The sequence below is a fragment of the Pseudorca crassidens genome, chromosome 2, assembly GCF_039906515.1.
Source record: "Pseudorca crassidens isolate mPseCra1 chromosome 2, mPseCra1.hap1, whole genome shotgun sequence".
In the NCBI taxonomy this organism is placed as follows: domain Eukaryota; kingdom Metazoa; phylum Chordata; class Mammalia; order Artiodactyla; family Delphinidae; genus Pseudorca; species Pseudorca crassidens.
Window position 1 is genome coordinate 149,563,252 of NC_090297.1, and position 573,641 is coordinate 150,136,892.

At 45.2% G+C, this 573,641-nt stretch overlaps 8 protein-coding genes and 1 long non-coding RNA gene across 37 annotated transcripts; 3 read left to right on the top strand and 6 right to left on the bottom strand.

Annotated features, from left to right (window-relative positions):
* Positions 1–18,463: 18,463 nt before the first annotated feature.
* On the bottom strand, positions 18,464–34,870 carry DYRK3 (dual specificity tyrosine phosphorylation regulated kinase 3). 5 transcript variants are annotated; one of them, XM_067729171.1, is made up of 6 exons: positions 34,617–34,870; positions 32,632–32,743; positions 25,885–27,014; positions 24,424–24,493; positions 22,596–22,627; positions 18,464–18,775 (listed from the first exon to the last, which is right to left on the bottom strand). In XM_067729171.1, exons 1-6 carry the CDS (start codon positions 34,691–34,693, stop codon positions 18,754–18,756), a joined length of 1,443 nt encoding a protein of 480 aa, XP_067585272.1. In that variant the 5' UTR covers positions 34,694–34,870; the 3' UTR covers positions 18,464–18,753. The 5 variants fall into 5 exon arrangements, with proteins under 5 accessions (XP_067585272.1, XP_067585273.1, XP_067585271.1 ...); XM_067729172.1 differs by having other exon boundaries at positions 18,464–19,351; XM_067729170.1 differs by having other exon boundaries at positions 18,464–22,627.
* Positions 34,871–56,338: 21,468 nt separating this feature from the next.
* Positions 56,339–75,086, top strand: EIF2D (eukaryotic translation initiation factor 2D). Of its 7 annotated transcripts, XM_067729180.1 has the most exons (15): positions 56,339–56,546; positions 57,461–57,651; positions 59,143–59,226; positions 59,710–59,800; positions 62,364–62,471; positions 64,317–64,570; positions 65,072–65,189; positions 67,017–67,062; positions 67,454–67,557; positions 67,679–67,828; positions 68,202–68,291; positions 69,087–69,182; positions 70,248–70,368; positions 73,191–73,365; positions 74,881–75,086. In XM_067729180.1, the coding sequence occupies exons 1-15, from the start codon at positions 56,491–56,493 to the stop codon at positions 74,949–74,951; spliced, it is 1,755 nt and encodes a 584-aa protein (XP_067585281.1). In that variant the 5' UTR covers positions 56,339–56,490; the 3' UTR covers positions 74,952–75,086. The 7 variants fall into 7 exon arrangements, with proteins under 7 accessions (XP_067585281.1, XP_067585275.1, XP_067585277.1 ...); XM_067729174.1 differs by lacking the exon at positions 69,087–69,182 and having other exon boundaries at positions 56,350–56,546; XM_067729176.1 differs by lacking the exon at positions 67,679–67,828 and having other exon boundaries at positions 56,350–56,546.
* A 2,394-nt stretch (positions 75,087–77,480) lies between these two features.
* Positions 77,481–148,622, bottom strand: RASSF5 (Ras association domain family member 5). Of its 2 annotated transcripts, XM_067729181.1 has the most exons (6): positions 148,040–148,622; positions 121,040–121,161; positions 83,362–83,472; positions 82,041–82,338; positions 81,437–81,552; positions 77,481–79,882 (listed from the first exon to the last, which is right to left on the bottom strand). In XM_067729181.1, the coding sequence occupies exons 1-6, from the start codon at positions 148,506–148,508 to the stop codon at positions 79,730–79,732; spliced, it is 1,269 nt and encodes a 422-aa protein (XP_067585282.1). In that variant the 5' UTR covers positions 148,509–148,622; the 3' UTR covers positions 77,481–79,729. The 2 variants fall into 2 exon arrangements, with proteins under 2 accessions (XP_067585282.1, XP_067585283.1); XM_067729182.1 differs by lacking the exons at positions 121,040–121,161; positions 148,040–148,622 and adding an exon at positions 106,205–106,733.
* A 9,922-nt stretch (positions 148,623–158,544) lies between these two features.
* Positions 158,545–180,960, bottom strand: IKBKE (inhibitor of nuclear factor kappa B kinase subunit epsilon). Of its 6 annotated transcripts, XM_067729186.1 has the most exons (22): positions 180,712–180,957; positions 180,025–180,114; positions 178,246–178,360; positions 177,436–177,576; positions 176,939–177,068; positions 175,741–175,922; positions 175,109–175,269; positions 174,197–174,307; positions 173,720–173,899; positions 172,925–173,121; positions 172,099–172,163; positions 171,917–172,008; positions 171,670–171,756; positions 169,274–169,349; positions 169,046–169,158; positions 167,110–167,186; positions 164,468–164,507; positions 163,620–163,721; positions 162,208–162,304; positions 161,350–161,462; positions 161,046–161,117; positions 158,545–159,351 (listed from the first exon to the last, which is right to left on the bottom strand). In XM_067729186.1, the coding sequence occupies exons 3-22, from the start codon at positions 178,330–178,332 to the stop codon at positions 159,318–159,320; spliced, it is 2,157 nt and encodes a 718-aa protein (XP_067585287.1). In that variant the 5' UTR covers positions 178,333–178,360; positions 180,025–180,114; positions 180,712–180,957; the 3' UTR covers positions 158,545–159,317. The 6 variants fall into 6 exon arrangements, 4 of the variants coding, with proteins under 4 accessions (XP_067585287.1, XP_067585285.1, XP_067585284.1 ...); XM_067729184.1 differs by lacking the exon at positions 180,025–180,114 and having other exon boundaries at positions 169,274–169,343; positions 180,712–180,958; XM_067729183.1 differs by lacking the exon at positions 180,025–180,114 and having other exon boundaries at positions 180,712–180,958.
* Positions 180,961–186,078: 5,118 nt separating this feature from the next.
* On the bottom strand, positions 186,079–424,233 carry SRGAP2 (SLIT-ROBO Rho GTPase activating protein 2). 10 transcript variants are annotated; one of them, XM_067729191.1, is made up of 25 exons: positions 424,077–424,233; positions 421,724–422,332; positions 330,272–330,464; positions 302,693–302,855; positions 263,215–263,277; positions 254,876–255,091; positions 254,196–254,324; positions 246,444–246,668; positions 242,672–242,773; positions 241,238–241,435; positions 233,504–233,588; positions 230,725–230,752; positions 228,821–228,845; positions 223,415–223,475; positions 216,446–216,523; positions 215,384–215,518; positions 213,478–213,583; positions 203,332–203,556; positions 199,640–199,719; positions 197,394–197,574; positions 195,764–195,910; positions 192,480–192,518; positions 191,943–192,267; positions 191,201–191,295; positions 189,695–189,831 (listed from the first exon to the last, which is right to left on the bottom strand). In XM_067729191.1, exons 2-24 carry the CDS (start codon positions 421,788–421,790, stop codon positions 191,206–191,208), a joined length of 2,961 nt encoding a protein of 986 aa, XP_067585292.1. In that variant the 5' UTR covers positions 421,791–422,332; positions 424,077–424,233; the 3' UTR covers positions 189,695–189,831; positions 191,201–191,205. The 10 variants fall into 10 exon arrangements, with proteins under 10 accessions (XP_067585289.1, XP_067585288.1, XP_067585291.1 ...); XM_067729188.1 differs by lacking the exon at positions 191,201–191,295 and having other exon boundaries at positions 186,079–189,831; positions 246,444–246,665; XM_067729187.1 differs by lacking the exon at positions 191,201–191,295 and having other exon boundaries at positions 186,079–189,831.
* FAM72A (family with sequence similarity 72 member A) lies at positions 423,001–445,213 on the top strand. 4 transcript variants are annotated; one of them, XM_067729199.1, is made up of 5 exons: positions 423,001–423,872; positions 425,118–425,131; positions 428,133–428,210; positions 430,743–430,867; positions 434,438–435,601. In XM_067729199.1, exons 1-5 carry the CDS (start codon positions 423,735–423,737, stop codon positions 434,530–434,532), a joined length of 450 nt encoding a protein of 149 aa, XP_067585300.1. In that variant the 5' UTR covers positions 423,001–423,734; the 3' UTR covers positions 434,533–435,601. The 4 variants fall into 4 exon arrangements, with proteins under 4 accessions (XP_067585300.1, XP_067585299.1, XP_067585301.1 ...); XM_067729198.1 differs by lacking the exons at positions 423,001–423,872; positions 434,438–435,601 and adding an exon at positions 445,095–445,213 and having other exon boundaries at positions 423,972–425,843; XM_067729197.1 differs by lacking the exon at positions 423,001–423,872 and having other exon boundaries at positions 423,976–425,843.
* Positions 445,214–492,640: 47,427 nt separating this feature from the next.
* Positions 492,641–497,666, top strand: AVPR1B (arginine vasopressin receptor 1B). The gene is made up of 2 exons (XM_067714917.1): positions 492,641–493,583; positions 497,356–497,666. Exons 1-2 carry the CDS (start codon positions 492,641–492,643, stop codon positions 497,664–497,666), a joined length of 1,254 nt encoding a protein of 417 aa, XP_067571018.1.
* A 10,770-nt stretch (positions 497,667–508,436) lies between these two features.
* On the bottom strand, positions 508,437–512,539 carry RHEX (regulator of hemoglobinization and erythroid cell expansion). Its single transcript, XM_067711133.1, has 5 exons — positions 512,484–512,539; positions 511,873–511,973; positions 510,679–510,822; positions 509,312–509,373; positions 508,437–508,821 (listed from the first exon to the last, which is right to left on the bottom strand). The coding sequence occupies exons 1-5, from the start codon at positions 512,537–512,539 to the stop codon at positions 508,621–508,623; spliced, it is 564 nt and encodes a 187-aa protein (XP_067567234.1). The 3' UTR covers positions 508,437–508,620.
* Positions 512,540–534,849: 22,310 nt separating this feature from the next.
* Positions 534,850–544,637, bottom strand: LOC137212036 (uncharacterized). Its single transcript, XR_010937322.1, has 3 exons — positions 544,413–544,637; positions 536,306–536,354; positions 534,850–535,121 (listed from the first exon to the last, which is right to left on the bottom strand). It is a non-coding gene; the product is annotated as an uncharacterized lncRNA (long non-coding RNA).
* Between the last annotated feature and the right edge of the window lie 29,004 nt (positions 544,638–573,641).

A 573,641-nucleotide genomic window follows, 5' to 3' on the forward strand; every position in this document is an offset into this window, starting at 1 on the left:
CGCTTATTTTTGCTGGGCAGATGGAATGGAAGATGGTGGCTGGCACTCAGGGAAAGACAAAAGTCATAATAATCACACCAATGGATCAAGCACTTCCTATGTTCCTGACATGGGTCTAAATGCTCACCATGTGTTACTCAATCCCCAGAACAACCCTACAAGGCAGGTGTTACTAATATCCTTTCAGGGACCCAGATGAGGAAATTGAGGCCCAGTGTGTTTAAGTGACTTAAAGTAAGGACTGGAGTGGGGATTTGAAGGCAGGAAGCTGGGACCCAACCCTGTCTTCTTAGGCACCATGCTTTCCTGAGCAGGGAGCAGAGGCCACCAAAGATAGACAGCCTGGGGCATAAGGCTCTATCCTAGAGTTTCTTCTCCCATCAGTTACCCTGCTGTGACCTCACCCCCATGCCAACCCTGGATGGGCTCCACTGGACCCTGTTCTAGGCTTGGAAAAAATGGCAATGCAACTAAGATGGTTATTTTTTCCCAAACCAAAATTCCAATCATCTGTTCCTCTGGATCAAGATCTTGGTCCAAAAGCCACTAAAGGTGTTGGGAGGAGAACAAGAGCTGAGCATCCTACTCTCTCTTCCTCTCCCTGCTCCTTGTCCTGAAGCCTTTTCTCTTCTGTTCCCTCTGCATTTTTCAGAACATTGTCCAAATGCGGGGGTATTTCCAAAACACCAGCTTGCTCCATTTACTTCCCACACAGCTGTCTGCTCTTTTCTCCCTGGGAAGTTGAGCTAACAAGGCAGTCTGAAAATCAGGTCATTTCTACTGTTTTTCAGCGTTTCCAGGGGCCCTGGTGCTGCAAATGGAAATGTCAACGTGGGGTAATTACATGGCCCCATGCCGTTTTCCGACTACCGTTTATCCATAATCGATTCCTGAGAAAGACAAAGGATGTGGATAATCAGCCGGGCAGATGGAGAGTGTCGGGCGGCCAGGACAGAAGAGAAAACATAGCTCCCCTGAAGGGAGAGAGAAGAAAGGCCTCTGGCTCAGGGAATGTCTGCGGTGGGGACAAAACAGGCTCAGACCTGGCCCCAGCAGATAAGGTGTGTGTAGAGGAGCCAATTAATCACTGGACGTGTCCTTTAACATCTGACAGCCTTTGGAAGCTCTCTCTAGGAAATGGGGAAGGAAGTAGTAAGGAAGGACCCTGAGGGTATCACAAGAAAGAGGAAGCATGGGCATTAGAATAAGGTAGAAAGATCACAGGTCCTGGAAACTAGTTATTTAAAGACACTCCTTGTAACACACACACACACACACACACACACACACACACACACACACAGGAGGTTGATAGAGCCTGTGGTGGGACCCCAGTTTTCTTCGGCCGGCTTCTTTGCCTTTAGGTCTGGCTGAGAAGATGGGGCTAGACATTTATCATTGGGCATTTTAGTCAGTTTCACTTCCTGTTTCTCATGCTGAAAGCATAATCATCATCATAATGATAATAATAGTTCCTCAGGCTTGCCTCTGCCTCCTATTTATCTAAGGCCTCCCAGAAGCGTGTGTATAAGTGGGAGGGGGGAGAGTACAGCTTATCTACTCTATCAGTCAACAGCTGAGGGTGGAGGCAGGCATGGAGATGAGGGTAAGGGATAGGAATTAGCAGTGGAAATTATTAAACTCATTTTTTTTTCAAGAAGAGGAATCTAAGTGTGTTGGTATTTCCCCAACTGGCTATTCTCACCACAGAGATGTTTGTAAATCCCTTTTCCCAGGGCCCTCCAAAAATAAATCCTTTCCTTTTCACCCTTCAATCCATCCTAATCTAGGAAATCCCTGTAATCTGAGGCCCAGAGACTTTAAGCTGACTTCCTAGAGTCACACAGCAGGAGAGATAGGACCAGACCAGGCTTCTTGTGCATCCATTATAAGCTGTAACTAGGAAGGGAATTTCCAGCTCTATGGGGAACTTGCAAAGCTGTTAGGAAAAACCACAACTATTTCTGCTAAGGAAAAAATATGCAGTCCTCCACAGACTTGAAACCCAGGATAGTTAAGAGAGAGCTCCGTCTTCCTGGGAATGGGTTGGGACCATCTAAGATTAGGAGAGGGCAGGGGGAAGAGCTTCCAGACTTTGATCAGGACAACTGTTCACAGAATAGAGGTGTCGGGCCAGTATTTTAATTTTTTACCGCCAGTAAAAGGAGCTGTACTTTAAGGACAAAGGTTGAGCACTTTACAGGCTCTGGGGACTCAGATGGGAGTGGAGGGAAGTGGGGGAGGGGGCCATTATCATGATGACAATAGTGACATAGTCCTTCCTTTAGATCCTGCCCTCCCCTTGGGGATTTGAGGACAAGTGGAGGGAGGGAGGAAGCAGGTGGTTCAAGGGTCTTTTCTATATGAACAAAAAACACAGGTAAAGAAAAAAATTAAACCACCAGAGAGAACCCCTAATTAATTGAGTTAAGATTTTTTTAAAAAAAAGCTTCCTCTCAGACACAAAGACACACACAGACACACATCTCACACGGACAGACAAAGCCTGAAGCACTATTTAGCTACACTAAGGATGAGAGGATGTGAGATCACATGTTTATTTATTGTGATATTTATTATTGTTGGATTTTTTTCCCCCAAAAGACAGTCATAAGCCTAGGGCTGGATGGTGAATGCCAGGCTCACAACGTAAAGATGAGAAGTTAACTGTGACCCTGTGAATAATCAACCTGGGGCTGTCAAGGGAGGAATCCATGCAGGGAGGGAATTATACTAACACTAGACATGCACATAGCAATCACTACGTGCAGACGCTGTTCCGAGCCCTCTACATACATCTGCTCATTTAACATTCACAGCAAGCCTGCGAGATAGGCTGCGACTCTTATGATCCGCACCCTTCTCATCCACGCTCATCTCAACCCTGGCTGCCCTCGCATTTCAGAGCCTGTAGACGGACTGGGTTATCGAACCCTCACCTCTGCCTCTCTTCCCAGCAGCAGCTGCCACAGGCCCAGGACCAGCCACATAGTCTGCAGGACCCAGTGCAAAATGAAAATGCAGGGCTCCTTGTTCAGAAATTAGGAAGAATTCCAAGGGAGAAACAGAAGAGCATTAAGCCAAACATGGGGCCCCCTAGGCACAGGTCCCTGTGGGACCACATGGGTCACACACCCATAAAGCTGGCCCTGCAGCAATACCCCTGAATCCCTGCACAGAACAGTTGTGGAATCTTCTGTTATCCGACCCTGGTGTGTGCCGTACTCCTGAAAACGGAAAGGGAGAGAGAAAAACACATTGTATCCCACATACACTGGGCATGTGTGTACGGCTTTGCTGAAGAAGGTATTCCAAGTTTGGTTTTCAGACTTGATCTAGCTGATTTTTAAGGTCTCTCCCAATGCTGTATTAGGAGATCCGTCCTTTTATTCTTCCCTTTCCTCACATGCCACATTCAACTGGTTGGCAGTTCTTGCTGCTTCTGTCTCAGCAAGGCCTCCTGTATCCTCCTCTCCTTTCCATCTCCCCTGCCACTGCCCTAGTTTTCTTTCACCTAGAATATTCCAGTAACTGGCTAACTAGATTCCTTGCTTTCAGTCCCCATTGTTTCCAATCCATCTTTCTCTCTGCTTGTTATGCTTAGGCTTTTGTTTTGTTTTGTTTTTAATAGATATTTATTGGAGTATAATTGCTTCACAGTACTGTGTTAGTTGATGTTGCACAACAAAGTGAATCAGTCATACGCATACACATGTCCCCATATCCCCTCTCTCTTGAGCCTCCCTCCCACCCTCCCTATCCCACCCCTCTAGGTCATCGCAAAGCGCTGAGCTGATCTCCCTGTGCTATGCTGCTGCTTCCCACCACCCAACTATTTTACATTTGGCAGTGTATATATGTTGATGCTACTCTCACTTCGCCCCAGCTTCGCCCTCTCACCCCATGTCCTCAAGTCCATTTTCAATGTCTATCTCTTTATTCCTGCCCTGCAACTAGGTTCATCAGTACCATTTTTTTTTCTTCTTTTTTAGATTCCATATATATGTGTTAGCATATGGTATTTGCTTCTCTTTTTCTGACTTACTTCACTCTGTATGACAGACTCTAAGTCCATCCACCCCTCTACAAATAACTTTCTCTTTTTATGGCTGAGTAATATTCCATTGTATATATGTGCCACATCTTCTTTATCCATTCATCTGTCGATGGGCACTTAGGTTGCTTCCATGTCCTGGCTATTGTAAATAGTGCTGCATTGAACATTGTGGTACATGTCTCTTTTTGAATTATGGTTTTCTCAGGGTATATGCCCAGTAGTGGGATTGTGGGGTCATATGGTAGTTCTATTTTTAGTTTTTTAAGGAACCTCTATACTGTTCTCCATAGTGGCTGTATCAATTTACATTCCCACCAACAGTGCAGGAGGGTTCCCTTTTCACCACACCCTCTCCAGCATTTATTGTTTGTAGATTTTTTGATAATGGCCATTCTGACCAGTGTGAGGTGATACCTCATAGTAGTTTTGATTTGCATTTCTCTAATAATTAGTGATGTTGAGCATCTTTTCATGTGCCTCTTGGCCACCTGTACGTCTTCCTTGGTGAAATGTCTATTTAGGTCCTCTGCCCATTTTTTAACTGCATTGTTTGTTTTTTTGATGTTGAGCTCCATGAGCTCTTTGTGTATTTTGGAGATTAATGCTTTGTCTGATGTTTCATTTGCAAATATTTTCTCCCATTCTGAGGGTTGTCTTTTTGTCTTATTTATGGTTTCCTTTGCTGTACAAAAGATTTTAATTTTAATTAAGTCCCATTTGTTTTTGTTTTACTCTAGGAGGTGGGTGGAAAAAGATCTCTCTATGGTTTATGTCCAAGAGTGTTTTTCCTACGTTTTCCTCTAAGAGTTTTATAGTGTCTGGTCTTACATTTAAGTCTTTAATCCATTTGGAGTTTATTTTTGTGTACGGTGTTAGGGAGTGTTCTAATTTCATTCTTTTACATGTAGCTGTCCAGTTTTTCCAGCACCACTTATTGAAGAGGCTGTCTTTTCTCCATTGTATGTTCTTGCCTCCTTTGTCATAAATTAGGTGCCCATATGTACGTGGGTTTATCTCTGGGCATTCTATCTCGTACCATTGATCTATATTTCTGTTTTTGTGCCAGTACCATACTGTCTTGCCTACTGTAGCTTTGTGGTATAGTTTGAAGTTGGGGAGCCTGATTCCTCCAACTCCGTTTTTCTTTCTCAAGATTGCTTTGGCTATTCAGGGTCTTTTGTGTTTCCATATGAATTGTAAAATTTTTTGTTCTAATTCTGTGAAGAATGCCATTGGTAGTTTGATAGGGATTGCATTGAATCTGTATATTGCTTTGGGTAGTAGAGTCATTTTCACAATATTGATTCTTCCAATCCGAGAACATGGTATATTTCTCCATCTGTTTAGGTCATCTTTAATTTCTTTCATCAGTGTTTTATAGTTTTCTGAGTACAAGTCTTTCACCTCCTTAGGCAGGTTCATTCCTAGGTATTTTATTCTTTTTGTTGCAATGGTAAATGGGAGTGTTTCCTTAATTTCTCTTTCTGATTTTTCGTTGTTGGTGTATAGGAATGCCAGAGTTTTTTGTGCATTAATTTTGTATCCTGCAACCTTACCAAATTCATTGATTAGTTCTAGTAGTTTTCTGGTGGCATCTTTAGGATTTTCTACGTATAATGTCGTGTCATCGGCAAACAGTGACAGTTTTACTTTTCTTTTCCAATTTGTATTTCTTTTTCTTCTCTGATTGCTGTGGCTCGGACTTCTAAAACTATGTTGAATAAATGTGGCGAGAGTGGACATCCTTGTCTTGTTCCTGATCTTAGTGGAAATGCTTTCAGTTTTTCACCACTGAATATGATGCTTGCTGTGGGTTTGTCATATGTGGCCTTTATTATGTTGAGGTAGGTTCTCTCTATGCCCATTTTCTGGAGAGTTTTTACCATGAATCGGTGTTGAATTTTGTCAAAAGCTTTTTCTGCATCTATTGAGATGATCATGTGGTTTTTATTTCTTAATTTGCTAATGTGGTGTATCACATTGATTGATTTGCATATATTGAAGAATCCTTGCATCCCTGGGATAAATCCCACTTGATCATGGTGTATGATCCTTTTAATGTGCTTTTGGATTCTGTTTGTTAGTATTCTGTGCAGGATTTTCCCATCTATGTTCATCAGTGATATTGGTCTACAATCTTTTTGTGTGTGTTATCTTTTTCTGGTTTTGGTATCAGGGTGATGGTGGCTTCGTAGAATGAATTTGGGGGTGTTTCTCCCTCTGCAATTTTTTGGAAGAGTTTGAGAAGGATTGGAGTTAGCTCTTCTCTAAATGTTTGATAGAATTCTCCTGTGAAGCCATCTGATCCTGGACTTTTGTTTGTTGGAAGATTTTAAATTATGGTTTCAATACCATTACTTGTGATAGGTCTGTTTATATTTTCTAATTCTTCCTGGTTCAGTCTTGGAAAGTTGTACCTTTCCAAGAATTTGTCCATTTCTTCATGGTTGTCCAGTTTATTGGCATATAGTTGTTTGTAGTAGTCTCTTCTGATCCTTTGTATTTCTGCAGTGTCAGTTGCGATTTCTCCTTTTTCATTTCTAATTTTATTGATTTGCGTCCTCTCCCTTTTTTTCTTGATGAGTCTGGCTAAGGGTTTATCAATTTTGTTTATCTTCTCAAAGAACCAGCTTTTAGTTTTATTAATCTTTGCTATGAAAACATGACGACCCAAAACCTATGGGATGCAGCAAAAGCAGTTGTAAGAGGGAAGTTTATAGCAATACAATCTCACCTCAAGAAACAAGAAAAATCTCAAATAAACAATCTAACCCTACACTTAAAACAACTAGAGAAAGAAGAACAAAGAAAACCCAATGTCAGTAGAAGAAAAGAAATCATAAAGATCAGAGCAGAAAGAAATGAAACAGAAACGCTTAAGCTTTTATTAGTTACTTTTGAGAACTTTCTCTCCCCTAGGTTGTACATTTCTCCAGGGTGGGTACTCTACTCCCAGTCACCTATACATTCCTCAGCAGCCCTGAGAAAAGCAGCCTGTACCTCCTGGCTACTTCTGCAATGCCTCCTTTGCACATCTCTCCTCTTCCTTCAGGCCCATGTTCTGGACTGGAACCCAGCCTACTGAACTCTCAATCAAGAGAGCACTGCTCTTCTGTCTAAACTCCAGCGGAAAGCATGGCGTCCAAAGTTCTGTCTCCTATTACAGGATCAAAGTGTGGCCAATTGGAAGGGTTAGGAAAATCTGCCTCCCAGTGGATCAAGAACGACCGATAAGGACTAGAAGGCATGGAGAGGGCTAACTGACATTTCTTGCTTAGAACTGTAGCTGTAGGGGCTTGTTTAGCCTGGCTTCAAGCAGAAAGGCAAAGAGATCTGACTTCCATAATCTTCACCACCCATCACAAAGTAATCGGCAACTCAGGATTGTTTTAAAGAGTGATGGTCTTGACTGCTACTTTAGGGAGGAAGTCCCAATCAGAGATGCTTTACTTTGACATCTTTAAAAGTTTTACTGGTACCCTGATCCCATTTTAAGACCAACCTAAATTACCTTGGGCCCAGAATATAACAACCTCCCCATATCAGTAAGGATGAACTCAGCTGGAAAGGTAACCAGCAGTGGTTTAACCCATAAAGCAGGTAGGAGTTTCTTAATAAGACCTAACAGAGGTGATCTCAGGTTTCTCAGCAGCTCAACAAATTCGTCAAGTACCATCAAGGATCCATGGCCTACCATCCTCCTGTATTGCCATCCTCAGCGGACTGGATGTCACCCTCCAGCTAGCTCATCCCTTCACTCTTCCAAGGAGGCTGCAGCAACTCCAAGTTTCTCATCCTCAGAGGACATGGTTCAACTGAGCAAGGAAAGAGGCAGGAGTGAAAAAGAGAATACAAATAAATTTTAAATGCTTTTTTTTTTCCTCCGGTGACTGTCTTATTTATCATGGGAAAACATATTTCCAGAGAACCTCCACAGATTCCTCCTTATATCTCATTGGCCAGAAGTGGGTCACATGCTCATCCTCAACCAATCACTGGACAGAGGAAGTGGAATTTCTCCAACTCCTCCCTTGCCTGGAGGGAGGAGCGCTCCCCAAGGGAAGAAAAAGGGGTATGGGTTTTGAGTAGGTAGCTGACAGTATTTGCCCCACTCCCACTCAACTGACTCTTTCTCCTGATCCTGTAACACATTTAAGTATCCTTGGCCCTCAGGCCTGCCTCTCCCTGACACCTGCCCCTTTTCTCCTCTTCCCTTCCCCAGCAAACTCACTGCAGAAGCCATATAACTGCATTGCCTCCAATGAATGATTGATAGGATCTTGTTACTATTAAAACCTGGGGCCCATAATAAGCCCTATGTCCTCTGTCCCAGAGGAGTGGAATCAAGGTTTTGGATTTGGAAATAGTAAAAGATATGAAAGTTTAGTTTAAAGGATGAGAGGAGTGGCCTGTGTGGGTAATTGTGTATGGGGAGTGGGTGGAAGGAGAGAAAAAACACGTAACATGAACAAATAAATCACAACCACCATATCCAATAAAATAGAAATCGGGAGGCTCAATGTCAGATAAGGGGAAAGCAACATTCCCCTTTCATGGTTTCTCATTATTAAAATTCCAACTTTAAAAGGCTGAGGTCAGAGCTCAGACAATGGGGAAGATGGGGAAGATGCTCTTTCTTCTTTGTCAGAGGACCTGACAAAAAAGGAGCCAATAAGAAATGGAATCAAAAAGGAGAAAGTCGTTTCTGGAAATGCATCTGTGAGATCCTCTCGTAGGTGGAAGGGAAAGAGAATTAGCGTAATTGAACTTCTACCTACTCTAAGGTAAAATACGTCATATACATTGCCTCATTCAGGCCTCACACCATAAGGTAAGAATTGTTCCCATTTGTGACCTAACAAAGAAAAACCTAGCTGCATATTTTGTAAGGGACAGAGCCAGCACTTGAACCCAGATCTTTCTGACCCTAAAGCACATGCTTTGTCATCTCCCTATGACCATGAACAGCCATGAAGTCTCCTTTCCAGGGATAGTGATCTATCTGTACAGGCTCATTCATTCATTAAACAAATCTTTATTTGAGCCCATTATATGTCAGACACAGAGCTAGGCTGTAGGTTAGCTGTGGTTCTGCTTTGGGGAGGGGTGTTCAAAAGACCTCTAGGGGTCTCTTCTGGCTACAGAATTCTGCAACTGTAGGAAACCAAGGCAGCCATAGCTTCTTTCTCTGCTGTTGTCCGTATCTGACGAATTGCCACTGGGGAAGGGGCCAGAACATGGTGGACACTACTTTTCTGCCCAGGCTAGGAAGAACAGTAGAAGGGAGAGTCACCAAGAAGTTCAGTGGTCAAACTGGACTCTAGCAGTCTCTTCCAGGGTCCAGTGTTAAAAAGAGGCCCGGTATAGAGTTTCTTTTGGGGATCATGAAAAAGTTGTGGCTATGGATAGTGGCGGTAGTTGCACAACATTATAAATGTCCTTTAATGCCACAGAATTGTACACTTTAAAAATGGTTAGGGCTTCCCTGGTGGCGCAGTGGTTGAGAGTCCGCCTGCCGATGCAGGGGACGCGGGTTCGTGCCCCGGTCCGGAAAGATCCCACATGCTGCGGAGTGGCTGGGCCCGTGAGCCATGGCCGCTGAGCCTGCGCATCCGGAGCCTGTGCTCCGCAACGGGAGAGGCCACAGCAGTGAGAGGCCCGCATACCGCAAAAAAAAAAAAAAAAAAAAAGGTTAACATTGTAAATTTCATGATATATACATCTTATCACAATAAAAAAATTTAAAGTGCACTTAGCAAAATAAGGTCTTGAAAATAATCTTGAAACACACTGTGCAACATTGCTCCTAAATATACACCTATCCAAAGAATTAACCATTCAGAGCATTCATGCACTCAATTCATTTTAGTTTTGAGCTATCAGTACAAAAAGGAAGGAAGGGAGGGAGGGAGGGAGGAAGGAAGGGGAGAAACAGTAGCAAAACCTCAATTAATTTACACATGGAAAGAGTCACAACCATAGTTGAAGCATAGAATTTATTCTTCTGGCTTGTTTCCCACCAGTAGCATCCAGTGTCTGATAGATAGAGTCACAGTGCACATTTTTAAAATGTCCAGTAAGGTTCCTAAAAATAATTGTAAATCATACAGACTAAGTGACAACAGTAACAACAAAATAGACCCAGGACTTTGTCTTTCCAGCCTGAGCACCACAATCACCAGGTCACTCTGACCTTCCCTGGCAGGCAGCCCTGGGCAGCTGGAAAAAGTGACTTCCTAACCAGGATGCAAGGAGCCTGGCAGCCACGAGGGTCTGAGCCATGTGGGGTGTCTTGGTCCAGGCTGGAGTGACAGCCAGCTTCCAACAGGGAAGACCAACCTAGCAATGGGACTAACTGGGTCCCAGGATCAGGAAGTGCCCCCCTTCCCCATACATACAATGACTCCCCACTTTCTACCTGCAACACTAGGAGAGGCAGTGGCCCCTCTGGAGGGTGGGCAGGCAGTGTCTCCATCACCTCCACGTTACAAATATGGAAAGTGCTAGGCTTGACTAAAGTTACAAACAGGTAGTTCTTTTCCTCCGTGGAGCAAAAAGGAAAAGTGACTCTATGTTCTCATTGGAACCAGGCTGCTATTCACAGCATAGCTCCAGTGTTTTTTCCACTAAATATGTCAATCTGTAAAATTGAAAGAAGATCCTGGCTAGGGGCCATAACTGCAATCAGGAAATAGAGAGGGAGCTAGAGGGACTCTCCAGTTATCCTTTTTTTTTTTTTGAGCTTAGAAGAACCTGCTGCGTACCAAGGTAGAGGGTGAAGTGGCTTTATCCCTTCACTCACCACCAGAGGGGGCAGTGTAACTTTATCCCCGTATTCACCACCAGAGGGGGCAGTTGCTCCACATCTGTGGTCTCTGCAGTGCTGAGAAGGTACATGCTAAGGGTGAGACCCCCTAAGGCTCTAAGGGTCATTTTAGCTCTCCCTTGCCCCAGAGCTGCCTGCATTTACTTATCAAACCTCACTCTTAGATAAGGAAGGCACTGCAGGGATCATCTGGTCCCAGACAGCTGGCTGTTTCCCCCGCTCTTAAAGAGCTCCAGAAATAAACTCCAGCACCGCGCCTGACTGTCACAAGGCTCTCAGTGTGGGCTGCCTACAGCCACCGAGACAGGAGCCAGGTGAGGGCAGATGAACCCCCTCGGGGCAGGCCAACTGTGCATTAGCCCCTGTGGAGGGAGGCGCCTTCCTTCTCCTGCCCAGGAGACCCAGGTAGCTGATTCCATCCTCTGGCTGCCTCGCAGACCAGGCCTGAGAGCAACAGACCCCTGCCTGTGAGCCCGAGGGCTGGAGCCCCTTCATCTGCCTCTTGGGCTCCTTGCTTTAAGAGGCACCCTTTGTGGAGGTGAGTTTGGGCTCATGAGACAACCCCATTTAACATCGACTCCCACCCCTCCTTGCCCCCAATGCATCTGTCTCTGCTTCATTCCATCTGGTGTCCTCAGAGGAATGGCTAATTAAATTGAAAAGAGCTGGCCTATTTTTGGTGTTTTTCAGCTAAGACCTGGAGGAATAGCCACAAAGTTTGGAAGGAACCGCAGGGAGGCTGAAAAGCTCTGGGGTTGGCTGGTTATTCTAGGATTGTCAGGTCCTAAGTCCCATAGGCTGGCTGTTCCAGTTAAGGTTCCATCCCATTCCCTGGGTCATCAAATTAGGGGATGGGATAAAATCTGAAAGAAGGGGAAATATCTTCTTGGTTATTCTCATCCCACGTTGTCCCAGAAGAAACAAGCTGATTTATTTGGCTTATTTGTTGCAAAGTCAGAGCAGCAACAGCAGACCAAATATAGATTGGTCTCTGGAGAAAAACGGCAGGAGTCGGGGAGGGTGCCGGGGGTAGGATGTGGGGTGAGAGCAGGGGTACCTGACCCCTAGTTCACATTCCACTACCTGCATTTGAACAAATACTGTTTCCTTCCAGAAAATTACTTTCTTTCCAAAAAGAAAACTCATCATATTACTTCTCTACATTAAAACATCCTTTGGTTCCTTATTTGTCTGCCTAACTGACAAAATCCTTAACTGTACTCCTAATGACCCTTTAAACCAGCCCAAACCTTTATCACCAGATTCAATTCCTGCCATCCTATACACTAGCCATCCTGAGTTTTTCACCATCCCTTTTCACCTCTTGCTGTCTCAACACACTTCAAGTCCTCCGCCAGGAATTCCCTTCTCAGCCTAGCAAATTCTACCCATTAATGGACTTGCAGTGCAAATATTACCTCTCTGAAGTCTTTTTTTAACACCTCCAGGAATTAGTCACTTTCTCTGCTGTGCTTCCCTAGAACTTGGATCATACCTCCATGACACCTCCTGTCAAACACATTCTAATAATTTTTTTACATGTCTCTGTTCTGTGTAAAATGTGACCTCCTGAGGGCAAGCAGTGTTTTATTCACCCGTACTCCCAGCAGGGAGTTCAGTGAATTTTTTTTTTTAACAATATGTTTTTTTCCCTTTAGTTTTCCTGATCATCTAATATTATTTTATTTTATTTTTATTTATTTATTTTTGGCTGCATTGGGTCTTCATTGCTGGGCGCGGGCTTTCTCTAGTTGTGGCGAGCGGGGGCTACTCTTTGTTGCAGTGTGTGGGCTTCTCATCACAGTGGCTTCTCTTGCTGCGGAGCACAGGCTCTAGGTGCACGGGCTTCAGTATTTGCAGCACAGCGGGCTCAGTGGTTATGGCGCACGGGCTTAGTTGCTCTGCAGCATGTGGGATCTTCCTGGACCAGGGATCGAACCCATGTCCCCTGCATTGGCAGGTGGATTCTTAACCACTGAGCCACCAGGGAAGTCCAAGTGAATTTTTACTGATGAATTAGGACATCACTCTTGGAGGTGGAGAAACCTGTCCTCAGAAACTCCAGGGGGAAAATAAACAGTTCGGCAAATGGATCCTTCCCAGGGGAGATGAGAAGTAACGTGTGGACTAAGACAGCCCCGGTGTCTTTGGCCATGGCTAGGATGTAAAATCTCAGGGATAGAAGATCTGAAACTTGACCTTGGGACGCATCCAGTTGCAAAGTGGCATTCTGCTACCAGAAGGAAAGAACTCCCAGCCCTTGTCTCACCTCTCCTCCGAGCCCCAGCTCACATTCCTACTTCCTCCAAGAAGGCTTCCCTGGACACTCCTGCTCCTGCCTCCCCAGGAGTCCCAGGTTCTTGAAGTTTTACCCCAGGTAGGTGGCACAGTGCTGGTGCATGTTCCATGCTCCAAAAACGTTCATTGATGCTGATGAAATTGCTTGCTTAGGATCATGGAGACTGTTGTACCTACTCTGCCCCTCTGGATCCACTCCCCAGCCTTCTCCACTGTGCTCTGTGCCCCAGGGAGTTGGCCTTTTGGGACTGCACCAGTCAGACTCTCCCATCCTTTGGCTTTGGTTAGGTTTGGTCAATGGAGGCACAGGAGTGAGAGGAGATGGCAGCATATTTGTCCCCTTGGTTCCTCCTTGCTGGCCAGAGGTTGGCAGGGCCACCTTCCTCTACAAAGGGCCTCCTGTAGAGGGGCCTCTCCTGCAGCCTCACCCACAGGCGTGTTCTCTAAGGTTCTCTTGGCCATGAGGCTATGCCTGTGTGCTTGTCCACATTTTGTAAGTGGCCTCTTCATCAGACTCTCCCCGATTCCTCCGTGTTTGAGTGGGGACTGGACCCAGTATCCATAGGAAACTTTTTCATCCTCATGTGTAGCTTGGTGCCTTTCTGGCTTCTTCAGATCCTGCTCTACACTGGTGCCTGAAGTTGGCTCAGAAGCAAATGTATTAATTACAAGAACTTAGATGTTTCTGCCTATGTCCCAATCCCCCACTGATTTCATAAATTTTCCAGCCAGAGAATGCGGGCATCTGGCCCCAACCTTAGGAGGAAACTCTACGGAGTTTGGAGTTCCAGGATAGTTCTTGAAATCACAAATGATCCTGTTGCCTCCCTATATGGTCAGTGTTTTTCTGGACCAGTTAGATTTGCTAACTGGGAGTGTTTTTTTTTGGGGGGGGGGGTGAGGTCCCGATTTCCCCCTTGAACAATCAACCACCTAGTCAGTAAGAATCTCCAGAGCTGTTGAGTGAGCCCCGCCTGCCCACCCCCGGGCCATCACCCTATTCAGGCTCCTCGAGGTCAACCTGTTCCCTTGGCCTCCCCATTCCGCAGCACCGTGCGGTCCTGCAGAGAACAAGTTTTGCCTCCTTGTTATCCCCAGGCTGCTATCTAGCCACCCCACTGCAATGGGGTTACACGCTTCCAGCCATTCTACACAAGGTGTTTTCTCACCAGGAGGATCTGAGCAAATGAGTGTCTTGGCTCAAGGCTCCCCAACATCTCAGGGAACTCATATCTGAACAAGAAGGTCCTGAGCTTTGCTGAATCATTTCACCTAGTTCAGGGACTTCAGTAAAAGATCAGTTCCAGAGTAAAAACTCTCCTCTCGGGAGCCTCTCTGTGTGCTGCCCTAGTTTGCCTGGAGAGCCCTGAGGACCAGGTCTGAAACATGCAGCCTGGAGGGAAACTGAGGCCTGGAGGGAAGCAGCCACCGGCCTGTGTCACAGGAGCCGGTGGGCGGGAGAAGGGAGCAGGGTCAGGTGCACTGCTGAAGCGAGAGGGATGCTGACATTCTGAGCTGGGGGAGGTGCGGGGGTTGGAGGTGGGGCAGGAATGCATGCAGGGGGACAAAGCTATGGGAGAGAAAAGTTATACAGTGGGTGGGGTGGTGTGCACACACATACCAGGGGGCAAGGGGTGTGCTGGCAACAATGGCTTTGGCCATATTAAGACCTGATCAGGGAACTTTTGCCAAGCGTTTCTCCCTTCGACTTCTCCATCCACACAGCCCTCACCAGACTTATCACCCTGTCCCAGTGCCCGGACCTGCGGACTGGTTTTGCCTGGAGTCAAGGCCCACTGGCCGGCTCTCTCCCTGGCCCGAATTGCCCCTTCCCCCTGCTCGTCCCTGCCCACCCAGGCCCCATGAAGAAGAGCTGGCACCCTTGCCCGCGTAGCTCCCCATGCCAGAGGAGACACTTGAGCCGGGAGATTACCGGAGCTCTTTTTAAGTAGCTTCGGCTCATGTGACCGGCTCTCATCCAGGCAGACACATGCAGGCCAGCCCTGCAGGCAGGGCACACAGCGCTATTTATCTCCTGCTGGGTTCCCTTCAGGCAGAGCTGGAAGGGTGGGGCTTTTTCATTGTATTTGAGCCTCAGCTGGCGCCACTGAACTGCCCCAGCCTCAGCCTTTGCCCCTTTCCCAACCCTGTGGGTAAAAATAACCCCCCCATTCTGGCACCTTTGGGGAGTTGGTTGGGGACTGGGGAAGGAGGGTTGCTGGGAGCGCGGTGTAAACACTGCATGGAGGCCAGGTGTTGAACGGGGCATGGCTTTTTGATAGCAGCAGTGGAGAGTCTGGCTCCAAACCTTGGCTCTGCTACTGACCAAAGGGACTTGGGTATTTGCTCTCTCCAGTTTGGGCCTCAGTCTCGCACATTCTCAGTTTCGAAGAGCCTGGGCACCATTCACCCACGGTCACTGAGGCAGGAGGCATCGTAGATAGTGGGTGGTCAGTGGGGGAAATGGTCATGGCTAGTGATGGACAGGGCAGTCACCACAAAAACCCTTTGCTGACGTCCACCCCTACCCTTCTTCTTTTGGGGGGGTTGGACAGGAGGAGACTCCATAGGGCATCTAGTCTGCGTCTATCGTCATACGTATCCCATCGTATGTCAGTTCTTCACGAGAGTTTAACTTTCCACTGAATTTGAGAGCAAGGACAAACGTTTTAATCACGTGTGAATCGCCCAGCACACTGCCTGGCACATTCATTTACTGAAAGAATGAAGAGAAGGTGGTAGGGGGGACCTGGTGCCCACTGGGGGAGCCCCTGCAGAACACACAGCTGGGGGCAGGGAGGGGACGCTCCCAGAGCCCGGGGCTCCAGCTTCTGACTTTACAAACTGTGACTCTGTGGTTGAAGAGCTCTCAGCCTCGGCAGCACCTCCTCCAGCCTCAGCCCCACCCAGGCTTTCCCCACTCAAGTTGCACCCCTCTCCTCTGGATGTGGTAGAATGGAAGGCTGGGACTAAATCAAGAACGGAGGGATTACTCTTTGCCATGCAGCTGCCAGGTTGAGGTAGTAGGGGTGTCGGGTGTGACACAGCAGTTGGGAAACAGTTGTCCCTGCAGGAAGATCCACCACGGAAACCCTGGACCCTTATTTTAGCAGGATCAAGGGGAAGCACCTGTGGTCTCCTAGCGAGGTCTGGAGCCTTCTCCCTGTCACTCATGCTGCTTTGCCTGGAAATCACTCTGACATTTGAAAGCATAGAGTGACTCTGGGTTTCAAAGAGAGGAAAGGGACTCCTGGATGACGAGGGTTTACTGAGAGGGCACTGGGGCCAGGACAGTGTGGGACGGCTGCTCGAAAACTGTAGGAAAGGATCTCAGGGATGAAGTTCCTGACTCCATCCCATGTATTCACCTCAGTCTTGGGCTCAGACAGGGTTTGATGATGGGACAGAAGTAAAGAATGTTGATTAAGCAACCAGAGAAAACAGCAACGCAAGCCAGCTTATTGTCGAGGGAAATAAAGGAGAGAGAGGCAAGAGAGGTGGGGAAGCCTGGTGCCAGCCGTTTCCTCCTCCCCCCGGGGTTGCTTTGGATGGCAACTTAGAAATAGAATTGATGTTTGAGGAGGGAACAGCAAGCGTCACACCCCTGACCTGAAATCATGTCGGAGGAACCCCGAGGGTGACCCCATCTCATCTTCAAGGTCAGAAACAGAGGGAAGTGAGAGCCACGTAGCAAGGGGATAGCGTGTCTCTACACCATCTTTCCTCCTCAGCCTTCAGCTCCGAACACAAGACTCCAACTCTCGGCAGACTAAGAACATTCTCTTCTGAAACTCTCTCCCCTTCCCACCCCATTCACTTGCAGATTTATTCAAATTTTAAAACCAGAACGGACTGTGGATAACTTGGCATTTTCTCTAACTCCACTGCCTGGCTTTTTAAAATTCTGAACAAACAGTCGACAGTGCTGCTGGCGCGCTCCATCCCTGGCAAATGCCACTCGAGTGCACTTTTTCACACACACAGCAGTTGCTCAGTAAGTCACTGTCAAGAGAATAAATGCACCAATGAAGGCCTGTATGGACGGGCTTCGGAAGGGCAGAGGTGAGTTTAGTTTGGGCCAGGGATCCCCCCCAGGGATGATTAAGAATTTTCCGCGGTGGTTTGGATTGGGTGTCCCGAGTCTGCTTGCCATCAGAAGCTGTCAGCAGCCACTTGCAGAGGCAGGGCTGAGCAGCCTCTGTAAACAAGCAGGGCGCATTGCACCCAAACGCATGCTACAGAAAGGTCAAGATCAGCCCTCAGCATTGGCACCGTCCAGCCACAGTCAGTTCATGTGCCTCTGGACGGATGCCTTCCCGGACATTGCAAGGCAAAGGACAACACACCTTGAGCTCTCATTGCCATTTCACTGCCTTTTCTAAGCTCTGATAAGCTTTTGCCTTAAACGCAACAAAAAACCATAGGAGTGTCCTGGCTTGGGGTGTACTAGATCATGGGGAAATCTGAACAGCTATGTTCTTTTAACTTCCCCCTGGCCTGTAGTTTCTCCAGCCGAAGTTAGTTTTTCTAACATGCAGCAGCTTCATGTGAGTTATGGGAAGGTCCTTTTCTAGCTTTAGGCCCTGCTCTCCTAAAGCAGGAAGCCCATTAAAGAAGCCAAGGGACAACTCAAGGGTGGCAGAAGGCAGTTCTTCCGCGTCCACTTAGCTCCTGTTGCCGGGGCAGGAAGGGCTCAGGGCCAATCAGAAGCAGGCAGCAGCTAAGGTGCCTGAGGGCCCCAAAAACATTCTTTCCCTTTCCATTTGCTCAGTTCCCTTAAGCTTTACTTACCCGCAGACAAAAACCCCGGAAACTTCCCAAATAAGCTGCATTCCTTAAACTGCTTGCCAGACCTCATCCTTAAGCTAAGCTTAGGCCCCAGGAGAGTAAACGTGATAACTCTCTCCTGATGGGAGAGCCGATTGTGAGGGCTCCGGGAAGCAGGCCATCCCTGAGTACTGCGCCTGTTTCCCAATCTCCCTTCTTTACAACAATGCCAGAGCTTATGGACAGGCGCTCTGGGGAACTAAAAGGATATTATAGGATGAATCTCTACAAGGCTGTTTCTCATTCCACTCCTTTTCTCATCCCAATATTTTCTTTTTCGAGCATTTCTTTCTCTGTCATTGCCATCAAGTTAAGAGAGGCTGTACCTGCAGCACAGCCCTAAAAATTCAGTGATTGATAACTTGCCTACCACACTGGGAACATTTCAGAGTATAGCACTTAGGGCCTGCTGGGAAAGTTGTCAGCCTTGGTTTTGAAAGTTATGAGATGCTGAAAAATTCTCAAAGCAATTTTTATTTTTTAAAAAACGAACAACCTAAAATTAAAAAAAAAACAGAAAAACACTGACTCATCCATGCCAAACTGCGCTTTCCAGAGGAAGTGTGTCAGCAGATTCAAGTGAACAATGATAGAATCCCATGATCCCAAATGATTCAAACCTGATGCTTTAGAGGCTGACATCCTGAGCTGAAATAGCCACAGGTCACCATCTGGCCTGATTTAGGGGAGTCCTTTCTTTTTAGTTTATTTCTGTAGTAGCAATAAGAGGTGAGAATCTTTCGAGTCAACTGTCAGGCAGGCTTCTCCTGTCACAGAAAAAATTATGAGAGCTTGGGCTTCACTTAGTGGTTGCTGAGCTATATTAAGAATCATATCCTTTCTTTAAAGTCTAGACGATATATTTGTAGCTCTGGCTTATCTCAGGGGCTATGGCTCTCAGGGACCAGAGAGCTTTTAGTCCTTACATGGTTGGGTTCACTGAAAAACTTTTCTCGCTGAAATTAGCAGGCATAATTTGACAGACACTTGGAGAGGATTACCCCTAATCACATTCTGGTTGAAGGCCAGGTTTGGAAGTAAATTCTTTTAAAATCTTGGGCTTTAGGAAGCACAGCTTGAAGGTGAAAGTGGGACATGTTATGTTGAAAAGAGGATATTAAAAATGTTATTAAAAACTGAGAGGCTGATTCCTGGCAGAGGACAACTCTTCCTTGATTTGCTGATCCCTGGCCTTGTCTCTCTCTCCTTGTTTGGAAGACCCAGGTTGTTCACGTTGTGGATGCCTGCAGTTGCTCTGTGCATATTAAGTTATAGGGCTGTACAGACTGGTCACCTCTGGCGAGACTGAAGAGACAGAGGAGAGCGTGTTCCGGCAGTTCTACCTGGTTCAAAGGATAAGCTCTTATCCTTAATTCTCAAAGGAGAAAAAGCATACAGACGCAGTCTAGAACAATCATTGTCACTCTTCCAACTTCTGTGTTCATGACATTGAATAATAGATGAAAGAGAAATAATCAAAAGTAAATGAGAAAGAGTTTTCCATGATTCACTAAAGTAGTAGGAGTATTCTTTTAGGAAATCCCAGAACAATTTATCGGCTGCTACCTAAAATTTCGCATTTAACTTTAATTATGCCTAGTTAGGAATTCAGCAAAACAGAAAGTTTCAACATGACCAGCTGCTACAGATCCAGACTGTTTCACAGTTGAAATTTTTGTTTAATCTTTTGTTCAGTTTTTTGATCACGCAAGAAACCCCGTTCTTAACAGATTCAGTGTCATGAAAACTAAAATACAATGACATTAGCCAGCTAACCTGTCTGTCCCAATCCGCACCTTAAAACACCTAGGAATAAAGTATACTACTATGGTCATAAATTAATTTCATCTGGGAAAGGAGATGCGGGTTAGACTCTTTCCCTCTTCACAGAGCCCCTGGGAGACAGAAGCAGAATCTTTATACCATAGTTAGGTTATGGTTGCATTTTCCTTTTCATTATTATCAGTGTCAAATACCGGACCAGAAGAAGGTGGCCTCACATAACCCTTCTCCAATTACCCTCTCTCAAAAAGAAGAGATGGGAGATTGACTACATAGGTCGACTTGAAAGAAGACAAGAGGTGAGCACACTCCTGGTACCCGGACGGAAACAAACCTGCATCATCTGCACATGCTCGGTAGCATCACAACCGATTAACGCAGAGCTTCATGATGAATGGGAATGCCCATTTGAAGCTCGCACTCTAACACAAGAGAAATCGTGATAGCACATGATGAACAGATCAATCACTGTGAGGGTAGAAAGTGGGATGGAGTCTAATAAAATGAGCAGGTATTAGCTGGACTAGCCAATTTTCCATGTTGAAAGAAAAACATGATTTTAGGAATGAAATAAAACAAACATTCCTACCCAGCTCTGTACTGTGTCAATAACAGTTTGGAAAATCAGTTGATTTTGTAAATTTAAAAATCAATAAAAGGGGTGAGAAGAGTCCCTGCCTGGATGGCAGTTGGGAATGGAAAGAGCTTGGGAAGGTGGCAAGGAAAGCCAAATGGATCTGACTTAAATGCTTCTTTTTTTCAAACAATTTTTTAAAAACGTTTAAAAGTTCCACCTAGAATTGTATTTAAATTTTCCTATAAATTAAAATAAAGTGAAAAACAGTGACCCCGCTCCACTCTTTGCGGCCTGGCTTTTGTTTCTCACTTTACCGTTAGAAAAGTCGGGTCAGAGTTGTGTGGGTGTTGGGCGTTTAAGCTCCATTCTCCTTAATCAGGAGAAACACCTCAATGTTGTGATGCTCCAGAGGAAGCAGCTTGCCCAAGTCAGAGATGAAATATATTCGGAGTCAGGCATCAAACCCAGGTCTCCTCACTATTTTATTCGTTCCTGGGGCAAGGGGAGAATGACGGTTGTTAGTGTGTATTTCAGAATCCAGTTCTCAAACTTTGATGTGCGTGTGAACCCCCTGGGAATCTTGTTAACGTGCAGATTCTGATTGATAAGGTCTAGGATGGGGCCGGCACTCTGCATTTCCAGGAGATGCTGATGATGCTGGTCTGGCCCACAGCCCACTCTGAGTAGCAAGAGAAGTCCACTGCCTGCTAGTGAAGACACTGAAGTGGACTGGCTAAAAGTCAGTCACAGCAAGTTTGGGTCAGGAAGAGCTGGGACCGTATCACCCACCCATCTCTGCATTCCCTGCTAAGCCCCTGTTGTGTGCTACACCTCACTGCTGACTCTTACTGAATTGGAGTGAACTTTGGGAAACATCCAAAGGACTGCTGACAAGCCATGTAGTAGCTGGCAAGGCTTTGGGAAGGCGGTGCTCACAGACCAGTCAAGGAATACATTAGAACACGGTTTCTCCCATTTCTCAACTTAGAAACTGTTATCTTTAAAAAACCTGAACATCATCTCCAGAAGTAAGATATGGAGAAGACACACGAAGAGAATCAGCAGACAGTTTCTGGCATTCTCTTGGAGCTGAGTGGTTAAAGATAAAACTAACTCATGCAGTAAGATTCAATGACCTTTGTATTCTAGTGACAATGATAATAACAGATGATATAAAGAAACCTGCCACCTCATTCCTAGAGCTCAATCAGAAACTTGGGACTTCACCCTCATTTCCTCTTCCAGATTTTGTCACCTTCAGAGATGTAAGGAAAACAAACACTTTTGGTTTCTACTGTCATCCTTCTCATTGGCTCCAAAAAATCTTGACCAAATAAAGTGATAATTTAATCAAGATGGGTGGGGCGTCAAAAAGACACTGACATTATAAAATTAAAATAGCAGCAGCTATTCTTAGCTGACAAACAAGTAAGGCATAAATAATTCTATCTCCCCAAGATGCTCCTCAAATCTACCATCGAAAAAAACTAACCGAGCCTCAGTTTTCTTATCTGGTTAATGGGGATAATAATAACTCCCGTCCTGCAGAGGTAGCAAATGAGATAACGCTGCAGGTTCATTGCCTGGTATTTTGTGGGGTACCCATTTTCACAACTGAACAATCTTTTCCCCCAAAAGTGGACAATGCAGGTGAGAATCCAGATGTATAATTGGTCCATGTTGAGGGATTATGAGGCTAGTTCAGTGAGAAGGGCAAGGAGGAAGGGGAATTGAGGATGCCAACGAGACACAATCATGGGATCCAGATTCAGAGGAACCAAGTGAGATGAGGAGGGAGTGATGATGGTGGTGGTGAAGGGTGGGGAAGGTGCTGGCTGCTGCTCCCAAGTGAGGGTGTTGCAAAGATGAATCAGCCTGGTCCCTGCCTTCTACCTACAAAAGCCATTCTACCCACACACTTCAGGGAACAACGCAACCCAGCCAAACTGCCCTCATCCCTTTGTCACGATAGTGGAAATGTTTCTGTCTGGAAGACTGGGCAGATCCTCCTGAATGCCCATATACCTTAGACCTTCTATTGAAGCCAAGATTTTCTGAATAGCTGACCCCTGGAGAAAGTTGCATTGATTTTGAGATTGGGAGCCTCATATCCAGTTTCCAAATAGCAATACAGAGTGTTCCTCATTCATGATGGTGCATACTACTTCATTTACTGTGATTCAACAAATGTAGTTCCAAGCCCCCCAAACCCACACCCAGGAACAAACCTTGGAGTACCTTTCTGCTCTCCAACTCCACACTGTAAAAAAAAAAACAAAACAAAAAATCAATAAAAGAAGGTGGGACTTTCCTGGTGGCACAGTGGTTAAGACCCCACGCTCCCAATGCAGGGGGCCCAGGTTCGAGCCCTGATCAGGGAACTAGATCCCACATGCATGCTGCAACTAAGAATTCGCATGCCACAACTAAGGAGCCCGCGTGCCACAACTAAGGAACGGGTGAGCCACAACTAAGAAGCCTGCAAGCCAAAACTAAGGAGCCTGCCTGCCACAACTAAGGAGCCCACACGCTGCTACTAAGGATCCGGCGAGCCGCAACTAAGGAGCCCGTGAGCTGCAACTAGGGAGCCCGCCTGCCACAACTAAGACCCTGTGCAACCAAATAAATAAATAAATATTAAAAAAAAAAAAGTCAACCAACTTGACCTGTTTAATTGAAATGATAAAATGGCTGAAGAACAATCTAGCAACCGTAAGACACAGCCTGAATCTCTGTACTAACTCTGATCCAATTTGGTCATTCAGTGCTATGGCTGGGCAGGGATCCAAGCAAAAATCTGACAGTGGCTAGAAAAAGGGTGACAGCTTCTAAAAACTACAATTGTCCCTAAACTTGAAACACTCATAAACCTCCTCAAATCCATCTGGTACAAACGCCATGTTTTAGAGCAGCCCACTCTCCCCGAACTTGAACCGGCCTGCAGAAGACAGCCATGCCAACTTGAATGACTCTGCTCTGCGTCACCCTCTAGGTTGCCAAATTTAGGCATAAACACACCCATTCACCCTCCCAGAGCTTTCTAGAATGGGTACAATGTCATGGGTTGTCTATATCCTGTCGCTTGGCCCAGGTTCTGTAACCTCATGGTCCATTCACTACACAAAAACAGACCACATGCCAACCTCGGCCACAGGCTCCCTTCTCTCCCAAGTCACACACAATGCTGGCTGACCAAGGAGACATCTCACTGACAACACAAACATCGAAATCCTGCACGTGGCAGATGCGTCTGGGGTTGCAGTCCTTTCAACACAGTTTGCTTAAGAGAGCAGGTCTCCCACACAGATAACGACTGGAAAGGCCACCTCACCATGTGCTCTGCCTAGATAAGGCAGGAGGCTTACACCACTTCTCTGTAAGTTCGAGCACTCAGCAGGAGTTAGGGGGCTGAAAGGAGCTGCATATGCCATTGCCTTCCCTAAACTAGGGGTAGGGGAAATAATTAAGGTTTTAAATAGTCCACTTGCTCAGTCCACAGAAGTACCAGGACATCCCCATTTTAAGAGGCTGAGGTCACAGTCTGAACCCTTCTCTGCCCTGTGGTCCTTGTGCCTGACAGGCTGGGGCCATGCTCTGGACATTTGTTCTCACAGCCTGTGCTGTGAGGAATACTTTTGGTTAAGGCACAGGTTCCTTAAGTAACATGCCCATGGCATTTTCCTTCTTTTTGTGACTGTGCTGCCCAACAAAAACAGCCTCGTTCCGACCTTATGGAATCTGTAGAGACCAAATTCTATCATAAAAATGGAACTGGATAGTCCTGAGAACAGTGTTGGAGAAAGCAACGGTCTACTCTGAAGGACACACTGTCGGGACAGAGTTCAGGTGGACTCTTGTTTTGGAGGAGGGTGGAAGTAGAGACACGGCAGGGGGAAGAAAGCAAAACTGCAGCAGTGAGTTAGTTACTGTCCCTTTCACCGTCCTTCTGAATAAGGCATCTGGCTAGCAAGTAGTTTTATCACCAGCCCTCACTGTTTAAATCTTAGCAGAGAAAAAGAGAGGACGTTGAAGTGAAGAAAAAATGAAATGGATTACCACCAGTTTCTGGATTTTCTTCTTATATCTGAAGCTCACTCCCAGTCTAGGGAATAGTCTTCGGTTTAAACTGAAAGTGAGAAAATTGTGGCACATTAAGGTGGCAGATAGCTGGAAAGAGGAGCGAAAGCAATGAAGCTGTAGTTCGGGTTATGTGATAGCAATCACTTTTATAAGGAAAGAGTCCATGGAAATGCAGAACTGCAGTTTGCAGGCTGATTCTACCTTTAACGTTCTGGGTCATTTGGGGCCAAGAACTTCTTTATCTTCCTTAGAGATGGGAGGAGGGATGCATATGACTTGTTTTAAAGCCAGTACTTTGTGAAGTGGCAAGATGTCTGTAAAACGCTTTGAGTGCCCAGGAAACAAACCAGTGGCAAAATAATAATAAATAAAAATAGTAACGACAACATACAATAAAAACACCAGGCATCACAGGATTGAATGGCAGAGAAATGAGCCACTTGGAAGCAGTGACGAGACTTTTCTAGGGGACCCACAGCTTCCCGGAGCTTCCCCCACCCCATACTCTGCTGTGAGCCCTTTCACCTAGCATGAGCCCACAGGACAGGCTGCTGGCGCCAGAGATCTAGCTTTGAGTCTCATCTATAACTACGGCCATGTCCCAAATTAACCCTCTGCAACAGATGCCAAGGGAGACTAGAAGTGAATGTTCAGGATATACTTTCTGGTACATCGTCTACCTTGAGAGAAAGGGATTTAAACCAACAGAATAATACACAGGTTGATGAACACCTGACGATAATAACAAAAGATGCACTGACCTATAAAGTGCCTTTTACTATGTATCCCAGGATGGACAATACAAGCTGGTTAGGTAATTAGCCCTTCAAGAGTTCTTTTACAGTCATATAAAAATGCTTTGCCTTGTTAAAAAAAGATATCTAGTCTACCAAAACCATATCCATGAATGGGCTTGGGTTTTTTTTCCATTTTCAGGTTTGCAAGATAATTAAAAATACCTACATATCATCTCTGAGCACACCAGCTGTCCATTAGCTAATCAGTTTTGGCAATACACTGCACAGAGGTATACCACTACTGGTTTCTGACATTAAGTTAGCTTTAAGCTTATTGGCTATTCCTACAACTGGAGGCAGCTTGGAACCCAGGCCCTGGAAAGCATTTGCAGGATTTACTAGCCTTTTGCCTGACACCTTTTCAATGGTGAGAGGTCTGGGCACAGACTTGCTAATCCAAGGGTGTCTTAGTGCTTGAGCTGGGGTCAGGCGGGCAGAGGGGTCCCAGTGAAGACACCTTTTCAAAAACTCTATGAATAAGTAATCATCACACCCCTTCAGTGCTGTCCCCCAGTCTTTGCTGCCTGGGGGACCCCGCTTCTTACCCCTCCGTGAACAACCTCCCACAAGCACAACCCTCCCATCTGCCTGAGTGGTCACGGAACAGTAGCGAGGTAGGCCCTTGGAGTTAATGAAGTACTTGGCACGTTTGCATTGCTCCAGGAGTTTTGGTGGTGGCATCCCTAGAAGCTCCATCATACAGGCCAGCTGGTCTCCTTCATCCTCTCCAGGGAAGAGAGGCTGTCCTGTTAAAAGTTCTGCAAGGATGCAGCCAAAACTCCATATGTCAATGGGCGTGCTGTAGCGGCTTCCTAAGATGATCTCTGGAGCTCTGTAGAACCGAGACTGGATATATGTGTAGAGCTTCTGGTACTCAAAACAGCTGGACCCAAAGTCAATGACCTTAGTCGCACTGCGTCCATGGTGTTTCAGGAGAATGTTTTCTGGCTTCAGGTCACAGTGAATGATCTTGTTTTTGTGGAGGGCATCCAAGGATTGCAAGATGGATTGAGCAAACTTGCGAACCAACTGGATGCTAAAACCCTGGAACTTGTTTTTTTTAATGAGCTCATACAGGTCTATGCTCAGCAACTCAAAGGCCATGCAAACATGGTTCCGGAACGTGAAACTTTCCAGCATATGAATGACGTTCATGCTACCGGTTTTATCCTGCTTTTTAAGGTGCTCCAAAATCCGGATCTCCTCGGCTGCTTGGCGATGGAAGCGCTTTTCATTGCGTACCATCTTCAGGGCCACGTACTGTCGAAGTTTGTGATCATAGACCCGGGCTACCTGCCCAAAACTGCCCTTGCCAATAATTTTCAGCACCTCGTATCGATAAGCTAGATGGTCTCGAGGCACGTGAATATAGGCCCCATCTGCATCATCATAACCCCCATTATTGGGGCCACCGATAACTCCATGCCTTTTTTTGGCATTTGGACCCACAAAGTAAATTTCTGGATAATTGATGATTTCCAGCTTCTCATAAGCAGTGAGGTGGTGTTTATATTGCTTCAGCGCTTGTTCTGGAGTCAGAGGCAACACTTTGGGGGCTTTGGATGAACTGCTGGATTTTGCTGTATTCAAACTATCTGAACTTTTACCCTGAGAAACTGTAGGAGAGCATTTTTCAGAGTCGTTGACGCCATCTGACTGAAAAGTATCAGATCTTCTGTTGCCAAATTCTTGAAATAGTTGTTCTACCTTCATCTCACCTCCATTCAGAAAGCGCTGAGTAGGATCTCTTGTTAAATGCTCAGTGGTGATCTACGGCAAAGAGAAGTGAATCCATGTTAGAGTCACTAAAAACGGTGGAAGAATGAAAGAATCGTCCCCCTGACTGAACAAAACAACAAAACATGCCAGTTGTGTAGTTAAAAGACCCAAAAGTGAGATAAGAAAAGCAGGAGTCTCTAGAAACTCGTGTTATGTTAATCCTTAGGTTCCCCGACTGCTATGGCCACCCCAACCCCGCTACATAGGCCTCCCCTTTGTTCAAAACAACACGGTCATCTTACCATACCCGAAACATGCTAGATTCCTTCTAACTGGTATGTCTTCCTACCGAGAATCTTTTCACCCCATCCACTCAAATCCTACGCTCTTTCAAAGCCCAGTGCTAGTCCTCCCTCTTCCACTTAGAACTACTCCAAGCCCATACTAACTACGGCTCCACTCACATCTTAACTGCAGCTTTTCGAGTCTACCGCGTAATCTGGCACTTGTTATATATATACTGTCCTATATTGTTTACAAACTGTTTCAAGTATCTTCCCAAATCTTAAGGGCATGTACCAGGAGCAAATTAATACATATTAAAGTGTTCTGTAAATGATAAAGGGACAGAGGCAGGAAGTGATCCCCAGGTCTTCGGAACCTTGGTCCAGAACATTAACATAACCTGGTACCAGGTTCTCCTAGTGCCTGTACTATTCTCCAGTAGGGCTGAACGTTGACCTTGGCCTGGAATCAACCAAGGCCTCATCATCTACTCCTGGGTCCCCAAATAAATGATCACATCTTTCTAACTCAGGTCATTGAATCACAAAATTTCTAATCCAGAGAGAACTCTTGAGATCACCAAGGCCAATTCTTTATGTATCTGATGAATAGCAGTGAGAATCTAAGGCCCCAGGGTGCTTCTTGTAAAACTCTCCTAAAGACAGAGTCTCCTTTCTCTCTCCCTCCCTTGCTCATAGACACATACACTAGTCTCCCTCAACAAAAGCCTACGTGACAAAGGCATACAACTCTTTTTACTTGATTTGGCATCACCTTTTCCTGCAAGGAACAATAACCCACAGAAGAAAACTCTACTTATTAAATACCTCTGAAATGAAATACGATTCTTTGAAACTCGATGGAGGGAAAGACAACGAAAAAGCCAAACACTAAAAAAAATACTAAGAAAAATATAAGAATGTGCTAGAAGGAAAGAAGAAAAAAAGTGCTAAATCTGTTGTTTAAAAGAAAAAGTCGGGCTGGGCCTCCCTGGTGGCGCAGTGGTTGAGAGTCCGCCTGCCGATGCAGGGGACACGGGTTCGTGCCCCGGTCTGGGAAGATCCCACATGCCGCGGAGTGGCTGGGCCCGTGAGCCATGGCCGCTGAGCCTGTGCGTCCGGAGCCTGTGCTCCACAACGGGAGAGGCCACAACAGTGAGAGGCCACAACAGTGAGAGGCCCGCGTACCGCAAAAAAAAAAAAAAAGTCTGGGATACTTCAAAGAACAACTATTTTTCTTAACAGACCCTGAATAACTGTACCCCTGATCTGTATGATTGAGAGCCTCTATGATCAGGGGTAGATAATTCCAGAGAAGCTCTGAGCTATATTTATGATCTCTTAAAATATAACTCAAATTATAAGGTAATGATCCAAAGTGGCCAACCATTTAAAAAGTAGAATTTTAATATAACCTAAGCAAACAACACCTGACCCATCACCTATATAAATAGAAATATAAAAGATGAAAATATAAAAAACAAAAAAGGGATGAAAAAAAATTAAGTGTTGGCATACTTTAGACAGCCCCTAATTTAGTTATAAAAGCATGACATTAGTTTCTGCCTGCTTCTTTTAGGTCATTTAATCAATTTAAACATTTATATAGTACTACCGTTACAAAAATGAGGCACTGCACCATCTTACGTATAAGCAAAGCAGCCAGTACAACGGTAGCCATACTTTGGCATTGAGTTTCTAAATAAAGAGGCAAGATACGGACCAGGAGAGATCTCTGATACCAAAATAGAGAACTATCATTAGTCAAGAAAATAAAATAGGCTTGCAGACAGAACCTAAACACCTTGCTAAAATGTAAATATAATGCAACTTTTTTTTTTTTTTATCAGCAATGAAGTCAAATAACCATTCCTGTTTTTAGGGATGAAAAAAAAAGGTCTCATCCATCCATCTAACATTCACATGAGCACTAATTGTTCACAATTATAAAAGTGCCAAAAAACAGGTTACCTCAAGGCACTACAATCTATTAGGAGATAGGTTTGGCTGAACTAGGGAATTATAATTATTTGGTTTTAGGTAGATTTACATAACAAAACCAAATATTTGCATGCATCTAAACCAGTTTTCCTTAAATTTTTACTACCTAACCTAAATGCATCTAAATATTTACTGCTAAAGTCCTGGGGACACATTCTGAAGAAATGTGAAGTCAGAAGGCCTAGGTTGGGGTCCTGGCTACACTGCTCCAAAACTGTAGGTCCCAGGGTAGGCTTAACCTTTAGCCCAGTTTCTTAGCCTCAATTTCTTTATCTTTAAAATGTGGATAATAATACCTCCTTGCAGGATGTTGTGTGAATCAAATTATAATTAATAATATATGTGAAAGACCCTCAGAAACTATAAAACATGTTAAAAACACTGGTAACAATTCGGCAAAATTCTCAATATATTGTTTAAACTCCAATACACCCTCCCTTTCCCCTTTTAGCTTAGCTTTTCTCTCTGTGGTACCTTCCTCTGCAGCTCCAGACTCCCTCCACCAGACATCTGGCATTAACTATGCCTTCTGCTCCATGAAGGCCTGCACAAGCAGCCTTCCCTTAGGATGCATGGAAACACCTCACCCACTTTCTCCCCCACATAAAACCTCCTTTCAACTTGCCATGCAATTTAATGGGTTATCTCTCCAGAGATATTTGCCCCTTAACAAGATCAATGCCTTAACCCAAGGGAATGACTCTCTAGGACCCGCAGTCATCAATGACAAGCTGGTAGGAAAGGTATTTGTGGTCCAGGGCCCACCCCTGGGTATTTCACCTACTCTGCCTACATGTAAGGCTGTGCTGGCTCTGGAGGTATTCATTTCTGTTTGTGATAAAGAGAGGGTCTCAGGTACAGAATGTTAATAAGAACAGAAATTTAATTTCCACAGAACTATTACAATAAGATTAAGGATGCCATTTGGATTTCCTGACTCATGGTTTTTCCTTAAAGTGAGCCTAGATCTCTCTGCAAATTAAGTCTTATTTTGCCCTCCGGAACTACACAGGAGTGTCCAAATTTCCATGTTAAAGCCCTTCAGATGCCTAATAGGGGCTGTCCTGCCTTCACCACTTTTTCTCTAGGCTCATCATCCCCATCACATCCTCCACCTCACACAGCCTGGGTCAGGCTGCCTTACTATATCCTATTCACGTTCTCAACATGTTATGGGCTGCACGTTATGTCTCTCTGCAAGTGTGGCTCCCAGAACAGAACGAGACACTTCAGGTCTAGTCCTCTGTGGACTGTCCAGGTTTGAACCTCCAATGAACCTGAAGAATTCCAGAAAGGAATTTTTCCACACAGGGAGGGATTCTCGCCTTAGCTTTCTTTCCTTTCCTGTAATAACTCAAATACTGGTCTGAATCAATTATGTATCAAGTCTGCTGTGCTATAAATAAAATCTTCCTTCCATTGTTCTAGGAGAATCTACAATTTTCACACATGTTAAAGTAGTTACAAAACACTATATATTTCTAGTCTAGGGTTATAATCACAATAACTGACCAATGTCTGCAATCGACTTCAAATATTTAACTATGTAATTATATCCAGAGAGACAAATAATGCCAGATTAATCATGTTTTATTTAAGAATGCTTCATATACATTTTTAATTTGGAGCACTCTTTTTTTTTTTTAACATCCTTGTATTGGAGTATAATTGCTTTACAATGGTGTGTTAGTTTCTGCTTTATAACAAAGTGAATCAGCTATACATATACATATAGCCCCATATCTCCTCCCTCTTGCGTCTCCCATCCTCCCTATCCCACCCCTCTAGGTGGTCACAAAGCACCGAGCTGATCAATTTGGAGCACTCTCGACACTTCAAATAGAATCTTCAACTGTGTTAATCAAGTCTTAAAGATCTTGCTGAGAAATTCAGAAAAGGAATATCCTTCTCATCCAGATATAGGACACCACCCTCTCCCTCGCTCTCCACCCTAAATCTCTGCCACACAAAGCTAACCCAATAAAAGCCTATGAGCAGATGATTTATAGTTTACAACAAGAGTGTAAGGGCATCTTGGATAAACAATGAAGCCAAAGGACTCTGTGAAATGAGCAATAGCCTCTCATAATGGAGTCATGGCATAATGAACTATAAGTGTTACTAAGAGGTCAAAAGCACTTTTTTCAGCAAAATTTGCAAAGACACCATTGGTTTAGAATCTAAAATCTTGTGTTTTGCAAGCTGTGTTACTCTGAATACCATACAGTAAAAAAATTCATTTTGATCCTGAAACATACAATTTAATTGCCCTACTATATGGTGATTAGCACTGGCCAACTCTGAAGTAAAGTTAAAATGGACTTTAAGTCACATGATGACCGACTGTAAAAGTTTCCCAGACAGATGTGCTAATTGTCAGCAAGTAACCACGAAATCTGATAGTCAACACAAGGAGTATATAGGTGGTTCTGGAGCTCTTAGAGGTTTTTACATATTAAAAAAAATAAGCTTGTGGAGAATGGAAACTTACTGCACTTCAGAAAGGAGATTAAAAATAGGGTGACCAGCCTTCCAAATATATGTAGCCCGTATTTTGTAATATTATTAGCCTTGAAAGTAGTGAAGGGGTTGATTTTTAATGGCAAAAGCTGACAAACCGTTGGGAAGGACTATGAAAAATGCAAGCAGTTTTTTACATAGAAATAATTTTAGGTCTTAAACAGAAATATGAAGGAGAATTATTGATAAATTAGTCTACTCAATTATTCAGTTTGTTCATTGATGATACATGCAGCAAATTTTAAAGTCACAGGAGAGATTCTCCCTATCATGGAACTTGTCCAAACCCTGCTCTCCCTACCACTCCATGAGTGCCGAGGGAATGGGAATTAATTTATTCTCTTAAACATAAAACGGTGTCAAAAGCTAAATGTCTGCAAGCTCCAAAATGATTAAATGCATCGAAACCAAAATGTATTGTTCAAGTTCTATTTATGATCTATAAAATGGTTCTCTTAAGCATACTAATAAGCTAGGACTGCATTTCTACCGTGCAGGGAAAATCTGCAGATCTGTAAGTTCAGAGGTATTTTCTGTTTCTTGTTCTTGTTAAAATGAGCCATCATAATATACTGCACATATCATTCTATTAAAAAAATAACCACTATCTAGATAAAAGTAGCATGTCATTTTTTCCCCTATTTACCCCAGTGATTGAAAGGAATAGGTGGGTTCCAAATCAAAATCATTCTGAAAAGCTGAACTTGGACCACAGAAATTGTTATTGGAAGTCAAGAGAAACCAAAAGTGAATAAATAAGAGCCTGGGTTACCAGTGAGATGTAACTGTCCCTTGTCCATTTAAAGTAGCACTTCCTCCTTTCCAGGCCCATTAGAGCTCAAAGAATTACTTCATTTACTTACATTTAGTCTTCTGGGTAGAGGTGGTTCAGAAGGATTGCAGAGTGCATTTGAACAGGGTGGGCATTTGGTTTCATCTATCATCACAAAGGTATCATAGACACCATCACCCAATCTAGTTGAAAGGATTACAGATAAAATCTGTCAGTAACCGAAGTATATAAATTTGTATTTCCAAAACACCCTGTGTCTTAACTGCTTCATATCTGCTACAAAGAATAATTAAGACAAACAAATGTCCACACTGCATTTTGGCACTGAATACACACCACAGGGGTATTTGGCAGAGGAAGAGAGGAAACCCAACTTTTCCTCCTTTTTTTATTTTTAAAGAAAGGACAGCATTTCTAGGTTTATATTTTGAAATCGTTAACATAAGTCTTACTTTCTGAATGTTGTTAACAATAGGGGCTATCAAAAGAATCTCATTTAACTTACTACTTGAAAACGAAGGCTAGTTGAAATCTGAAGCCTAAAATCTAACCAGAACAAACAAACAAGACAGAGAACTGTATTTTCAAGTCGGAGACTTGGATTCTAATCTCAGCTCTACCACTGGCTACTCTACCTTCCTCTCTGAGCCGTTGGCCACATGTTGTAAAGGGAAGAGTAGTTCCAGTCTACGCACTTCTGGGTCTCACAAGCAAGAAATAAAAGGCCTTCTTAGGGCTGTTTTCTCTTTATTTATTTATTTACTTTCCTACTTAACATCTATCTAACTTGTAGAAAAATACAGTGAATTCTACGGCAAATACTATAGGGATTCTCTAAATTACAAAATGTACTGGATTCCACATCTTTACCCACTTAATTTTCTGGTGGATGGTGGAAGCTAAATGCCAAATGATCATTTCTCTGCTCTTTAACACTGTGCCTCCACCGCTGTAAGGGAACACAAAAGACGGAGAGGATTTATTTAATCCACAAGATGGCTCTGAATAATGTATTTCATCCGCCACCAAGAACACGGATTTCCCAGTAACACACATCAGCATTTCATTGTATCATTTTTACATGATAGACGATGAATACAATGATAATGAGCCAGCTGCAAGGGAAGAATTTTTTTTAATCTTTAAAACTATGCTGAAATATTTTAGTGGCTTATAAAAACTGTTTTGTCCAATTAGTTCTAGAGTTTTCTTAATCGATGTGTTATAGGAATACAAAGAGAAAAAAAAACGAAAAACAAAAACCAAACAGAAAACCCACTACAAATATTTTTGGAATGTTCTCTTTTTAAAAAACATGCTTACATTCTGATAAAATTATGCCTTTACCGGGAACTGCTTCATTGACAAGAACCAAAAATTCTGGCTGTGACTGATTCTTTGCCAACAGCACGAATAAAACAAACAAAATGGGACAGACGTCCACATTTACAGAGAAAAAGACAGACTGAAGACCTACAAGATTTCCTATAAATAGCCAAAGAAAATTACCCAAAGGTAGTCTCCATGCAAATGAAGTGGGCAGGTGGTCCGTACTCTCCATTAAGGTGTAAAATACAATGCAAGGTGGAGAATCTCTCAAAACACGATCCACAGAAAGCCCTACTCAGCAGAGCCCCTCACCTACACCCCTCACGGCAAAGCCCTTGGTTATCTGCTCTGAGCAACAGGGCTTATTTGAAAAGGTATTGCTCCCTGTCTCCCCCAGTTTGCTAAAAAGCCCCACAAAAAATCCCAGCTTCTGAGTTCCTTACCATATACCCCCGATCTAGGACTTCAGAAATAATCCCCATGGTGGGAATTCTTCTTTCCCTAACTCCGCTCTGGCCCACTCCCGCGCTGGGCTGGGGGCAGGGGAGCTGACGGAGAGGAAGAGGGTGGGCCAGTCCCGGGGAGGGAGTCAGACCCCTTCCCTCGTCCTTCCTGCTTGGGGGCTCGCTCAACCTCCAGCCCAGTCCATCCACGCCCCCCGACCTCGCCTGCCAGTTTCAGCGGCTCACTCGGGCGTCCCAGACCGTTATCCCCCGGCGCCGTTACCTCCGCTGCTGGGGCGGGAGGCCGGCTCCTGACGGCCCCGCATCCTTCCGCCCGGGCCCGCGAGCTGTGCCTCCCATCCGTCAGCTCGGGACCCCCGGAGGGAGGGGCGGCGGTTGGACGGTCAGGCGAGCAGCGTCCACCTGCGCTGGGGCGGCTGCCTCCCGGGCCGCGACGTTTCCTCGGTTAACACTCTCTTGCACACCCTGCAGCTCCGCGCGCGTTCGCTGGGGACTGGCTGGGGTCGAGAACAGCCAGAGGAGCAGCAGGGGCGGGAAGGGGAGTGGTGTGGTCGCCTAGCAACCGCGGCACGCCCCCGGGAAACGCCTCTGCGCAACTACGCGGACACGCACAGGGGCGGGGCCGAGGCCTCTCCCCACTGAGCGGCGCGTGTCTCGGAAGCTATAGCTGGCTCCGGAAGGTAGGAGGCGGGAGGCTCGGAACCCGCCGCCTGAGGTTCTCTTGTCGCTGGCTGAGGCCTGAGGGCCGCGGCTGGGGACGGAGAAAGGCCCTGACGGAGGGTTTGTGAAATAGAAGCCCCCGATTTCTGCCTCAGAAGTGGCAGCCGGCACCTCACAGTCAGCTATCTCTTAGCAAGTTGCAGCCTAGAATTCTAAAACCTCCCTTGAATATGAATAAAATAAGAACGAAAGACATGGGTAATTTCTCAGACTTCACTGAGGGGCGTCCCTCCGGAGGGTAATGAGTTAACAAAGGAAACCAATAGTAATAATCCCATTTTGTGACACCACCGGCGCCACGAATATTTTCATTTAACCTCGGTAACCATACTAGATGACATCCCTCTTTTATATAGACTCCCCTGACTCCCCTGCAATGGGATGCCACGGATGGTAGGGCTCAGAGCCATTTTAAGGATGAGGAAACTGAGGCCAGAGGAGATCATGTGGTTGGCGAAGCCTGAACTAAATGTCTCCAAATTCCCAGCCTTCGTCCTGCAGCACCAGACCCCCTGGAAAGAAGGCTCTTCCTGTCTTCTTCCTTGGAATGGGTGGGGTTTTTCCCTTTACTTTTCTGAAAAGTTAAGATGCCTCGGCAACACCAAGGTTAAGCGGATTTGGATAGTTGGAACAAAAGTGAAAGGGAAGGAGGTTAAAGCAGAAGAACACAAGTGTTGTTTTTTTGAGCGTAACAGCCAGTCGGATTATCTAAACCTACAAAACACGAGGCAGGCTGTCTGACCCTTGAGGAGAGAACTAAACGTTATGGAAATGCCGAACACGGGCGCCACCTGGTGGGGCTTGGGGACTCATTGCATGGTCCATAAACCTGCAAATTTCCATCCAAGGCTCATTTCCGCGTGACTAAAAGTCATAGTCCCTGTTCTCATGGCTTTAGTAAAAAGGCCCTTAAAATCCAAAGGCACTTCACTTTATAAATTAATAATGTGTCAGTTTGGGGAACTTTACTCTTTGCAATCAATGTTTTCTTTAGCCTATGATAAAAATATAAATTCAAAGATTTTCTTCCATGATGATTTAAATTTTTTTTCTAATCTCATGAATAAGCTTTCTTTTCCTAACCTCGCCCAGCCCTTCCCCCACCCTTCCCCAACCAGAATAATCCTGCTTTCATGTGGGTTTGTACTTAGACTCCTATGGAATATTTTGTTTGAAGGAAGAGTTCCATGGCAGCGAAAGGTTTGGACTAGATTGTTGCTGAGGTCCTTTCCAGCTCTAAGGTTGCAAAATTGTATTAAATAATCATTGTTCTTAGTACTTATGTGGACCCCTCAGACCACTTTACTGCGCTAAACGTTTCAATAGGACTTGCCCCCCGCCCAAGTTTTCTTACCTCTTTCTGAATCACTGCTCTCTCCAAGTCTGTTTTAAGACATAGCTTTGTAAGCCACCTTGAAGCATTCTGCTCCCCTTCCTGCCCCTGAGGTGGGAAGCACAGAGGCCTCCTTTGTCTTTAGGCTATTGATCCCAAGGCCACGGGAGGGAGGATTACACGAGGGTGCTGGCACTTCAGGAGTCTCCGACCTTAGTGACCCAAGTAATTTCTTCAAAGAGCCCCTGTTTCATAACAGTGTGGCTGGATTAAAGCCCAATGAGGGATCTAGCAGGAGCCTCCACACCCCAGCTGAACTGCTGCCCTGTGCTCTCCAGCTCCTGAGCAGCTTCTACATCATTTACGCCCTTTCTTCCCTTCCCGTTACCAAAAAACAGGGTTTGCCTCTTGGTGGGTGTTGAGCCAAAAGACGCAACGAAGTCAAAGAGTGAGAGAAGGAAGGATTTATTACTTGCAGCAAGTAAGGAGAACCCTGGGGATCTTTCCCAAAGCAGTGTCTCCCAGAACTGTAAAACTGGAGAAGTTTTTCGTTTGTTTTTGCGGTACGCGGGCCTCTTACTGTTGCGGCCTCTCCCGCTGCGGAGCACAGGCTCCGAATGCGCAGGCTCAGCGGCCATGGCCCACGGGCCCAGCCGCTCCGCGGCATGTAGGATCTTCCCGGACCGGGACACGAACCCGCATCCCCTGCATCGGCAGGTGGACTCTCAACCACTGCACCACCAGGGAAGCCCAAACCTGGAGAAGTTTTAAGCATATTCACGAAAGGGCTTGGGTGGTTGACAGTTCAAGCATCAGTTGATTGAAGTCATGAAGTTCATAAAACGTCAACATCATTATCCCTTAGGTTCCAGTTGAGCACTGGTAGCTGAGCACTCCAGGCTAATCTTTGCCATTGAAAGAGAACTGGGACTCTTTAGAACTTCTCTTGCCTAATAACAGGCAATGTTTCTGCATTCTTTTCTTCCCTTAAGATCATTAATTACTGAGATCTGTTCAAGGGCAAGCATTGTGGCCAGGCTTAGATAACAAAATGGCTCTGTCAAGAAAGCCATGCCTGGTTCTTTTTCTCCAAGGATCCCCTACCCTATCTGCTTATGCTCCGTAGCCCCACTCAAGAGTAGTTCAAAATTTCCATTGTCTCTCTCAGTGCAGCTAAAGCCAGATTTACCTATCGTGGATTAGCCAAATATCATATAAGATACCTGCTTGCTTGTTGAAGCCAGTTCTAATACAACTGCAAAATAAGGAACCCCTAAAAAATGAACAACTAAAATGGAACTATTCCAAGGTCTTCAAAAATCATCAGAACATTCAGAATGTGATTATAACAGTTTCAAATGTATAGATGAAGAAAATATTCCTATGGCCACATGCAACTGGAATTTTGTGATGAAACACCTGTTGGTTGGTTAAGTTTAAATTCTTTTCAATAACTGTAAATTATTCTTTGCAGCATGATGTGCCATGATGCATAGTATACCATATTAATCACAAAATTGGAATGCATTTTTAAAAATCATTTAGAGAGAACCTATGAAACTCACCATTTTCCCCAAGCTATGTCGACCTCAAATTCACCTGAGCTCCAGAAACATGTATAACTATTTTCAGAAACAGAGATTTAACTCACTGAAACACTAAAACCATGTCATTTTTCTGAAGTTTCAGAAAGCTGTCACTCTTCTGAACCTCATGGACTTCTGTTACCAAACTCAGGTTCAGCTGTTCACCACTCGAAAGCCCATACTTGAGAGGCAAGAGTTGGTTGGAAAGGAAAGGTTGCTTTATTCAGGAGGCTGGCAACCTGGGGAGAAGGCAGACTTGTGTCCAAAAACCAACTCCAGAGATTCTGCTGGACCATGAAAGTTTTTAAAAGGAGAATCATTTGGGGAGGGGGTCAGAGTCTTCATTATCTTCTACCTTGTACAGACTAATGATTGGTTGGTGGTGAGGTAACAGGATGGTGTTCCCAGAATCTAGTGTTTAGCCTGAAGTTACCATCCTCCACCTGGGAAGGGGCCTTAGTTCCTGCAGAAGAGCTCAAACATATATTGTTATGTATATTCCTTGAACAGGAACCAGGAACCTGCCCCATGCTTGCACTACTGTTTCTTGATTGCCCCTTCTTTCTTTCTGCAATCCCTCCCTTCCCTGATAAACAACTGTTTGAATCTGCCCTTTGGAACTCAGGAAAGGTCAAGGAGGCTGAATGAAGACTATTTCCTACAGATAAGAAACAGGGGACATGGAAAGGATTTATACCTTGGAGGGCCCTACAGGGTCCTGCAAGGTTTCACTTCCTGTACTTCTTCCCTCTCTCTCTCTTCCCCAAGCTTTGAAAGTTGTCCCATTAATGCTTCTGAATCTTGAAAACAACAACAACAACAACAAATAAAATCCCTATGCTTCTTCCAATACTGTAGACACTTGGTTCTGTATCTCCTAAATCCTGAAGTTTGTCCTTATTAATCCCTAACCCCAGAAATATTTATCTTTTCCCAAAATATCTGTCACCTCTTCTCACTTACTCTTCCCAAGTCAACATGACCAGTTCCACCAATAGACCTGAGGGGCCATATGAAACTATGTTGCTGAAGTTTTAAAACCTAACCAGGACTCTTTCTAATATAATTACCATTTTTTAAAAATATATTTATTTATTTATTTTGGCTGCACTGCGTCTTAGCTGCGGCACGCAGGATCTTCGTTGAGGCATGTGGGATCTTTAGTTACGGCATGCAGACTTTTAGTTGCAGCATGCATGCAGGATCTAGTTCCCTGGCCAGGGATAGAAGCCGGCCCCCTGCATTGGGAGCGCAGAGTCTTACCCACTGGACCACTAGGGAAATTCCTAATTACCATTTATTAAGTCTATTATGTTCCAGGTACCATCAGAAGTGCTTTACATATATTTTCTCATTTAAAACTTATAACAGTCCTGTGAGATAGGTATTATCCGTATTTCACAATTCAGAAAACATTCTCAAAGATTAACAACTTGTCCAAGTTCACCCAGCCGGTGTGTGGTGACAACTAAAAATTGTCACTTGCCATCTGGTACCACAAAAATGAAGTCTCAAGCCACTGCAGTTGCTGACCTTCAACACACCCTGAAAGGAGTTTAGGGTAGAGATCAGGCATGAGGCATTCTGTGCTCTGGGAAAAATTGGCAGAACAGGCCTTCAGATAGTTGGATATGTTCAGAAGATTTTATGAGCCCAGTTTCTTGTACCTTCTCATATCTAGAGAATCACTAAAATCATAAATGGAGACATCTGCTCCTCATGACTAGCAACAACCTTCTGCCAAAATGTGTGCTTGACTGCATGTATCCCTCTTCACCAAAATCACATATATACTGACTTCCGCCCTTACCTCTTCAGAGCAGTTTATCAGAGTTATCTGAGAGGCTGTCTTCTGGGCTATAGTCCTCATTCGCCCCAAATAAAACTTAACTCACAACTCTCATGTTGTGCATATTTTTCTAGTCGACAGTTTTGGCGACCACAAAGGGACGCAGAGCAGACTTCTCTCCTTTACCTGAACTCTAGGAGAAACTGGAACATTGATACCAGCAGACACCTCTTGTGCCCCTCCACCTCCTTGGAGAGTCCAGACAAATTTGGGTGAGTCTCTCCTGGTTCTTGGATCTCCTGTATTGGCTGATGATCCTGAGTTTTATTTGGCAGTGTATAACAGGTACCTGGCCCCCCCGTTGAAAGATTCTGGGGTGGGTGGGGGTGGGCTGGCTGAAAAACAATGGGGTTTGCTCAGTTTAAAGACACTGAGCAGTCTGGGCTGAGTAGTTTGGTAAGAAGCTGATCTGACTCTTTTCCTCAATTCGGCTGCCTTAATAGAATTTGTCAGGATAAAAGTGAAGATATTACATGAGAGCTTTGCTCCAAAGAAGAGGGACAAGACTCCTCCTGGTCAGTTAGAGCTTTCTCAGGCAACTGAGATATGTGCGGGAGTGGTGGAGGCAGAGTCCTCATACGGTGCAGTGGTCCCACAGGGAAATCCACACATTAATTAAAAGACTTGCTCATCCAGGAATCATGTATAAGAATTGGCCATTCAGTGACCCGAGCACTCACAGTGGTCTTAGATCACCGAAGGGTGAAACTGAGCCACATAAGAGGGCTGAAACGACTCTAGGGTGATGCCTAGAGGAGTTAAGCTCACAAGCAGCACACTGGCCCATCACACAATTTCATTAGTAAGTTTTACCCCTGACAAATTCAACTTTAAAATGGGAAATAGAGCCTCTCAAACAGAGAAATGAGGAGCATCAGAAAGCCAGCCTCTGACTAACACCCCCGCCAGGTTTATGTATGTACAAAACTTATATTTACAAGTACTTACTTATTTGGAATTAAAGGAAAACTTTGCCCTGAAAATAGCCAATATGGGCTCTTTTATTGCGTATGCAGTTGTTAGAGAAAGCTGGCTTAATAAAACATCTTTTCAGAATTCTGACCCTTGAGGGAACAGGTCCTTCTAGCAGAACATGCTTTTCTCTCCCTGTGCCTTGAGACCAGGGCTCTCAGGAACAGTTATCTAGACCATCTCTAATTCCAGAGACTGAGGAGAAAAAAAGGGAGGAAAGAGGCCTTTTGAAATTTGACTTATTCTAACTGTTATAAAGTAGTGAGTTTTATATTGTAACACCTGATTCATGACTAAGTTTTTTTTTTTTTTTTTTTTTTTTGCGGTACGTGGGCCTCTCACTGTTGTGGCCTCTCCCGTTGCGGAGCAACAGGCTCCGGATGTGCAGGCTCAGCAGCCATGGCTCACGGGCCCAGCCGCTCCGCGGCACGTGGGATCTTCCCGGACCGGGGCACGAACCCGTGTCCCCTGCATCGGCAGGCGGACTCTCAACCACTGCGCCACCAGGGAAGCCCCATGACTAAGTTTTAAAATAAAACTATGAGATCTCTGATTGTGTCTGTCTATATGTCTATGTGTGCACATATGTCTTTACCTTTGGATGGTATTATCAAAATTAATTTGTAAATGAGATCTACTTAATTGGCTTAAAGTAAATTAAGCATTTATAAAAATTCTCAGAAATATAAAAGGAAACTATCTAGAATGAATTTCAAGTTCATGTGAACTGGAAAATATTCAGCATTAAATTAATACCTGGTATTAAGGTTTGTTTGTAGATTTAATTAATACAGACATGTCTTAGAGTCATCAACATCAAGTATACTTTTATTGTACCTAGGTTTAATAAAAGTCAAATAAGATCTTATTATATCTGTTGCAAATTTGTCCACAAGAAAAATAACTTGGTATAATGAAATTTTTTATTAGTAGATTAAATGTAAATGAGAAAAGAGGTTTTGGGTGAACTCTTTAGGAAAATTGTTTTAGGAATATCTATTTAAAAATATTCTCTCCAGATACTTGGCAACTTTAAATTTTAGAGTTGTACTAAATTAAGTTAAATGATGGAAGTTTATTGAATAACTAGGTCATTCCCAAATAAAATAAGATAATGAAACATTAGTTACTGAACACTGGCTTCCTTTTACAGGGAAACTAAAGGCATTAAGTACTATTAATAAACATGTCTGGTGCCACACTGAGATATTTTCTATAAAAAAACATGTTTTTTACAAATTATTACTGACATTTATGTTTGCCAATCTACAGAATGAAAATGTAAACAACAGTTCATAATTGCATACTTCTTAGTCTTCACTAGAAACTAAGGTTTTAAGAGTTGTGAATTCTAATTTAAACATGTAATTAAAGCTACTAGAAATAATAAAGGAAACATTTCAGCATATAGTAGCAAAGTAGGATGTGTGTTTTCAGTAAAAGAAGATATGAGGAATGGAATTGCATTTCATTAAGGGGAAAAAAAGTAATTTTATCCTAGAGCTGGTTGTTTATGGATGGGAAAAAAATAAGGGACAAACTAGTATGGATACAGAAAGTTACAGAAGGTTTATGGAAAAGGAATCCTGAGAAAAAAGTTCTGTGCGTGGTCAGGATTGGCTAAGTTTAGAATAAATTTAATTGAGTAAATGAATTTTAGAAATAAGCTGGTGCAAAACCTGAATTTGTTTTTTCTCTCTGTTCAGCTGACAAAGTTTTCTTAGAATATTGATCCACTTTTGATAGCAGATTGTAAAGTTTCTTTTACCTTTAACTGGTAATATGTTATAACTGTCTGTAATTGCCTTTGAAATCTTTTTGTCACTTTGGTTAAGTGGATAAACATTGTTTCACAGTGACCTATGATCCTATTTGACCAAGAGTTTTAAAACCTTTTTGATATTTTTTGACAAAGTTCCCAAATCAAATTCTAATGAAGTTCCTTTGACCTCTAGCTAACTTTGACCTCTAGCTAGCTTCAAAGGGCTCCCTGAAATATCCCAAAGAGAGGTGTTAAACTAATTAGGTTCATTTGGTATGTTAAATTACATGGGAACTATTGTCAAATGAGTAATAAATCGTCTTAGGTTGTATTGTATGGGTAAATATTATTAATATACATAGTCTAGAAATTACCTAAAATTCCTAAAAATCTGGTATGTCCTGGTAAAATTTATCAGTCATAATTCTGGTTATTATCCTAAAATGTCACAGCAGTAACCAAGTTTCTTTGTCAATAGCATTGTAATCAGGTCTTTAACTGTGCCTTCTTAAGTCTTTTGTCATTCATAGACAGTTATTGTCTTACACTTATGCCTTTGCAAAAATGCTTCCTCTTCAAGAAGATTCATAGCAAGGACTTTTTGACAAGTACAGGTTTCTGATAACTTTCAGATCATACTGCTGAACTGGGTAAGAAATTTAAAAATTCTAGTGGAAAACCGGATGGCTTCATGAAACTATTAACAGAAACGATTAGTTACATAGGACTGAGTGAACTGATGAATGTGGTTATAATTTTTATGGTTTCTGTCTAAAACATTACTGGCTTTTAATCTGTTTTCCAGATATAAGCAGACCCTTCCCTCAACCTAGTTATGACTTACAGCAATTTGGTAAGTTATACCTCTGTAAACAGAATTGAAACATTTATCTTTTCTGTCTACCTGATTCCTCCAGAAATTGGAAACTCATAGATTCCCAGTAGCCTTATCAGGTAAATAAGGAAGGCAACCTCCTGGCTGGTGATATTGTGGTGATCTTGAAAAGGGAGGAATTCACCCAAATCTATAAGGCAAAATCTGTGACAAGCCTTTGGCATTGCTTTCCTTGCCCTTGAGGCCTTTTTATTTTTTTTAATATTCATTAACTTTATTTTATTTATTTATTTTCTTTATTTGTTTGGCTGTGCTGGGTCTTCGTTGCAGCACAAGGGCTTCTCTCTAGTTGCAGCACGCAGGCTTCTCTTTAGTTGTGGTACGTGGGCTTTCTCTCTCTAGTTGTGGTGCGCAGCCTCAGTAGTTGTGGTGCACGGGCTTAGTTGCCCTGTGGCATGTGGGATCTTAGTTCCCCAACCAGGGATCAAACCTGTGTCCCCTGCATTGGAAGGTGGATTTCTTACCACTGGACCACCAGGGAAGTCCCTGAGAGGGCTTTCTTTAAAAAAATTCAGTCTGAGACTCCTTATGAAAAGTTCCCAACAGCCAATATAAAAGACCCTATATGATCAATTACACTTACCTAAGTAATCAGGCCAAGTTTATTAAAATTAGACTTAATATGCAAACAAATTAATCTTAATTTGGCTATATTTGGTAAAAATGGGGGTAACTTTAGAGAGAAAATGTTTATGTTTTAGTGGATATTAAATTCTAGTTTTGTTAATTGAGGTCTGTATTTACTGCCTAAGCTTCACTTCCGATTCAGCTCCTTGCTATTATGTTATATTATTATAAAGTTTAATTGAATTACTAAAAGGACACTCTAATTTGTTTCTGAAGTTCATCTCAGTAATCTATCTTTGGATGAAGATCAGATGCCTCATGACCTGTAGCCAGGGATTATGCATACTGGAAAAGACATCATTTAAAGGACTATCTCCAACCTAGATGGAAAGACCCTTATCAGGTACTCTTAACTAGCTCATGCACAGCAAAACTGAAGGGAATTGACTCTTGCATTAATGTTTCCACTTAGAAAGGGCCCCTACACTGGACTGGCCTATAGAGAGGATTGCTGACCTTAACATCACCTTAAAACAAGACTCAAACAGAGGAGAAACTTCCAGCCTAGGATGAGAAGAAGATGACATCTGAAATAGACATCTGACCCAAGATGCTGGACCAGACCTGTATACCAATTACTTTGATAATTGCTCACAACTTTGCTTATGAACTGAATGTATTTCACAATCTTATACTGAGTTTAAAGTTAATCCAATTGTTGGCTTTATGGCTAATTACCTATATCCAGTTCTTCTGGATTACTTTGGTGGATTTCTCCACTCCAAGTTTCTAATTGGATAGCCCTTAGGAAATTTATTCTAGAAGAAAGAAATTATAGTTCTCTTTAGGCCACTATTGATATTACTAGGTGGGATCCCTCACCTGGCCAATTAATAATACCTGCTCCGACTCTGACCATAAATATGAATTTTCTTTTAGGGTCACTCAAGCTCAATCAGAACACCAAGCTGAATCTCAGTCAAAAACCATAACCTCCTGTTTATGACAAGGAAACCTCCCACAGTTCTGGTATGTATCTATGTGGCTAACACCAGGCTATGCTCCAGTTTAAAGGCTCCTTTAGTATATTAAATCATACTAAGGATAACCAGCTAACAACAGTAGGAAATTGGGTCGGGTGCCTTATAAACAATACCAATATATAATTTCCTTTAAAGATAAGAATTGGTATAGAACAGGCTAAGTCAGATGACCTGGGGATATACTGGGCCGCACCTAATAGAAGTTCTAGGCTTAAATTCTTATTTATAACCTTACTAATACTACTAGCTATATCATTTGTATTTTGCCTGTTTTACAAAATCTTTTTTTTTAAATAAATTTATTTATTTATTTATTTTTGGCTGTGTTGGGTCTTCGTCGCTGCTCGCAGGCTTTCTCTAGTTGCGGCGAGCGGGGGCTACTCTGTTGCGGTGCACAGGCTTCTCATTGCGGTGGCTTCTCTTGTTGAGGTGCACAGGCTTCAGTAGTTGTGGCACGCGGGCTCAGTAGTTGTGGCTCGCGGGCTCTAGAGCACAGGCTCAGTAGTTGTGGTGCACAGGCTTAGTTGCTCCGTGGCATGTGGGATCTTCCCAGACCAGGACTCGAACCCATGTCCCCTGCATTGGCAGGCGGATTCTTAACCACTGTGCCACCAGGGAAGCCCTAAAATTGCTGTTTTTTGCATTATCAAATGTGTGACTGAGCCTCTGATAAAAGGTGAACTTGAAGCAGTTGACCAGATATATAGCTCTATATCAGATCAATGATCGTAATAGTGTAACTCTAGATATGGGAAAAGGCAACAAGAGGGAATCATTTCCTGTACCATAACAGACCAGTAAGACTGTCTTGTGGTCCAGAAACTTCGGCTACTGTTAATAGGGCCTAGTCCAGTAACAGCACATTGAGTTGCCTATTGACGAAATCCTCACCTGATGCAGGAATGTCCTAGCATTCTGGGACAAAATGGTCACGAAGTGCCTCCCAAACCATGGTCGAATTTATGACCATGATCGGGCACTGCCAGAATTGTCACTTGCCATCTGACACCACAAGAATGAAGTCACTAGCTACTGCAGTGGCTGACCTTCAACACACCCTGAAAGGAGTTCAGGGGAGAGATAAGGGATGAGGCACTCTGTGCTCTGGGAAAAACTGGCAGAACTGGGCTTCAGATAGATATTTTTAGGAGAAGATTTTACGAGCCCAATTTCTTGTATCTTCTCGTATCTAGAAAAGCACTAAAATCATTAATGGAGACATTTGTTCCTCGTGACCAGCAGCAGCCCTCTACCAAAATGTGTGCTTGACTGCACGTATCCTCCTTCACCAAAGTCACATATATTCTGACCTCCCCCCTTACTTCTTCAGAGCAATTCCTCAGAGTTATCTCAGAGGCTGTCTCTTGGGATATAGTCTTCATTTTGCCCCAAATAAAGCTTAATCACAACTCTCACGTTGTGTACTTTTTTTCAGTGGACAGTGGTGAACCGGAATTGAAACCTTGGTCTGCTTGAATCTAAAGCCCAGTCCTGGGGCTTCCCTGGTGGTCCAGTGGTTAAGACTCCATGCTCCCAATGCAGGGGGCCTGGGTTCAATCCCTGGTCAGGGAACTAGATCCCACATGCTGCAACTAAAAGATCCTGCACACCACAATGAAGATCCTGCATGCGGCAACGAAGATCCTGTGTGCCACAACTAAGACGCAGTGCAGCCAAATAAACAAATAAATATATATAAAAAAAAAAATAGAGCCCAGTCCTTTGACTGCCTGTACGCTGCCTGAGCATGCAGAGCCTGTCAGGGTAACCCAGACTAGATCACTGGATCCTTTGAGTTATGTGACAGTTTCCCTTGATCTGAGATTCCCAAATGTGGTAGACGGAATAATCATCCTCCAAAGATGTTCGTGTCCTAATCCCCAGAACCTGTCAGTATGTCACCTTATATGGCAAAAAGGGACTTTGCATTGTGATTAAGGATCTTAAATTCGAGAGATGATCTTAAATTATCAGGATGGGCCCAGTGTAACCATAAACATCTTTATAAAATGGAAGAGGGAGGCAGGAGGGTCAGAGAAGAAGATGTGACAATGGAAGCAGAAGTCGGGGAGGTGGGGAGTTCTGACGCTTGGTTTTGGTCTTAAAGCTTGAGGAGGGGGCTGCAAAACAAGGAATGAAGGTGGCTTCTAGAAGCTGAGAAAAGTAAGGAAACAGATTCTCCCCTAGCGCCTCCAGAAAGGACACAGCTCTGCCAACAAATTGATTTTAGGACTCCTGACCTCCAGAATTGTAAGATATTAAATCTGTGTTGTTTTAATCCGTTAAGTCTGTGCTACTTGTTACATTAAAGCTTAAGAAGCTTGGGTACTATGGTAGATTAGACACGGCCGCATATTCTTTGCAGCTACTCTTATTAGGTGGTGGAGATTCGTTTCCCAGTTCCTGACTTTGGCTAGCCATGTGACTTGCTGTGACCAATAGAATGTGATGGAATTGGTCTTGTGTGATCATGGGTTTAGGCCTCAGAGACCTTACAGTTTCTTTCTTTCTCTCTCTCTCTCTCTCTCGTCTCTTGGCTGCTGCCACCCTATGGACAAGTTTCAGCTAGATTGGTGGAGAATCCTCAGCCAACATCAACTGCCAGCACTTGAGACAGGAGATGAGTTGCCACATGACAGCAGCCACGTGAGGACCCCAAGCAAAGCTAACAGAAGAACCAGGTCAGCAGCCCCTCGAGAACTGCGAGCAAAGAGGTATTGTTATTTTAAGCCATTAAGTTTTGGGGTGCTGCAATAGATAAATGATATGGGTGCTTTTGAAAAACATCAATTTCTGCCTATCCTCCATTTCACCAGATATAGTGATCCTGAATTTCTTGGTAAGGAGCTCCACTGATATTTTTGTTGTGTCTGTTGGTCATCAACAAGGTTTGGAACTCACTAGTGTAGACCTTGGAGACCAAGTTCTACTGGGTCCCCTGTACTTTGGAAGCCTACTAAGTCTGCTCTACTCATGGCACCTGGGCCAAGGAAACCAATTCTCTATCACCTAGTGTACAGGTCAGGACTTTTTCTATTGCAAGTATCAAAAAACCCAACTAAAACTGCTTAAAGAAGATGTATTATAAACTTTTTTTAAACAATTTTTAAAAGCAGTAGGGCTTAATTCAGGTATGGTGTATGTTCTGTTCTCTCCCCATTGCTTGTCTCACACTGGCTTCATTCTCAGGCTTCTTCTGTGCAAACAAGATGTGTACCAGCAGTTCCAGGATCAACTCCGTGGAAAAGCTCTCTCAGTGGTTTCCACAGTCTCATTATATATTGTGGGCTTTGATTGGGTCCATCCTTGAAACAAATCTCTGGCCAGGAAAATGCAGTACTCTGATTGGTCAGGCTAGAGCCACCTGGAGCAAAAAGCAGTGTCATCTGAAGTACATTAGACAAGGAGTTAGAGAGACAGCAATTCTCCAGAGAAAAATTGCTATAGTAGGTTCCAGAAAAGGGATGAATGGATGTTGGGCAGCAAAACTAGCTGACATTTACTAGCTGGACATTGGAGATTAGCTTTACTGGTGTCACTTAAATCCTGATAATCCACATTGAGTCACCTGGCTACTGGAAATCTTCACCTTCCCGATCTCAAATGCCTGGACACTAGGCTTTGAAATGCATCTCACCTGTCACCTGAATGAGGAAAGCAGGTTGCCCTCTCCATCAAAAATGCCCCCAATGCTCTGTAAAACAACTCATGAAGTACTTCTCAGGCGAGATAATGTAATCCCAACTCTAAGGGCCCTACCAATATGTCTCAATGTTCATAACCCTGTAATTTCATGTACCTCTTTGTATTACAATAAAAGCTGGATTAAGGGATGTTGTAGTCAAACATTTCCCCAGGGAGTTAGTCCATTAGGAGGGTTAAAATTAACCAGAAATGTACAAAGATGGAGAATATTGTTTTTATCTGGACTTCTCTTGTGGTGACAACCATATGTGCCTGGAAGAAATTCTTGGATAAGTGCCTTGTGGGGACAAGTGTAGGACTCCCAAGAGACCTTCAGAAAAACATGATGTCGAAACTGCCTTCTGTGGAGGGCGGGTCCAGTTGTCTGCAGGGATTTTAGGTCTGAAAGCTGTTCTTCTCTGCCCTTTTCCCTGACCAGCTCAGTCCCTCTCTCCTCTAAACAAATAAGCACATATCTGGGTTTGAGGGAAATCCGGGTATTTCCACCGGCCCTGATTATAATGATGTGTGCATGGATCTGTCTCACTCCCTGAGACGGGAACTTTGCTTTATTGATAATCTTCATATTCCCCACATCAAGTACAGTGCCTGGCATATAGCAGGCTCTCAGCAAAGATGTCAATGTCACCAGAATTTTAGAAACCACTCACTGACAAATGGAAATCTGTCTTAATATCCACTACTCCCTTCAAAATTGTACTTGCTGGTCACCCTGATGCTGGGGAGTCTTCACTTTTGTTTGTTTGCTTTGCTTTTTAAGACGAAAGCCTGGTCTTGCTCATGAAGAAACACAGTCCTTGTGGACTGAGCCCCCTCAAAGAGCCACAGAGAGCAGGAAGCATGCTGTCAATGGGCTCTGGAAAGTGGTAATCCTTTTCTTCAGGCTTCTTTGCTTCAGCCTTCCGGAGCTGCTGGTGGGTTTCTCCATTGTCCAAAGCCCCAGGGGTTGCTCCCTCCCCTGAGTCTTTTACATCTGCTGCCCTTCTCGATGCAGAAAGCACTAGTGAATTAGGAAATCACAGCTTTCAATAAGGAAAAAGATACCTTTAGAAAATGCCACCTATATTCTGATTTGTGGTCCTTCACCCTACTGAGCATGAAGTTCAAGAAGGCTCACTGGGGGAATTCCCTGGTGGTCCAGGGTTAGGGCTCAGCGCTTTCACTGCTAGCGCCGGGTTTGATCCCTGGTCCTGCAAGCCGCACTGTATGGCCCCCCAAAAAAAAGAAAAACCTTACTGAAATGAGAGCAATATGTCCTTCTATCAAGTGCTCCCAGAAATACCATGGTCCTGAGAACTGAAGAGTAATGGAAAGGAAATTTGACTTTTTGAAACGGATCTCTAAAAGAGCAATGAGAATGCTTTCATTTTCCCTGGGATTTGACGATTAGAAAGCAAGGCATCCTCTTCCCTCATACAGTCTTTTTTTAAACAAATAGCTTTGTTTGTAGACGGCCTAAGCATTCCAGGAAATACCATAAACATCAATGTGATCTCAAACCCATAGTTTCTGCTTCCTGTCCTCCAGTGTGTGCACCAAAATCAGAGTTTATCAAGTGTCTTTTATAGGCAAGGCCCTTTGCTAGGTACACAGAGGATCTAGGTTTTCATCCACACACCAAAATCCCCATGCCCTAGCCCCTCTTTCCCCTGCCCCTTTTTTGTTTTTCAGACACTAAGAATCAGTTCTTAGCTCATATTCATTGAAGTTATACCTACCATAGGAATTGAACACTTTTCATTCACTTTTCCTAAATACTCCTTTTTTCTCTGGCTTTACCTGCCTTTCCTGGGCTGGACCTCACAGGTCATCAGCATATTCCCACCATATGACCCAATACATAGGTAGGGTATGAGTATGTCTTATGCAATATTGGGGACACACTGATACAAAAAATTATTCATTTTTCATTTGAAATTCAAATTTAACTGGGCACCTTCTATTTTTGTTTGCTAAATCTGGTAACCCTACAGGTAGGGAATAAAATCTTTATCTGAACTACTTTGGATTAGACTTGAAATCTGGTCTTGGAAAAATCACCCTAAGTAACTCCCCTCTCCCACCTTTTCCCCTGAAACACAAACACTCAAGTGTGTATAATCTTGTTTCCCACTCTCTTTTTTAATTTTTTTTTTTTTTTATTGCACTGTACACGAACCTGTCACTGTTGTGGCCTCTCCCGTTGCGGAGCACAGGCTCCAGATGTGTAGGTTCAGCGGCCATGGCTCACAGGCCAAGCCGCTTCACAGCATGTGGGATCTTCCTGGACCGGGGTATGAACCCATGTCCCCTGCATCGGCAGGCAGACTCTCAACCACTGTGCCACCAGGGAAGCCCTGGATTTTTTTATTTACTAATTTTTTAAGGTAAATTTTACACCCAGTAAAATGCACATATCTTAAATGTATATTTCGATGAGTTTTGACAAATGTGCACCCCTGTGAAACACACACCCCAGTCAAGATATGGACTATTTCTATAACCCCAGAAAGTTCCCTCGCGCCCCTTTCCAGTTAATTACCTCACCCCAGAGACAACCACTGTAGATTAGTGTTGCCTGTTCTTGAGCTTCATATAAATGGAATTATACAGTATGTTCTCTTTAGTGTCTGGCTTCTTTCTCTCAACAAGTTGCTTTTGAGATTCACCCGTATGGGTGCATATCTCAGTTGTTGATTCTTTTTTATCAAGGAGTAGGAGTCCACTGAGTTGGATGTAGCACAGCGTGTTCATCCAGTCACCTGTCAGTGAACATCTGGGCTGTTTCCAGTTTGGAGCTCTTTAGGAAGAAAGTTCCTATGAACATTGTGTACGGATCCTTTTGTGAGCATATGTTTTTACTTCTCTTGTATTAGTTTCACAGGGCTTGTATTCGTTTCTCTTGTATTTGTTTGCGGTTAACAAATTACCACAAATTGGGTGGCTGAAAACAACAGAAATTTATTCTCTCACAGTTCAGGAGGCCAGAAGTCTAAAATCAAAGTGTCAGCAGGGTTGGTACCTTCTGGAGGCTCTGAGGGAGGCTATGTTCCATGTCCATCTCCTAGCTTCTGGTGGCTGCTGGCAACCCTTGGCATTCCTTGGCTGGTGGCTGCATTCCTCCAGGCTCTGCCTCCATTGTCACACGGTGTTCTTCCCTGTCATTAATCCTGTGTAGCCTGAGGGGCAGTGGACTGGGTAGATAAGCAGGGCAATGGGGCCTTGTGACTAGATGTAATGGATACTTTGGGGTCAAATCCTGTCCCCGCCCTTAATTTACAGGCTCTCTGAAGGCTGGACCTGAATTCTAGGCTGGGCTGACATCACTGACCCGAGCAAAGATGTTCATCTGCTTCTTTCCAAAGCAAAGGAAGCAGACATCAACGCTGGCAGACATGAAGCCGTTGTTCCTGCCCTTCTTCCCCAGAGTTTCCCCTCTCTGTATATCCACCTCTAAACATCCAGCCTTCCCATACTCCAGAAGTGTTGCCCAATCCCAGATTCTAGAAATTCTCTTGCCTTCAAGTCCTCTAGAAATGAAATGATAAACAAAACCCAGACTGTCTGGGCTTGGCTTTGCTGTGGACAGCACAAAACCAGAGGAACTGTGACATTCAGCAATATACCCGCAGCACTTGTCCCCTGGGCCTCTTTCATCTACAGCCTCTGCTGTGTGATCGGGGCAGTTCTAGCTCTAGGTTTGATCACAGGATCCAGAAGTACATCAGGCATCAGTTAAAAAGGAACATTTCTCTAAGGGTCTGGTACTATGTGAAATCCTGACTTTGAAGTTAAGGAAGCATCTTGACTCAGCCCCAGGGCTTTGCATCTACACTTTGCCTGTCCCCTGCCTAGTCTTCCCTCTTACAGCCACAATAAGAAGCCCACAGCTGGCTGCAGGGCTTCCATTCCTCCTCAGTCACCCCATGCACTTGGCTTTTCCTTCCTCCTCACCACAGACATCCAGCTCCGAGCTCAAAGGTCCCTGGGAATGTAGGTCATCTGTGGGGTTTTCCCATTAGGTTCTGAGAGTTTCCAACGACAGGTTTCTGCAACAGAAACCTTAGATCAGTCCCTTCCAGATCTATCCCAGGCAAGGAAATAACTGTAACTTTCTGAGATGTAAAAGATTTTACTTCTGAGCAGCTATACAACTCTTTTTTTGACCAATTGCCAGTGTCTGAGGGTTCCTACAGGCCTCACCTGGGATCTCGCAGGTTCATTAGCTTTTGGGTGTGTGAGTTTGGGGGAGGCAATGAAGAGGAAAGGGGATTTTCAAAAGCCCAGCTGAATATTTAGTTTGAGCAGTCCCAAGAAAGGAGAAAGGACAGGTGGGCATCAAACTCACAAAGAAAGTCTTCACCCTGCTGAAGCAGGGGGCAGCTCAGGGCTCCCAGAGCATGTGGGGCAGGCTGGCTGGGAAGTGGATGCAGCTGTTCTCAGACTGGGTGCTCTGGTCTTGGCTGGCACCCACCTATCCCTGAATACCAGGCAACACATCAGTGCTGAGCTGGGCATAGTGGAACTCTGCCTTCTTCAGATTTGCCTCGTGGTTTTATTTTGCAAGTGCAAGCATCCGATGTGCGTATCTTTGCCTCCTGTGTCCCCCTTTTATATTGTGAGTTCAACATCTTAGGCTTTTAGGTTTTCAATTTCTACATCGTAAGCAAAAGAGCCAGTGGAGGATGATTTCCTGGGAGAACAGCTGGACTGTACACAGTTGTGGCTTCAATCACAGTGACATGGACCAACTGGCTATCTCAGGATGCACTGGGAGTGAGAAATGCTTGGGTTCCTGTATTAGTTATGCAGCGCATCATAACAAACCATCCCCAAGCTTAATAACTTAAAACAATAATTATTTACCATCTCATGACTTCTGTGGACCAGGACTTCAGACGGGGCATAGTGGAATGGCTAGTCTCTGATCCCTGGTGGCTGGGGCCCCAGCTGGAAGGCTTGAAAGCATGTGGGATGGGACGACTTGCCCAGGGCTGGAGGCTGTGCTTCCAAGGTGGCTCAATCACATGGCAAGTTGGTGCTAGGAGATGGGTTCCTCTCCACACGGACCTTTTTACAGGGCTTCCTGAGTGTCCTTTCAAGATGGTGGGGGGTTTCCCCCAGAGCAAGAAATCTAGGAGACTAAGGTAGAAATGGCAATGACTTAGCCATAAGGAGTCACACAATATCACTTTGGCCATATGCTAATGGTCACAGAAGTCAGGCCTGGTCTCACGTGGGAGGAGACCACATAAGCACATGAAGACCACTGAGAGCCCTCTTGGAGTCTGGCTACCATAATCTACCCTCTGCCCTTCAATGATTCATGTGCCTCTTAAATGCAAAACATATTAACTCCTTCCCCAGGTCCCCTCAAATTTCACTCCTTTATCTGTTCAAAATTAAGGATCTCATCATCTAAATCAGGTCCAGGTGTGGATAATGAGCCTCAGGTGTATTTCCTTGACTATAGCTGCTTGAGTACAGTTCTTGATCTGAATATCTGTGAACAAAAGACACAAGCTTTCTGCCCCAAACAAATTCGACATACAGTGTTGGGACAGGGATATTATAACCACCTATAACCATTGTAGACACTCCCCAAAGGGGAGGAAAATGGGAGCCACGCAGGAGTCACTGATTATAGCTAATAGGAAATCCATCAAGGCATGTGTTGCCAGTTCCTTGATTATGGCTGAAGTCTTGTGAATGACGATTCTTGGCTCTACCCTCTGGACTCTAACTTCTACCTTTCCTTTTTAAAAAATAAATAAATAAAAGAGAGCCTATGTTTGCAGCTTACCCAAGAGTGGGCAGCAGGTTGGTAGCCCTGTGGGGCTGTACTGGAGCCACAAAGGGAAAGTTAAAGAATCTGGGCTTGCTGGACTCAGGGTTCAGCCAGCTTGCCTAGCAACAGGGCCACGGGCAGGGAGCAGACAGGTCCCTGATGCAGGCAGAGAAGTTGGGATGGCGCCCTCCTGGGGAAAGGGAGATCTTGCTCTGCCAATAGGGAGGCAGGATGCTGTGTACAGAATCCCCTTGGGTCTTGGCTCCTACTTGTCGACCATGAATTAATTTTTAGGCTGCTAATCTGTGCCTTCTTAGCCAGGACATCTGGTGTGTACAATAGTTTTCACAGCTTGAAATTTCTAGTATTCCCTTGAATAACCTTCCTCGGCTCCTTGGACAGAGACTGCTTCGGTGGCTGTATTGCAATAGGCCTGGTCAACAGCACAGAGTCTGGCATCACACCCCCTGAGTGTGGCTGGGTGGGGGCCCAAGCGGACAAGGATCTGTGGCACTCTCCTCCTCTGGGCTTCTCTGACTTTGGCTTTATGGCTGGGGTGGTTCAGAATAAAGGCATGGTGGGTCAGAAGTGCAGGAGGGGATGGAGTTGTGGCTGGCCTCAGATTAAGGGCAGAGATGGTGGTGGACAGAGACTGTGGAAGGCCTAATCTCTGTTATAGCCCAGATGGACTTCTCCTCTGTGTGACTGTATCACCAAATTAAAGCAATTAGGATTTTTTTTTTCTTGGTGGATGGACACTCTGCTCTGAAATTTTCATAAGCAAAATTAAGTTTAGTAGGGGCCAGGACCCCAGGTATTAAAATCCTTGTATCCAGGGTACACAGCAGTCCCTTTCAGGGAAACCCTATCCCTCACCCCTGCCTGAGACTGTTTTTTGTTTGTTTGTTTTGGACTAATATCTACTATTTATTGGAAAATTTCAAAGCACCCTGCAACATATCACGTACGTTATCTCAGTGGTTTCTCACAGAAGCCCAGGGAAGTATGTATTATTACCTCCACATCTTACTGAGAATGTAAGAGTTTCAGAAAGGATAAGCCATTGGCCCAAGATCAAACTGCTAGGGAGAAGCCAAACCATAATTTGATCTTACTATGCCTCAAAATTATTTTTTTTATAAGCACTCTGAGTTTTAAAAATCGCTTTGGAAACAAAATCCCCCCAAATAATGCCAGAATGCAAAAGGTACATAAAAATGTCCAAAACTGTGGGGTTTTTTAACCAAAAATATTTTAAATAACAGATTTGAAGATCATTTGTATAGTTTTTTCCTCTTAACAGGAGGTCAAACCTGGGACTAAAGTGGATTCCTTGTTATTGTTATTATCACCTCATGTAAATTAAAAAAACAGGAAGGAGAAAAGCTCGGAAAGAATTCTAGCTGAGGCCCCAAGTGTGCAATAAAATGTAAAGATCTTAATAAACAAAAGCCCTGAAGAAAAGCATTCAAGAGGCCTGCAAGTTTAATAAAACACGAGTTCAATTAATTTTGTGCAGCTGAACTAAACTGAACGGAATGAGAGCTGGCAGAGCTCCTACTCAACACGCTATAACGCTGATGGAGTAAAAATGAACGGAATCGCTGTTGGCCCCAGAGATACTACAGACGCGCCCGCTCAAGCCACTCGCGTAGGCGCAGAGCCGAGCAGAAGGGGTGAGGCGCCAGGGTGCACCGCTCCGCGCAGGGATCCGCCCCGCCTTCTCCGGCCCCGCCCCCACGCTTCAGTTCCCAGCCTTGCCGCTAGGGGCGGCCGCGAAGCTGCGCGGCCCCGGTTTCCAGCCGGGCCCCTTTCCCAGCCGGGCCCAAGCATGGCTGCCCCCAGGACTGCGGGTCGGGAAGCCGCCGTGCTCGCGCTTTCCTGACAGCCCCTGGCTGCTGTGGTCTCCTTCTCTTCCCCAGGCCACTCCAGCAGACATGTTTGCCAAGGCCTTTCGGGTCAAGTCCAACACGGCCATCAAGGGGTCGGACAGGTGAGGGAGAGAAGAGCCTGCTCTGCCCACCAGGGCACCCAGACATCTCTCAAGCTCGGCTGGCTCACAGCCTTTTCTGGGCTGGGTCAGCCGACTTGGGGTGGAGGCCGAGGGGTACAGCCGGAGAAGGGACCCCGGGGGGCGGGCAAGGGTGAGTTAGACGTGTTTTGAGAGTGAAGATGGAGAGGAGGCCTGATTTATCTCCCAGGCTGTCTTTTGGATATTTTAGTGAGTTTACGAGAAAGCGTAATTCAATCAGCGCGTACTGACTGCAGTCTGTTTAAGGTGTCGTGGAGGATGCAGAAATGAAGGAAAACGGGGTCCCTGCCCTACCAAGAGCTTTGAGTCCCTTGGGAGAGATTAGATGGGGCACGGAGAACTACAAGTATACGAGAAGAAGTGTCTAGTGATTAGCACTGGCAGGAGAGACAGACGGAGGGTGAGGTGAGAGAGGATAAGGCACATGTGGTAAGAGCTGTTTTGCAAATGAAGGTATCACCTTGAGAATTTTGGAGCCAGTGTTCTATAGTTGTCATTCTTGGTGCCCTAGCAGAGCTGTTTAATCATAGGTTGACAGATTTGTCAAGCATATATGAGAAAGGAGTGGGTCCGAGAGCTATGTGTGGAGTCAGGAAGGTAGGGCTTAGCTTCCAGTGGCAGGCTAACTTGGGTTGCCTACCGGATCTCAGTTTTTTCCTTTCTTTGTAAAATGGAAAGACATGCCCCGGGAACATGTGAAAATAGAAGAGACATTGGATGAGAAAGAGAATGGGATGTTTTGGAAGAGTGAGAATAGGGCATCATCAACCAGTCTTTTTCTTGGCCCTCGTGATTTTATAGTAAGTCTTGAGTCCTCAATATTTATTAAAATCCATCCAGGCAGCATACATACCAGGTATGTGTGCTCTCTGCAGGAGAAAGCTTCGGGCCGATGTGACAGCTGTTTTCCCCACTCTTGGAACGGATCAGGTCTCTGAGTTAGTACCTGGAAAGGAAGAACTCAACATTGTGAAGTTGTATGCTCACAGAGGGGATGCAGTGACTGTGTACGTGAGTGGTGGTAACCCCATCCTATTTGAACTGGAGAAAAATCTATATCCGACAGGTATGACAATGGGATGGAGATGGCCATTACTATGGTCTTTGCCTAATATCTGTTTCTTCCATTAATCCGTCTTCCTTAAAACAAATCAATACAAAATCTCCCTAAGAATCTTTTTGGATTTAGTGTCCCTAGAATTGGGTCTTTCAAGATCAGAAACTGCTATAAAAGTGAGGGGAAAAAGGGTTAACACAAAAACGAAGGTGGTTGCCAAGGGAAATTCTGAGGTGAAGAAACACTTGTTTCTAGTGGGTTAACTAGGGATTGGAGCAGAGGTCGTGAAAAGGGTGGAGTTTCAGGGCATGTAGAAAATGCTTCTTAGAACTTTCACTAGGGGAATTTTCTTAAGATACTGAAGAGATGCTGTGATGGGAAAGAAGCTGGGTTCGTTAAACTCCATACCCAGCTGTCTTAGTGGTGGGCTTTGGTTGAGATCTCTCACAGGGATTCTTTCTTAGGCTATCGTCTGGCTCTCAGGATCCTTTGCTTGCTTTCTTTGTCACAGATCTCAGAGAGGCAGTGTCCTTTTCTCTTTTCCTTGGCTGCTGACACCTACTTTGTCATTTGGGGGCTTTTCTTCCTCCCAGCTTGGCTGCAGCAGTGCAGTGCAGTCTCCTACCCCAGGCCACCCCTACCCCCACCCTGCTTTGCTGCTGTACACATACAAGCCCTTTTTGATCTAAGGCTTTTACTGCTAATCCCTGTGGAAACAGAGAGAATAAAAATAATAAACATGGGAAAGTTTCAGAATTTCTTACAGGCTTGTGCCCTGGTTTCGGATTACTTGCTTCTGAGGTCATAAAAGGAATCCTCGTGGGGGCTCTGTCCCTACTTTTATCCACTATGGCCATTAGGGGCTGCTGCAATCCAGGTGGAACGATAGGTGCCTCCACGTCTCAAGTGACACCCAGTTTCTTAAGTCTCCGCCTTCTTCAAGACTGCAGCCTCCTTGAGAAGGGAGTCAGCCTGCTGTAAACTATATGGAATGTGTTTCCCACAGGAAAAGGGGCACTCAGTTCCCAGAGAGGGGGAAAGGGATACTGGACAGGCAAAAGCAGATGTTCACTTCATCACTAGTTTTAGCCTTACACATAAATATCCAACTTTGGCAATTAAACAGACAAAGCTGTAGCTCACTTCATGTGTCTTCCGACCAGTAAAAGTGATAACTTCTCAAGATCATAGATTGAGAGAAACTACTGCAAAGAGCTCAATATAAATATGTAAAGAATGCAGGTCTCTAAGGCTAAAGGGAGCAAGGATTCTAAAGTAAATAGCATATAACATATAAACCGCTTCACAAACTTGGGGTAACCTAATTTAAAAAAAAAAAGAATGCAACTTCTTTGGGCATCCCCTTACAACCTTCTCTCTAGCTTTGAGTTGAGTTTCTTTTCTACATCTTGATTAATGTGCCCTTAGTGTTTGGCTTTGCCATTCCCCAGGGGGTTGACTTTTGGGCAGTAAGTGTTTTCTGGCTCTCTTCTTGGACAGTGTACACCCTGTGGTCTTATCCCGATCTTCTACCAACATTTACAACATGGCCCCTGGTGCTTGAAAAACTGGTAGGGGGAGCAGGTAAGAGTATTTTCCTATATTCTGGATACTGGCTGAAACCTACTTAGTAAAGGCCAACTACTTTAATAAATGTATCCATTTTGTGCATTCATATGATTGAAAAATAGAATTTTTCCCCCATGTCTGTTGCATCTCTTACGTGGCTGCTTCTATGAGCTCTCTGGGCCTCTCTGACCCTGCTGTAAGGCTTAAATAAGATAAGTGACATGAAAGTGCTTTGTGAACTGCCATATGCTATACTTTAGATTAATAAACTGAATTTAGGAAACCAGAATAAGATAGATCATGGAACTGGACCCTCAGCTTGGCGCTTCAGTTTGACCACTAGTCTCCCAGCAGGAAAAGGTCTGATCCTCAGTTTGCCGCTTTTAATTTTCATTATGAATAATGTAGTTGATGCTTAATAAATGTATGTTTGTTGAGCAAATGAATAAATGATGAAGTAAACTGTGGAGTTAGTTGCAATGCTTTTGTTTCCTGCAGATTTGATGCTGCCAGGACTAGTGGTGCCCCCTGCTGGTCTGCCTCAGGTACAGAAGGGTGACCTCTGTGCCATTGCCTTGGTGGGGAACAGGTACTGTGCCAGTCAGCTGTGCCTATGGGGAAAAAACTTAGGGAAAACTTGGGAGGGGTGGGAATGACAACTTCACAGCCTATGGATAAAGGATTAAAAGAAAAAACAGATTCTTCCTGAACAATCAGAGAGTGGGGAATGGCAGTGAGCCTGTGGGGTGTCCATACATCTGGGCCAAGTGTATTTGCTCCTGCTGCTTCTTTTTTAAAATTTATTTGTTTTTTTTTTCCTTTAAAAATTTTTTTCTTAGATTTACAGAAGAGTTGCAAGTATAGTACAGAGTCCTGAAATATTCCTTACCCAGCTTCCTGTAATGATAACATCCTGTATAAACACAGTACAGTTATCAACACTAAGGAATTAACATTGGTACAGTCCTTTTGACGCTATTACAGACTTGATGCATATTTCCCCAGTTTTCCCACGATGTCTTTTTTTCTTCTTTCGTGTTCAAGCATCCAGTCTAGGTACCACATTGCATTTAGTTGTCATGCCTTCTTAGTCTCCTGTCTGTGACATTTTCTTGGCCTTTCCTGCCTTTCATGGCTTCAACATTATTTTTGTCTAACATCCACATCATAATCCTCATCTTTTAATTATTTTTAATAGATTTATTGAGATATAGTTTTCATACTATAAAATTCACCTGTTTCAAATGTACAATTCAGTGATTTTTTTTAGTATATTTACAGGGTTGTTCAGCCATCACCACAGTGTCTGTTTTTTAAAATAATTAGGAAGTAATCGTATGAACAGTTCTGAAAAATCAAAACCCTCTCACCCCATAATCCTTTTCTCCTAGAAGTAACCATTATCATTCTGATGCATGTCCTTGTCAGCCTTCTTCAATGCATATATACGCGTGCATATAAAATGTATGGTCTGGGGTGTGTATGTTTAAAAATACAAATAAACAAACTTTATCCCTATTACTTTTTCACTTCAGGTAGTGGGGACATTTTCCGTGTCAGCAAGCACAGATAAGCTGAATCTTTTTACCCGCTGTGGGGTGATGGGAAAAGTCCTCTTCTAGTGGACATTGTGGTTGCCTCTACTTTGTCTCTATCACAAACAAGATCTTCCTGACGCCTCTAGGGACACTAGTGCCAATATTTTTCTAAAGTAGATACTAAGAAGCAGAACTTTTTGGCTGAAGATCGTGCATACTTTCTGTTGCCCTATAAAAATGCTGTGTCAGTTTTCCCTCCTACCTACAGGGTATATGGAGCCTGTTTCCTTACATGCTCACCGACACTGGATGTGATGGGTCATTTTCATTTGTATCATCCTGAATGAAAAATGACATCTTATTATTTTACTCATTGCTTCTTTGAGAGAGAAGCATGGTAGGCAGGGGAGGGGTCAGTGTTTAAAGATCTTATTTTTGCTGCTCATATTCTCCTATTTTCCTTGAACCTTTCGGAACCAAGCACCTAGAAATGTTTCCTTCCTTGTTTACCTGTAGCAAAACTTGAAGTTGAAAAGAATGGTGAAATTATTGATTTTTCCCCCCAGTATTCTATCCAAGATAGGAGAAAACTACGTAAATGTGTATTTGGCCTCTCAGTTTGGCATTTAGAATGTATGTGGGAATGAAGCCTAGGTGGTTTATGGAAGGGGATGAGGGTACAAGGGAGTTTACTAAAACTACAAGCCAGGTTCGAGACTGAAGTTCTTGAGCCATTGACCATTCCAAGGGTGGAAGACAAAGACCCATCTTTTAGGAACTGGGAAAGAAGCCAAATTCAAAGATTCTGTGGCAGGAACTGACCCATGGGCACAGTAAGTGGAGCCACCGGATTAGCAAACATTTTTTTGAAGTTCAGATGTTGGGAAATCTGCCCTTGAATCATCTACCTGAGGTCCAGGCAACGTTGCCAGGCTTGTATATTCCCCTCCTGTTAGCCAGCTGGACACCAGTCCTTACAGGCAATGTGTGAGCATTGCTGAGTAACAGTGGGCTGACAGAGATTTCCATTTGGGCTTGGGTAGTTTTTTTGTAGTTATTGTAAATGTGGTTGTTTTTTATATTTTGGACACATCCAGTTCTTAGATAGATAGTTATACAGAGCAAGCCCTGTTACAAAGAACCAACTCAGAAGGAACCTTTAGTTGGTACCACTGTATCTCTCTTCTCTCTTCCCTGTGGCATCCCTCAGCCTAATTTATGGCATATGAATGGCCTCCCTTCTGAATTTCCATATAGGATGGCTATGCCTTTTTTAAATGGGGAGATAATTTATATTTTTGAAATTAAAGAAAGGAAACTTTAAATATCCTTCTGAGTCCTGCCTGGGTTTGATTCATAATAATATAACAATGATAACATCAGTAGAGGAGTTAATTACACAGAAGGGAGTATTTGGCCAAGGAATTTTTGAAAGTCATATGTGTAGGTAATTTGAATAAGATTGAGACTGCACTGAGTTTTAGCTCTGTGATACAAGTGGATGCTTCAGATTTGCAACCGTGGTGCTTTGAACACATGTGTAGAAAGCTGGTCCTGACATGTGCCCTCCTGGAAGACTTTCCCTGACCCTTGTCTCTGGCCTCCTCCTCTCAGAGCCCCCGTTGCCATCGGAGTTGCTGCCATGTCCACAGCCGAGATGCTGACCTCAGGTCTGAAGGGAAGGGGCTTCTCTGTGCTCCACACCTACCAGGACCACTTGTGGTGGGTTCCATGCTTTTTCTGTTTTATAGGGAGCTGGGTGGGCGGAGAGAGCACAGGGCCTGGATTCAGAAGCGAGAGTTTTGATCCCTGCTCTGTCCTTAGTCAAGTTGCTGACCCCAGACATTAATTTCCTTGCAAAATGTGGAGAAAAAAATATATATATATTTTTGCCTGTTTAGAAAAGAAATTACAGAGAACTTTATTTTCTAGGTGAATTGTAGAATCCTAGGGCTGGAAGAAGGCCTTAGGGACTGTCTTCTCTGCCTCTCAGTACAGTGATATTCTTTATTTTTATGGCACTGGTCGATCTGGCCTTTTCTGCCGTGTACATTAAGGCATTTTCTGACCCCATGACGAGTGCTCGGGAATTCTCACATCTGAATCCAAATCAAAGTAGAGTAGATCCTCAGGCACCAGGGTGATAACCTGATTACTTTCATGTTGTTCAAGTTCCACATTTCGGATCTCGTCCTCATTATGGAACTTGCACTTTCTCACTGTGACAGTTGCTCTCTGGAGCTGTATGTGAGTTTATTTTCTGGTTATTTTCTTGTCATTTAAACAAAATAGTAAGTAGTGCTTTTCTCGAAAGCAGTACACCTGGTCTTTTGGCCAAGTGTTGTGGCCTGTTGGTATAGATTTACCCTTACGTTTTTAGTCAGTCTTGGAGTTACTTATTTTACAAGTATTGGCCAAGCCCTGCTTTGCTGGAGGTACAGCCTCATCAGTCTGGGTTTCAGCAGGCATTTGAGGGTTGCTTACTCACGTACTCACAGCACCTTGTTTTCTGACTGTTAGTCTGGGCAATTAAGGTCCTGTTGTCTAAATTGTCTTATCAGTGGCTGCCTCAGTCTCCCCTCCTCCCACCCTTTCAAAATACTTATGGTATTTACCTGATCAGAATAGCCTAAACATACGCTGTGGCCTCACTAGTAGCCATACTAATAAGCCCTTCTGCAGCTGTTAGTAAAACTTTGTTTGACTTGCATAATCTTAGTTAACATAAAGCTTTTTGCTTTTACCGCTCTGCTACGTGGCATCCCTTTTTTTCCTGTCTTCATAAGGCTTAATGGCATAAAACCATTGTAATCCCTACTCTGCAGGTTAGATTGCATTCTTTTTTTTCAATTGAGGTATAGTTGATGTACAATGTTGTGTTAGTTTCAGGTGTACAGCCAAGTGATTCTAGTGATCATTAGTATATCTAGTGATTCTAGATATAGATATATACATATATGTTCCTTTTCAGATTCTTTTCCATTAAAGGTTATTACAAGGTATTGAATATAGTTCCTGTGCTATACAGCTGGTCCTTGTCATTTATCTATTTTAGGCTGCATTCTGATTTAACACAGAAGCAACTGTTTTTGCAGTCTTGAGCAGTCCAGGTGTTTGTAATTTGTTCCATACGCTGAACCTTGGGTTTGTATTTCACCAAACTGGTACTACAGATGCGTTTGCAATCTTAATTTGGTTATTTAATTCAAAATAGTTTTATTTTTAATTTATATGAAGGGAATACTTTGGAAGGGGAGCTCCACTTTAACTATGTTGTCTTTAATCTTTCTCTGTCCCTGAATTTCTGTTAATAATATTATTATTCCTTTGGGTTAAGGAGGAGGCAAGAATTACTCTCCCCATTTCAGAGATGAGGAAACTGAGGCATGGGACTTCTCTGGGCCCAGAATTGGAAACAGATTTTGAGAGGCACACCCAGGTTCTCTGGCCTCTCCTGGACACCCCTGCCTGTGGGTCTTACTCTCTCTGGACCCCCGCTGACCCCCTGACCGGGGCTGGAGAGTGTTGCGGCTGCTGCTCAGTGTTTCTGACATGAGGTTTTTGCAGGCGATCTGGAGACAAGTCCTCTCCACCATCCATTGCTCCACTGGCCCTGGATCCCCCAGATCTCAGTGAAGAGAAGGGGTCTGTCCAGGCAGACACCACCTTGCAGGGAGACATGAGGCGCCTGACCCTGGAGGGAGAGGAGGAGGAGGGGGAGGTTCAGCAGAGGTGTGGGGAGAAGTCCCTGTTGGAAGCCACAGAAGACCCCAGTGTTGGGAGCCTGAACCCAGACCCCACGGACAGCAAGACCCTTCAAGGTACAGCTCTGGCAGAAGTAGGGCAGTCTCCTCTCAGTGTAGGAGACTTAAGTGCTCTGCTCTGCTTCTGACTAGAGCGGCACTACAGCTCCGGGAGGGGAGGGGAAAGTCCTTATTTTTGCTGAGGGTGGTGCCGCAGCCCTTTGCCATCTTACCTGGGAGTCTTCCGCATATGTCGCGTTTCCCTGGATACCCGTCGACTCTGCTATTTGGACTGTTCCCAGCTACACGGCCCTCTTAGTTTTCTTCTGCCTCTGACTTCTCTATCAGAGAAGCATCTGCGCCTGGCTGGGTGGGACTTTGTGGCCTGACCCCTTCTGTGGGGTGAGACCTCTGTAAAGGCTCAGTGTTCTAGAGAGTCTGCGAGCTTTGGTGCCTGGGAATGGGCTCCTTCAGAGCTGAGGGGTAAGGTACGGATGTCACTGTGCGGGGAGCTTACCTGTGCTGTGCGGGCCTTCTGCGGCCCTCAGGAAGGATGTGGTTCTTGTCTTTTCCTTGCAGAGCAAATGGACGAACTGTTGCAGAGATGCTTCTTGTGTGCTTTGAAGTACCGCGTCAAGAAGGCTGACCTCCCTTTACTCACCAGCACTCTCCTGGGCAGCCACATGTTCTCCTGCTGGTATGGAAGGCACGGTGTGGGCTGGGGCTGGGCGGTGGGTCTGTCTCTTGCTCTTTGGTGGTAGGATGGGACACGGCTGATGGGGGAATTGTTTTAGGGACATGATGCGGAAAGAGTGAAGTGGAGGGTTGATCTAGCAAATACTGAGTTTTAAAGACTTAAGTTTTAGCCAGTAAAAGGATGTTGAGGAAATGAAGGTTAAAATTCGCAAGGCGCTTTGAGCACTGCCTCTGCTGTGGTGATTCTGGGCTCTTTTACTGATCGGGCAGCATGTCCGGCCCCGGAAGGGCCCTGGGGCAGCCTGTTTGTCTGGAGGCTTCAATCCCCTCACACCTTTCTGAAGAGTAGGTGGGCCAGATTAGGTTGTGTCAGCAGGAAGAATCGGTGTGAACCCCCCACCCGACCCGCACACACAGCCACCAGCAGAGGGAGTGTTACATGTGGGTTGAACCTGGACTTTGAAGACAGAGCCATCTGGGCTCAAAAACCAGCTCCCCAGGGTGTTGGAGCAAAGGTGTATTTGAGCCCATTACCAGGCTTCTCTGAGCCCTGATTTCTAACACTTGTAAGATTGCTGTCAAGATCAAATAACCTGACATTTAATAAGCACCCAGTAAATATTATCATGTCAGGAGATTTGCTTATTGATTTTCACCTCAAGTCTGAATTTCTTTCTGAGAATTTTGCTCTGTTTTTTAAAAAAGTGGTTTTAAGGGGCTTCCCTGGTGGCTCAGTGGTTGAGAGTCCGCCTGCCGATGCAGGGGACACGGGTTCGTACCCCGGTCCAGGAAGATCCCACATGCCGCGGAGCGGCTGGGCCCGTGAGCCATGGCCGCTGAGCCTGCGCGTCCGGAGCCTGTGCTCCGCGACGGGAGAGGCCACAGCAGTGAGAGGCCCGCGTACTGCAAAAAAAAAAGAAAAAAAAAAGTGGTTTTAATGTAATTCTCTTCCTCTACATGTGAGTTTCTTTAAGGCATTCTATACACGTATGGGGTCTGGAGTGCGTGGCAGGATACTTGGTAATTTGTCCTGACCTTGCTGGGTTGCAAGTAACTGGGAAAGGGGTAGAGGTTCTTAACCTGGGGTGGGTTCTAGAAGGGATCCCTATGAATCCCACTGCTTTTGCTTGTCACATTTTGAGAGAAGATGTACGTTCTGGGGAGATAGAATGATTACAGCTTTCATTAGGGATCTTTCCCCCAAAGCTAACAGTCTATAAAGAGTCAGATAGTAATTATTTTAGGCTTTGCAGGCCCTACAGTCTCTATTGCAACTGTGCAAGTCTGCCATTGTGGCAGTAAAGCAACCATAGACAGTAGATGAACGGGCATTGCCAGATTTGGCCTGCAGGATGTGGTTTGCCTTGCTGCCACAGTGAGCTTGGTGTTGCAGACGCTCACCTGGAGGTGAAACTTCTGAGGCCACAGAAGCCTGTCTAGTTTGAAAGGAATCTAAAGCTGTATCTGGTACAGTAGCCACAAGCCATGTGTGGCTATTTAAGTTTAAATTAAATAAAATTTAAAATTCAGTTCCTTAGTCACATTCGTCACGTTTCCCGTGCTTAATAGCCACATCTGTCTAGTAGCCACCACGTTGATAGCAGAGAACATTCCATCCTTACAGAAAGGCCTATTGGACAGCAAGGACCTGGAGGAGCTAAAGTCTGCATCTCTCTCTGATGCTGCCGATGGGCAGAGAGCTCTGGAACAGCGGCCTCTTTCTGAACGTGCAGGAGGAAGGCTGAGGAAACTGTCCTCCTCTCAGTGTCAGGCAGGCCGTACCACTACTGCTTTGTTAGCTTAACTTGCCTTTTCCATCTGCCATCAGCCCCGAAGGACGACAACTGGACATAAAGAAGTCAAGCTACAAAAAGGTAAGCGGGTCCCTTCTCTGCATACCCACACAGGGAGCTGTGTAGGGGCACACGTGGCGTGAGCTGGTGGACATGGGGAAGCCCTGTCTGCAGGGCTGAGGCTAGAATTAAGCTTTTTGATTCCAGGTATAGGGGGCGGAAGAAAACTCTCCCTGGGCTGAGGCAGTTGGGTGGGCACCCACTCCCCTCTCTCCTTCCCACCCCTTTATATCTGATCCACGTTCTGAAAGGCTTCACCGGCAGGGGCCCTTCCCTTCCTAACTGGATGAGGACAGGGACTGTCCCACGTCCCTCCCCGGGACCTGCCCAGCTCGGTGTCTGGCATGTCTCAGGTGCTCAGCGTGTGTGCAGAGTTGATGAGGTCCCCTACCACTGGCCCTCTCTCCCTTAGCTCTCTAAGTTCCTGCAGCACATGCAGCAGGAGCAGATTATACAGGTGCAGGAGCTGAGCAAAGGGGTGGAGAGCATTGTGGCTGTGGACTGGAAGCACCCGAGGTGAGTGCAGGGGGCCTGGTCACCGCAGCTCAGCTGGCCCCAGGGCACCTGGGCCACGGACCGGGAATCGCCGAGACACTAGTATAAAATGTGTTTTTTCTTTCCTTCTGCTGGGTTTTAGGATCACATCTTTCGTCATACCCGAGCCCTCCCCGACCTCCCAGACAATCCAGGAGGGTAGCAGGGAACAGCCCTATCACCCTCCAGATATAAAATCCCTCTACTGTGTCCCAGCCAGCATGACCCTGCTCTTCCAGGAGTCTGGCCACAAGTGAGTTTTTGGAGAGCAGCCCTTCTCTGCCTGCTTGGTGTTCTGGCCTATAATCCTTTCAGCCTAAGTAGTGTTCTTCTGTGACTGGCAAAACCTGCTCTGCCCCCTCCTCCCTTTCTCCCAGATCCAGCTTCAAGCCTCCTTCCCCTGGGAAGGGTCTCTGGACTAAGTGAATGAGAGAGTAGGTCTCTCCCTTTTCTACCTGTAATTATTCTTCACACGGCCCTGCTGGCCCCTGGCAGGAAAAGGGAAGAACCCAGAGGTCGAGAAGCTGAGGACATCGCCCTGCTGAGCAGGAAGTGAATCTTGGTATTTACAGTTTGTCTCCCAGCATAGCGTGAATAACGCCCCCCCCCCGTCACTTCTCACCTAGGAAGGGGAGCATCCTCGAGGGCAGTGAGGTCCGAACAATCGTCATCAACTACGCCAAGAAAAATGACCTGGTTGATGCAGACAACAAAAAGTGAGTGGATGGGGAGGGGAGCTCGCCCCATGTCTTTCAGTGTTCATCTTCAGAACATGTGGGGGGTGGCTGGGAGGGAGGGGTGCAGGAGATCACAGACTGCTAGCAATAATCAAGGCCAGTGGTTTCTAAACCATGGGCTGTGGACACTTAGAGCTGTGGTCTAAGGTAGTCAGATCCAGATATGCTGTCAGCATTGACTGTAGCCTGAGTAAGCATCATCTCATATGTATCTACTGTTGATTTTCCAATGCACTTGTTCTTGTGAGGAACAAAATGCAAAAATTTAAAAAATTTTACCAAAGCCATCTTAGCTCTTTGGTATTCTCTGTTTTCTTAGTAATATATAGATATAGATATATATCTCTATATATATCTATAATATATAGATATAGATATATATCTATATATATGGATATAGAAGGTAAACTACTAAATGAAGAGTGTTTCATTAATTTTTTTGTTTTTAATTTCAAAAGATACCCTCATGATCAAAAAGTTGGGAACTACTGGTTTAATCATGGTTAGTTAGTAGCAGAAGTGAGCCGGGATCCCGGTCTTCAGAATTTTTTCCCATCCCACTTTCCCCTCCACTGCCTGTTTCTCCTTTGTTCTAGGAAAGCAGACGTGTACCTCCCATCCAGAGGGTACGTTGCTTCATGGACTGTGAACCCCTAATTGGTTCTAATAATCCTGAATGACTTTAAACAACACATAACACATGAATCCTGAGTGGACCCTGGGATCAGAAGGGGCGGGCCTAGGAGTTCTTTATTGCCTTTTCTTTCCCTTTAGTCTTGTGAAATTGGATCCCATCCTATGTGACTGCATCTTAGAGAAAGGTGAACAGCACACAGTCATGAAGCTTCCATGGGACAGTCTCCTGAACAGGTAGTGGGGATTGGCAGCCCCTCCCCAGTGTTTCCATCCCCTCCCCTTAATGTCTATCACATTGGACTTCAGAATTGTCCCTCTCATCAGCTCTGACTTTCTTTCCATAATTCACACCATGTCAGTCTACATAAACACAGGCTTGGGTAATTCTGATGCGGAGGGTCTTTGGAGCGATATGAGCCAACACAGTATAGAAGAACTTGAGAAGGAGAGAGAAGAGGAACATTAATTAGAAATAAGAGCTTCAAAAAAAGAAGGTGTGGGTGGTGGGTGGGGATTGTCTTAAAGTCTTTTCAAAGGAAGGATTCTTATACTCTTTCTTTTCCGTAGACCCAAAACTGAAAATAACTTGTATAAGGAGTTAGCAAATTGTAGCCTGTGGGCCAAATCTGGCCTGCTACCTGTTTTTGTAAATAGGGTTTTATTGGCACGCAGCCACACCCATTTGTTTACATATTATCTGTGCTGCTTTCCTGCTAAATGGCAGAGTTGAGTAATTTCAACAGAGACCATATGGCCCTTGAAAGCCTAAAATATTTACCACCTGGCCCTTTCTAGAAAAAGTTTGTCAATCTCAATATATATGCTAGCAAAAGAAAATCTGGTTAGACAAAAGGTAGAAATTCCTTGTGGTAAAGGTGTCTATAAATGATGCATGATTGCAGCATGTCAGAAATGTGAAGCAGCACTTTATTCTGCTGGGTAAGGGAGACTCTTGAGATAGTAAACTCCACAAGCCCGCCTGGGCAGGTTTTCAGAAGGCCAGGCAAGTGGACAGTTTCTAGGGGCTCGAGTCTCGGATGTTCCCTTCCCTGAGTCAGTGGGTCTTGACTGTGGCCACACTTTGGGGAGCTTTAAAAAATGAATCTTCCTGATGAGAGTCTCTGACTTAATTGGTCTGGGGTTTAGCTCCCTAGCTGACTTGAATGACTCTACTGTGCAGGCAGAGGTAAACCGCCACCTGTAAGGTCAGCTTCCATCTAGCTGTCTGCTGGGAATGGGATATGAGGAAATGGTTTCTGCTGGCTTTATCAGGCACCAACTCATTAACTCCTGTTTCAGATGTTTGGAAAAATTGCAGCCTGCCTATCAAGTGACCTTTCCGGGACAAGAGCCCATTGTGAAGAAAGGCAAAATCTGCCCAATTGACATCACCCTAGCACAGAGAGCTTCTAACAAAAAGGTAATTTTTAAAAGACACAACATTTGAAGATGGTGATTTAATGTCCCTGCTAAGTTCTAGTCTCTCTAATGTGATCGGAGGTTTTTAGATTGGCCTTAAACGCCTCAAAGATTGTTTAGGAAACACCCATGTTTGTGTGACTGGGCTAGGCCCTATGTAAAACAGGTAAAGCTGACCCCCTCCCTCACTGCTCTCTAGGATTTTGTGCTAGGAAACTTGCTAGAGCCTGGTTCTAAAAGTAAACAAGATCTTATATTTATTTTTTTCTTAGAACTATGGTAGGGGCTTTCAGCTCTTACTCATTCTGTTACCTCTTGGGCCTTGCTCAGTGAAAATAACTACTAAAGAATCGCTGAAGGAGGGACTTCCCTGGTGGTGCAGTGGTTAAGAATATGCCTGCCAATGCAGGGGACATGGGTTCGATCCCTGGCCTGGGAAGATCCCACATGCTGTGGAGCAACTAAGCCCATGCGCCACAACTACTGAGCCGGCGCTCTAGAGCCCGCGTGCCTCAACTACCGAGCCCACATGCCGCAACTACTGAAGCCCACGTGCCGCAACTACTGAAGCCTGCGTGCCTACAGCCTGTGCTCCGCAACAAGAGAAGGCACCGCAATGAGGAGCCCGTGCACCACAACGAAGAGTAGACCCTGCTCGCCGCAACTAGAGAAAGCCCACACGCACCAAAGAAGACGCAACGCAGCCAAAAGAAAAAAAGAAAGGAAAGAAAAAAAGAATCGCTGAAGGAACTGAGTGTGTTTAGCTTGGCAACACAAAGTCGTAGGGAACAAATTACATCTGTCCTCAAATATGTGAAAAGCTGTACTTGGAAAAGGAGTGCACTTATTTTGTATGCCTTGAGAAGACAGAAATAAGATTATTGGGTAGAAATCCCAAGAAGCCAGACTTGGGTTCAAAATAAAGAACTTTCTAGTAGTGTGTGGTTATGAACGTGGGCTTTGAGATTAGAGACCTGGGTTCCAGTGTGGCCTTGCTGCTTGACTTTGAGCAAGTTACTTAATGTTATTTTGCCTGAGTTTCCTTATTTGAAGAATGGGGATAATACCTACCTCATAAGGCACTGTGAGGATCAAATGAAGGAATATATGTAGGCGAAGCACTTAGAATAGTACTTGGCATATAAACGTTCAATAAATGAGAACCAAACAACGATAACCTTAATAATTAGCAATAGCCGCCATTTCTTGAATGTGTAATTATGTGTGATGATGGTTTTGTCTTTATGTTAAAAAGAGCCCTTGTCTTTTGGCGATACATACGGAAATATTTGCAGACGAGATCTGATGTCTAGGGGGATTTGCTTTAAAGTAACACAGGAATGGGGGTGGGTGGGGATATAGATGAATCAAGGTTGGTCATGAGTTGATAATTGTTAAAATTCATGATGGGTACATGGGAGCTCATCGTACTATTCTACTTTTATTTATGTTTTAAATTCTCCATAAAAAAAACTTTTAAAAAGTATATGAATTTTTTCATTATTAAATTTGTTATGGTGATCAATGGTCAGTGATCTTTGATGTTACTATTGTGAAAAAGGTTACAACTCGTTGAAGGCTCAGGTGATGGGTAGCACTTTTTAGCAATAAGGTATTTTTTAATTAAGGTATATACTTTGTTTTTTAAGACATAATATTATTGCAAACTTAACAGTATAGTGAGAACATAACTTTTAAAAATATTTCATTGAAGTATAGTTGATTTACAATGTTGTGTTAATTTCTGCTGTACAGCAAAGTGATTCAGTTATACATATATATATTCTTTTTTGTATTATTTTCCATATGGTTTATCACAGGATATTGAATATAGTTCCCTGTGCTATACACTAGGACTTTGTTATTTTTCCATCCTGTATTTACGAGTTTGCATCTGCTAGTCCCAAACTCCTAATCCTTCCCTTACCCACCCGCCTCCCCCTTGGCAACCACAAGACTGTTCTCTATGTCTGTGAGTCTGTTTCTGTTTCATAGATAAGTTCATTTGTGTTGTATTTTAGATTCCATATATAAGTGATATCATATGGTATTTGTCTTTCTCTTTCTGACTGACTTTGCTTAATGTGATAATCTCTAGGTCCGTCCATGTTGCTGCAAATGGCACTATTTAATTCTTTTTTATGGCTGAGTAATATTCCATTGTATATATGTACCACATCTTCTTTATCCATTCATCTGTAAATAGAATGATAGATAGGTTGTTTCCATGTCTTGGCTATTGTAAATAGTGATGCTATGAGCATAGGGGTACATGTATCTTCTCGAGTTATAGTTTCGCCTGGGTATATGCCCAGGAGTGGGATTGCTAGACCATATGGTAGTTCTATTTTTAGTTTTTTGAGGAACCTCCGTACTGTTCTCCATAGCAGCTGTACCAATTTACATTCCCACCCAGAATGTAAGAGGGTTCCCTTTTCTCCACATCCTCTCCAGCATTTATTATTTGTAGACTTTAATGATGGCCATTCTGAACAGTACCTCATTGTGGTTTTGATTTTCATGAGAACGTAACTTTTATATGCACTGGGAAACCAAAAATTCATGTGACTCATTTTACTGTGATACTCGCTTTATCATGGTGGGTCTGGAACTGAACCCACAATACCTCTGAGGTGTGCCTGTATTGGATGGGGTAGAAAGAAAAAATCAGTTTAGAAGCACAAAAATTAATTATTTGGATGAAGGTACCATGGTTGTAGGGATGGTGAACATAGTGGGTGAGGAGGCTTCTGAGGCCCTGGAAGGTTTCTGGAGGGGAGGGCATGTGGTCTGTACCCACCATCAGTCTTCTGTCCCCCACAGGTGACTGTGGTCCGGAACTTGGAGGCCTATGGTCTGGACCCATGCTCAGTGGCTACCATCCTCCAGCAGCGATGCCAGGCTAGCACTACTGTCACTCCTGCCCCTGGGACCAAGGACATCCTGCAGGTTCAGATCCAGGGAAATCAGATCCACCACCTCGGCCGGCTGTTGCTCGGTGAGCATCCCCTCTTAAGAAGCAGACACATTGGTCTAACTTGGCAAAGATCTTCCTACCAACTAAACTCACCCTAGTGAGTCTACCATATATGTAGCTTTTAGCAGCCAGAGAGAGGTAGAACTAATGTTTGAACTAGATCCTTTAGCCCCCAAATTCATTGTTTTCTCCACCATGCTAGTAGTTTTCTTCCTGGTTTTCCTTTTTTTGTAAGACATTTGTTGAGCACCCAAACTTTGCTAGGCACTTTGCTGGGCTTTTTGCAGGCTTGGTCTCTCTGAATCATAACGATGCTGCAGAACTGTTTCTGTTTTGCAGATGAGGAAACTAAGTTTCAGTACATTGCGCTGAGACATTCAGCTGTTCAGTGCTGCAGCTGGGCTCTGAACTTTGATTTGCTTGACTCCCAAGCCTAGGTTCTTTCTACCAACCCTGAGTCACCCAGCCTCCAGTCTGTCCTCAATGCCAGCTGCCGGAGTCAGCTTCCTAAAACAATGTGATCACATCACTCCTCTCTGAAAAACTTTTTATATCTCCTTAATGCCTTCAGAATAAACTCTTAAGCTCAATAAACAAGACCCTCCCAGCCCAACCCCATCTTCCATCCGGGTTCTCTGGCAGGTCCCTGGTCCCCACGCCAGGCTTCAGCCGTGCTGGTCTCCTTTGCTGTTCCGCATGTGCACCTGCATATTCACACCTGGGTGCTTTCCTCTGTGTTGTTGCCTCACCTTGCGTGGCCTCTCACAGCCTGACCTTAAAGGCTCATTGGCCCAGCTCAGGGGTCACAGGAAGCCTGTCTTAGAACATGTCCCTTTTTTTTTTTTTTTCTGTTTCCTTAAATTGACATTTAAAAAACTGCTAACATAGTACTTTCCAATTGTGTTTATATTTCTGGTTAGTGTCTACAACTTGGCTAATTTATTCTGTTGTCTGAACTCCCTGTTAGACTGAACTTCTTGAATCAGAGACCTTACCTTTTTCATCCTTTTTTCATGCCCAGGGTCTGGCCCATAGTAAATGCTCAATAAGCAAATTTATTTTATGGTCTAAGGCAGTACCCAGCAGTTAACTTTTACAGTTGAGCCCCTTTAAGTGAAAAACCCCATACGAAATACAGAGGAAAAAAGATAAACACATGACTGAACTCAGACACACACATTCTCTCTTGTGAGAAAATTATAAATGCCTGAAGTACACCTAGAAGGTAGCTATCAACGTGAAAATTGCTGAAATACACACTTCATCCTCGAGATGTAAGGATAAATGGTCCATTCCCGTTGGAGTTGAGTTTGAGCTGGGTGTAGAAGAGCAGGTCATATGATGGAAATGGTTTGAACTGAGAGTTGACAGCAGGAATGAGCACACAGTGGGGCAAGAGGGCCAGGAGGTAGCTGTGCAGATTGGGGACCCTGGAGGTCAGGGCCAAGGAGGGTCATTGTAGACAAAGGGGAAGGAGTCGCGGGGAGGAGAGCATACACATGCCTCACTGAGGAGTTTCTGCCTTTTGGATTGTAGAAGAGTATCGGCTTCCTCGAAAACACATCCAGGGCCTGGAAAAGGCCCCCAAACCTGGCAAGAAGAAGTGACAGACTCTTGTTTCATGTGGTTGATCCAGAAGAAATCCAAGCTGTGGGCTGGTAATTTATATGAGTATTTTCTGCTTTTGCAAATTAAAAAAATATATAATTCTTTACCAAAATAAATTTTTATTCTAATCTAAATTTGATTTCCCTCCTGTTTCCTCCACTTAGCTAAAATGTTGTACGAAGTTTTCAGATCAGAAGCCATTTTAAATGGACACTCAAGGCCGTTGTGGCGTGCCTTTTCCATTCATGTGGTTTCAGTCATTTTAGTTCGTCCTCTGCTTTCAAGGCTGAATAGCCCATGCAGAGTTCAGGCAGGTGGGCCCTTCCCATTTTTAAAGTCCCTCTACCAAATATTCAACAGCCTTTTGCTATTCTTACTACCTAATTAACCTCCTAGCCCAAAATCACTCCTTCACATCTTTAAAGGGCTATTTATATAGATATTTATATTTGTCATCAATCAATGCAAAAGAAGGAAGGGTTGGCCTTAAGTTCTAGCAAAGTTTAGGCTATACAGAAATAAGAAACAGTGAAAGCATTTTAGGACATGGAATTCTATACAACAATGATTTTTCCCCAACATTGGCAACTGCCACTAACAGCCGTAAGTTGTGATGTGGCTGCAAGATGATGGCTTTGCTGCAGTGAAGTCTTAGCCAACAAATGCTTTCTTTAGCCTCAAACTTCTTCACCTGGGGCTCATGGAAGAGGTCTTCAGTTGCTCTTCAGAGGGTCCACGAACTTTTCCGAAAGAGTGTGCAAGATTTTGTATGATCATTTTCCTAAAAGAGGTTACCATGCTTTTGTCAAATTCCCAGCAGGATCATGTGATGCCAAAAAGGTTCAGAACCCCTGCTGTGGTCCCTGCTCAGTTTGTGGCAGTCATTTCTGTACCAGGGCTCTCCTTGTACGATAGGAAGAAGGGCTGAGCTGAATAACTGCAGAGTTCTTTGGTTTTACCATCAAAAAAACACACTTCAGTTTACTTCCTTTTTTCCCTTGGTCATACCACTTTTGTTTTTTTTAAACCAAGATAAAGGCTTGAAACTATCTACAGTATTCACAAATTCCCCATCTGGGGCTTGAAAAAGAAGAAGGGGATGAGTATGAAAATGTGTGTGTGAGGTTCCTTGCCTTTTGTTATTAGGCCCCGAATAATTGTCCTTTTCACTGCTGACTCACTGTAAGTAAACTCCTTTTTTACCGATCCACTCTGTTGACGTAAGCAATATGAAACTGAGAAAGAGATTTCTAGAAATTGACCCCAAACAAGATTCTGTTCCAGCAGAACCCTTGGACAGTTTGATCTAAGGGAGCACAGTATGTACAGCAGTCATGAAATATGGTCCTCATATGAATACACATAACATGTGGTACTTTATAAAGTTCTTTCACAGACGTGATTCGTTTTGCACAACCCTGGAGGGATTGGAGCCTCAGAGAGAGGTTGTGTCTTGCCTTGTTAATCCCTGCTAAAGACACAAGCCAGTAGATGGTGAGGCTGGATCTAAAATGAACATCCAACTCTTCACTGTGGTTTGACCCAGAATTCTGCTGTGCAACAGTGTTGTCAAGACTTGTGCTTCGAACGGTTTTTCCAGTAATGGTGACACATTTGCAATGACTCATCTTCCCTTTCCTCCTTGTGAATAACATAGGTACATGTGAGGAGGCAGGGGAGAGTTAGGCTGTACAAAGGATTCCTTTTTCTGTGTGCTGAACTGAATAATCTATACCAAGGTCAAATGTACAACAACTTTAAACTTAATCCCATATTGTAACCAAATGAGTTTCAGTGAAAAGCAGAAACTGCTTCATTTCTGGGTTTTGGCAAAATTATTGAAAGATATACTTCTTGGAGGTCTAGGTGAGCACACATTACAGATGTGCCCCATTCCTGGACACTTTTAAGAATGTCTATTGGACAGGGGGTGCTCTCCTAGGGGGAGGCTGGGAGTGGACTGGATGAGCTCCGGGGGCCCCCATTCATTGCACTGTGTGTGATCAATACCGGAAGGCAGGCGAGAATTTCTTTCTAATAACTTTTACGTGGTTATTACCACGGTTACCAAGATGTTCCTTTGACGGACGTCAGAGCTAAGGTCAAGGGACTGTTTTTGTCATCTAGCCCCCTTCCTCCAGGTGAGATAATCTCAAACTTTCAAAGACACATTCCTATCTAATTTTAAAATAATTCTGAAAATAGAAGAATCATTGCTTAACTCAGTAGCCTGTTCTGGTGTTCAATCATCCTTAGCTCCAGAAAGCCCCCCTCTCTGTAGTAAGTCCCCTTTCCTCTCCTGCTCTGTGCGGATGCAGAATAGCCAGGCACCTAGGCAGCACCCCCAGCCCAAGCCTTTGGATGGTTTTCTCAAGCTGATTTGAACAGTAGCCTTCATTCCTCTGTTCGCTGGCAAAAGGAAATCTGACTTGGACACAAAGTGTGCGTGTTCCTCTATTCCCACCCCCTCTCCCAGCTCCCGATTTCCATGAGATGGGGAAGTTCAAGGAACACATCGCTGGTCTGAATGATTTTTGCAACCAGCTTTTATTACTTTCTTTAAAACCCACATAAGAAAGACATTTAAAAAGAAAACACTTTACGCACTGGGCAACACAACAGTAGAAGGCACTCCAGCAGTCATGCCCACCCTGGGAGGGAAGGGACACTCCCTACACACTACTGTTTCGGAGGTAGGGCCTCAGCCTGGGTCCTGGTCTAACTGTGCTTTAGAGAAAGTCTGAATTTTCCCATAGTTTCCTTATTTCATAAACACCACTATCTCTTTATATATAGCTATATGCCTTTATGTATATATGTACATGACTTCTTTTCCTTCTCAAAAATAAAATAGCCACCCCATCAGAGGGAGGTTCTCAGCAGCATTCACAGCGGTTGCACAGGATCCATGCCTTCTATTCATGTTAAAGACATGCAGCTTGAAGAAAAGAGGACTCTGCACCCACCCCTGTCGATACACAGCAGGGAGAGAGATTTTTTTTAAGCGGGGGACGTGATAAGGCTGAGCAGGAGACAGCAGATAACTAGGGTTTTTATGATGTAAAAAATCTCTTTTGAGCTGCTTAACTCGTCCTGTTTTTGCAGCTCTGAAGACTAAGTAGTTTGCATGATGAGGGGTCTGCATTCCTTCTGTGATCAGGGGCATGTGGACTCAGCAAGGGTCAGGGAGGGAGGGAACTGCTGAGGCTACACAAAGAAGTGTGGGCTCAAACCAACCCAACAGGGACTTGGGAAGGCAGAGGACGACAGAGAAATGGTCTCTCAGCGGCTGACGAAGAAATGGTCTCTCAGAGGCTGCACTGGAAAACTGGCCCCGCTTTGAAAGTCCAGAGTCCTTCTCCTCTGTGCAGGAGTGTCTCTGTAGTCCTGGCTACCGGCTTGAATTGTTTGGCTAGTTTTAAGTTTGGACCTAAGCAAGGAGCCAGTACACATGTAGAGTTGGGAATCTGATCCGCCCTGTCCAGGCAGTTTGACCTCACTTCTTGGAAGTCAGAGCCCAGGACCTTAGACGGGAAGGAGGTCTGCGACCCTCGTCCCATACCTGGAGGGAAGATTCTCCTGGCCTTGTCTCCCACACTGCCGCGGTCCACTTCCTGGCAGGAGCAAGCCAGCAGCAGAGCCTCAAGCAAATGCCCCTGCTCCGGTCCCTCTCTGAAAACAAAAAGGCACTGAGGTCAGCAGGAGGCCAGCCCCACGGCTGGCCATTCTTCGAACATAAAGGTCTCCAAGTTGGCTGAGTTGGAGGTTCCCCACTCTGTACTCAAGGCAGCTCCTCTGGCGGTATCTGGAGATCCCAGAGTCCCAGTGGGAGGAGCGAGGCAGTGCTGGAGGCCAAAGGGAAACCAAGGCAGCCAGGCCTCCTCTGCTCTCTAGCCCGGGGAAGGCTGAAGACAGCTTGGACACCTTTAGCTGCAACATGTTTTGGCTTTGACTGCCTGATTTCCGTACTCAGCAGGAGACTTTAAAAATGGTAAATGGCTGGTTTCCCTTTGGTGGAAACACAGGAGGATGATGGCAATATTAAATTCAAAACTGTAACTCAGAAACAAAGAGTTGTTGACAAAGATATGGCTGAAGACCACACATACACAGATATGTATGCCTTTGGGTTTACATGGGCTCAGACTTTTGGGCCATCAGGGCCAGGGCCGCTGCAGCTTCTCTGGAAATTCCTCAGGCAATCTCAGCTTCGGTGCTCCTGACCCGAGCCAGTGGCTTTATGACCTTCCCTTAAGCATGAACAACGGGCACCTGGGGAAAGTGGGGGACAGTCCTTTTATGAGTACTGTCGTGCTCTCAGGGGCTCAGCTCAGACCTGCTAAAGGAATATGCTACAATTCTTGGACTCATAAATAAGGGAACCGTGGATGGCAAATAAGAAAGAAATTGAAAAAGAATAAAAGGCAGAGAAAGAACATATATCTCTAAAATCTTTTTTCTTTCCTTTGCCGGCTGGTGTGGAGAGAGGCAACTATTTGGTTTGTGAAAGGCTTGCCGATGGTGAGAGGACGTGGCGGAACGTTCACACGAGTGAGCGCTGCTCCTGGGCAGCGTGCAGAGGGCACAGCGTGACGGTGGGCAGGCCCCAACTCCACGCACACACGTGTCCATCAGAGATTTTGTGCCACGTCTGGAACTGCTGGGCGGGCACAGATGCACCCAACAGAGGTGTCCTGAGAAAAAGTGTCTGTGGCAAAATAACAATTAATAATAAAAATAAATCCGTGGGCATCGGGAGAAGAGGAAGCAGGACCAGCTAGGCAGGTTTGCCCTGGGATTCTCTTAAGGCCTCCTCCAGTTTCTGCCTAAACTTGTCATACTTCTTCTGCACTTGTTGGATTTTGTCCTGCTCCTCCTTTTCCAGGATTGTTAGGAAGTTCTGGAGCTCGGGGATGGAGAAGGCATCCCACTGTGGGGCGAGAGGGAGATTGGGGGAGAAACAACAGGAGACAGGTTAGTGGGCGCCTGATCTGAGGGCCCCTGCTGTCCCCACTCTTCACACAGTTTGCACATGGTTTGCTACTGAGTAGGCAGATGCGACAAATAAAGCTTGGGGTTTCCATGCCGCACCAGCAACAGAATTTCAAATCCTGGCATCTCGTGGCCAAGAGTTACTCGTCCACAAGCCACATTGTTATTCAGAGAATCAACAATCTTAAATTTCTCTGTAGCCGCTGAGACCTTAACAGTGATGCAGGAGCTGCCTGGGACCCAGCTGTCTGCTTTGGGGTGATCAGCAACAGGCTCCCAACATGCGGACCCTCAAGTGGCACCTGGAGGAGAGCTAGACTTGGACTCAGGAGACTGGGTGTCAACCTGGCTCCACTGTGTGGCCTTGAGCACATAAGTCCACCTTCTCAGCCTGTTTTCTCATCTGCCGTGGAATGAGGGTATGTGCCTCCCTTGGCTGGCAGAGCAGATGATGAGATGAGTCTGTTGCACAGCTCTGCAGAGCCTGGTGGGCCTGGGGGACCTGGCCTCTCAGGAAAGAAGGCAAGTCTGACTTCTCTCAGGCTGACCCAGGAACTGAGGCCCCCATGGGGCCAGGGGTTTCGACTCCTAAGCTCTTTGAGCACAAAGGAACATTAAGGTTTATCTGGTTTAATCCCCACATTGGATAAATGAAAAAACTGAAGTCCACAGAGGGAACCACAATCACAGACACAAGCACCACAATCACAAAGCTTATAGCAGCAAAACTAGAACTAGAAGCCAGGCCTCTAAACCCCCAGGCCCGTGAGCTTGCCACGGGCCAGCAGTGTTCAAACAGCTTCAGCGGAATACTTTTTCCAAACGAAATCTTCCACTATATAAAGCAGATGGAAAGCAGAGCTGCCTGGTGGAGGCCGGGAAAGGACAGGGCCCCGCTCGCCTGGACCCCCCCAGATTTCCACAGTGGCTCCCAAGACTGCTTCCCCGAACCCCAGGCTTCCAGTGAATGCAGTGTGACAAACTCTGTGAGAGGCACCCTGTTCTCGGTCACTCTTCTGTGACCCCACCTGCCACGCAGCCCAGGCCGCGGGGGCCACCAGCTTGGTTTCACCTCACTTCACACCACAGACTGGACTCCGGTGAGCTTCCCTTGGGGGATCGAGGTCCGCTTTGAAGAACCAGGGAGAGACAAATGACTCAAAAATACCCATGCCCAGTGGAGCCCAGGCCATCCTGGAGCAAAAGAACCTGGGTGGAACACAGGGAGTTTCTCAGCGCCCATCCACCCTGAGTTTTCAGAAATAAAGCACATGAAGTCCTGTCTTTCCACAGGCCTTGCCAGACACAGGCCCTGACTTGCTACCCCAGGGCGCTTACAATCCTGGCTTAAATGCTGAACCTCAGCCAGCACTCACCCCAGTCCAGCTGCCTCGAGACATTTTCCTGCTGTGCTGGGTGGTGAGGCTGACCCATGCCCCCCAGCGTGCCCGCAGGCTGGCTTTGTGCACCAAACAAAGGGTCCCAGACCTACCTCCACCTCTCCAGTTTCGTTCTCCTTTAGCACGAAGCTGAGCACATCCGTGTCAGGCCCAGCGAGTAAGCGCAGGTAGAGGGGGCAGTCCGCAACGGAGAGTTTCTGGAAGAGCACTGCAAACCAAGAGAGGGGGCTGGGCGCTCATCTTGGAAAAGAAGGGCAGGGGCTCAGGAGGGGTGGGACCGATTGGAAACGCAGAGGCTGGTGTTTCTAAATGGAAGTGGACATCCTTTCAACCTAACGAAATGAACCTGACAAGAATAAATAGGGTAACAGCCTTTATCTTCGGTGTCTGCTAGAGTGTGAAGCATGTTTCCATTCACATCATCCCCTAAAAGATTAGTAGGAGTGGTGGGCGGTTCCGTCCCATTCCACAGATTAGGAAGTGAGAGCCCAGGGTGTGGTTTTCCTGAAGTCACGCGTGGAGGGAGGGGCACAGTGAGCGGGCAGAATGTGCGTGTGGCCCTTCCACAGACCTAATGCCACATGGATGGCTGGGCGGAGGTGCCACGAGAGGCCCAATCCTCCCACTCCAGTGTGTTGGGGAGCACAGACGGACCTGGGAAAGGTAGTTTCTGGGTGGGAGCTAGCTCTCTCATACCTTGCCCGTCCTTGTGTATCCGCTTAAAAAGTGCAAACTTCTGGGGACTGTCCACGACCATGAACTTCTTGAGCAGCCCCTGGATGACCTCACTGACCGTGGTGGTGCTGCAGATGTGCAGCTGCTTGATGGCGTCCAGCGGCAGGTAGAAGGATGTCCGCTTGTCCGTGGTTGCTGCCAGGTCCACTTCCTTGATGGCGTCGTAGATGGACGGCGGCCGGATCCCAGCAGGCACCATCACCGGCCGCCGAAGTCTCAAATGCACTTTGATGAAACCCGTGTAGGTGCCGTCTTCGCTCTGCGGGGTGGGGGGCGGGGGGGAAGTCATGTGGGGTCCGGGAGGGTCTGTGTTGCTTGATCCTATCTGCCACTCCGGGCCGTGGCCCCAGATCCGGTGGGCTGCAGAGGCCTTTCCTAACAGCAGTGCCATCCCAGTCAAACACCCTCCCGACGGGCTCAGGCTGCCTGCCCCAAATCCCCTGTCACGAGGCAGATGCCGACTGCATTTGGTGGGTCCCCAGGCCAAGAGGCAGGGTCTGGAGTGGCCTCTCTAGTTTGCCCCGCCAAACCGAGGAGGAGCAGGAAGCCTCTGTAATAAGGTCCTCGGAGAACAAGCGCACTGGATTTTCTCCTGCATCTCTTTCCAAAACCCGGCAGTCTGCAAGACTTAAACCCAGGCCTATCCGCGACTGGGTTTTCTAGCGCCCCACCCGGCTGAAGCCCCAAAGAGCCAGTTGCTGCCAGCCACCAGCAGGGGGCAGGTTTCTTCTACTGTCTCCTCCCCTCCCCACTGAAGATGGCCTTTCCAAACCTGGCACAAAGTCGGTGCCCTCCCCTCTCTGAGCTCTGCACAGTCTAAGGAAGCTTCCCCAGACACAGGCTGTAATGACCAAGAAGGGGAGGAGGAGTTGCTGCGAGCTCCCCTTGCCCAGGGCCTCCTGGGCCCTTAGTCACTTGTATATCATTTAATTCCCACAAGCGCTTTGACAAATGGGAACTGATATCTCTATTTTACAGTGAAGCTCAGAGAGGTTAAGGTTTCCCAAAGCCACAAGTTAAAAACAGGAAGAGCCAGAGACTAGATGTGGATCTTATTCTGAAGCCCATTTTATTTCCCTAAAACACACAGAGACCCCTGATAACCCAGGCTCTCAGCTTCACACAAGCCTGGAGGCCTCCAGGAGCCCAAAGAAAGGGGAGGGCCCTGGTGGGGGTATCCCCCAGGATGCAGAGGGAGAGCAGGGGAGCCACATCGGCAGGGGCTATGGAGCTGGAGGGGGAGAGAGGAAGGGGGCGGACAGTGTGGGGCAAGCCCCCTCACCAGCTTCATGCCCAGGCAGTTCTTTTCCCGGGTGTTGTAGCTGTCGATCTTCTGCTTGATCTCCTGCAGCGTGGGCGGGCACCACGGCTCCTCTGGGGGTTTACACTCATTCTGAAACAGACACAGATGTGAGGGTGGATGTACAGTGGCTCTCAGGATGAGGAAGGAAATGACCTCGTCCTCCCAAAGTCCTCTCCAACCGAGAATAAGTGAGCGCCAGCCTCACGCAGTGAATGGGATGGACTCAGCCTGAGAAAAATCAAAGGTCAAACCCCTGCGCAGCCAGCTACCCCGGGGAAGTGACTTCCATCTCTCTCGGCCCCAGTCTCCACACCTGTGAAATGGGGGCAATACCCACCGTTCAGGCTTGTTGCAAGACCAAGGTGAAAAAGCCCGGCACACAGGCACTGGGTGTGAATCTGGTGAATCAGCAGAGCTGTTTTGCTTATGGAGGGTGTCCATTTAGATGCTATGGGAGATGCAAAGAAATGCAAGCCATGGCCATCTCCTCAAGGAAGTAACAGTAGAGCTGGAGAGACAGGAACATACACGTGATCCCAGTATATGCTGATGGGAATGACAGCAATTCTCCCAGATCGAGAGGACCAAGGGCACATGGACATTAGTCCAGGCCCCATGTCACTGGCCACAGCACTTTGCACATAGTAAGAACACACACACACACACACACACACACACGCGCGCGCGCACATACATATTTATCAAATGAATGCATGAACTAGTGGGGGCAGGGGGCGGTAGCCTTCCCTGATAATCGAGGGGATAAATCTCCGCTGGGGCACGGGGACAGCCAGCGTTTACTCAGCACCTCCTCTGTGCCGAGTGCTTGGCTTGCATTATCTCAGTTAATCCTCAGAATCCAAACTGCAAGATAAGAGTTTATTACCCACATTTCACGGGTGACACGACGGAGACTCGGAGGAGTTTAGGAACGTGCCTAAAGCCCTGCAGTCAGCCTCTGCAGAACTAAAAGGGATGCCAGTCCGTTCTGCTGTGTTCTTCCCATGACATCACAATTTATTCTTCTGACTGCCCCCCGACCCCCCGCACCCCCTCTAGGAAGAAGGAAGCCAAGGAGATGCAGGTCGATGTTGTTCACACTGTGGACAGAATTCAGGGGAGAGTTCTGGGGTCTAAGCAAACCTGTCCGTCTGTCAGTTCCCTGGGCTTCTCTCAAGTCCCTTGCCACCCACCTTCCCTGCTTTGTCTTCACGTTGTCCTGTGTGGCCGGGAGTGCAGGAGCCACAGTTTGGGGGAATAAATAGGTCAGTCAAAACCTGCCAAGAATTTGCCTGGTCTTAGAAATCTAGCGGACCCAGGGTGGGTCAGGATTCTCCTCTGGCAAATGAAGAAACAGGCCCAGAGTGGTGGGGCAACCGCGTTCTCCAGGCTGACATCACCCAGCACTGCCCTGTGGGTGTCTGGTTTGGTTGGGGAATTTCACAGCCATGCTGCCGTCACAGCACCACCCAGCTGAACATGTCAGGCTCCCATGGCAGAGCTGTCCAGCCTCCTCCCTCCAGCCCGCCCACGGGAGACAAGTCACACTCAGCAGGATGCCTTCACTCCCCCCTCCCACTTTCCAGTCCCACAGAGCCGATAAGATGTCAAGCTCTGTGGCTGCCGAGGGGAGCAGGCGTGGCCTCCCACACCCACCCCTCAGCATGGAAACGAGCTGACATCCTTTTTCCATCACGGCATCTTCCGCTGGCCTGTCTGCTCCCCTATGTACTCTTCCTTGAGGATCTCGATCAGAACAGCACTGTACACTCACATACCTTACACACTACGTACGTTATTCCTGTTTTACAGATTACAGACAGAGGCTCAGAAGGGTTAAGAAACACGCTTGTGGTCCCACCGCTAGTAAGCATCTGCGTTGGTCCTGGAAACAAGTCCATCAAAGTCTGGAACCCATGCTCTTCTCAATTCCATGTGGTCACCCTAGGACAGCCGCTTCAGCCACTCCCATAGCGATCACTGAAATTCCATGCAACGGGGCTGGGATGAGCAGTCGCTACACCAAGACCTATAAGTTACGTGACCTGTGAAACGTTCAGTGGGTCCCCAGAAGCCTCAGGACCTGGGGCCACCGTGTCACCTGTAAAGATGTCAAGGAGGGACTTCTAGCCTCTGGCAGGAGGAGGCAGGCGCCAGGATGCAGGGCCCACCCTTTTCCTATGTGGTCACTCAGGTCTCTGGAACAGGACCCTGATTTCATGGAGGACCACCCAAGGGCAAGTACTCTCCAGGGCATCTGCCATCTTCTTGAGCTGAGAAGCAAGTGGTGTGAGCCACACAGAGAGTCTTCTTTCGCTGTCGACTTATTCACCCAGGGACCATCACAGTGGAGCTTCTCACTCCTCGTTCCTCCCCACTTAGTTCCTGGAGGCCCTGTCCCCAGCACCCACCCCACTGGGCACATCTCTGTGGGCCCAGACGTGCCTGCTGCCCTCTGGGAGCTTCCAGTCAGAAAGACCAGTATCCCGTTACCAATACATACACTCCATTCTGTCCGTCTCTGAAACATGCAGGCTGTTGCTCCTTAGGGGTTAGCAGCTTGCTCGTACTTATCTACAAAAAAGAGTTAGAAGCTCTGGAAGCTCCTGGAAGATCTCTCATAGTTTCCAAATGAGCTAGAGCCATTTCCCGGTAAGAAAAGGCAGCTGCATCATGGCTTTCAAAGGCCAGTATTCCAGCCTGTTTTTGAATACAGTAAGAGTCAGAGCTGCCTTAACCTAAGGTTTTTTCTTCCTGTTCTCTTTTCCTGCAGCAGATAACCCATCTATTCCCCCCTTCCCACCACAAACCTGGGGAAGTGACACAAGTGGCCGCGGGCACCCTTTGCAGGACTCACGCAGAAAACAACCATCCTGATCTCCATCCCGTCTGGGAGTGCCAGGAGCCCTGTCTGGCCAGCACACTGAATCTCCCGCCCTGGGATGACAGCACCCCTGGCTGCTGCCCGCACCAGATCTGGCAGACAAGATCTGACCATGGACTGAATGAATCACCTCCCAAAGCAGGCCAGCCAGCCAGCCAGCCAGCCATGGCTACGGGAGTGCACTCTTTCCCATCCTAGAGATGGTAGAAAACCTCGACCAGTGCTTCTTAAACCCGGCTGCACGTGGACTCCTCTGGGGGATCTTGAGAAACACAACACCTGGGCTCCATCCTGGAGATCCGATTTAATTGGTTTGGGGTGCAGCCTGGGCAGAGGGATTTAAAAAAATCTCCCAGGGGATTCTAATGTGCGGCGACGTTGGAGAAGAACTGGTATAGACCCCTCCCAAGCAATCTCAGACCTCAAGCGTCCCCATCCAGCTGCAGACTTAACACTTTTGCACTCACAGATATGCACTGCCCCCAAAGGTTTACCGAGAAGGCAGTATCCAGGGTGTGAACAGATCAATAATATTGCGATCTTCAGAGGATAAGTCAAAGACCCCGCTTTCTATTCACCTGCCAGATTCTCAAGTTCTCAGAGTGAAAGATTTGTCTCCATCTACGGGTACAAAGCTAGAAACCAGACAGAGTTTTGTCTCCTGGGGTGGCCCAAGATGGGGACAGAATGGGGAGCTCACTCTGTTGTGATTTTAAAGATAACAGGCATTGCCCTGTGAGGTGTCTCTCCTAGGAGGCTTATACATCTCAGTGCATCTGGCATGGGATGCATCTGCTCTGATTAAGCTCCTGGCATTGGTGGCAGACAGTTGAGCTGTTCCCAATGCAGCCAGCACATCCAGGGCACTGGTGAGAAGCAAATTTGTGTTCATAGGTCCTAACCCCCAGGGTCAGGAGTGGGCTGAGGAGAATGTGCTGGAACCATCAGATACATTCGGGCCCATTTTTTTCTGGACCTAAATCACGCAAACCTCACTTTTGCCAGAAATTTCACTTTCCCTTTGAGACTTCCCTGGTGGTCTAGTGGTTAAGACTCTGTGCTCCCAATGCAGGGGGGCCCAGGTTCGATCCCTGGTCGGGGAACTAGATCCCACATGCCGCAACTAAAAGATCCCACGTGACGAAACGAAGATCTCACACACAGAAATGAAGATCCCACGTGCCACAACTAAGACTCAATGCAGCCAAATAAATAAATACATATTAAAAAAAAAGAAATTTCACTTTTCCTCTTTTTAAACTTGTCAGCCTCTTCCTCCTGCACACAGCTTTCACCATCTTACTGCTGTCTGTCTATCTGAAATCTTTCACCTGTCAAGGCCTCTCTGACCACCTCAGCCCTGCACGATGATGACGATGATCCTTGACTGTTATTAACAGGCTAACTATGTGCCAGGCACTGTTCTACTCACTTAGCATGTATCAGCTCATTTCATCCTCACCACAAGTTTATGAGGAAGGTACTATTATTATGCCCATTTCACAGATGAGGAAATGGAGCCCCAGCAAGGTTAGAGCTAACCTACATCCAAAACTAACACTATACTATCCTGCACTTAAATATCCATCTAATATTATCCTCCAAGTAGACCATCCACCTTGGTTTTTCTTCCTAACTAGACTGAAGCTCCTTAGTGACTTACATCATACTTCTGTCTCTTCTCCACACCCAGTGGCCCTGAGCATGAAGCAGATAATATATACGCTTGCTCAAGAAACTTCAGTGCTTCCCCATTGCCTACAGGGGGAGAAAAATGATCTTGCTTTCTGCTAGGAATTATAGTGCAGTATGTCTTGGATTGCCATTTGGACTGAGTTCTGTGAGAGAAGCACCTGTCTGCTCCACCACGGGGTCCCAGAGCTCAGTTCCAGCTTGGCACATGGTAGAGGCTCAGGCAATACCTGTGGGGTGAACATAAGCGTGTGTTCAGGTTGTGACTCCCATCACTAACAAAGTGATCTTGAGAGAGTTGGATCATGTCTTTAAGCCTCAGTTTCCTCATCTATAAAAATCCTTTATTGCCTCATAGGATTGATGCAAAGGTAAAACCAAATGAAATAATGGGTATTTTGGAAATGATTGAACCCATCCAAAAGGCATGTACTGTAACTATCACTCCAGGCATACAAAGTCCTATCTCTGTTAGCCAATTTCATTTCTCACTTTCCTGGAGCACTTCCTCTGGATTGGCTCACATGTCATAGGGTTTGTTCATTCTTTTCTCTACACTAGTGCTTGGCAAATTTTTTCTGTAAAGGGCCAGGGAGCAAATATTTTAGGCTTCGTAGGCTATCCAGTCTCTGTTGCTACTCACCTCTGCCACTGTAGCAGAGAGCGACCATAGGATGAGTGTGGTTGTGTTTCAGTAAAACTTTATTTGTGGACTCTGGCCCACGAACAGTAGTTTGCCCACGTCTGCTCTACACTGTCATTTGTGCAGTTTTTCTGCCTAGAATACATAGCCCCCATCTCCTCTAGTTCCATCTTCTCTGTGTAGTTTCCTGAGAAAATTTCTCTGGCCCACAGCAATCTCCTCATTTTCTGCTCTCCTAATCTTTTAGGTTCCTGACATTTTAATTCCCAAATGGAGAAAGGTATACAGTATACAGGTTTGTACTGGTCCCCGCCTTTCTCCTAATATCATACTTGTATCAAGAATCAGGTGTTTCCTGTGTATTTCCTCCCACCACCAGTGTATGGGCCTTTGGTAACTTCACTCTCACTTAATGGACACTTTTCGCAAGTAGACAAAAGCTTTATCACTTCATTGGAGTTCTGCTTTCTCTCCTCCCTTCTCTAATTGGGAGGCAGCAAGCTGCCTGAGGAAGGATGCAGGTGGGCAGCTAAGCTCACTCACCAGCTCAGGGACTCATTTCCAAACACCAGCCCCATGGCCTCAAACCCTCAGATTCCTGTCATAGCAGAGCTGCAAATTCCTACGTGCCATGGACCTCCGCAGCTGCCTGCTAATGTTACCTCCACCACTGCCAGGACCTATGGAGTGGCTTCACAGCCTGTATGGCTACCTTTAGCATCTGATTATATGCTGCCTTTACTGTTTCATTATTGTTTCACCTGTGTCAATCCCATCTCCCCAGTTAGATGCTCCCTGGAGGGAGTCAGACAGGATATCTGATGATTATTCTTCTTTGGCACCCTCTGCAGGGCTCAGCGGAGAACTGGGCTGACCTCCAAGGACGTGTCAGAAAAATACCTGTTGCTTGCGTGGCAGGGAGAGAATGGACCAGCCTAGGTGATACTCAGCCCAGAGCCCAGCGTGGACAGTAGTCAGGTCCAGGAGCAGCTCATACCAACCTGCACCCCAAGAAGCAGATGCTGAGAAGGTGTGGGCTGCGTGGGGCTGTGGGCTTTGGCTGGAAGCCTGTCCCATGGCTCAGCTCTTTGCAATTTCTTGGTGAGAATGAACGCAAGCCCATCCAATGACCTGTGACTTCTGGTGAGTCACTTTCACTCCTGGGGCCTCAGTTTCCTCATCTGTGAAATCACTAAGCGAGACCAGCAGAATTCTAAGGCCCCTCTGCAGCTCTAAGATTTTACACAGAAGATAGGATAGGGTGGTTTCTTTCATCACTGCTTCCTCTTCTGTTTCAGAGAACTGGGTGTGGGGATGGGGGCCTCTGGGAGGAGAGCTGGGAGCTCAGCAGGTCTGCACTGCAGCAGTGACAACTGGTCTACAGAACGTGCCTAACGCTTCTCTTCGACTTGACTTTGCTCCTTACTCACCACTGGCTTTCTCTACTCGTCCGCCAGACCCCACGTTGGCCAAGCTCAAGTAAGGTCCACACCTTCTCAACTCACACAGTTCAAGAAAACAAAACAAAAACTATCCCGGAAGCTGGTCACCACGAGCCTTTGCCACATTTCCTCTTTCTTAGCTCTTAGCAAATCTGTCAGCAGCGATTCTTTTGCCCCTTGGGTGGGAAGCATCTCCAGGCCTCTGTCTGGGATGAGAGCCTCAGGCATCGGCTGCAGGAGAATGACCACCTGCAGACGCCTTCTGCCCAGCAGCTGGCCTGACCCAAACACCTGCTGTCTCTGTTTGGCGCATCCTAAGTAGGACCCTCTGAAGGAAAGGGGCAGGCACCTGTCTGTCCAGGCTGGGCACACCCTGCTCGATGCTCAGATCACATTCAGGGTTCATTGGCCCCTTTGTGATGGCCTCAACCAGATGGGAAAGAGGAAGCCCCATGGGGCTTCACTACAGGGCCCCATCCGAGTCCCGATGGCCGTGTTCTGGAATGGCTTCCCCAGCCCCACCCAGGGCAGTGAAGGTGTTGATTCCCACAAGTCCCTCTATGGAGCTGTCCAATGTCCCGAAATAAAAGAATCAAATTCCTTAACTGTGTTCCCTGATAGGTTATTCCCAGCAGAGGAAGGAAGGAAGGATGGAGCCATCCATACAAGCAGAACCATGTGGAATTTGAGCTGCTCTGGGGGGATGTAGAGGAGGAGCCTTGAAAACTAGAGACTGAAGTCCCTAAAGACAAAACTATGGAGTGTGGTCAATGTAGACAGTCAACAGCAACTGACTGAATTGCCCATGGGTTGGGGACTGTGAAAGGCACCTTGGGACTTGAAACCCATGGGGTGTGGTCCCTGTCCTTGGAGCTCACAGGTTATCTGAGGAGGGAAGACAGAGACACACATACATGGACACTGGGACAAGCACAGCACAACAGGGACCAGCCTCGGCGGCTTCCCAGGCAGCCCAGCCCAGCTCCGTGTGTGCGGGCGTCATGTCTGTGGACTCTCTGGGCTGCCAGCATGTCCTGGAACCTGGGCATGGCGTCCCTCACCCTTTCACTTGGCCACCTCTGTCTACTGGCAGGAGCACGTCACCTGGGGTGGCAGGAGCCCCACACAGGAAGCTGGGAAAGCCCTGTGGCCCTGGAGCTTCGCACTTAAGTTCAGGCCCTGTAGGGCCTCATTATCATGATAAAAATCTCAACAGCCAGGCGTGCGCAGGGTTTAGCAGTCACAATCTCATTTAATCCTCGAAATAACTCAATGATGGAGGTATGTTATTACCCACTAGGCCACGCTGCCTGCACATCCAGCCATAGGTTGGCCCTACCCTTGGTCGTCTGTGAACGTGGTCAAGTCAGTCTCACTGAGACTCGGGATGCTTTGCCTGCGAAACGCAGATAAGAAGGCCTTCTTTATACATTTACTGCAGAGACGGAATGAGACTGCACATCTGGAAGTGCTTAGCACAATGTAAGTATACAGCAAGCAGTCAATAAACGCCATGGTAACTACCAGCAGCCTCAGTAGTCGTTCATCTGGCAAAGGGAAGTCTGACTGGTGGGTAGTGATGCCATGCGGGAGTCCTCTCGCCTTAACCTTGGCCCCTGACAGGCCTTTCAGCCTGGGCCACATTATGACTCTTGTTCATGCACTTTCATCCTCAGGGCTGTGGGCCCCTTTCTCCATAAAAAAGTCTTGGAAATTATATTTTATGATTGGTATAAAGACAAATATATAAATGTCATAGATTAAAGTACTTTCTTCAACCTAAAAGTTCATTTCTTTCTCCTGATTTTAAAAGAAATTAAAACATGTTTGTGGGCCCCTGAAGTGCTGTGGGCCCCTGGCACTACATGCCCACTGTGTGTCCCATGGATAAGTAGGCGGTGCCTTCAGCTCTGAGTCCCAGGTAGGGTGACTAGCTGTCCCAGTTTGCTCGGGACTGAGTTTTCTCAGGATGCAGGACTTTCAGTGCCCAAATCAGAAAGTCCTGGGCAGACCAGCACATGTGGTTACTCTAGTAGCCCCAGGTATCCCCTCTCAGTCCTAGACGGACACCCGCCCTCACTTTTTCTGTCTACTGCAGGCCCCAGGGCACAGCTTGTCCTTCTTTCCTCTGTAAAACTGCATCCTTGTACTCTACCCTGGAGGTTTTCTTGACAGTCCCTCCCCCGACCCCACCCCCCACCTGGCTGTGGCCTGGACACAGGTGCTCTGGCTGCCTCTCAAGATCAGCACACATCCCTGCAGCTTGAGCATAGAATAGAAGCTTCCCAAAGGCAGAGAAAGACTTGTTCACTGACGCAGTTCCCGGGACAGGGCCTGGCACACAGGAGGGGCCCTTAAACGTTTGCTTAATGAACTGAGTAAAACACAAAGAAGCAATAAGACGCACACATGCACACACACACAAAACCCAAAATCGAATCTATGGAAATGAAAGGTTCCAGAATTGTATAAGGGTCCTATAGGGCTCCTGCTCCGTGGCACCCATCTACTTCTGAGACAGTAACTGGAAATCAGAGGAGACTCCTGCACTCTGACTGTTTCGGAGGGTAGATGTTGCAAATCCCTTCCATTTCTGTTCTCCCCTCCCCTGGACCGTTACGAAGCCCCCCTTTTTTAGTTCAGAGGTCTAAAGTGTGAATCCAAGCAGAATAGGGTGCCACCTGTTCTACTGCAGTGGCAACAGGAATTTTACCTTGGGGCATTTTCTTGTGCCCTCAACAGTTTCTAGGGCATGAGAAGGTCTTTTTTTTTTTTTTTTTTTTTGCGGTATGCGGGCCTTTCACTGTTGTGGCCTCTCCCACTGCAGAGCAGAGGCTCCAGACGCGCAGGCCCAGCAGCCATGGCTCACGGGCCCAGCCGCTCCGCGGCATGTGGGATCTTCCCGGACCAGGGCACGAACCCGTATCCCCTGCATCGGCAGGCGGACTCTCAACCACTGCGCCACCAGGGAAGCCCGAGAAGGTCTTTTTTCAGGTTAGTTTTCCTCACTGGATTTCCTGCTAGGTCCCTGTCTCCTTTCAGTCTCCCTGACATCTTAGTTTGATCATTCAGTCTGAGACGTCCTCCTCCTCATCTGAGAGAATTTGCCCCCTGGAACTGATATATCTTTGGGGGATACTTTCCTTAATCCACCACTTCTATCTAGAATTAGCGGGCTCTTCGACAGCATAAGCTTACACCCCAATATTATTCCAGCACTGGTTTCATCCTCTATATAGTAGTGTGAGTTGTGTCTCAGCCTGTCTCCCTGACTAGACCATGAGCATCCCAACACCAGGAGTTGCACCTTTCCCATCTCTGTATTCCCAGAGAACCCAGGACCAGAGCACTGCGGAGTGAATTAGGGATGATGGTGGGCAGGGGGAGTGAGTGGGTTCCAATAACTCATCCTAGACTCCAGTCTCTTCAAATGCGAGACTTGGCTCTTTTAGAATCAATTTAAAGAGGATTCCATTGCAAATCATACGTCTAACAAGGGATCACGATCCAGAATATATCAACATCAAGAGCCCCTATAACTCAACAATAAAAAAACAAACAGCCCCATTGAAAATGGACAAAGGACTTGAATAGACATGTCTCCAAAGAAGATGTACAAATGGTCAATAAGCACATGAAAAACTGTTTGAAATCAGTAGTCACTAGGGAAATGCAAATCAAAACCATGGTGAGATGCCATCTCACACCTATTAGGGTGGCTATTTTCAAAAACACAGAAAATAACAACCTGTGTGCATTGCTGGTGGGAATGGAAAATGATGAAGCTGCTATAAAAAAATGGTATGGCGAATCCTCAGAAGATTAAACATGAAATTACAATATGATCCAGCAATTCCACTTCTGGATATATACCCAAAAGAAGGGAAAGTAGGACTTGAACAGAGATTTGTTCACTCATGTTCATAGCAACATTGTTCACAATAGCCAAGACATGGAAGCAACCTACTGATGGATGACTGGATAAACAAAATGTGGTACAAACACACAATGGAATACTACTCATTCATAAAAAGGAAGGAAATTCGGACACATGCTACAGCATGGAGGAACCTTGGAGACATTACGCTAAATGAAATAAGTCAGTCACAGAAAGACAAATACTTTATGATTCCACTCATATGTGGTTCCTAGAGTAATCAAATTCAAAGAGACAGAAAGTAGAATCGTGGTTGCCAGGGGCTGTGGGGAGGAGGGAATGGGGAGTTAATTGTCTAATGGGTGCTGAGTTCAGAAGATGCAAAAGTTCTGGAGAGGATGGTGGTGATGGTGGTACAAAAATGTGAAGGTGCTTAATGCCACAGAACTATACACGTAGAAATGGTTAAAATGGTACATTTTACATTATATGTTTTTTCTTACAATAAAAAAAGAAGATTCCAAGGGCAGGGGAACCTGGGGGCCATGTAACCAGTTCATGGATTCACCTGGTTCCCGTAAAGTTGGGAGTGTCCCTTACTTTCTATATTCCGGGAAAGTGAGGAGTCGATCCTACTTCTAAGCAAGGGGGCCCTCATCCCAGGACCTCCAGGACCAGGCTCTTTTCCTAGGCCTGGCCACTCTCCTGCCAGGTGCACTACGAAATGGCTGAAGCCTAGGGATGACCTGGACAGCCCAGCCTGGCTCAGAGGAACAGCTGCAGCTAGGAGAGGGTCTCCTAGCTTCTTATACGACCCTCCAGAGAGGAGCTCGGGTGCAATTCAGAAGCCTGGGCTCAGAGATCTGGAACGGGCCTTGAGACGAACAGTCCAATCACCCACATTCTGCAGAAACCTGAATCGTTAGGCGATTCAAGCAGTGGGCACTTCCCACCCTGCTTCAGATGGTCTCCTCGCACCCCGTCACAGCCGGCCACGAGCAAGGAGCTACCCCGGCTTTCCAACCTCACACATCCTGGAGAAATGGATGCGACAGCAAAAGGAAGATGTGGGGCAACACTGTCTCATCTTTTCTGTGCAGGCCACGGAATCGTGGAATTCTGCTGAAGTCGCCGAGCTGGGAGCTCGCAATTGGCTTGCCTTCAGAGTTTTCCATCCCCACCTCCGAATCCCTTCCTCACTCTCACCCTAGTGGACATCTCTGCACAAGAATGCTTTGACCACAGGGTCCCGCAGCTTCTAGGATCCCACGTGCTCTGAGAGCCATCAAGCCAAGCCCTGCAGAGTCACGGGGCCATGAGAGATGGGCGGCTCTAGGAGTCCAGCTATTGTGTTCTAATCACAGGTCGTGGGTGCCGGGACAGCAGGCGCACCTTCTCCCACCACGTGCTGGCTCCGGCTGGGGCCGAGCCTCCGTAAATGATTCAGAGAATTCCGAGGTGGTGAGCAGGCGCGTGGGAGCCAGTGCCAGCTCCCCGTATCCCTGCACTGCCACGCTCGTTCAGAGGGGAGGGGCGGCTGGGACACCCGTGGCACTGCCCTGCTGCGGGGAGTGGCTCCTTCTCGGCTCCCCTCTAACTGGAAGCCCCGCCTGTGCCTTCATCTTTGCTGGCTGGGCTGGTGCTGGGTGCTGGAGCCTCGCCACTGGCCCACACACGCCCTCTTGTCCCTGCGCTGCCTGCCTGCCCTGCTAACCCAGCCCACGCTGGTGCTCCGGGATTACTCTGTGATACTGAAACGTGTCTTAGCTGGTCATTGAGTAGCTCAGAGTCTTTCCACGTGTGTGTCTTCTCATTGTATCCTAAAGGCTCAGGGGCAGGGACCTCTGGTTTCCTGTCTCCTAAATGGCCTGGTAAAGTGCGCTGTCCTCAGTGACTCCAAGACGAATGCTGCTGACATGCAGCTGCATCTGTGAGCATCTCCTGGCCTCACTGCTGGGGCTTCGGTTACTTGGGTAATTCTGGAAAGAGCTACAGGAGAGGCGGCATAGCTTAGGGGCTGGGAGCTCTGGCATTAGACTACTTGGGTCCAAGTTCTGGATCTGCCCCTTACTACTGTGTGACCCTTGAACCCCTTCAGTGCCTCAGTTTCCTCACTGTTAAATGGAAACCATATACACAGTTGACCCTTTAAACAACGCTGGAGCTAATCTGCATATAACGTACAGTGGGCCTTCGGTATCCTGCATCCGCGAATTCAAATAACCACAGACCATGTACTACAGTAATATTTACTGTTGAAACCATCCAAATATAAGTGGCCCATGCAGTTCAGACCCGCGTTGTTCACGCGGCAACTGTAGACGATGTGAGGATTAAATGAGTCCATACACTTAGAACAGCGCCTGGCACACATCAAGGCCCAGGAACTGACTATTACTATTTGACATTCTAACCATTTCCCAGCAGAACCCTAGCTCCTGCCCTTTCTCTGTTCTGTGAACAGAACCTTACACCTCCACGCACCGCAGTCAAGAACCCCACCTCACGTCACAATTCAACACCCATCTGCATTCCTCGAAACAGCCTTTATAATCCCAAGCCCAGGAGTTCTCCACCCATTCTCACAGCCAGATGCTGGGCCCTCTTTAGCAATTAGTCTCCACTGGAGGGGCAAGTCTCCCCATTTTACAGAAGGAGAAAGTGAGACCGAGAGCAGTGAGCATGCTTCCTGAGGTCACCCAGAGTGAAGGTTGAGGGCTTGGGTTGCCAGGCCCAGTGTTGGGCCCACTTGAGGGCCTGGGGCCCCCGCCCACTCCACCTGGGCTGTCTGAGAATGCTCAGACTACTGGGGTCACCAAACTGGGATCTTCACTTGCTTAGAGTTAAACTGGGAAAGTTAAACAAATGAGAAGTGTATTGATTCCTCCCCCCTCAACCTGCCATTCCCATGGCTGAAAGGCAGACAGGAGAAATCCATCAAAGCGGGCTCTCCCGCCTCCCCACATGGACCCCTCTGCCTCAGCCCCCCAGGGAGGCCCCACTTGAGGAAGGACCACACCAACACTTGCCAGCAGGTGCCAGGGCCTGGTTGCTTAGTAACCCAGCCCTGCCTGCCCTCATCCTCCAAGGCAAATAGCTGAGCAATCTCAGATGGGGTGGATGGAAAGCTGTCCTTGCATTTTCTGCTCACTCAGTGAGATTTTTCTTTTCAGAGTCACTGGAAAAATCCATTGATTCCTCACCCAGAATCTCAGCAAGCTTCCCTTTCTCACAGTCCTGAGATCCGTTTTCACATACTTTGCCTAAAGTGCTGTGTGTGTCCTCCGGGAGCCCCCGCTGCCTCTTGGGGAAAGAAACTTTTTGAGGAAGAACCTCCAAGCTCCCTCCTCCTTTATCAAACACGCATTGAATGCCTACCATGTGCTGGGGACACGATGATGAACAAGATCTGGTTCCTCTTCCAGGAAAGTACAGCCCATCAAAATGAGGGATAGGGGAGAAGGATACACCAGTGTTTTGGGAGCAGAAAGAAGGGAGCATCAAGTTGCAACCGGAAATGCTCTCTAAACACCCTGGACCCATCAGCTCCCGCATCCTCCTCGCTAACTCACACTTTCCCAGCCATGTGTGACTCCGGAGTTTAGGCCTGCCTACTGCCTCTCCACGTGTTCTGGCCAACGGAGGGCCCTGCCTCTCATACTCTCCGCGGCAATGCTGGTGCCCTGTGGTCCCAGCTCCCCTTGACGCCTGCATCACGGCACGGGGGACAGCCCAACACCACTCCTCACTCTGCGGAGAGCCAGGAGATGAGAAGGATACAGAGGGGCTCACGGACTGGAGGCTGATGAGGTGCTGGTGGCAGAGTATGGCGACCAGGTTTCCCAAGACCAGAACAGGGAAAAACGGCCTGGATTTTAGCATCAGGAAATTGGCTGAATGAGAAAAACAGCTTCCTGCGGCAGGTCACCAGATTAGAGCTGGGAGAGCTGAGCTTAGCTGGAGCCTTTCGGAACTTGACTCTCACCCGAGATGCCATGTGTGTGGTGGGAAGAGCATGTGTTTTGGGGTCGGGTGACCGTGGGGTGGGGGCCTCGCCCTTGGCTAAGCCCCTCTCACATACTACCTCATTGAACATGCCAACCTTTCGGCTTGACAGCAATAGAAATTCTGCCAGTGTGGTCTGTTAGGCGGAAACGCTCTGCTGCCGCCCTCCCTGATTTTTTTTGCCTCGAACTGTAGCCTCATACACAGCAGGGATCCAACCAGCTGGAGTCACATTGTCTAGCACCGTGGACAAGGGAGGACTGATGAATGGGTTGGAGGAGGATGGTGGTAATGAGCACAGCTTCCCTCCCTGCCTGTGTCAGTTATATGCAGGCCTGCTCGGAAACAGGGGAATGGCTGTAAAGACCCTTGACAGTCTCCTCCAGCTCCAGGAGTCTCTGCTTTTCAGAGGTTAAGTCAATCTCCTCCAACCCTCTCAGTGGCTGCTGCAGCTCTGTCACTGCCAGCCTGTCCCCAGCCCCCTCCTAAGCTATGCCCCAGGCTCTCTGATTCTGGGAGCTGCTGCCAGGTCCTGATGAGAGTCACGTGGCTGCAGGGCAGATGCAGCGTGTCTTCCCCCTGGATGACCCTTTGCTCAGGGGCCCCCATCCAGACACTTCATGGGTGGGGAAGGGGGGCAACTAGGGTCTGTTACACAACGTGGCTGGGGCCATAGGTCTTTAAGTGTGGAGACTGCATTTTATCCATCTCTGTATCTCCCAGCACCCCAGTGCTCGGTGCTATAAGAAACTTAAAAACACAACATTTTGATTGAGCCCAGGCATTGTGGGGCCCTGGATGCTACATAACGAGCAGGAACGAAGTGTGGGCTTTGCTCTGGAAGCAAACGGGGGGCTCCGAAGGCTTCAGGACACCAGACCGATATGCCATCGAATGCAGGATATACAGAAGGAGAAGAAACAGGATGGAAACTGGTTAGGTGACCTCCTGGAGCATCTAGGGGTGAGGTGACAAGCCCCCAACATAGGGCAGGGTGGGGGACAGAAAGGAGAGACCGACATCTGTGACACTGTGGAGGCAGAAGCCACAGTGACAGACTGGATGGAAGGGATGAGCGGGGAGACCCCTGAGGTTTCAAAGCTAGGGAGGGGACTAGTAGGGTGGGGTAGAGACAGGGAGAGAAATCAGTCATGGGCAGAGCTACGAGTTGGTTCTGGACATACTAAATTTTAGGCATCTGAGGAGCATGGGAGACCTCCAATAGGCTATAGGAAATCTATACTAGGGACTTCCCTCGTGGTCCAGTGGTAAAGAATCCACCTTCCAATGCAGGGGATGCGGGTTCGATCCTTCGTCGGGGAACTAAGATCCCACAGGCCAAGTGGCAACTAAGCCCGCACGCCACAACTACTGAGCTCGCGCGTCTCAACGAGAGGGCCTGAGGGTTGCAAACTACAGAGCCCACGTGCTTTGGAACCCGCACGCCACAACTAGAGAGAGAAAAAAACCCAAAAAACCCACACGCCACAACTAGAGAGAAGCTCGAGTGCCGCAACGAAGATCCTGTGTGCCGCAGCAAAAGACCCCACGTGCCTCAACGACCTGAAGCAGACAAAAAAAAAAAAAAAAGTATTCTAGAGCCAAGAAGAGAGGTGAGATGGGGGATGTAGGCTGGGGAGTGATAAGTAAAGCTGGGGTGGGGTGGGAGAAAAGAAGAGACAGGGACCAGGACAGCACCAAGGACAGAAGCCACAGGCTGAGGGAGGGAAACCTGAAGTTTTCTGCCACTACAGCTTCCTTCTTCCTCCCGGCCCTGAACTTAAATGCTCCTGATTTTTGGCAAATTTATCTGGGCCTCTTATCCGCAGAGAATATGCCAGGCCAGGACCGGGATGCTACTTTATGGGTAGATTGAGCCATCCAGAAGAGGAGACCGAGGCCCTAATGAAGACAGGTCTGGGTCCTCCACACAGGAGGATCCCCAAGCTGGAAAGCACACAGGTGTGTGTTACCTGGCAAGTCGAGAGCAGCAGAGGGATGGGAACACACGCTGCTGGGCACCCAGGCTGGGCCCGACGATGCCTCCCTTTCAAGCTCATGGGGTGGAAGCTGGATCCAGAGTCCAACCTGATGGTGTAAACTAAGAGCTAGGATTCAAGGTTGACACCAGTGTAAAATCTTCCTTTCTCCCTAAACTGCGTGGGTGAATGGCTGTTGCATGCGCCCTGAGCTATAACTGGAATTGCTTTAGAGGGAAAAGCCAGCTGAGTCAGGATAAACAGTCTAAACTTGTGAAGAGAGAGGGGTGGGTGGGAGGGGAGGAATCTGGAACACAAAGGTGAGGATGTCTTGGGTAAGTCCCAGGTGGTCCTGGAGAGGGGGCTCATGTAGCCATTCAGGCCCCCTTCCTGACCCCACCCTAGGGAAGTCCTTACAATTTAGAGAACTTGGTAGTCAGGATCTATCCCTGCCAGTCCCATGAGAAACTGGTAAGAAGGCTCTGCTCCCATGCGAAGTGGTGAGGGACTCTCAGATAAAGAAGAAGGACAGGCTCGTATCGCACTCGCTAAAAGGACCAGATGAAGCGCCTGGGTCTGGAGGGTTGAAGTGTTTTGGCCACAGCCCCTCAGTTAAGAGCTGGAGCTGAGATGAGAAGCCAGGACTTTGCTTACAGTTCTGCTTCCGTTACATCACGCATCGGTCATGATCACCAAGGGCCGTCCCCTCAACATCCCTGCTAGCACGTTGTGGTGAGAGTAATGGGGACCGCTCTGAGCAGGGACCCAGGGGCTCTGAGTCCTTGGTCTGTCTCTACTTAGCTGTGTGACCAGGGACAAAACCCTTTACCTCCTGGGCTTCCAGCCTAGGAGGCTCTCTGGAATCTGTGATAAATGCTCGTCTTGAATTCCAATTGAAGTCATCAATTACCAAACATTTCCTAAACTGGTGGTTCCCAGACTTCAGTATATATGAGAATCACCAGGGGGAAGTATTAAAAAAGCAGATTTGAGGGTCCTACCTCCAAAGATTCAGGAGCCAAGAAGTCTAGAGTGGACCCTTGACACTCCATTTTCAAAGAGTGATCCAAAGAGAGATTCTGATGTCAGTAGCCAGGGCAAACCTTGTAAGCACCACTGAAGGCTTCGGATGCTACAGAGGAACCGGGGCAGTGCTGAGTAAGGAAAAGCATCTGTCCTCAAAAAGTTCCCAGTGTAGTTGGGGGAGACAGGACACCCACACCCCCATCCCAGGAAGAGCACATCCTTGGTGACAGATGGAGAGGTACAAAGGCAAAGAGACAGAGGTTACGGCCCTTCACCAAAAAAGCAGAGCAGAGCTTCCAGCGGTGGTTGAGCAGAGAGGCAGGAGGAGGATGTGCGGCAGAGACAGCTAAGTGTTTACCACATCCAGCTTCCTCGTCTGCCTGGGCTCACAGCTGTACATCATTTCCCAACCTCCCTGTGGTTAGGTGTGGCCACGTGACTGAGTTCTGGCCAATAGCACGTGGGTGTAAAACACATACACCATTTCCGGGCCTGGCCCACAAAACCTCCCATGTGTTACCCTGAGCCCCACCTGCCAATGTAACTTTACTTAAAGAGGGAAATAAACTTCTATTATATCCAATGACTGAAAATAACGGGGCTGTTTGTTACAACAGTTGGTCCACCCTGATTATACAGGATGCAAGAGAGACCATGCAGCAACTGAACTCAACCAGCATTTAGTCAGCGCCTGCTTCTGTAACCAGTACTTGGTGCTGCCTTGCGCCCGAAGGGGATGCGAGTTCTGATCTTACAGGGTTTACCATCTTCACGGAGAAAAGGAACACTGGGAAGGGCCAGAGAAGCAAAGAGAAGTAAATTCCACAGGAGGGGAATACAGGTTCCAGCCCCAAAGGGAGGCTATCGCGTGGCTGCGCTAGCGTGAAGCATCTTTCGAGGTGAGTCTCGAGCTGGGCAGGCTTCTGAGAAAGCACATAGAAAAGCAGTTATATGGTCCAACGGTTCTGAAGATTTAATTTTTATTGCTCAAATTTGGAACCTACTTATTTTTAGTATTCTTTTCTCTCATGCCAAGAAGGTCAGGGGCAGGTGCTGAGCCTGAGACCTGGGTGTTCCTGCTGCTGGCAGAGAGATGGGGATTTCCCTGACGGGTCCCAGGGCTGTCAGGCTTGGATGACGTCCCTGGAGCCACAGAGGCCCAAGAAGAGATGGGGCAAGTGCAGGGACGGAACCAGGAGTGGCTTCGGACAGTGACCTCTGAGACCACCCCCCCCCCCCCACGTCTTCCTCTTTGTGTCTTCCTTGAATTTTTCAAGAATCAATGGTGTCAGTGTAGACCAGGGAGGGCCTGGGTATGGGGGGGTGGGGTGGGGGGTGGCATAGGAAAGTATTCCAGCTGTGCTTAAGTATAATATTTAACCACAGATGGAGCCAAACTTGCACCTCCATATCCACAAAGAAAACACGCATGATGAAGATACAGCAAGCAGTGTTCTAGGATAGACACGAAGAAGAACTTGTAAAGTTGTAAGATTCAGGGACTGATGAGAGGGACCCCTGCTAGTGTCAAGTGTAGAGTGAATGTTTCTTGGGCCGCTGTGCCTGAGGAACGGAGGGACGGTGAGGGCCTTATGCAGTGGAGGGATGTAAGGACTCAGCAGCTCTTTCCTAGCCCGAGGTTGTTTGGGTCTTTCCATTTTGTAGAAGGCTCTGAGAGGACAAGGACTGCAGTTCACCCCTGTCACACACGGAGTGAAGAAGACCGAGAAGAGCTCTTAACAAGGTTTCTAAGAGGGGGCTAGTCCTGGCGCCGCCCAGCACGGTATTTGGCCTGGTGAAGTCCTCGCGCCTCTCTGGCCTCAGCCTCTCCATCTGTAAAGTGAGGTGCCAGATCCGGGTCCTTCCAGCTCTGACGTGCTGCAAGCAGCGGGCTTTCTGTGTCCCCAGAGCGTTCACCCCGATGCTCTGGATGGCTCCTGGGGTCCCGCAGCCCGTGGAACATGCAGAGAGAGCTCAGAGTGCCCGTGTCCCTGCTCAGGGGGACTAAACTGCCACCCTCTGCAGGCATTTGGGGAACCGATGGGAGTGGAAGTTGGCCTCACTTCCAGAGTCAGATCCCAGACAGGAACAAAGGAGCAGCTGGCAGGGATGCCCAGAGGTCCCAGTCACCAGACCCACACATCACCAAAACCTGCCCTTTGTGGGACTAAAACAGAAAAACCTCTGGGCTGGGAGATGAGAGATGTAGGTTCTAACCCTGGGTCCGTCATGAACTTTCTGTGTGACCTCGAATGACCCCCCCACCCCGACCCAACTCCAGTGTCTTGGACTGAGTGACCGTGTGTGCACTTTCCTGAGAGCAGCTTGGGCTGCATCTCTGAGCACACAGGTTGGGCTTCCCCCAAGCCACCAAGAGCCCCATTTGGACACGTGACCCCGGGTGAGCAATCTAATCGTGCCCAGCAGCCAAGGGGGAAGTCCCCGGAGGGCCCCACCTCAGCCCCCTGAAGCGAAGACTGAAAACTGGGTCTCTCTGCCCCTCTCAGAGAAGGCCCTAGGCCCCAGGAAGCAGCTGTTTTCTGAAAGGAGAGAACAAGCCGGGGCCCAGGGCCTAGGCTCACTTCCTCTGCTGCTGCCTCTCTTCAGGGCCTCCTCTCTGTGAATGAGGACCCTTCCCCACCCTCCCACATCCTGCCCAAGGGGCTGGTGAGAGGCCTCCTGGGCTCCTCGGAGGCCGGGCCAGGGAAGGCTCCTAGAACAGCAGGAGGCTCCCCGCAGCTCTGCGCCAGCCAGGGGCGCGCAGGCAGCAGATACAGGTTGTTCTGACAAGGCTAATTATAGAAGCCGGCTTGGCCTTTCCTGAATGCGGCCCTCAGTCTCTCGGCGACCGGGAAGCACATAAACGCCTTTCCTTGGAGACAGGAAGGAGAAATTCTCCTAGGAGCTCATATGCGATCTCTCTTTGGGTAAGAAAAAAGCAATGTTAGGGGTCAGAATGGGGTCAGGAGATGGCAGATCTCTCTGAAACCCTTTCCAGAAGTGGCTGCAAGGGAGAAGAGAGAGCTAAAATGTTATTAAAGGCGGGAAAACACCCAGACGGACCAGAGACTGAAATATGTGGATGAAGCTCGCCAGCTCCTGAGTCAGCCACACGCACCCCGTCACAGCCGGGGGCCGCCCCAGTGAGTGCTCCCCGATGAGAGGCAGCCCTGCACCCCCGGAGAAGGCTGTGCGCATGGCAAGTCTGGTGCTGAGAAAAACAGTCCCCGACAGCAGTTCTGAACCTCCGTCAAGACTCTTCTCACACTGCAGCCAGGCAGAGGCCGGGGATAAGAGGGGCCATGGCCACCTCTCTGTCCTTTGAAGCATTTATCCTTATCACCCTGTGTGGGGTTCAACAAAACCCGTTTCTTAGAAGGGATTCTCGCCCTCTGAGGGCTTATAGACTTGGGCAAAATGAGGTAGGGGGCTATGCAGAGGCCTCAAGACATGCAATGAATTCAAGAACCAGACAAAGTAGAGTTGATGTGTGTGCCAAACCGAAGGTGTATCTTCAGGAGTGATGCTTGCAGGGGGATCTGGGGGGACAGTGAAGAGAGGAGGCTCTCTGGACCAAGGAACAAGTCACCTCTCCCACTGCCACCCCACCCCAGCATATCTTATTGACAAATATCTCTGTTTCTCCCAAGAAATATCTGAAACAGATACCTTTTTCATTTGCCAACCGAAAGAAACCTCAGCTTTGCAGTGCCCCTTCCTCTACCCAATCATGCAAAAAACCCAGCTTCTGGGACCGAGGGCTTACAGCCTGGCGGGCAGTGAGGGCAGCAGCTAAACTTTGTTCTAAAAACAGGAACCATTTCCTTCCCAGGCAGCAGCAAAACTCTCTAGAGCAATGGTTCTCAACCTCAGTTGCATCTCAGAAGTACCTGGGGAGCTTTTCAAAATCTCCATGCCCAGGCTTCACTCCAGACCAAGGAAATCAGACTCCCCTGCTGTGGGACCCAAGTATCCACATTTTCTAAGGCTCTGCAGGTAATTCCAGTGTGCAGCTAAGGTGCAGAACCACTGGTCTAAATAAAGACCCCAGAGAGCTGGAGTGCCCTTATGTGTATGTGTATGCGTGGGGGTGGGGTGGGAGGGGGTCTTCACAATGAGGCAGGAACTCCAAGAGAGAGCTGGACACCTCACTCTGCAGCCATGCTTTCTGCATGAGGCCTCCTTACCCCAGCCCCCAGTCCTTGAGAACAAGTGCAGCTTCTCGAAGGGGTGCCCCAGAACACAGGTGCTGGTTCCAGAGCCTGTTTTAGTTGATCCTTCAAACACTAAAATCAAAACCTCTCTTCTGATTCTTGGGTGTCCTCTCGCAATTGAAAAGTCCAGGGCATTTATTTGAAGGTCAGACCCCAGCCAATGCGGGCCCTACGGGCAACATGAATTATTAACCACGGAGGCCCCAGAGTCAGGCCTGGGGAAGTTTTTGGTTAGTTCTACTCAGTGTGGGACTGCTAAATTAATGATGAGCCTGCACACACCTGTGAAAGTTAACCGCTCACTTCAGTCTACAAACAGGCCCTTTTAGGCAAGGACCTGGCCTGGAGCCCTCTCAGCTAAATAACAAAACAAATAAATAAACGGAGCTCTACCACCACTCCCACCAAGTATGTGGCAGATAAGCAGCCGCACTGGGAGGGCGAGGCCAGGGGACTCAGGCAAGCTGGGTGTCTAGCACATACAGCCCCATTAGGGAACACATGCAAACTCCTTTAGGCTATCCCCAACTAACCCAGGAAGTCAAAATGGTAGTAGCACAGTGACCTAGGAGGGAAGTTTTAGTTTGCTTCTAAAAACACCCTAGACTTCTGCAAAGTTGCGGGACTGTGTTTTAAGATGGTTTCTGGCCATTTGCAATACGGAAGTCTCAACCTGTTAATGATTATCTTAATGAGGGACTGGGTGCCACCCATTTGCCATCGAGAGATTCAAAGCTCGCATTTGGGGGAAGGTCACCCTCCCAGGCACAGGTGAGCATGTCCCCGAACCACCAGCCAAGCGCTGTCCCCAAATCCTAGAGAGCCATTTTGAAAAGGTCCAGGGACAAGAAATGCCGAAAGGAGCATTTGCCGGTGGCCCCCAAAGGGCTCCAGATCCAACCCGTGGTCTCCTCGGCCAACAAGTTCAAGAGGGTGCGCAGGGCAACTGCCCACCCACGCCCGTAAGACATGACTGCCTGTTTGCCAGGTGCAAGATTTCCCTTCTAGACCACAGAGGTTATTTCCCCACAATGAAAGTCTCTCGTATTATTAAGTTTACCTTCCAAGGATGTTTGCTCTGCACATTCCTGAAAAAGGTGGTCTTGGCAGTGAAGAAGCAATCCTCCAGTTCCTCCTCCAGGCTGCAGTACCCACTGCTCATGCTGCTGTCCACTGTCATCTAGCCCGGAGCTCCGGCCGGAGGCAGCGGGCGCATCTGATGGGGCCAGGCTCTCGGGATGCGGCGGAGGGAGGTGGGGATCCCTCCCCAGGCGGCCGCGGCGTGAGCTTCTAGCCCCGCCGGGGAGCGAGTCCGTTATCGGGCCGGGCAGACCTGGAGCCGGCTGCCTCGGTTTTTTACACTGGGGCCCGAGTGGCTCGGGCGGCGGGGTAACCTGTTCCCCAGCGGCTGCCAGCACGGGGGTCGGACCTGGACCCCGCTGCGCTCACCTCGCTCTCCAACTCACTAGTCATCTGCGGTTTCAGCCTCTCCTCGCCGGCTCCCCCCTCCGCCCCGTGCGCCGAGCGCCAACTCGACACCTCCCCCGCCTCCCGCGCCTTTCCTGCCCCTCTCTCTCACTGCACGCAGAGGAGTTCGGAAGCCACTTCCTCTCGCAAGGTTCCTCAAAGCCGCTGGCTGTCGCGGCGCCCCTCCCCCTCCTCCCGCCCCAGGCCTGCGCCTCCCCACCCTGCCCCTGGACCACTTTGGCAAGTGGACCTAGGGCATCACGAGTCAGATTAGGGATGCAGGGCAGGAACAGACTAGGATGGACCCGAGGGAGAAAATTCCCTCTCTCCTTTCTTCATCCTTCTGGAAGCAGCTCATTCTCATCGCCCAGGATGGCTCAGGTTCAGAAGTAGCACGTGCTCTAAGGTCGACAGTGTCCCTCCTCCCTTCCCCCCATCCATGCCGCACCTCACCCTCTCATTCCCCATTCACTGGGTGAAGGAGCCAGGTCAATCAGAGTGGTTAGAGAAGCGACTGCATTAGAAGAAAATCAATATTGGGCCTGTCTGGAGAAGCAGCAATATTTTAACTCGGAAATGCCAGAAGAAACGGCAGGGGCCCCCCAAAGCATATGCAAATCATATGCAAAATTATGGCAAACTGCAGAGCAAGCAGGCCCTTCCACCCACACGGGGAACTTGGCCTTCAGGAAGCCTCAGGTTGATAAAGGAGCCTGCGGACACCACCCAGGTGATTGGTGCATGTTTCTGGTGGTCTGGCCAAGAGGGGTCTTCGCTAGATCTTGTGATTCCCATCAAGGACAGCTCAATTACATTTCTCCATCAGACTGGATGAAGGAACACCTCCCTTGACGGGCTGAATCCTTCAGATCCTTTATCCACAGTAGTTACAGCCTATGCCTGGTGATTTACATGCAGTCTGTCACTTAACTTTCCCAACAGCCTTGAGATAGACACGCGTAGGACGCGTGTTCCTACGCGTGTTCTGGGACTCAGAACCAGGTGTGTGCAATTCTAGGGCCTGTGCTTCTAGCTACTGTGATGTACAGTCTCTCAGCAGGGATGGCACTGATTTGGTGTGTGTGCTGACATCTTTCAACAGAGTGGGGCTTGGAGTCTCAGGAAAAAAAAACAAGCCTTCAGAGCCTGGCAATGCCAGGGGCACCATGCTTGTAGAGTCTGATGGCCTGGGGACCCCAGAGGGACCCTGGGAGCACCCCAGAGAGTGGCTGACAGGGGTTATCAGGACTTTCTCCAAGTCTGTGTCTCCTGTAGTTCTGAAACAATCCAGTCCTGGGGCACAAGCTGGGTGGAGGGCTAGACTCACCCCCAGACTGCAAGCTGCCAACTCCATTTTCAGCCCTGGCTACTTTTGTGAGGAACCCTCTTCCTCCCCCATCTTAGTCAAATCTGTCAGCTCTCAGGATGGTTTCAAACTGCAGCCCAATTTGGCTCCATCCTCCCACACAGTCTTTTTTTCCAGAAGCCAGTGAGTGCCTGGCAGGCACGAACACGAGCTAGCTGAGAGCCAGCGCCCCAGCCCGCTGACCAGCCTCAGTTCCGGAGAATGGTCAATACTGGTAGCTAGGAGATACCTTGGCAGGGAGATAAGTGGAGGTAAACGGCTGGGGGTGGGGGCTGAGGTGAGCTACGGGGTGTTTCCAGGGAAGAACTCACATTACTGGGGTTGGAAGTAGGTTTTGGCTTTGTCTAGAGCAATCTTTTCTTCAAATGAATATTTTAAAGGCTGGTTTTCTTTCGGGGGGGTACCCCAGAAACTGTGGTCCAGGCAAAGGTTTTGGCCTCAGCAGCACCCCAAGGCCAATGCCAGAATGATGAATGCTGCGGGGGGGGGGGGACCTGCGTGACCCTTGGGCCATCAGTAACAGCCTACCTGCTTTGTTCAGCCAGGGAAGGAACGCACGTTTCTTTATAAAAGGACCTCCTTGCTCACTGGGAATCCAATATTTAAAAAAAAAGCAGGCCCCAGATTCTCTGGCCACGCTGTGTCCTTGGAGCCACACAGGGACCTCTGCAGAGCAGCTCCAGTGCCACACATTTTAAATGTACAATCTTAAAATACAGCTAATAGCAAGCGTTTTGAGCCGCAAGCCAAAGCACCCCAGGAGTCAGCGTGAGTCTCTCCTTGTGAGCAGCACACTAGATGCCAGACCTACTTAAGGAAAGGTCTAAGTGACACTGCATTCTTTTAGGGTGCCGCTCCCTGCCAGTCCAAATATTATGAAAGTTGACATCTGAATAGAGCTTTTCAAAGCCCTTTTACCTCATCACTTAGGTTGCTCTACAACCTTGAGAGCAGATTCTACCCCCATTTTACAGATGAGGAAACTGAGGGAAGCAGCCTGTTCCATCACAGCTCATTACATACTCTCAAAGCCTAGTGAGTGTCTCTGTCTCTACCCCCACTCCACCCGTCAGTGAGTCTAGGCTTGGAAGGAAGCCACGTGTAAGACACCAGCAAAAGGGAGACTGTGCTGGTGAGGACCCTGGGATGCTTCTGAACCCGGCAAAGATCACATACGATACAATAAGTTGGCCAGCCTCCAGGAGGAAAAATCCAGATAGAAGCTCCACAGTCCCAAAAGGAGGAAGACTGGATTCTTTTCAGTGTCCAGTGACTCTGTCTGTACCTCTTCCCCATGAATAATCAGCAGTAGTGGTAACCTGACCAGGGAAGGACGGAAGGTGGCAGAAGAGCCTGGGCAACAGCCTTTCAAGGCTCTGGAAGTGAACGCACAAGGACAGGAACTGGCTGTTCTTGTCCCTGGTCCCAGGAAGAGGAGTCTTGACCTGAAGATGCAGCATCCGGAGCCGCAAAGCCATGGCATCATGGTTGCGGGGTGGGTTTCAGAAAGCCCCACTGAAATGGTAGATGGGCGACTTCCCTGTCTCAGAGCGTCAGATGATGAAAGACATTATTTTAAGCTGTCTTCCTCTCTCAAATGCCATCCTGACACGTAGCCAGATCCCCTTGTTAAATCCACCCTGTGGGTCTGTGTTCCAGAAAAGCTGTGGTACAAAAATGGAAGCCGGGAGCTGGTATTCTAGGCCCAGCTCCAACTCCAGCTTGCTGTGGGATCGTGAGCAACTTTGGACCTCAGGTCTCCTCATCTGAGCAACCGAGGAGTCCAGATATCAGATTGGGGGCTTCATGACCGACCCACATATTCAGAGGCTGAAAATGGGGTGAGGGGCCCACCCTTCCCCGAAAGCTGTTTTGAAATCATCATTAGCCGCCTTGTGCAGGCGCTGTCCCAGTAACTTTATGTGCTTCATCTCATTTAATCCCTACAGCATACCAACGAGGAAGCTACAGTTATTATCTCTGTTTTACAGAATGGAAGAGGAGGTTCTGGCAGGTTAAGTAACTTGCACATAGTCAGACATGCTAGCTCATGGTGGAGCTGAATCAGCCCGGCTGGTCTGACTCCAGACCCCAAGCTGTTGAAGGCTCTGCAGAGTATGAAGCATCTATCCTGGGTGCTCTCAGACTAGCCATATTGCCTGAAATCGCAGTCCGACACAAACAAGTCAGGAGCTACTTTCTCAGTCTTCCTACGACCCTGTCTTCCCTTTGGCTCACTGGGGGTTTCCAGAGTTCAGCCATTGACTGTTTTCTCCACCCCCCTCCATGTGCCCGTGCTCTCCCTGGAAGCTTAGTCTCACCTAGGCCAATGGTATCAACTGTACTTTATACACACGTCTCATAATTCTCTCTCTTCCAGGTAGCTCCAGATGAATACCTGTAGCAGCTCGCTGGGTACCCAACTCTCCCCGCTAGAGCCTCACTCTCAACAGGTCCAAATTGAGCTGACATTCCCTGCCTCGCCCTCCACCTGCTCCCCCTCCTTTAGAATTTCCTATCTTTTTTTTTTTTTTGCAATACGCGGGCCTCTCACTGTTGTGGCCTCTCCCGTTGCGGAGCACAGGCTCCGGACGCGCAGGCTCAGCGGCCACGGCTCACGGGCCCAGCCGCTCCGCGGCACGTGGGATCTTCCCGGACTGGGGCACGAACCCGTGTCCCCTGCATCAGCAGGCGGACTCTCAACCACTCAACCACTGCGCCACCAGGGAAGCCCTAGAATTTCCTATCTTGATGAGTGCCATCAACATAGATTATTGCAAAGCCTTCCCGTAGTTGCCCTTGTTCCCATCTCTGCCTCCTCCAAACTCCTCACTGCCTTGTTGCCAAAGTTACCCTTCTAGACCAAGATCTGATCAGTGTTGTTCTATCATAAAACCTTTCCATTCAGATGTCAACTAATAATTATTGAATAAGTACTGAGTTTCACGACCTAGTATCAAGCTTATTCATTTATTCAACAAATAATTACTAAGCACCTTCTACATGGCAGGCACTAGACTGGATGTTCTGAAGAAGACATAGTTCCTGCCTTCTCATAACGGCCAGTGCAGTGGAACGATGTGAAATTAGACATTATATTGGAGTTACCGAGCTCTCACACACTTCATTCTCTCTCTTAATCCTTACAACCCTGCAAGAACGTATTTTACAGATGAGTAAGCTGAGGCTCAGAGTGGCTCATTTTGCCCAAAGTCAAAGAGCTAGTAAATGGTGGAATCAGATTTCAAACCCAGGGCCTTCTGTGTCTGACAATTTTTCATCACAGTCTCCTCCAGTGACGCCCCAGTGCCTACAACGATATCCTGAACTCCAGAGTGGGTCCTTCAAGGTCTTTCACAGCATGTGCCCAGCCCACAGGTCATACCCATCTCCAGCCACAATCACGCATCCCTTACAGCCGCGCACATTTGATTCACGTTCCCAGCAGCCGCCCTGCCCTCTTGTGGTCTCGCTGTTTCCTCTGCCTGTCAAAATCCTCCTGTGTCCTCCCACTTCCTGACACACGTTCACCAACCACGACCACACCTCCCCCACCTTGCCTCTCAGAAGCAGCCTTTTTCAGATGTCCTCTCTGGGGTGAATCTTAAGAATGCCACCCTCCATCCTGAGAGCAGCATTTGACAGCATTAAACCGCTGTGCACAGCACAGAGCTCAATTTCCCTCCAGGTGACTTCTTGTTGTAAGAGGTACATGGCTGCACACGACTTAGGCTGACTCACAGGAGAGTCACTTTCTCGGGGCTTCTAGCCCACTCCACACTTCTCTCGCTTGGCTGCAAGGCTGACAGCTTCGATAAAGCCCTGACACTTACAAACACCAAAGGCAGTTAAATCATCCCCTACCAAGAAGCAGAAGCCCTGAAGAGCTCATGCTGGGCCTGAGTCAGGCACCCGGAGTCTGCCATCTAATTGCCCTCCTTTAGGGAAACTAGAGAATCATAAAAGATGTTTCTGATCAACAACCCCATCCCTCGCGTGGCCCTCTTCAGTCCTCCAGTAGCCAGGGCAATGTGGTCACAGGCGTGAGACATGTGAATAACTCTTGCACTACTACACATAGAAAGAGAGCCTTGTTGCCTCCTTAGAGCCTCAGGACAACCTGGCCAGCCAGAGGTCATCTCAGACACCTACTGATGCTAGGATAGAAGGAGTGGGTGGGGCTGTGAGGAGCATGGAGAAATGTCTCCAGTGCTTAAGGATTTCTCGAGAAATAAGTACTAGAGCTCTGTCCCTCCTTGGAGCCAGGATATCAAGTGCCTTCTGGTGGGAAGCCGTTCCCCTCTGTCTGATCAGAACTGCGCTCCCCTGGGTTGGCCTGGGCTGCTGAGAGAGGCCTTAGGGCAGCTCCCGTTAGAGGCAGCTGTTCAGTGGAGTCGAATCACTGATAGCTATGGCCAGCACTCCTGGCTTCTAGAGCGTGGAGGGAAATCTGTGGATGGGGGAGCAACTGTCCCAGATATAGCCAGAGTGGAGCAGAGCAGCTGGGGACCAGCTCCTTCCTTTGGCCCCTGAGGATGGGCTGGCAAAAAATGAGATAAAATGGAATCATAAAATGTATCTGATTAATCCAAAAGAAGGAAGAAAAGAAAAAGGAAGCAAAGAACAGATTCGACAAATAGAAAACAAACAGCGTGATGAGAGACTTAAAATCTCATTATATCAATAATCACATTAAATGCAAATGAGCTAAATAACCCAATTAAAGGGCAGAGATGATCCAATTGGATTAAGAAAAACAAGATTCAACTATGTGCTGTCTGTAAGAAATGCCCTTTAAATATAAAGACACAAATAGCCTAAAAGTAAAGAAATGGATAAAGAAATATCACGCTAATGGTAATCAAAAGAAAGCTGGAGTGGCTATACTAACATCAGACAAAGTAGATTTCAGAACAAAGAACATTACCGGGGATAAAGAAGGTTATTTCATAATGATAAAGTGTCAATTAATCAAGAGAATGTAATTATGTTAAATGTTTATGCACTGAATAATGGAGCTTCAAAATACAAGATAGAACTTTAAGGAGAGATTGGCAAATCCCCAATTATATTTGGGATTTCAACACCCCTCTCTCAATAATTGAAAAAACAAGCAGACAGAACACATGGTATGCCTCAACAAATGTTAGCTACTGTTGTTATCAGTCACAATTCAGTTTGATAAACCTTTATCAAGCATTTCAGAGGAGACCCGGGACCAGAATTCCCAGAGAGGTGTGCACGTATCAATCAAGAGTGTTACTTAGGCGTCATTATCAGAATCCGTGTGCAGAGGAGAAAAGGTTGTGAATTTATAGGCACAAAGAAATGATAAATCAGACTAGAAGTGTATCATGGTGAAAGGAAGAAATGGCAAACCAGGATAGAAGGCTTTGAGTGCTAAATAGAAGACCTCTTGTAATGCTTTATTGGTTTTTGTGACTTTAAAGCATTTAGCTTAACAGTAATGATATTATTATATTGTTTTAAGATGAAAAATCTTTGCTACAATTCATAATATTAGGAGTGAAGGTAAGTAAGCTTCTTCACGCAGGCCACATGATAAGCTCAATTCTTTCTGCAGACAGCATGACAGAGAAGGGACGCGAAAGGATTGAGTGACCCTCTCAAAGGCAAAAGAAAAAAAAAAAAAAAAAAAGCATTCCTTAGGAAGCCCCAGCCTCTCTGCAGAGATAGACCTGGTTCCCCAGGTTCTCCCCTCCCGGCTCCCTGGCTCCCCCGTGTGGTAGTTCTGGGTTTAGCCCGTGACGTTGGGAGGAGGGCCGGGGCAGGACCGGTCACAGTCGCTTCCTCCTTTGGAGGGTTCTGGAAAAGCAGAGCTCCCAGTAGGGTGACACTGGTGTGGCTGCGGAGGGAGCACAGGGCTGGAAGCCAGGAAACTCGGCTCTGCACTCCAGCTGAGTCACTGCTCAGTGGCTGCAGGGGCTGAGGGAGGGGATTCCAGCGGGGGCCCTGCTAAGGAATGACAGCGGTGGGCTAGGGGTGGAGGTGGGGTGCGTAGGCAGAAAGGCAGCAGCGACCTGACCTGTGGGGCTGAAACACCAGCAGGCCGGGCTGATCCACCCTGGAAGCCGTCTGTCCCTGTGGTGAATGGGGACAGGGTCTTGAGTCTTTTCATCAACAGAGTAGAGCAATAACTCAGGCCGCAGAAGAGGGGATAATCGTTAAGTCTTGTAGCAACAAGTACCCGCCAAACCACAAAGCTGTAGTGTCCTGGCTTTATATCCAGGAGAGTAATCCATCTTTCTGGGATTGTGGAGAGTAGGCAGAGCCAGACCATGAAGGGTTTTGTGTGCTAATCCAGATTTAGACTGATTTTGAGGGTAATAGGAAGCTGCTGAGGGTTTCCATCACAGGGTGACACGATTAAAAATAATCCAGTAAGGCTGTTGGAAGCACCAGAGTCGGCCCTGGAATGTCACCCGGTGATACTGACATGCTTTCACATACATCTTCTCACCGGAGCCACACAACCAGCATTTCTCAGAGGAGAAACCTGAGGCTCAGAGAAACTAAGAGGCTTGTTCCCAGTCACATGCCAAGATCGTCATCTACACAAACTGAATTAGAGCCTAGCTCTCCTGTCACTCAGGCCAGGGTTCTTTCTTTTCTTTAAGAAAATATGTATTGCCTTTTAGAAATGTTACACTAGAAACACATGACAGCATCTGGTTATTCAAACAGCCCCGAAGCAAACAGCAAAAGTCGAGAGTTCTCTCATTCTACCCATCACCTCCCACCCCCTCCCAAAGTGAAATCCCTTCGAACAGTTGTCTGGGCGCCCTCCAGCCCTCACTCTGCATTTAGGCACACACGCATACACACATACACACATATGTACACAGTACAAATGGGCTTGTCCTGCATGTACCACTGGGTGACTTGTCTCTGTTGGCACTATTCCTTGTCAGTTCATACAGATCCATCCCTCCTTTGTAAAGCACCTTGGCCTTAGTGCTGGTGGCTGGAACTTCCGTCCCGGCACCCCCGCGGCTCTCACCACTGCTCACGGTGCCCCTTAGGAAGGGGCTGGACCCAGTGCCCTGGTAGTCAGGGCACCAGATGACCAGAGTGCAGCCTCTGTAGGCAGCATTTCCCACTGAGGGCACCTGAAAAGATTTTAGAACGATGCCTGGCTCCATAACTATGCGTGGAAGGAATCTGAGACAGTCCTTAGGCATACTGTGTTTTTAATTTTAGAGATTAAATATTAATTTAATGTGTGTCAGGAAAAAAATCTTAAGTACATCAATGGTGATTGAAGGATTTAAAATTTTTCCTTTAACACAGTTTAAGTTTACTCAAATAAATCTATGTAAAGAGAAATATTAAGTAAACAGTAGCATAGGTGGCATATTGATATGGCCAGAATCTCAAGTGTGGAAAGTGCCCAAGTGAGGTTTGGGAACTGCTGGGGGAGGGGCTGGACTTGGCAGGTGGGGACCTGGGAGCCTGGTTTCTAAATGCTGCTCCTGGGTTCTGGAGGGCCAGGAGGAGGGGATGGAATCGGGGCCTGATGGATATAAGATTCATTCCCCGGCTGCAAGTGAGCTGAGTGGAAGGAAGAGTGCTTACGTTTTGGTCTTGTCATCTGTGCATTCCATGTACCAAGAAAAGTGGCACCAAAGGCCTGGGGAACAGAGCTGCCAGGACCCCCCTGGTCTGCAGCGGGTTATGATGAACATCAACAGCTGTGGGCAAGGGCTTCCTCTCTTGGGATCTGCTTCCCCAAAGGCAAGGAAAGGACTGAACCAAACCAGCAGAGGTCTCACTTCATCCCCAGGGCCCTGGGGAGCTACTGGGAGTTTTTTTCATCACAGGGGTGACAGGATAAGAGCACCTTTAGGACCACCTGAAGTATAATGTCTTTGGAGCATGCCCCCAAATAAAAGAACTGCAGCTCTTTTGTGATCTTTAGCCAATGGTAACCATGTCCTCTAGGAAACAGGCTTAAACTGAAGGGATCTGGGGGAGACTTGAAGGGGATTTGCCTGGTCAGCATGGGTGCCCAAGAGAAAAACCAGACATCACAGACCTCTGAGATCTCCAAGCAGAGACTGACAAAAACATAGGCAACTTCCATCCACTCTTCCTCTGTTTCTCCACCTGAGAGAGACACGCACGAACCACACACCTTGTGAGTGCAGCTGGGGCTCTGAGCCCATCCCTGCCCCCTCACACCCCCTCCCCTTCCTCCCTCCCCACCTCTGTCTGGCATGGCAGAGAGAAGACAGACAGAACCTTGGGATTACTGCTTTTCAAAGGTTGAGGCCAAACACTTATCTACAGGATGATCTCAACTGTGTTCTGAAAAATGTATGAACATACAGGAAGAAAATATAAAAATGTTAACTAACAGCGGTTCCTTCTGGATGGAGGAAGATCAATGATTTTCTTTTTCTTCAAGAACAAAGCGGAGAGACCTCCTAACAGCCATGCGCCTCCAAACTAGTGGAGCTCTGACCAGGGCCCGGGCCACAACAAATGCCCACCCCCACTCCGAAAACGGCACTCGCACATTTGGTTAGCTCAGACCGGGTGACGAGGTCAAGGTGAACGAAAGCTCTATCCGGGTACACAACAGAAAATCGAGCCAAGGCAGAAATCGGCACAAACAAGCTTTTTAGAAAAAGGCGAGTTAGCCTGGAGCAGGGCCCAGGTTTTATTGACAGAAGGCTAGGTCCTGTCCCAGCTGTGCCTGAAGCATGCAGCCAGGCCTGTCCAAGACAAACACTGCAGCCCAACCCAGCCGGCCCGGGAGCAAACCCTATTCCAGGCTGGCTGCCGGTGGGCGTGCTGCTCTGCGGCACCCACGAGGGACTCCTGGCTTCTTCTATATTTCAGTGGTGGTTCTGCTCTAGACACAGCCCTGAGTTAGCTTGCCAGAAAATTCCAAGGTTGACTCATCTCTCCAGCAGAGGGAAGGGAGTCACTCTGCTTCCAAATACTCAGATCTGGAAACACCTGTTCACTGTTGAAATTCTGGGAATGAGACAAGGCATGCAGCAAACCCCAGGCCCTGCTCTGGGGCCTTCCCTCCCACCCCCGTGAGAGCTGGCCGAGCCACTCTAGGGCAGGGTTGCTCAACCTCCGCACTGCTCACATTTAGGGCCGGATGAATCTTTGCTGCGGGGCTGTGGCTCTTCTGTGCAATGGAGGCCGTTTAGCAGCATCCCCGGCCTCTGCCCACTAGGTGCCAGTAGCCTCCTCCAAGCTGTGACAGCCAAAAATGTCCCCAGTAACTGCCAGAGGTCCCACCTGGTGGAGGGGGGCAAGATCACCCCCTCCCATTTGAGACCTGCTGCTCTAGAGGAAGAAACAGAGACCCAAAGGAGAAATGCAGGATGGAGTGGGGTGAGCGGGCTCTGGGATGGGGGATGGGTAGGCTCGAGGGGAACAGAAAGAAGAGAGACTTGGAAGTTCCCAATGGGAAAGAAAAGTGGGAAAATAAAGAGTCGTTTAAATAAGATTTTTGGTAAATGTTGTTATGTGGTGTGCTATGTAACTTCCCTCCTCCATCTTCTAAAGAAAACCTTCAGCAAAAATCTGCATCCTTCACCAGGGCTTTGGGGGTCAGATTTGTCTCCCTTCCTTTTCTCACCTGGGACAGGGCAAGGCCCTCCCAAGAGGTCTGGTTACATTCAGACTACGTTATAAACAGTTCCAGTTCCAAAGTGTGTGGAGGACGTACATAATTTTTTTCTCATACTAAATAAACGAGTTACTTTATTCTGTTTACGGGTGGAGCATTCCTCCACGATGAACGAAGTTGATCCAAATTTATTACTTGTCCTTTTTTTTTTTAAATCTTTGGGCTGCACCGCTCGGCAGGTGGGGTCTCACTTCCCTGACCAGGGATCGAACCCGCACCCCCTGCGTTGGCAGCGTGGAGTCTTAACCACTGGACCGCTAGGGAAGTCCTATCTTGTGGGCAAACCCCAATCGGCAGTACCCCAAATGACACAGCATCCTTAACCAGGGATAGGTCTATCTCAAGTGCATTTGCAAGACCCGCAATACTAGTATGCTCATCTATGGAAACAAATACAGAGTTTCAAAACAATCACCTTGCACTCGATTCATTACAAAACCTGCAAGAGGAGGAACTACTGTATAACTGTCATCAGATATTAGCACATCCAGATAAATAAATCCTGTGTTATATAAACTAGGTACTACATTGTAATCTGGTGATCCAGAGAGTTGAGGGCCTGCATCAATGATCTTATCAATAGCACATTTCTCAGGCAAACTGCATATCTTTATGCCATCTTCTGTGATATATGCAGCCTACACCACTCAGCATGCCTCTGGCAATTTCCATTGGCTTTACTGGTAAAAGATCATGGGCCGTTTTCCTTGTGAAAAAAATTTTTGATGATCTACACGGGTTCATCAGATCAATGTACTGGTTTCTTCCCATGCCAAGAAGCCTTAGGCAGGCAGCAGCAGTAAAACTGGGCAATGAATCCTAACTTTTCTCACTGTTCATAATGTCATCCGTGATCCCAGGATAATATGGTGCTATCCTCAGGCCTTTACCATATCTGATAAATGGCAAGGGTACAGCATGAGATGTTCTCGACTGCACAGCTCCCCATAGTACTTGGGTTCATCTTCTTGACATGTTTAAGTATTTCTATATTGTAACTGACTGTGAACAGTGTACAGGACAACCTGCTTCTCATATTCTCTCTGTGAATTTCCAAGACTCTGCCTCACGTTGACGGGCAGCTTACTCCAGGGGTAGTTGTGCCGGATGTGGAACTCCACGGCTATGTGCGTGATGCTGGGAGCCGGGGCAGGAAGCAGCGGCCGGGCCCGAGGCTGGAACGATGCCTCCCGCCTGCCCGCTCTCACGCTGCGGATGGCCCAGGCCGCCCCACGGCCGGGGTGTCTGAGGGCTCAGCGAGGCCTGGGCCACGGGGCGCGGGAGCAGTGGAGAGGGGCGGCTCCAAGTTTCTTTCGGATGTACAGAATTTAAAAAATATATTTTTTAGAATGAATTCAATATCATTCTTATAAAAATACACATCATATTTGCTTTCTAGTACTACTTTCCCAGTGGGAGAAAAAGGCCTGGGGAACAGCAGGGAGGCCGGCAGCACCCATGGGTGGACCAGGTGACTGAACATTGTTGAGCATGTACATCATGGTCAGAAAAAGCGTGTGGATGGCTAGTCTGGGGACTTGGGACTGGACCCCGATTCCCCAGGCCCACTTGTATTCTCTTGAGGAAATAACCAGTCATTCAGCATCTGTGTTGTCTCTCACAGCACCCAGGGCTTTTCTCTCAGAAACATGGGGTTTAATTAAAGTCTTGCTCCCCTACTTTACTGCATCACTAAGTCCCTGGCATTCCCGGGCCTGGCACATGCTCTACATTCAAAACGTATTTGTTAAATAAATAAATGGATGATGTCCTTACAGTAAGGATGGACACTCCTTACTTCCTTAACCAACAACATCTGACCAATACATTAAGGCTTACAGCAAATGTCACCTCCTCTGGGAAGTATTCCCTGATTTCTCCCAACAGAAACAATTGCACCGTATACTCAAAATGCTTCATTCGTACTTTTATTGAAACATGAATCACACTATATACTATTTGGTTGTATTCTGCCTTCCCCGCCAGAATGTAAGCTCTCTGAGGACCAGAACTATGATGTAGCATTTATTATCCCCACTCTTACCAGTGCTTGGCACATAGTAGATAATTAATGTTTCATCAATGCAAGAATTAAAAACAACGCTCTCCTGTCTCCCTCCCAAATCCTCGACATCAAAGGTCAGACACGCCCTAGTTCAAGTGGCTTGGCAAAGCCCAGAACCAAGAGCTGCTCTGGGCATTAACTTCCTGGCCCTTTGACACAGGGAAAGAACATTTGCACAGCCCCTCTGACGTTGATCTGGTCTGGCTGGCTGACTGGCAGGCAGGATGATGTGCTGAGAAGCCTCAGTCCCAGCATCCCCACTGCCCCAGGGCTACGAGGCCTCAGAGGATCCTCAGGAGCTTTCTCTGGGACCCCCACCGCTACCCCTACCCACACCCACACCTATGGCTGGAGCCCTAGGCCAAAGCAGGCTCTGTGCTTGGGGTGGACTACAGGGCACTTCTCAATAGTGTCACCGATTCTGTTCCATCTCCCCAGCCACCTGGAAGAGGGGGTGTGATATTGTGGTTTTTTAATAAGAAATATATATTTGGTCTCTGTCTCCTTTCCTGGCACAGAGCTCCTAAAACCCTTGGAACTTCCTAAGTGAGGAGAGCAACAGAGGTGTTTCTTGTTATGTTAATGAGGTGATTTTGGAGGCCACCTAAGGATGCAGGCTTGTTGCCAGGAGAGGACTGGAACTTTTAGTCCCACCCCCTGACCTCTGGGGAGGGGAGAGGGGCTGGAGGATGAATCAGTCACCGCTGGCCAATGATTTAATCAATCATGTCTGTGTCATGAAGCCTCTATAAAAACCCAAAAAGTTGGGGCTTGGAGAGCTTCTGGGTTGGCGAACACGTGGAGGTGCAGGGAGCGTGGCGCCTGGAGAGGGCATGGAAGCTGTGTCCCTCCCACACACCTTGCCCTCTGCATCTCTTCCATCTGGCTGTTCCTAAGTTAGATCCTTTTATAATAAACTGATCATCTAGTAGGTAAAATGTTTGAGTTCTGTGAGCTGCTCTAGCAAATTAATTGAACCCAAGGAGGGAGCTGTAGAAGGTGACAACACAGCCTTGCCATTGGTGTCTGAAGTGGTGGTGGGGAGGCGCACAGATAGTGCCAGAATTGAGGTGAACTGAAGGACACCCAGCGGGTGTCAGATGATCGCTTTGGTGGTGTGGGACCCTCGCCCGCCACATCAGAATTGGGGGCAGAATCAGAGTGTGTGCTGTGGACCCCATCCAGCCAGAAGGGGACCTCAACATCCAGTGTATGTGGAACACTCACGCCACCTCCCGCCCACCAGAGCTCCTGGGAGGGACAGGGGAGCCCGGGACACCTCAGAGGCTGTTCCCAGCCCGGTCCTTGAGCCCTTGCTGCCTACCTGGCTGAAGGTCGAAGTGAGGGTGCTTTCTGGAGAGGGTCTGTCCCGGGAGGGGCCTTCCTGCTGACTGCAGTCCAGCTGGATCAGGCTGCGGCACTCCGGGTGGCAGGTGAATTTACAGTCTGGAGGGAGAGAACCATAGGGGGATTAGGGGCCAGATAGGAGGCCCAGAGAAATACCCTGGAAGATGGCGTGTATCTCCTGGAGGGAAGAGCACGCAGGAGGGAAGCGGAGGGGGGAGAACACCGTGAGAATGTCACCCGCTCTCTGCGCCACCATGAATGGTGAAGGTGAACAGGTGCTTTACAGTTTGCAAACTATTTGCGCCTCTGTTATTGTGCGTGACCCTGCAACCATTATTACTGCCACTTTACAGACAGGAAACTGGGGCCTTAGGGACATTGGTGATTTTCTAAGGGCAGATCATCTGGCTTCTGGCTGGCTCTCTTTCTACTAATTTACGTTAATCACCAGGGGTCACGGATCGTTGGGGAAGGACTTAACTTTTCTGGGCCTTGTTTTGCAGTCTGTAAAATATAGGTACTAAGTGCCCTGCCTAGTGCACAAGGACGTTTATAGTTAAAGGGAGAACAGGTCTTAATAAATTAAAGGTGCTTCCAGGGACAAAGGCATTATTATCAACAGGAAGGGCTGTCACCTGTCTCTGACCCTGCCCCATCTAGAAATGTGGGGTGGCTTCTCTAACCCAGCTGACGTAGCTTACAGACAACATCCAAAACTAGGTGCTTCGGGGAAAAGCACACGTTTATTTCCTAGACAATGTTCACCTCCACGGAAGTAAGACTTAACGACCAGAGTTGCAAAGAGTCTGGGGGACTACCTCGCAGATGGGGAAGCTGAGGCTCAGAGAGGTAAAGCTAGGTGCCCAACGACACACAGCTCAGTGGCAGAACCAAGGCTGCGAGCAGTCTCCAGCTTCCTCAGGGCTCTCTCTGGAGCCTCCTTGGCAGAAGGGAGGTGAAGTTGAAGGGGGCAGGAGGCAGAGAGGCTGGGGCAGGCCAGGGGAGGGGCGTGTGTATGGAGGATGGGAGTGAAGAAAAGGTGGGCAGCAAAAGAAATCAACTTAAGCCCATCAGCAGGCAACATGCTCAGATTTGAGGTTGGTTCTCACAGAAGCTGCTGGGCCCGCCAGGGTCACCTGTCCCGGAGGTGCCACAGCTCAGCCGGAAGGCCCAGCTGAGGGAGGCTGCCGGAGTCTCCATGAGAAGCTGCTCGATTGTGATGCCAGGTGCATGGGGATGCGGCAGGGGACACGACAGCCTGGACTTGTTTGTATAACCTGGGGACGAGGGGACAACTTTTGGCTGATAAGGGCTGAGCCTCCTGACACTCTTTTCCTTCCTTTTAACAAGTTCCAAAACCTCGGCACATTGGGACTATCTTCTTAAAGCTGTGAAGCGCACTCCGTCCTGGGGCGGCGGTAGGGGTGAGTCTCCTCTTCTCCCCACGCTCTCGGGGAGTTTTGGAAAGAGACCCCCACTCTCCCCAGCTGCCCCCTTCCCTTACATCCCCAAAGATGAGCACCTGGACCACACTCCTTGTACAGGTTTTGCCATTAATGCCTGCAGGGGAGCACCCAGCAAATGTGGGGACATGAAGAGATTCCAGAAGCCCGCAACCTTCTGACTCAGTGGTCTGAAGTCCTGACCACCTTTCTGGGATGGCATTTAGAAGCCCTACTGCTCACCTCCCTCGTGCCTGCAGGTGAGGCCCACGCGACATCCTCTCCTTCACACTCCACCCTCTTCTGGGCATTCCCAGCTCTCCTCCGGAGGAGCTATGCTCTCACCTGGAGAGGGGATGGGTACAGCTCACTCTGGGCCATGCACCATAACCCCGCCCACGCCCACATGCATTCCTGGGCTCCCCCAGTAGGAGATCTCTGCCCGGCACGAGGACGGCCTCACCCCTGGTGGGGGTGAAGGGCACAGGTGGCGTGCAGACCGCATCTCCCCTGCCCGCAGTGCCCAGAAATGCCAGGGCTTTGATAAGGGAGCACCGAGGCCAGAGCCCACACAAAGAGGCATTGTCTGGGCTCTGCTCCTGGGACACACCTATCCAGCTCCTGGCCAAGCTCTGAGTGATGAAGAATTCTCCGGGGCTGCCAAGGAGTGGAAACTCGCCAGCTCTACCTCAAGTGAGAGCTGCCACTGGCTCCCAAAGGGGAGAGCGTCTTGAGAAAGGAAGAAGTCTTCCAGTCTCCTATTTCAACTCTGTGTGCTGCAGACACGGGCACTCTGTGTCCACCTGTGCATCTGAATCTCTCCATTTCTGTCTGTCTCTCTGTGCTCTGCCTCTCGCTGACACACATGCGTGCGTGTGCACACACACACACACAGCACCAAAACCACAGGAACATTTTTTTTTTTTTTACAGCCTCACGCTGAGCTGGACGGAGCGGGGGAACAGAAGACTCCAAGAGGAGTGGTTTGGGATTTTATAAAAAGCACATTTGAGCACCAATGAGCCTGTCCCCTCAGACCGTGTAATCACAGACTGTAGCAAAACCACTGAAGCACGTCTTGATATTTCCTGGCCCCTGGAAATGCTAAGCCCAGGGCTTTTAGGCCAGCAGAGATGAGGTCACAGGCCCCATCCCTTCTCCACACACAGAAGCAAGGCCCCCCCAGCCACAACCAGTAGCCTGCAGGCCTCATGTGCTCTGAGTGGGGACATTCATGAGGTTGCCAAGGCAGGGTTGTCTCCACTGGAGCCCAGTGCTTAAACCCCCACAGGCCATCTTTGCCTCAAGATAGGAGGAATGATGGAGACACAAGCACAGAGGGGCCCTTCTCAAAGAGGGAACTGTATGCCAGGGTGCAGAGAGGGCTCCTGTGCGCTACCCTCAGACCCAGGCTGTATTGGTTTCCTCGCTGCTATAACAAAGCACCACCAACTAGGCGGCTTAAAACTGAAATTATTGGGACTTCCCTGGTGGCACAGTGGTTGAGAGTCCGCCTGCCGATGCAGGGGACGCGGTTTCGTGCCCCGGTCCGGGAGGATCCCACATGCCGCGGAGCAGCTGGGCCTGTGAGCCATGGCCGCTGACCCTGCGCGTCCGGAGCCTGTGCTCCGCAACGGGAGAGACCACAACAGTGAGAGGCCCGCGTACCGCAAAAAAAAAAAAAAAAAAACAACACCTGGAATCATTGTCTCTCAGTTCTGGAGGCCAGAAGTCTGAAATCAAGCTGTCAGCAGGCTCACGCTCCTTCTGGAGCCTGTAGGAGGATTGTTTCTTGCCTCTTCCCAGCTTCTGTGGTTTGCTGGCAGTCTTCGGTTGTCCTCCGCTTGCAGCTGCATCACTCCCATCTCTGCTTCAGTCTCTACATGGCCTTCTCCCTGTATGCCTGTGTCTTCACATGGTCATCCTCACATGACACCAGTCATATTGAATTAGGGGACCATCCTACTCTTAGTGCAACCTTTTCTTAACTAATTACATCTGCAACTACCTTGTTTCCAAGCAAGGTCACATTCTGATGTACTGGGGGTTAGAACGTTGACATATTATTTTTTTGCCAGGTGGGGGGATACAATTCAACCCATAACACAGACCCTGGGCCATATTGGGAACCCAGAGCCCTTAGTCTCGAACGGATGTGGGTTTCTCATGGACACCATCTCCAGAGGTCAGCAGCAGACTGGCAGAGGAAGGAGGCCAGGAAGTGCTGAGCTGAGGCCAGGACCACCTCCCTACTTCTACTAGCCCTGCTCCTGGCCTTCTTGGTCCCTGAAGGTCACCACCAAAGGCACCATCTCGAACAAGGGGGTCAGGACCAGAGGCCATGGCAACCTATGTCCAAAGATATAGTCTTTCTTCTACTTCAGCCCAGAGGAGGTGAATTCAGCAGATGGAACTGTGCTAGGAGATTGCTTTCCAAAATGCAAAAGCTACAAACCTCCCCTTAGTCCCCAGGGCTGCCCTAGTTAGTTCCTGCCTGACCCCAGTTGCCAAATGCACACACACACACACACACACACACACACACAGGCACACAAAGAGGCTAATTTTTCTGAACCAGAGGCATTCTGTTGATAAGGAACCCTTAAGGCCCTTTCACCCCGGGGTTGTATGCAAGATCCCAAGATAGTGTGGCCTCTCCACTTCACTCTCCCCCTCCTCCAGCTGAAGCCAGGATGTGGGGTGAGGATGGGGCAGGTTCCCAGGATTCAGAGCCTGGGTTACAATGAGCTCATAGGCCTCCCTTGCGGTCATTCCCAGGTCAGTGAAGAGCAGCTTCTCACCCTGCATGGCCAAAGCCACTACTGAGGCCCAAGGGGAAGCATGAGAGCCTCTGAATCCAGGAGCCCTGTGTCCATGCTCTGGGTACCCCAGGCCTTCTTGGACAAGGTCAACCTCAGAACAAACTTACCACTTCCCCCGTTCCCCCTCGGGATCTGGCCTGTGCTACAGGAAAATGGAAAGAGGATGGACTTGGGAGGAAGGCCTGGCCTCCACTCACTGCTCAACCAGCTTTGTGACCTTGGGTAAGTTATTGAACTCCTCGGATCATTAATTTACTCGACTATATAGTGGGAATAATAGCCTGTTCATAGGGCTGCCATGAGGATTAAATGGGGTCCATGATGTAAAGCACTGCACAGGAGGCCTGGGACACAGAGGCCCCCAGTTAATGTTCCATCCCACCTCTCCCAACACTACTCTGACGTGTGGATTCCTTCCCGCCCCACCGAGCTCCTGGTGGGTCACCTGTAGTCTCACCAGCTCCCCCTAGCCAGCCATTTCTAAACCAAGCACACAAATAGATTTTAGTTTTAAAATAATTTTGTTCTTAGGCACTACAGAAAAATCTGAAAAAACACATAATGGAAAAGAATATGAAAAAGAATGTGTGTATATATATATATATATATATGTATAACTGAATCACTTTGCTGTACAGCAGAAATTAACACAATACTGTAAATCAACTATACTTCAATAAAATAAATTCTTTAAAAATTAAAAAACAGAGACTTCCCTGGTGGTCCAGTGGTTAAGACTCCACGTTCCCAATGCAGGGGACCCAGGTTCGATCCCTGGTAAGGGAACTAGATCCCACATGCCACAACTAAAGATCCCACATGCCACAACTAAAGATCCCACATGCCACAATGAAGATCCTGCATGCCACAACTAAAGATCCCGCATGCCACAATGAAGATCCTGCATGCCACAACTAAAGATCCCGCATGCCACAATGAAGATCCTGCATGCCACAACTAAAGATCCCGCATGCCACAATGAAGATCCTGCATGCCACAACTAAAGATCCCGCATGCCACAATGAAGATCCTGCATGCCACAACTAAAGACCCACATGCCACAATGAAGATCCTGCATGCCACAACTGAAGATCCCACATGCCACAATGAAGATCCTGCCGCAACTAAGACTCGGAGCAGCCAAATTAATTGATTAATTAATTAAAATAAATTAAAAAACAAACAAACAAAAACCACTATCACCACCACCACACACACAAAAAAGTGCATTGGAAAATTACAATGTTACAAAAGTTTTTAAAAAGCAGGAGTTAAGGTCATTCCGAGCAAGTCAGTGGGGACAGTCCTCAGTCTTGGGGTCCCTGCCTTGGCTCCCTTCTCAGATATTTCTTCAAGAGTCCCCCATTCTTGTGCTGGGGGTCCCTCCACTCAAGAACAACCATGTCCACTCAGAGACCACCTAGAATGCTCTCTGTGCCTGTCTGTCCCAGGCCGGCCCGGCCCTGCTTCACCACCTGCAGCCCCACTGCACCCTGCAACCTCGACACGCCCTGCTCCCCCAGCCAGAAGCACCTCTCTCCACATGGCTCCAAGATTTCCCCTCGGACCTCAGGCCCTCTAGTGTCCTCTTCGACCACACGCCCCTCTAAGCCTCCAGGGCTGCAGCTCCTGAAGTCCACCCTTTCCCAGCCCTTTGCTCTGGGCCCTGCTCAGTGTTCAAGAGGACCAGCCACTATTAAGCATTTGGAAGGGGGTTAGTATGAATTGGTTGAGTGAATAGAGGCAGGAATGAATGGTCTTCTGCCTTTTGCTGAAGTGGAGAGACCAGAGTGTGAGTGCTGACCTACCCCTAGGCTAGTGTCCTAACTCCTGCGTGCCTCAGCTTCCTCTCTAAATGGAGCCGATGGCAGTACCTGCCTCACAGCGTTGCTAAGAGCATTAGACGAGGTAATTACGTAAATCATAACACAACACCTGATGCAAACTAAGAGATCAATAAATACTAGCTATTCATATTAACTGGCTAAAATCCTAGTCAATCTCACCAGTAGCCACAGCATCTGGCATCCTCATCCCGGAAGCCCGTCTGTGCACATCCCATCACTGCCCATTGACCTTCCTCCAGACCTCCACTGAGTCCTGATAAAAAAGGCTCTGATGAACCTGAGACCCCCATTGAGCCCCTCTCCCCAGCCTGAGCAAGGGAGGCCCCTGGTGTCGGCTCCCTGCAGCGGTGAGGTGCCAGGTGTGCATGGAGCCCGGTGAGGGGCAACTCTCCCCCACCTCGGAGAGGCACCTTTGCCCACCTGGGATGTCTCTCCTCCCTGCCTTCCTACCCACCCCCTCCAATATTTGAACTTCTAAAATCTTGCTCTAGTTTCAGAAAAGAAAATTGTTAACCAAAATTGATAACTTCCAGTATTAAAGAGGATGTGGGTAAATGAGAAGGTTCTTGCCTTATTGGTGATACCAATTTCCTGCAGGAATTTATCCTCAGTGTGTATTTATATCTAAATACGTCTCCACTAAAAGGTTCATCACACAGTTATTTATGGCAACAAAATACTAGAAATACTGCACATCCATCTACAGGGGGCCAGCTACAATTATGGTATATTTAGCCATTATATAAGATGATGTAGATTGGTCAACTTGGAAAGATGTCCACAAGCATATTACTGAAAGAGAAAAAGGCTGTGTTTCGTGATCCTAATTATATAAAAACATACACATACTTACATATATATTATGCATAGAGAGAAATTTGGAAGGTAGGTGATATGCTTGCTCTGAGTAATGGGATTTCAAGTGTTTTTCCTCTCTTTATAGTCTAAATTTTTATAATAAATATATATTGTTTTTTTAAAATTTATTTTTGGTTGCACTGGATCTTCATTGCTGCACGCGGACTTTCTCTAGTTGCGGCGAGCGGGGCTACTCTTCACTGCAGTGCGCGGGCTTCTCATTGCAGTGGCTTCTCTTGTTGCGGAGCACGGGCTCTAGGCACGCGTGCTTCAGTAGTCGTGGCTCATGGGCTCTAGAGCGCAGGCTCAGTAGTTGTGGCGCACGGGCTTAGTTGCTCCGCGGCATGTGGGATCTTCCCGGACCAGGGCTCGAATCCGTGTCCCCTGCATTGGCAGGTGGATTCTTACCACTGTGCCACCAGGGGAGTCCTAATAAATATTTATTCTTTATAATTTTATAATGAATATATATTCTTTACTAATATATATTTTATAATGAATATATATTCTTTTATAATGAATATATATTCTTTACTAAAGGTACAAAGAAAAATCATGAACCCACATTGTGGTGACAGCGGCTCCATTATTCACTACCTACAATGTGTTAGACAGCTTATATACATGACTTCACGCTATCAGTACTATGCCTGTATGACATGTTTCTACCCCTATTTTTTAAAAAGCAGACTTTATTTTTTAGAGCAAAACTGAGCAGAAGTATAGAGAGAGTTCCTGTATACCCTCTGCCCCCCCCACCACGTGCACAGCCTCCCCCTGTACCAACATTTCCCATCAGAGTGGCACATTCTTCTGATGAGCCTACACTGACCTGTCGCTATCGCCTGAAGTCCATCATTTACATTAGGGTTCACTCCTGGTGTTGTACATTCTATGGGTTTGGAAAAATAAATAATGACATGTATCCACCATTCAGTATCACACAGCATAGTTTCACTGCCCTAAGTATCTCTGTGCTCTGTCTATTCATCCCTCTCACCCCACTAAACCCTTGGTAACCAGTGATTTTTTTACTCTCTCCATAGTTTTGTCTTTTCCAGAATGTCACATAGTTGGAATCATACACTACGTAGCCTTTTCAGATTGGCTTCTTTCACTTAGGAATATGCATTTAAGGTAACTCCATATCTCTTCATGACTTGAGAGCTCACTTCTTTTCAGTTCTGAATATTACTCCAGTGTCTGGATGGACCACAGTTTATTCATGCATTCACCTATGAAGGACATCTTGGTTGCTTCCAAGAGTTGGCGATTATGGATAAAGCTGCCGTAAACATCTGCGTGCAGGTTTTCACGTGGATGTAAGTTTCCAGTTCCATTCTTCTACTCCTATTTTAGAGATGAGGAAACTAAGGCTTGGAAAGGTTAAGAGACTTGTTGAGAGCCACACGGCGGGTGAGTGGCAGAATTGCAAAGGGAAATGCATCACACCTGGCTGCTTCTCGATAGCCCTGTTTTCTGGGAAACCATCCCCTCCGTTTGGTCCTGGTCCTCCCTACCATGCACCATTTGAGGCCAGGGATGGGCTTTATTAGGGATGGGGGTTAGGGGGGCCCAAGGCCAGAAGAGAGCATGGGTCAGAGGGATTTGGGCAAGGAGTGCTTTCTCCTCTGCCCTAGCAGGTAACAGCAAGAACGTCCCTCCCCAAGGCCTCTGCCTCATTCTGAGAAGTGCCAGTTCACAGCTTGAGTCCCAGCTCCGCCAAGCCACTCAGCCTGGGAGAACCCACCCGGACTGTCTGCCTGCTCTGGACTGGTCCTCCATCCACGGCCCCTTCGTCTCTGGGAGACTATGAACTATTCAGGCAGCAGTCGGAGGTTCTTGCACTGAGCTCCTCAGAGCACCAGAAAGGCCAGCTCTTCAGTCAAGGTCAAGCGCCACAAGTAGTGGGCGCTCGGCTTTCCCCACGCAGAGGCCCAGCCTCTGCAACTCTGCACCCCGTGACACCCAAACAGAGCCAACTGCCCCATCGCGTGGAGAGATGAGGATGGTGGGAGAGCCCAGAATGCACAGAGGCTCCGAGCACCAAAACGCACCCACTTGGCGTCTGTAAGTCAGGCATCCTCAGACAGGCCGCGCAGCCCCTGAAGCACACTGTTTAATGCGCATGATAGAGGTCTTTTAGAAAGGGTGCAAGTGGCAAAACACTAAATCAGGAGCTTCGGAGGACACAGAATCTGGCCTCCAGAGCCACACAGATCAGGGTTTGAATGCAAGCCCTGTTTCTAATTGGGTATGAGATGCCTGGACAATTTACTTAACCTTAGTAAAATATGGAATCTATTTTCAGCCTCGATTTCCTCATCTGCAAGATGGAAGTAATGATATCTTCCTTGCCAGCAGATGCGTTGCCAAAATTAGAGAGCGTGTATGTGAAGCACCCAACAGTGCCTGCACAGAGTAGATGTTCACCAGATGGTAGCTGTCACTTTCAACCCTGGGACCCCTGAGTCTGGGTAGCTGGATTCCTGTTGACTTAGCATGTGATGCTAGTCCTCAAATCTCTCAGTTTGGGGTCCTCTTCCAATGTATTAACTAAGAAGAATCATGAACTTTCTTGCTCACCTAAGTTCCTCCTACCTGCCCCTACCTGCCTCCAGCCCTGCCTTTGATGGCCCAGGGGAGTGAGGCAGAGACACAAGAGGATGAGTCATGCTGGAGAGAGGGAAGGTAGAGAGACGGATTTGTCAAGCTTGGAGGGCTGTGGCCATTGCCAAAATCAACACAATCTATACATTTTTCATACTCCTGGTTAAACGTCTAGTGAGGCAGCAAGAGAATGGAAACTCCCCACTCCTGGGGTCAGACATCCAGCTCAGGACATCTGCATCTTTATGTTTCCAGGAAGGAGCCTGAACCCCAGCTCTAGGGAGACCATATAATGTAGTTCATTGTTTCAGAGGACAGGCCAACCCTGAGGGTACCCAGCACCTCGAACCCCAGCCTGGAGGGCCTGGAGACACACAACTGCCCCTGCGCACACTTCACACACACACACATACACACACACCCTACAGACTGTGACAGAATGCAGGCCAGGAAGCCAACAGGAAGGGTCAATGTTATGGTAGAGGAGTGGCCTGGAAGCCAGGCCCATGTCCCGGGTCAGAGAAGCCAGCCTTCCTGTGGACGGCTGGACTCACCGGGGTGCCGTCTTTGTGCAAAGAGCCGCAAGGGAATGCTGCTGAACGCGCTCAAGTCACAAAATGAGGCACACGGGCTGGCCTGCAGAGGCACGATCCTGCCTCACGGGGGTGGGTGGGTGGGTGTGGGTGGGTGTGCCTCTCGGGCTGTCGGGCCCATTACTCATCTGTCTCCAACACAACCACACAACCCTAGGCTGAAAGCACCAACAAAGGGAAGCCACTGCGGTCAGGCCGGCCCAAGAGTATTGGGCGGGGGAGAAAATAGCGATAGGCGAGTCTGCAGGCCCTCAGTGCAAGGGGCCGGGGGAGGGAGGGAGGGCAGGACAGTTCCTGGCAAGTTCAGATGGATGATGCAGGGAGCAAAGGAAGTGTCAGGCGTGCCTGCCTTGCGACCAGCGAGGCAGGGGACAGGGCCTGACCCCAGGGCACCTTCCCATGTGGTCTGTTTCATGCCACTTCACTCTTTGGGGGCGCTACACCCTGAACCATGCCCCCCACCCTGCCTTGTGTGGATGTGTATATATGTTTAAAACTATAAACAAAATTAATAGGGTTGGGCTTCCCTGGTGGCGCAGTGGTTGAGAGTCCGCCTGCCGATGCAGGGGACACAGGTTCGTGCCCCGGTCCGGGAAGATCCCACATGCCGCGGAGCGGCTGGGCCCGTGAGCCATGGCCGCTGAGCCTGCGCATACGGAGCCTGTGCTCCGCAACAGGAGAAGACACAACAGTGAGAGGCCCGCGTGCCACAAAAAAAAAAAAAAATTAATAGGGTTGAATCTACTTTTAACAATTCATGCTTCCACTTTAGATAGTATTAACTAACTCCCTGCCAGGACTATGCTAGAACTCTCCCTCCTGTCAACGCTGCCCACACGCCGATTTTCACTCTATTACATTATTTACATTTCCAATGTTTATGATATTTACATTCTGTTGTAACTATAAATTGCATGGTTGTCTAAAATTAACTCTACTTTTAAATTAATTCCATTTTTTTACAACAGCAAACCTATTTTTAATTTTAATTATTCTTTTAGTTGACTGAAATTTTTGGGATTATATTTTATATGCCTTATGTCTGCCAATGATGCTTCAAGCACCTTAAAGAGACGTGCCCCATTTTATTGTCATTTTAATACTGTGGTGCTGGGGCCTTATGCATGAAAATGATCAGGAGATGTGGATGGAGAAAATAGAGATAGGCGAGTCTGCAGGCCCTCAGTGCAATATTACAGAGCATCTCTGAAAAGCTCCCCTTGGCCGATAGTGGTAGCAGGCAACAGATTTTGGAAAAATGTACAAGTAAATGACATGAGGTGGGGTCCAGGGTGGGAAAGCCCAATGAACCTCATTCCTCACATGCAAGTGTCTGTAGGAGACCTGTCATCTGGACCCTCTGACACCACATCCAAAAAGGTCCAAGTTGTATTTAGGGTGTGGCCATGAAGATAGAAGTGCAAAGACATGGCACAATATTTGAACAGGGACAATTAAAGTATGTGCACCCACCAGGACACACATACTCAGAGACAGAGAGTTAAACCTTTTTATGCCAATTATGTCTCCTATCTTTCCACATCTGCCTAATTACTAGTCAGTTTTTCATGTGTGCAAGCATGCATCCACTCAACATGTATTTATTGGGGGCCTACCAGAGGTCAAGTACTGTTCCAAAGGACAGCCAGTTATATCCAAAGACTTGTGTAAATGGAACAAGTGGATGAAAGGAATATATATATATATATATATATATACACACACACACACACACATATACATATATGTATATATATATTCAAAGTTATATATTTTAATACAGATATTAAAATCCTGTTTTGATTGTCACCACAGGAAAAGATAAATCCTATTGCCAGAGTACCTTAAGAAAAAATATTTTAAAACACTGTAGACAGCCATAAAAATGAACGAAATAATGCCATTTACAGCAACATGGATGGACCTAGAGATTGTCATACTGAGTGAAGTTAGTCAGACAGAGAAAGACAGATATCATATGATATCGCTTATAGGTGAAATCTAAAAAATATCATACAAATGAACTTATTTACAAAACAGAAATAGAGTCACAGATGCAGAAAACAAACTTATGGTTACCAGGGGGGAAAGCGGAGAGGGGGGGTGGCAGGGAAGAGGGATAAATTGGGAGAGTGGGACTGACATATACACACTACTATATATAAAATAGATAACTAATAAGGACCTACTGTATAGCACAGGGAACTCTTCTCAATACTCTGTAATGACCTATATGGGAAAAGAATCTAAAAAAGAGTGGATGTATGTATATCTATAACTGATTCACTTTACTGTACAGCAGAAACTAACACAACATTGTAAATCAACTATACTCCAATTAAAAATTAAAAAAATAAAATAAAACACTGTAGACAGTTGGGTTTAAGGGAATTTTACAAACAGCAACAAGCCCATGAAAACTAAGGCCAGTGCGGAGCTGCCAGATGCCCTCTTGGCTCAGGTCACCTCAGAAGGGGCATCCGCTTCCTCTAAGCATGTGTCACTCCGCTCTGGGTGTAGGAGAGACAAAGCAGGTGGGGTCCCCCTCTCCAGGGCTCAGAGCCCCCTGCACCCATCCCTGGGGCCCCTGAGGAGACACACGGAGGAATCTGGGCAGCTGGCAGAGAAAGGACGTGGGCCTAGTAGTGAGGGGCAGAGGTGGAATGAGGAACGTGAAGGCTTTTTTTGGTTTTTAGCTTTTGTTTTTAAAGCAAACACCATCTTAGAGAGGGGGCAAAGGGTTGCCTAGCCTCTTGCTAAGCTTGAGTATATTTTTGGTAGTGTTCCACAGACCCCAAAGATAAGGACAGCCAAATAGTTTTGCAAGAAGTCCTGCCTAGGCATCTGCAGACCACAGGGCAGGAGATGAAGCTTCGACAGGTGTGCAGATGTGAATGCACACACAGGTGCGTGCGCGCAGGTACGCCCGATCCGAGTGCCAGGAGGTCACAAGAGGCCAGGAGCAGAGAGGTTCAGTCCTTTATGGGACAGCCAGGCTGCTGCATCCAACTGGTTTTTCCACACCTGCTCTGATGTCATTTGATTTCAGAGTGCCAATCATCAATTGACCATCAACCAACCAGGTGAAAGGAGACTTTTGCAGGAGGAGAAAAGTAAATAGATTACGTCTGAGGCCTTCCCTGCAGAAGACATACAAAGGCTTCTTTACAGCTGTATCCCTGTAGCCAGGACCACCAGAGACTTCTGGAGAGAGCCAGGTCTGTGTCCCAATGACCCCCGAGCAGCCTTTTAAAATGACATACGACTTGCTCCTTGGCAGCAGGCTCGCTTAGCTCCTAATGACGCCCGGTGGACTAATCCAACCCCTGCCTGTTAATTAAGTGACATAGTAAACTCAATGATAGGAATTTTTCCAGAGAATGTGTTTAAGAGTTTTGTGCTCCTTCTCTATTTCTGCCTGGGCAAACCTTCAAACCCTATCTCTTTCATTGAGACGTGGGAGGTCCACCTTGGCCCAGGTAAGACGGAAGAGCAGACAGCGTGCTGGGGGCTTACACGGATGACCCAGTTTGAGCCATCGTTAAAAGTCTTTCTGGGGGGCTTCCCTGGTGGTGCAGTGGTTGAGAGTCCGCCTGCCGATGCAGGGGACACGGGTTCGTGCCCCGGTCCGGGAAGATCCCACATGCCGCGGAGCGGCTGGGCCCATGAGCCATGGCCGCTGAGCCTGCGCGTCTGGAGCCTGTGCTCTGCAACGGGAGAGGCCACAACAGTGAAAGGCCCGTGTACCGCAAAAAAAAAAAAAAAAAAAAAAAAAAAAAAGTCTTTCTGGGAGCAGTTGCCGACGAGGGGCCTGCTCTGTGACCAGCATCATGTCGAATGGTTTCCGTCAATGTCACGTTCAACACACATGACACCTGCTTGGGAGGGGGATTCTTTGCTCCATTTTACAATGGGAAGAACTAAGGCTCAGAGAGGTTAATCTGTACAAGGAAGGCCCTACCACCTGGCATCCACAGTCCAGGCTCAAGTTGCTCTGGCTCATTTGCAGCAACATGGATGGGCCTAGAGATTACCATACTAAGTGAAGTAAGTCAGAAAGATAAATACCATATGATATCACTTATATGTGGAATCTAAAATACGACACAAATGAATATATCTATGAAACAAAAATAGACTCACAAATATAGAGAACAGACTTGTGGTTGCCAAGGGGGAGGGAAGGTGAGGGAGGGAAGGATTGGGGGTTTGGGGTTAGCAGATGCAAACTAGTACATATGGAATAGATAAACAACAAGGTCCTACTGTATAGCACAGGGAACTATATTCAATATCCTGTGATAAACCATAATGGAGAAGAATATGAAAAAGAATATATATATATATATATACACACACACACACACACACACATAACTGAGTCGCTTTGCTGTACAGCAGAAATTAAACACAACATTGTAAATCAACTATACTTCAATAAAATGTTTTAAAAAATTTGACCAGGCTCCAAGCCCATTCTCTTAAATGCTACATTACAGGTCACTCACAGAGCTCCTGCAGAGTCCACAGTCCACAGTCTACCACTCCCATCATCTTTGAGCATCCTGTCTCACCCCTCCTCTTCCAATCAGTTCAACCCAAATGCTAACACAAGTTAAACGAGCAGTGGCTGCAGTGCAGTATTTACCCAGACCTTAATGCTGCCACTCCAGGCCTGATTGATTTCATTAAATCTGTAACTCCTTGAGCTGAAGAGCAAAGGAGCAAGGAAATGCTCTGTTGAATAATTCTTAAGGAGGGAGGATGGACACGAAGACACGAGTGCACATTAAATCGAGGAACTCAGTCTCCAGCTGTCCTCTGCGTGAGGGTCACAGTATGTATCAGGCTATTGATGAGGATAAATTATTCAGGCTGGCTAAACAGTATTTGTCTCCAAATGGGGATTAGATCTAGTGGAAGTGAGATTCCCACCTTTCAAGACGTAAAACTGTAATCAAGAAAATTACATTTTCCACAGTTAAGATCACATTGCCTTTCAAATGCTGCTTTCACAAACTTAACCCAGAGATGACTTTTTAGTTTAGTTCCATACCTAAGACTCAGTGCTGGGACCCACCCAAATGCCCACCTGTCCCCGAATGTGTGTGAGAACAGTATGGAGACAAATGGGGCCGGGAACCCAAGGAAAGCTGATGTGCTCCAAAGATACAGCCATCGAAGAGAAGCAGCTAGAGGCCAGTAAGATGAGTAGAACCCGGCAGTGAGGGGTTCCAGTTCTGACTGTGCAGCTCTAAGCCTTAGCCAGGGGCCTGACTTCTTTGGGCCGCCATCTCGTTTGTGAAACAGAATCACCCCTTTCCCACCCCTAACATACAGAGATCTGGAGGGAATAAATGATATTTAAAACAAATAAAAAACCCAAACAAACACAAATCCCTTGTATCTTTAGCAGAAGAGCACTGCAGAAATATAAGATGCTGTAGCTAGTCTGATCCATCAGGAAGAATGCTAGGCTGGAAGGCAGGTGCCCGAGACCCTGGTCCTGTAGCTGCCACCAACTTTTGTTGGCCTCAGCCTCCTTCGTTTGAAAAAAGGAGTAAGTGACCTCAGATTCTATGAAAATTGAATTGCTACAGTCTCTCCTCCCCATCTTTCACTCAGCCCACACTGTCCCGTTATCCTTCCCCAGCAAGGGCTGTTCTCACCCTAATTAGTGCTCCGGGAAGGAAGCTGCAGCCCAGTCACTGCCTGAGGCTGGAGCTCCTGTCCAGCTGTGTTCCGCCTGCAGCCTCTGTAGCCCCACACAGTCTGCTTGTGTGTCCCCCATAGGCACCTCCACTAACCGTGCAGGTGAGATGCCTTTGCCTAGGAAACGTCACTGCTCCGGGGTCCTCGGAAGGCTGGCTCAGCAGCTTTGCAAGGTGTGATGCCCCTGGGAGCTACAGGATGGGCAGAATGGAAAAGAGTGGCCCCCCAAGATGCCCATCTCTATTCTGCCTGCTCAGGGACCAGATTAGGAGGACTGATTGGCCCTAATTCTCAGTCAGGGAAAGGCTGTTAAAGCCCACAGCCAACACAGCTTCTGAAGTTCCACCTAAACCTGGCAGGGTGGCAGCACCTGAGCTTTGGGCCTGGGGAGTCAGGAGCGCCAAGGAGTGGTGCCGAGCTCAGCATTAAATACCAGGCTGCCAGGGGGCTCCCGCACTGCCTTGTCCATGGGAGAGGCCACTAGGTATCCAACCCCCCTCTGAGCACCCCCATCTGGAATGACTTAGACCTACCTCGAGGAAGCCGGGCCTTGGGGTGGAACCTCTGGAGGGCCTGGAGCTTTACTGATCCCAAATGACTCTTAGGGAGCCTGCGGAAGAGGTGCTGGAGCCGTGAGGTGACCGTTCCGAAGCAGGTGGAGACCGCCTCCTCAGCCCGGCCCTCAGTCATCCCGCTGGGCTACGGGATATCAATAGCTTCTCTCCAGGTCTGGCATCAGGGACAGAGTGACGAAGGGGGGAATCACCGGCCCCGGGAGGACTCCGGGCCTCGTGTGAGCCAGGCTTTGCTCAAATCAGCCCAGCCTCCCTGTTCCTCCGAAGTAAGTCACAGGCACTGGGGACCCCGGGCCGGCACCAGCCAGCCTGCCCGATGCCTTCTCTTCCCAGCTGAGGTCCTATCCCCTCCACCTCCCCCCAGCGGAAAACTTTCTATTCCTGGGGCTTTTAGCTTGATAAGATAAACATGCCCCCACCAAACAGGCTGCAGAAAGAGGCTGCCCTGGGCCTCACTTCTCAGGAGCGCCTGTGAGTCTGAAAATCAATGTCTCCAAAGTTTCAACAGACGACAGAAGTGATCCGTTACCTCACGCTGGTGCCTGGCCCAGGAACTCGTTAATGGATTTCTTTGGGGATGTCGGATTAATAACGCTTTACCAGCTGTACAGGCTCCCAAGGGAGAAGCGCACTAATTCACATCCTCCTACGCTAAGCCCAGGACGGGGGAAGGGCTTTCAGCTGCCCAGGCCCATAGGAAGCGGTGCTGCCTTAAGAGGGTCAGACCACTTATCTGAGAGCAGATACCTGCGCAGAGAAGAGGCGACAGGAGTAGGAATAAGAAAGAGAAGAGAAGAAAAGAATAGAGTCTCTCATGAAGAGGGCAGAAAGTCTGTTCTCTTGCCCTAACATGGGGCTCACAGGGTGTCCCCTAAACAGTGACTCCCAGAAGCAACCAAGTCCTGGTGGGGAAGTTCCCAGAGGCCCTGTCACCCAGGCCAAGACGGGCGATTGGCACTGGACAGGCAGCAGAGCCTTCCAGGAAAACCACTGAAGAGGGTAGCCTGCTCCCACGCTGCCCAGAGACTCCAAAAGTCACCCGCCAACCGCCAGCGGGGGCCAGCTTCAGATGAAGCAGGGGCGCCGTCCCTTAGAGGAAAGGTACCACAGAGGGCCCATGAAGCTGCATTTACACCTCTGGGGGCTGGTCACCTAGCGCTGGGGCCAGAAGGTGAACACTCATGAGTTCAGACGTGAGCCCTGTTGGCCCTCGTGCGGCTGCCAACCTGCTTCCACCATTTTGTGCTGTGGTTCTTCCCCAGGCCACAGAGAATGTTGAATGGCATCACATCCCAGAGGCCAGGCCCTCAGGCCACTGAGAGAAGAAAATGGTAGAACCGACCCAAGCTGCACCTGACCTTCCCAATAGGCTCCCCTATCACCTGCCCCCTCACAGGATCTCTGGCTGGGAGGCCCCAGCTAGATCACCCCTCCCTGCTGAGGCCCTCAGTCCTTGGTACAGTAATAAAGCACACTGTTTACAAGTCATCTATTTAATAGAGAGATGCCCCCAAAGGCCCCCTTCCTCGGGCTGGGACACTGGGTCTTTCTCCCTAATGCTTCCTTGGGGGGGACTGGGCTGCCAGTGGTCTGTTTTGTGATCGTCTAGCTTACCCAGGAGCTCTGCCTAGACAAGGCTCGTGAGTCCAGGTCCCGAGATGACACCGGGGCTGCCACGTGAAGCTGGGAGCCCAGATTCCTGGCCCCACTGGGACATGAGATCTTCACGAGGGCCCAGGTACTCCCACCTGCTTGAGCACAGGCAAGGGTGGCATTCCCACTCCCATGCTCAGAGAGGAGGACACGCACATGCTGGGAAACTTTAAATCATGAGTCATGTGTCATGGGGGAAAATCCCTTCTGAATGCCCCACTTGGGCTGGAGGATATACTGATCTCACTTCTCCTTTTCCTCATCACAGAGATGATTTTGTGGACAGGTTAAGCCATTGGGGAAGCCAGCAGGAAAGAACTGGTTGAGAATCCAGATGGGGCTTTGGGAGGTTCTAGAATCTTCACTCCTGACCTTTAGAAAACCTGGATAGATTTTCTGCTGTACGGATATTTCAGGAGAAACACAGTGACCTCCTGCTGCCCCAACATCTAAGCACTGACCCTCTGACCTCCAGCCAGGGCGAACCTAACTTGAAGAAACAGGCTTCACCATCTTAAGTGCTGGGGTTACAACATATTCTCACCTTGAAACCCTATTCATATAAAGGTCCTTCCAGATTGCTTTTTAAAACACTCATCACTAGAATAGACATTTACAGAGAGTACGCTCAACCCCTTTTTCTAAAAACTCTCAAGTTACAGCTGGACTCTTTTGTTCCATTTGAATAGTAAGGCATCTCTGAGGTTTATTTCTGGATTTTTAATACTTTCCTCGGTTGCAGAAAGGACATAATTGTTTCAACAGAAACCACAAAACCTTCAGCTTCTATTCAACTTGAATGGAAAAAACAGCTTCCTCCAAGTCAGCAAGAAAAGTAAGTGACGATACCCAAATGTGAGCCTGACCTGGAGGCACACAGAGTTGGGGTGGGAGTGGGGGGCTTTCCCCAGATTTGCTGCCCCTCACTCAGCCACAACACTGCCTGGGACAGGGCGGAGGGCCATCATGCAAAGCTCAGTTTATTTTCCAGGCCCGATCCAACTCTTCTGCCCCGTCGCTGTCCCCTTTGAGACACAACCTAATTTTTCTTTGGTTCATGGTTAGTCCTGTGTCATGAACCCTGGGTCCTGACAAGGAGGATCTTTTCAGTTCCAGGAAAAGGTCTTCAACCTGCATTTCCACGCCCCTACACACACCTAATACCAATGGGTGGGGTGGGGAGGGGACAGACACACTCGATTCTTTTATGATTTAAGGAAAACTTCACCTCTTGTTTCAAGACCTCATGATTTACACATGCTGAAAACCTATTTAAAAACCAAACATGGAAAACAGGCTGAAGTGCTGCCAGCTCTCAGTTGTCCAGGACCTGGCTGATCCTCTAGCTTGCACATGGCTTACCGCCCCTTGGTTCACCCTCCTCTTTTTCTGTACCTCTTTTTATGGACATTTCAGCGTTCGTTGGCAGCAGGGAAGCAGATGAATGAGGAAGCTCCACTAACTTGCATATTCAATGACATTAGCTCATGGGGCAAAATGCTATGTGGGGTTCTGGTGCTGATTTTGCTAATGATCCAGGTCATCGCAGAGAAGTCACTGACTCCCTGAATGCTAGGGAGTGACTTCTCCCCTCATTTGTGAGATGGCCATGATTCATCCAGCCCTGCCTGCCTCACAAGGGCACTGCAAGGCTCAGCGGAGCCAGTAGGCAAGAAAACACTTTAGATACAGCCAAGTCATCTCTGAGATAAAAGTAATCTCTGTTCCCACAACTTCTTGGCCATTCTCAGTATTTCTTGTTCCACGTGAATATCTCCATCCTTGCAGGCTCACAGAACACCAATTTGTATCTTCAGCAAACACAATTCTTTCCCAGGTCCAGCATCCGGTAGAAACAAACCATAAAAGGATAAAAAACAAAATGGGCGAGGAACATCGCTCTTCTTTCAAGGCTGACTTTTGTGAACCTGTGGTCTGATTTAGGAAAGGTTCCTGTAAGCCACATTTTCATGTTCTAGCAGCCCTAGCCAACAGCCGCTGCAGACATCTGGGTGAGATCTGCTCTGCCCTAGAAATGTTTGTTCAAGAAACAGGGATGGGGCTTCCCTGGTGGCGCAGTGGTTGAGAGTCCACCTGCCGATGCAGGGGACATGGGTTCGTGCCCTGGTCCGGGAAGATCCCACATGCCGCGGAGCGGCTGGGCCCGTGAGCCATGGCCGCTGAGCCTGCGCGTCGGGAGCCTGTGCTCCGCAACGGGAGAGGCCACAACAGTGATAGGCTCGCGTACCGCAAAAAAAAAAAAAAAGAAACAGGGATGGGGAGCAGAAGGTGGCGTGCAGGCCCTCCACTGAAGGGTAAACATGACCCAGTCTCACTGGGGTCACAGGTGAGGGACATACCAGTCACCTGCCTGCCCACCCAGTGACACACAGGAACTGACTGAACTTTCCAACACCACCCTTCTTCCCAGCCCTCAGCACAATGTCCGCTCGTGCTTTCCCCCTGATGCCCTCAATGAGGCTAGGGCAATAGGGGTGGGTAGGGATATCCTGAAGAAAATCTGGGATGCACTACAGCAACCAGGGGTCACAGACCCCTCAGCTAGCACAGAGTACTCTCCACCAGCAGGCTGGGCACAGGGCAACTGTGCCAGGACAGACCCCTGCTGCTTTTTCTCCTTCCTCTCCAAAAAGGCAAAAGAGAACCAAATGTCACAGCTTTTCTTATGGGTGCATCTCTCAAGAATGTTCTCCATGCCAGGAACCACGGGCGGGCTAGAACAGGCCCTGCATGAACTTGTTGGCCACTTTGGCCAACACCACCACTACACCATGGAGAATTCTCGGGGTCCATCAGGCTCTGCCCATGTCTCCTCGGCATGGTGTTGGGGTGCCTCAAAGAACACCCAAATATCACCCCCCTAGGTCTGAGTCAAGACAGTCTTGAGCTTGGAGTGGCGCTCCTCCTGACTGCTCCCTGGCACCGATCTTATTCCACTTCAACCCGGGAACCGAGCCTGCTGCCCTGCCTGACGTCATCACCTCGGCCTCCTTGCTCATTTCCCAAAGCCTAAAAGCTGGCTCTGCTCTCCTCCTAGCCCCGAGATCCAGCCCTGAAGATGTAGAGAAACTTGCCAAGACTCTTGGAAAAAAACCGAAAGTGACTAAATGCAGAGCTATCTCCCCCTTCAGGGCTGGCCTTCCCAGGGTCAGCGGCCTCCACCACTTCCCGACCCAGCCAGGGGAGAGCCGAACAGAGCCTGCGGGAGGAGTGGGTGGCAGGGTGGGACGAGGCCCTCTGGAGGGTCAGAAAGCATCCTGCCACGGGCACCGGCAGATCTGCAAGCCCATGGTGGGTGAGAGGACTACACGAGCTGGTGCTGCTGGAAGCCAGGATGGGGGGAGGGGGAACGTTCTGTCTGCGTGCTTTGCACGCCTACAAATACTCACCTGCCAAAGAATTCTCACCTTGTCATCAGAGGAATGCGAACAGGAAGGGCCTCTGGTCAGGCCAGAGATGTGCTTCCAGCTTCCTCATCAGCCTTAATAGCACCCCAGCAGGCAGGGCAAAAGCGGCACGCAGCTCCTTCCACGGGGAGACTGAGGGGTGAGGGGTGGGTGTCGGGAGCCAGCGAGGGCCCCGTGGGAGAGCACCTGGGAAGCAAGACCCAGGACGCTCCCACGGCCGGCCCAGCGGGGGGCTGCCCCTGTCCCAGAGATGCTGGGCACGGACCAAAGGAGGGAAATGGCTTGACAGCCCGAGATAGTCAGAGGCCATCTTCAAGGCCAGTCGGGTTTGCCCAACATGAGGGTCTAACCTGCCCCTGCCCCTGTCCAGATGGACGGGCGACTCCTTCTCTCCACGTGAGACCTCGGCAGAAGCCTCCCTGCATTCTGACCTCATGAATCTGTTCTGAGGACGAGCGTGGCAGCCGTATGCAAACCCTTTGTGCTCCTCAGAGAAAAGGCACTGTGGACCTGTGAAGAATTCTTGCCGTGCTCATTCTCTAGGCTGGGTCTGCCCTGAACCTCAGCCGCTCTCCTGAGCCTTTGGCCCCTGTCACCACGCAGAAGCCGGCTTCCTGAGGCAGGAGGGTCACCTCACCAGCTAGGAAGGGCTCTTCGGCTGGGCTGGGGGCTCTCTTTTCCCTGTCACTCAGGGCCTACCTGCCAGGCTTGGCACCGGCTGAATTCACTGGTAAACTTGGGGAAAAGAGAGAGGTACCGGCTCAAACCCGCAGTGCTGAGGGGAGATGTCAATTTACTTCCACCTAATGACTGCAGGATCAGCAGGAGAACACACACGTTCATTACCAAGTCTAATTAGGCGGGCAGACAAGTGGCATTAATCATTTTTGACTGTACCTGGGATTCGAGCCCCTCTTACTCGAATAAGTAATTTTCTGAATAATCAGAAAATTTCATGCTCTGATGAATAGGGGGGGAAAAATTAAACCCACATTTAATCCTTTCACTTTCATCTTTTGAAAATACAGGAAGCAGGGAGGAGAGGAAACAATAACAGCTTGGGGAGCTCAAATGGCCTCGGCCAAAGCATTCCAGGTCCTTTCTCTGTCCTCCCTTGTCCCCCTGCAACCCACTCCACTAGGACGTTCCCTAAGAAGAAAACCCCAATCAGAGCCAGGGGCAGGGGAGGGATTGGGGATTCCACTATCTCTAACAAGAAAACAACCATTTCAGGGCTTAATTTTCCTAACCTCCAAAGCCAAACATGGTCCTGAATTAATGAAAATACTTCAGGTCATATACTTCAGTGCTACCTAGTATCCTAGACGAATAAAACACTTTCCAAGTGCCCAAGGTTCCTGGGTCTGCCGCAGGGACACTCAATGTCCATGTCCCCGTAACCTCTCCTACAAAGAACCCATGACAGGGGGTGGGTTTGTAGGAGCCTGTGGCTGTCACATGAGTGGGTCCAGTCTGTGCAGAGAGGTGGGTTGAGCTCAACCATTGATGCAGCGACGAGACAGAGCTAGAACGTCTGGACAAGGGGCTCTGTGAGATACCAGCCTCGCTCACCAAGGAGGCCCCTGTCCCCATCCCTGCAGGCTCCATGGCAAACACCTCATACTCACACCATAATTCAAGTCTATCACAGGAGGGGAAGGTCGGGATGATGAGCCCCACGGTCCCCCTTCCACCCTATAATCCCAATCACGTAACACTTCACAGCTGTGAACGGCACCCTCTCGAAAGAGGACCGGCTCCACTGGCAACGTGCAAGGCATGTCTAAGCATCCCTCCCTGAATGTTGAGTTGGACTTAGCTTTCCCCATTTTCCAGAGCATTCCTTGATCCAGGATGGCTAACATACCCACCAAAATGTGATGAAAGGTAAAAGGTCAACTCCATGTGCCTTCTACAGAAGAAAGGGTCCACAACCTGTAAGGGACATTCCCTGAGAACAAAGCCATAGGGCAGCCTGTGAGAGTTTTAAGGGTTGTTTGCTGTTGACCATCCCTCCTGGAAGGCTGGAAATGGGCTCTCACTGCTGCAACTGCCCCCACCCCAAGACACACACACACACCACACACACACGAATTCATACAATCTACCTCTCTCTCCCCCTCCCAGTCCCCACTGGATTTCCTTCTCTATCTAACAAACATGACTTCTTTAATCCTGGAAATGAATATTAACTTTGAACTTTTCCTGTTGGCAAATCCAGCATTAACCAGAGCTCAGTTACAGACCTTGAAGTAGGGGTAAGCTTAAGTTAGAGGGATTTTCACTAAAAAGGCAGGCAGACAGTGGGAAGACAGTTTTCGAAAAGCTTCCCTTATTAAAAGCCCATTTTGCCAACACGGCTCCCACCCAGTGTCAGCCTCCTGCTCAGACAGATGTCACGTATATACCCACGGCTCTTCTGCTTGTTTCCAAGAGCAGGGAGATTTAATGGTAACAACAGGCAACCACCCTCACCAACCGCTACTTACTGAGACTGCGCTGTGCTGGGGGCAAGTGGTACAAGGACAAGGGGCCTGGGTCTTCGTGACCTCTAAGCCATGGGCACCCTGTGAGGACGCTTGTCAGCCACAGCAGGCAGGAGTGGCATTGCTAGAGGACGATTAGCGTCCACACTGCCTGAGATGCTCAAGGCACCTTCTTTCCCACTCAGCTCAGCAACCACGTAGCGGTGGAAAACTGTACTCACTGCGTGGAAAGGTGAACCTCAGAAGTGTCAGGAGCCCAAACTCTTACAGCTGCTTGATGAGAGGGGATACTAACACTCATATTGCATTAAACATTTATATTGCCTTCTGCCAGGCACTGTTCTAAGACCTTTCCATACATTAATTCATTTAATTCTCACATGAACACGATCGTGAAGGTAATGTTATCATCCCCATTATTATTTTTTTGTGGGGGGGGGGGAGCGAGGCTAGGCTTGTGGGATCTTAGTTCCCCAAACAGGGATCGAACCCATTTCCCCTGCAGTGGAAGCACAGAGTCCTAACCACTGGCCCGCCAGGGAATTCCCAATCATCCTCATTTTTTAAAACAAGGAAGCAGAACACAGAAGTGCCCAGGGTCACACAGAGACCAAGAGGCAGAGTCAGGATTCAAACCTAGGTCTCTGGTTCCAGGCCGTTCGCTTAGGCACTGCAGAGTATTGCCTTTCAAAAGTCATGGTTTTGACCCTCGCTCTTTGAAACAAAGATGAAACAAACCAACCCCACCATGGAATTAGAACTTCAACTGAAAGAAAGATGATTGGTGAGCTTGGCGGGCTGTGTCTCTACCTGCCAGCCATCAGAACATTTCCCAACTGTTCCCATCCAGCCACAGGTCCACAGTTAAATATTAATAACAACAAACAGAGGCTCCTCTCTATAGCCCCTTGATTCCAACTCTGCTCCCTCTCTGGTGTTCAGACATCCCTGGTTGGTATTAACCCACCTGGCCGGGGACCACCAAGTCACACACAAAGTCAGAGGACATGCCCGTGCACCTGGTGCTTCCTGCCCCCAGAAACTATCTAATGTGAAGTGGGCATAAATTCATTTAATTACGGAGAATCAGGCATATTCACATACAAACACACACATGGACACCATTATCAACAACACCCCCCAAATCATAAAACTATAGGCCAAATAGTCCCCCAATATCTTTTTCGCTCTTGCTTGTAAAGTTTTTTTTTTTTTTTTCCCTCGTGGCCCGTCATGCGGGATCTTAGTTCCCCAACCAGGAATCAAACCCGTTCCCCCTGCAGTGGAAGCTCGGAGTCCTGACCACTGGACGGCCAGGGAATTCCCCCAATGTCTTCATACAAACTAGAATTCCAATGAAGCGGCTCTCCCAGGATTCTGGCACATTAAAACCCATTACAATGAGGATACTGCCCCTCCCTGTGTTGACAGGGTTGGTGGATGCAGTAAAGCACCCCAGGACCCTTGAGAGGGCAAAAGCTGCCGACACATCTGTGGGAAAGTTGCATTTGATTCTCCTGAAGGTCAGGGACATTTGCCAAGTGACAGCAGCCCTTCCACCCGCGTCACACACCTCTATATCTTTTGCCCTTTCCTTTTTAATTAGCACCTGAACTGAGTTCTGGTGGTGGAGGGAGCAGTAACCACTTTCCCCTCCCATCGTCCTCTTCCACTCGACCCTGGCTTAGAGTCTGAGCTCGCCTTCCCTGAAGCCAGCTGCAGTGGGAGGCACACTGCACAGCCTTGGCCACAGAGAGAGGCAAGGTCGGGTTTTCCTGACGCGGATGTAGTTGCTGCTGTACAATGCTGGAGCTGGGTGGAAGCTGTGGGGCTGCTGTCATGCGGGAAGAGGCTTTGCTGAAAGATGCAAGCCACAAGCCATTTCCAGGGATGCTTTCTAGAGGTTGTACCATTGTCTGTGCTTTGTGCTTCAGATATTTAAACTCTCTGTATAAACACATGGGTATGGATATCCTCTGCCAAACATGGTAACAGCAAATGTGAGGTGGGGTGGGTTGGGGGGGTAGGAAGAGGACATCTCTTAAAGAAATACACACACTTAACTGTCGGAAGAGAAAAATAATAAACCCTCAAGAATACTGCAAATTTGCTCAGAAAATCTATACACTGGATGCCCAGTGTTTTAGTAAGGCTTTGAGAAGAGTATGGCTCAGGAGGAGGCTGGAGGGGCCTGAGAACTCTGGGGAGGAAGGGACAGGGCAGGTAGTTGGGTCATTTTCCAGCAGTGACCTAGGAGGAGGAGGCAGGGCACAGCCAAACATCAGAGCAGAGTCCAAAGGTCTGAGGGGCCAGAGGTGGAAGGCAGGAGAGGGCACAGATCCAGGGTCACCTCAGGCTCTTTCAACCTCATAGCCTGTTTCCATCCACAGCCTAACCAGATCTCCTCCCTAACCCAACAGGTCGCCCTGGAGGAGGGGTGTACCACAGGCAGGCGTGTACCATGGGCCTGTACCATAGGCAGACACACAAGTCATTACCCTAATAAGCACGGGGCAAATGGTCATCTCAATACCAGCCTTACAACCCACTCACAAGAACTTACAACAAAAGCAAGAAGGTGCACGGGAGACTAGGCAATGACCTTGTAGCTTCAGGTATCGACCCCAACCTACGTGTGTGTGTGTGTGTGTGTGTGTGTGTGTGTACATATGTGTCTGGGGAGGAGCGAGGCGTGCACCTGTCTGGGGAAGAGGTATTTGTTAAAGACCTCATAAGCATACCTGCGCAGTAGGCAGTCACTAGAAGATACCGGGCAGGGGACTAAGGCGCAGAGCGTCTCCAAGACTTACCTACCTCAGTTAAAGTCGAGGTCTCCCCTGGAGCCAGACAGGGCAGTGCCCCCTCTCTGCCTGCCTCAGCCCCCTCGCAGTTGCTCGCCCATGGACTGCGGTCTTCCCCTGCGCCCCTCCCTACCCTGCCCTCACACTCACTAGCGCAGCGCAGCGCCTGACGCAGCACCTCTCGTCCGCACAGGTCACACCAGCCCCAGCCACTCCGCAGCTCCAGTTCGGCGAAGCAGTGCCCCTCGCCTCGCTCCGCCGGGACGCGGGGATCCTGCGGCTGCTCGAAGATGCTCCGCACGTCTCGGGGCCGGGGCGCTCCAGGCCGCCGCCGCAGTCTCTGCTGCAGACCAGGCCGGAGCGGGCGAGCGGGTCGGGAAGCCCGAGGCTGTGGCTCCAAGTCCCCCCGGGCAGCCCTTCTGGCACAGCGTCCCTCGTGCGCCCCGGGCGCAGTGGAGAGGGGCGCCGGGGCGCAGCGGCGCGAGGGCCGGCCCGGGGACGGCGGCGGCGGCGGCGGCGGCGGCTTGGGGCCGCTCAGGCTCTGTAGATAGCGCGGCGGTTCTGGGTCCAAGAGTAGCCGGTACGGGCGCTGCCCGATGGCCGGGGACGCCATGGCCATGCCGGGCTAGCGGCGGCGGCGGCGCCAGCAGCTCTCGGCGTCGGCGCTGCTCCCGAGTCCGCCTCGAGAGAAGGGAGGCCCCAGACCAGCGCGCCTTTAAAGGGACCGCAGCCTGCAGGGCGGGGCGGGGGCGGGGAGACTTCGGAGAGGCAGGAAGGAAGACCCGAAGGAACAACCGACCCGACCAAGTGGCCGGGGTGGCGGCGGGGGGCGCCTGAGCGAGTGTGGATTTAGGGGCGTCTTCAGGAAGCTGGGGCAGCTGAAGGATTATGTATGGGAAAGGCTCTATACAGGACAACTCAGCAGAGGCATTCTGTTGGGGGTCGCCTGCCTTCAGCCCTGCCTCCTTCCCTCTCTCATCATTTCCCCCAACACCAGATCCCCCGCAACCCGCACCCCAACACGCCCAGGGGAGGGAGCGGGCCGAAGGGAAGGCTTTAGGAGCTAGCTGAGGATGGGGTCTAGAAAGATTTCCACCGGCTCAGTGTCCGTCCGCCACCCTCCCGGTTTTCACGCCGACCGGAGGGATTTGTTGCCCTGCTGTTCCCCTCTCCGCCGTTCACCGTCCCCTTGCGCGCAGAGCCAGGTGTGGGTAGGGGATGCCCGGCTCCGGCTCGCGGGCCCGCAGCAGCTCAGAGTCCCGTTGGCGCGGAGGAACGCGCGGCGGGGAACGCTTGCCACGCTGATGGCGAGAAGCCGCCTCCGCGACGCGCAAGGCTGTCCCCGCGCCACTTTCACTCTGGATTTCCCCTCTCTCAGCAGCCCTGTCGGGTAGGATAGTCCTTTCCCGGAAGACTGGAGTTATAGTTGTCCTGGGTCCTAGATTGTGAGAACGCTCCAGCGCGCCTGGGTTGGGAGAGCTTTTCTTCCTAAGTCAAACCCGCCTCTCCCCATAGCTGTTCTAGTCATTACTGTGGAAATACATCCACCATCACCACCCCCGACCGCAAAAGCCTTATTTTGTATCCGGTATGGACAGCTCACCTGTGGGGCCCAAAGAGCGATCCCCATCTATCAGTTCCAGATCCAGGGTAACCTGGATATGGAAGCTTCATAACCTCCCCACTCCTCTCGAGTTTAATGCTCTACTGTTACCGCCTTGAAAGCCTTAATAATTTTTGAACAAAAGGCCAGCATTTTCTTTTAGCATTGGGTCCCACGCATTGCGTAACCCGTCCTGACCGTCTCTCATAGATGGGGAAACGGGACTGCTGGATCTTTGAACCTGTGTGTCCCGTCAGACCCACTGTATGACCCTGGACCCGCTCTAGCTTCTACAGTTTCCTTAGCTGTAAATTGGTCTGGGAGTGGGGAGACAGGTAGATGCTTTTCCCATCCTCTCCGGTTCCACCACTCTGACTCAGTGATCACTGACTGTCCTCTCAAAACTTGGAGTTCAGTTTGGTTGATTTAGCAAGAAGTCACCAGCAAATCCACTTTGGAAATACGCAGCCTAAATTCTAGACCTGAGTTGCTCCCTCCACTTCCCAGACCAGAGATGGGTCTCCCCCTAGTGTCTCCTAGGGGAATCTTCGCTTTTGCTTTTCGATTTCCCCTTGGAGGTAATTTTTAGGTAATTCCTAAAATGTCAAGAGTCCAGTGGTCAGGGAATTCCAAACTTGCTTTGGCCCATGGCTTCTCCCTCATGGTGGTGACAATCATGGAATCCTCTGGTCCCCTGGGTCTCACCAGAGGCTGGAGCTTCTCACCTCATGAGGTGGCTTCTGGGTACTTGAGAAGAATGACCCCCAGGAGCCAATAGCACAGTGCTAAGAAGCAGAAGGAGTTGAGATGGGGGAGTGTGAGCCAGAGCCACGCCCTCTGCTCTCCCCCTCCGCTTCTCCTCTCCCCGGTCTCCCTTGCTTTCTCTACATCGGTGGTTTTCGAAAGCTGCCATGCATCACAATTACCTGGAGGGCTTGTTAAATCACAGATTACTGGGCTCCACCCCCTGAGTTTCTGAGTCAGTTTGTCTGGAGCTGAGGTTTGAGATTTTGCATTTTTTTCTTTTCCATTATGGTTATTACAAGATGTTGAGTATAGTTCCCTGTGCTATACAATGGGACCTTGTTGTTTATCCATTCTCTATATAATAGTTTGAGATTTTCCATTTTTAACAAGTTCCCAGGCAGTGTTGATGCTGCTGGTCCAAGGACCCCACTACTTTAGATTTGGTGATAAGAGAATGGGCTTCTCTGCTCTTTGCTCCACAGAGCAGCTGAAGTTCAGTGGGACACAACCGAGAAAAAACCCAATGGGGTGTTATTCTACAATGCTTTCTGCTGAACGTTGAAAGAGGAAAGCACAGTTCGCCTTTGTGGTCTCTTTTTCCCATCTCTCCCACTTCTTCTGCGAGCACTTTTGTTGCAGAAACCTGTATCGCGTATAAATATTTGCTTGTATCCACCCTCTGTTATCCATCCATCTTCACAGGCTTGAGACTTGTTCAGAGATCACTCCCTCCAACTTTGGGAGAGCAGTGGGCTGGGTGAGGTCCAGGGCGTGGACCAAGCTTGTGCTCTGGTGACAGCTTGGTGTGGCAAGAAGAAGGGACCTGGCAAAGAGTGCATCACGGGAAGGCCAGTTTTGAAATGCCATTTGTGAAATTGCCAACAATCTCCATCTCTGTCCTGTATCCCCCTCCCCCAAGCATGAGTTTGGGCAGCTCAGCCCAGATTCCCAGGAGAGGGAGGCTCATGGGATGAGTGTCTCCTCTGGCCCTGGGAAACTGAGGACCATCTGGAATAATCAGGCATTAACCCCTTTTCCCAGTTGCCTGAGCTGTACAGAAAAATGCTCTGGTTTTGTTTTCCTGCTCCAGCCCTGATTTGGAGGAGTAATACGAGCTGCTGTCAGCACTGCAGAGGGGAGGAGATCGAGCAGGGCCAGAGCCCTACATTTGGCTTCTGGGATGGGAATGGAGATAACATAACTCCATGTAACCAATCCAAAAAGTTTATCAAGTTTATCTTAAGGTTCATCTCCCTGAGCCAAGCAATTGAGGTCGGAGAGGCAGCTGCCTTTTCTGAACCCCAGCAGGAGGCTCTCTGCTTGGAACTTGCCTCTTCTGATGTCATCTTTCCCAGCCCAGTCTACTTCTTCCCCAAAAAAGCATCCTCTCCCACAACACACACACACACACACACACACACACACACACACACCCCATTCCTCCTTCATCAGGGAAGAAGTACTAAATAAACTCCCGTCTTATTGTAGGGTTAGGACCTGGGGTAATAATGTCTGATGGCTGAACTTCAAAATTGTTTGGATTGGTCTTTGGTCATGCAGGCCACGGGGGTGAGACCACAGCGTCTGCTAAGATACCTCCACTGGGAGTTTTTCCCCCTTGTTAGCAGATCCTCTTGGCTCAGAACCATTGATTTGTTTTCTGTTTGTGACTCACTCCCAGAAGAGTGGGTGTGTTGTTTTTATTTTTGACCAAAGGGAAGGATGGTGACAGTGAGTTTGAGTGTGTGGTCAGTGTGTGAGGTCACTTCAGAGGTGGTTCCAGAGGCTGTCGGGTCCCTCATTGGGTGAGTTGTTTCAAGGCTGTCCCTTCACCCCCAGGGAGCTTCCCAGTAGGAAGGAAAAGGGGAGGACAGAATGTGGCCTGATCTAAAGGGGAAGTTTCTGGGTTTGTTTGGCTTTGAGGCACTTGAAGTTGCTTGAAATCCCCAAGGAATTTAGGGACCTCCCAGTGATTCTGACAGCACGACTATCTGCATGGGATCAATGGACCTGTCAGGACAGGTTAGGTTACGCTGCAGTAATAAACAACCTCAAGTCCCAGTGCCTGTAAACCAGAGACTTCTTTCTCACTCACGTTACATGTCCTTTGCCTGTTGGTAGGGAGATTCTGTTCATCAGACTCACGCAGGGACCCAGGCTGATCGAGCAGCTACCACGTTGAATGTTGCCCATCACCAAGCCAGAGGAAAACCGAGAGAGCCCAGAGGCTCCTACACCAACCAGCATGGAAAAGCTCCAGTCACTTTTGCTCGCAACTCATTGGCCAGAACTAGTTCTATAACCCACCCTCCACAAGGGGAGCAGGAAGTGCATTCTTTCCATGTGCTCAGAATGGGGAAAGAGCTGGAAATATTTGACGAACAGCACCATTCTCTGCAGTCTTTAAGGGCACAGAGCAATCATTCATTTAACAGGTAATTACCTAATATCCGCTATATCGCAGGTGCTGTTCTAGGCACTAGAGATGCAACAGTGAAGTAGCCATGCTCCTGAAGCTTACGTTTAGTGGGAGAGCCAGGTAATAAACATCCCAACCTAAGTGCAATAGAGCCTCAGGTCATGCACACTGTGATGACAAAGTACAGTGAGGGATAGAAAGCAACAGGGGCTACTGTATTGGATTGGGGGGGTGTCAGGAAGGACCTCTCTGAGGAGCAGACATTTAAACACAGACCTGAGTGGAGTCAGCCCTTTGTCTATCTGAGCAAGGGTGGCCCAGGATGAAGGAACAGCAGGCACAGCACACCCCAGACTCTCCCAAACTTTGTGAATATGAGTTCGTTCCAAATATGTATTCCCAGACCCTCCCTCCAGAGACTGATTCTGTAAGCCTGGATATTGGCCTGTATTTTCTGTGAGTTTGATGAATGTGACTCACAGACCACGCTTTGGAAACGGGACCAAGGCAGTGGGTAGTGGGATTGTGTGAGCCCCTTCGTAGACATTAGAAGAAAAACGCTCTTACTCTTGTTAGCTACAGGATGACAGCTCTTTGAGCAGCTTCCTTTCCCGCCTGGGCAGCTTTGGCATATAGAGCTCAGCCCCCCCAGAAAGTCAGTAATACCTTCCATTGCTAGACTGTGAGCCGGGGCTGTGACAAAACATTGTCAGGGAATTAAAATGTTTGCCACCTGCCATGTGTTATACATATTTACTCTAGGAGCACACACTGAGTACCTACTGTGTGGCAGGTACTCTCGGCTTGAATGACCTCATCTTCACGGCAACTCTGTGAAGTGGTCAGCATTCCCGTTTTACAGATGAGAAAACTGACGCTCAGAGAAGGCATGTGACTGGCCCCCAAAGGTGTCACAGTCTGGACTGCAATCTGTGATTTTGCCTTTGCACTGCCCAGCGGGTGTGGTAAAAACAGCAGTGTTTAAAATCTCTGATGTCACTTTGTAGGTGCTGTTTGAAGAACCAGCAACATCTTTCCCCGTTTTCCTCTCTCTATTGAAATCTTGTCCAACTTTCAAAGTCTGGTCCAAATACCAGGCCCTCCACAGAGCCTTCCCACAGTCACTCAGACCTAATTCACGGCTCTTTCTCCCAAGATCCCACAGCAAGTTGCTTGTGCCTTTAGCATCCACATCGTCCTAACAGGATTCACATTTTGTACAAATGTAGTTTGTACATTTTTCTTCCCTCACTTAGGTCTCGTCAGTATTTCTGATCCCACTGTGCAGGGCAAATAAGAGGTGCTCATCAAATGTTTAGTGCAATGAAACCTGGAGGCTCCCAACCTGTACCTAATACAGAATTTATCTCTTAATATCCCTTCAAGCTATGGCTTCTGTACCCACGGAGGGGGAGATGAAGGAATTGTCTGGTTCAGGAAGAATAGAAGGCACTCAAAGCCCTGAGGGGGCTGGGTAGAAGTGGGGTGGTGTTGGGAGCTCCATTTAAGACTCATGCACATCCTCCAAAGTTGCTGGTCACTGCAGGGGGATTTCCTGTCTTCACGTGGTAGTAACTGGCTAAGGGTGAGGGCTGGTAGGGTACCATCTCTCCTTTCAGAGGGTTGGGTTGTGTGTCACCCAACACCAGTGCTCTTGTGGGGATCATCTAGGTCCTTGACAGTGCCTGGGGACAAGAGGGCAAACCAGGGTGGGAATGTGATCAGGGACATGAGGGCTGCTGGAACGGTGTCACCATGAGGGGGGTGGGGTGGGGCTTGTTGTCCAGCAGTTTAGTGGTGTCCTCCATCTGCATTTCAATTATGGAATTTTCCCATCCCCAGCTACTCTGCCAGGCATATGATAAGACTGGTTTGTGTGTGTATGTTTCTTCTTTCTGTGTTGGAAAAACTCAGATATTCCAGGCAGATTTGTCAGCAGCTTTTGCCCTCAGCCAGAGGGGAGGCTCCAAGCCACAGCCACGGACGTTCCAGCACTAAGCCAGTGCTGTGGCAGGCGGCCATGGACCAGAGCAGTGACAGACCAGTGCGAGCAGAGTGGCCTGGACGACCTCCCACTAGAAGCATGTGTGAGTGCATGCACACAATACGCCTGTCTCTCTTCTGGGCCTCTGTCTTGTTCCTCTTATCTCTGCTCCCCCTCCCCTCCCATTGTCTTTCCCTCTCCATCCCTCTATCTCTCCCTTCCTCTCCATCCTTCCCTCCTACCCTCTCTCCTTTCCTCACTCGCAGCTCTTCTCACTCCCTTCTTCTTTCTCTTTTTCTCTCTCGTGAAGCGTGCAGGGAAAGGATCGACTGCTTCAAGTGGCTCCTGGAATTCTGAGCTTCCAAGGAGAATAAACTGAAGCTATTTCAGGTCACACTAGCCCATTCCTTAGCACCTCCCATCGGGGTTGCCTGATTATGGAGTTTTTTGTGAGATGAAGGAAAAAGAAGCCAGGAATTCCACCCTTTACAAAATCACTGAAGCAGTTTGGAAGTGAATCCCTGATGACCAGCTGTGGCGATCCTCTGGGGCTGCCCCTGCTGCAGTGAGGAGGCCCCAGAAAGCAAATGGTGGGCCCAGGAGGAGGGAGGGCACGTCGCTATCCCTTAGACTGGCTTCCCTGTCCTCAGTTGTCAGGTTGGGGGGTGGCGCCTGGTCCAGTGTACCACCCACTGCCCACAGGTCTATACTGGGTATTCACATGTCCTCTGCTGGACACGGAAAACTCTGCCTCAGTATCCTTGAACTTTAGCTTGTGGAAGAATCACTGGGGAAACTCATCAATGATGGCGGTTCCTGGGCCACACCCGTACCAATTGAAATCAAGAGGTGGGTGGGGTCACAGAATCTGGGTTTTGAACCAGAATGCTTGTCTGTAAAGAGGAAACTGCGTAGGGACTTCCCTGGTGGCGCAGTGGTTAAGAATCCACCTGCCAATGCAGGGGACACGGGTTCGATCCCTGGGCCGGGAAGATCCCACATGCCACAGAGCAACTAAGCCCATGCACCACAACTGCTGAGCCTGTGTGCCACAACTACTGAAGCCTGCGTGCTCTAGGGCCCACGTGCCACAACTACTGAACCCGTGTGCTGCAACTACTGAAGCCCACGCACCTAGAGCCCGTGCTCCTCAACAAGAGAAGCCACCACAATGAGAAGCCTGTGCACAGCAATGAAGAGTAGCCCCCGCTCACCACAACTAGAGAAAGCCCGTGTGCAGCAACGAAGACCCAACGCAGCCCAAAAATAAATAAATAAATAATTTAATTTCAAAAAAAGGAGGGGGAAGGAACTGCGTAGATTCTGAGAGAGATGCAAAAACTATCGCCCTGAGGCTCCAGGGCACGGAAAGAGGCACCAGCCCCTCCAGAGCCCCCCGGGGAGCCCGACGTGCCCCTGCTTCCTTCCAGTTGGGCCCCTTTAAACGGAGCCGGCCCGTTTTTTAGAGCATGCGCACCGTGAATCTGAATGCTGCGTGGACTCTTCCCAGATGTTTGTGACTGATCTGAGCCACCGACTGAGCCTTTCTGAGACAAGGGCTCCTGTTTCTCCACCCACCCTGCATGGTGGCCTCAGCCCTGGGCGGTGGGGCTGGGAGGGTGTGCAGAGAACCCACGTGGTGTTTCAGGCCCCTTGTGGAAGTACAGAATCTATCCCTACCCATAACTTTGAAAGATATCATCTCCATTTTACAAATGAGGACCTGAGGCATGGGGTTTCAATCCACCCTCCACACGGGCACCCAAGAGTTCTATCTTTAAAATACCAGTTGGACTTCACCTAAAACCCGTTTCTGTGATTCCCTGAGGTAACGCCCAGGGTCCTGCGTGTGGCCCACAAGGAGCTCTTGGGTCTGGCCCCTCCCTTTTCCCAACGACCGCTTCCCACTTCAACCTGTTCTCCAGTGACACACACGCTTGTGGTTCTTTCCATGCCTGGGCTGGTGGTGTTCCCACTGCCAGGGGTGCCTTCCGTACCTTCTCTGCTAGGTAACCCTGCTTATCTGCCAAGACCCCACTCTGGAGTAGCCTGCTCCCCAAGTCCTCCCCTGACCCCCTCCCGGCGCCCTGAGCACCCTCCCCTGTGAGGGTGGTGACGCAGTCCCACACCTGAGCTGTGCACTCCTGTCTCTGAACGCTCCGATGATACTGAAGGGCCTTTCCCCATCGAGGTAAGCTCCTCCGCGGCAGGCATGGCACCCTAGTCACCCACGTAGTTCTAGCCCCTCGCCCGGGCCCTGGCACACTGCAGGTGCCCGGTTCACATCTGAGCAGCTGAACGGGCTCTTCATTTTAAGTGTCATGTTAGGAATCACTACAGAGAACAGAGGTCGTCAGACACGTGAGGACCTTACAAGGTTCTGGAGGAACTGGACAAGGTCATGGGCCTTGGTCCAGTTCCTTGCTCCCTACTGAGATGGTATCAGAAGCTCTGCAGAACTATTGGGGGGGGGTGGGGTCACCCATGTCAGTGGCTCTGCAGCATAGGAACAAATTGAAGCTTTCAAGTATGTCCCCTGCTGGGCTTTGCTCGTGAGATCATAGAGCCAATCTGCACTTGGACTTCAGGGATCCCCTGGCTCCTTTGCTGAGCTCCACCAAGCATGTGGGGTCCAGAAGCAGCCTAGCTGCCAGGGGAAGTCCACTGTGGGACTTCCCTGCAGGGCCATCGAAGAGCCGTGAGTGTCAGCCTGAACTTAACGCAGGCGGAGCCGCCCAGAGGTGGCCCAGTGTCCAGGGCCATTGGAGCCACAGCTGGCTCCTGAGAACCCAGAACCGGAACCCACTGGGCTTAAGTGGCACACATGAAGCCACTTAGGCCTGATGCAAGCAAACCCAGCGACCCTCCCCCGGGTCTCTAGAGGGTGCTGATCTCTCCACAGAGAAGCAGCCCTGAGGATGTCAGACTCCAGGACCCAGCCTTCCTCACCTCCGCCCTGCTGGGCCATTGGAACAGCCTCTGAGGATGTGGAGGCTCCAAAAACATTGTCAGGGAGGATTTCTAGGGTTAGCTGGGGGTACAGCATAGTGTCTTCATGTTTCAAAGCACAGAGTAGGGCTTCTCACTCTTTTCCCTCCTGTGGTGGGGCTACTTCACTGCATCACCCTTTCCCCATCCCTAGGCTAGGTGGGTAGTCCAGCCCTGGTTAAGGGAAAGCTGGATATATTGCAGGGGAAAGACTAAATCTGCACAGATCTGCATGCCTCACCCCGGCATTATTCTAGCTTCTAGGAAAAATGAGGACTGCTCAGAACAGCCCATAGTACTACTCTCACCTGATATTTAAGGACACAGCCTGTGTTTTGAACAGTGGAGTGGGGGGTGGGGGGAAAGGAACAGGCATTTAGATGGTGGATTTGAGGTTAAAAAAAAAAAGAGCCGGGGCTTCCCTGGTGGCGCAGTGGTTGAGAGTCCGCCTGCCGATGCATGCAGGGAACACTGTCTGGGAAGATCCCACATACCGCGGAGCAGCTGGGCCCATGAGCCATGGCCGCTGAGCCTGCGCGTCCGGAGCCTGTGCTCCGCAACGGGAGAGGCCACAGCAGTGAGAGGCCCGCGTACCGCAAAAAAAAAAAAAAAAAAAAAGACCCTTCTCTGTAAGTTCCAGGCCCTCACAGAGCTCCCCAGATGACAGGGAGCAGAAAAAGAGGAGTGGGAAGGCAAGCCCTCCCAGCAGGAGGGCATGGTCCCTGGGCTCCTCTCTGAAATCAGGGCCCATCTAGGGGGAGGCAGGAAGGCAGGAATCAGGAAGCGAGCAGTCCTGCCCCCATTTCCCAATCCTCCCCCTCACAGATCCCCACCCTGTGCAGTGCCTGATTGGTTGCCAAGCACACCCAGCTGAGCCTTCCCACCTCCCAGATGCAGCCCGTGAGAGCCACTCAAACAGAAAGGAATGTCAAGTTTATTTCACTTCTTGAAGATGCGGGCTTTGATTTCCTCAGGGCTCTGGACTTACGGGCCTGTGCTAATTGGCACGGCTACTGTTGACACTGCTGGCTACAAACCCCAGAACCCGGTGGTGCCTCAGAGGGACAGGGGAAAGGGTCCCCGAGACACTGGCATCCGGCCTCGACCACGTGCTTTCTCAGCCTTAGGCTCAGCCAGACCAGAGGAGAAGGGAACTTGGGCTCTGTCATGCCTGGGGCCACGTGTGGTAACCCTCAGATATCGTGGGAGCAGGGAGAGGGCTGTGTGTTCAGTGTAGAACACCTTAAGAGGAAGGAAGACTGAGATGAGGTCATTTGACCCCAGGAGGCCTCCTCTTCTGTTCCCTGAGGAGTAAAGCCCCGTAAACCAGAGGGGGTGGGAGGGAGCGGCTTTCGGAGCCTCTTCTCCCCACAGCCCGGCCAGGTTCAGCTATACAGGCCAGGGCAACAGAGGAGCTGTACCTGATTCCACGTAAGATTCAAAGGTCAGCCTGGGCAGTGGGGCCAGGATCCAGAGATGGCCTGGTGCCCCACGTCCTGCTGTGCTGCTTCCCGAAGAGAGGCAGTGGAAGGTAATGCTGGCAAAATCTCCTGGCCGTCAGGCAGGAGAGAGGTAGGCTGATGAGATGTGACCAGGTATCGTCCTGTGTTGGGTCCCCCAGTGCAGGCAGGAGAGCAGTGTCTGAACGATTCTAATGCTTCAGGATTCCTCGTGCACCCCCCAGAGTTCAGATGTCAGGAGCCGATGGGACCCTACTTAACCTGTAAAGAGAGGCTCAGGTTAACTTCCGCCCAGGTAGAGAAGCCTGCCGACCGTACTCCAGGGCCCAACACAATCAACTTCCAGAACACCAAGCCATTCGAATCCTCAGCTCTCATCTTGTAGCATCTGTGTCCACCGACAGGAACTCTCTGGTTCCCATCCCTGACTACACGTTAGAATCATCTGGAAAGCTTATAAAAATCCCCAAATCCAAGCCGCACCTAGAGTCTCTGGGGACAAGACCTAGGCATCTGTACTTTTAAAAGCTCCCTTGGTGACTCCAATGCAGCCAAGGGTTAAGAGGAGGGAAAAGGAATTCAGATTGTTTCTTTAGGCTCTTTGGTTACAGCTCTGAACAAGGAAGCAAAAATTCACTAAAATAAAATTTTGAGCTATCTGTAAATAGACTACATATCACAGCGAGAGAAATTTATGTCAGCACTAAAATTATAACTTCCTGCCCCTGAGGGCTAATTTGGAAAGTTTTTCTAAGAAGCTGTCAAATTTCCTCTTTGCAGACATTTAAGAGGATGGGTTCTCCCCTTGCTGGAATGGAACGTGGGATGTCCTCAACCCAAGGACCCTCTGAAACTCCAGGAACAACCATGAGCTCTGCTCCTGGCTTCCCTACCTCCTGGCCCCAATTCTGGCACCCCAGACTGGCGGGACCTCTGGGGAACACCTACCATTTGGTGAGTCCCCCTTCTGGGCACCCTCCCCACCCCAGCACATTGCATATCTTATCCTGTTTAATCCCTGCATTAACACAATGAGGTAGGAATCACTATGCCTATTTTTCAGCTCAGAGCCAAACAAACCTCCCAGGGTCACACAGTTTGTAAGAAGCAGAGTCAGGGTCAAACCCCGTTGGAATCTCTGCAGACTCTTTCCACCGTGCCACTGGTTCCCAAACGGGGAAGTGACAGACATAAGGATGATGGGGAGGACGTGGGAGGTGCATGCACGCACGCGTGAGCGTATATATGTGTAAACAGGGCTGACTTTCAGGGCGAGGACCATCCTTGATTCTGAGATTGTATTCTTCCTTCTCTTTGGTGTTAAAATGCACCTTATAAAGGGGGACTTCTAGATGGCATGGATTTTTCCCTTTCAATTCTGCTTACTGGGTAATATGAGAAGTTGGTCACTCTGTTATTTTCCAGTTTTCTTTTGTGAATTTTACTGGTGTACAAAAGCCAAAAGGCTGAGCCCTGCTGCATCCGCCAGCATCTTCCCCAGTACCTGCCCACTCCCCCCTGCCCCTCAAGGAAGGGACTCGATCAGGTGATGATGCAGAGTCTCTAACACTGGGCCTGCAGCCCCGCGCAGTTCTCCCCAGCTCTGTGCTGCGTTTCCTGGTTCATCACCATTCTGAGGATGGTCGTAAAGGTGACAGGAGCCGGTTTGCATGGGGCGTGAGGCAGAGTCCATGTTCACAGAGAGCTGGACACAGCCGCAAATCCACGTGCCTCCCAGCCCCCATCTCTGACTGCACCGAGGCGCATATCCTCCAGACTACGGTGAAAGCCTACACCTGGTGAGGACACCGACTCACCTGTGCACAAGGCTCTGCTGTGACTGGAATATGGGCCCCCGTCATCAAGCCTGCTCGGGGATGCACGGGGCCTGTGCCCCAGGGGCGAGGGCAGTCTGAGGGCCCAGCCTCCCCACTGCCCGCACAGCGGGGTCTCACCCTTCGATGACGCGGTTGTTGTCCTGGAGGTCAGACGCCAGCACCTTCATCTCCTTGCAGAGCTCTTGCATGCTGTCCAAGGCAGAGGCAAGAGAGGCGGCGGTGGCTAAGGCCCAAGTCGCTCTGCCCAGACACCTTCCAGGGAGGCCCCCCTTCCTCCACAGCCCCACCGAGCCTCATTCCTGCCTCCCGGGCCTGGCAAGAGGCGAAGCCCCTAACACACACACACACACACACACACACACACACACACACACACACACACACACACACACAAGCACACACCCCTCTCTCTGGCACTTACTGGAGAACCAGGTCCTTTAGTGCAGGGCTAGGATAAGGAGCTGTAGTGGGTGGTGAGGCCTGAGCCCCCTTTGTTCTGTCCTGCAGGAGCTGGTGAGATAGCCAGTCAAGGATCTGAAAGAACCACACGTTAGTCAGAAAGGATAAGCCAGCTCATGTGTGGAGGGCAGCGGAGGTGTGGGGAGGGGTAAGAAATCCGTGATACAATGGCCCCCAGCCCGCATCCCTGGAGTGTCAGGAATTTCCCACAAGCCCCTCCTTCTCATCCTGGGAGCACAGCTGGCACAAGCACCATCACTGTGTGCGCTTGTGTTTAGGGGTGCAGACTGCCAAGCTCCTGTTTGTGTCTGACCTGCACCTGTCATGACACAGTTGGAGCCAGGAGCTGCAGAGAAGGGGTGGGGGCAGCCCAGCACCATCTCGGAAAGAATGTGCCCTGTGCTAGGGGCTGGGGAAGAGCATGTGGGCCTTGCTCCTTGAAGAACAGCCCTTCTCTGTCCCTGATGGCAAAGCAAGTGGCTTCTCAGAGCGGCCTGAGTTGGTCTCTTCTAGGAGAGCGGATCAGAAGACAAGCAGCGTTCATATCGCCCCCCTCAGTGAGCCTCCCAGGCTGCACAGGGCAGAGAGGGAGATGTCTCAGCATTTTGGAGCCTCTGCCCTTGCAGCGAGTGGCCTTCAGTCTGAGAACACTAGGAACTGCCGTCCACACTGGTGGATCAGAGACCTCCCATCCACACCAGAGTGTTTGGACTTGGTCAAGGGCAGCTCTGCCCCGAGGCAGGGGAATGGCCCGGATGCCCTCCAGGTGCCCGACTGGTCCAGTTCTCCTCAGTAGCCCCGGGGCCCCGAAGCTCCCCACCTTGCTGAGGCTCTCCTGGGCTCCCTGGGCTTCTGTGTTACAGGCGGCCACGGAGCAGCCCACCAGGCGCAGGTGGTTCCTGGTCTCATGCACCACCCTCAAGAGAGCAGAGAAATGTCAGAGCCTGGCCTACTCACTCTCACCGGGGCCCCCCCAGCAGTTCGGTCACCACACAGACACGGAGGAGAGGTTTTCCAGGCGGCAGAGGCTGGAGCTGGTGGGTGCCAGGCACTGGCCCCCCTCGCTGCCTCTGCCCTTCCAGCTGTGCCCTCAGCCCTCACCTGTCCCAGGTAAGGATGCTGATGAGCACTCTGACCGGGGCTAGTGAGGGTCCTCGCGGAACCACAGTGGGAGCTGCGAATACACCTGTGTCAGGCCGGGCCACACAAGCCAGCGAGGGTGAGCAAGGGCCCGGCTCAGGCTCTGGAGAGGCAGGGACCGCCTGCACTGGCACACTTAAAATGGGAACTGCCCACGTTCCCATTTCCAGAGCAGATCAAAGTGAAGACTCTGTTATGAACTCTCTTCTCTCTCTAAGTGGAGGGAGAGAGGAAGAACACTGCCCCACGGCACAAAACATACACCAAGTCCTGGAGGGGTTCGACCAGTGGTCGATCCTCAACTCTGGTTACACATTAGAATCACACAAGGAGCATTTAAATACTGCCATCCAAGCCCTACTCCAGACCAATTAAGTCAGAATTTGGGGTGGCTTGGCTGGGGGAGATGGAAACGGTATTTTAATGTAAGGGTAGGTGAGTGTCTGGGTCTCAGCCCCATAATAAGCCCACAGGTCACGTGGGCCACAGAACCAGCAGCACCTGGGAAACTGTCCTCTTGTCTCAGGAGGGGAAGGGGGAAGGCGCTTGTCTGAGAGGCAGAAGCCAAAACTCCTATAAGGGACAGTGTGCAAGGGGGGTTCTACATAAGGGCCTCTGCCTGCCCCTGCTTCCCAGGCCACTTGTCCTCATCCCAGAGGGATCTTGTGTTTTCCCCAGAGAGGGGGCTTCTGAACACAACCACCTGGGACATGGAAAGAATCTAGATTTTAGAGGCAGTCATACCCATGTGCCAGTCCTGGGTCTGCTATTTACTAGCGGTGTCGTATTAAGGAAGCAACCTGTTCTCTGAGCCTCAGTTTCCTCATCTGTGAAATGGGGTGATAGTATCCACTGCATAGGGTAGACATTGCGGGATTAAATGAGTTAATGTATAGAAATCACCCAGCATCCTACCTGGTCCACCCGGGGCCAAAAAACCACCCCCCCTTTTTTTTTTTTTTCGCTTTTGTTCTTTACTACCACCTCCCTCTCAGTCGGGGCTCTGCAAAGCCCAGGGCTGTCTGAAGCCAGGAAGGGCCAGGCCAGGAGGGCCCTGGGGACCATGAGTTCAAGAGTGAGGGCCAATGTTACCTCATTCTCTTGCCATGCGTGACCAGGGATGCCTGGTACTTCTGCACACGCTCCTCCTGGAACACCTGCAGGAGCCTTTTGGCTAAATGACTAAAATTCACCCTGAAAAGACAGAAACAGAGGCACAGAGATGAGAAGCCAGAGCCACCTGAGCACAAACCTAGCATCCCTGGGTCTTCATCACCCAAATGTCCAGCCCCTGGCTCCACAGCAGGGCCGCCTCTCCCAAGGCGCCCATCCCACTTAATGTGCATCATGGCGAGCAGAGTGGCTGGCACAAAGCAACTCCAACAGAGGGATGTGGGAGAAGGACAGTGGACCTCAGGGAACACACACGCTCTTGAGCTCAGCCCCCAGAGGAAAGGAGAGATGGTCGTGTGTGTGTGTGTGTGTGTGTGTGTGTGTGTGTGTGTGTGTGTGGAGTCAGGGGTGGGGGCAGAACTGGGGGAGTGAGTCCCCCAAAAAGCATAAAATCATGGAGGACTTCCTGGAAGAATAGAGTGTCCAGGAGACAGAGAAGCAGAGGGAAGCCCAAAGGAGAGTCCAGGCAGAGGCCAGAAGTAGAAAGTAGTAGGTGGTAAGTCAGCGAGGACACCTAAGGAAGGAAATCCTTCAAACAATCGTGTTCATAGCAGAAGTCAGTCCAGTTCCATCACGACTGCTGCTGAGAAACCACCCTCCCCTGGCCCCAGACAACCTTCCCCAGAGGCAGTCAGCCCCTTTCCTCCTGCCCAGCTGTGGCCTGGGCTCAGGGCCCTTTACCACCTCTTGTCTGGCACAAAGACTCGCTCTGCCCTGGTGATGCCCACCCTCCTGCTCACCCGCCTGCCAGGGGGACAGGCACTCACTTATCCAGCTTGTGAATCTGCTCCTCGTTGTAGCCAAGCCCTGAAGGAAACAGACAGGGCCAAGGTCACCTATTCAAGCAGTCAACAGAACTGAATGGCGCAAGGGTTGGCAACAACTGCAAAGCGAAGGCAGCAGCCTGGGCCCTGCTCCACGGAGCTCACAGCCCAGCGGAACCAGGAAGGACAAACGGAGGGAAACAAGCACCCAAGACACTGCATTATGACCAGGTAGGGGTCCACCTGGGCCAGGCAAGCCCGCAGTGGAGGGAGTGGAGGTAGGGAGTGGAGGGATGGGTGCTCGGGGAACACTTCAGGTGGACAGTGGTGGATGAGATGGGGCTTGAAGGATGTGTGGTCAGCCCTGACCCCTCATCCAATCCCCTTCCCAGCGTGGCTGATGCCTACAGCCTATTGACCCCATCCCTGAATACTCAGGCTGCAGGCAGAGCCACCTGGGCTCTGCAGCAATGCGCTGGATAAGCCAGGCCACCACCCTCGACCTCCGCTTTTCAGCCCAGCCACTTCTGCCAGAAGGAGAACTTTTGCCAGTAGGGCTGAAGTTTTCACTACCTTGGCAGCTTCCTGATGCTCTCTGCGCTAGGGAGATGCTGCCCCCTCCTGGGCTTCAGGGGAATGGCCTCTGAAGGCCAAGATGAAGCGATGAGGAGATTCACCTTGCTGCCTGCCCCCACCACTCCCCTAATAGCAGAATCACCTCCCTGGCCTCTTGGTCCTGGGCCCTGCGCTCAGCCAGCTGACTTATGAAGTCCAAGCGACTGATCTGGGATGAGGCCCAGCTCTGCCTCCTCTTAGCGGGAGGCTATAGGCAAGTGATTTTTGCCTCATTCATCACATGTAACACACAGGATGGGTGTGAGGGTAAAGTGAGAAAGTGCCCTGAAAACGATGGAGCATTTTCCAGAATGGCATCTTTCCACACCCCAAGTGTTGGCGGTTAAGTGTTATTCTTCCCGGTTCATTTTTAACTTTAATAAAGGACTCTTGCAAACCAGTACAAATCAAACTCTTTTTGAGGCTGTAAAGTGGGGTGGTTTAAAGCACCTGGACCTAGGTTGCTTGGGTTACTTAACCTTCCTGTGTCTCAGTTTCCTCATCTATAAAACGGGGAGGGTAACAGTGTCTAGAGCATTAAATAAATTAAGAACATGCAAAGCCCATCGGACTGTGCCCAGCACATGGGAGGCGCTCAGAAGTGTCATGGTCACAGGATGACGGAATCCCAGTGACGGAGGCAGAAGAGCCTCTGAAGGTCTCCTAAAATCACAGCAAAGGTGGCCAACTGGGTGTTAGGCCAGCTTCTTGAGCCCAAGGTCCCCCTGGTTTCAGGGAACATGGGAGTCTCAGTTCTCCTGTCTCCTGTGATGCTCCCCCTCCAAGGTCAGATCCAGAGGCGGGACTGAGTTTCCCATCTTCTAGAATCTGCACGTCCAATGCGGTGGTCGTGTGGCGGCTGAGAACTTGCAATGTGGCCAGTACGGCTAATGTGACTGCTCACCTGAATTTTTAATTTTAATTGAATGAATTCGACTAAATTTAAAAACTGAAGCAGTGTACAATGTTTCTTCCCCATCAAACACAGCTTTATTATTTTGGTAAGAGTACATTTCATTTTGTTAAAAAATGAGCTTCCAAGTAGAGATGGCCAATGAGTGTAAAACACACGTGGGATTGTGAAGGCTTAGCACCAAAGAGAATGTAAAGTATCTCTTTAATAATTGTTTCTATTGATTACACGCTGAAATGACAACTTGAATATATTGCATTGTATCAAATATGTTATTCAAATAAATTTCACCTGTTTCTTTCTACTTTTTAAATTTTGGCTACTAGCAAACTTAAAATTACAAATGTGCCTGGCATTGTATTCCTATGGGACAGGGCTTTTTAGATAATCCTAGGGACAGAAGAGAATTTGCAGTCAGGCGCAAGCCCTCAAGTATGGATTTCCTGCACATTAGGAAATGCTGGGGGGCATGGGTGGGCGAGAGTGTCGGTGGTCGGTTCCTGGAGTGTTAGCTCCCCAACACCGAGAGTCACCTGGAGCCTCCCCAGGCTCCCCCCACAACCCCCGCTGCCATCAGCCCCAGCCCTGGGTTCGACCCTCCCCTAGCCCATGATGGGCGAGAAGCTTCCCATCCCTGGGCCTGTAAATGAGCTGCCCCTGCCCAGAAGGTCTTAGTGAGGCTCCGTAGATAATGCAGGCCAAGTGCCTGGACTCATGACTCCATGGTATTTCTCCCGATCCTCCCTTTTCTGGAAAGCCTGACTAACACTTCAGTGAGCCGAAGTCACAACGGATAGGGAAACACTCCTTAAACTGTAAAGTGCCCTGCAAAGGTGAGGGGTCTCTTTCAAGGCCACCACGTCTATTGCATCCAGGCCTCAGCTGAGCCCCGATGTGGCAACAGGCAAAGGTGGAAAGGCTTCACGTCCCTCACTGGGGTGCAGGCAGCGACCTTGCCCTAGACCAGTGGCACCCGGGCACCACGGAGCGCCACCCGCGTAGTGGGCCTCCAGCAGCGCCACTGGATGGAGTGTTAGGGACAACCAGCTAACCCAAGGGAAGGAAGGGGGGAGGGAGGGGAGAGCATGAGGAGTGTTTTGCTCTCCCTGTGGCTCACCTGGCCTCATCCTGGATTTCTTGAACTGTTTGTAAATGAGATACATCTTGTCCAAACAGCACTGAATCTGCTGGATGCTGTGGGCACGAGACAGGGACCAGGTGATGGAAGAATCAAACAGCACAGGTAAAGGGTGAGGGAGGGGAAGGGATGGCGGTGGGAGGAGGGAAGCTGTCTCCCTGCAATAGGAGCCTCACTGCCATAGTTTTGGGGGCCAATCTGGGAGTGACTCTTCTGTTTCTAAACTTGTTTGAGGTACCCTCGGGTTAGCCATCCAGTCACCTCTCATTCCTGTGTTTATTCTTTCTCGCTTTCACACACACACACACACACACACACACACACACACACACAGGAAGAAGCCAAGCAGGACAGGCGACAGGAAAGTGGCCTTTGCTACACAACAGGGCTTGAGAACAGGCTCCGGGAAGGAGCCTTGGACCCTGAAACAGGAGAGCCTGGCGGTGGCAGCTGCGTGTGGGAGCAGAATAGGAACTTCTCTTCTGTCACCTGGCAAGGGCAGAAGTCATGCTTTCTGAGAATACCCAATGCCTGGTGCATAGAAGGGACTTCAATCATGAATCAACAACCCTTGTTTAAAACAAGAATGAATCAAGGTCTTTGGTCCTGCCTGCAGGCAGGGGAATTCGGGACATGACCTCTCCACCCTCTTGGCCTGGGGTTTAAGGTCATTATTGTTTCTTCCTTCCCCTTTTCAGGATACAAACACTTTGTCTGAGATGTTGGGGGTGTTTGTGGGTGGGGGGTTATCCCTCATCCTCGGGCCTATTTAGCTCCACTTCTTCCCTGCAGCTCCTCCCAGGACCCTGTCTCAGCTATTTCTGAAGCTGGACTTGGGGCACAGCCCAAGCGTGTTCCCAGGACCCTGCGGACCCCAGACTCCTGCCCTCCTGGAACCTGGGGTGGACAAGACCCCAGGTCCAGTCTTTATCCAAAGGGCTTGAGCCAGATGTATTCCAAATTCAGAACTATCTTCTGATTTGAGAAAGGTGGTCCATTATACATACACTATACTGTGGAATTCCCTCGGAGGGCATGGTCTGGGGCAGTACTCCCTCATCACATACCCTCAAGTCTTCAGAGAGCTGAAAGAATATTCATCCTAAGTGAGATAAATAAAGACTAGGAAGGGCTTCGTGTCAGTTGAGGTCAGGTTTTACAGCCAAAACAGCGAAGAAACACCCTGTGGTTTTCAGAGCTTTCTGAATTCAGAACTGAGGACCGGGCATGCGGATCTGCCAGGGCGCTGACTGCGGGGGGTGTGGGGCTGTTCCAGGAGCCGGACCACGTCCAGGTCAGAGCAGAGCGGGAGGCAGGGGCTCCACACACCGGGCTGTGAGGGCAGGGGTGCTGGGGATTTTTCTGTCTGTTTAAAGGGAGACTGGGGATTCAGATCTCGAAAATCCCTGGCGCAGGCCAAGCACGTAGGCTTTGGAGGTAGGCAGACCTGACCTGGAGCCTTACGTCTGGCATTTGTCATTTATTGCCTTGTGTCTCGGGGCAAACTAAGCTCCCTGAGTGAGCTTCCTCACCTATAAAAGGAGCATAAGAGTAGTAGTATCGTTATTGTTTTGAGGATTAAATGATAGAAGTAGGAGGACCTATTCGAGGGTCTGACGCAGAGCAAGGGTTCAGAAGAGGTAGGGAACTCAATTATTCTTTTATTTAGAACCATTGCACCTGCTAATATTTGTAATTCACTCTCTAACTCCCAGGTGGAGGCGGGACCCCAGATCTTTTTCTCCTTCTGGCCAGTCTCATGGGAGGCTCTTGTACATTCCTGGATCCCCTACCCCTAGCCCCAGGCCCCAGCATCCTTGCCAAGATAAGGGAGAAGGCAGGCTGACTCCTAAAGAGGCTACTGGGCCTTCTGTGCACCCCCGAAACCCCCCACCAAGAAGAAAATCTCACAGACCTTCTGTCCGCATGTACCTGATCCCGGTTCTTCATCAGCTCAGAGCTCAGGTTGCTCAGGGTCATCTTGGTCTCTGTGATGTTATGGGAACATCTGGAGAGGACCTCAGCCAACTGCGGGACACAAAGGTAGACCCCCGTGGGGGCCTCAGCTGGAGGCTCCGATGGGAAGCCTCCCCACACCCCACTCTACGCCTGACAGCCCCTCACCAACCCCAGCCTCACTCACGGTCCGCAGCTTGGACCTCAGCTCTGCGGCCCTCTTCAGTTCCTGGATCTCAGGCACCCCAGCCACGTTGCTGAACCTCGAGGGAAGGGTTAAAATCGACGTGAGGAACATGACAACCAGACACCAAGTGTGTCTTGGATTGGATCCTGGTTGGGATGAAAACAGCTAGAAAAGAACACTTGGGGGAATACCAAATTTGAGTATGGATGGGTACTACAGAGGAGATGGAATGTTTTGACACAGAGGGGGCAGAGATCATAAGCTGAGAAAAGCAGGTTATAAAACAGCAAGTAGGGCTCCCCTGGTGGCGCAGTGGTTGAGAGTCCGCCTGCCGATGCAGGGGACACGGGTTCGTGCCCCGGTCCGGGAAGTTCCCACATGCCGCGGAGCGGCTGGGCCCGTGAGCCATGGCCGCTGAGCCTGCGCTCCGCAATGGGAGAGGCCACAACAGTGAGAGGACGGCGTACCACCAAAAAAAAAAAAAAAAAAAAAAAATAATTCAGGTTCCGCTGTGGGAGGAGCTAGTGGCTTCGGACCTTAGAAGAACCGACAGGTCTGAGCGTGTTCAGAAAAGAATGAGATTGCGACGCATGGGAGCTGGGAGGCCTCCGAGGTCATCCAGTCCCCTCATTTTGAAAATGAGAAAATAGAGGTCCAGGTAGGAAAGGCGACAATGGTCTGAGGCTAACAGTGAGTTAATGAAGAGCTTGGGCTGGGCCTTCTGACCCTCGGCCCAGCGCTCTTCCTCGTGGGAGAATGAAACAGGCCTCAAAGCAGGCACTAGCCTGACCCTGAGCTCTCCACACCCACCACGCCTCGGAGGAGGCCTTGGAGCCAGAACTGGAGACACAGCAGCCAGCAGACCCCAGGACTCCAGCCCTGGGGCTAGCCTGTCGCTCTCCACACTCGTCAGCCCAGGGAGGGTGGGCAAACAACCAGATGCTCTCTATATATATTTCTTTCTCACTCAAGAACCTAGAATAGATCCTTGTTGGTCATGTTAGCAAGGTCCAACCTCTCCTCTGGACCCTAGGACCTGCCTGCACTCTCCCCTTCCCTCTGTCCCTCTCCAGTTCCACTCTGGGACATTCTCCACTATGACTGTGGCTTCAGCAAACCTCAGCAGCACCTCCCCACCCCTCCAGTCACGTCTCTGCATAGGGCCTTCCCACCCCAGGTATTTGCTCACATTCTGGCCTTGACAGCCTCCCTTCTTCCGGGTCTTCCTGGCTGCGTCTGCCCATCTCTCGTCTCCCTTTACCCAACCGTCCTGCCATGCGCACATGCTGGGGAAGGGCTGTCCTCCAGGGCCGTCTGCAGGCCTGGGGCCACATCCAGCCCTGGAAGCCCACTCTGTGCCTGGGCAGATGTCTTCTCAGAGGGACTCCACCACAGCGCTGCTGGCGGATCCTGCCCTCTGCAGCCCCTCTTCTCTGTCCCCACTTGAAGGTGGCTCAGCCATGCCGGGGGCTCATCTGGAGACTCTCCTCCCTGCCTGGCCACCACCCTGTCTACCCCACGGTCAGTGTCGCTGCTGCCGAGCGCCAGGTGGAGGGCAAGTCTGCAGTGAGTCACCCTGCTCCTGGGAAACTCCCAGGACCTTCCTGAGGACAAGGGCTGTGGGACGTGACAGGTAGGACACCGGGCCTGTTTGGCACAGTCTCTGCTCTTCTGCCACCACCTGTCACCGGGAGAGGCTCCAGCCACCATCAGCTTCCCTGGGCCACAGGGCTCCCACCTCTCACCTGTACCGTAGCCCCTGCTGCCTTCTCAGCAGCGCGCTGGCCGGTGGAGTCTTCCTGCTTATCTCCAGACCCTCCAGCTTGATGTCCTCCTCCCCAGTCTCTCCCTTTCTGTAACCCACCACGCCTAATTAGCCCAAGTCAGAGGAGTGGAGGGTGTGGATTTCCAAGGACTGGGGAAGGGGATCCCGGGAGGCGGGGACAGTTTCAGGCCCAGAGGAAGCAGGAGGAGGTGTGTGGAGGATGAGACCGCCTAGGTCTCCATCCTGTCAAGTCCAGGGGACCGTGTGTGAGTGTGAGTGCTTCTCCCAGAGCCCTCTCCAGGGCCTGGTGCAGGTGAGCAGTTTAAATCTTCAGAGGGGGGACTGGTAGGACAGAGGCCCCTTCCTGGGGCAGGGAGGCTGCCTTGGTACCTGGCGGGGCAGTGCCCTCACAGGTCCGGCCCCCTGAGGTGAGGGACTGGCTGGTGGGGGCAGGGATGGGGCGGGAGTGCCCTCTCCGTTCTAGCATGGCAGGGAAGTCGGGAGCTCTGGGTGGGAGGGGACAAGGGGCATTGTTGGAAAGATTGGGGTGAGGAACAGACAGAGAGAAGGGCTGATGGGTCTGAGCGGGGCTCATGCCGGCCGCGGCCCCCACCCTGGACGGAACACCCACCTCTCAGTGCCGAGGCTGCTGCTGAGGAAGAGGAGGGCCATCCTCGTGACCTCCAGCGTCCGCCTGCACGTGGCCTGGAGTACCTCCCTGCCAAGGGGAGCTTGAGTCAGAGCTGCTTTCTCCCAGGGGACTGAGGGCACTGTGCCCATAGGCACAGCCCCAGGGCGGTGTTGGAAGGGGTCTGGGTTGCCTGTCCTACCCTGCCCACTCTCCTTGCCCTCCCCACCCAGCCCTTGGGGGTACTCACACGAACCAGTGCAGCCCCCGAAGCATCAGCTCCTGTCCTGTCAGCAAGGCCTGTGCCAGCCGCAGGGCCTGGTAGCCGGCACCCAACACACCCTGAAACACAGAGGTGGGCAGGGTCAGGTCCCGTACCCCGAACCCCTGCATGAACTACCCCCTCCCTGCCACCTGGGGGCAACCCCTCACCTTGGCCGTGTTGTAATCTGACTGCAGGTCCACTTTGGGGACAAACTTGGGGATGTCCAGAGCAGCTGCAGATAAAGACCTGGTCTGAGGGGGCTGCCTGTCCGGCCCCGGATGAGGTCTGAGCTCATCATTCCTTATTTCCAGCTCACACTCAGCCCTCGCCACCTATCTGCCACCTCAAGCTTCCCAACTCACCTAGAGCCCCGACCTTCTAAGCCTTAAAGGCACTCAATGTGCTTCTTTACAATTGCAGTCCCTCACTGCCCCCTTGTGTCCACTCTGGAGAACTACAGCCTCATGCCCAAGGCCCCATCTCAACAGCAGAAAATAGGCTAAAAGCACCCCTCACACTCCGGGGTTTCAAGGTCAATTCCCCTCCCAGCCTTGGAGACCCTGAAGAGGAGGCATCATTCAAATGAGAAGGAGTGATATTTTTGCTAGAACGTGGAGGACAAAGCTCGGACCCCTGACCACCTTCTCTTCTCTCCAGCAGCTTAGGCTCCTGCTTCCTCCAAACCAAACTATTGGAGGCTTCCCCACCAACCACAGACTGTGGAGACCACATTGAATCCACATCTCCCTGTTTCCATTGTAGTTTCTTTCCCAGATCTTTGGACGCTGCGAAGCGGTTGGGCAGGCCACCAGCCCGAGTCACATGGCATTTCAGAGGCGTATGCAGAATTAGAACCCAGATCTGCCTTCTACACCCTGGGGACCCAAAGAAACACCCACAAGAAAATGAATCAGTATCCTGGATTATAAACCCCTGCCCCTTGGAAGAGAATGTGAGGAGGAGAAAAGATAAAGCCTGGGTGGCCCTACTCACGGTCCCTGAAGGCCAGCCCCTTGGGGGTCTCGCTGACCATGCTGAACAGGGTCAGGGGGCTGCTTGCTGTCGTGTGGGCGATGTGCTGTGCTGAGACGCTGGGCTCGAGGACACAGAGGTGACCCTCAAAGAGGTACTCCTGGTGCTGGGGGGCCACGTTGGTCTGCTTGTACACGGCCTCCAGAAAGATGGCTATCCTAGACACACCAGAGGCAGAGAGAGGGGAGGGGAAGGGGAGGGCATGTCAGCAGGCAGGATACAGGATCAGGGTGACCCGAAGCCCAGCTAAGACTTTGGGTTCTGCTTTTCAGAGGGAGGGACTGTGTGATTTTTTCTCTAGGGCGGGGAGATGAAGGACAGAGCTCATGTCTTATAGTGGATGGAGACAAAGTGGGGATAGAACTCAAGAAGCCTTCACATCTCTTCCTGCCACACTTCCATTAAAACTCACTAGTCCCATAGCATGCTCCAGAAATACAGGATTCCATGAGTAATACACTGGGGAAATGCACAGCCACACACACACACACACACACACACACACACACACACACACAGTCACACACACACCCCTCAGGAGATCTATAATGCATCAGCTTTATAAAGTTTGCCGAATCTCTCAAGTCCAGCAGCAAGGAGGCCTGTTTAACGTTAACTTGGTGGAACTAGTATTTTTCCAAAGTAAGATTGGACCCAGAAGCTTCCAAATCTAAAGTGCCCACAGAGCACTGCCCAGGACACGCCCCTGTGCTTGGGGAGACAAGGCTCGCGCCGCCCTCGCTCGCGCCCACTCACGTGTTGTGCGCGTGGATGTAGACATGGTGCACGACGGCCTGCGGCAAGGAGAAGACGTGGACGACAACTCGCTGCAGGATGTCACTGGTCTCCGCAAAGAACTGGTCGAAGCCCCAGCACTTGGCCTGCTCCACCTCCAGGATGTTGGCCAGGATGGGCACCAGCTGGCTCTGCAGCCCCCTGCCCCCCGGGACATGCAGACTGTCAGGGGCCGGGGCCCGGAGTTGGCCTCCTCAAGTAGGTAATAGGGGCCTTCCATGAGAATGTCCTGAAGGGCCAGGGCCAAGGGGTGGGATGCAGAGGAAGAGCTGGAAGGGTCTTCCAGCATCCAGATGGAGAAACTGGGGCTAGAAAGGGAAAGTGGTGTACCCAAGCTGCCAGCACACAGGGTGCTCCGCCGGGCCAGGCCTCAGCTGAGAGAAGGACATCGGCCCAGACTTGGGTCTGTGTCTGCCCCTCCCGCAGGGTCCCACTCACATGGACAGCTGACAGGTGATGGGGAGTGTGTAGCTCCACTCCAGGGGCCCGTTCTCCAGCCTCTGAGTGCCTGCGATGGCCCCGGCTGGCTTCTCCGTGGTGATCCGGTACCTGGGGGGAGACAGGACCAAGGCAGCAGGAGCCTCCAGCCCATCACACTTCAAGGGGTGATGGACTCAGCCCGGAGGGCTCAGGGCACTGGGGCAAGTCACCCAGCTGCCCCGAGGCACCCTGAGAATGCAACTGAGAGTCTGGCTAGCAGTCCTGATGCTCCCAGTCAAGTTCTCCACGCTCTCCTCTGTCCATTTCCTCTGCCCCCTCACCACACATCCGTGCCCACCTGCCTCCACACCTGCGCCTGCACTGCGCTCGGCCCCCGTAGCCTCCCCTCCACCTCACTATTCCAACCTCCCCTCCCTCCAAAGTCCAGCTACCCTGACAGCCCCCATCCAAGTCACAGCTTGACCCCTGAGCTGAAGGGGCATGGACCTTCCTGCAAATCCACTTTAAATCTCTTTTGCTCTGGGTCTCCAGCTACTTCTGTATCAGACAGCAGAAAACCATGAGGGAGCCGGGACTTGGGATCAGGAGGCTAGGTCCTTGCCCTTCCCCTTTGCCCCTGGCAGGCTCTGCAACCTTGGCCAAGTCGCTCTGGGAGCCTCAGTTGAGATGTGGTGAGCCACAAATGGAGGGGGGTGCTCAAGGGAAGCCCTGAACTAAGTTCTCCCGTCAGGAAGGGACAGGGCTCAGCCTCTTGTTTGATGGACTGATATCCAAGGATCCAAAAGGAGCCTGCGTCGGGGGCAGACCAGGAGGACCGTGGAGTCAGAGGCAGAATAGGGGACACAGCAGGGACTAGAAGGGAAGGCCCGGGGTCCGCCCCTTCGCCCGCTGCCCGGTGGCCCACCGTACATGATCTCCTTGTTGCGTCGGGGCCCTCCAAAGGGGACGAAGGGCAGGCTGCCAGTGGCCGCATGGTACAGGGTCACCCCAATGCTCCAGAGATCCACGGCGACCCCAAAAGCTTTCTGTTGGGGCTTGTGAAGCACCGCCCGCTCATACATGTCAGGGTGCTGCAGGAGGGGGAACCAGAGAGCTGTCGTGGAGGGGGAAGGGGGCAAGCGCCTGAGCACACCCCATTCAGACCCCCTTCTCCCACCTTCAGGAGGAAACAGAACCGTCAGAATGCATCTCCTTTGTAATCTCAGAAATGGGTGTGGCATGTGCTTATCCAAAGCACCCCTCCCCCCAACCCCAGCCTCTGCCCTGGGGGAAGAGGTGACCACCAGTGCTCCATCCTCCATGAGTATCCTATCAAGGACTCAACTGAACAGGGAGGCCTGGGCAGGCTGCAGCATTGCCTTTCGGCCTTAGAGAACAGAACAAATTGTTCTGGTTGGGGATAGGGGGTGAGAGGTAACCCTGCTGGACACAGGGAGATTGGACAGAGCCCCTTGGAGGGGCACTGAGAGTCACACGGTGAGGGGCAGCCAGCTGCAGGGGAAGCCCTCCGCTCGGGCAGCGGGTCCCCCATGCCCGCTCACCAGGTACTCCTCGGTGCCGTAGACCGAGACGAACTTCTCGTCGTCATCCAGCTCCCGGGCTGCCCCAAAGTCCGTCAGCTTGTAGATGCTCTGCCCCTCCTCCCCGACCAGGCGCATGATGTTCCCGGGCTTGATGTCTCGGTGGACGATGCCGTTCTCCCGCAGGTGGTTCATGCCGGCCACTGGGACAGAGGGAAGGCTGCTTAGTGGCTCTGGCCAGGGACAGCCCAGTGTCAAGGCTCATCTCGGGGGAAGGATCCACATAGACAGAGAGTGGCAACTCACGGGCCACTGGGGCCACAGGAGCAGCAGGAGAACAGAGACAGGCACAGAGCAAAGGATGGGGGTCCCAAGGAGGTGGGGTGTCGAGGTCCCATTGGGGTTCCCTAAGAAACTGAGAGGAATGGTGGCTGTGTCTCCCAGAGGAGGGCACTCTCCTCCCTACCATTTTTTAAAAATTATTATTATTGTTGTTAATTGCGGTAAAATATACCTAACATAAACTTTACATTTTAACCATTTTTAAGTGTACACATCAGGGGCATTAAATGCACTGACATTGTTGTGCTACCATCACCACCATCCACCTCCAGAACTTTGTCAACTTCCCAGACAGAAATTCTACCTATTAAACACTCACTCCCCATCCCCCCACCCCAGCCTCTGGCAATCACATTCCACTTTCTATCTCTATGGACCTGACCTCTCTAGGTCCCTCACATAAAAGGACTCATATAGTAGTTGTCCTTGTGTGGCTGGCTTTTTTCACTCAGCACAATGTCTTCCAGGTTCATCCATGTGTCCTTTCTAAGGCTGACTAGTATCCCATCATGCGTATATCCCATATTTTGTTTATCCATTCAGCTGTCTGTGACATTTGGGTTGTTTTTGCCTCATGGCTATTGTGAATAATGCTGTTATGAACATTGGTGTACAACCTCTTTTAAATTTTATTCTGAAATTGGAGTTTTAAACTGCTGATTAGCAGGAATCAGACACTTGGGTTCTGTCTGTTCATTAGCATCTGTGCCAGGTCTGTGAATGGGGAGCCTCTTAGCTTCCAATGTTCTACTGTGTTTGGATACTTGTTCCAGAAATGCCATACCCCTCTGGGACTTCACCTGCTGCTGAGGGCTGGGTCTGTGGCTGGCCTGTGGTGGGGAGGGGGGTCCCTGGTGGGAGTCAGGGAGGGGCTTACCCACACAGCGCAGCACCACCAGGAACTCGTCCTCGGGCAGCCCAAAGGCGTTCTCAGGGCTCTCCAGCACACTCAGCAGGCTGCCGCTGGAGCAGTACTCCATCACCAGCACCTTCTGCCGGCTGCCCCCCTGTAGGGGACAGAGGGAGGCTTGGGGAGGAGGGCGCTTCTTCTCCCCTTCCTCAAGACGGGGTGGCTCACCCTAGAGCCCAAAGCCCCCATTTCTCTAGGTCTCCGCTTCCAGCTGGCCTTCCTTCCTTCGGCCTCAAACTGAGCCCAAGGTCACCTTTTTCAGGAAGCCTTCTTTGATTAGGCCTCACTCCCCATCCTTACTTTGCCCCCAGGCCCCTGGCACCCTTTACCCCTCTCTGGCCAACATTCTGGCCGACCTGCAGATGAGCATGTGCCCAAGTCTCTATTATTATGTGACCTGACCCTTCCCAGCCTGTCAGAGTCGAGGACAAGACCGTCTTCCTCTGACCAAGCACTGGACCCACCGTCTCCTCCACCGCAAAGAGCTTGATGATGTTCTGATGGTTCAGCTTCCGCAGGACCTCAAACTCCCTCACCTGCACCTCGCGGGGTCGCAGGTAGCTGGCCGTGTTGAAGACCTTCACAGCAACCAGCTCCCCGGATTTCTGCCATGGGGGATAACATAAATGGCATCCCTGCCCTGGGAGCGCACCCCCTCCCAGGCCTCCGTTCAGCCTCTCCCGCCAGCCTAACCCCAGGGGTGAGCGAAGGCAGCCTGGTTGGGGCTGGGGGCTCCCACCCTCAGCTCCTTCCCCTCCTCAGAGGGTGCACAGCCTGTCCCGCAGCACTGGGAGATGACAGGAGCTTGGCACCCCTGGGACCCTGCAGGGGATGGTTCGTTGTTACTGCTACTGTCGCTATTGGCAGTAACTATGGTGGTAGCTAATACTCCTTGGCCTTAGCAGCAACGTTCTGTCTGGCTTCAGCTCTCAAGTACAAGATAGTGCCGTGCGTCTCGTATTCAGTGCAGCTCTCCGTCAGAATAAAGGCAGGATAAATCCAAACGAGTCCCACTTCCCACCTCTGCTGTCCCTAGATTTGCTGCCACCTCCCCTGGATGTTGCCTTCATCCCTTTCTCTCCAGCCCCCAACCGTGCCCGACAGAAGCTTCATCCCGAGGAGCCCTCTTCAGATCCCCACACCTCTGCTCCACTTCAGAGGGTGCAGAACAAAGTCAGAGAACCCTGCCCAGCCAGCTCACACCACCCTTCGTGCCCACTGGGGGCCGACTTCCTGGCTGCGAGGGGGCCGGGGTGGGCTGGGCTGCGTCCTACCTTGTTTCGGGCCTTGTACACACTGGCAGTGGCCCCCTGACCCAGCAGGTCATCCGTGTGCCACAGGTAATTGACGGTGCTCTGCATCTCTTGCTCCCAGCTGGCCGGCCACCTTCTGCTCAGAAAAAGAACATCCTGGGGTCTAGGATTCCACCCCTGACCTGGGGTGGACACTGGTGGCCTGACAAGTAGCCCTGCCAAAGACCACCCCATGAAGGGCTCCATGTGGCCATTCCAGAGGCAAGGGGGCAGGGGAAGTGTGAAGCACAGAAAGGTTAAGTAACTTCTCCAGAAAGAAGCACAGCCACTGGGCCCTCAGACCACAGCTGGGGCCTGTCCCACTGCAGGGCATTCTACCTGTCCCGACTCCCCAGGTCCCTGTCAACGCCCTCCCCAGACAGGTCGTTCTGCGGAGACAAACCCCTTTCTCTGTCACTTCTCCCAGGCACTGCGAGTTCTAGGGGTTTGGCATCCAGGCCTGGGATTGTCCCAGGAAGCAGAAATAGTGCTTGAAGCAAGAGCCCCAGGTCAGACAGTGTCAACCACGTCACCACAAATCTCCAGGATTGCAACAGGAGCCTGGAGCCCCTCCCCACTGCTCGCCTGGGCCCACCACTTCCTGCTGCCGTCAGCTAACATGGCCAGGTCAGAGCTGCTCAGGAGAAGAAAGCGCTGCTGTGGAGAGAGCGTGTGGGTGAGTGTGAGTGTGTGTGAGTGAGGATGTATGTGTGTACTTATGAGTGTGTGTGTGTGTGTGTGTGTGTGTGTGTGTGTGTGTGGAGGGGGTGGGAGAGGCAGGAGGCCATCAAATCGAAAAGCTCAGGAGCCTGTGGAAGGATCTGAAACCGCTCTACAGCTCTGTTTCCCATCTTTGCCCTCATCCTCTTCTCTCCAAAGGCCAGTTCCTCTAAAGCAGTTGGCTGCAGAGAGTGTAGCCTCAGAAGTTACATTCGGTGCTTCTCTGAAGAATAGGGCCATGGCTGGTCTTTATGGGATGGCTGGGAGGAACATAAGAAGGGCCACCACCCCTTAAATACTCTCAAATAAGGCTGAACTAGACAGGGCTGCTTCCTCTTCTATCACCTTAAAGGTTGTCAATCCTAGGGTCACCATGCCTGGAATCTCGCTGTTCCTTAGCTTTGAGCCTTCTCTCTGTAATCTTTTTTTGTTTGTTTTTTTTAAATGGAAATCCTGAGGAGGTCAATTCTTTGAGCCAGAGGCCACTTGGAGAGATCAGAGGTCAATTCCAGTTTCAGAAGATGTATTAGTGTTTGCATTTTATAGAAGCAGCTGAGGGGCTGAGTCTTTATGAAGACAATGTAATAGCTGAGCAGGAATGAGTTGGTGAGCTTTTCCCCTCCGAGGCTGAGGAGGAATCAGCCCGCGGGCCTGGGGCTGTGAAACCAGGTAGAGCATCCTGAAATCAAGGCCAAGGGCCCAGCCAGGGGAGATTTCACCACCTTCAAAATCCTCCCCAGGGCTGGTGCTGGGGTAGAGCACAGCCGAAGGTCTAAGGAATGGGCAGTGTGGCATAGAGGGCAGAGCCTAGACAGGCTGGCATGCCCTGGGCTCTGTGCCTGGCCCTGCCAGGGCTATGCTTAGGAGCTGATGGGCAGCACATCTGGCCGGGTCTGCGTGCTCTGTGCCTCCCAGCCCAGCAGCTGGTGCACAGAAGGGCTCACTATCCTACAGCAGCGGTTGGATGGATGGGAGCCAGGAACCCGTCGTCCCACCCACCTTCCTCCTCCTCCAGGCTCTGCAGTACCTAAAAGCACTTACCCTGTGCTCTGAGCAGCCCCCGATCAGGCAAAGACTCTCCCCAGCAAGTGTGTGTTATGCTTTCTGTCTGTGGCAAGTCCAGGAGCTGAGCTACACCGGAAAGAGGAAGGCGGATGAGAGGCACCCCTGGGCGCCGTTTGATTCTCAGCCTCCGTCAAAGGCCCCTGGCCCCAGCCCTTTAACCCTTTCCTGTTTGTCAACCTCTCCCACAGAGCTGGGGGTTTCCAGCCCAATTCCCCAGCTCCAGGAGACTCTCCTCGCCACTCCCACCCCCAGGACCTGGGCCAGTGGGAAGGACCCCAGGAGAGGTGAGGGCAGGCACGAGAAGAAGCCAGGCAGAAGAACAGTACAGAGGCAGAGCTGAAGGCTGGCTTCGGGTGTTGGGAAGCAGAGCTCCGGAAAGGAGCATCGTAGGTAGACTGCAGCTCTCCTCTACGCCACTCCTTCCTTGCCTCTCATGGGCCTCCAAACAGTCCTTGGCAAGGGTGCCCACCTGAGATGGAGCACAGGGCACCTCTGGGGGCGTAGGGAGGAGCCGCCGCCGCAGAGAGATACAGGGAGGGGACGTGGGCCGGCCTGGAGAGCAGCTGCTGACAGGCCAGCACCCCGGCACTCTGCTAAGTGCTGTCTTGCAGCTGCCTGGCGCCCCGGCTTCTCCATTCAACGCCCTCCCTCCGATGGACTCACCCCATCTCGGCTGTGGGGCATGCAGGCTTGTGGGACTGCGTGACGCCCCCCGAGCTTTCAGGGCTTGTTGTCATTCATGGGCAGCGCCCATAGCATCCTGGTGGCCACGGGCCCCGGGAACCTGAAGACGGGCCAGTTGAAGTGGCCGCGTGCCACCCTGGGAGCTGGGGGAACTGGGAGCAGAGGCCGACACTCAGCTCAGCTCGCTGCCGGCTCTCAGTTCTCTCACTTCCTGATTTCGTTCTTTCTCTCTCTTAAAGAGACAGAGGCAGCTGGGCTGCCGCCACTACTCCCCGGCAGGAAGGAGAAAGAGGATGCTCTGAGCTCCCAAGTGGAGGCAACAGGCCCAGAGTCTGAACCACAGAGAGGCCGGGCACCGAGGCTGAGTGGCTGTGGTGGGCCGCTGGATGCTATTTCTGTACCTGCCATGGTTCACTGGAGCAGGGAAGTTCAGACTCAGCCCCTACAGAGCAGGTTGCTCCAGTTAACCAAGTAGACAGCTGCCTGGGAAAGTGAACTTCCCACACCCAGGGGTCTCAGGGAGGTCCAGGACCTATGACCAGCCACTTCTAGAAGTTGGATCTGACTCATCTTCCCAGTGAGCCTGCAGAGGTCCAAGAGCAAGCACTGCCCTCCAGCATGACCTTGAGCACAGTATACGACCCCTGCCAGACAGTCTTCTCACCCAAGGCATGAGAATGGTAACATGACACCATTGGTTGTGTGAGTGACATGGGACAGTATATTTGGAAATGCATGGGCAACTGGAAAGTGCTTTACAGAAGGCACTGAGGCTCATACACCTTCGGTAATTTGTCTGTGATCTTCAGAGATTGCTGGGGCTGGAACGCAGGTATGTCAACTGCCCATTCAGGACTCACTGCCTCAAACCAAGTTCCCCAGGAGGCTGAAGAGGTCTGCCTGGCTCTGGTCAGCTCCGAGATGGCAGTTGGATAAGAAATGGTTAAAGCCAGGAAATTCCATGTTTCAAGAGAAAGCTGGAGGGACTTCCCCATGGCCACACCTGGTGGTTTCCTCTGGCAGCCCCACCCATAGTACAGTGACACCAGAACGGGGAGCCCAGTTGAGAACTGCCTTGTGCTCACATAGATACACTTACTGATGCCCACCCCCCTCCTCGCAAGCAGCCAGGGCTACTGGGTGCGACCCAGAGATGCTGTCCTGCCGTGTCTGACAGCAGGACTAGGAGAAACGTCCCTTAGACCTCTTGTTCTTCACCCAGGATTCCCAGTTTTCCCCCTGCCTGGCATACAGTAGAATTCCACTTCCTTGACACCCTCTGATTAGGCGAGGCCATGTGATTTCTTAACCAAAAGCATTTAATTGCTAAGGCAAGACACCATGCTCCCCCCCAGCCCCTGTGACAGTGTGATTCTGTTAGATGTGGTGACTGCCCTCTCAGTTTGGGTCCTTGAGTGACCACAGAGCAGAGCTCCCCTGCTGGCCCACAAGGGACATGTAGCTTTGGTGAAATCAACCCTTTTCATTTTTTTTTATTTTTTTGTGGTACGCGGGCCTCTCACTGCTGTGGCCTCTCGCGCTGTGGAGCACAGGCTCCGGACGTGCAGGCTCAGCGGCCATGGCTCACGGGCCCAGCCGCCCCGCGGCATGTGGGATCTTCCCGGACCAGGGCACAAACCCGTGTCCCCTGCATCGGCAGGCGGACCCTCAACCACTGCGCCACCAGGGAAGCCCCCAACCTTTGTTGTTTTAAGCCAGTGGGATGTTCAACGTTAACCCAGCCTATGGCTAAAGCTCTACTTTCCCCACCCCCCCACACCGACGAACCTACCTGGTCCTCACCAGCATCCCTACTCTGCTCTCTCTGCATCAAGCCCGCTCTCTTTCCCAGAGTCTTCAGCACCCTGGAGTGCAATGACTGTGTGTCCAGCATTTACTAGGAAGCAGGCACTGTGTGCCGAGGACACAAAGGGGAGACCTAGTCACCCCCTCCTCCAGGAGCCGGGGTTCAGGACAGCATGGTGAATGCTATGAGATATATACTTCAGCAGGGAGTGATTCTGTGAGCCCGGTAGAGGGGGACTGCAGCAGGGAGGGGCAGCTGATGACCAAGAAGGGCTTGCAAGAAGAAAAGATACTCAACCAGACTTTGGAGGGAGGGGAGCTGGGCAGAGAAGAGGGGGTCAGAGGTATGGCATCCCAGGTCGTGGGGACACATGCACAGGCTCAGAAGTACAAGGTGGGCAGTGAGCTGCTGTGTGGTGACAGACCAAGTTTCGCTGGGCATCCTCTGTGAGGTCACATCCTCTTGTGGACAAAAGGAATGAATGTCTTGCCTGTGGTTTTGAGCTGCTGGCCCGAGCTGGGCAGCATGTCCGTTGTTTCATCTGAGGAGGTACAGGAGCCTGGCAGGCTCCTGAGGGGAAGAGGACGCCTATAAGAGGCCTCACCGCATTTTCCTGAGTGGCTCTGAGGACTCATAGAAATAGAAGTGACAATTCAGAGGTAGCGCTAGGACCAGAGGCACGGGGAGGGGTGGGGGGCGGTCTTTGATGGCAGCTGTCAGGGAGAAAGCTCACATCTGCCTTCTCCAGAGGGAGGCCAAGTGGTGTCCTAGGAAGGGCAGGGCTTTACAGTCAGAGGTCTGAGTCCTGACTTGAGAAAGTCACTCAACCTTTCTCATTGACTTGGTGCAAAACCAAAATGAGATGCAGTGCCTGCTACCCAGTAGGTCCTGAATAAATACTAGGTGCCTTTTCTGCCCCTACGTGGCTTGAGCCTGTTTGTCACAGCTGCCTTACCTGTCCAGTGCCTTAAAGAAGAGGGGAGAGAAGGACAAGGGCCAGTAGGTGTGTGGAAGAGGTGGGCAGTGTGTACTCAGCGTGCCCAGGCATTTTTGAAGGGCTGAGTGTTGAGGTCTTGGAAACTTGCTCCTTGCCCCCTTCACAGGTCGGCTCTGGCCAGGAGCTTTGGGTGCGGAAGCAGGAACAGACACTGCAGCCAGACCTGGCACCACCCCCAGGCAGCGGGAAGAGATGCAGTGGGTGCAGCACCAGGCCACTGTGTACTGTCTTTCTTGGTATGGGAAAGTGAGCATTTCACTCATTGTCTTAACCCTTCAAACCTCCTACTCACCATTCCCTCCCACGCTCTCAGCTAAAGGATTTGCAATTAATTCCGCTGAAATAAAAGAAGCGATCAAGAAGGAACTCCCTCATCTTCCCTCCCCTGAGATGGAGGAAGTGAGGAAGCGCCTCCTCTCTAGCCTTTGCTGGCCCTTGCATCTATGCTCTGTGATCTCACCCTCTTTCTACTGGGTCCTGCCCTTGAGAAAACATGCCTCAATATTGTCCATTGTAAAAAGAGAAACCTGGGCCCTTGACCCCTTTTGATGCTCCCCATTCAAAGCAAAGCCTTTGAATGAGCTGCCAGGAGTTTGACTCCCCCTTCCCACGTGCTGCCCAACTCACTCCAGTCAGCTCATTTCCCCTGTATGGCAAGTGCTATTGACAAGGGTGACCTTTCTTCACTGGCCTCATCTTACCCCACGGGCATCTGCCAGCCGATCCTCCTTGTTGAAACATTCCCTTCTCCGGGTTCTGTGACTCTCCCAGACACCTACCTCTGTCACTCGCTCCGTCTGCCCTCTTTGCTGGCTGCTTCTTCACTGGATTTCTAATTATTGGGACCTTCTCTTTTTTTCCATTTGTATATTCTTCCTGGGGATCTCATAGTTTGAATACATCTATAATGCAATAGCTCCTAAATTTGTTTTCAGGTATGATCTGTCCACAAACTCCATATTCATATATCCAAGAGTTTACTTGATATTTCCACTTGGATGTCTAATAGTCATCTCAACTTTACCAGGCCAAGCAGAATTCTTGACTAACTGTACTACCTCTTCCCCCAGGCACTCACTACCTTATTATATCGTTTCATTTTTAGAGTAACACTATTTTGCTTATTTATCTGTTCTCCCTGAAACCAGAAAGCTCCATTATCTGTTCCTCTGTTCAATACTATACGACAGTGCTTGGCACACGGTCAGGCTTAAACTGACTAACGAATGAGTCTTTGGCATACGTAATATGCCAGGGTTTCTAACTCCTGAGTAAAAGGAAGCTTCATATGCCTATGGATAGAAACATTTAGGTTAGATCATCATGAAGACCGTTTCCTAAATTCAGACCCACCCGGTCTCCTTTTTTGGTTTCTATCTGGATTGAATGGGTCTGTTTTGACTGTCACTGGTTTCCGTCAAGCTCCCATCAGAATATATGAGATGAGTTAAGAGTACCCCGAAAGGATAGCCCGCCTTTGCCTTAGGACTCTCTGAAAAGGATTTTGGGTCCTCTGTTCACAGCTTAAGCACTAGCTCCATCTCACAGCTCGTCACCTACATTCCACAGCACAGGGCGGCAGAAGAGCCTCAGCTTTGACTTAGCTAAGACCAAGGGACCAGCAAGAGAAGATCAAGCTAGAGCTCTACCATAAAGTGAGGGAGGGAGAAAAGATGACACATTAGAAGGGCATGAGAAAGTCGAATAAAAAGTATACAAATAACAGATGGCAATGGCAAACCTAAGGAGAGGATGTAACGTGTCTGGGGTAGGATTCCTTGTATTACCATTGAACATTGGGCATGAGAGATTTGATCCACCCAGGGGCCTCTGGTATTAGAATAAGCCCACGAAACATAAGTGTGGGCCCTAGGGGCTCCAGGATGCATTTCAAACGATCACCTTTGAATAACTTCACCCTTGAATATATGATCTGCTAGAATCAAAATCTAAGGGAGAGAAAGCATTTTCGGTATGCTCCCACCCCACCCCCGTACTCAACACCCACAGCACAAACACATGGGTAAGCTCTTCTTCCAGAGGCAGGGGGCTGCCAAGGGCAGAATGACCCAGGGCTTTGCTTGTGGAGGAACTAAAACCTTCAGTCACCCTCAGTTGTGGCTGACAAAGCTTCCAAGCAACTGCACAGGCTCTGTTCCTGCAAATGGGGAAATCTGACTAGTGACAGAAATGAGAACAGTCCTCACTGAAAACAGGGGAGGTGGATTCTGTGGAGGAAATGGTTCTCATGGCAACAGACTGCCCAATGGTGAGCGGGAAGACTTGCTACACAATCCCTTAGGTTCCACACATGGGCTAAAGGAAAATGCTGGGGTGGGGGGGGGGAATCCACATTCTAAATGCACCTCTGCTGTTGTCTTGCTGGGGGAGGGAGAAGATGGTTGGCTCCTGAGGTCACCCCAACTCTCCTTCTGTTGCCAGGCAGGGCTCCGTAACCACAGACGAATCAAAATCCCTCCTGGGCAGCGGGACTCCTGGATTGGAGATTTCAGGGAGTGGAGAAAGGATATAAACTGCAGCATCGAAACCTAAAAACGTATTTTATTTCGAAGTTGTGCTTTGGATTTTCCCCAATCCAACATCTGTTGAGTGACAGTCTTAGGTTCACACAAAGCATCTCCAAGCATACATACAATATTCCAGTTATCAACACTATTTTAAAGAATATACCATTTTACACAAACGTGACATACAAGTCAGACGCCACAAAATTGCAATTCCCTGGAAGATCTAACTTCTCTTCTGAACGTGAAGTACATATACACCAGCCCTTCCAGTGGTCTGTTCATCCTGTTGCTGGCATCATCTCTCATCTCTTTGGGGAGAAACCAGGGCACCCTGAGGAGGTTGGCTGAGACCAGTGTTTCCAGTTTACAGGCGGCTGGCTGCAAACTCCTCTCTTTTCCAAATTGGGATGCTGGTAGCCCCGCCCCACCTCTGCTTCCCAAAGATTGACCATCAGAGTCCACACCGGGAAAAGGATCCGTGCCTCCAGGGGCAGATTGGGGTTCTTCAAAGCATCATGCTGGTTTAGGAAGCATATCCGAGGAAGACTGGTCTCCCTAGGCCCTGGGTGGCCAGCTCCGTTTGGCTTTTCGGTGTAAAAATCACAGTGTGCAACCTCGATTCCAGTTGATTGCAAGGAGCTCTGCCGAGAAGGACTCTCCTCCTAGGGTTCCTAGTCCTCTGGACAGGACCATCTCACAGGTTTCAGGAGCACCAGAGAGGGGAAGACAACTCGGCTCCCAGAGCGGGGGTAGCAGGTGACCTCTCACACACTGTCCAGTTCATGATGCAAATCAGCAGATGGACACTGACCGAGGGGATGGTGAATGCAAGTCATGTACAGGGCTGAAAGAGAAACAAGGCAGGAGCAACAGAACAGGCCCAAGGTGTTGTCATTAAGGAGCTTTGCCTTTCCTTTCTTAGAGAAGGATGTGCCGGAAAAAGAGGAAAAGGGCAGGTATGGGCACCAATTTTGACCAGTTGGATCAAAAGGAATGTCAAGTGAAGGGTAGGGTTTCATTTCCAGCAAGGAAACAGATCCTTGGGTATGAAAGGCCCCTATTGGCTCAGGACCTGTGTAAGTCCAGGTGACAGACAAGGACAGGCCACTAAACAGATCAACAAAAGCCAAGAATGCGGAGGACTGTGGGTTGCCTCTCACAGGTTGACACACGCACTGAAGGAGTTCTTCATCTCTCCCTCCTGGCTCTTGGGATGGTTTTCCTGGTGTTGCAGGCTACTTTTCTAACTAGCAACTTCCTACAAAGCTTCTCTTTTCCTTCACACAAAAGGAGGAAAATCCTACCGCTTTCCATAGAGCCAACTACCAACTTCAAAATGTTGGTCTGAAGAGCATTTTCTGGGCCAAAGATAAGAAAGTTCAGATTTTCCTATCTGAACGGCAACCCGCTATCTCTCCTAAACTGTGGAAAATAAGGCAAAAAGCACAGCTTTAAAACCAGAAAACAGAGAAGAGGAATGAGTTTCAACTTTAACTCAAGTAGTTGTCTGAGACCCATGAGCCTGGGGTTTAACTGTCCCCAGCCCTGGTCCTCCTGCGATAGCATGATGTTAGGGGAGCTGGGACCATGGGCACCAGATTTGGAAAGCAAATTAAAGCAGACAAGGGTATTATTTTTGCTTTTTGGAGGTGAACCAGAAAAATAGCCGAAGGAAGGCCAAAATATTCAGCATCCAATTTTTGATTTTCTTAGATTCGGGCCTTGGAAAGACTTTAAAGCCCGTGGGGCGAAGAGTTCTCTTAGTTGTGCTTGTCTGGATAAATGAAGACCAGTTTTTTTTTTTTTTTTTTTTTGCAGTACGCGGTCCTCTCACTGTTGTGGCCTCTCCCGTTGCGGAGCACAGGCTCCGGACGCGCAGGCTCAGCGGCCATGGCTCACGGGCCCAGCCGGTCCGCAGCATGTGGGAACCCCCGGACCGGGGCACGAACCCGTGTTCCCTGCATTGGCAGGGACTCCCAACCACTGTGCCACCAGGGAAGCCCCTGAAGACCAGTTTTAAGGAGCAATGTCTCTCTTTAATCTAACTAGAGCTCCCTAAGCCCCCGCTGGTCCCTGAAGAGAGGCCTTGTGGAATAACCCAACTAGGGGATAAACTTAGAATACATTTTCATTTGGGAACAATTTTAGGATTAGCAAAGCTGAATTTAATTTTTAATAGGATTATGAATTTTATGTCTTAAGTACCCAAAAAAGTGGGAGGAAGGACCCATTTCTTACCTTTTCCAAACCTGCCAAAAACACAATAAAACTGTCTTAAGCCTCTTTACCCTAAAAGCAACCAACTATAAAACTGTCTTATACAGGAAAATGTCTTAAATGGAAAACGGTACATCAGAGACAAAGATAGGAACCCGAGAAATGTCTATACATTCAGAAAAACTTTAGAAGTTCTGTAAGAAGATTGGGTTATAGTTCCAGACAATGGAGGAGAGCAAAAGCAAACACCAATGATCAATTCACACCAATAGAAAGAAGACAGAGAGAAAGCCCCCAACCCCAAACAGTTTACAGGATTGAGTCCCATCCTGCTAAATTTCACACGGTGGAGAGAGTCAAAGGCTAGGTTCTCTGGCCCAGACAGAGTTGAGATTTGTAACGGAAACAGAGACCCCTGGTGGCTCCTGTGTGAACTGCCACAATAGCTTACAAAGAGACCAGTCTATCTAGGACCAGGAGAGGCTACACATGCCAGAGACTAGAAAAAGGTGTGTGTGTGTGTGTGTGTGTGTGTGTGTGTGTGTGTGTGTGTGTGTGTGTGTGTGTGTGTGTGTGTGTGTGTGTGTGTGTGTGTGTGTGTGTGTGTGTGTGTGTGTGTGTGTGTGTGTGTGTGTGTGTGTGTGTGTGTGTGTGTGTGTGTGTGTGTGTGTGTGTGTGTGTGTGTGTGTGTGTGTGTGTGTGTGTGTGTGTAAAACAGAGAATGAACTGTATATGATTCTCTATGATCAGTACCCAAAACAAGATGCCACTGAGAGCTGGCCGTCAGCAGCCAGCCATCTGGTTAGGCATCCCTTGTGTCTGAGGGGACTGAGACTTCAGCCCACGGCCCTGTGACTTGCCTTGCCAGATTTCACAGTGACCTGATAATGGAGAAACCTACCTCTGGCTAACCTAAGAACAGTATGTACTGTAGCTGGCTGGATTACGACAACGGGGGGAAGCAGAAGGTAGCGGGAAGGGTGGGGGAGGGCTGGGCGATAACGAGGGCTTCATTCTCAAGGTTTTGGGTGATGGGGAGGCTAATTCCTGCAAGAACAACTTAGAACCTAATTTTCAACTGAAGTCCCCAAGCTAGTTAAATAGGAAGATTTTAATAACAGTCAGTCCCTCCAGTCCCCTTGTCTAGAACAATTAAATTACATCCCTCAGACAGTACAAGACTTGTCAGTGGACTGTGGGGAGGCAGAGGAGTTGACACCGGGGCTAGTGGCATTTGTTTTGGGGAAGACAGTGGGCTTGGGCCGTGTGGCTGGTGGCTTGACTGGGGCCGCCATCTTGACAGACTTGACAGGCCGGAAGGCGCAGGCGATGTCCCCAGCAGTGCTGGCGCTACGCTGGAAGGTGGGCTCAGGGTCCTTGAGGAGCTGAGTGTGCAGGGGACTGGAGGGCTCCGATGTGGGGGCCACCACAGGGGAGGTCTTGAGGGGCTCCAAGGTGTCCAGAACCACGTCCGGGGTGTGCTTGACGCTGCTCTGCCGTTCTAGCTCCCGCAGCTCGTTCAGGGCAGAGTTCATGGTCGCCTCAATATCCTGCGGACAGGAGAAAGGAGAGAGTGAGGCTCACGTAGGGAGAAGCCCCCAGGGTCCTATTTCAACAACCTGGGCCAAATCATGGAGAAACCGACTGTAAGGAGATGTCCAGATGATTTTATTTGGCCAAAATCTTTGAACATCTGGATGTTCAGAATGGGAGGGAAGGGGGGCAAAAGGACTTGCGTTCTCATGAGGGTTTTTTTTTTATCCTTTAGACAGAGTGGTTGAGATGCTTTTTAAATAGAGCCCTCAGGTTTTAGACACACGCATGAATGTATCTATGGATGAGATGACATGTAATCCAGCAGGGACAGGAAAGGTGGATGAACTAAGGGTGGCCAGGAGTTTGGTCATGAGTACATGGGATTCATATTCTACGTTTGTTTGAAACTGTACATAATAAACAATTTTTTAAAAAAGTGGTACAGATGAAGTATGATCTTTGTTATCTTGGACTTTAAAGGCCAAAGGTTAAGAGGGTTAGTCCTTCCTCCTCAAGGACTGAGGGAAGGTTCAAGAGCCCTGGCCCTGAGGATCCATCAGGACACCCCCCCACCCCTGCCCCCGCTCCACCCCATCCAGAGTGCTCATCTTGATGAAGCCATTTCCTTCCACCCATCACCATAAGAGGGGACCAAGGAGTGACCAGGAGGGGGAGCCAGAGCCCACATAGGTGAATCTCCATTGAGTTTCACAGTGGAATACTCCAGATCTTAGGAAACAGCAGGCTTAGCTCAGGGGCTCAAGGCAGAACCAAAGACCCTTTGTATGCAGCCAGCTGCCTCCCAGGGAGACCTCCCAGATCCCTCCCCACCTCTCCACACACTGTGTCTAGCACTCCCAAACCACCGCAGGGCTCCTCCCTTGGGATCAAACTCACGTGGAAAGACTGCATGTTTCAGGCAAAGGCCCCTGGTTAAGGCTTCTTTGCCCTACAGGGTAATCCATGCTTTCTGCTGAGAGTGGTTCAATTTCACTCATCCCTCTGATGTTCTCAAACCTTAAAATTGTGCAGAAAGAACTCCATCTCCCTCCTCAGTCCCGCTCTGCAGCTAGGGTCTGTCCCAGTTATGTAGCTATTCCAACGTTCCTAACACCTGGCCAAAGAGGGAGCTGGGAGGATTCCCGTGGTGCAAGGCAGATTGCAGCCAAGAGCTTAAGGAGAGGCACAGAAACAGAAGGCTAGCAAAGCAAGACATCTCAGGCCTGTAGCTTAATACTGTGCTTGCCAGGTACACCATCCCTAAGCAGAGCACTGCGATTAAGCCAACAGAGGCCACACCCAGCCTCTACCCTGAAGTTGGGGTGAGGAGAATCTCAACTCAGTTGAGACATAAAAGGGCAACGATGAGCCTTTAGTTCCTACCTGGTCTAATGAAAATTATAGAGTTGGGAGAGACGTCTGAGTGAACTGCTTGGAGTGGCCCCGAGAGTCGTATTTTTAGAGGTGGGGTTGGATCTCTAATATTTCATGGAAAACAGAGACTCGTCAGTGTGATGCATACATGGAAGGAAGACCCTGTAGCAAGCAAGGGAGCTCATCTCCACTGCCTCTGGAGGCTTGGGCTGGAAACCTTTCTGGGACCGGAGTGCGCAGTGGCAGAGTAATTTGGGGCCTTCACAACCAGGAGCAGATTGTTGATTGATCATTGATCTATCACTAGGGACCAGAGATTAGCCTCAGGGATGATGGGAATGGCACATTGATATGAAAATGTGGCCAGAACGACCTCTGAGCCTCACCACTCGGGCAGCTTCGCTGAAATCTACCAGGGTCTCAAGACTCAAAATTGGGCTGAATGGATTCTATCAGAAACACTCAATCTGTAACTACTGGCTTTAAAAATTACAACAGGCTTGCAAATAGCCCATATATGAGCAAGAAGCCTGCCTTCTTTTATTTTGTCTTCAAGTTCTTTTTGGGGAGAGAGGGATCGGCAAATTTCTTGGAAAGCCATCTTATCGGGTCTAGATGTCTAACAGTCCCTGAACTCCGTGTATAAGGTACCGTTCTCTTTCAAGTGCCGTCATAATGAGCATGGGCTGCACTAAGCAGCAGTGACAAGTGTAGACTTGTAGTAGCTATTTGTCCAAGAGCCCCCAGTTACCTGTGCAATGACCTCAGGGTCCATGGGCCGGTGGTTATTGAAGCTTTTTGACCTGCCTGCTGTCACCGTCTTCCGGATCTGTGGACTGTCCAGCCGATTCTTCAGGGATGAGTGACGGCTGATGGAGTTGAGACTCCCATGCCCACTGATGGAACACTTATCTGGCCCTTCCTTGGGGAGACTCTGGCTCAGGATGGGCTGGGAAGATGGGCGGCAGCTTGCCCCTACCCCCGGGGAGGCGGAATCAGTCAGGGAACTGCTCAGCCCATGGCCGTCGCTCCGAAATGTTTTCCGGATGCTCCCAGATTCTGGCCGCTTCCTTTGCCTTCAATGACAAACAGAAAGGGCGGTTTGATCAGGGAGCCCTGGCTCCGAGGAAGCTAGGATGAGTGAGAGAGGGGCAGATGTTGGTACCCAGGGACTTCTGGAAGGAGAGGACACAGAGCATGTCCTCTCCTGTGTCACCTTCCCTTGCTTTCTCCATGTCTTTGTCTCCCTGCCACCCCCGACCTGGGCAAAGGAGAAATAGATACTTACTTGGTGGTCGTGGGCTTTGAGTTCTCAAGATGTAAGGTGCTGTCAGGAAAAATGTCTGATTAAGCAAAAGTTTCTAATGGGAGACAGATTCATGAAAAGGTACCCTCCGTTACCTGGTCTGCACAGAAAGCAGGCCCCAGACCCCAGGTAGGAGAAAAAGTCTCACCATCACCAAGGAGGTAGGGAATTGCTGGTAAGAGGAGAGTTGACTTTTCCAAATTTTAGCATGTTTCTTAGTCCACTGACAAGACTAATTATTTTGGGCTTTGGCAAGAGGCTGTTGCTGCTTATTCTGCAGATATGGAACAGAATATTTTTCAAGAGGCTGCAATGCTGCAGAGTTTGGGTCACGTTTGTGCATTTTCTAGGGTGGAAATACATCTACGTGACCCTAAGTCACCCAGCACTGGGCTGAACCCTGGCTCTGAGTCGATCTGTTTCAGACCACTAAAGCTCTCAGATGAAATGGTCTGACAGAATCTTATTCATATGGGTGTTGCCCACTGCTGAATAATTTCATTATCTCTTGGAATCAGATACTATAGGACCTAATCTAAGAGGCAATGACACTTCTGGTTTGGGATGGCAGCTGGGCAGCTCTGAACTTGAATATACTAAGGGCCACTGAGGCTGAGGTGGGAGTTGAGGACGGAAGAAGGGAAGGGGTAGGACCTGAAGATAAGGAGCTGGTCCTTGGGGCAGGGCCACCGCGGAGGTCTTCCTCATCATACACGCCCGGGGCCCGGTTCGGGATTTGGCACACAGCAGCCACTCCGTGAGGCTGCCTGCTCGGCAGCTTTAGCCTTGGGGGTCAGCCACTCTCCAGTGGATAAAGGATGTTCGCAGAGTCTTATAAGGTCCAGTTGAAATGACTTTTCCTCTTCTGCAAATTCTTCTCTGACCTCCCTCCCCCATGGGCAGGCAGACTTCACTCCCCCTTCTGCTCCTTCAGTGCATCTATGGAACCACTTTTTAGTGACTTGTCTCTGTGGCATTCACCTTGCCCGACTGTGAGCTCCGAGGCCAGGGATCACCTTATTCGTCCCTGAATAAGCGGCAGGCGTACCTGGCACAACAGGAGGCGCTCAGTGAATGTGTGGAATTGAACTGAGAGGCCGCACCCTAATAACTCCTTGCTGATTTCCTTTTTCCTTCTTGTGAGGAGGGCTGACTTACAAGGCCCAAACTGCTAATGAGGCAGATTTATGGAGTGGCTGGTGTGGGCCAGGCCCCAGGGATATAGAGGGAGGAAGACAGAGTTCCTGGTTTCAAGGAGCTCAGCCTGGTGGGAGATCCAAGCGCAGCTTGTGTCCTGAGATTGCCTCGGGAATACGGAATAAGGGCACCTAACTCAGCCCTGAGGAATTCAGGGGTGTCAGAAAGCCTTCCCTAAAAAGAAATTTTCGGACTGAGTCTCGAAGGGAGAAGAGTCGACCAGGTGAGAAGACAGCAGATGTGAAGGTCCAGGGGTGGAAGAGAACCCAGGGTACTCAGGAGAGAGAAGGAGCTCGGGAGGAGAGCTGTGTGGGGCAGGAGGCGTGGCTCGAAGGCCGATCAGTCCTAAGGGCAAGACATCCCGGGGGGCGGCTGCTCCCCCACGGACCAGCTGGCGTCTGGGCAGACCACATCCTCCAAGACCCCATCTTGATACCACCAGCCAAGGAGTTCACGGGAACCGCCTTGACTTTCTACCAGATGTTCATCTTTTGAGTATTCAAGGTATTACTCTCTACAATTCCTTTGTACAAATGGCAACAAATACATGATGGCTTAAAAATCTGTACCCGACTAATTAGCTAACTCTCTCTCCACCAACCTCGCCTTGGTTTCTGGGTTAATTACAGGCTTACAACCTTATGATTATAGGCTTACAATTAACGTAGACTTGTAAATAATGAAGAAAATGTCAGCCCACAGTTAACTTTTTACTAGCTGGTCCCCCCAACAGGGCACACTATGCTGGAGGGAAATAAATTAAATCCTCGATCTTTCTTACCGGTCTGACTGAAATTGTGACTACACTGACCAAGTGCGCTGAATCAGCTACTTTACTAAGTAGAGGGTGAAAGAGATGGAAAAGAACCATGTGCCCCAAACACTCCCCCTGCTACCGTCTGGTTGGAAAAAAGCCAAGAGATCTGGGCGACCTGGTGCAGTTTAAAAACAACAAGCATCTTTTATTCTCCTTCCAGTTTCAGTGTCCAGAGGCTACGGTTAACAGGTTTTCAATGTGCAAATCATTTCATTCCTCCAAAGCCAGAGGGGAATAAAAACTGTACATCATCTCCAATCCATATTCATCGGGAGCGCCCTGGGGCTTGTCATCCTGCTGGCACTGGGCCAAGGTTCAGGGCCTGGCGGAAAGAGGTCTGTAGGCTTTGGGGCTTGGTGTCTGGCCCCTTGAGATGAGATTAGTTCTCCAATAACCTGAATGTCTCTAGGGGAGGCAGCAGCACACAGGCGTGGAATCCCTCTAGACGGCCAGATCGGGTGTGGGTGGAGTTAAAACCCCAGGATGTTGCTAACAGCCACTGTGAAAGCTGGGGGGCACAGTTACGAGCATGCTGGACAGAAGTGGGAATCTGCAAAGGGACTAACAGGGAAGGATAATACACAGGGCCAAAGCAATAGGGGGAAAAATGGCAAATTATTTCTACTGGTGTGAAAGGGCAAGAGAAAAGGGAGCTGGGGGGTTAGACAGTGAAGAAAGAGCTCAGGACAAAGCTTTCCTTGTGGGGGTTGGTGGGGGTAGTGGTCGCCTTTCCTCCAGGGGAGCGAATGCAGGATGAGGGAGAAACAGACATGTGATATCTAAATAAACCATCTAGGGTGACATGAACCTGGTAGAAGATGCACGAGACTTTGGATCTTTGGACAGACAAGGGCCAAGGAAGACATCAAAGATTATTATTTGAGTCAGAATTGGAAAAGAGAAGGCACCTCTGAGAAACAGTACAAAACCAAGTTACGTGAAGTGACTACAGCTTTGGCCAAATTTTCAGCAGTCAGATGGCCAGGAAGTCTGAGCGGACAGACGCTGCAGGGACAGAGGGGCACACCCGTCCTTAGCGTGACGGCCGCTAGCCGGAGACCTGGGCCTGCTGACGAGGCCTGTGGATGCTTCCTTGGCCCTGTCCACCTTGGAGCAGCCACGAGCACATGCAAGCTGTCGGGCCGGGAAGTGGGGGGATGCAGCACAGGGATGGAGAGGGCGGTTAGGCCAGAGGGTGAGGCAGGGTGTCGCAAGTCATTCAGGGGAGCAGAAAATGAAAAGCAGAGCTTACTTGTTGATGTTTGCAAGATAAATATCGGCTACATGACCCCCACTGGGACAGCTGGCCCCCGCTCTGGCTGTCACCTTTTCTTCAGGTGGCTCAGAAATGACCTCAATCTCAGACTTGGGGCTGGACCTCTCCACGACACCGTCCTCGCTGGGGGAGAAGGGGCAGGCAGGCAGGGAGGAGGGGAAAACAACAACAACACAAAAAGCAGTGTTAAATCGGCAAGATGGCCCCCCCGACACACACGCGACCCCACAATGGTTCTGAGGCAGCAGCGACACCTGGCTGGGCTCTGGGAGCGGAGGCAAGGAAAGCTACGGGCCTTTGGAGGGTCATTTAAATAAAGATAAATAATCCTGCTGAGTTCTGCGGGGTCCTCAGATCCTCCGAAAGCTGGGCTAGGGGACTCCTGGATTCGAGGTGTCTGCCTTCTACCCCTCGCTGCTTTCCCGGGGCAGCTGTGCCGGGGCCACCTCCTGCAGGAGGTCCAGGTGGCCGTTTATGTGCTCAGGTCCCGAGCACAGCTGGGCAACGGCAGTCAGCTCTGCCATGGCTCTGGAGATGCCGGCCTTGAGGCAGGACACTGCCACACTCTGTCGTAGCGCATCTAGCCCTGCTTAGAGCGTCCAAGCCGGTCCCAGGTCTCTCCACGGCTCTCCCGGCCCCTCTGGCTACTGATGACAAAGAAAGCCCCTTCTCCCCCACAATTCGTCTTCTCTCGGTCCTGGAGTGAAGTCATAATGCTAAATTTGGGAGGGTCCACGCACAGATGGCCACCAGGTATGCGATGTTATCAACAGAGGGAGGATTTCCCCGCAGAACGAGCTGGGGAGAGGCTGAGAGGGTGCAGACTCATTCAGGATATCAACCTTTAAAAAATAATATTAAGGGAAGGACTAAAAACACTGACAGCATCGTATCCAAGGGGAGGGAGTCGGGATCAGAGGCAGGGCAATGGGGCAGGGAGGCAGATTTGAGGGGCCACGGGGAAAAGCCTTCCTGATGCAAAGACATTGCTTCAAAGAGCAGGAACCAACCTACAGCCCGTGTGATGAAGTCTCTCTGGAACCAGTCCATGTTCCCTTTGTTCCCCGACATCCTTTCCCCTCCTCTCCCCTGTCTTTCTCCAAGTCAACCTCATCTGGGTTAAATGAACTGGGTTATTTCCACAAGGCTGCTTAAGCTAGATTTCTACTAGAAAATGAACTCAACATTTTCATTTGCAAGTGGAAAAGCGCCATCAGGTTGTTTAAAAAAAAAGACAGAGAAATCAAAATGTTTTCCCAACCTGATCTTTCCAGAAAGGAAATATAAGTGGTCAAATAATAACCCCTCATTATCACTCATCAGGTATAAATGTGGATGAGTGCTGGCTGGCAAGTTTCTAGAATGACTGGGGGTGGGGGAGGGTGGTGGAGATGTGATTGGCGGGGGAGTAGAGAGTGGAGAGATGAAAAAACAATTCTCCACTCAGTCTCTGAGTCTGGGGGCCCTTCAAAGGAACCACGACACTTCAGGACTGTGTCGGCGCCCCCTAGGGGTTGGTCTCCCTCATCCTCCTGGGCTCCAGAAATAAAGTCTCACTCCCACAGTGCGGCCAGGGACCCCTAAAGGTGCAGGGGGCCTAACGTACGTGTCTTGGACCACGATGTACTGATGGGGGATGAGTCCGTCGATGCCATTGTGCCGGCCTTCCCACCAGTCGTCGGAAGCCCGCTGGTAGAGCAGCAGGGATGCCCCCTTCTTGAAGGACAGCTCTCGGGCTGTCCGGCCCACGTAGTCAAACTTGGCAATGGCCTCGATGGGCTCACACTCTGAGAGGGGTGGAAAAGAAGGAAACACATGCTGTTGGGACTCACAGACTCAGGAAACTGGGCAGAAGAGCCCAGTTAGCTGAACTTACAGTGGTGGGAAGATAACCTAGTGTGAAAATAAGTCACGGATGATCTATAAAGCAGGTATTCCCATGCAGACTGTGCAAACCCCTGAAAGCACTTGTATGCTCTTCCTTGCCTTTGCTTATGCTGTTCCCTCCACCTGAATCTCTCTCTGTCACCTGCCTGATGAAACACATTGAATCACAACTCAAACATCACCTGCTTCCTCTAGTAACTTCCTTGGTGTTCCCATAGCTCTTTATGCCATACTGTACTTGTAAGCATTACTTCCTTTCTGACTGTAAAATAACTCCATTAATTTAGAACACTTAACATATTGTACTTTGAATAACTTATTTACATTATCCACTCTCCCTACTAGAACATGAGCTTTTAGTTGCTATAAAGAGAAAATAACTTGCCCAATCAACTTTCCAAGGAGCAAAATATGGAAATATATGTTGTGGTCAATACATGGAAAAATGCACATGTAAGTGATTTGAAAAATTAAAAGGGGTGTGCAAAGGCAATGTATTTTTACTTTTGTGTATGCTTCTGTTTCCTCATCTATAAAATGAGGATAATAATAGTGCCTTTTTCAGGAAGTTGGTATGAGGAGTCAACAAATAACAATTTGTAAAAGTGCTCAGAACTGTGTGGGCCCACAGTAAGTGCTACATACGTGTCAGCTACTGTTATTACTGTCATCGTTGTCATTATCTGTTCTGGGCCGCAGGTAGAGGTCAGAGAGCAAAAAGAAGGCTCCCACAAATCAGGAACCCAGGGTTAAAATCAGATATTCTGAGTAGTGGAGAGAAAGGCTACTTACAAACAAGACTATGCCTAGACAGCCAGGGCAGGTGGGTCTGCTCCTGAATGGGCAGGGCTGGGGACTTCACTACAGGGGGCCTGTCTAAATATCCCAATGTCAGTTCCATACAGCTGCGGGTTTGTCACTCGACCTCTCTGGCCTCAGTTTTCTTAACTATTAAATAGCAGCTATATCAATTTCACTAGGGATTAAGAGATAAGACATATACAGCCTCTAGTAGTGCTGGGCACACGCAGGCTCTAATCAAATACGAATTTCCCTGGTTCACCAAATCCCTTCCCATTGTGTGGTAAATTATCATATTGATCCATCTGACCTTAAGAGCCAAATCAGCAATCCTAATTTCTTTTTCTCCTTTAAACGCTGGCCTAGGATTGCAGAATTCATAGCAAGGCAGGGAGCAGGGAACACTGCAGCCTGTGCCATTTTGTTCTTGTGCCCAGAAAATTCTGAGGCCCCTTGTCAGCTGCTGAGACTTCCAGAGCCCAAGCGATCCAGAAATGGAGGTGTAGAACTGTTGGCAGGAGGGGGAATGTGCTGGCTGGACAGACCCTAATAAATCATGGGCACCGCCGAGGCCCACGGACGACAGCTGCGCATTCCAGCTCTCAACGCACACACGCCAGGCTGCGCAGCGCATGTCTGTGCTTTGGAAAGGGTCAATTTTTCCAGTCGGCAGGCGTGAGAGCATGTGGTTTCTGCATCCTGGTTCCCATCCCCCTCTGACTTGCTTCTGCCGGGTTCTTGGCACCCAGCTTCACTATTCCCTGGGCCCTCTGTTTTTCAAATGAGCTCTCCTTCCCTTTGGTCTCCAGCTACCTGGCAGGAGTCTGGGCCATGACAAGGGACTGACAGTATGCTGGTGAGACAGCCAGATGAGACAAAGAGCTGGGAGGTGGATGAGGCGCAGTGAGGTGGGGCGAGAAGGGTGAAGGATGAAGGGCTAAGGTCTAGCTCTTCACCTCTGGTTTAATACAGAGACCACTCTATTTGAGAAGGTGGGCTGTCTCTCCAAGAAAGGGAAGGAATGAAGCTGGGAGGCAGGAGAGCTCCCTGCTCGTCTTGAGGGGACTGCTGGACAGGAAGGGCCATCAGGAGCACAGGATATATAATCTCTCCTTTCTGCTTCACCACCCCACAGTCCCACTGACTCCAAGTGGGGCCTCGTACCGTCATCACTTGTGTGGTGCTCTGCAGCCACATCCTGGGTTGAGTCTTCAGCCGAGGTAGTCTCTCCGTGAGGGCTGTCACTGCAACAGAACCAAGAGTAACTGGGACCTCAGCATTTGCTTACAAAATTCTTGTCTTCTCTTTCACACAGCTTCCTTGGACATGGGATCTATCCTAGACTCTCCAGATCCTGATCACATACTCCAGACAGATGCTTATAATGAAATGTAAGGCTCTCGGGATTCTCTAGGCTAGCTCCCGCTACAAAAACTACTCGAGACTACATGGGACTTACAACATCTTGAGACAAGAGGAACCCCATTTGAACTTACAAATCTTTTCGAAAATACGGAACAACTTAGCTCCTCAAGGGTTATTTCTCTAGGTGAATTAGTTCCTGGAGGGAGCATGGTGGAAGGGAAACACCGGGCTTTAGCATCGGCTACAACTGGATCCAAATACCAGCTCTGACACCTGGTAGCTGTGCGACCCTGGGCAATTACTTAATCTCTTTCAGCCTCAGATACCTAATCTACGAATCGAGGATAATGGTCTATATATCTCACAGAGTTGTGTTAGGATTCAATGAAATAAGAGGGAGTGATTAATAAGCAGTGCTTTCTCTCCTTCTTTCTCATCTTGCTTGATGGCTCTGGCTGCTTTGTGGTTTAGTGCTGGTGAGAAAGTAGGAGGTGAGTCATAGAAATGAGTGGGAAACACAAGCAGGGGAAGAAAGTCTGCTGTGGGCTGGACGCTGCAAGAGGGCAGCGGATGAGAGCTGGGTCAAGTTCTTGACAGAATTCATGGAGCCTCAAATTACCCAGGGTGGAGAATCGAGAATGAGCAGGGAAGTTATTAGGAAAAGTCATTTCTACTCCTGATCTCTTGGACTTCAGAGCGCATGGGGAGGGGCACCAGGAAGTTCTGACTTCCTGAAAAGTAGAGAAAAATCCTGTTCATTTCTGAAGTTTCTTCCTCTGGTGGTAGGTAGTAACGAGTGAGACTTTCCAGGCAGTTCTATGGAAGCACCATCACCCCTCAACCCCACATCCTGGCTTCAGTTTCTACCTTTGAGCATACAGCCTCTCCCTCCTCAGCGGATGGGTCCTTCGCTCCTAGAAAGTTCCTCAAAGACCAGGGGACTAATTTAGAACTCACCCCGTGTGAAGCAAGGCAGTTCCAAGGAGGATCTCCAGACCCCAGAGAACATTATGGGAGAACATCAACAGGGATTCCTCTTTATCAGAAAATGTGGGCACACTTTCTCACTGTTTTCTGGGCCTCAAAACCCTCTGAATGAGTTTGGTGACATTCTGGAAACCCTTGGGACCCCAGGGGTGTGCAGGGCAAAGGCTCACTTTTCCCCAGACCTCTGAGTTCATTTCTTTGGCTGTCCACTAAGGCGGCAGCTCCCAAGTTTCATGGAGCCCTGGACTGCTTGTTAAAAAGAGACTGCCTCACCCACTCCCAGAGTTTCTGATTCACTAGGTCTGGGTGGAGTCGGGGCACTTGCATTCCTAATCAGCCTGTGTAAGGCAGGTGCCGTTGGTCCAGGGACCCCACTTTGAAAACCACTGCCCTAAGGTAAAGACAAGCTGATGCTTTATAAGGTCCCTTCTAGCCCTGAAATGCTATGCTTCTCTCATTCCACACGCACACCCCAGCCTACCTAACACCTGTGGTCTCAGAAGCAGCCCAGCATGCTACACCACAGGCAGTCCTGGAAAACTGGGTTCCGGTCTCAGGGCTGGTAAGCGTGGTGCAGTGGGGCTGCAGGGAGGCCAAGCGGCCTTGGTGCTCCCTCTTCCTGGCTGTTCTGGTCTCCTGGCCCATCTCCAGTATACTTGGGCTCTGACTCCCCCTTTGCCACCCCTCCCTCCCCTCCTTCATCCATCTTAGCTCACTTTGCTGGCACTTCTCTCTCTTCTGATGGACAGGCTGGGAGCCTTCTGAGTGGCTATGAACCCAGCAGTCAGATGGTCCCTCCTACCCAAGGTCATTTACTCTTGATCCTGGGGTGCTTCTGGCCTCCCAGCCAGTCTGTGGTAGTAACAGGCCCTGACTAATCTTGTGGTTTTCCCAGAGGCTGCTAATAAATGGCAGATGCACAACCAATGGGGCTGGGGGGTGGTGGTGGTGTGCTGGGAGAAGACCTTGGACAGAACTGAGAGGTAGGTGCCCTCCCATCTGTGCCCGGTGAGCCCTACCAGGGCCCTGCTGAACCGGGCCGTGAGGTGGGGCTCTGTGTCCTGGAATGGGCCCAGAGCCTGCAGCGGTTTGATATGTGAGAAGGCAGGTGAAGCAGGAATCGGGAACACTATTCCACAGCTTTTCAACACTCATGCAAGGGAAACCAACTCTCCAAGTCACATGTACAAGGACAGCTCCTTGGAGCCCACCAGCCAGTAGGCTGGGACTCGAACAACATCCCTAGTCCCCACCAGCCATCTGTCAGTGACCGGAAGCTTTCTCTCCGAGCTGGTGAGCCTAGATTTCTCCAGCTCAGCCTCAGATGCCGGGATCTACAGGACAGCAGAGAAGACCGAACTCAGCGATGTCAGTGGTACTTTTATGTTCACAGACACATGAATAGCATTTTCCTCACTCCTTGGGCTGGAGGCTCCTTCTGTGGGGATCAGGGAGAAGCATGGACTGACTGGCCTCTCATTAAGTAAGCAACCTCCCCTGTCCTCCCCTACCTCAGTCCATAGCAATGGGGCTGGCTGAATTGCTTCCAGATGTTGAATTCAGATGGAATCCGATTTGGGCTGGCTTATGCTTTCAGCCCAGGCTGAAACACTGTTTAGGGGAAGAAGGGAAAGGGAGGAGGAGGAAGAGGTAAGGGATGTTAGGGAGTAAAAGAGAGAGGCAGTTGTCTTTGCGTTTACTGGGAAAATGACCCTGTAAGTGGCACGATGGGGGCAGTGTGGGGCAGTGGGTGGTACCATGCACTGACAGTCAAGGGGTCAGGGCTGGGATCCCCACCACTGAGGTGGCCTCAAAGATCGTCCCTGGCCTCTCTAGATTGCAATGACTTAATCTATAAAATGGAAATCTGTTATTTGTCTAATGGAAGGGTCTAGTAAAGATGTGCCCTAGGGATTCCTTTTACATCTCTGTTTCCAGGTGAAGTCATGACGAACCTGCTTCAGTGGGGCACTGGGCCTAACCTGCCGAAAATGGACCTTACCTCACTTTCTCATCACAAATGTCTGAGATCATTACTAAATTATCATTGTATAAACTCACAGTCAGGACATATGCTTCATAACTGAAATCTTCCCAATAAGACAGAAATTCCCTGGGACGCAGGACTGTTCTTCTCACAATAGCCAGCTCCGAGCAGGAGCCAGAGAGACATCGCTGCCTGATGAACGCCAGTTCTGCGTACAATCTGATCAAATTTCCTTTCCCGGAGATCATTAACGTTCCTGTTATTGCTGTCGTTATCTTTCAGAATGGTCTCTCATCACTCAGAACTCGTAAAAAAGGAGGCAGCCTGAAGTGGCACTGAGTAGTTTGGGTCGAGGTGGGGCCCTGCCTACAGCAACCCCCGATCCTGGCAGCTTGAAGTGCCTCGGAGTGGGAGGTGGGGAGGATCTGGGTGTTTCCCTTGGTCTCGCTTGGCCATCTGGCCCCCACGCCAGTGCGTGTTGGTGACATTTCCCCTCCTCCGACCCTGAGTCCCCTACCAGTAATCCTCCGTGCTCCCTCCTCTGCTGTAGATGGGGCCCTCCAGCTCCCTAGGGTTTGGGAAGATGTTCTCGTGCTGGATGATGATGGTTTTGATCAGCTCATTCACGTGGGCTTGGCAGGACACCTGGTCATGGCCCTCAGGCACTGACATCAGCGAGGGCCCGAAGCAGATGGCGAGGTTGTAGGGGTCCATCATGTTCTCTTCACTGAACTGTGATAAACTGGAGGAGAAGGAAAAGGGGGCAAGCTGAAAAGCACTCGCATGAATGCCCAGAAAACACAGTCACAGGAGGCGCTGCCAGGAGCAAGAACAGAAGCAGCACAGACGGCCCCCTGCTTTTCTGGGCGTCAGAGCCCTTCTAGAAAGCCGGTAGGGGGAGAAGAGAATGACCACCAGGACACTATTCAGGAGCCAAGGGAGGGCCAAGTGGAGGTCCCTCCTTGCAGATCTCGCCCCTCCTCTTTCTCTAGCTCCCTGTTCAAATCCTACTTACCCCCCAATCCCCACCCCAACCCTAGACCATATCCACCAAATCCACCCTGCCTTGCGGACACACCACTCTGCAGAGCTGGATACGCTCCCACAGACCAACCCACTAAGCCGACAGAACAGACGGAGCCCCTCGGGCTGCCCTGGTAATGACACGGTCAGAAGATGCAGGCATTGTGCGCTGTGTTCCTTCTTGAATGGCAAAATAATCAAATTATTAGGGATATTCCATTCTAAGCTCTAGACTTATTTAAAAAAATAGCCAACTGATTAGCTTTTGTATTCCATCAAGCCCGTGAATTTCTTCCTGGAGTAGCTAATGCAATTGTTTTCCATTTTCATAATATCCTCCTCCACTATTACATTCAGGATTTATTCAGGAAAAGGTCAGCATGTAGCTCAGCTCCTGCTCAGGCTTCCCCTGGACGCAGTCTGACTTCATTATTGGGTATTTTATTCCAGGAACTCCCCCTTTCCAGCCAGCAGCTGCTCCAGCCATACCTCCAACCCTGGCCAAGGACCCAAGCCCTTCAGTGGTGAGTGCCCACGGGTCTGTCTGTCCAGGCACTGAAGGCTGGGCTAGCTCTGGATGTACCCTGCCCCTAGGAGTCTGCAGAAACGTGAGCTCTGCTACGGGGTTCTGCCTCCCTTGTGGGCATCTGGATTCTGACAGATCTTGAGAGGATACCAAAGCCATGGTGCTTAGCCAGAGGCCTGGGACTCAGCTGTCTTCATCTGAGTAGCTGTTCTTCAGAACTGAGCAGAGTTGACTTCTAGTGTATCCAGCATCCAGACTCAAATGACCAAGCTGGTCTCTATCTCAATGATTCTCTCCTTCACTGAAGATTCAGATACGTCCCCGGTCCCCCCACAGAATCACTGCAGAACATGTGAAGTGGGACAATGAAGTGGGACAGTGACAAACAACTGTCATGGCTGAGGACCACTGCTCTGTAGGACCCGGTCAGATGCAGGGAGGCCTGAGATGGGTGCGTTGATGGATCTCAGTGGCCGGACTGCTTCATAGGAGGTTTTAAAGATTTAATTTTATAATCCTTCTCTGGCTCCTGAGTTAAAAGAGAGCAGAGATTCAGAAAAGGCTGGTAGATGTTTCCAAGTCTACTTCTTGGTCAAATAAAAACTGGAGAGAGACAGGAGAGATAATTAGCTTGGGAACCTTAGCAGGGACAACGGAGGCATGAGGTGCCACGGGGCTAAAATTGTAGCCCATCCCAGGCTGGCTGGTTCCTCGAGTCATGGAGGGACAAGCAGGAGGAAGTCTGTTTCTTTAGTGTGATCTGACAACGTTTTGGTAACATGCAAGGAAAGCAGTAGTTTCTGGGAAGCCTGGTGGTCAAAGGGAGATAAACTCTAGACCTGAGGGTCCCAGTCTAAGCTCACTGAGAGAAGAGGAATCTTGCCCGGCCTTCTAAGGCAAGGACTGCTCAACTCCTAGGTGGCTACAATGACCAGGGCCAGAGAGGACCTGTGTTTGTGCACTGGGGTCCACTTCTCATGGGTCCAGGTCCATTTCTTATTCCCATTAAAATACAGACCAAGATCCTTCTTTCTCTTCCAATCTACTGGAACACCTAAGTTCTGGGGGTAAAGCCATGGTGCTTAACTACTTGAGGGACACAGGCTCCTTCAAGAATTTGACAAAAACTAAGGATTCTCTCCCCAGGGAAATTCATATATGAGCACATAACAAATGCACACAATTCTGTGTATAATATAATGGTGCTAATAATCCTTGAAGACTCTGATGGCTGTACCTAGTATAAGACCTCAAATACTGGATTTTTATTTTTGAAGAAATATCTAAAATGGATAATACTGGTAACAGCTCCCTCTTTAAAAAAAATATTTTTTTGGTATCGACTTCTACACATGCCATCTCCTCTAAGAACTGTACTATATTTCTTTAGGTTCTGTCCATAACACGAGTGAACTTTCCTAATGGATTTGAACTCATCCTCTTTTGAGCACCTTAAAAAGGTCCAGCGTAGTGGGTTTTGGGGGGAATGAGAAAATCAGGATTGGCGTGGGAAAACTGTTTTTCATCATGCATTTTTCTGGACTTTTTACTTTTAAATGATGCACATTTGTTGGTTCTGAAGAACCTAGGAGCAGGACAGGAATAAAGACGCAGACGTAGAGAATGGACTTGAGGACACGGGGAGTGGGAAGGGGAAGCTGGGACAAACTGAGAGAGTTGTATTGACATATATACACTCCCAGATGTAAAATAGATAGCTAGTGGGAAGCAGCAGCGTAGCACAGGGAGATCAGCTCGGTGCTTTGTGACCACCTATAGGGGTGGGATAGGGAGGGTGGGAGGGAAACGCAAGAGGGAGGGGATATGGGGATATATGTATACATATAGCTGATTCACCTTGTTATACAGCAGAAACTAACACAACATTGTAAAGCAATTATACTCCAATAAAGGTATTTAAAAAACACGATGCACATTTGTATCTCTGATTACATTTAAAAAGAAAAACAAAACATCCCAAGAATTTTAGAGTCAAGCAGACCTGGTTTTGAGTCCCAGCTCCATTGCTTACCATCGTTTTGTACTAGTTCCCTAGTTTCTTCATAAAATGGGGGCAATTATGTGCCCCCTTGATGGGCTGTTTTGAAGACTAAACGAGGTAATATGTGCAAAGCACTTAGCACTGTGCCTGGCACATAGGTGATGTTTAAGAAATATTTTCTGTCATTTTAATGTCCTGTTTGCTTCTTGACATAGGACCTTTTTTTCTTTTTTGTGGTACGCGGGCCTCTCACTGCTGTGGCCTCTCCCGTTGCGGAGCACAGGCTCCGGACGCGCAGCCTCAGCGGCCATGGCTCACGGGTCCAGCCGCTCCGCGGCATGTGGGATCTTCCCAGACAGTGTTCCCTGCATCGGCAGGCAGACTCTCAACCACTGCGCCACCAGGGAAGCCCGGCACAGGACCTTTGATTCCAGTCAGGGAAAAGCAGGGCCGCTGACATTTGGCAGTAATTGACTTACAGGTGTCCACCGTCGTCTTCTCCTGACAGGCATAATCTAACAAGCTGAGGGCTCTGCATCCCCAAATCAAAACCTTAAATCCTCAGGGAGAGCACGAAGCTTTGAACACACTGTTTTAAACATATGACACTTCCATTAAAAACCTTCAACTTCATGGCCTCCAGGGGTTTGATTTGGCAACACCCAACAGACCATGGGTAAGATATTATGCATCAGGGTTGATTTCAGGTTTGAAAGGGATGAAGAGGAATTGTATTATTCACCATGGCTCCAGGCAAAACGTGGGGTTGAGAATCTGTAAATCCATGGTTTAACAGACTTTCCCAAAAGGCTCCTTAAGAGATAAGAGGTAGAAGGTAATTGTGGCTGACTCTTCCTGATGGCCCTTCAAAGGCACTCCCTCACTCCCCTTGCCCCCTCTCCCCAACTTCCATGGTCCCATATCTATTAACTGACTTGCCTTCCTCCCTCTCACCTCCTCAAGAATAGCACTCCAGCAATTACCTTGCTCTCTCCTCCATCATCATTTCTTCTCTATGGGGTCACTCCCACTAGCATGCCAATGTGCAGCAATACCACCCATCTTGAAAACAATATTCTCTCTTAAGTCCGAATCCATGCTGAATTACTGTCCCATTCTCTTCTCTTTATAATAAAATTCTTTGAGAGTTGTCTCTGATTCTCTGGTTCTTCTTTACCGGTTCTGTTATGGACTGAATTGTGTCCTCCCTGCCCCCCAATTCATATGTTGAAGCCCTAACTTGACTGTAATGACTGTATTTGGAGACAGGCCCTTTAAGGAGGTAATTAAGGTTAAATGAGGTCATATGGGTGGGGCCCAAACCCTACAGGACTGGTGTCCTTATAAGGAGAGGAAAAGAGAGCAGAGCTCTGTCTCCCAGTGTGTGCACAGAAGAAAGGCCACGTGAGGAAGCAGTGTGGTGGTTGTCTACAAGCCAAGGAGACAGGTCTCCCCAGAAACCAACCCTGCTGGCATCTTGATCTTGCACTCCCAGACTTCAGAACTGTGAGAAAACAAATTTCTGTTGTTTAAGCCACCCAGTCTATGGTATTTTGTTGGGGCAGCCCTAGCAGATTCACACACCTACTCTCTTCCCGTGCAGCCCCCCAACCCCTCTATCGTGGTAAAACACACACAACAGAAAATTTACCATTTTAACCATTTTAAAGTGTACGGTCCAGTAGCATTTAGCTGAATACGACCCCACTGTACGGATCTACCACATTTTGTTTATCCAGCATCAGCACCCCTTCTCGCTTGAACTGACACCATCAGGATTTTGCCCCTCCTCCTCCACCAAGACAATGCCCATCAAGGTCACTAGTGACATCTATGCTGCTAAATCAGTTCTCAGTCCTTTTCTTAGCTGACCTGTCATCATGTTATCTCAGTTATCACACCCTCCTTGAAACACATTATGCGGCTTCTGGGACACCGATCCCTCTTGGTCCTCCTCCTACACCACTGCCCACTGTCAGCTGCTCAGTGAGGTGTCCCTGACCACTGTATATTAAAGAGGAAACCCTCACACCCACCCCTTACACTCTCCAGTCCCCTAACATGCTTTATTTATTTATTTGTTTATTTTTGGCTGCTTTGGGTCTTCGTTGCTGCCACACCGGCTTTCTCTAATTGTGGTGAGCAGGGGCTACATTTCCTTGCGGTATGCAGGCTTCTCATTGCGGTGGCTTTTCTTGTTGTGGAGCACAGGCTCTAGGCACGTGGGCTTCAGTAGTTGTGGCTCGTGGGCTCTAGAGCTCAGGCTCAGTAGTTGTGGCACACGGGCTTAGTTGCTCCGTGGCATGTGGGATCTTCATGGACCAGGGCTTGAACCCATGTCCCCTGTATTGGCAGGCAGATTCTTAACCACTGCACCACCAGGGAAGCACCCCTGTAACATGCTTTAATTTTCTCCACAGCCCTTATCCTCTGACATATGACATATGCTCTTCTTTTTTTTTTTTTTTTTTTTTTTTTTTGTGGTACGCAGGCCTCTCACTGTTGTGGCCTCTCCCGTTGCGGAGCACAGGCTCCAGACGCACAGGCTCAGCGGCCATGGCTCACAGGCCCAGCCGCTCCGTGGCATGTGGGATCCTCCCGGACCGGGGCACGAACCCGTGTCCCCTGCATCGGCAGGCAGACTCTCAACTTCTGCGCCACCAGGGAAGCCTCTTTTTTTTTCAAATTAATTTCTTTCTTTTTGGCTGTGCTGGGTCTTCACTGCTGTGTGCAGGCTTTCTCTAGTTGCGGTGAGCAGGGGCTACTCTTCATTGTGGTGAGCGGGCTTCTCATTGCGTTGGTTTCTCTTCTTGTAGGGCACGGGCTCTAGGCGTGTGGGCTCAGTAGTTGTGGCTCACGGGCTCCAGAGCACAGACTCAGTAGTTGTGGCTCATGGGCTTAGTTGCTCCATGGCATGAGGGGTCTTCCCGGACCAGGGCTTGAACCCGTGTCCCCTGCATTGGCAGGTGGATTCTTAACCACTGTGCCACCAGGGAAGTCCCATGACATGTGTTCTTATCAGTTTTGCCTGTCTTCCTCCAGTTCTATGTGCTATGTAGGCTCCATGAGGGCAGAGACCTTGACTGTTTGGTGCAATCTTAGATATCCAGCAACTGAAACAGGGCCTAGCACACAGTAAATGCTTAATAAATGCATGTTAAATAAATAAGTGAATAAATACATGAGCATCTGTGAGTCTCTAGGACAATCCAGCCACAATTCTACTTGTCCATTTTCATACAGAAGCTAAAATACTCCTTGTGAAAGTCAGAAGAGCAGCACAGACAGAATCTTTCCAAACTGGGAGGCACTTGAGATGGTGAAGTTTGGAGGAAGACTCAGCTTTTCTGGAGAGCTGCTGAGGTGCCTGAACAGTGAAAGAAGCACCACCAATTCCCTCTTTCAGATTATGGAGCAATATTTGAGGATGTAGAGTGATGCTTCTCGGACCTTCATGTGCCTATGACTCATTAGGGGATTTTGTCAAAATACAGATTCTGATTCATGGGTCATTGGGGGTGGGGTGGGGGAGGAACTGAGATTCTGCATTTCTAACAATCTCCCTGATGATGCTGATGCTGCTGGTCTATGGACCTCTCTTGATTAGCAAGAGACTAAAAGTCTGTATTGTTTGACATCTGAAGAAATCAGGTTTCAAAAGGCAAGCAGCAGAGTCAGCGGCAGTGAGGGGGAGCTACCTGCACTTTGTTTCAGGGTGAAAACCCACTGAGTAGTACAGATGCTGTGGCCGGCAGCCTCTAAAATGAGACATGGCCCTGCCTACTGGTATTCATGCCCTTGTGTAGTTCTCTCCCTTTGCGTGTGGGCTAGATTTAGTGACTCACTTCTAGTGAATGGAGTATGGAAGAAGTGATGGGACGTAACTTCTGAGATTAGGTTACAAAGACTCGCTGCTCTCTTGGGCACTCTGTCACTCACTTGCTTGGAGCAAAGCCAGCTGCCATGTCACGAGCAGCTCTATGGTGAGGCCCATGTGGTGCAGAACTGATGGAGGCCTCTGACCAACAGCCAGCCAGGAAAGGAGGCCCTCAGTCCAACAACCTGCAAGGGACTGAATCCTGCCAACACCACGTGGATCCTTTCCCAGTCGAGCCTTCAGAAGAAACTACAGCCCTGCCCCCAGTACACTCACTGCAACCTCAAGAAACCTGGAGCCAGAGGCCCCAGCTAAGCTGCACCTAGATTCCTGATCCACAGAAACTGTGACATAAAAATAAATGCTTATTGTTTTGAAGTTGCTAAGTTTTAGGGTAATTTATTACACAGCAATTGATCATCAATGCAGATGCTAAGAAAGGATAACATGAATAATTAACAATTAACAAGGCCTACTGGACAGGCATGTACCCAAGGTTCATGGAATGGACTGAACACTAGCTATATAGATATATGTGGAACCAGGTCAAGTCCACACAGCACTGGTGCACTGTGTAAGGAGTTCCATACATATATCTCAGTTCTGGGCGTTCCTTGAGATGGAGGATGTGTACAACCCCAAAAAAGACAATAGCCAGACATAAAGTACACACTGTCAGGACATGTAACAGCAAAGGAGAGGGGTCCTAAAAGTCTGGGCCCAGGCAGAGTTTCCAGACTGGGCCCAGTCTGCATACTTATCACCTGTCACCTTCCTGTGCAGGCAGGTGGTCTTCTCTATCGCCTGTGTCCTGCACTCCATTTATTATTTTAGGAAACACTGTGGTTATTAATGCTGCATCTTTTCAATGAAAGACTTTGATGAGCAAGTTAATCATTTTTTAACCAGAAAAAGAAGTGAAACAAAACAAAAGTCATCATTTGAATGGGTGCAGTTTTCCATGTTTCCTTCGACAGTGGCCACCCTCTCCAGCTCTTATGATGCTTCCTCTACCGTTTCTCCCCACCCACAAACTCCCTCACCCCTCCACTTAGCAGGAAGAAAATGTGGGCAGGATGGGGCCATTGTGCTTACACACACAGTCACCCCAGGACCTGCCTGCTCCCCTGCCTGTTTACCCACGACCGACATGTTCCTCGCTCTGCGGGAGCAGACTAGGCTCTTTGAGGGCAGGTATCGGTCAATGAGGGGAGACAAGGCCTGGTGGCCCTGAGGGGACCGACTGGCTTGAGAGTCATTACCAGAGTTTCCGTCTGCCTAAAACGGGCAGCATGTGAAACGCTGTGTGAGTCATGAGGGGTTCTCAACTAAAGGCAGTTGTGGTGCTGAGTCAGGGCTTGGCTAATGAATGGTGCAGACACAGCCACGTGGAAGCAGCAGGCTGCTGGGCCAGGACCCTCTGTCACTCTGCAGGGCCAGCAACAGGGCTAGAGGACAGTGTGGTTGCCCCTGAAAGGTCTCGGGCGGGGGCTGCTAGCCCAGATGCCTCAAGTCAGGCTGACTCTGGTCTGTAAGCAGAGGCTGAGACGGCCTCTGAACTTGTATTTCTTTGAAGTAGGGACCAACCCACTAGGAAGAGTCTTCATTGTCACAAAGCAATATGAGCTAAAACACCCTAGCCCCTTGGTCTACTTTTTGTTTTCCCTTTTTTAAAAAAATAGATACATGGATCTAAAGAAATGTTTCCCCACTCAATGAAAAGCCATAAAGCCAGAGAGATGATAACGGTAACTGAATTCAGCCTCAGCATCGGGGAGTTTCGGGGAGAGCTGGGGACTGTGGTGAACTGGGGGCGCCTGACCGCCTCATCTAGGCAGCAGCCCGTACTCCACAGGGAACTGCGGCCGCGTGGGCGTGCAGATCCAATGCTGCTAGACCTAGTGATTCTTTCAAGAGAAGCTAGAAATCTAGATTTTTTTAAAAAGTAAAATCTCCCAATATTTAAATGGTTCAATGTTTTCAAGACAGAGTGGACTTAAAGGGAACACATCTATAGGCCTTATCTGGCCCTCGGGTTGCCCACTGATAGACTTTGGCCTAGGCTGTTGAGGGAGATGCTGCAGTGAAAGCAACGTGGAAAGACAGAGGTGCCTAAGGGGAGAAGCATGTCCTTGCTCGTTGTCTTTGCTGCCCTCCATGCCTGCCCTGGGCAAGGACACACTGCTTAGACAGGGAGAAATACTCTGGCTAAGCCCAAGGCCCCTCTGATGCTCAGACCTCTCTTCTAGCTACACTCACTCCCTGGCTGACCAGCTAAATACCATCAGTACACAATGACCTCACACTGTATCTCTGCTCCAGGTTTCTTCCCTGAGCATCCAATTCCTATGTTCAGCTGCCTACTTAGACTCTCCACCTGGAGGGCTAACGGGTACCTCAAGTTAACATGGCCACATCAACACTTTGTCCTGATTGCTTCTTCCACATCTTGTCTTCCCCAGCTCCACAAATGGCATCACGGCTTCCCTGCTGCTCATGTCAAAAATGTAGAATTTTTCTCTTTCCTCACATTCTATATCCTACCCGTCAGCAGGTCCTATCAAAGCTGTACTCCAAATAGATCCTACACCTGACCCCTCATCACCCTCCACCATTCCCTCTCTGGTCTAAGCCACCACCACTCCCGACCGAGACTGCACAATAACCTCTGGTGAGGTCTCTCCCGCTTCTCTCCACATTACTCTATGGTAACTTCTCCATGAAGCAGATTTTAAAAATATATTAAAAAATCAGATCACAACATTCTTCTGCTTAAAACTTTCCAATGGCTTCTTCAAATCTAAACTCATTGTTGCCATGACTTTGGGGCTTGATGACCTTGACCATCCCGTGGCTCCTTCTTTCACTTCATTTAGGCTGCTGCTTACACACCGTCTCCCCAGAGAGGCCTTTGCTGAAGGCCCCTCTGCAGTGTCTCTCCCTCTTTCACCTCTGCCCCGATCCCATAACTTACACTTCCTTATTCTTCTAAGCACTTATTACTACCTCATGTTTCTGTAATTGTCTGTGTCCTCTGCTGGAACATGAGCTAAATGGTATTCAGGTTTTTGTCTCTTATTTCACAATGTATTCTTACATCTTATGACCGTGCCCAGCACACAGCAGGTGTTCAGTAAGTATCTGTTGGGCTGGAGGAATCAACATAGGTCCCTACGTAAACTTCCAGTGACCGAAGCTAAGGCCCAATCAGTTGCTCCCTGGAAAGTCTACTCACTGGTTGAGGAAGGCAAAGAGGTATCTCATGATAATCAGAGTGGTTTTGGGCAGGACCAGGAGGACCTTCCGGATGTGCAGAGCTCTCTCCTGCAGGTTGTCCATTGCTGAAAGAAAAAAGCCATGCGTTACCCTCCACTGTAACTGAGATCCCAGGAAATAGTGGTCAGAAGGCTCTGACTAGCAGCGGGTGCAATATGGAGAGCAGCCGGTCAAGTCCACACAGCACTGGGCCAGTGTAAGGAGCTCCATCTCTGTGGCTCCTTGGAGTGGGGCTGTTGTGATGGGGCATGCAGGCTCCAGAACCTTCTGCGGGTCAGGACTTAAGATGTATGCTCCTTGGGCACAGAAGGGGTTGGAGATGCTCCCCAGCGCATCTATCACCCCCTTATTACAATACCACAGGCAAGGAGCTGACCAGAAACTGCTGTGACTGCTCGACACCCACCCTTGGAGGGCCTACATGTGGGGAGAGGGAGGGGCTGCGCAGGTCCTGTCCTGCCCACTCCACACGTGCATCACCTCATCCCCTGGACAAGTCTGGCTTATCTTCCCCCCTCCCTTATCTGCAGTGGGGATGAGGAGAATGTGGCCAGAGGCAAGAAATGGCAGGCCCCTGTGTAAGCAGTGATATCTGGGGAGAAAACCAGAGAACTTTCCTGACTCTTGTGCTGTGGACTGATTAATTCCAGGTACGGCCCTAGGCCTGTGCTTGCCTCATGGCCCGCCTCCCCACTTTCATGGTGTGCCATGTGGATACTGTCATTTTCTAGGAGAGTCTCTCCATGAAAAAGAAATGGGAGGTACTAGATCAGGAGCAGATCTCAAGGGGAGGATTGGGCAGCTAAGGTCTCTTGTACTGTCCTGGCAACCCCCATCCACTTAGGGTATTCCACCTAGGCCCAGCCCTGGAAAAAGACATGAAGGTAGGAGGGATGCATATATTCAGTCACCCACAGAACACATTTCCACTAGGACTCCCACAGATAGTGAGTAAACCAATAAAACAAGAGAGCTAGCTTCCTGAGTGCTCTGGGTCCCTCTCTCAGAATAACAGAGAGGGACAGTGCTCAGGAATCAAACTGGAAACTCGGGGGTGGGCGGTGGGGGATGAAGACCTTGGTTGATCTGGGAAGAAAAACTTTTCTCCATTTCAAAGGCATTGCCTCCTCCAGCCTCTGAAGCCACCATTTCAACGGCGTCTGCTTCCAGAATGACCTAATACTAATCCAAGTTTCCGTGGACAACAAATGAGAGGGGGGTCCAGTATAATGATCTAAACTAAATGGCCAGGAATAGCTTTTCAAGCCCTAAATTTTAGAGTAAGAGGCAGAGAACCTCTAAGATACCTGCTTTATCTAAAGATCAAGTAGGGACTATCTCTCTCTGAGAAAACATCCTATCACTACTTTTAAATGTGCAGAGGCTTTTATTCCTAGAAGAACACATATTAACACATCTCACAGGTAAGTCATGCCATATTTAAAGCAACAAGCAGGAAATATTTGTAACACTTATGTATTCTCCCTTTGCATCATGAAAAGCACAAGCACTAATATATGAGCTTCTAATAGCTGAAAAGGACTGTGTCTTATATATGAACATAAATGTATTTTAATGAAGAAAGATAAAGCCCAGCAAAGCAACAGAGTTTAAAGTGAATCAGAAAGAAAAAAGCCAGGAGTTCTGACTTGTGATCCAGACTCTTCCTGAAAAGTCATTCTTTTTCCTCCCCTACTAGGGGATAAAGGAGTGAAAACAAGGAAGAGAAACTTCACCAAGGAAAAGGAAAAAAGGAAAACATTACTGGAAAGCTTATGAGAAAAAAAGACCCTGTGGAAATTTGTTATCTGTTGCTATGAGGTGCTCTGGCCCAGAAGCCAATCTGAGGCCAGGATGATACTTACTGACGCAGGCCATTAGGTCATGGAAGATGTCCTTGGGGAAGAGAGGGTGTTCCAGCCCCCGGAAGTAAAGCTTCAGGACGCCAGCTATGGAGTCCATGTCATGGTCATTCTGGTCTCCAGCCAGCGGGTCCTCTCCTAAGGATAAGCAATCCCCCCAAAAAGGAAAGAGAGAGTGAGAGAGGTAAAAACAAACAGGATGAAGCAGCGGTGGTGGGGAAGGAGTGGCCTATTCAAATCTTCATCACAGTCCATCAGCTTTCTGCCCAGCATGTTGGCCATGAGTACGGCAACCAGGGACTAGCAAAAGCAAAGACTGCTTAGGCTCAGGGGCCCTGGGGCCAGAGGAGGGGCACAAAAGTCCATTACATAAATTTGCTTGTGCCAGGCTGGTTCAGGGACATTCCCTCTGGGCTGGGGATGGGACACAGCAATTGGCTCTCTCATGAGATCATGAAACTAGGCTGGGACTGAGCCCCTAGGGGAGGGAAATGAGGCCAGGGAGGCCAGCCCCTCTGATTAGCTCTCGCTCCTCTTGGCCTGTAACAAAGCACACCTACTTACAGGAGAACAATCATACTGGAGTTCCCTATGGAAAATTTCATATCAGATGTAATTAGATTTAATGATAGGACCAACCTCAAATTGAAACTATATATATCCATTTCAGTGACGGAAATTGCCAAAGCTTGTCCATTACCTTAATAGCCCACAAGATAATAAATGGGCTAAGATGAACAGGTGCATTCGCTCTGCCACCAAGGGTTCTGGATACAGCCATAAACTGCCCAGATATCATAGTTAACTTCTTGGGTTTGGGTAGATCATCTGGAGGAGAGGGGCAGGATGAATGGGGCTGAGAAGGAGGAAACTGGGATGTACCCTGGCACCTCCCTGCATCTCTGGGTAGGGGTGGGGGGATGTCTACAAGACAGAAGGTGCTGGGCTGAAGACGGAGGCAAACTGGCTTGCTAACCTCTGGGTACCTCTCAGAGAGAAAGCGCGGAGCTAGTATCCTGGGGGGCTGGCAAACATTTGGTCTTATCTTTCAGGCTGTTTCCTCACCTCTCTCAAAGGCGTTTTTGATGTCATTCACTTCCACCTGCGATCCTGACACTCGGAAGATTCCCTCATGCTGTAGTCCTAGGAAGACAGGGAAAAGTGATCAAGGAGACAAAAAAGCAAATTCAACACCATGGCTCCAAGCCTAGTTGAGTGTCTGTCTCCCTCAGCCAGTGTGTATATAAGCATCCTGTCTCTCTTCTTCAGGCCAGAGGAGGAAGTCTATACAAGGATGGTGGAAAAGTCACTGGAATGAATATGAGGCATTGGCCTAAAGAAAGCACCGAGTCAGAGACTTAAGGGAAGAGATGTCTACACCATTTCTGATTCTGACAGAGTCTATGAGGCAGGCTCCTTCTCCAGCCTTTGCTTCTCTGTCCCCAGCTACAAAGTAGGGAAGTGATTCCTGGCACCTGCTTATCCCTAAGGGTCAGGGATGAGATTTGGGGGCATGGCAGGCAAGCCATTACACACCACCAGAGTTTCATAGGGTCTGAGATCATACTTAGTGCTTTAGCTGTTCTAACACTGTTCGGCTGTTCTAGAGGACAATGCTTTCACTACTTATGAAAAAGGGAGGACATAAATTGGTACAACCACTATGGAGAACAGTACGGAGGTTCCTTAAAAAACTAAAAATAGAATTACCATATGATCCAGCAATCCCACTCCTGGGCATATATCTGGAGAAAGCCATAATTCGAGAAGAGGCATGCACCCCAATGTTCATTGCAGCATTATTTACAACAGCGGTCCCCAACCTCTTTGGCACCAGGGACCAGTTTTGTGGAAGACAATTTTTCCATGGATGGTGGGTGGGGGTGGGCAGAATGGTTCAGGCGGTAATGCGAGCGATGGGGAGCAATGGGGAGCGGCAGATGAAGCTTCGCTTGCTCGCCCACCGCTCACCTCCTGCTCTGCGGCCCAGTTCCTAACAGGCCGTGGACTGGTACATTGTAAATCAACTATATTCCAATGTAAAATTAAAAAAAAAAAAAAGAGAAAGAAAGAAAAAGGGAGGACATGAAAAGACAAGTGATCAGTCAACAGACAGCATTGCAGGCACTGTGCCAGCCACTGGTCCTTGACTGCAGTTTGACTCTAAAGGCAACATGCCTCAATGCCACACTAGAATAATGTGCATGAAAACGATGTCTTTTTGAAGTTTGTTAGGGTAAAAATAATAATAGAAAGTTAATGCATGTGTGGTGATTGCTTCTGTGCTTATAGCCACATAAAGCAGGGGTTACCAGCAAGCCCATTTTCTAGGTGAGGGGATTGATAAGGGATGACCAGCATTAGGTTATGCAGGTGATAAGAACCAGATCCAGGGGCCCAGGCCTTCTGACTGCAATCATGTACTCCTTCCTCAACGCCAGGCTTGTGAGTCCTATTGGAGGGAAAGCGCAGAGGGTGGGGGAGCCCATTTGTCAGCCTGACGGTGGATACGGCTCACAGAGAGCACCCCACATGCAACTCAGAACTGGGGAGGGATCCAGGAAGCATGAGCCCAGGGGCTGGACTGAGCTAGCATCTTTTATCATATCAGGCCTGTCCAGTTTTTCTCAAGAGCACCGTGGCTCAAACTTGGGCATTTTGTCAAAGTTCCTCTGTTACAGCACGATCCATCAACATTTTTGAATCTCAAACAAATTTCTTCTTTGGAAAACAAAATAGAATAATGCTACATTTTGTCCACTGTTTTAGGACTCCCCTCTTGATGGGGGTCGTGTGGTGGTGGTGACTGGATTCTACCAGCTAGACCTTTGCAGTAAACCACACAGGCCAGGACTGAATCCCGAATCCAACTGTAGCAATAGTAAGAAGTAAGCAGGGGGAATTTAATTACCGGGCTTGTAATAGGGCTTAAGTTGTCTGTTCCTCTAGGGGAATCTCCAGAATATCCCTCACAGAATGGCAGGCAATGTTAAGACCCCAATGTAACTACCATATTAGTCACCAATGGGGTGTAACAGCCAGGTAATGCCGTATAAACAAAGAATGTAAACAGCAGGTTTCTCACAGAAACAGTCACCTACTCAGCGACTTGTCGGAAACACAGTATAATATAAGGAACTGTCATCTCAGGGACCAGGCTACTCAGTCTCATGCGTGCAGCCAACAGTTTGCTGAGAGAGGATCATCTCAGTACTTTTTGGTAGATTAGACATCAAGGACAAGCCAATTTGGCCCACGGGCCCAGAACAAGAAGAAATCAGAGGAGAGCTTATTGGAAACCAGGCAGCAGGCCTGAGGCACACCGAGGTCCCTTTCTGTCTGGTTTCCATTTCCCCTCGAGAACCGAGGCTTTAGAAGGGCCAACATGTGCTCTTGCTCAACAGATAGAATCTTTAGAGTGTCTAATCTGATGATTCTGAAAGTAGGAACATTAATAAATGGTCGGTTTCCAGAACGTGAAGGAGAAAAGCACTTGGCTTTTTATTATAATGCAGGTAAGGCCTCACATAACCAAGCCGACACATGCATGACCTTTCTCACTTTTCCTTAGTGCTCACTAACATAAAAGTATAAAGCCAATCAGACTTGGGTAAGTTATTTGGAAACGGCACACAACTGTCCATTTTGTGCTGGATCCAGCTGTTGCCCAGAGTTGCTCTGCTAGAGAAGTCTTGAAATGATTGCCACACCACCACCTCTTGCTCACGTGTCTCTGCTCCCTTCCTCATGGAAATGGTGGGGTTTTTCCATCCTGATCGAGTCTCAGTTGTTCCTCACATCCCTTCTCTTCGTTTAAGTCTTCCTGGATCACCTGGACCCACCATTTACACGTGAGCCTCAGCTTTCTCATCTATATAATGGGGACTAGAACATCTACCTCCAAGGGAACATGAAGATAGTAATGACGTGCAAATTTTGGCAGTTGGTGGGCCACAGATGTTTTGGGGGCTGACAGAATTTATGGACCCTATCCCCATTAAATGCACATATACAAACATTTTATCCATCATCTTTAGGGAGCTCAGGAATACCTTAAGTCCCTATCTGGGGGAAAAAATTCAATTTGCTGAACAATTTTTTTTTTTTGGACATACCACACGGCTTTCGGGATCTTAGTTCCCTGACCAGGGATTGGACCTCTGCCCGCTGTTGTAGAAGCGTGGAGTCCTAACCACTGGACACCAGGGGATTCCCTGAACAAATATTTTTTGAACAGCTACTATAGACTAAGGTTTTTTTTCTTCTTTAAATCAACAATATATTTATTTGCTTCATCTTATAATATTTACACATAAAATGGCTTCAGAATTGCTGGCTCACCACCCTGTGATAAAAACAATTATCGACTACTGTGCATTATTTTACAGTTCTTTTTGTTGTTAGACTTATAGTATATAATCAAAATACTGTTTTTCAAAGAAACTTAGATTATTTTCTTCCTCATCTCCTCAGTGTGCCTATGTTATTCGTCTGTAATACAGTTAGGTTTATTTGTTACCTTTTGTATTCCATTTGGAGTTTTACCCACATCTTTGTTTTATATATTTGTTTATTTATCTTTTGAGTACGGAAAACACCCATGTAGTTCTAAAAGTCAAAATTACACAAAAAGGAATACTCAGAGAAATGTCACTCTTCTCCCATTTCTCATTCCCCCATTCTTTTCACTTTTTTGACCCATTCATGTAAATAACCAGTCAAATATTAGTTTCTGGATTCATCCTTCCTATATTTCTTCTTGCAGAAGTGACAAGGCACATGTATATTCTTATACCCTCTTCTTTCTTACATGAAAGGCAGCATGCTATAGATACTCTTTTGCCCTTTGCTTTTTTCCACTTGACAATATATCCTGGCAACCTCACCAGATCATTTCATGGACATCTTCCTCATTCTTTTTTGCAGCTGCATATTCTCCCACTGTGTGCATATACCATAGTTTATTCATCTATTCTTCCATGTATGGCATTTAGGTTGTTTTGTTTCTAATATTTTGCAATTACAAATGAGGCTGCAATAAATAACTTGTGCAAATGTACTTTCATATTTTGGAGGTGTATCTTCATGGTAAATTCCTAGAAGGACAGCTGGATCAGATTAGTGCATATGTAGTTTTGTTAGATGTTGCCAAATTCCCCTCCAAAAGGGTTGTATGGGTTTGCATTCCCATCAGCAATATGTGAGCATACCTGTTTCCCCAGAGCCTTACCACAGAAATATGCTAAGTTTTGGTCTCCTCATGTACTGTGCCTGTACAGGGGCAGGGACAGGTACATTCAAGCCACGATATCCAGAACGCATCCACTTCTCAACAACTCCACAGCTGACACCCTATGCCATGTCTTCCCTGGGCTACTGCAGCAGCCTCCTATTTCCTCCTATGGTCTTATCTCTACACAGCAGCCTGGAATCCTTTAGAAAGATCACTCCCTGTTCATAAATTCTCCAACAGCATCCCACTCGCTTAGAATAAAATCCAAACACCTACCTTAGTCGACAAAACTCTAAGAGTCTGGCCTCTGGCTTCATCTCCTGCCACTCTCTTCTCCACTCACTCTGCTCCAGCCGCACTGGCATCCTGAGTGCTGGTCCTTGCATATGCCAAGGATCTCTGCATGTGATGTTTTCTCTCCCCAGAACACTCTTCCCCAGATACCCATGTGGCTCACTCCCTGACTTCCTTCAGGATGGCAAATGTCACCTTCCTGCGTGACCTAAGAGTTTCCCTGAACAATCCACCTAGAACAGTATCCCCTCTCCATTCTCCATCTCCTCACCTTGCTTTATTTTTCTTCATGACACTCACCAACACCTGATATATATTAATTTGTTTATCAACTGATCATCTATTTATTGGTCCTTTAGTAGAAAGTAAGGTTCATGAACACAGGAACTTTTTCTTGGTACACAATGCGCAATCAATATACACACAGACGGTCCTCAACTTACAATGGTTTGACTTAAGACTTTTCGACTTTACGATGGTACAAAAGCGATACACATTCAGTAGAATCTGTACTTGGAATTTTGATCTTTCCTGGGCTATTGATACGTGGTATAGTACTCTCTGTGACGCCGGGCAGCAGTCATGGGCTGCAGCTCCCAGCCAGCCATGCAGACACGAGGGTAAACAGACGATACACTTACAATCATTCTGTACCCAGATAACCACTCTGTTTTTCACTCAGTATTCAATAAATTACATGAGACATTCAACACTTTATTATAAAACTGGCTTTATGTTACATGATTTTACCCAACCGTAGGCTAATATATGTGTCCTAAGCACGTTTAAGGTAGGCTAGGCTAAGCTATACATGTTTGTGTATAAGACTTGCAGGTTAGGTGTATGAAATGCATTTTTGACTTTAGATATTTTCAACTTACGATGGGTTGATCGGGATATAACCCTATCATAGGAAGATGTGTGCTTGCTGAATGAATGAATGAACAGAATGTATGGATGAGAGAATCCGAGTTCAGACTCTCTTGTTCCTATTGTCCTTTAGGCACAGATAATTCTTCCTCCCCTGAACTCAGTTTGGACTTATCTTTGCCAGCTGCTTGACTATTAATCATTACCATCTTGTGAAATTTCTTATACTGCTATTCCGAATTACTATAGCTTATCTCTTTTTATTTAACTTTTTACTTGCTTATTTATTTTCTCCCAACTGCGTCTTAAAACCAGGTAAAGACAGGGTTACCCCTGTTTTTGTTTTCCTATTTGGCAATGCATGGTGCTCAGCCCCGATCAGGGGCTTGATAAATATTTACTGACTGTTCAATAGTGCTGTACAATGCTGTTACTTCTGGTGGATGGAGATACAATGAAAAATTTGTAGCTGATTGGAATGGCATAAGTTGTAAACATGCTAATGCAATTATTATTCCAAAAATAAACCCAAGCAATGCCCCAGTTTATTGGGAGGAAGGAGGAAGGGAGAGAACGGCTGCTTCTGAATTGAGACCAGTGATCATCTACATACCTCCTTAGCGCCAAGAAGGTCATTCTGTCACTTTTCTTATAACTAGGCAGGATAACATCTAAGAACAATTTCTGATGCCCAGTTCCTAGAAATGTTCATGGTGCTTACTCAGATATCTGTGTTTTCTAAACACTCTTACACTTGGAAGACTCAATTCACCTCTTTCCCTAAATTCTGTCCAACCAGCCTCGGAGCTGGTGAGGAATGGATTTATGAGATTCAGCGTCATCCAAGCAGAAGACAGCGTGACTTAGTTGAGAAGGAGCCAGCCCTGCCAGACTCTTAAATGTTGGCTACAACCTTAAGAGTAGCTACCAACTGAGCTCTGGAGATGCCCTAAACAGTGAGACCAAACCAGAACAAAAACTGAATATTACCAGGAGTCAATGCAATATTGTAAAAGGAGCTTGTTTTCAAAGCAGTCTGCTGCAGAAAGCCAATGTGACAACAAAGGTCCAGGCTATGCAGTGGGAGATACCAACATGGGCAAAGACGGTGAGTAATGGTGAAACTAGCGTCACCACACTGGACCAGCTAGACTTACTCACATAACAGCTATAATTTAAAACACACTCTGTGGGCTTCCCTGGTGGCGCAGTGGTTGAGAGTCCGCCTGCGGTCCGGGAAGATCCCACATGTTGCGGAGCGGCTGGGCCCGTGAGCCATGGCTGCTAAGCCTGCGCGTCTGGAGCCTGTGCTCCGCAACAGGAGAGGCCACAACAGCGAGAGGCCCGTGTACCGCAAAAGACAAACAAACAAACAAACAAAAAACTCACTCTAAGCTAGAAAAGGGAGTGTGGTAAGTGGCTCAGGCACCTGGGGGTCAAAAATACATGATATTTTTCTCTCAATGTCTAGGTGTGGCCATTCTGAGGTAGCAAACATTATGTGAACAAATAAGATTTTATTCCTCTTTGGAGAATGTCAGGATGGGAAGTCGATCTCTATTCTTACTCTATAAAGAATTCCTGGAAGTTCTTCCCAGTTCTTGCACAAATATGGGCAAGGCTGTAATCCTGCTTACCGTGTCTGCTGATAAACCGGATACAGCTTTCTACCACCAAAGGAATTGCCTGGCTGGAATCCTAAAAAGCCAAAGAAACACAACATTAGAATCTTCAAAGAGAGACAGCCCAGGGTCAGAGAAAATGAGCCAAAACCACATGGAACTTGTCTCAGCTGGATCAGTGGCTGGTCCACAAGAAGCATCCAGCCTGGCCTCCACGCTCCAAAGCACATGCACAACCATCTACTTGGAATGCCTCATACCAACGTCTTAAATTCAGTGCGTCCTATATGAAACTGATCATTTTTATCCCACGGTCCCCCCCCGCCGCAGCCATACAATCAATCAATACATACATATATTCTGTCAAGTTTGCCTCCTAAATCCATTTATTTCTCTCCATCTCTACTGCCACCAACCCAGTCCAATCCACCAGTATCTCCATTCCCATCCCTGTCGTCCTCCAAACCAGTTTTTCTTCCCTCATATTGGTTAGGTGATCTTTAAAAGTGCACATTCCATCGTTTACTCTCCAGGCTAAACTCTTTCAAGGACTCCTCGTTACTTTCTGTACGCAGCCTTGCGTGTCTGGGGTCCTGTCTTAGCCTCCAGTTTTGTCTCCTTCTGCTCCTCAGTAAGTCCTCCTTTGCTCATGGCTTTGCGTGAGCTGCTGGAATGCTCCCCTCACCCTGGACCCCCACCCCCAGGGATGCTTTCCCAGACTCCCCAGATGAGATCAGAACCCCTGTCTACGGGGTCTCAGCACCTTGTACTTGGCCTTCACAGCCTGACTGTGACTTAATTGTGTGGGTATGAATATTTGTTTGCATTTGTCACCATTGGAGCTCGAGTTCCACAGGGCAGATCCTATGTTAATTCTTGGTGTCCATCTCTGGCCATGATGCTCTCACATAGCAGGTGCTCAATTAGTATCAGTGGAAGGTAGCAGAATGAATCAATGGGAGCAGCAGAGAGGGGGTTTGTTTGGCATAAAAGGCAAGAAAGAAAAAAACCTAACTCTTGGAAATAGTGGAAAATAATTGGTACTAACTTAAGCAGCAGGCCTCCCAGATATCAATCTTTGCTCTGCCATTTTTGCTCTACAATCCTGCCATTTATTTAACTTCTTTTGGCCTTAATTTGGTATGTACTAACTGGGGAGGGGGATTGGTGGTGAGGAGAGTAACAGTTCCTATTGGCACATGAACACACTGCTTACCATTTACAAAAGAATTTATAGAGGTGTTGGGTCATATATTAAGTGCTTTAGATGGATTGGTCCTGGTAACAACCCTATGGGATGTGTATTATTACTATCCTCATTTGACAAGTGAGGAAATGAAGGCTTAGCAAGGTGAAATAGCTGCTTATGGTGACCCAGCTGCTAAGTAGAAGAGCCAGGATTCAAAACCAGGCAGTCTCCCCCTGAGACTGAGCATCTCACTGCCACCCATACTGCGTCCTAGGAGATTGGCAAACATAGTCAGGTGTGAATACCAAATATTACTGAAAACCAGTAGGGTTTTCTAGTGCATCGAAACGCACAACCACTCAGTTACAGGGAAGGAAGGGACCAGGCAGAGTGACCTTAGTCCTAGTTAGAAAGGGCTTTAGATGTTCAGGACAGAGACTGGGCTCTCCAGTAGGATGGGTCCTGTGGCTTCTGCCCATTTCACAGGTTGGTTTGTGCCTCTCCCCCGGCTCTAAATTTTCAACTGTAGCTGGCGGTTTGGCCACTAATAGGGAAGCAGCTGGGTCCCATGAAGATGCCAGGCTGAGAGAAGAGCTGGCGTGGCCTCCAGCTCCTGAGCTTGCTGGAAAGCCAGGATGCTGCCAGAGGACGTACTGTGTACCAAAGTGCAGCTGGAGTCAGGAGGGTCTCAGAGACCCAAATGCTCGTCTCATGACCCCCAGACCCGTCTGCTTCCTCCAGCTCTCCAGCTTCAGTAGCCAGTGTCTGCCTTCTTGTTGCCATCAGTAAATTCTACCAGTCAGTCTAGGCTGGTCTCAGAGGAAGAATCTTTTTCAGCTCTTCCTTACATTAATGAAGAAACTGGGTTCCACTATAAAAAAAAACCCCAAACAATTTTTTGGAGGTCTTTTTATGTTTACAAACATCGTTATTATACTTTTCATTTACAAACAGTAGTAGCAGTGATAATGAGGACAGTGATATGAGGGTTTGTAAAGCTTTTCTGGTCCTAAGACCCAGAGGGAAGCAGGTTGGGAAGCTCACAGGTTATGGTTTCAATAAGTTACGTGAGTGCAAAATTCTGCCTCAACTTGTGGTAAAAGGAATATCAATGATAGCTAAAGGGAAGCATGCAGGGTTGCAGAAAGTAAAGCATCAAAGACATTAACCTGCATGTTCATGGTTACCAGAAGTGGCCCAGAGGATAATTTGTGGCAGACAAGAGTGGGCCAGAGATGACCTGTCCTACTGCAGAGGAGTATTTTCCTAGTCCCCAATGCTCCAGTGGAGCTTAAGTCAGAGTCCAGTGAAAACAAAGGACAAAGGACATTACAAGGACAAAAAGTCATGAGGGCTCTGACTCTCTCCTTGTAATGTTTCTGAGCTCCGAGTGAATCCATTTCCCCAGGACGTGCCCTGGTGAAGACCCTCACTTCACCATAGATCTTGCATACAACTGACCGAGCAGTGTCTATGTGTGTTCTTATTCAGTGTCTGTCTCTCCCTTTCTTCCTCTCTCCTTCCCTCCTCCAGTGTTAGAATCCATGTCAGTTTAATTCTTTTGTTCATAATATTTTTGGTCATTTAACCCCAGGGTTGGAAGGGCCCTTGAAGGACGATCGAGTCAAATCCCCATTCAATCAGATTAAAGGAACTTTAAACCAAAAGTGGAGGGAGAAAAGCAGCAGACATAACTTGGAAGAGATAGTAAAGCAGGGGTCCAGTGATTTGCAGCGGAAAGCAATCAAGAAGGTGGCTAGATAATGTCTAAATATGCCATTGTTTGGCAGAATTTCTCACACATGAGAGAGTTAGGATTTTTGCCAGGTACTGATCTTTGTTACATTTGTTAGGTTTACGTTTTCACCAGGGAGAAAATACAAGTCTTGACCCCTGATTAGATGTGGGTAATAAGGAAAACAGAGGCATCAAAGATAAGATGTGGGGCTTCAGGGATTGTGAAGAATAGAGGGTCTCCATAAGAGTCGAGAAGTAAGGGGAGGTGCTAAGGAACCGAAAACGTGGTGGGAAGGTGAGGAGATGGATGCTGAGGGTAGGAGTTGCCACCGCAACTCTTGAGCATCAACGTCCTGCCCATCAGTTAGGAGTTAGATCCAAAGACTCAGAACGACAACGTTACAGAACAAGTGGACGCTTTGGGAAGGAGAGAAAAGAGACAGAATCATCCAAGGCAACGCAAGTGACAAGGGAAAGAATATGGAGGGAAGTCAAAAGAGGACCAAGCCTTGGGGAAATGCTTACATTTCGAGGAACAGAGAAAGATGGGCCAGCAAAGAAGATACGGAAGTAATAGGAATGAAAATTCTGGGCTTGAGGGGAGCAGGCAATGCTTGGAAGCAGCAGTTGAGGCATCTCTTTTTGAAGGAAAGTCAGATGGTCTGAACCTAGGCTTTGCTAGGGTCAAAAATGATTGGAATGCATTGGGTAGACTCAAAAGCAAAAGTTACACAGCTCTTCCTCTTGTTTGGCTGATTTGCCATAAACAACCAAACAAATTTTATTTCCTGGTTATGTATACGTGATTACTCCTCTTCCAAATTACTCACTATTTACCTTTCTGACTATCTTAGAAAAACTCTTCACTGATCCACCATTAGATCTGAGCTGCTGGAAAAAAAGTGAATGAAAATAAGGTCTTTACTTGATTGGGGTTTCTGGTGCATGCTGGAACTCTTACACAAATCTAGCACCTGGCAAATATGCTTTGCTTGCAACTGCCTAGGCACAGCAGGATGAAAACCAGATGGGAGCAGTTCTTTTCTGATTATGAGCCCAACCAGGGACACAGATCACCTGCCAAACCGTGGCCTTTGGCACTCCTGCAGCCAGAGTGGTCGCACCCAGGCTCCATCTATATGTAAGAGGCTCAATTTCAGCCCAGGAACTGAAAGGAACAAACTTCAAGGTCAATCCTGTTCTTATTTTCGAAGGGGGGTGGGATAAAAAACATTGCTCCCTCTTTAAGATATCCACCTATTAATTTTAAATGTAATAAATGATCCCGGGGAGGCACACCGTTCCTCTCTAGTTTTAACTGAAATTATGAAAGAAAGGGGAAGCAGAAACAAAGAAGAGGAATAGAGGAAAGAGAACTGCAATGACATCTTTATAATTTAAAAAATGTGTAATTGCATCTGATGGTGTTCTCATTAAAAGAAGATCCAAAATAGAGAAGGGAAAAAAATTAGTGACAGCAAAGCTAAGACAAGTGCGGGCTATGTTATCAACTTCCCCAGCTGGACTGCCCAGCCAGCTGAAGCAGTGAGATCAGCTGAAGACCCTGCAGGGGCTACCACCATCGCAGAAACCATGTGCCCTCTCCATTCCATTAACTCCCTGCGGCTACAGCCACTGTGAATTACCCAAAATGATTTTTTAAAGGCTGGATCAGCTTTCCCCTGAGTAGACACAAAGACATTTCTGAGCTCTCTCCACCCCCTCTCTGCTAACTGCCTGCTGCATAGCTGGTATGAGCTTAGGGGATACAAAACCATTTTAGTATTTGCCATAAAGTATAATTAGGAAGTCCAATTTGCAACTGCAAAAAAAAAAGAAAAAAACCCGTCAATTAATTTTTTTTAAACAAGCATAAGTGCTGTTTAGATTATCCACTGATGTGGACTGCCCATGCCGAGCTAAGATCCCTCCTAAGGTGGGTCATGAGAGCTGGTTGCTTACAGCTCAGTGTCAGATTTGAATACAACTCTGAAGATAACGCACATAATTGCAGAGCTCAATGTCTCTTGCTTATCATTCCTAGACCAGACTTATCTTTACATTTTTAGTATGTCTTAGAAATACATCTAAGATGACCATGCCACCAGAAACAAACAAAAACCTGCAAACTTGGTCTAGGTGATTAGATGCTGTGAGTTACTGTCATATTGGTACCCATGTATGAAGTGTGAGGCCTCTTTCACGGTCTCCTAGAGAAGTAGCACCAAAGATAGTTCTGGCACAGTCTGCCACAGTCAAACCAGACCTCTAGCATGTAAGAGCATAAACGACTAGAGAGGAGAGGAACGAGTCCCTGCCCCCCTCACTAATTTGATGAAGTTGCCGTAATATTAAACATACTATGACTAAATGGTACATTCCAAATGTAAGCATGAAGGCAGAAAAGTGTCTGTCCCATCCACACTGGAGTTCCATAATTATCTGGGATCTAACCATTTCACGCCAGACAAGCCTGCCTCTTGCTGGGCCCTTACCTGTTTCCTCACAGTTGAGCTACGCCTGTGGTTGAATGCAGCAACAGGGAGGGAAAAGAGAAAATGAGATTAAAAACAATCTGTGAGATAGTTAATGAAACAAACCACATTAATCAGCTCAGTCCCAGAAGTGGCTAAGAGACTTGATAAGTTACCTTCCAAATGAAGCCCAATAAAGCGCTTTTCACAAAAGCTTAGAGGTCTCTGGTTTTAATGTCTGCCACCATTCAAAAGTAGAATAGGAGGGAATTGGTTCAATTTGCAGTAAAATATATGTAGGTCAGACAACAGGAAGATTTCTCCATTTGCAAGGAGACACTAGTAAACACCAAAGGAAGCTATGGTTTTCTTTCTCTTGGAAATAAATCCTTAGGGAAAAGATAAGGAGCGATTTTCCCGGAATTTAGACAGTAGTGTCCAGACTGGAAGGAACCTTAGCGATTCCATAGGTCAATGCTTTTCAAGCTGTGTTTAGCCTTGGAAGCTTTTTCTCCAAGGGAATCTGACTCAGACAATAATACCCAAGCAAGGAGAGCAGTGATGCCTCTTTGAGTGAGGGAAGGAGGTAGGGACCAGAGCCCAGCTGCTGGGCACCTTCTGCCACTTCCACTAGTCTCTTCTTAAGGACCTCTTTGGAATCCTAGAGCTCCTTGGATCTAGGTGATTGCTCTGTCTTGTCTTTTTTTTGGCCACGTTGCACAGCTTGTGGGATCTTAGTTCCCCTCACAGCGACTGAACCCATGCCCCCTCCAGTGGAAGCATGGAGTCTTAACCACTGGACTGCCAGGGAAGTCCCTCTCTATCTTGTCTTATGGATGAGGAAACTGGAGTTCAGCGAGGGGAAAAGAGCAGCCCAAGGTCACACAGTGAATAACACAGCATAAGGGAATTCAGCTCAGCTCTTTTCACTCCCATAGAGCCTTCTGCAGTTATGGCACTTTAGGTGAAATTAGCACCAGGAAGGTATATTCTACAGAATTCCATTATCCTGGTTCCCTCCAGTCAACAAGACTAGTATATTTATGGGATCTTTATTGTGATCCACGATGACAAAACGATGAAAGCCAAATGAAGCTATTTTTAAGTAATGAGCCTATAATTGTAAATGGCCTCATGACTATTGTGTGTGTGTGTGTGTGTGTCGCCAGATATACGTGGTTTATATAATGGGCTAACGCAGGGTCTCTAAGGAGTCCGGCCCGTTAAAGCTCTTTCCCCAGTTAAATCAGCACATTTTTAGGCATCTGAGAACCGTCGGCTGAATGAATGCCTTGCTGGCCGCCAACTCACGAGTTTTCTCATAGCAGCTCCGTGACTGAGAGGGAAAATATTTGGCTGGGGTGGGGGAGGGCGGGGAAGGTGGGGAAAGATTGGGAGGGCTGCATACTTGTACATCAGGCGAGGATGTCTACCAATGCTGTTGGCAAGCAATGCAATGTAATATTTCATTATCAAGCGACACTCGCTAATTAGAGGCTGTCATCTTTTCCACGTATAAAAAAAATTTCAGGTCAAATGCTATCTTCTGATCCTCGTTCCCTAGGTCAGAGACCTCCCAAAACCCACATGTTGAAGTCTAAAAGCTAAGGTTAGGTTACCAGGATCCTCCAGCGTCGAACATTTCTTTTCCGTGCAACGCAGTGGTTTTGGGGGGGTCTCTGGGACTATTTTGGCAAACGGTAACTCTCTTCACTTAATTCTGCTCGGCAAATCCCATTTCCATTTGAGGCCAGATGGGGTCAGCAAGGTAAAGGGATGGAAGCCACCCCTGCCCTAGGCTACCCCTTTGCAAAGTCATCCAACACTTCTACAACTCAACTCCTTGGCTCTTTCCCAGGTTGGGATGGCTCTACCCCTCCGGCCTCTCTTCATCCCTTCCCAGGGCTGTCTCAGGCCACACCTACCTGGCCAGACTGCAATCTGTCCGCTGACCTGTTGGAAAGACAAAGGCAAAAAGCACATGTTGAAGCAGACGGGGTGAAAGGGGGAGACTTGCTCCCAGGAATGACTGTCTGCCCGGCTCCCCAGGGAGCCCCGAGGATCACGTGTGACTAGCCTTCCAGGCAAAAAAGAAGAGGGCACCCTGGTCCTCTTTCTGGGCCTCGTTTCTGATGCTTGTTCCCAGCCCAGGGCTGCTGGTATCCTGAAACCTTAGGATTGCCAACTCTGCTTCCCAGTGGGAAAACGGGTGGATGCGGGGGAAAAATAGCAAGGCAGAGCATATCTTAGAGAACAAATTATTAGAAACTTTCCCAGAGATGAAATTCAGCTTCTCTTCTATGTGTGCTGGGTGTGTGTGTGGTGGGGAGGGAGGGATGAACCTGCTTGCCCTTCAGGCTGTGAACACACACACACACACACACACACACACACAGACAGTTGAGGGTGGAAGGGGAAGAAGGAAGGAATAGTTATTTGGGGAGAGGAGGAAGCATACATCGAAATTCTCGTTTTAGATTCATACTAAATTCTCACTTCCATTACACTGGGCTGAAATGACAAGGGAAAAATATTTAAAATGCTGCTACTGCTTTTAGACTGTGGTTCTCAACCCAACAGTGGGCCCTAATACTAAGCTGGATGGATCATACACAGTCTTAAAAAATGGAATTGAAAATCTTAATGCTCATCTGAAGTATTCTTATGTTTTTTAAAAATATGCATGTGCACTTGGGCCATTATGTAATCTGTGTTGCTTTTTTTGGGTCCACAGTTAACCCAGCTTGGTCTGTATTAGACCGTATTAGATAAACCAGGGAAAGGGTACGCAGGCGCTGAGCCGGGGAAGGAGAGATTGGCTCCCAAGCTCCTCATCCAGTTGCCTGGAAAGGCGACTCTAAGGGCCGAGGTTGCGGGGGGGGGGGGGGGGGGGGGGAGGGCAGGGCTTTTTCTTGCCTTTAAAGGTTGCTAATTGTTGATTACAGTTCAGCTCATCTTGAGCAACACCTCCCCCACCCCAACAGCCTCTCTTACCAAAGGCTCAGCTTTCATCTGCAAAAATATTATTCAGAGCCATTATTTCTAACATCTGTCCCATTTCCATTCTGGAATATTCATACACATCAATTATCCCTCTGTGGCAAGAAACAAGGGGCTCTTGCGTTAGTGACAAATACATACAGAAGGCAGGGACATGATGACTTGCACACAGGAAGACCTATATTTTTCATTATTGCTAGAACTTGTCATCTTTAGATGAAGGCAATTTGCAGCACTGATGAACAGTCACCAACCTTCACCCCTTCATAGTAGCACACTTGGTGCATGTATGTGTGTTGCAAACACACACACACACACACACACACACACACACTCTCTCTCTCTCTCTCTCTCTCTCTCTCCCGCCCTGTTCCCCATCTCACTTATGGGTCATGCTTAGATTATCCTGGCAAAAAGAAATCACAGTTATAACTTGCTTCAAATAGTTCTGGGCTTTTCTTCCTCCGATTCCCCACGGAGCAATCTGATAACTCAAGAGTAAAGATTTTCTATAAGCAAACTTTGGATCTCAATGCCTAGACCTGTTCAGCCCGAGTCCCCTGGGTGTTGCGGAGGGAAGACAACAGAAGTTACTTAACAGGCTTTCTTAACATAAAAGAAAATGCCTTAAAAATCACGAGATCAAAGACATTAGAGATAAAAGAATTAATCATCTGGGGGAATCGTTCAGGGCAGGAGAACAGGGTAAGAAGGGCGGGTAGGAGGCTCTGATTTCTGGGGCCATTGAGCCAGTGAGTGCTGTATACTTCCCTAGATTCTGCAGTTGGTCTGAAGAATTTATTTGAGAATGTTAGACCTCTGTGGGTGCAGGTTTTGCCTTTCACTGGTGTTAGAACACCAGTAGCCTCCCCCTCCCTATCTTTAAGTGAGGAGATCAGTGGGGGAGGGAGGAGGGGCAGGGCCTTCAGAGGTGTCCCCAACTTGGGAATCCCATTAATCATAGGATGCTGAGAGCTGGGCAGGAGACCTGGGCAAGGTGCCAAAAACCCCAGGGAAGCTTCTCTTTCAACCCCTGCCTTCTGTTTGACAGCTGAGGAGAGAAAGTCCAGAGTGCCAGTCCGGTCTTCTGCCTTGCTACTTTCCAGGGTCTGGTTAAAATCATCCTATGAGACCAGATAGTCGATTCAGCACCACAGCTTCAGCCTGGCCAAAGCAGGGAGAGGGCTGCCTCTTAGCACCAGGACCCTTCAAAGCAGAAGAAAACCTCTGCCCCACCTTGAAGCTACAAACAGCTGCAGTCTGCCCATCAACCCTGCCCTTGAGAATCCTCTCCTCTTTTCTCCTCAGAGCAGCTGTGTAGCTCACCTCACAGCTCCCCACCTTCTTGCTTCAGCCTCGGTCCTGCTACAAGAGGAGCTGAGAGTTTTCCCGAAGTGTCTGGACAGTAAAGAACGCACCAGCTCCTTGGCCTCAGTAGTGGCAGAGGAGGCGCAGGAGTGGGGCTGGGTGGAGAGCAGGCACGCTCCATTTAAACAAATAGATGATGCACATTAGTGCTTCATTAAGCATTGGCCCTTCCCCATTACTCAAGCGGTCATTTGGGGCGTGTGCTTCCACATCAAACGAGCGAGGAAAAGCAATGCACTCATATAACCAGACTGAGGATGGAGGCGTGTGCTCAGCACTTGGGCCCAGGGCTCGGCCTTCCCTCACTGCCAAATCTCCAGCAGAGCCCACACTCACTCTCTCCCAGGGTTTTCTGGAGAAGGTCGTGCTTGGCTTGTAGCTTGGTGATGAGGTTCCTGCCCTCCAGGTACTCCTTCATTTTCTGTAAGGGAGGAGGATAAAGAACAATCAGTCCCGAAGGGAAAAAAAAAAAGAAAAATCACAGACGCTCAGCTGTACAATTCCCTTTCTAAGAGGGCTTTTGGTTTCTGACCCAATTTCCACCGGGTCCATTTTTTATTTTTTTAAGGTCCTGAGCATGTGAGCATCTGCTGATTTTCCTGGTGGATTAGTATCCTGCTCTATGTCTTCCTGGGAGCTCCGCGTCAGCCACCATAAGAAGCTATCTCCTCGGGCCCCTCATCCATCTCTTTCAGCTCCTTGGAAGAAAAGCAGGGCGTGGAGGGACTCACTGAGCCCCGCCTTCTTGGTGTGAAGGATACACACCTGCGGCTCATCACCTCCACTGACATCCAGCCCTGCCCGGCCCCTCCCAGGGTGCATTCCTTCACCCCAGGAGCAATGTCAAGGTTCAGCCCCTGCCTGGGCTGCAAGCACCAAGCACAGCATTCAGCGCATCTCTGTCTGAGCCATATTTTCATCATTTCAATCGCTTCCTCCTCTCTTGTGCAGAGTCTTTGTGGAAAGCTTGGGATTTCTGAGCACACAGAGACAGGGGCTGCCACCCTCCACCTGTATACACACATACTGGCGGTTCCAAACGCAAGATGAGGTTTATGGAAATGCGATCCCATCTGCTCTAACAGTCAAAATATGATTGCTGTGCTGTACTTTGTGATTTGACCTCTCTCAACCCTTGTCTGCTCAGTGAGAGACTATGTTTCCCTGGACAATTCATTAAATCTCCAAGACAACTCTATGAACTATGATTATCATTATCCCCATTTTATGGATGAAGGTACTGAGATTTGGAGAGATTCAATAAGTGGCTCTAGGTCAAACGATTAGTGAGTGGTGGAACCAGTATCCACATGTGCAGTTTGACAATACACTGTGTGCTTTTAATCGTTATGATAACGTGCTTGATCCATTATGGTACAGAGCAGAAGGAGAGAAGCAGAACAAAACTTCATAGTATTGATTCTTTACATATGTGTAGCAATTTAAGAATTTTTAGAGTACTTTAGCATGTATTTGACTCTCACAATAACTCTGTACAGCACATAGGGGAGACATATTATTTCCTGATTACGGATGAGAAGGGGAAGGGGATGAGAAGGGGAAGGGGGCATTGCTGATCGACACAAGCCAGTAAGCGGCGGTGGATCCTGGATCCAGGTCTTTGGAGGCCCTCCGTTGTTCACCCAGATGCTCCTGTGTGGAGCTTCGCAAATCTCTGACAGCACTTTTCACCCAGCCCTGTCATGGAGGCTTTGCTGCTCCTATATCTTTCCCTCTAAATGGTATCCTCTCTATGGTCAGAGACTGTGGCATTCACTATTCTTTGCATCCCTGATGCTTAGTACTGTGCCCAGAAGATAGTAGACACTCAATAAATATGTGAAAATGAGTAAATAAATGAACAGTCTCACTTTCCTCTGGATAGAACCTTCCTCAGCAGTTACATACCACGCCTCCAAGTATGCCCCTACTCTCTGAATTAAATAGAAGACAAACAAAAAACAAGCCCTATGACAAACCATTTCTGCTGCTCTCCTCACGACCTGTTCCCTCTGCTCCTTTGTGCTTTTGCATGAGAACACCTGCATGAAAACAGGCTCTGTTGTCACCTTCCCCATCCCATCTGCTCCAGCTGCCAGCTCACCTGCTGTCAGTCTTCCCTGGGTGACATCCTAATCCCCAACCAATGCCTAACTGTGAGGCTTGGAACAGTACTTCAGGGCCCAGAGGCGAAACACCTTCAGGAGACATCCACTGCTAACATCTGAACTGCGAGAGCCCCCTCTTCGGAAGGTTATCCCAAGGAGACTCTAAAGGTGTCCCAATGAGGGAAAATTCACCCAGACACACTATAACCCTTAAAACAAGACCAGAGTGCTCAGAAAACAGCCAAAATTCTGAAAGGAGATGGATGCAAATTCCTTCCTCTCACTCGTGTATACTTGTGATTCTGGAAATCATCTTTTTCATTCATGTTCACAGTTCACTAGTTAACTCTGGCTGTCACTCAGTGAACCATTAAAATAAATAACAATCTGATAAAGAGGTATGATGAATTAACATTTCGGGTTCCACTAAATCCTGAAGGATCAAAAACTGTGTCAAGGTATGACCTGCCTGCCTAATAGTGGAAACAGTGGTTGGAAGTTTTCCGTCTAGGTAAGCCTGGGTACGGGAAGGTAAAAGCATCCTATTCGCAGGCATGTCATTTATCACTTCCCTGTCCCGCCCATAAATCCACGCTCATCTCTATGAGAGGTAAACTGGGAGAAGCAACCTGGGCTTTCCTGGGAGGAGCTTAGTTAGAAGGCTTCAGCTGCTGCTGTCCAGACACACAGCACAGGGAGCTGAGACAGCTGACGACAAGGGAGGAATAGGTAGCTTTTCAATGATTTCTGGAGGCCAGGGGGCTAGGCAAAGAACTGTTCATGTGTAATCTCAAAATCCTTCCTTGGGCAATAAGGGTCACTTTCCTTATTTAAACCATGTCCCAATATTAGGTAATTAATTTTCTTTCATTCCACTCCCTGTACCGTGCTCCTCTCCAGAAACACCTAAAGGTAAAGTGATTACCTGGAGTTTTCCTCAGTGGAGGAAAAAGGAATGGATCATGGTCTATTCCAGATCACCAAAATGAAATCAAATTCCTAAAACACAGTCTGACTGCCACACCCCCATATGCCCCTACTCCATTTTACACGCAATATTATCAAAACTGAGAATTTTTTCCAAAAGTAGGAAGGGAGGCAGGAGTCTATTGGGTGGTTTTGGGTTGTGCCATTGTAAACCTTAAATTCAGTTTTTACGATCTCACTGATTTCTTTCTAAATAATTCCTAATTGGGTATTAATTGTCAGTGATGAGTTTTATTTATTGAAAAGGATTAGTATAATAATTTTTCTTTCTGAGCCTGCCCTCCCTGACAAACATTTCAGTTGCAGTAAAACGGAGAAGTCTGGGTTGGTATATTCTAGTCCTACCACTTACTAACTCTTCCAACCTTGGGCAAGTCACTTAACTCCCAGAATCTTAGTTTCTCCATCTGAAAAATGGGGATAATATCTTTTTTCACAAGGGTGTTAAACATGAAATAAGATAACAAGCATGACTGTGATTGTTAACACGAGGACTGGCAACTAGCAGGTGCTCAGAAGTGTTCCTTATACAGAATCACATGCTCAACCAAAAAACAGTCCTTCTCTAAACTTCTTTGCTTTGTGCTAATACTTAAGAAAGCTCAATCAAAGCAGGTTTCTGGCCTGAAAAAAAAAAAAAGTTTGAGGCACAAGAATGGTTTTCAAATTTAATTTTAAAATACCTCTTCTCTTTAAATACATTCTTTCCATGGTGGTGTAAAACTCACGGACCTTGCCTAGGTCTTGAATTTAATCTGTGAACCCAAGGCCATAAGTATTCACTGCTGCCAGAAGGTGGGGTGGGTGGGAGGAGTGAGCTATGCCTAGCCAGCCCCGTGCACAGAGATACACAGATGTCATTGCTGTGGCTGCTTCCCCACCAACCAAGCACGCTGACACTTCCCCCCCTCCCCGTCAATTTTTAAAGCAGGAAACAGCTGTCAGACAGAATACATAATAGAGCAAACATTTCAACAGGAGCATATCTCCCCACTTTAATTGACAGGGCAGGGGCATTCATGCATTTGTACCTGCTTAGCACACATTTATCAAGTATCTGTTTATTGTTGGAGAATACCAAGATAGAAAAAGCTCTTGGACCTCACCAAGTCTAGCAGCCTTAGAGTACTGTCCATTCAATGGCCAAAGAACTGGCTCCTCTCCAACCTCTTACCTTACCCGAATCTGTCCTCCCGAATTCAGGCAGTTTAGCTTTGTTATTTTATCAGCTATAAGCCCTCCTTCCACCATTTCATCCCCCATTCAAGAACCCCATACTCCAAACCACATACAAGGAAATACCTATAAGGGTTTGACAGCACTTGGCTAAAAACAGTGAGCATTACTGCCTATGAGCAGGGAATTGGTTAAATAAATGATGGAACATCCATCCATACAATGATGTTCTTGCAGCCATTACAAAAGGAGGCAGATCTTTTGGACTAATGTGAAGATAATACCCAAAATAAATTAAGTGAAAGAAGCAAAGTGAAGAACAGTATGGATGGTATACTTCTATTTGTATTTCTATTTATTTTATTTCCTTACATTTCTAATGTAATAATATTATATTAAAGGGTACATCAGTGGTTGTCTCCACACAGAATACCTCTGGAAGGACACAGAAGAAACTGGTTTCAATCACTGTCAGAGGGGAGGGGAAGTGGGAGTTGGGGATGGGTAGAGGCTTGACATTTTTCTGTATTCTCTTTTGAAATCTTTGCATCTTTTTTAACACTTAAAATAAAAAAGGCAATGGGAAAAAGGTAGACAGTGCTGGATTGTTTGTTAGAGAAGACAAGTGATATAAAGCCAAGGAGGTCAGAAAATGTCTTCTCACTTAGAGCAAAGAAGGGCAGAAAGCTGAGCTGTTCCTGAGCCTTCCCCTCACCTCAGCTTCCTCAGCAGGGCATAGAGAAGGCCTGTGTCCTGAGACCAGAGACCAGAAGATCAGAGTTCTGGTTTCAGCTCTTGCTGAGGACTTTAAACAAGCTACCCATACTTTCTGGATTTTTTGTTTGTTTTTTCAGTTTTTTTTTAAAAAAAATCTTTCAAATGAGAAGGTTTGGTTAGATGATTTTTTAAAAACACTTCAAGCTTTAAAATTCCATGATTATTTTCCTGGGACTCTTGCAAACGACTGACCTTTGTAGGTCATGCTTCAAATTTCCAATAGATGTCATCTGGGCAGATGAATCTGATGACAGCCGAGAGTGGTCAGAAAGCTTTCCTAGCAGCCCTCTGGGTCACTAGGCACACTACCAGGAGAGAAAGCCATGACAAGGGACCTCTTCCCAATCTTCCAAAAGAAGGCAACTTCTAGGACGTGCTACTCTGATGTCTTTGAAGGGCACAGGGAAACACATGGGCAACGTTTGTGGAGACAAAAGACTAAGAAAAGCACATCTGCAGTTGTGTTGGCTTTGTAGGGTTCCGCAAGCACCTGCAGCTGTCCTGGGGAACATGCACGCCCCCTTTTCTTGAATGTCCATTTTGCCACCTCCCAAAAGTCTTTTTATCATGAACTATCTGACGCGTTCCAAACACCAATCACAAAAATGATGAACTCTCTTGTAAATCTGTTACTAGACAAGCCCAGACAAAAGAACCTTCCTGTTAGCCAAGGAAATTTGCACACAATTGTGATAAGTAGCATTATGGCCACAAAAGACAGGAAGTGAGTTAGAGGACATCAGTGTATTCAGACAGAGGTGAAAGGATGGGTGGGATTTGGGAGGTCACCAGTTGGAATATGGTCATTCCTGCTCTTACTAAAGGTCAATTTTGAATACAAATGTTATAGCTTCGCTTAAAGCCAAAAAGTAATTTCTGACAGTCTTAAATACAGATTTTTATGTCCAAAATTCTTATTTAATCTTGTTCTGCAATGTAACAAGATTGGGTCATTTAAGTAGCGTTATATCTAAGCAGTCCAGACAGACCAGCCAGACAATCCCAAAAGCCTCTCGAGTATTTAGCAACCTCCTGAGATAAAGAAGCTTGGGGAGGTACGTAGCCCTCACTATAGACAGGAAGTTTTCTTCATGTCTGTCCCAGGTTTTTCATGCCTTCATGCTTTTGCACATGCTGCTCTTGCCTCAACGAATGCCTTCCTCCTCTTGATTCACTCATTGCCTGATCAGCACAGAAATTACTTTGTATGTAATATTTCCCTAACTCCATTTATCCTGACTGCCGTTCATGCACATGTGCATGTATGCACTTAACATTTTTTACATTTATTTTTTTTAATTACCCAAATCAACCTATTGTAATTGTATTGTAATTGTTTACACTCAGTAAAAAAGAAAGTTTTCCCTTCATAGGCCTAATTCCATCATTCTCCTCTTCATTTTATATTCTTAGCATTCCCAGGTTATATAGCACAGTGTCTGGTACATAGTAGATCCTTAATAAATGATCAATAAACAATTTAATAATATTCAATGAATAAATTAATAGTGATGATGGAGATAATAAATTTTCAGCAATTTTGAGCACTCACTACAAAACAGGCAATGTGCTATGTATTTCACAAAAATGAATGAATGAGCCAAAATGTCATTCCATTCTTTCTCTGTATAGATTTTAGTATTTTACTCATAAATGTATTAAAGAACGTTATAATTAAATGACTTAGGAAAATATTAATCATCTGTTAAATGAAAGCAGCAGATTATAAAACAATATGTACAGCAGTATCCCATTTTTTATAATAAAATTATAAATATATGCTCACATCTGTGTGCATGCATAGAAAAAAGCCTGGAAGAGAATATATTCTAACACTATTATTTCTAGGTTATTGGGATTATGGCTGATTTTTAGTTTCTTTTTACTTCCAGATTCTATATAATAAGCATGTTTTGTTTTGTATTACAAGAAAAAAAAAAAGTTATTTTAAAAGAATAATACTGTTAAATCACTCCCTCTCAACAGTCTTCTCCAGGACTTAAAAAAAATTTTTTTGAAGAATTCTGAGCTTAATTACATGAAAAAACAGATTTCTTCTTTGAAGGAGATAGCAAATCACTAGTGTTCTTAATGGAGAAAGGGCAGTGTTCAAAGAAGAATTAAACAAATGTTTCCAGTTGGAGGAAAAATTCAATTTACTACATGCAGATTGTGTTTCTTGACTGAAAAACAAGTTAATTCCTCTCATTCAGAATCAGTATGCATATTCACTGGCTATATTTCCTCTCACATCTGCAAACTTAATTTCTTCTTAGTCGTCAGAAGATTAGGAAATACATTTTAGTTCAGGCAATAAATCCTACTTGGCAAGCTCAAAATAACTTAATTATTAAAAAGTAGCACCAAAGACCAGCCAGCAACCTTCCAAAGGACTGTTAACACTACTTAAAAAAAATTGGGTTCATCTGTCTAAAAGAGGACTGGGAGATGCATGAATAACAAAATATAATGTTTTAGAATTCTATGCAAACCAACAATGCTACACATTACCTGTCCCTTTGAATTTTAGCCATAATTATGAAAAATAATTTCCCACTTTAAATTATAAACTAATATCATATCATATCAACTAGGAAAGATTATGGACTTTAAAAACAAGACATGTGTTAGCCAAAATATTTCGACGTAGTTCTCAAGAACCAAGAGATGCAGTCCCCCTTTCACGACCCCTAGGGATGAGAAGGAAACTTTCAAACAAAAGCTTACTAGCTGGTTAAAAAAGTCTTCAAAAAGAAAATATTCTTGGTAGTGTACTTGGGGCCATCCTTTCTCTTGGGGGGGGTCCCTGTTAGATATACAACTTGTGTATATTTGTGTCTTTAAGTGTAGGGGTGGTCTCTGAACATGCCCAGATCCAAGTCAAGATATTCAAAGACTTGATATCCTGCAAGACACTGGATAAGATATCCTGCAGACACTTGACAAGGACGCTGGGATCCAAATGGCCTGTGTGTGCTGCAGTGCCTAAAGATGATCTTTAAAGGCCACTGAACCCCCTCACCGTGAAATAGAACTGCTCTGTCTCTTGCTGGTTGGCTCTCCTCTTGGCAATGCTGGGTTTGCTCATGAAGGTTTCTGAGACGGTGGACTTGACGGATTCCATAGAGTTGCTGTACTGGAAGCAATCGGACACATCAAAATCCTCGACGGTCACAATGTCCTGGATGGTCTGCAGAGTGGCCTCCATTGTCTTCTTTACCTGCCATGATAAGGACCAACATAATGCATGAGGGGCAGGCTGCAAAACAAGAGGTGATGGAGAAGCTTGGAGAAGTGGGAGAGAAGTGGGCTGAGGAAGGAGGGAGGGGACTGTCAGAGGGTGCAGGTCTGCTTCCCATTGGACGGTGCTAAGTGAGTGATAAATATCACACGGACCCTACTCTCTCCAGTGAGGACCTAAAACCACTACTCCCTTCACGCTACATGCTTGACCCAGCTATTTAATGTTCACTTTTTAAATTTAAGATTAGCTCTTCGTGGGCTTCCCTGGTGGTGCAGTGGTTGAGGGTCCGCCTGCCGATGCAGGGGACACGGGTTCGTGCCCCGGTCCAGGAGGATCCCACATGCCGCGGAGCGGCTGGGCCCGTGAGCCATGGCCGCTGAGCCTGCGCATCTGGAGCCTGTTCTCTGCAGCGGGAGAGGCCACAACGGTGAGAGGCCCGTGTACCGCAAAAAAAAAAAAAAAAAAATTAAAAAAAAGATTAGCTCTTCGTTATGCTGGACGTGCTAAGGGAGAGAGGATGAAACAAATCCAAACCAACCCCATCATACAAAGAGCTGTTTAAAAATGTATGATGGGGCTGGTCCCGCAATGCCCCAGGTTCTGTTTCCCCACCTTCAACAAATGAATGAACCTGTTTGCCCACGTGCAAACTAAGTGACCCATCCCCAGGCTTTCCTGATCTTACCGGGGAAAGTCAGACTTACTGACATGCCAGGTGAGAAGTCACATGAGCTCAAAAGAAAGGAGCTGATAATTAATCATACTGCCCTTTTAACTGGTTGTTGAAAGCCAATACGTTGGGCCCAGAAGAAAGTCACCCTTTTCTAAGAGGATGGAGATATTTGAAGTGTCAAAGTCAAAGGCCTCTGTTTGTTTGAAAATGCTGGAAAAAGCCAGGCATGAGGGGGTGGTTTCAGAGACACAATATTGTTCACACAGCTGCCAAGTGCCATTTTGATTAAATGTGCAAAGGGGAGGGGGGGAAAGCATTTTGCAAAAGCTCAAAATAGAGCTCAACCTTTGGCAATGCAAGAGCAACTTCCTGGAGTTCAAGGGCAGGATGTAGCAGAAGGGGAAAATCCAAGCCTACATTTGGCTACGAAATGTTTGCAGCAGCCCGGACATTCTCTGCATGGCTCCGTCCACCTGCTCCCAGACGGGCAGCAGCAAGAGGTTTGACAGGGAAACTCAGAGGGTGGTTCTGAGTCTCACCTCTTCGTTCTCAATCTTCAGGGTGGATAAGCGAGATTGTAGTTGTTGGCATCTCTGTACCAGCTCACTCTGGACGGGCTGCTGGGCACAGAGCTGGGAAGCCTGCCAAAAGAAAGCAATACTAGGTCAGGAAGGGGACACAGTTCTTTTGTCAGAGTCCCATTACTGTTAATAAAACTACTTATATTCAAGCTGTAAAGCTCGCAAATTTTATGTTAAAACAAAATCCAAAGCCAAAGTGTGTAGACCTCTTCCAGGACCAAATAGCACAAGAAAGGAATGAGCAATGGAACCTGTTTGGAAAGATCTCTGTCTCTCTTTGTAGCCCACCTCCAGCCTAGTGCTTGGCAGACGCAGGTCTATACAGGGCCTTCGGCTCTTAGGAAGCTGGAGTTAGGGCAGAGAAGAGTGCCTTAGGCAGCCCAGCTCCAGATACACAAAGCTTTGGCACAGTGAGGACTTCCTGCCAGAGGTCCAAGTGGCCACCTCGCTGGCCCCTCCTTCATTCCCTGCTGTACACCAGAGTGAAAGCAGGAGAGAAGTGGGTCAGGAGGCTAACATGCCGCTGTTGGCAGCCAGCATGTGTTTATAAATCTGGGCCGTGCATGAGAGCTCTGACTCAATGAGAGAAAGCGTGAAGCCAGGAACAAGTCCACGGGCTTTGCTAGAGGGCCCCAGAGGGCATGGAATCTTGTGGAACTTGGCATTTTCAAAAAGCCATCGTTTTACTCCAGATCTTCACCAGATCTGTGTGGGAGAGAAGTCTGCCCTTCCCCCCCAAGGATCGCTGTCAACAAGCTTCCCCCTGTGTGAGGGGATGGCTAAGCCACTGTCTGCTGATGGGCCCATGGCAATGGCATAGGTGTGAGGTCACCCACAATCCCCAGGATGACAGATGAGGAACAGAAGGCTAGCAGATTGGGAGGCAGGACCACGTGGAGGCAGCTCCTGTCACCTTGCCACCACGTGTCCTTTAGCCTCTCGTCTGCAAAGAGACATCTGGATAGAACTGGCCTCCTCCTTCCCCAGCAGTGGGCACATTCACATGCCCAAGACCATTCTCTTGCTTGAAAAGACAAAACCTCTCTTCAAATGGAGGGGGCTGGGACTTGACCTTTTCCTCCATTGGCTTTTAAGCTCTCAACTGACTTGACCTCCTCCCCCAGCTGAGAGGCTGGCCTGAGCCAGCTCTCAGATCTGAAGCGAGCTGACTTCATTCTGGCTCTTGGATAAGCAGACACAATGGAGAAAGCTCAGTGGCCAGGATGGGTTAGTGCCAGTAGTGAAACTCTCTGGCTGCCTGATGTCACTGGTCAGGCATTCAGAGCCCCACAAGTCTCTGGGGGCACCAAGGGTAGAGCCAAGCACCTCCTCCTAGTACATCTGAGAGTGCTTGGCATCAATTCATGCGCTGAGTGCCCCAGAACACCAATCAGTGGCGGGCCTTGGCCAATTTCAGGGCTTCCGCTCAAAATGCCATCCGAACTTTGGCCCTAGTTCAAGGACTTCCAGGCAGCTCCCTCTTGTTGCCTCCACGGTCTACAGACAGCCCTCAATGACTGGGGATAGATGGCTGCTTTTCCACTCACATGAAGGCTAGGCTGGAATGCAAAACCTTTGCAAGATCTAGGACTGGCCCTGGCCCCTGCTTGGCCCAGCCACTGATCAGCTATATCACACAAAGGGAGGCCCTGGGCAGAAGACTGAACTATTGATTTTTAAAGTAACTTCGACGTAGCAGGGAGGAATCATGGAGGGAAAACCACCTCCATGCTAGTTTCTTTAAGAAGCAGCAGGGCTGCTGATGCATGCTTTGGCAGTGGTCCTCTATCGGGGTGCAAGGTAATGCATTCCAGCTGTGCTCTGGAGTATGGAAATGAGGCTCTGACAGGGCTAGGAGGGGGCCTGAGCACCCAGCATTTGGAATCCCCCTTTATGGAGACAAGCTGTTTGGCTTAGAAGGCATCTCAGTCAACACCAGAAAATGTATCACTCCACTCAGCTGGTCCCCAAGTTCCACTGCTTCTTGGGAAGGAATCTCTGTGGCAGCTGGAGAAGGGACTTGGAAGGCAAGTTTGACCAGAAGCCAGGGCAGGTGAGGAATGGGGCTTCCTGGGGCTTGGTGACACACCAATACACCCTCGTATTCTAATTGCACATGCTGCCATCTCACTTCCCCATCTGTTCAGATGCTGCATTTCCTAAGCCACAGCAATGGAAACAAACTGTAAATGGCCTGGTTTTCCCCAAGAAGGAGAGGAGGAAAGAAATCATCTCCATGTTTTTGTCTTTAGGATAGAAATGTCCCACTCTCCATGGTGGCCTATTGATGAGAGCAAATCCGCTGGTTACAGTATAACAGTTGTCATTCTGGAGGAGGGTTTTCTAAAAAGCATCTGGATGCTAATCTTAACGGAAGCACCACTCCCTTGTTGAAAGGGCATTGTTGTTTTTCCATCACCCAGCATTCATTCTTCCTTCTTCTGATAACTTTGGACTGACTGTCCTTTGCGGGGAACATTCCACTCACAACTCAGGCCATGTGCTTTGGATGGGGCTCTCCCCAACTTGGGGATGCAGTGTGTGACCTCCACATAAGCCAATCAGCCGACTGCAGATACCAGCCACAGTGACTGGGGATAAGCACATCACCCAATCGGGACCAAGGAGACACAATGAGACTTTTGTGGGGGCTTCTAGGAGGGAAGCAGATACTCTTTCTGCTGGATTTCAATCTACAAGGAGATAAGGCTGGAAATATAGTCACCTTGCCCCCACGGGATAAAAGCCTGTTTGAGAATAGAGCCAACACACAGGACGTGAAGCAGAAAGAGAAAAACTAAGTCTTGATAAAATTCCCACTCTTAAACCCAACCATGCCTGAAGATCCATCTTGAGCTTTTCTATTATGTAAGCCTATACATCCTCCTCCTGGTTTAACCCACAGGTCAAATGGTGGCTCCTACCCCAGCAATAAGATTCACTTTGATTTGTATGTACAACCACCAGAAGAGAAATGACAAGGTTCACAGTAATGAAAACCAAAGAGCTTCTCACTCCTCTCACTTCGGTTTATTTAGGCGCTTCTTGTTTTAGTCATCGGAGGTGAAAAGTCATAAACAGGGCCCCCATGTTTGTGCACTGCTGCCTGGGTAGCCATTCTTAGGGTTGACATCTTGGCTCCTGTCCTTTCTGTAGGTACCCATTCTTTTTTTGTTCAATACCCAGGCAAAACTATACCTTTTATCACAGTCTTCTAAACCCAAGAAAATTAGATCCTTCAGAACTCTGCTGAGTGACAAAAGATCACGTCATCACCCTGCTTAGCCCTCCGTCCCCATCAGAAGTCTTTAGTATCTGGCCCCATCTCAGCTCTCGCTTCTTTCAGCCTCACCACTTGGAGGCCTCCACCCCTCTCCTTCCCTTTTGCCATACTGAACTGTTAGTAGCTTTTAGAACGCGCTGGCTGTTTTTCACCTCCTCTGATCCTGCTGGTCCCTCTGGATGCCCCTCCCTGTGCATATTTCTAACTCTCAACTCAGCTGACTGTAAGCTGCCTGAGGGCTCTAATCCCCCTTGTCTACGGTCAAGCCTAGTGGATGGCAGGCACCCAGGAGCTGTTTGCTGAATGGCTGGAAAGGGCTTCACCCACCGGACATGACGCCAGACCCAGGCCTCGCCTTCCCCCGAATAACATAGCTTGAGTGCAGTAAATCTAGACACAAGTGAGCTCAAGCCCCTTGGGTACGTGCGGGTGGGAAGAGGGTCTCACCATGTCCCCCATGTGTGGCTGGAACTCAAACTTCATAGGTGGACAGAAGACATTGTTGTACATCTCCATGAGGCGCTGCTTGTCACTGGTGGCATCGAGGTTTTCTACAGCATTCTCGATGGCGTCCAGACCCTCGTGCTTTGACTGTTCCAGATTCGACTCAGCGGAAAGGAAGGTGCGTAGCGCGCGGTTCAGGCTGGCGTGGTAGCCTAAGTCACAGCACTGCTGTGGAACGGAGAAGGCACGTGAGCAAACCATGGACAGCCCCAGGGCTTGGCAGAGGGGGAGGGTGGCCCCCAGGGCAGATCTGATTCTGTCAACAAGACTAGCTGTGCAGCCGGAAGAGGGCTGACCCTCCACGATCTGGGTGATATTTCTCAGTTCTTGACTCCTAGTTTGATATGGAGGACTCCTTAGAGGACTGTGAGGTGGGTGGAATGAAGAGGACTCATTGGGACAAAATGAAATTATGTAATCATGCTCTTCAGTAAACATAAAAGAGTTGGAAGTTAAGGAGAATATTCTTCTATTTTCAGGTTCCTCTGGGGATACCACTGTAGCAAAATTCAACATAAAAATATAGCCTGCCACTGCCTCAGGGTTACTGTGATTTAGTCACCATATACCAATCAAGCCAGACCATTTCAGCATTCAGGTTCAGAAATCAGAGGTGGTGCAAGAGAACTCCAGGTGAGAGAAGAAACGAATGTGTGTGTGTGGGGGTTGTGGGGGGGCGCTGACCCTACTGGTCGTCAACCCCCGCCTCCGGCAAACTCCCAACGTTCTAGGACAGGCCTTACTTGTAGATTAGGATTTCTGTACTAAAGCTCCTGCTTGACAGCATTTATGAGATCAAAAATTTCTAAACATAAGCCTTACTGGGAAAATTCACATCAGCTAAAGGATCCTGATTGAAGTAACATGGGAAAAAAAAGTGCTATGAAAGAGGCAATAGTATAAAAAAAACACTGGAAGTCAAGCAACCTTGAAAAAGCCACTCCACATCCCTGAACCCGTTTCCTCAACTGTAAAATGAACAGATTTGGCCAGGTCAGTGGTTTTCAAGCTGTAGCCCAGAGCTCTATGGTTCTGTGCTCAGGCTGCCCTTGAGAAGGGGGTAACAGGGCAGCCCAACTAGCAGGACTTGGAGCCTCCTACCCCTGCTTCAACCAAACCAGCTCTGCTCTTGTTTTCTATTTAATATATTGGGATTCTATGTAAGGCCTGGTTTGAGAAAGAAGTCTTCTGCTAGAGAAAAAGTCTGAAAATACTTGGACTAAATATAATCCCTGAGGCCCTCTTCAGCAATGGCATTCTGTAACTCTATGACAATATTCCCCATCCCTCCCAAAGGACCCAGAGATCCAAATTCCTTGGCCATCTTTTATCCCCTCTATTGCTTAAACAGCTTTGAGATTCAGAACTTGAGAAGAATTATCAGAGAAGAATCTATGGATAGAGTAAGACCATCTGCCTGATTGCCATTTCATTCCATAAGCAGGCATTAACTTAACTCTTCCCCCAGCCTTTCCCCCTCTTCATGATCACATTGGGACCAGCCACTATTGGGGAAGAAAAAGCATGTGATGTGCCTCCTCCTCCCAGCATCTAACAAGAAGCTCTGTGACAGAGTGCCTGTCGGGCTGGGCTCTGGATTCAGTGCCAGTGGGCCCTGGCAGGTGCCTGGCTGTGCGGAAGAACAGCATTTACAGCTTAACTAGAGGCGGAGGATGGAAAGACATTAAATTCAGTTGGGAGGGAAGCTAGACAAAAGCGGCTGATTAGGAGGCTGCACGTGCAGGGGCACTTCCTCCTCTGGGAGATGCTGCTGGTCTAGCCAAGCTTCCCTTGAACCTGTAAACCTTCTTGACTAGCTCTGTGTAGACCCTGATGATGAACTCCATGCCTGTAAGTCTGATGAACAGAAGTAATGCTGCCCACAGGGCTGAGCAGGTACGTGGGGGTGGGGGGAGCTTTTCAGGGCAGAAGAGAATTAGAGGGAGGCAGTCTTCGTAACCTTTACATATTTTTGGTAACTCCCCTTTCCTCTCCATTCTCACTCCCTCTACCCTAATTCATACTCTTACCGTTTTACAGTGCTGTTTGCTTCACTGTCCTCAAATATGGTTTTTGTTATGCCTACTCCCTGCTGAAGAACCTATAATAGCTCTCATTTTTCTTCCAAAGTACCGTCCACCTTCCTCAGTTGGGACATTTAAAAATGCCTCCAGGGACTTCCCTGGTGGTACAGTGGTTAAGAATCTGCCTGCCAATGCAGGGGACACGGGTTCGATCCCTGGGCCGGGAAGATCCCACATGTTGCAGAGCAACTAAGCCCATGCGCCACAACTACTGAGCCCACGTGCTGCAACTACTGAAGCCCGTGCACCTAGAGCCCATGCTCTGCAACAAGAGAAGCCACCGCAACGAGAAGCCCGTGCACCGCAACGAAGAGTAGCCCCCTCTCGCCACCACTAGAGAAAGCCCGTGCGCAGCCAAAAAATAAACAAAATTAAATATAATTTAAAAGCAAATAAATATTTTAAAATAAATTTTTTAAAATGCCTCCATTTACTAAGTGTGCTTACTATATATATGCCAGTGTGCTAAGAGCTTGATTTATATTCTACATTTTAATCTGCATAGTAACGCCAGTGAGGTTGGTATTATTTTAATTTTCCGGACTAGAAAGCTGAGGTTCAGTGAAGTTAAGCAAGGTCAATAGCCAGAACAAAGCGTAAGTTGTCTTCAGTCTGACCGTCTAACATCATCTCCCTCTATTTTCTTCTTCAGGCTCTTCTGTTCTAATCCAACGATATACTTTGTTCAGGGTCAAGTATTAGAAAACCACAGGCCTCAAATCAACTGTATGACTGTAAGCAAGCTACTTAACCTCTCTGAGCCCCACATGGGGATAACGCCAGCCTCAGAGGTTGTTGTGTGGCTGATACACATTTAAACATATCTGGCACCATGCAGACATTTAAACAAACACCAATCGCCAATATCTCCAAATCCACTTTCAGCTCCCAGCATTCTCTCCTCCTAAAATGTTTCTCACTCCTTTCACCTGGGAACTGACCCAATCTTCAAGATCCAAATCAAATTCTCAGCCCCTAGGAAGCCAGCCAGCCCTGCAACTCTGGCATATATTGACCTTGGCCTCCACTCAGAGCAACATTCTTCTGCAGCCCTCATGTGACACAGAATGACACTCCCTCATTCTGTGACTCGCCATTTCACATCGCCCCAACAGAAGGCAAGAGGGCTTGGCCAGTGTCTTGTTCCTTCTTTGCATCCCTCACCATTAGGCCTTGCTCATAGTAGGCATTTAATAAACATCAGTTGATTGACTGATGCCAGGAATACAGATTCTAGCCTCCCAGGAAATAATCTACTTAGGCTGAATACTGATCTAAGTCAAGTGGGCAGATGCGGCCACTGAAGCCTTTTGTTTTACTCAGTCTGGATGGCCTTTGGAAGACATGGAACTTTCTTGGGCCAGTCCACTGTCTCTATTATATAACTGCTCTGTAGCTTCTCTGTGTCAGCGCGTGGGGGTCTGATTCACAATGTGCCCTCCGGCTCCTCTATGCCTCCAGCCAACCAGGGAGATTCAGAATAGGTTTTCTAGAGCCTTGGCTCTCCACATATCTGAAAGGGCAAGAGCCAGAAACTGAGGCTTCAACAAAGAAGCAACTTCTCGCAAGGTTAGATAAACAAGATTTGAATATTTCATCCCTGTTCCCGGTAGAATCCCAGTGAGTAGAGGCAGCACATTATTTTGCTCACGATGGGGACAAAGTATGCTTTCCATGGCTTCTGATGAGTTCTGTGGCCATGCCGGGCTCCCCTGGCCATTTCTGGGTTATATAAATGTTTGATGAAAACTCAGGGGAAATCAAATTTTTATAAGAACTTAATGATAGCCCTTCCAGATGTGTGATGACTTCAACTGACAGCTCATTAACCCTTTACCAGCTGATAGTCTCACCCAGAGACTCTAGAGAAGGCCTAGAAAGGAAACACCCACTTCAAACTTCTACGGAAGCAAGAAATAATTGCCCTTAATAAAATGTCCTATTGAGAAAGCTGGGTTCCCTCCTGTCTGACTTGGGTGCACATGGTGTCACAGATTCTCTGCCCACGCACACAGCACTCACAACACTCCATGAGGACAATGCCTGGTTCTTCATTCCTCCATCTGCTCCTGGGGGAGAGAAGCACATTCCAAGGAGCCTGTGGTTCTTAGACTATCTCAAGTCACTTCAGAATATCTTTTTGGTTTTCCTGGTGTGTGTCAGATGCCTCATGTAGATTCCTAAAATCTGAGATTAAATCTTATACTATATAATAAAAAGAAGTCAAGGGCTAGTCCTTGTGTCAATGGACTGACATCGACAAAAATCACTTCTTTCACTTATCCTCGATGCCTTACCACACACTGAGCTTCGACACCGCCAGGAAGGAGGCAGAATGGTGTCCGTAACAGATGGCAATGGACTGGCACAAGATTCATCCCACATCTTAAAGCAAGTTCTGGATACTGGCGAGATCAGAATGTCAAGGGACCCGGGCTCCCCACTCACTCCTGCTCTAACTGTTGGCTCATGGCCAAAGCATCCTTTTGGCCATTTTTATGGCAACAGATCGGCAAGAAAAAGCAAGAAACTAACTGATACATGTAATAACATGGATGCAGCTCAAAAACATCATGCTGGGCAAATGAAACCAGATATAAAAACATATATACTATATAAAAATCCCATCTTTGTGAAGTTCTACAACAGGCAAAACTAATTCACAGTGAAAGAAATCAGAACAGTGGTTGCCTCAGGGTGCGGGATTGATTGGAACTTTCTGAGGTGATGGCAATAGTCTACATCTTGATAGAGATGTAAGTTAAAAGGGTATAGGATACTCCACAATTTGCAATTTAACACTTAAGTTCAGTCACTGTATGCAAATTAGATCTCAATGAGAACAGTGTTGAAAGGCATAAAAAGGAAAAAAATCTTGGCTTAGGAAATCACCTTCTTCCTCCTTCTATTCCTTTCTTCCTTCAATAAACACATTATGTGCTCAGCTATTCAGTAAGCCCTATACTTATGTATGTATGTATTAAGATAAAGAGGAGACTTGGTTCCTGCCCTCATGGAGCTTATAGAGACTAAAAGACATTCCTCTGTTCTTAGTGCAGTGGCTCTCAAACATTTTTGACCTCCAACTTAGTAAGAAATACATCTTATATTGTCTCTCTCTCTCTCTCTCTCTCACACACACACACACACACACACACACGCACCCCAACACAATAGTTTCACCGAATAAAACTTAACCTTACTAGTATGATGCACCCTGATATTTTCGTTCCCATTCTGTTCTAGTCTATTCTATCCTAGTATAGTTTATTCATTAAAAAAAATAATAAATCAAACCCATAAAAATTATTTCATGACTCCTCTAATGGATCATGACCTACGGTTTGAAAAAACACTGTCCTAGGGCCCCCTGTGCTTAGCCCTGGTGCTGCAATTAGCCAGTTACATAGAAATGATTTGTCTGTATGTCTGTGAATACCTCTAGGGTAAGAACTACTTTATTCTTTTTGTACCCCTGATGCTGCTGAGCACATAGCTTCATCCCAAGTAATACTTAAGGAACATTTGTAGAGCAGAATAATGTAAGCTTTTTTTAAAAAAAGAGTAATTAATTTCACCTCAGGAAAAACACAAACAACAAACAAACAAACAAAATAAAACAACTTTACTATCCGTGTGGCCTGGAATGCTACCAGCCTGGACTTGCTCATAGTGACCTAGACCCATGCCCTGGCTGAGCAGCACGGAGGCTGGCAGACTGCTTTTTCATGGCACCTCACACAGCACCCTGTGAAGACAGGCTCTTAACAAACTTCTTTTTTTTTTTAAATGATGAGAATAAGAAGCAAAATAGCTTGCTTCTTGGACTGATTTTAAAATACCCACTCACATCTGATGGAGGCCCTGTGACTGACTTAGCAGTAGCCCCTCTCTTCCCCTGAGGTCAGGGGTTTGGTGAAAGGGTAACGAAACCTACCCTGGGGGCAAAAGAAAGAGAAAAGGACAAACCAGTAGCAGAGGTGTGGTGGACCGCCCAGGCTGACTTTTTTATCGAATGTGAGATAAATAGCAGAAATTGAGCACAAGAAAGAAGTGATTCTCTTCCTCGTGCTGAGAACAGGCCTCTCTCCCAACAGTGAGGAGCTGTTCCCCTGAGGAGGAGAAAGGATACTGTCTAGGGTCCTGACCTCCATTGAAGGACAGTGTTCAGATTGGCATCAACAAGCAGAGAGAACAAAGCAGGGCCTGAACAGGGATCAGGGCTCCACTTCCCCAGCAAGACAATGACACCCGGGGCATTAAGGGGCTGAAATCTACTGACTCAAAAAGCCCTGGCTGAAGGGAGACATAAATCTGTATTTTAGAAACTTTCTCCAATCAGCTCCAATGTGAGGCCAGATTTAAGTACCCAATGATCTAGCCCAATTCTTCAGTTTGCCAGAGGGTGGAGGGGAGACAAAGCAGAGTTCCAAACCAGTTCCACGACAAGCCCCGGATCACCCAGCTAGTTACGCAATGGTGAATCTTAGACCAGAACCACACATGACATTGTGAAGTGTGGTAGGTTCATTCACGGAGAAACCAAGGTAGACAGGCAAGTATGTGAGGTCTGGCCAGAGGCTTGCAAAACCCAGCTGCCGCTTGCTGACAGCCAGAGGCAAATATCAGGCCTCGAGAGGAGACTGGCCAGGGTCTGCCTGAAGCCCTGGGATGCTTATGCTGAGTCGGCTGGCTCCAGGCCCCTCACTTTGATGACAGGAGAGAGAGGTGAGGAAGGGTGTGTACTTACGCAGCTGCAGTCAGGGCTGGCTCAGAACTGGGCCAGACTGGAGTTTGCAGGTGAGATCGACTGCAAGACTTAACTATAAGGTGTGAGGAGAAGCAGCAGGAGAAACAAGGCCAAGGCTGACCCATAAGGCCAAAGACAAAACCCTTATCCCTTGTGCCTGCCCCATGCAAAACACATGAGCCTCATATCCTGCTTCTCTCATCATATTTGTGCCACAGCGAGAAGTATGGGTCACATGTCAGAGGCATCTGGATACCTTCCTGACCAGGACTCTAATTTGCAGTTTAACTTTGGGCAGGAACCCTTTTGACCCCTACCTAGATTCCTTATCTACAAATTGGAGATAGTAATATTGATCCCAAAGGGTGACAAGACAATCAAATGAGATAATATTGAGAAATATTAAGTGCTATATAAATATAAGGTATGACATTCTAACACTTTAGCTCTTGTCACTCACTTCTATGGGCAAGTACCTGATCTAAGGTAATATTTCCTAGGAGACAGAAGTGCAGTGGTTGTGAGCCTGGGTTTAGAAATCAGACCTAGGTACCAATTTTCCCTCTGTCACTTATTAGCTGACTCTGGGTAAGTCATCTAAACTCTCTGAACTTTAATCTGTAACAGTGGAGGTAATAATGCCTTCCTTCCAAGATTCCAGTGAGGACTGAATGAAAAAAATTATGAAGTGCTTTACCTGGTACCTGGTACATGGCAAGCCCCTGAGGGATCCTGGCTACCATCTTCATAATTGTTCTCAAAATGCTTTAAGATGCCTGAGTAACAGAACTGGGGGACTCCTGACCAGATCTTCGAATCCAGGAAAGAGGCGCCCTTGTACCCTTGGCTTTAAGCACTTACATCAATAAGGTCAGACAGGTCGTGGATGTAGTACTTGAAGACAGATGCATTGGTTGCTTCCAAAGCCAGTAAGTACTCATTCCGGGCTTTAATGGCCTTCAGCTTATTCTCTGTATACTTGGCTTGGCGCTGAAAAGGAAACAAAAGTTCAATTTTACTTTTTTTTTCTTTTTTAAAGAGGGGAGATTGTTCTCTAAAAGATGAAAGTACAGCACATTCGAGAACCACAATTGTGCTGCTACTCCCTGTGCGCATATGCCTTAAATTGGGTTCTAATTCTGTTTAATGACATTCAAGGGTATAATGTAGATCAATCCAGGAAAGGTTAATGAGGCTCCCTACTTTAGATGCGTGTCCCACTTTGGTTCTATCTGTAAATTCCATTCTCCATCCTTACACCGCGACCCTGAAGGAGGTGTCACTATATCTGCCTCTGAACACCTGACATCTGAAGCCAAACCCTACGGTTCCCCTCCCAGGCTTAGGAAAGGCAACTACTGTTTCTTGTTTGTCTGCTACAGATGCCCAAGTTCTTCCAATACCTAGGATTTCTTCCAGGGCAGACAGCAAGGTCATTAGGCACTAAAGGAACCCAGAGCTTCCTTGTTCTGCTCTCCACAGGGCTTACTGGAAAATTCCCATATCCTCCCCAGCCCCTACAGTTGCCAGAGCCTACACACCTTCTCCTTCATCTTCTCGATCTTCTTCACTGAGCTCCTCCGGACATGCTTCTCCTCAATGCGGACGTTGGATGTGGAGTCAGGGGAGCGTGGGGTCTGCCGGTCCTCCTGCTTTACGGATTTTCCAATTTGCTTCTCCTCCTGCTTCTCCGCCTCCTTTAGCTTGCTCTGAGCACTGATGCTGTCGGCATTGTACATGTGATATGTCTTCATGACCTGTAAGACACCGCCCACCCCCACCCCTAGAGGTCAAGCCAATGGGGTCAATTCTCTGTTTTACAGGCTAAGAGTCTCAGCTGGACCTCTCCCCCATGAAGCAATATCCTCATATCCTTAAGGGCAAAATTCATACGGTTTGGTTCAGCAAACTTTCTATATGAAAGACCACTCCAAAGCACAGGAAAGCAGTATTTGAACTGAGCCGACATGTCTTATTATTAAAATGATTTTACGTCTTCCACCCGTGATCATTTACTTCTATTTATTAACATTTATAAGCATTTCTATTTTATATTGTCCAAGTAATTTCCATCAGTTAGTCATCTCACAAGACTAAGATGGGAAACACCACCACTCAGACCCCAGGAGCAAAGCCTTCCCGGGCTGTTTGGGACCCTGAAGAGGGCAGCACAGCCTGTGGAGTAGCCTATACTTTGGGGACTTCCATATAAAATGGGGAAGAGGAAGAGCTGCAAACCCGCTTTCTACTGGTCTCACGTCCTAGGGATCTGTCTGTCAGCTTTATCCAGATCAAACAGCCTCTCTCACAGCAGCAGCAAGAACAAGGGCAGCTACCATTTACTGAGCACTTAGTATGTTCCTGGCTGTGTGACAAGTGCTACACACACATTTTCTCATTTCATTCTTGTAGCAATCCTGTGATCTAGACAACAACTCCAGGAAGACGGTAAACCTGCAGAAAATTTCAGGTAAGAGCCTAAGAAGGAACAAAATCCACATCAAATGAAACTGGAGTTGCCACAGGAAGGAAGTCGTATCAAAGGAGAGGTCGCAATTTTCAAATTTTCCTTCAAAGCAACTGTCTGGGAGTCTAGTCCCTTTTCCTAATGAGGAGGCTGGAAAGCCTGGGACCTACATTCATTTCCTCCCAAACATACTACTTCCAGCCACCAGGTGCCTGCTCCTTCCTGCTGCAGCTCTCTGTTTCCACACAGGGAGCCTCTTCTTCTATCTGGAAATTAAAAATGCTTGATGACAAACCAAGGAAGCTGAAGTTCAAGAGTGCTGACATTTTGATTCCATGAGAGGGAGAATTAGAGAGTGTAGGGGTTGGGGTGTATATGTGTGTGTGTGGCGGGGTGGGGAGTGACTGAACAACAGAGGAGAGCCAGGGTGTAATACTAATAATAATCTCTATCAGTACACGCTGTGTGTCAGGGGTCTTATGTATGTCACCTCATTTAATGTTCACAACAAGTCCGAAGGACATGCTATTATTTCCACTTTTAAAGATGAGGAAGACGAGGGACTCCTCTGGTGACGCAGTGGTTAAGAATCCACCTGCCGATGCAGGGGACACGGGTTCGAGCCCTGGTCCAGGAAGATCCCACATGCCGCGGAGCAACTAACCCCGTGCGCCACAACTACTGAGCCTGCGCTCCAGAGCCCGCGAGCCACAACTACTGAAGCCCACGCACCTAGAGCCCGTGCTCCGCAACAAGAGAAGCCACCGCAATGAGAAGCCCGTGCACTGCAACGAAGAGTAGCCCCCATTCGCCACAGGTAGAGAAAGCCCATGTGCAGCAACAAAGACCCAACAGAGCCAAAAATAAATTAAAAAATAAACAATATAAAGATGAGGAAGCTGAGACTCAAAGAGATTAACTATCATACCCAAGGTCACACAGCTAGTAAATGAATCAGAATCAGGATTCAAACCCAGGATTGTCAGACCAAAGTCCACATTCTTAGCCACTAAGCACCAGTGTTTCTCCTCTGCCTACGTCTATGGCTGGATTAGTTGGGAGGAAAGGCTAAATTTAGTCAAGAGAGGCTTAAAAAGAGAATCTGGTTTCGTTTATAAATGAGAGTTAGAGCAGTAGGCTCAAATGGGGGCTAATTTGGCCCCCGGAGGACCAACGCCTGGAGACATTTTTGACTGTCACAACATTATCTGGCCCCAAATGCCCATGGTTCTGAGGCTGAGAAATCCTGGGTTAGAGGGATTTTGTGGGTATGTTCCTCTCTTAGCTGGAGGTGGAGGAAAGAGTAAAGAATACTGGGACACTGACAAAATCAAAGTACTTTAGACTTTAAATAATGTCTCAGTTTCGATGCAGAATGTTTTAAATCAGCTTCACCTTATTCTGAACCTGACATCATTTCCTATAAGTATAAGACCTACTCTGTATATTCTGTACACAGGAGAAGCAATATTTAACAACTGACAGCATTAAAAACCTTCCTAAGTAATTCAGTCTTTCCAGATTGACTAAAAAGCAAGAAAGACGCATCTGTTATCCTGGCAGAAGAAGGGCAGATAGGAGGCTCCTTTTTCTCTTTTGACCTGAATGTGACCAAGGGATTCAAAAGTTCGAGTGAACAGTTATAAAAGTGAATTGATTTTAAGAAAGTGATTTTTTATTCCATGAAGATGCATAATAAGTAAAGAAGAAACACTATGAATAAACATGAGAGACAAAAAAAAGGGGTCAAAGGAATAGTGTCAACAGGACAATAAATGAAGTAATAAAAATCAACAATTTATATTACTCCTTTAAAGAACTCCCCTAAAGAACTTAAAGAACTTGCTTTAAAAGAGTAAAACACTACCTCATCTAAGAAACTATAAATTCCTAAGGGTAAGCACCACTTCTTTTGTGTTTTCCTTTCTGCATCACAGTTAAGAAATATATACACAGTGGTAGTTTTACAATAAATGTGGTTGCCCAAATGACTTAATGACACTGAATCTCCCCTCTTTGCAAATATAGAAGTATAACTAGTGTCTTTCAATTCAAGGGAAAACTAGGTATCCTGAGGCTGAAGCTTGAGTAATTGATGTCAAAACAAGTGGAGAAATAGGGAAGTCAAGATAGGAGTTGGAGAAATATATATAGTGAGGCAAAACAAACTAGGGGAAAAACTCAGAAGTTTAAATTTGCAGTTCTACAAAGGAATTCACTCTACTTTGAAAAACTAAATATTGAATTCATGCCTTTAGCTCTGCTCCTTCCCCAAGCCACACTAGAATAATAGAAAAGAGTTTTTCTATTATTATTTTTTAGGTATAAACTGAGAAAAACAAAAAGAATGAAAGCAGAAGATGAAAAGGGGAGAGGCAAGTAGTAACTGACCTACTGAATGCTAAACCAAAAGTAGGGAGAGGCAAGAAGCAACCAGTAAATCACAGAAGCCCTGAGAGGAGTCGGTGGCAGTGGGATGAAGGTGGAGCTAAAAACAAGAGAAACTATTGAGCACCTGAGAACAGTTAGACTCCCAGACCCCATCCCCTCCCCCTCTGTGGTGGAAGACTAGAGGTTTATTTTCTATGGCTTGGGGACACCAGGCTCAGCTGAGGATAGGGGTACTGAACTTAAAACAGGAAAATTCTACACTGAATGTTGAGATGGCCAGGCCTCTTCATGACTCAGCCCCCAGACATAGGCAGGAGATCAGAAGAGCCTTATCTGAGGAATTTGCCCATCTGATATAAAAGATCTACAAATACTGATATCAGGGCTTCCCCATGGACACAGTCCAGTCAGATCACCCTACAGTAAAGACCACAGTTGACACAGAACTTCCAAGCAGATTTTTAATGTCTCACTTTAAAATATGAGCAGGCAGCAAAAATTACCAAACATTTAAGGAAAATATCTAATGTGAAAGACTAAGACCAAAGCAAACAATTGAGAGTTAACAGAAAGTACACAGTAAGAAGGAAATGTCAAAAATAATCCATCAGTAATATCCCCAGAGAGATCAATGAGAAATGAAAAGACATTGCATCATGAAACAAGAGCAGGATGCAGCAAAAAAGGAATATTTAGAGAACAATAAAAGAGCTCTTGGCGATTAAGACTCAATTCAAATATCTCTCCAAGGAGCCTGACTTCATGCCCTTCTTCTGTGTAGACATGTGAAAGATTCATCACGTCGTATTTCGCTTACTGCTTTGCTTTTCTGTCTCTTCTATTAAAACTAATGCCTTGAGTTCAGGGACATCTCTTATGCGTCTTTGTATCCTTAGTGCCGAGTGCTGAAGACAAACAGGTAGGCAGAGTGGGGGGACTATTAACTGACATTGTTTCAGGGGAGCAGGTGCTAAATTCCAGTCTGAAGTGGCTCTGCAGACAGCTGCTGCACCAAATCAAGGGGACATATATTCACGGGAGGACAGAAGCTTGAAACCTCTGGGGCAACAACAGCTCCAGTGTCCCAACACCTTTTCTTTCTTTCTCAATTCTAGGGCTTCCTTGGCTCTTCCTACTCAGCCAGTCCACGTGGCTCAGTGCCCCCACCTTCAATCCTTTCTATGGGACCTTGCTGGGCTTTTCCAGATACAGCCTCTGAGTATAACTGAGGCAGAGAATTCTGGAGTTCTTTGGGAAGCAGTGTGCTCTGACTTCAAAGGCATTCCTGATTCATCAGTCAGAAAATGAAAACCACTTATGCCATGGCCTGTAAACTAGCCAGCCCATTAGGGGGTAAAAAGCACGTGGAGGAGAATGCTCACTGGGATTGCTCTCTAGGAGCAGCTGTGGCAAGCGGCCCCTGGCACAGAGTGCCAAGTCAGGAAAATCAAAGGCCTTTCAGGCAGATAAAAGGAAGGTACAGAGAGGCAGCTGGCCCCTTATGGTGAGAGTCTGGGCCTCTCGCCCAAAGGCATCTTTATTTGGGAACACCTGGGTCCTGCCCCTTGGATCATCAAGGTTCAAAAATACCTAAATTATCAACCCGTAGGTGATCAGTCTCCCAAAAAGAGGTATTTGTGGGCATTAAGGGCAGATACAAGGTAAGAAGAGCACTGAATATGGTGGGTCTTTGCATCCTTGATTTCCTTTATCCCATGCCCACGAATAACTTCAATTGCTTATAGAGGCCCTTACTGAAGATCAAATAAGGGGAAACTTCCTTATAAGAAGTCCTCCCGGGCCTCCCTGGTGGCGCAGTGGTTAAGAATGTGCCTGCCAATGCAGGGGACACGGGTTTGAGCCCTGGTCCAGGAGGATCCCACATGCCGTTGAGCACCTAAGCCCGTGTGCCACAACTACTGAGTCTGCACTCTAGAGCCCACGAGCCACAACTACTGAGTCCGTGCGCCACAACTACTGAAGCCCACGTGCCCTAGAGACCATGCTCTGCAACAAGAGAAGCCACCTCAGTGAGAAGCCCACGCACCGCAACGAAGAGTAGCCCCTGCTCGCCACAACTAGAGAAAGCCCACATGCAGCAACGAAGACCCAACGCAGCCAAAAATAAATAAATAAAATAAATTTATTTAAAAAAAAAAAGAAAGAAAAGAAGTCCTCCCTTGTTCCCTTCCTAACTCCTCTGAGAGAGGCAGAGACACAGAGAGAGTATATACAGCAAGTATCTCCTCAAAGCTAGCATACAATAGTCCCAAGTTCCTACTTGATGAAACCACTGTCCTATATAGGGTGACCGATCATCCTGGCTTACTCAGGACTTTCCTAGGCTCAGCACTGAAAGTCTCATGTCCCAGGAAAGCCTTCAGTTCCAGGTAAAACAAGATAGTCAGTCACCCTAATGCCATGGTGCCTTTCTCAGACTAGTCCTATACTTATCTCACCCTCCAGAAGAAACAACTCATCATTCTATTCTCTGAACTTTCTAATGGCCTATAGAATCTGCAAACTCATCTGACCCTTAACTATAGTCTGATATTTCATGAAGCATGACTCCCCCAAACTCCCCACTCCCAAGGAAATGGAGACACCAGCACATGGAGTATGTGGAGAGTGGGCTCAACAGAGGTCGGGAGCATCCCCCAAGATCATATAGCTGGTGGAGACTGGGTAGAATCTGCGTTGCCTAATTCAGGAGACTAGTCATTAGACCAGGGTTTGTCAATCTTAGTACTATTGACATTTTAAGCCAGACAGTTCTTTGTTGTGAGGGCTGTCCTGTGCATGATAAGATTTCAGTTGCACCCTGACCTCCAGCACCCTCTGCTCCAGCGGTGACAGTTACAAACATCTGCAGACATTTCCAAGTGTCCCCCTGCATGAAAAAATCCCCCTGCTTGAGAATCACTGCACCAGACTGTTCTTCCTTCTCTGGAACTTTCCAGTGTTCTCTACTCTTTTTTCTCTTCCCATTGCCTACTAGAGGAAAATGTCAAATTTTTGTTTGGGCCTTGGATAGATTCTAAGACTGTGTACTAATTCACCTAATGAAAGGGGACACCAAGCCCAGCCAATTCTTGGTTTGCACACTAATGGGAAGACTTTATGCTCTGCGTGGACTATGGCCTCACAGTGGCCAGTGAAGTCCTGGGCAACTTCAGATGGCCTGAAGACTATAGCCCAAGGTGCCAGCTCGGCCCTCCTTAGAGTAGTGAGTTCCAAGGTTTTTTCTCACTCCAACACATATTATGCCTTTTCACTTATTTATTTTTGTTTAAAAAAATCAGCATATTAGGAGACCTAGAATTTAGAGGAAAGTTAACAGATCCCTAGATGCTGCTCTTCCTCTGCTGCCTCAAATCCCACTGCAGACGTGGCACACTGGATTTATACTGGTTTGCAGTTTGCTGATAACCCACCCGACTCGTCCCCAGAAAGGGCAGCAGCAGAGGCCCAAGATGCTTATGGGAAAACAAAAGGATTCATATAATGACTACATGCGTTATTTTCTATCTTAGTGAATTATTTGCCAGGAGAAAGGAGTAGTAGCTCTTCTTCGTGCCTAGAAGATGCTCTAAAAATAAATAAAGAGCAGAAGTAAAGCATTTAAAAGACCAGAGGGTTCAGGAAACTCATCCAGTCTGAAAAAGGTTCACGTCAACATGCTCCTATTTTTAAACAGCCTTAACTTCATTTGAAAGAAATGAAAACTTGGGAACTGAACCAAAGGGAACCATCTATCTACTTGGCTTCAGAGCAGAAGAGTCACAGAGTAGAAATTGCAAACAAACTGAGCATCACTGGAGACAAAGCTGATGGCCACCCTACCCTATTTACTCGCTTAACAGTTGCCATGACAAAGTGGCCACACCTAGGCTTTTGGATCAAGAACACGGAATTCTCTGATCCCAAATGCCTGTGATACATGTTGCCACTGCCTGTCTTCCTGTAAATTTAAAAAAAGAAAGAAAGAAAGGAAGGAAGGGAGGGAGGGAGGGAGGGAGGGGGGGGGAGAGAGAGAGAGAGAGAGAGAGAGAGAGAGAGAGAGAGAGAGAGAGAGAGAGAGAAAGGAAGAAAGAAAGAAAGAAAGAAAGAAAAAATGCAGTGAATAAGCAAGTAAACACAGGAAATCAATTTCACCTCCAAAACAGGATGGGGCAATCCTGGAGAATGACACAAAGGCCTGGCACAGCCCAGCTGGAGAAGGGGGCCCTGAAAGGCTTTAGCTGCACAATAGTAATATTCCCTATAGGGCAGCAGGCATTTCCTAGGTGTGCGTGTTTGTTTTAATTATAATTAACGAAACACGGCTGGGGGAGAAACAGCCCCCACCATCTCCCAGTGCATGAAGAAACGCGCATCAGCCACAGGCATCATGTGCCTGAAGTGCCAGTCACTTCAGAACAAATTGTGTTTTCTTCTCCAAACCCAAAGCCTGGCCCTTCACTAGTGGAGGCGTGGCCTTTATAAAGCCCCAGGGAGTCGATACAAAGCTCTCTCTGCCTGAACTGGTCCCTTATGTTAAGGGCATTTAGGACTCTGCGTCCCTGTAAGATCACTCGTTCTAGTCTCAAACCAGGAGATCAATCCAAGAACTGATGCAAAACTTTGAACAACAGGTCCTGTCCAATAGGGCGAGTATCATTCATGGAGCAATGCAAGCTATGCTCCTTGCCATTAGGTTCGGGGGTCCCTGATTTGCTGTTAATGAGGGTCAGTTGTGCTGGTGACCTAGGCCTTGGCTGGTCTCTGGTGATGATGCCCCCAAAGAAGCCAGCGTTAGCTTGCACAGCTGAAGAGAGATCTTATTTTGAGAAAGTGTCTTTGGGCTCATTCCAGTTTGAAAATAAGAGTGTGAAAAAAGAGATGGGTAAAGTCATCCCTAGCGGGGACCATGCACTGTCCTCAACCTCAGCTCAGTTCTGTTGCTGACGTGAGTATGGCCACAAGCTGCCAAACGCTGCTTCCCTCTGCTTGTGACAGAGCCAAGCAACCCAGCTGATTTACCGAGTAGAGCTCATTCAGGACCTTCATCAAATCATCTTGGAGCTGCTGGCCGACTTCTTTACTCTGCAAAGAAAGAGGAATGAAGGTTAATTGGGAAACAGAAGGAGGGAGGAGGGGGCAACAAAGGCAAGGGCAGCACGGGCTCTACAAATAACACAGACTCAATTAAGGCCCATTATTTAACCCAGCAAATCAGATAACCACTCTGATCAGACCAAATTATGGTCAGATTACTAAAAGAGTTTTAATAAAATGAAACGTGCCCCTTCTAGAGCCTAGCAAAGGAAATCGCGTGGAGGGAAAATGGCTTGTAGCCTTTGATTTTTCAATTGGTCCCCGAAGAGCAGGCCTGAAAGCCACAACCCACTTGGCAACAGTTGTTAGGTGGGACGAGCTTTCTTGAATCCTTGCAGTCAGGCTTTCCTGAGAATTGTGGAGGAAAGTAAGATGTGAAATAGGGTGAGATAGGCATGCGTATATAAACATCCAAGGACTTCCAAGTACCTGACTAAATAGGAGCCTCCAAGCAAGAAGAATTTATACCTCTTACTTGCTTTATTTCTACCTCAAACTCCCAGGGCAGTGGTACCTCAAACATGACTGGTTGCTAATGTTGATACTGATGATATACGTTAAGGGGCCTCCAACAGATTAATCTTAAGGAGTGGTGGCTCTCAGGTTCTTCGTTGCTGCCGCCCAGGGCTGGCATCTAACTACATGGGGAAAAGGGTAGAAATAGAGAAGAATAAGGAAGCAGGAAGGAAATGAGTCACGCCTTTGATGCTGAGTGTTCTATGCCAAGCCCACGAGAGCAGGACATAAAACTGATTGGCATCACTGGGTCATTGAGAGGGGAAACCTTTGTTTTATCTTCTGCCAGCTCCTTCTAGTTCTTTCCTACTAAAAATCAGATACCAACAATGCCCTTCTAACAGAAGGTATAATACTACCTACCCCCTGGTACAGCTCAGCTCCCAGGCAAAGAAAGGAAGATGTCCTGCATGTCAGAAACATAATAATTTAAGATCTTGCTTTTTTTTTTCAAGATATATGACTTTAAAAATATTTTTTTCTGATTACAAAAGGAATATACATTTATTGTAATAAATAAGAAAACTGTAGAAAACCTCAAAAAAGAAAAAGCAACCCTTAATTCCTACCGCTAAGAAATCACCACTCTAGACTTTGTTATACATTTTTCTCTCTACAATTTTTATGGAATTGGGATTGCATTATACACACTGTAACTTATCCACTTAGACATATGTTGTGAATATTTCCTTACATATTATTCTTCTATAGTATTATAATAGATTATATTGATGTAGTTCCTATATTCTTGGACATTTACTTTGCTTACTATTTTTTGTACTAAAACATGCTGTATTTACTTACTTTGTATATAATCTATGCACACACCTGTCATTATTTTCCCCTAGAAGTAACATTGCTGAGTCAAAGACTGCTAACTTACACCATTAAATTGCCCTTGGAAAAAACTGTACCCATTTAAAATACCAATAGAAGCATATAAGAATGTTTTTTACTTTTTTTGTCTTGAAAATTTGATATGGTATCCTCTTTTAATTTGCAGTCCTTTAATTCTAGTGAGCCTAAACCTTTTTTTACATGTTTAGCAGTCATTTTCACTCTTCCTTTATGCTTTGCCATTTTTCTATTAAGGAATTAATTATGGAATGTAACATATGTGTGACCTTTGTTGTGAGCAGACATGAATTTTTACACCTGGTAGTGTGGAGAGGGATGGAGGGAGCCCTGAATTGGCAATCACAAGACTCTTCTATTTCCAGCTCCTCCACTATCAGGAAAATAGCTTTGGACAACCTGGTCCATCTCTCTGGACCTCTGTTTTCTTTTCCATAAAATGAAAGTCTTTGGCTTAAACGTTCCTAAGGTCTTTTCCAACCTCTGCCATTCTATAATTCTTTGCCATCCTTTGCCTGGCTTCTTGAGTCCACATTAGATTCCAACACCCCCACTTCAGTGTACGGGGGGTTGGCCTTCCTCAACAGAGCACAAGATAATCAGCACGTTCTCCTTAGGGACCAAGATGCGCTACAGGGCTTCCCCGGTGGCACAGTGGTTGAGAGTCTGCCTGCCAATGCAGGGGACACAGGTTTGAGCCCTGGTCTGGGAAGATCCCACATGCCGCGGAGCAACTAGGCCCATGAGCCACAACTACTGAAACTGCACGTCTGGAGCTTGTGCTCCGCAACAAGAGAGGCCGCGACAGTGAGAGGCCCGTGCATCACGATGAAGAGTGGCCCCTGCTCGCCGCAACTAGAAGAAAGCCCACGCACAGAAATGAAGACCCAACACAGCCAAAAATAAATAAATAAAATTAAAAAAAAAAAAAAAGATGCTCTACCAAATGGATGGCTTCAGGAGTATCTTGCTAGCCTTAAATTTACTATTCCCAAATGACTCTCATTCAATGCCCTCAACCGCTGGAAGAAGCCGTAAGAGGAAACGTCTTTTTCCAGGATCTCACATACCAACCTCTCCCTCCCATTGTGAGGAGAGCTGAGCTCCATTGAAGCAGCAGAGGCCCAAGGAGTTGAAGTGAGGCAAAATGACTCACCAACCAGCCACAGATCAGCAACAAGGCCAGGAAGTGACCATGAGTATCATTACCAAACACCCTGCCCTCCTGCCTCCAGGCCAACTCCCCCTGCCAGCCTCCCAGCCTCTCTTACACCTCCTGCTGTTTAGATGGCAGAGGTTACAGGAGAAAACTCCCATTCCTCTACCCTGCTGCTTACCCATGACTTAAATAACCTAGTCCCCAGAAGAGGTGGGAAGGAGAGGGGGAGAAAAAGCATAACCAATCAAACAGCAATTAAGCCCGGGCAGATGTTTCCTTTCGTGTACTGATTAGTTGGAAAAGGACCGACTCAACTATTATCCCTGTTTATTTGAACAGGCTGCTGAAGTGATTCTGACTTACTCTCCCTCTGGCTGCGGGCTGGGCTGGGAACACACGTGCTGTTAGCCAGGTTACAGTTATGATAAAGTCCCCAGCAATTGGGAGAAATTCTGACTCGAGGAGAGAGGCAGGAAATAGCCTGTACCTCTCCTTGCGCAGACGATAAAACGCCACCGTTCTGTATTTCAGAAACCTTAACTGTGTGCCTCTGGGGGCAAGCGTGGCCCCAGCGATCCCAGAAGGGCTTCCGTGCTGGCGGCTGCTGTGGAGCAGTTGTCAGAGCTGGGACGCTACAAGGGGGACCCACCCAAAGACAAGGAAGACATTTATTCCTGGGAACAACAGGACCTGATGAGGCCGAGTCCATGACAACGCAGACTGTGGAGCCTTTCCGTTTCCTATAACAAACAGCAAGGGGGCTTCCCTGGTGGCGCAGTGGTTGAGAGTCCGCCTGCCGATGCAGGGGACACGGGTTTGTGCCCCGGTCCGGCAATGATCCCACATGCCGCGGAGTGGCTGGGCCCGTGAGCCATGGCCGCTGAGCCTGCGCGTCCGGAGCCTGTGCTCCGCAACGGGAGAGGCCACAACAATGAGAGGCCCGCGTACCGGAAAAAAAAAAAAAAAAAGCTAAGGGATTTCTAGGCAGAAAAGAGAAAGAGAATTTACAGAGCAGTCTTTGTGCCCTATCATATAGCCTGCATCTCTTTTCTTTAAAATTTCTTGGAAGAGAATGAGTCATCTAAACATTGCAGGAAACCAAATAGAAGTCGAGGGAAAAAATTACTTTGGGCAAAATTTTTCTCTTAAATGTTCGCATAGTAATCTTTGCCTGGAAAAAAAAAAAAAGAAGAAGAAGAAGAGATGCTTAAATTTAGACCAGAGATGTGGCACAGTGAATGCTGGTTCTCTGGGATAGGAAGTGCCATGGTGTGCTCAGGAGGGAGCTTTTATTTTGAAACTCACCACAACTGTCTGGCCAGTGTGTTTCACAGGCCCCCACTCTGCCTGCTGCCGGGGCGGGGCTGATTGGAAGGCAGTGAGATTGTAACAGACCTGCCAGCTGTGTGCTTACAAAATGGGCAGGGAATCCTCCTTTTCCAACAGATAACAGCACTGGCCAACAGAACCGAAACACACAGCCTCATTTCCCAAAGACCATCAAGTCCTGAAACCTCCTCACTCACAAAAAGGATGCAGCAGCAGAAACGTAAGGACACATGAGGTTCTGTGGTCTGGGCTGCCGGGACACTGGTCACTCAACTTTGGAGCAATACATTTCCTGAGCTTGGATGGGTTTGTCTATGAGCATTTCCCAAAGAACACTGATTATGAAAGGGTTTTCAAACCAGTGCTCATCAGGGAGATTACCTACTACCTGATTCTCTAGGTACTTAGCTCAGCACTAGTATGCTTTCCAAGTTGGGGAGGAGGGGCTGTTGTTTACTGGCCATCTATACTACAAAGCTCTATTATCTGAAGGGGACAAAATTACCCCTTATTTGTATGAAAAAAAAAAAAGAGGAAGTCATGTCTCTGCCATGTGGTGAGAGCTAATTTCAGCCCTGTCCCAAGGCTGAGCCCGTCAGCAGGTAGAAACAGTAGGATCATTTAGTTCTCTGCCGATTAGCTGGTGTCAGCAGATTTCCAAAAAGGAATCCAATTTTCAAGGGCATATATCTCCCTCCACCAGTGCTACACCCCCTTCCCTACCCCAAAGATACTTCTGAGACCAACTGTTAAAAAGACCTAAAAAAATGTAAAATTGAATTTACATTTACAGGTTTCAGAGGAAAGAGACATGAACCCTATATGAAGCTCTGACAGCCGGAGAAGTGCCACCAGATGTAGGGTCAGTTTCAGGGGCGCTGGCTCACCACTTCAAAGTGGCCAAGTTTCAAGAGCTGGAGCTTTGCCTGAAATACTTTTGGTGGGGAGGACAGGGCTAAAAGGAGTGGCTGTGTGGCAGCAGGGCTAGTGCTAGGTGATGGTAGGCACTGTGTCTGGCCCCTCCTCAGCCCATCAAAATAGGTGGTCCAGGATGCAGCCGTGAGGGTGCAGGGTGTGGTGATCCTGCGGGTCAGAGCTCAGGAGTGATTTCTAGATTTCCCTATGGCCACAATACTTGTATCTATGCGGGGGGACTCTTTCTATTCAGCTTTCACTCACTGATTAAGCTAGCACATGGTGGCTCTAGTAAGACTGTGCTCCGGTTATGCTCTGGGGAGCCCATGGTAGCATAAAATACAAATATACTGAATTGCAAGACACTTATAGAGAGGTAGGCTGGGAGCTGCCACGAAATAGACACCTGAAGTGCTTTTACCTTCTGAAGATAGGGTAGAACAGGATTTCAAAAAATACATTTTAAAAATTGTAATCCAGTATAACATGTGTGTGTCTACAGTAAAGGTCCTTTTTATGTGCAGTGCATTCTGATTTTTCCTATTCTTTTCTCCTCTTCAATTTTTTTAATGTTAGTCATAATTCACTAAATTCATTTTACAACTAATCAATGAGTCATTATACACAGGTTTAAAAATACTGGACACGCTACTTGGGGCATTGATAAAGAAAATAGTGGATTGAGGACTGAAGCCCACCAACCAAGACAAGTGCTAAGTAACTTGGCTCTCAAGGTGGCTAACTGCATGTTTTGAAGCAGGTTCAATTACTAGGTCCTGGCAAAGGCGGAAATGCTGTATTTTTAAGGAGTGATCAATAAAGAGTCCATTGGCAAATATTTATAGAACACCTATTATGTGTCAAGTACTTGTGGTTTAACTGGAAATATAGTAGTATACAAAACAGTTTAAAAGTTTACAGTCTACTGAGAAAGATGGACATTAAGCTGATATCTGAGCCTATCAGAATGCAACTATTCCAGTCTCAAAAGCATTACTAGAAATGGAACTTCTTAAGTTAGTTTTCTAGTTCAAGATGAATTTGTTTCTATCTCAGCCAAGAGGTTTCCACACTTAACTCCAGAGCAAGCTAGATATTGAATCTAGCTTGCCAGAAACATGATTTCAAAAAAATCTTGCTATTACATAGCAAATCCCTTCTTTGAATTTGCCTTTCTAAGTTTCTAACAGATATTTCAGGTTGTAAAGATACTGCTTCAGTATAAGTGACTCCCAAAGCAGTCACATTTCATTTTTAAAGAGTCTCTTGAGCTTCTCAGAACCATACAAACTAAAAAACTCACCAGGTGCTCCTTCACTCAGAAGTGAATGGGTGTAGTTAAATTCTCTCAGTAACAAGAGTCATATTTTAAGAGAATAAAAGAAAATGTCAGAAACCTGACACAGTCTGAGACCCAATACCCGTCTCGGAATTTGTCTTTTGAAACACAACTGGTTTCTCAATTAGATTCCTGTTTAATTATCTAAAAAACTTAATCTAAAAAAATCCCAAAGCTACTAAAATATGAAACCATCTAAAACTAATGAAAGCGACAGATTATAACTTTTAAAACCATATTTCTTAAGTGCCCAGCCCACTGCTTTGTACACAGCAGCCAGTAAGGTAACCAGTTATTGAATCAATTAGGTAAACTTTTAGACTTAAACATTATGCTTTCACATAATCACAAGAATAAAACAATATAGCTGCGTTTACTTCACGTAGATTACTGAAAGTGGAAACTCCATCAGAAGTTATCCACGTGAACTCCCTCAGGTTACAGTTCACAGATGAGCCCAAAAAGTTGAAATGACTTTTCTGGGGTCGCACAGCTATCCAGTATCCTGTCTGGGACCACATGCAGTATTCAAAGAGGGTGAAACATGCAGGCACTAGAGCAGGGTTTGACTCCTGCTTCTACCTCCCATTTGTATCACCTTGGGTAAATTGTTTAACCACTATGCCTCAGCTTCTGCATCTGTAAAATAGGATAATAATGAGATAATCCATGTAAAGTGATTAAGGTAGAATCTAGCACTTAGTATGCTCAATAAATGTTAACCATTTTTTAAATTTATTTATTTATTTTTTGCGGTACGCGGGCCTCTCACTGTTGTGGCCTCTCCTGTTGCGGAGCACAGGCTCTGGACGCGCAGGCTCAGCGGCCATGGCTCACAGGCCCAGCCGCTCCGCGGCATGTGGGATCTTCCCGGACCGGGGCACGAACCTGTGTCCCCTGCATCAGCAGGCGGACTCTCAACCACTGTGCCACCAGGGAAGCCCCTGTTAGCTATTATTAATATTAGAATCCAGCCCTCTTAACACCCACTTGAAAGCTCTTTTCCACCAATGTGCTGCCTCCTGATGTACCCCCAAAACATATAATGATCATGGTATGTGGAATTGGGAAGGCTCCCAGAAGCTAATCCCCAGGCAGAACTGCAGCTAAATCCCTCCAGTGGAGGGGCTCTATCAACCACAGGGAAGAAGAGTCTTTGGTTTTCCTCATGCTGCTGATGCACAATCTATTCCCCTCCCCAGTTTCAGTAAGAACCAAAGTAAGAATAACTCTGTAAGAAATATGAAGTTTTCCTAAGGGGGAAGGGTAGGTGTTTAGCAAAAAGGAAGAAATTGGCGGGGGGTGTGGGGCAGTGGCTGTAGAGGCAAAATAAAAAGAATAGATTTACTTTCTATCTCTCTAGGTAGATTAAACAGGAAAGATCCTTCTCAGATGCACAACTGGGACTTGGTTCAATTGGGGTCATAAATTAAATGTCCAAAGGTAGGATCTCCCTACTGTCTAGGTCAGAGAAGACAAAGAATGCCCATTACTAAGTTCTGGTTTAATGAAATCCAAGAGCTTTCTCCTCTAGGGCACTTGTTTCTGAAAGCGATTTCCTTAAGGCTTTCCCAGAAGTTCTGGAATGTGTGAGTAGTCAGACTTAATAACCCACAGTAATGCTAGTGGGCCCTGGGAGAAAATCCATTCTTTGCCATGACAGTGAACGCTATGGATTCAATTTCTACCTCCTGTGGACGCTTACTATGCTCTGTTACAACTGACCAGAGCCTCTTGTCAGGGAAACATATGATTCGAACAAGGCTGAGTCCCACTGGACTAGGGCAGGGGTGGGGTGGGGGTAGGGGGACAGGAAGAGGCTGAAGGTCCTCTGCTCTCCCAAGACCTCAGATGGCAGAGTCTAAAACAAAGACCTATAAGAATCTGAATGTTCCCCCATAGTTGTTTCAATCTCTTGGAATGGCCTATTCTAATACTAAAAAATAAGCTGAAAGCAACATCCCTTAAAAGGAGACAATCAAGTCTGAGGCTTCATTTCTTAAACCACCACTATGATGCTTCTCTTGGCAAATTTCCATCTTTAACTCTTCTGGATAATGATTTCAGTGGGAGTGTAATAATGTCTTTAGGCCCTGATCTCCAGTGCCAAAGGATTTCTTGAGGTCGTATTGAAGATGAGTGATCACCCCATCTCCCGGTCAGGACACTAAAGGCATAGAAATGGTGTCTTGATGACCATGGCATCCTTGGGTAGACTGGGACACAGGGGACAAAAGACACAAAGACAAACAGGCAACATGAGAGCACAAATCTCTCGGCAGCTGTAAAATGGACTCTAGAGGAAAAATAATCAATGGGTTGGAACTGGGCAAGAAAGAAAAAAAAAACCAAAAAGCCAGAATGATATGGTGGATGTAAGCATATGCCCGTCTACAGTAAGGAATTCCAGGAACTGGGTGATGGGAAGAATACCCCTGTGGCTCCCAGTTGACTGCGAGGAGGCTGGAAGCATAGGAGTTAATAGAGCTCATCTGAAAGCTGGCAGCATGAACACGGCATGGGAGGCGGCCTGGTAGGAAGTAAAATAGTCAGCAGCACCCATACAGGAAATGCCTGGGTTGCTGGGAAAATCGCTGATTAGATACTTTAAAGAGGAACCTGGCAGCAAAGTCAGTTCATTGAGGGATCTGTGTAGTTCTACTTTTGGAGTTGTCTTAGAATCCCACCTTCCAGAGAAAAGGAGGAGCAGAGGGTTTAATTATGGAAAGAGCATCTTGATACTTCAGGTGCCAGAGTTGGACCGGAGAGGAGCAAAAAAGCCAACTCTGGGAGATAAATAGAGTTCTTCACTGGCAGAAGATTAGAATGCATTTCCTTGGGGCTGGGGTGGAGCTCTGAGTCTGGACAGCTTTCTTCAGTGACAGTGGTGGTCTGTACCCTTTCGTCTTTGTCCACACTGTGTCCACATGCGCAGCCACTCCCATCAGTCTACGGACAGTTAAAAAAATCTACGTCCTTGGAGAAGGGCACCTTCCCTCATCCCCAGTGAAAAATCAGTGAATTGTGAGAAGGAGGATGTCCAGAGTTTGGAACTGACGATTTCCATTCCCCAGCTCTAAGTGCTTCAATTTTTCCTCTTCACTTCAGGCTTTATAAATTTTCCAGGTCCACCAATAGAACGTGTATCTGACTGCAGTTGCCAGGCATAGGGCCCATATATGTCATTTAGGCCAGGTTTGTTCATTGTTTTTCAAATCTTCTTTATCTTTACGGATTTTGTGTGTGTGTGTGTGTGTGTTTTGTCTATTTGATTATTCAGGAAGTCAGGTGTATTAAGCCTCCCACTGGGGTTGATGATTTGTCTATTTCTCCTTTTAATTCCATCCATTTTTGATTTATATGTTTTAAGTTCGCATTATTGATTCTTCCCGGTAACTTGAATCTTTAATTATTATGAAATATCCTTCTTTATCTCTAATAATACTTTTTGCATTAAAATCTATCTTGTCTGATTTTATCAGAACTATCTTTTCCCATCATTTTGCTTTAACTCTTTCTATATCCTTATATTTAACTCTGTCTATATCCTTATATTTAAGGTGCGGCTTTTCATGTTTCAGTTTTGTTTGTTTAAAATCTGTTTTTTAATTCTGCATGAGTCTGTTTACAGTCATTGTAATTACTGATACATTTAGGTTTAAATCCACCAACTAGCTGTATGCTATTTGTTCTATTTTCTCTCATTTTTTACCTTCTTTTTTCCTTCTAATTAAAAAAAATCAGTAAAAGTCACTCTTGGTTTATTCTCTGTACACAAATGTACAAAGTGGGTAACCACCACCACAGTTAAGACATAGAACAGTTCCATCACCCACCAAAAAATTCACTCATGCTGCCCCTTTATTGTCAAACTCTCCTCTACCCTTAATCCCTGGAAGCCACTGCTGTGTTCTATATTCCTATAGTTTTCTCTTTACCAGAATCTTTCTTACCATCTTTTGGCTAGTTTTTATTTATCAAGTTTCCCCCTCTCTTAGATTGGTTGAGATACTATTTCTTTAGTGATAACCCTAAATTATAACATACATCCTTGACTTGCCAAAGTCTAATATAAATTAATACTCTTACCACTCCCAGGACAATACCTTTAAACCTATTTCCCCATCTCTGCCTGGGCACAGATTCTATTGTTGCCATTTACATTAATTTTATGTATGTTTAAAACCCTGCAATAAATTATTTTTTTAAAGTCAGTATTCATTTAGATGTATACTTTTTGTTTCTCTTCACTTTTTCCTGCATCTCCAAGCTTCTATCTGGGATTCATTTTATTTCTGCCTAAAGAATACCATTCAGTATTTCTTTTAGTGCAAGTTCTGCTGACGATAAGTTATATTCGATTTTTCTTGTCTGAAACTGTCTAGTTCACCTTCATTTTTTTTTTTTTTTTTTGCGGTACGCGGGCCTTTCACTGTCGCGGCCTCTCCCGTTGCGGAGCACAGGCTCCGGACGCGCAGGCCCAGCGGCCACGGCTCACGGGCCCAGCCGCTCCGCGGCATGCGGGATCCTCCCGGACCGGGGCACGAACCCGTGTCCCCTGCATCGGCAGGCAGACTCTCAACCACTGCGCCACCAGGGAAGCCCTCACCTTCATTTTTGAAGGTTATTTCTTTCAGCATCACTCTGCTGTCTCTTTTCTTTTATTGTTTCCGTTGTGAAGTCAGCTGTCAGCTTTGCTATCTCTCCTTTGAAGGTAATATGCCTTTTTTTCCCCCCTTTGGCTGTTTTTAAGATTTCTCTCTGTCATAGTTTTCAGCAACTTTACTCTAATGTGCCTACATGTAATTTTCTTTGTATTTATCCTGCTTGGGGTTCATAATCCTTCTTCAATCTGTGACTTGATGTCTCTTCTTAGGTTGGGACAACTCATAGCTTTTATCTCTTCAAATATTGCTTCTACCCCATTCCCTCTGTTCTCTTCTTCTGGAACTTCAAATGTATGCATATTAGGCCTATTTACCATATCCCACAAGTCTCCTATGCTCTTTTTTTGTTTTGTTTTGATTTCGGTATTTTCCATCCTTTTTCTCTTTCTAAGCTTCCGTATGCATTTTTTTCTGACCTATCTTCCAATTCATTAATTCTTTTCTTTTTAAAAAAATTTATTTATTATTTATATATTTTTTGGCTGCGTCGGGTCTTAGTTGCGGCACGCGGGATCTTGGTTGAGGCATGTGGGATCTTTCATTACGGTGCGTGGGCTTCTCTCTAGTTGTGGCATGCAGGTTTTCTCTTCTCTAGTTGTGGCGTGCAAGTTTTCTCTTCTCTGGTTGTGGCATGCAGGTTTTCTCTTCTCTAGTTGTGGTGCGCAGGTTCCAGAGTGTGTGGGCTGTGTAGTTTGCAGCACACAGGCTCTCTAGTTGAGGTGTGCAAGCTCAGCAGTTGTGATGCGTGGGTGCCTGCAGCCTGTGGGATCCTAGTTCCCTGACCAGGGATCAAACCCACGCCCCCTGCATTGTTAGGTGGATTCTTTACCACTGGACCACCAGTGAAGTCCCCAATTCATTGATTCTTTAGTCAGCTCTGTCTAACCTGCTATTTAATCCACATTGAGCTCTTTATTTTAGTTACTATATTTTTCAGCACTAAAATTTCTGTTTGATTCTTCTTGTTTTTAACATTGAGATAAAACTCACATACCATAATTCACCTTTTTTTTTAATTTTATTTTATTTTTTTGCGGTACGCGGGCCTCTCATTGCTGTGGCCTCTCCCTCTGCGTAGCACAGGCTCCGGATGCGCAGGCTCAGCAGTCATGGCTCACGGGCCCAGCCGCTCCGTGGCATGTGGGATCCTCTCGGACCGGGGCACGAACCCACATCCCCTGCATCAGCAGGCGGACTCTCAACCACTGTGCCACCAGGGAAGCCCAAATTCACCATTTTAAAGTGTATGATTCAGTGGTTTTAGTATATTCACAAGGTTGTGCAACAGTCACCACTATTTAATTCCGGAACATTTCATCACCAAAAAGAGAAGGCTCTCACCTGAGCCCTTCCTCCAACTCCTGGCAACCATTAAGCTACTTTCTGTCTCTATGGATTTGCCCATTCTGGATATTTCCTATAAATAGAATCATGTAATATGTGTTTTTAAGGTTCATCTATGTTGTAGCACATATCAGTACTTTCTTCCTTTTTATGGCTGAGTACTATTCCATTGTATGGATACGCCACATTTTGTTTACCTGTTAATTAGCTGATGAACATTTGGATTGTTTCCAAATGTTCATCAACTGCTTATTATGAATAATTCTGTTATGAACATTCATGTACAAGTTTCTGTGTGGGCATGTTTTCAGATATCTTGAGTATACATCTAGGAGTGGAATTGCTTGGTCATAGGGTAACTCTATGCTTAAGTTTTTGCATAAGTTTGGCTTAAGTTTTTGAGGAATTGCCAATCTGTTTTTCATAGCATCTGCACCATTTTACAATCCCACCAGCAATGTATGAGGGTTCCAATTTCTCCACATCGTTGCCAACACTTATTCTTTTCTTATTTTTATTTTTGAATTATAGCCATCCTGGTGGGTGTGAAGTGGGATTTCATTGTGGTTTTGACTTACAGTTCCCTAATGACTAACAATGTTGATCATCTTTTCATGTGCTTCTTGGCCATTTGTATACCTTCTTTGGAGAAATGTCTATGCAAGCTTTTTGCCTTTTTAAAGATTGGGTTGTTTCTCTTTTTATTGTTGAGTTGTAAGAGTTCTTTATATATTCTGGATACTAGATCCTTATCAGACACATGATTTGAAAATATTTTCTCCCATTCTATAGGTTGTCTTTTCATTTTTTTGATAGTGTCCTTTGAAGCACAAAAGTTTATAATTTTGATGAATTTAAATTTATGTACTTTTTCCTTTTGGTGCTTATGTTTGGTGTCATATCTAAAAAACCATTACCTAATCCCAGGTCACAAAGATTTATGCCTACGTTTTCTTCTAAAAGTTTTAGCTCTTACATTTATACCTTCAATCTATTTTGAGTTGTTTGATTCTTTTTTTATAACTTTCCAGTTTTTTGTTATTATTTGTTTTCATAAACATAGTTAATTTAAAGTTTGTCTGATAACCATTATATGGACCTCCTGTAGGTCTACTGTTTTTCTTAGTAGCATTGCATATACAAAACAATGAGAGATATTAGGCCTAGGATGACAGCATTGTCCACTAGAGAGGATTTAAATTTGCTTATAGCCACTAGATATCTTAGATCAACTTAATCCAATTAGAGATTAAGATAATTTGCAGCTAGGTTTCAGTCCCTGCGAGCCTGCTAAAGTCTGTTTCTGGTTCACTGTTCTACTAAATTATATCCCTGTGGGGTTCCAAAGCCTGAGGAAGTTTACCAGGGCTCCCCTTCCTCAGCCTGAATTCCAATTTTTGTCCTGTTAGCCCTATAAGGCTATTAAAAGCTCTGCTTGGCTTCTCTTCTAGAATAACAGATACCTCTTAGGCAAAAGCAGCTTCAAAGAAGCAGAAGGGCTAGTCTGAGTTACCTACACTGCCATTTCTAGTAGCAAAACTCAAAGTTTAAACTTTGAAGACAGACATTATCTTTATGTGTAGCCCTCACCAGGTCCAGTGCAATGTTGGATACCTAATAAGTATGCTTTGTATGAAAGAAAGAATGGATACTGGTGAAAGTGAAGGCTTACCACATTTATGTTTTAAAGTTGTTCATTTCCTAGGATATGGTAACCAAAATACTCTGGTAAAACAAGAGAGAAGCAAGCTTGAGGTTTTAAATATGGTTCTTCATTACTTCCTTAGAGGCTTTTCAAAAACCACGATCTATCAAAGGATAGGAGAGGGATGAATCCACCTCATATAAAGGGCATATTTGAAATTAGCTGTAGTGATTGAGAATCCAGATTTAAATCTCAGGCATTCTCTGGTAACCCGAAGTCCACCAAAAGGAGGAACTCCCCATGAAGTTCTGAAAATGAGCACATATAAAAGTCTCATACGGGGCCATTTGGGGCTTGAAGAGGTTTGGCCATCTAGTTCCTGGGACATATGTGAAAATAGCTCCACCAACTATGAAAAGGAATTCCTGAATTCCTTAACAGCACACTGGCCTTTCTTAAGTGACACGAGAATAAAAACAGAAAAAAGTAATCATTGACTTCTAATTCTCCAATAACTGGCCATATGCTGCTGATTTTTCCTTTACGATATATGTAACATCTGTCTCCTTTCCATTCCTCCTGCCACTGCTACCACATTGTGGGCCCTTATTACCCTGCCCCTGGATTAGAGGCCCAGTCTTTCTGAAATAGCAGCTCTATTATATCATTTTCCTATGAATAAATCTTCCTTGGTTCCCAAGTGCTCTCCTCATAAATACTCTGGTTTAGCCAAACTATTTTACTCACCACCCTCTGAAAAGTCCTCACACATTCCTGCGCTCTCTTTTGTCCTGAAATCTGTTCTTTCCATACGGAATGTCCTTCCACTCTAACTCCCCCTCCACACTCATGAACTCCTCACTTTTCCATCTCTAATTATGAAATCATTTTCATTTTCAAATTTCACCTGTCTACTTACTGTATGTAAAGCATTTACTGTAGCTGGCACAGGATAAATCTTCAATATATATTCTTAAAAGAAAACTGAGTGTGTGTGTGGGCAGGGATATAATTTTCAATCAATGGTGATATGGAAATTGCATGTCTACTTTTCAAAAAATTAAGTTGTGTCCTACCTCACATTATATATAAAAATTGATTTCGTGGAGATGGCTTAAAGACTATAATGTGAAAGACAAAACTATAAGAAGATAATACAATGGAATATCTTCAGGACCTTAGGGCAGGAAAGGCTTTCTTAAATATGGCAGAAAAAGCACTAATCATAAAGAAAAACGAATGTAACTACATTAACATGAAGACCTTTTACTAACCAGTAGAAAATATGAAAAGGAAAAGACAAGACCTAGTGTAGGAGAATATATGTCTAGCTATATAACCAATAAAAGGATTAATATTCCAGATAGGCACTTCGTAAAAGAATATATTTAAATGGTCAATAAAAATAAGAAAAGGCCCTCAAACTCATTAGTTATCAGATTGTTGTAAATTAAAACCAATATGACAATAGCTAAAATTAAAAGTAAAACTACAGCTAAAGTTAAAAATCTGACCATACTAAACATTGGCAAGGATGTAGAAGAATGAAACTCTCATACATGGCTGGCGGGGGTGAAAGTTACTAATAACTACTTTGGGAAATAGTTTAGCATTATATAAAAAAGAAGATATGCCTATTTTTTAAACCAGCAATTCCACTACTTGGTATACACCCTAGAAATCTGAGCATATGTACACCAGTATGCACATACAAGAATGTTCACCATAGCATAGTTTGCATTAGTCCCAACTGAAAACAACCTAAATGCCCATTGATAACAAAATGGATAAGTAACTTGTGGTGAATTCATAAATGGAACCCTACAGCAATGAAAATAAACAAGGTACAGTTATATGCAACAGAATGGATGACTCTCACAAACTGTGGCAAGCAGAAGTAGCAAGACACAAAGGGATGCATACAGTATAATTCCACTTATGTAAAGTTCAGAAACAGGCAAAATTAAATTATGCTGTTTAAAGGTGAATACCTAGAGGCTATAATTTAAGAAAAGCAAGAAAATAATTATCACAAAGTTAGGATAGTGGGGAGGAATAGAGAGAGCTGTGACTGGGGAATATAGCAGGGACTTTTGAGGTGCTGATAAGATTATGTATTGACCTGTGTGGTTAGTTACTTTGGTGTTTGCTTTATTATTACTCAGTTACTATACCCATATATTTTACATACTTTTCTATACCTATATTTCAAATTTAAAAACTGAAAAACAGAAGAGTTCCATGATTGATTGGTGATATCTATCACAAATGTAGGAAAGAAGTTTTTGCTGATACACATTGGTTCACAGGCCTTCCTTCAACAACCAAGCTGAATATGACTCCTCCTTTACTGCCTGTCCCATATTCTCTAGCAATTATTATCAGTGCCATTTATTGGACACATGATATCTACAATGCCTTGATTAAAGCTATTTATGCAAATGTCTTCTTCCCTTTCAACTATAGCATAAGCTTCTGAGGGATCTGGACTATTTCTTGCAATTAGTAATTAATAAAAAGAGTTAATTGTAGCTTACATTTACCTAGTGCTTAGTGTGAGTTAACCATTTACAGGCATAACCTTATTTAATCTTTGTAATAACTCTATGAGGTATGTTATTATCTCCATCTTATAGATACTAAATCTTGCAGTGGTTATTTGTCCATGGGAAGAACTATGAAATGGCAGAGTTAGAATTTGAACCCACAAATTCCTGTTCAATGCTATTTTGTCAGATTTGTATTTTCCTCATCTTGTACAATGCCTTGCATATAGTAAGCACCCAATAATTATTTATTAAGTGAACATGAGAGGATGAAGGGCTGTAAGCTTTCATAGCAAGAAAGAGAGGGATAGTACAAAAGAATATCCTTAATGCATCAGTTTTTAAATCCTCAGGTATATGTATAAAAGATTATGATCCTATCTGTTAAAAAGAGAATTATATATGTTAGCCATAAAAATTAGCTGCTATGGGCTTCCCTGGTGGCGCAGTGGTTGAGAGTCCGCCTGTCGATGCAGGGGACACGGGTTCCTGCCCCGGTCCGGGAAGATCCCACAGGCCGCGGAGCAGCTGGGCCCATAAGCCATGGCCACTGAGCCTGTGCATCCGGAGCCTGTGCTCCGCAACAGGAGAGGCCACAACAGTGAGAAGCCCGCGTACCGGTAAAAAAAAAAAAAAAAAAAAAAATTAGCTGCTAGGATATTATGGTTATAAGGAGGGGATCCAAAACTTAATGAGCTTTAAATCCATTCACTGTATTTGGATGGCTGGCAGTTCAAAGGGCAAATGGCAAACGCATATCTCGTAAAGCACCCTGGCCATCGTGCAGACAGAATCGAGCCAAGGGGTGACCGATTGCTGCATTCCCACCAATGCAGTGGCTCTATGCAAGCCCTGAACAGTTCATCTGTTCTTTGCTTTGGTCTTGGGACTTCAGGATGAATAGGATGAGGATGGGGGTAAATGACAAGGGCGAGCAGTGTCTTGGGGGCACTGCTCTACAGAGTTCAGGCAGCAATCTTCTTGGGGAGCCCCAAGGAAGGGAGTGGAAAGAGGCTTAAGACAATGGGTGCTTTCAGGAGTTCCCTTAGTACCCAGAGGAGAAGAGAGGAGCAGAGGGAAGGTTCAAACACCCAGGGGAAAGGAAACCACTTTTTGATCCATTCCAAAAACAAGGATTGTGATCAAAGAATCAATTGCTGAAGTTATAGCAGAAAGAAAGCAACAACGGGCCTTCCCGTATTTCTGTCTTTCCATGCCAGGCTGTCCTCTCCCCCGATCATCCCCACCCCCCAACTCCTGGGGACAATTGAGCTGTGTCTCTGGTATGCGTGGAGCTGCAGGTCATGGCCATATTTAACGAGAACATTCATTCTCCACAGGCTCTACAGGGCTCCTCAAAACACCCTTTGTGTCACTGTGCCTTTCTCTCCACCCCCCTTGACACTAATTTAATCAAGATGTCCTAGCTCGTAGATGGGGAGGACTCGTCAGTTCCGCATTCTTTGTGGCATTAGGGTTTTGAAGCAAAATATGTAGAGTTGAAACCAGCAAGTCGAGGAGATGGGGTCAGGGTCTCCAAGCCAGAGCATGCCAACCTTTTGTGTAAACACTAGGCTTAAAGAGTGCACTAGGTTTGTGACATACTCTTATAATTTTTAATTAACCCTAAATATTCTAGTAAGGTTGAGAAATATTTCTTAGGCAAGTACACAGGCAATCAGGAGAGAAAAAAAAGAAAGAAATGAAAGAAAAAAGAAGGAAAGAAAGAAAGAGAGAAAGAGAGAGAGAGGGAGGGAGGGAGGGAGGGAGGAAGGAAGAAAGAAAGGAAGGAAGAAAGGAAGAGAGAAGGAAAGCCAAACAAAAAACAAAGGAAAAATAGAGATGATAGGATTAAAATAAAGGATAGGATTTACACATCAGCACTGTTTCTAGAATGCAGAACTAGAAAAGAGCAGCTCATTGCCTGCTCTTTCTCTCCTAGTCTCCACTCCACTCATCCATAATTTTGCAAAATTTGAAAACTTCAATTGCCTTACCTACAAACCAGATTTTAATTCAAATGTGCCTTTCTTAGCTGCTTCTCTAGACCACAGCCAGAAGTGAATCTCAAAATTGTGGCAGGGAATTAAACTAGTAAGAAAAATAAACAAGGAACCCATCTGGAGCCCTGGGTCCCTGCCCAGGTTACCTGATTCCTAGTCTGATGTTCTCTTCCTATGCTGTGGTATCTCCCCAAAAGAACCGCACTGCTCAGCACCACTTTCCTGAGTTGATTTGTGGATGCCCAGCTGAGCCTCTGAAGCCTGAGTCTTGTGCGCCAGGAGTCAAATTCAAGGAAGGCAGGAGGCAGGCCTGGGGATCTCAGACAACCTATCTGAGGAACTGATTTGGATATGTGTTGAAATTCTTCTCGTCAACCACAGATCCATTTCGTCATGACCTCTCGCTGGGGACATATAACCAATTCCCCTCCATTATCTGCTTGCCAGTTTAATCAGCTCACATCACCATGGACAGAAATATAGTCAAAGGGCTATTGTTTCACAACCCATGAGAGGATTTTCAGAAACCTAGCAAGCAGGACTCTAGATTACAAGAGGGGTGTATCCTCCACAGCTTTTGGAGGAAAAAGAAGCTTGAGCTCAATTCTGTCTCCTCTTGCCTAGATCAAGTAAGCAATTGGCCTGGGATCAGGAATAACCCTAAATGCTTAGACTAATCCCCAAATTCCCATGTAATTCTACAAACCCAATTAACCTCCCAGGCATGAAAAACTAAAATGATTTTCAGCACCCTTGCAAAGCTGTGCTAAAAAAGTTCACTACCCTCTAGTAAACAAACATCTTCTCCAAGCAGCTTAAGGTAAGAACTGAGCCTCTGCCCTTCCCCCACCTCTTTTTGCTGACTTGCATATTTTCTCTATTTTTCTGGAAAAACTGATAAGAAATGCTTCCCTGATACTGTCAAATCATGACTATGGCCTATAGCCCTGGCTTTTATGTTAAGGCAAAGAGAGGATACCAGCTAAGCTAACAAGTGGCAGAAATTTGGGAAAAGGGCCAGTGGAAGCAGCCGCTGGGATATGGAGAACAATATCTCAGTTTACCATATTCTATAACCAAACGGTGAGCACATCTGCACTGGAGATTAGAAACGGCTCTGGGTTGAACAAAAGGTATTTGGCCTAAGAGCTGTCCAAGAGGAGAAGCAACACCTTGTGAAACTTCATTTAATGAGATGTACAATATATTTAATAAAGTTAGCTACGCTAGTTCTTACAAGAATAACCCAGTGGTTATATAGAGATAATCTAGAGAAAATGTGATTGTTTTTTTCCTATTTCAAAATTTTTCCAGCATTTAAATCTATAGCCCAAAATGTAAGCCCTGCACACTCTGATTCCAAATACAGCTGGAATGTCTCTTCCCCATCTTCTCCATGACTCCTCCCACTGCCTTAATTCAGGACCCCATCATCTCTTACATCAACTATCAAGACAGTTTTATTATAACTGTTCTTGCTTTTCTAAACTCTCTCACATCCAAACATTTCAGCGTAATCTTTCTAAAAGGCAAATCTGTCCATGGTACTCCCTTGGTAAAACCCATTACTGGGATTCTTTCAGTTAAGAAGCATTTATAGATGCTAATAAGTAGTGGGCAAAGATGAGGAGAAATAGGATATTTACATTGTCTCAAAGATTCTTTTCACAAGTTATTTGAAGTGCAAAGGGAAAGAAAGTAACTTACAGTAAAACAATCTGGCAGAAACCTACCTTAACCAAGCAATCAGAATGATCACCACTAGTAATGGAAAAAATCAACGGGAAGCGGCTCCTGATAAAATACGCAGTATCACTTCTGTGGTGTTCGTGCCAAAACCCGCTTAATCAGATCTAATCATGAGGAAATAGCAGACAAACCAAAACTGAGGGACATTCAACAAAATAACTGGCCAGCACTCTTCAAAAGTGTCAGTCATGAAAGACAAAGGAAGACAGAGGAAATGTCAGTGATTAGAGGGGACTAGGGAGACAGTAAAACTTAGCACAATGTGTGATCCTGACCTGGCCGCTGAACCAGAAACTGGACATGAGTGGGGCAACTGGTAAAATTTGATCCAGACCAGTACATTAGGCAATAGTATTGGATCAGTGTTAAGTTCCTGATTTTGATCATTGTACTGTAGTTATAAGAGATTTTAACATTTTGGTGAAGGGTATACAGGAATTTTTGTACTGCTTTTGCAACTTTTCTCTAAGTCTGAAGTTATTTTCCAAATGAAAAGTTAAAAAAAAAGCAAAAACCACAATAACATTATGAGCCTTCCCCTTTGCTGGCTTCAGACTCTAAGCTCTTTAGTGAGGCATGCAAGGCCGGCCTGATTCTTCCGCCTCATCACTTGCCATCTCCTACAAGGGTTCTGTGCTCAGCCATCCTCACCCATAGCACCTATTAATTCCAGGACACTATTTGCTTGTCTCATCTCCCAGGAATCCCTATTCACCACCACACCCCCCTCTCTCTCCCCCACTAAGACTCACACAACTTGGTAAGGCAAACCTCAGCTCATGCTTTCCTCCATGAGGAACCCATTATTATACTGTACTATCATGGTTCACTTGTGGATCTGTTTCTCCCACTAGACTCTGCTCTTAGGTCAGGAACCTCGCCATGCCATCTTCCCAATCCCTAGCAAAGGGCCACATAGAGTCAGAACTCAAACACTGTTTGTTGTGCAAACATATTGTCTTCACTTAGAACTCTCTAACGGTTTACCACTTTCCTAAAAATTCCCACACTTCATTACAGAATTTCAGGAAGAAATCTTAGAAAGATGACTCCAAACCCTTATTTTAGCAGATTAGAAAACCAAGTCTTAGAAAGATTAAAAAGTGAGGTCACACTGTGAGTCAGTGTGAAAGCTGGGAAAAGACCCTCACTCCCAGATCAGGGTCTTCTTTGATTCGTAAACTACAACAGAGGCCTCTCTCCTCCAAACCAAGAAAATACTGCAGCACGCACGCAGGCAAAAGTGTCTGGGCCTAGCGTGGCGCTTGGGGAAAGCATGTAATAAACACTTGTTGAAACGAACTGAGTCACCAGGGAGCAGCACAATTCCTTACTTCATTCAGGTTGCACCTGAACAAGATGTGACTGGCTCTCAGGCCTGACCTACCCAAGACACCTGACTGCATCCTGCAGTCAAGAATGGACAGCTGGAATAGGCCAGTCTTCAGTGAGAAGGACTAGTTTTCTACCTAAGAGGCCTATGATCCAGAGAGAGCAGGAGCCTGGCTTTCCTCCAGGGCTGGTGGGAGGCTGAGGCAGAGACTCTGCATAGCCCCAAGCTATGTGGTATCAGGCCAGAGGCAACACACAAGCATCACATCCTTACATCGAACCTGGGGAGGAAGCCCATCCCTCAGAAATCATCAGATGTCAGAAATCATCTGCTCTGATTACAACACCCTTTTTAATCTTTCTGGCCCAGGAGAGGATATGCACTGAAAACTTTAATGATGCCAGCAGGTACAATTAATTTCCATTCCTGCTCTTCATACACTGTTATGTGAAGGGGACTGGAAGGACAAAATTAAACTCCACTGGGGCTTCAGCCTGCAGCTCTAAAACAGACAGACTGCTCAGAACTCAGCACGGAAAACCTCACCCTGTGTTGGACTCATGCTAACCTATGAATGCTTGAAAGACCTGTGTGGCCTTGGGGGCAAGGGTCACTGAAATTAAATCACATTTAAAAGCCCAGGCAGGATTTGATATGAGTCTAATGGACCCAGGAATCAAGCAAGATTTAAATCCAAATGATAACTGAAATATTTTATGTTGTTTCAAAGAGGAATATCAGTTTTATCAGTCAGTGTATCCCTAATATAAAGGGATGTATCCCTAATGTAAAGTTTTTTTATACCTCTATCAAGATTGCTTTCAAATTAAAAACTTGTTAACATCAGCTAGAAAAGAAATCTTGATTTATGTACCATTTCTCTTCCAAAGCAGTTTCATATCATTTTCCGCCGTTATCTTTACAACACCTCCAGGAGCAAGTGGGCAAGAAGGAATGCTTTCTCCTTCAGTTTACCGCAGGGCACACAGAAGTCTGGGAAGGTCAAACTCTTCTGTAAGACTCACAAGAACGTAACGCTAGAGTTGGAAGGACTTTTTAAAAAAATCCCCTGTCTCAGGCTTATGCTACTGTACTCCTTCTCACTATTAGCTGAAAGGATAAGAAAAGTGCGTAAAATCTGAGTGGAGACTTTGTTGAGGACGCCATAGTTTCCCAAGATTCCGAAACCCAAATCGAATGCATCTGCTCAGATCCCATTCTTCCCGATCCCTTTAAAGTACCCACCATTGCTTCCTCTTCTTCTTACTTAGGTTCTCGGAACCATGTTATTCTCATTTTCCTTCTGCCCATTTTAATTTGCTCTTCTCTCCTCTTTGCTGGCTCCTCAAAATCCTCTCTCTAGGCCTCAACTGCCCCTTCCTCCGAATTCTCACTCTCATGCCTTCAACTGTCAGTTTTATGCGGTTAATTTCCAAATTTCCCTTCCAGCCTTAACCCTCACTGAACTTTCTCACTTTGCCAGGTCTAAAACTGAACTCAGAAAGTGTGGTATTGACCTGGTAGTTTGGTCCCACCTCTGCTACTACCTCACTGGGTGACCTAAGGCAAGTCACTTCTTCCTGACTCTCAGATTCTTCACTAATAATTAAAGGGCTGGACTACAACCAGTGGCTCTTCCACATACTTTCCCCAATAAATGGCAACTCTAACTTCCAATTGATCAGGCCAAAATGCTTGGAGTCATCTTTGACTCCTCTTTTCCCCACATACCACATTCAATTCAGCAGCAAATGCTCCATCTTCAAAATACATCTCAGACTCTGACCACATCTCACGATCTCCACATCTACCACTCTGTTCCACCATCATCTCTACCACCATCATCTCCTGCCTGAATTATTTATAGGAGCCTCCTTAACTGGTCTCCCTGTTCTGCTCCTGCCTTGCTCCTCGTTCAGTCTTCTCTTAACCCAGCAGCCAGAACAATCCTATTTCAACAAGAGTCAGACTGTATCATTCCTCTGTTCCAAATCCCAGTGTGGCTCTCCACTGGCCTCCAAGGCCCTGCCTGAGGCAGCCTGCCCCCCATCCCCAGCCACATCACCTACCACTCTTTCTCTTGTCTACTGTGCGTGAGACTGTTTGCTGTTTCTCTAATCAGATAAGCACACTCGCATCTCATGGCCTTAAACATGGCTGTTTCCTCTGCCTGGAATACTTTACTCAGAGAGCTAAATAGCGAGATCCCTCATTTCTTCCAAGAATCAGTTCAAATGCCAATTTATCAATGAAGCTTTCCCTGACCACCCTATATAAAACAGCAATGTCCCCAGGACCCCCATCCTCTTTACCCTACTTTATTTTGTCATCATCTAATATATATTTACTGGTTTATTTGTACACTGCCTGTTTCTCAGACTAGAATATAAGCTCCATGCAGGCGAGGACTTTTTCTGTTTTTGTTACCTGCTGTATTACAGTGCCTACCACAGTGCCTGGAATGTGGGAAGCACACTGTAAACGTTTGTTGAATGACCAAATGAATTTTGATCCTCTCTAGCATTTACCTCCTTCCACATTGTATCAGGTCACTCGGTACTACCTACAACTTCTTTGCTATGCCTCTTAATAAATCCCATTCTTTCAGTTTCCATTGCCATTATCCAAGAACTGGGTTCTATTACCCGCTGGATTATTGTAGTGGGCTCCCAAATAGTTTCTTCCACCCTAAACCACACTGAACATTGCCACCAATGCCACTGGAGACCATGGTTTTCGATATTTCACTGCCCTACCTAAAATGGTCAATGGCTCTTTCTGACCAGTAGCTTGAACTCCTTGAGGTGGCATTCAAAGCCCTCCACACTCAGGCTCCAACCTCATCCCACATCTTTCCCCTATTGCTGGCCAACAGAAAGTCTCTGCTGCTGTCAGACTGGTCTCATGGGTGGCATCTCTAATGGGGACAAAGAGGCAGGAGAGGAAGTTGGCACCAGGTAATATGGAAATATTCAAAAGATAGTTCCAGAAGATAAGACATGGATGGATAATTAAGAATCCTGGCAGCATATAATTAAAAGAACATCAGCCCAATTCTTTCCCCCATATGACGCTTACCTGGCTCACCTCTCATGAATCTGTGCCTTTTCCAAACTCCTATAGACAACTAATTATCTGTACCACTCATTAAACTGGTGTCTTAAGTTGTAACCTGCTTCTGGAGTCTATGGCCTGTCTAACCAACTGAAACGTAAGACATCTGAGAACTTGAACCATGTTTTAAGCTTGTTCTGCAGCCCTTTTATAGTGCCAAGTTGAATACCAAGCAATTAAAGACAATCAAATAATATTTATTAAACTGAACTGAATGAACTGGTAGTGGTACTTGTGCTCCTGGATTTCAATAAAGCAGGGCTCTCTCTCTCTCTTTTTAAAGTGTCTCTGAAAGAAGAATCAGGTGGGCTCTGCAGTTTTCCTGCCTGAGAACTCAAGGACCCAGAAAGGCACTGACTCACAGAGCTGCAAAAAGAGAAGTTTTTTCTACTCTCCACCCTCAAAATGAATATCAAAAGGAAAACAAGGTCATGGGAAGAGGCAGGGCAGGAAAGGATGCGATGCTTATGTGGGCAGAAGGATTGGATTATCTTGGCTTTGGAGAAGAGACGATTAAAGCTACAGACGGGATCTCCCAGTTTGCCTTCTGTGTTTCCTTGCTACCTATATGATAACACAATGCTAAAAAAGATTAGCTTAGAGAGGCAAGGACCACCCTAGCAGGGAGAAGGCACGAGGGCCACACTCTTCTACATGAACACAACCAAAGCTCTGCAGAGCACTTTCTTTCTTTCTTAGCTTTATTGAGGAATAATTAACAAACGTAACTATATATTTAAAGTATACAATGTGATGATTTGATATATACATTGTAGAATGATTACCAAGATCAAGATAATTAGCACATCTATCACCTCACACAGTTAACTCTTTGTGTGTATGTGGTGAGAATGCTTAAGATCTACTCTCAGCAACTTTCAAGTACACATGCTATATTATTAACTGTATGCTGTACATTAGATCCTCAGAACTTGTTCTTATAACTGAAAATTTGTGCGCTTTAACCTACATCACCCTATTTCTCTCTCGGGCCCTGGTGACCACCGTTCTACTCTCTGTTTCCATGAAATTGGCTTTTTTTAAAAAGATTCCATATATAAGTGATACCATACTGTATTTGCCTTTATCTGCCTGGCTTATTTCACTTAGCATAATGCCCTCCCATTTATCCATGTTGTCACAAATGGCAGGATTTCCTTCTTTGTATGGTTGAATAATATCCTATTGTGTATATATATATACATCACACTTTCTTTTTCCATTCATCTGTCAAAGGACATGTAGGTTGTTTCATATCTTGGCTATTGTGAATAATGCTGCCATGAACATGGGAGTGCAGATACCTTTTCAGGTGCTGATTTTAATTCCTTTGGATTTGATTTCAATTCCTTCAGGAGTGGAATTGCTGGATCATAAGGTAGTTTAATTTTTTGAGGACGTGCCATGCTTTTTTCCATAATGCCTGTATACCAATTCACATTCTCACCAACAGTGTATAGGGAGGGGTTCCTGTTCTCCATATCCTCATCAACATTTTTTATCTCTTGGCATTTTGATAATTGCAGGGCACTTTCTTCCCAGGTTTTACTGATTCCTGTGACATTCTGGGAAGGAAAAGTGAGAGTATGAGTAATATTCTCCAGTGTAAAGATGAGAAAACTGAAACCTACTGTAGTGAAAAGAACTCCACTGAGCCAGCCAGGGCCCAGGTCAGCCATAGGTCTGAGGTCTAGACTCCCAGCTGAACTTGGAGACAATGAGGAAGACAGAAGAGGAAGAAGAGGGGAAAACCTCTCTCCTTGCCTTATATCAAGTGGAAGTAGGGTACTTCCAAATGAAAGCACAGGTCATCCAACGTTCCTACAAACAAGTGACTTCCAAGAAGATACCAATGAGATTCTGGATTGTTTCTGGTCGTACCAGAACATGTTCCAGCAGACAGTCAAGACAGCACAGCCAAAGAACCATAAAGAATGTAGGAATGAACTGTGGGATAACTAGCACATAGAATGCTGTCTAATAATTAAAAACAATGTTTTTAAAGAGGATGCAATGACATGGGGAAAATGTTCACTTAAAATGGTAAATGAAATAAATTGCACAAAACTTAATATATAATATAATCTTAATTTTCTAAAGAAAAATGTGCAAAGAAAAAAAGATTGGAAGGAAATACACCAAAATGTTAATACTAATTCTAAGTAATCATTATTTTCTTTTTTTTGTTTGTTTGGGTTTTTTTTTTTTTTGTTTTCCTCACAATGTCTTGGAAGAATATGTATTACTTTTACAACTGGAAAAAAGAAAGTAAGCTAAAGGGTTTTTTGTTTGCTTCCAAATCAAAGGAAACAGAAAATAATGACAGAAAATTTTGCTTCTCAGTCTTGTCCCTGGGCCTTAACAATAACTACTTAGCTCAACAAGAGGATGATTCCGAGAGCTCTTGAGACATGAGGAAGTTCCTATGGACTCTCAAAGACAAGAATTAGTGCAGACAATAAAAATTAGCTGCTAACTGAAAATTTCATGTTGGGTAAATACTAGGAAAAGCTGGACAGAGAACCAAATGATTTGTGGGGCACAGAGTCAAAGAAGGAAAGACAAAAAAACAAAAAGGCTAAGAGCTGGGCAGGATCAGGTAGAAAAACCATAAGATAGACAAAGTCCAGTACCTTAAGGAAAGAAGAAGAGAATGGAAAAACTGAAGATGTTATCTCAAAAGAAGGAGAATTTAATTTTTTTTCACATTTTAATTAAAAATCATGCTCAGGCAAGCAGGGAGAAATTCAAAGGAAAACTCCTGACAAAGACAAATAGGAGAATCCAAAGAAGCCAGTCCTGCAAGAAGGGAGGCAGAAATCAAAGCTGTCTACTCTCTCTAGACAAGGTGGGCAAGAAGCTGAATCAGAACAGCACAAGGGAAGTCATGGCCTGGCAGAGCACCTAAATGTATTACTGCAGAATGCACAAGTCATTAATTCCTTGCATAAGCACTGGCCCTTTAGCTTCCCAATATGATGACTACCACCTTTCTACATGTGAGGGAGCAGAGCACAGTGATGTGAAGAGATGATGCAGGGGAAGGGGGCCATCTAGCTACAAGTCCCAATTCTGCTACCAACCAGATGTACAACCTTCAGTCAACTGCTGAACCCCTCTGTCCATGTCCTTATCTATAAATGGAGATGATAAAGCCAGTACCCATCTTAAAGCGTTGTTGTGATGATTAAATAAGTTAATACATGTAAAGTACGTAGCATAGTCCCTAGCATGGTTAGCACTCATTTAGTATTAGTTACAATTATTATTTTTATTATTGCTGTGAATCTTTTTGTTTTTTTGCAGTACGCAGGCCTCTCACTGCTGCGGCCTCTCCCGTTGCGGAGCACATGCTCCGGACGCGCAGGCCCAGCGGCCATGGCTCATGGGCCCAGCCGCTCCGCGGCATGTGGGATCTTCCTGGACCGGGGCACGAACCCATGTCCCCTGCATCGGCAGGCAGACTCTCAACCACTGCACCACCAGGGAAGCCCTGCTGTGACTCTTATAATAAACAATTGATACCTAGTCAGCTTTCACACCATTATTGTAGTTTCTCCTGGGAGTAATATGTTTTTACAAACTACTGTCTCTTTTCACGGTGCCTGATGAGTTGTATTAATAATCTTCTTTTCTCAGAGAGGTATCTTATAGTCAAGTATAAGAAGTACAGAGATGGTAAAAAGTAACTTGTCTAGAATTATCAATTGATGTTAAAAATATCAGATGGACAACTGAATTGGCACCCAAAATTTGTATGATAGCACCATACATAATACAATACAATAGGCTTTTTTATCATGTGAGAAAAAAATGTAACTGTAAAATAAAGGGTTCAGACTGTCACCACCCTAATCTGGAGGGTCAATATTGGCATCATTATTGGTGGGTTTATTTCCTGATGTGATGCAACATGAAGAATCCAGTGTCTCCTATTCTGTCTTCTAGTCGAAAATATATAACGTGAATACATTTGGCCTTTAGAACCACCTTCTAATTTACAGAAAAGACAGGATACAGGAAGAAGTTAAACAACAAAACAAGGAATCTAGTAGACAAATCTAGAAGGAGGGAAAATCTGTAGGACAACTGGCCTCATCTATGCAACAAATCAGTGTCATGGAAAAGGAACAGTGCTAGATTAAAGGAGACTTAAGGGACATAAAACCAGTGTATATTAGATACTAGATTGGAAAAACCAGTTGTCAAGGACATTTTTAGGACAATTAGGGAAATGTTTACATGGCCTGGGTATCAGATGAGATGAAAGTTTACTGAAATGGAAAAGTAGAAATCTTGACTAAAATAACAGATTATAAAATAGCATATGTAATATAATCTGGTTTTTTATTATCATATTTTTGCTTCTTATATTTTCTAATTTCTACAATGCACATGTGCTATAAAATTTTACAAGGTTATTCAAAAGAATAGAGAGCCAGGGGGAGGAGAGAGGAAAAAAAGAGAAGGGGAGAAGGAGGGGTAGAGAAAAGGGAGAGGGAGACAACGGGAGAGGAAGAGGGAAGCAGGGAGAGAGAAAAGCAGGTTTTGAATTCATTATCCTTAAAGCTCAGACTGTGACCTTGTTCAACAATCTGATTTGGCAGTAACTATGTTTTAAGGATACCATCTATGAACCCTGAAACACAGGTGGCAGGGTGATGCTCTAGAAAGAGCCTGGGAGTTCAAATTCCAATGTCACCTCTTCTTGGTCTTACAAAAGAGTATTTTACTAATGTAAGCTTTAATTTTTTTCAGCTATGCAGTGGGAAGAATAACCTTCTAATATAATGTTTATAGCAGCCTCAGACTGGAAACTTATCCAAGTGTCATCAACAGTAGAATGAATAAAACTGAAAGTCTCATGTCCCAGGAACATCCTCCTCATCCCCAGGCAAACTGGGACTGCTGGTCATCCTAGCTGCTGCCCACTATAGGGGAGATGGAATTTGGAGTTCAAAGCCTGCCAAGTTAGAGGGCTTGATAAGCATCCTGGGCTTTCCATGGAAACCCCAGAACAGTCATACCTTATGTGTATAGAATATGTTCCAGGACTAAGGACAAAACCAAAATAGACCCATTTTAACAAAGCATAAAACCAATTTTCCACAAGCTCAAGGTGATCAACCAGTATTTTAACTGCCTATTAGAACAAAACTTAACACTCTTCAAAGGATGATAAACACATCTAGAGTCTCAGTAATGACACCTACAATGTCTAATATGTCATAAAAAGTTAGTAGATGTGAAAAAGAAATGTGACCCGTGGTCAAGAGAAAAATCAATAAATAGAAACAGAACCACGGATGATGTAGATGTTGAAATCAGCAGACAAGAATTTTTAAATAGTTGTCAAATATGTTTTAAAAATAATGGCCGGGGGCTTCCCTGGTGGCGCAGTGGTTAGGAATCTGCCTGCCAATGCAGGGGACATGGGTTTGTGCCCTGGTCCGGGAAGATCCCACATGCCGCGGAGCGACTGGGCCCGTGAGCCATGGCTGCTGGGCCTGCGCGTCTGGAGCCTGTGCTCCACAAAGGGAGAGGCCACAACAGTGAGAGGCCCGCGTACCGCAAAATAAATAAATAAATAAAAATAATGGCTGAAGAGAAGGGAAATTTCAGGAGTTATATGGAAACTGTAAAAAAAAACCAGATGGAAATCATAAAGCTAAAAAATATAAAATCTGAAATAAAAAATTAATTGGATGCTGTTAATAGCAGATTAGATACAACGAATGAGGATTGGTCAATTTTAGAAATCATCTAAACTGAAGCACACGGGAAAAAAAAGAGCTTGCCTCAGTGACCTATGGGACTGTATCAAGCAGTCTAACAAATGTGCAATTGGAGTCAAAGCAAGAAGACAGAACAGGACAGAAAAAATATTTGCCATAATTTTTCCCAAATGAGGAAAAACCACTATCCATGGATCCTCACTATTTAGATATTGTACTTATCCAAGCAAATTAAAAAAAAATGAACATCACACTTAGACTCATTATAGTCAAACTGCTGAAAACCAAAGATAAAGAAAAAATATTAAAAGAAGCCCCCCAAGTCCCCAAAACATTACATCCAGGGGAATAACAATAAGAATCATAGCTGACTTCTCATAAGAAACAGTGAAAACCAGGGAAGAAAAAAATGCCATATTTAAATTGTTGAAAGAATATTATGTAATTCCATTTATATATTTTTTTTTTTTCAAAATCAGCAAATACTTATACTGTTAGAAGTCAGGATAGTGGCTTTTAGGGGATAACGAATGGAAGGGGGCAAAAGAGGGGACTTGTGGGATACTGGTAACATTCTTTTCTTTATCTGGGTGATAATTACATACTTGTTTCCATTTGTAAAAATACATTGAACTTTATAATATGTGCACTCTCTCTAACTACCTTACACTTATGTAAAAAGTTAAGGGAAAAAAAACTTGCAAAATACATTAAAAGACTAGAGAAAATACAGTTATTTTCTGTTACAGACTATAATATTTTATGGTAAGCATTTGAGGAAAGCTTGTTACTTATTAGTATTATTATTATCATCCTCCCACCAAAAGTTTTGGGAGATTTAAATGGACTAAAAAGTGGACTGAAAAGCCCTAAGCTCAATGGGGGCAAACCTTACTCCTCAATTTGATTTTAAGTGCTTTTTAGCACCTAGTATAATGCTGTATATATAGTTTAATTGAAAATGGTGTTTTATTTTGTATATATAGTTTTCACTAAAATACTTATTGACTACATGATTTTCTAGTTTAGGGTAGTACTCAAATAGGTACAAGGTTGCATGTGGACACTTGTTTTCTGTCCACTGCACCTCTCTTTTCCATACTCCATACTTTAAAATTGTTCTTCTGATACTCTTAATCATCCCTTGATTTATAAAGATCAAAGTACCATTACACCTTTGAATGTTCTGAATATAGCACCTTGTGCTCTTTCAGAAAAGGCAGATAGATACCTGAGGACTGAAACACCAAAGAGACAAACGTATAAACTAACCTAAGCCAAAGACAGCAGGCATCTTTGATACACACATTCCCTCTTAGCTGAATCTTCCTAAGTCCAAAAAAAGCCTGGACCACCCAGAGAGAAGCCCCAAGGGGCAGGATACAGATGCTGCTGACCTAGTGTCACAGAAACCAAAGCTAAAACGCCACAAACAGCACTAGCTGCAAAGCTCCCCTCAGTGTTGGATTTGGCGGCAAACCTGACGACCCTTATCAGCAGAGATGCCTTTGAAGTAGCTGGCAGGCTTCCATCCCCTACACAAATAAGCTCAGCTTCACATCCTATTCTTTTTTCCAAAGGGGATCTCTCCAACAGATATGAGAGAATAAAGCTCAATTAACTGGAACAGAGTTTTGCTACCAACAAGATAAATTAGGCAACTGGAACAGCTGTCTATAAAGCACCACACAACACTGTTAGTGACCATGTTATAACATGGAGGAAATTCAATCAATATCAGATACTGAGATCCATGGGGGAGGGGGCGTAGGGTAGACTGGAGAAGAGATGAAGGGATAAATCAATCATCTACTCTTTCTCCCAGAGATATCTCCAAGTTAAACCCTTTCTCAAGAGGGCAGAGCACAGACTCCGGAAATCCATTCTCTCTCCATTGATTCAATCTACGGTACCTACCAGGGACATTCAACTCTACCATCATCGTGAGTCATTTCCTCTCCTTTTCTCAGTTACGACAACACCACCATAGAACACGCCTCCTTGCAGAATCATCATCCTCTCCCCTCACATATGCCAAACAGCTGGACTCAAAGACTCCATAGGAAATCCTATCCAAAGGGGATAAATGGGTAGGTAGGCAAAAAGTACTGCTTTTAGTTTCAAATCGCGTTTATCCTCTTTTACTGCCAGAGCCATTTCCTTGGTGCCAAAGGAAATCTGACTGGTCATGTCAATTCTCTTGTGACTGATCTCCTGGGAAAAGGACATTAACACCTCAGGGCCCTGCAGAAAACTATTAATTGAACCTCTTATGTTTCTTCCTCAGCACCCTTCTTGCATTTCTTAATTCTTGAAGTGTGAACTATTTACCTGATGCCAGATTCACCCTCTTTCACCCTCCAAGAATAAAGCAGGGAAACGATAATGGGTTGCCTTGACAAACTGACCTAGATGCTTCAACACTGTCTGTAGCAGGGGAAAACATGGCTCACAGACAGACAGATGGGATCTTATGGCTTCAGATGTACCGCTGTGCTCTCGGGTTTCCCCAAGATGGAAACCAGAGTATCTACAGCAGTGATTCTCAACCCTGACTATATGAAAGGATCAGCTGGGCCCTATCCCAGAGAACATGATTCAATTGCCCTGAGGTGGGGCCTTGGCGTGGTATTTTTTAAATTATCTTTTAAATCAACTTTATTGAGGCATAATTTACATACAATAAAACGTATACATTTTGCGTATGTACTATGATACATTGTGACAAATGCACACATTTATGTAACCACCACCATAATGAACACTGTATGACATTTCCATAACCCCCAGTTCCCTTGTGTCCCTTGGCAGTCATCCTCCATCCCCACTCTGGCCCCAAGGCAATCACTAATTTACTTTCTATCACTATAGATTAGGGTTATCTTTTATAAAATTTCATATAAATGGAATCATACAGAATGTACTCATTGTGTCTGGCTTCTTTTTATCAGTATAATGTTTTGTGAGTTCATCTACATTATTGTATCCATCAGCATTTCATTTCTTTCTATTGCTGAGTAGTGCTCATATATGGATGTAACACAATATGATTTTCCACAATATGCTTACCTATCTGTTGATGGATTATTATAAATAAATAGCCAAAACTAACTACCATTCGTTTCCTATGGTAGCCATAACAAATTTTTGCAAATTTGGTGGCTTGAAACAACACACATTTATTGTCTTATAGTTCTGGAGGTCAGAAGTCCAAAAGCAAGTTCACTGGGCCAAAACCAAGATATCAGCAGGGCTGAGTTCCATTAGAAGCCTCTCAGGGAGAATCTGTTTCCTTGCCTTTCCTAGCATCTAGAGCTACATTCCTTGGCTCCATCTTCAAAGCCAGTGGCCCAGCATCTTCTCTCTGTGACTTTGCTTCCCTCTGCTTCTCTCACATGGCTGGCCTTCTCTTTTGTCTGTAATCTCCCTCCACCTCCCTTTTACAAGGACACTAGTAACTGCATTTAGGGCCCACTTAGGTAACGAAGCATAAAATCCCCATCCTAAGATCCTCAAATTCATCATATGTGTAAAGACTTATGGATAAAGTAAACATTCACAGGTTCTAGGGATTAGGACAGGGACATCTTTGGGGTGGGACCATTATTCAGCCTACAACAAAAGCTATTATGAATATTCAGGTACAAGTCTTTGTGTAGATATATACTTTTATTTCTCTTGGATAAATATCTAGACATGGAACTGATGGGTTATATGGTAAGTACATATTTAACTTCATAAGAAACTGCGAAACTATTTTCCAGAGCGGTTGTCCCATTTTACATTTTCACCAGCAACATATGAGAATTCCATCCATCTGAACAGTTGGTATTGTCAGTCTTTTTAATTGTAACCATTCTAGTGAGTATGTTGCATATCTCCATATAGTTTTAATTTGCATTTCCCTGATGATTAATGATATTGAGCATCTTTTCATGAGCTTATTGGCCATTTATATATATCTTCTTTAGTGATGTGTCTATTAAAACCTTTTGCCTATTTAAAAAAATGTGTGTATTCTGTCATCTTATTATTGAGTTCTATGTATTGCAAATGTATTCTCCCAGTCTGTGGCTTATCTTTCATTTTCTTAACAATGTCTTTCCAAGAGCAAAAGTCCAAGAATTGATGAAGTCCATTTTACCTTTTATTTTTCTTTTATAGTTCATGCTTTCTATATCCTAAGAAATCTTTGTCTCTTCAAGGTCACAAAGATTTTTTTTTAAGAACTTCCCAAGTGACTCTCTTGCAAAGAAGAAGTTGAGAACTACTGGTCTGTTGGGAATCTGACCTAGCTTTCTCAATTTAACCTGACTTTCTGCCATAGAACCTTAGGGTAATAAAGGTAAAACAGGAGTACAGTTACCTGAAATACCATAAAAAGAAGAATGCAATTCAGAGTCTTAGGACTGTCTGAATTGACTGCTTTCCAAGCCTAAGTGTGAGCAGCTGTTAAGGGCTAGAAACAGTGACTTGAAAAGCCAGGTTGGAGGTACTTTTAGGGTATCCCAGCTAAGTGAAAGGAGGAGAGGACAGGACTGTCTTCTCCCCAGTGGGAAAAAGCACACCCAAGTTTATTTCAATTTAAACTGAGAAAGTGAGAAGAATGATTTCTATTCTTGGTGGAATTCTTTAGAACATGCCTTTCACAGAGACGAGATGGAGCTGGGAGTCAGAGTTGGCAGTATTTGGCCCCCATTTTTGAAGTCACCACATTAAACAAATGAATGGCAGCAATAATATTTCCCCAGACCTTGGTTCCGACAGGGGTTAGACAGACTGAGCTTTCATTGCATGAAAGGAGATGTCAGGAGCACCAAACAGGCACAATTTTCCCTGGAGTCCTAGACAAAGTGGGCCTGTTTCTAAGCTGTGGACAGGAGGTTACTTTCTCTAGATGTTATATTTAGCTAAAGGAGTCTCTACCAGGGCTTCATGCAACATGTAAAATATGTCCCAGCAGACATAACCACAAACCAGAGGGCCAGCAGGGAGCATCTCTTAAGGGGGTTCAGTAGCATAGAAGGGCCAATTGTGCAGCCACCCTGACATCCCCAAATTAGCTGAGTTAGCTGTGAGCCAGATTTTTGGTCAGTTCTCATATTTAATGAGTCTTTGTTTCCCTCTTACTAGAGATTCTGCCCCTGGGGAGAAAAACATGCTGCCCTATTTCATTCTCAACTTCCAGCTGCTTGTCCAGACACCAGGTAGGAGAAACAACCCAATGTTGATGTTTAACACCTCCAGACCCTTTGAAGGGTTGTGTGCTAAAGAAAAGATTAGGTTAATTCTGTAACTAAGTGAAATATCTGAATTCAATGAAAAAGAGCAAGAAAATCCAGAGTACTCTCTACTCTGCATACAACACCTAGAGAGGCCTAATAGAACACGTAGGTGGAAAACCTTGGGTTCTAGAGCCAGATGACTGTATTCAAATATACTAGTCTCACTTCTTTTTTTGCTTAATCTCTCTAAGCCTCAGTTTCTTCCTCCATAAAAGAAGGATAATAGTAATAACCACCTTATTGTAAGGATTGAATAAGATAATGCATACAAAGCGCCTAAGATATTACCTGGCACATAAGGGTTCCAAAAATTTTGGTTCTGATGATTATAGCCTTTGCCAAAGGATCATTAAGTTTTATAGATTAAAAAAATTTTTTTTTAAGGAAGAAAACCCGTGATTTTTGCCAGTGACAAGCAGGTTCAAATTCACTAAAACGCAGGTAAATTTTCACAGGTGTCCATAGCTGAACCAGAAACAAAGGTATCTTTTCGGAAGCCTGTGTCTCCAGAGAAATGTGGGTTTTCCTTTTGCTACTGGAACCAAATTTACAGGTAAAATAAGAGGTATATTTATTTTATATATTTGGATTTCAGTGTGGTGTCTCTTGGTTGCTGGCCATCATAGATAATAGAATCTGAAACAATGCTTCATTCTTTAAGAAATGTGGTCTTCCATTGCTTAAGCCAGCCGCCTCTCCATACGCAGACCCACTTTTGTTCACTCTTATCTTGGGGACTGTAGCTTACCTATCACAATTTAACAAAGGTCATCCAACAACTGGAAGGAAGCCCTCAGTGTAGGACACCTTTGTCATCACACAATTACAGTGTATTTGGTTTCTAAGGTAGCATGGAAGTCGTATAGCCCAAATACTTTTCCTTAAACTTGAGGGGACTGAGGCATAAAAAAGAGAGGTAATTGTCCAGAGTTTCAGAGTTACTGGCAAAGCTGAGCAGAAGGGAAAGGGTCCCTTAGAGAAGGGCTCTGCTCTAATAGCATAAAGTAAGCCCCAGAAAGCTTCACATAACTTCCAGGGTGACCAGGGACATTCCTCAGTTCTCTTACCCGATTATTATAGCTCAACCAGTGGGATTCTAATTCTTCATGTGCAACATATTCTAAACAAAAGAGACTGAAAATTTAAGGTATGGAGAGAAAATGCTTCTTTGTCCATTACTAGAAAGCAGAGAGCCTCTCGCCCAGCCAAAAAGAATTAACCTATTCTTACAATCAGCCAAGCCAGCTTCTACCTTAGAGTTCTCTGCGTACATTGGACACCAGGGGAGAGAAAAAAGAGGTTATTAACCCTGTGGGATAGTAAACATTGGCTATTCAACAATCCTACGGATATCTCTAATCAGCTATAATTTAACTGATGAAAAGTTATAATGATCAAGAGAAAATCCTATGATCCGTAACAACATACAACCATATGAACAAATCTCACAAATACAATGATGAATGAGAGAAACCAGACACAAAAGAGTACACACTGCATGATTCTATTTATATAAAGTATGAAACCAAAGAAAACTAATCTCTGCTGTGGACAGCCTGGACTGATGTTGTCCTTGGGTGTTGGGACCACCCCTCCCAACACCCCAGTGACTAGAAGGGAGCATGAGGGGACTTCTGGGGGTACTGAAATATTCTGTTTCTTGATCTGGGAGATGGTTACCAGGTGTGCTCAGTTTGTAAAAATGCATTTAGCTGTAAGCCTATGATACATGCACTTTTCTTCAACGAAATGTAATATATAAACAGTCCTGTGATTAATTAGAAATCCTTCCTTACACCCTCAGCATAGAAATGCACGGCTTAAGGAGGTCAATGCTTAGACCACAGCTAGGAATATCATTCATGAGTGGGTAGGGATATACACCATGTCTTATATACATGCCATGCACTTAGGCTTTTTGTGAAATGTGAATGGCATTTGAGGAACCAGGAACATGTCTTTGATAGCTGGCTGCCTTTGGCATAAACATCTCTGAGATCTGGAGGGGTTATAAAACTCTCTCTGCTTGGTTCTTCTCTAACTTTCTGAAGCTGGGAGAAAAGGGACCTGAGAGATTGGGTGAAGTCTAGATAGCTGAAAATGTCTCATAAAAGTTTTCCTCAGATGAACAGAGAAAATGGAGGAGGGAACTATCCATCAACCCCTTTTCTTCTCAAGATAGTCTAAGTGGCTGTCAGGATCGTAGAGAAGTGGTATCTGATCACTGTCAAGGTTCCACCTAAATAGGTTTAAAAATATGTTTTTTAAAAATAAAGATTGTATATATTTCAGGTGTACAACAAGATGAGTTGATACACACATACACAGTGAAATGATTACTACAGTCAATATAATTAATATATCATCTCCTCTCATAGTTACCTTTTTTGTGTGTGTGAAAAGAGCCCCTGAAATCTACTCTCTTAGCATAGTTCCAGTATTCAATACAGTATTATTAACTATAGTCATTAATTTTAGTCACATACAACATCACCAAGTGTTGCAGAATGATTCAAGTTAATGAAAAGCAAGCTAGAGCAGATGCTGGGAAGCATGAGGACACGGTGAAAAGTACCCTCACCCCTAAACCAAGTATGGCCCCAACGAGAGCACAGCCGGGCCACTAAAAATAGCTAGTGAGCTCTGCAAGGAGTTATCTTTCTCTTCCTTCTTTTCATTCTGAGATGATTGTACCCTTAATATCCTGTCTGTAAGACACAGGGAAAGCCCCTTCACAGATGCAACTATGTAGATGGACGATTCTAAAGCAGTTCTTTTTTCATGCTGGTATAAACAGAAGAAATTGTGTTCTAATTCCAGACGTACTGAGATCTGTATACTTCCTAATGTTAAGAATTAGAAAACTGACGAAGAACTAAGGCTACTATCGACCACAGTCCTATTTACTGAAGTCCATTCTCTCCCAGCATCAAATTTTAACACTGGATTTTGTCAACTGCGAACCAGTGAATTCCCTATATATGAAATTAATGATAGCCCTCTATATATCCTCTTTTTACATACCAATTGTGGGAAGATTATTCACCTTCTAAAAAATCTTCTGGGGATGTCAGAGCTTGAATGTTGGACATGGTATATCATGTACAATGGTTGGGGCTTTTGCCACCATTTGTAACCAAAAGTCATAAATAAATGACTCCATTAAGAGCTCAGGTTGAGATAGCTTAGAAAAGAGCTTCTTGGGTTTCCAAAAGGCTAGTTCCACTACTGACAGGTAAGGTGAATTTGGTATAAATTTCTTAAGATTATCACAATAAATTTTGAGTTTTTCCTTAGTCAAATTTTTCGACATACACCCAAGGATTTGTGACAAACAACTGAGCTTCAGAAAGCATTCAGGGATGGGTTTGAATTCCACCTGGGGTACCAAAAAAAAAAGAGGAAGAAAGCATTCAGGGACCCAAAGACAAAGATACGTCATGATAAGAATAACCAAATTCATGAGTTCACCTTGGCCAAGATGAGAACTTGGAAAGAGAACTAAACCAAAAACATAAACATACATGGATTTTCTAAATGAACTAGAAGAATAAATCATGAAATGACACAGAAGGTTTCCACATCTCAACAGCTTCACAAACCACTTAGGAAATCAACCAAACACAGTCATTATTAATATACGCAAATTATGAATTATGCTGCCAGTCCTGGGGTTGTACCTTGCAAATGGTTACTTTCTCAGGGCTACTATAAATTCAACTCAGAAAGGAAGAAAAAGAGCCAATTCAAATTTTTTCTCCATAAGTACATGGCAGGGCAAGACCCATGGAAAGCCTTTTAAGTGGGCCAATAAGATATTCTTTCTTTTATTTACAAGACTGTGTCTTTGACTAGAAATAGCTATTTACCTTTTTAAAGAGTCTTCCTGAGTCCTCACTGACTTGGACAAATCGAGGAATGATATTATTCAGGTAGATGTCACTCAGGGTGGTGTGGTCCCTGCTCTCCCGCTTCACCTGGTTTAAGAGGAGATTCCAGCAGTTGACTGGAGAGAGAACATTTTGATCCTTCCTGCGAGAAACAGCAAGAAAAAAAAAAAAATCAGTGTTGGTAAGCAGGCAGGGCCAACATCTATGACTACAGTCCATGTCACAAAATCGCAGCCATCAGAGCCCAACCAGAAATAAAGATGTCTTTCCTGAAATTGCACCTCTAGTTTTCTCTTTTTCTAAAAACTCAGTGGAGGAAAAAGGGAGAAAATAAGAATAATGAAAAGGGGAAGGAGGAGAGAGGAAGAGGGAAAGAGGATTAGAAGAAGCAGGATTATCTGTTGAGCATCTATTATGTTCTAGAAACTTGGTAAAATCTTTATATGCATTATCTCATCTAAGCTCCATCATTTTGTTGTCAAAAAAGAACTACCATTATCTCCATTTTACTAATTAAAAAAAAAAAAACACTCAGAGAGGTTGTCACTTGCCCACAGCTAGTAAGGAGTCACAGAGACAGTAAGAGGGAGTCAGGGACCAGAACCACAGTTCTGTGCTGACTAGAATGATTCTAGGAGGTCTAACTCCAAATTCCATGACTTCAACCACTAAATCATTTGGTTTTTGTCTAAGATTAGCGGGAAAAGTTAGTCTCTAGACAAAAATCTACACTACAGACTAAATAAATCCCCACACATTCATCTCTCATAGGATTCAATGAAGACAACTGTGGAGGCATTTGCCATAAAAAGGTCACCGAAAACTCTTCAGCCTCACAGAACGCATCTACAGAGGTTAGATTTCATTGATTGAGCCATTTTCTATGTCCCATACAACCAAGAGCATAAACCGTATCTGAACACATGTGTTCCAAAGATGTCTACAACCTGAGTGGAACAGTAAAGCACCAAACCTAGATGTTCATTTCTACTGAAATCGCTGTGATCCAAAAGAATTATTGATTACTTACATAATCAGCTCACAGCACTAATTTAAGCAACACAAAGTTTTACATCTGCAAGTTGGACTTCTTAAAGGAGAGAAACAGAAGGTAGGGGTTATTTATCAAGCGCTTACTGTATACTTGGCCCATGGCTGGGCCCTATACTCATGTTGTTTAACTTGAACTCTACAAAACTTGATGAAGTGGGGGTTATCAACCACATTCAGCAGATGAGGAAAGTTGGACTAAGAAAGGTTAAATATCTTGTTCAAGGTCACATAGCTAAAAAGTGGCAATGCTGGCATTCAAGAACAAGCCCTGTAATTGAAAAGAGAATGCTTGTAATCACTGCAAAGTATCACAACCAGTTTGTTCCCGTTTCCCCTCTCCCCTCCCTACAGACACACTCTTAATGCAAAGAAAGTGAGCTGAGAGTGGCTTGGTTAGCAAGTCTGCACCACTTCCCTTCCTGCTGCCAGGCACCTGTGACTTGTAGAGCATGGAGTTCAACTTAGAAGGGCTCTTTCAGTTCAGTCGTAAGGTAACTATTAACAAATAATCCCGCCACACCTATTCTGGCTTCTGAACACACCATTAAATCAAAATATCTGTCTGACCAGCACCAACAGGCTGTTTCAAACGAATGAATATTAGAGTCCAAATTGAAACTGTTCTATAACTGCACTCCTCCCCGACCCGCTGCCCCAGGCACCACACTTCTGTGGTCAAAATCCCTAACATGTATGTGCTGACCACTGTGGGAACAATTGTATCCACTTACCTTTCTAGGGAAATTAAAAGATTTCTATGGAAATTAAAAATATATACTAGCTAAGAGAGAGAGATACATGTAATTAGTCCGCTCCTTTCAAAATTTCTAGCATCTGGGGAAAAAAAAAGGTAAATAGGAAACAATCCTAAACTCAAAATGGTGAGACCTGCGCACAAGCATTCAGCAATATTTGATATTTCCACTGCAAGAAAACTTTCAAACTGATTCCAAATCAGTCTCAGTTACAAAATCCTAAGTAATCTAATTTTGGGGGGGTGGCAAGATATCCATGTCCTCAGTAAGCATGGGATATACCAGGCAATTACACTTGCTTTTTAAAAGGGCAGATCTCCCATGACCTTAACTTTACAAATGGTTTCAATCTGTTTCTTGCAGATGAATGTGGGTTGGTGGTGCCTCTTTGTTCTTCTCCTAGAGTGCTTTACACACATAAAAACATACTACAATTCAATTTTATAAATGTATAAACACTTGTATCTTAAATGAACAAAGTACAGTAGTAGGAGCTTTAGTGGTTATAAAAGTGCTGATGTCACAGTACAGTGTGGGAGACAAAGAAAGACCTATAATATAACAAAAGGTTAAAGGTATGAACAAGGGGCCTCGTAGCTCACCAATGTACATCACAGATCACAAGTGAGGCAGGAGAGGCAAAACCGGTTCAATACCATGCAAGGTGATGCAGAGCATAAATACCAAGGGGACCCTTGAGTAAACAAAGATGAGTTAAGAAGGATGGGCAGAAGTGGGACTCTTTTAAAATGCCTTATCACTTAACATTCATAAATATATATTTATTAAAAATTTCTAAGGTGCTACAAAAACTTTTACCACATGTATTTATTTCCATTCTTACAGCATGTGGTGGGACAGCCATTATTAGTTTCAGGGAGCAGAAGCTTTAAAATGTGTTCTGAGAAATGCTGGAGTTACAGAGAATCATATTTCAGTTTCAAACAACTGTAATATACCCATTCAAATGAACAACCGCCACTGAAATATGTAAAGGACGCAGGACCCAGTTTCCCTGCAGTAGATACCACCACAATGTCTCATGGGCTGCTGAGGTGAGCTTTGTTATATGCAAGCTTTGGAATAAAGAATCAATGCGTGTATCCAGACTGCTGGAAAACATGTTATCGATCAGAATGTATGCTGCTCTGCACAGGTTTAGTTTTGAATTCAACCTGTGTGCCTCCTTGAGTAAAGCTGTTCAGGTGAGCACATGATTTGAGACACAGTGGCCAAGTTCAATTACGTGCCACAGAAGGCTTAGGGGCCTATGCTGAGTTCATGGTAGACCACAGTTGGGTAGTAAGGATATACACGCTCAATATCATCTCATTTCATTATCAGTTGTTATAAAGCTTATTATACATTTCCATTTATCCAATTAATATTGATGAAGGAGAATAGGAATAGCTTCTGGGTAATGTCAGTGATTCAACTTTAAAACAGAAAACACCCTTCTTTTTCAAGCATCTAAATCAATTTAAAACTATCTCAAGATTATGACAACTAGTCTGCATGAGTCGGGATTTCTTGATATCGAGCAACCCAAACCAGAACCTGAAATAACTTGGATGCTGAAACTGATATAAAACTGCAACTCTGATTCATAATCTGGGTTCATAAACCCAGCCTCATTGTTTCTACTGATTAACTCTGTAATAAGTACTCTTTATAAATTGGCACTTTAAAAGTAGATTTACACCTATGAAACACTGCTTTGATCTGTTGCATATATGGGAGTTCTATGTAAGATTTTCAATTTAAAAAAGGAGTCTATGGCCCTAAAAGAAAGTACTAGACTCTGTTGTCTGTTTCTCCCAGGGTTTCCCAGTTTTTTACGATTACTGTAGTTTTCATACAATATTTTGGGCTCTTTGAGTTTGTATGCTTTCTCAGACTTATTTCTCCTTCCAACGGAGGTGTCTTAATTAATTCATTTATTTATTTTGGGATAGTGGTGGGGAAGGAGAGGTGTGGGGCATGCAGTAGGAGGGGAACACAATTCCACTGTAGAGGCAATTTTCCCAGCCACTGTGAACAAAGGCGAAACACACTTCAGGCTGGAAAATGAGCAAGTCAACGAGACGTGATTTCATAGGGAGCAAATTAAGGTTCTGCGAGAGTGGTTTCCTGCTTCAGCAGCTTTGCAGCCTGATTTTATTTGGGGCTGCTAGAGCCAAGAGAGCTTCGTTTGGTCAGGAGATTGAAATTTGTCTTTATATCTTTTCCATCTATCATTTGTTTGTACAGTTTCCTTACTTCCCCCACCCACAGAGTCTTAGGTTGTGTGATACTTAGGCATTTAAAGAAAAGGGTCTGCATCCCTTAGGCATGTGCTGAACAGCTGCAAACCTCCTCAAACACTAATCCCTAAAAAGCAGACAAAATATCCAGAAGTATTTTTATTACTTAAACATTTTTTCAGGAGGAAGATCAAGAAAACGTAATACTGTAATTGAGAGGGAATGACTCTGGAGTCAAAAAAAAACCAGGAGAAAAAGGAGGCTCAGAAAGTCACGAGCCAACTATGCATCCACAGAATGATCATTGTAAATGATCTAAAACAGCCTAACCCGGGGCTTCCCTGGTGGCGCAGTGGTTGAGAGTCCGCCTGCTGATGCAGGGGACACGGGTTCGTGCCCCGGTCCGGGAAGATCCCACATGCCACCGAGCGGCTGGGCCCATGAGCCATGGCCGCTGAGCCTGCGCGTCCGGAGCCTGTGCTCCGCAACAGGAGAGGCCGCAACAGTGAGAGGCCCGTGTACTGCTAAATAAATAAATAAATAATAAAATACCTAAGGTGAAGAGCTAACTCCATAAAGGTCCAAATTGGCCTTGACAGAACACTTCCCTTTTTTCCATCTCCCCTTTGTTCAGTTTCAGTTGTCTCATCTATAAAATGGACACATGTCCTGTTGTTGTACATCTAGCTCCCCAAAGATCTTCAAAGCATGACTGTAAAATCCTGCACGCTCTCCTGGCCTAAGGTGCCATTTAATTAATGATGACTATGTTCACAGCTCTGCAGATGGGCTGCATGACACAAGCCTGGCATTACCGGATGGCTTGAGCTTCTGCATTGTTCTACTGAGGTACGTTTCCTTTTGGGCCAATGGTCTCTGACTCGCCCACCTCATGGGGCTGTTGTGTGGCTCAAATGTAAAGCACTATACAAATGTGAAGAAATATTATTATTTTTATTTCCAAACAAACTAGGATTCAGCATTCATCAATTTCCAACATGCTCCTCACCCGGCCCTGGGTCAGGGCCAAGAGCTCAGCCTGCTGCAAATGCACAGCCCTCAGCAAATAATGGTTGGGATCAGACCGCAGCAACAGGCAATTAAGCAAGCAGCTGTAAGTCTCTGGGAAGACATGAGGGAGATACCAACAGGAGAGCAGAATTTAATCTTCCACTGTCCTTCTGCCAAGGGGCAAGGTGGAAGGATCAGTCCTGCGTTCCACACGGGAAACTGTGCTGAGGTAGACAGGAAAGAAGCCAAAGGGAGCCCAGATTGCCAGAACCCTAGATGCTTCTGCAGCTTCCACCGAGACCCCTTTCCCAACATTCCTATCAAACCTGTCAGTCTGTATATAAATATGGCAAATGTCAATACATCTAAGAAGAATGCGGTTTCTCACTTTTAAAAACAGACATACATGTGAGGGTATACAAACACCCAGATGAGTTAAACAAATACATCATTCAATATAGATTATTGAGTACCCAACTATGAGGAGGATAAAAAATAAATAAAAGGGATCATTTAGTGATAGTTGGACAGGAAACTAGTGACAAGGAGGAGGCTAGATTTTTAAACCTAAATTCCTGCCTGGTACCTTGATTAAAATGAAGTGAACTGAGGCAGCCAAAGAGATTACTTTATTCAGATGAGTGTTATTAGCCTTTCTGGCTTACTTTTTCTATTATGCATTTTGCTGATGCTGACAGAAGCAGACCGGCTGGATAGAGAGGCAAAGCCGCAGCGGATTTATGGCTTGACAGTGCCATGCATAAAATCAGACCCTTGCTGACCCAGATAAGCCAGAGGATGGTTGGGATTTGCTGCGGAAGGTGTTAAAAGAAGGAGGGGAAAAAAATCACCAAGGTGAGAACTGACTTGAAAAAGATTTTGCCTATAATAGTTGCTGCTGGTTGGGTGACCCAGTGGTACAGTGGCAGCCTGGAGGTATCTTTCAAAGATAGGCAGGCGGGCAGGCAGGGAGGGGGCAGGCACACTTCCCTGGGCTTATCACAGCTACAGCTTCAGTTTTGCCAGCAATGAGAGCAGAGTAGGAGAGTTCAGAGACAGAAAGAAAAAAGGGCCAAAGGCAAAAAAATGTATATTCTATGTATGGAGAAACCAGCTTTCAAATTTTCAGGGACAAGTTAATACCACAAATTGTCTTTAGTAGCCTAGACAGATGATTAGAAAGGATTCAAGCAGTGGTGTACCCACCTTACTCAAAATAGTCTAAACTGTCCCCTATAATCAGATTTGGGGGAAGAGCTGTATGGAAATGGAATTCTTGTGACTCTGGATTAGTTCCAAGGAGCCCAGCCACACCCTTGGGATAATGGCATATTCAAGATCCGGGAGCTTAGGAATCTGCTTTGAAGTTGAGAACTGGACTAGCACGTGTCTGACATCTTAATGACTATTTCCTGAATGACTGTAGGGCCAAGGTTCCTCTGAGTCAGGTCAGAGAACTGGGAGTGGTTCCCAAATCTGAGCCATTGTAGAAGCGAAATGGAAATATCTCCATCAATTTATGTCAGGTGAGAGACTTGGCCTGCCCTTCAAGCACCCCCCACCCCATCCCATGTTCATGGCGAGAGAAGGTTAGAGGCTCACTCAAGACAGCTCTGTGGACCCCGTGAGAAGAGACTTGGTTTGGTGGGGGCAGGGGGCCAGGGTCGACACAAGATTTGAAGCTTTTCCATCCCAATTTCTTGCCTAGATTTCTGACAGCTTATTGTCCAGCCTTCTTCTCTGAGTCCCCGATCTCTAAAGTCTTATTTCGTTCATTCATTCAACAAATACTGATTGAGCACCACTATGTGCCAGGCACTGTTCTGGGCACGAGGGTTAAAGGGAGCAAAATTCTTGCTTCTGACCTGCTTCTCCCATGTTTACAGACCTCCTGGATCCAAGATATGACTTCCCTGCTCCTAAACTGTCGATCAGCTATAACCCACATCCTACCCCAGTCTTGATGCTTGAGTGTACACTGGCTTGGATGGCCCATCATGAAACCCTGATTTGGCTGACTTAGAAGATCTACCTTCCCACCAGCCCATTCATGGCTTCCGCAGACCTGGGTCCTTCCCTTCATTTATATCCCCTGTCCTGCCACTAGCATTCTCAGAACTATAGGGAGGTACAAACAAAGAGGTTACTAAACCCTCCTTGTGTACTCTGAGTACAACCAAAATGCTGGAGAACAAAAACTATGCCAATATGATCCATAGAACTAAGGGCCTAGAAATTTACTTATGTATTAAAATTTCCCCTGTCAACCACCCCCCCAAATAGGCTGTGATCTTTCAAAAGTCTGAGCTGACTAATTCACTTAATTAAAATGAAATATCATAGCAAGAGCAAAAGACATGTGATTGATGACCAAGGAACAAAAGAGTCATATATGTTTCTCAGTTTAAAAAGATTTTATAACCATCTACATTAAGTTAGATCCACATATTCCATAGAATAACCTGCAAACAACTCTACAGTTATATCTTCAGTTTTTTCTTCTGTAGTTAATTAAGATGTCACCAGAAACCCCATAAGTAATTATAGCACATGACAAACACACAGAGAGAAAAAAATACATGCAGATGTGTTAGCAGATTTTTTTAATGAATGAAATTTTGGGAGATGACTGAGACAGATAGTTTGGCTTACTCCTGGTAGTTCATTCTAGAAAAATAAATACCTGTTTGTGCCAAACTGGAATGATGTCACTCAGAAATCCACACACATCTTCAAAGCAGTAACCACTACCTTGGGAGCAAGCATCTCTCAGGCACCAGGCAGGAGTGGAGAAGCTTGATCTACAGCCAGTAACTCCTCTTGCCTGGCAAATGGTCCTTTAGCATGTCAAGTACCAACAAGCCACTTGAGAAGAAAGGGTATCCCTAAGATTCAGACCTCCCCCTCCAGAATACCCGTTAATGAGACAATATGTTTCCTTACTTGGCTCATGATAACAATGAGAAAGGAGAAATAAAGTAAAATGATTTGGTTCTGTGAAACTATAGAGCTACATGGAATGAAGTCTAAATAGTCATCAGGTCTGCGGCCTGCATCATCATCAGTTCTCATGTGTTATTTTGATATTTATCTTGCTTACTGGAAGGAAGCCTCTTGAGGACAGGGGATAGTTTGGAATACTCGATGAACGTCTATCACCAACAATGGGTGGGTAGTTAATCATTATCCACTAATGACAGATATCACAGCCACAGAAATCCTGTTAAATGTAGAGCACAGTAAGACAATTCATTTAATGAATAGTTAATATCTTCGGCCTCCATTAATCTTGCCTAATCAACTACTGCAGCATGAATCTGGGAGGCTGCTGAGTGACTGAATTTGTTCACCCACTGGTTTGTGTGCTGTAAATTACAGCATATTATTAACCATGCCGACACTTTGCTGGCAAAATTTTAAAGGGACGGGTGGAGTAAAAGACGCCTTGGTCAATTTCCAGGTTAGTCGGTTACTGAGTTCTACTGGTCTATAAGGACTCTGGATGAACAATGATACCCCATCTCAGCAAGGTGGTATTCTGTGGAAAGCACTCTGAACCATGCTTACGACCTATAGTCTAGTCTTAATTCTGCCACTTGCTGGCCAGGTAATCTTGGATAAGTCACAGATGCACTCTGGACCTCAACATTTCTTCATCTACTTAAAAAAAAATAAATGGGGACAGCAGACCTGCCCTGCCCAACTCACATGGCTATTATGAAGATCAAATCACATGAGGTAATGTCCATAAAAAAAATCATAAAATGTTCTACACCTACATATCAGTATCGTCATCATGTGTTATTATTGTTATAGCTATGTTATTACTTGGCAGTCCATACAATGTATTTACACACACAAAACAAAGTAGCTAGAGTCATGTCTAAAAAGACAAACATGTCCCCAAATTCCCAGGCCTTATTACCCAAGTTGCAATGAACTTGCTTTATCAATTTCATACTTTGTCCGTGCACTAAATAGGAAAACATGTTGTTGCTATTAATTTATCATCTGGTTCTCTGGAAATTCCCAACCTCAGTGAATCTCCTGTGGAGAGGAGACCTAGGAGAGGCTTTAAAGGGAAGACTTTTAAAGTGCAAAGAGAAACACCAGAGGGTATAAAAAACAGAATCCTGGGCTTCCCTGGTGGTGCAGTGGTTAAGAATCCGCCTGCCAATGCAGGGGACACGGGTTCGAGCCCTGGTCTGGGAAGATCCCACATGCCGTGGAGCAACTAAGCCTGTGCGCCACAACTACTGAGCCTGTGCTCTAGAGCCCGCGAGCCACAACTACTGAGCCCATGTGCCACAACTACTGAAGCCTGTGTGCCCTAGAGCCCGTGCTCTGCAAAAAGAGAAGCCACTGCAATGAGAGGCCTGCGCACCGCAACGAAGAGTAGACTCCACTCGTGGCAACTAGAGAAAGCGCACACACAGCAACGAAGACCCAACACAGCCAAAAATAAATATAATTTATTAATTAAAAAAAATAGTATCCTGGTATTTCAGAGCTAGAAGGGCCTTTCAAGATGGTCTAGAGTCTAGAACAAACTTGTCATTTTCTAAGTGAGGAAACTGAGGCTCAGGGAGCCTGGAGTCACAGAGATAATGGCAGAACAAGGCAAGGAACCAGGTGTCTTGACTAGCAATCATTTTCTTATTTTATTGTGGTTGTTGCTCTACTTCAACTAAGATGCTCTTAGCATCTATAAAGCACTGGTGCTGAAAGAGTTAATGGGCAATGCTCAGCTGCCCAAGCCCCAGAGCACAGAGCTATTCTAAGACAACACATAACAGGAATACCAAGGGTCCATGAACCCAGAGAGAGCAAAACTGCTGGTGCCTAATGGCGCCGGGAAGCATGTTGACACACTGCATGTGGTTACACATGAAAGGCAAGTGAATAGGAAAAGTAGTTTTGAATCCCACCCAATTCTAATTTGGGATTGGCTGTGGTCACCTACTGGAGGGCTGAGCCACACCCCAGCCACTCTGTAAAATGACCCTTCAGTTCCTTCGCTCCCTATTCTGTGGCCTCAGTTAACTCCCTCTCTGCCTTCATGAGGGCCATAACAGATATCAGGAAAAGAGGACGATCAAAGGACAGCAAGGTCCAGGAATGAGTGTGGGTGACCAGGATCACTCTGTAAGGGGAAAATTCTCAGTCTGGATTCAGGTGATTCTCACTAATATCTACCATCTCCAGGCAAGTGTGTGACCTGAAGCCTTGAGCAGCCACACTCCTAAGTCCATAAGAGAGTAGTTTCTCTAAGTGTGAGTGTTCAGGACCCCAACTCACCTTGCATCAGAATCACCTGTAGTGCTTGTTTAAAATCTGGATTCCTGTGCCCCTCTTGCCAGAGATTCTGATTTGCTACAAGTGGAGTGAGGCTCAAGAGTCTGCATTTTAAATACCCATCCCAGGTTATTTTATGCACACCAAAATTTTAAGAACCAATGTTCTTAAAAGCAATGTTTTTCAAACTGGGGGATACAACCCATTAGTGGGGTTAAAAAAAGTCAACTTAGCGGGTCACCAGCTAGCATTTTTCAGAAAATGAAACAGAAAACAATGGAACAGAATAACACAGAACAAAGTGGAAAATATCAGAGTACATCACATAGAGCAAAGATACCTAGGTTTTGTTTTACAAAAATGTTGTTGTTAGTTATTTATTTTAAAATATACATATGTCTGTATTCCAGCTTGCAATATAAGATATTTGGGGGGGGTGATTACACACCCCAGACCCTTTTGAGAATCTGAGGATTTCTTCAAAGTATTCACCTCGAAAGAAGGGAGAGAAAGAGGGAGAAAGGAAAGAAGGGAGGGAGTGAGGGATAGAGGGAGGGAGGGAGGAGGATGTTATGTACATACACATCTTACTTTGCATGAGTCAGGGGTCCCTGAGGACTTCTCTTGGGGACATTTCCTACAGGGTCTAATACTCTGGTCACAGTAGATGCCTGATATTACTGGACTATGCCAACAGCTTTCTCCTGATGCTCTGTAAACGACAGCCAGTGTCTGCAAGATGCACCTGTAAGATATGTGGCTCCACCATGCTGATTCCCTTCCCCTTACGTTTAGGGTGACTAGAAATGTTGAAGTTAAACAATGTTCTACAGAACACTAGGAGAAAGCTGATGGCAAATTCCAAGAATAAGGATTCTGAAAGCGACGGTGTGGGCACAATGTCACTGCTACCTGAGGAACACGCTCCCTGTCTAGAATACACAGGGGCAGCCTGTGGGACTGGCACCATTGTGCACCCCTATTGATAAGGTCATTAGAGGAACATATACTTTATTCCCAAGTTAGCGACTTCTCTGACCTGTCAATACCCACATTTAAAGACAGAGAGACGCAGCCTCACTTTCTCTACGTGACCAAAAGGACAGAAATTCCTTAGTCCTTGATGGAAGATTCAAAAAGGGCAAAAACAATTAGAAAAAGAGCAACAACCCAGCCTGATTGTCAACACAGTCTCATTCCAATGGTTAGAGCTATCTGCATATAGAGAGGGTGAACACAGGGGCTAAGGTTTTAGAAACCAGCCCTTGCCAAACGAGGCATATGGAGAAGAGACGTAAGGGTGGCAAGATATAACATGGGAGGGGGCAGGGGGAGATGGGGGAGCGGGCAGGGAGGACCACTGAGAAGACAGAGACTCAAACCTCAAAACTATTCTAAAATTCCCTGATGCTTTTCAGTAATTTGTTTTCATGTGGTAGATATTGGCACAGCATCTAGGATGCTTTGGGTCCATCTGTTTTTGAACTTAAGCTGTAGGCAAGATTCAGAACAGCTGGAATCAGCAGCGCTGACCATGTTATATGTGTCTGGAGGAAGGAGAGAAATAAAATGAGTGTGTGGAAAGAGGGTTAAATGGGGCAGAGGAAGGGGAATCTGGAAGCCATCCCCAGACAGAAAGGAGAAAATGTCCAGGTCAGAGATGATGCAAAAGAGCTATTAGAGAGGCCAGGGCATCTGAGTGAAGAAGGCCAAGGAGGAGAAGCAGCAGGCCCATCAGAACCGGGAGTTAGCAAACAGGGCTGAAAATTCTACAAGTTCATGTGTCAATGAGCAGTGCCCTGAGGCTTCACCTCTGAGGGACCAGATGGAGCTCATGCAAAGATCCTACATCAAGCATATTACATGAACTACTGATAAACAGTCCTCACAATCACAGCCTAGAACTGAGATGAAAGCTAGATTCTTGGTTCCCTAAATGCAACGGAGGTGATCACGGAGAACGCTAGGGAGAACAGGAGAGGAGTAGTCTTAGGAGAAAGCAGCAAGGGTCCCAATCCATAAAATGGCTTTCCCAGAGTCACAGCAGGCCCAGGGATGGGGGGGTGGGGGGTGTCCACAGGATGGTCCTCAGTGTATGCTTTGTCTGGACTTTTGAACACTGTGTTTTTGTCCTCAAGGCTAAAAACAAAAACAAAAAAATTTCAAACCAGTATTGAAATCTAGTTAGTAGTAGTCATGCCTGTTTCAGAGCATGGGTTAGCAATTCTGAAACTCTGTGTATATTCTAGGAATGAGCGATTAAATAAATATATTATGGATAATGGGTACCAGGTTTCTCAGTGTTCAGAGAACAGAGTTACAAATATGGAAAGGGGAGAAAATAGAATAAAACATGTAGTATTTGGTTGGAATTGAAGATATCGATGTGAACTCATAGGCTTCAATATAGATAACACACAGACAGATAGAGAAATTGATATAGAAGTATGTGGGTAAATGTGTGTACACATACATACATCTATTTACTACCTCTGTCTGCTGAAGGGGACTATAAACAATGGTACTCCAGTAACAAAGAGCACACCTAGCACCCATGGTTTCTAAATACCATTCCTCACTAAAAGAAACCAGGGCTCTTTGAAGAAATGCCTCCAGAGGTGAAACAAGGAAAACACAAGATGTACCTAGAACATCTTGTTGCGCCAGGAAGTATAAGAAGTACTCAAAGAATGATGGGGACATATCAAAAGGACACAGGAACCAGCCTGCAGGGACTCTACTAGCCAAATCTGGGACAATATGAGCATTAAAATAAAGATGTTAAAAGATTATAAACTACTGAATAAAATCAGAATCCATGAGTCCACATTGATATAAACAAACAAACCACCAGACAAATATAGAGGGAGATGGAAACCTCTTCCTTACAGTAGAATCCCAACCAATAAATGTAGAAGGAATGATGGAAACTAGAAAAATTACCATTTGGTAACCATCATAGTAATAACTGATTCAAGTAAGAATCATCAATAGATGCTAAAACTAGTGGGTATAAGGTTTGAAGAATAACATGATATTTACTTGGTCTCAAATGGGACAAATCATTGACAAGTGCCTCCTCACATGGTATATTGAGAAGAATACAACATCCCTTCTACGGTATTCCTGCCCAAAGTACATAACCTGAATAAAGAAATGTTAGACATTAACAGAAGTATCAAATTAGAGAATATTCTACAAAATAGCTGGGCTGAATGCTCCCCCAAAATGTCAATGTCATGAAATACAAAGAAAGACTTAGAAATCTTTCCGCATTAAAGGAAACTAAAGAGACAACTGAATGAAATGCATAATCTTGGACTTTGTTTTGCCAAAAAGAAAATATTTGAAACAAATGGTAGATCTGAATGTCTGTAGATTATATAACATTATTGTGTCAATATGTACACCCTGATTTTGATAACTATACTACCATTGGGTCCGAGAACAACCTTATTTTTTGTAAATACACATTAAAGTGTGTAGGATTAAAGGAGTATCATGTCTGTAACTTATGCTCAAGTGTTTCATAAAAACAAAATATGTATGTGCATGAGTTGTATATGGAGAGAAAGAAAGAGAAATATAAAGCAAATGTTAATATGTTAACATTTTTGGACAAGTTGGGTAAATGGTATACAGAAATTCTCTGACCTATTGCAATTTTTCTGTAAGTCTAAAATTATGTCCAAAAAAAATTAAAGATCCCATTCTGGATGAAAAGGATATCAATTCTCCCATCTTTCTTTCCTTCGGCAGTAAATATATGCTACTTTGTGTTATCTTTCTTCGTATAAACCTTCTGTCTTCCACATGACACAACGAGCCTCCTGAGGGCAGAGGCTGGGTCCTATAAATCTTCGTGACCCCAGCACCTGCCAGAACCTGTTGATCATTGTTGATGATGAAGATGCAGCCGAGTGTCTATTACTGAATCACATGTAATACAGGTGACTAAAAAGGTCCCTCTACAATTCTGGCTCCTCAGTCTTGAACTCTATATCTGTCAGGACACACACACATTCACACACGCCTATATATACAAGCTTAAATGTTTCACGTTAACTGGTAACTTCTATAAGCTAGAATACTGGCTTAGTCTTCTGTGCATATTTAATTCCTAGAACAGCTCTAGAATAAGTGCTGAATAAATGTTTGCTGAAAGAATAAGTGAACCTCGCATAGTAGGATTGGTGTTCACCAAAACTTTCTATGCTAATTCACAAGAGGGCCAGGAGTGGACTTGTTTTTCAGAAGAAATAATAGCACAAGGATGTTCTCAGCCCCCAAAATAATAAGCAAGAAACCTTATCCAAGATTTTCAAACCAATTCTTTCTGGCTAGAATGGCTCAAAAACGGGTCCAGATCTGATAAATCACTTTTACATTATATATATATTTTTTGTATTATATATATTTTTTCCATATGGCTTCCCTGAACTATGCTGTAAAGTAGGTTTCCTAATCATTCATCAGCCGTCTGGAAACTCAGTATGTGTATCTGGGGGCCGGGAGTAGGGTGAGGACAAAAAAAAAGAGGCATCACTGAATTCTTTATAAGCCACATTACCTTCATTCACTTCCAGTTAATGATGTAAAGGAGACCTGGCAAAACCGACACTGAGAATGTGCAAGAATCAGGTTAGCATCTAAGACAAAGCCCCTAACAATACCATTTAATCCGTATACTAGAAGCACCTGAATGGCTTCAGGAGGTGCTAACGGAAGAATGTGCCGCACACCTACCTGAGCGTGTGCACGCATGTATATGTAGAACTCAGTGATAGGGAAGGGCACACATTTCCACGCAGGACCAGAGAAAACAGAAGCAAGGAGGTGGCTGACAAATCTAGTCCATGTATAAAAAGGCGAGGGGGGCGGGGCACAGGCGGGGAGAAGGGCAGAAAGTCAATAAACCTAAGAAACTGAACCTTTCTTAATTGTGCCTGCCTTCCTGGGTTTATTTGCTTTCTATTCAGAGTCCACTCAATGCCTGTGCTTTTGTCTTCCAAAGGAAATGTTTGAGGCATCATTTCCACCTGTACGCTGCGGCATGGATTCTGTACAACTTCCTCCTTTTGCTAAATCCTCGAGATGCTGCCTGTAAATTCAAAGAATTTCAAGCATCAACAGAAACCCCCACCCCCACCCCCAGAACTTAGTTACGAACATCTGTTGTTTACAAGGGTTCAGGCTGAGAGCTGCCAGACTTGTTCTGCAACCTCTACTTTTAACACAGAGGCTGCCAGGGAGGGATGTCTGAATTCCACGCAAGGATGCCCTGTCCCAACTGCTTAAGCAGAAATCGGCAAACAACAGCTCAGCATCCTCCTGTTGAAGATAATCCTAGTTTGTTCGATTCATTTTCTAATCCTGATTCTTTAACTAGCTGTACCCAAAATATGTTAGGAAGCAGAGCTGTGCTCATCAATCTTCCCTGAATTAAAACCCGAGGGGCAATGATCCAATGATCGGTGGAGGTGTATAAGGGCAGGAGACTCTGGAAAGGATTTCAACTCTGAAAAACCCAAACCCTACTTTTTTCTTATTCTCCCTAAATCCTTCATTAACACTGAGCTCTTCCCACATGACTCTCTTTCTCTTCACAGCATGATACCTCAGTACAGCACAGACGTTAGATATTAAAGTCTTTACTTCAATTAACTTGGGACCAAATCTAATTGAGAACGTAACTGCTATCCTTTACCTCTCCCTGGCTGAGCCAAGCACGAGTGCCTCCCGAGCCCTCCACCTTCCCTCCCTTCCCGGTGACTACTGAAACCTGTTTTACACGGGGTCCTATTTTTAGATTCGTGTGCCCATGCGCACATGTGTGCTTATTATTCTCTCCCAGCCTGTCTGATTTTTCCCCATATCAATTATGAGCGTCCTTATGGCAGAGACTGTCTTTTCTTCTTATCTTGTAAACCCTCCCACTTAACACAGTCAGCTCCCAATAAAGATGACATGGCTTTTGCCTTTAAAAAAGAACTGGATCCAAGTCAATTCACTTAATTGGCTATGAATTTCTGAAAATTAAAGAACTTGCCGCACACTGCTTCCTGTGTCTACTGTGGAATTATTATGGACTTACAAGAGCCCAGAAAATGAATACTAAAAGTTCCCTGAGCCCAGCACTGTTGTTAAGGGACATGATCACCAGGGCTGTGCCCCTGGCAAGCTGAAAGCCCAAGGTGTGTCCTGGTGACATTCTGACGGCACAGCCAGCAAGACACAGGAATGCCCCAGCCTCCAACATCCTCCCGACTGCGCATAAAAGCATGTTTTGCTCCCGACCTGCCCTCTATCATTCCCTGCCCTAAAAGAATGATACGAAGCCATTTATGCAGAAGCTTGTAAGCCTCTGTGTGGCCTCATGAGACAGACAACCCTGTAAACCACAGTCTGTGATGCTCATGACTGAGATTTGTGCTGCCCTGGCCTGCTGGTCGTGACGGTGGCCGCTCAGGAGGCTGAACAGCGCTGGCGGTCTTTTATTCCCCTGGGGCGCGGTTGGGACCTGTGGGTCTCAACACTGCGTCTTTAATAACCTGGCAATTAGTGCTAACTACTACCTCCGTGAGGACAAGGACATCCGAGGGTGATTGTAAGACAAATTTCCTCTTGACGATTATGAGCCTGGATCTAAAAATAACACGCCAGGGTTAATGACCTGGTTCAAGGTAGTTCATGACACCTTGTGAATAAGACACCGTATAGGACAAAACATACAACTGCTGAGTTTTTATAAGAACTGGACATACAATTATATAGAGTCACTGAATTGCGTATTTCCTCCCAATGTAGCCATATCATAAAAATCAAGAGGCAGGAAGAGTCTGTCATTCGGGAGGGCCCATGGGGGTCGCTGAAGTGAATGGAGACTGACATACTATTACCTAGGGCCAGGCTTAAGAACGCTTAACTGTGTGCAGGGAATAAATGGTGAATCTAATCTACTAGTGTTTTTACCTGGTATAGCTATGTTTGGTCCCAACTCCTGAGGACAAGAAAAATTGTCACTGCTACTTACATTTACTCTAAGTCAAGCACTGTCTCAGGGCTTCACATATATTAAAATTTGTTTAATCAGCATAACAACTCCATGAGGTAGACACTATTATTATCCACAATTTACAGATGAGGAAACTGAGGCAACTAACAAGCTTCTTGTAAAATCACACAGCTAGTAAGTAGAAAATCCAAGATCAGAGCCCAGAAAATCTGGTTCCAGAGTCTGTGATCTTGACAATCACAGCTATATTCCTTCTGTGGTGATGATAATTAGATCGGGTACCATTTTTTGAGCATCTAGTAAGTTATAGGCACTCAGTTAGTGCTTTACATATATTATATCTAATCTTTAGAACAACTCTTCAAGGTAGGCATTACTCTCCACATTTCAAGGATGAGAAAACTGAAGCGAAAAGGGGTTAAGTGACTTGGTCAAGGTCACACAGCTGTAAGCGGAAGATCCAAATTTGTCTGGATTAAAGCTCTCAGCTTTTTCTGCTAAGCTGTAAAGCCTTCCAAAGAGCTTTCAAATGAATTCTTTCTCTGTTCAAAAGACAGGCCACCACTCTGTCTTGCTGATCCCCCAGAGTGCCTGTGTTGCTTCTATCCTCTTTTGTCCACATGAGAGGAGACCTCCCAACTCTTCCAAAAAGGACCCAACCACCACTGAAAGTTCTATATGGACTGGGCCAGTGAAAAACTCACCAACAGACCTTTTGTTAGTTTCTAAATAAAGTCAGCTTGAGCCATGGCAAAAGGAAGCCAACCTTTGCTCAACACCAGATGCTAATTCTCGGCAAAACCTTCCCTGAAGGAACAAACAACTCCCAAATACGTCCAAAATGAATGAGTGACACACTGGTCCCAGGAAGTAAGGGGTTCTTCCTTCTGGCAGCTTCAGGCTTCCTCCTACTTCCCTCCTCAAAATCACCCCATATTCAAAGAGGAACTTTCTGGTCCTCCACTCTTTTCTGATTTGCAATCACAGCTATAACATTCTCCATGGCCAGCTGACTCTGTTTTTCAACCCAATGCTGTCCTGTGAGGCTGATGAACAACTGTGAACTCAACTCCAGAGGAGAAATCCATCAGCAATAGGTGATGTAACTGCAGAGACTGTGCACATTCAAACACTGGGCCCAAGGCCAAGAACATGGACACTACAAGAATTTCTCTTTAATTAACTGTGTACCTAACCTCCCACTGAAAGGAGTATTGCAGGTCGAACATCTACCAGATTCTTGGGATACCTGAGTGCCGCTCCCTCCCTCACATCCCTTCCAATAAGTTCCACACTCATAATCAGGCAAATAAGCAGATTTACTTTCCATGTGTATTTCCTTAATATACTGCTAATTTAATGTTAGTGAGAATAGAATAGTGTCTTATTCCTATCCCCAGTACCTAGATCAATGTCTGTATATAATTAGGTCCCCCAAATGTGTGCTGAATGAATACACAAATAAATACATCTCTTAAATCCCTTTTCACCCTTTGCAATCTGAGTACCACAGACAATACAAAGAATCGTCCTCTCTTTTAACTCCTAAAACCTTTACTGTTGGAAATCAAACATTTCCACAGCCTCAACCATTATCTCTCTATGAACTTGCCCCACTCTCTACCAACAACCCACACATTAGCTCTGAATATGGTCCAGATCTTTAGCCCTGAATACAGCTATTCATTTTCTGTCAATTACAGATACTTCAGCTTCAATATCCTTCTGATGTCTTAAACTTAACAACCAAACACCAAATTTCTCATATTCCAGACCTTCAAAAACAGCTCCTTCTCCTAACTTTGGTATTTCTATTAAAGGCACCATTAATTTACCAGTCACCCAAGTCCAAAAGAAACTTCACAGCCCTCTTTTTTTTGTGTTGCCAAGATTACTTGAAACCCAAATCCCATCAGTCGGGACTACCCTGGTGGCACAGTGGTTAAGAATCCGCCTGCCAATGCAGGGGACATGGGTTTGATCCCTGGTCCGGGAAGATCCCACATGCCACAGAGCAACTAAGCCTGTGCGCCACAACTACTGAGCCTACACTCTAGAGCCCACGAGCCACAACTACTGAGCCTGCGTGCCACAACTACTGAAGCCTGTGCGCCTAGAGCCCGTGCTCTGCAACAAGAAGCCCGCGTACCACAACAAAGAGTAGCCCCCACTCGCCACAATTAGAAAAAGCCCGTGTGCAGCAACGAAGACTCAACGCAGCCGAAAAAATAAATAAACAAATCCCATCAGTCAGTAATTCCTGTAGTCTTCCCGTACCAGCTGTTTTCCATCTGTCTCTAGACCGTAAGCTCCAGGAGTGCAGGGGGCAGTATCTGTCTGCCTGGCATGTGCGTGGCACATGGTAAGAGCACAATACATGCTTGCTAAATGGACTGAAGAATCGATTTCGATCCTTTCCATCCCTACCCTCCCACCCTAATTTAGATCCTTATTACTTACTGTGACAACTGGTTTCACTGTCTCAAGTTCCTTGTGAATTAGCAAACCATCACCATTAAGGATAAGGTTAATCTTCCTTAAGTAGAGTTCACAACCTCAGCTTGGACACTTGGTGTTCCTACCTTCAGTGGTTTCCAGTGTCCACAGCAGAGAGCCAAATCTTATTCAAGAGTCAGGGCTCGCCATGATATGGTCCTATCTACTTTTGTCCAGTTCCTCCATATACACTCATTACCCCAACCAAACCAGTCTACTCACTGTACCCCGAAAGTGCTTTGTACTTTCCTCCTGGCTGTAGCATCTTTCCCCTCCCTCTCTCTCCACGTGTCAAAATCCTAGCCATTTTCAAGGTCTGGTTCAAATCCCATTCCCCATCTTGAAAGTCTCCTGACCTACCAACTGTGCATCATGCCTTCTGTAGCACGCACTTGGTACCTACCCCATATTGCCCTACAATGAATATCTGTGTTATTATGTTCAGGCATAATTTGTCCCTGATTAGATTATAAAGTCATGTGGGAAAGAACCACTACTTCTACTTTGAATCTCTCTCCTCTAAGAGGCTAGACTAATACCTTAAAAATGTTCAACAAATATTTGTTGTTGAGGAGAAGGAAAAGCTGGAAGAAAGACAAGATGTTGGCAGTGGGTTATAAAGTACCATAAGGTCTTTGTAAGGAACACAGCAGGATAGCATTGCAGGAGTGTTCCTCTAAAACTCAACAGGAAAAGAAAAAAAAAAAAAAACCATAACCCTACCTCAAAATAAAAGATAGAACTGAGCTATTAAAAGTAGGAGATCAAAACCAAATGAGCTATGATTGAAAGGTAATTTACAGCAAGTCTGTGCAAAAAAAAAAACACAAAAAAAACCCAGCCAACACATTATCAATTAGAGTCCTGCTGGGCAATATTAACACAGATTCCACTTAAAAGAGACAATCAAAGGCTTAGCAACAAACAGGAATACATTTAGACTCTTCAAGGAGCCAAAGAAAATGCAAGAACTTCTTCCCTAGGAAGACTTCCTACCCTCTCATAATATCTCTGCTCTTAATCAAACCAGGCAGATAGAATTTCAGACATTAATAGGGTCCTCCCACAATTCAAAGGGATGGAGGAAGCCATATAACCTATCTTAAACAAAGCAGAATAAGATAGATAGAAATAATCACTATACTTCTATCTATAGGGGGGAGAGAAGGAGGGGGAGTGGACTGCGGGGTCAGACTTTGCAATGGAGTCAGAGTTGTGTGAGATTTAGTGAAGGTGTCTGCACTGAGACCGTGTGGGAGAGGACAAAAGGTAAGCAGGAGAAAAGCAGAATAGGAAGCCAAGCCAAAGAGTGACAGGGTAATGGCTTCCAGGGTAAGAAGTTGTCCAAGAGAAGATGAAAACAGCACTTCAGCAACGTTGGTCCCTAAATGCGGTCACTTAAGACTATAAGTTAAAATACCCAACCTACCCCAGTATGAGGGGCTGAAATCTAGCCAGGTTGAGAAACTGGCCTGGAAAAGGGTGGGACAAGTCATGTAGACCAATTTCAGCCCTGGCTAACCTACCCCATCCCAAGTTGAACAGTTTCCATGTCCCTGAGATGTGTCTGTCCAGGGCTCCTGCTGGCAGCTGCTCTCCTGGCAGCACAGGGAGACAAATTCATGGCATTGCTGGGCCAACAGCTGCTATAGCTCTGGGGGAGGTGACGAGTGCCTGCTGAGATGCTCTGGGCAGAGAATAAACTATTCTAGGGACCAGCCCTGGAGTCAGCGAAATCGAGGCTACACTTCTCCGGCTGAATGAAAATACAATTGCCACTCCAGAAACCCAGAAAACCCAAAGCCCTTCCTCTGTCCCAGCTTCTTTGACTTTAATTGCTTCTTGCCCTCATGTTTGACCCATCCTTTCTAGTTCCCAGGGCACGACTTCAGTCTCGGCCCCCATTAACCTTAGGCTCACTGCCATCCCTTCCTAACAGGTTTCCTCCCTCCAGTCCCTCTGCTCCAGCTGATCTTATGCACTGTTGCCATAGTTACCTTTCCAAATCGCAGCCATCCATAATTATGCTCCAAAACTATCAGTGGGTCCCCCATGCTTACAGAATAAAGCCCAAACTCTTATCACCTGGCATTCACGGACCACTGTAATCTGGTGCCTACCAACTTTTCCAGACTTAGTCACTATCACGTTTATTACTCCTGTTCTTTAGTAAAACAGATGAGTTACCTACCAGTTTTGTTTTTCCCAGCTCTATGCCTTTATCAACACTGTTCTCTCTGCCTAAAATGCTTCCTTCCCCATCTTTTTACCCTCCTTCTACAACTTCTGCATCGTTTCAATTGAATTAAGCTTATAAAACCAATACCTTGCATTGGCACTTTTGTGTTTCCATTTCCCATCCACTGAACCTCATCTCCGTAAAGCCCACTCTTCTCTGTGCATTTATGGCACTTTACAAAGTGGATGAGCAGAATGGTCTTTCATACACCTGCCTGCTTGTATATCACATACAGTGTGGCAGAGGCTGCTAATTGTCCCCCACTATCTTTCCCCTCCATCTATATTAATAGAAACTCTACTTTCTGGTCATTAGAATAATAACTACATTTCCCAGCCTCCCTTGCAGCTCAGTAGAACCATGCCAGTCAGATGTGAGCTGAAGAGATGTATGTGCCGCTTCCAGACTGTACCTTTAAAGGGTAAGGATGTGCCTGCCCCTGGCCCTTTTGCTTTTCCCGCTGGCTGGAATGGGGACATGGTGGTCTGAGCCATCTTGGGTCATACAGAACAAGCGCAACACTCTAGGGATGAAATAAGGACCCTGACACAGCCCTGGATGGCTAACGCCCAGACGATTACACGAGAGAAAAATCAACCTCCATCTCATGTAAGATACTATTATTTGGGTCTATTAAAGACCCAAATATTTGGGTCTGCCAAACCTAAAACAGACATGCCTAAAAAGCCTTTCCTAGGCCAAAAATGTCAATTTTCAGTTGCTAACAAATGTTTCAAGCGTGGTGGTGTTGTCTGCCAAGGGCCAGCTCCGTTTCAGCATCGTGGTTGTCTCTGTACAGTAACACTTGTACATGCAAAAATCAGAATACTTGGTTCCGTTTTACAGCACAGAGATGAGTGGAAAGTGGAAAAATGCAAGTGCTGCTGCTAGTGTTACATTGAGAAGTAGAGTCTCATCCCTGGATGAACAAGACAAGGTTAGAAATCATCAGTCACCATAATTCCTCAAATGCTCCCTGGACTTATGCAAGCAGACCATGGGTTTAATTGTGGCAAAAAGAAGAAAATGAAAGACAAATGCTCAAAGTTCAACAGGTGAGGTGTAATTCAGAATTTCACATATATACTTATAGTAATAGAACCCACCTACTCCATGTAAAACTCCTGTACTTTGTAAGGAATAAATTATGTATGAAAGTAGGATGTTGCCTGGACTCCCTTACTGAGTTTCTCACAATCTTGCCTGTGTTACATGCACTTGTATGTATGTCTCACTGCCTCTTCTATTAGGCTGTACCACATGAATTTGTCACTATGTGACATTTTGTGTCTTCCAAAAATCAGCAATTTCATGTCGCACTCTAACAGATTGAAAACTCTTGGGTTTGGGACTCATTTTAGTTATCTTTGCCTCTCGCAATGCCTTATAATGGGAGAATATCAATAAGAAATTGCGGGATTAACTTTTACAGATCTTCTACTTGAAAGCCTGCTAGTTCCATAAGACAACGCTATCCTACATACCTTCCATCCTTTTAAGTGCTTAAAAAAAATCACCTCTCCCTCCTTTGTTCCCCTCTGCCTTCCCTCCCCCATCCTCCCCTGGTAACTTTTACTTCTGGTAATTAACATTTACTACTCCCTAAAATTGGGTGTGCCCAAGCCTTGGGTCCCGGGTTTAGCTCTCTGTCCTTCTCTTTCTCTTCCCTGAGTTCATATAGTTTCATATCTTCCATAGTCACGTTTTTTTTTTTTGCGGTACGCAGGCCTCTCACTGCTGTAGCCTCTCCCGTTGCGGAGCACAGGCTCCGGACGCGCAGGCTCAGAGGCCATGGCTCACGGGCCCAGCCGCTCCGTGGCATGTGGGATCTTCCCAGACCGGGGCACAAACCCGTGTCCCCTGCATCAGCAGGCGGACTCTCAACCACTGCGCCACCAGGGAAGCCCCCATAGTCACTTTTTACCTCACCTCTTACCTCAGTAGTACAACATCTCCACTGGACAGCCCTCCCACTGCCCCAAACCCAACATGCCCAGAGCAGGCTCACCACTCAAACCAGGTCTTCCCTCAACAGCCCCACTTCTATCATAGATGCCCCAGTTCTTCCAGGACACCAGGCTAGAGACACTGGGTCACCTCTGACCATTACAGTTCTTTACCCAATCAGTTACCCAGTCCTCTTCAGTTTCTTGAATACTTATTGAATATATGCCTTCCTCTCTATTCTTTTTTGCTCTCACATCGTACATGGATTATCCCCCCAAAACCTCTAGCTTGGCCTTCTCTGGCATAAAAATTCATTCTTCTACCATCTTTCCTCATGTCTCCTTCCCCACACAAGAACCCAGAGGGCTCTCTACCATGCTGCCACATCAAATTTGAACACCCTGCTTGTCTGTCAAAGAACTGTTATTTGGTGTCTACTTATCTAAACCCTATTTTCCACTGCTTTGGGAAATACCTGTGTTCTCATAATATTTTGCTCATACCTCTGTTAAAGTCCTTTTTACATTATATTGTTTACACGTCTCTTTTCCCTGTTAGCCAAGATTCCAGAGCTTATCTCAGTCTCTGAAGAAATCAGCCCAGAACACAGTACCCAGTAGGCATTTAAAAGGGGTCTGTTGAATAAGTATCAATAGATTGCTGCTCAGGATAAGATCCGACAAGAAACTATTAAAGTAACCTAGCCATAAAGTGACAGCAAAGGAGTGGCAAAGGCTCCTCTATGAGTGCTTGTAGCCCTTTGTTCTTTTGTTCCGCAACACTTACCTCAACTCATCTAACTATGTGATGTGTTCAGTGCCTGTTTCCTCATTCTGTTATAAGTGCCATGTGGAAGATGGTGCTTGTTCATTGTTATATCCCGGGGTACAATGTCTGGTCTGAAGGAGTTCAAGGAATGCACAATGGACATTTGTTGAATGAATGCATACGAACCTCCTGTAATAAAGCTGGATCCCTCACTAGCCCCTTTACCCCTCGCCACCAAACACTCCTGCTTCCTCTCTCTTGCACATGCTATTTTCTCCTACACAAATCTACCTTTAAGGACTAACCTAAATCCCACTTGCTTCATGAAAATGCTCCTGACTACTCCACATCCTTTATTTGTCTCTGATGATTTATCACTGACCTCTTATCACATCTATATTCTACATAAAACCAATGATCTCTTAATGAGACCATTATTGCTTTATCCTCTAATTGCTTCCTATATTAAAAATCTTTTCTCCCCAACCAGATATGGCTCCCTATGGATACACACAATAAACCTGTCTTGTATCTTCCAATACCTGTACAACACAGAGCACATAGCTGGCTCTCAAGAAATACTCACTTGTCGTCTGGGAAAAATGAAGTCAGGTACCACCTTTATCAGAAGGGAAATCAATTCTCCCAGTCTTGGAGAAAACACCCTATTTCTTGTATGTGATCTTAGAGCAGTTCAGCACATCTGTACCTTAATTTGTAGTAAATGTGTCCTTAAGCTGAGAATATAATATAGTACTAAAAATCAAATGCTATTTTAAATTTAGGAGGAGTTTATCAAGAGAATAAATCCAACTTTGAATCATTTTTCTAAAGCAAACAATTCCCCCACTGATCTTCATTTATCATATACTAAAATAACATTTTAGTCTCTCAGGATTGCTTATCATAAAGAGAACAGGACTTGCAAAAGATAAGGGACTCAGAGGACAAAACATCTGGAGGAAATTCTCTTTCTGGCTTCTATTGAAAGTGTCGTATGTTCTCCTTACTTATTCATTGCTCAGAGCTGGCTTGTAAAGGATAAATTGTGTCCCAAATTATTAGGGCGATAAACAAAAATAGAAAACAGGGAAATAAGATACACTTGGCATTAATTCTTAAATTCACTCATTCATTTACTCATCCAATAATATTTAGTGAGCATCTATTATATATTACACTAGGCACTGTGGGAGACTGAACAATGAATCAGAAAAGCTTAGACAGTCCACTGAGGGAAGATAATATAAGGCAGATAGTTCTGAATGTCCTAATAAAAGAACAAAAAAAAAGAACTGCTGTAAGAATTTAGAAGAGGGAGAACATTCTTCCTCCTGGGAGAATCTGGAAAGTTTCTTAAAACAGGTTGCATCTGCATTCAGTCTTAAAACATGGGTATGGCTTCAACTTGCAGAGACGTGAAGAATGGGCACAAAAGTTCATATAACAGGATAAGCAAAGGCCCAGTGGAGTTAGTGTTCTGTTTGGCTGCAGTATAGCAGAACAGAAACAGGAAATAAGGTTGGAAAGCTGGTCGGGCCAGATGTAGAGGGGCTTGAAGACCAAGCCAAGGAGTGTACACCTTTGTGAACAGAGCAACACTTCTCAACAGCAACCTGGGGATCTTGTTACAGCAGACTGGGAGTGGGACCTGAGATTCTGCATCTCCAAAACCCCGGCGGTGCTGATCTTGGGAGACCACATCTTCAGTATCAAGAACACAGACATCGGGGGGCCATTGCACAGAGAGACTGCCTGATCCCCAGGGTGTTCCAGGAAGACTAAATCTGATAATAATGGATCAGGCAGATTGGAATGGGGAGAAGCTGAAGACTGTTGTCTGCAATGCTGGTCGTTCGTTAGAATCATCTGGGAAGCTTCTATACCACACTGTTACCCAGGCCTTACTCCCGGAGATTCTGGTTTAATTGATCTGGAGTGGGGCCCAGATTTCAGTATTTTTAAATAGTTCTCCAGGGAATTCTAATGTGTGGCCAGGATTGAGAACCTCTGCTAAAGATGATACAGTAAGTATTGCACTCACTCAGGCAAAGATGATGATGATCTAAACTAGTGCAACGGCAGTGAGAACAAAGTGAAGGGGCCAGTTGTATAAAATACTGTAAATGTAGAAGGAATAGGCTTTAGCAACTGTCTGCACAGCGACTTAGATTTATGGCTAAAACATTCATTTCTTCCAGTTAAAGACAGTTTGGTGAAATGGTTAAGAACACGGACTCTGGAGCCAGATTGCCTGGGTTTGGATTTCAGCTCTGCTATTCTGCTATTTATTTATTAGGGGCGTGTGTGTGTGTGACAGAAAGAGAGAGAGAGAGACCTTAGGCAAGTTCCTTAATCACTTTATGACTCAGTTTCCTCATCTGTATGTTGGGGATATAACAATAACTAATATATGGAGCTGTGAAGATTAAGTGAATTAACAAATATGTAAAAGCCCTTAGAACCATGCTTGGCATATAGGAAGAGCTTTAAAGGCGTTTGCTGTTATTATAAGCGTGGTTCATCATCTATTCTGATCTCTCCAAGATATCGAACTGAATGTAAGACTGATCTGGAAAAGGAGAAGTCCTTGAGGGCTCTCAACCCTCAGCCAATTTGAAATCACTAGGTCACCTGCTTCATAAATACAATTCGATGGAGGTGGCACACCCTGCCTCCCTCCATCCCGGACCCCATTCTCAAGGTGTCTAAAAGTAACAGCCACAGCATCCCTACTTGAACTGCTGGTCCTTGGTGCTTCGCGTCTTGGCCAGGAAGCGCTCTGCCAGCTTCTCCAGGTTGCGGGAGTAGTCCATCTCGATCTCAGCCTTCTTCCGGAAGAAGTCCTGGAGGTCCTGCAACAGCTGCACCCGGAGCTCACACTGCTGGTCCAGGCATTTCATCTGCTCTGTGAGCTGAGCACGGATCTCTGCAATGAAAGCGAGGCGAGGCAGTCAGACAGAGATCCCTGGAAAAAACCATAACACCAACATTTACCCCTTCCATTTAGTTGTTCCCTGTGCTATGGGGAACTTAAAGGCTTTAATTTTTAAAATGTGATACGAGGCACCACCAAAACTCACCAACTCTTTTCAGACCCTTAAAGAACACTGAAACCAGGGATCTGCTAAATCATTTAAAAGAAACTGCTTATCAGACATAATAATACTCAGAGCTACCCCTTAATGAGCAATTTATTGTGCTTCCAGCAGTGTCAGAATGTAGGCTCCCTTCTGGCAGGGAGCCAAATGAATTATCTCCCAACCATCCTATTAGGTTAGTACTACTTTCATCCCTATTTTAAAGATGAGAAAACTGATTCTTAAAAAGAAGTCAAGCTATTAGGTGGTGGAGCCGGGATTCAAACCCAAACAGCTTCACTTCAGAGTCCAAAGTCCTACTTTTTATACTTTCTCCCATTATTTCAAACTGTTTTTCCACATCTTCATGAAGTAGGGGGAGAGGTCAGGATATTTTAGTGGAGATAGAAAGGGCTCTGCCCAAGGGCAAATAGTGGCAGTCAAGAATGAAACAAGCACCCAGACCGCTAGGCATGCAAACCATTAACTGTCAATCGGATTCCATAGTTTCCAATACCACTGAATGTAATCAATCTTCGAGAAGCTGATATTTTCACCAAAAAATATCACTCATATCTCTGATGCTTCATCCTCACGGATGCTCAGAGCCTCTGCTGTGTCAAAGCTAGAAATATTTCTGGTTAAGCTCTCGCTTGGCAGCTTTCTGGCTGGCCAGAATGCTCGTACAGGGTTAGCAAACACCCTCTCTGGAACTAGCAGCAATGGCAGCTCCAGATACAACCAGATCTGCCTCAGATGCAATACTGCATTCGTTACTGACAAGAGACCTGGCACCCTCAGGAAGCAGCTTGCCAAAGCCAGACTGCAAGGCCTGCAGTGTGTATCCTGCTGAAGTTATGTCCCAATCCCCATCAGAGTCACAGTGGAGTCACTTCTTTCATCCCTTTCTTCCCCACACCCCCACAAGCCTGCTCAGCTCCAATAGCTTAGGATGTGACAGTAACTCCAATCCCAGGGAAAAAGAGCACCTGTATTATTACGCCTTTCCTCTGCATGCTCTAAATTCATTCCCCAACAGCAGAGTTGTAACAGTGCTTTCAGTCTATGCTCTGTAATGCATAGGGTGGGGGTGTGGAATCTAGAGTTTTCATCTGAGCTGCAGATAAATCAGAGGCAAATCCAGGAACGAAGCTATGATGTTGAAAATTCTGCCAACCACTCCTTTTATGAAGCAATGAGGGATGGGCAAATGGTACATTTGGCTTCGCCTTGGAGTAGCTTCGGGCCCATCATCCATCCCCATCTTCATTTTTGTTTGTTTTTACAGATATCGGGATGTACCACAAGTATCTGGTCCTTTATGGGTGATCTCAGGTGATCTGTGAGTGTAGTTCTCACCCTCTTCGGCTCCCTGCCTCCTCCCGTGCCAACCACCAATGCCAACCAGGCCTGCAGTAACCTCACCTGAACTGAAACTGAGCACCGGAGGATTGTTTCAAGCAGACAGAAGGCTGCGCAGAAAAGCCGCCTACCTCATCAAAGCTCTCTTGTTCTGTGTTTTTTTGGAGTCTGATTACAGGGGTGTTGGGGGCGGAAGATCTGTAGAGGGCATGCCAGGCATCTGGTTCCTGCCAGGGATTTCTGGGCCTCTTAAAGGCAACAGCCCTTGCTGAGACTATTCCTCGAGGCATCTGTCCTTTTTCTATCTTTGATAGATAGAAGTAGTAGCTGGTAGTAGTAGCCACTGGGTAGGCAGACTGTGGGTGGAGAGGACATTCACAATGCTCATTGATATTACTTACAACTTGTTCATTAAATAAGAATCAGGGGGCTTCCCTGGTGGCACAGTGGTTGAGAGTCCGCCTGCTAATGAAGCGGACACGGGTTCATGCCCCGGTCCGGGAAGATCCCACATGCCGCGGAGCGGCTGGGCCCGTGAGCCATGGCCGCTGAGCCTGCGCATCCGGAGCCTGTGCTCCGCAACGGGAGAGGCCACAGCACTGAGAGGCCCGCGTACCACAAAAAAAAATAAAATAAATAAGAATCAGGGCATCTTAGGGTGAAAAGGCTTTCCAGGTACCCAGTCAGTAACAGATGTGCAAGAGGATATGGATAGCAAGGGGATGTCAGCCCTCTCTGAGTCACTTGTAATTCATTTAAGACTTTGCCTCAATAAACTCTCTAACTAGTGGAGCAGAAAGGGAGCACAGGAGGATGGATGATGCCCACCTTCGCCATAAAAAGAGGAGGCTAAGCAAATTCCCACAATACCCATAAGTTTCCAGAGGTAGACCGCTCCAGGGTTGTCCTGTCTGAGGAACAAGCACTTCATAGGAGGCCTTTAAGATACGTGAATTAATCTAAGAAGTCCCAACGTGCATCCAGCCAGCATGGAATTCCACCCTGACCTCCTTAGGTGTCTCAACAAATGGGCAGCATTACCCAAAGTGCACCCCAACCTCAGGCATCCCCTCCGGGCCCCTGAAGGAAAGGGAGCACGTGCTTACTGAACACCTTTATACACATCACCTCATTTAACCTTTATTACTAGGCCATAATTGGTATCCCCAATTGTCCTGATTGCACAGATGAGAAAACTGAAGTATGACAAGTAATTTACCAAAGGCTCATACAATTAGGTGCAAGTGGGGTTGAAGCCAAATGAAGGTTTGCCTTGATTTGTCAAAGAGGTTGTCAGTGGGGCAGGGAAACAAGAGAAACGAACAAGAGTCTGGGGTCTCTGAGGTATTTCTGGGGGAATCACAGTTTCTCTCGCTCTAAACCCTGGAATGTCCCCTTCCCCACCTTCCAGATGAGGTGGTGACTCAGGCCCCCAGAGTCAAGTTTGAAGTAGCCCGGTGACTCACTAACTAGCCCATGTTTCGACTAGTCCACAACTGGGCTGGATCCCTTCCTGCTTTCTAGATCTCCTCTACAGGGCAGCTTTGAAGGAAGTGAGAATGCGATATCCCCACCCCAATCCAGGAAAAGGAGAGTCTCTGCTAAGAGATACCACCTGCCACTGTGGTTAATTAGTGATGCGACTCCACTGAGCATCTCCCCTCCCCCACCCCTCCCCATGGAAGGAGATGCCGCCCTGGCTCCCACCCTCAGAGCCTCTGCACAGGCACTTAAGGGAGACTCCAACTACCCCCATCTCCAGGCCTGCAGCTCCAAGACAGAATGGCTGCTCTGTCCAGGGCAAAATGTGCTCTGTCCAGGCTTTTGCTGCTGCTGCTTTTGCTGCAAAGACAAACAATGGTCCCCAAGAAGGCAGCTGTGCCAGCCCCAGTCCTCTGTCCATGCATATGAGGGGCAGGAAACAATAGGCCACTGAACGCCAGCACGCCTGGGCCATGTGCCCAGGCTGGAGGCCCCTCTGTACCCTGGCCGACCAATAAACTACAAGGGCAGAAAGAAGAAAGGGGCAATTTATAAAAACATGGAGGAATTCCTCACAGTTCCATCCACACAGTTCCATCGTGTGCTTAGGCCAGAATGCACGTGCACACGTGTATACACGCAAAGACACACAATCATACCACCCACAGTGCTTCACCACATCAACCCAAGAAGCCTTTGCAAATTCAGTTTATAGTTGGATGAGAGTTCCTGGGAGCTGGGGATGATGGGATCTTTGTAGGTTCTGTCCCTAGAACTACACTGAAGGAGTCAAGTTCTCACGTTCTACATGCAGCTATATCTCAGGGCTATAAAAGTATTTCATGGCCATCCAGAAAGCCAAAGTACAAAGGTCACAATGAACGACCTGGAGTGATGATACATGCCAAAAATGACCTCCCCTGGGCACCTCACACAGCCCATTTATTCAGCAAATCTTCACTGTGCCCCTACTGTATAACAGACCCTGTGCTAGGTGATGGCAACAGAGGACAAAACAGCCCCAAGCCCTGCCCTAATGAAGCATGGCTTGACAAGAAGAGGAAGGAAAAGAAAGCAAAGACAGTCTCATTACTTTTGCTTCAAATATTCTTTATTATAGATAGCCATGGTATTAAGCCCCCACCTAAAGACCAAAGATTTAAAAATCATCAGTAGCAGGCAAAAGATATTAGGCAACAAGCCTAAGAACATTTCAATGTCCTCTGACTCTTTTTCTATTATGTTTTATAAAAATGACACTTGAATACAAACTGCAGCTTCCCTTGCAAAAGGGGCCAAAGTTCTAGAACAAGTTTCTTGAAAATCAGAGTTAACCTTTGGTTAGCATACATTCAAAGATTCAAGTCAAAATGTAACTCCACTGTTCTGGAACTAGACCATGACGATGGTTGCACAATCTTGTGAATATACAAAAACAAAAAACCCACTGAATTGTACACTTCAAAGGGGTAAATTTTATGGTATGTGAATTATATCTCATTACAAAAATTGAACCCCACCAAAACAGCATGTCCTGCTGAGTGCCATCCTGCCAACTAAGGGGAAAATGGTCCAGCAAACAGGCACCAAAAGGAGGAAGGAATTCTTGGTTTCCATTTCTCCACTTGTATGGGCTGAATTTCAGTTCTGCATTGAATTTTTTTTTTTTTTTTTTTTTTTTGCAGTACGTGGGCCTCTCATTGTTGTGGCCTCTCCCGTTGCAGAGCACAGGCTCCAGACGCGCAGGCCCAGTGGCCATGGGTCACGAGCCTAGCCGCTCCGCGGCATGTGGGATCTTCCCGGACCCGGGCACGAACCCATGTCCCCTACATCGGCAGGTGGACTCTCAACCACTGTGCCACCAGGGAAGCCCTGCATTGAATATTCTTAAAGCAAATCTTAGAAGCTGTCCCTCAGGACAGGAAGCTTGTCCAGGACATTGAACTCCACTGGCAGATCACCATTCCATCATTTCTGAAGGGTGTCAGATCAAAACCTGGCAAGGAATGTTTTTATGTATGAGTTCAAATGCAGGCTCAGCACACACATCCAGAAGAGCTCCCCCCAGGATATGCTGACTCCTTGTCCATGCTTGGCTATAGCTGAGATCCTAACTACACCTGTCCTGGGAGTTAGAAGGAGGCTCATCTCCTTTTTAGAAAGAAGCTGAAGGGTCACAAAACGGATGAAATTCAAAGAAAAACTAGACCTAAAAGGATACTGATCATTTAACAAAAACAGGGCCTGCCACAGCGACAACATGGAGACTCTAAAATTATATAACACCTGCCAATGCAGGTGACACAGTCCTCTAGAAACTGTCCTCACTTCAGAGAACACCCAGGAAATTCATCAGTCAGCAGAGTGCTGGGGGATTCTGCTCAGCTCACTGCTTCCAATCCAAAGATATTAACCCCTTTCTTTCCCTCTTTCAAAATTCACCTCCTTTTTTAGGAATTCTGTCTGATTAAGTCATATGGAACCCCCTCCTATGAATCCCTTACCTCTGAGGAGAAAATGGGGGCTGGGGGGAGGCCGGGAGAAAGATGTAATCTTTCAGGAGATCAACACAGGCACGTCCTTCCCTCCTCCTTCACGTGCTGGCACCTAGGGGACAAGAGCTGCCACTCCCACAGGTTGTGCTCAGAGCCCGTTGAGCATGAGGTCAGCCTGGGTTCCCCACTGGGAACCAGGCCTGATGCCGGTCTTTTTCCACAAAATCTGCCTCTCCTGCTTTTAGCCTTTCACAAACACATGATGTCACCTCAGCCATCTCAGGAATATGAATTCCTAGTACCTTTCCAGCAAGTGTTATATAAGAAGACAATTAAGGCTTTCACCAGGCTCTATCCTCCATATCTCTTACCAAGACCTCTTATCACAACGGTCATCGGCTCCTCTCAGAACTATTCCCTGGGAAACAGAATGCTGGAATAACTTGCCAAGTCTGACTCTTTACCTGCAGGTTTGCCTTTCTACAAACTCAGTAATGGGAAGGCCTTTACACTTTTTCTTGGACAACCGAACCAGAGCCCAGAGAAGGGGAAGGAATTTCTGGAGATCACACACAGCTATTAAGCTTCAGATCTAGGCCTGGGACCCGGGTCACTGGGTTCCTAAGCCAAAGTTCTTTCTTACTTACTCTTGTCACAAATATTTATTTGAGCACCTTCCAGGTGCTCTCAGAGTACAAAGACAAAGTCCTCTGTCAATGTTAGCAGAGCAGTCAGGAAGAGACAAGTAAAAAACCTACAACAAACACAGTGAAACAATAATATAAATAAATGAGGTATGCACACAGTGTCGTGACAGCAGAGAGAAGGAAGACACGTATCACCCTCAATCAACTTCCTATACCACATCTTTCAGTGACTGACATTATTACTTATCTCAGTAGTCAGTATGCCAATAAAAGCCATCAAGCTACTCTTAGCAAACTAGAAAACAGCAAATATTCTCCCTCAAAGAGTGTGATCGGTGGCCTTTTTCCTCGTTACTTTACCCTATTGAATATAGCATAGAAACAAACATGAGTTAATCCAAACAATCAATCAACAAATAGCTACTAAGCTTCCAGAATATGTGGATGTGACATACTTATTGTTTTCCCTTCCTTGCATCCATATCCTCCCCGACTCTTAGTGCTTTTGACAAAGCTGATTCCACCTCCGGCCTCTCCAAAGATGGTAGATGTTACCTCCAGGCCCTGTTTAGGAGCTACAAGACCTGGGGACAATGTCAGTCTGAGACAGTGCTACCATCTTGCCACCACGAGTGGAATGGAGCCAACCTAGAGGAAGCAGAGCTGAGGTATGGGAAAAGGAAACTTGAGCCCCTGGATCAATCATGGCCAGATGCCAGCCCTATCCCTGCCCCTTTCCAGCATACAAGCCAACTCATTCCGTTTTTGCTTAAAATAATTTGCATTGGGGTTTTGGTCTCTTGCAAACAAAGGATTCCTAGTGGACTAAGTAGGGAATTCTCAAGTATTCAGAAGCATAAAGGTCCCTGTCCTCAAGGAACTTACAATCTAATTGTGAAAACATGATTAAAATATATAATACATTTTCAAAAAATACATAATTATTTACCTATTACATAATTATGCAAGATACATAATTAAATATATAAATCTTTATTATAGTATACTGCAAGAATGAAACTGAGAAGAAATATTACAAGTAAAAGTCTTAAGGACTCAAAGCAGTGGGGACTAACATTGCTAAAATAAGGCTTCTTGAGAAAGACTAAACTTGAGAGGGACAAATTGTTTGTTTGGCTCACAACATACGCCTAGACCCAAAACAATACCTGGCATATAGTAGGGCTTGAAATTTGTGGAAGGAAGGAGAGGATAAAGAGAGAAAATGGGAGGAAAGAGACGTCTGAACTAGTATTCTGAGGATGGGTAAAATTTCAATAAATGGAAGGGTGAGGGGACAATCTTCCAGAAGAAGGGAAAACATAAGCGGAGAGATGGGAATGTTTGAGCGAGGCCTTTTTATGAGATAGTGAGGAGGCTGGCCTCACCAGAACAAAAGGCAACGTAAGGGTAGGTCAGAGATAAGGGTGCACAGAGAGGAGCAGCTCCAAAGGCTAACAGGGTAGTTTGGATTTCAAGAGGCCAGAAATGGAGCTGGTGAAGTTTGTGTCATGATGGGAACAGAGCTGAAGGAAGATCAGAGTGGAGGAGGTCTGCTGGATGGGTTCCTAGGCCTTCTAAATTAAGAGATGGAGTGAGCGTTAATGAGCAATCCAGGCTGAAGTAGTACAGAGGTCAAAAAGAATAGGAGGATTCCATGAGTGGAAAATCCCCACACATACTAACACTAATCACTAGTAATAATACATACTTTAGAGCCACTGATCCTAAAGCTAGTGAGTCCAAGCTATCCCCTCCTATACAGTGGTGAGCAAACTGGACATGTAAGAGAGATCGCTGGGTTCAAAGGTAAGACAGTTACCTTGGTGGGAGGAAGGAGGGGTGGTGGCAACTGGAGTGCTAGCCTCTCCGGCTTTCCTTTTACTATAGTTTTTTGTGTCGAACTTTAAGTTTGGCCATCTTCAAAACTGTCTGCCCTGTGCAGTAGCTTTCCCCAAAGTTATGAAAGAAAGAACCTTTCCTCCCCTCGCATTAACTCCACACTACCTAAGAACAATGCATGCAGCTTTGGAGACAAAGAGAAACCAGCCAGGGGGAAGGAGAAGGAGAAAAATGGCCTTAAGAGTTTCCGAAGGACGTCCATTTATTAACTGTTGAGTCCCCAAGTGAAGACACAGAAAGCAGCCTCATAAAGCCCATGAGACGGGAGGGTGTGAAGGGGAATATCTCAATGAACTTTAATCATCAGGACTGCTCTTGGCAGGCCGCCTTGGTTCTTTTAAGTGACTCAATAGAAAGTCAAAGACAAAAGGCTCCCAAATGAACAAGCTGCCACATCAAATGCCAAAGTAGTAATTTTACCTCCTAGGCCTTGCCTGAGATGTTTAAGAAACAGAATTCCTGAGGTCCAAAGTCTAGAATTAACTTGTACTACAAACTAAAGATCTGGAATGAGATGACCAACGGCTCCTCTGGGAAATGTTACCTAGTCTGATGCCCCTGATTGATTGCTAGAGACACAGTAGAAGTGAATTCCCAAGGACCATGATAGCCAACCAACAAATCTAGCATATATTCATCTCATACCATCTCTGTGCAAAGATCTGAGTGACAAATCATTGGAACACACAAGAAAATATAAGACATTGTCTTGCTTTCAAGGAGCTTATAATCCAATTGGGAAAAAAAAGGAGACTAAATGCAAAAGCATTCAACTGTATAGGATTGTGTGTGCTAAGTGCCAAAATAATGGTCCCAGATTACGTTCAGAGAGGAGATCAGTATAAACCAGGATCAGCCTGAGTTAGTCTTCAGGCCTGAAACTGGGGAGGATTTAAAGAGGTGTAAGGGTTATAGAGGAAGGAGCGCTGTGATTACTAGGGCAAAGGTGAGGAGGCAGAAATGGGCAGATCAAGCCCAGGAGCCTGTGTGAGTACAGCACAGTGATTTGAAGGTTTATTCAGAAGAGCATGGAGAGAAAGAGGGGGGTGGAAAAGCAAGAAAGAGTGCACATGCTCGATGAGCAGATCAGATACACTGTTCCAAAGGGATCTGTAAACTGTACAAAGCAAGGTAAGGGTCTTGAAAAGCAGAAGGACAGCATAAGAAGAGTCAAAAAGCCAAGGACTTCCCTGAACTCAACTCCTAAAAAGACTAAGCGTCAATTTCAACATGTCCACTATAGTAATGGACAACGGTAAACTGTACGCTGCTCAAGGCTCCAGCGCAACTGAATGGAAAACAAACCAGATCAATCCTAAAATCCACACCCTAAATTCCTAGAGAGCTGGCTCTGGAGGATTTACTTCATTTTGTGTAGGACCCAGCTTGGCCTACAGTATTGGCACATCATTTCAGATTTAGTTCCACCAGCATGGACAAAGCCCCTATTAGTTGTTGGGAAAAGGGACAAAGATGACTACAGAAGACCAGGAGATTCACTCGGCCTTTGAAGTGCCTGTAGAACTTCCTATTGGAAAATGCAGTTTTGTTCTCCAGTCTGGAGTTCTCAGGAGAGGTCAAGTCTGGAGGGAGACATTTGCGAGCCATCAGCAAGTAGATGGGAGTATGAAGTTAACCATGAAAGCGAATGCAGCTGCCCATAGAAAGCATGGAGAATGAAAGAGAAGTAGGCCTAAGCCTGGGGACACCCTCATTTAGGTGGAAAGCAAAAGAAGAGGAGATAGGAAACTAGAGTGAGAATGGAAAGAGATGTATCAAGGTGTCAATAACTGCAAATCACTTAAAGAAAACAGCAGGGCAGAGAGTTTATTAACTTGGGCGATCATTATTGAGAGCCTGCTATGCATCACCCAAGATGAACACAACCACCTTGCTGACAGGCTGGGTCAGCCTGTACTGCTCCAGTTGCTATGACTGTTCCAGTCCTTCATGCTGGTGGGCCGCCCTGACAGCCCCTTGCCTTGTACCTGTGCTACACGCCTCTCAATTCCCACCCCAGGGTTTCCCTGTCGCCACTGCAGCATGGGATTTGGAGGGACCTGCTCAGCCACCAGCCAGGCCATGAAGAAGCACAGGGGAATTGAAGCTCTAGGACATAAACCCCTGGGGATGGGGGATGGCAAATGAAATCTTCTCCCTCCTTTCCCCAGTGGACCATTCAGAGATGTAGTAGCTTCACATATTTTCTCTGAAGATGTCCCACAGGACCAAATGATCAGCCTGTCATGAAGCTGTGGCCAGCCTCTAAGCAGTCCCTTATATTTGTTCTCCCTCCCTCCCTCCCTTTCTCGCTTCCCTTTTCTCCTCATTCCTGCTTCCCTGTGATGGCTCTCACAAATAAAGTGTAAGCTTTTGCCTCTAGAGCTCTAATTCTAGGGAACCCAGACTAAGACAATTACCATGGGCCAGGCACTGTTCTAGATGCTGGATAGATCATCTTTTCTTTGATGAAACTTATTCCCCAACGAAAGTATCTGCTTAGCAGAGTGTTGAGAATAGCTAACTAATAGTTATTTTTCAAGGACTCAACATATTTGTGAAGTGATTGGTTGGTTCTAAGAACTGATTTAGTTGACTACAGTTTGTTTTCTATGAACAGGTAAAGTGTCTCTACAAAAGTTATGGGTAGGTATACAATCAACAGTGATCACAGATGCCATTTATTAAATACTTTCTATGTGACTCATAGAAAGTTGAGTCACCATTTAAGTGTAAAGGTATGTTATCTCATTTAATCCTCAAAACATCCCAGTGGGATAAGTTTGCAATAAAGCAGAATGGTTAAGAGCCCAGACATTGCACTCAGAAAGACCTGGCTTTAATTCTAGCTCTGCCACATGCTAGTTGTGTATCCTTGAATAAGACACTTAATCTCTCTAAGTCTGTTTCATTATCTATAAAATACAGTTTGTAACAGCAGCCACACCTGTGGATTGTTGTAAAGCATAGAAGAGATAACATAGATAAAATAGGTAAAGTGTTTACTATATGCCAGGTACCTAGTAAGATTCTATTAAAAGTCAATCATGATTCCACCCACTTCACAGATAGGGACCACTGAGGTTCAGAGAGATTAGTTAATCGCCTGAAGTCACCAAGACAGTTTCAGATCACGACAGGATCTGAACCTAGATGTGTTCAATCCTAAAACAGGGCTCTTACTCACTCTCCTATATTTTTTTTAATGAAACTGAGATATGGACTCATTTAGTTGCCTTTCATACTGGAATCCTATAGTTCTAGCTGGCAATATTGATTGGGATCCCTGAATTTCTTCAGCTTATCACACAAAAGTCCTCATTCTTACTGCCTTAACTTTGAGTATTTAAGTATTTGTGTTGTGGTGGAGTGGGAAAACACCTTCATATCATTTCTTCTTGAAGGAAATAGTAGCAAAAAGTCCATGCCCACCTAGAGATGCTATCAACTGGAGAGGCAGCAGAGCAAAATCTGAGTTACCATTCAACTTTCTCTGAGCCTCCTTGGCACAAAGAAAGTATTTAGTAAGTGGCATCTACGATCACTATTGATTGTATATGACGTGCCTGCCTATAACTGGAAAACAGAGTGTTTGGGCTCAAAATGCCAGCTCCATCACTTACTAGCTGTGTGACCCTGGACAAATTACTTAACTTCTCTGTGCCTCAATGTCTCTATGTGTCAAAGTTCATTAATAATAGTACCTACCTCTTAGAGTTTTTGAGTTAACATTTGTAAAGTAATTAGAATAGTTCCTGGTACATTGAAAATACCATATATGCTTTGGTTAAATACATAAATCAAATCTGTCTCATGGGCTCTTTAATCCTTTAACTTTCTAGACAAGAAGGTATAGGAAGTGATAGGAATTGAATAGAATAAATTAGTGGCTTCCTAACTCTTACAAGCCAACATACACACACAGGAAACACAATTTCATGAAACAATACATATTCCATAAAGTCTGTTTTTTTACATTTTAAATGCTTGTTGTGGCCCACTAATTTGATTTCATGACCTAGTAGAAGGTCTTGACCTGAAGATTAAAAAAGCTATGGAATAAAACACATGGCCACCAAAGGCAGAACTAGAACAGAGTCTTCAAACCACTCAGCTCCTTCTTCATGGTCATTACTAAATCAGAAAGGGCTTAAGTTTCACTTCTTGCTTGAAAAGAAACTGTACATTCCGGGTCCTCCTCCCATTCCTTCCACATTTCACATGAACACTAGAAGTTCAGAGAACACCAAGGAACCAACGGATACTTCCTGTCTATGCAACTCCTGCTACTGTTGCCCAATCCAATGTGTCACCACTGTGTAACAGGGAGAATTCTCCGGCTTGTCCTTTGAGTTTTGTCTTCCTGATTTTGAGGTCCAGCAACTATGATAAACCATCACACCTTCAGAGCAAAAAAGCTACTGATCTAACACAAAGGCAATGTCATTACATATTTAACAAATGGATTATAAACAGAATAGATGAAACTTATTAATGGTTAAGTTGAAAAAAAAAGAGTTCTTATCTCCTAGAGATAAATACTGAAATATTCAAGGATGAATAATGTCTGGTATTTGCTTCAAAGTGATGGAGGGGAGTGACAGGGGGTGGGGCGGTGGGGGTGGGGAGTGGATATAAATAAAACAAGACTGGCCATGAACTGAGGATTTTCGAAGCAGGGTGATGGGGATATGGGAGTTCACAACACTATTCTCCCTACTTTTGCGTATGTCTGAAATTTTTCATAATTAAAGGTTTTTAAGACACTGATGAAAGAAATTAAAGATGATACAAATAGATGGAGAGATATACCACGTTCTTGGATTGGAAGAATCAACATTGTGAAAATGACTCTACTACCCAAAGCAATCTACAGATTCAATGCAATCCCTATCAAACTACCACGGGCATTTTTCACAGAATTAGAACAAAAAATTTCACAATTTGTATGGAAACACAAAAGACCCCGAATAGCCAAAGCAATCTTGAGAACGAAAAAAGGAGCTGAAGGAATCAGGCTCCCTGACTTCAGACTATACTACAAAGCTACAGTAATCAAGGCAGTATGGTACTGGCACAAAAACAGAAAGATAGATCAATGGAACAGGATAGAAAGCCCAGAGATAAACCCACGCACATATGGACACCTTATCTTTGATAAAGGTGGCAGGAATGTACAGTGGAGAAAGGACAGCCTCTTCAATAAGTGGTGCTGGGGAAACTGGACAGATACATGTAAAAGTATGAGATTAGAACACTCCCTAACACCATACACAAAAATAAGCTCAAAATGGATTAAAGACCTAAATGTAAGGCCAGAAACTATCAAACTCTTAGAGGAAAACATAGGCAGAACACTCTATGACATAAATCACAGCAAGATCCTTTCTGACCCACCTCCTAGAGTAATGGAAAGAAAAACAAAAATAAACCAATGGGACCTAATGAAACTTCAAAGCTTTTGCACAGCAAAGGAAACCATAAACAAGACCAAATGACAACCCTCAGAATGGGAGAAAATATTTGCAAATGAAGCAACTGACAAAGGATTAATCTCCAGAATTTACAAGCAGCTCATGCAGCTCAATAACAAAAAAACAAACAACCCAATCCAAATATGGGCAGAAGACCTAAATAGACATTTCTCCAAAGAAGATATACAGACTGTCAACAAACACATGAAAGAATGCTCAACATCATTAATCATTAGAGAAATGCAAATCAAAACTACAATGAGATATCATCTCACACCAGTCAGAATGGCCATCATCAAAAAATCTAGAAACAATAAATACTGGAGAGGGTGTGGAGAAAAGGGAACACTCTTGCACTGCTGGTGGGAATGTGAATTGGTTCAGCCACTATGGAGAACAGTATGGAGGTTCCTTAAAAAACTAAAAATAGAACTACCATATGACCCAGCAATCCCACTACTGGGCATATACCCTGAGGAAACCAAAATTCAAAAAGAGTCATGTACCAAAATGTTCATTGCAGCTCTATTTACAATAGCCCGGAGATGGAAACAACCTAAGTGCCCATCATCGGATGAATGGATAAAGAAGATGTGGCACATATATACAATGGAATATTACTCAGCCATAAAAAGAAACGAAATTGAGCTATTTGTAATGAGGTGGATAGACCTAGAGTCTGTCATACAGAGTGAAGTAAGTCAGAAAGAAAAAGATAAATACCATATGCTAACACATATATATGGAATTTAAGAAGAAAAAAAAAATGTCATGAAGAACCTAGGGGTAAGACAGGAATAAAGACACAGACCTACTGGAGAACGGACTTGAGGATATGGGGAGGGGGAAGGGTGAGCTGTGACAGGGCGAGAGAGAGTCATGGACATATACACACTAACAAACGTAAGGTAGATAGCTAGTGGGAAGCAGCCGCATGGCACAGGGATATCAGCTCGGTGCTTTGTGACCGCCTGGAGGGGTGGGATAGGGAGGGTGGAGGGAGGGAGACGCAAGAGGGAAGAGATATGGGAACATATGTATATGTATAACTGATTCACTTTGTTATAAAGCAGAAACTAACACACCATTGTAAAGCAATTATACCCCAATAAAGATGTTAAAAAAAAAAAAAAAGAATCCAATTAATAGGGCTTCCCTGGTGGCACAGTGGTTAAGAATCCGCCTGCCATTGAAGGGGACACGGGTTCGAGCCCTGGTCCGGGAAGATCCCACATGCCGCGGAGCAACTAAGCCCATGTGCCACAACTACTGAGCCTGTGCTCTAGAGTCCGTTAGCCAAAACTACTGAGCCCACGTGCCACAACTACTGAAGCCCGCGTGATTAGAGCCCATGCTCTGCAACAAGAGAAGCCACTGCAATGAGGAGCCTGCGCACTGCAACGAAGAGTAGCCCCCGCTCGTCGCAACTAGAGAGAGCCCGCGTGCAGCAACGAAGACACAACACAGCCAAAAATAAAACAAATAAATAAATAAAATTTATTTAAAAAAAAGAATCCGATTAATGGCATGTTAAAAAAAAGACTTAAAAACACACATAGTAAAGGCAAAGGAAGATCAACAAAATAGAAAGAATACCCAGAGATATAATACAGAGCAATTAATTTCCTTAAAATGGATGGACTAAATCTGTGGGTAGAAAAGGGATACTACATACCAGGAAATGTACATAAAATAATCAACATCAAGACAGATACTGTTTAAATTTTTGAACTTCAAGGATAAAGAAAGAATTATTTAAGAATCAATGGAGAAAAAGCAAATTGTCTAACAAAGTAGGGGGGCAGAAATCAGGATGGTCTCAGATTTTTCCAGATTGTTCCAGGCAACATTTGAGGCCTGAAGTAAATGAAGCCACATTCTAAAATGATTCTAAGGGAGAGCCACTGTGATCCAAGAATTTATGGCAAGCTGAGTCACCTCAAGTTCAAGTGTGAAAAAGGCTCAGCCATTCGCCAACTTGAAAGATCTCAGCCTAATATAGACCCATGAACCCCTCCTGAGAGACAGAAATCCTGAACCCAGTAGCTCAATCAAAACAAAACTACAGGAACAAAGAAGCAGTAAAAGAAAAGACCCCCAAAACGGGAGAGTTCAGGTCAGAATGTAAACGTTAGGAACACTGCCAAGGAAATAAAGCCAGATAAGCTACAAAAACTGGGAGATGGGAAAGAGAGGTACAAGGAAGGGCAAGAAAATGAATCACCTAATCTTTCCAGGCAAGGGATCAGCCAGTCTTGTCAAAAAGTGAAGATTTAGCTAAAAATGTAGTTTAAAATATCAGCAATGACTTCAGCCTCCTAATGATTTTCACAATCATTTTCGTAACGTTAGAGAGAACTTAAAGGACTACAATCTTTTGTGGAGAAGAAACATTTATCTGAAGTTCACCAGTTTCTTTACTTTCACTTCAGTTTTTTTTTCTTATGTTAGATTCAAGTAAAATTAAATTCAATTGTTTTTATTTTTAAAGCACATATGGCATAATGCCAATCTTATAAAATTATTTCACTCTCTCCAGCCACCATTCTGTTTCCACGCACCGAAAGTGTGCACTGGAAGAGAAAGTCCACATGCCTGGCACCAAATCCACCACCCCCACCTCCCCTCACAGCCCTCCCTATCTCAGCTCCTAGCCTAGGTTAATCTTTCCACCTGCACACTAGAACCCACACCTTCTTGCTCACTCAAGGCCCTTGCTCCTAAAGTTATACACTCATATTCTGTATCATCCTTTTCCCCTCTCTGCCGGATCATTCCCATAAACAAACATGTTATATTCCCCCACAAGGAAACACAGTCTCCTTGCTCTCCCCCTTCCTCCCCAGCTACTTTTTCATCTTGCCCTCTCTTTACAATAAAACTCAGAATGGTTGTCCATACTCCCAGCCTCTACTTCCTTTCTTCCCTTTTTCTCTTTAGCCCACTGTAATCAGGCTCTTGCTTCTTCTATTCTCGCGGTGGGCAGTAACGATCTCCATGTTGCCAAACACAGACAATTCTCGACACCCAGCTTCCTCCACCACCACCAGAATTGGACAGAGGGGATCACCCTCTGGCCCCAGGACAACACCCTCTACTGATATGCCCCTGGACACACATTCTCAGTCTCCTTCACTGGACCTTCCTCCTCTCTCCCAACCTCCAACTGCTGACACCCCAGGGTTCCATCTAGGGCTTCTTTTCCATCTCTACTTGCTTCCCAGTAGATCTCTTCTGGTTCTGTGCCCGGTGACTGCCAAATCTATATCTCCAGTCTGGACCCCTCCCTGAATTCCTGGCTCCTATAACTGACTTAACATTTCCCCTTGGATGGCTAACAGATACTTAGAACTTAACATGCCCAAACCTGAGTTCTTGATACACACCCTGATCCCCATGTTCCCTATCTTAGTAATGACACCACCTGCCAGGCCAAAAACCTTAAGATTTATTATTGATTCTTCTCTTTCAAACTCCCAATCCAATTCATGAGCAAATCCTGTTCACTCTACCTTCAAAATTCAACCAGAATTAAACCACTTCTTATCCCCTCTACCATTCCCAACTTAGTCCAACTCAGCGTCATTTTGTTCTGAATTACTGTGGTAGCTTCCTAACTGTTCCTGCTGCCGCCACCCTCACTCCCCTACAGTCTATTCCCTGCTCATCATCCTCCAACAGCTTCACATTGTAGAAAAAAGCTGCAGGCTTTCTAAAACCTTACATGGCCTAACCCCTGGCTATCTCTCCAGTCTATCTGTTATGTTCACCTTACTCACTGGTCTCCAGCCACACTGGCCTGTCTGTTCACAGAACATGCCAAGCACACTCCCACCTCAGGGCCTTTGCATATACTTTCCCTCGGCTTGAAGCACACTTCCCCCCAACATTCACAAGGTTAGCTCCCTCACTTCACTCAATTCTTTGCCCAGATGTTGCCTTCTCAGAGCAACCTTGTGGCCACTCCATTTGAAAGAGGCCCTGACTCTCTCTATGCCTTTACCCCATTTTATTTTTCTTTATGACACTTATAAATCTACTTAGTTATGTATTTATCATCTTACCCTCCCACTAGAACATAAGCCTCACGACAGCAGGGACTTGATCCCTGGTGTCATAGTGCCTCACACATAGAAAGCACTCAATGTATACTCATTGAATGAATGAACGTAGAACTCTTTTGGTGTAATAGAAGTTGGAACAATTTATTGCTGACTTCTTTGTACTTTTCAGTTTTGCATATTTTTTAATGAGCATTTCCTATTTTATAAGGAAGCGACAGCTATTCCTTTAAAAATTAAAACAGAAAACCAATCAAAAATCAAAGGAGAGATGTATTATCTAATCAGCTCTACTATATTTTGACAAGTGTTTTTGCCCCATTATTTATGATAGCCACAAAAGAGTTCACAGTGTAATGCTCACCGGGCATTTTTCATAATTGATGAAACTTTTTAGGAGGAAACTTTACTGGAACAAAAGTTTTAATTGCCCAGGACTGACCAAAGAGTGCAAAGACAAGCCTCCCAAGTGAGAATGAAAATTGGTAAGGTTTTCCTAAATATCACTTCCCACTATAATATTTTTTCAATATTGCTACCATAATCTAAATGCCAGAGTCTGTTAGCATCCTGCAAACGAAAGTATGATGGCCTTCAGTAATACTTACATAGAAAATAAACGTATCACTTTCAAATAAGCTGACACTTCTGAACATGTAATAACCAGGGTCACAGAATCACAGGGGCCAGTGAGAAGAATTTAAAAGGGTCCCTGTGAGCCCCCCTGACACACATACCACCAGGAAAAGTTCCTGTGCCTCCAACCAACCCACAGCAACACCCAGCAGTGTCATTCAGCAAGTGGAGTGACCTGCTTCTTCCGCCCCCCAAGAGGCCCCGGGGAAAGTGGAGAGAGCATAGGACCAACCCCTTGTCACTGATGAGTGAGGCCCAATGGCAGATACAAGGCATGAACAGCACACAAAGCTAGGCCATGGTTTCAGTGTCTCTCCCTTATATCCTCACCTCCAGTGTTCCCTGCATTTTCCGCTCTTTTCATGATGAGGAAGAAAGCAGCAATAGCCCGTCCACTCTGGAAATGTGGACTAGGGATCTGGCATTGTGGGACATACCGCAGAAGTTACCTACCCCAAATAGGATTCAAACCCTGGTCTCCTAATACGTCCACCTACATTTTTCTAAGGCTGTTGACCAAGCAGTAGACTGCGAATCCCAAGCAGTTGACACATGTGTTCTAGGGTCTTCACATGACTAATGGCAGTCAGAGCAGCAACTTCATTTTTTTTTAATCAATAATCTAATTGTTTTCCCTTTAAAACTAGAAAGTTTAGAGCCTCTGTATATCACACGAGTGTGCACAATGGTTAGTGGCGACAAGTTAAACGTCATTAATTAGGCCAAGGTGATTTTTTATTGTGGTAAAATATACTTAATATAAAATTTACCATGTTAACCATTTTTTTTTTTTTGCTGTACGCAGGCCTCTCACTGTTGTGGCCTCTCCCTTTGTGGAGCACAGGCTCCGGACGCGCAGGCTCAGTGGCCATGGCTCACGGGCCCAGCTGCTCCGTGGCATGTGGGATCCTCCCGGGCCGGGGCACGAACCCGTGTCCCCTGCATCGGCAGGCGGACTCTCAACCACTGCGCCACCAAGGAAGCCCATGTTAACCATTTTTAAGTGTCCAGTTCTAATGCGGCATTAAGTACATTGTTGTGCAATCATCACCATCATCCATCTCCAGAACTTTTTCATCTTCCCCAACTGAAACTCTATATGCATTAAAGACTAACTCCCCATTCTCCCTTCCCTCCAGTCCCTGGCAACCTCCATTTACGCAAAGGTGGTTTTGAGTGTTCTACAGTTTTTCATCATTTTAATTCTTTGCCACAGATCATAAAATTTATAATCATAGTGGACTATGGGTTGAAAACAAGAAGCCTAAGAATACAAATGATGAAATGCAATTGTCAATTAGAAGTATAAGTATCAAGTCATCCAGTTCACATCAAGAAGGTCTTCACCAGGTCACTATGTAGCATTCATGTCATTCAATCTTATGAATCCATTGTTAAAGACACAAGACATAGGAATAACCATAACCAAATTGACTTTTCAATTGTTAGAAGAAAGGCATTCCATACCTACAATGTGTTATTCCCTGTAAGATATGTAGTTGAAACCATCTGTGGTAACTCAAAGTTTAAAAACAAAACTTTAAAATTACATTTAAGAAGAAGTCATTTTTTTAAGAGTGCAAACCATTGTTTCTCTTATTTAAAAAAAACTATATTAGCAAGTCATTAAATTTCCAACTACATTTTAATGAAGTTGGTCCCAAATTAAGCACAATATTTTATCTTTAAATTTATTTTGATAAATCACACTCTTTCATAATTTATTTAAATAAATTAAATAGTGCATATCACTTGCTAACTGAGAAAAGAAAAATTATCTTGATATATAATGGAGGCTATTAAAATTTTAAGTCTATTTTAAAATAAACTGTACACTATAATATAATTTTAATAATGTTGATAGAAAAGAAAACATTTTACCTAAATTTACTTCTTTATCATAGTTTATAAAAGTGACAACATTATCTTTTAAATTCTTGAGGGGGTTTACAAAATTATATTACTCTGAAAGGAGTTCATAAATTCTAAAATGTTACAAAATGCCAGTCTAATATAAAAAACTTTTTGATCAGACCCCAGTAATGTTAAGGAACTTCTTTTCTCTTGACCCTGTGCCTGCCTTCCCAAGGAAACTAATCTACCAGAGAAAGACTATAAAAGTTCCTGCAGTGTGATGAGCCCAGAATGAGGAGAAAAGAGGGTGTTGTAGGAATATACAGTAGATAAGACCAAACTGGTCTAGGGCTCAGCAAGGGGCTCTCAGAGGTCTTGGAGGATCAGAGTGAGCCAGAGGAAGAGGGCAGGAAAAGTGCTCCAGCCCACAGGCAACAGCATGTTCAAAGGCCCAGAGGCAAGAGAAAGGAAGCCATATGCAAGGAATTGAAAAAAATCTAAGAAATTCAGATTAGTTGAAGCACAGAGTTTAAGTGAGAGGGTGAAAAAAAAAAGAGAGAGACTGATTAAAAAGAGAGGCAAGGATCAAGCCCTGGAGAGTACTGCAAATAGTCTGAAGAAGAATGGAATTTTTCCTAAGAGCAGTGGGAAGCCATTAACACATGGAGTAGAAATTAGATAAGCAAACTACAGTGTTTTTAATGACATAAGTGTTCCACTCCAACTGAGAGCCAAAGTAGAAGTGAAATGTGAGACTTTTTATTTTCAGAGGGTTTAAGGTTTTTGAGACTCTTCTTATAATGACTCCCTCAACCTGAATATTCCAAATAAAGCAAAATGCAAATACCCCACAAAACACAAAAAGCCTAGTGCTTCCAAATATTAGCCAAAAAAACAACCACATGCACCGATCTTGTGAGTAGATCAGTGCCATCATTTAGATATTAGAGGCAGCAGCAGGGTATCTGCATGAGTCAGAAGATTTAGGTCTCTGGGTTTCACTTTCCTCATCTGAGAAACTGTGATAAGTATTTATCCTCTGCCTACCCACTTCACACCCTTTGAAGGCCATGTCTTGAACAATTAAGTGGAAAGGATTTTACCAGCTGTTTTTATTCAATCCCAGAGACAAGAAGAAGTAAATGCTTCATAATGTACAGTTAAAAGGCTTTCCAATCATTTCACACCTCTGAAAAAATACTCCACTGTTCAAACCCATAGATGGGTTTATTCAGATTTGTCAGCGGGAACAAAATTCAGAGCAAGTCAGCTGATGATTGAAAAAATAGTGAAATAAATAAAATAAAAACTAAAGAAAAGACATTAAAACTCAGCTCTTGATTCAGTCTGGTTCCACAGTCATGGGATAGGCTTGGTCCAAATGAAGCTGACAGGAGTAAATTAGCCTGCATTTGGAAGACCCAGGTTCTAGATCTGTGACTTGCATTGCTATTTCTTTTGTTGAATTAGTCATGACTTTACATGTCCCCAAAAGTTATTACTGACTTTAAAGATCAAAGAGAAAGTAAAAGCACCGTGCTGTGGGTTGCATCAGAAACGCGCTCAAGTTCCTATTGTTTTGTCAGGATTTTTAAAGGACATTCTAGAAAATCGTTTTACATTATTTTATGTGTCTCCAGACTTTCTGGGCAGGGATTATGCCAAAAAATGTTTTTAAAAATATTTTTTAAGACATTAAAATACATTTAGAGTAAATGACATGAAATAACACAGTAGCCTGACTAGATGAACCCAATGTGCTTAGAAATTTCATTTTCCTTTCCAATAGAGCAACTTCCCCAACTTTTAGAAAACAAAAAACAAAAAACCCTATTTTAGTTCTTTTTTATTAAATGGCACATTTCTCAGAATGAAAGGCTGAGAGCACAGTTCCTCTAATTCATAAGACCAGTTTATATACACTTTCTATGACGACACTCAGCACAATGTACAGTAATAAGCAATTTATATCTGTTTTCCCTGCCAGGCTAGGAGCGCCAGAAATCCAAGACCATGTCTTATTCACTGTTACATCCCAGCACCTAGTTCAAGGCTGGCATAAATGTTGAGCCGAAATAAATAGAAATGAGTTGTGCTTTCCGTGTCTTCCACAGTATATCTTTGGCAGATTCCAACAAAGCCTCAGAGTTAACTACATGCAGATCCTGGGTCAGCTAGACTCACAATGAAGATTTCTGCCTAATTGCCTCTTTCTCCACTCTTCCTTCCCCTTCCCTCTCCATTTCCAGAGGGAGTTCCCACTGGAAATTGCACAACTCTTTGTGCAGACAGAAACAGCCAGCTTAGTTCCTGTTGACCTGAACAGCATTATGTTCTAGCACAATAACTTCTACCGTCATAGAAGAGTAACAAACCCAATCTGGGTTGTTTTTCTAACTAAAAACTGTCATTCCAACTTCTACATTTATCTCACAGAGCTAGGACCTTCCAAGGCATTCACTTCTCTTCTATCCTCACCAGTCCCATAATAAGCAAATACAACATTTGGACAATCTAAGATAGTGTTTTAACTGTTTTGACCATGACCCATAATGAGCAATACATGTTACGCTGTGCCCCAGTATACATATACACAAACACACACACACACACACACACACACACACACACACACACCCCTAAAAAAAACTGATGCAATATTTATCCTTTTTACATCCAATGCACTTTGATATTTTCTATCCTTTTTTTTACTACTATTCCATTTACATTTTCAAAAAGCTGGTGAGAGACTTCCCTGGTGGCGCAGTGGTTAAGAATCCACCTGCCAAGGCAGGGGACACAGGTTCAATCCCTGGTCCGGGAAGATCCCACAGGCTGCGGAGCAACTAAGCCCATGAGCCACAACTACTGAGCCTGCACTCTAGAGCCCACAAGCCACAACTACTGAGCTCACACACCGCAACTACTGAAGCCCGGGTGCCTAGAGCCTGTGCTCCACAACAAGAGAAGACACCACAATGAGAAGCCCGTGCACCCCAAAGAAGAGTAGCCCCCGCTCGCCGCAACTAGAGAAAGCCCGCGTGCAGCAACAACAACAACAAAAAAAAACCTGGTGAGTGGGTGATAAAATTGGTTTCATGACCTGCTTGGCAAAGTCAATTTTTCTGCAGTCAGAAAACACTAGTCTGCAGACAGGGCTTTTGTCAGTGTTTTCAAAATACGTTTGGAGACTTTAGGCAGTAACACAACAGCTCTTGAAAACAAAACAAATAGAAAATCAGGTACACAAGATGAAATTCTCATCTAGAATAAACCATTCCATATCCCCCAGTGGAAAACTATGCCACCACTTTCTTAGCACAAAGAAACACAGGGACTAGGTACTGATAAAAAAAAAGTCAGGGCTGGACTGGATCCAGATATGCCCAATATCCAACCAAGAGAGAACTCCTGTCCAAGAGTATTGCTCTGGCTGTGGTTTTCTGGGTATGAAGGTGGGTAATGCAGGCTCTCTAGTGATGCAGCCTGACCATCTCTTCCTGGAGTTTGAGTTTCAAAGGGCTTCCACGTCTATTTCTTCACTTAAACGTTATTGGAAAGTTCCTTTCCAGAATTAGAAAGTATTGTGTTGGTGGCATAGAAAAGTGTTTCAGGATGCTCTCTGAAGCATATTTATGCCAAATATGCCAAAAATCATTCTTGAAGCAGAAGAATTCTTAAGCAGAAGAAGGGGAGACGCTGGGTTAAGAAAAATATATGGACTTCCTGTTCTGTGTGCCAGGGAAGGGTGGATGGGAGGAACTTTACCAAAGGACCAAGTCTCAAAAAGCCCAGGTTCAGGTCTCTAGTAAGGCTTTGGTATAAGTTTCTCTACATTCTCCCTCATAATCAACCTCCCTCCCACCCCCAGTTCCTAAAGACAGACCTTATGGAGTTAAGAAGATGGGAGAGATACAAAACTATACGATCCGATGGTACCTAGTGTGATGTACTTATGTATATAGATGTATAGATAGAGATATACACATAATTACAGAGTAAAAGCCAATGGCCTACATGGCATGACATGATCAAACATCATCTTCCCCTATAGACCCTATAGCCGCTCCTCTCAGACCTCATCTCCTACTCCTCCCCATCCCACCAAACCACTCTGCTTTAGCTACAGAGGCCTCCATGCTATTCCTCAAATACACCAAGCACACTTGGGCCTCTGACCCTGCCCCAGGGCCTTTGCATTGGCTGTTTCCCCTGCCTGGAATGCTCTTCCTTCCCCTAGTATCCACTGACACCCTCCCCTCCTCCAAATCTTTGCACAAATCTTAGCACAAATGTTACCTACTTGGGCTTCCCTGGTGGCGCAGTGGTTGAGAATCTGCCTGTCGATGCAGCGGACACGGGTTCGAGCCCTGGTCTGGGGGGATCCCACATACGCCGCGGAGCGACTGGACCCGTGAACCACAACCACTGAGCCTGCGCGTCTGGAGCCTGTGCTCCACAACAAGAGAGGCCACGATAGTGAGAGGCCCGCGCACCGTGATGAGGAGTGGCCCCCGCTCGCTGCAACTGGAGAAAGCCCTCGCACAGAAACGAAGACCCAACACAGCCAAAAATAAAATAAATAAATAAATAATAATTTAAAAAAAAAATGTGACCTACTTTATAAGGCCTCACCTAAAGGCTTGCCACTCCCTGTTTTAAAATGCAACCAGACCTCACTACCCTGATCCTCTTTACTGTACTTTTGACCTTCTAAATGCTAAGTAATTTACATATCCATCATGTTTATTATTTATCTCCATCTTGCCCCACTGGAATGTTAACTCACAGAGATCTTTGTTTTATTAACTGACATAAACCACGCACCTAGAGTAGGATCAGGTACCTGACAGACGATCAACAAAATAACTGTCGAATGAATAGATGAGTGAGTAAATAAAGGGATGAATAAATGTATAGTATAGAATATAGCTCTTTCTTCACCTACTTGGTGATGGCTGACACAAGAACAGGGCCTTCTATTCACAGATGGAGACGAATGACTGAAATACAAATGTTCATTTACACTAAAGGATAATGGTCAAACCAACAGTATAAAATTAATACCATCAGATCCTCCTCTGTTTTTACAGAATAATACTTTTCTGCAGGTGAGAATGACAGCCACCACAAAAGGAGAAAAGAGCCAAGAAAAGAGAGAGGTTTACAGAAAATCAGAAACTTTTAAAAGTTCACAACTTATCCATGAGCCATTTCTATTTACCTTTAACCAGAGAAGGAACAAACAGAAGTTTTAGGAAGATGTTTTTGTCAAGTCTCTGAATGCCTATAGCTCCCTCTAGAATGATTTATGAAGAGGCCAGACTGTGAAAACCACCAAGACTTTGGGTGTGTCTACTGGCCCCAAGGGTGATATGTGAACATTTGGGGGGCGGGCTTAAAAGCCAACAGCCTAGATTTCCAATCCTGAAATTTAACAGAACTCAGCAGCAAATATCCAGCCGCTGTGCAATAACAATTCAGGATCCTGAGCCTGCTTCTCTGTGGGAAGTTACCAGCCTAAAAATAAAATAAGGAAAGTTCAAAGAAGCTTCCCCATTGGTCTCCTCCTCCGTGTCACTGAGGAGGAGACGGGTAGATGTATTTCCCACCAGCAAGCACAGTCCCCAGCCTAAGGAAAACCCCAGAAAGGATTTCAGGCCACAAGGGGGCAGTTTCAGAAGGATGAGGCCATAAAACAATTAAAGAGGGAAGAGGTTAATCTGTAGCTGATCATAATCCATATGCCTAGAGCAGCATCGCTGCAAAAGGCAATCTCACATCAGTCACTGGCTTTTCAAGCCAGGCAATTTTCTTTACTCTCCCTCCCCACCCCCCCACCAAAGAAAAACACATTTTATGATGAAGGAGGGGGAGAAAGAAGGCAGAGGGTTAGATTCCTCACATCTAAGCCCCTCAGGCAACCTGAATTTACTGAAGCCATTCTCCCTGAAGGGGGCATATTGTAACCAAGCTTCCTGCAGTACCTCCTGCCATGTGTAAAATTAAATTAAATGGTCCTTCACTTTTGAAATCCTGCCATCAGTGTACCAAAAGGAACATCTGAGTGTACCAGCCAGGGATGATGGCATTTCCTTTCTACCAACATACACAAATCATTAGGAGATTAAGTCTCTGAATAGCTAATGTGCATTTTCATAAAGAAGGAGAAGTTAAACACTCAGTCTAACACCCACATAGAAGGGGTTGAAAGGGACTGGGATTGCACTTGCTGCTGCCTTGGCAAAGTGATGAAAAGCAGGGCAGACAAAAAGCTAATGGCTTTATTTACCTCACTTTCATGGAGTGAGGGGTGTGGGGAATGGACATGGGAAACCCAGCGCCAAATGCTAAAAAGGGAGGAGAAAAGGGCTGCGGTAGGTGTACAAGGTCCGGGGAAGACTGCCCCACCCCACAGGAGCTGTTCTCTGTGGGCATTAAACCCAAGGACTCTGGAAGGCCTGCCACCACCACGCTGCAGATGGATGATCTAAGGCAAACTGGGACTTAAAGCAAAGCAAGGTATTACTGTCACTTTGGTCCTTTCTGCTCTACCACAGTTTCCACTTTCTGATCCTAAAACTTAAACAAAAGATTTTGATGGTTTTAGTAATCCATCTCCCCTACCTTCCCCTGACTGAACAAAGTTATTTTCACACCCACCTAGTCTCACTTCCAGTATGCCTAAATTTGGAACAATGGAAGCAAGTGGGTGAAAAGAAACAAAGAAAGGAAAATTCAGGAAATGACAATCTTCAGAGCAGCAATATATAATTTTTGAAAAGTAACTCAGACTAGGAACAGACTGAATATAAAATTGAATACAAATCCTATTTAATTCAAACCACTTCCATGTAACAACTCTTTATTGCGCTCTTACTATGCTCTGTGGAGAAGACAAAAAATTATGGGTCAGAGCCCTGATCAGTCTACAGCACAGCAGGCTCCTATTCAGGCTCCAGGAGGGGACTTTTGGGCAAACCTAGTAGAGGCCTTTGGTTAGGGATAGACAAGAAAGAACTTGCACCTACCTCCAGGTCACTCTTAACGGTTTCTCTGTACCTACTTGCCACCCCCATCCCCAGAGTGGACAAAGAAGAAAGTCAAGTAGGCAAGGCAGAAGCAGGGAGAACTCAGGGGGTTGCCAGCAACGACGAGGAACACATACATGTTTCTTGATGAGTCGTCTGGCAAGAAGGGTGGTAGAAAGAATCTTTACATCATATTCTTACAATCTTCAAGGGCAGTCATTCACCGAGATTTTTTTTAAACTTCCAGAGCCATTTATAAGCCTGTTTCTCTCCCTTTTCCTCTATCCTGTTCTGAAAACTACAGAATTTTCAGAGAGAATAAGGAATAAAAGTACCTCTTGATCTGGGATAAAGGAAAAGATACTGGGGTATCAGAATTGACTGGGTAAAAGGGTGGGGGGAAAAATCATAGAAACTGGGAGCAAGGAAATTCTGCAAAGCTCCCTGCCACACGATGTCTACCTTCCCAAGCCCGACCTCCAATTGTCTTCATAGAAACACATATCTGATATCACAAAAAACGCCATCAATTGGAACAGCTCATAAATTCTCATCTCTCAACTTCAGAAGGGTTTTTGTGAAAATGAAAAGTCTCCCCAGAAGCCTGAACTCTGAGGGTCATCAAAACAAGGACAGTCTCTTTTGAGCTTTCACATTGCTCTCCTCAATAGGGGCTGCTCCAGGGTCTGGGTCAGTCTGCAACTGAAGTGATATCAGTCCTCTCTGCCACTTATTCCTACTGTCATTATCCGCCAGGAACAAGCACAAGTCCAAAGCCTTCAGGCAAAAGGATTCTCTGGATCCCAATTCTTCGCTGAAAAATCCAACAGCATGAACAATCTGTACTTCACAACAAAGAGGTTCCACCCTCAAAACGCAAGAACACAGAGGAAAGCCAAGGTGACAGAGCTCGAATTTTGGTAGAAAACACACATCCTCAGATATCTTCTTCCCCTGTCCAAGAGCAAAAGCTGACCAGGTATAGGGAGGAAAAACTCCTGCAGAGTCTAGTTACACACCACTCCTGTCCTTCCTCCCAGAAACCACCCTCCTTGGCAGGTGACCAAAGCCAAACGTCCTCCAGAGACGCACTGCCTTCTCCCATTCTGCAAGGCTTTAAAGCCAAGCTAGGGCCGCCTGCTGTTTTCGGGTACCCTTATAGCGCAAGGTTACAAGTCTCTGACCCTCTGTGTGCCAAATCCCAGACCCTCAGAGATGCAAAAAGTGGAGCGAAGGAGTTTGTGGCTTCAAAGATGGAGAGAAAATGACAGTGTAAAAGAAAAGGTTAAAAGTCTCTCTTGATAATTATTTTCTTTATTTTGCTCTCCTGTATTTTACAAATTGTCTATGATAAACATGTTGCTCTCCTAATTAGAAAAGAGGAATAAATGTCACTTAAAATGTTTTGGAAAATCAGTATAAGCACTATCCAGAATGCTCTGAGACAGTCCCTGGGGGGGGCCCCGTGGGGGGAGGGAAGCAGGAGATGGGAGGCTGACAGAGAGAAAATCCAGTTTTTTTAAAAAAGGAGAAAAGCTAAGGGGTTGGGAAAGGGTGGGAATTTCCTATGATTTAGTGTGCCCATTTAGAGAAAACCGAATTTATAACAGAAGGCACCTGGTTAGTGTGCTGCCCAAGAAAAGACTCGAAATAGAGAATCACTATTTCTGGGTATGTTCTAAGAAGACAGATTTCTACCTTGATGTTTTTACCCCTGGGTGTGTCATGTTGTAAAGACTAAAGACTGCTAGACTAAAGACTCCTAAAGGCTTAGCGTTTCTCTAATGTCTTAAAAGCTTGCCTCCTGTTTCAGGAGGGTCAGAAACAGCTCTTGGCCACTGCCAAGCAGACAAGTCAGGAGCACCGTCCCCCCACCCCGGTGGTAGAGAGCCCTCAGCTCCCCCTCCATCTCTGCTCTCCTCGTGGCCTCCAGGAACACTAAGGCCTGATGGGTTCTTCGTCACGAGACTCCTGAGAGAGGCTTCTAATGTTAATTCAGTGCTACGTGGGCCCAGGCTTGGAGGAAGCGCACACCACAGTGAGGGGAGAGACAGATGCCAATTTTCAACAGAAACATTTGTTGCCTTCCATCTCAGAAAACTCTGCTGGCAGAGAATAGTGCAGGAGGATTTTGTCATTACAAAAAAAAAGCTAAAAAGCGCACCCCAGAAAAATGGACCAATCCTATCAGGATACAACCAATCCTCCATGCCTTTTAAGAGAAGGGAACCAAAATCCTCCCTCCTGAACTCTTGGCCATTTTTACCAAAGCCTGAGGGCTATGTCTCTCCCCAGCAAAGGTGCAACGCTGCCTAGTTAGAGCTCGCTAACCAGTCACTGACCCTGGTCAACGTCTACCATTACTGGCTAAAAACCCAGAATTATAGAAGGGAAGTTTATTTAGGTTCCTCTCCAGGCAAAGGTCTACAGCAGCCCGTGGTAAGACCCTGCTAGTGTAGCAGAACCTGGGAACTGAGAAACCCTGAAGAGACGGTAGATTCTTAACTCAAACAGCAGTCCCCCACCCCCACACCCTGGGTGCTCACAAATCTACAGGGGTATTTTTTGGTCACCAGAATGTTTGGAGAAGTGCTACTGGCATTTAGTCCAAAGGGACAGAGATACATCCAAAATGCAAACAGCATCTTTGCTAAGAATTATTGTGGACAGTAGAAGCAGTTTTGTCTCGTTTTGTTTTGTTTTGTCTTATGTTTTCCTAAAGGGGTATAACAATAACCTGGGGAAACACTTTCCAACAGTAGAAACAGTGCAAAACAGTAAACAATGAGATGTTTCCCTCCTATCCCTGACCCTGCTTTAAAATTCTATACCTCTAAAGAAACACTGTTAATATTTTCTTGTATATCCTTCCAGATAGATTCTATGTGTATACAAACATCTGTGTATACTCCCCTCCCCCTTGACTCTCTACCAAGTTTTTTTCATTTAACAGTATATCCTGGAGATTTTTCACATTAGCACTCCACTGGATGGTTGTGCTTTTATTTATTCAACTAGTCCCCTTTTGATGATCCTTGTCATTGTTTCCAAGTTTTTGCCACCATAAACAATGTCATTCTAAATGCAGATATGAGAATATCTATAGAATAAAGTCTAAGAAGGGAATTGCTATGTCAAAGGATATACGTATTTTAAATTCTTTCAGATACCACCCAACCAACAGAGTATAAGTGCCTGCTACCTTGTACCCTGAGAACGCAATGTATTAGCAATTTTTTTTCTAATATGTGAAAAATGATAACGTGCTGTAGCTATAATTTAATTTGTATTTCCCTATTATGAGTGAGATCTGGGCATTTTTTCCTGCATTGTATGTTGCAACGTCTTTCTGGCTTTTTGTTTGTTTGAAGGAACAGTTCATGTTCTTTTTTTTTATTATTATTGGAGTATAATTAATTGCTTTACAATGGTGTGTTAGTTTCTGCTTTATAACAAAGTGAATCAGCTATACATATACATATGTCCCCATATCTCCTCCCTCTTGCATCTCCCTCCCACCTTCCCTATCCCACCCCTCTAGGTGGTCACAAAGCACCGAGCTGATCTCCCTGTGCTGTGCGGCTGCTTCCCACTAGCTATCTATTTTACATTTGGTAGTATCTTTGCTCATTTTTTCTTTTGGATTCTGACCTCTTTTCACATTTTGTTGACTGTGAGCACTTTATCTATAAAAGAAATTAGCCCTTTGTCATGGGTTGCAAATATTCTTCCCAGTTTATTCTTTTGACTTTATATATTTTTTAATTTATCAATCTTTTCTCAAATAGCTTCTGAATTTTCTGAATCATGCTTAGATTATAGTCCATGGTTTTAAAAGTATTCTCCCATGTTTTCTTTTAGTATTTTTATGGTTTCTTTTTTTCCATGTATATTTTTAGTCCATCTAAAATTTACTTTCATATAAAGAAGATAGGGATCCAATAAAAATTTTTTTCTAAATGGCTACCCGGTTGTCTCAAAACCAGTTATTGAAAAATCCATTCCTCTCTCCCATCCCACCAATATGAAATTCCACATTTAATCTATGCTAAATGCCTGTGTGTATTTAGATCTGCTTCTGAATTCTCTATCCTGTTTTTCTAGATTCTATTTTTAATTTGGATATGGCAAAAACAAATCTAGGGAGCAACCTTGACACATCATAAGGAAAAGGAAATGGCTTCAATAGCCTAGAGACAGTGTTCATATAAATTGGAATTTAAAATCATTCTCTCCAGTGACTAAGTTCAATATTGCATGAGACTTGACCCTACACTTTGTCTTTTATTTATAAACAGTTTATATTTTCAAATGTAGGCCTTTTATTAAAATGTAACATACATATAGAAAAGGACACAACTCAAATATCCAGCTTAAAGAATTTCCACAAAGGGAACAAAACCACACAACTCACACTCAGATGGAAAAACAGTGCCCTAGGGCTCCACAACCTCTTTTGCACAGCTTTCTAGTCATTACACTCCCCAAAGGAGGACCAAGATCCTGATCACTATCACCATAGATTCCTTCTGCCTGCTCTTAAGCTTCATATATTATTTTTATATTATATATTGCACATACATAATATATTACATATATAGAAACTTCACATATCATATATGAAGTTCATATTCCACGTAACATATTACATATGTAACATTATATGTTATATGAAATTTAGAACAGGCAGAATGAATCTATGGTGAGAGTAATCATTTATGTCACTGTATTGTATAAACTGTAAAATCGAAATTTGCTAAGAGAGTAGAACTGAAATGTTCTCATCCCCCCACAGGCCTCCAAAAAGGATAAAGATGTGAGATGATGAATGTGTTAATTAACTAGATGGGGGGTGGGGGGGGTGGTCACCATGTAAACTTGTATCAAATCACCATAATATAGACTTTAAGTATTTTACAATTTTTCATGTCAATTATATGCCAATAAATCTGAAATCAAAATGGAATAAAAATTTTTAAATGGAATCATATACCATGTACTCTTGTTTTCTGCCTCTTGTTCAACAGCATGATTATGAGATTTATCCATGTTGTTACAGGTACTTCTACTTCATATATTCTTATCAATAACTGCAGTAGTATTCCTCTGTGTGAGTACAACACAAATTTATTGTGTTTATATTGTTTTACACCATTTTTACTGTTTCTACTATGCTATATTCATTTTATAGTCTTTTTTTCCTATTTGGGAGGGTAGGTATTTTCGTTCTAGTGGTTATCTTTATACTAATACTTTTTGTAGTGTCCATAGCCCCCTTTTCTCCTTACTTAGTCTCTTACTATTTGCTTTACAGCTTTAATGAATCCTTGGACTCCTACCTATTAACTCTGTGACAATAGTAATGTCTTCTACGTCCCTTCTCTTCTTCTCCTCATTTTTATTTGGTTTATTTCTATTTGTCAGAATATATGTATAATTTACACACATTATTCTATTATTATTCTGTTCTTATCTCTACCTTTGCTTTTGTCTATCTTTAATTATATTCCATGAACACTTTGAAGATATTAATCCATTTTTTTCAGGCTTCCTATTTTTTTCTTTCCCCAATTGAAAGTTCAGCTGTCAGTCCTATTGAGTATCCATTGAATAGGTCTTTTTTTTCCTTTGGTTCCTCTTAAGATTTTCTTTTTGTCTTTGTTTCTTAGGCAGTTTTACCATGATGTGCCCAAAGTGTGCTTTTCTTAATTTATTCTGCATGCTTCAAAGAGCTTCTTGAATGTAGAGTTTTTTTTGTTTGTTTTGTTTGTTTTTGCGGTACACGGGCCTCTCACTGCTGTGGCCTCTCCAGCTGCGGAGCACAGGCTCTGGACGCGCAGGCTCAGCAGCCATGGATCACGGGCCCAGCCGCTCTGTGGCATGTGGGATCCTCCCGGACCGGGGCACGAACCCATGTCCCCTGCATTGGCAGGCAGACTCTCAACCACTGCGCCACCAGGGAAGCCCCTTGAACGTATAGTTTGAATATTTTGTAGTTTTGGAGAACGACTCCACATTATCCCTTTAAATATTGCTTTTATCCTGGTCTCTCTGCCTCTCCTTCTGGGCCTCCAATTACTAGCCTGTTAGATGTTTTCCACATGTGGCTCCCTATACCTCTAGTGTCTTTTTTATATTAAAATGAGAATTTTGGTCTCCATGCTTCCTTTGGCTATTTTCTTCTAGTATATCACTAGTTTACTAATTCTTTTTTCAACTACATGAGACCCATTCAATACATTCTTACTTTCATTTATTACATTTTTTAGTTTGATATTTGTCATTTTATCCTGTTTATAGCTTTCAGATCTCTGTCAAAATCATCAAATTTTTTTCTTACTCTTAAACATATTTTGCAAAGCTATTTTTTTTGTTGGTTTTTTGGTTTTTTGGTTTTTCTTTGCAGTACGCGGGCCTCTCACTGTTGTGGCCTCTCCCGTTGCAGAGCACAGGCTCTGGACGTGCAGGCTCAGCGGCCATGGCCCACGGGCCCAGCCGCTCCAAGGCACGCGGGATCCTCCGGGACCGGGGAACAAACCCGTGTCCCCTGCATCGGCAGTGTACTCTCAACCACTGCGCCACCAGGGAAGCCCTGCAAAGCTATTTTTTAATCCATGTCTGATAGCTCCAATATTTGTATCCTCTGTGAATGTTTCTATCCTCTTTTATTTCTCTTGCTTTCAAATCATATTTTCAAATTACCTTATATATCTGCTTGTTTTTTATTGTCTACTGAATATTTTATATGAAAAAATTATAGAAATAATTTAAGGCACAGACATCCAATCAGGATCCTTAATCCAATTAGGCAGTTAGAGGGTATGAAGCTGGGCCTCAGTCCCTGGGAGGGCTAGTCAATTTCTAGTTCATGCTTAATTCTAAAATTCAGCCCTTCAGAGTATCAACCCAAAGCTCAAGATATTTACTAGAGCCCACTCTCCTTGGCAGGTCCTGAATACAATTTTTTTTTTTTTTGCGGTACGTGGGCCTCTCACTGTTGTGGCCTCTCCCATTGCGGAGCACAGGCTCCGGACGCGCAGGCTCAGCGGCCATGGCTCATGGGCCTAGCTGCTCCGCGGCATGTGGGATCTTCCCAGACCGGGGCACAAACCCGTGTCCCCTGCATCGGCAGGCGGACTCTCAACCACTGTGCCACCAGGAAAGCCCCTGAATACAATTTTTTACTCCTAGCCCGAGAAGTAAAAGTTCTGTTAGGCTTCCAGCGTCTTAGCTGCATCTTCCAGATGTCCCTAGAAGAAAAGTTGCTCCAGGGCCACTCTGAGTTTTCCTCTTCTCCAGGATCTTGACCCCATAATGTCTTACTGCTTTGTTGGCTCTCCATGACTTCAAACAGATTTTTAAAATTCTGTCCTATTTGTTGTTCTATGTGGAATTACCTTGGCCATGATATGCAGAAGCGCTCCAATGAAGAAGCCTGGAGGCTGGAAGTGCAGAGCTGGTGAGTAACTTAATGATGTCATCAGGGATTCAGGGCTCCATTTGTTATTCTTTAGTGATTAGCATGGCACTTTGTATCACAAAATGGCAACTAAATTTCCAGGCATCACATCGTATTTCAAGCAATAAAAAGCATGGAGCATCAAAGAAATGTGCCACACAAGCCAGGTCTATTTCTCTTTCCAAATATTCTTTAATATATAAGAATTTTCTTCCTTTGGGTTCTTTTTGCCCTATTCATAATAAGTCACCTTCTCTTTTGTAACAGGAGACTATGGACAAGCCACATAACCTCTCCAGGCCTCAGTTTCTGTCAAATGAGTGACTTGAACTAGATGATCTCTAAGTTCCTTCCAGCTTGAACATTCTTAGAGTCTATTAACTTACTTGTCTTATTAGGAGAAAAGTAGAAAAAATTAGGGGAATTTACCTATTTAGGAGATAAGAACCAGAGTCTGAAGATACAGAATGTCCAGAGCTTTATCCCCTAGGTAGCAAAGGTCCCAGTTTAAGTTAAAGCAACATACTAAATCCTAGATTTAAAAATTAGGTTGGAGAGAAGGAAATATGTTCACTTTATGAAAAATAATTCCAATAGTCTATCAGGTCTTGTTATAATGTTTTCCTAATACCTTTAAATTATTATTTGATTTACAGTAATTCAATTTGCACACAACTTTCAAAAACATCTCTAAGCTCTTTTTGTTCATGACCAAGGACTATAATTTTATTATTATTTTCCTAAAACAGACCAACACTCCTTGGCTTGTGTATCACCAAGAATATCAGACATTCCTTCCTTTTTGGTATTTCTCTGACCACCCTTCTATGACTTTCGGGGCAATTCTTGGAGTGTTTCTCAAGCCCAACCCAAAACTTCAGCTATCAATATGCATTCAAAGGAAACATCTTTAAACTTCCAACTTGAATTTTTATATATTTACTTATTTAGAGATGGACTGTTGAGAGATTCTATATATTTAGTTAAAAGAAATATGAAAAGATTCCTTAATCTTCCCCACCCTTCCTCACATTCCTCATAACCAATCCCCCCACCAAAAGGGGGTATAATTTGCCTACATTATGTCAAATATTTCAGCTTTATTTTCACCATGGAAAAAGCATTAAACTCAGCTGAATTATTCATGAGACCCTAGGTAACATGATAGTTGTTTTTGGCCTTAGGCTTCAATACTTTCAGCCTTGCAACTCATTTTAGGATTTCTGAATGGGGCTAACAAAGGGCTTTGCTATACACATCATTAAATTGTTGGCATGTGTCTTGGCACAGAAATTTACACTGCACCAACATACCCATATATTTGCAAGGATGCAGGGTAGTTCTTACTTTTATCCATTTTTTTCTACTTCCCTGAAGTTTTACCCAGATGGGATTTTCAGAGCATATGCCAATGTGAGATGACTGAAATATTCAAGATGGAAAAAAACAGGTCTGGGGTCCAGCTTAGAGATTCTCAGTCTACCTCTGAGAATGATCATAAGACTAGTTTGAATGATGAAGGACAAACGTCACCATGCACAACCCTCTGGATTCCTTTGCATTGAGATTGCAAAAGCATTTTTCTGAATTAGCTCATAGAATCCAGCAGTCCATACTCACCTAATGCCCAGTCGTTTAATGAATCGTTCTTTTAACTGTCATTTAAACATGCCTCCTCTCCTGACCTTCCTCCTTTCTGATTGCTTTGGTTTGTCCCAAAGAAAAGAGAGAAAAGAAAAGCAGACAAAGCTCTCCTTCCCCATTACAACACCCAAGCACCACTTTTCTCACTTCTTCACACCAAAGCAGAATAGGTGTTGCCCACTCTTGTACCAAGAGATTTCTTCCAGTCCTATGGTCACATAAAATAAATCGCTGCCAGGTGGCAATGGAACCAATGTCCCTCAACAACCAGACCTGAGCTCTATCCCTATGCTTCTTTCAGAAAAACTATAACCAGTCTCAAAACTTTCACTGGGGACATTTATGGAAATTTTAAGGAAATATTTCATCATCCTATTTTCTTTCAAAATTGTATTAGGTAAGATATAAGGAATATGCATCCATCTCTGTTCTACTTCTCCTCAGGATAAGAGCCAGGTTAACACTACTAAACTGGACCAGTGTCCACCAAGCGACCAGATGTCACATCGGGACAGTCTGACTGCTGAAAATGGGTGCTCTCTGTGAGAGACTTAACACAACACATAAACAAAACTCAGATTTCATCTCCCAGTAAACCCAGTGGGATACTAATGAGTTTTCAAAGATGAAAAGCAAACTGATATCACTCTTGGCTGTCATTTTATTTTGGAATATACTAGCTATTTAATTTTGTCACAATGCTACCGAGTAATACGACAAATTTCTCTCTTTTAGTGTTATTTTTTTTCCATGGCAATTGAAACTACTCTGGAAGCACCCAGAGTCTTAAGAATATCAGGAACTATTAAAGAACATTAACAAGAGCTCTGGTGGGGGGTGGGGGGTGGGGGGGGTTCCCATTTCCTTCTCATGACATCTTTGCTCTCTGGAGACTTGTCTATCACATGACCTCATTTATTTTCTTTCATAGCATCTATCTCAACTTGTAATTATCTTTATTCATTTGTTTACTTATTTATTGTCTGTTTCCCTCATAGAATGTAAGCTCCATGAAGGAAGAGGTTTGTCTGTCTTGTTCACTGTTATATCCCAACCTAATAGTGCCCAGCCTGTAGCAAATACTCAAAAAATACACGTTAAGTAAATACTGAAGCAGTGGTGATGGGCTGGGTTCTGCTGTGTAACAAACATCCCCCAAATCTCAGTGGCTTGACACAACAAAAGGTTGTTTCTTGCTTATATTGTGTGTCCAACATGAATTAAAAGGGGAGAATATGTCCATTGCTGTAGTTCAAGGACCCAGACTGACAGAGGCTCTACCTGGTCACAAATTTTCATATCACTGAGGCAGGAAAAAAGAACACTGCTTTGTCTCATACTGACAATTACTTCTGCTCAGAAATACCATGTATGGCCACATTTGCTGGCCAAAGCAAGTCACACGGCCACATCTAACTTCAAAGGGAAAAAGAAAAGTGGATATGAGCACTGGAAGCCTATGGAGAATTAAATAGCACATCTAGACTCATGCTGTTGTAAGGGGGTTCATTGGGTCCATTCCTCTGTGTCTGGGCAAGGTTGCAAATAGAAGAAGGTAACAGATGTACTAAAGAATCAAACTAACAATGGACATTACATACATCATATCAAAAAGCTTTTCACAATCAGTTATCGACTGATATTACCGGAAAAGCCTTTATAAAAAGAAAATATGTCTTAATTGCTCAATCAAGAGAAAATACCTGTATTCATCATGTCATTTACCTCAGGAACAAACTAAATGATTAAGATGCACTCGGTACTCATGCTCTTTGTAACTGAAAGTTCCCCCTTCTTGGGGACTGATAACCAACAGCAGGAAAAGGTGTAACAATTTGATGTCATGTTTTCAGATGACAAAAAAAAAAAAACCTCACTGAAATCCCATTCATAGATTTTTTTTTTTAATCCAAGTAATACCTGTGAACAAAAGCAGTAAACTGGCAGCAGCATTTAAACCCACAAAGACACCCCCTACCCCATTACCGCGGAAGGCCCACACAACGTTCTGACCCACGTACAGAACTTTCCCTAGAGCTCGTCTTTTGGTATTTCCTGCCAATATAAAGCGTGATTTCATTCCTGCTAGACGGGCCTTTTTTTATCTCCACCAGTCAGACTCTCACAGTGAGATAACCTCCAGTCACAACTCTCTCTCCAAATGAATTCCCAAGTTGCCATGGTAACTAACACCTTCCTCCCAACTGTCAATATGTTTCCCAGTCTTAAAGGCAGCCCTCTTGATTTACTGCCAGAAGTCTCCTCATGCAAGAGAAAGTAGCTTCCTTCTCTCCAAATCTATAAAAGAGCCCCTTTAGAAGACTCTCTGCTAATACTAGTAGCAGCCCCCACCTATTAGAGCCTACTTGTATCTATTATCTCATTTAATCATTTTTTTTAAAGTTCTGCACAGTAGATATCATTCTCCTTATTTTACACATGAAAATAATTATAAAACAAAGGTTATATAATTTAGCCAAAGGGCATACTAGGATTTGAACACAAAATTCTCTGACCAGACTGTCTCTGAGGCATCTTCCCTGGGCTCAGCCCTTCTCCAGCTCAGAGGAGCATCCTTACCTGTCTGGTTCTCTCAGCTCTACCCCTGCTCCTTTTTCCAAAAGGACTTTCTACATTCCAAGACAGTTTAGTTTGCTTTAATATTAACACAACACTACTCCAAATCCAACGGCACTTTAAGGTGTGTTAATGCTGATGAACCACTGAGAAAGAAAAGGCCTCATTCTTCTGCTGTCTCCTACTCCAAGGGCTTTGGTGGGCACGAACCAGATAATGGGTGTTAAGTGTTTTGTACTGAGAATGAAGGTACAAGATCAATACCCCCAAAGATGTTAAGGCCTCCACAATGTGACCAGGTGCCAAGGAATGTCCATAAGGGTGGAACTGCAGCCAAGTCTCCTGGATTTGCTTCCTTTGGTTCCTCTGAAAGCCCCTCTCCCCCATGTGACCCAAATCCCCACTCTTCTCCCCTAAACACAAATTGAGGGACACACAAAGCAAGCACTGTACTTACTTCTTAACTGATCCGTCCCCTCCCCCACACCCAACACACAGGCAGACTATGTTGGCCTTGTAAATAAGAGCCGAACACTTACCGCCCCACAGTTATTTTTCCAGTCTGCCTTTTTTTAACCACTCACCTGGCAGAAACTGTTATTCCCCTGGCCAGCAGTTATTTGTAAAATGGGTCTGCCTCCTTATTTTCACACCAAAGATACTAATTCCTTAGCAGAAAGGGGAATATTGCAAATAAGATAATTAGCAAGTCACCTAGAAACTCCACAGAGGCACACAAACAAGAGAATTAACTCAATTTGTTGTCTATAATAAACAGGATGCTCTATCCACCACAGAGCCCCAGAGGTTGGTACGGAATGACTCATCCCAAGTAGTAATGGTTACAATGGCCCAGTTCCCTATTTTGTAAAGCAATGCACTGAAATTCAGAAAGCGCTCCTCCCCCACCCCATCTTCCCTTGCATACTTCTGCGTATCAATCCATTAACAATCCGCAGAGTAATTTATCTTATTCGCTATTATCCTGTTAAATTGCTCTACCGCCACAGCAGTAATTGCACTGATCAGTGATTCAGACTTCTTGAGCAAAAGGCCTTAAGTAGGTTTCATTATTAAAATTTCCCAAGGTTTTATTATTAAAATAAACCTGAGATAAAGCAGTATGCCTCCATGGAGCAGTCATACTAATGATTTTAGGGTTAGGAAGGGATGTCGGTCCCGTCATCAATGTCTCACTCATGAATACCAGTAATTGGGAATTTATCAACCAATAAAACCAACCGGTGTTCTAAGAATGAGAAATAAAAATCTCATTTTAAGTAGCACATGCAGTGCTGTGTAATCCTTTAAAAGGCTGCCTTTGTTCACTGAGGTAGTGCCTGTAACAGCACACACTGGAAACAATGCAAGCATCCATTTCTAAGGGACTGGTTCAGTAAACTAGGAGGTGGCCATCCACACAGTGGAATACTATGCAGCTCTGAGAAGAGAATGAGGAAGCTCCTTCTGTACCAACATGGAAAGATCCCTGAGACACACCGTTAAGGACAGAAAGCAAGTTACAGAATGGATTATAAAACATGCTGCCTTCATCATGAAAAAATCTACAAATAACAAATGTTGGAGAAGGTTTGGAGAAAAAGGAACCCCCCTACTGTTGGTGGGAATGTAAACTGATGCAGCCACTATGGAAAACAGTATGGAGGTTCTTCAGAAAACTAAAAATAGAATTACTATATGATCCAGCAATCCCACCCTCAGGCATATATCTGGACAAAACTATAATTCAAAAAGATACATGCACCCCTATGTTCATAGCAGCACTATTCACAGTAGTCAGGGCATGGAAACAACCTAAATGTCCTTGGACAGATGAATGGATAAAGAAGATGTGGTACATATATAAATGGACTATTACTCAGCCATTAAAAAGAATGAAATAATGCCATTTGCAGCAACATGGATGCAACTAGAGATTATCATACTAAGTGAAGTAAGTCAGAAAGAGAAAGACAAATACCATATGATATCACTCATACGTGGAATCTAAAATATGACACAAATGAACCTATCTATGAAGCAGAAACAGACACACAGACATAGAGAACAGACTTGTGGTTGCCAAGGCGAGGGGAGGGATGGAATGGGAGTTTGGGGTTAGTAAATGCAAACTATTACATATAGAATGTATGGACAACAAGGTCCTACTGTATAGCACAGGGAACTATATTCAATGTCCTGGGATAAACCATAATGGAAAAGAATATGAAAAAGAATGTATATATATATGTATAACTGAGTCACCTTGCTGTACAGCAGAAATTAACACAACATTGTAAATCAACTATACTTCAATTAAAAAAAAATTCCATGACAACAAAGAACAATAAAATAAAATAATAACTTGTTGCCTTTTGTACAAAAGAATAGGAGGGAAATAAGGATATATACTCCTATTTGCTTGTATTTACATAAAGAAATACTGTACTGATATATAAGAAACTACTGAGTGGCATGTAATAAGGGGCAGGGGGGTCTCTTGGGCGGACCAGAGCTGAGATGGAAGTGATTTTTCTCAACATATACATTTAAAAATAACTTTCCATGTCTTTAATTTATATTTACTACCTATTAATTTGGCAATAAGGGTTAGAAGGCTCTATTGCCTCCACTTTGGGGTCAAATAACCAGGCTTCAGACTTCTTACCTGGGCCTGCTTGGAGTCACTAACCTCAGGGCAGTAATAATTTAGGTGAGAGGAGTAATATTACTTGACTGTCTCCTTAGGGAAGGAGAAACCGATAAAACATGAGGGCCCATAAAAATCTGAACATTATACTTAAGACTGGGTTAACTCAGCCTTCTAAAATGTGCAAAAACAACAGAAACGTGACACTATGCTAAAAACGGGGTTGTGGGTAGAACCGGGTAGAGAGTGGCCTTCCTCTTTTCACAATTGTGATTTTATTCTTGGGTTTTCATAATGGACTTTTGTGAAGAGGGGAGATTTACATCCAAGTCTAGGATTACAACTATCTTAAGGCCACTTTCAATACAAGTGCTTTTTTATAAATCACTTCTGTGGTTTCCCTGCCCCAAACAAGAAGAAGGGAGAAATAGAGGGGCACATCAGGGGTTTATCTAGCTTTGTGGATTAAGAGGATTGGCACCAAAATGAATAAAATTCAAACAATTGTCTAACCCTGATGTCAGAGAGTTCTTGCCTTAACAAAACTCCTAGGCCAGCTAAGACCTTCCTACCTATCCAGATCCTCAACAAGATAAATGCAGACACGAATCAACTGCAGAGTTAAAAGGCCACATGTTCCCGTGTTAGCAGGGAGTCTGGGAAGGAAGAGCCCCCAGAGCTGCCCCAGTCACCCCACTTAAGGGAAAGAGGTTGGCATCCAGGAGAGTGAGTTAGGCAAGCCCTCATGGGAGCCTGCCAGTCTCCACAGAAAACATATCCTGTAGTCACGAGACGACCAGACGAACGGATGCAAACCGTCCAGACAGCTACTGTAGCTTTGCCTCTTCTCTAGATCCAAGTCTGTAGAGGAAATAAATGCCCTGAGCTCTAGTTCTGCCCTCTTCTTCTTGGGAGAGCCTGCATTAGCTAGTGACTCCAACATACCTGTCACCACCAGTGGAGTCTCATGCCACTGAGCTCCAGACCTCTTTCAACTATCTTTTGGACATCATTACCTGGATGTCCTGGGTGCCCCATGTCCTTCTCCCTGGCAACATATGCCCTTTCTATCCACTCTCCCTGCCTCAGTTAATGGCAGTGCCATGCACCAAGATACCTAACCCAGAAAGCTGAAGGGTATCCTGCACTCCTTCTGCCTTGCCCCTACGTCTATCCACTCATCAGCAAGGAGCTGTACTGATTTTTTAACCTCCTATATATCTCTCAAAGCCTTGCTTCCTTTATATTTGCACTGTCACTGCCTTAATCTGTACCTCATCATTCATTCAACAATATTTAGAGAGGACAGATAAGAGCTAGGTGCTTTTAAACAGAATAAAAGCAGAATGACCTCTGCCTTCTGGTGTTCAACATCTAGTAATTTCTTATCTGACCTATTCAGATATACTCTTTCTCCTACCATTCATTCTCTACATAGCACCCAGAGTGTCTTCTCAAAACTTAAATAGATCATTTAATTCAGAGGTCAGCAAACTTTTTCTATAAAGGGCCAGTTAGTAAATATTTAAGGCTTCTGGGCCATATGTTCTCTGTCACAACTACTCAGCTCTGCTCTTGTAATGTAAAAACAGCCATAGGCAATTTGTAAACCAATGGCCGTGATTGTGTTCCAATATGCTTTATTTATGAAAACAGGCAGCAGGCCAGATTTGACCCAAGGGCCATAGTTTGCCAATCTCTGACTTAATTAATTGTAGTGCTTCTCACTCCACTGGAATGAATCTGAATTCCTTCCCATGGCCCACAAGGCCCTCCAACCTCACCTCAGTACCACTTGCCCTTCCTTCTATGCTCCAGCCCCCCAGACCTTCCTTATGGCCCTCAAACACTGTGCCAATATGTTCCCATCTCAGGGTCCCTGCCCTTGCTGTTCATCCCATCAGGACCACTCTTCCTCACATCTTCCTGTAGCTGCCTCAGCTCCAATGTCACCTCCTCAGAGAGGTTCTCACTAACTACCCCAATAGGTCAGCACCTACCCTGATGCTCATTCTAGCTTCCATTTATTTATTTTCTTCGAATTACTTATCACCATCTGAAAAATATCATTCATATTGTCTGTCTACACGACCTCACACCACCACTAGAATATAGGCTCCCTGAGGGCAGAGACTGTCTGATTTGTTCACCCCTAGGTTCCCAGCACCTAGAACTACACCTAGGACTAAGCAGGGGCTCGATAAACATCTATTGTCTGAACTGTTATTGCCTCCAGCCTCACCCCCTCGAAATCACTTTATCCTCACTGCCACTAGTGATCTTTCTAAAATATAAACTGAATCATGTCACTCCCCTGCTTAAAATAATCCCATGGTTCCCAACTGGCTTTAGGATACACATGTAAAGTATGTGGCAAGACTACTATGGCTCTTCTTGTACCTTCTGATGCTTTCCCATTAGACTGTGAGCTCCAGGTGGCAAGGACCATGTCTTGTTCATCTTTTCATTTCAGGTGCCCCAGCAGAGTGCCAGGAACTCTGTAGGCGCTCCATAAATGTAGAATGAAATCGATCAATCAAAAGGGGCACAGCAACTAGTACAAGGCTAAATTAAAATGTGATAACTCAATAAATACCATATTTAAAGCCAATGAAGCAAGATGTTGTACAAAACTCTTCCTTTTCTTTCTTTGTAAGCAACCTGGGCAGGGGTTATGCTTACAATTCTGAATCTAGTCTTGGATTTTGTCATCCAGATTCTACCTGGCAGGCAGCCACCCACCGTTTTCTAAAAGAATGGTAGGAGGAGGCAAAGAGAGAAGTAAAGCAAATCTATCTATGCTGTTTTCCTGTGAGCAGCTCTGGTAAAAGGGTTAGGAAAGGTGACATAACACCTGAGCTAAAATGCAACTCAGGGAGTCTCCATGAATTTCAAATGTCCACATTCTCTCTGTCATCTATTAGCAAAGAAAACCCAATGCTGGCTGTTTTACTTTATAAAATAACCAAAGACGTTTGGGGAATTTCTGCAGAACTGTCTTAGCAATAGAATGGAAATTGTTACTTCTAGAAGAATTTCCATTAGCCCTTTGAAATCCTTCAACATTCATTAAGGCCAAGGAGTTTTCACCTAATGCAATCTGATGGGTGCGAGAACAGAGTCTTTCTAGGTAATACAGGCTCCCAAATTGTTCATCTGGGAAGTAGGGAGGGAATTTATTACTCAGAATCAAAGGGAAATGAAAAGAGGCCAACCCAGAATGTTATTACTGTCTTTCTCAGGTGGGGGATTGAGTTCCAGAGTCATTCTGTTCCCTTCATATGGCCTCCTTACTTAGCATCTAAAAGCTTCGGGTCTTAGACGCAGCCAGCTAGGTTCTCTTCTAATGTAATAGAATCTGCTTCAGCAAAGCCATCTCCAGACTCCAGAAATGATAGGCTGTAAATTACTGAGTCTCCCACCGGATATAATGAAGTGCAAGTTACTGCAGTCCTGAATGACCACTCCACATGCTACTCTGAGTTGCTTGAAGTAAATTTGACTGAGGACTGGAGCAAGCACGAAGCAGAGCTAGATCTGGGCTTACTTCATTTTGAGCCTAGCTCCTTACTACTCACCAATGGGTCCCGTTGCAGAACCCAAGTAGGGGATGGGAGGGAACAAGGCTCCTGGGTTTCTCAATCCTAATGTCTGCTTCTCTCCAACATTTATGGTCTCCATGTAAACAAGCAAAACTAAAATAACAGAATGGGTAAACCTTATACACAGAACCTCCAGAGATTCACAAAACTGCATTCAAGGTACACAGTCAACCTTGAGAACTAATTGACTTTCCTCTAAAGTTAAGTACAAGCGATCTGTTAGATTTGGAACCATTCAAAATTCCTGTCAAGGATCTGCCAGTATGGGAGCCAAGAACCAACTGTTCAAATGGGCCCCACTGCCCAGCTTCTTTACAAGGCCATCTCCTCATACTGTCCCATTTAACAAAACTGTAGCCCATTACCTATCCTCAAATCCCTTTGCCAATGGTACAGAGCCAGAACATCCTACTCCCTGGCTGAAAATCAACAGGATAACCTACCAAACGCCACTTAGAAGGTGCTGAAATGCACGGATTACAAGAGTAAAGAAAAAGTTGAAAATAAGTCAGCCAGGTATGTGCTGTGCCAACAGCACCCTCTAACCCCCGCCCCGACTCTGCCTAATCCCAGCCGGGTTGACACTCACCTCATGAGACAGACCTATAGGTTCTCAGACTGAAACAGAAACTCCTGAGCTGGTTCTTCAGCACCCAAGAAGCAGCAGTAAATCTTTAAAGACCCGATAAGATTTTGATGAGGAAAGGGAGAGTTTCAGATGAATGGAATGCTGGGAACGGGTGGAACACAAGGCCCACAGGGGCAGAAGTTAAGCTGAGCCCCGACAGAATCTTGCTTACAGGGTATTAGGCATGGGCTGGGGCAACTATTCTAGCCTGGGATGTTGGCCCCAGTGAGAATAGCTTGGCAGTCCAAGGCACAGCATACATAGCACTAGCCAAATTCAGGGTGATTGAAGCAAAAGTGTCAAAACCAGGGGATAGAACACCAGATTCTCAGAGATGAATCCTTACCAGAGTGAGGCAGAACTCCACAATGGGTGACTATCGATCTGTTGATTGCCAGCAAGAACTTCACACTGGCTACGAGCAGGGGAGCAGGCTATAGTCCCCGAGGAGAAGGTTCAGAGTTGACAAAAGTAATTTAGCCCTAGAGCCCAGACTGTGTTCTCTACCAAAAGAAATCAAGGCCCCCGGGAGAAATGGCTGATTCTACATCTGGTGCAGGATATACAGCTTGGAACATCTTGTGCCAGAAAGCAAGGAAGCTATCAAAGTTCAATGGGGTCATGTCCAAAGAACATGGGATGAACTTGAAGGGATGTCCACTGACCTAAGATGAGACAATGTGAGCATCCAAAACAACGAATGAATAATGAATGCAATGGGTTGAAGCACATCGATAACATTAATAAATGTGTGTTCATAATAACATTTTAAGAAAACAAAAAAAATTGTTGGTCACCACTGGAAATTACTAGGTCACTAACTCATTATGCTGAAAAGCAATTTTAAAAGGTAGATGGGGTGGGGAGTTAAGTAATTATTCAGCCTTTCCTGTATAACAGTAAATGTTTAAGGGGTCTGGGGAAGATGAAAACAATTTGGCAAAATGGGGATAACTGTTTTATCTGGGTGCTGGGTAAATGGAGATTCATTAAATTTCTTGTGTGTATATTTGAACCCTCTCCCTGCCACCACCACCACCACCAAAAAAAGAGCAATTCAGAACTTGAGTCAAGCAGCTTGGGGTTTAGGCAAGGTCTCTGCCTCTAAGAGAGACCAGGATACGAGTGGCAATTTTAGCCCTAATGGGCTGAGCCAACTAGAGGGATGTGGGGAGTTAGAGGGGCGTCATGGTACCCAGCCCTTGATCTAGAATCCCAGATCCCAGGTCCAGTTGGCAGCTCGGTTTACAAGGTGGTGGACCTGAGGCTGCTTATAGAACTTACTTTTCAGTCATAATTGGCTCAGGAACTAAAAAAGGAACCTGCTTTTGAAAATGGAGCCCTTAAATAAATTCAACCAAGAGGAGCTGGGGAAATTATAGGCTGAGGAAGGGGGCAACGGCTAGCAGAGAATTATGCATAGAATAATGGTAAAAGTCACATTGACTCCTGTAGTCTGGACTCCTTCACCAACAAGAAAGAAACAAAAAAAGACCTATCACTCCCCCAACTCACCCTAGCCGCATCTCAAGAGCCACCCACAACAGCACCAGAGGCAGCAGAATGAAGATGACGTTCTCCCACTGGTCCAGTTGAGAGTGTCCAGACAGAAGACTGGCCTCAGCAGCTCGGAACGCCCCGCCCTAACCGCCACTCAAGTAACCAGCTGGGAAAGCATTCAGAAAACCCGCATCCTGACACACCACTGCCAAACAACTTAAACAGCAAGCAGAGAACAAACCGTCTAAACAGCAATGCCGGCTGCCAGGAAAAGTTTTGTAGGGACAATGAGTAGAGGAAAAGCAGACAGTTCAGGGCCCCCTAAGACCCAGTCTCTTAGCTTCAGCACTTTCAAATGCGGAATCCATCTGCCTCTGGGGCCCGAGGAGCCTCACAAGCTGGTTGTCTCCTTCCATCTCCTCCAAGATAAATGAGCAGGCGAGCTGGCCAGAAAACCACTCAGGGGCATTACTTTTTAAAGAATCTTTATAGGGTCAAAGAGGAATGGGTCTACAGGCTCTGTGTATTCCCCACAGATGCCGGGGATGATGTCAGACTCCTCTTCCAGATGTGTTTAACACTCTGTGGTCACTTGTATTTCTGCCACTCAGAGTCAGTGCTGTGCTAATTTGACTGATTCCAGCTCAGGCTGACCCCAGCTCCCTGGCTCTGGTTACCATTAGCTGAGACTGTCATCTGTACTGTACTCTTCCAGAGAGTCCTAAAAACAGCTCTTCACCTGCTCTTCCAATTCAAGTAATAATGGCTGCCAAAAGAACGGGGGGTGGGAGGGGGAAGGTTACTAGAGAAAATACAATTAACATGCTACCAAAAGAGCAAAAAAAAGCTGGGAAAAGACTACGTAGGTTCACATTTATTTCCCAGGCTGGGTAAACATCCTTTTGCTTTTGTCTGAATGAACAGCCAATTTCAAACTGCTACTGAAAAAAAAAAAGAGAGAGAGAGAGAAAGAAAAAAAGAGGCAGGTTCAAATCTCAAAGTAATAACTTCTAGCACAAAAAACAAGAATGGGTAAGAATTCCATTTCCTGGTTATTGAACCCAAAGGCTTAAGAGTTACCTCTGCCCCTAAGGATCAGAGCATTCTGTATTTGATGACAGAACCCAGGTCAGAATCCAGCATAATCCCAAACAACCCAAGACATCAGGGTGAGTTCCCCTGACCTTGAGATTGCTCCTCTAGCTCTTTGGTAAGAAAATGTACAATAATCAAGAGGAGAGACCCTCTCACTGCCCTAGTTGTGTGAACTCAACTACTCAAGGTCCATCTTGTCCAGACCAAGGGCTCCCATGAGTGACGGTGACCCGGATCTGACCCCAAAGGGCTAAAACATAACCTTACAAAATCTGAAGATTTAAAAGGGAGAATTCAGTGGTGCTCAGAAACTCCACTAGCCCAGCCTGAAAAGAAATAATCTGTAAACAGAGTCACTCCTGATTCCTAATTCTAGGTCTTATTGTTTTGCTGAGTGTCTTAGGGCACAGCTCTAAACCTGCTGCCCTTTATTATTTTGCCCACCTAAAGTAAGAAAACTAAGCTAAAATAAAATTTGCAGCCAAGCCAAAATGAAGCTTTTTTAGCTAATATGGCTACTGTACTTAGGATTCTTAACTTCCTTTGACCCCCAAAATGGCTACCTGGAAGTCAGCATCCCCAGAGTACATTTTATATCTAAACTGGAAATATGCTGAAATAAATTAAGAAAGTCTAGAACCTTTGCTTGAGCAAAACTAGAAGCAGCAAAAACATGGGCTTTTTGCATGTTTGATAGGTATGGTCAAAGAGGCCACCAAGAGTAGAATTAATACAACACATTCTTCATGTATGATCAAAGTGCCTTCTAAAATCGGGGCACCTTATATGACAAAACAGCTGACAGGAAATTAATAAATTTAAGCCTTTTTTCTGCCATCCCAATTACAGCTCGGTCAGCTCACAAACACGTTCTAGCAAATGCTGAAGGAGTTTTTCTCTCTTCGAGGGTCCTCTCTCACTTCATCCTGCTTAACAAAAGACCACACACACACACTTAAAAAGAGGATGGAGGCAGGCCAGCTTTAGGACACATGCTGCATGGGGGGAACTGACTGTCGCAAAGAGAGGGCTCTACACCCCTCTGACAAGTCCACAATAGGCCGGCTAGACACAAACGCCTGAAATAAGGAAGTCCATCGAGAAAATGAACAGTTGGTGAGATCAAGGTTTCTGGCCTAAAGGGCTTGCAGCTGGTCTGGCCATTCATCAAAAACTCTGAATTTAAATGGAAGACACATTCTGACTGTGACATGTAATAAAATAACTGGAGCGGCAAAGGACCTTGATTCTGGTTTCCTTTCCACCCTATGCAGCTCCTGCCAACGGAAGAGCGAGCCTGCCTGTGGTGCTCCTGGCACATCTGGAGTAGTTCCCATTCACACTGGTCAGTCTTTGGGATTTTTCCACATATTACAGGGTCATCATCCATCTATACTCACCCAGAAAGTCCAGATAAAAGCTCCTGTTTGGAGTCTGGAGAGAAATTGTCAAATCTGAAAGTCCATGAACTCTCTCAGCCAGAGGAGGCTAGATGTAGTGAAGACTATGGAACCAGATGTCAGAGGCCTAATTTCAGGTTAACCCTAACCAGCTTTATGACTCTGGGTAACTCACCCACTTTCTTTAGACTCTTATTCTCACATCAGTAAGAGAGAAGTAGACCTAATGGTGTCCCAGATCCCTTCCAATCTTAACATCCTCTGACTTTACAACTAAAAAGTGATACTAACAAGGCTAACACTGTAGGCTTCAACCCAATAGGAGCCAGTTGGGATGATGCTAAGAAGAACTCTACTCCACATAGGCAGAGCCAATCTGACCACGTTATCCCCACACCCGCCATCCAAGAGATGTGCACCACTTGTCCAAGAGCCCCTTCTACAGAGGATATTCACTGAGTGATTCAGCAATAGGCTGATTCGTTCATTCAGCCAACAAGTATTTTCATTTTCTTAAATTTATTTATTTGTTTATTTATTTATCTTGGCTGCGTTGGGTCTTTGTTGCTGCGTGCGGGCTTTCTCTCTAGTTGTGGCGAGCCAGGACTACTCTTTGTTGCAGTGTGCGGGCTTCTCATTTGCAATGGCTTCTCTTGTTGCAGAACACAGGCTCTAGGCGCGTGGGCTTCAGCAGTTGTGGCACGCAGGCTCAGTAGTTGAGGCTCACAGGCTCTAGAGTGCAGGTTCAGTAGTTGTAGCACATTGGCTTAGTTGCTCCACAGCATGTGGGATCTTCCCGGACCAGGGCTCGAACCCATGTCCCCTGCATTGGCAGGCGGATTCTTAACCACTGCGCCACCAGGGAAGTCTGGCCAACAGGTATTCACTGAGCATCTTCTATTCACTGAGCATCTATTCATGAGCATCTTCTACATATTAGGGCTATAGCCATGAACAAAATCCCTTCCCTCATGGAGCTCATATTCTAGTGAGGGGAAAGAGGAATCAGACACTAATCAAATGGGAAGTACAAGGTGGGGGTACCTTTTATAGAGAGTGGTCAGGAAGGACCTGCTGATAAGGTAACTTTTGAGGAGATCTAAGGCAGTGAGCTATGCAGATCCCAGGGGAAGAATGTTCCAGGTAGAGAGAAGAGCAGAGCCTTAAGACAGGACTATGCCCAGGATGGCTGACATGTTAAAGCAAACACCATGAACCCAATATTGGTGAAGAGGAGTCCCAGGGGGAGAACAGTAGAAGGCAAGGTCAAGCAGACAGTGGGGGCCCAACCATGCACAGAATGGAAAAACCACTGGTGGGTTTGAACAGAGTAACATGATCTGAATTCCATTTTTAAAAGATTGCTGTAGTTGTTGTGTTGAGAGTTGACTGAAAGAGGCAAGAGTGGAGGCAGGGAGACCAGTTAGGAGGCTGCTGAGATAGTCCAGGTGAGAGGTGATGGCAGCTAGGCCCAGGGTAGCAGCAGTTGGGGGAGGTGGGGGGGAATGGAGGACAGCAGAGAATGACACACTCTAAAGTAAACAGGACACTGTGGGACAGGATCTTGGGAAATCTTGGAACTACTGCAGAATCTAATGAAGCTAAATGACACTAAATTCCAACATCTACCGTAAGATCTTAAGATTTAGGAGTTTGTCCATCTCTGTCATTCAATGTCCAACGTGGTACCTGACACAGAATGGGTATACAGAAAATGTTGAATGAGTAACTGTGAACTGAATATATTATGAAGCCAGAAGATCTGCAGTTGGATAGGTCTTCAGGAAACAAAAAGCATTTGGCATTAGACCTATTTTACTAACAAAGGATCCCCTCCCCTGGGTGAATCTATCTCTTTTTGTAAAAAGTTCCCCTTTATAACTCTGCAGTGGTAAGTAGTGAAGCTGACCAAAAACATCACATAGTGTAGCTGAGAATCTGAACAACTCAGCCATTTTCCTAAGAGGCCATATGTAATCACACCACCTCACAGCTCCCATCTAAAATACAGGGAGAGGGCTTCCCTGGTGGCACAGTGGTTGAGAGTCCACCTGCCGATGCAGAGGACACGGGTTCGTGCCCCGGTCAGGGAAGATCCCACATGCTGCGGAGTGGCTGGGCCCGTGAGCCACAGCCGCTGAGCCTGCACGTCTGGAGCCTGTGCTCCGCAACGGGAGAGGTCACAACAGTGAGAGGCCCGCGTACCGCAAAAAAAATAAAATAAAATAAAATAAAATACAGGGAGAAACATTTCATGAGTAATCTCATATGTTTTAATGAATATTGAGTCATGAGGGTAACTAGAAAGGTACCATTATAAGTAACAACATTATTAGAAGAAACAAGAAATAACACAAGCCAAATCTGTACTCTTCCTGCAGGACAAGGCTATCCTTGAACGTGCTGCCCTTCCTCTGCGAAGTTCAGGGCAGGAATTTCTAGGAGCCCCCCACCACCAAGAGCACTGCTCTGAAAAACGCGACAATTCTCAACTACAGCAGCTTCTCTGTCAAGGTTACCCTTGAGAGTCCCAAGGTTCTTAAAACCCACAGAAACTGACAGTGTGCAAAATATAGGGGCAGAAAATTCAGCATCAGGAAGAAATCACAACAAAGGTATGTTTTTATACACCACATTCTGGCAGCAGTTTTCTAGGTAAAGTCATTGATCATCTTGAAGGGCTAAATTTAAAAAAGCCCATCGTTAATCAGGAAGTAGGTGCAAGAAACATCTTATTTACCAAATGAGAAAAAGGAGGAAGAAAGATAAGCCATGCAAAGTGGTGGAGACCAGATTACACTGTAAGGGAAGCTGCAACATTTGGGAGACCAAGTCCTAGATGGATTTGCCAGCTGAGTTGGAAATCATTTGATGTGACCTTAGACTAATTATTTAACTTCTGTGCCTCTGTCTCCCATCTGTGCCTGAATCTCCCACTTGCTGTAAAGGAGAGCAAATGATTTCAGACCCCCTCCCCCCTTTTCGACAGGGATGTTATGAAGCTGAGATCTTGTCTCTGGGAGCTCCAGAGTTCCCAGAGAAAGACACTCCACGAGCAGAGGGCAATGTCTGCTCTTAGAAACACCCCCACACTATGGAGGCTCCCGGCATCATGGCTCCAGAGTCGGGCAACCAAAATACTGCATAAAATGCCAAACTCAGGGTCAGGGCCAGCCTCTCTGCAGATAATGTCAGGAGCTCTATGGTGAACCCATTCTCACATATATAATAACTACATTCAGATGTTTAATGAACATTCAGTGATGCTTTTAAATCACCAGGATCTTCCAGACATGACCACATTGTTGCCTATCTATTAGGAGAGATGGCATGCAAGGTATGAAATAGTAGAAGGCCCATGACCATGACCCCTGGGTAAGTCCTGACCCTCTGTATTATGGGGCTAAAAATAATGAGGAATAAATGAAGTAAGATGCGAAATGCTGCTGGCACAGCCCTGGGCTCTTAGAAGGAGCAAAATAAGTGCCAAAGCCCTCCTCCCTCCCAGGGCTCTGCTCAATAAATAACAAGTGCTATTAATCCTTTAATCACAGATCTAGAGAAAAAAAAAGAAACAGGAAAGGGTTCAGCCATAAATATCTTATCTGCCTTTATTCTCCTATAACCCCTCAACTGGAGCAGAGTAAACAGGCTGAACTTTAGTTGGATCATAATGTGGACATCCCCAGGTAAGCCAGACTCATAAACTGCAGACGATTAGGTGACTGGCTTTTCATGGACTGCCCCCTACCTGGCCTACTCAACGACAGAAGCAGACCCAGCCCTTTGTCCCAGCTTCCCAAAGAAACCCATTAGCAGGCACACGTGGCTCCAGTGGGATGTCAGGTTAGAGGGTTTCTATTCCAGCGATTGTGGTCTTAGAATTCCCAAGCACAAGGCAAATGGATTCACAAGGATTGTGTTCATCTACTATTCAAGTCACCATCTGAGGACTATTTAAAGCACAAAGCCAGCGAGCCCTGCTCTGAATGGGAGACCAAGAAGAGGAAACAAGCAGGGTATGTTTTTAATATAGTTCTACAACTTATACAGACAGCGCAACTTGTAGAACCCCAATTTTGGACCCAGGATCCATCCTCACCAGCTCAGATAGCTCACTTGGCTCCCTGTCAACCACTGAGTAGGAAATGTCAAGTTCATTTTACAAATGGAAAAGTGGGAAGCATGGAGGGACAGATGCGTACATTGCTAAGTCCATTGCTAATAACAGAAACAGCTGAAGCTGATGTGTGCCTCCACATGCCAGGCCCTTCCTGGGCATTCCACCTTCTAACCTCACAACCTCCCCACAAGGTAGGCAGTTGTTTTGCTCACATTTTACAGTGAGAAGACTAAGGTTCTAGGAGATTAAATGATGTGCTCAAAGCGACACAGCTTATACATGGCACAGTCAGGATCCGAATCCAGGTCTCTCTGACACTAAAGCTGGTTGTTTGTGGTTTTGTTTGTTTCTAGTTACACCATACTGCCTCTCTTGGTTTCTCTCTGCTAACTTAAGAACCCAAGGAACCTATCATCCAAAACCAAACTAATGTTTAGACATTAGATCTCATGCCTTACTACTGATGTCATCAATTTGATGAGCAAAGAGAATTAGGCAATCCAAGCCCAACATCAGTGTCTTTAGGGACAGAAACCAGACTATAATTCCAATTAGCTGCACAAAACAGAGAAATTCCACATCAGAGGAACTTTTGCTAGAGAACAACAGGAGATCTTCAGCCTCTGATAAAACTTCAACTCATCATTTCTCCTGTCTAGACACCCCTTCACTTCAGCTGACTTCACATATTGTGATCCACACAGAAGACGATCCAGCACCTTGCCATCACGAAACCAAAAGGCAAGTTCTTTGGGATCGCATCAATATGAATATTTTATTTTATTTTGTGAAGCCATTTCCCTGTCCAGCCTCTCTTGTACATACCTCATGTCAGACCTCACATTTCCCAGAACACACCCTAAGTGACCAGGCCTGACCAAGTTCAACAGAACTGATCGCGATTTGTTAGATCAGGGGCAAGATCAATTAATTCTCTGCCCTCTTGCTTCCACAGCATTTAGAGAAAGCTACCTTCACTGGAATTTTTGGTGTCACGTAAATTATCAACAGCAGTTGCGGGGAAGAAATCATGCAAAAAAATTCAGTAGCAGATGAGCTTCCCTGGTGGCGCAGTGGTTGAGAGTCTGCCTGCCAATTCAGGGGACGCGGGTTTGTGCCCCGGTCCGGAAAGATCCCACATGCCGCGGAGCGGCTGGGCCCGTGAGCCATGGCCGCTGAGCCTGCGTGTCCGGAGCCTGTGCTCCGCAACGGGAGAGGCCACAACAGTGAGAGGCCCGTGTACCGCAAAAAAAAAAAAAAGTCAGTAGCAGATATAAGCCAGAAAAAGTAAATGTGACACAATCCAAACCAAGAGGGGCACATTCTCTCAACCCCTTGGGAATGACTTTACCTGAAGGCTGTGTGACTCATCAAACTCAGCACTAAGATGGTGAGGTCTACGGATCCACAGGGGCTCTTGGCAGTAACCTCCATGCTTTTTCAAGCCAGGTCTCCAAGACCTGGCACCGACATGTTCACCACTTTAATGGAGAAGCTTACAGTTCTGTTCTCTCCCCTCCTCCTCCCCAACAGATGATGCTAACTGGCACTTGCCTTACCTAAGGAGGCTAACTTGTAGCAGTGATATAGTGTGACAACTGGAAAATATGGGGACCTCACATAGTCAAAGCACAGACTTACCACAAACAGGAACAAGCCGTGAACCACTTGTCAGGTCTATAGCCAATGTTTTCCCTACACTCATTTCGCACAAATCTTAATCATATCAGGAAAGAGGTAAAAGGCGACTCTGAGGTTCCCATGTACCACTCTAAAGGAAGAAAATTTTTTCTTTCTTCTAAGAGGGGTGACCTGCCTATAATAACTTTTGGGGTAGCTGAATGGACTTAGCGTTCTGAGTAAGAAAGAAAGAAAGGAAATGAGATTTTTTTTCCATTTAGAGAAATGAGGAAGTGGAATGGTTTCTATACAGGCCCTATCCCTTTTAGAGAGTCTGTAAATTGTAATGCCACAATTTCAGGCCCTCCTTGAAGAAATCCCATCTCATATAGGGTTCTGACTAAAGACATGCTCTTGTAAATGTTGACTTGGAGCGATTGTCAATATTAGACAATAAACATACAGGTGTATCACCTTCCTACACCCGGTCTAAGAACGTTCATAATAAAGATCATTCAGTGGTAATGACAGTGACAACACAGATCCTGGCTAACACCATCACTATCCTAATCCAGGAAAATGCTACCTGGAAACATTCCTCCTATCAATCACACCCTCAGATAGGGAAGCTGGATGATTGGTCCAGCTTCCAGACCCTGATATATTCAAATCAATTAGCAGTCACTGGGTGACAAGAAAATGGCTGGCATCCACTGTGGCTATAACATACATCAGGCATTTCTAGTATTGGTCTTACAAAGGCAAATCAGGTTTGACCCCAATGTGAGAGATTGAACAACAAACCAAAGAACACAAGTTTCTGAAGAAGGTTTAATCCAGGCAGCCAAGGCAACCCTCTCTTTCTCAGAAGCTAAACCACTCAGAGTGAGAGGAGCTACTCCATCTACCACATAGATGTGGATCGTTCCTATGGAAGAAGTAGCACAGGTAGGAGGCCCACTTCCCAAGCCTTTCTCTACTTTCTCTCCAGATCCGTTAAAAGAGAAAGCCATTCCCTCCTCTATCTCAGTGTGAGACACACGACTGTAAAATTTTTTACCGAAAGAGGAAGGTCTGGAGGACACTAGCAGCTACCATGAGTTTCTCTATGACTCAAAGCCCCTTGGCTCTAGCCTGGGGCAGCCGGAGTCCACATTCAGAAGCATCGTGTTTCCTGTTCTTCTCTAGGTTAGAGTCCCAGCTAAGAATAGCTCCCCATTCATGCCACTGTGTACACATCTTTTTCACTTGCTGTTTTCTCTTATATATGCATGAAACCCTGTTCTTGTACGTTCTCCAAGGTAAACAAAAATACTTTAAAATGGGCACAGAGCAGCAGCTTTATTCCCTGTCCAGTCTACAAAAAGGCACTCCCCGGAGGAATTCCACTCCAGAGCTGAGTGTCACAGGAACAGTTGGGGCACAAGCTCCCTCCCTCTCTGAAGCTCCAAATAGAGGCTCATACTCCGAGCTGGGAAACTGGTGGCAGTGTTTAGGATGCACTATAGCTGCCCAGAACCTCACCTCTGTGCCTGTCTTAAACCTAAAGAAGACCAGAAGGCTGTAAAATTGGCCTCTTTTTATTAGGTTGGACCATGTGAAATTACCTACAAAATGATGATTTCATATGATTTAACCTAAGAGAATCCTAAAAAGCAAATCGGACATTTTGCAATAAGCAAGAATGCAAAATCCATTATTTCCCAGGTGGCTCCACCCAAGACCATTTCCTATCAGTCTTTAGGAGTTAAAACATTTTGCAGGAAGGTTAAAAGCTACGGCACCCCTTGTAAGACAGGCCTGGCATTGGTAACAGACCATTCCCTCATCTGTTCCATATCCATATTCATATCCACATCCATTATCCATTTCTGGCCCTCAAGAGCTCACAGAGGAACAAGCAAGTAAACAGGTAAATGGAACACAGAATAGAAACTGCTACTCTACAGACAAGTACAAAATCAGAACTGTGAGTGTAGCTTGATTACAACATTTCTCACATTGAATTTGCCTGGTTGTTTGTATGTGGGCTTCACGATCAGATGATGCACTCGGAAGCAGGAAGCATGTTCTCTTTGTCTTTGACCCCTGGCATCTAGCACAGTTCTTACACATAGTCAGTGCCCAATGTTTGTTGAATAACTGAATGACGCATAGAGGCTGAGTGGCCTCTCTATAAAATGAGGCGAGTAAGCAGTGCTCCTGTTAAGAACTTTAAGGTTCTTATGTCTTAGACCAGACTACTAATTATAGCACTAGAAAGAGAATAGCAGACTCCTGATTACAGAACTAGAAAGAAAACCAGAAGAAAAAAAAAAAAATAGAGGGGTCACTATACTTTATAATCAAATGAGTCTGAAATTATGGATTAAAAAGCCTGCCTCTAGCTGGGAGTATGGCAGCATCATTTTCTCTCTCAATTTAATATCTTTTGATTTCAATCGATTTTCCTTACTTTATAAGTTCAAGACTATCAGCAACAAAGGAAGTGAAAGATGTTTTATCAACTAAAGCAAAGGGGACAAACCCAAACCACTTTCTATTTGTCTTTAGGAAAAGAGTATTCACTGGGGTGGGAGGGGGAGTATTACTTCCTCTGGGGGCTAGAATGCCTTTTATGAGTTCAGAAAAAGAAAAAAAATATCGAATTCATATGTGCACCAAAATAGGTAATTAAATGTTGAATTAAAGGATCAAGATGAGGGAAGACATTAGACTGACTGCCAGGTGGTCAGAGTTGAAGGAGGTAAAACACACACACACACACACACACACACACACACACACACACACACAATGTCTATAAAACTCCTCCCAGACTTAAAAAAGTCACTTGGGTCACCTTTTAAATCTATAGAAAAATCATTTCTAAAATAAACAGCAGGTAGCAAACTAACGTCAAAACAATTCATCTTTCAAAGTTGAATATTTTGATGTAGGCACAGGAAGTCTTTCCCTTGCTTCAAATAATCAAAGCTCTGAAAAAAGGGCAGCACAGAGCTCTTCCCAATATGAAATCTTTTATCTATACATTTTACTTCGAAAGGAGAGAGACTGGCCTGAGCACCGCACTGCTTTGGAAGTAGAGGAAGTCTTTATCCTAATGAATTGATCTCATCAATTTAACTGCACATTTGATCCCAAGACCCTTTGTGGGCCTGATGACCCCAGGGAGGTCCATAAGTGAAGCTGTCCCCAGGGTGGTGCAGTCCATCATGGCCACCAGCAGACAGGAAAGGGCCATTGGGGAGATTCTAATTTTATTATGTAAATCACAGGAAACTACATTTAGCTTCTCTCCTCTGTGCAGCATCCTTATTTCTACCCAGTGGCCATCAGCAGAGGAGAAAGAAGTCTGTCCACATAAACGAAAATGACAAGGCTGGCTGCTCCTCTCTGACAGTGAGGGTCCCCCACAAGCACCTATCTGAAAGCTCACAGTTAGATTTCTCTTTTTCTCCCTCACGCCCATTTTAGTTCATTTATTTCCAAGGAGTGCAAAAGGCAACATAAACGGCAAAGGGTTGAGGTCAAGTTCAGAAGCCCTGTGGGAAAAGCATAGCCTTTGAGTCAGACTTTGGAATCCTAGATCTCAGTTCCTAGGATCTACATGACCTTGGGCATGTTACTTAATTTCTCTGAGCCTCAGCTTCCTCTCTGTAAAATGGGGATAATGATACCACCTCTCAAGGCTCTTGTAAGGATTATGTTTGGGGGAGCTTTTAAGGCCAGTGGTTTTGTGAGGGCTATTTGACTTCATTCTGTCTCAGGAAAGCGGAAACTGGATATGAAACTGAAGAAGAGTGACATCCAAATATGGCCCAGGTATGAACAATTTCTGCTTGCATGCATGGCTAGGATGCTGGCGTTTCAGAGAACCAGCTTCGCGGGCTTAAGGCCAAACTGGAGAAGCCTTCCACCGTGATGGGCACAGCACTTTCCAGAGACAGGACCCACATCACACAAAATTCTCTCCCTACTCTAGAATTCCTGAGGTGGACAACTTTATCCAGCTCAGAATAAAACTCAAGGTAGTCAACATCTTTCTTGTCAAGGAACATAAAGTAATCCAAGAAGGATCTAGAGAATTCATTCTAACATGAAGTCAACCTTGCTAATAAATGAAATCACCCTCCTCAAATAAAATCTACACTCTTGTCAAGACAACTGTCAAAAATTGTAATTGCTGCAGACAAGTAGAAAAAAGATGGCCACACAGCAGCATAAAAGCCCTTTGGCTGAAAAGTACATCAAGAACCCTTTCATTTAAGTTCCGGGCCAAGGTGTCTTTATATTAATTTAAAGTCAACCACAAAATCAGTTACAGCTTTTCCTTTGAAAAGGGGGACTAGAGAAGGTGGACTCTGAATGCTGTCTCCTTCCAACCTACAAAAAACGGATGAGTCCAACATTCAGACGTAGCCTTGAGAAGAAATTCTGTTTGCCAGTCCATGGGCGTTTTGTTTGTTTGTTGCTGCTGTTGCTGTTCTCACCCTCCTGACCAACAGGCCCACGGACTAGCACTTTTTAAGATTCATTTCTGTCATCTGTGAAGACGAGGTTTGTGATATCTGCTGGGTCCCAAAAGTGTAGATAGACCAAAGATCCTACCTCTCTCTTAAATTCAGCTCAGAAGCAATCTCATGCCAACAGCTGGGAAAATTACTTCCATCATCACTGCTCCAAAATCGAGCCCTTCCACCCTCTGCCCAGCTCCCAGCCCAGGCTCCCGGGACCCACACTGCTGTTTGTATTGGCCTGCAAGCAGCTTGTTCCCACACACCCAGACCAGCGGAGCAGAAGGAGTTCAGAAGAGCCCGCCGACAAGTGAAAGGCCTGGGAGGGAAGTGACAGGCAGGATCCAATGTCCTGCAGTAGCTTGTTCTCAGTGCCACCTTGGCTTTTCCTTACCACCTGCCAGGAGCCGTTCAAACACTCTGAGCAACGCGCAGTCACAAGGATCCTTTTTATTCGCTGGAGTCCGGAGAGTGCCTACTCTGGCTCCCAGAAAGCCAAAAGCAAGTACAGCTTCTCCCTCTAGGCCTTCTCTTTAGATTCAAGAATTCCTTTCACCCCACCTAGAGGGACCAAACCCCTCATATAAGAAGCAGCACTCTGAAAACAAACGGTACTCATCACTCAATTGCTCCTAGATTAGGCCTTCCAAACGTCCCTCATCTGTAAGTAGGAATAATAACACAACATTCTTTGTTGTGTCTCCTTTCAGGGTTGTGGCGATTAACTGAGATAATATACATTTAGCACAGTGCCTGACACATAGTAAGTACTCAGTAAATACTAATTATTATTAATATTATTTTTATTATTCTAAGAATGAAGTATAGCTATTATTAAGAAAATACCTTCCTAGGGACTTCCCTGGTGGTGAGGCGGTTAACAATCCGCCCCAATACAGGGGACACGGGTTCGAGCCCTGGTCCAGGAAGATCCCACGTGTCACAGAGCAACTAAGCCCGTGCACCACAACTACTGAGCCTGCTGCGCTCTAGAGCCCCTGTGCCACAACTACGGAGCCCACGCACCGCAACTACTGAAGCCCGCACGCAGCAATGAAGACCCAACACAGCCAAAAAATAAATTAATAAATTAATTTAAAAAAGAAAGAAAATACCTTCCTAAAAGACATGTCATTCTAACCCGAGGGTAAACGCTCCACAGTCAATTTCAGTCTCTCCTGCAAACAGAAGGAACAAGTGCGAAAAAAAATCTGAACAATAGACATTCTAAAGGTTGTTATTTGAATTTTGAGTACATTATGTGCAGTGATACACATATAGATCCATTTATTGAGAAAGAGCTGTCTGGCACCAACGATGTGTACAGCACTACACTAAATATGTGTGTGTAGATACACATACACACACACACGTAGAATCAATAAGACAATTTACACTTTTAAGCATCTACTATGGGCCAGGCATTATATTAGGCAACTAGAGATATACAGATAAATAAGACATGGGCCCTGTCCTCCCTAAGCTTATAGTCTAATAGAGGAATTACGATCGATTATAGGTGCTAAGATAAAATTCCATATATCAAGCAATGCATGCAAAAAGGAGAGATATATACAGACGATGCTCTCTTAACCAACTTGCCAGCTTATGTGACATACTTCAACTGCTCTCTACACTACACTGGCTGGTTGTTAGTAGTAGGCCTTTTTCTTGTGTATCTGCTCCCTTCTGCCCCATCAGCCAGGCTGGGTGCTTCCCCAGGGTCAGTAGTCTGTTCATAACAGATATTATTTTAATTATGTATTATATAAAGTAATTAAATATGAGTAAAAAAGGTGTTTCTGTGAAAAATAAATTGAATGCTTTGGAAAAACTTGATAAAAACAAGTTGCTAAAAAAAACTGCCAATGAATTAGGTGTGGGCAAGACAACGGTAAAAAATTGTATTGGTGGAACTAAAAAAATCTAGAAACATTATGCATTTTATTTCTCAAGTGTATTGAAGAACTCACTTTACTTAAAGAGACAAACTGGAAATCACAGACAATGTGTTAAGTGTGCAGTTTATGAAAGAAAGTCAACAGAACTCTACTCAGGAGAACCTCACTCTAAGAAAAAGCCCTGGTCCACATCAAAAGATTTGTGAATATATGTACATATATTTATTTTGAAGTTTAAATAAAATGTTTAGGGACGGTATCTTTTTTTTTTTTAAAGATTCTCTGCTGTAACTGACTTTTGGGACTGACTGACCAACTACTGGTCCAGTTGCCCAGATAAGAAAGTGTCCCCACTACACCTGCCTGTTTTTCTTAGGCCAATAGCAAAATGAGTTTATATTCCCTCGGTCCAATGTAACCTGGTAGCATAGAAGGTTGACCTGGGATTTTATAAAATAGACCCATTAAACATCTCTCAAACAGACAAAGTGCATGGAATTTTAGCCAAATTTCCAGAGACTGAGATGCTAACGCTTGTAAGCATGAGCTGCACACTGACTACTCATAGCCTGAAGCATGGACCAAGAGATGAAGGATGCCCCAGATGCCACCTCAGCTTTGGTCACAGGTCTTGGCACGTGATGCCATCTCTGCAAGAAGAAATGTCTCAGGTGATGTTTTATTGAGAAAAGACACAAGTACTAACTATCAAGGAGGAGTGAGAACTCTTCCCAGGACCCCTTCATAGTCCGTCTAATACATTTCTGTTAATTTGCATAGAACGCTGGATTTCTATCGCACATAACAAGATTCCAGGCACTGAAACTGAACCGACATCATTAGCTTTCCACCAGAGCTTTATGCCATCAAGATGCAATCTGTCAAGGGAAAGCAGCACGGGGCCTCATGTCAAAAGAAGTCTGCAGGAGCAGAAAGCCGAGGCAAAAGGGAGCCTTCAGCAGAGTTTCAGTCTCCTGACAATATTTTTAAAACACATATTTAACGTATGGAGGATCCCATTGATGGAGGAGAGAAAAATACCAACGCTTTTTTTTTCTTTAAAGACACGGGATTGGTACGAGAGGAGGGAAACGAACTGGGGAAGCCTTTGTATATTGAGAGCTGAGTTTATTTTTATTTTCTCTGCCAACAGAGGCAAGGTAATTCTATAAGCATCATTTAACTTTCTCACTAGAAACAAAATAGAGTAAGGCAGTTAATGCCTTGCATTTTACATCTTCCATTCCCACTCCAGAGTCACATGTTTTCCCCCAGAAAATTAAATTGATTCTCACACAATGGCACCCAAACGTGTGCTTTCAAAGGCATATCCCCAAACTGATGGGATCCTCAATGAGAGGATGAGGAATTATTTTCCATTTCAATCTGGAGTCAGGAAATCTGTGGGTCTCATTTCCTTCATTAGGGGTCGGCCCCAATGACCTCGAGGATCTCTCTCCTTCCAAAGGAAGAAAAGGAAATGAGTTTCAATGACAGCTGTCGAATTTTAAGTCAGATATCAGCAAGAAATTCCTAATTTGAGAGCTGTCAATCAGTGGAACAAGTTTCAAAATAGGCTGCGGAATCTTCTTCCCTGGAGACAGATAAAAATAGGCTAGGCCGCCATCTGTCTTGGTAGGGTGCAGCCCTTCCAAGAGGCGGGTGAACAAAACCCTTCTTTCCTCCAAGAGAGTCTACGAAGAAGTGATTAGGCTGATGAGGGAAAAAGGAGAGAGGCAGCAGTCCATCTGGGCCTGGGGAAAGCTGGGGGTTAGGTACCTGAGACTTCCTGTGGATAGGGAAAATTCAAACTGCAAAGAGGAAAATACAAGGGGAAAAAGACAGGAAATAACCACACAGCTCTGAGCTCTTTGGGGAGAGCTCAGCCAATTTGTTTGTCAGCTGCGACAGCTCCGTTTGGTCCTGGGGACAACACACTCAGCCACAGATCCTTGGGGAGGGTATTATTCCCCTCCCTAGTTCCCAAACGAGTGTATGCATGAAGCCTAAGTGGAAGATGGGAATTGTCAAATAAATCCAACGTCTCCCCAGGTGAACAGCAGCACCCACAGAGCATCTCCAAAAAATTTTCCTTTAAAAGACACTTTTCTTTTCTTGGCAACCTTCTTTGGCCATCTGAAATCCTACCCATTTCCTGCATTTCTTTCATTGCTATGGAAAGCTCTCTTGGGGCATGAAAAGGAATGAAACCTTCATGGACCTTTAGAAAGCTAACTCCAATGGGATATGCAAGAAACAGCATCACTACGGCCTGTAACCTCTGCAAAATTGGAGTTGTCCCTCTCTCTGCAGATGTGAGCTAACCTTTGACCCAATCTCTGTGCAACCACATCAAATGTACACACTTGGGGCTCTCAACTAAGTCTTTGTTCTAACACTGTCTTCTCACAGCACACTGGAGTCAGCCACATGGTGTTGTCACAGGGGCCTTTGGGTACCCAGCTTTGCTGGTAGACAAAACACAGGAAGCCCACTGTTTTCTAAGCCCATATGGTACAGGAGCCCCCTGCAGGAGGGCAGCAAGGTCAAGGAGTCAACACCAGGGACTCACCGAGCTGAGGTCAACAGCAAACTAAAGATGGAGGCGAGGGATGGCCACCAGCTGTTGAGAGCTAGACATTTAAGGGCATACAAGGCAAAAAAACAGTGCCTGAGGCTCAGTTCTTTAAACAAGAATTTTTTTCTGGCAGGGTTACCAGCTATGGAGAAACCTGAAGCTCAAGCATGCAGCCTGGTGACTTTTTCCCCCTTCAGCAAAGCCAGAGAAATTTGCAAAGATAACTAGAAGAAAATCAATACCGTAGGGCCCTAGATTTTAAGATGAGCCTTTGCAGAGGAGAAATCTGAGTCTGTTCTGTCCTTGCAGCTGTCCTAGTCAGATGAGACAGGGCTTTTACCCTCACAGAAGGGACTAGACTTATTGAGAAGAACAAGGAGATAATGGATAGAAAAGGGCCCTATAAACTCACGCAGCCCAAAACAAATGAAAGGAAGGGATTATCATCATTGCTAATAGAACACAGGCTGTCCCCCAACTGGGTGGTGAAATGAGAGCAATGTCACCTTACAAAAGCAGAGACTGCATTCTGGGTCACCCCCTGTGGCCGCTCTAGGGTTTCAGCTAGGTAGGACACCATCTTCTATCTTGCTGGTCTGGGGGCAATGCCGGCTATGAAAAGGGGCAGGCCCCTTCTCTTCCTTTGCTGGATGCTACACAGCAACCTGGCCAGACATCCGAACCCTCTGGAATGTGCCAGACATTCTGGTCAAAATCCGGGACTTGGGAACAGCATATCGGGAAGTGTCTCTCCTCAGAACCTAGCTCAGGTGCAAAGGGAGAGTTCTCTCCCAGACCCGCCCTACATAACTATGAAATTCAGGGTTTGCTCATTTTTCAGAGCTGGGATCTTCAACACCGTTGGGGATTCATTCATCAGATATGGGATTCGGATTGTTTAAGGCCTTAGGGAACTGCAACTAAGCAGCAGAGAGCTGGTTTCCATGGAGGAGACTGAGCAGATGATCCGGGAGTCAGGCATCCCCTAGAGGTCGTCTCCTCCATCACCCCATCACCTCCGGCTCCCCTCTGCAGACTACAGGGAAGCCAGTACAGGCAGGTGAGTGGGTGTCCTGTTCTTCAAGCTCTCCTGAGAGGAGAACCCACACAAACTTTCTGTAGCCTGGGAAGGAGGAACCAACACTGGAGTAACCAATCTACTGGCTTCCCATCCACTCTCATAACTCAACGCGATGAGGCTGGCTGGCTACCAGCCTGTATTCTCTGCAGCAGGATAGAGCTAAAAAGGCTGTCAAATCGGAGTATGGGGCAATGAAGAGAGCACTGGATTAGACATCAAAAGATCTTGGAGGGGGGATTAATTAATGCAAAAGGAACAGGAGAGAATTTGAGGGGATACAGAAATGCTCAGCATGTTACAACTGCGGTTACACAAGTGTATACACTTGTCAAAACTCACTGAACTCTAGGTTTTAAGTGGGTGCATTTTCAAGTATATAAATCACACCTCAATAAAGTTGTTTTAAAAAGAAAATTCTGCATTCTAAATTCTAATTCACCTGTATTAAATGTGGGACCTTGGACAAGTCACTTACCTACCTAATGCTTCACTTTTCCCATCTGTTAAATGAGGTTAATAATTTCTGCCCTGCTTACCTCACAGGATTTTAAGGTCACATGACATTATATATGTGAACCAATTTCAAAAGGCACAAAATGCTAAGCCGTTATGAGGTAACTGTAATTATGTTTGCTTCCCGGCATTTGGGACCTCCTTGCTATATATATTTCCTGATGATCTTCAGATGCGGAGGGAAATTCTGTTCTAATTAATAGCTGATGGTTCAAAAATCTTCCCTCCGGAAAACCTTGACCTGAGTATTCTTTCTGCTCGCCCACCTCTTCGCTATGTAAAGGTCACTTACTATGGGCGTGTGGGCCTTTCTGGTTCCCACAGATAAGCTCCCAACATGGAGTACAGCTACTGAGCATGGCCATCCGACCAGAATGCAGACACCATGGCAGATACCATTCTGGAAGCATGCACACTCCCCTTCCTGGGGAAACTAGTGAGTTGGCATTTACCCGTGGCCACAGAGCACCCTTTCAGGCAGAGGAAAAGGAAAGAAAATGCAGGATCTTCTCACAGAAGGACTAAAGGGGAAAAACTCGGAAGCCTGGGCGGTTAGGTACAAACTCCCCTGCTAAAATTAGCTAAAAGGGACTGAGATCATCGAATCCAACTTCTTCATTATCAAAATTAGAAAACTAATTCTCTGAGAGGGCAAGAGTTCAAGGCTAAGCAAAACTGGTTTTTTGTTTTGTCTTTGGCCGCGCCACATGGCTTGCGGGATCTTAGTTCCTCGACCAGGGATTGAACCCGTGCCCTCAGACAGTGAAAGCACTGAGTCCTAACCACTGGACCACCAGGGAATTCCCTAAGCAAAATTGTTAAGTAGGTTCAATTGCAGGTGCCACAACCTTCTAGTTCTGGCCACATGTACATGGTCACTTTCCCCTGAGAGGCTCTCCTGCCCTAATTTGGCATCTAGTAGGCTTAGACCCTTATCAAAACCTCTCATAGGAAACAAATGCAATCTCACACTCAAGTATAAATACACAAATAGCACTTTTGAGTAATGTGAGGGAAGAGGCCATTGTAAACAGGTAAAGCTAATAGTGGAAGAGACATCTTCAGCCCATCCCCCCACAGGGGACCTTGACAACAGCCCCCGAATCACACCCAATAGCTGGTTTTCTGCCCAGCCTCAGGCAAACAGAGAACTAAAGCTTGAAACTGTTCCAGATAAGTTCAAGTGGGTTTACAAAGAAGTTCAAGTGGGCCTGCAGAGTTGTAGGTCTTATCTGCAGGCCTGCCATATCATCCTACAGAGCCTGGGCTGTAAATGGCAATGCTGTCCTGTAGAAAGGTGTGTTATCCACCCTGCATAAATGGGAATCAGAGCTCCACATACAGTCCTTCCACTCATCCTTGCAAATGCTCCTTTTAAATCCATCTTGAGAATACCATTCACTCTGGGATAAAGAAGATGTGGTATATATACACAGTGGACTATTACTCAACCATTAAAAAAAGAATGAAATAATGCCATTTGCAGCAACATGGATGGACCTACAGGTTATCATATTAAATAAAGTAAGTCAGAAAGAGAAAGACAAATACCATATGATATCACTTATATGTGCAATCTAAAAAGTAGTACAAATGAACTTATTAACAAAACAGAAACGGACTCATAGACATAGAAAACAAACTTACGGTTACCAAACGGGAAGGGGGAAGGGGAGGGATAAATTGGGAATATGGGTTAACAGATGCACACTACCATATATAAAATAGACAAACAACAAGCATAGTAAATGTACAGCACTGTATAGCACAAGATACCTTCAATATCTTATAATAAACTATAATGGAAAAAAAATTTTTTAAGAATATATATATATATACACATTAAACAAAAAAGAATACCATTCATTCTAGTTTCACCTGGTGGAGAGAGAAAACAAGTCTCACAGTTGTCTACTTTTCACCTAGTCAAAGCCACCAACATCTCTCACTTGATTACTGCCAAGAGTCCACTTAATACCCTTGCTTCCACTTTTTACCAGCTAACGTCTGTTTTCCACTCAGCAAGCAGCGTGATCTTAAAAATAAATATATAAATCAGACATTCTACTCCCCTGCGGCTGCCCTCCAGTGGCCTCCCACTGCACCCACCGGAATCAATGCATAGTCCTGACCGTGCTCTCCAGGCCGTGTGGTCTGACCCTGCCTGCCTAGTCCACCTCACTCCACATCCGTCTCCCATCTGCTCTGTACCTCTGGCTGCACAGACCTTCCTTCTATTCCTCAAACAAGCACCTTCAGACCTCAGCATCTGCTGCTCCCTTGCCCCCAGATCTTCAGGAGTCACCTCCAAGAGGCCTTCCCTGACCACACATGGGTTAAGTAAGCTCCTCCCACACTGATCCCTGCCAGCCACTCTTGAATCCACCACCTGATTTCTTTTTATTTTTATTTTTTGGCCGTGCCGCATAGCTTGCAGGATCTCAGTTCCCCGACCAGGGATTGAATCTGGGCCACAGCAGTGAAAGCCCGGAATCCTAACCACTAGGCCACCAGGGAACTCCCGCACCACCTGATTTCTCTATTTCCTTCAGAATACTCAACTACCTTTCATTACCCTATTAATTGATCCATTTATCTTTTTACTGTACATTTCTCCCACTAAGACTACAGCTCCATGAAAGCAGACAGTTGCTCTGTCTTGTTGGTAACTGTCTCTAGCACCAGACCACAGCCCGGTACATAGTGGACATGCATCACCACATGTTGAGTGCATGAATGAATGAATGAATGAATGAATATCTTTTAAAGAAATCAAATTGAAGGCTTTAAAGACAGGGTAAGGCTCTCTGGTAGGCCCCACAGAGACGGTGTCCTGGTTCACTCCTGTACTCACAAGAAATGCCAACGCTGGCACACACTTCACTAATAGGGAAATAAGACGCTGAGGTAAAATCAAGTGCCTCCGTTAGGCATTTCCATAATTAATCATCAGCGTTCATAGGCTGAGAGTTACCTCTAATACCAACTCTAGCATCAATCTAAAGGAAACCTATTTATTTAAACTGACAAAAACATGCTGTCGTTTTCATTTCCATTACAAAGCATGCCAATGTAGCAGAAACACTGATTGAACATCTTTCTCTCAACCCAAGTGGCAACTGATCAGCTTACCAAGGGACAAATAAGTTCAACAACTCATGTCAAAAGTAGAAAAGTCTTTCCTTTCTTTCCTTCTCTCTTTCTCCCTTTCTTTTTCTCTTTCTTCCTTTCTTCTTTCTCCTTATGAGGCATAAGTTAGATATTTAAAACACAGAAAATTACTAAGATGTAAAATTCTCTTTTAGGAGACACTAAACTGTGACAGTCATCCATTTTGTTTAAAATAAGGTAAGATGTATATATGTGTGTGTGTGTATATATGTCCGTGTGTGTGTGTGTGTGTGTGTGTGTGTGTGTGTGTGTGTGTATATATATATATATATATATTGGGCAACAAGTAACTAGAAGAACTCCTATTGTAACTGCCCGTGGAACACGGACTCCACAGCCCAGTAAGTGATGTACCACTTCACCTCCATCAACCCCTAATTCCTGCTCCTACAGAGAATAAATCAGATGACAGAACTAAAAGCACTTTGAGTCTCTGAAAGAAAGAAGCTATAGAAATCCTGAAAGAAAAAAAAAACCAAACCCAAATACAGTCTCTGAGGGGAAAAAAAAAAAAAGACATTGCCTAAAAAAGAGAGGCAAGGTGTTAATTGCTGAAGAGTCCTTCAGGTTGAAGAGAGCCACCCTTGACTAGCCTTCTGTCTCCTTTTCAAGGATCTGCAGTGATCCGGTCTCCTATTAAAATCAGGCTGTTTATTCAGTGGCCTTTTGACAGCTAAGATGCTAGGAGCTACTCAGGTGCTTAGGTGCAGCCCAGCCAAGCAGGCCTGCACAGGTTTCCACCACACCCAGGTTTCAGTTTGGCAGATAATGAAAATGGCCAAAAGAGTCATTGATGATTTAAGTATTCACTGAGATATGCTCACAAGATAAGACAAAGGGAACCTCAGAACAGTGAAACCAAATCAAACCAAGAAGACCTTCAACAGTAGTGAATGTCATTACACAACTTTGGCACAAATTGAGGAAGCTTCCGAAACAGAACTAAGACTGCAAGATGCTATGGTCCAGCCTTCTTCCTCCACTCAGAAGCAGCCCCACCGCCACCCCCACCGCATACTCTTCCTTAAAAAAGTATTCTATTCTTTTCTCTAAACCCTCTTGAGCAGCGTATTCAATAGCCTTTCTTTTTCAACCCTACCCCTCAACTGCTTACAGTTGGACTTAAGAAACTGCTTGAGTTACAGCCCAGTCCAACTGTACTGTAGACGAAACTTGAGCAGGACAGGACTAAACTTGAGTTGTTTCCTACAGACAAAAGTACAATGGTTGACATTAAAGAGCACCTAATTGAAGGAAAACTGGTTTTAAGCAGATTAATAAACTCCATGCTTACAGGTTCTCACACTTGGTATATTTTTCAGAAACACCCCCAACAAGATAAGAAGTTGGGAAATGGTTCCCTTGGCTAGTTAAGAAAGAATGTCATCTTAAAAAAAAAAGAAAAAAAAATCATACTAAGGAACTGGCAGACATATGTCATTCTTTTGGACAATGTTTTTGCAAGTAGATTTGATTTTCTTTACTCAAATGTATCCAACTTTGGAGTTTGCAAGGCCAAAATAGATACAGAAGAAGGTCCTCCAATTTCCCATTCTTGGCTCCAAAATAAATTAGTTTTATATTAAGTCAAGACATTGAAATTGCTGCTAAATAAGAATGATTCTAGGTCATGATTAAGATTGCTTTTCAGGACTTCCCTGGTGGCGCAGTGGTTAAGAATCTGCCTGCCAATGCAGAGGACACGGGTTCGATCTCTGTTCCGGGAAGATCCCACATGCTGCAGAGCAACTAAGCCTGTGCGCCACAACTACTGAAGCCCACACACCTAGAGCCCGTGCGAAGCCTACGCACCGCACGAAGAGTAGCCCCCGCTCGCTGCAACTAGAGAAAGCCCACGCACAGCAACAAAGACCCAATGCAGCCAAATAAAAAAATAAATATTTTTTTAAGTTAAAAAAAATTTTTTTTAAAAAGATTGCTTTTCAAGCTATCAACAACAGTATATCTTAAATGCCCAGCACTATGTAAAACATCAGGGGCAGGTACAAAAGAAGTATAAAATAGAGTTCCTATCATACACACCTAACAATGTAGAGACAGCTCTCAATTAATTTACCAAGAGTATGTCGCATAACAGGATTATTTGTAAGTTTGTGTTTGAAGTACAAACACATTTCCCCATAAAAGGCATGCGATAGAGTTTCAGTTCTCAGGCTGGTAGAAAACTGACTCAGCCCACAGCGTAACTGAAATATCCAGTATGTGCAAATGAAACCTGATATAGAAAGAACAGTGTAACAATAGAAATACCTGACATGTATATGGTGCTTTGTTAGCTACAAAGAGTTTTTCATACACATAAACTTCACCATGACTCTGTGGATAGGTGATATTTGGTAGAACATGGTGATGTTGTCAACAGTTGAGGAAATGGAGGCACAGAAAGCCTAGAAACTTCTTCAAAGTCACAGAGCTACTAAGTGGCAATAGGACCCTAACACTGGCCTACCGACTCCAAATCCCATTCTCTTTCCACTGGTGCAAAACAGAATAAGAAATAGGCTGTGGAGGGTTTTGTTTGCTTTGCTGTTTTTAGACTGATGCCTGAGAAAGATGAGGAGGTAAATGGAAACTTTTAGGGATTCCAAAGGAGGCTTAGGGGCACTTTTAGAGGCTTTCAACATTGACAGCACTGGTGCTTTATTGCTTTCATTTCACTGTGAGCCTTGTGGAGGGGCTTTTCTCCTTTCAGGTTCATCACTAGTGCTTTTCCAGTTCATCTGCCATGATTAAGGTATGTTGGAGGATGGTGTTCAGTTTGGGCTCTAACTCATGAAGAAGAATACACCATCAGCAAGAAGGGTTTGGAAAGATTTCCTTGATAATGGATAAGCACTGGAAAAGAGAAGGGAAGGAAGAAGTGTGATGAAGACAACCATGTGCATGAGGAAGACTGCCTGAGGCAGACAGAAGGCAAAGGGGATAGGGGCTGAGGGAGGCCATTATTCTATTAAGAGACCACAGGCCAGTGTAGAGTCAGTGCTCACCACTGCACCATCAGGCCAAGGCACCTTGGCTGCAGGCAGATGAAGGAGGAGGCGGCAACTGCCACAACCCAGCTTTGCATAAATATGGGTCTCTCCTCCACAGTGAGGGTCTCCAGTCGAGACATCTATAAAATTAGCAGATGACAACACAAATAATCACACATCTACACCTTCCACAAAAATCCTTTTAACTGAATAAAAGTGCCAAGAGTTTCGTTCATTCATTAATCCAGTAAAACAATAAACATTTACTGTGTGCCAAAGCGCCACACTAGATGCCAGAAAAACAAACATAAACAGGGACAGTCCCTGCCTTCAAGGAGCTCACAGTTTAGTAGGTGAGAAAGATGTACACATAAATAAGTACAAAGTAATGCAACTGGTATGAATGTATTTAGTTAAACACCAAGTACAGCATCAGCATAGTATACTTCAAGCACAGACAGAAGCCAATAGGTTCCCCAACACGCTCTAGTTGGCAGACTTGCTGTTTATCATTTACCCATCTGTACACAGAGGCCCACACTAATATTAGGCCAAATCTACATTATTAATCACATATTTATTTGTCTGCTAAGTCACTATCTTGATGTCTGCCCTGCGCAAGTCGTTGTTTTGTTCTTATGGGGAAGAATGGGTGTGCACATAAATCTCACCCAAATTGTGTAAGAACAAACCTAAACTTGGGGCGGTACACAAGAGGTTCACTGTAACACGGCATGTCGTTTCAATTATGGCCCAGAAGGCAACGAGTGATTCACTTTAACAAACATCCTGAGTCAATGTTACACAGGTCAAGTCTCCTTAAAACAAACTCCAGGAGACCATCCACCATTTTCTGTCACAGCAAATAAAATCTTAATGTATACTTGTTTGGACTGTGTAATTTACAAAGCAGATGCACAAGCATTATATTATTTAATCAACACAGCAACCCCTAGGTATGCTTATTACATGGTCATCTTATATCTGAAGAAGCTGAGGCCAGGAGAGGTTAGGCATTTACCCAGGGCCGTGTAGTTAATGTAGTTAAGGGTCAAAGCTGGGACTGGTGTGCAAGCCTTCAAACCTCCATTTGGGTGTTTTTTTTCCCTACCAAATTGCTTAAAATCTGGTTGCTTAAAATTCCCAAGCCAACTGTGGATAATCTTTGTTACTCAGAATTTTTTTTAAAAAAGGAGATTATAATAATTCCTACAGTCTCCTTGTATCCAGCACATTGGATGACAAGCAATCACAGGCCATTCTGCTCAAAATAGAAATAACACTAAGAATTCAAAGCCTTTGGAGGTGATGATGGAATCCACTCCGTCCAACTGCCAATATCGAAAATATGTTTTCCCATAAATAGCTTTAGTCTGATCTTCTCTCTCAACAAATTCCACATCACAATCTCCAATCAAGACCTCTAATTCACCATCGAAAAGTTATTCAAATTAGGACAATGAGCCACTTCTGCTCCCACACCTTGAAACAGCCCAGGCACCACCCAGTCAAGTAGCGCTGAACTCAGCCTCTCCCACACTCTCTTGGGATGCTTTTAAAATAACTTGTTCCTTTGCCAGCTCCTTGTCAACCCCTGAGAGCTCCAGTGGTGGAGGGTGGTGGTGGGGTTTGACTTGACTTTTCTTTAATTCACAGGTTGACCCTCAAAAGGGGCCTCTAACAGAATCTCTGGCTGGAGAGAGGTTTATCAGAGGAGAACAGGGCAGCTAGGAGCTCAAGTTTTTCCTTTCCTTGTTTAGCTGTGCTCATCCCCTACAGGGACTGGGGAAAGAAAATGCTATTAATTCCTGAACACAAACAGTAAGTCCCCCTTCAAGGGAGAACATTTCTCAGACTGAAATGTAAAGAAGCTGCAAATGAGGTCAGGTATTTGGCATGGGAGTGAGGTGCCATCTATTTCACGGTTTCTCTGCAACATTCCCAATTTAGAAGAAAGGACAATGACAGATTTAATGAAAGTGGGGTGGCAGGAGTGGGGAAGGGATGGCACTGTCACTTGCCTGATGCAATTCCTGCTTGAATGGAACTGTCACCTCAAACTCAGGATGTCTAGAATAACGCTCCCTGCTCCCTCTCTCGGCAAGCGCGGCGCCCTGACTTCCCTACGACTATTTCTGACATCGCCACCATTGTCCTCTCTGTCTCCCAAGCTAGAAACCTCAGGCATTCCTGACTCTTACTTCGGCCCTGGCTCCTATCTCTGTAGCCCATTTTCCTACCTTAGTAGCGTCTCTGACTATAATGTGGACAAACATGGTACTAAGGGTAAAAGAACAAGCAGGCTTTGGAGCCCAACAGACCTGGGCCTCAGTCACCACCCCACCCCAGGTCACCTGTCACCTTAGATCATCTGTCTGAGCACAGTTGATAGTTGATAGTTCAGTAAATGGAGAATGACACTCCCCTCATCGGTGGCACTAAGAACTGGTCATATTTAACAACATATTCACAGCGCCCACTTCCGGGCCGGGCACAGACTGGTCTACACTGTGTGGGCAGGAGCGCGCCTCCCTTCCCAGTCCAGAGCAACCAGAGTGTCTCTGAAACCGGACTGCATGGCCCCACTCTTCAACCCAGACGGCCTCTATTGTTCTGACCGCGGCAGCACAGAGTCAGACTCTGGCTGATCTTCAAGATCATCAAAATCCACCCAGCCCCATCCTACTCCCCTGTCTCTTAACTCCTCTGCTCTAGCCAGGGTCTACTCACTCACTCACTCAGCAAACATTTTTTGGGTGCCTACCACATGCCAACATGCTGCTGGATGCTGGGAATGTGAAGGTGAAAGGCTGCCCACCCTCAAAGAGCTCACAAGCGCCTTTCTGGTAGGGAGAGTGTATCTGCGGGAAGGGGCACGGGGTGGGGTGAGGGTGGATAGAACCATCATTGTATTACGGTGTAGGAAGTGATGCCGGAGGGGTGAGCATGGTGGGGGCTGTGGGAACACCACCAAGGGAAGTGCACACACGGCCTCTGTTCTTTCCTCCTACCCTCCAGTTAGCCAAATCCTACTCCGTAAGTCAAGGTCTTATTCATTCTGGCCCACACCTCTCCCATCTCTGAATTCCTCAAGTTCTTATCAACACTACTCATTTCTAGTCATCCACTGGCTGATGTCATTTCTTGTATTGCTGTTGGTTAAATTTTTTTTTATTACTCTTTGTATACGTTGGCAATTTTTCTCCACTGGTTTATGCGATTGTAGAGGATACCCACTAAATTCTAGACAGCTCTAAAAATCTCTCGTGTAAACTATATATTAATTATTGGTGGCATAAGTGATAAGTTCAGGGTTACTGACAATCACAAAGTCATGTATTTATTTGGCTAGGTCCTGACTTCTGCATGGCTGACCCTTGAAATCCAACCCAAAACAAGAGAGAAGACCCCTGGTTATCTCTGAAACACTTTCCAACACATAATTTGCTACTACTATAGTTTTAAAACCTTTCCAAAAAAGATTTTAAGTGTAAGAAGCTCATCAAATAAAATCTGAGGTGGACACCCAATATAGCAAACATAAAAGCAGAGCTGTTCTGGTTGGAGCCATGGTGACAGCTTACCGCTGCCTACCTCAGGAGGGAGACATGCAACTCTGCATCAACAGCCCCTGTGGCACATTCCAGATGGCAACAGTGTTAACACCACTACAGCATGAAGGCAAGCTCATCTTGCCCACAAATATGTGGAAATTCAATACACGTCCAAACATGACATTATAAATCAATGGGGGAAAAGATGGCCCCTTTCAACAAATGAAATCAGAACAAATGGTTATCCATAAGGAATATAAAATAAAGTTAGAGCCCTACCTCACACCATTCACAAAAATAAATTCCGCATTTATTCAAGTCAGATTTGTGAGAAGCAAAACTTGAAAACATTTAAAAGAACACATAGGAGAATATCCTTATGATTTCAGGATAGGAAAGGTTGTGTGTATGTGCATTCTAAAATAAGCCCAAACGATAAAGGAAAAGCTAGACAGATTTGAGTATATTAAAATTTAAAATTTCCTATACATCAAAGAATCCAATAAAAAGTGAAAAGTTAAGCCAACTTTGGGAGAAGGTATTTGCAACCCATATCACCAACAAAAGATAAGTATCCAGAATATATAAGAAACACCCACATGTCAATATTAAGAAAAAGAAAGGCCACCTAAAAGAGCTGTTTCTAGACTGCAGTTCAAGAACTGCTCCGGGTACGTTTCCAGCTCAGTTCTCCCAGAAAACACAGTGAGGTGGTATCTTGTCCTACTTAGAAATGTTTATATTTTATTAGAGTTTATAATGTTTGTTACCATATATTATCTCAGCTTATCTATACAACTCTGGCATGTAGGCAGAACATATATTATGCCATTTTTTTGATGAGGAAATTGAGACTCAAGAAGTTAAGTGATCAGTTTTAGGAAAATATATACATCACTTCCTAGTGAATAACAAAACCTAGATTTTCCACCTTCTAATCTACAATCTTTCCATTTTAAAAAAATTACCTCCATTTTTTAAAAAACACCTGTTCACACAAAAATCTGTACGTGAGTGTTCACAGCAGCTTTATTCTTAACAGCCAAAAACTGGAAACAACCCAGCTGTCCTTCAATGGGTAAATGGTGAACAAACTGTGGTACATCCATACAATGGAACGCTATTCAGCAATAAAAAGGAATCAGCTAGCGATACACACAACAACCTGGGTGGATCACCAGATAATTATGCTGAGTGAAAAAAAGCCAATCCTAAAAGGCTGGATACTATATGATGCCATGTACATTAACAGTCTTGAAATGACAAGATTATAGCCATGGGGAACAGATTAGTGTTTCCAGGAGTTAAGGAATAAGGACTAAGGGAGGTGAGATGAGGTGAAGGGGGAGACAGGACTACAACACGTCAACATGAGGGACCCCTTTAGTGATGGCACCGTTCAGCAGTTTGACTCTATCAGTGTCAGTGTCCTGGTTGTGACACTGTACTATAGTTTTGCATGATGTTAACCATTGGGGGAAAACTAAGTAAAGGGTATGTGCAAGCTCTCTGTATTACTTCTGACGATTGCATGTGAATGTGTAATTATTTCAAAATAAAAGATTTCCAAAAAGCCCAGAAAACAAAAACCAAAACTGCCCTGTTGTCGTGCCAGTCATAGGTTAAATGAGATAAAGTATGGAAAGACACTTCTCAGACTGTCAAGTGCTCTATTAATACCAGGAGGCAATCACAATCCTCCTCCTCCACCAGCCTCATCAATGTTACTCATTGTCAGACTATTCTCTCCCTTCTGGGCCTTCTATATCCCTCCACTGTGGTCCTGTCACTGTATTTGTGTAACCTGTCCATTCCTTTTAATAGGCTGTAGCTCCTTGAAACCCAAAACCTTGTTATGTACCTCTAGATGCCCACAACCCAGTACATAACAAGCACATAGTAGGTGTTCAATAAATGGGTGCTGGATTGAAATTAGCTCATGATTTCCTTGTTCAATACCAGATGAACCAAAACTGGTGGCAGTGGGGAGGGGAGAATACTGGGAAGAAGAACACCCCAGCAGCCATGAGGCAATGCCCTGAAAGTTTCATCAATTACCTCCTCCTTCCCTGAGCCACTGAAAACCCAGATGAAGCAAAGGTCTGTACAGAGGGAGTGGCGGCAGTAGCAAAAACATGAGTTCAGTTCATCAGGCCTCCTTTTTTATCCTGTTTCAAGCTCCGCAAATGAAAGAATTGACCATTTATAGTTTGGGTCACTGGAACAAGGTGGAAAGGTAGGCTACAGTGTACTCTTCCGGAAAAGATTTTAAAGGTTAGCTGACAGCCCTTTTCCTGACATGATTAGACTGAAGAATTGCCGGGGGCAGAAGAATATACTAAATGATCTGTTAGAATCTCTCAGAGACCTCACACTCTGGGCAAACAGATTTGGCTCATGGGGCGGGAGGGGGTTCCCACACCCCGAAAACAATGCTAGCAGCTCCTTAACTCCTCCAAATAGTTCTCGAGCATTAAAAAAAAAAAAAAAAGCACAAGCGAGTGCTTTGCTGCTCCTAATGTTATCGTATAATTTTTCAAATTCTTATTCAATTACATATCATGGTCTTATCTGCAATCTCCACAGGCCAAATAGCCCTGCTTTCACATCATGCCCACTGAGCCTGCAGAACACAAGCAATTCCAGCTCTCATAAACATGAGATCGTTTTACATTAAGTTTTGTAAGAGAGTGTGTGTGTGCGCGTATATGTGCACGCGCAAGCTTGTGCTCAGGAGTGCCTCGTCTTCTGTGAGGAACAAGGAGAAGACTTTAGGTAATGGAAGGTTAAAAACTTGGGAGGTTTGTCTCTGCCTGGATAATGATTAACTCTTTTTGCTGCTGAATCCAGAAGAGCTAGCATTTCTGGACTGGCAGTCCTGCTCCCTGGCCCAAGAGGGAAAGAAAGCTCACATGCACACATGTACTGTCAGAAAGAACTAACTGGTATCGATCGATTTCAGGCTTTGGCAGTGGGAACACTACTGTAGTTTTAAAGAGTACTAGGTGTTTTAAAATTGTATTGTCACTGGTCTTGAAATATCCAGATCAAGAACCTCATTAATCAAATCAACAGATATCATCTATGCAAAATGCTTCAACGTTTGTTTAAAACTGCTGACAGCAAAGCATTGAGATAACTTACATCACCACAAATCACTGAATAAATAAGAGAGATCAAGAGATACAGCACAACTGACTCCAAGGACATCTAAAACACTAAGCCTATTAATATCATTTAAAGATGAAAACTTAGGGCTTCCCTGGTGGCGCAGTGGTTGAGAGTCCGCCTGCCAATGCAGGGGACATGGGTTTGTGCCCCGGTCTGGGAAGATCCCACATGCCGAGGAGCGGCTGGGCCCATGAGCCATGGACGCTGAGCCTGCACGTCCAGAGCCTGTGCTCCGCAACAGGAGAGACCACAACAGTGAGAGGCCCGCGAACCGCAAAAAAAAAAAAAAGAAGATGAAAACTTTAACATGTGGAATCTAATTTTAAAAAATGATATAAATGAACTTATTTACTAAACAGCAACAGACTCACAGATTTCGAAAACAAACTCATGGTCACCAAAGGGGAAACGTGGTAGGGAGGAATAAATTAGGAGTTTGGGATTAACATTTACACAGTACTATATATAAAATAGATAATCAGCAAGGACCTACTGTATAGCACAGGGAACTCTACTCAGTATTCTGTAATAACCTATGAGAAAAGAATCTGAAAAAGAATGAATATATATATATATGTATAACTGAATCACTTTGCTGTACACCTGAAACTAACACAACATTGTGAATCAACTATACTCCAATAAATTAAATAAAATTTAAAAAAAGATGAAATCTTAAACCAGGAGTAGGAGAGATGAGTAGGAAGAACCTACAGTATCTGTTCTGTGGTTTCTAGCCTTCTCTTAGGACAATTATGAACATGTAAACTCTATGTGTCAACTCACTTGAAGATAACCATTTTGGATCGTATGTCCTAAAAATGACGAAGCAAGGAACTAGTAATCCATCTTTCTACTTTCTAGCTGAGAAGCTGAGAATCCCAAAAGTGGAAGGACTTGTCCAACATGGCATAGCTAGTCCTCCATGGCCCTACAGCCCTCCTTCCCTCCCTGTGAATGATATTTTTTAAATGCTGTACTGATAAAAATATGAGCTGTCATCATTTTTTTTCTTTTTTTTTTGTGGTACGCGGGCCTCTCACTGTTGTGGCCTCTCCCGTTGCGGAGCACAGGCTCCAGACGCACAGGCTCAGCGGCCATGGTTCACGGGTCCAGCCGCTCCGCGGCATGTGGGATCTTCCCGGACGGGGGCACGAACCCGTGTCCCCTGCATCGGCAGGCGGACTCTCAACCACTGCGCCACCAGGGAAGCCCTGTCATCATTATTAATGGTACTCATTTTAAAACGACAGACTGTTACTTAGCCTATTCATTAGGTGGAAAGAAAACAAACACAAACGTGGAAACACTTCCACTCCATGTTACAGCATACCTCATCACAATCCACAAAGAAATCCCTTAGTTGACAAAGGGCCTAACATATGGAGAGGAATATAAGAGGCAAGAGGCCATCTTACATCCTGGGAGAGGCTGAAGTCCCTTACCCCACAGCCCAGATGTCTAGATTAACCCTACCCAGTTCCACATCCATGCCACCTCCGCCCAGTTTGTCCCAGACCAGATGTCAGGGATTAAAAACCTCCTACTTCCTTATTCTATAATTGTAATTTAAGACAATCACCCAACTTCCATTTTCTTTCTCTTTTAAATTCAAGTTCTGCACACAACATAAATTTCTATAATACCCAGCGTTACACAAGTTCAACCTCTGGCCCATGACCATTGATGAGGAAAACCATATACACCAGTATCAGGAGAGAATTTTCTCACTCTGTAAGTCTCTGAGCTTACTGGAAGTCCTAGGTTTAATATATTTATCCTGATTAAAGCATTTATTGTCCCTGGTAACCCAGTCACAAGTCCACCTCTAGGTCAATCAAGTAACTATCCCTCACCTCAATTTCTCCAGCTGTGAGGCTCACCTTTCTATCAGATCGTGACACCTAACCAAGTGTCACTTCAGATGCTCTCCAGAGCAGCTGCCACTGTGCCACGACAGGGGTCCACGCTCCATGTGTGCAGCAGCCACAGAGACATGGCAAGCCCTGGGGCTGGGGAGAGTGTCATTCAGAGAATACAACAGGTTTTGTACTTACAAGTGTGCCTGCTAAATAGGGGCAAAACTGTTACCTTCAATATCTTAAATAAGCAAAACTAATGAACCATGAAAGCTGGGAAGGGCCTTAGAAATTTTCTAATTTAACCCCACTTTCCTAGATGAGAAAACCAAGGTGTAGGCAGATCAAATAGGTATATACTAGGAAGACATTTAGAACACTGCATTTAGAACTCCTTTTCGCATCAAGATACTAGGGAATGAGAACAATCAACTAAATGTCCACAGCATTTCATAGTTTCGAAGGCATTTCTAATGAATTATTTCATTGGAGCCTCACAACAGTGTTGAGTGGGCCTGGTTTCCCACTCTGCCTTCATCACTTACTAGCTGCGTGCTTTGGAGTAAGTTATTTAACCTCCCTGTTTCTCATCTGTCAACTGGGGATAATAATAGTAGCTACCTCATAGGGCTGTTGGGAGATTCATGAGTTAAGACTACACGTAAAGCACTTCAAACACAATTTAGACATAAGAAGTACTCACTAAATGCTAGCCATCTTCGCCATAATCACCATCACCATTAGCCAGGGCCAAGAACTGTTGTCCCGATTTTACAGATGAGGAAACAAACAAGGAATTTTGAGACCTGAGGTGAGTTACCCCCAAAATCACAGTTGTAAATGGCAAAGCCAAACTAGAACCAAGGCTTTCTGACTCCAAATCCAGCATTCTTTCCCAGGGAACCATGCTGCCCTGTAGTTCAGTTTGTTATGGCCCCAAAGAAGTATTGCTCCAAAATAGATATCTCAGTCAAGATGCTTTCCCAAAGAGCAGCTTACTCATCTGACAAGATCTGGCCCAATTACCCTCACCCCCCTAAAATAAATAAATAAACACAAGAAAAAGACTAGTGGGAAAGAGGAGCAGATCTCCAAGGGGTTTCAACGTTTGGAGAAATTGGTGCCAACTCTTCAGAAACAGGATGTATTTCTTAAAGCTCCTGGCATATCATGTCTTGGCCAGCTCACGCTCCTGGATCCCTTTGTTTTCTGTGCTTTGTCTTCCTGTGGAGCCCATGGCTGGTGAGGTCACCTTCTCCAGGGTGAGCACTCAGACCCTACTATGATTTGAAAGGCAGAATCTGGGCTCAGGCAGCAAAGACAAGGTCCCAACTTTCATGATGCCTTTTGGGTCACCTGCCCACTGATTAGTGCATTTTTAGAAGAAAAGGTTAAAAAAAAAAAAAAAAAAAGGCTCTGCCTTCCCCCTAACAGATGGCATCCTAAAATACTCACAGAAATGGAGGAGGTGCACTTCCCAGCTGCTCTTCCTTCCTCATGAATGTATATTTCAAGTTCAGAACCCTTCTTTCACAATATATAAATAAAGTCAAGGCTACTTAATACCAAATGACTAGAAAAACCAGCGGGGAGAGTTTTTCTGTTGGTCACTTTGGACCTTTCTTCCCCTTTTACCACAGACCATGCAGCTGCTTCTAATAAGGCAGTAGCTCTCTCCAAAACCATGCCTCGAAAAAGTATCCCAGCAGTTCTTCTTCAGGTCAATTCTGTTTTAACTCCTGGTCAAAATAGACCTAAACTTTCTCAAATTTAGACCTGGAATATCTGTTTTAAATGATGAATAAATCCTGGACAAATGTAGAATGTGTTTTGCTTCAATTACAGAAAAATCTTACTTTTGTTTTAAACTCTTTCAAATTTCAGAGTTAATATTTTCCTTGAATTTTAAGGAAAGACATGATTGAAGAACTCAAGTATAGCTCTAGGGCAATGATTCTAAAGGGGCAGAGGGGGTAGTAAATAAGGAAAAACTTAACCCCACTGGGGAACCTCCACAGCGCTACATAGTTTGTACTTGTCCCTGTATGATGATAATATTCACAATGCTTAATCTACTTTGAATTTCAATAACATTAACATAAGGAGAAGTCTTGTTATTGGAGTAGGAGGAGAAATGCAGAAGCAAGGCAATCCCGGCACTGTCAAATCCAACCTCAACTCAGAAAAGGTTCACATTCAATTTATAAGTATTTATTCATTTCCATGCCAGAAGCTGGACGCATGGAAATGAATAAAAGACAATTCCGTCCCCCAGGTACTCAGCTAGTTATAAATAATGAGGTGTAAATGAAGAGATTACAATGTAATATGATGAGTGCAATATAAAAAATAAGCACAAAGACACTGCTGAGGAGATGCTGAGGGTGGGCTGAGTAACCCAGTGCAGAGATGCTAAGGAATCCTGCTTGGCATCTTGCACAGGGTCACTATGCAGAGAGTAGGGATAAGCAGGGAACACTTCCTGGAGGTGGTGACATCTGAGCTAGGTTTTAAAGGATAAGTTTTCCAGGTTCAAGGAAAAGGACCCATTCCAAACAGAAGACAGCATGGATAAAGCATGAAGCATGAAATAACATAATGCAGTAAGGGAACGAGAGGCAGTTTAGCCTTCTAGTGGTAAAAAATGTGATCAAGGTAATTGGGAAGTGATGGATGTAAACAGTCTATGCTATGACCTTAGCAGAACAATAAGTCTGGTTTTTAAAAAAATCACTTTGGTGGTATTATGCAAGATATATTATCAAGATCAAATTAAGAAACTACTTCTAAAAAAATTATTTTTAGTAGTCCAGGTCATTCATTTATGCATTCATCATTACAGCCAGTATATATTTACTAAGAGCCACCATTTAGGCTACAACACTATTCTAGACATGTTTACTATCTGAAGGGGCCCCCCCATAGTAAGAGTTACTTATTTAGCATTTAATACTTACCATACATGATGGAGCTAGCATTTTACACACATTCACAATAAACCAGAAAGGTTGGTCTTATCTCTGTGTCACAGAAGAGAAGTTGAGTGAGCAAGGATATACAGCAAGGAGGTGATACTGACAAGATTCCAACTGAGAGCTACTTCCAAAGCCTACGCTCTTCACATTGCACTGCACTACACAACCTCAAACCATTCCTACCGGAAGTCTAGCAGTAGAGAGAAGACTAAAAGACAAATATTTAAAATCTAAGGCAGTACAAGATCAATGCCATAGCGCTACGTGAATGAACTAGAGAGAAGGGTCATTTCTGATCAGTGCGACCAAGGAAGGCATCCCAGAAAAGTTGAGCTTTACTAGAAGGGTGAGATCTCAGTAGGTGGAGATGTGGGGCTGGGCAGGGAGAAAGAGGTATTCCATGAACAGTGCTCAGAACTTAGACTCTGATGATGGCCGAGGTTCTAATTCCTGTTCATTCACTAGCTGCAGCCTCTGGGTGAGTTGCTGAATCTCCTACACCTCACTTTCTTCATCAGCAAAATGGGATAATAACAGTATATTCCCCCTAGAACTGGTGTAAGAATTATGAAATAATTTATGTAGAGTATTTAGCATAATGCTTAGTACATTAAGCCCCAAACAAACAGCAAAATATTAGTTAATAGTATATGTGTCTAAAGAATGGCAAATAGGGAATTCTCTGGTGGTCCAGTGGTTAGGACTCCGCACTTTCACTGCTGAGGGACCGGGTTCAATCCCTGATTGGGGAACTAAGATCCCACAAGCCACGTGGTGTGACCAAAAAAAATAAAGAATGTCAAATAGTGTAGATAGGCCTCCAGTCCTTTTAAAGTAAAATGAAAAAGTATGGTTGACATGATAGGTTGCAGCCAGATTGAAGACCAAGTAGTATTCACCTTGGAAAGGTGGTCTCTATTCAACAGATGATAGGGAATCAATCATTAGAGGAAAGAAGCCACATTCATAACACTCTGAGCAGATCTCCCATGGAAGCCCCCAGCCCCTACCCTTGGCATCTGGCTCACTTGTGACCAGGTTCAGAAGAGGCCTGAGGCTCAGGGGACTAGTTCAAGCAAAGACTATAGGAAAATAGATACTGTCATTCTTCAACTTGTAACTTATCCAAGATTTTTTTCTTTTCTTTCTTCCCCTATCCTGTATCCTCTCTCCTAAACATGGTACTAGCTGAGACACAATTATTAACACAACTTCCCTGGGAGATTGTTTATTTTTATTTACTAAGGTTAAATAAATTTTCCAGGGACCAATCTAGGTGGCTTGGATCATTATTTAAAACTTGATAATATCTGGCTTTTACTTATTTATTTTTAACCTAATGTCATTTCTATAATGCAGTATTATCTTACTCATTTATTAACACATTATGATGAAGAAACTTTGTGATGGTTTCATTCACTTATCATGATTGTGATGTTTTCATAGGTAGACAACATGCCAAAACTTATCAAATGTATACCTCAAAAAAGTGAGGTTTATTATATGTCAATTAAACCTCAGTAAAGCTGTTAAAAATACAATAAAAGGGGCTTCCCTGGTGGCGCAGTGGTTGAGAGTATGCCTGCCGATGCAGGGGACATGGGTTCGTGCCCCAGCCTGGGAAGATCCCACATGCCGCGGAGCGGCTAGGCCCGTGAGCCACGGCTGCTGAGCCTGCGCGTCCGGAGCCTCTGCTCCGCAATGGGAGAGGCCACAACAGTGAGAGGCCCGCGTACCACAAAAAAAAAACAAAAAAAAACCAATAAAAGTTTAGTCATTCACGTAATTATTAAAAGGTATAAAATTAATACACAATACTTATACTACCAACATAAATATATACTCATAATATGAAAATATGTATATTTAAAGGTTAATTCTAAAAATTTAATGAGGACAGGTGATTATATAGAAATGTATACACAGGCCTGTAAAACTTTGGTGTAGAGGGCATTTTAAAAAAATAGGAATATACCTATGTTCATGGCAGCATTATTTGCAATAATCAAAAGGTAGAAACAACCCAAGTGTCTATGGATGGATGAACGGATAAACAAAACGTGGATTATACATATAATGTCCTTAAAAAGGAAGGAAATTCTGACACATGCTACAGATCCTGGATGAACGTTTAAGACATTATGCTAAGTGAAATAAGCCAGTCACAAAAGGACAGCTACTGTATGATTCCACTTATATGAGGTACCTAGAGTTGTCAAATGTGGGCAGGGGGCAGTTATTGTTTAATGGGTACAGAGTTTCAACTCTGCAAAATGAAGAGTTCTGTGGAAAGGTGGTGGTGATGGTTACACAACAATGTGAATGTAATTAATGCCACTGAACTGTACACTTAAGAATGCTTAAGGTGGTAAATTTTATGTTATGTGTATTTTACCACAATTAAAGAGAGAGAGAGATGAGAGTTCCTACATATTATTGTAAAATCAGTAAAGGTGTTATTTTGTAATTTTCAAAGACATTTTTAAGTGCTCTCATTACTTATTTTTAAATCAAACAACTTTGAAGGTAACTCACCCAGATTCCCCAAAAGGCCAATTCTGTAGCTGACCAGTTAAAACTATTCACTTGAATTGTATTATCAGTAGAAATCTAAATATCAACTTCTTTTTCCCTACAACATGACATCATATTTTCCTAACAAAGCCCTCAGAGGTCTAGGGTCTAAAGTAATCACAATTCCCATGAAGAAAACCTCTCTTCTGGAAGGAGACCCCTACAGGTACCACCAGCAGCCCACGTTTATCTAGAGTGAACAGTGGGAGTTTAGGAGTCAGGGGCTAAGCACCTGCTGATTTTAAAGGGTGTGGACCCTACATATCAGGGCCAGGTCAGACCCTGTAAACTTCAAAACAGAGAAATGATTAGGGCTTGTCTGGGCCGTCAACCTGTGTGGTGCATAATTACCAGATGAGCTCCTCCAAAGGAAATTTCTGTTCCCATTCCCCAAGAGAATGCCTGAAATTGGAAAAGTTAAGGACCCCTCACAAACCTTGTTTCTAACCATTGCGACTTTGCACAGCACACAGCATCCCCAGCTCCTTGCCCACCACCTTCCTCCAGGGCCTTTTAACTTGGAGATACAGAGTACAGTACTTTAATTTTTCCAAGAGCTTCATTTTCTTCCAGGAGCTCACCTTACTTAGAGTTCCTATTTTCCCTGAGCAAAGGAAGAGGTGCCTTCAATCATCTCGCAGGAAAATGATAGCATCTGCTTGGGGATTCCAACGAGATGTTTTACTGCAGCTTTTCACAAACTGATTATATTTAAAGCTCCCTTGAGGAATGGGGGCCGGGAGGAAAGAAGCTTCGGAGAAGACCTTTATTGGCAGGAGTGAAGAACCGCTCACACCTCCCTGGGGAAGTGTGTGTGTACACACAATATGTCTAAAGTTTTAAATTTCATCTCCTGCTCTGAAAGGGTCCTGAAAGGGTTAAACTGTTCCAGGCAAAGGCTTTTCTATCAAAATGCTCCAGATGGAAATTACAAAATTTCACCTCTCAGCTCTGTGGTGCTCACACACTGTTCTTCTAAGACATTAAAAAAAAAAAAAAAAAAACAAGACCCCTAATGTTCTCAGGAAAGAGAATTTGACGGCTCAGCACACAGTGCCACTCTGTTTCAGATGATTCCTCCTAGAATATTTGCATTAACTGTCAATCTCAAGTTTTCTGGGGGACAGTAAAAACTCAAGGTGTGGAGAGGGTACAGGAAAGGGAGCCTTAAACAAAGTCAGGACAATAGCTGGGAGGGTTTGCTGTGATGTGAACTCATCCAAATGCCAGCTAGATTATCACCTCTTGTGATGGTTATGCCCTGCACCTTACCGCCTTTTGCTGCTCCAATCCCAAAAGAAGCTAACTAACTAGAGGCCAAAAGGCCTCAGGTTATGACCACGAATCTGACCATGAGTCTGTCAAGAATTTGCCAAGATTAATGTATATGAAGCACTTTGTAAATTGAGCCATGTACAAATACGAAGAGTATTATTACTTTCGAGTCAGAGATTGAAAGGCATGAACTTTCAAAGGAATCTGAACACCCACAAACCAGAAACAATGATGGTTTTTAAGAAGTCGGCTCCAAGGCAGGCTAAGGAGTCACGCCCTTCATAAAACCACACTGGGGTAGGGTTGGGGCTGCAGTCTCAGAAGTCCCTCAGGGCACATGCAAGCAGGTGGTTTAAAGGGACCCAAAACCACAGGATAGACAGGGTCCCCCAAAGTCCATTAAGGGTCCCCTTGATTCAAACCATTCTGACTGAAAAGCAAGACCCAGGACTCTGGTCAGAGACATATAGAACAACAGCAGTCAACAATTAGACAGTTTACCTGTTCATTTTACAGAATGGGAAACTGAGTTCCAGAGGGTTTAAGTGACTGAACCAAGATACCTTTCACTACTACTGGAGGAACTTAAGCTAGAACTCAAGTTTCATCCTAGACTTGTTTCCTATCATTATAACTGGCACTTTGGGAGTGAAAAGGCAATGCGGCCTTAATGGTCATCCCATTTCAGCAGACCTTACTATTATTGAGCATTTATAAGTGCCAGATACTGTGCTAAATGATTTTGATATACTATCTCATTGAATCCTCACAATGACCTTAGGAAACACATATTATGTTGCCTATTTTCCAGGTTAGGATCCCGAGGCTTGGACAAGTCAGGTAACCTGCCCAAGGAGCGAGGCAAGCGAGTGACAGCGCTGAGATTTAAACCTGGATCCCTTTGACTCAAAAACTTGCGCTCTTAACCACCAGACCAAAAAAGCAATTTTCTTTTTTATCTTGGCATCTATAAGAGAAGTAAGACTGGCAGCACTATGAGTCCCACACAACACATAAAAAGCTGAAACATCATAAATCTGTCCAAGGGCTTCCAGCTAGTAGGGGAGCAGAGCCAACCCAGAACCCGGGTCCTTTGTCTCCAAGTTCTATGATCTTCCATGGAGAACACAGACTCTAGAATGCAAGCTTCATGAGGGAGAGGACTTTTTCTTGTTCACTGCTACATCATCAGTCCCCAGAACCCACTGAAGGCACTCAGTAACTAGTTGATGAATAAAGAAGTGGAGTCCACCTGCTGTGGTTTGGCTGTGTGACCTTGGGAGGGCTTCTTTATCCTCTCTAAGCCTCAGTTTCTTCATGCAGTGAATAGAGGATGAATATTCACCTCCACGTTTTAAGTGAAGATTAAATGAGACAATTCTTATAAAGCACTTGGGACAGGCTGGAACATAATGACCACCCAAAATGGAATCTATTATTATCACTATTACTACTATTATCCATTGTCAGACTTTGGCTTCTTAAGTTTTTTTTCCCCTACTCTGGTCAAATGATGTTTCATAATAATTATGAATAGAATAGAATAGAGAATTGGGAGTCAGTAACCTGCTTCTAGTTTCAGATCTACCACCACCTAGCTGTGTGACCTTGGACAAGCCTCTTTATTTCTCTATACTTGCCTCAGCTGTAAATGAGGGACTAAACCATTCAAATTAGTCTCTTAAGCATTCATTGGGCACCTTCTCTGAGTAAGACATCATGCTCGGCCACCTATAAAATTCTATGATCCTGAATAGTGTTAATGAAAAGATATCAGTGCAAAGCAAAAGAGTCCCCTACTTGTGGCAAGGGTAAAGACAAACCCCAAATAGTCAACTGCATTACATCATCTCAATGAGTAATGTTTGTAAATACACAAAGTATTTAATTGAGACACTTGTGAGAAATCCTTCACCAATACAGAATCAGCAGATACAGTTCTATTAATACCTATCAGTCCCGAACCTTCCAAAAAATAAACATGTAAATTCACTTTGCACCTTAGTCAAATGGCGTGCTTCTGGAGAGAAATCTGGGAGAGTCAAAGTTATTAACGCTCCCTATGGCAACAGTTAAGAATAGGATGTATTAAAAAAAAAAAAAAAAAAAGAATGACATATCTGGTTAAAACTGCAGGGGGGAATTCCAGCAGCAAACTGCAGTGCATCTGGACAGGACACTGAGGCCAGTGGCTTATTGTTTACAAAAAGAGGCCCGGATTATGAACAGTGACAAGAGGCCAAGACCTCAATTATACCTCACAACCACACCTCTCCCAATCCCAGTTCAACTGAAGCTATCCATCAGTCAACTCCCCCATCTCTGTAATAAACCCACCAATATTTGCAGCCCAGTGGATAGAAGGTCCCTCAGGGCACCTCCAGCACTGACCAACCTGATGACATTAAAAAGATCCTACAGGCACAGTGGGGACTTCAAACTACCTTCCAACCTTCCAAGAGATAAAGCAGCTGCCCATTTCAAACTCTAGCCCTACTCACACCCCCGGCAATCATTAGAGGGGAGGCATGCCCCTTCCCAAGTCCTCTATGATAGGAAAAGGTCTTCTCACATTGGTGCAGGGAAAGAAGGAGGGGCCCCTCCCTCTGTACTCCGAAACAAAGGAAAACCCAGAGCTCCAACCATGTGGTGTAACATTCAAGGCCACCCACCTCTCCCACTACCCAGCTGAAGTCTCAGTGGGCTAGAGCCACATGGCTCTTTCCAGTGACTGGCCAAGAAGGGACGGTGCCTTGCATAACCATATGCTGGGGCTCTTTAACAGGCGGGAACCCCTTCTATGGGAATTGCTGGTTAAAAAAGGCTATCTGGGAAGGGGTTTTGATTCATGCACCAAGTCAGGCAGTGGACTAGATGTGCTAGCAGGTCACTTGCTTTCTCTAGGTCCACATTTTGCTTTACCCCTCATATTTTTGCAGAGAGGTAAGCAGGCCTTTAAAAGCATGTATTCTGGAGCAGAGGACAACACAGAAGGGTTAAACAATTATGTCTTCCCATTCTCCAGACTCAGCACCACCCAGCAACAACCCAACTCCATTCAGGTTTAGGTGAGGGCGGAGACCGGGTGTGAGTGACCTTATTCTTTCTGTTCTCTGATCTCTGAATGCAGACAACCAGAGACCAGGCAGGTACAAGGTGCACCCAAGGTGGCCACAGACTTTCTGTGCCTGATGCCATAGCGAGTGTCATGTTTTGATATAGTGCATCAGAAAAAAAACCCACGTCTCCCACAGCTCTCCAAATGGTACACCTTCTCAAGGTTGCCTTTCTCTGCCTGGACTCCTCTTCAACCTCTGAAATAAATTCCCAAACACCTGTCAGATTTCAGTTGTCCTTCAAGGAAACCTGACCCAGACACCCAGAGGCAAATTGCCGCCTTTCTCTCTCCAAGAACCTCCTGCCCCTCCCCCCATCCTATTTAGCTAGGGGAAAAGGACTGCCAAAATAATGGCCAGCCCTACAGATAAATCTACAGCCCGCTCCGAAAATTCCTTTCCAGAGCCTGTGGCCCCTGGCATGGCCAATCCCTCGGAGGCTCAGACCCACATATGAAACCACCTCTGGGGTCAGCCTGCCCCCATCTGCTCCACCCAAAGAAACGAACATCTTGCAAATCAGGGTGGAAATCCATGTCTCCATGGTCTACAGAGAATATGCATTATGCTATTTTTCAAAGCCCTTACCTTTGACCTGAGTATCGTACTCTGCTATAATCTCCTTATCCTTTTTGAATTTGGCTGGAGACGTCATGTTTTCCTTCTTTCTTCCAAATTCGAATTGTGAATTGATAAATCCACGGGAAAAATCCAACCACCGAAATCAATACCTCCAAGATCGCTTCTCCAAAAGGCAGAAGGGGCCCCCCGCGGTGGTCTCCAGCGCTCCGGGGAGCGCGGGCTGCGGGCTGGGCAGGCGGCTACGGCGGACACATGCAGACGGTGGGCGCTGGGGCCGGCGCGGCGGCGGTTGGTTCCTGTGCTAGAGCCCAAGCCGCAGCCTCAGCATTAGCCGGGAGAACTGCAGCGCCCGGAGGCTGGCCTGGGGTCTGACATCAACGACACAGGCGGGGAGTGGAAGTCCTTCCGCACAACATGGTGTGGGGGGCGCGGGGATGTGGACTCGCCCAGCTGGGTCCCCGGGAGGGAGTGGGTGCGTATCGGGGTGCCGGGGGAGGGCTGGGCGTGCTTCGCGGTTTTTTGTTGCACAGCCTCGAAGATGCTGCAGATCAAATCCCAAACGGGAGCCGCAGCAGCGCAGACTGGATCGGAAGTCGTTTGCTCCGGTTCACTTGCCTGTAAATGCAGGGAAAAGAGGAGGGGGCGATCAGCCCCAGCGCAGATCCTAATCGATGCGGGGGTGGGGTAAGGGAAGCCGTTTCCAGCCTGGCCTGGGCCCATTCATCTCAGCCAAACGCCGCCCGGCCCGCAGAGCCCGGCGCAGCGAGGTGGGGAGGAAGGAAGCTCCCTCCGGATTTTGTTTTAAGGCTGAAAGAAAACACTTTGGAGCAGCCGCCTTCGAGGGCTTGGGGTGGGGACTAGCGGCGGGAACGCGGGGCTCCGGGCGGGGACTGCGGCACCTCGGCGACCTCCCGAACCTTGCCAGCGCTGGGCAGCGGCTTCCGGAGGGAACCCTCCTGGCCCTGCCTCTGATACGGCCCCCGACCCCCGGCTGGGGCAACTCCCTTGACTTAAAAGGGGATCAAAGCCAGGGAGGGACAAGCCACCCGGGCACAACTTTTCTTCCCCTGCGCCCCTCCTCCCAGTTGTTTTGTTTTTGGTTGCTAGCTTCTCTTGGCAGCAAAATGTTGGGGGGTGAGGGGGGAGTGATCTGCAGGAAAAAGCCTGCTCGGCACGGGACACATCCAGGAAAACAATGTGGTCGGCAGAAGCAGGAAACGGGTTAGAGGCGAGGGTCGGAGTCGGGAAAACCGGGAAGGCGGGGGGCGGGGGGGGGAGGAAAGCAGCCACCGCCTCTCAGGCCATCCCCAATTGGTCACCCAAGCCCAGAGATCCCAGATACCGCACCCAATCCCCGGCTGGGGGTTGGGGGAAGGTCGTTGAGGGTCGCAGTCCCGACTCCTCGCACCAGGAGGTACCCGAGGAGATCCCGCTCCAACCCAGGCCCAGGAGGTGGGAGGGACTGGGACGGGAGTGCAGAGCCGGGCGTCTCGCTCCCGGACGCGCCGCAGCGGCGACCCTCCCTCCTTGGCCGCCCCTTTCCCTTTCCGCGCCGGGAGTCTCCCACTTCCCGCGCCTGGAGAAAGGGCCGCACCGAGGGAGAAACAGGGAGCAGGAGCGGCGTGGTGGTTCAGACAGGCAGGAAGCGGGAAGGGGGGTGAGAGGTGGGGTCCTGAGGCTGCACGGGAACCGGGGATAACTGGAGCTTCTGCACACGCTTGATAGGCGAGGAGAGGGCAAAGGGAGGATTACCTTGGGGGTGAGGGGGAAGTTAGGAGACTATCGTGGGCCGCGATGTTACATGGAGTACTAGGATATTAGCAACTTTGGGGACCCAGATATAGGTCTGGGAGCGGGAGTGCGTGAAGAGGAGCCATTCCGGGCGGGCCGGGGGCTGGGGCAGGGGAAGAGCCCCGGAAGCAGTGCGGAACACCCATCCTTCTGGGTCCAGGGCTGTAACCCGACTGTCTGCCAGGACTTGGAGACAGAGAAAGAGAGCAGCCGATGGTTACGGGTGATGCCAACGACGGTTGCCCGAAGGTGGACCAAGGCTGCCAGTGTGCAGAGGACTTGGGGAGGGGGCTGGGTGCAGACTGCGCGGCGGCATGTGAGCCAAGGCAGAGTCCCAGGCAGTACGGTAAAGGGCGGAGATGCAGTCCTAAAGAAGTATTTGGGCTGTACTGGGAGATTGGGAGTGGGTCAGGAGGGAGGCGGTCTGAGGGATTTCGGGCGGCAACGCTAACGCGACGCCGAAAGCAGCATCCGCGCCCTCTCCTTCCCGCCTCTGCCCGGATTTGTTCAGTCAGGGCTCCAGCTCCGCGGCGGGGAAGAAGAAAGGGGAGAGGGAAGGAGCCTTTACCTGGCTCTGACGCGACGGGTCCCAGGCCCCCGGCTCCGCTTCCCACTCAGAGCTCTCCTCCCCTCTCTTCCCCGCCACCCGCGTCTACGCAGATCGGTCCCCAGTCCCCTGAGGAGCCTCCGCCAACTCCGCAGGACCCCGCCGGGAAGCAGAGCCCACCCCCTTGCCAATCACCGCCCACTTTCTATCGACCGATGGGGCCTGTAGCCAATAGGAATAGGTGATCCCAAGAGGCTAGGAATGAGGAGGACGGGCTGGCGAAACTTGGAGGTGTGACTAGCACAACCGAGGCGTGGTCACAGAGTAAGCTCCTCCCCGGGTTGCCGAACCCCAAAGTAGAACTGATGGGCGGGATTAAGATAGAACCAACAGCCAAACACATACTTCTGAGAGAAGGCACGACCAATTGGACCGGGGTAGTGAGGAGGGGCGTTGCGGAGAATTTTAGCCAATACAGAGTAGAGAACGGCGGGGACTGTAGAACGTCTTCCAATGAGAAGCGCGAAGGGCGTGCCTTGCCGCTTTCACTGGGGCGGGAGTAGGTTTCGCCCAAACCTCCCGGAGCTGACCAATGAGATCGGAGGAGGGGCCAAGCTCGGCCAACCAGCAAGCCGAATTTATCTAGGCACCGTTACTGGGGCGGGGCGTAGATCTCCTGGCCACTAAAATCTCGCCAGGGGCAGGCTCCCGAGCCTTCCAATGCGGGACGTGGGCGAACTCTGGTTCTCCCAATGGGTGCGCAGCGCTGGCAATTCAAACTGACAGCCGGTTGGAAAGGCAGAGAGTGGAAGAGGGAGCGAAAAACGACGTGTTCAGTGGCAGAGACACCAACGCCGACGGAGACCCCAAAGCGACCTCTGTCCCGCCCCACCAGCACCACCGCGACCTCTGGAGCGGCAGCTCGGGAAAGACTTGAGGGAACGGCGCGGGGCACGAGGGAAAGCTGAGGGGAGGGAGTCGCGAGAGGAACGACGCGAGAGCCCGCACGCTGAGGGCTGGGGACTGCCAGGAGAGAAGTGAAGCGGGCGGCCCGCGAAAGAGCAGAGCGGAGAAGGGTCGCGGGAGGATTAAGGAACACCCGGGATTGCCCGGTGGGAAAAGCTGAGGGGATTTCTGAATCCTGGGGAGAGGAGAAAGATTTCCAAAGAGGACGCGTGGGTAGGGACGCTTAGTCCGCGATCCGAGAGAGGAATTGGAGCGCTCCGAGGGAGGGGCTTAAGGGGGAAGCTTTAGATAAAAGAGCCTGTACGGGAGAAGCTAAGGGAATTGCAAAAGGAGCAGGAGCTAAAGAGTAGAGGATCCTTCAGACTGGAGAAAGGGAAAACTAGAGAAGTTCCCGAGGCACCTTGAAGCCTGCCTCCTCCCCACTTCAAACTCCTCTCCCTTCCCCGAAAGTTAAAGAGAAAGCCAAGGTTGCTGCTTCTCCCCGGTTTCTACTCAATAAATACTACTTTTACCCTCCCACGGGAAAACAGAAAAGAACTCATTTCCTTCTCAATTTCCGGGCTTAGAAAAGATCAAGGCCTCGCAATTTGATTTTTCGCCTGGGAGAATCAAACTAGGGAGGGTATTGCTCTATTTTCAAAATCCCACACCTCATCCTTCCCCGGACGCCATGTCTACGAGCAGCTGTAGTTTCAATGACCGGCGCGTGTCCATCCTGTGTTGCAAATTCTGTAAACAAGTGCTCAGCTCTAGGGGAATGAAGGCTGTTTTGCTGGCTGACACTGAAATAGACCTTTTCTCTACAGACATCCCTCCTACCAAGTAAGTCATGCTAGTGGCGGGCAACGGTAGCCTTTAACTAGATGGGAAAAGTGTATGGCTTGAACCTCTGGGAGTCAACAAGGAGGTTATCATTTTGGTGTTCCAGCCACTCCCAGCAGTCTGATGATCCCCCTGGAGTTTAACTAAGGGGGCAGACTGTCTGGACAAACTCTGTGGTTTAGCCAGAGTGGTCAGTCCTGATGTAATGCTTCTAGTTCAGTTATAGTCATGTGGTCCCTTCAGTTGAATCCCTGGCTACCGTGCCCTGACAGACCTTCCTCTTACTGGATCAAGTCCATGACTGAGACGGTAGGTAATTCAAGCAAGATTTTCGGTACTGTTGGAGAAGAGAGGTCATTTAAGTGTTTTTGATGTTTGTTCCTAAAGTTTTACTCCAAAAAAACATTCCCCAGCTTTCTACGAATTTTTTGCAATTGGCATGCTGATTCAGATCCATTGTCCACCTAATTCAGTATTCTTTTCTTATCATCTCCCTGTCTCTCTCTTTCTGAATGAGAGAGACATATATATTTTTATGGGATGAAACAGGACTTAGCCCTCAAATAATCCCTGTCACCCATAAAGCTTATTTTAGATATTATGCATTGGTTTGCATACTCAAATCTTTTTAAATTCTGTTTTCAGTCACTACCCACATTTAGGTGTAGAGTCCTTAAGAATTTGCTTCCATTTGGAAAAATAGCCATTTTATTTGACTCAAATGTACCTTTTTCTAGCTCTAAAAGGTACTTTCTCTTTCTATAGTCAACATATATGTGCCTTTACATGCTTTTCAAGATTTTGCTCTTTATTGAAACTTTATCATTAAAGTGAAAGAGAAATTATCCAAAATGCACATAGACAGCTGTTCTTTGGACACAGAGCCAGAGAAGGCACACTAATAATCAGACTACTTTAAAATGAATTTCATGATAATGATAGAAACTTTTTTAAAAATTAAATATACTCAAAGCTGTGGACTCTTCCTCCCTTGAAATCTTATCTTCATTGGTTTAAGTGTAGTCATGCCTAATGGCAAAGCCAAAGGCCCTCATTTATTGCAAAGATAAATGGGCTATTATAAGTACCTCTGTGCGTGTGTATGTGTTGCAAAAAGAAAAAGCACTAGACAATAAATCTAGAACCTACTACTGCAAAGTTTCTATGATTTATTGTCTAGTGCCTTTTCTTTTTAGTAGCACATACGGAAACAACAGTTTTAAATATTAACCCATTCGTCTTTGCAATAGCTATGGTAAGTATAAAATAGTCATAAGGAGAGCTCAGATATGTGAATTGTTAAAGGTTAGACCAGAGTCTGGAGTACAATCAGGTCTTTCCTCTTGTCTTCTCTTCCATGTAGGGGTTATAATAGTGATGGATTAATGTGCTAAGATGTATATGAATCAATGAACACATAAGATTTTTTGAATAGAAGGTTTGTCATATTTATAGTGAGCTCACAAATATTAACTTACCCTTACAAAATATACTAACTTTCTCTTACAGTTTCTTTTAGGGTCTCTTGCAGCTCTTTGAGTCTACAAAATTCATGCTAAATCATAATCAAAAGTACATTTTGTGGCAAGGGTATGGAAAAATGGAACCCTGGGCACTGTCGGTGGGAATGTAAAATGGTACCACTACTATGGAAAATAGCGTGGCGGTTCCTCAAAAAATTGAAAATAGAATTACCATATGATCCAGCAATACCACTTTTGGATATATATCGAAAAGAATTTAATGCAAGATCTAGAAGAAATATTTGCACACCCATGTTCTTAGCAGCATTATTCACAATAACCAAGAGGTAGAAGCAGCCCAAATGTCTATCAACAAATGAATGAATAAACAAAATGTGATACATGCATGTAATGAAATATTATCCAGCCTTTAAAAGGAATGATATCCTGCCTGTCACATGCTATAACATGGATGGACCTTGAGGACATTATGCTAAGTGAAATAAGCCAGTCACAAAAAGACAAATACTGTATTATTCCACTTATCTGTGGTATCTAAAGTAGTCAGATTCATAGAAACAGAAAGTAGTGGTTGCCAGGGGCTGCGGGAAGAGGGAAATGGGGAGTTGTTATTTAATGGGCATAGACTTTCAGTTTTGCAAGATGAAAAAGGCCTGTAGATTTGTTGCACAAAAAATATGAATACACTTAACACTTACGAACTGTCCACTTAAAAATGGTTAAATTAGTAAATTTTATGTTATGTGTTTTGCACAACATTTTTTTAACAATACATTTGACTATCTCTATACTTTTCCCTCTCCAGTGCAGTGGACTTCATTGGAAGATGCTATTTCACTGAAATTTGCAAATGTAAACTGAAGGACATCGCATGTTTAAAATGGTAATGTGTGGCAATATTCCAAATAGCCCTGGGTTTGGGAGATGGATGTTGACACCGAAGCACAGAGAAGGGTTCAGTGGGCTGCATCGAGCACTGTTTATCACCCATGCAATGAACCGTTGAAAAACCATTTGTTACTTAGAACTGTTTTTCAAAAGGGTCTTATGACACTTTACCTTTGTATGTGATTTTACAATTTTTCAAAGTGCATTAGCAAATATCTGCTTTAACTTTCAGAAAATGGCAATGTAGTTTAGAGGGAAAAAAAAACCCAAAAACACTTGGATTTACAGTCATAAAAATCAGGCTTGAGCCCTGCCTGGCCCTACCCTTATTCTCTTGTTATCTTGAGTAAACTTCTTAAATCTCTAAACCTCTGAAACTCTGTTTCCTTATTTAATTTATATCTTAAGAAGACAGGTATCTTCTTAAGATAGATAGGTATCTTCTTAAGATAGAAATTAAAATATCTTTTGTGTTTACCTTACAGAGTTGTTGTAAAGATCAAGTGAATTACGAATGTTAAAAGGCTTGGTAAACTATAAAGTACAAGTCAGAGGTCCCACCATGTGCGAGTCATTGTTATAGAGGCTGGAAATCCGGCAATAAAGAAGACAAAGTCATAGACCTTTGGACATTATATTCCAGTAGGAAGACAATCGATCAGTAAGATATTTAAATAAATAAGATCTTGAATAGGGTGGGAAGTACTCCAAAGGAAATAATAATAATAAATGACAGAGAATAATAGAGCTTGAGAGAATGATAAGAGCTATTTTAGATAGCATGGTCAGGGAAGCCTCCTCATGAGAAGGTAACACTGGAGTTGAATCCTAAAGGATGAGACAGGGAGGAGCCAGAGGAAGAATGTTCTAGGCAGAGGGAACAGCCAGGGCAGAGAACCCAAGGCAAAGAAGAACACGTTCAAGGAATAGAAAAGACAATGGCCAGTGTGGCTGAGAGATTGTGAACATCAGGTGAGAGTAGTATGGGTAGATTAGTGATGCAGTCAGAACCCAGATAATCTAGAGCAGCGCCATCCGATAGATGTGTGCAAGCCACATATGTAATTTAAAAATCTCGAGTAACTACATTTTACAAAGTGAAAAGAAACAGGTGAAACAGGTGAAATTAATTTTAATTGTATATTTTACTTAATCTAATAGATTCAAAAAATTGTCATTTTAACATATAACCAACATAAAAAATTATTCATGAAATATTTTACATTCTTATTTTTTATTCATAGTCTTTGAAATTTAGTGTATTTTTATACTTCCAGCACATTTCAATTCAGGCTAGCCAAATTTCAAGTACTTAATAGCCATGTTTTGGATAGCACAGATCTAAACTTTGGTAGGAAGGGTCTTTGGGTTTTCATTTTTGACCAGTGGAAAGCTATTGAAGGAGTTTTAACAAGGGAGCAAAATGACCTGAGGTGTCCCTACTAGAAAGCTCCATGAGAACAAGGACTTTATTCCTAGCACCTAGAACAGTACCTGACACATAGCAGATGCTCTGTAAACATTAGCTGAATGAGTGAATGAATGAATGAATACAGGTGGTAATTAAAGCCGTAGAATTTATTCTTACAATATAGCCTTATAAATAACTGTCAGTCCTAATCCAAGAACATCTTTTGATTTCATTTGTTTGCCTTTCAAGCCGATTATGATTAGAAGACATGTTTTAGGTGGGCTGGTACCTTTTATAGTATTTTTTGTAGGGCCTCACAAAAATGACTGACTCACATCTCACAGGGGAGGAACAAGCTATAAACAGGAATTTTTACAACTCAAGGTGTAAGCAGTTCATGTGGTCATTAAAAACAAAAACAAAAAAACTTCTAGCTAAAATGTTCCCTGTATATTCATTCTATTTAATAGTGACCAGATAGGAAAAAAACCTATGGAAGAGTGAGTTATTTCTAATCAGAAGGATAACCCTGGAGACAGTAAAAACTTTTGCAACTTTCTCTAGAAGCTATGGATTTGCTTCATTTCTGAATTCCTTCAAAAACACTGAGACTAAAATTAGATCAGCCAGCTTGTGTTCGGTTTTCATGGGCTCATGCTGTCTTCCTACTCCTCCATCTGTTGAAACAGTTTTTAGGTGCTGGCATGGACCTGAAACATATAAGAACCCAACTTGCCACAGTCCTGGGGAGAGCAAAAACCTTTTATCCACAGGTCTGAGTTTATTTAATGTATTTTGTCTATACAGCCCATCAATTTTGGACAAATCACAACCTTATGGCATTTAGAAACTAGCTTCTGAAGGGGGAATGCATAAACAATACTAGCAAAGAAACAGAGAATATGTCACTCTTCTTTCACTTAAAGACTATTTTCCCACTTGGCAGTAGAACTGTAACCATTATCAGAGTAACTCCCATCCCAAAAATCCCAGCAATGGAGGTTGTTAGGAGAAAATGAGATCTTTATATGGTCTGTCTGTTTACATTAGCACATAAAAATGCTTACATGGTCAGATATTACCTTGTATCTAATAATATTTACTTTCTCTTTTTAGTGGGAACATTGTAGGTTATCATGTGATTGTTCCATGTTGTTCCTGCCTTCTTTCCTGCAACAATGGACACTTTTGGATGTTTCACAGCCAGGCAGTTTATGGTATTAACAGACTAGACTCTACTGGTAAGAAACAACAGACTCAGACATTCCTCTAACTTTTGTCTACCAAGACTTGAGTGAACCTCTCCATAGATCATTTCAGGATCCCCTCTGAGACTTTCTCACCTGGGTTGGATCCACTAGAGTGAAACTTCGATCCTTTTATCCCAAACATTTACTTACAGAAACTACTAGCCAAAATTCATTGCATTTCTATTTCCATCATCGTATTTAGGAGCCTCAAACTTGGCTGGATTTCTTGGCCTTTTAAAATTAATATTTTAATTGCTCTAAATTTCTGCCTTGATATATAATATGGCTCCAGTGAATTTTGGAAGAATTTAGATTTGACAGTCAATTGTGTGTATGGGTCTGTGTGTGTGTATGTGTGTGTGTGTGTGTAAGAAAAGGGAGGAGGGGAGGCTAGGGTCATGGGGAGCTGGGAGGAAGGAAAACTAGGTAACCTCTGTAGTTGGTAATGTTGCTTCAGGATAAAAATAGCCATTTTGACATCTATATTAATTAATTACGATGAAATTTCAGACAAGGGAAATATTTAATACCAGTATGTTTTACTGATTATTTAGTAGAAAAATACACAACCTATTCTTAAAAGATATTTACATAATACATTTTATATTGTCTGGAGCCTTTCAGTTTTGTTATAGGACACATGTTCTCAATGTCTAATATCTGCTTACACAGAATACGAAGTTGACTTTAATACAAAGTTGACTTTTAGTGGGACTTTTTTAGGGAACTAAAGTTTACAGAACTTTAGTATACAGAACAAGTTTAAAGAACTTGACAATCCAAGTTGGCACTAACATTCTCAGGTTTTTAAATGTATGTCTTAGTCTTCTTCAGAACTTAAAATATACTTCTTTTTTTGAAGTATGATTTGCCTTCACAGACTAAGAGATCATGAGTTGTAAGCTAGGTTGTCAGTGTCTTTAAACCCCCCAATTATGCTTGGGTTTTTATAGACTCTAACTTTTTTTTTTAATCACCTGGCGTTCAGTTGTGGCTTTCAACCCATCATTTGGAGGCCTTAATTTAATACTCTAGTATGTTAAGAAGGCCATTTTTGAGCAAGGACTTATCTGAACCCCCCTAAGTGAGATATAGCTTCCTAATTTAGGCCTCCGGTCTTATATTTGTATTGCTCCTGGGACACATTAAAGGAAGTTTCTGCTTTGATACTATTTTTCCTGCTTCATAGAATTCAAAACACAGGGCGGAGGTTTTTCAATTTTGATTTACTTTTTAATATTGGTCAATTTTTCAAAGATAAAAGCCCAGCATTCTTCCATTTGCACTGAATCTAATCCATGAGAAACAGATGTATCACAGGATTTCCTTCCTCCCTTCTTAACAGAGAAAGGAAGGTGCTGCTTCTGTCAGATCCAGTCTCTTAGTTTATTTTTTCTCCTTTGAACCAATTGTGCCGAGCCACTCACTCATGTCTCTGAGTATCGACTCCAAGAATATCAAACTTCTCCTTTGTAACCCTAATATTATGATTTGGAGGAAGATTTTTCTAGATGCTTCGTATAAAACAGGAATTCTCATGGCATTGGAACTGTACTTGAATCACCTGAATCAGCAGCATCAAAGTAATACGTACACAAGCTTTATAAAATTCTATAATGTTTAGACTGAAAGGGCCCCAGGAAGTCTATGTTCTAGGTTAGCCTTCATGTGTAGACCTGATTTTCTGAGACTCTCCTGTGGAGGCTTGGGAAACCTCAGTTCAGATTCCGTGGGACTGGCAAATGCCCTCAAAGGAAAGTTGTCTTCAGCTCTCCATTCACCTTTATGGGTTCTCATTCTCCCTTAGATTTCTGCCTAGTGATTCCTTTCTATCCTGTCATCTCTTCAAAAGCAGAACATCATCCATTCTCCGGGGAAAAGAAGTGTTTTTTTATTGAAAACAATTCAAACATACAAAAAAATTACAGAAAATAATATGAGAGACATCAATATGCATCAAATAGATGCTAATTTCTTGCCTGATTAAACTCCAGTATCTCACCCAAGAGAGACAGTTCATTGTTTCTGCTATTTTAATAATGTAACAGTGTGCATCCTTATACATGTCTCCTTGGGCACCTGTGCAAAATAGGCAGTTAGAGGAAAGGACGAGTGATGGGCCATATTTAAGATATATATTGTTTTTTTGTTTTTAATTCACAGAATGGAATGCCCAACAGAAATAAGAAATGAGCTAAATCTACACATATGGACAGGCAAATCTCAAAAACAATGTTGAATGAAAAAAGCAAATTAGAAGAGATACATATAATAGCATACTATAAAAAATTTATATACACAAAACAATAATATATATTGCTTGTGGTTATATACATTTCTAGTAAAAGTAGTAAAAAACATCCATGGTGTACTGTTAGTGGTGGAAACTGGATTCAAACCAAATCTCCAAACCCTGGCTCATTCTATTCTACCACGTGACCACTATCTTAGTATGTGTGGAGTGGATGCCCAGAGTTGCTGAGTCTTCCCTGTGCCCACACTGACAACTGGACAGCTTGAGAGTTGCTTTCTTATTGGCTCTCCAAGAGGTCAATTAATAATGGTATTTTTTTTCAATTCAGTGCTTTCAAGTTATAATATAGTACATGCCCATAATAAACCATCTTATTATCCCCTACCATATATGTGGACTTGTATCGTATACCAGTGCTGGATTCTTTAATATGATATTTGACTGTTCTTTCATAATGAGGCTTTAGACTGTCGTTTTGTTTATTGTACTGACAGCTACAACCTGGTCCTAAAGTTTATAGTTTTACCTTGACAGCCTCTAGCCTAAAACCCATGTATATCAAGGATTACTGTTCATATTATAACTGGCTCCAAAACCCTGCTTTTTTTAACCAGAAGAAAGGCACCAGTGACTTCCATACTTGTTGAGGAGATGAGGAGACTTATTCAGGCCTTTCCCATGCTCCCTCCAAGAGAAATGTAATCTAAAAAGATGTTATGAGATCTCCATTCTTAAAAATCATTAAAATAGGTCTTCCTGGTGGCGCAGTGGTTGAGAGTCCGCCTGCCGATGCAGGGGACACGTGTTTGTGCCCCGGTCCGGGAAGATCCCACATGCCGCGGAGCGGCTAGGCCCGTGAACCATGGCCTCTGGGCCTGCGCGTCCGGAGCCTGTGCTCCACAACGGGAGAGGCCACGACAGTGAGAGGCCCGCGTACCACAAAAAAAAAAAAAAAAAAAAAAATCATTAAAATAGATTTGAAAATTCTCAGTGTAGAGTGATTATGGCATAATGTAGCTGGAGGCAAGGTTTGAGGAAATGGACTCCTGAGATCTTTTTGAATTCCAAGATTCTAGAGTTCAAGCCCTTAATTAAAAGTGTTTAAAGAATGATTGTATTCTAGATGTTGGATAATTTTATATCTAGGTATCGATCATGTTATTTGTGGTTCATTCTTTAATAGCTTTTCTCTTAACTGCTAACACTGTGATTTGATGTAAGAATGTTAACATATAAGGTTTTATATATCGTGTTGTGAGTTGTAACAGTAGTCAGCACCAAATAATTTTATGAGCTTTTCTTTTCAGGTGTAAACTTCCTACTTTGGGGCAACTTGCCAGAGGTAGAAGAGAGTACAGATGAAGACATGTCAGATATCTCAGCAGAGGAGTGTATTAGATGAATAGAATTATAATATATATAATATTTAAACTTTTTCCTATGTAAAAAATATATTAATGGACCAATTCAAAAATTGTTAGTAAGGATTTGCCAGTGATTTATCTTTTTGGAAAACAAAAATAGGACATTTGTTGATTTATTTATTTTCTGTCTCAAATTAATTACCTGAGTTTATTGAACCAATGTAGTCCTTTTCTTCTACTTCTGCTTCTACTTCTACCCTTCCTCTCTCCATCCCTCTTCCCAGTATAGGTGTACTCTTAAATTCCGATAGTAGAAGAATCTTTCATGTGTCACTCAACTCTCTCCCAATCTGGGGACGGTTTGCGGTTTTCTTACAGCTAGATGCCAGATGCTGTTAATTTTACATTTGAATAAGGGGCATTAGTATCCACACATATATCACCATGCTTATATCCATGCATAAATCTATGCACATAACCATGCATATAAGCATGTATATATGTGTGAAGCACAGCTGGGAATTAAAGCTTAACAGGGACTTTGTAAAAATAGGCTATTAGGTTTCCATGGGTACTGGTTATCATATGTTATATTGGTGATAACTATGTTAATATGGAACAAGACTTTGTGAATGTATGGAGAAATCCTCTTGATTCCTCAGCATGATGTTAGATAAATGAATTTGCCAGGAAATTATCAATATATACTGTTTACTAATATTATTTATTTACATTCTTCTAAAGTCATATGGATATTGTATTATGAAAGCCAGATAACCTCCATCGTTAAGTTTTCTCATTCTCCAGGGCTTTTTCTGTGAATAGCAAATTTTAGATGAGTAGTCTCAGTCCTAACCCTTAAATAGAAAAAATTTAAAGAAGTGGTTTGCTTAAGCCATTGTACATTATGAAGAAGGTTTTTTTAAATTTTGTTTTGTTTTGTTTATCTGCATTCAGAGCCACACAGGAATAAGAAACTGGGATAGTGTTGGATTCTTGTTTTATGAAAAGCTAAAAATCAGTGTATCACCTTAACTAATATTTTAGCCAAAGGCATTTTGTCAATAGTAATACCAAAACAGACCAAGTTACAGTTTTGTAAATAAAGTTTTGTTCTAAAGATGATCAGCCTTCCTTCAATTTTTAATTTTAGCCACTTTTCTTACCTAAAAATATAGAGAAAAATATTTCTTATTGTACCCACTTTTCTTACCTAAAAACATAAAAGTATAGAGGATAAGAGGTAACATTTATTGCATGCTTACCATGTACCAGTAAGTGCTTTACACATTTAATTCACTTATTCCACACAAGGAACCCATGAGAGGTAGGTATCATTATTATTTCTTTTTTACTGATAAGACAGGTGAGGCATAAAGAGGTTAAGAAGCTTGTCTAAAGTCACATAACCAGTCAGAGGCGTGGCCTGATTCAGACAGACAGACTGACTCCAGAGCTCCTGTTCTTAATCATTATGCTGTACCCCTGAGCACCTTCAGACATGAATCAGCTATGATTTTATTTAGCTGGGACACATGCTGGGTAACAACTACCTTGTTATGTGCTCTAGGTGAGGGCCTCAGTGACTGATTTTAAGGTTGAACAAACTCACTGGATCTTAGGGTAAAACTGACCTGTGGGCACTGACAGGATCATTTGCTGCATAAAGATGAAAGATGAAAGATAAAAGATGCTTCAGGAAATGCTGTTACTAGTACTGGAAAACTTTTCCAAAAGTCTTTCACCCTGACTAACAAAACTGACAGAAGGTCACCAAAAGAACCAAAGGGATGAGTGTGGAACAATTTGGTTTGGATTTGGGTTTTTTTTTTCTTTAAACTCTCCTAAAGACTCTGGAACAAGGTGGCATAATGGATAAGATAAAAAATAAATTGATACTACATTATATACTTCTTCAGTTAACTTGTTCAGTTAGAGAAGAAGAGTTTAATGCTAGAGTAGGCAATGTGGCAAGTTTGGAATTCAACAGAGTTCATCTGGTTTCCGTTCTGCTCAGGCCTTCAAATGCTATGGTTGACTGAGCAGCTCTTTGAAGAGCAAAACGAGACAGAGGTTCACTGATTGAAGCAAACCCCAAATGTGATCCCACCCCAGCTGGAGAGTATTTCAAATTACTCAGCTACCTTTTGGCTAACTGGGTTATGGGAAGGCCAGTTCTAAGCCAAAAATGGATTAATAATGTTTTATCTAGAGAAATACATTCATGACACTTTTTTTAATAAAAGTAAATTACACGCTCTCTGGTAAGAGCAAAAGCAAAATCTCATATGTGGATTTAGCATACACTTTCTAGTCCTAACATAATTCCCAGGCCTAGAAAATCTATTTATGCTTTGGTCTTCTAATATTTGACTCAATTCAGCAAAACTATATTATGCTCCTATGGTGTGCCAAGAATTGCACAATGACAGGCTCACGACTGCCCATATAGAGAATTCAGTAAGTTTGGGAGAGGATAGAACCCTATGAGTCTACTTAGTGAGTGGGATGCTTCCAGTTTAATGACTGGGTAGACAAAAGAACAATCATTCTAAGTAGTAGGAGAGAACAGAAGTTAAGAAAGCTACAGAGAAGAAATCATACTTGAGACAGGCTTTGAAGTCCGTTAGGGGCTTGCCAGCCGGGATGAGAGTTCTGAGCAGAGAGAATAGTGTAAACAAGTGGACTGGAGTTTTAAAGTATCTGGTTTATTTAGTAAATTATAAGTGGTCCCCTATACCTTCCAAGATATGTAATAAGAATTAATTAGAAGATGAAGGTGATAAGGAAAGTTGGGATCATGTTATGAAGACTATTCTATGCCATGGTAAGTTTAGACTTGATCCAGTAGCAATGTAGAGTTATTGAGGTTTTTAATCAGGGGAATAAAATGATCAGGTTTAGGGTGATAGTGCTGATGGTAAAAAATAATTTAGTGTTCCTAGTTTCCTTTCTTTGATGCACTCAGTAACTTGACCATGGAAATTATATTTGTTGCCTTTACCCTAAGAACATATATAAGTTTTTAAGTTCCCTGAATTTCTTGTCTTTCTTGAAATTTCTTGTCTTTCTGGCCTGCAGTGGGGCACTGCCTTTCTTCCCCTCTTCCATCTTGTCATTCCTGAATTTCAAGGAAGGGGCGGTGAGTCATCAGCTCACCCACTATGGCTTTTTTTGCTCTTTTATCTTTTTCCTCAAGTCAGTTTCTCAGCCTCAGACTCAGGCTCTGGTGAGGCATCTTGGGTGGGGTATAATCTTAAAGCCATAATATTCTGCGTAATCCCTGGCTCTGAAAACCAGGTCTTTAAATACTGCTAATCTAGGAAGTTTACCCTACAAAGAACTGCCCTTTTGACCTCTGAGTCACATGTGGCTGATAAAGAATAACCTATTTTACTTTTCTTTGGTGACGGGGAAGCCAACATAATACATAAATCATGATATATAAAATGACTAATAATTAGAACAAAAATGGGGAGTGGGAAAAGGTAGGAGAGGATGTGGATTAAATATGCTTGCTTCAGTGGTGAATTACTTGATGAAGGCTTTCTCTATTCTAACATTCATGCTTATAAGAGGAAATAGTTTCTTTTTCTGCCTTTTTTTAAAACTTTAAAAGCAGCCTAAACCAGTTTCTTTCTTGCCTGGTATTGAGTGTATGCCAAATCTACCCTAAACTGCACAGATGGAAAAAATTAGTCTATGTCTGTGGTACCTCTGGGGTTGAATATTTTTAGTACTTAAATCTTTAGCTAAAGATTCTTTCTTCCAAGACTCTCATAGAATCATTTGATTGTCATCCAATGGATAAACTTACTGAGATAAAAATTAATAATACCATGTGTTGTATATCCCTATATATTTTATTGGGAGCATTCATACACACTTTAATTTAATCCTCAGAATAACCTTCGGAGTTACATTTTACAAATCGAGAAAGAAAACCTTGGTATCAACACCCAGAGAGTTAGAAGAATTTAAACTTAAATCTTGGTCTTCTCATCTTAGTTTAGGGGTTTTTTCCTACCTCCCTAACCTATCTTAAACCTGAGGTCTGTTTTTCCCTCACTAGCTATAAAACTTAGGACAAATTCTCTTTCACTTTTAGCCTCAAAACTAGCTACTTTCATCAATTAATCCATTCAACAAATATTTATTGAATGCCTACTGTGGGCAAAATAGAAGCTGAGGATCCAGAACAAAATCAGGCAAAGTTCCTGCTCTCATGTGGAGCTAACATTTTGTTGAGGAAGAAGAAGAAAGTGAACTAACATTTATTAAGCACTTACTGTACGCATTTCACACTTAACGACCCTAAGAGGTAGATCCTATTGTTATCCTCACCATACAGTTCAGGAAACAAGGTACAGAGACATTAAAAAACTTGCCCAGTGTCACACAGCTAGTAAATGGCACCCCTCTAAGATTTGGAAAAGCCAGAATTAATTAGCTTAATGACTATGTTTCCTTTTTATTTTTTAAAGTGGTTGTCTTCTATCCAAATAAAGTCAAATTTTCCATCAGGGATCTTCCTGTACACATCTTTCCCTTGGTAGATTTTTTATTTAAATTAAGATGGTGACAACAGCATCTCCCTTTTCAGTAAGGGAGACTTGGTGTGCCTGTAAATGATAAAAAATGCTAATCTTATAACTAGAAAGAAAGGAAAAAATAAATCTATGCAAAACTCTTAATTTCCAGCTTTGCTGCATTTCTATCTGGAAACAAAGTCTTTTTTACTAGTCCAGATTTTTATCTTACAAGCGACAACATTTCACTAGAGAGTAAATACCTGTTCTTTAAACTTTTTGTATGTCTCAAATATTTCATAATAGAAAAGTGAATTAAATGACCACCTTTTGCAAACTGCTCTAGTCTCAGCCTTCCTTACAAGCTTGTATTTAAAATCTATTACTATGGAATTTCAGAAGCTGTCTTGCCTCAAATGAGCACTACTGAATCTTCATAACAAGATTAAGTGTTTATTATGAGAGGAGTGAAAACAGGTATCAAATCCATAGTCAAATTTTGCCTTTTGAGACTCGTAGAAGAGTGGGTTGACAAATATCTAAAGATTAATTGGATCTGCCAAATATGGACACCATCGAAGTTTGCCCACCAGAATGCCTCTCTACACCTCCATTCACACAACCCACTTCCTCTGGAAAGGGGCCCATGGTAAGAGTAGGCATATGGGAATGATTCACTTGGGGAAAGCTGTACCCAGAATATCAAAACAGTTTGCTTTTTGTCTCTTATCCTTGTCATAATTTTTATACCCAAAGGAACCACCTGCTATTGTGGCTGTGACACCTGAAAAGTTTTCTGGAGATTGCTCATGTGGGGGTGGATTTCCAGGCTGTTCAGTGGTATTTTTAAAAACATTTTTTGGGGAAAAATATTCTCAGAGACTGGAACATTGTCTTGTCAAAATTGCTCTGTAGCCTTGTTCATAAATACGTTAAAACATTGAACTACAGATGGAATTCAGTAGAAGACATACTGAGCTAATTTCCTTTGCATGATGTTACCCAGAGAAATCAAGCTGTCAGTATCCTGAAGAACAAGCCCTCAAAGAGAGATGGCGGCCAAAGCCATGGGAAGCAGGAAAGACTAAAGAGCTCGCCCTTCAAAAACTTCTTTCCATCCTCCCAAATTCACCTTTTTAATGAAAATGTATTACACAAGAAAAAACCCAGTGTGTTTGACTCAAGATGGTTGCACAGTGATAGTAAAGATGGCAAATAGTAGACTGAAAAAAATTCTTGAATTATAGATCTTTCTTGATACTCCAGGATATATTCAGGAAAAGGAATGACAGAAACAGGGGTTTAGGCAAACCGAATGTCATACTCCAGGCTAACTAGAGACAATCATCTCTCAATCATGCCTCTCCTTTATCAAATTTTAGTTCAGTCATTTAACAAATATTTAAGGACCATCACTTATGTGCAGGCATTATATTAGGTGCTATAACAGTGTACAAAACGTTTTTAAAAATCCTTTTGTGCCTTTCAGCAGCACATAGGCTAAAAAACTAAAAATTACATTTCCAAGACTCACTTGCAGCTAGAGATTCAAACAAAATTTACTTTTTGCCAGTCATATGCACTTGCACAAGTCTTTTTTTTTTTTTTTTCTGTTTCTCTAAACCTATTAGAGAGGTCTTTCTTAAAGATTTATTATTAAAAAATTTTTGTAAGTCACACAAAGTAGTCTAGAATACCAAACGGATTCTGTGCTTAATTTCATACCTGTACTTGCACACATCTTGAATTCAGAACTTACTTAATTGGGGAAAAGGCACATTAGTCATTCATTTTGCTAATGTAAAATGACTGTGGTATAGATCTGCAGCCAGCAGATCTTGTAACAACTCGCTGATGCCCAGATCATGGCTAAGGTGATGTGTTTCTGGAACTAAAAAGTGGTTGGTGGCTTCCTGACACTTAGATTATGGCAGAAGTAGTAGTTCCCTTGGCAGGCCAGTTCTGCAGTATTATTCTGGGAGTCATTCCTAGAGGCCTAGCCTAAAGCATGCCCCTACAGGCCTTCAAAGGTTTTGCAAGCCCTAACTTCACTGACATTTCAGTTACCTTTGCTGTGTAATGAACACACCCCAAACATAAGTTGGTTGGGTGCTTCTTCTGCTGATATCACCTGGGCTCACATATGCAGTGGTATTTAGCTGTCAGCTCTGCTAGGCTGGAAGGTCCTAGATGGCCTCCTTTACACGTCTGGGATCTTGGCAGGGATGCCTAAAAGTCTGAGCCCTCTCTCTTCATGTGGACTCTCATCATTCAGTAATTTAGCCTAAGCTGCTTTATATGAAGGCTGCCTTCCAAGAGGGTGAAAATGGAAGCTGCAAAAGCCTCTTATGGTTAGGTCTGGGGGTCACACAACATCATTGCTGCCTCATTTTATTGGTCAAAGTTAATCAGAGGGCTAGCCCAGATTTAAAGGAAAAGAAATATAGACTCCATTTCTCTTGGGGAGTTGTGGCAAAGTCACATTGCAAAAAGGTATGTGGGATGGGAAGGATTTTTGTAACATGAATCTACTACAACTGTATTAAATCCCTTTCTGCTTCAGATAACTAGAATGGCTTCTGTTATCTGCAGCTGAACTCTGACTGATACAGAAAGCAAGCAGAGAGACCAAACAGCAGGCTGCTGTAGTAGCCTATGGAACAGAGGAAGATTTGGGAGGTATTTGAAAGAGCTCACAGGACTCTGACAGACTGGAAGTGAGTATGAGAGAAAGTGAGGAAGATATGAAGGACGGAATCAAGAATGACTCCAAGGTTTTGTGATCTCAATTACTGAGATGAGGAAGAACAAATTCAGAGAGAAAGCTAGAGTTTTATTTTTAATATGACTATTAGATATCAATCAGGCAGTTAGATATAGGCTTCTGGTGTTTGGGGGAAGAGGTGTGGGCTGCAGATATAAATTTGAGAGCTATTTACCTATAAAAACATTTAAAGGCATGAGACTTGATGCTATGGAGGGAGTAAGTGTAGACAGAGAAGAGACTTAAACTTGGAACAGCAATGTTGAGACATAGGGAAGATGAGTAGAATCCATTTTAGTGTATATTGGGATCTCTGGAGACACTTGTTAACCATGTAGATTCCGGGTCCCTACCGTCATCAATTCTTTTTTTTTTTTTTTTTTTTTTTTTTGCGGTACGCAGGCCTCTCACTGTTGTGGCCTCTCCCATTGTGGAACACAGGCTCCAGACGCGCAGGCTCAGCGGCCATGGCTCACGGGCCCAGCCGCTCTGCGGCATGTGGGATCTTCCCAGACCGGGGCACGAACCTGTGTCCCCTGCATCGGCAGGCAGACTCTCAACCACTGCGCCACCAGGGAAGCCCCCGTCATCACTTCTGATGCAGAACACATAAGGAGGCCTGGCAATCTACATTGTTGACAAGCTCTTTAGGTCATTCTGAAGTGGGTAATTTGGGAGTACCCTTCGAAAAACAATGAAATTTTTTACTATCGATCTAAGAAAACATTTTATAGGTCCTTAAATTCAAGAATACTTCTTTTTCCCTCCCCACTTCCTCTTATGGATCCTACAGAAAAGAATTGTGAGATGCTGACAGGGAAAGTTGGGCCTTCTCTTTTTTTTCTAGTTGCCCTTTACAGGGTGGGTGAAAGTGAACTAAGAACTCCTGCCTGGAAAAGGAGAGGGGATATAGGCCTGCAAATAGTGTCTCAAGAGAAGTATGTTCTCCTTTAAATACCTAACTTGATGCCCAATGATAACACTTTATGAAGCAAAACCAAAAGCAAAGTCAATATTTATTTGTCTCCTAATTATAAGTAGCATACACTCCTTCCATATCTCTGGGAGAGAAGAGCAGTCATATTCTTCCCCATGTTTCATGGAAGGTTTAGAGAAGATTAAATGAAAAACAAATGCTTAGCAGCCTGCTGTAGTTTTACTCTCCTGTCTATCAAAATTAATGCTGATCAGGCCTCTGTAAGGGGAAAATGCCCATCACTGTTTATACCATACCATTGATGCAAGACTGAATTCTTACTGTGTTTCTCAAATATAAAAATGTGAATATATTTCCACTTGGACCTCATCTGGAACTGTAAATCAAATGTTGTTGGTGGTGAAATTAAACGGATATATTCTCCCTTTTGCAGTTCAGTGGTTGCAAGGGGGCCTGAAGCTGCAGGAGCCATGTGCTGGGATAATGATTGCATTGATTAAATGCCAATTACTCCTGGACACTTTTCAAAGGTTTCTGCAGCGGAGTCGAAACTGGGCTTTCTGTCTCAGATTAGATCAGATCTCCATAATCCTAGGTGATAGCTGGTTTGGGATCTCTGGCAATTACTTGTGTCATGTACTTTAATCAACAGCGTGCTTACTATCATAACAAGTCTCCACACCCACCATGAAGCCAGACTCTGTTTCCCCAGCCCCCACCCCACTCACATGAAACTGAGCTTCTGACTGATAGATGATTAAGTCACTCTGGTGAATCATCCTCTGTGGGATGGGGGCAACCCTCCAGCCAGAGCTAGACCTTTACCACAGCCAAGTGCCTGTCTGGAAGGATGATGGATCCTATCAGTCCAGCCAAAGGTCAAGTTACCTGTCTCACTGTTCCACCGGGTATCAATCTTCTGGCTGGCATGCAACCAGCAATTAATTCTCCTATTTAGCATGTGCTTTCATTAGCAAATACTTAGAAAGGGTCTATGCTTGCATGTTGTCCCCAAGGAAATTCTTTCCAACAAAGTCTTGGATCTAATCACCATCATAGGCTGATTTTGCCACCATCTTTGAAATATCCAGCAGATTAGGAGAGACATGGAAGGACCAAAGGCTGAGCTAAGAGGGTGACAAAGTCACCAACTTGCTGTGTGACCTTAGGCATCTTATTTTAAAACAAGGGGACTGAGCAAGTTGTTTTCTGAGATTCCCTTCCAACTCTAGCATTCTATGGATTAATTTCATTTTTGCAGAGATTCTTATTCATTTGCCAGAGGAAATTGTGTTAGTTTGCTAGGGCTGCCGTAACAAAGTACCACAAGTGGGTGGCTAAAATAACATACATTTATTATCTCACAGTTCTGGAGGCTAGAAGTCAGAAATCAAGATTCTGGGAGGGTTGGTTGCTTCTGAGGGCTGTGAGAGAAGGGTCTCTGTTCCCGGCCTCTCTCCTTGGCTTGTAGATGGCCATCTTTATCTTCACATGGTGTTCCTCCTTTACATATGTCTGTCTCCAAATTTCCCCTTTGTAAAGGACACCAGTCATATTGGATTAGGGCCCACCCAAATGGCCTCATTTTAATTTGATGACCTCTTTGAAGACCCTTTCTCCAAATAAGGTCACATTCTGAGATGCTGGGGGTTAGGACTTTAACATATAAATATTTGGGGAACACAATTCAACCTATAACAGCAATTAAATATCAACTAGTAATAAGGGGTAAAGAATAATTATTTGATTGATTTTAAGGCTGATGACCAACAGGGGCACAATCAGCTAGCAAATAAATATAGATCGTTGAATTTATTTTGTATATTCTAATGGCTTAAACCCACAGTGATACTAATCTTTACCTCCACATATTGATTTTGTGTAAGAATCGGCTCTGAATACCTTTGTACCTGAAATTCTTAGCTTTGCTGTACTTTGTAATGTTTTCATCTGTTTTTATAATTGAATGTGAAACTTCCTGAAAAGGTCCTAAGACTAACCAATTATTGCTCAAAGAAGCCTCCTGGGGGTTAACAAGTAGGCAGGCCATTATTTAATGAAATGGCCCTGTCAAGGTTTGATTGAGTTTGGCCACCAGAGGATATAATTATGAGTGGAATATGCTTTTCTGTGCTGATATGAGTCTCCTGATCATATAATGCTATTTATATGTTAAGAACAGAGAAAAGGAATGCTTTAGATTCTGCTGACTCACAGCTACACATTTGGCTTTAATGGAAATAAATCAAAGAGCTCAGTCAATCTGAACAAAGACAGACTGGGGTGGAACAGGGTATTGTCTTTAAAGAAAATGACTGAAGTCCAGATTGATCAGCAAAAGTACACCTTTCTCTTCTGGTTTCTTTTCAGTCTCTCCAGCATGGAAATCCACTAGGTGGAGCAAAGGACCAGGAATTAGCTGACTGGGAGCGCTCACAAGCAAATTTGCAGCTATTCCTTTTCCTCTACAAAACTTAGACAAAGGCTGGGGGAAATTTGGGTCTCTGAAACTGCTTCAGATCAAATGTTCCTTGCTCATTAAAATGGATAGTAGTCCAAAGAAGAAAGAAACTCAGCTTTGCTGAGTTGGACACGATTGCTAAACACACAGGAGGCACACCCGACTTGGACTCTCTCCCCATGGCTTGGCTCACTTTACACATTTCCTTTCTGCTTTCATTGGTGGCAGATGGAATTTGGGGCAGACCTCTTACCCAGGCTCCCGTAGTCCAAAAATCCTATGCTTAGATCATGCATCTTTTTCCTGCCTGCGATAACCCTCCTAAAGTTCTGGTATCAACCTGGTTTCTATTTGAATATGTTCTCTTTGATTCCAGGCCCTTGGATTAACACTTCCTTCCTTAGATTCCAATCTTGCCTTTTTTTCTGCACTTATGGGTTGTTGGTTAGCTGAGCAGGGGCCAGGAACTTGACTGATATTTATTTAAGGACTTTTAAGGTATAAAAGAGGACTATCCCCAGTCCCCCATCAGATTTTTGTCCCTTTTGCAAAGCATACTCCGTATGCCTTTGCATTCAAATTGCAGGGGTTAAATGTCTTGTGTCTCAGTCCACATCTACCAGTGGAAGACATGGTTTTGTTTATATATTATAGTCATCATTCCAGAACCACACAAGTCCAAACACTTGCGGATGAAATGATGGAGGTAAATTCCAAATCCAAAATTATCCTGTTTTCCGTGGCTATGATTCTGTGGCAGGATAATTTATTGAAATATGAATTTCTCTGTTTTCTTCCTATATTTTCTCTTCCCCTTTGATCTAAGCAAGTTAGATAGGCCCTTAGTAGTTTCTCACCTTAGAGATTTTTTGCAGAATGATCTCGCTGTCTTTAGATAAAACCTGAGTTCATTGAAGAGAGCATTCTCCATGCCTTTGAAGGCAGCAGGAAAAGGGAAGGAGAAAACCTCCCAAGAATATGAAGAAGCTTGAAATGTAGAGGTGGGAGTGGGTAAGACTACACGCTGTGGCTGGAGAGTCTTGAAATGGGTCAGTGGACATCTCCGCAGTGACCAGGGTTGGCTGACAACTGTCAGGGTCTCTACCAGGCAAGATCCCAGGACCTTGCACAACCCTTGGAGAGGGGAGCCCCAATAATGACTAAGATTATATTCTCTCCCAATAAAGCTGGATGGGGACTCAGAATCCGTTTTAAGTTGACTCAAAGAAAATATAAACGTCCTTGCATATCTGAGTTTGTTTTCTGAGTTTTGTATTGGCTACAGTATAATTAAGGGTTTGTCATGGAAGTCTGAGATTGCATAGGAGCAGTAGAACATGGTGGCTAAGACTCTGGTCTTAGAACAAAGGTGCCTGGGTTCAAATCTCAGCTCTGTCACTGATTAGGTGTGAATCCTATTCAGTCTTTCTCTACCACAATTTTCCCACTCTGTGAAATGGTGATAATAATAGTAATCACCTTACAAGGTCCTGGTTGAATTCAATCAAATAATACATGTAAAGTGTTTAAAAAAAACAGTGCCTGACATATAGCAAAATTCAATGTGTGTAAGCTATTTCCCATAGAGTTTTTTGTGTGTCACTATTGTGGATGTTGAAATTTTAATTACTTTTTAAAATATGCACACAAATGGTACAAAATCTAAATGTTAAAAAAAGTATACAATGAAAAGTAAGGGTATAAAAGAAAAACTGTTTTCTAATTTCCCTCCCCAGATGCCACCTGTGTCACTTGTTTCTGAATATTAAACAAATGGGATTACCTACATGTTTCTGTATGCTTTTCTCCCCTAGCAGTACATCATGTAGATTATTCTTTAATAGTATCTCATTATATAGATATACTCTAGCTTACTAACTTATTTACCCAGTCTTCTTCATGGACCTCTAAGTTTCTTTCTTTCTTTTTTTTTTTTTTCTCTCACAAATAATTCTGCAATAATTATCTTTATACTTACATCTTTGAGCACATGTCTGGAAGATCTGTGGGATAAATTCCTAGAAGTGAAATTACTGGATCTAAGTAATTACTACTCTAATCTTTGTGCACTACAAAATTTAATAGATATTGTCAAGTTGTCTTCTGTTCAGCAAATTACACTCCTAATACCTTTACATGAAAATGCCAACAGAAGAGGTTATTTAAAATTTTTGCCAATCTGCTAAGTATCCTCTTGTAATTTTTATTTGTTTTTATCTTGAGAGCGAAATTGAGCATTTTTTAAAATATTTCAAAAATCTCATTTTTTTCCATTTTGAGAAATAATCTATTATAAAATGGACTTTCAGAAATGAAAATGATACATCCGCTGGTTTATGAAGATCCTTCCAGTCTCATCACCAGGAAAAACAATATTTCTGCCATCACAAGCTGCCTGACATCTCCGTTATAGGATATACTCTGATTTCTTTGTGGTTGTCCCTCAATTCCACTGCACCAGAGCTAACAGGAGAAGACTCTTGTTTTCTTTAGTGTATTTGGTAGTGGAAGGTGACCAGGGGTCAAAAAATGGAAGTGATATGATCTTTCCTTAGATGCATTTCTTTTTTTTTTTAATTTACTATTTTTGGCTGCATTGGATCTTCGTTGCTGTGCGTGGGCTTTCTCTAGTTGCGGCGAGCGGGGGCTACTCTTCTTTGGGGTGCACGGGCTTCTCACTGTGGTGGCTTCTCTCGTTGTGGAGCACAGGCTCTAGAGCACAGGTTCAGTAGTTGGGGCGCAAGGGCTTAGTTGCTCCACTAACATGTGGGATCTTCCTGGACCAGGGCTTGCACCCATGTCCCCTGCATTGGCAGGCAGATTCTTAACAACTGCTCCACCAGGGAGGCCCCTTAGATGCATTTCTAGAGGCTGCCACTTCCTCAGAGAATTGGAGGATCCAAGAGCAAAAGAACTTGAAGAAATCTTTTACATTCAAGGTACCCCAGTGAAATCATTCAGAGGTGAGAGAAGCAGAAAAATCAAATCTTACAAAATGTCTGAAAAATTTAAAAATTATTCTCCTGTGCTGTTACACTCTCTACAGTTTTTCTGTACAAGTAACGGATGAAATGAGAATGGATCAATGAGATGTTAGCCATTTATCAAAGGAACGTCAAGAAAACCATAAGCTCTGTTGTCTCAGCTGTTATCTGGGAAGGAAGAGGCTCCCAGAGAACTGCACAGTCAGAGCTCACAAGAAACCAGGGAAGAAGGAAAAAAGTTATCCAAAGGAGCTGCTCTCTTTGACACATGCTATTTCTTTTCCAGGAAGGAAACATTGCTAACTAGGAAGCCAAATCCAAATTTAGGATTTAATTAATCTTCCATTTGAAAAGTGCAATCGAGATAATCAGTGTCTACTCTAAATCACCCTCTCTGCCACCCTAAGTATTAGCATACTTATGTGTGAATTGCTATTCCAACCATAAGATGGGCAGAACCAAACATTTCAGGGATCATCTAGTTCATCATTTAATAGATGCAGACATCTAAGATAAGAGTCATCAAGTGACTTTTCCACGGCTACTCTGTGGAGAGTGGGTATCATCGCTAAAATGGGAATTTAAGCTCCCCACCATAGTTTAGTATGAGGCTCTTTCCATCGGTAAAACCAGCTCTGTGCCTATTCAGGGCTCCTATTTCAAATATGTATTTACAAACAAATCTGTTTTAGTCTGCTCAGGCTGCTATAACCAAACAACATGAATTAGGTGGTTGAATAACAGACATTTCTTTCTCACAGTTCTGGAGGCTTGAAGTCCAAGATCAAGGTGCTGGCAGATTTGGTTCCTGGTGAGGGCTCTCTTCCTGGCTTGTATATGGCCACCTTCTCACTGTGTCCTCACATGGCAGAGAGAGCGCTCCGGTGTCTCTCTTTTCATAACAGCACTGATCCCATCATGAAAGCCCCACTTTCATGACCTCATCTGACCCTAATTACATCCCAAAGGCTCTACCTCCAAATACCATTGCCTTGGTGGGCAGGGGGTGGGGGGCATTAGGGCTTCAACATATGACTTGGGGGAGAGGAATGGGGTAAGAGGACACAATTCATGTGTGTGTATGTATGTGTTTTTTGTTGTTGTTTGCCTCTTCCCACCGGGAAGTAAGCTCCGTGAGGACAGGGACTTATTCTGTTTTATTGACTTTAGTATTCCCAGCATAAAACAGTGTCACGTATTGAGCCACAACTATATTCAATAAACATTTGTGGGGTATTTTTGTTTTTAAATTTAATTAATTTATTTTTTGCCACACCTTGTGGGATCTTAGTTCCCCAACCAGGGATTGAACCCGGGCCCTGGCAGTGAGAGCCTGGAGTCTTAACCACTGGATCGCCAGGCAAGTCCCAATAAACATTTGTTGAATTGATGGATTTATTGATGCTTACTATGTGCCAAGCACTGTTCTAAGCATGTTACATTAACGTACAGAATCCTCATATAGCCTTATAAAATAGATACTATTATTCCCTCAATTGATGTGTGAGGAAACAAGCCCCGAGAGGATAAGTCGATGCCCTGGTTTCACAGGAGGCAGAGCCAAGCTTTGAAACAAGGCAGCCTCCTTAGCCCATTTTCTCATCCATTACACTATGAACAGAGTGTAAGTTTCCCCCAAAGCTACTAGGATGCCTATGGAGTTAAAAACTTGCATAGATTTTAAGTAAAGTCTTGACTAAAGTGTTGACATTTTATCCCAATATTCCGTAGTTTCTAGAAATGCTTCTGATTATAACACCTCAAATTCTCTAATATAAACACTATTGTTCTGGTGGGGGCAGAGTTTCCATTGCACCATTGGTATCCAGGGTTATATTATAGACATATATTACTGACTAGTCTTGTGTTTTAGGTAGCCAGGGAGAGGGGTTCCCTTCTACTCAGATGCTTCCCCATACAGTATTGTCATTGACTAATTTTCCATTCTCAGGGAGTTTCCATTGCTGTAAAAAGTGATAATAAGGTTGTCAATGGAAAATGGACTTGGGGGGTTACTGGGGGGCAGTAGAGAAGACCTTCAGAGACTTAAAGCCATAGGAGCAACAGGAAAGCATGACACAGCTTGGTTTTAAGAGAAAAAGTCTTCTTGCCAGTGAGGCTGGACATTCTAGGAAAATAACATAAATTCCATGTTTATTATAGGCTAGGCACTTTCATATTTCGTGTTAAATCATTCTTACTCAACCTTGAGATGTGGATATGGAAAAGGAACCGACACCTCATAGCTAATAAGAGGAGGATCTTGGATTTGAAAGCAGGCCTGTGTGACTTCAGAGTTTTGCTATTTCTACTGGCCTATTCCAGGAAGAGCTTCATCCTTTAAAACAGTAAGATGGCCACCCCCGTCATCCAGTCACTCTTTAAGGTGAGGAAGTATTTGCAGTCCTTAGGAATAGAAAGTGTGTTACTGAAGCAGGAAGCATATTGTACCATTATCACATCAGCATCTAAACGAAAAGTAAAATCCACCAATGAACCGGAGCCATATTTCTAACCAACCTCCAATTCTTTTCTGTGGCAGCTGCAGAGTCTTTTTCTCTCCCCGTCTGCGTCTGTCTCGGTTTCCCTGCTCAGAATAGTTATCTGAGGTTTATTTTCACTTGAAATATATTAGTGATCAAAGTATACTTTCCCTTTTCTCTCTTTTTAAAACAGTTTTGAGATAATTTACATACCATAAAGTTCACCCATTTAAAGTGCACAATTCAGTAGTTTTTAGTATATCTCTAGAGCTATGCAACCATCACCAGAATCTAATTTTGGAACATTTTTGTCACCCCAAAAGAAACCTTGTAGTCATTAACAGTCACTCCTCAATCACCACCTCCCCAGCCCTAGACAACCACTAATCTATTTTCTGTCCCTTGATTTGCCTATTCTGGACATTTCCTATAAATGGTATCATGCATTCGTGACTGTATTCTTTCACTTACAATGATGTTTTTGAGGTTCATCTGTGTTATAGCACATAGCAGTAATGTACTTCTTTTTATTACATCCAAGATCTCCTTTTTAAAAAACCCCTTTTTCATGCATAAATTTGTTCTGAATTTGGGCTGACCTCTCCAGGGAGCCCATCCCTGACCAGAGCCTGTTTCCTGGTGAACCAGCTATAACATCTGACAAGGGCACTATCAGGACAGGAACCCTATTCAAGGAGAAACAGACCCCAGGTTCCTTTCCAGGCCACTGTCCATGGCAATCTCAGGATTCCTTGGAAGGACAAGATGTGGCTGTTTGGATGGCAGCCAAGGAACGACATCCTGATCTTTAGTGGCTGAGGCTAATGGCGCTGGCTCCTCACTCTGTTTTGTTTTCGTTCTTCAGCTGAGTTTAGATTTTTAGATGAAAGATTTTTACTAAAAGCTGCTTCTCTCCTCCTCTGAGAACCATCTGAAGCTCCAGAAGCTTCTTGCTGTGAAAAAGCTTGATTCTGCTGCCACCTGCTGTTCTTAAGCCAGAAACAACTTTGGCAAAGATGAGGTCTTGTTCAAAAGCCCTCGTCTGAATATGCTGTGCTTGTATATTTAGGCCTCTTCTTTATGTCTAGGTTTTTATGTTTTCTACCTAAAAGTTCTTATCCCTTGAAAATACATCATAAGAGTGATCTGACTGAAGCTCTGTCAATAGAAAAGTTCCGCATAAACTTTTTGTTATTTAAATCAGATCTCAGCCATGGTAGCAGAGACGGTGGCCAGGGATCCTCCACAGATAGCTTGTCAGCAGAACACAAGCACCTGTGACAGACTTCCCATCAGCCTCAGAAATAACAGGGGAGATGGAACAGCCTAAGATCATGCAGCTGTGCTGCTGGAGACCAGGTGGTCAACACAATCTAGCATTGATGTTAACGTGGCCTCACTGGCGTCCATGGGCGTGGGAGGCCCAGGAACATTTGGCTTACATGCACACGGGGACACTGAAGCCCAGAGAGTTCAGGGAACTCGCCCAAAGGCGTCCAGCAAATAAATGGGAAAGAAGCCAAATGTCCTGCACCTTTGCAACCTTTCAAAGTTGGCTCCCGAATGGGCTCCTGTTAAGGAAAACCTGAGGAAATGACTTCTTGAATTTTTTTATGAAGCAGGACCTGGAAAGGACACAGCATTGACAGATTCTGTGTTGAGATCAGCTTCGCACAGTAGGACATGCAAAGTCCCAGGAGGCCCACTAGGGAAAAAATACCCAGACCAGGTTTTTACCAGCTGTCCTGTAAAAGAGGCCTGCCCTGCACACTGGCCAGTCAGACTGGGACCCATCTCTGCAGTCCCCAGGGGCATGCAACCTGCCTGGACATTCCTCTTGGATTCATTCGGGCCCAGATATCATAAAGACCCAAATATTGCCTGCCCCAAGCTCGTCTCAGAAATCTCATACATCGTTCTTTCAATCTGTCAGCCAACAAATAATGACTCAGTTCCAATTCTGAGTCCCAGACACTGTCCTAGGCTTGAGAAGGATAAACAGAGAAAACCCACTGGCTCTGCCTCCGGAGCTCTCAGTCCAATGAGAGAAGTAGATGGGCAGATGGATGTTTACAGCACGGCGTGGACATTTACCGCACCCCGAAGGAAGGGCAGGTAACACAAACTGGGGAGAGGCTTATGGACGTTTCTTGGAAGAGGTGACAGAAGCTATAACTTGAAGGACAAGGAATAATTCATCCCGAGGAGGAGCAGTGGCACGTCTCAGCTGAGGTGTAGGAAGCTCCGCACAATGGGAGAATGCACAATTGTGTGATGCTTGGAGCCGCGGAAGATGAGATTTGAAAGGCGGTGAGGGGCCACATCATGAAGGACCTTTCATGCCATCTCTGGGCCTGGGTTCTCCCCAAGAGCAGAGCCTGAAAAAGGGTTGGTGTTTAGGTGGTCTATCTTGTGATGTTCCCAAGGAACTGGAGTGAGAAACTGAAAAGGTAAAACAGGAAAGGAGGGAAAATCAATCTGAGGGCATGTATGGAGCTGGCCTCCCCTGAAAGCCACTGGGCCTTGATCCCACAAGGATCAGAGCTGTCTGCCTGAGAACTGAAAGAGGGGGTGTTTATCTACCAGTTCCTGGCCCTCCTTGGACAAGAGTTGTTATCCCAGGGGTGATAATTCCCTCGTACTTCCAGTCTCACACGCACAGGGTAGTTGGGCAGGTTCCCAGTTATCCCACACGACAACATTGTTGGAGAAGGCCTGGGACAGAAGCGAGGGATGGACAGCTGAGGAGGGCTGGGGTAGGGTCACATGTGCATACGGCTAGTTGCTGCAGCAAAGGCTGGAGTAAAATAGTGGGTCGAGGGGATGTGAGAAGTGTGTGGAAGGGGTCAGCATCATGCTAGGGAGCTTGGAGTTTTCCCTGATGGTACTTAGAAGCCCACTTTTTCTTTTTCTTTTTTTTTTTTTTTTGCGGTACGCGGGCCTCTCACTGTTGTGGCCTCTCCCATTGTGGAACACAGGCTCCGGACGTCCAGGCTCAGTGGTCATGGCTCACCGGCCCAGCCACTCCGCGGCATGTGGGATCTTCCCGGACCGGGGCACGAACCCGTGTCCCCTGCATCGGCAGGCGGACTCTCAACCACTGCGCCACCAGGGAAGCCCAGAAGCCCACTTTTTTTTTTTTCAAGTTTGTCCTGGCAGCAATATGGAGAACAGTTTAGAAAGGATTAGGATGAGAGCCGAAAGCTATAGATGAGCTTCGCAGGGTTGTATATTACATATAAAATGGGGTGCTTATTGTGCCTGTGTGATTTTTAGCTGAGAGGGGTCAGAGTTTTCATCGGATTCTCAAAGGGGTCTGAGGCCTGAATGGAGGAAGGCAACTGTTAAAGCATCTAAGCAAAAGTGCAGATGGGTGATAATAATAATAAGTAAGGCCATGGGTGGAGTGGCCTGGGAGGTCCCAGTGAGTATAAATTTTGGAAGAACAATTATTTGGTACCTTCCAATCTCCCCAACTATATTGCTAGAAGGGGGAGGAGGGGCAGATATCCCTTGCGTGTCTTAGAGCTGCTGACGGCCTCTGAATGTGGCAGATTTAGGGCATGATGGGGACACGGGGTCCATGTCCCACCACATGGCAGATGGCCCCACACTCGGCACCCGACTTGGTGAGTGAAGCCAGTGACGTGCTCTCAGCCTCTCTAGGCACCATCTATATCACAGGCACTGGCTGCTCTGGATTGGGGACTTCTTGAGGAGAAGTGGTAGATAAGGTGGGATCCTTGCTAACATGTATCCATTCATCACCCCAAAGAGGTGTCTACTCAGTAGAAGGAGCCTTCACTTCTGACTCTCACAGGGCTGTTAAGGGATTAGGTCCCTAGTTTAGTATTTAATCTATGCCCTCGTCTCCATTTTATGAGTTGGTTGAAAGCAAAAGCTGCTATCACTTTGTTTAACTAAAAGGTCACTGGTTACAACCGGAATACCACATGCATTAAGTAAAGATAAGGTTCTGACTGTTTTGTTTCTAAATGAACAAATAAGATAAAAGGTTTCAGGCTGCTATTTATAAGCACTTTTTGGCAAATAGCATGTTGTGGGTGTAGAGAGTCTTCATTCCCAGTAAGTGAAAAGCCAAATGGAATAGGCTGTTATAGGGTCCACCTGAGCCCCTCTGCCCTTGACCCTGCAGCACAGAGGTCTAGGGTTCCAGTTCCACATTGCGGGTGCTCTGGAGCCACTGTGTATTTCTGGCTCTGAAGAGTCCTCTAATTTCTTGGTTTGGGCCAGTTTTATGCTTTGTTTTGTTTTGTTTTGTAAATTTGGAAGCCTGCCACTCAAAATGGCCCCACGCATCTATTCAGCGACCAGCTCAAGCGTGTAATATGGTTTCAACAGCAAGCAGGCAAAGATAAGGTAGAGGGGTTGACGGACTAGCTGGACCTCAGGCAGCAGGGCAAGTCTGGGATTAGTTATTTTCATTCCAGTTGTGACTGTGTCACAAGCTGATTCAGGAAGCCGCAGGAAGTTGAGATTCAAGTACTTCCCAGAGAAGAGTAAAGCAATGTTTCCTAATCTAGTGGCTCATGACACCCGAGAGATTTATCATGTTGTCACAGGGGCTACCATCCTTAAAGTGGGATTGGCAACTACTTCACTTTTAAAAATTCTGTAAATATCAATGTCAAAAAAAAAAAACAGTCAAAAAGTGGGGACCTAAATAGGCATTTCTCCAAAGAAGACCTACAGATGGCCAACAGACGCATGAAAAGATGCTCAACATTGCTAATTATTAGAGAAATGCAAATCAAAGCTACAATGAGGTATCACCTCACACTGGTCAGAACGACCATCATCAAAAAGACTACAAATAATAAATGCTGGAAAGGATGTAGAGAAAAGGAAATCCTCCGCCACTGTTGGTAGGAATGTAAATTGGTGCAGCCACTATGGAGAACAGTATGGAGGTTTCTGAAAAAACTAAAAAAGAATTACCGTATGATCCAGTAATCCTACTCCTGGGAATATAGTTGGAAAAGACGAAAACTCTAATTTGAAAAGATACATGCACCCCAATATTCATAGCAGCACTCTGTAATAGCCAAGACATGGAAGCAGCATAAATGTCCATTGACAGATGAATGGACAAAGAAGATGTGGTATATATACACAATGGAATATTACTCAGCTATAAAAAATAATGACATAATGCCATTTGCAGCAACATGGTTGGACCTAGAGATTATCATACTAAGTGAAGTAAGTCAGACAGTGAAAGACAAATACATGATATCACTTATATGTGGAATCTAAAAAAAAATCCAAAATCTTGAATATATATATATATATATATATCTGAATCACTTTGCTGTACACCTGAAACTGACACAATATTGTAAATCGACTATACTTCAGTGAAAAGTTGTTTGTTTTGAAAAAAAAATCTGTAAAAGTAAATCCATTTCTCAAAGGCCGAATGAAAGAATAAAACATCAAACCTTGAACTTCAATGTCTGTTTTAGAATGCAAACCCCAAACCAAACACTATAGAACATGTCTTTTTAAGACTTATTTGTTAACGAATCATTCTTTTTCATGCTATTAATTTAAGGTAAATCAAGGAGCCTGCATTATTTGTTAATGGGGAAAAGCAGAAAATTATCTCAATGTTACAGTAAAGATTATAGTAAAATGAATATTATAATGCAATCCTTGATCATGTGCTGATTTAAACAAAATATTTGTATTTAAAATCATTTTGTTTTTACATACTTTATTATGCAAATGACCTAATATCCTTTAATATAATGATCTTTAAACATTTTAGTTTATGTACTTCCAAAATAAATTTAATGAAGCTGGTTTTCTAAAATGTTCAGGTCATTACAATACTTTATTGCATTTTAGGAACATTTTGTTCTACATAGGTAAATGTTCCATTGAGACTGCAGCTTAAATTACGTTGTGGAAATACATAGCAAAAGGAAAAGAAGGGATTGAGCTACTGGTAAGTGCAGTGCTTACAAAAGATATAGTAATTATGATTTTAAGTGCATTATTTACAGTTGGGTTGACAATATATTTCCATTAAGTTAATCTAAATCTAGTGAGCGCATAATATGAATGACTAAACCAGTGGAATAGTGGTTAATGAGGAACAGCAGGAGACTGCACCCCAGTAAAAACAGAATATGGGTTTATGATATCAATAATCTTTTGGCCAAAATGAATGAAATGTTTCTTCTACAAGTTTGAATGAATGTTTAAGGAAATATGGAGTGGCTCTACTTACTTTTAATATCTTTTCCTAGCTTGAAGATCTAATGTTGATCTGTTGGAAATAAACCTGAGACTTCTCATCTTCTCTTTGAAATAATGCAAAATTCTCATGAGATGTGAGTGAATGTAGGTGAAGTTTTGTAGCATACTGCTATTCTCCAACATAAATTTTACAAATTTTGATATCTTAATTTGAAGCTGCATAGGAAGACAGAAGAATGAAAGGAAGGAAGGGAAGAAAGGATGGAGGGAGGAAAGGAGAGAGGGAAGGAGGGAGGGTGAATAAGGCATAGTCTTGCTTTGCCATGAGTTTGTTGCCTAGATGAAATGGCTCTGCTAAGCTTAATATCTTGATCCTCTCTGCTTTGATCTCACAGAACTCTTCCATAATAATAGTGTTTTCTTCGACAATAACCAGGGGATGGAAGATCACTGAACAAAATTTGCCATCACTCTGCCACTTCACCCTGCGATATACATGAATTCAGGACATCCCAAACCACCTTGTTCCTATACTGTATTTCACCCTTATCAGAAATACGGGTAAGATAGAAAAAGACACACAGCTCTAGTGTAGGATTACAGTGTCTTGAATAAAGAAGGCTTCCCTAACTACAAAATATTGAATTGCCCATTACCACCCTGGAGGTTATTTCAGCCCGGTACAATGCACCATAATTAAGTGCAGTAAGAGTACTAGTCATTCATTCATTCATTCATTCATTCATTTTTAATAAAATGGAGAATAGCAATTCTGAAAGAGGAGATGGAAAATGTGGGCCAGTATGACACCTTGACTTCAGACGTGCTATAAGGCAGATTAATTTTAAGAAAGAGTACTTTCAGAATTTAGGAAATCAGGAATTGATTCTCTTAAAAATCTAAGACATGGAAACTGTTCTCCAAGGTTGGAAACTGAAAATCCATGTATGGAATCTCAATCTCTAAGCATAGAACTTGACACTCCTATATGAAATATGGACTTTCAGGCATTGATTTAGGTCTTCTATGTGTTATTTTTATTATTTTTTTTTTTTGCGGTACGTGGGCCTCTCACTGTTGTGGCCTCTCACATTGTGGAGCACAGGCTCCAGACGCGCAGGCTCAGCGGCCATGGCTCACGGGCCCAGCCGCTCCGTGGCATGTGGGATCTTCCCGGACCGGGGCACGAACGCGCGTCCCCTGCATCGGCAGGCGGACTCAACCACTGCGCCACCAGGGAAGCCCAGGTGTTAATGTTACCTTTCCAAGCATATAATCTGATCCTCCATATGATAATCCACTGAACAGGAAAGGGACTTGGACCTCCCAGCATAGAATCTAGTTCTCTAAGCATGAAAACTTGTAAAACAGGTATAAAATGTGTCCCTTCAAACATGGAACATGGCTTTCCAACTATGGAATTCAAGTCCCCAAACATGGAATATCTCTCCAGTTGTGAATCCTGCCTCTCCAGGCATAAAATATGACTAATATGGGATTCCAATATCCAAGCATGGAATCTGGTGCTCCATGTATGGAATCTCACTTTCCAGAATGGATCCTGGCTCTACAAACACAGATCCTGACACCTCACACAGGAATCTCTATCACTAAGCATGGAATCTAAACTTACAGGAATGGAATAGCACACAATGGGTGGAATCTCAGTCTTCCAGTATGGAATGTGGCTTAATAAGTGTGGAACCTGGCACTGCAGACATTAAATCTGGTGTTTCAGTCATAGGAGTTGGCTGCCTAAGACATGGAACCTGGTCACCCAGGCATGGAAGTTGGCACTCTGTGTACAGAATCAGAATATCCCAAAATGGAACCTGGTGCTGTAATTGTAGAACTTGACATTCCATGAAAGGAATCTCAATCTCTAAGCATGGAATTGGCTCCCAAAGCATGGGACATAGCACTCCATGTATGAAATCTGGAATTTCAAGTATTAATTTATGTGTTCTAGAGGTGAAGTGTGTCTTTCCAGTCATATATTGTGGTGGTCCTTAAGACCCAACCCTACTGGCATGGAACCTAGACATCTAAGCATGAATAATTGCCCTCCTGTTATAGAATGTGCCCTTCAAACATGGAACCTGGCCCTCCAACATGGATTCTGCATTCCATCCATGAAGACTCTTTCAGGTGTGAGCCTACCTCTCTAGTCATAAGATCTGGCACTCTAGGGTTGGAACCTCTACTTTTATATGTGGATCCTGATGCTTTAGGCATGGAATTAGGCAAAACAGTCATTTCATGGAAGCCTGTGTGAAACCTCTCTTTCCAAGTTTGTAACCTGGCCTTCTAGGTTGGAACCTGAACCTCAAGCCATGTCATCTGGCACACTGAGCATGGAACTTAGTCACCTTGGCATGAAATCTTGAATTCCAAGTATGGAACCTAGAATTTTAGGTAGGATATAAGGTCTTACATTCATAAGAACTGATCTGTAGAAGTAGAATCTGGTTCTCCAAATAAGTAACTTGGCTTAAAATGTGAAAAAACTGGACTTCTGAATGTGGAAAAGCAAATCTCAAAGTAATTATTTGACCCTCCATTCACAACACTGGAACCTGGCATTCCATATGTGGAATCTCAACCTTCAAGCATGGAGATCAGCTCTACAGGTATGGAACCTCGCACTCCATGTATGAAATTTCAATGTCCAAACATGGAACATGTCCATACACGTCTGGAGGCTGGAACTCCAGATATGGAACCTGGCATTTCAGTCATAAAGTTTGATTCTCCATGCATAAAAACTGGCCTACCAGGCATGTAACCTGGCACACTAGGTACAGAACCAGTGCTCCTATGTGTGCATTCAGGCCATGTAGACATGGAATTAGGCCTTCAGGCATGCCATGAATTACTAAACTGTGTGATATCTTTCCCTCCTAGCTTATAACCTGGCCTTCCGTGGCATTTAGTTAGAACTTGAATGTCATCTAACCCACCAGGTATTGAACCTGACCATCTAGGCCTTGAATCTTAACTTGTCAAGTATGGAGTCTCAGTCTCTGAGCATGGAACCTGCACTATTAGCACTGAATTTGGCACAATGTGTATGGAACCTGTGGTGGTTAATTTTATGTGTTACTTTGTCTGGCCTTGGGGTGCCCAGATAAAACATTATTTCTGAGTGTATCTGTGAGTGTGTTTCCAGATGAGATTAGCATTTGAATCCATGAATTTAGTAAAGCAGATTTCCCTCCCTAATGTGGGTGGGCATCATCCAATCCGTTGAGGGCCTGAATATAACAAAAAGTGGAGGAAGGAGGAAGTCATCCCTTTACCCCCAGCTCACTACTTAAACTGGGACTTCTCATCTCTTCTCCTGTCCTCAGATTGGAATTTATGCCATTGGCTCCTTGCTTCTCGGGCCTTCAGACTCAGACTGAATTATACCTCTGACTTTCTTGGGTCTCTAAATTGCAGATGGCAGATCATGGGACTTCTCAACCTCCCTAACTGCCTCAGCCAATTCCTCATAATAAATCTCCTTATATACATCTATCATATATATGTATATCTGATAGGATTCTATTTTCTGGTTCTGCTTCTCTGGAGAACCTGACTAATACAGAGTTTGGAACCAAGTGTGTTCTAGAGAAACAGAATTTTAAGGATGAACTTTCTGAATTGGTTCTGGGATTTCTGGAATTGACTCTCTAATCTGATTAGATTTAAAACACTAATGACTATTTCCTGTAGTAAATAGAGTACTGATAGTCCACAGTGTGAACTGTTTATAGAGATACGCAAAATATCTGCAGGGAATATAATTAACCACTTATAAGAAGCAAGGAGCTGGACGACTCTCTATATGATACTTTTTTCAATTTTATTGAAATATAATTTATTTACAATATTGTGTTAATTTCAGGTGTACAACAAAGTGATTCAGTTATACATATGTGTATATGTATGTGTATATATATATATATATATATATATATATATATGTATGTATTCTTTTTCAGATTCTTTTCCATTATAGGTCATTACAAGATATTGAATATAGTTCCCTGTGCTATACAGTAGGTCCTTGTTTTTTATTTTATATATAGTAGTGTGTATCTGTTAATCCCATATTACTAATTTATCCCTCCCCTTTCCCTTTTGATAATCATAAGTTGTTTTCTGTGAGTCTATTTCTGTTTTATAAATAAGTTCATTTGTATCATTTTTTTTAGATTCCACGTATAAGTGATATCATATATTTGTCTTTCTCTGTCTGACTTACTTCACTTAGTATGATAATCTCTAGGTCCATCCATGTTGCTGCAAATGGCAATATTTCATTCTGTTTTATGGCTGAATAATATTTCATTATATATATATATATATATATATATATATATATATATCACATCTTTTTTATCCATTCATCTGTTGATGGACACTTAGCTTGCCTCCAAGTCTTGGCTACTGTAAATTGGGGTGCTATGAACATTGGGGTGCATGTATCTTTTCAAATTAGAGTTTTCATTTTTTCTGAATACATGCCCAGGAGTGGGATTCCTGGATCATATGGTAACTTTATTTTTAGTTTTTTAAGGAACCTCCAAACTGTTCTCCACAGTGGTTGCACCAATTTTCATTCCCACCAATAGTGTAGGAGGGTTTCCTTTTCCCTACATCCTTCCCAGCATTTATTATTTGTAGACTTTTTGATAATGGCCATTCTGATCAGTGTGAGGTGATACCTCATTGTAGTTTTGATTTGCAGTTCTCTAATAATTAGTGATGTGGAACATGTTTTCATGTGCCTGTTGGCCATCCGTAGGTCTTCTTTGGAGACCTATTGGTCTATTTAGGTCTTCTGCCCATTTTTTGACTGGGTTTTTTTTTGTATTTTTATTGAGTTGTATGAGCTGTTTGTATATTTTGGAAATTAATCCCTTGTTTGTCGCATCATTTGCAAATATTTTCTCCCATTAGGTATGTTGTCTTTTCATTTTGTTTATGGTTTCCTTTGCTGTGCAAAAGCTTATCAGTTTAATTAGGTCCCATTTGTTTATTTTTGCTTTTATTTCTTTTGCCTTGGGAGACTGACCTAAGAAAATCTTGCTACAGTTTATGTCAGAGAATGTTTTGCCTATGTTATCTTCTAGGAATTTTATAGTGTCATGTCTTATATTTAAATCTTTAAACATTTTGAGTTTATTTTTGTGTATGGTATGAGGGAATGTTCTAACTTCATTGACTTACATGTGGCTGTTCAGCTTTCCCAACACCACTTGCTGAAGAGACTGTCTTTTCCCCACTGTATGTTCTTGCCTCTTTTGTCGAAGATTAATTGACTGTGTGTGGGTTTATTTCTGGGCTCTCCATTCTGCTGCACTGATCTATATGTCTGCCTTTGTGCCAATACCATGCTGTTTTGATTACTGTAGCTTTGTAGTATTTTCTGAAGTCTGTGAGGGTTATGTCTCCAGCTTTGGTCTTTTTCCTCAGGATTGCTTTGGCAATTCTGGGTCTTTTGTGGTTCCATATACATTTTAGGATTATTTGTTCTGGTTCTGTGAAAAATGTCATGGATAATTTGATAGGGATCACATTAAATCTGTAGATTGCTTTGTAGATCTTAACAGTATTAATTCTTCCAATCCAAGAGCGTGCACTATCTTTCTATTTCTTTGAATCATCTTCAATTTCCTTTACCAATGCTCTCAGTGTGTAAGTCTTTCATCTCCTTGATTAAGTTTATTTCTAGGTATTTTATCTTTTTTGATGTGATTTTAAATGGGATTAAAATTTTCTTTCTCTTTCTGATATTTCATTGTTAGTGTAAAGAAATGCAACCGATTTCTATATGTTAATTTGTATCCTGCTACCTTGCTGAATTCATTTATCAGTTCTAATAGTTTTTATGTGGAGTCTTTAGGGTTTTATATAAAGAGTATCATGTTATCTGCATATAATGACAACTTTACCCCTTCTCTTCCAATTTGGATATCTTTTATTTCTTTTTCTTGTCTGATTGTTGTGGCTAGGACTTCCAATACTGTATTGAATAGAAATGGTGAGAGTGGGCATCCTCACCTCATTCCAGAATTTAGATGGGAAGGCTTTTAACTTTTCACTGTTGAGTATTAGGTTGGCTGTGGGTTTGTCATAAATGGCTTTTGTTATGTTGAGATGTGTTCTCTCTATATCCACTTTGGTGAGAGGTTTTTTTTTCTCTCATGAATGGATGTTGAATTTTATCAAGTGGTTTTTCTGCATCTATTGAGATGATCATGTGGTTTTTGTCTTTTCTTCTGTTGATGTGGTGTTTATAATATTTTTGAACACTTTTGGAAAACTAATGAATATAATGACATTGGTTGGTGCTCTTAATGTTACTGCACAGAGTAGTGAAAGAAAAGATGAGCTCACAGATTCCAATTCCCAGCTCAAGCACCATATAAATGACCTAAGAGCTTCAATATCTGCTCTGAAAGAGATCCTTATCTCCTGTAGCCACAAGACTGAAACTGCTGAAAACACAAAACTTCATCCTGAGACTGGCTGAATTATAGTACAAGTTGAACTCCCAGTCTTGCAGGGTATCTACTGTTAAAGTGAAGGCATTGGTTGGGAAGATATGGGATTGTATAAGTTGGAATAGAAACTTACAGAAAGACCCTTATGAAGCTGGGGACATTGAGACCCTAAATTCTGAGGTTTTTGTTTTTGTTTTTTGCCAGTGGAAGAGGTCTCCTCATCTCCAGTGGCAGTGGCATCCCTACCCAGAATGGCCTTTCCACTTCTGTCTGAGGGGGCTACCTCAATACTCAAGCATGGAACCTGACCATAAATCAAGGAATTTGGCATTACATGTATAGAATCTCAAGCACTAATCATGGAAGATGGCATGACCAGCATGGAACCTGGTTCTCCATGTATGAAATCTGGACTTTCAGGCATTATTTTGGTATTCTACATGTGAATTCTACCTTTATAGGCATTCAGTTAGGTCCTCCATATGATATCCATCCCTATAAGCATGGAACCTGGCATTCTCCCAGAATTGAACCTGGCCCTACAAACATGGAAACTGGCACCCCATGTATAGAAACTCAACCTCCAAGTATGGAGCATGTCCTTACAAGTGTGGGATTTGTAACTCTAGACTTGAAACCTGGAATTTCAATAATAGAAATTTGCTCCTCAAGAAAACCAAACCTTCCCCTACCAGCATGGAACTTGGTACTCCATATGTAAAATCTTAATCTACGAGCTTGGAATCTGACACTCTATGTGTGGAAATCAATATCCAGTCATGGAAAATGGCCTAATAAGTATGGAACATGAAACTACAGACATGGAACCTAGTATTTGAGTCATAGAAGTTGGTTCTACATTCATGAGATCTGGTCTCCCAGGCACTCTACCTATGAACTCTGGACTTTGAGGCATTGATTTAGCTCTCATAGGTGTGAATTCTGCCTTATCGTGCATATAATCTGGCCCTCCAAGTGAAGCCTGGCCCTATAGACGTGGAACTTGGCCTAAACAATCTGACTTTAGGCTTGGAAAATGTGTCCTGATGTAGATCTTACCTCTCCAGGCATAGAACCTGGCTTTCTGATTGTGGAATCTGGGCTTCTATGTGTATTCTTTGGTCTACTAGATATGGAATTGAACCTTCTGGGCATGACATGAGAGTAAAATATCTCTCTCCAAGCTTGGAACTCAGCTTTCTGGGGGTGAAACCAGAACCTCATGGAATGTCATCTAGCCCACAAATGAGACAATTCAGTCTCACGGTTAAGTGATTTTCCCCAAGTTTAAACAACTGGTTTTCACTAGCTTGGGGGCTGAAATCTAGGTCTCCTGCTTTCCAACCAGTGTTCATTGTATAGAATGAGTTCTGCTTATGTTGCCTCTCTCCCTAGTGGTGTAGTGAGAGAAAAGAGAACTAGCAAGAGTCAGACTCTGCCCTGTCTGCCTCTGCGTCCAGCTGCACTGAACTTCACCACTCCACAATTCAGGAAAAGAGAGAGTCAGACTAGATGGTCGCTGAGACCAGACCAACCCTGGCATTCTGTTCTCTGCATCTATTTTGTGATTTCTCTATTAAGGTCCTCTTCCTCTTGTCTTCAAGCTGTGTGAAGCTCAAACAGGGGCAAACTGGGCCATCTGAGCAAGGAGCAACCAGAAGACTAGCTTTGATCCTACCCTGACCTGTCCTCCCTCCTGTGGTTTCCTCCATTATTTCAGCTGTTGCCCAAGGAAGGTATTTTTTATTTGGTTGAAGTTTCCCTTTCAACTCAGAAAATCAAATACCATCTTAAAAGATCTTGACTTTGGAAGTTAGCCTTGCAGCTGCCTGGGGTACCTCAAGATCCCCCTCTATTCAAAGGCCTGTCCTTTTTCTCCACTTTATAGCTCTTGTCTGAGCCTCTTCTTTCTGTTTGGATGGGGTTGGTTGTGAGGGGTTCAGATCTGGTTGCCACCTGGGTGTGAACAGAGGAGAGTGTTAGGGCTGGTGGACTAACCTAGGGGTGGAGGAAATCTTTAGAGCATCTCCTGTCCTTTCCTTCAAGGCAACCACTTTGAACTCTTTGCCCTTCATATATCTGAAAGATAAACATCTAGAACTTTGTCTTGATTTTTCAATTTTAGACATTATTTATTTCCAGCTATGGTAGATGGGTCTTTCACACACTTATGGGTGCCCAGTTCCTCTCTTCCATCTACCTAATATAGTGTTTAGGCTTTTATAACCCTGAAATCCTGTTGACCCCAGAACATGTAGTATGTCTGATTCCATTTCTTTTCTTCTCTAGATTTTCTCCACCAAGTTTCTACATTTCTTTCTTTTTTCCTTATTTTGTTTGCTTTGATTCTCACATCATTTTAAAAAAAAACTTATTCATTTAATGAACAGAACTTGCCTGCAGTCACAAAATAGTTTCTTTGTGTGTGTGCGTGTGCGTGTGTGTGTGTGTGTGTGGCTCATTTGTTTGTTTTTTAAATTGAAGTATAGTTGATTTACAATGTTGTGTTAGTTTCAGGTGTACAGCAATGTGATTCAGATATATATACTCTTTTTCAGATTCTTTTTCCTTATAGGTTATTACAAGATATTGAGTATAGTTCCCTGTGCCATACAGTAGGTCCTTGTTGGTTATCTGTTTTATATATAGTAGTGTGTATATGTTAATCCCAAACTCCTAATTTATCCCTTGCCCGCCCCTTTCCTCTTTGGCAACCATAAGTTTGTTTTCTATGTCTGTGAGTCTATTTCTGTTTTGTAAATAAGTTCATTTGTATCAGTTTTTTAGATTCCACATGTAAGTGATATCATCTCATCTCATTTTTTTTCTCACCAAACCTTCATCATCTCACCCATTCTACTTGGTGTCTTTCTTCCCAGGGATCTCCTATGCAGTGTCCTCTGTCAAGGAAACACTTTACTATGTTTGAAAAATAGCCCTGCCTACTGACAGTCAGGGCTACTTCAGTGAATTCAGTAAGTCTTTGTCATTTCTTTCAATAACCATGTGTTGAGGGTCTACTATGTGACAGGCATTAGTAATACAGAGATAAGTAAAATATTGTCCTTGTGCCCAAGTAGTGACTCTTTCTCTTTCCCTTGCCTGGGGTGGGATCTCTCCTCTTCCCAGCACCTAGCCTGGTACCCTCAGTAAATGCTTATTGAGCACATGATTGGGACCCATTTATCAGGCCCATTTTTGCTCATCTCACCCCTATTCTGCTTTCCTTAGGCCCAAGGCAAGCTGCACCCCTGGAACAAAGTCCTTGCTCCCAGAGGTTGGCAGAATACTGGGGGCTAGGGTAGGATGGCAAATGGGAGCTTTGGCATCCATCCCATCTCCCCATCCGTGAAGCCTAAGGCAGTCCCCTCTCCTCTGAGTCTCTGTTTCCCTGACTATAAAACTGTGAAGCAAGGCCTGCCTTCTCTCCTCCTTTGCATGCAGTTTAGGACAAGGTGAAAGTTCTTGGCTATGCAAGGCTGCGTGAGGCATATTCATTTACTCGTTAGAAGGGATTAGTTTTGGCTCAAATGTATTCTGCAATTATTTTCCAGTGACAAAGAGTTTATGTGTGCATCAAGAGATGGTCCCCTTCTCCTGCCCTGAGGACATCATCACCTGCTCTCTCAGGACAGGGTTTTCCAAAGATTGTCCCCACTGCCACACTCCCTCCTCGGGTCTCTGGTTACCTTCCAGGAAAATGTAATCCAACCCTCCATCTGGGCAATAGATTAAAAATCTCCACCTAATGCAAAGGGCCCCTGCAGATGGCCGTGCACCTGGGACTCCCGAGTCCCTGGGCCACAGGGCCTGGCTTTGGACTTCCCTGCTTGGCCAGCAGCCCTGGAACCTCTAGCTCATCTAGCAGGGAACTGCAAAGCCGGCCCCTCATTAGAACAGCCTCCAGACCAAGTCAGCTCAGAGAAGAGGTGGGAGGTGTTAAACTGATGTGTGTTACTTAATATCCGGTGTATTGGCCCACACATGGCACAATGGAGATGCAAGCTCAGCCACCTTGACTCTGGTAACCAGCATCCTCTCCCCACACTCAGCCCGGCTGGCTCCCAATTTTTCAAGTTTTAGCTTCAACATCATCTTTGAGACATCCTCAATGACTTCTCTGTCCCAGATGGCTCCCCCAGCATGCCCTTATTCTCTCTTACACCTAACTCCGTGCTCTGATTCTCCAATTTATTTTTAATTGTACAATATTTTTATTTACTTGTTTATTCTATGTTTCCCCCTAAATAGTAAGCTCCTGGAAGGATGGATTATGTCTGTTTTCATCAACCAGCCTCTGACACAGTGCATGGTACATTGTAGTTGCTCTACAAATATGTGTTAAATGTCAAATGAAGGAGTGTCAGGAAATGAATCCAGGTCAGAGCACTTCATGGGTAGCAGAGCCTTTTAGGGCAGTGGTCTCAAACTTTGTTGCATATTAGAATCACCTGGGAGGATTAGCAATTCCCCCCCCCCCACAGAAATTAAATCAGAACATCTGGGAGTGAGACCCAACCACCAGTATGGTTTATAAAATCCTCAGGTGATTCCAATGTGTAGCTAAGACTCCAGTGTTTTAGATCAGAGGCTCTTAAATAGAGTCCCTGACGGGCAGCATCAGTGCCACCTGAGGACTTGTTAAAAATGCAAGTTCTTGTGTCCTACTTAGACGAACTGAATGGGAAACTCTGGTGGTGGGGCCCAATAACCTGCTTTTAATGAGCCTTCTAGGTGATTCTGATTCAGGCACTGCATTAAAGAAGGTTGTGCTGTCTCACCTCTTCTCATATGGTCTCCTTTTGTGGGCATCACCAGTAGGAAAAACGGATGATCTTTAGTAAGGTGGCTCCTATCAGAGGTAACTGGGAGACTGTCCCAGATTTACTGGAAATCCTCAGTCCTGGCAACCAGGACATGTGGTCCCCCGTCTCTTTAGAACTCTTTCAACTCAGACACCAGATCCACCAGAGAAGATGAATACAGTGTAATAAGTGCATTCGTGGCCTTTACTCCAATATCCATGTGATGGCTCCCCTAAGTCCTGGGGGGTACATATGAGGCCACCAGATAAACCTGGTCTCCATGACTCCCACTTCAGATATCTGCAGAAAGCAAACACTGCTGGGCCTTACTCAGAGCCCTCTCACTGCGTGCTCTATGTGGAAATTTGGCTTTGTTTTTCAAAAGGAGGCACCAAGACAGTTAAGAAAATATTCTTAGAGACCCACTATCACCTTCCTAGTCACATAAATAGTTTGGAAGAAAATGAAAATAGAACTTTCTGTCCAGTTTTTTATAGGCAACAAAACAATGACACCATTTGCAGGTTGCAAAGGCCTCATCAGAGAGTATCAGGGACTTCTATCTTTTTTTTCCTCTTCAAAACATATTTACTTTCAAATTTTCCAGTTAGCTGGGTATGCTACAAAAAAGCCCAGAAGTTTGGCTTTAGGTTAAAATCACAAACCCAGATCATCATCTACTCCAGACTTCCTCACAAACAAACATGTATGAATGAATTTAAAACCTAAACAGCCAAGGAAGTCAAAGAAAAAACCACAAGTGCCTTTTAACTCAAAGACTGGTTTCAAGAGTGAGTTTAAGCTTTCTAATAGTCCCAGCCAGGATCATTTGGAGGTGGCTTATGACCAAGGGGAAAACGGGGACCTGCCTAATTCTCTGACCCCCACCCCAGCCCAAAACCACAGTCCCTCATCTGAAACCACTTAAACATTGGCAAGTGCAACCTGCCCCAAACCCTGGACCTTCTCAGGCAAGGAAAGGTGAGAGCATTTGTTTCAGCCTCAGGTCAGCGTTGGTGAGTCCTAACCATCAGATTCAGGCCACATTCATCTACTAGCCTCTATTAGGTGCAGGGACTGTGTTGGTGGTGGCAGATCCGGGGTCTGATGAAATCCTCACAGGAACTCTGGGAGGAGGGCACAACCAGTGTCAACACCTCCATTTGACAGCAGAGGAAACTGAGGATCAGAGAGGTTGATTGACTTGAAGAAGGTCACATATCTAGCATTCTACAAAAACAGGATTATAATCTGGTGTCCTGACTTCAAGTTCAATGCCAATTCCCAGCTCTCTCAATTCCATCATGAGACACTTAACTAGTTTCTCATTATTATTACCAGCACCACTGCTACTACTATTACTCTACTATTACACTACTAACTCCTGTGAGCCTTCACAATTACCATTACTATTGCAATTACTATTTTAGCACCTGCTATGCTGCAGGCACTGTCCTAAGCCCTATTTGTGCATATTTTTATTTATTCCTTTCAATAGCCTCATCCAATAGCCTCACCTTATCAGATGCAGATTGGAACCTAGAAAGTTTAGGAAATGACTGGCCTGTCCATGCGACTCCAAGGCTGCACTCTAAACCCCCTATAACATAGCGCCCTTCTCTCCAATTGCAGTGTCTGGGTCCCTCCTTGTCCCTCACGGTTGAATTCCTGCCTGGGTTAATTGTCTGGTAATGAAGTTCCTGGAATCAGGGTCTTGCTTTGTTTCTTCTGATCCTTCTGGGCACTGTCTCATCTCTGACTGCCAGCTCCTGAGATTAGATGCCACCCTCAGCTCACAGCCATAGCCTCCCTTTCACTGGGCCTGTCAGCTAAACCACTGTCTGTGGCTGCCAGACCCCTCTTTCTCAGTGCCTACCTTCTCAGATGAAATTTTTCCCTGGCCCTTACTAGTGGATTCTTTTGAGATGTTGCCCCCTTCTCCTGACAGCCAACATTCCGAATGTTACTCTCTTCCTCATTTTGGACGATGCTGAGTGAACCCTCTCCCAAGTCTCCTGGTCTCATTCTGGTGGGTGAGTCCACCCTCCAAATCTGCAGTCTCTGGTTAGACCATCTCCCTCTCACAAAGGCCTAGAACTCTTTATTCTTTCCAAAAAAATTTTTTTAATTAAGATATAATTGACATACAAAAAGCTGTACATATTTAAGTACACAACTTAATGAGTTTGGAGACAACTCGTTGAAACCATGAAACCATCAGTACATTCTATGCCACATCCATCTCTTCCAAAAGTTTCCTCCCACCCTTTTTATTTATTATTATTTGTTTGTGTGTGTATTTTAAGAACACAACACAAAATCTACCGTGTTAGCAAATGTTTAAGTACACAGTACAGCATCATTTACTACAGGCACTGTGCTACCCAGTGGATCTCCAGGACTTATTCATCTTATATAACTGAAAGTTAGTGCCCTTTGACTGCTACCTTTCCCTTTCTCCTCCTCCCAGAACACTTTATTCTTATATTCTCAGGAAAAAGAGAGTAGGGAGGACTGTCATATATTTACAGGGAGTGGTAACTATGCAAATGTTTATTTGCATGTCTGCCATCCTATCAGAAAAAAAAAGCCTGCTGGGCATATGTATCCTCTACTAACCCTCCATCCAAGAAACAGGGAGGAGCTGTCTCCCTGGGCAGGCTAAGGGATCCCCACCCCTTGCCTTAAACCCCCAGCTGGTTGTCTTGGGGGAAACTTATGTAAACTAATCATTACAGTAACCATGCTATATTTTAATCTGTGGCAGTCTTCACCAAGTCGTATGGACTCAGAAAGGAGAGAGGGACTAAGCCTGCCTGGGTAAGTGAGGGAAGGCATCCTGGAGAAGGTGACATTTGATATGAGTTTCAAAGGGAAGGCAAGAGTTCTCAGTGTTTTAAGATTTCCCTGTGTTAAGATTTTACTACCAATTTATAGCTTTTCATGTTGACTGAAAATTCCATACAACCCAGCCTTTCAAACTTTAGTCATGTCCAGATTTGAGCTGGTGAGGGGAAGACAAAAGAATGTAAGATATGGCCACTATCTTTCAGGAGCTTGCTGTTTTGTTAGCAGAGAGCATACCTACATATGTAACATTTATGTTATTTAAGTAACTTTTCAAGATTGTTTAAGTGTTAGAATCAGAACCTTGGCTGTCTCATTCATTGTGGTATCTCTGGTTCCTGAATACTGACTGCAGTTGACACTCAGTAGGTCCTCAGTAAAGGGCTAGTTGAGTATTGGAATGAATGATGACTCTTTAGTGTGAGGGGAAGATTTGATTGGACTTTGAAGGCAGGGCCATGTTTGAATAGAAGGAGGCAAGAGTGTATATACTCGCTTATGTGACTTAATCTTTCTTGTGGGCAGGTAGTTCATGCATATCTCGTATCCAAAAAGAACTAGGTATTTGGTAGATATTCATAAGTATTAGTTAGATTCAAAGGTAAGCTAGGGTTGGGAATTCCCTGGCAGTCCAGTGGTTAGGACTCGGTGCTTTCACTGCCAGGGCCCGGGTTCAATACTGGTCAGGGAACTAAGATCCCAAAAGCCACGAATCATGGCCAAAAAATTTAAAAAATAAAAGGCAAACTAGAGTTTTATAAGCCCCTACTGAGAAATTACAAAAATATTGGTGTTGGGAAAAGATGATTCAATTCAAATATTCCCCGATTTTTCCTCTGCCCAAACTGTTTGTGTATAATCTACATATTAGTGGATAAACATGTGTTCATTGATATGTGTGTGTGTGTGTATATATATATACACATATATATATATATGTATATATATATAATGGACATTGTCATCATCTTTATGGAGCTTACAATTCTGCAGTAAAACAGGAATGACCCGATAGAAAAATATCATCATTTGAAATATAACTCCAAGAATCTCAAAAGCAAATTGAGTATTTTGGCAGGTTAATCTGGGCATATGTCCTGAAGGAGGAGAAAGATCTTGAGCTGTTTATTGTTGAAAGCCGTGATTATTGAGGTTCTCTGAAAAAATCAGCATTTCATGGAGTCTCTGACTGCTCATTATTTGGGCTTGTCTTCTTTAGACTGCTATAACAATAGCTGCAGCCCCTTGCTGGGTCAGATTGCTTGTGTGTTGCATCTGTGATTCAATACCTCTAGCTTTGCAACTGTTAGGTCTGTGTTGCTGATACTTTGTATTTAATCTTGCTTCTGTAATGCCAAACTGTAACAATTAGAATTTTGGAAGACCATTCCTCCCAGATCCGGTTCTTTAGAGAGTACCTAAGAAAGCCAAAAGTAGAAACTGAGCAGGGGAGGGTTTCAAGTTTCTTTGGCCTCAGAGTGTTCCAAGTTGCCCTACGAATGAGCAAGAACTAGGTGAGCTTCATAGAGTGAGATCTAAAACGGGAAAGTGCAAAGTGGTAGATGTGTTAGTACCCCAGGGAGAAGCTACCAAGTGGACCCAAAGTACTCCAGGTACTGACAAGGTCTGCTCTGTGAGTCCAGGTTCATGCCCAGTGGGAATAAAATCTCTCCTTTTTTTTTTTTTTTGCGGTACGCGGGCCTCTCACTGTTGTGGCCTCTCCCATTGCGGAGCACAGGCTCTGGACGCTCAGGCTCAGTGGATATGGCTCACGGGCCTAGCCGCTCCGCGGCATGTGGGATCTTCCCGGACCAGGGCACGAACCCGTGTCCCCCGCATCGGCAGGCGGACTCTCAACCACTGCGCCACCAGGGAAGCCCTAAAATGTCTCCTTTAATAGCCACTGGACTCTCTGCCAACTCCCCCTGCCCCCGACCCTGGGTTCCCGCTATCCCACCACTAGGAACTTATCCCCTTGATTTAAGGCGGTTACAGCACCAGACATTTTCCTTAAAAATATGAGAGAAGTAATGCCTTGTGGAAATGATTTTCTAATCTTTTTCTTTTTTTTTTCTCAAGAGAAAACTCTTTTTGTTCCTAATAATAAAACCTGCTCTGGCTGAAGCAGGGGTGGAGGCCTCCTTCCCCCTCAGCCTCACCCTTGCTGGTCTCTGAGATATTTGTGCAGAAGCCTGAGGCTAGTGGGAACACTATTTAAAAAGCTTCGATGCCAACAAACCAACCATACAAATTCATTCTTTTTTTAAATTTTTTTTTCTTTTTTTTTCTTCTTTTTCAGATTCATTCTTGACACAACTGGGGAAATATGAATATGGACTGAGTATTCATTTTGTTAGGTATGATCATGGTATTATGGTTATGTGAGGAAATGTCCTTATTTTTTAAAGCTTCATATCCCATGATGTCTGGAATTTGCATTAAAAAGAAGCAAATATGGCAAAATGAAAAATCATATTAAATCAAGGTGGTGGGGCGACTTCCCTGGTGGTCCAGTGGTTGAGAATCCGCCTTCCAGTGCAGGGCATGCGGGTTCGATCCCTGGTCGGGGAACTAGGATCCTACATGCTGTGGGGCAACTAAGCCCGCGTGCCACAACCAAGACCTGACGCAGCCAAAAATAAATAAATATATTTTTTAAAGGTATTGGTTATATAGGATTCATTATAATATTCGTTCTGAATAATGCAAAAGCAGAGCTTAACACTGTAGGACTCCTAGGCATCATCATAAGAGTAGGTCTATCGGTGCAGTTTTCCTGAGATCACACAGGGAGTGGGAGTCTGCTACATCCTCTCCACTCACCACTCACGGGGGGCTGGCAGGACACCAAGCTAGACTGAAGGGCAAAGGATGTATAGCACTTTTTAACATTATGGGCAGGGCTGGCCCCATGCACATCTTCCCCCCCGCCCCTGTGTTGGGCCCCTCCTGCCTGTCTTATCTGAGTAGGCAGGATCCCCTCCGTGTGCTGCTCTAACCTTGCCACCTGCTGCCTCAGAGGAAAACAGAGCTGATCAACGTGTTCCTTCTTCCTTCCCCCACCTCCTCTCCCTCTCCTGGGTATCCAGGGATCCCAGGAGAGCGCCTCTGGTTACCAGGAAGCTGAGAGATGCCTGCTGGGGCAATGCTGCCCTTTCATTTCCGAGCCCTGCCTTAGACAGCCCACTGGCCAAATGCCAGCGCTGCTCTCGCTTCTCCTTGCTCTGCCCTCTGCCACAGTCAGCCTAGCAAGATGAGTTGTACAATCTGAGAGAGAAGTACAGCCTCCCAAGCAGAGCAAGAATCACCTCAGGTATCTCTGCTGGGAGGGCGGGCAGTCACCTGGCTTCTGTTAACATGTTTCCTCTTGAAATTCTTCCCACAAACATTTACAGAATACTCCTGTGTGTCAGGCACAGTGTGAGGAACTAATCATGGTCAGAGACCAGTAACATCTCCCAGGGACAATGAGAGCTCAGGAGCAAATGAACCAAGAAACCTCCTGCAGCCCAGGAAATTTAGACCCACTAGTCTCCAACTGTAGATGCTGGAGCCCCTGGGACTGGACAGATCTATGTCCCTGTAATGGTGACATGTGGCTTGCTGGCCAGCGACTCTGTCGCTTGGTGAGGTTGCTGTTTGTCAATATTCTGGTCCTCAGCTTTGCACGACCAGGAGCTCAGTTTTATTAATTCAGGTCCTGGGGGATATAGGCCTGTGCTGACCATACCTCACAAGAAACGTGTATTCCATATCTACAAGTGAGCAATGCTTGAGCATGGCTGTCCAGTGACCAGAATATTCACACCTGCTTTCCAAGACATACATTTCCCGAATGGAACTTATAACCAGATGGCTGCTTGGAGAGCACAGGATCAGCCCAAAGGAAGGGAGTGACTGTGAGGGAGATTTTACTCAGGCTATAGAAGAGGCCACGGAAGAGCCCCTCGGACATTTTTACACCTAGAATACCCTTGAGTAGACTCTTCTCAAGATGTCCTCTTTCTATACACCTATTCTTTTTTTTTTTGGCCGAGCCACGCAGCATGCAAGATCTTAGCTCCCCGACCAGGGATTGAACCCATGCCCCCTGCAGTGGAAGCTTGGAGTCTTTTTTTTTTTTAATTTTTTTTTTTGGAAGTTTATCCACACTATAGCATGTATCAGTAGTCTGTTCCTTTCTTTTTTTAAAATTAATTTATTTAATTTATTTATTTTTGGCTTCATTGGGTCTTCGTTGCCATGCGCAGGCTTTCTCTAGTTGTGGCTAGTGGGGGCTACTCTTCGTTGCCGTGCAGTGACCTCTCTTGTTGCGGAGCACAGGCTCTAGGTGCACAGGCTTCAGTAGTTGTGGCACACGGGCTTAGTTGCTCCGCGGCATGTGGGATCTTCCCGGACCAGGGCTTGAACCCGTGTCCCCTGCATTGGCAGGCAGATTCTTAACCACTGCGCCACCAGGGAAGCCCCAGAAGCTCAGAGTCGTAACCACTCACTGGACAGCCAAGTAAGTCTTGACTAAACACCTATTCTTTTGTTAGCCACCTATAACACCATCTCAAAAGATTACAACTTTCTGCATATTTGTGCCAGTCGTGCTTTCTGGAGGTTGTCTTGAGATCCTGGGGGAGGCGAAGTGACTTAATGGGAAACTCCTCAGCCCAAGGCTCTCTGAAGTACTGTAGGTTCTGGCATTTCTACACCAATACGTGGAGGTGGGAGTGGTGGCGGGGGTGGGGGGGCGGACGCAGCCTGGCAGCTCTTTCCTTCGTCTGGTTCTGTGGGACGTGAATAGATGTTATAGCAGGGCTTGCCAACTTAAATGCAGCAGGGACCAGGTGTGTAGCGTAGTGAATCGGGCTGAATAAAAGAACAATTTCAATAGGAACTTGAGCATAAATATGCTTCTTAACGCTCTTCACTATAAGAAAAAAATAGCGCAGGTGTGAGGATAAGTGGCAACGGATGCTCAGTGGGGGAGGGGACGAGGTGAGTCCTGGGGACTCTAGCAAACTGGAGAGGGCGCCTCGCTTCTCACAATGACCCATTTACCGTGGCCTTGTGGGGATGAGGTCCTAAGGTTACCAGATCTGAGTGTTTTTCATGAAAACTTCATAATCTGGATTTTTAGGTGAAATCATCTGATTTTTTTAGAATATTGGCAACCAATTCAAAGTTTTAAAACATGCTCCTCTAAACAAACAAAACATGTCAGGGACAGATTCAGTCAGTCAGTCAGTCAGTTAGTTTGCAACTTCTGTTATATATATTTTTATATTTATATTTGGCCCTGCCGTGCAGCTTGTGGGAACTTAGTTCCCTGACCAGGGATCGAACCCACACCCCCTGCAGTGGAAGCTCAGAGTCCTAACCACTGGACCGCTAGGGAAGTCCCTGCTTTATATTTTTGAAGGATCCCATGATGAAATCTTTTAGAAAATGTTGGTTTAAAAAAATTAAATAGGCAGAAACAAATCAAGATAGTGCTTGGGCCTCTGCTGGCATAAATGGAATCAGTTCTTTCCACACTATTTCATACTTTTTATGTGTTTGTCATCTATAGCCTTCCAACTTTCAAAAGGAATTGGTGACTGCCTGCAATTAAAAAAAAAAAAACCACACACACATCTGTGACGCAGGTTGACATGTGGCATCTGTCCCTCCTTTTCAGCACCGCCAGCTCTTATCTCACTCTAGGCTACAGCCAACACCTCTGAACAAATCTCCCATCTCCAGTTTCCCAATTAAGTCCAATCCGTGCACTGCTGCCAGAAGAATCTTTCTAAAACACACAGTGATTGTATCAGCTTCCTGCTTTTTTATCATTTCCACCTAGATTGTAAGCTGCCTAAAAATATAAACTATACTCCTTTATATTTCCTATGTTGTAGTGATTCTCGAACTTTGGTGGGGAACTTATTTAAAATGTGACTCCCTGATTCTTACTACCAAAGATGGATCTGGTAGGACTAGGGTGAGGTCAGGAACCTGCCTTTTGTTTCCAAACAAGCACCCCCAGGAGACTGTGGTGCTGGGGGTCTATAGACTAAAAATTGAGAAGCGTTCTCTTTTAGATCTGGTAGGGACCTAATAAATGGATAAAAATTGAGTTTAGTTCTTCTTAAATCAATGCACCTATATTTCATCTTCCCTGAAAAGATTTTAGTTCCCCATTTCCTTCACCCCAGCCTCTGGTAGAATGTCATTGATTAGTTTCTTACTGAAGTGATTTTTTTAAATATTCAGAGGAGAAAAGAGGAGGAAGGTGCTTATAAATGGCTTTCACTTCACACCCGGCGGATCATCAAGGTGATGGTTTGGAGGCAAATGGTCCTGTCAGTGGTGGCTGTGTACAACCCAGGTGTTCAGGTCACTGAAAAAAAGTCTTTTCCATCTCTGCCTGCCCACACTATCATTTACCCCTCCACAGCAGACTGCCAAAAGAAGCTATGGCTAATGGAAATATATTTTAAGCCCTAATTTCCAAACTTCATGCTCACTTTCTAAAAAGAGAAAGGGAGCCAGGGCCAGGAGGAGTAGCAGAGAACAGCAGCAGGGGTAAAAAGTAATACGACATGCACTTCATTGACCACTTACTGTGTGCTAAGCTCTGCCAGGCACCTCCCACAGGCAATCACTGATCTTCACAATAACCTGCAAGTAGGTATTAAGTGTCCCCATTTGGCAGATAAGGAAACTGTTTGCCTTCTTCCTGTGACATCACCATGACTCAAGCAAGGGCAGCTGGGAAAAATACAGGGCATGAAAAGATCACCACATATTCCGAGTCAACCCCTGGGCACTTTTGTAATGAAGCTTCAGAAGGGGAAAGGGCCTAAGGTGGGGGAAGGAAAACTCAGTCTAAAGGCTCTTCCTAAAGGCATAGGAAATGACCCTTCCAATCCCAAGTGCTCATGGGCTGACCTTACCTTACCCCCAAACAGGCCTTGAAGTGCTTGGGGACTCTGTGATCTGTTCAGCTCATTACCAGCCAAAGATGTTATTAAAGGTAATTGACACTTTCTTGGGCATAAATTCCATTTAATTGATCAATATTACATATCTCAAAAACAAAACCAAAACAAAACAAAACCCAGAAAACAACTCTCGCTCAGACCACCCATCAGCAATATCATTGTAATCCCAGGCTTGAAATCTCTGCTGGTCTCAGGTGTCCTCCTCACCTGTGCTTCTGAGCTGTAGTCCTTCTGGCCATCTGGGGAGGTTCCCTGTCTGTGGTTCCCCGTGTTCACCGAGTGGCTCCCAGGCCCCTGGTTTGGCATCTCCCCCCATCCCCCACTCCCTCCACCTCTCAGCCCTTCCCCCTCCCCCAAGGCTCTCCTGTCACAGGACTGACCCACTTGGCCTGCATGACAGGGATGTGGCTCCTGCCTCTAGGTGGATGTGCTCACTTCTCTGCCCGCCTCCATAGTCACTCTACTGAGTGCCTGCCTCAGTGTTAGGATCTGTTATAAGGTCCCCAGCCAGAGTGACCTCTGCTCTGGGTCCTCCAGCACATCTGGTGGCAGGGCTCTTCCAGTTCGTAAGCATTCCTCTCCTGAGCATCCCAGCCCTGCTGGCTTCTGGGCTCACCACGCTTTGCTGCTCTGAGTGTCTCGCACACACTGACTCTCATCTTTTCCTCTTTTGATGAGTTCCTTTTCCATCTGGGTGAATGTCTGGGAGGTGAGAGAGGGTCATCGATCCCCAGCATCTCAGGGTCTAAGCCTTGTGAACAGCCATCAACCCCAATGGGTCTAGTCACGAATGCTCCATGAAGGCCTGAAGCAAATACAGCCTCCTGCCTACCGATTCATACCCAGCCCACGAGGCCCAAATCTGTAATGAGTATTACAGTGGAGTCCTTTGCTACATATATTTTTTGAATCACACTGCCAGCACAGAGTCTGTATTTTCTGAACCCTGAATTAGAAGGCACGATCTAAGATAAGTTTTGCAAGAAATGGAATATGTCTCAGAAAGCCTGGGACATGTGGCCATCAGTTAATTAAGACACGTGAGACATCTCTGCATCAAGTGATACACTTACAACTTTATTAGGGAGGCATGGAAAATTGAGCATTTCCAAGTTCCAGACAAGACCAAGTTCACCTGCCCTGAGACTGGGCAGGAGAAACTTCCCTGCTGTTCGAAGCTGTGGAGGGGTGGAGCCTTGGAGGCTGGCGGGATTCAGGTAAGTCTAGAGGGGCAGACAGCATTTTTCAGCTGAGAGGAAAAACAAAGCCAAGGTGTGGGGACAGAGGCAGCAGTGTGGATGGGAGGGGAGAGCAGCCTGACCAGAGCAGAAGATTCATGGACGATGGTGGGAGAGGCCAGGCTTAAGAAATTTGATTTGATGTACTAAGCAGGAAACCGTGTGGCTACATGCACAGGCAAGAGCCGTAAACGGTGTTATGGGATAAATCAGCAGGCAGTAGAAAAAGTGGGATCATTTGAAGGGAGTTTGGAGTCCAGGAGCCCAGATCGGGGTACACGCTTTTGTAGCAGCGAGTCACCTGCTCCTCAGGATCTAGAGGAGATCATCTGAGGCCCCACCCCACACACTGCATGAGGTTCACAAGCCCTTGCTTACTCCTAGTCACCTTGGGCTCCATCGTCTAGCTCTGCTAAGTGCTCATTCTGCGTCTTGCAGGTTTCTCCTTCCTCTCTGCCTCAACATTGACCAAAATGTAGGGTGCAACCTCTTCTCAGTCCCCTCCCCATCCCCTCAAATGTCCTCATATGAGGCAGCTATGTGTAGGGGAACGAAGGGGGCATGGGGAGGACAGGCGTACAGCAGAAAAGCAGAGAGCTAAAAGAAGACTTCCCTGTTCTGAAAAAAGCCCACGTGCCATTTCTGCCGACTCAGCACGAGCCGTCAACTTCAATATCCACCTTCTCTCCCTCCTCCTCCTCTCTCCTTTCTTTACTTTCCAAATCCTGGCTTATTTTTTTATGCTAGTGGTTTAACCATCTCTTCCTTGCTGCCTTCCAAATCATGTCATCAGTGTCTTACCTCTGTCGTCCTGCGGTTTGTTAAGTCTTTCCCTAAGCCAAGGCAAATTCTGTGTGAGAGACTCCGGGGCCAGTTTTATGAATTACAATTTTCCTTGGAGCCCCACTCCCAACCTGACCTTCCCTTCACCCCCCAGGGCAGCCCCTGGGGCACCTTTGAGGAACTTCCAGGCTCCACTTTGAAGCCAGTGTTGAGAGTCATTCCATGTTTAAAGCTCCTGAGTCTACGATTCCTGAATTTCAATTCTGTGTGACTGGAAAAAAGAGGTAGAAATGCAAAGTTGAGAAGAGGGTTGGCTTAGAGCAGTGATTTTCACAAGTTCTACTCTCGGAATCCCTTTATACTCCTTATGAGGACTCCAAAGAGCTTTTGTTTTTGTCCCTTGTCTCAATTTTTATGTCCTGGTGATCTTGTCCTAGTGATTAGCTCTTCTGAACATCACTATCCTTCTCCTTAAAAGATAGGACTGAAATACCCATCTGAAAGGACTATGGTGAGAATTAAATGAGATAATGTAAGGTAATTTTTCAACTCCTAAGGGTATGTAAATATCAGCTGTTACTAGTATTATTGTTTGTATAAGTAGATAATGGGGATAACGTGACCTCTTCCAAGTACATAAGAACAGCCTATTTGAGCAGAAAGATTGAGTTCTGGAGTCTTTTCTGGAAAAGATCTGGAATCCTGTTCCCTCACTTACTGGCTGTGTGGGTAGGTCACTTAACCTCTCTGAATCATCTCAATTTCCTCACCATTAAGAGAGAGAGAGGGCTTTCCTGGTGGCGCAGTGGTTGAGAGTCCGCCTGCCGATGCAGGGGACACGGGTTCGTGCCCCGGTCCGGGAAGATCCCACATGCCGCGGAGCGGCTGGACCCGTGAGCCATGGTCGCTGAGCCTGCGCGTCCAGAGGCTGTTGCTCCGTAACGGGAGAGGCCGCAACAGTGAGAGGCCCGTGTAACGCAAAAAAAAAAAAAAAAAAAAAAAAAAAAGAGAGAGAGAAAAAAGAAAAGGATAATAACATGGTGTTTATTTTCCAGGGTTGCAGTGAGAATCTGAGATAATGTATGTATAATGATGGCACCCAGGTAGATATTTAAAAACAAACAAACAAACAAACTCAAGTCTGTACATCTCTCCACATACTGGTTCACTCTAATCCACCCTCCTATGTAATCCTTTGTCTGGAGTATCTTCCTTCTTTTCATTAAACCTTCACTGTAGAAACTGACTGGCAATTCTACTTTTTTTATTGAAGTACAGTTGATTTACAATGTTGTGTTCAGGTGTACAGCCAAGTGATTTGGTTATATATACACACACACACACACACACACACACACACATATGCACACATATGTTCTTTTTCAGATTCTTTTCCATTATGGGTTATTACAAGATATTGAATATAATTCCCTGTGCCATAAGTAGGCCCCTGTTGTATATTAGCAATTCCATTTTAAACTGGTCCTTAATGGCTCTACAATGACATTCCTTGAATTGAGGCAGTCAGGACACCCAATTCTGAAGGCAGAAATATGTTAGAGACCAGATGTGAATTTAGATGAACCTTGGGAAGGGCATGGACCTGGGCCAGCGTAGGAGGCATCTCACAGAACAGCACTGCCTCTCAGGATGAGTCTCTCACCTTGTGTTCGTTCCCACAACACCCTGCAGCCTGGTCCCACTGCATGATGTTCAGACATCCTCTGTGGGGCAGTTACTGATACCCGCTGCTGACTGGGACTCTGGCTCAGAATCAGGCCCCATAAAACTAATCTGGCCCATGACTTTGAATTTCTTGGCCCCGTTGGCTCTGAATTTTCAGAATTAGAGCTTCTCCTTGGATTAGATGCTATTTTTCAGGTCTGTTTTAAACGTATCTCCTGAGGGGTTTAATATTTAGCCTTAACAGCTCAGCTAGGGTCAGGAATTGTGCCAGCATAGAGCCATAAAAGAGGCACGGCAGGAAATTTAGAGATCAACCCATCCAACCACCTCAGTTTACATAAGAGGAAACTGAGGCCAGGGTGATGAGGTGACTTCATCACAGGCACACTGAGTTACCAACAACACCAGGAGGAAAACGTAGGTTTCCTGACTTTAGGTCCAATGACTTTTCCATTTCTTCCATCCATCTTTCCAACAAACATTTATTGAGCACCCACCATGTGCCAAGAGCCATGGTAAGAGCTGGGGATATTGTTATCATCAGGGATGAATAATAGATACCTTGGGGCTTCCCTGGTGGCACAGTGGTTGAGAGTCCGCCTGCCAATGCGGGGCACACGGGTTCGTGCCCCGGTCTGGGAAGAACCCACATGCCGCGGAGCGGCTGGGCCCGTGAGCCATGGCCACTGAGCCTGCGCGTCCGGAGCCTGTGCTCCGCAACAGGAGAGGCCACAGCAGTGAGAGGCCCGCGTACCACAAAAAAAAAAAAAGAAAAAGAAAAAATTACATACTTGGTCATTTCATGCTGCCTCCATCTAAGTGTTAGCAATATAGATAAATGAGCTCCCTGCCACCCCTCCGCCATTAGTGGGGCACAGAATAGGTAAGTGTGGATGAGAAGAGAAATAAAGAGGAAGGTCTCTAACATGGGCTGTCACCTACATATCCACCCACCCAACCTGGGCAATAAAACTTGCCACGGGGATTCCTGGGCTGCTGGGCACAGCATGAGGGTGTTGGGAACATGGAGGGAGAATGTAGCAAGAAGTAAAGGAAAAGAAGAGCAGATCCCTGAAAGCCGGCCTCCCTCCTCCCACATAGCTGAATGGGGCGGGGGTGGGGTGGGGGTGCTGGTGCGGGGGGAGGAAGTACATGGGCCTGCTAATGATGAGACTTGAGACTCTACTCTGGGGAAAGGGGGAGCACTAGAGGAGGAAGCAGGATTCAGCAGCTGTCCCCCACCTTCCCCACCTCTTGGGCTCGGCAGCTGTGCCTCTCCCCACTTCTGCCCCATCCCCGCCCCCGCCCCAGGGCCCCTCTCTCCAGGGCTCCTAGCCTCAAATGGTCAAGTCCACTAAGTTGGCTGGGGACCAGCTTATCCGGAAACTAGAGAGCTGTGCTATGCATTTATCTTTGGTGAGTCACTGCTTTCATTTCATTAAACTTCAAGGAAATTTATTAGAGTTCTGATAGCCACAATGAGCTTAAAAGAAAAACTAAGACTTTCTCATGAACTGATGATAATCAATGGAGAAAGTTTCAACCATGCCCCAAAGGGAGTCAAAGGCAGAGTTATCTGAGCATAACAGGAACACCTCCTGTTCTAAAAGGCCACGGCAGAGAGCCGAGTACCTCTGGGAGACAGCCCCAGCAATAGGGACGCTATCTAGCACTAACTCTGCCTCTTCTCCCTTGGAGCTGAGGTCCGCCCTGGGGCCAGGATTGCGGAACAGGCATATTGTATAAAGGGTCCCCAATCTTTAGCCGCCTGCTATGTTTCTGGCCACCTGGATGCCTGGGCACTGGGTTCCCCTACCTGCCACAGGTTCAGGGGGATGTGGTCTGAGAGGTACCCAAAGATACTGCACACAGGTAACTGGACCCTGGCCTAGTGGGGCTGTGGGAATTCTCAGCAGCATTAGAGTCACTTCTCTGATCTACTCTCCAGAAAACCTCTATTCAAAGGCAAATTAGATACTATACAAATTATTATACTAGTCTGTCTACTTCTGTGAATATTTTTAAATGTCTACAATAACGTGGAGAAATAAAACAACGTTACCTGGTGGGGATAACTCATTTATTCGTTTGTGCTCATTAAATTCTGAATTAATATTCAACAAAAGCTTATTGACTTTCCAGTAGGGGTCAAGCACTGAGTTGGCTTTATCGGCTTCAGTGCTGAAACTTTTGCCTTATGGCGGTGGATCAGACTCTCTGTGGGTGAGGCCTGGGCATTTTACAATTTGTTCAGGAGATTCACATGTGCAGCCAGGGTGGAGGACCACTGTCCTGAGGGATCGATGGAGAAAAGAACACGTGGACAGATTTGGATCCTGGTCAGGCTCTCACCTTTGATATCTATGTGGTGTTGAGAACCTCACTTTCATCTTTGGCTTTCAGGCTAGACTTTCTTCTGGAAAAGGAGAGAATGGGACTTGATGGTCTCTGAGATCCTTTCCATCACTCCTCAGCCTCTTGGTTGAATCAAAGTACAAGTCCATTTCAACTCCAACATTCTAGGACTTTTCAAGATATTTTGTGGTGAGAGGAACTGGAGACTTTTGGAGAATCCCTGAGATCAACACTGGTTCAGCTGACCCTCCCATTCTCTACATCAACTTCTTTTACCCATTGGCTTTCCAGCAGTCTCAGGGTTAAACCAACTTAACAGAAGACAGTGGCAACACCAAGGCTGTAAAAGATGCATTAGTCCCCATAATGGCCCATCTTCCCCAGACTGCTTCCTCCATCAAGACCTTTATGGGACACTGAATCAAGGGTTACTCAGGGAAACAGAAAGGCCAGCACCTGGTGGATGACAAGTGTGACGACAAGTAACCAGGCATCTCTCTGAAGTGTCAGCTCTGGCAAGTAACTCAACACTCTGAGAGGGTTCTGAGTCCCAACCAAGAAGAAGCCTCTGCAGGCTAGGTACCCAGAGGCTAAGGAGAAAAATGCCCTTATCTACTTCCTCTTTTTTCTTTTTTTAAATTTTTATTTTCTGGGGATTTTTTTTAAAATTTTATTTATTTTAATTTATTTATTTTTGGCTGCGTTGGATCTTCATTGCTGCGCTCGGGCTTTCTCTAGTTGCAGTGAATAGGGGCTATTCTTTGTTACGGCGCGCAGACTTCTCATTGCGGTGGCTTCTCTTGTTGCAGAGCACGGACTCTAGGTGCATGGGCTTCAGTAGTTGTGGCACGTGGGCTTCAGTAGTTGTGGCTCGTGGGCTCTAGAGCGCAGGCTCAGTAGTTGCGGCGCACGGGCTTAGTTGCTCCGCGGCATGTGGGATCTTCCTGGACCAGGGCTCGAACCCATGTCCCATGAATTGGCAGGCGGATTCTTAACCACTGCACCACCAGGGAAGCCCCCTTATGTACTTTCTTCTGCCCAGGTCATGGTGTGGCACAAGAAGGACACATAGTCCCCATTCTTCACTGGCCAATAATAATGGGGGAAGGATTTTGAGTTCACCCTTTTGGCCAAAATGGAAGATTGTTAAGAGAAGAGTTATTGATAAACATGTAAATAAATTTTATTTTTCACACTAGGTCTATTCCTGAAAACACTGTGCTCAAGCTGAACATATGAAAACAGAGCACTTCTTTCTTCTTTAATCGAAGTGGCATCTAACAATTTCAATTTTTATTTCTCTGCATCTTAGTCTACTAGTTAGTAATGTAGAAACCAACATTCAAATCCATGGAAGCAAATCCTTTCTAAAGGATTAGATTAAATTACTTGAGGATGAATCACGTCTTTCTTAAAGTTTTAAGTATTTTGGCTAAAGGCTTTACCAATCTTTATTACTGCATGAAGATTCAACTTTCAGTTCATACAGCCGGTCTCAGATGGAGACTCACAAGTTACTATTCCCATTACTCTATTGAGAAGATGGGGCTACAGGAAATGTGCATGTGAGCAGTGGGTCTCTGTTGAAAGGGCACCATATGCTCAAAGGGAAGGTCAATAAATAATGCTTAAAATGAAAACTAAGAAGTAATAGTATATGTTTGTTATTTAGAAATATGGATGTTAATAGCAAATAAATACTAAATGAGTTAAGAATGGTTGTCTCTGTCAAGAAATACCACAAATCACGTAAAAAGATCAATGACAAAGTGAAAAAAAAAAGCAAGTTAAATGTCAGACAAAAGTTAATTACCAAAGTATATAAAGCTTCTAAGGGAGAGAATTAAAAGGTCAACAAAAATTGGTGAGACATATCAATAATTATTAGAAAAAGAAATATGAATGGCTCTTAACATTAAGATGTTCAACCTCACTCATAATAAAAAACAGGCAAATTAAAACTATGCTGAGAATATTATTTTTAACTTAGATTGGCAAAAATCCAAAATTTAAGAATACACTGCTGTTAAGACTATGGGGGAAACAGGCTCTCTCATACTTTACAATAGGAATGAAAGTTGGTTCAATCCCTACAGAGGAGAATTTGGCAATATATAGCAAACTTGTTTGTGCAAATACTTTAACACCCAGCAATCTAATTTCTAGTCATCTACCGCAAAATATGGGAAAAAATATATATAAGGCAATTTATTGCAGCACTATTTTTAACAGCAAGACTGGATACAAGCAAAATGCCCATCAAAGAGGATTGGAGGAATAAACTATGGTACTTCTACAAACTGAGTACTAAGCAACTGCAAAAAGAAAAGAGGAATATCTCTGTAGTCTCCTATGAAGAAATCTTCAGGATATGTTAAGTGAAAATAAAATCAAGTGGAGAAAAATGTGTTCAGTATGATACTTATATAAAAAAATGCCTTGTCACACCTGAAAGTAAGAGAGCTATCAAAGAAAACTAAGGTTTTGTCAAAAGGACTCAAGACCAAATGATTCAGCAGTTCCCTAAAAAGTCAGAGTTACCAAATACGACCCAGCAATTCCATTTCTAGGTGTATACCCCAGAGAACTGACAACATATGTCCACACAAAAACTTATACATGAATGTTCATAGCATTATTATTCATAGTAGCCAAAAAGAGGAAACAAACTAAATGCCCATCGGCTGATGAATGGGTAAATAAAATGTGGTATATTCATACAATGGAATATTATTCAGTCATAAAAAGGAATAAAGTAATGATACATACAAGGTTCATGGCTGAACCTTGAAAACATTATGCTAAGAGAGAGAAGCCAGACACAAAGGCCACATATTGTATGATTTCATTTATCTAAAATGTTCAGAATGGGAAAATCCATAGAGATAGAAAGCAGATAGTGGTTGCTGGGGGCTGAGAGGGAAGAGGAATGGGGAGTGACTGCTGATAGGTATGGGGTTTCTTTTGGGGGTGATGAAAATCTTCTGGAATTAGATGTTGATGATGGTTGCACAACAGTTTTACTATACTAAAAACCACTGAACTGTACACTCATTCAAAAAGATAGATGCACCCCAACATTCATAGCAGCATTATTTACAATTGCCAAAGTATGGAAGCAACCTGTGTCTATATATAGATAATGGAATACTACTCAGCCATAAAAAAAGAATGAACTCTTGCCATTTGCAGCAACATGGATGGACTTGGAGGGCACTAGGCTAAGCCAAATAAGTCAGAGAAAGACAAACACTGTGTGATATCACTTATATGTGGAATCTAAAAAAATACAACAAACCAGTGAATAAAACAAAGAAGAAGCAGACTCACAGATATAGAGAACAAACTAGTGGTTACCAGTGGGGAGAGGGAAGGGGGCAGGGGAAGTATAGGGGTAGGGTGAAAAGGGGGTTTATTATGGAATTATATGAAATCATGCGTGTGAAACTTTTGAAAATTGTAAAGCACTATAGAATTTAAAGAATCTTTCATTCAATAAAAAAGGTGCATTTTATGGTATGTGAATTATATCTCAATTAAAAGATATGTACATTAAAATGATTAATATTTATTGCCAAATGAACAACACAAATACAAACGGACTCAGGTGCCAACTTAAATAAGCTCCCACTGACCAAAAATGGGACAATCTGAGCATCAAAATAATAACTCTAAGTGATTGCAACACACTAAATATATTTAAATCGATGATTGGAAGAATTCCAGGGAACCAATTCATTATTTGAAAACTATTAATAATGGAACAGTACTAAGCATTAATTTCGTCTTTTCTGTGCAAACTGTACCTCAGGGTGACCAGTTGATGAAGAGAAGATTCTCTTTATAGGATTATTTAAATAAGCAATGAAGGAATGATAGAATTAGAATATAATAATTTTGCAATCCTGATGAATTAATAGATCCAAGCAATGGATCTACTACTGGCTGCTGACATCACAAAAAGATAGACAATCAGACATTCTTTATCCCTTATGGAAGCATCCAATAATACCTATGAAGTACTCTTGCTAAAAAAAAAATCTAACCAGAATCTTATCAGTCCTCAGTAAACAGAGGAATTTATTAAACAACTTCACAGAGATGCAAAGGTCAAAATATAGATTGTGGGAAACTACAGGATAAAATAACAAAAACAAAATTACAGGGAACAAAGGAAACAAAAAGATGAAAATGGAATCTATAAAAAAACAGACTTAAGAGACACATTAACTGGTGCCAACGTATGAAACTTTTTTGAATCTGGATTCAAACTGTTAAAAAATTTTAAGGCATTCAACCATTTTTTATTAGACAATCAAGGAACTGTGAAAGCTGATCAATATTTGATGTTAGTGAATTATTCATAGTCTGGGGATTATATTATAGTTATATTTAAGAATCCTATTTCTTTAGAAATACATCTGAAGTATTTACTGATGAAATGATATGATGTCTGACATTTGCATCAAGACAATTTTGGGGTGGAGGGGAAGTGAATGAAGAGGTAGATAAAATAAAATTGGCTATCTATTGATAATTGTTAAAGCTAAGTGATGGAAACATGGGGTTTCCTTATGCTATTCTCTCTACTTTTGTATATGATTAACATTTTCTTTAATAAAAAATTTTAATGGAAGAAAATTATTACCTCTAGGGATTTGAAAATTATTACCTCTAGGGGTAGTATCAAAACTCCAGTATAGAATAATGTGACTCTTTATACTATGTGCATGTAAAAACTAAGTAGATTTTAAAAATTAAAAAGTGAAGAAGATCTACCACAAATATAATACTTAATGGTGAAACTTTAGAAGCCCTTTCACTAAAGTCAGAAATCAATGTTGCCTGCCCTTCAACACTGTAGTGGAGTCTTAGCTATCACACTCAGACAAGAAAAAGAAATAAGAGCAAAATAGATTCAGAATAAAAGACAAAAATTGATTGTTGTTTGCAGACAATATTATACGCATAGGTAGTCCCAAATAATTTACTAATATGAGCGTGCAGCAAGACTGCTGAATTTAAGATCAAGTTACAAAAATCAATGCTGTTCCCAAATACTGGCAATAACTAATTAGTTATTAGAAAATGTGACGGAACAACATTCTACGTATAATGACAACAGAAATTGTTAGGTATGTGGGAATAAATCTATCAAAAGTTTGGAAAACATTTATGAAGAAAAGTATAAAATATTATTGAAGGACAGAAAAATAGATCTGAATAAAATCATAAATATGTCAGTTCTCCCTCAAATTATTCTCAAAATTCAATGCTTTTAACCAAAAGCTCAACAGAAATTTTTGTGGAACTAGACAAACTGATACCAAACTTCACAATTTCAAACTGGTGAAAACCATTTTGAAAATAAGAGCAAAAGGGAGGCTTATTTTTTACTATATATTAAGGTTTATTATAAAGCTTTAGTGCCTAAAACAGTGAAATATTAGAGCAGGGGTAGAAAAAACAGTGGAACAGACCAGAGACCCCAGAAATAGCCCCATACATATTTTGAAACTCAATATATTATACAGCTGCCAGTGGGAAATGATGGAGTACTCAATAAATTGAGTAATTAGTTTGTCATGTGGGGAAAAAACGAAGTTAGATTCTTACCTCACAGATACACAAAAATGAATTCTGAATGGATTAAAGACCTAAATAGTGAAAAACAAATGTTAAAAGTGTTAGAAAAAAATACGGGCTATCTCTGTTCTTGAGATAGACACAAAAAGCAGAAATGATAAAAGAAAATATTGATTTCATTAAAATTTAAACTTTCTTTGTAGCAAATGACCCTATAAATAAAATTAAAAGATAAGTGACCGATTAGAGAAGATATCTGCAACGTCTCAGAATACATAAAAGATTCATATCAGAACATATAGAGTTTTCCTACAAACTGATAAGAAAAACCACCTAATAAAAAATTGTGCAGAGGATATAAACAATTCACAGAAGAGGAAATCCAAACAGTAAATAAATACATGGCAAGATACTCAAAATAATTAGTAATCAGAGATATAGAAACTAAAAGCAACATGAGATGCTATTTTATACCTATCAGATAGGTGAAAATTAAAAAGTCTGGCTGTGAGGATGATGAGAAACTCAAATGCACCTGGGGGGAGGATAAATCAGTAGAACAAATTTAGAGATAAAATATTTAAGATTTAAGATATGGTCCTATCTAATTGAAAATTCATACATTGTATGACACAACAATATTGATATCAAGCATATACTTCTCTATGTACACCTGAAATTCTCACACACAAACACAAAGACACATATATAAGAATGTTCATTGCAGCATTCAAAAATAAATAGCAAAAAAGAAAGAAAAAAAAACCCGCTGGAAATAACCTAAACTATAAAAATAGGACACTGAATAAATAAAATGTTTTATATTCACATATTCGAATGTGAATGAACTAGACTTATATATTATCATGGACTGATCTCAAAAATAAAGTAGAATTTAAAAAGCAAGTTCCAGAATGGTATATGTAGTATGATATCATTTATGTAACATTTTAAAACATATGTTTAAATATATATAATTTTAAATGAATACATCAAGAAATGACAGCCCTTTTGAGTTTTGCCGTCAAGGGGAAGAGGTTGTAACAGCTGGAGCTCGGGGTCCAGTGACTGAGATGGGTTATATATATGTTTTTTAAATGAACGGCAGTAGAGTTTGTTTGCCTGCCGATGGGAGTGATCCAGTAGAGACTTAAAATAATTATTCATAAAGAGCAAAATCCTTGAGAAGTTGGGGCTTGGGCTGCAGAGCACAAGAGGAGGATGCTAGGGTATTTTAGGTGAGAAATGGTGAGTGTTTGAACTGTGGAGTGGGATGAAGTGGAGATGAATGTGTGGGCTGTTCAGGACAGAGACTCTTCAAAAAGTGATGTTAATTGGGTGTGTGGGTGGGTGGATGACACTGTAAATGGGGGTCTGGTTTGATTATAAGGCAAGACAAGGGGACCTCTGGTACGATGATGGGTCGCGGCCTTTCTGAGGGTGGTAGACGATGCTATTGTCACTCCTAAGGAACTTCTAATCTGCTCTGGAGAGTCCCAACAATCCTCCTCCTATATGTACTAAAAACAAAGTGAATTCCACAACGACTACCACGCACTACTTTCTCCGCTGAGTTGGAAGCTTCCTCTGGGCCCTGGGGGTCTATTTTTACTGCTCCAGTGCCTCTCACACACTGGCTGTTAGCCAAGGCTGCTCTGGGAAAAGCACACTGCGCTGGGTCTAGTCCTGCCTCTACTGCTTTACGAGTTCTAGAGCAAGTCACGTGACGTCTGCGGCCTCAGTTTTCTACCTCACAGGGTGCTTAACTGCCTTGAGGCTACTGCTGGTGAAAGACTCCGGGGGTGGGGCTGGGGGTTAAACCTTCCCCTGAACCCCAGGACTCCAGGTCTAACTGCTCCCACCCCACCTCTCTCCCGTCACCACCACTGACCCCTCTCCAAACACATCCTCGCATTTTCTTCCCTCCCTTTATGGCTCCAAGTCTCCACCAGAGTCTGTGGTCGGACGTCACCCCCAAGGGCCGAGGGCTCCGTCTGGGGCCCTGCCTCGCCCACCTGGCCACCCCTGCAGATTTTGGACCCTTCTGGGCTAACGGGGACCCAACAGAGCAGGCAGCCTTGGAGTCCCCACATAGGTGGGTGGCCACCACCCGTCCCCTGGGGTGTGCACCTGTCTTGGTAGACAGTCCGGGGGTTCCAGGTGCGAGCCAAGATGAGGTTATCTGTCTGTCTGAGGGTCCGTGGGTCCCGCCGGCTGGTGAGCGCTTGCTCGCGTCGTCCGCTTCTCTGGCTCCCTGTCCCTGGTCCACCGCCCCCTCTGTCCCTCCTCCAGGACCCTCCCCCGACACCTACCCCCACCCCTCCCCCCAGGCTCTCGGTCCTTCCTCCTGTGGGTGTCACTCCGCCCCTCCTCTGCAGGAGCCAACCGGCGCGCCGAGGGGCCGCTGCGCTCGGGCTGCGCTAGAGCATAAAACTCGCTCGGCCGAGCCGCTGCGCTCCAGCTGCCGCTGGTCGCCGCACGCCGGTCGGGGCGCGTGGGCTCGGCTGGGGCTTCCAGGCCGGCGGGCGACACCGATGGCCGGGAGCGCGCCAACAACCAGGCTTAGGGACATCCGCTTTCCGCTTCCAGAAAAGTTTGGGGAGAGTGGATTTGGGGTGGATTTGGGAGTGGTGCCAGCTCCCCCAGCCTTCTTTCCCTTCCAGAGGCCTCACCGTGCACAGCCTCATCCATTCTTCCTTTCCTGACACCTTGCCTCCCTGACCCCTCCTTCCCTTGGCTCCTGGGTTCCCCCTCCCCTCTCCGGGGTCAGCATCTTCTCCTTCCTTATATCCTTCTCCATCGTCCTCTCTATCCCCATCTTCTTAACGATTGCCATCCAGTTTCAGCCTTTTCCCTGTCATCCCAACCTTCTCCTTTTTTCCATCTTATAACTTCCCCTCCCCACTCCATCTCATTCAACCAACCTCTCCACTCACACTCACACTCTCCATCCATCCCTCTCCTTCCTCCCGTTCCCTCCCAGCAAACTTCCACCATGGATCCTGGGCCTCCTTGGATCACCAGCCCCGCCCCCGGGAGCACCCTCTCTGTCCCCAATGCCACCACACCCTGGCTGGGCCGGGATGAGGAGCTGGCCAAGGTGGAGATCGGCGTCCTGGCCACTGTCCTGGTGCTGGCGACAGGGGGCAACCTGACTGTGCTGCTGACAGTGGGACAGGCAGGCCGCAAGCGCTCCCGCATGCACCTGTTTGTGCTGCACCTGGCCCTGACGGACCTGGGTGTGGCGCTCTTCCAGGTGCTGCCCCAGCTGCTGTGGGACATCACCTACCGCTTCCAGGGCCCCGACCCCCTCTGCCGGGCCATCAAGTACCTGCAGGTGCTCAGCATGTTCGCCTCCACCTACATGCTGCTGGCCATGACACTTGACCGCTACCTGGCCGTTTGTCACCCCCTGTGCAGCCTCCAGCAGCCCAGCCTGTCCACCTACCCTCTTATTGCAGCTCCTTGGCTGCTGGCCGCCATCCTCAGCCTCCCTCAAGTCTTCATTTTTTCTTTACGAGAGGTGATCCAGGGCTCTGGAGTGCTGGACTGCTGGGCAGACTTCCGCTTTCCTTGGGGGCCACGGGCTTACATCACCTGGACCACCCTGGCCATCTTCATCCTGCCTGTGGCCATGCTCACGGCCTGCTACAGCCTCATCTGCCATGAAATCTGTAAGAACCTAAAAGTCAAGACCGGGGCCTGGAAGGTAGAAGGAGGGGGTTGGAGGACTTGGAACCGGCCCTCACCTCCTTCTGCCCCAGCTGCAGCCACACGGGGGCTGCCATCCCGGGTCAGCGGCACCAACACCATCTCACGGGCCAAGATCCGAACGGTGAAGATGACCTTCGTCATCGTGCTGGCCTACATCGCCTGCTGGGCGCCTTTCTTCAGCGTCCAGATGTGGTCTGTGTGGGACGAGAATGCCCCTGATGAAGGCAAGTGTGTGGTCTGGTGAGGGGTGATGTGGGAGCAGGAGGTGGAAAAATGCGGAGAGGAGAGGACAAGAGTATTAGGACAGGGTCACAATGGCTCACAGGCCACACAGGTGACAAATGAGCAGTTAGGAAAGATGGCGCCTGTCCCATGTGAAAAGGGACAGCTGCAACTCCCCTCCGGCCAAAAGACGCCATGTGAGTATCTTTGGTGTGAATTTCCATCTTTTAAAATTTTGGTAACTAATGTAAACGTTTTAAAATACTCTTTAGCCCTAAAAAAATATGGCCATTAGTAGATTTGGCCAAGCAACTGGTGGTTTGCTAGATGTTTGAAAGGGATTTTCAAATGATTCCATCCAGGATGGAAATTTGTGGCCCATGAACTACGTCCCTCGGCACCCTTCCCCCCTGCAACTAAATATGACGTTGAACTCCCTTTACAACAGCCACTTTCAATGAATTAGTCTTGGTGCACAACCCTGAAATTTCAAGTTCAACACTTTTGTCTTTTGTCTTGCTAGTGAGCAAGCAGAGGCTCAGAGAGGAAACATGACTTGCCCAAGGCCACACAGCAAAGTGAAAAGTAGAACCCGAGCCTGGTGCCTCCTTGTTTTTTCCCTCAATACATCCTCCTGCCCCCCCGCACCCCCATAACCCTGGCTCTGAAAGTGATGAGGAGAGGGCCTTTCCTCCTACGTGAAAAACAAAATGGGACTGTGTTCCGGTTGGCACATAGAAGGCCTTGTTCTGGTCATTTTTTGGAGTGAGGTAGATGGCAGCCTCCTAAGTTTTAGACACTGCCAGACGGTCAGGCCATTTAGGGGTGAACTTGTCCTCAGAAAGGTAGATGCGGTGTCTGGGCACCCAAAATGTTGGAGAGAGGTATTCAAAGACATCTGTTCCTGCTCCCCTAAGAAGAGTGGGGGACGAGTCTGTGAAGAGGGGTGACTGTGTCCTCTGCAGTGCATCACATCTTATGCACAGCTTGGGGTATATAATGGGTGCAGCATGTGACTGCCCTAGGGAGGCCCTGTGCACAGTTTCCTCTGGAAGCTTCCAGAGGGTTCACTGGCCAGCAGACCCTGGCTACCACTTCCTACCAGCTCTTAGGGAGTGGTCCCCCTTCCCTGTGCTTTTGTTTCTAATCTCATTTTGCTCATCCTAGCACACACTTAAGCCAACTGCTTTGCTTTTCTGGAGAGATGAAGTAAGTGGAAGGCTGTTCATGATGTCAACACAACTCTGTGAGAGAAGTGTGACGGCAGTACTGAACTCTTACGGTCCCATCATACCCCTTCTTAACCACCTTTCAGACACCAGTCTGGACCAGAGACTTTATAAATTACCCTTAAAGCAATGAGCGTATTAATCCTAACCACCTGTAGGGACCTCCCTGCTCTAGTCAAGCACAGAATAGAAGGAAGGAGGGCTTTCTAGTGCCAAGCACATTCAGGCCTTGTGCTACTTCGGGGTGACCTTCTCTACGTCTGAGTAACCTGAGACTCAGAGAGGTGAAATAACTGGTCCGAAGTGCCACTGCTTAGTAGGGGATGGAGCCAGGAATCGAATGAAGGTCTTCATGGGCCAAGCTTTAACCGTGGCATGGCTTTCTTCCCAACAATCACAGCTGAGCTGATGTCACCAGGGGTGAGAAGGCCATTCACCCCTTTATCAAGGAACCTCCAAGAAGATGGGGATCCTGCTGTTCAGCCGGTGCAGGCTTTCCTGCTCGCCTGCTGTACTCACTGTCATCATCAGCCTGTCCCAGAGACCCATGTATAGAGTGACTTACCGCTTACCAAGAGCCTCACTGAGTATGAAGTACAGGAACTAAGTATCCCTCAGAAAATGTGCTCCCTCAGAAAACTGGAAGCCCTCTGGGACCTTCGAGTCCGGCTGACATTCATTACTTTAGACTTACTTCCCAGTACACCCAGTTTTCCTCCACAGCAAACTAGCCTCCTGGCCACCTGTCCCTGAGTCTTTGGTGAGAAGCTGTCTGTATCCTTGCCCTTGGCCCTGCCCCCGACTGTCAGCTGAGCTTCCGTCAGAATGAAGTGCAGCGGCTGGCCAGGACTAGTAGTGGATCTGCCCTCGGGGGCTGAGAGGTGAAGCCTCTGCAGACTCCAATGCTCCGGGCCCATCTCCAGCCCCTGCACCGGGCCTGGCTCAGACAGGCCTAAATCAAACAGATGCTTCCCAAGTGAAGAAACTTCTGGAACCCCTAAGTCTCTGGCCGAGTCTGGGCACTACATATATATGTCGATGGAGCAGACGGGATAAATACCACCCCTTAGCCAAAGCAACTTCCCAAGTCTTCTGCAGCCCCTGGGTATTAACTGGGGAGTTAACTGGGGAGCAGGCCAGAGCCCAGACAAGCCTGAAGGAGGCTGTGCTTGTTGCTGAGGATGGTCTCTCCTCCACTTACAGGTGCTCCCTCCTTGCCCTCACTTCTGTGCCCTAGACCTGCCCATCCAGGCCCAGGTGTCTTCAGCTTCCTAACTCTATGATTCAAGCCTTCTCTCAAACATTCTGACCCTGGATCTTCCCTTCTCTTGGGCTATGAGTACCGCACTGGAGAGCATACCCTCAGGAGAGGCGCATGAGGAATCTGTGTATCGGAAGATTTCATGGTGCTTTACAGAGCAGGCACTTGAGCTTTGCCCTTCAGTTTGTTGGTTGAAATGGTGGCAGGGTGCAGGATTGCTGCTTTGAAGAGGGAAGACCTAGGTTCAAGTCTACGCCATAACCCTTAAGGTTCCTTCCAGCTCTGACATTGTATTTGGTGATTCCACCTCTAAGGTTCCTTCTAGCTTAAGCATTGTGCGCAGTGATGCTACAGCCTCCACTGAAGAGGAGGGTAACTCAGTATGCAACCCACGCCATAACTGTAGCCGTGGTGCATCTAGCAGGAGGACGGGGCCCATCCCCCCAGCTTTCCTGTTGTCATGAGAAGTTTCATTTCATTTTCAGAAAGAGTATTGTATCTGGAAGAAATCTTATCAGAGTCTTTGAACTCTCACATTTTGACTGCCCAGGAGAGAAATTAGCTCCCCCACCCGCCAAGGATGGTGCATTCTTTGGATGTAATTTCTGATGACAGAGAACAAGTACTGGTCTGGAACGGGATGCCTGGATGCCCTGTACCTAGAAGGTGCACAGTTGGAGATGACATCATGGGACCTGTAGGGCTGTCAGGCTCCACTGATCACCCTACCAGGTCCCTATCACTGGCTTGGCACAGTTGATACTCACATGCAAACTGACTGAATGACAGAATGACTGGGACTGACCCCTAGGGGTCAAGGAGGACGGAATTCGGAAGGCAATGTGCACCCGTATCTATGACATAAGTGGGGATGGAGGTGTGCCTGAACCTGGCTAGAATCATGGTTATTTTTCCTGAATGTTTTATAGAAGTTGCTTCATCCTAGCTCTACATCCATTAGGGGATTCAAGAGCGAGGTTTTGGAACAAAGACAGTGTCTCCTATTTGGTCTGGTCCTGTCCCGGACTATATTTGCACCTCTAAAGTCAACTCAGAGCAAGCCTCGGATCCTGTCATCACCCTGTAGTACAAAACGAACAAATCAATCAGTGAGGCAAGACTCTGGAGTCAGGAGTCCCAGGTTCATGCCCCAGCTGTATTTCTTTCTAATTACAGAGCCCCACGAGAGTCCCAGGTCCTCTCTGGGATTCAATTTCCTTCTCCGATCAGTAGGGACTGGGAATCTCTCCCAGGTCTAAAATTCTTGTGCTTCTCTCTCGGCAGATTCAACCAATGTGTCTTTCACCATCTCCATGCTTTTGGGCAACCTCAGCAGCTGCTGCAACCCCTGGATCTACATGGGCTTCAACGGCCACCTGTGGCCGCGTTCCCTCGGCCGTCTGGCCTGCTGCGGGGGGCCGGGGCCCAGGATGTGCAGGCAGCTCTCCAGCGGCAGCCCATCCAACCGCCGCGCCATGCTGCTGACCCGCTCCAGTGGCCTGCCCACCCTCAGCCAGAGGCCGGGGCCCGAAGACCCACTGAAGGATGAAGAGCAGGTGGACAGGGACACCGTCACCGAGACCAGCATCTTTTAGAGAACACTCCCCGGAGTGTGGCGAGGGTCTCTACCCACCTCAGCACTGGGTGTAAATGCTGGGAGCGCAGGGCTGGAGTTAGGGGAGCCTAGTTTGAGGCAGGGCGAGGAGGCCAGAATGGCTGCTCCTCTTGGTTACATGGCTGCCGTCGTTTGCTCCCAACCTCACATGCTGGGAGTCAGGGAGAATCAGACTGTCTGCTTCCCTGATCCTGCCATATTCACAGGGTGTCTGGGAACCACACGTGCGGTAGATGTGGTGCCCCAGATCTGACAGGCCTAGGGCTGTCCTGTCTGGGGGTCCACAGGCAGCAGGGACTCAGAGGCTGGTCTCCTATCTTGTTTGTCTCATCCTAACCTGACTAGCGCATCCCAGTTCAACCAGGAGAGGGAAGGAGTGAAAACCTGTGAGAAGGACCCTGTCTGCATTCTGAGTTTTTGTTTTTTGGTTTTTTTTTTTTGGTAGAGAGAGGATTGCTTAATGAAGAAAGTGAATAGGTGTGAGGGCTTCACCTGCTATGCCCACCTGTCTACCGAAGGGAAATGCAGGGTTAGCACAGCACCTGGTAACTGGTAAAAACTCTGCAAACGCTACTTCTCTTCTCCCCATGTACCTCATTTAGAGTTAGGGTGGGTGACAGGGCAGAGTATTGCATATTCTCAGTGGAATGACCAACAGGGGGTGAGCGTGAGAAGAAAGAGTGAGGAAAGGAGGAGATGAAAATGGTCACAATAAAATTCCGAGTGGGAGGAAGCCTCGGAGGCAGCAGGGATTGGTCGCTCTCCCTCCTCCCCTCAGGGGGTCCACATGACTCCTGCCTCTTGGGGATGCACAGAGGAGACATCCTTTGAGAAAGTGTGACTTAGTCATGGCTCTGGATTTGTTTGAGGCTCCTCAGAGCTTCCACACAAATCACATGCTTGCCGTGACCAAATCAGGAGCCCAGGACTGGAAACTCGGCTCTGCCATGGGGTATCTGTATGACCTTCGGCAAGTCACCTCCCTCTCTGGGCCTCAGCTCCTCACCTGTAGAACAGAGATGATCTCTAAGGCATTTCCCAGCTTGAAACTTTCATGACTTTGCAAGACTGGAGAAGCGTTCTCTAAGGACGTTCTAACCAGTAGGCTCTGGAAGAATTGTTGTGTTTTCATGACAATGACATTTATGCCCTTTGACTCGATTCTGGTGACTTTGGTTCCTGCCTTGGCCGTACTGTCCACTTTTGCCCTCAGTTCTGTGATGCTGATGCCAAGAGAGCCTGGCAGGTAGAATCTGGGGCTTTGTCCCGCACCTCATTATCCGCAGTGGGATTTATACCATGGGATAACCTCCCCACCATGATTCTGGTTCTACTCAAAGCGATGGTCTTGATGGTGGAAAGACCATCAGCTGACGTCAGGAGAACTGGGTCCTGGTTCTACCACCATGCCACCACCAATGGCCTTGCTCTCTTCATTATGAGGGTCAAATAGGACTGTGCGTGTGTAGGTGGTTTGTAAACTCTTGAACCATACTAAACACGTGAGCCCCTATTAATGTAGGGATTGCTGATCTAATTAAGAGCTCCTGAGAGCACTCCAGGGAGCAGTGACCCTCTGCCCTCCACTCCTAGGGAAGTTTTGAGGAGTGACTGTGGCTTTGGGGATACACTTCTTTAAGAGGCCACTTAGCTCTAAGAAGTCTCATTAGGCTTCCTTAAAAGAAAAGAACCTAAGCTGAGTGTTGTGAGTGAACAAAGCACCCCAGCCCTTCAATACTAGAGAAGGGGAGAGCGGGACACAGACCCTAGTGAGACCAAGGCTCAAGGTGGATGTGGGAACCCACTGTCTCTCTTCACTGCACCCTGTTGCTAATGTCAGTCCCTGACGTCCAACCACTTCTTCCCTGTCCATCTGTCCTGATGGAGCTGGGCTGAGGAGCCTCCCATGCCAGCGTGAGCTGTTGAAGTTGCTCCTTCCTCTGCTTCCACTTCAGACCACAGTTCCTGACCCGGGTGCCCATAGTAGGTACTAAGTAAATCTTTGCTCGTCACGATGACTGGGAGGTACAAGGGATCCCGGCCTTGTACCCCCAAACCTGGGTTTGAGTCCTGATCTCACCTCTTTTCTACCTGTTTGAACTTGGGCAAGTTATCCAATCTCTCTGAGCAACAGGCACCTCATTTGTTAAATAGAAATAACAATGCCCGCCTTGTTGGGAGGGCACGAATGTGAGGCTGTAGACTATACAACACTCTACTGACGCTAGAGAAGATAGTGGCCGGGCTCGGGATTGCATCCCGTGGGTGACTTCCAGGGCACTGGGCCCAAGAGGCTCTACAGTAGGGAGGCGAGAAGAGACTTGGAATCAAGATTGACTAGAGCCCCTTCCAAGCCTACTCTGTGCCTTCTCTAGCAAAGAGTAGCACATAATCCCACTATTATATTTCCAGCTTTGCATCGCATGAGGGTGCATTTACTTGTGGTGGTGGTTTGGGGCCCTCCCTCTTCCTCCCATGGAAAGGCTGCAATTGACCTTTTCCAGAAAGCTAGTGCTGTCCTATGATGAGGCCAATGGGGAACAGCTGGACACTGGGCTGGGGGCTTCAGGAGCCTATTCTAGGAGGCTCCTGAAGGAGATGGCAGGATCCTGTCTGGATCTATGAATGATGGCGTTTGCCGTCCCTGTAGGAAGCTCTCACAGGCATTCAGAGCCAGCACCAGGGCCTCAGATAGGGTCCAGGGAGGTGGGCCTTGTGGGAAGCAAGAAGTAGGTCCCGTGCTCTCTGGGTCATCCTCATTTCTGACAGCTCACCCCTGGAAAAACTGAGTGATACTGTCCCAGGGCTGAGCAATTTTGTAAAATGTTTATGCTGTCCTGTGGACTCTGTGAAATACAGTACTTCAGTCCCGTGGCACCCATGTGGGAGCAGGGGTCTGGGGGTGGGCAGGGCAGAAGATGGCAGGAGGAGGTTAATCGCTTGACTGTGGGCATTTCTCAGAATGGCTTTTTATGTTGTTTGGTACAGGCCAGTAATTTTAAAGATGGCTCTATGTTTTGTATGTAAATAGGTATTTTATCTCTTGAGGGGCTATAGCCTCAGCCTAGGCCACAGCAACTCACTCCTGGGTCCAGAACCCAGACGTGGTTGAAATTGACCAATACAACTACTTAATAACCAGGAGATTTCTGGGCATCTTTGTTTCCTGTGGGCAATGTCAATGGGATATGTAAGCTAAAATAAAACTGTGATCTCCTTGAACAGGGCAGGGCCAAGGGCAAGGTTGAGGGGCGGGGAGCCACCTTCTTGGTACCCCTACATTCACTTAATAGGGAAAAGGAGACAGGAGTGACCTGGGATTTGCCCTGGGGCCACACGGTGGCAGTGTGGAGCTGAAAGTGTGTCTGAAACAGTAATGACCCACAGGGACCTACTGGGAAAGTCACACGGGTCTTCCAGCTCTTATGCCATACTACCTTTCCCTCAAGTTCTAGAGTCTTGATCTCTCATTTGACCAGCTCTGTTGAGATACTTGGACGTGCAGTTCTTTTCGTCTAAGTTTATGGAGGATGTATTTGGCAAGGAGGGGCAAAGAACAAGAGGTTTCTTCTGCAGGGAAAGGGCCTGATATAGAAATTCCTTCCTGAAAGGGTGAGTGTATGAGAGAGCTAGGGGACCTCAATGATGAAATTATAATGTGTTCAGTTTAGAGGCCAGGGGCCTGGGTAAGAAGGCCTCTTGAGACCCCTCTGGACCAGGAAGACTGTCCTGATCTGAGAGCAAATATCCCACTGGTGTTGAGCATAAAATACCTCCTCACCCTGTGGGTCTTGCTGGCCAATAAGTTAGTGTCCCTCATGGAATTCTGCTTCAGTTCTATAGTGAGCATTGGGTGCTTGCTCCTTTAGAATAAAAATTCATGGAAGACAGGTCACATTTACTCTAGTCTACTGTGTATTCCCAGTTCATCACTGGCATGTAATCCACTTTCTACTGGTTGCCAGTAGCAAATCAGTTTATCGGTACCCAGGTATAAGATAGGTTTGGAGAGATGTTATCCAGTCCTTATCCACAGAGGAGCCCAGAGTGGGGCAGCATGATTCTTCCCTGGATGTTCTGATGACATACAACATGGGAGAGAGTGACTTCATTGTACCAGAAGCTGGGCTCCTCCAATGGTGACTACTCGTACAGGCAACCATTTATACAGATTTAGGCAGCTAACCCTTTAAGCTCACAGAGGTATCACAAACAAAAGGCCGTTTTATTTCTAGTAACATGGCTAGCAATGAGAGTCAGGTCATATTGTTAGCTGGCCCCAGTCATCAGCGTATGGGCCCAAGCTCCTTAGGATGTGAACTCAGTCCTCCTCTTCACTTACCAGGTCATCTAAGTCATCTGCACCACTGATGGTCAGTCAAACCTCTGTAAGTCACTTGGAGTCACACTTTCAACTCTCTTCTTAAACAGCAGTTGCCAGGAATGCCTTCCCCTTATAAGCAACTGGGGTGAGTGCTAACGTTAACTTCTATGATATACTTATCTGCCATGAACGTCATACTTTTGAAGCCAATCATAGCAGAAGTTCGCTATTGACCTTAATCAGGTGGTCAGTGTTTTCTCTGACATCAGCATCCTGCTCCCAAGTATCATCACTGCTTCTGAGTTCAGTTCAGGTCAGTCCCTGGAGAATTTATTGAGTGCCTCCATTGCATCAGCCCTGCTCCCTTTCCTTCTGCCTCTTCTCCCATCCATCAATGGTCCATCCTTCTTCCTAAACTGAGGTCAGAAACCACCTCTCTCTGAGATGTTTCTTTCTGTGCTCAAAGTTTTGTGTTTTTTTGTGGTACGCGGGCCTCTCACTGTTGTGGCCTCTCCCGTTGCGGAGCACAGGCTCCGGAAGCGCAGGCTCATCGGCCATGGCTCACGGGCCCAGCCGCTCCGCGGCATGTGGGATCTTCCTGGACTGGGGCACGAACCCGCATCCCCTGCATCAGCAGGCAGACTCCCAACCACTGCGCCACCAAGGAAGCCCTGAGATGTTTCTTTCTGATCAGGCCCACCTGATCTTAACATTCTTATACACAATCTACTTAAACATTGATGAGCTCTGGTTTCATTGCTCTGTGTTAATTCTCCCTTGTCACATGTTGTTTTGTACATGTTCTTGCCTGTCCCCACAACTAGGTCATACATGCCTTGACCCCATCCACATGCTCAAGTCTTATTTTTGTGTTTGATTCTCCTAACTCCCAGGGCCTATCCAGAATTCTGCAGAAAGCAGGTGCTCTGTCCATGCTACTGCAATTGTCCCCTCTCCTGGTATGGGAACTGTCTCAGCAGTATCTCTGCCCAGTCTCTCTTGGGTGTGCTGTAACTTATCTGAATCTCTTCAGCACACTCTTGAATTGTCTCTTTTTTTTTTTCTTTTAAAAAGAGATCAATAAAAAGAGTTTTATTTCTGTTTGCAAAGACGGCGTCATTGTTGTTGACTTTGGTAGTGGTTAGTCTTCATTCTGCCTCTCTAATCAGTAGAATCTCTTTTTCCCCATTAAGAAAAGCTTCAACAAAACTGATAAACCTTTAGCCAGACTTGTAAAGAAAAAAGAGAGAGAAGGCCCAAATAAATAAAATCAGAGATGAAAAAAGAAGTTATAAATGACACCACAGCAATATAAAGTATCAAAAGAGATTGCTACAACTATATGCTAATAAAATGGACAACCTAGAAGAAATGGACGAATTCCTAGAGATGTACACTCTCCCATGACTGAATCAAGAAGAAATAGAAAATACGAACAGACCAATCACCAGTATGAAATTGAATCAGCAATTTAAAAAACTCCTAACAAACAAAAGTCCAGGACCAGACATCTTCACAAGTGAATTCTACTAAACATTTATAGAAGAATTAATGCTTAGCCTTCTCAAATTATTCGCAGAGAAAGGAATGCTTCCAAACTCATGCTGCAAGGCCAGGCACACTCTGATACCAAAACCAGACAAAGATATCACAAAAGAAGTAAATTACAGGCCAATATCACCAATGGACATAGATGAAAAACTCCTCAATAAAATGCTAGCAAACCTAATCTAACAATACATTAGAAAGATCACACATCATGGTCAAGTGAAATTTATTTCAGGGATGCAAGGATTTTTCAATATCCACAAATCAATCAATGTGATACACCACATTAATGAATTGAAGAATAAAAGTCATTTGATGGTCTCAATAGATATAGAAAAGGCTTTTGACAAAATTTAACATTCCTTTATGACAAAAATTCTCAACAAAGTGGTTATAGAAGGAACATACCTCAACATAATAAAGACCATACATGACAAGCCCACAGCAACATCATGCTCAATGCTGAAAAGCTGAAAGCATTTCCTCTAAGATCAGAAACAAGACAAGGATGCCCACTCTCAACACTTCTAACCAACATAGTATTGGAAGTCCTAGACACAGCAATTAGACCAGAAAAGGAAATAAAAGGAATCCAAATTGGAAAGGAAGAAGTAAAACTGTCACTGTTTGCAGATGACATGGTACTACACATGGAAAATCCTAAAGATGCCACCAAAAAACTACTGGAGCTCATCAATGAATTTGGAAAAGTTGCAGGATACAAAATTAGTATGCAGAAATTGGTTGCATTTCTATACACTAACAACAAACTATCAGAAAGAAAAATTAAGAAAATAATCCCATTTACAATTGCATCAAAAAGAATAAAATATCTAGAAATAAATATAACTAAGGACGTAAAAGACCTGTACTTGGAAAACTATAAGACACTAATGCAAGAAACTGAAGATGACACAAACAGGTGGAAAAATATACTGTGCTCATAGATTGAAAGAAATAATATTGTTAGGGACTTCACTGGGGGCGCAGTGGTTAAGAATCCACCTGCCAATACAGGGGACACGAGTTCGAGCCCTGGTCCGGGAAGACCCCACATGCCACAGAGCAACTAAGCCTGTGCGCCACAACTACTGAAGCCCGTGCACCTAGATCCCATGCTCCGCAACAAGAGAAGCCACCGCAGTGAGAAGTCTGCGCACTGCAATGAAGAGTAGCCCCTGCTTGCTGCAACTAGAGAAAGCCTGCATGCAGTAACAAAGACCCAACGCAGCCAAAAATTAAATAAATAAATTTATTTTTTTTTAAAAAAGAAATAATATTGTTAAAATGACCATACTACCCAAGTCCATCTACAGACTCAGTGCCATCTCTATCAAAATACCAATGGCATTTTTCACAGAGCTAGAACAAATAATTTTAAAATTTGTATGGAAACACAAAAGACTCTGAAGAGCCAAAACAATCTTGAGAAAGAAGAACAAACCTGGAAGTGTCACACTCCCTGATTTCAAACTATAATACAAAGCTACAGTAATCAAAACTGTGGTATTTTCACAAAAGCAGACACAAAGATCAATGGAAAAGAATAGAACAGCGGTACCCAACCCTTTTGACACCAGGGACCAGTTTCATGGAAGACAATTTTTCCATGGACAGGGGTGGGAGGATGGTTCAGGCAGTAATGCAAGCAATGAGGGCAATGTTTGAGGCAGTAATATGAGCAATGGTTCAGATGGTAATGCAAGTGATGGTTCAGGTGGTAACGCGAGCAATGGGGAGCAGCAGGTGAAGCTTCCTCACTCACCCACTGCTCACCTCCTGCTGTGTGGCCTGGTTCCTAACAGGCCACAGACTGGTACCAGTCTGCCGTACCAGTCTGCAGCCCGGGGGTTGGGGACCCCTGGAATAGAGAGTCCAGAAATGAACCCACACTTATATGAAGTGTGGGTTAACCTATGACAAAAAATGCAAGAATATAAAATGGAGAAAGGAAAGCCTCTTCAATAAATGGTGTTGGGAAAACAGCACAGCTACATGCACAGGAATCACATTGGACTACTTTCTCACACCAGGCACAAAAATAAATCCAAAGTGGACTAAAGTCTTAAATGCAAGGCCTGAAACCATAAAACTTCTAGAAGAAAACATAGGCAGTACACATTTTGACATCGGTCTTAGTAACATTTTTCTTGGATATGTCACCTCAGGCAAGGGGAAAAAAAGCAAAAGTAAACAATTGGGACTATGTCAAACTAAAAAGTTTTTGTACCATGAAGGAAACTATCGATGAAAAGACTGTCTACCGAATGGGAGAAGAAATTTGCAAATGATATATCCAGTAAGGGAGATATATGGATATCTCCCTTACTGGATATATCATTTACAATATATATACATGTATATATGTATACATGTATATATGTATATATATAGCCACTTCTTCTTTATTCATCTATTGATGGGCTCTTAAGTTGCTTTCATATTTTGGCTACTGCAAAATAATGTTGCCATGAACATAGGAGTGCATATATCTTTTTCTGCCATAAAAAGAATGAAATCTTGCAGTTTGCAACAACATGGATGGACCTAGAGGGTATTCTGTTAAGTGACGTAAGTCAGACAAAGAAAGGCAAATACTGTATGATTTCACTTATACGTGGAATCTAAAAAACAAAACAAATGAACAAACATAACAAAACATAAACAGAGTAATAGATACAGAGAACAAACACATCGTTGCCGGAGGAGAAGGGGTGAGGGGAGGGGAGAAATAAGCGAGGGAGACTGAGATACAAACTTCCAGTTGCAAAATAAATGAGTTGCAGGTGTGAAATGTACAGTGTGGGGAATAATACATAATATCTTTGTATGGTGACAGAGGGTGATTAGACTGGGTGATCATTTTGAAAGTATAGAAATGTCAAATCACTATGTTGTGTAACAGGAAGTAACATAGTGCATAGGTCAATTATACTACAAAAACAAACAAACAAACTCATAGAAAAAGAGATCAGGTTTGTGGTATCAGAGGTGGGGGTTGGGGGAGGGGAATTGGATAAAGGCAGTCAAAAGGTAAAGACTTTCAGCTACAAGATAGTAAGTACTAGGGATGCAATGTACTACGTGATAAATCTATCACACACTGCTGTATGTTCTATGTGAAAGTTGTTAAGAGAGTAAAGAGTTCACAAGGGAAAACATTTTTTTCTATTTCTTTAATTTTGTATCTATACAAGACGATGGATGCGCCCTGAACTTATCGTGGCAATCATTTCATGACGTATGTAAGTCAAATCATTGTGCTGTACACCTTAAACTTATACAGTGCTGTATGTCAATTATATCTCAGTAAAACTGGAAGAATAAAAAGAAGAAAAGCTTTCTAAGGAGATATCCTGGTCCCTACGGCTCCATAAAAAGTACCATAGACTGGGTGACTTATAAACAACAGATATTTACTTTTCATAGTTTTGGAGGGTGCCAGCATGGTTGGTGAGTGTCCTCTTCTGGGTTGCAGACCTCTCATTGTATCCTCACATGATGGAAGGCGCTAGGGAGCTCTGTGGATTTCTAAGAGCACTAATCTCATTCAGGAGGTTGCCACCCTCATGATCCAACAACCTCCCAAAGGCCCCATCTCCCAATACCATTACCTTGGATTAGGATTTCAGCATATAACTTTGAGGGGGGACACAAATGTTCAAACAATAGTAGGAGAGGAACAACAGTGGTAGCTAAAAGGTGTAGGGACATGTGTCAAAAGTTTCCAGCCCCAGAAACTCAAAACCATCTCTTCAGGTCATCTTGGGGAAGAGGAACCTGGGAAGATGAAAGCTGCCCCTGCCCCTCCCCCCACCCCCCTCAGTACCAGGGCTAGAAAGGTCATTTATAGCCAGTAGATGGCGCACAGTTAATGAATGGTCTCTAGACCTGAATGCCACTCATCTGGGGTTTGAATTTGGCTAGGAGTATTTCTAGGGTTTCCTTTTATTTTTTTTTTAAGCATTTTTATTGGAGTATAATTGCTTTACAATGGTGTGTTAGTTTCTGCTTTATAACGGGGTTTCCATTTTTGAGATGTTTGCTTAGTTATTGTGAGCAATTTTTTTTTTTCATTTTGTGTCTTAATTAGCTGTTGGGAAAATAAGTTATATATTTATCTAGTCACTGCTAACTGCATGTTATTAATTTTAAAACATAGTTAATTCTCTAGCATATCGTAAACAATGACAGACTTATCCTCCTCTTCCATAGTTACAGCCTTATTTTTGTTAACTGTTTTATTGCACTGATTAGAATTTCTAGAGCAATGTTAGATAGTAAAGAAATGTCAGGCTTTTGGACATTCCTACTTTGTTCATGATTTAATAGGACTGCGTCTAGGACCTTACAGTTAAATATCATGCCATTAGCTGGTTTCAGATAAGCTGTTCTTAATCAAGTTAAGAAAGTGTTCTTCTACTACTAATTGGTAGTAAAAGTAAAAACAACAACAACCACAAACCGAGAATGGATATTGATTTTTATTGGATTGAATTTGGAAAGTTTTTTTGGAATAACAGATTGTGATGCTAGTTGGCATTTACTACTCTGTCATCTTTCTTTCCTAAGAACAGCAGATTCAAAGGTTAAGTAACGGTGAGCTTTCCAAATGCATTATTTAACGTTCTGAGGGCAGAGCAGGATTACTCAGCAAGATACAATACTGATAAAGGAACAGGATGCAAGGTTAAGCCAGAGGAAAAGAGGAACCTGTACTTGCTGTTTTATTTAAAAATTTTAAGGAAGTTGTTTATTACCTATAATTAAATAGCTCAGAGAGGCATTTAATCATAAGACTGTCAAACAGAACTCTACTACTGTTTATTAAAATCTTTAAAATTTTTTTTATGGAGAGAGACTTCATCACTTTCTCTACTGATATGCGCCAGTGTTTTCATACTTAACCTGGAAGTTCTTCCTAATCCGAATATTCCTTGCTGACATACAGGCATACTTTTTCTCCTATTTTCTTGTCAAAAAAAATAACCAAACACTAGTCCGCCTACAAAATAAGTGCAAGAATGCATAAGGAACTACGCCCCATTAAAAAGCCTAGAATTCACATGGCCACTTGGCTGTATTCCACTGGCTCAAAGACACCAGTGTTCACAAAAGTCCAGAAACCAGGCTTGTGGCTTTTTGGTTTGACATTGACATAATCTGTGGCTTCCTTTATGTTCTCATAGTCCAGGACAGAGTCATTTCTTCGTCTTCCAGGAGCTGAAAAGTCCACTTGTGTGTAGTTCACATCCTTGGTGGCCTTAGGGGAAAAAAGCAAAGAAATTTGGTCAAGATTCCTACCATGTTTGGAGGAGGTACTCAACTCTCACTCAAAGAGGCTCGCCCTAGGCTGGATGGGAAAGAACCTGGGTCCCAGGTAGCTGTGTCTGAGAGCTGGGTCAGGGCAATGAGGAATATTGCTCCTTGTGCCTGTGGGAATGAATGAGTTTAAGGAAGAAAGACGTGGAGACTTAATCCAAGTGAGGTCAGGACTCAGAGTGGACCTTGATCAGTGACTGGGACATGGGAGAAAGGGGTTTCCCGTTAGCACCTTCATTTTTATAGCTCACTCAGACCCACTTTGTTTTGATGCTCTGTGCTGATACGGGCCTGGGAATGAAAGCCCAACCACCCTCACCTAAAGATGATGTAATGCCTCCAGAAGCACCTCCTTCCTTACTCCCGTCTCTGGAGCCACGGTGACCCCAGACTGCATATGGAGGGCTCGGATCATTGGGAGTGTCCATTACCTGGTGGGTGGGAGGTGAGCTGTCTGAGCTGTCGGAGCTGTCTGAGGACGTGTCACTGTCATCTAGGGTGAAATAGAAACTGTTCTTCTTCTAAAGAAAGCCAAAGGGTGTAAAGAGAGGATAGAGGCAATGGAAGGGAGAATGAGATGAAGACAGAGACAGAACGAGGAACTCAAAGAGGAGTGGGGGAGAGAGATACAGAGCCCCCCAAAGAGGAAAAAGGAATAGAACAGAGAAAGAGGTGAGCCTCCCAAAATAATCAGGAACATGTCCAAGAGTCCAGGCACTGCTGCTTTGTCCAGCTCCACCTAAAAGTAATACCAAGCGCACCAGGCTGGACTGTGCTTGGGAAGGGCTATCTGCTGGAAGGGGAGTAGGCGGGGCATGCTGAGCCGCTGTGGCCCAAGGCAAAGAGCTCTGGCCCCAGAAATCACAGGCACAGCTTCTAATCTAAACCTGTCACTAACGCCAGGTAGGTTACATTCCTTTTTGTGCCCTGGTCTTGTCCCCTGTAACACAGAAGGCTGGACGATGATCTCTGAGGTCCCTGCCAACCATGGAGTCTTTGATTCTGACCAGGCTTCAGGGAAGCATCAGGATCAGGGGTTGTGGCGAGGCCCATGCCTCTCCCCTTCCATTGAGACCATGAGTTCATGCAAATGGCATCTTCCGATTCCCACATGCATTGAGGCCTTATCTTGGTGGTGAGGAAGGCTGACAACCAGATTTCTCCAACTGAAAAGATAAAATTTAGAAGGACGGAGCAAACTCAAATCAACCAAAAGATGAAGCAGTGGAAAGAGCAATCTCTGGTGAGTGACTCTCTTGCTGTGGAAGCGGCAGTTTCCACTATGTGAATAGTGACCTGGTGGGTCTCCCAAGCTGAAAGAGAGAGAAAACGAGAACGTGATGTCCCTGTTGGTTCACTTGCCAGAGGGGGATAGAGATGTGAGCCATCACCAAGACTCAGATTTATTAAAGTGCCCAGATGCCATGGCTGGGGGCAGACAGAGGCAGTTGAAATCTCGGCTCCACCACTAACGGGCAGGCAGAAGAAGAGATGCCATAGTATCACAAAGACAGGAGCAGAGACAGCCCCCGGTCCTCCACGGCAGCCGTTCACACATGACCAAAGCTAGAGAAGAACTTAGACCCACACAAACCCAATGCAATCTGCCCCACTGGATAGGATGAACAACCTTCTGAAAATGGGGGCCTGGCTTGGCCTGTACTGGGGAGGGTGTGAGGAATCCTCGGGCTAGTGGTTTGGGTAGGACAGACTAGGGCTGCTGCAGGGAGGCTCCCCGGGAGTCCAGACAGAGCAGAATAAGCTTTGTGACACGTTCTCCCCCCACCCCTGTACTCACGTGGGTAACGGGGCTTAGGCACGGGTGTGCTTCTCTCTTCCCTAGGCTCCTTCGTCTTCTTGGCAGCAGGCGGGCAGCAGTGGGCAGGGCTGGGCCTGGGGACCTTGTGCTTGGCCCTTTTCAGTATCCGCTCATTCTCCTTAGCTAGAAGGGACAGGGCAAGAGTCAAAAGTGAAAGTTCGCTAGGTCAGGCTCATCCTATCCGTGAGCACAGCTCTCATTAGAGAAAATTGACAGAGGGATCTCCTCAAACCTCAGCACTCCTCTGCTCAGAACCCTGCAATGCCCCTCGCCTCACTTGGAGTAAAATCCAAAGTCCCAGCCTGAAGGCCCTCTGGGCCTCACTCCTCCTTCCTCTCCCTGCCCCACCTCAGCTCCAGCCACCCAGCCCCTTTGCTTCTGCTGTTATGAACAAACTCCTGGCTTATGGCCTTTGTAGGTGTGGCTCACTTCCTCACTTCCCTCAGGGTTAGACTCAAGTGTCAGCATCTCAGGGATGCTGACCCCCATCCAATTCATAGCTCCTTGCCTTGCTTCATTTTTTTTCTCCCTAGCACTTACCGTAACCTAACACACATTTTACTTGTCCACTGTCTGTGTTACCCATAGAATGTAAGGTCCATAAGTGCAGGGATTTTTATTTTGTTCCCTGTTGTATTGAATGAATGATTGACTAGAGTAGCTTAGACATACACCATCTTGCCCAATCCCTTGTCTTAGAACAACCAAAGCAGTTTTATTTTCCTTAATTGTAATGTCTTCCCTGGACCGAGCTTCCTACTTTCCTACTGCAAATCAGCTCAGGAATTTAAGCTAATTTCTTAGTCTAACCATACCATTCGCCCTTCTGTTGTAATTCAAGGCCATTTCTTCACATTAAGTCCCTTGGCAGGGATGAAGGAAATTCACCAGGCTCAGGTTAAGTGAGCGCACCCTCAGGAGCATCGCAGCAGCTTGTCTCTAGGCAGAAGCTTGTCTGGGCAGTGGAAAGACTCTGAGCCATCATTCCCAACCGCAGATAGGTTGGGTCAGGGTGGGGATTACCAGCTTAGACGTTGGTGGGGTGAAGGGGCATCTGGCCAGGGATTCCTCAAGTAGCGATATTCGGGGGCTCCAAAGGGGGCTCATCTTGCTGCAGGCTCGGGAGTGGTCCCTGAGGGGAACCGGGAGGGAAGAGGATGTTGAGCCAGTTACCCATGTGCCTGCTGAGCAGGTAGTTGACGGCTGCGAGGAGGCAGGCCTGCAGTACCAGAGACACCGCTGCGATCACTATTCCGTGCCAGACCTTCATTTCTCTGTTGGGAAACGAGGAAATCAGGTTAGAGGTTGCAGAGGTACCGAGATGGCTGCAAACCCATCCCTGCCCCAAGCCAGAGGCAGCCTGCGGGTGTTGCTGTGCGTCTTGGGTCTCTTCCCTCTCAAATGGGAAGGCTTTAGGGGCCGGGGAGGGTGATGTGCACACTTAGAAGCTGGCTACATCCATCAGCCTGATGGGAACCTGGGCTGGCTCTTCCCGGGCCACTCACTCCGTCAGCATGACAAGTTCCTCGCAGGGCTGTCACAGGTCACGAGAGGGGCTTGGGCTCTCTCAGGGGCAGCAGGAAGAGACGTGGATGGAACCACTGGGGGTACCTCGTGTCCAGGCAGCACCAAGAGCGGGACTGCCCTGGAGACCCACGGAGGCGAGGCAGTGGGTCAGGACTCCTGGGCAGTCTTGGCTGCTAGAGGGTCGTTTGCTTTCCTCTCCCCAGATTCCAGTTTTTGAATCTACAAAATAGGCAGTAACAATATTAGCACCTGCCAACCGGTGGGTACTTGCTCGCTGCCCGCCACAGGGTTGAGCCCCCGGCACACCCGCCATCCTACCTGATTCGCACAATCCCGTGACCTAGATGTCACTACCCTCCTTTTATAAGGAGCAATGTGAGGTCTAGAGGGCTGAGGGAGGAGTCTGAAGCCATACAGCCAGGCCTGGATTTGAGCTCTACATCCAAGCCTACACCTCCAACCATTCATCTCTGCTCCGGGAGCCTTACCTGCTGCTGGAAGCACAAAGGGGTCTAACAGGAGCAAACACACTGAGGGAGATTCTGTGAAGAAGCCCAGTGTCACACACACACACATGCACACACATTCACCCACACCCTCCGTGCCTTCATTGGGCTTTAGGCCTAGGACTGTGAACGCTGTTCCACCCTCATGAATATGTTTATTTTAAAATTAGCATATCAATGCCATCAACATGGTGCTGAAAAGGGATAAATTAGGAGTTTGGGATTAACAGATACGAATTACTATATATAAACTAGATAAACAACAAGGTCCTAGTGTATAGCACAGGGAACTGTATTCAACATCCTGGAATAAACCATAATGGAAAAGAATATGAGAAAGAATATATATATATATATATTCTGAATCATTTTGTTGTGCACCAGAAACTAACACAACACTGTAAATCAACTATACTTCAATTAAAAAAAGTTTTTTATTGTCAAAAAAAAAATGGTGCTGAATATGAAGTTTACTGCAAGAAAAAGTCAGGATGGTTTCAAAGCCTTTGAAATGATGTTTACTCAGCACGAGATGGGGCCGCAAGAAGGCCCACTGTCCTCCTGCAGATGGTAAACATTGAAAAGGCTTTTATTTCTGGTAAGGCTTATTTTCCCAGTCAGCATTTCCAAGTGATAAGGGCAGTGTGGAATGTCCTGACATTTTTTTTTTTTGCGGTACGCGGGCCTCTCACTGTTGCGGCCTCTCCTGTTGCGGAGCACAGGCTCTGGACGCACAGGCTCAGCGGCCATGGCTCACGGGCCCAGCTGCTCCGCGGCATGTATGATCTTCCCGGATCGGGGCACGAACCCGTGTCCCCTGCATCAGCAGGCGGACTCTCAACCACTGCGCCACCAGGGAAGCCCTGTCCTGACATTTTTGTTTCTGTGTGTGGTTCTCACACTGGGGCTATCCAAGATCAAACCTGGACCAAGTTGGGAGAGAGGGGAGGCAGGAACTGGGGAGGGAGGCTGTGGGGTTCGCCACCACTGCCTCTCCAGGGCTGGGTGTTGGCCAGCTGGAGGTTGCCAGGAGCTCTTCTTCTTTGCTTAATAGATCATAAACTTATTTCCAGATCAGAAAACCTTCATTAAACAGCCTCAATCTGGGGCCCACAGGCCAAATTTGATGCCTAGATGACTTTGTTTGATAATGTGCTTTAAGGATTTGTATGCGGATGCCCTGAGGAGGGCCATGTACTTTTCAGTCCCTGATTGATCCCTGAAGGCATCTGAGTTTACCACCTTCAGCTTTTTGCATCATTTAAGATTACCACTATTCCATTTTATTAGTATTTTTTAGTACTCTTGACATTCAGAGACAGGCAGTTCCTTGTCTAGAATTGTGTCCTGGGGGACCACCAATAACAGGTGTAACAGGTTAATGCAACAACTAAAATGACCAAAAATGACCCCACACATTTCCAAATGTCCCCGAGGCAGTCACTTTTTCCCCCAGTTGATAATCACTGCATTATATAAATGTTCCATTATTTTAAAACCAATATCTTGGGCTTCCCTGGTGGCGCAGTGGTTAAGAATCCGCCTGCCAATGCAGGGGACACCGGTTCGAGGCCTGGTCTGGGAAGATCCCACATGCCACGGAGTAACTAAGCCCGTGCACCACAACTGCTGAGTCTGCGCTCTAGAGCATGCGAGCCACAACTACTGAGTCCACGTGCCTAGAGCCCATGCTCCGCAACAAGAGAACCCACCGCAGTGAGAAGCCCGCGCACCGCAACGAAGAGTAGGCCCCGCTCGCTGCAACAAGAGAAAAGCCCGCGCGCAGCAATGAAGACGCTACACAGCCAAAAATAAATTAAAAAAAAAAAAAAACCAATATCTTATTTTGTCTCTTTATACAAAACTATGTTGCCTATACATCCTTCTATCATTTTAATATACTGTGAGCACCTTACTAGCCAAATGACACACAGTACCTGTGTCAATATATAGCATAAAAGTCAAACAGATCTCAATATAGATCCAAGTTCTGTTCCCTTCTAGGTGTGAATTATTGAACTTCTCAGTGTCTCAGTTTCTGTACCTGTAAAATGGGGACAATGATAGTATGTACCTCACAGAGTTCTTGTGTGGGCTTGAGGAGTTATGTTTACAAAGACCTAAATACAACGGCAGGCATGTGGGAAGCACTCAGAAATTATTAGGTATTATTCAACCCTAAAACACTGCACCAAGATGATGACTAGAGTTGAGCTATTAAAATTGGGTCTGTCTATTTTTGGAAACTTAGACATTCATTTTGAGTAGTTTGAAAATAAAATCTGGGCAGGATGAGGTATGAAAATGATGACAGATATCATTATTTAAGTGGCTAATGGCCCGTAACCTCAATGAGCAGGTTGTTCCTCAGGGTCTAATTGCAGATTGCTGATCAGACAGTCAGCAGAAACATCTGCTCAATTGTGCGCACACACACACACACACACACACACACACACACACACACACACACACACCAAACAACCGGGAAATGAGCAATTTGATGTAACTATGATCAGAAAAAATGCCTGGACCATGTGAGAGTTTTGTACACTTCATTCCATCATCAAGATGGGACTGTCCTGCCCTGCCCTCTTTCAGGTTTGGATACCCAGCCCCACATTAATGCAGTGTCTTGCCAGCTGCCTCCAAACCACACGTGAGCAGAGGGCTAAGAACATTTCTTCCGTTTACTTCAGACCTGGTGGAAACCCTGAGCCTTCCAGATAGGGCTGAATTCCATTTTCTTGTTTCCCCTTCTCCTGATAAAGGAGCTCTCTTGTGGCCTTTCTAGTAGGTACAGCATAACAAAAGAGGTGAAATAATAAAAGCACACCTTTTCCTGTCTGAGGCCTGCTTTCTTTGGTTAGATATATTCTGGGAAGAGTGCACAAGAGAAGATGATTTATGTGAAAATCATATGGATTAAAGGAATCCTAATCAATATTGCTAAGCTGACTTGATCAACCTTTCAAAATTAAGTAGCTTTAAAGGTTTTTTTTATGAAGAGTTTAAAAAGATTTTTTGGCAGCGTTCATCAGCTTATTGTCTTTAAAATGAAGAATTTGAGCTATAAGAGAACAAGACAGGGAGATGAGAGCCAGGCTCCTCCGCCTGGCTCTGTCACTTGCCAACTGTGTGACCTGGGACAGGTAGAAGTCCTTTCTAGGCCCAGCACTTGACAGTACTCCTAAGGCTCTTTCTAGCCCTCAGCATTCTGTTCTTTAAAGACTGGAGGAGGGGAAAGGGAAGCATAGCTCGATGGAAATTGAATATTTTGAAAGAAAAAAATACTTCTTTCCATTTTATAATATCAACCAGCCTCCTTCATATTACTAGACTTTTCTCCCCTAATTGAATATGCAGTTTTGAAGAATCAAGAAAAGGAGGAAACATAAATACACCAAACTAATAATGAATATAACCACAGAAACAGAGAGGGTCAAAAACTGTGAGACTCCTGAGATTTTCTTTTTGTGAAATATCAATAAAATTATTGATTTCCTAGAAAAATATAATTAGCAAAACGGATTCCATAAGGCACAGAAAAATTAAACAGACTAAAACCGAAGCAAAATAACAAGAAAACAATTTGGGATCCAAGTTCAGTTCCCCTCTAGCTGCTAGGGGCAGAGAACTTGGAGTCAGACAGCTTGGGTTCACATCCCAGTTCATCCTCTGCATGAGCTGGGTCTACTTATTTAAGCTCTCAAAGCCTCTGTTTTCTTGCCTGTAAGATGAGAGCAGTAATAACTAATTCTCAGGATTAGATAGATGAATATAAATGATACCTACTTCTGTGAATGAAATAAGATGCAGTAGGAGAAGCAGTTATTCTAGCTTTTGTCACAAAGTAATAAGCATCCTATAAATGACAGCTATTATTATTTAGAAATTAAAAGCATTATAAAAACTATGTACTCAGGGCTTCCCTGGTGGCGCAGTGGTTGAGAGTCCGCCTGCCGATGCAGGGGACACGGGTTTGTGCCCCGGTCCGGGAAGACCCCACATGCCACGGAGCGGCTAGGCCCGTGAGCCATGGCCGCTGAGCCTGTGTGTCCGGAGCCTGTGCTCCGCAACGGGAGAGACCACAACAGTGAGAGGCCCACGTAACACACACACACACACAAAAAAACTATGTACTCAAAATTTGTGTCCAGATAGTTTTACAAATGAGTCATTTGAAATTTTTAAAGAGCACAGGGCACCAAAAAAAAAAAAAAAAAAAAGGAAAACTCTCCAGGCTCATCTCATTTATGAATACAGAGGTAAATACATAATATTATATCAAAAGTTACTCCAGGGGACTCAGGCTCCCTGACTTCAGACTATAATACAAAGCTACAGTAATCAAAACAGTATGCTACTGGCACAAAAACAGAAATATAGATCAATGGAACAGGATAGAAAGTCCAGAGATAAACCCACGCACCTATGGTCACCTGATCTATGACATAGGAGGCAAGAATGTACATGGAGAAAAGACAGTCTCTTCAATAAGTGGTGCTGGGAAAACTGGACAGCCATGTGTAAAAGAATGAAATTAAAACACTCCCTAACACCATACACAAAAATAAACTCAAAATGGATTAAAGGCCTAAATGTAAGGCCAGATACTATAAAACTCTTAGAGGAGAACATAGGCAGAACACACTTTGACATAAATCGCAGCAAAATATTTTTTAATCCACCTCCTAGAGTAATGAAAATAAAAACAAAAATAAGCAAATGGCACCTAATTAAACTTAAAAGCTTTTGCATAGCAAAGGAAACCATAAACAAAATGAAAAGACAAACCTGAGAATGGGAGAAAATATTTGCAAGTGAAGCAACTGACAAAGGGTTAATCTCCAAAATATACAAATAGCTCATGCAGCTCAATATCAAAAAAACAAATAACCCAATCAAAAAATGGGTGGAAGATCTAAATAGACAATTCTCCAAAGAAGACATACAGATGGCCAAAAAGCACATGAAAACATCACTAATTATTAGAGAAATGCAAATCAAAACTGCAATGAGGTATCACCTCACATGGCTCAGAATGGCCATCATCAAAAAATCTACAAACAATAAACACTGGAGAGGGTGTGGAAAAAGGGAACCTTTCTACACTGTTGGTGGGAATGTAAACTGGTACAGCCAATAGGGAGAACAGTATGGAAGTTCCTTGAAAAACTAAAAATAGAACTACCGTATCATCCAGCAATCCCACTCCTGGGCATATACCCAGAGAAAACCATAATTTGAAAAGACACATGCACCCCAATGTTCACTGCAGCACTATTTACAATAGCCAGGACATGGAATCAACCTAAATGTCCATCGACAGGAATGGATAAAGAAGATGTGGTATATATATATATATATACACAATGGAATGTTGCTCAGGCATAAAAAAGAATGAAATAATGCCATTCTCAGTAATATAGATGGACCTAGAGATTGTCATACTGAGTGAAGAAAGTCAGGCAGAGAAAGACAAATATCATAGAATATCACTTATGTGTGGAATCTAAAAAAACAAAAAGGTACAAATAAACTTATTTACAAAACAAATAGAGTCACAGACGTAGAAAACAAACTTATGGTTACTGGTGGGGAATGGGAGGGGGCGGGGAGGGATAAACTGGGAGATTGGGATTGACACATCCACACTATTATATATAAAATAGATAACTAATAAGGGCCTACTGTATAGCACAGGGAACTCTGCTCAATACTCTGTAATGACCTATGTGGGGAAAGAGTCTAAAAAAGAGTGGATATATGTATATGTATAGCTGATTCATTTTGCTCTACAACTGAAACTAACACAACATTGTAAATCAACTATAGTCCAATAAAAGATTTTTTAAAAATTAAAAAAAGTTACTCCAGGGATATACAGGAAATTAATTATTACAATAATAAAAGCTAACGTTGAGTATCTGCCATGTGGTTTATTTATCTTCTTGCTCTACAAGAACAGATATTATTGCCATTTCCTAGATGAGGACACCAAGGCTTGGAGAGGTTGACCAATTTACCCTGGTCCCCCCACTGGAAGAGTCAAGGTTTTTTTAATTAATTTATTTTAGTTTTGTCTGTGCTGGGTCTTCGTTTCTGTGCGAGGGCTTTCTCTAGTTGTAGCAAGCGGGGGCCACTCTTCATCGCAGTGTGCGGGCCTCTCAGTGTCGCGGCCTCTTGCGTTGCGGAGCACAGGCTCTAGACGCGCAGGCTCAGCAGTTGTGGCTCACGGGCCTAGTTGCTTTGCGGCATGTGGGATCTTCCCAGACCAGGGCTCAAAACTGTGTCCCCTGCACTGGCAGGCAGACTCTCAACCACTGCGCCACCAGGGAAGCCCCAAGGGTCAAGTTTTAAACTCAAGCCCATTTGACTCAAAAGTCTAATCCTCAATCATTACAAGGAGCTGCCTTTTATATACTATAAATACAACATGGATAAATCAAATATTTTAAATGAAGCTGGAAGTTTCTCCAACCTATAATAATAATACTGAATATTTATTGACCATGTTCTCTGTGTACTTTCACATGTATTAATTCATCTGATTCTCACAACCACCTTAGGAGGTAGGTACTATTATTATTTCCATTTTACAGAGGACAAAACTCAGACACAGAGAAGTACGTTGGCCAAGATAATGAGAAGAGTTAATGAGGCTTTGTGCCCAGACAGGCTGGCGCTGGAGCCTCAGCCAATAACTGATGCAATGGAGCAAGGAAAAGTCAAGTTTATTCTTATTTGCAAAAGATGTGATTTTATACCTAAAAATCCCAAAAGAATCAATTGAAAAACTAGTGAAATTAATGAGACTGCTCAGGAAAGTCCCGAGGGCATGATAAATATTCTAAAATTACCAGCCATTCTTTGCTGGTACTTATTGCCATTAATAGCAATAATATTGCTATTATTCTAGCAACAACCAGTTAGAAAATGGAATTGGGGACAGGGGGAGCCAGGAACCTTAGCAAACATCGCAACAGATATATCTAAGAATAATTTTAAATATAAGAATTATTTTGAAGAAAATTTTAGAAATTCACTGAGAAATCTAAAAGACTTTAAAAAAGTCTTTGAAAGAAAGACATCTCATGGGTTTCAGATTGGGAAGCTAAAAGACTAAATATAAATCACTTTGAAATTGATTTATTGGTCCAATATAATTCCAATCAAAATTAGAATGAGAATTTTCTACACCTCAAAATTATTCAAAAATTTATCTGGGGAAAAAATAATAACAATCCAGAAGGGTTGAAACTTGTTTGGAAAGGAATTGTGACAAAGTGGGTTCCAGACATACCACTTTTTAAAAGTAGTGTAGACTTGTAAAATATAACTACATATAACACATATATTATAAAAGTGGTTCACGAAGCAGGGTGAGGAAAGGAAAGGGTTATTTAAGAAATTTTACACACAGGATAATGAATTCGCTACCTATAGGGAAAAAGAAAATATCTTTGATTCAGACACGATATGACAAAATAAATTACAAAGGGATTAAGGACGTAAATATTTTTAAATTGAGACATTAAAATTAGAAGGAAATAGGATTGGATATTCACATATTCAATAATATTTATTAAATCCCCAGATGAGAGAAAACTTTCTCAGTTTATGTGCAACAGAAGAAATCACAAAGCAATACAAGAAAAATAGATTTGGTTCTAAAATATTAAAACTTAATATGTTAAAATAAAATTTAAAGGCAAACAGACAAAAAAACTAGAGAAAGTATGTGCAACACAATTTTAAAAGATTTTACGTTTTGTTTTTACAAAAATTGTTAAGAAAAATCCTAGCACTCCCCAAATGATAAATTGGTAAAAGGCGAGGAATAGACAATTCAACAGACAATTTGGAATGAGATCAAAGGCGTTATTGCAAGGTAGTTCTACCCACTGTGGATTATAAAAGTGAAAAATGGAAAACAATCTGATTGAAAAACAAAGATTAAATAAATTAGGGCAAAGGTATAGGATGGAATATTATACACCTAAAATTATGTTTAGGAAAAATTAATCTAAGGAAGGAGTCTTCTGTGAAAAAGTACAAGACAGTTATATTTAACTTGTACTTTATCAGTATATATATATATATATATATATATACAGTATACAATATACAATATGATCACAACCCTGTAAAAAGTAAATATAAAAAGAATGAATATTTGTAAAGAAAAAAAAAACTCTAGGTCATTAAAATTTTTTTGTCTATTAGTTTAATAACCCCCACGCCTCAATTCGCCTGATTCAGTTAATCAAATCCAGAATAACTCATTGATAATTATTTTGTGTATCAAATATAAATTTTCTCATGAATATACATTTATGAAAATTAAATTGGGGAATCTATTTTCAAAACGGGGAAATGGAAGAAAATATACCTAAATGTTAACAAAACTAGGTACTGAAATGTTCTGGATGATTTTTTCCAATCAGGAAAATATTTTAAGAGTATGGAAACAAGTCTAGAATTTCTGAGTAGCTTAAATTAGCGTGAGACCAAATTTATCTACATAAACATTTTATTTACATCTAAATTCTATCTCACCATATTAATATGACATTGAGATAATCAGCTAAATGTCTGAATTTCAGTCAATCAAATATTTATGAAGTGGTCTATATGTGTGGTCCTGGGTGAAATACCCTGATGGCCACGGAGAAGGAGAGAACGCTACCTGAACTTCCAAGGGTTCATGTTGTACTTGGAAAATCAAGACATTAATGTGTAAAAAAAATCAAAAAATACAAGAGATGCCACAACAAAGCATGATGAATTGTCAGAAGGCGTGTTATCAATAGTACATAATGTTTTAGAGGAAAAAGAGATCCCCATGCAATAGAATATTCAGAGAGGATTCACTGAGAGGGTATTATTCGAAGAACAGTGGGTGATGGATGGGTGGAGAGTGGGGAGCACAGCACTCCAGCTAAAGGTGTCTGCCGACCCTGGCTGTAGGGGACAGTTTTAGTGGAATTAATTGTCTTCAACAAAGTTCACTATAGATTTGACCACATGGGAATAAGATGATATGGGAGAAAGCTGAGTATGCTGCCAGGCAACCTTACAAGTAAGGGCAGGAAAATGGTGAGGAACAGGGACTTAGTGGCCAGGTGAACTGGGCTGGGGATTCCAACTCTGGCCTTCCTTAGCTGTGACTTGCTTTCTCTTGTCAGGCCCCAGTGTTTTATGGGAAAAATGAGGACGTCACCTGTTTCATTTTTTTAACTCACACATGTTTTGTACTTACTTTATGCTAGCATCATGCAAAACATTTTGCATAAATTATCTCATTTAAGCCTCAAAATAACAACCTTATGTGGTAGATAATATTGCTGTCCCCATTTTACATATGAGAAAACCAGGCTCTAATCCGCCATGCAGGAGAAAGAATTCAAACCCCGGCTGTTTGGAGTGAGAGCCTTCGCCACACTGCACATAGTATTTAAGAAGCTTAGTCGAGTGCCTGGCATATATAGGTGCACAACAGGGGTGATCCTCACACCAGAACAGAACGTTCAACCCCAAATTGGCTTACCTATATAAATGCACCCATTTCCACAGGGGCTCACACATGATTTTCAGGTGGGAGGTATAAGCAACCCATAAACAAAGCTATATGGTCCTGGGAGGTCCTTGGTCCTAAACAGTCCCTGCTCCTATGACTGTCACCATGTCCACGCACCAGGAGACAGAGAAGGTCCAAGTACCTAGCTGTGAAAAGGGAGGAAATTGCGTCTGACAAACACCACGGAGAAGAGGACGACAGAGGGTTAGGGCGTCACGTCTGTCCTGGGTATCAGAGAAATTGTCTCTGGATTTCCTTCAGCTCTGGTCACCATGGCAGGGGCCTCACCCCAGGCAGTTGGGACGCATCTGGACTATAAAATGAGAACCTGGATCAACATTCCAGCTCGGCAACTTTCTAAACTCAGCCACCTTGGACACCTTGCTTCCTCTCTCTGAGTCTCAGTTTCCCTGTCTAGAAACTGAAAGGGGTGAGATAAATAGATTTAGTTCTGACATGTTGTTGTTCCATGAGAATTCCATGAGTCTAAAACGACATAAACGATAAGACTCAAATTAACCAGAAATAGCAACTTTGAATCTCAACCAGCTAAGCCACATCTCCAGTCACACGGATTTATACGTGCAGGCACAGCCAATGTTTTAGGAGGAAAATAAGTCATCCAAAATTTCTAACTAGTAATTTGACGGAAAGCATTTTTTCCAAGTAAGTACTTGAGATGAATGCAACTTGGTGATTTGAGAGAAAGCATTTTTACAATTACCTGAGATGAATGAAACTTAGTACCGAGACTAAATCAGCAGGACAAAGAATTGCAAGCAACTTCAGGAGTCATTTTGCTAGTTCTGCAAAGCTCCAGGTGAATTGGAGGGGCCAACTAAATTTTATAGAATTGACCAACTAAATTTTAGAGAAACTAAACATCTTCCTCAGATTATGCTCAGTTTGTGAGCGCTTTGGTGGCTGGGACCATGTCTAGTCCATACTTTAGCTCCACAATTCCTGGCACAATATTTAGAGACAACGTGTGGGGAAAAGCACTTTGTAACATTCTGTACTCATTGCAGTTCAATCAGTTTGCATATAATAAACACTGTTTAAGCTTGGTGGGGGGCACTTGATGTCCCTGAGTCTCAATTTTCTCCTCTGTTAATTAGAAAGCCAAAGGCCTCCCTCACATAATTTGTCAAGAGGGGTAAGTGAGACCATGGAACTTTCCAGCACTGTTCCTGCCTCATTACTGGGTCTCAGGGCCATGGGCATGTCTCCTGTGGAGTCCAGTAGGACCTCATGCTCAGAAGGGCCCCATGATGGGTTTAGTGCTCTGCTGTTGCCATCTTTAAATTCTTAATAATTTTTAAAAAGGGGTCCAAGATGTCCATTTGTACGGGGCCCTGCTGATTACGCAGCTGATCCTACTCAAGGCATTGTACTGAGTAGGGTTGCCGAAGCCCACACAGGGTCAGTGCCTCAAACAAGAGCAGAGTCGACCAATATCCAAGTCTTCCTTGAGTGCCTGGTCTACACTTCTGAGCTCCCAGGCTGCAGGGACAATGGAGAGAAGCCTGCTCTAAGAACACTCTTCTATGCTAAAGTATTCTAGAAGAGTTTTCTGTCACTGACTTCAGTCAAGTCACTCAACACCTTTGTGCCTCAGTTTCCTCAATCATAAAGAGAAGCTATGAACAGCGCCTATATTTTCAGAGTTGTTGTGAGGATTAAATGAATTAATCTACGTGATGCTCTTAACAGTTCCTGAGACATAGTAAGCTCTATGTTAGAGTCAGCTATTATATTTTGCTGTTGTTGTTGTTGGCTTTTCCTTGCCCAGATGTTTGCCTGGCTTTTTTTTTGACAGTGTACATTTTCTGATTCTCATTCATAACATTTTTAAACTGCCAGGCTGGTTCCCTTCCCTCCGCACATCCCAGTTCTTTGTAGCTCAGAATGAATCTTAAGGGAAAAACTCCTGCAGGGAGATATTCTCTGGGATCTGGTTCCCAGTTGACTTTAAAAGAGTAAATAATTTATAGCTACTATTGATGGAGTACTGGACTCGGCACTAAATGTATATTTTCTGTAATCCTCATAGCAACACTGAAAGGTGGCTGGTTTTATACCCATTTTACAGATGAGGAAACTGAGGATTACAAACATTTAGCAAAGTTCTTTGGATCTGGTTCTGTCTGCATCCAAAGTTTATTTACCTTCTAGCCAGAGCCCTGAAGGACACTGCTGCTACTGAAGACAGATCTCAGGTCTCAGGAGCAAGAGACTAATGTCCATAAAGTGCACACTGACAAACCTTAAGTTCACTCCAAGACAATGGCAATTGAATTCCACACCCTGGCATTCTAACACATAAACAGAGAACCTCCTCTGAAACTTCTACACATACATGTTCACAAACAGACACACACTCCTCAAACTAATTTAAAATCCTACGTGCCCAGACAATACTTACCCCCAGGACCATGAGAAAGTTCTGATCCCAGCCTGTGTTTCAGCGATGTCCTGATGGAAACATCTCCCTCACCACCCCCCAGCCCCACCCGGAAGCTTCTCAGTCACTGAAGGTCAGTCGCCAATGTTTCATCATTTCCAATAGGGTGAGGGCATGCTGCTCAGAAGATAATAATCTAGCTCAGTTTTGTAGAGCGGGGTGAAGCAACAGACAACACCTCCTGTCTCTCTTGGCAGGGCTCTACCCTACTGCTCCATGCAGACAGTTTACGTCGATGGAGGTTAGTAGTCTCTTTCCCTCCATGTGAACAAATGTTTAAATTCCACAAATATGCACACGTCCCGGTAGAGCGGAAAGAACCCTGGAGGAGAAGTCAAGAGGCCTGGGTTCAAGTCCCAGCTCTGGCACTAACTTGCCGTACGAGCTCAGACAAATCACTTTCCCACCAGTGGACTCATGATCTTCCTTTGTAAAATGAAGAAGTGGGTCTCTACATATTAGCAAAGGTCCCTTCCAGCTCACCTCATCTCCGAATCTGTGTGTGATACGACCATAGATAATTATGAGTGTGTATATGGAACGTACGGCAACTGATAAGGATAATTTTTTAAGGACTTCTTTACCGTTAAACATTGAATGAGGCCGACCTCAGACGGCTGTTACAGTTTGTATGACAGTGCCAAGGAAGGGAAGGAAGGTCAATTGCAGGCTTTTGGTGGGGTGTCTCAGGCTAAACCTCCACAACCTAAATTTGGGAGTGAAAAAGAACAGGAGGAGCATAAAATGATCCTGAGATAAAACAAAGAAAACAGTACTTTATAGGCCTCAGTGATGTCACCGCCCTACTCGCAACAAGATAACCAATATAGAATAATGGCTCCCAAGTCAGATATATTCAGGTTTGAAACCTGGCTGTACTACTTGGTAGCTGGTTGACTTGGGATAAGTTACTTAACCTCTCTGGTTCTCAGTCTTTTCATAAGTTAATAATAAATGTCTAATTTTTTTAAATCTCATAAGGCTTTTTAAAGTTAAATGATACAAATAAATAGGCAAAGCACTTAACAGAAGCTCCTTTCTCTGGTAAACGAGAGGTGGTAGCTATTTACATTTTTATTCTCTAAATTAAAGTTAGAAATCCACCCCTTGGGCTGAGCGCTGCTCAGTGTTTTCCGACCCGCGATGTATTATCAGTTCACTGAGGAAATATGTCTATAGCTACAGTCTTCTTTCCTTTGCAGAGCTATGTTAAGAACAGGAAGCGCCACCCTTACTCAAAGTTGAGGAATGCATGGGGGTCCTAGAAGCTCTACAGAATGATTTCCTAACTGAGTTTTCAGCACCATCCAGGTTCATCCTTACACTGTCAACATACACCTCGCTGCTCCTGACTCTGCCAGAGTCTCTCAGTTTTTTTTTGTTTTTTTGTTTTTTTTTTTTTTTTGCGGTACGCGGGCCTCTCACTGTTGTGGCCTCTCCCATTGCGGAGCACAGGCTCCGGACGCACAGGCCCAGCGGCCATGGCTCACGGGCCCAGCCGCTCCACGGCATGTGGGATCTTCCCGGACCGGGGCACAAACCCGTGTCCCCTGCATCAGCAGGCGGACTCTCAACCACTGTGCCACCAGAGAAGCCCCTCTCTCAGTTATTAACTCTAGCTACAACTAACCTATAGGAATCAAGCCAAGAATTTTGACCCAATACCTTGATTACCCTTTTACCTGAACCCGGGGTAGACATGGCAGCAGCCAGGGTTGTGTACCATTCACACTGCTCTGCTCTTCTGTGTAGACCACTCTTGGACTAGAACCTTCCGTGATGCCTCTTCAAGGCTCACGATATCATGTAGTTGTTAAGGAGTTTTGAGCATGACATATTTGGGGTCCTCCATGTGTGTACTCTACTACGACAGTGTTGCAATAATAGAAAGTCCACTTGACTTGGACCTCAGTAACCTGGAGCCCCGAGGCATTCGACCTCTCTGGACTACATTTTCTTCATAAACAATTGCAAGTAATTTTGATTCGATCATCCACGACTCTGCTCTAAATCGAGAGTCTGTGTCTTACTCTACTGTGTCCCTTGTTACCAGAACTCTGCCTGCGTCTAGTAGGTGCTCAAGCAGTGTTTGTGGCATGTGTAAGTGAGTGAATGAATTAAAGTGCTGTTATTTATACATGCCTGGGGTATGCCCGCATCTCACACACTGCCTAACTATATGCAAACACTTGCTGAAGATGAGATGATTTGCTCACAAAAGCACTTAGTCTGCTCCTTCCCAGAGGCCACTGTCAATGGATTCCTGCTGGTGCCTCTTGGGAGGTCCACATCCAAGCTTCCATCTGCCTAGCCCGATGTGATATGGTCCTCCTCTCTCTGCTTTGAGCTGACAGCCCTAAATGAAGCTATAACATCTGTAATGTCAACAGGAAGCTATTTCTGATAGCTTATCACGTGGTGGAAGAAGGAGCGGCTGATGGAGGTCGATAACTCACATTCACTTCCCACACCCTACACATTTCATAAGACTGCATCCCTCCCAAGCCCTTCTCCCCTTGCACAATGCCTCCAACATTCGTGGGATGCAACGCCTCACGGAAAACATAGCTACTTTCTGCAGGAGAATCAGTTATCTCTCCCCATTTTTAAGGGGGAAAAACGGTGTGTCAAGAAGACTAAGGAGGGCTTCCCTGGTGGCGCAGTGGTTGAAAGTCCGCCTGCCGATGCAGGGGACACGGGTTCATGCCCTGGTCCGGGAAGATGCCACATGCCACGGAGCGGCTGGGCCCGTGAGCCATGGCCGCTGAGCCTGCGCGTCCGGAGCCTGTGGTCCACGATGGGAGACGCCACAACAGTGAGAGGCCCGCGTACCGCAAAAAAAAAAAAGGATCTTCCTCCAAAAACTGAAGTTAAAACTCGTTGACAGATGCAGTCAAATGCCCACCCCACAGAGTTGTTCAAGATTCAATGAGTCCACATGGGCTCTGTTAACCCACGTGAAACATGTTACAAATACTAGGCTTTATTATCTTTTAAAATAACATAGAAGGAAATGGTGACTGACTGCTCATGAGCGCAGGGTTTCTTCTGGGGTGATGAAAATGTTCTAAAATTGTGATGATGGTTGCACACCTCTACAAATATACTAAAAGCCATAGCATTGTGAATTGTATGGTATGTGAATTCTACCTCAATAAAGCTGATATCTTATCAAATAGCAAGGGCTTTGCTACTGTGGTCACTATGTTATTCCCTCCAAATTGTTCTGCCATTCATTCATTCACGTTACAGATATTTCTTGATAGTTGACAATGCACCTGGCCCTGCACTTGGGATCCAGAGGTAAAGAAGATGGACTTGATCCCTATCCCCATGCAACTGGGGTCATAGACTTCAGACAAGAAATTACACTAAGGTGTGATGAATGCTGTCTCCTGGAAAGTTAAAGGGAGTCAGGGAACATATAGCAGAAGGGCTCATCACAGTCTTTGATCAGAGAAGGACTCAGCTCTGACCTAGGGAGTGAGGGGAGGGCTACAGGCAGAAGAAAGAGCATGAGTAAAATCTCAGTGGAGAGAGAGAGAACTAGTGCATTTGGAAAACTGAGCGCCAGCCAAGATAAAGGGGAGAGAGCGGGAGGGCAGTGAGGAGTGATGAGGCTGAGGGGGTGCGTATGGGTGGGATCACAGAGGGCATTGTGGGCCCTGCTAAGAAGTTAGGATTTATCCAATGGACACCTGGAACCCATTGAAGGTGCGTTGATAAGCTGAAGAAACGTTAACTGATAATGACCACTCAGAGTCTGTTTTTTGAAGAACCTCTGGTTGCAACGTAGAGAACAGATTAGAGGGAGAGACAGAGGCAATTAAACAGATTTTTTAAATACGCAAGGTGTAAAAGTGATAGGATTTGGTGATCAAATTACTTGGAATGGAAGTGGGAGGTAGAGAATGGCAAAGTGACTCATAGATTTTCAGATAGGGCCAGTGGGTGGCCAGTGGGGAGGGAGAGGGCAATGGGGGAGCTGCAGCATGCTTTCTGTGCCTGATGTGTTGAGTGTGAGTACACAGGGGCCCAGTCCAGAGAGTGGTTAAAAACGGGGTCCCTGAAGCCAGACTGACTCTGCTGCTACCTATCGTCTCTGTGACTCGATTTCTTGAAGACAAGAATAACAGTAGCTTTCTCAAGTGCTGCTGTGAGGCTTATATGAGTTATATGTGAGGCACTTAAAATAGGTCTGTTAAGACTATGTAAGTGTTTACACACAGTTACGACTACAAAAGTATTTATCATTATTATTGCTGTCATACACCCAAGAGGTGAAAGCCAGTAAGCAGTTAGATTTGTGTCTACAGATGTCTACAGTTGGAGACGTAGATTTCAGGGGCGTCGGCAAGCAGACAGCACTAAAGCCTTTGGGAGTAGAGTGAGAAGGCAAAGGGCCAGGGGAGAGCCCCGACGTGCTCCAATATCAGAGGGACAGGTGGAGCCTGCCAAGGACACCCCAAGGGCATGGCAAAGACACAGGAGGTGGGGTGGGAGCGCCCAGGTGCCAAGTCTCAAGGAACGTCCTTCTAACTCACTGGGACCTCTGGCTGTCCCCCCACTTGCCTTGTGCAGTCGAGATTGCTCCAGCTAGGTGTTTCCAGGGAACATTGGTGAATTCAGTAAATCAAGTTTTAAACATCTATGCCCAGAGTGTATTAGAGGAGGGCACTATTTATACAAAGCCTGAAATACACCCACTTATAAAGACAAGAATCCTTTTGGAATGAGGGACATCCCTCTACACTCATCAGTTTCATAAGTTTGGACCTTTGTACATTCAGTATATCCTTTTCTCTATCTGGGCTGGCCTTCTTTGCACACAAATTTTTTTTCCACTGTTTTTTGTGTCTGCTTTAACTCCCCTTAGATCATCGGCTCTTAAGGAAGTGAAAAATTAAGGACCACGTGATTTATTTATTTGTTGAGTTCCTGTTTATGAGATGTTGCTGCGTAGTACTTGAGGCAGGTTCTCAAAAAAAAAAAAAAAAAAAAACGTTACTGATAGTGGCCACGCCCTTCTAATGATGGCAAAATCGTCCTGCTGTTCTAGTCCATTCAACTGATCCATGAGAAATATCTCCTTGTAACATGATCAATTGTCATATGTCAGTTGATAATAATTCTTCACATTTTTCTACAGCATCTTGTAATTTACAGAATATTTTCATATAACATCATCAGACAATGCCTATCTCCAAAGCAGTCACAGATTATTTCCATAATCTGTGAACTTATTATTTCCATTTTACAGATGAGAAAATCTCAACTTAAAGAAATTAGTTAACTTGCCAAAGTTGTACAAGGTAAGTGAAGGGCCAAGGCTGATAGCTGACAAGAGAGTGGTGCATGGATTGGGTGGAGGGCAGGTGGCAGTGGGAGCTGTCCATCCTGGAAGCAGGCGCTCAAGGGGTGCATTGTCTGCAGTGGATTTAAAAAATAATAAAACCAACTAAAGGCAGTCTGCTTTTTGTTATTACCATGCACCATAATTCCAAATACTGTCAGAAATACTCCTGCCTGCTGGGCACCGAGAAGCTGGCTTTTTCTATCCTCTAATAAGAAACATTAAGGGAGCAAGTGAACCTCATTTCCAGTCACACAGAGAGATTTTTCTCAGGACTTTGCAAAGCGTTTTACGTTCCAAATCCCTGCCCTTGTTAAAACAGATACATTTCTTGGAGGATGTTCAGAACATTGCAGAATTATGTTTTCCCAAGAGAAACAGCAACCACCACATGGCCAAATGTCTAGAAGCTCCTCAGCCTATTTAACAGAATTTCCCAAGAATCTTTAGAAGAGCAGCACCCATTCACTCATACAGCAAAATGCACTGAGCAGCTCCTCTGAGAGTGATGTAAGGCAGGAGCCATGGGTGTGGAGGAGCAGCAAGGGAAGGAGGACAGCTACATCCGCCAGGCCAGTGGGTTGTGGACAGCTTCTTCTGCAGATGAGCTGGAGGGATTTGTCTTAGTGCCCAAGACCTGGGCCTCCTTGGAGTGTATAACTCCCTTGCCCTCTGCTTTAGCTGTAAAGGCCCAGAATTCTCCCATCCTAACTGAGAAGGGCAGCTGTTTGCTCTAAAACCACAAAGGCTAAATGCAGAAGTGGAGAGCCCTAGCTGCTAGCAGCCCAGACCTGAGGGGTTTCCTGGAACCCATCAATACTAATACTCAACGCTCTCAGTGCTAAAACTAGGACAGTCCAGGGCAAATCGGGATGACTGCTCATCCATCTTTCTAGTTGCTGAGATTTTTAAATCATTATTTAGTGCTCATTTTACTTCTGTTGAAATCACTGTGGGTCCCAAGCTTGGGGCATGGAGAGTCTGGTCAACATCTTCATCTTAGCTACGTATTGGAGCATGAGCTCCAGGAAGAGCCTAGAGCAGGGCTTCTCGACAGCAGCACTTTGTGCAGGATAATTCTATTTTGTGGGGGGGCTTTCCAGTGCATTGTAGAATGTCTAACAGCATCCCTAGCCTCTACCCCCTATATGCCAGTAGCACACACACACACACACACACACACACACACACACACACGCCACTCCATTGTGACAATCAAAAATGTCTCCAGGGGCTTCCCTGGTGGTGCAGTGGTTAAGAGTCCGCCTGCCGATGCAGGGGACACGGGTTCATGCCCTGGTCTGGGAAGATCCCACATGCCGCGGAGCGGCTGGGCCCGTGAGCCATGGCCGCTGAGCCTGCGCGTCCAGAGCACGTGCTCCGCAATGGGAGGGACCACAACAGTGAGAGGCCCGCGTACCGCAGAAAAAAAAAAAAAAAAGTCTCCATATATTTTCAGATATCTGGGAAGGGGAGCAAAATTGCTCCCAGCTGAGAGCTACTGCCCCAGAGAGATGTCTCTGGCTGGCTAACTAAAAATTGGGGGCTGTTGGGTACAGATCAAAGCTGGAAGAGGGGGTGTCCTCGCTTCAGACTGGGCACAGCTACCCCATTTGCCACATAAAAGACTAATAATGACTATTCTGCACCCTCCTTGGATTGAATCAGAAGCAGGGTTAGGCTGGGGTCTCCCTGTGACAGTCCCGCCTGGGCAGGTGTCCCCGTAAACAAGCTCTTCCCACAGGGCGTTACAAGGGTTACTTCCTGTCCTATGGGATGCTCCCTAAGAAAACAAAAGAGAGTTTAAAGAATACTATTCATAAAGTACATTACATATCGGAGGCTCTGAGAAGTCTTGCCATAAAGAAACCTGTTTAAATTTTTCAACACAGATATATGCTGAGGCCACAGTATCCATTTAAGGACCATTGTTAATATCCCAATTGTAAGTTCTTTGGAAACTCTGGTGCCCTCCCTGAGATTTCTGAGAATTTTCAGAGGGTTTGTGTGCTTGTGTTTGCTTCCAGCTCTGAGTTCATCCTCCCCCTGAACTGTCCAACTCATTCAGATTGCACCTCTTACCACTTCTCTCTTATTTCTGCTCTATGCTGACCAAGATGTGGATTTCAGTCCCTTGTCCATGATGTCCCCTTCCCCAAAATACCCACACCAGACCTTGGTGTGTTCAGTGGGCTTTACTGAGGTTTGTGGTGGTGGAAATCTTTTACATGATTTTAGGCCCCTTTTCCCTCAAAAATGTCCTTGTTGTCTCCCCCGCAGCCTCCTCCACCCCCACCCCAACTCTATCCTCACTTTATTGTACAAAACAACTTTGCTCTCCGCTCCTTATTGGCCTTGGACTTGCTTTTGCACTTTCAAAGCCTTGTTAACGGGTGACCACGTAATTTGTCACCCAAACTATGACACTTTTGAGAATGAAAGTGGACCTAATAATAGTTTATCTGGGACAACAGTTGCATACCAGGAAAGTCCGCAAAAAACCAGGGTGTGTGGTCACCCTACATCTGCGCTATAACAAAGGGCTCTCTGCCCTTGGACTTGCCCAGTATCAACAGAAAAGAGGGCAGAGGCTTAGAAATCTTTGTGTTTCCTTTCTACTTCCTCCTCCCCTCTCCAGTCTCTATGAGTGGAAAGGAGCCATAAAGAATGTGTTTTCTTACTGATGTGAACCAGTATGGCATACCCTCCTTCGAAGACAGAAGTGGCTTCTATCATGTTTGGTTTTAAATGAAAAATTATTTTTCTCCATTACTCTTTACTTATTCATCATTTCCCAAACTTATCTGGTCATAGATCTCACCTACTCTCTACATCCCAACATCCATTAACATCTCTCATAACTGGAAGAACACACTTTGGGAAACTTTAAGCTCAAAGGTAGGGAAGATCATCTACACTGCCACGAAATAACCTTGAGTGATGACAGGATTAGGGTGGAGCGGAGACCAGGAGTCCCCTATAAATGAGGAGAATATCTGGAGATTAACAAATGTGAGCAGCGGGAGTAGAGAGAGAGGTGCAGCCAGAGGCATGATCCCCAAAGGACCAGGGGCCCCTGTACTCCCACTGCATGGAGTATGCTGTGGGAAACACTGCCTTAGACCACTGATTCCCAAACTCAGGCGCTGATTTGTTGCACACACCTCATTTCCCCATACTGCTCCCGCCCCCACCCCGGCCAACTCCAGACACACTAACATCCTTGATATTCTTTGACCATGTAAAGTATACTTCCACCTCAGGGCCTTTGCACTTGCTGTCCCTTCTGCCTGACATGCTCTTCCCCATTTATCCTCAGGTCTCACTTTCTCACTGCCTTCAGGTCAAATGTCAGCAAGCCTGTACCTGACCATCTAATACAAAATAGCAACCCACTCCCACCTGGTGTTTCCCTACCTTCCAGGACTTGCTTTATTTATGTCCATAGCACATGCTACCATGTGACAGTCTGTGTACTTTCTTGTTTATTTGTTCACTGCCCCCCTCCTAGAAGGTAAGCTCCATGAGAATAAGGTTTTGTCTGTTGGATTCACTGCTGTATTCCCAGGGTCTAAAATATGGTGGTGTTTAATGCATGTTTTATTTATTTATTTTTTTAGGATTTTTAAAAAATTTTTGGCTGCATTGGGTCTTTGTTGCTGCGCGCGGGCTTTCTCTAGTTGCGGCAAGCGGGGCTACTCTTTGTTGTGGTGTGCAGGCTTCTCACTGCAGTGGCTTCTCTTGTTGCAGAGCACAGGCTCTAGGTGCACGGGCTTCAGTAGTTGTGGCACGCGGGCTCAGTAGTTGGGGCTCGCTGGCTCTAGAGCACAGGCTCAGTAGTTGTGGCATGCGGGCTCAGTAGTTGGGGCTCGCTGGCTCTAGAGCACAGGCTCAGTAGTTGTGGCATGCGGGCTCAGTAGTTGGGGCTCGCTGGCTCTAGAGCACAGGCTCAGCAGTTGTGGTGCACGGGCTTAGTTGCTCCGCGGCATGTGTCCAGGACCAGGGCTCGAACCCGTGTCCCCTGCCTTGGCAGGCGGATTCTTAACCACTGTGCCACCAGGGAAGCCCTAATGCATGTTTTTAAATGAAGGAAAGAAGGAATGAATCAGTTGCAAAGTTCCAGACATCTTCCGAAGTTCCCACGGAGCAGACACTTGGTGGTGGTGACATGTACCCACTTCCACCGGGTGATCCTTCCCCAGCTCCTGTCCCGGGTGGCCCCGCATTCTCTGCGTTCACTCCCTCAGGAAGAAGACTTTACACATACTTGCAGCTCTCCCATGCCTCCTCCCCCCACACTTGGTACATTCCAGCAAAGCTGCTGTGAAGACATAGACACAGCAATCAGCCATTCACATCTCCAGACGTGAGTGTGACTCATGAATTAACCTCTACAGGGTGTCAATTCCTGACAGGGCAGAACAAGAGAGACAAAATACAGAAGCTGGTCCTTGAGTGGTGCGAGCCCCACTCCTGAGCCCTTGCCTCAGGAAGGGCAAGGGCGAGAAAGGGCTGGAGAGAAATGGCTGGAATGATTGTGTCCCTTGTCTCTCAGATGTCACTCCTTTCCATTATAACTGCACTTGTTTCCAATAAATTAGAAGAAATACCCAGTCGTTTACCTCCATCAGAATATGGTTTATGCATTTTAAACACACACACACACACACACACGCGCGCGCACACACACACACACGTGTGTGCGCGCGCGCACACACACACACACACACACACACATACACACACACACATCTAAAGGAAAAGCCGTTTCAGGATCTAGCTGGAGCACAGGTCCGACTTTCCTCTCTGAAGCATCTCACTGGCTTCCCATCAGTGGAATACAATGGAGGCATATTCCACTTGGTCTGGTGATGTCCTCCTGGGGCGATCGAAAGGGGGCATGTTGGCATAGACAGCGAAGTCGTCTGCTTCCCTGGGGGCCAAGTTGATCACGTTGGAATATATGGCATCAGCATGGCAGGAAAGCTCCTTTAGAGATAGGACACAGGTTAGAGGTACCAGCCACTTCCAAAGATAAAACCAGCTACTGGGGCCCCTATAGGACAGCAAGTGGAACATTGGGTTTTTGCTGAGCAAGCCCTAGATCTGCCTTGATTTTCAAGAACATTTCTTTCAGGACTGTTCTCTGCCTTACCACCACCACCCCTGTATGGGGTCTACCTAGGAACAGCATGAAATCCTGGCAGAGCTAACCAGGAGCCCCTCTAGGTATGACTCCACTATTTCCTTACCAAGGATTTGTGGAGAAGATTGGTCTGATGCTTCAGTTGTTTCTTAGATAGTCCTCAAAAAATTAATAAATTCAGAGTCAGCCTGAGTTGAGGTAGTAACCATCTCTCCTTGATTGATTACTGGGCTTAGGGTTGGACTTCAGAATGCAAAATCCACCGCGTTTAACCCATTGGGCCTCTGAGACTGAGCTAAGTGCCCAGGAAGAGGCAGGGGGAGTAAGCACTGTTGGTATACTTTATAATTTGGGTTAGTATTTAGATGAGCTTGGCATCTATATTTATTTTAGTTGATGCATATAAACCACGTCTATACAGATTGCTTATGTATGGCTTTTAGCACAAAGAATTTGTACCATAAATAAATCTTGTTGCTATGTGCTGAGTCCCTGGCAACTCCAGAGAACAGACCCTATAGCCTGCCCTCTTCTACCCTCCCCCAAGGCTGCCCCATAGGAAAGACATCCCATCTCTGCCCTTGGTTTCTCCTCTTTCCTGGTTCCCAGCTCCAGGGCCAGCCGTTCAACTCACTCTCATGCCTCCATTTCTTCAGAGTCATGGACAAGAGCCCCACCAGCAGCAAGATGAGGGCCATGACACCGATGGAGCTAGAAACAGCTGTGGCTGCTGTGCCGAAGCTTAGGGAAGCAAACAAGACAACGAGGATGCTTCAGCTGCCCTGGCTGGCTGCAGTGACCATCCGCAAAATTGCCCTGGGGCCTCCCCACTTCTGTGGGCGCTCTCTCACCTCAGGCTTCCACATCCCCAACAGCCAACCATCTCCTGCTCCCATTTTGAGCCTCTCTCCTCTGCCCCAACCTCCATGGCCATGGTCCCACCCACACCAGTCCACAAATGGGGCCAAACAGACCGTCTTCCAAGATGCCTGATACTCCTGCGTGGGCCAGCCCTTCTCTCACCCACCTGCTGAGTTCTTTAGGGCCAGTGCCTGTCTTCAGGGTGGTGATGTTCTCTGCAGAAAGGGATAGAGAAGTTCTTTTTGTTTTATTTTGTTTTATTAGTTATTTCTGAGATATACATTTTCAAGTAATAACTAGAATTATCACTTAAAACATTATACCAGAACATATAAGATTTTTAGAAATTTCATGTAATGTCTGAAACATTTATATTAACATATCTCCATACAAATCACCCAAAGAAAGTTTAGTATTAGTTGTTTTTTTCTGTTTGTTTGTTTTTTTATACAGCAGGTTCTTATTAGTCATCAATTTTATACACATCAGTGTATACATGTCAATCCTAATCACCCAATTCAGCACACCACCATCCCCACCCCACCGCAGTTTTCCCCCCTTGGTGTCCATACGTTTCTTCTCTACATCTGTGTCTCAACTTCTGCCATGCAAACCGGTTCATCTGTACAATTTTTCTAGGTTCCACATACATGCGTTAATATACGATATTTGTTTTTCTCTTTCTGCCTTACTTCACTCTGTATGACAGTCTCTAGAACCATCCACGTCTCAACAAATGACGCAATTTCGTTCCTTTTTATGGCTGAGTAATATCCCATTGTATATATGTACCACATCTTCTTTATCCATTCGTCTGTTGATGGGCATTTAGGTTGCTTCCATGACCTGGCTATTGTAAATAGTGCTGCAATGAACATTGCAGTGCATATGTCTTTCTGAATTATGGTTTTCTCTGGGTATATGCCCAGTAGTGGGATTGCTGAATCATATGGCAATTCTATTTTTAGTTTTTTAGGGAACCTCCATACTGTTCTCCATAGTGGCTGTATCAATTTACATTCCCACCAACAGTGCAAGAGGGTTCCCTTTTCTCCACACTCTCTCCAGCATTTGTTGTTTGTAGATTTTCTGATGATGCCCATTCTAAGTGGTGTGAGGGAATACCTCATTGTAGTTTTGATTTGCATTTCTCTAATAATTAGTGATGTTGAGCAGCTTTTCATGTGCCTCTTGGCCATCTGTATGTCTTCTTTGGAGAAATGTCTATTTAGGTCTTCTGCCCATTTTTGGATTGGGTTGTTTGTTTTTTAATATTGAGCTGCATGAGCTGTTTATATAATTGGGAGATTGATCCTTTACCCATTGATTCGTTTCCAAATATTTTCTCCCATTCTGAGGGTTGTCTTTTCGTCTTGTTTATGGTTTCATTTGCTGTGCAAAAGCTTTGAACTTTCATTAGGTCCCACTTGTTTATTTTTGTTTTTATTTCCATTACTCTAGGAGGTGGATCAAAAATGATCTTGCTGTGATTTATGTCAAAGAGTGTTCTTCCTATGTTTTCCTCTAAGAGTTTTACAGTGTCCGGTCTTACATTTAGGTCTTGAATCCATTTTGAGTTTATTTTTGTGTATGGTGTTAGGAAGTGTTCTAATTTCATTCTTTTACATGTAGCTGTCCAGTTTTCCCAGCACCACTTATTGCAGAGACTGTCTTTTCTCCATTGTATATTTTTGCCTCCTTTGTCTTAGATTAGTTGACCTTAGGTGCATGGGTTTATCTCTGGGCTTTCTATCTCGTTCCATTGATCTCGTTCCATTGATCTACGTGCCAGTACCATATTGTCTTGATTACTGTAGCTTTGTAGTATAGTCTGAAGTCAGGGAGTCTGATCCCTCCAGCTCCGTTTTTTTCCCTCAAGACTCTTTGGCTATTCGGGGTCTTTTGTGTCTCCATACAAATTTTAAGATGATTTGTTCTAGTTCCATAAAAAATGCCATTGGTGATTTGATAGGGATTGCATTGAATCTGTAGATTGCTTTGGGTAGTATAGTCATTTTCACAATATTGATTCTTCCAACCCAAGAACATGGTATATCTCTCCATCTGCTGGTATCACATTTAATTTCTTTCATCAGTGTCTTATAGTTTTCTGCATATAGGTCTTTTGTCTCCCTAGGTAGGTTTATTCCTAGATATTTTATTCTTTTTGTTGCAATAATAAATGGGAGTGTTTCCTTAATTTCTCTTTCAGATTTTTCATCATTAGTGTAGAGGAATGCAAGAGATTTCTGTGCATTAATTTTGTATCCTGCAGCATTACCAAATTCATTGATTAGCTCTAATAGTTTTCTGGTGGCACCTTTAGGATTCTCTATGTATAGTATCCAATTTGTATTTGTATTCCAATTTGTTTTCCTTTTATTTCTTAATCTTCACTGATTGCCTTATCTAGGACTTCCAAAACTATGTTGAATAATAATGGTGAGAGTGGACATCCTTGTCTTGTTCCTGATCTTAGAGGAAATGATTTCAGTTTTTCACCACTGAGAATGATGTTTGCTGTGGGTTTGTCGTATATAGCCTTTATTATGTTGAGGTAGGTTCCCTCTATGCCCACTTTCTGGAGAGTTTTTATCATAAATTGTGTTGAATTTTGTCAAAAGCTTTTTCTGCATCTATTGAGATGATCATATGGTTTTTATTCTTCAATTTGTTAATATGGTATATTACATTGTTCGATTTGCATATATTGAAGAATCCTTGCATCCCTGGGATAAATCCCACTTGATCGTGGTGTATGATCCTTTTTATGTGCTGTTGGATTCTGTTTGCTAGTATTTTGTTGAGGATTTTTGCATCTATATTCATCAGTGATATTGGTCTGTAATTTTCTTTTTTTGCAGTATCTTTGTCTGGTTTTGGTATCAGGGTGATGGTGGCCTCATAGAATGAGTTTGGGAGTGTTCCTCCCTCTGAAATTTTTTGGAAGAGTTTGAGAAGGTTGGGTGTTAGCTCTTCTCTAAATGTTTGATAGAATTCACCTGTGAAGCCATCTGGTCCTGCACTTTTGTTTGTTGGAAGATTTTTAATCACAGTTTCAATTTCATTCCTTGTGATTGGTCTGTTCATATTTTCTGTTTCTTCCTGGTTCAGTCTTGGAAGGTTATACCTTTCTAAGAATTTGTCCATTTCTTCCAGGTTGTCCATTTTATTGGCATAGAGTTGCTTGTAGTAGTCTCTTAGGATGCTTTGTATTTCTGCGGTGTCTGTGTAACTTCTCCTTTTTCATTTCTAATTTTATTGATTTGAATCCTCTCCCTCTTTTTCTTGATGAGTCTGGCTAATGGTTTAGCAATTTTGTTTATCTTCTCAAAGAACCAGCTTTTAGTTTTATTGATCATTGCCATTGTTTTCTTTGTTTCTATTTCAATTATTTCTGCTCTGATCTTTACGATTTCTTTCCTTCTGCTAACTTTGGGTTTTGTTTGTTCTTCTTTCTCTAGTTCCTTTAGGTGTAAGGTTAGATTGTTTATTTGAGATTTTTGTTGTTTCCTGAGGTAGGCTTGCATAGCTATAAACTTCCCTCTTAGAACTGTTTTTGCTGCATCCCAAAAGTTTTGGCTCTTTGTGTTTTCATTGTCATTTGTCTCTAGGTATTTTTTGATTTCCTCTTTGATTTCTTCAGTGATCTCTTGGTTATTTAGTAATGTATTGTTTAGCCTCCATGTGTTTGTGTTTTTTACATTTTTTTCCCTGTAATTGATTTCTAGTCTCATAGCATTGTGCTCAGAAAAGATGCTTGATATGATTTAAATTTTCTTAAATTTATTGAGGCTTGACTTGTGAGCCAAGATGTGATTTATCCTGGAGAATGTTCCATGCGCACTTGAGAAGAAAGTGTAATCTGCTGTTTTTGGATTGAATGTCCTATAAATATCAATTAAATCTATCTGGTCTATTGTGTCATTTGAAGCTTCTCTTTCCTTATTTATTTTCATTTTGGATGATCTGTCCATTGGTGTAAATGAGGTGTTAAAAGTCCTCCACTATTATTGTGTTACTGTCAATTTCCTCTTTTAGAGATATTAGCAGTTGCCTTATGTATTGAGGTGCTCCTGTGCTGGGTGCGTATATATTTATAATTGTTATATCTTCTTCTTGGTTTGATCCCTTGATCATTATGTAGTGTCCTTCCTTGTCTCTTGTAACATTCTTTATTTTAAAGTCTATTTTATCTGATATGAGTATTGCTACTCCAGCTTTCTTTTGATTTCCATTTGCATGGAGTATATTTTTCCATCCTCTCACTTTCATTCTGTATGTGTCTCTAGGTCTGAAGTGGGTCTCTTGTAGACAGCATATATATCGGTCTTGTTTTTGTATCCATTCAGCAAGTCTGTGTCTTTTGGTTGGAGAATTTAATCCATTGATGTTTAAGGTAATTATCGATATGTATGTTCCTATGACCATTTTCTTAATTGTTTTGGGTCTGTTTTTGTAGGTCCTTTTCTTTTCTTGTGTTTCCCACTTAGAAAATTTCCTTTACCATTTGTTGTAGAGCTGGTTTGGTGGTGCTGAATTCTCTTAGCTTTTGCTTGTCTGTAAAGCTTTTGATTTCTCCATCGAATCTGAATGAGATCCTTGCTGGGTAGAGTAATCTTGGCTGTATGTTCTTCCCTTTCATCACTTTAAGTATATCATGCCACTCCCTTCTGGCTTGTAGAGTTTCTGCTGAGAAATCAGCTGTTAACCTTATGGGAGTTCCCTTGTATATTATTTTTCATTTTTCCCTTGCTGCTTTCAATAATTTTTCTTTGTCTTTAATTTTTGCCAATTTGATTACTATGTGTCTAGGTGTGTTTCTCCTTGGGTTTATCCTGTATGGGACTCATTGTGCTTCCTGGACTTGGGTGGCTATTTCCTTTCCCATGTTAGGGAAGTTTTCGACTATAATCTCTTCAAATATTTTCTCTGGTCCTTTCTCTCTCTCTTCTCCTTCTGGGACCCCTATAATGCGAACGTTGTTGCGTTTAATGTTGTCCCAGAGGTCTCTTAGACTGTCTTCATTTCTTTTCATTCTTTTTTCTTTATTCTCTTCCACAGCAGTGAATTCCACCATTCTGTCTTCCAGATCACTTATCCGTTCTTCTGCCTCAATTATTCTGTTATTGATTCCTTCTAGTGTAGTTTTCATTTCAGTTATTGTATTGTTCATATCTGTTTGTTTGTTCCTTAATTCTTCTAGGTCTTTGTTAAACATTTCTTGCATCTTCTCGATCTTTGCCTCCATTCTTTTTCTGAGGTCTTGGATCATCGTCACTATCATTATTCTGAATTCTTTTTCTGGAAGATTGTCTATCTCCACTTCATTTAGTTGTTTTTCTGGAGTTTTATCTTGTTCCTTCATCTGGTACATAACCCTCTGCCTTTTCATCTTGTCTATCTTTCTGTGAATGTGATTTTTGTTCCACAGGCTGCAGGACTGTAGTTCTTCTTGTTTCTGCTGTCTGACCTCTGGTCGTTGAGGCTATCTAAGAGGCTTGTGCAAGCTTCCTGATGGGAGGGACTGGTAGTGGGAAGAGCTGGCTGTTGCTCTGGTGGGCAGAGCTCAGTAAAACTTTAATCTGCTTGACTGTTGATGGGTGGAGCTGGGTTCCCTCCCTGTTGGTTGTTTGGCCTGAAGCAACCCAACACTGGAGCCTACCTGGACTCTTTGGTGGGGCTAATGACAGGCTCTGGGAGGGCTAACGCCAAGGAGTACTTTCCAGAACTTCTGCTGCCTTGTCCCCACAGTGAGCCACAGCCCCCCCCACCTCTGCAGGAGACCCCCCAACATCAGCGGTAGGTCTGGTTCAGTCTCACCTGGGGTCACTGCTTCTTCCCCTGGGTCCTGATGTGCACACTACTTTGTGTGTGCCCTCCAAGAGTGGAGTCTCTGTTTCTCCCAGTCCTGTCGAAGTCCTGCAGTCAGTTCCCGCTAGGTTCAAAGTCTGATTCTCTAGGAATTCCTCTTCCCATTGCCGGATCCCCAGGTTGGGAAGCCTGACGTGGGGCTCAGAACCTTCACTCCAGTGGGTGGACTTCTGTGATATAAGTGTTGTCCAGTCTGTGAGTCACCCACCCACCAGTTATGGGATTTGATTTTACTGTGATTGTGCCCCTCCTACCGTCTCATTGTGGCTTCTCCTTTGTCTTTGGATGTGGGGTATCTTTTTTGGTGAGTTCCAGTGTCTTCCTGTTGATGATTGTCCAGCAGCTAGTTGTGATTCTGGTCTTCTCACAAGAGGGAGTGAGAGCCGAGAGTAATTCTTTAACACATGCTGTAGACTGAATGTTTGTGTGCTGCCAAAATTCATATGTTAAATCCTAACCCCAGGGTGATGGTATTTGGAGGCGGGGTCTTTGGGAGGTGAGTAGGTCAAGAGGGTGGAGCCCTCATGTATGGGATTACTTCTTTTATAGAAGACCCCAGAGGGTCTCCTCATGCCCTTCCAACCTGCGATGACACAGCAAGAAGACAGCCATCTAAGAACAAGAAGTGGGCTCTCACCAGACACTGAATATGCCAGTGCCTTAATCTTAGACTTTTCGGCATCCAGAACTATGAGAAATAAATGTCTATTGTTTATAAATCACCCAGTCAAACAGTAATTTGTTATAGCAGCCCAAACTGACCAAGACAACACATATACAAATGAGCTCTACAGGATCCTAAGCAGTAATATTAGCTGCCTTACACTGGGGACTTAATATATGCCAGGCACATTCATTATCTTATTTAAGCTTCATAAACAGGCAATAAGGTAGGAACAATTATTATTCCCACCTTACCGTAAGGAAACCAGCTCTCAGGGATCAGACTTGCTCAAGGTCATAGAGCTAGATAGTGGCAGAAATCAGACTTGAACCTGCACCTCTCCAACTTTAAATTGTGTGTTTATGAATACTACACTTTGTTGCCATTGTGCCATCATTTTACTCTTGAGTTCTGCCATTCTTACAAAGGAGTAAGGGTTACCAGATATCCAGAAAAAAGACAACCAGGAGGGTGCATGTGATCCGTCCCCAGGGAGGGGCATGTGAGGGGGTGAGGAATGGTCAGGATACCAGCTAATTGGGCTGGAACTAGGCAGAGGTGGCAGCTGTGAGAACCTGCCCATGCTCAAGTGAGGAGGTGATGGTGATATTATCCACACTGAAAAAAATTCTCCTACATCAAGGGATGAAGACCCCAAGCCCACCCCCTATCCAGCCATAGTCTGTCCCTGGATTCTCAGGGTTAGAAGGAATCTTAAAACATTTCTAACCCAACCCTCTTTCTGTATAGATCTTTAGGGTCAGCCACTGGCCCCTGCTGAGTGCTGGAGCCAGGACGGGAGTTTTCAATTCTAAACCCGAAGCGCTCTTGCCTACACTCGGGCCTCTTCTTATTCCTTCCCTCTTAAAATGGAGGTGAATGATTCAGCCCTTATAGCAGGTGGCACGTTCCAGACACACCCTGGGAGCTGGCTACTCAGACACCCGAATGCAGAGACTGCTGCTAGGGTGGGGTGGAGGGAACCTAGTGGATCGCTAGGGCAATTTAATACCCACTGACGATACATAATATCTGAAAGTGGAAGTACCAATTACAGCCTCTTGGGGCACTAAGGCCGGTTGGAATTGTGTCAAGCACCTCAATGGCTCACTTCCTCTCTGCCTTCTTTCAAGTAAGATAGCTGACCTCACTAAGTTTTTCTTTAACAGCTCCTGCCCAACTTCTGGGCAAAGGGTAAGGAGGGGACTCGGAAACCAGATCTTTCTAGTGCCCATGGCACCAGCAGGGAATTACCCAAGATGAGGTACCAAGTCACAGGACTTGGTGTTTTGTGGTGTTTTGTGCTCCAAAAGCCTGGAGCAATGAGACAGGAGCCTGGGGCTCTGGCTGGGGGTTGCTAGCCAGGGGTTGCTGAGAACAGGCCACACCTGTTCTCAGCAAGGATGACAGACAGCATGAGGGTGTCCACCTAGGCTCAGAAAGACAAGAGCCTATCCTAAAAAAGCAGAGGAGGGTTGGTGGGGGTGAGGAGAACAAGCATGAAGGATGACATCATGAAAGAGCCTGAGCTTTAGGGTCCCGTGACCCAGTCTCAGGTACTTCTAAATGTGTGATCTTAAGACAGTCACATAATCTCTCTGAGCCACATTTTCCTCATCTGTGAGATGGACATAGTATTCAACCCATAGGGTTTTTAAAGAACTAAATGGTGAGACAATTATTTAACAGTAATTAGTAGTCACTTTGCCCAGGGCTCACTTTCAGCTAATCTTACCCAAGCTGTCTAAGACGTCACCACTGGTTCTGGAATCCTGGAACCTATAGTTGGTCCAATTCATCTTGCCAAGGGGTCTACCCAGGAGGTTCTTGTCCCATGTACCGAGGTTCCCAGGATAGGTGGTCCTCGTTAGCTGGAAGCAGAATTTCTCAGAAGTACTTAGCAGCCGGCAGACTGGGAAGCCCAGGGAACTGGAACCTCTCTTCTCCTCCCTGTCTGTCATCCCTCCACGGGAACCTGTTGGGTGCAGAGAATGTTAGACTCTCACTGCTGGAAAGGAGGGCCTCAAAAGGCATTGAGATAGCATTTCCCTCTTCAAGAAGTCATCTTCAGATTGGCCTTCCCCAAGCACACGGTCCAAAGTTGGCTTCGCAACCTCTCTGCCACATCACCCTCTGATCTCTTAATTAATATGTGAATTTACCTCAACCATCTATTTGTTTGCTTGTTTATTGTCAGTTTCTCATCACACGAACGTAAGCTCCCCAAGAACAGAAACCTTCTCATCACTGTATCCCCAGGGCCTAGAATAGTGCCTCACCAACAAATAGGTTCAACATACACTAGTTGAGTGAATGAAATATGCCAAAAACTCCTTCAGAGCACCCTGACCATGTTCTGTCAGAACCGTGGGGAGTCTCCACCACAGGATTTGAATTCCTTAGTTGATGACAAACCTTTATCCTTTGAAGGAGAAATCGATTTTCAAAAGCCCACAGTCATCTGAACCAACCAAATTGTGTGACAATTAGGTGACAATTGATCTGGGAAGTGCCAATTGTGGAAACAGAGGCATTATGCCAACCGAACACGAAGAGCAATGTCCTGGCAGAGCCTGGAGGAGGATGCTACACCTGGGCCCATGGGGAGCCCTGGGGAAGAGAGTGAGGATGACGTAGCCCTGCCAGCCACCATCAGAGGCACATGTATCCTGCCTGGGCCTCCAGCCCCTGTTTCGGGTGGGAAGTGAGGAGAGAGGTGTGTTTAGGACCACATGAAAGAGGATCTATCATCCTCTGTCCCCCACTCACTGCCACATCCCCACAGAGATTTGCAGGAACTGTCAGGAAATCCCCTAACAAGGCGAGAGTTGGAACCCAGAGCCCAGATGACATAGATGAGTCATTAAGCCCCCCAGAATCAGTTTCCCTATTTGTGAAACAGGGCAAGGGTGAAAAAATTAAGGCATGACTATAAAAATGACCAGTTCTTTTCACAAATGTATCTCATCCCTTTCTAGCGTCCTCTTTGCATATGCCCCCGTGTACATTGTGTATTTTTTCTGATAATCATTCTATTGCTCAAGCAATTCTAAGAACTCATTTATGGAGTATAGCCTCTGTAAGTGTTAAGAATTGTTTTTATTTTTAATTTTGGAAGAAGGAGGGAATGTCATAATTTTTTCCGTTTGGGGCTTCTAAAAGTTTCTATGTTATTAGGTAACATTCATATGGTTTCAAACTTAAAAGGTACAGAAGGATAATCCTTGAAAAGCTGCTTTTCTACCCGTCACCCCAAGCAGCTAGTTCCTCTCCCTGGAGGCAACCAGCATTCCCAGTTTGCTGTATAGCTTACGTATACATGAGCAAACACAGACACACAGGCATATAGACACACACACATGATACAGTTTTTTTTTTTTTCCTGTGGATGACTGCATACTATATATATTGATCTGCCTCTTCCCTTTTTACTTAATATACTTCGGAGTTAATTTGTAATCAATATATATAGAACTTTCTCATTCTTTTTTTCAGCTGCGAAGTGTTCTATTCCGTGGATGCCCATGGTTTATTGAACTGGTCTCCTAGTTGTGGGCACTAAGATTTTGTTTCCAATTTTTACTCTTCAAAGGATGATGCAATTATTAAACGTATTCAAACATCATTTGCACATGTGTGAATATACATGTAGAATTAGGGGAATGCTTGTTAAAGTAGCTTTGCAATCCAAATTTTAAGAAGTCAGTGTTACTTTTTAGAACTCCAAAAATGTAGCGTTACCCAGTTGACTACCCAAATAATTAACAAGATTTCCCTCCACATAGCCTTAGGCTATTTCCAAACATCAAACTGCTCCTAAAAGAACAAAGATCTGAGACCACTGAGGGTATTCGACAGAATTGCATCACCTCTGGAGGCTGCCTTCTGTAAGAATCCAAATGTCATCCGCAGCAGTAGCACTAGATGAAGTGGAGTGTTTCCCGGGGTGACTGTGAGGGTGAGATAACTCTCAATGACACAGATATTTCCAAGTATTTCAAACAAGATTTACTGAGTCCCAATCCATAGTCTGCTTAAAATAAGGATGAACAGGGAATGGCCTTGCCGTCAAGAAATCGATGGTCTAAGGCGGCAGGCAGTTCTCAAAGTGTGGTCTAGGGACCTCCTGGGGGTTTCAGAGATCCTTTCAGAGATTTGGTGAGGTCAAAACTCTTTCATAACAGTGCTGAGATGCTAGTTGCCATTTTCGCTCTCTGCCTTTCTCAAGGTCCGGTGGAGTTTTCCAAAGGCTACATGATGTGTGATATGGCAACAGACTGAATGCAGAAGCAGATCTGAGAATCTAGCTCTCTTTTATCAAGCCAGATATTAATAAGGAGATTGGCAAAAACATAAAGCAGCACCTTTCTTCTCACTAAATTTTTCATGATTTGGAAAATATGGTTATTTTTTATAAAAGCATGTTAATTATATTAATATGTAATAGTTATAGTACCATTTAAAAATTAGTTAAATACATATCTTTAAATTGTCTTAGTTTTACTCCCTAATATGGTAAATATAAATGGATATAGCCTACATAAGCAATAGCTCTTTGGGTTCCTTAATAATTTTTTAAAATTAATTAATTAATTTATTTTGGGCTGCGTTGGGTCTTCGTTGCTGCGCCCGGACAACCTCTAGTTGCTGCGAGCCGGGGCTACTCTTCGTTGCGGTGCGCGGGCTTCTCATTGCTGTGGCTTCTTTTGTTGCAGAGCATGGGCTCTAGGCATGCGGGCTTCAGTAGTTGCAATGCGTGGGCTCAGCAGTTGTGGCTCGCGGGCTCTAGAGCACAGGCTCTGTAGTTGTGATGCAAGGGCTTAGTTGCTCCACGGCATGTGGGATCTTCCTGGACCAGGGATCAAACCCGTGTCCCCTGCATTGGCAGGCGGATTCTTAACCACCGCGCCACTAGGGAAGTCCTCCTTAATAATTTTGAAGAGTATAAGGGGGCGCTGAGACCAAAAAATTTGAGAACTGCTGGGCTAAGTAGTTTCTTCACCACAGGGTAGGTGAGGGGCACTTCACCAAGGGTGTAATCAAGGAGCACAAACCAAAAGACGCAGGAGAAAGAGAAATGGGCATCTCAAATGGCAGTATATGTCAAGGAGAACAGGTAATCCCTTGGAAGAGAGAACTCTCTGGGGCCTCCTGACTGGCAACATGGCAGCTGTAGACAGGCTCTGCCAGAGAGGACAGAGCCCAGATGTGGGGGAACAGGCTCTGAGGTGGAGGGAGCAGGGGGAGGAAGCAGAAATCCTGTGGTAGAGCAAGCTGCTGACTGCCTCCCCCTTGGATTCCAAGGGTCACCTGCCCTGCCCCCAAACAAATCCACCCTGGCTGCTGGTGCCTAAAACTCCAGTGAAGTGTCTCATTCTCTTGGCCAAATGGCAAGTTCAATCCCAAACAATGCCAAGTGTTCAAGCCTACAAGAATATGGTTACTTAGATGCATTAGAAGGTTGCATTTTATTAAAACAAGAGTGTGTTTCAATGGCAGGGTGGGGTGGTTGGGGGCAGGGGGTGGGGAATAGGTATGGAGACCAAAAAATATTAAATATATAGACCATAAGAGCTATGCATGAACCCATGATGGCAGAGCGCCACCAACAGATGAGTTTGATCAAGCTAATTCTGGGCAACTAAAATCAAAGAAAAAAATCCAATCCAGCCAAATTGTTTTTAGTGTTTGGTATGTATCCAGCAGTATAAGGCAGTCTCCTGGGGTAGAGAGGAATTAGACATGAGCCCTGGGCTCGGAGAGTGGTATCCCCTGTCCTCCCAGTCCAATCTGGCAGAAAAGGTCTCCACTGACCCCCAACAGCTGTAAGAAAAGGCAGGTGTGTGGTCAGTGCTAAAATGATGTACCAACAAAGGGCTATTCATCCAACAAAAGACAAAACATTTCTAACTTGGGCAATGAGGGAAGGCTGCATGGAGGAGGTGGCATTTGTGCTGATTCTGGACGATAGGAAGCCTTTCTATAGGCAGTGCTGAGACTCTGGACATACCAGGGTGCTAGGAGCAAAGGCAGGGCAGTTGGAACATGCAGTCACTTTTCCCTCGGTGAACATTTGAAATCACGCATAAGAGGAGGAATCCTGGACACCTGAGGATGAAGGGAAGCTGTCACCTAGGATGGCAGAAGGAAGGAGGGACAGAACCTGGGGAAACAGGGTGTGGGGAAGACAGTTCACAAATGAGACCTCAAGAGCCCCATGTGGACCGAGATCACACCTGATCTGACTCATACCAGCCCATAGGCCAGTACCTGGAATGTAGCAGGCCCACAGTAAATGCTTAATGAGTGAGTGAAAGGTTGGACACACTCCTTTTTTCCAGGCTGGCCACAAATGTACTGTTGTAATCAAGCGGGGCCATCAGGAAAAGAGCGGGGAGGATGTTCAACCAAATTTCCTCCTGGCTTCCTCTGAAGTAAATATTCTCACCATTTCTGGGACTTGAACTGCTTTTCTGTTTGTTTTTGCAAAATTTCATTTCTCAAAATAGAAACTCTGTGTCCTCTTGAGGTTTATTACAGAGCCATTTATTGGTTGGGGGTTGCTGTAAAGATCACTTTTAGGTTTTCAGTTTGCATGGTGGCTTATCTGCAAGCTTCAAACAATTGCCTTAACATTTGGCTTCCTAAGAAAATCAGAATGTCAGCCTCTTGCTCCTACAGAAGCTCACCTCTGGACATGTGAAACCAGCAGCTGTCCACAGGTGACTTAACAGGAACTGATTCCAAATTCATTGGTATTACTGTCTTTTACTGGCTCTGCACATGTACTTCATTCAATTTGAAAAACATAATACAATTTATTTATTTATTTATTTTTTTGCAGTACGCGGGCCTCTCACCATTGTGGCCTCTCCCGTTGTGGAGCACAGGCTCCGGACACGCAGGCTCAGCGGCCACGGCTCACGGGCCCAGCTGCTCTGCGGCATGTGGGATCCTCCCAGACCGGGGCACGAACCCATGTCCCCTGCATCGGCAGGCAGACCCTCAACCACTGTGCCACCAGGGAAGCCCAATACAATTTTTAAAGAAAGCACATTTTATCAAGTGCAAAATGGAAACCCCATGCACATCTCATGATTTCATTTACTACTCAGAACTGGGAACATCTCCCATGGCCTCCATGTAGCAGTTTGAAGGATTAGGCATACTTATCCCCATTTGCAGATGAACTGATAGAGGATCCCTAGGGAGCGGTGAGTGAATTGCTCAGGGTCACAGCAAACCTCATGATGAGTATCCAAACACAGGTCTCAGGATCCTTTAGTCTTTCCTCCATTACCTACACAGGCTGTTTCTATGTATATGGGAGCACTTAATTAGCTGTAATGGCCACAGAAATGTTTAGAGTAGCCAAGGAGGGTTGTTCAGGTTGTTTATTGCTCAAGGGCATGACATCCAAGGGGACTATCCCTATCATAGACATCGTTATTATTTTGAATTTTTTCCACATTTTTATTTGACTACTGATTCCAAAGGTAGATGATTTATATTCTTACTACAATAATTTTCTGAAAAATAACAATAAAATATCTTATCTAACAAAAATCCATTTATTATGATAATTTTCTGACAGATGGAAATAAAAAGACTTTTTCTAACAATGTCAACATTTATTTGCTTCATAAGTAAAGCAGAATGAGGTTGATGAAGACATTGTTAATTTAAAACATCTACAATGACTAGTGTTTCCAAACAAGGAGCTGCTTTTCCAACTGTTGTTTTGATTTTTATCTAGATTTTAAAAAATCCTCTGTAAGTATTTGTGTATTGGCTAAATTTAAAATTTTGCGTTATAATTCATATTGTCTGCCTGAACAGTAGCTCAGAGTTCCAAATTTAATCTACCAGATTTTCATTATGACATAACTTACTTTTGTAGTAATGGATGTTCATTTATCACTACATATATACAAAGTAATTATTTATATTCCTAAATTAGAGATTGTTATGTAATGAATTAAAGGAGAGCTACTGTTTACGGTTGTTAAAGGAATTTTTTTCTTTCAGTTTTATTGAGATATAATCGACATACAGCACCGTTTAAGGTGTACAGCACAATGATTTGACTTACATACGTCATGAAATGACTACCACAGTAAGTTTAGTAAGTTTAGTGAACATCCATCATCGCATATAGATACAAAATTAAAGAAACAGAAAAAAAATGTTTTCCTTGTGATGAGAACTCTTAGGATTTACTTACTCCTTAACTCCTTAACAACTTTCATGTGTAACATACAGCAGTGTTCGTTATATTTCTCATGTTGTACATTACACCCTAGTACTTATTTATCTTAGAACTGGAAGTTTGTACCTTTTGACTGCCCTCATCCAATTCCCCCTCCAGCCACCCCTGTCTCTGGAAACTATAAATCTGATCTCTTTTTCTATCAGTTTGTTTGTTTTTGAAGTGCAATTGACTTACAGCACTATGTTAGTTCCTGTTACACAACATGGTGATTCAATGTTTCTATACATTTCAAAATGATCACAGTAAGTCTAGTCACCCTCTGTCACCATACAAAGATACTACATAATTATTGACCATAATCCCTGTACATTTCATTCCCATGACTCATTTACCTCGCAACGGGAAGTTTGTACCTCTTAATCTCTCTCACCTATTTCTCTCCTTCCCTCATCCCCCTCCCCTCTGACAACCATGTATTTGTCCTCTATATCTATGACTCTATTTTTGTTTTGTTATGTTTGTTCATTTGTTTTGTTTTTTAGGTTCCACATATAAGTGAAATCATACAGTGTTTGTCTTTCTCTGTCTGATGTATCTCACTTAGCATAATGCCCTCTAGGTCCATTCGTGTTGTTGCAAAAGGCAGGATTTCATTCTTTTTCTGGCTGAGTAGTATTCCATTAAATTTCTTTCCTCCCTGTATAAAGGAAATTTCTTTATGACAAAAATTAACTGCTGTTACATTTCATAGCTTGCTACATAATATTTTTTAAAGCTACACATTCTAAAATAAAATACTAAGCTCATATGTTATTGCTCCCATGATACTGGAAAGAAAAAAGATATCAAACCAAAAACAGAAAATGAAAAGCTGCCTACAGAAGAAATGAAATAAAATCTTTTGTATTGTTGAATAAATTTGGGGAGGAAAAGGTGAAATGCCAAAAAGATAAAAATAAAAGTTCAGAGCCATAGGTTTCAGTGAATGTGTCACAGAAATGTGAGTAGGATGTGAATTTACGTTTTCATTCCATCATCAACCATGACTGATAGATTTCAAGGAAAACTAGAAAAAAATGCAAAGAACCCAAATATATGGCCAAGTAGTTTGAGTGTGAAACAAAGGCGCACTCTTGCTGAAAATTACCCATGTCAAGTATGAAATTTTTACTTTACATAAGATAACACAGGTTGGAAGTTTAGGGCAATATAACGGACACAAATTTTTCTAAATGGTGAGGGAAAAAATCACTAGGTTCTGGTTACTTATTACACTTCAGTCAAAAGATTCTACCTTTTGCCAGCAATTTGAGAATGAAAAAAATCAACTGGAAAATAAGAAAGAGCACAAAGATTGAGAGCATTTAGCACTATTATTTTTTGTAATCATGAAGAATCTAAAATGAACATTAACAGTAGTATCATATATTCAAATTTCAAATCTGATTTGAAAAATATTTAATTATTAATGTTGCAAAACAGATTCTGTATGATAAAGAAAATATTGGCATTCTCTTGTTGAATACATAATAAACACAATTATGTTTTTAGCAAGATATTATCTAGCATTCAGAGGATGATCCAAGAAAATGTATGAGCATTCGTTTGTGTGTGTGTGTGTGTGTGTTGAAACCATCATTTTATCATTTCTTTTCCAGATAGTATAGTATCTATACTGGTTTTGTGGATCACATGCCATACTCTTTTCTTGTACTTAGAAATAAGGTAGAGAAAGTTACTCTGTAAAAAAAAATATATATATATATATATATATATATATATTAGTGGATAATTGAAGACACTCTTCTAAATTAAAACCAGTTCTCTTAACTTGCTGTTTTATTCTTGGGTCACATTATGAACTCTTCCTGAGGCCACATGGCATGTGTACTTTTTTTTTTTTTTTTTACATCTTTATTGGAGTATAATTGCTTTACAATGCTGTGTTAGTTTCTGCTTTATAACAAAGTGAATCAGTTATACATATACTGTATGAACATTCTAATGAGATTTTTCTCCACTTGCAGAAATCATAGAAGATTAATAATAGCAATAAAGCAGAACATTTATCCAAGATACAAACACCAAATAACATTACACATTATTTAGTGAATGAAAAACAAAACTCGAATAATTAAAATATAGCAGATTTGTTGACCAAAATAGTTTTGAACATTGTAAGAAATGTTAAATGTTACACAATTAAATAACTAAGGCACATCTCTTTTTTTTTTTTTTTTTTTTTTTTGCGGTACGCGGGCCTCTCACCGTTGTGGCCTCTCCCGTTGGGGAGCACAAGCTCCGGACGCACAGGCTCAGCGGCCATGGCTCAAGGGCCCAGCCGCTCCGCGGCATGTGGGATCTTCCCGGACCGGGGCACGAACCCATGTCCCGTGCATCGGCAGGCGGACTCTCAACCACTGCAACACCAGGGAAGCCCGGCACATCTTTTGATGTAAGCCATGTGAAACAGTTATTTTTAGATTTTTAAATTTTCAAAATGCAAATATGTATATATGAAAACATTAAAGAAATTTTTTCCACAGTAAATTTTATAGCCGGAGGAGGATTTTTAGTAGATTTTTAGTAGACCGCCAACAAGAAAACACTGAAGCTAGGCTATAATAACAATTTGAGGGGGCAGGGTTACAACAATGACAAAAAATTTATGACAAACTTAATGGATTTCAACATAAGATACCCCAAAAGTTCTAAGGCTGCCCATTATTTAAACCTAGTAGAAAGTAATATAGCAAAAAATTCTTTCAACATTGCCAAATCCTGTTATATAACCCAAGAACTGTTTGAATTCAGTGAAACATTGCAGAGTATTGAAAACAGAGTAATCAAACATAAATTTGAGACAACTGTCAAATAAACGATGGAAAAGTCAACTGAAAACAGTGTGACTGGAAAAACTCAATTAGAGGCAGTATGGAAAAGTCTTTTAGAAATCATTGATATTAGCAAAGATATAGATTCTAAAACACAAGCCAAAGCTATGCTTTTGAAAAAATATTTTAAAAAATACATTTGTTCAACACTAATTTGGCATAAAATTTATGACAACATATGACAAATTTATGACAATATAAATATGAAAAAAGCAAAAATCAAAAGTTAATGTACAGGAACTTCCCTGGTGGCGCAGTGGTTAAGAATCTGCCTGCCATATATGTGGAACCTAGAAAAATGGTACAGATGAACCGGTTTTTCAGGGCAGAAATTGAGACACAGATGTAGAGAGCAAACATATGGACACCAAGCAGGGAAAGCGGCAGCGGGTGGTGGTGGTGGTGTGATGAATTGGGAGATTGGGATTGACATGTATACACTAAAATATGTATAAAATAGATAACTAATAAGAACCTGCTGTATAAAATAAATAAATAAAATTCAAAACAAGAAAAGAATCCACCTGCCAATGCAGGGGACACGGGTTCAAGCCCTGATCCAGGAAGATCCCATATGCCTCAGAGCAACTAAGCCTGTGTGCTATAACTACTGAGCCTGTGCTCTAGAGCCTGTGAGCCACAACTACTGAGCCCACGCACCACAACTACTGAAGCCCATGCACCTAGAGCCCGTGCTCTGCAACAAGAGAAGCCACAGCAATGAGAAGCCCGCCCACCACAAGGAAGAGGAGTCCCCACTCGCTGCAACAGAGAAAGCCCGTGCGCAGCAATGAAGACCCAACACAGCCAAAAAAAAGTTAATGTACACAATATATTTGAAAACATTACAGATTAAGAAGCACTTTGAGGGACTTTCCTGGTGCTCCGGTGGTAAAGAATCTGCCTTCCAATGCAGGGGACGCGGCTTTGATCCCTGGTCGGGAAACTAAGATCCCACATGCCACGGGGCAACTAAGACCATGTCCCACAACTACTGAGCCCACGTGCCTCAACGAGAGAGACTGCGTGCCACAAACTGCAGAGCCCACGCACTCTGGAGCCCGCGTGGCACAACTAGAGAGAAGCCCTCGTGCCGCAACGAAAGATCCTGCGTGCCACAACAAAGACCTGATGCAGCCAAAAATTTTAAATAAATAAAATATAAAAAACAGAAGCACTTTGAAAAAACACAAAGTTTTACCCGGTTCATAAAACAGTTAATGAAATATATATTATTGATGCCAAACAAATTGTAGCCTCTTGACATTGATGCCACCTTCTCCAAAATAGAAAATATTAGAAAAAGGAAAGTGAAGACTCACTTTAACTGTGAACCCCAGGACCAGCCCTTTTACAATACAAAGATCAATATCAAAATCAATTTTTTTTTCTATATTGGAAACAGCAATAGCTCTTTACAAGATGCAGTATTCTAGATGACATGTGTAATTTGAAAATAATTATGATAAATATGAACTTCTACAACCATTAAAAATACATAATTGAGGGAACTCCCTGGCAGTCCAGCAGTTAGGACTCTGCAATTCCACTGCTGGGGGCATGGGTTCTATCTCTGGTCGGGGAACTAAGATCCCACAAGGTTTTGTGGCATGGCAAAAAAAAAAAAAACATGATTGAAATGGAGGAACATGGTAGGAAATGTGATAACGATGAGACATTGATGTAAGAAAAATCTAGTTGACTCATGTGAAATGCATCAATATATTTGCATCGATAATATATTAGACACATTTTACTAAAACCATTGTAGCTCTCAGGATACCATAACCTTGGCAGTATCAGTCACCAGTGGAAAATGTAGATTCTCACATTTAAAATTATTTAAAAACTACTTAACACCCATGATATCACAAGAAAGACTGTCAAATCTAGTGACCATTTCTATGGAAAATAAGATATTGGAACAAGCAAGCATTGACATTGCCACAGAAACTTTTGTTTTCATGAAAATTACTTTACAACTGAAACTATCTTACAACAAATTGTTATATCCCAGAGGTTTTGCATTCCTAATGTTTGTGACTAAAAACACTAATTTTCTACTATTTTGTATTCGATAATTTTGTGTATATAATTTATGGAGAATAAACTTTTGTTTGCTTTGTTATTACTGAGAAGTACATAATCTACTAACTTGAAAAGACTTTTCTTGAGAAAGGGGCACTTCTTTGTTATTCCCACAAAGGTACCACAGGAGACAGCAGAAACCCTGCACTTTCTCGTGATTTGCTATAAAGTGACTGGGGCAGAGGCCAGCCAGTGAGGCATCCAGGTCTCTTCTAGGACCATGTTGCCTCACACATATTATTATTATTGTGCATAAGTCTGCTTGCCAGGGGTCAGTGTCTCCCAAAAACTGCCAGAATATTGTCCAAAGGCCTTACACAGGCATGTGAAGCCTGTCACCATCTGGCTGCCCACACCTCCAGCCTTGTCACTTAGTAGTTCCTATTATACTTGATGCTACCACCAAATTGCTCTTCTTAGTTTCCCCAGACGCTGTGTGCATCCTTGCCTGTATATAGGCCCCTGGACACCTTCCCTTTCTCCTATTCTTCCATCAGGACTAAACTGAGCTGTCCTCTCCTCCAGGAAGTCTTGCTTCTCCACTCCCCACCCCTCAAGGTTACCAGGCTGGGTGACTCTCCCACACAACATCTCAGACCATAGCACTTGTCACACACAGCTGAAATCTTCTGTAACTTTGTCTGGCTTCCCCACTAGACTGAGACCCTTCCCGAAAGGAGCCATTGACTCACCAATCATTGCACACTGCTGTAAACCCAGCCATAGAACCTAGCTGATGCTCAAGAAATGTTTGAACAAACCTGCATGCAAATGGCCAGATGCATACATCTTTAAATAAGTTCCATCTCACTAATAATTAAAGAAAGTTAAAGCGACAATTTAAAACCATTTAAAAAAAAAAAAAAAGGATGAGGGACTTCCCTGGCGGTCCAGTGGTTAAGACTTTGCCTTCCAATGCAGGGGGTGTGGGTCCCCTGGTCGGGGAGCTAAGATCCCACATGCCTCCGACCAAAGAATCAAAACATAAAACAGAAGCAATATTGTAACAAATTCAACAAAGACTTTAAAAAAAATGGTCCACAACAAAAAATCTTTAAAAAAATAAAAGAGGATGAAAATGCTCAGCCTTGGCAAGTGTTCTGTCAGGCAGGCAAGTTGTTACAATCTTTGTGAAGAACAATTCGGTGGTATGCATCAAAAAGCCCTGAAAATGTCCATACTTCTCTGACCCAGCAAATTCACTTAGAGGAATTTATCCTGAGGAAATTGCCAAGGATGTGTGCAGAGATTCGGACGTTAAGACAGGTGACTGCCAAGTCATTAACAAGAGCAGCAGTGAAGAAACATCCTCGGGATGAAGAAACAACATAGGGATGGTGGATTGTGGTGTCAGTTGTGGGATATCCATAACGTGGAATAAGATTTAACCATTAAAGTGATCTGTGGAAACAAATTTATTGATAGGGAAAGATGCTCACATCATACTGTCGAGTCAACAAAAGGCAGATAACACAATAGAATGTCAAATATTCTCCATTAAAATGAATACACTGTATATGTACATGTCTGCATGCATGCACTGTGTATTCTTTATTTCCCCACCTAGCAATATATTATGGCCATCTTTCCACGTCCACATCATTGGCAATGATCATTTTCTCTGGGTGGTGAGATTCCTCGTGACTTTCCTAGTCTCCTTTCTTACTCCTCTGCGTTTTTTAATTTTTCTTCAGTGAGCTTACATTGTACTGAAAGTGGGGAGGAGAGGAGAGAAAAGATAGAAGGGGAGAGAGCTGTTCCCACTCTCCGGTGCGTCGGGCCCTCATGAGGTTAACGATGAAAGGAGAGAATTGGAATTAGGAGAGTGAGGGGGAGGGGGTGGGTTGAGAACTCTAAGACCTCCAGTACCACAATAACAGAAGCTTTGGAAAATGAAGATAGTTCTTTTAAAGTGTGCAGAAGCAAATGGAATTGCCAAAAGGCAGCCTGGGCATAACTGAAGCTGCCTGTGAACCCAGCAGCTGGAGGAGAAAAACAAAAAATTCTCCTGACAGTAAAACTTCTTTTCACAACCCCTAATTTTCCCCTTCTATTTACGGAGCATCTCTCCTTGCATCTAACAGAGATATAATTTATCTTGCCACTCTGACCTCTTTCTAGTAACGTCTGCTACTTCTAATGTAGGTCAGTGAAGCAGTTTGCAGTGAACCTGTTTTTTCTGGCAGGAATCTATTTTGATATGTGATGAGCAAGGGTTAGACCATCTCCATTTTCCTGGGATCTATTTTAAAACACACTTCAGTAAATGTCATCTTAATCTAGTGCACCCAGCGCCTGCGCCTCACTGGAGTCACTTTATATTTAGCTCATTTTGAAATTCAAAGCCATATGCAGAGGAGGAGCCGCTGTGAAAGAGGGAGCCAGGGAGGGAGCCAGGGAGAGCACCGTGGGTGGCTTGGGAGGAATCTGCTGCCAGAGCGAGGACTCAGGTTCCAGTCCCAGATCCTCCCGGCCTCCACCCTCCATCACCCTCCAGACATTCCTGCCAGATTTACTGGCTCTCAGTGTTGTGGCCTCTCCCGTTGCGGAGCGCAGGCTCCGGACGCGCAGGCTCAGCGGCCGTGGCTCACGGGCCCAGCCGCTCTGCGGCATGTGGGATCCTCCCAGACCGGGCACGCCTGGCTCTTTTTATATTTGTGCAGCTTGGAGGAAGGACTAGCTGCATCACCCGACGTGTTGTTGGGGACGGGGTGTCAGCATCCTACCAGACCCCTCTGAAGGCCCTGGAGCATCTGCAGCATCGCCCTCATGGCCAATGTCCGCTCTCCATCACCCTTCTCACTGCCTCCCTCATCTTCATCCCCCACCCAGCACACCCAAGGGCATACTGCCAAGCTTACAGCCAAGCCTGCTCTGCCAGGATTTCAAGATGCATCCAAATAGAGACATCACTGAGCCCTTAGGAAGAGGTGTTTGGCTGTCGCCCCATCATTCTGTGGACCACTGAATGGGCATGTGTGTGCCCTACTCCTTTCTTCTCTGTCTCTGAGGACACAGAGCCCTTCCAGCAGCTTTAGGAGCAGGCAAGAGGGCCCGAGAATGGCAAGTCAGCAAAGGGCCAACCCCTCACCACGTCCTATTTATTCGGCATTTATTGAGTGCCTGCTGTGTGCTCCCTGCCTTAAAAGGCTCTTGACCCAGTTAAAAGCACACATCAATTTCCCTCTGCAGTTTCTGAAAGTGTAAAACTGCTCCCTGGGGTAATGACGTGCCCTTATAGCCTTGCTAAGATTAAGCTTTGTCATCTTTGCCTTTGTTTTTTCAGATGCTTTTTCCCTGTCTCTGAAGGTTGTGGTCTTTTGGGGTGTACAAATAACAAGCTTCAGCAAAACTGGAAAACATCTTTGTCTTGTTCTTCCCATCAAAGCTGCTGCCTTACAAGTTTAGGTTACCCACCTGTGGTCTTTTCTTACAGATTCTCACAGGAAAACTTAATTTGAAGGTAACAGAATGCCTTGACCATCGCCATTGTCAACACGCTGAAAAGATCTTTTAAAAAGCTAGTTTGTGGTTTGTTTTCCAGAAGTAAATTAACAGGGCTTTTGCTCATATCAAACATTTCCCTCATTTTATTTACAGCCACACAATGTTAGGCAAGGGTCCCTGACTAGTTAGCAGTCATGGAATGCGTCGAATAATAGTCACTTGTTGCTAATAATCACATTTAAAAAAGAAATAGGTTTTACTACTTCGAAAAGATACATGCACTCCAATGTTCGCAGCAGCATTATTTACAATTGCCAGGAGAGGGAAGCAACCTAAGTGTCCATCAGCAGATGAATGGGTAAAGAAGATGTGATACACAGACACACACACACACATATACATACAGTGGAATACTACTTGGCCATAAAAAAGAACAAAATTTTGCCTTTGCAGCAGCATGGCTGGACTTGGAAACCATTATGCTAAGTGAAATAAGTCAGACAGAGAAAGACAAATACTGTATGATATCACTTATATGTGGAATCTAAAAAATTCAACAAACCAGTGAATATAACAAAAAAGAAGCAGACTCACAGATACAGAGAACAAACCAGTGGTTACCAGTGGGGAGAGAGTGGGGGAGGGGCAGGATAGGGTAGGGGAGTGGGAGGCACAAACTATTGGGTGTAAGACGGGCTCAAGGATATTGTACAACACGGGGATTAGAGCCAATATTTTGTAATAACTGTAAATGGAAAGTAACCTTTAAAAACTGTATAAAAATTTTTTTAATAAATTTAAAAAAAGAAAGAAGTAGGTTTTGAAATCCTTACTAGCAGTTCTTTCTGTCCCTTTTCCCCACCCCACCTTGGAACTCCAGAGCCAAGTTTCAAAGGGGTTTAGATGAAGGATTTATTCCCTGGCCCATTTTTTTCAAACATCAAGGTCTCAAAGACTATCAGTGAATTAATTTAGGGCTCTGCCAAGTTAGAGAGAGAAAAATTATATTCACCCTGAAATCCATTTAGAAGAACTAACTACTTCAGGACACTTCAATTTACCCTTCAGAGACTGGGAACAAGAAATGGCAAGTCGTTTGGAAAATTAGCCTTCCTAGGCCTTTAGCGGCAATCAGAGGGCATTGAATAAAAAGGTTTAAGGCCTGAGTTGGGGGGCGGGGGTGGCCTTAGGGAGCTTAACTGCCTGTGGATGCATCAGAGCTGCAGCTGGAGGAGCCCCCAGGCTGGACTTTATTTGCTCTTTCCATTCAGCTCTGACAAGGAGAGAGGCTGCTGTCAGAGGCCTAAAGAGAGCATTCCTCAGGGCGTCCTAGCTTTCATGCCGCTCTCATAAAACGGCTTTTCAGGGAGGATTAGTAAGCAGGTTTTGAAGAGATTGGCATTCCTCTCCGATCTGCTAAACAGATAATGAGGATTTCTAGTCATTAGAGCAATGATACCAGAGCAAAATTCCCATGACACGCACCAGCATGAAACCCCTCTGGGAAGTGCCTGCCGTGTGCGCGGGCATCAAAAGCCCCCCCCCACCCGATCCTTGAACGCGAACTTGAGGTTTCCTGCCCACCCGCACAACGTGGATCCCCTTGTCTGGAATTTAGTTTTCAGCATATTCAACACAAATTTGGACATGAGGAAGTAAGAGGCTCTCAGAGTGTTGAAAAGAAATCTTACATAGAAAAAAGTCCTCTAAGTTCAGGTGTGAACAATTAGTGATGAAGTGACAAGGGCAGCATAATTCGGTGTCCCCAGCTGTCAGAACTGGGATCACAGCTGTGAAGGTCCTCTTTGTTTTACAGAGGCGAAAGCTACCTGTCCTAAGCCACTTAGTAAGTTAGGGGCCGCGCCAAGACTAGGACGCACCCAAGTGTTCTGAGACCCAGCCCTGGGCTCGTTCCTTGCACAAGGGGTTAGTGAGCCCCTTCCATGTTCAGGCAGTACCCACAGAAGCATGGGGGAACCCCTGTAGTCTCATTTCAAATGATGCAGAAATGAAGCCTGTGCTACTGGTCGAGGTGTGGGTGGGTTGGTGGGGGGGGGAACTGGCTCTTGAGCGAAACACACCACGTTTCAAGTTCTGACTCTGCACCTCCTACTAGGTGGGTAATCTTGGGCAACTTACAGGAGCCCTCTGAGCCTCAGTTCATTTATCTGAAAAAGTAAATATGCCCACCACACAGAGCTGTCATGAAAATAAATGTAAAGGAGATTAACATTTCTGAAGTTGGTAGCCCTGGTGCTTAATAAAAGTTGGTCCCCCTCCTATCTGTTGCCACCTGAATTCCTTTATCCTAGAACAAAGGGGGTGGTTACAGACTACATGCATGAACAAAGCATTACTAAAGTGTCATCAGTGACTTAACAAATAAAAAATACACAGGAGATCCTACTCTGGCCAATAACAGAGTCTGAGGGCTTTAGATGTCCAGGACGAAGGGCATCTCTAGTCTGATTAGAGAGTTGAGGAGAACAGGAAAAGGTGGGAGAAAGGAGGCCAGGGCAGGATAGACCAGAGATGTCCAATAGAAATGTAATGCAAGCCACGTGTGTAATTCTAAAAGTTCTAGTAGCCACATTAAAGAAAGTAAAAAGAAACAGATGGCATTCATCTTAATAATATATTTTTTGAACCCAATATATCCAAAATATGATCATTTCAGCTTGTACTCACATAAAAATTATGAATGAGATATTTTATGGGTTTTTTTTTCTAAGTCTTCAAAATAAGTGTGCACGTTACACCTACAGCACGTCTCAATTCAGACTAGCCGCCTTTCAAGGGCTCACCACATTGGACCACGCAGGTGTAAACAAATGCCCATGCGCCAGCCACTGCGCTGGGTTAAGAGTCTAGGACTAGAGCATCGTTCCTGCCGTCAAGGGTCTCGCTGTCTAGTTTAGGATCTAGGACAAATGGGGGAAATTTGTATTCAAAAATATACATTTGTCTGCAGGTTCTCAAGCTACTTATCATTAGGCACTAAACCTGCAGCTCAATCCTTTTCCTAAGAGCCTTAGGCACACCTTAACCACATGGACAATATTCTTTCCCATTGTCCACATAAACAGCTGTCAGATTATGCATCTGATTTTGGGGTTTGGGACATCCAGCACCCCAGGGAGCAGTTTAAGGGAAGGGGGAGGTGTCTTGTTCTCTAATCCCTTTAGGCTATAGAGCACCCAGTTCATCCTTGTTGAGCCCAGATTCCAGGCAAGTAGGAAAGAAACTGAAAGCAAAGTCTCAGCCCTCCTTGAACCGGTTACCTGTCTCTTGGGCCAGAAGCAGCAGCAGCAGGAGAAGCCATCCATGCTGAAGAGGCAGCTGCTCTCACCAGCTGCTCTCTACCACCCTACCCTGGCCTCTTTCCCTTGCCCCTCCCTTGAGAGCCTCTTCATTTCCTCCACTGCCTGGCTGGGCTCAGAGGGAAACACACCACCCCCCGAAATGAAACACCAGTGGCTGGCGCTGCTCGCAGAGCAATCTTCATGCTGTGTCGGTGTGGGCCTGAGCAAAACCACAAGTTGAGATTTGCTTTAGATTCCCTAGTGGTTTTTTGGAAACCTTTCTCCCTTTCTGCAATTCCACCCCTGCTCCCACCCTGAGGTCCTTCCTTAACTATTCCTGCTGAGAAACTAATTCCTACTAAGGAGTTAATGATGACTCAGTGGGCCATCTTTCCCAGGGGTATTTGCATCTCTAAAAGACCGGATAAAAAGAATAGCTAAAATGTATTGAGTGCTTGCTTGGTGCTAGGTGCTATGCTAAGAAGCTAATGACTTACCCTAGGAATACGTGGACAATGGTGGAATTTCAAGCAAGCCAACACCAGGTGGAACAGAGGTGTCTTCCTGGTTATTTTAAAATCATACCTTGTAGACAACTGCTATGCAAGCCTCCTAGGGGGAATAGTCAGTGGAGGAGGTAGAAGGTCAGCACTGTTTTTTCCTTAACTTTGAAACTTTAGAGCCATCTTCTTTGTTTATGGATTGGGGGTAAATGTATGGATTAGGTTTGTTTGTTTGTATCCACTCATTCAATCAACAAATATTTATTGAGTGCCTACTCTGAGCCAAGCACTGGGTTAGGTGCTGGAGATACAGCAGTGATCCAGACAGCCAGAGCCCTGCTCTCCTGAAGCTCGCAGGACAGTGAGGGGAGACACACAATCAAGAAACAATAAAAGAGAATTACAGGGCTTCCCTGGTGGCGCAGTGGTTGAGAGTCCGCCTGCCGATGCGGAGGACGCGGGTTTGTGCCCTGGTCCGGGAAGATCCCACATGCCGCGGAGCGGCTGGGCCCGTGAGCCATGGCCGCTGAGCCTGCGCGTCCGGAGCCTGTGCTCTGCAACGGGAGAGGCCACAACAGTGAGAGGCCCGCGTAAGGCAAAAAAAAAAAAAAAAAGAGAATTACAGATAGTGCTCATCCCTGCAAACAAAATGGACACGGGAGGGTGATGGAGATAAACCAGGGAGCGGGGAGGAGGCCTCCGGGAGGGGGTACGGTGGTATTTTCCAGCATCATCCCTGTGCTCCTTCTTAGCCCTATCTGCTCCTTCTTCCTCCTTCACCCACCTGTGGCTCTACTCTTCTCCATCCAAGCACACTCCTGGGAGTTCTCGGCCAGTTTCATGGCTTTAACCACCTTCTATACATCTCCCAAATTTATATCTCCAGCCCCAACAAATCCTATGAGAGCACCAAACCCATAAATTCAACTGTCAACCTCATTATCACCCCTGGAAAGGCTACCAGCGTCTCGAAATTAATATGCCGCAAAGAAGACATTGATTCTCCACCTCCCCCAACTTGTTTCTGCTCTCCTGATCCTGTACTCAGAAAAAGACACCACTATCCCCTCCAACAGCTCAAACGAAAAGTTTAGGAATTGTTTCTTTTTTGCATTTTTAAATATTTGGAATAGGTAATTATGATAGGCAGAATAATGGCCCTTAAAGATGTCCATATTCAAATTCCTGAAATCTGCGAATGTTACCTTACATGGCTAAAGGGACTTTGCATGTGGGGTTAAATTAAGAACCTTATGATAGGGAGATTATCCTGGATTGTCTGGGAGGGTTGAATCTAATCACAGCAGTGCTTAAAAGGATCTCTGGCTGGCTTAGCATCACTAATCATTAGGGAAATGCAAATCAAAACCACAATGAGATGTCACCTCACACCTGTCAGAACCGCTATCATCAAAAAGACAACAAATAACAAGTGTTGGTGAGGATGTGGAGAAAAGGGGAGGCTTGTGCACTGTTGGTAGGAACGTAAATTGGGACAGCCAATGTGGAAAACAGTATGGAGATTCCTCAAAAAATTAAAAATAGAACTACCATACAGTCCATCGATTCCACTCCTGGGTATTTATCCAAAGAAAGCAAAAACACTAATTAAGAAAGATATACGCACCCCTATGTTCATTGCAGCTTTATCTACAATAGCAAGATATGGAAGCAACCTAAGTGCCCATCAGTAGATGAATGTATAAAAAAGATGTGGTATGTATACATACAATGAAATATACTCAGCAATAAAAAAGAATGAAAACTTTGCAACATTTCAACAAGAATGAAATCATTTGCAACAACATGGATGGACCTAGAGGGTACTAGGCTAAGTGAAATAAGTCAGAGAAAGACAAATACTGTATGATTTCACTTATATGTGGAATCTAAAAAACAAAACAAATGAACAAACATAAAATAGAGTAATAGATACAAAGAACAAACAGGTGGTTTCCAGAGGGGAACGGGTAAGGGGAGAGGAGAAATAGGTGAGGGAGATTAAGAGATACAAATTTCCAGTCGCAGGGTAAATGAGTCACAGGTATGAAATGTACAGCGTGGGGAATACAGTCAGTAATAATGTAATATCTTTGTATGGTGACAAATGGTAACTACACTTATTGGTAACTACACTTATTGTGGTGATCATTTTGAAATGTATAGAAATATCAAATCACTGTGTTGTGTAACAGGAACTAACATAGTGCTGTAGGTCAATTATACTACAAAAACAAGCAAACAAACTGATAGAAAAAGAGATCAGATTTGTGGTTACCAGAGACAGGGGTGGCTGGAGGGGGAATTGGATGAGGGCAGTCAAAAGGTACAAACTTCCAGCTCTAAGATAAATAAGTACTAGGGTGTAATGTACAACATGAGAAATATAACGAACACTGCTGTATGTTACACATGAAAGTTGTTAAGGAGTTAAGGAGTAAGTAAATCCTAAGAGGTCTCATCACAAGGAAAACATTTTTTTCTATTTCTTTAATTTTGTATCTATATGATATGATAGATGTTCACTAAACTTACTGTGGTAATCATTTCATGGTGTATGAAAGTCAAATCATTGTGCTCTACACCTTAAACTTATACAGTGCTGTATGTCGATTATATCTCAGTAAAACTGGAAAGAATAAAAAGGACCTCTGGCTGTGGTCAGAGGGATATGCCTATGGAAGGACATTGGAGACATGGAACATTGCTGGCCATGAGCCAAGGAAGATGGGCAGCCTCTAGAAGCTAGAAAAGGCAAGGCAACAGATTTTCCTCTACAGCCTCCAGAAAGGAACACAACCTTTCTAACACCTTGATTTTAACCCGGTGAAACCCAGGTCAAACCTCTGACATACAAAACTATATGATAATAAATTTGGGCTGTTTTAAGCCACTGCATTTGTAGTAATTTGTTATAGCAGCAATAGAAAACTAAGAAAGTAACATAGTCACATGATTCAAAATTCAAGAAATACAAAATGATGTACAATGACAAGACTCCTTCTCACGCTGCCCCCACCCACCTAGTTCCCCTCCCCAAAAGTACCCAGTGCTACCAACTTCTTGGTATACTCTTCCAGAGATATTTTTGCATATATAAGCAAATGGGACTAGATGTATTTTTCCCCTTTTATTATATACCAATGGTAGTATACTGTACATACTGTTAAGACATTTTCTAACACAAAGAAATATACTAGAGATTTTTCTTCGGAGTTTTTCATTGTTTTATTCTGGTTCCACAGCATTCCATTGAGTAGATATACCATAATTATTCAGACAGTCCCTTTTTGATGCTTATTCCCAAGCTTTCCTATCACAAACAACGCTCAATGGAAAAAAAAAAAAAAAAACAACCTTGAACTAGCAGCATTTTGCACAGGACTAAGTGTGTCTGTGGGACAAATTCCAGGAGTCATCCTAGATCCTTCCTTTCCTTCATCCCCATCCAATTCAGTGTCACATCCTATGAGTTCTATCTCCACTTCTTTCCTAGTACTCCATCTCCGTCCGTTTCAAGCCACTATCATCTCTGGCTGGGGACAGCACAGTGGACGCATCTATGTGAGAGTTTGGTATGGAAGGCCCTCCATTCCCTAAGTTTGCATCTTGCCCTTTCAGGGAAGAGCTCCCTTAGGACCTTGGGTTTCTTGTTTCTGAAATATGATCAATGAGACTAGCTGTCCTGATTTTGTGTGGATAACTGAATGGTGTTTGCCAAGACTTTAGTGATGGAGCTCCAATTAGAGGCTCTCAGATAAAAGAAACTTGCTAAACCTGAAAGGAAGATCAGACGAGTATCTCGGTGTCCTGGAATAGACAACTTTTTTTTCTTTTTGAATAACTACTTTGGGAGGGGTCCATAAGCATTAAGAACATACATAAAATGACACACCACTGTTGATAATGAAAAAAACAGCATTTGATCATTTCCAGCTTTATAAATTTTTTAAAAATGATTCAGTTACAACAAAAAAAGTTTAGATACTTTAGCAAGTATCACCTTGCAGGACCATAATCACATTTAAGCCACTGACTTACCCTTAATGGAAAAAAGTCACACTGCATCTAGTTACTGTAGTATTTCTAAGCATAATTATAGCAGATTGAATGCAATGTGATATACACCAAAATTCATATGGACGTCATATAATGACAGCATTGTACAAATAACATTAATGACCTCCAACAAACACATTTTAAATTAGACTGGTCAAGCTAAATGGAATGTTGGAGCCAAACAGAAATGTAGTGGAATTCAGATTGTCTAGTAAGACTTGAAACTATACGTTAGGATGACGTAAAAACTAAATACTGGTAGAGCCCTAACGAAATACTAGCAGCGACAGTTACAGCCCTCTTAAAAGCTTTTAAAAATCTAGCAAATAAAGATAATACCATTTTTGAGAGAGTATAAAACTTTATATACTTCAGCATAACCTATTTGCTTTAAATCAGGCATTTATTTTTAAGACTGGGAGTATATTCCAGCTGTTGCTTTTCATAAAAGTTTTAAAATTAAGCAGATTTAATGCTGGAATGCAGAATCCTCCTTGGGCATAAAACCCCCAAAACGAACTGTAAATATATCTTGGTTCAGAAAGCAAGATATTTGAATCACTTGAAGTTTGCAGTACTAAATAAAATAGCACCTTTTAGCTAAGCTGTTTGAAGGGCCAAGCAATGATTTGAGGACTGTCCTAATTCAGTGCCCAATGCTGAAAGTAATCTATGTATAAAACTCCTACTTGTGGGCTTCCCTGGTGGCGCAGTGGTCGAGAGTCCGCCTGCCGATGCAGCGGACGCGGGTGCGTGTCCCGGTCCGGGAAGATCCCACATGCTGCGGAGCGGCTGCGCCCGTGAGCCATGGCCGCTGAGCCTGCGCGTCCAGAGCCTGTGCTCCGCAACGGGAGAGGCCACACCAGTGAGAGGCACGCGTACCGCAAAAAAAAAACAAAAAACCCAAAAACTCCTACTTGTTACAGCAGGCCATGGAGAAAGTCAGAAATACTTTTCGATTTCAGGCATAAATTAAGGAAATAATACCTAATAAGCTCGCTTGCTTACAGCACAAAGAAACACTGGCAAAACTCTTAATTCCTAGATGCATGTGCTGTTCTCAGTTTTATTTTTTGTTTTAAAGTTCATTGAATAAGAGGAAGGGAACTGGGGAAAGGAGGAGGACTAAATGAAAACATTTTAAATGGAATGGAACGAGTTTGGCTCTTAAATATCGGAACAATAAGATTTTTAAAGGAGCTACCTAGGTAGCCAAGCAGATTAAAACAAAGCTGCCTGCACGTAGTTCAAATACAGTTTACCTGGCATAAATGAAGACCATGGAACAGACATCATCTTTTTTTTTTTTTTGCGGTACGCGGGCCTCTCACTGTTGTGGCCTCTCCCGTTGCGGAGCACAGGCTCTGGACGCGCAGGCTCAGCGGCCATGGCTCACGGGCCCAGCCGCTCCGCGGCATGGGGGATCCTCCCAGACCAGGGCGCGAACTTGTGTCCCCTGCATCGGCAGGCGGACTCTCAACCACTGCGCCACCAGGGAAGCCCTAGACATCATCTTAATTGCATCTCTAATATGTGTTTTCCTCTTGTGGGTTTCCAAAACATCTAAGGGACCAGGAACAAGGTAAGAGTTTTTAGGAGTGGAGACAAATTCACTTCGAATAAGACCCTGAGATTAAAATTCTGCCTTTATGCTATTTAGCTACAGCCTAAACCCTACCCTGAGGGTGCTTGGGGAAATTCCAGGATGGGAACTGGTTCAGAGAGTCCAATCCTGGTAGCGGAAATAAAAGTAGTCAAGAAAGGAGTACTGCCGAGGTGAGGCCCCTGTCATTAGAAATCTGAAAATGAAAACCCAGGGAGATAACAAAGGAAGGCATCAGATTTATGTCACGTTTGCCTAAGCATCATCTCTCTTCCCTAATAATAAAAATTTTAGCAGGTATTTATTGATCATTTACTGTGTGTCATGCATTTTCACAAATGCTTTTATTTCATCTTCCTAACATCCCCATTTTCCCATTTTACAGGTAAGGAAACTAAGGATCAGGGAGAATTTTCATTTTCTAGACTTTAAATGGTTGAGCCCCTGATCACACAGTAAAAACTAAGGACATGTGGAAACCTTGATAACATTCTTGAACAGTTACAATACACATAAGGGTAGATGACCTTCACAATGAATTTCAGTCTGTTAATACGCACAGTAATATACACATATGCTCCAGACAGCAGTGTTGTGTAAGATCGCAGACTCTATAGTGAGACTTCCTGGGTTCAAGCCTGGTTCCATCATTACCAGCTGTGTGGCCTTGGACAAATTCCTTTATCTCTCTGGGACTATTTACCTTATGGGGTGGTTGAGAGGATTACATGACTGAAGATATTTAAAGCACTTAGAGCAGTGCGTGGCACTTAGTTAATGTTGGGTACCTGTCCCGGTTCATATGGTTTAGCCCGGGTACCAGCCCTGGGCTGGGTGACGCATAGAAAGCACTCACCCCAAGGACGGTCTCCTGGAATCCTCACATCATCCAACAATGAAATCATTCTTCCTTTTCTACAGTAGAGGGGTCTGAAACTCCAAAACTACCCCAATGTCACACAATCATCTAAGTAGCAGCATTGAAATCCAAACCATGCTTTGCCTGCTTTTGGAGTCTGGGCTCAGTAACAAGCACAGAAGCTGGCGGTGCTGGCGTGTGTCCTGTTCTCTGGCAAATCTGAGACATGATCTGCTCTTCCTGCTTACAAGTACAGGGACCCGTGCACGCGCATGCACAGGCACACGCACATGCAATATTCCAGTGGGAAACTTCCCCCGCGCCTGTGCCTTTTGCTGACTATACACCCAACAATTTCTGGTCTGAAAGGCACTTTCCCAGAATGGAGTTGACAGCGGTTTGGGAAATGACTCAAACTAATTGAATTCTTGACATGGCGAGATGCTGGGGACATTGGATCCTTCTTATTTCCAGCTGCGTGAAAGGAAGAAGCTTTGCCAAACCAAAGAAGAGCAAGCCATGGAAGAGAATACACGTTCAGTGCCAGATGCTCTTTATAGCAGTAAACAAATGGTTCGACCACCATAAACTTTTGATTTTCATAATTCAGTGTCCGGGTGGGGGAGGGTAACAAGCAGAGGCATGCATGGGAGAATTTTTGCACCTGTCAACGATACAATAATGATACTGCTGAGAGGTCCCTTGAAGACGAAACAGAAACACTTGCAAAAAGTAAGCAATGACAAGATTTCTCGTCACACAGCTCCTTACCACCATACTCCATCCTGCACACACCCCTCTCTCTTACAATTAAAAGGCCTCAAAATTTCCACCATGTAGAAAATTAGTCTCTCTCCCTCTCTTCCCCTTTCCTCCTCCTTCCCATCCTCTCTCTGTTTTTCTCTTCCAGGAAGAAACTCTTGAATGTCAAGCGCTAGACATTATCTAGTACAGACCATTAACTTGAAAGTCAGGAAAACCTGGGTTTGAAGCCTTGTTATGGCACATTATGCAAGTTACTTAAACCCTCTGTGATTCAGTTACCTCATCTGTAAAATGGGCTTAAAAATAATACTTACCTGATAGGACTGGTGTGAGTACTGAATGAGCTAATGCTTGTAAGATCCTTAGGGCAGAGGCTGGCACATAGCCTATGCCCCCAAAATGTTCCTTGTAGTATCACCCAACCCACCCTCTTCATTTTACAGACAAGGAAACTGGATTTAGAGAAAAGTGATCTATCCAAAGTCATATGGTGAGTGAATGGCAGAGCCAAGTCTGGGTCCAGGCACCCCATCCAGGCCCTCTTCCTGCTGTACTACACATCGCATAGTGTATTTCCCGCCAGTCATCAACTTCGAGCAGAACGAGGTTGGGACGTTTTCCAGTTGGTCATGTCCGTGCTGAGCTGCTGATGTCAGCAGAGCTAGGGCCACGAGCATCCTGGGTTGCTGGCCCCACTGTGGTCAGGGGCTGGCTGAGCGTGAGGGCAGGTGCTGCTTGTGTCTCATAATGACGCACAGTGTCCAGGACTATCAAACCCTGCTAAAGCCAATTTCCACAGAGCACTGAGCCACCAGCCTCTTATTATTAATTTACATTCTGGAAGCCGAAGCTCCAGAAAAGTTGACTGCACAGTGTCACCCTCAACAGCTTTCAAATGTTCTGGTAACACAAAACCTCTGCTTCCAAAGCAGCCTCCAATCCACATCCCTGAGGCCTGAGGTGCTGCACACTCTCTCTCCCCGCCCCCGCCCCCCCCCCCCCCCCCCCGCCGCTAGGACCGTCTCCCAGTGCTGACAGACTGCAGAGACCAGATCATTGTCTGTACTATGACCTGTTTTTGCCCACATGGTACCATTTCACCCCAAATGCTCTTCCCTCTCCCTTTTCGTAAAGAACACACACACACACATACATACACATGCGAACTCACACCATCACCCACGTGCCCAAGGGCTCTTGTTCCCTAGGGGAAGTGTTCAAATCGTCCACAACAATATTTGGTTCTAGCGTGGGAGGATCAGAAACCTGCAGCCGGGGCAGGTGCGGTTCCGGGTGTTTCCAGAGATAACAGACCCATTAGTTCTGACAAACGTTCCCACGTTCCTGCCTCTAATCTCTGCCAAACTTCCCAGATCCAGCCAGAGCCTGGAGCTCCTCGCAGACCATCCAGGATGTCTCTGATCTAGTCAGTGGCCGGGTGGCCACGGCTGCACAGACCAACAAACTTTTTCTCACGTGTCAGCCAGCCACACCCTCCACTCACAACAAACAGAGGCAAGGGGATATGGGAACTAACTGGCCTGGAAGGTGGGAGGGGACGGAGGGATCATGGTGATGATGATGGTAATTCTGTAGCAGAAAGATCACTGGCCTGGAAGGCAGGAGGCCTGAGTCCCTATCCTGGCCACTGAGTGAAGTGCATGCTCTTGGGCCAGTCACTTAACCTCTCTGTGCCTCAGTGTTCTCACCTGCTATAGAAGTGGGCTTGCCTGGAGTGTCTGAAGGAAGTCTCTCAGGCTAAGGTTTCCATGGTGACCATCTTCAGTCCCGATGGCACATATGGGCAATTAGGGGCAAACCACGGCAGGGCTCAGCGCTAACCAGAATTCTCACCACTTCCAGCCACTTCTGGCTCACACTTTCTCCCCAATGAAAGGTCAAAAGGAGGGACTCCTGGAAAGTGGGTAAACGCCAAGGAGGATTTGTTCACTTGGGGGCACGGGTCAAGGGTCTGGGCTGGTCCCCGAGTCCTTTTGATGTCCTTTTTAACATTTTTGGAGCCCAAGGCAGGGCCCAAGTTATCTCCAAGCTCCAAGTCCATCTGCCTCTTGGGCTTCAGAGACGGAAAGCAGAGCTCGCAGCAGCAGTTAAGAGACTTGCCAGATGGCTGGCTGGTCATGGCAGAGCTGACCTAATCCAGGTCCCCTACCTCCTACTCCAGAGCTAGGAAGTGTCGGCATGTGTGACAGCAGTGGTGGCCTCTGTGACAGACAGTGTCAGCTTGTGCTGCAGGCTCCCCCATCACTGAGGCTTAGAGGCGGTGAGAGAACAGTGCAGGTTCCCGTTCCCCTTCAACCTTAAGGGTTCAATTCACCCTTCTTCTCCCACTTGACATCTGCCTTCCCTTGTTGACTGTCCAAACTGTAGACTTGACACTGCAGCACCAGGGCAGAAGCAACATCCTAATGTACTCTGTTAGCCAGGACCTACAATTGCATAGAGTCAAATATCTAGAATATAATCCTTTCTAGATATAGCTCCTAATGACTCTGTTTCTCTTATTAAAAACCTTGACTGATACAGATAATGAAGATATGACACGTCAATATTTGTGAATGCACCTAAGGCAGTCCTTCAAGAACAATTACAGGCTGAAATGTGAGTATTAGAAAAGCTGAAAATCAATGGTCTCAGCAACTATTTCAAGTAACAAACAAATAAAAAAACAAGAGAACCACAAAGCAGAGCAAATCAACCCAAAGAAAGTAGAAGGAAGGAAATAATAACTAGAAGAGTGGAACATTCATACAATAGAAAAGTCACACAATAGAGAAAATCAACAAAGCCAGGAATGAACTCTTTACAAAGATTAATCAAACTGGTAAACCTCTAGCAAAACTGTTCAAGAAAAAGCAAGAAAATACACTTAACAATATTAGAAATAAAAAGTAATATGTTACTAAAGACGCTACAGACATTAAAATGATAATAAGAGGATATCAAGAATCATTTTATTTTGATAAATTTGACAATTTTTTAAAATTGGCAAATGCCTTGAGAAACAGCATGTCAAAACTGACACAAGAAAAAAATTAGAAAATATAACCCTCCAATATCTATTTAAACATTGAATGAATACTCCAATATCTATTTAACACTGAATGAATACTCCAATATCTATTTAACATTGAATGGATACTCCAGTATCTATTTAAACGTCGACTCTATTATTAAAAACATTTCCACAAAGAAAACTCCAGGTCCAGGTAGC

What these genes read in the sequence shown, in the direction of transcription:
- DYRK3 (XM_067729167.1), bottom strand. Translation starts at nt 34,693, where the DNA reads ATGGGAGGCACAGCTCGCGGGCCCGGGCGGAAGGATGCGGGGCCGTCA. An exon ending in CTCCCGCCCCAGCAGCGGAG is followed by an intron (nt 32,744 to 34,616) that starts GTAACGGCGCCG and finishes CCTTTCAACTAG; the next exon opens with ATTGGGTGATGGTGTCTATG. An exon ending in CTCTACCCAGAAGACTAAAT is followed by an intron (nt 27,015 to 32,631) that starts GTAAGTAAATGA and finishes TCTTTGCCGTAG; the next exon opens with ATCACCACTGAGCATTTAAC.
- EIF2D (XM_067729180.1), top strand. Translation starts at nt 56,491, where the DNA reads ATGTTTGCCAAGGCCTTTCGGGTCAAGTCCAACACGGCCATCAAGGGG. An exon ending in AAAACTGGTAGGGGGAGCAG is followed by an intron (nt 59,227 to 59,709) that starts GTAAGAGTATTT and finishes TGTTTCCTGCAG; the next exon opens with ATTTGATGCTGCCAGGACTA. An exon ending in CCTCGGCCGGCTGTTGCTCG is followed by an intron (nt 73,366 to 74,880) that starts GTGAGCATCCCC and finishes TTTGGATTGTAG; the next exon opens with AAGAGTATCGGCTTCCTCGA.
- RASSF5 (XM_067729181.1), bottom strand. Translation starts at nt 148,508, where the DNA reads ATGGCCATGGCGTCCCCGGCCATCGGGCAGCGCCCGTACCGGCTACTC. An exon ending in TCACTTCGACCTTCAGCCAG is followed by an intron (nt 83,473 to 121,039) that starts GTAGGCAGCAAG and finishes TGTCTGTTTCAG; the next exon opens with AATGAGTGTAAACCCCCAGA. An exon ending in ACTGCCTGGGCATGAAGCTG is followed by an intron (nt 82,339 to 83,361) that starts GTGAGGGGGCTT and finishes CCCACCCCGCAG; the next exon opens with AGCGAAGACGGCACCTACAC.
- IKBKE (XM_067729183.1), bottom strand. Translation starts at nt 180,785, where the DNA reads ATGACAACAAGCCCTGAAAGCTCGGGGGGCGTCACGCAGTCCCACAAG. An exon ending in GGGGCTGGCCTTCAGGGACC is followed by an intron (nt 172,164 to 172,924) that starts GTGAGTAGGGCC and finishes CTTTATCTGCAG; the next exon opens with CTGCTCTGGACATCCCCAAG. An exon ending in GAAATCCAGGATGAGGCCAG is followed by an intron (nt 164,508 to 167,109) that starts GTGAGCCACAGG and finishes TGTTTCCTTCAG; the next exon opens with GGCTTGGCTACAACGAGGAG.
- SRGAP2 (XM_067729187.1), bottom strand. Translation starts at nt 421,790, where the DNA reads ATGACGTCTCCAGCCAAATTCAAAAAGGATAAGGAGATTATAGCAGAG. An exon ending in ACCTGTCTGACCTTATTGAT is followed by an intron (nt 246,669 to 254,195) that starts GTAAGTGCTTAA and finishes TCCGTTCCACAG; the next exon opens with CAGTGCTGTGACTTAGGCTA. An exon ending in TATCTTGCAAACATCAACAA is followed by an intron (nt 192,519 to 195,763) that starts GTAAGCTCTGCT and finishes TTTTCCTGACAG; the next exon opens with CACCTTACATCTTGAGAACT.
- FAM72A (XM_067729199.1), top strand. Translation starts at nt 423,735, where the DNA reads ATGCCAACGACGGTTGCCCGAAGGTGGACCAAGGCTGCCAGTGTGCAG. An exon ending in GACATCGCATGTTTAAAATG is followed by an intron (nt 428,211 to 430,742) that starts GTAATGTGTGGC and finishes TTCTCTTTTTAG; the next exon opens with TGGGAACATTGTAGGTTATC. An exon ending in TAACAGACTAGACTCTACTG is followed by an intron (nt 430,868 to 434,437) that starts GTAAGAAACAAC and finishes TTTTCTTTTCAG; the next exon opens with GTGTAAACTTCCTACTTTGG.
- AVPR1B (XM_067714917.1), top strand. Translation starts at nt 492,641, where the DNA reads ATGGATCCTGGGCCTCCTTGGATCACCAGCCCCGCCCCCGGGAGCACC. An exon ending in CGAGAATGCCCCTGATGAAG is followed by an intron (nt 493,584 to 497,355) that starts GCAAGTGTGTGG and finishes CTCTCTCGGCAG; the next exon opens with ATTCAACCAATGTGTCTTTC.
- RHEX (XM_067711133.1), bottom strand. Translation starts at nt 512,539, where the DNA reads ATGGCGGGTGTGCCGGGGGCTCAACCCTGTGGCGGGCAGCGAGCAAGT. An exon ending in CCTGCTCAGCAGGCACATGG is followed by an intron (nt 510,823 to 511,872) that starts GTAACTGGCTCA and finishes TGTCCCTTCTAG; the next exon opens with CTAAGGAGAATGAGCGGATA. An exon ending in GCCTAAGCCCCGTTACCCAC is followed by an intron (nt 509,374 to 510,678) that starts GTGAGTACAGGG and finishes ATTTCACCCTAG; the next exon opens with ATGACAGTGACACGTCCTCA.